At 44.7% G+C, this 410594-nt stretch overlaps 22 protein-coding genes across 37 annotated transcripts; 11 read left to right on the plus strand and 11 right to left on the minus strand.

The window, feature by feature from the left end:
• Positions 1 to 2054: 2054 nt before the first annotated feature.
• Positions 2055 to 7311, plus strand: HVCN1 (hydrogen voltage gated channel 1). The gene is made up of 6 exons (XM_021544632.2): positions 2055 to 2109; positions 3498 to 3730; positions 4197 to 4301; positions 4553 to 4784; positions 6545 to 6657; positions 6950 to 7311. The coding sequence occupies exons 2-6, from the start codon at positions 3533 to 3535 to the stop codon at positions 7013 to 7015; spliced, it is 714 nt and encodes a 237-aa protein (XP_021400307.2). The 5' UTR covers positions 2055 to 2109; positions 3498 to 3532; the 3' UTR covers positions 7016 to 7311.
• TCTN1 (tectonic family member 1) lies at positions 7310 to 21349 on the minus strand. 2 transcript variants are annotated; one of them, XM_077787246.1, is made up of 15 exons: positions 21153 to 21349; positions 19486 to 19606; positions 17047 to 17177; positions 16523 to 16689; positions 16030 to 16117; positions 15052 to 15161; positions 12462 to 12482; positions 11922 to 12047; positions 11223 to 11348; positions 10805 to 10889; positions 10320 to 10458; positions 9871 to 10027; positions 9058 to 9183; positions 8548 to 8692; positions 7310 to 7773 (listed from the first exon to the last, which is right to left on the minus strand). In XM_077787246.1, the coding sequence occupies exons 1-14, from the start codon at positions 21340 to 21342 to the stop codon at positions 8549 to 8551; spliced, it is 1731 nt and encodes a 576-aa protein (XP_077643372.1). In that variant the 5' UTR covers positions 21343 to 21349; the 3' UTR covers positions 7310 to 7773; position 8548. The 2 variants fall into 2 exon arrangements, with proteins under 2 accessions (XP_077643372.1, XP_077643373.1); XM_077787247.1 differs by having other exon boundaries at positions 19486 to 20463; positions 21153 to 21253.
• Positions 21350 to 27172: 5823 nt separating this feature from the next.
• PPTC7 (protein phosphatase targeting COQ7) lies at positions 27173 to 48230 on the plus strand. Its single transcript, XM_021544629.2, has 6 exons — positions 27173 to 27496; positions 36571 to 36750; positions 39411 to 39609; positions 41716 to 41839; positions 43463 to 43592; positions 44933 to 48230. The coding sequence occupies exons 1-6, from the start codon at positions 27295 to 27297 to the stop codon at positions 44989 to 44991; spliced, it is 894 nt and encodes a 297-aa protein (XP_021400304.1). The 5' UTR covers positions 27173 to 27294; the 3' UTR covers positions 44992 to 48230.
• Positions 48231 to 48521: 291 nt separating this feature from the next.
• On the minus strand, positions 48522 to 55884 carry RAD9B (RAD9 checkpoint clamp component B). Its single transcript, XM_077787248.1, has 10 exons — positions 55827 to 55884; positions 55090 to 55160; positions 54110 to 54259; positions 53758 to 53872; positions 53088 to 53187; positions 52877 to 52983; positions 51026 to 51132; positions 50517 to 50581; positions 49913 to 50035; positions 48522 to 49618 (listed from the first exon to the last, which is right to left on the minus strand). Exons 1-10 carry the CDS (start codon positions 55858 to 55860, stop codon positions 49036 to 49038), a joined length of 1455 nt encoding a protein of 484 aa, XP_077643374.1. The 5' UTR covers positions 55861 to 55884; the 3' UTR covers positions 48522 to 49035.
• A 745-nt stretch (positions 55885 to 56629) lies between these two features.
• On the plus strand, positions 56630 to 60826 carry VPS29 (VPS29 retromer complex component). Its single transcript, XM_021544624.3, has 4 exons — positions 56630 to 56687; positions 58827 to 59018; positions 59184 to 59419; positions 59744 to 60826. Exons 1-4 carry the CDS (start codon positions 56685 to 56687, stop codon positions 59859 to 59861), a joined length of 549 nt encoding a protein of 182 aa, XP_021400299.1. The 5' UTR covers positions 56630 to 56684; the 3' UTR covers positions 59862 to 60826.
• A 716-nt stretch (positions 60827 to 61542) lies between these two features.
• KNTC1 (kinetochore associated 1) lies at positions 61543 to 91311 on the minus strand. The gene is given in 61 exon segments (XM_031506275.2): positions 61543 to 61590; positions 61824 to 61914; positions 62712 to 62857; positions 63301 to 63390; positions 64278 to 64407; positions 64913 to 64976; positions 65059 to 65113; positions 65448 to 65504; positions 66126 to 66221; positions 66483 to 66618; positions 66745 to 66863; positions 67392 to 67470; positions 67815 to 67864; positions 68255 to 68364; positions 68445 to 68655; positions 69538 to 69611; positions 70193 to 70409; positions 70551 to 70609; positions 70988 to 71159; positions 71354 to 71443; positions 72068 to 72278; positions 72496 to 72605; positions 72987 to 73103; positions 73513 to 73641; positions 74339 to 74443; positions 74909 to 75072; positions 75617 to 75673; positions 76138 to 76279; positions 77083 to 77180; positions 77352 to 77524; positions 77712 to 78004; positions 78362 to 78429; positions 78508 to 78577; positions 78883 to 79002; positions 79401 to 79535; positions 79910 to 80015; positions 80132 to 80235; positions 80673 to 80771; positions 81035 to 81178; positions 81646 to 81762; positions 81994 to 82095; positions 82178 to 82234; positions 82455 to 82598; positions 83353 to 83464; positions 83857 to 83918; positions 84308 to 84373; positions 84914 to 85003; positions 85097 to 85222; positions 85399 to 85474; positions 85567 to 85632; positions 85734 to 85777; positions 86141 to 86239; positions 86562 to 86616; positions 86971 to 87083; positions 87336 to 87388; positions 87715 to 87808; positions 88972 to 89082; positions 89309 to 89343; positions 89465 to 89542; positions 90056 to 90128; positions 91186 to 91311. Coding segments are annotated over 61 exon segments (6438 nt in total).
• Positions 91312 to 92170: 859 nt separating this feature from the next.
• RSRC2 (arginine and serine rich coiled-coil 2) lies at positions 92171 to 106067 on the plus strand. Of its 2 annotated transcripts, none has more exons than XM_021544622.2 (10): positions 92171 to 92290; positions 94773 to 94929; positions 95468 to 95511; positions 98116 to 98306; positions 99199 to 99342; positions 102687 to 102809; positions 102906 to 102985; positions 103538 to 103770; positions 105004 to 105093; positions 105413 to 106067. In XM_021544622.2, exons 1-10 carry the CDS (start codon positions 92285 to 92287, stop codon positions 105590 to 105592), a joined length of 1248 nt encoding a protein of 415 aa, XP_021400297.1. In that variant the 5' UTR covers positions 92171 to 92284; the 3' UTR covers positions 105593 to 106067. The 2 variants fall into 2 exon arrangements, with proteins under 2 accessions (XP_021400297.1, XP_021400298.1); XM_021544623.2 differs by lacking the exon at positions 92171 to 92290 and adding an exon at positions 96407 to 96484 and having other exon boundaries at positions 94866 to 94929; positions 98094 to 98306.
• Positions 106068 to 106500: 433 nt separating this feature from the next.
• Positions 106501 to 117920, plus strand: ZCCHC8 (zinc finger CCHC-type containing 8). Of its 2 annotated transcripts, none has more exons than XM_021544620.2 (14): positions 106501 to 106687; positions 107470 to 107512; positions 108141 to 108215; positions 108710 to 108815; positions 109463 to 109540; positions 109854 to 109957; positions 111229 to 111294; positions 112293 to 112356; positions 112470 to 112612; positions 113341 to 113483; positions 114194 to 114309; positions 115037 to 115120; positions 115594 to 115708; positions 116424 to 117920. In XM_021544620.2, the coding sequence occupies exons 1-14, from the start codon at positions 106525 to 106527 to the stop codon at positions 117218 to 117220; spliced, it is 2097 nt and encodes a 698-aa protein (XP_021400295.2). In that variant the 5' UTR covers positions 106501 to 106524; the 3' UTR covers positions 117221 to 117920. The 2 variants fall into 2 exon arrangements, with proteins under 2 accessions (XP_021400295.2, XP_021400296.2); XM_021544621.2 differs by having other exon boundaries at positions 112296 to 112356.
• Positions 117921 to 123510: 5590 nt separating this feature from the next.
• Positions 123511 to 183414, plus strand: CLIP1 (CAP-Gly domain containing linker protein 1). Of its 2 annotated transcripts, XM_077787250.1 has the most exons (29): positions 123511 to 123612; positions 133718 to 133904; positions 134369 to 134937; positions 147567 to 147691; positions 148691 to 148907; positions 151720 to 151917; positions 152276 to 152379; positions 152910 to 152970; positions 154027 to 154059; positions 157449 to 157553; positions 158831 to 159775; positions 160917 to 161033; positions 161933 to 161990; positions 162514 to 162597; positions 163210 to 163366; positions 163934 to 164099; positions 164189 to 164404; positions 165401 to 167617; positions 168758 to 168895; positions 169946 to 170052; positions 172135 to 172258; positions 176137 to 176189; positions 178238 to 178258; positions 180675 to 180792; positions 181049 to 181208; positions 181318 to 181364; positions 182130 to 182135; positions 182252 to 182376; positions 182997 to 183414. In XM_077787250.1, exons 2-29 carry the CDS (start codon positions 133811 to 133813, stop codon positions 183217 to 183219), a joined length of 6588 nt encoding a protein of 2195 aa, XP_077643376.1. In that variant the 5' UTR covers positions 123511 to 123612; positions 133718 to 133810; the 3' UTR covers positions 183220 to 183414. The 2 variants fall into 2 exon arrangements, with proteins under 2 accessions (XP_077643376.1, XP_077643375.1); XM_077787249.1 differs by lacking the exons at positions 154027 to 154059; positions 157449 to 157553; positions 165401 to 167617; ... (2 more) ...; positions 182252 to 182376; positions 182997 to 183414 and having other exon boundaries at positions 181318 to 182114.
• Positions 183415 to 184528: 1114 nt separating this feature from the next.
• VPS33A (VPS33A core subunit of CORVET and HOPS complexes) lies at positions 184529 to 193634 on the plus strand. 2 transcript variants are annotated; one of them, XM_021544618.2, is made up of 13 exons: positions 184529 to 184658; positions 185219 to 185284; positions 185362 to 185489; positions 185944 to 186133; positions 186898 to 187014; positions 187349 to 187523; positions 188213 to 188406; positions 189959 to 190085; positions 190253 to 190320; positions 190789 to 190926; positions 191303 to 191440; positions 191595 to 191763; positions 192163 to 193634. In XM_021544618.2, the coding sequence occupies exons 1-13, from the start codon at positions 184557 to 184559 to the stop codon at positions 192354 to 192356; spliced, it is 1806 nt and encodes a 601-aa protein (XP_021400293.2). In that variant the 5' UTR covers positions 184529 to 184556; the 3' UTR covers positions 192357 to 193634. The 2 variants fall into 2 exon arrangements, with proteins under 2 accessions (XP_021400293.2, XP_077643377.1); XM_077787251.1 differs by lacking the exons at positions 191595 to 191763; positions 192163 to 193634 and having other exon boundaries at positions 190878 to 190926; positions 191303 to 191434.
• A 2898-nt stretch (positions 193635 to 196532) lies between these two features.
• LOC144247221 (uncharacterized) lies at positions 196533 to 196852 on the plus strand. The gene has a single exon (XM_077787311.1). It carries the CDS (start codon positions 196533 to 196535, stop codon positions 196665 to 196667), a length of 135 nt encoding a protein of 44 aa, XP_077643437.1. The 3' UTR covers positions 196668 to 196852.
• Positions 196853 to 198514: 1662 nt separating this feature from the next.
• Positions 198515 to 202383, plus strand: DIABLO (diablo IAP-binding mitochondrial protein). Of its 2 annotated transcripts, none has more exons than XM_021544603.2 (6): positions 198515 to 198613; positions 199245 to 199359; positions 199568 to 199699; positions 200560 to 200670; positions 200778 to 200874; positions 201765 to 202383. In XM_021544603.2, exons 1-6 carry the CDS (start codon positions 198567 to 198569, stop codon positions 201971 to 201973), a joined length of 711 nt encoding a protein of 236 aa, XP_021400278.1. In that variant the 5' UTR covers positions 198515 to 198566; the 3' UTR covers positions 201974 to 202383. The 2 variants fall into 2 exon arrangements, with proteins under 2 accessions (XP_021400278.1, XP_021400279.1); XM_021544604.2 differs by having other exon boundaries at positions 199571 to 199699.
• A 2386-nt stretch (positions 202384 to 204769) lies between these two features.
• Positions 204770 to 206843, minus strand: B3GNT4 (UDP-GlcNAc:betaGal beta-1,3-N-acetylglucosaminyltransferase 4). The gene has a single exon (XM_021544602.2). It carries the CDS (start codon positions 206582 to 206584, stop codon positions 205466 to 205468), a length of 1119 nt encoding a protein of 372 aa, XP_021400277.1. The 5' UTR covers positions 206585 to 206843; the 3' UTR covers positions 204770 to 205465.
• Positions 206844 to 207082: 239 nt separating this feature from the next.
• Positions 207083 to 214093, minus strand: LRRC43 (leucine rich repeat containing 43). Its single transcript, XM_031506209.2, has 12 exons — positions 213981 to 214093; positions 213652 to 213906; positions 213281 to 213391; positions 213008 to 213147; positions 212161 to 212399; positions 211383 to 211561; positions 210937 to 211060; positions 210592 to 210731; positions 210398 to 210478; positions 209950 to 210138; positions 209383 to 209458; positions 207083 to 207292 (listed from the first exon to the last, which is right to left on the minus strand). The coding sequence occupies exons 1-12, from the start codon at positions 214068 to 214070 to the stop codon at positions 207132 to 207134; spliced, it is 1785 nt and encodes a 594-aa protein (XP_031362069.2). The 5' UTR covers positions 214071 to 214093; the 3' UTR covers positions 207083 to 207131.
• Positions 214094 to 220457: 6364 nt separating this feature from the next.
• On the minus strand, positions 220458 to 265034 carry MLXIP (MLX interacting protein). Of its 2 annotated transcripts, XM_021544576.3 has the most exons (17): positions 264664 to 265034; positions 242449 to 242555; positions 242080 to 242165; positions 240754 to 240843; positions 240434 to 240475; positions 239195 to 239366; positions 238258 to 238347; positions 237581 to 237672; positions 236793 to 237483; positions 233916 to 234037; positions 233014 to 233200; positions 231961 to 232085; positions 229403 to 229501; positions 228113 to 228240; positions 226982 to 227105; positions 226235 to 226364; positions 220458 to 225753 (listed from the first exon to the last, which is right to left on the minus strand). In XM_021544576.3, exons 1-17 carry the CDS (start codon positions 265032 to 265034, stop codon positions 225632 to 225634), a joined length of 2778 nt encoding a protein of 925 aa, XP_021400251.2. In that variant the 3' UTR covers positions 220458 to 225631. The 2 variants fall into 2 exon arrangements, with proteins under 2 accessions (XP_021400251.2, XP_077643378.1); XM_077787252.1 differs by lacking the exons at positions 242080 to 242165; positions 242449 to 242555; positions 264664 to 265034 and adding an exon at positions 241398 to 242069.
• A 3293-nt stretch (positions 265035 to 268327) lies between these two features.
• Positions 268328 to 288341, minus strand: BCL7A (BAF chromatin remodeling complex subunit BCL7A). Of its 2 annotated transcripts, none has more exons than XM_021544600.2 (6): positions 288114 to 288341; positions 280318 to 280399; positions 277508 to 277604; positions 275512 to 275679; positions 272774 to 272895; positions 268328 to 271933 (listed from the first exon to the last, which is right to left on the minus strand). In XM_021544600.2, exons 1-6 carry the CDS (start codon positions 288203 to 288205, stop codon positions 271862 to 271864), a joined length of 633 nt encoding a protein of 210 aa, XP_021400275.1. In that variant the 5' UTR covers positions 288206 to 288341; the 3' UTR covers positions 268328 to 271861. The 2 variants fall into 2 exon arrangements, with proteins under 2 accessions (XP_021400275.1, XP_021400276.1); XM_021544601.2 differs by lacking the exon at positions 268328 to 271933 and adding an exon at positions 271943 to 272606.
• Positions 288342 to 290119: 1778 nt separating this feature from the next.
• Positions 290120 to 306716, minus strand: CFAP251 (cilia and flagella associated protein 251). The gene is given in 24 exon segments (XM_077787296.1): positions 290120 to 290160; positions 290163 to 290279; positions 291142 to 291243; positions 292418 to 292646; positions 294724 to 294867; positions 295065 to 295155; positions 297389 to 297552; positions 297746 to 297860; positions 298357 to 298541; positions 298814 to 298987; positions 299476 to 299624; positions 299717 to 299964; positions 301739 to 301912; positions 302399 to 302616; positions 302943 to 302987; positions 303441 to 303518; positions 303809 to 303889; positions 304325 to 304433; positions 304879 to 304988; positions 305183 to 305323; positions 305466 to 305572; positions 305733 to 305814; positions 305986 to 306205; positions 306674 to 306716. Coding segments are annotated over 23 exon segments (2955 nt in total). The 5' UTR covers positions 306037 to 306205; positions 306674 to 306716.
• A 759-nt stretch (positions 306717 to 307475) lies between these two features.
• PSMD9 (proteasome 26S subunit, non-ATPase 9) lies at positions 307476 to 311070 on the minus strand. 2 transcript variants are annotated; one of them, XM_021532700.2, is made up of 6 exons: positions 310934 to 311070; positions 310747 to 310849; positions 309855 to 310048; positions 309326 to 309427; positions 308743 to 308831; positions 307476 to 308409 (listed from the first exon to the last, which is right to left on the minus strand). In XM_021532700.2, the coding sequence occupies exons 1-6, from the start codon at positions 311045 to 311047 to the stop codon at positions 308382 to 308384; spliced, it is 630 nt and encodes a 209-aa protein (XP_021388375.1). In that variant the 5' UTR covers positions 311048 to 311070; the 3' UTR covers positions 307476 to 308381. The 2 variants fall into 2 exon arrangements, with proteins under 2 accessions (XP_021388375.1, XP_021388376.1); XM_021532701.3 differs by having other exon boundaries at positions 310976 to 311062.
• Positions 311071 to 312319: 1249 nt separating this feature from the next.
• On the plus strand, positions 312320 to 317953 carry HPD (4-hydroxyphenylpyruvate dioxygenase). Its single transcript, XM_021532702.2, has 14 exons — positions 312320 to 312341; positions 312561 to 312587; positions 313323 to 313385; positions 314402 to 314506; positions 314644 to 314686; positions 314778 to 314860; positions 314989 to 315078; positions 315175 to 315278; positions 315441 to 315518; positions 315673 to 315835; positions 316161 to 316232; positions 316872 to 316994; positions 317127 to 317243; positions 317328 to 317953. Exons 1-14 carry the CDS (start codon positions 312339 to 312341, stop codon positions 317436 to 317438), a joined length of 1182 nt encoding a protein of 393 aa, XP_021388377.2. The 5' UTR covers positions 312320 to 312338; the 3' UTR covers positions 317439 to 317953.
• Positions 317954 to 319241: 1288 nt separating this feature from the next.
• SETD1B (SET domain containing 1B, histone lysine methyltransferase) lies at positions 319242 to 367226 on the minus strand. Its single transcript, XM_077787253.1, has 18 exons — positions 366902 to 367226; positions 366385 to 366539; positions 365860 to 365958; positions 365094 to 365364; positions 361906 to 362018; positions 358075 to 359250; positions 336701 to 337471; positions 333982 to 334152; positions 332999 to 333086; positions 332004 to 332221; positions 331635 to 331764; positions 330477 to 330944; positions 327141 to 328697; positions 325707 to 325873; positions 325330 to 325461; positions 325107 to 325226; positions 324615 to 324752; positions 319242 to 323918 (listed from the first exon to the last, which is right to left on the minus strand). Exons 1-18 carry the CDS (start codon positions 366972 to 366974, stop codon positions 323745 to 323747), a joined length of 6021 nt encoding a protein of 2006 aa, XP_077643379.1. The 5' UTR covers positions 366975 to 367226; the 3' UTR covers positions 319242 to 323744.
• Positions 367227 to 367252: 26 nt separating this feature from the next.
• RHOF (ras homolog family member F, filopodia associated) lies at positions 367253 to 394105 on the plus strand. Of its 6 annotated transcripts, XM_021532704.2 has the most exons (5): positions 384194 to 384358; positions 384508 to 384595; positions 390618 to 390727; positions 391446 to 391580; positions 393672 to 394105. In XM_021532704.2, the coding sequence occupies exons 1-5, from the start codon at positions 384194 to 384196 to the stop codon at positions 393834 to 393836; spliced, it is 663 nt and encodes a 220-aa protein (XP_021388379.1). In that variant the 3' UTR covers positions 393837 to 394105. The 6 variants fall into 6 exon arrangements, 1 of the variants encoding a protein (XP_021388379.1); XR_013340930.1 differs by lacking the exons at positions 384194 to 384358; positions 384508 to 384595; positions 390618 to 390727; positions 391446 to 391580; positions 393672 to 394105 and adding exons at positions 367253 to 367397; positions 367968 to 369077; positions 372088 to 374745; XR_013340931.1 differs by lacking the exons at positions 384194 to 384358; positions 384508 to 384595; positions 390618 to 390727; positions 391446 to 391580; positions 393672 to 394105 and adding exons at positions 367855 to 369077; positions 372088 to 372310; positions 373382 to 374745.
• A 1828-nt stretch (positions 394106 to 395933) lies between these two features.
• TMEM120B (transmembrane protein 120B) lies at positions 395934 to 405359 on the minus strand. Of its 2 annotated transcripts, none has more exons than XM_021532809.2 (12): positions 405257 to 405359; positions 402880 to 402998; positions 402034 to 402150; positions 401247 to 401306; positions 400593 to 400688; positions 399479 to 399568; positions 398943 to 399008; positions 397967 to 398028; positions 397624 to 397716; positions 397168 to 397232; positions 396951 to 397019; positions 395934 to 396739 (listed from the first exon to the last, which is right to left on the minus strand). In XM_021532809.2, the coding sequence occupies exons 1-12, from the start codon at positions 405323 to 405325 to the stop codon at positions 396626 to 396628; spliced, it is 1020 nt and encodes a 339-aa protein (XP_021388484.1). In that variant the 5' UTR covers positions 405326 to 405359; the 3' UTR covers positions 395934 to 396625. The 2 variants fall into 2 exon arrangements, with proteins under 2 accessions (XP_021388484.1, XP_077643380.1); XM_077787254.1 differs by having other exon boundaries at positions 396947 to 397019.
• Between the last annotated feature and the right edge of the window lie 5235 nt (positions 405360 to 410594).

Here is a 410594-nt window from a genome sequence, read left to right on the forward strand (position 1 = left end):
ACCCAAACTTACTTTCACCTTTTGAATCGCATTTGAGGTTTCCTTTATAGCTCTATAATTTTTCTCCCTCCCTGTCCAACACCCTGCATATCTGTTATTGCTGTTGTGGGTGACAGCACACGTGGAACCGGTTGGGTTGTGCCTGTTCTGGCAGGGACACTGTCACCCCTCCTCGCCAGCCGTGCTGCCTCTGGCTGTGCCACACCTTTGTCCTCTGTGGCTTGTTTTTTTTCTCTCCCAAACAGTTTCAGTGACACAGGTGCCTATTTGGGACTGTGTTCTCTGCCTGGCTGCATTCCCGGAGGTTGGGTCATTCCTCAGGGGTGGTAGGGGGTGAATCCTGGGGAAGGGAAGGGGCTGCTCCTGCTGTGGGTTGTGATCAACAGCTCAGGCACATTTTATGTCCATTTGTTGGGGTTGGGTTGTTTTATCAGTGGAGGAGAACAGGAGTAGTAGATGCTGATTGCTGATTGTTTTTCCACAGTGATGCTTGTAGGAATATCTAGCTGACACATGGAATGGCTGGAGCAGCCGTGAGCCTCCCAAGACCTGTATCCCCACAGCCCAACACCAATTCCTGCTGGCCCAGAGCTCTGTGGATGGTGCAGAGAATGGATTGGGGTGGGCAGGGGCACTGGGCTGTGCCAGAGGTCTCCACAACAGGTAGCAGGAAATTGTGGTAAATCCAAATTCTCTTCAATCCCTGTTGTGTGCCCTGGAAAGAGTGGTGAGATCTGAGGCACTTGCGTGTTCGCTGCCCCTCAAGGCACTGGGGTGTTTCTCTGGTTTCTCCAAGGTGAAGTCTGTCCTTGCCACCCCGCTGTGGAAAGGCTGGTTTTCCACACAGGTAATTTTTGCCTGTTCCTGATTTGCTTTGGATGTGTCAGGGCTGTTGTTGTGTTCAGCTCCGAGTCAGGCTGACTTCAACGACAGCACATCAATTTTCCTTGGAACATCAGGACCTGGTCCCCAGCAGAACTCAGGCCACAGGGGAACATGGGGATTTTATGTACATGCCCCTCATGGTGGGGGTTTTCTCCTTAAACCCCATAGTCCTCACCCAAAAGGGGCTGGATCCGATGAGCTCCCAGGTGCAGATCTTCCCCCATTACCTAATTGCTGTTTACTGGACTCAGCTGAATTCAAAATGCCCAAATTAACTGGAAACCCCCAGGCTAAACCTCCGTGCCGTGGGTCCAGGGCTGTGCCTTTGCTGTCCCACTCCTGAGCTCCGTAAGTCGCTGTTTTGGGGTGATGGTTGAGGGATGGGGGATTTGGAGCTCCATGTCAATTGTGCTCATTCCCCATTGCCCTGAGATGGAGAACAGGGATGTGTGCTTGGGGATAAGGTGCAAGAAAATGTTTTGGTTGCAGGAAAAGATTTAAGCACTCTTTAGGAAGAAATCCTTTCAAAGAAAGAAATACCTTTGGGTTTTAGAATTGAAGAACTGGAGATGATTGTTCCTTGGAGAAAATTAGGAATGTTTTCAGTTTGTCCCAGCAGAGGTGCCACAGAGATGGGTCCCAGGTGCTTTTCACAGTTGAATTTTTCTGAGGAATTCCCAAACCAGCTTGTGTTTGAGAGATGGCAGGGAAACCCTAAATAATGAAAAGGCCTCTGACAAAACACGAGCTTATAAATGGAGGCAGATTAATCCAGGCCCGTTTCCTGGATTTTACAGCCCACACTGATCCCTGTACCTCCACCAACTTCATGGGACTAATCTGTCTCCGTGTTCAGCAGCTCTCTCTGGGATCGGCAGAGTCACAATTTAACTTCGCGACTCTCCTGGATCTTTGCTCGTTGTTTTGTGCGATGGCGAAAAAAGTTTAAAAACAATGAAAAAGAAAAAAAGTTTCAACTCCATCCGGCCTGTCCTGTTTCGGCAGCTCCCGCGGACGGACGAACTGTAGGCAGCCTGGGGAAAAAAGGCTGCGGAAATGGGAACTGTCGGGGATGGAAGGGGGCCTGGCTCGGGGACCCGCTGAAGTTTGTCGGGGCGAGGTGGGGAGGAGGCGGCGGGGCCGCCCTTGGCCGGGGGAGGCGGAGCCGGGCCGGGGGAGGCCCCGCGGCGGCGGGAGGCGGCGGGCGCAGCCGGGACGCGCACGGTACCGGGGACGAGGGGATCAGGGGGCGGCCGGGAGGCTCCCGGGGCTCGGCCCGGTGGGTGCGGGCCGGGGTTGGGGGGGTCACAGCGGGACCCTCCCGGGGCTGCCACGTCCTTCTCCTCGGGGTCCCGCCGCGGCCCCGAGCTCCGTCCTGCTCTGGGCGACGCCGTGGCCGCTCCGGTCAGTGCTGGGGACGGGGGAGGTTGGGAAGCCCCGGGGTCCTGGATGCTCCATCCGCCGGCGGCTCCAGGCCCCGCGGCAGCCCCGAGGCCGTCCCGCACGGGGCGGGGGGCTCGATGCCCGCGGCCGCTCCCCGCGGGTTCCGCCCGCTGGCGGAGAACGAAGGTGCTGGGACCAGCTCCCTGCTCCCGGCAGGTGACGAGGCTGCCGGAGCCGGGAGCGGAGCCCACCGCTGCCCCGGGGAGTCGAAGAGAGGGGGCACCGGGCGGGCAGCCCGGGGGCACCGGCGGGCCAAGGGAGGCTTGTGCTGAGCTCCCCGGGCGGCTCAGGCGGGGATGTGCTGGCGGCAGGAGCGGATCTCGGAGGATTTGTGGACCAAGGCTGCAGGGCTGCCCAAAGAGGAAGGGAGGCTGGTGGGGTTGTGATAAAAACACGAGAGCCTCTCCTGCAGCCAGCCACGCAGCCCATCTGGAGCTCCTCGTGTCTGCTCTTCCAGCAAACTCAGAGTTTCACTCATATGGTTTTCATTGCTGGAGTGTGGCCTTAATCAGGAGTTTGGTTTGATGGTCCTGCCCCTCGCTGGGTACCCACAGGGATGGGCTGAAGCTGAGACGCCCGAGGGTGAGGTCGGCTCTGGACAGGAGGAGATGGGGAGGACAATGTCACCCACCTGCCAGGTTGGAATGTGGGCATCACCTGCTTAATTTGCCTGCAAAGGCCGAGATGACAGGGTGTCATTGGTGTTAATGGAGGCAAATTATGGCCGTTCCTCATCTTGGCATTGTGGCTGGAGGGGAAGGATGCTGGGGTCAGCTTGACCAACAGCTTCCCTGGATCAGTGTTAGAAACACAAGGGCAGCTGCCCCCACCTCTATCACCAGGTGCCAGAAAAGAGCTGGAGCTTTTTGCTCCTGTAATCAATGCTTTGTTTGGAGAAGTTTGGAAGTACCTTGTGAGGAAGTTCCTTGTTGTAGAGCAGCACAGTGGGGTGCAAACAGAACTGGGAAGGCAGCAGGGGCTCCACGTGGTGCCGGGGGAGGTGATGCAAAACCAGCGGTATCACCATGAAGCAACTTCCCTTCAGCAGGGCCCAGCCAACTGTGCCGGAATGTCACGCTCTTGTCACCCTCGCTGGGTGAAAAAAGCAAGATTTGGCATCCATGGTCAGCACCAAATGGGGAAGGTGACACTTTGCTCTTGTTCCCCAGACGTTGGCAGGGTGATGCCAGCTTGATCCAGAGCCATGTCCAGGTACCTGAAGCACTTCACGGTGGTGGGCGACGACCCCGTGCAATGGAGCAACGACTATCGGAAATGGGAGGAGGAGGAGGAGGAGGCTGGGGAGAAGCAGCCAGATGCAGAGATCAAGCTGGAGCCCCCCAGGAGACACGTCTCCTTCCAGTACATGATGAAAAAGCTCTTCAGCTCTCACAGGTTTCAGGTGAGGCAGAACAAACCCAGGCCAAAGGCTCCTGTGACAGCAGAGCTGCTGTGGGACAGAGCTCAGGGAGGGCACTGAGGCTGTGAACACTCACGGTGCAAAGAGCAGCAGCTGCTGCTGAGCTGAGCTGTCCTGTCGGAACAGAGCAACCCTGCTGCAGGTGCAGATGTCCCCTGAGAGGAGACAAGCCCCAGTGCACAATCACCACAGCTCTGCCATGTGCTCTCCTCCTGCTCCCTGAGCCCCCCACGCCAAGCAGGGTCTGGTGGGGAGCCAGGTGGTTCCATGTGGAATAACCCATATTTGGAGCAGCAGGAGTGGGAGCAATGGAAAGCTCCATGAAGCACAACCAGCTAAATCAGGGTTGTGGGCATCAAGGTGTGTTTAGCTGAAGAGCTACATTGGCTCCTCTTGCTTCTCTGTCTGTGCTGGCATGAGATTCATATTGGTTTTTCTCCTTCAACAGATTGGGGTTGTCTGCTTGGTGATCCTGGATGCCATGTTGGTTCTTGGGGAATTGCTTATGGATTTGAAAATCATCCATCCGGACAGATATAACATAACCCCAAAGGTAAAATGTAGGGAAACGTCAACATGAACAGCAGTTCCCTCCCTTTGGTGCCTCAAGCCCCCTGGATAGGCTGGGCAAGGCAGGACCTGGACTTTCAGCCTTGCTGAGCTAGTGGTCACAGAAGAAAAGTCCTCAGCCCTTCTCCTTGTAGAGCCAAAGCAGAGGTGCCCTCAAGCAGCAGAGGCTTTCCAACCTGCTCTGCCTGTGTGCACTCTGCAGGCTTCCTGCTTAAACTTGTGCTCTTCTCCCAGGTTTTCCACTACCTCTCCCTGTCCATTTTAACCATCTTCCTGGTTGAGGTGGGATTTAAAGTCTTTGTCTACCGCCGGGAGTTCTTCCACCACAAGTTTGAGGTGCTGGATGCGATCGTTGTCGTCGTGTCCTTCATCCTCGACATCGTCCTCATCTTCCGGGAGCACGAGTTTGAGGCCGTGGGGCTCCTGATCCTCCTGCGGCTCTGGAGGGTGGCCCGGATCATCAATGGTGGGTGCAGGGCTGGGCTGCATTTGCCAAACTCCCCTGAATTACCTGGCCTTGGTTCCTTTCTCAAACCCAACCCCAGGGGTCTTGCTCTCCCACCTGTGTGGAACTTTAATCAGGTTGCAATTTGTGTTGGTGTGGTGCCTCAGGTGCATGGCAGCCAAGCACATTCTCCCTAAAAAATCCCATAATCTTCCTGCACCCTTCTCCTGGACAGGGATGGCTCATGTTCTGAATTTGCATTGTAGGATCCTTTTGGCAGGGGAGCCCCTGCCTTTCTGAATTTGCTGCTACAGCAGAGAAGGTTTTAATGCTCTGTTCTGCTGTGACTCCATTATCCCCTCCAGGGATGCTGCAGGGAATGTCCTGATCTTACTCTAGATCTTTCTTGCTTGAATTCAAAGGGTTTGCCATAAAAAGAGAAATAGGAAATGTCCCCAGATCAGACTTTATGACTTCACTGCTGTAACTGTTGCAAATAGATGTAAATTTGGGTATACCTGAAACAAGCATAGCTGTAAACATTTTCTTCCTTCTTGAGGAAGGAATTTTGGGATTCCAAAGAATATGGCAATGAATTATCTCAAATTCCTGTGTGTAACCTCAGCTCAAGCTCTGAGCTGTGTCACTTTTGGTGGGTGCTCCATATTTGACGCAGCTGGGATCAGAAGAGGGGATTGCTGAGGGCCCATTGCCCTCAGCCCCTTTCAATGGGGAGAAGGTGCCTGGTCAGCAGCTGCAGCCAGAAAGAGGAGAGATGTGAGAGCAGCTTGTGGCTTTCCTAGTTCAGAGTGAAAGTCAGAGAGAAACTGGATTTGCATGGGGCTGTGGGAGCCACGGGAGACTCACAGTACAGCAAAACTGGCACTGCAATTATGGATAAATCCCCTCATCCTTGGGTGCTCCAGGCTCCCTGCCAAGCTTCACGCAGTGTCCACCTGCTCACAACAAAAAGAGACAAAGGGAATCTGCCCCACACAGGGGTGCTGGGTGTCAGTGTCTGGGCAAGGTTCCTGTCGATGTTATCAATGCAAATGAGCAGCAGTGCTGCTTTGACCTTGGAGAACTGAACCCCCAGAGCCCAAACCAGGGCCTGGAGCACTGGAGTCAGCTATGATCCAGAGGAGCTGTGGCAGGAGGGAGAACGTGATGTTCTTCAAGCTCTCATCGAGCTGCTTTGTTTTATTTTTGTGGGAAGATAATGCCTTCAGTGTGGGGGCTGAGTTGACATGGAATCACCTAATGGTGCTCATAGAGAAGTGACACCTCTGCCAAGAGGAGATGCTCCCTGCTCTCACTGCAGCTGTGCAAAGTGAAGCCACAGCCCTGGGGACATGAGGATGTGCCAGGTCCTGTTCTGCCAGGCCAGAGTGATCAGTCCAGGGGGTGGAGGAGCCTGTGGCCCAGGCCTTGCTCTGCTGTCACACCTAAAACTGCTAAAACACAGCAGAGCTGCCCCAGCTGCACCCCAGGGCTCTGCCAAAGGAGCAAATTCGGGAACTGAGTGACAGTCAGAGTGATTAATTCAGCTCTGAGGCCGGGCTGCCTCTCCCCAGCAGAGTATCAGTATCCGAATCCCTCCGGTGGCTGATTTAAAACCCTTTCTCATTAAGAAAAGCACTTGGGAAGGGTGGTTGAAGATGACAGAAGGTGAAATGGAGAGGAACACGTTTAACTCCTTGAGCACAGAGCCTGTGTGCTGTGAACTCCTGCCTGTGGCTGTTTTACAATGTAAAGCAAACCCCCTGTGAATTGTTCCACAGGAATAATTTTATCGGTGAAGACCCGCTCGGAGCAACAAGTGTCCAAGTTAAAGCAAGCAAACCTGAAACTTGCCACAAGGGTGGAACAACTGGAACACAGCTGTTTGGAGAAGGTAAAAAAACACTTTTAATTTGGGTTTACCTGCTAATGGTGATCCTTGTGCAAGGTTGGCACTGTTGGCTTGGTTTCCTCATGGGAAAGTGTGGGGTGAGCTGGGCTGAAGTGGCACAGCCCTGCCCGTGCCTCCCTGGGCTGCTCCTCCTCAGAGGAATGATGTCTCTACCTCTGTCCTACTTCTTTTGGCCAGGTTGTGCTGTTTTCCTGCAGCAGGAGAGACATTATATCTGTGGGAACCTGGGAAGTCGCTTGCAGGCTGTTAATGATTTGAATTTTGTCTCCTACAGGAGCAAGAAATTGAGAGGCTGAATAACATATTGAGACAGCATGGACTCCTCAGCCAGCAAAAATAAGAGGCCAGTTTTCCAAGGTGGGAATTCTGCATGGAGATTGCAGTGTTGGAACCTGCCAGCTTGACCTGAAAGGTTTTTCTGTCTCTTTGCTTCCTCTTGTATTGTTTTCTATAAACATTTTCTATTTGACCCTTCGATCAGACCTTGGGATTGCAAAAATAGTTCTACTGCAAAATTAAATTAATCACACACAGTCCCTATAAATTACTGTAAACAGTAATTTTTTTCCTTTCCTGTACAGTTGTACAGTCAAAACTGCAAAATAATTTAATAAAGACACATCTTTACAAGCTATACATACAGAAAAGTACCATTTATTTAAAATAATTTCTTTTTTTGTCTGTGATAACATTCTTTATTTGCAACAAACTTGAAGTATAAATTATAAAAACCCAGGCTGAAAAGGTAATTTCTTCTCCACCAGCTGCCTGTTCATCATCAATACATCTCTGCCAACCATTCTTTTCATCCTGTTGGTAGTTTCCTCATTTCTGTTGCTGCTTGTGCCACTTTGTTATTTATATAACATTCATTTCAGAAACACCAACACACCACTCCTTTCCTTGACAAAGAAATCAGCCCCAAAATAGAGGCAAGCATGTGCCATCTTACGTCAAACAATGCCTTGTTCCAGCAGCAGATCCCAGTTCTGATACTGCATTCCCTCATCTCTTCTTCCCTTTTCACTGTTCCCTCACAGCACATGGGGCTGCAAAGTTCTTTGTTCCCACAGCTCATAAATCCATGTATTAAAAGAACTGTAATATGTAAGAACAGATGTAGGTGAGTGCACTGCTGTGAACAGTCAGACTCCAGAAAAGCCATAAAAAAGCAAATTCTAAAGGGCCAGGCTGGTGTTTGAATTTTTTCAGGTACTAGAGTGTCCTGTGGAGAGGCTGTTTGAGAGCTGAAGAGTGAGATTTAAGAAGTGGGAATTCTGAGAGATGGTGACTGCAGCAGGTGTCTCAAATGAATTTCAGCCCCACTCAGCTGGAGGGGTCACTGAAACCACAACTCAACTGTTCAGGTTTTTTACAAAAGGTAATTAATTAGTGGTGTGGGAAAAATAGCCAGAAATATGTGGCTTATTAATCTATGCAAGGAGATAAAGCAGAGGCCTTATCTAATAGCACATGATGAGTTTAATTAGCAATTTAGCTCTGCTGTTATGGGATAATGAACTTGCTTTTCCTGTGTGTCCCTGTGCTCTTCCCCTCCTGCCTCTTCTTGGCAGGCTGGGGCTGGATCCCACTTGTGGAGGTGTGGTGGCTGTGACTGGGCCACCAGCAAGTTCAAACTGCAACCTTTGTCCTTTCTGCAGAGTTAGAATTGGGTACTTTCCACTTCATGGAGGTTTCTTCACCCTAAACCATCTGAGAACCCTCACAACGTCTCACCCTTCCTCTCTTGGCCAATTTTAGCCCAGTATCTACAACTTAGAACAAAGTGATGGCCCATCATAGTCACAGGATAAACTATGGACTAAAAAATAAGATAAAGCAGAAATATGGGGTTTTTTTATGGATACTTACCTTAGACAAAGGGATAGAAAAAGTCAAAGGGTAACTTGATGTTAATGGTGGGCCAAGCTTTGTAGCTTGGCTCTGCAGGTGAAGAAATGTCAGTGAAAACCACAGAACTTGTTATAGGAATAATCCTTTCCCTTCCTGAGGGAAGCTGCAATGAAAATACACACAGGACTTACCTTCAGTTTTCTATTTGTAAATAGAAATAAACAATCATTTATTTGGTCTGGGTTATATTTGCTAAAAAGGTTTTTGGTTTTTTTTTTTTTGTTTTTTTTTTTTCCACATAGTTCCATGTCTCTTTCCATAAATGAGATATAGGTTTTTATTGAAGTGTGTTTTGGCAAGGAGCCCACAGCTGTGTTTGAGCTGGAAGAGAACTGCTGGCTGTAAATACATTCTAATGTGAAGTGCTGCCTTTAGATAATGAGATTATCTGGGTCATTGTCACACAGCTGATACCCAAGGAAAACAAGCCACTTGTTTTATCTTAAATCCTGTAATTTAATTACATACCTGCTTCAGTGTGGTGGTAGTGATTGTGGCTGTAACATTCACTATCCTGGCTTGTGGATTGACCAGGGATCCATATTTAGTCCACTTCACTTCTATTCCCAGTGACACAGGTATTTGGCATGAGCTCTGCAAAGTGTGAGAAATCATCTCATTGTTTGCCTTATGCAGAGCCCATCACAGTAATTAATTATTCATTTTATTAAAAGGGTAGAATGTCCCCAGAAAGCTCACTGAGGAGGTTACCAGAGCAGATGGACCCTGCACTGTTGCTGGGCAGGACAAAATCCTGAACTCTGCCAGGGCAGAATTCTGAAAGCTACAATCTTAAATATTTTTATGCATTTTTTCTTGAACGATCACACTTCTGGTTACAGAAACCATTCACTCTTCAGTTGCAGAAGCATGCAAGAGACCATCCTCAATCTTATATTGTGCTTCTCTCTCTCTTACCCCGGCCTGGAGGAAGAGGGGAAACCCTGATTCTGTTCCTTCCCTTTGTCACCTCTGGCACTTCATCCTTAGAAGAGCAACATTCTAATCTGTGTTTAAACAACTCATTTTGTACCCAATATGTTGCCCTGATCCATAGTTGAGGTGCCTGGATACCAGCTTGATTAAATGTAACTTCTACTGCAACAGTGAAACTCTCCTCTGGGAATATTCCATGAGTTTCTTCCAGTTTATTTCTGCATTCCCAGCCCCATTTTCTCCTCCAGTTGGTTCCTGCATTTTTAGGGTGTGAAAGTGAGCTGATGCTGCAGCACAGGCAAAGATTTCGTGAGGGTGGAGGGGTGGAAGTGGTTTAACTTTCACCTGTTCTGAGATGTGGAGCTGAGTTATTGGCACCCAGTCGAGCACATCCTGGGCTTGAGAATTCCCAAATGAGGCCACATACTCAGGAAAGCTTTGGCCCTTCAGCACATCAAGAAGGGTCTGAGCCAAAGGCTGGCATTTCATAGCTGCTGTAATTCTTCCAGAAAACAAAATAAAGAAGATGAGTTACAGCAAAATCCATTGGTTTGACACAATCATCATTTCTCCTTGCTCTTTGCTCTGTTTGAGCCTTCTGGCTACAGTTGCTAATGTACACAATCTTTCCAAGAGAAAGACCATTGTTAATTAAATGACATTTTTTATAATTAAATACTCCATTCTCAATACTCTTCCAGCTGTATAAATGGCCCAGGACCTGAACAGAGCCTAAGGGAAAGGGTTGTCAGAGGGTTAAAAGCATTAAATTTTTTAAAAAAATTACTTCTTACCGTAACTTACAGCCTGATATCATGTTATAACCAAATAATACTGGGGCTCTGGCTCCCTGTGCTGCCAGGCAGTCCTGGGTGGATGTGCTGTGCAGAATGGTGAGCTGGCTGTGTTTGTTAATACTCTGAATGATGCCAGATGTAACACACAGTTAAAGGAAATTAAATGCTTGATGGATATTAGGACAAAAAAAGAATCCTTAATCATATCCTTAAAATATAGCTGCAAATGCTCTAATGGCTCAAGATTCCTCTCACAGTGTGAAAAAGCACCAGGGTGTGCAATGGAGGGCTAAATGTACCTCTTACACAGTCCCAGGAGATTGCAGTCAGGACTGAGTCATTGCCTTTTAAAACAGAGCCAGAAAAGCACATTTTTATTTTTGGTAGAGAACAGATGTATTTCATAGATGTCCATGCTAGAAAGGATTTGTGAGGATGGACCAGAGCAAGTGAAGCAAACAGAAATGCAGCAAGGAAAGGATATCCTTGAGGCTGGAATCCTGCTCTGACAGGTAGCCCAACAACATAACCAGGATTGCCACTGAGAGGAACTGGCTGTGTATTTTCCTGCAATGCAAACAGAGCATTAGTTCTTATCCTGCACTGAATTGACTGGAAAACACAGAAATGTTTCAGTTATTTTAGGATTATGACCTGCCTTGAATGATGAGGGCAAGACTGTAAGTAGGGCTTGGCTTTCTCTGTTATAGTCACGAGCTGGGGCTCGTAAATGTGACAGACTTTGAGGCCTTCATTGCCCAGCTCTGAAATGCTGCCTCATCTGAGCATCCTGGGCAAATTCTGCTTTACCATGCTGCTAACAATTGTTCTGATTCAAGTTGAATAAGTTTTGTAATTAAATGTCTTTTACCAAGTCACCCATGACATCTCCACAGTTACCTGAGTGAAGCTGATTTCAAAGCTCTGCTCTACTGCAAGTTCTTCTTTGCTAATTGCCCCCAAGACAAAAGCAGCAGCTGCTTCTATTATTTCTCCTGTGTCTGTGTGGGTAATGTGATAATTCACCTGAAAATTAAACATTTTAGATATTAATTTGAATAAATACATAAGAGAAACTAGAAAAAAAAAAAAAAAAACCTAAACCATGCAAGTATTTTCTTTTTTTGTTGCTTAAGAAACTCAGCTCCAGGGTGGGGATGGATTTTATTCTTTAGAGGCTGGAGCCTCTTCACAACTGACTTCTTGATAAACCTAAGCACAGACACAACATTCATCTACTTTAAAATTAAAAGCAGCAGCATCTATTCCTCTCTCTGTCATTAGTACACCTGAAATCATCTTCTCCCAAGCATAAAGTAAATTCCAAATTCATGTCATTGCCTGTTTTGCCACATACACAGAAGTAACACCAGGATTTCAGCCTGGCTCCATGTTATATTGCACAGAGTTATTATTTTGTTGCAAAGCACTCCCTTTTACCCAAAATCAGTGCTTCTCCCATGACATTTACTTGGGAGTTGTCACAATATAAGGAAACTGCACAGCCCTCCTGACAGCTTTGCAGTTTGGGAATGAGAAGTGATTTGGTGCATAGATGCTTTCCATCAGCTCTGAGGAGGAAAAGGCTGCCAGACCTACCCCAAGAACTGCATTGATGCACAGTTCATCCAAAACCATTGGGAGCCTCAGGACATCACTGCTGCTCAGTAAAGTCCTCATTCCGTTCAGAGACTGGACAACTATGGACTGGACAGTAATTTTCACCTGAAAAACAGACTCATGTCAGCTCTGAACACTGGGTATAATTAATTTTGGCTCTTTCTGTGTTATTATATTTGTGACCTTTCCAGGTTCTGTTCCACAGCAACAGCACGCAGTAATTCTCTGAACAACTGCTGTGTTACAAGTACACAAGTACTGCTGAAGCTCAACCAAAGGGCCTGGGTTTAAATAAATAGATTTTCTTCAAAAGAGGGAGTTTTATATGAGAGGAATGTATCATGCTTGAATGTTTTTAGGCAGCATTTTATCTTGGAGTTGCAAAGTATCATTACTGATAGCAAATGATGTAATTTTTTTAATGTAAAGATTTGATCAATCAGTGAAAAATTCCCCCTGACTATAACTTAATAAGAATTTTGCCCACAGCTCTTTCAACTAATTTAGAAGGATACTTACCATCTGACTTGATTTGGGCACCTGAGGGAGAATAAAAGGACAAATTAAAGCAACATCAAAGGTCTGACCTATTGCAAATAGTAGTCAAGTAAAGCAGGTAAGGCTTTGTCCATTTAACTCTTTCTTATAGCTATAACTTTTATGTTATAGAGTTAATTGGATATAAACCAGAGTATCCAGGAAGTGTGAAAAGAACTGCCACAATCCAATCCCCTCCTTCTTCTGACTCCTAGAATTATTCAGAAACCACCAGTTTAGGGAACCTGCCAGGCTGTGCTTCCCAAAGAAATGAAGAGCTTTTGTTGTCCTGTTCCATAATTTCATTGTCTCTAAACCAATAAAAGAGAAGCAAGTATCTCTCTTGTTATACAGTTGCCCCACTGAAAAATTTCCACCAAAAATATTTAATGGAAAGGCAGAAATGTTAGACCAAGGTCATCAATCAGGCCTATTTTGTCAAAGGTTTTATTTTCCTGACTTTCCAATGAATGTTTGAGTCCCATCTTTGGGAAGAGACCAAGGATTGGACTCTGCTCATGAAGCAAATCTGCAGAATTATGATGGGATACTGACAGCAGTGACTCATCTCCTGTCCCAGCAGGGAACATATTCCTGGGAGCTGCAGACCTGAAGGTGGTGCAGATACAGTTTGTCACACATTTATCATCCCAAGGTACAGCCCATCAGAATGAGCTAGATTAATAAAAGTCCCTGTAAAGATTAGACTCATCCTTCAGGGAACAGTGCTATTTCTGACTGGGCTAGGAGGAGTGAGCAGCACTCCTGAAGTTCTGTTTGTCCATGACCGGGGTGATGGATGATGTCTCTGGAGGTCACTGGCAGTCAGCACTGCAGCCATGCCGGCAGGAAAGGCAGGAACAGCTCATTGCTTTGGCAACTCCACTCTCCCCCCTAACCACGGTGTGTGTGAAGCTCCACTGTGAGATTCCAGCAATCCCCAACACTCCTTGGATCTGCTGGTCAGGCCAGGCCAGAGAGCAGAGATTATCTGCAACAATTCCCAAAACGTTGTTGTCACTCCGGCTGCCCATCCCGGCAGGGAGGGCGGGCTCCTGGGGATGGGGTTTTCTGCAGGACCCGCTGTCCCAGTGCTCCCAGTAAGGCTCCCTCAGTTACTGGTTTGCTGTTTCTTTTGCTGGCAGCTCCACCTGCTGGCACTGGCAGGGCTCCTGCTCTGTCCTGTGGCCACCCTGTCCCCAATGCCATCACTTTTCTGTTGTCACATCCCACCTCCAGCTCCCCTCGGGAAGGGAACCTTCCCACAGAGCATCTCCAGCAGCCTCTCAGCCTTCTCCAGTTCCTGCATCTGGCCCTTCCTGACATCCAGCGTGCTCTGGGCAGAACTCTGACCCCTCCCCAGCTCAGCCACTGCCTTGGAAGGCAGCACAGGGATAAGGGGTTATGGATTTTCCAGTCAGGAAAGGGAATTCACCTTTAATTCCCTTTCTCAGCTGCTAGAGCCTGGCCTGAGCCACTCTTGTTCTTTCCTAGTCCTGCAGCCAACAAGAACTAATTTTGGGAGGAGATGCAGACACTCAAAGCCCTTCTGAGGCTTCTGCATTTTCTCCACTTCTTCCACAACAGGAGGATCAAAAGCCAACATTTGGGAGCAATCCTTGGCTGATTTCAATGAGATCCTGAAGGAGAGGGAGAATGATCCCACCTGTGAGGGTGTGAAGTGCTGAGTGGGCTTTCCTTGCCTTTGGGAGCTTTGGAATCTGTGAGCAGCCTAGAAAGGGTCTTTAAATAGTTACTCACTGCTAATTAAAAGAATTTAAATAATGACATAAATTAAAATGATTTTAATGCTGAAGAGATTGCTGTTTCTTTGCAACCTGCAGCTTCTGGAAGGAGCCATCAGGTTAAGGTATGATGTATTTCAGTTTCATTTTTTCATGACTGATTTCTTTGTCTTCCTGAATATCCTTACAGGCGATATATTTGTACAGAAGACATCATGCCCCAGGTCAGAAAGGGATGAAAAAGTAGGCAAAACTTTGAAAAATAACCCCAGACTGGATTTTAGCAGGCAGGATCTAAAGAAACTTGCTCTCAGTCATGTTGTTTGGGACCATAAAGAAGGCTGTGCCAGGCTCCACTATCAAAAATGAGGCTTGGAGCAAAGGATTAAACCTGACAGGTTCCTCTTTCAGTACAAAGTTTTAGCAACTCTTTAAAACTCAGATTTCTTAGAATCATGTGTTCTGATAAATGGACTTCTTGGAAAAGCCTGAACATGCACAGGAACGTGAAACTGCAGTAGCTCAGTGCCACAACCTTGGGCTCTTCAAAACTATTATTTTTTACTTTATCTTTGACTACATTATTTATATTTGGCTAAGCAGAGAACAGTAAATGCTTCTGTTACCAAAGCTTGAAGTAAAAACAATCCCAAAGGCTTTCTGCATAAAAGTCTGCTGTATAGGGAGATGTTTCTTCCCAACCCACAATTTAAAAATCCAAATAAAACACCATATCCCTCAGTAAACAGAAGTTACTTCATTCTGCAGATGTAAAAGATATAAAATATGAGTATTTCAGCTAGATGACTGTTGCAAATCATACTTACTGCCAAAATGCTGGAGTTGATATAAAACAACATGCTAAGTGCTTGAATGCTGTCACATTTTTCCACACTTACTGATCTAATGCATTTTGTGGCTTGGTTTACTAAAAACCCTGGAAAAAAAAAGTCACCAAGCATTAACTGAAAGAGGAAATGAAAGAACAATTATGAAAAGCATAAATGAAAAACAATACAAGAACTTAGGTACAAGCAGAATTGAAAGTAAATGTCGCCTCTATTGCAGATAAGGTTTTATGTGAGCTTTGAAGAATGAAACCTTTTATATTCTAAAAAAAATGCTATGAGAAAAAAATATTATTTCTGAACAAGTAGAAAAAGCTTCATGAAAATTACTTAATTTTTCAATCTCTTAATAAGATTTTTATTTGCTTCCACAAGAGACTTCAGTCCTGTAATCAGCACCCTGACTCTTACAAGACCACATTCAATGATGACAGTGGGGTTTGGGAAATGCAGGTGTGGCTTTGGTTGTGGATATTTTTATTTTTTTTTTTCCCCTCCACCTCTGTAGATTTTCAGGAAATTGTGTGCAAGGTTCAAATGCAGAGCTCAGTCTGCAAATCTGAACAAAGAACCCTGAGCAAAGAGAATCTGCCAAAGGCTGCCCAGGCAGGGCTGGCTTGGTGCAAACCCCTCCTCCCTCAGGGTGTCACCCTTGTACTGTTGGATTAAACCAATTATGCCAAACAGGACATTTTATTGTTGGATTAAAAACCCTTTAACAAGATTCTCAGGGATTTACATATCTCACTTTGAATGTTTAACAGAGATGCAAGACAATTTCTAGTCTATGTTTTAAAAAAACCAAACAAAACAGAGAAACAGAAGTGATTTGAAAATCATCTGCTTGTGAACTTTAAGCTGAATTCTCCATGGGGAGTGTGCCAGATTTCTGACTGGTTAATCTAAGAGCAGAATATTAGAGAGCAAAAAAAATGAGATTCAAGTGTACTTTCCAACCTGCAGGATTTGCATCAGAGCACCAAGAAGAGACAACAGGACTTGGCAGCCTTAGAAATGCATCTTCTGTCTGGACAGGAACCCCATACTGCCAAATAAAAATTACAGGTGTGTTTCAGCCCATTTTTATTAACAACAAATATGAATAAAAGCAGTACCTATTTCCACAGGATCTCTCAATAATGCTCTGTGAAGCAATTTTTCAGTCACTGCTACAGCTTTATGTTGAAAGTAGCAAAAAAACCCAAAAAAGTGCCTTGTTTTTCAAAGATCTTAAAAATCTAGATCACTTTTTAAGTAACTAAACACAAAACATTACATTTCTTATTTTTGTATTTCTGAATTTGAAGTCCAATATAAATTTTGCTTCTTTCAGCAGAACTGCATTATTTAAAAGCAGATGCAAACAATGCTGATTTTTTTCTTTCTGGAATAATCTAATACTAACTGCATCAAATATGATTTACCTCCTATTGAATCAGAGATAATTTACCTCATATCTGGAAGTTTCATTTGCCTCAGGGGGATTTTGAGCATCTGTATCCAAATTCCAGCTGTCAGGCTCAGCACTGAAAGAAGCACCACCATATTTGTCAAGCAACTGATCAAAATTTTCTGCTGTTGGGATTTCAGGGGTTTTGAGGTACAAGGCTTGTTTATCTGTCAAAATATTTAAAGAAGGAGATAATTTAAGGAAAAAAGATGCAGAAATGACACTTAGTAACAATGAGACAACTTTAAACATGATTTATTTAGGATGCTAAATTATTTACAAAAATAAAAAACCCAAAGTATTTTGTTTTTTCCAACAGAGAAGACCAAGAGTACCAGATGTTTAATTCTGTTTTCACAAGTGAAAGGATCATAACATAAGAACTGTGAGCAGACAGAATTACCAGTTTCCTGAGGGGATTAATAAAATAAAAATAGTTTTAAATTTAGTCTTTTTTTCTGGCACCTAAAGAGCCAACAAAAAATAACACCACAATGCTTAATATTGCCTACAACTCTACTTACAGTTTGCAGCATGAATGCAGAAAATACTGGGATTGACTTGGTCAATTATTTTAAATATCCTTTCTGGTGGATTTGCTTCAACATCAAGAGAATACACAGCAGCCTTCTGACTACACAGCTGGCTGTCACCTCTGCAAAGAAACAAAATAAATTCATGATCCACTAGAAGTTAGTGTTGACCAGATTTTAAAGTTCTTTTAATCTACTGAGGCAGCAACAGAAAAAACAAAAAAGGATTAAATTACTGAATTTAACATAATTTTGTAGAACAATTGTGCATCCTTAGGAGGTTCCTATTGTTTTATACTCTGTGCTTAATAATAAATACTAGAAAATTCTCCGACATGTTTTATTCGGCAGAGGAAACTGTGAGCAGCAACATGAAGGTAGGTAAGAAACAGACTGGGGGAGGGAAAACAAATTACAATATGAGAGAGAAAATGGCAAATTGTGTGGGGTCCAGATGGTTGAGACCCCAAAAATGCAGGGCTGCACCACAGGTCACACACAGCTCAGCAGCACTTTTATTTCTACAACCCAAGTGGGATGTCAGAGCAGGAAAACAGGTCAGTTTTGTGGATGTTGGAATAATATTCAATTTGAGCAGGGAATGGGAAGAATTCCTGCTCAAGATGCAAGTGAATGAAGTGGCAGAATGAGGAACAGGAGGTGAAATAACCCAGCCTGTCTTGGAAAAGTGTTTAAGGCTCATCAGGAGCTCAGAGCTGCAGGAGAATGTGCCAGTTCAGAGCCTGGCAGCACTGGTGTGTCCTACATGCTACATCCCTGTGAAATTTGATTTAGCAGCATAGAGCAGCTAAGGACAGGCCCTGGAGAAGTGAAATGACTTTCAGAAATTTTGAAGCCTAGAGTTGAGCTCTTCCATGAGGTGAATCACTTGTTAAAAGGATCCCAGCATAAATCACACCCTTCTGCTGCTGCTTCAGAGATCTCATGGCCTCTGCCTTGAGATCAGCCAAAATAACACAAATATGCAAATGTAGATAAACTCTGATGTAAATAATGAGACCCACAACACCTGCAGACACTGAAAATCCCCTGGCTTTTAATGCAAAAGAAACATTTTACACAAAAGAATTTGGGCAAAGAAACACAGTTTCATTTGAGGCATTTCTAGTTGACAAAGGCAGCACAGTCATCTGAGGCAATTAAAGTGTCACTCAGGAGGGTGTTGATTAGACCTTTCTGATCTATATAAATATCTGTAAATGGGGAGCAGGAGTCTTTTGTGTGCCAGAACAATAAGAAAGCACAGTCTGGCATGACTGCTAATTCAAATTCCAAAGCACCAAGAATAAACCCAGTGCTCAGATTGGCATAATTTATACAGAAGGTGGGTTGAAAAGCTGCACTTATTGTTCTGAGAAGTCACCAAGAGATTTTTTTTTTTTTTTTTTTTTTTTTTGCACATTATTATTTTGAAGTGAACTTTCTTAACTCCTCTTTGAGAAGATGGAATTGGGTGAAGGTGTTTTCAGATTAAATAGCAAAGAAACAACTCTTGGCTTTACTTTTTTGGTACAATGTTACATTTTACCATTTGTGAAGGGGCATTGGGGGAGCAGATTGGGAAAATTAGGGTCAGAAAAATGCTCACACTATTTCAACAACCTCTGAACTGATTAATTGTGTAGCTGATATCATAAATGTAACCAAAGAGGTTACTGATAACAACTGGTGATCTAGAGAAGTGGCCAGATTGGTCCTTTGGTATCAGTTTTCTTAACTTCCAGACACTGCATTGATCAAATTCTAAAGATTCATCATTCTTCCATGTGGCAGGCACATTCTTCTCTATTTCAGGATTTTTCATGGAGGAGCACAGAGGAAAGAAAGAGAAAACAATTTCTATTTCTGCTCCTTGTTTTTTCCCATGTGGAATGTGTTTGGAAAATTGTTTACCTGGGGTGAGTGATTGCTTGGTTGGATTCTGGTGAGGATTGTTGGAGCCTGATTGCCAATCCAACTCACCTGTGGCTGGACTCAGAGAGGGTCAGGAGTTGGGAGGGAGTTGGATATGGTAGTTAGAAAAAGTAGGTTTGTAGTTTTAATATCTCCTTTAAATAGTATATTAATGTATTATAGTATAGTTATAATAAAGAAATCATTCAACCTTCTGGAGTCAGACACCATCATTTCTTCCCTCTGGTTTCACCTACATCTACAACACTTCCACCCCAAAAAAAGCATCACCACCTAAATGCCCACAGGGAACAACACGGTGAAACAGGAGGAAAGAGGGAATGAGAGGGAAAGAAGAGGTGGGAGGTGGATTTGCTGCTCTGCCCGGTCAGGGACAGAGTGCAGGAGGGAGGGGTGGGAATTGCTGAGAGGAGAAGACAGAGCCGTGCCAAAGGCAGGCAGCAAATGAAGGAGGATTTTGTGGGTTTTGTGCTTTCTGAGGATTTCTGCACTCACACGACGAGGGGCACCGAGCACGCGGTGAAGAGGCTGAAGTCCTCGGCGCTGCAGTCGGGGTCACAGCAGCAGTTGGTGTCGCACTGTGCCACCAGCAGGTCGCAGACACACATCTTGGCAACTGCACCGGAGAGCAACATCAGAACGGCAGCGGGGACTCAAACCCAAACACTCCCACCTCTCACCTCGCCCTGCTTCTGACACTGGCCAAAAGTCTTCTCCAAATTCAAGTTTTCTTGAAGTTATTTTTAAAAGCCATCTTTTCTGCTGCTCAGCAAATTTATTTGGAACACATGGACAAAATCAAGACGTGCTAAAACCTGTTCCCTGAGAAACAAAACCCAACAGGGATTTTGGAGGTGTGAAAATCTATTCAGCCTGGCAGAGGAAAAAAAATAAGAGATACCAACAAGGTGTGTTTATCTGCTTGTTTCAAGTTATTGGGAAGGAAAATAAAACATTTTGAGATGTTTACAAGTATTGAGGATGGCTCAGGGTTCAGGAATACATTTCCCTGATGTGCCAACGCAACCATAATTTACTTCTTTGAAATTGTTTTTTCTCTCTGTTTTTAGATACTGTGACATATTGTAATCACAGACAGTGTAATTGCTAGTAATTCTGTAAACTGTCTCAGTAAAATATACTTGGCAAATTCTTCAAACTCTCTGAGGTCTTCAAGTTTATAAATTCAAAGAATGGAGATTATTCTACTGAACTGTTTTTGAGAGATGCTGTTCTATAATGAATCTGGATTTAAGAATAGCACAGAATGAGGAAAATTAAGGCCAGTGTTTTATAAGAAAGACATTCAAAGAATATTTTCATAACTAATTCCTTTATTTCACTTTGCTGCCTGTTTCCCTGTGGCTCCCTGGATGCTCTCTGACCACCTGAACAGTATCCAGGTATTTCCTGGAATCTCTGAAGTTCTGACTGTTCTTTTGGCTGAGTTTAGCCCTGGATCTTTAGCTCACCCTGTAAACAAGAGAAGTTTAAACATGGATGATTAGATTGCAAGGTTATGCCTGTGACACTAGGGATTTAAATCTCCTTTCCCTAAGGAGGTAGCACTGGGGTGAGTTCCGTTTGGCAAGTAACCCATGGAAAGCACAGCTCAGGGCAACACCACCCTATATAAAAGTGATATAAAAATGTAGCAAATTATACAGCGGGAAACACCTTCTGAGAACATAATAACTAAACTTCGTGAGCTCTGTTTTTACGACAATGTATCAGCGCCGAGGCTGAGCCTCGGGGCGAAGCGTGCAGCCAGCTCCAGGTGCGGCGGAGCTCCCCAGGGACACCCGGGCACTCCGGGCCCGCTGTGCCCAGAGCAGCGCTGGGTGGGCAGGAGACCCTGCCCTCCACCCCTCCGCCCCTCAGCGCTGTGCCATGCCCGGTCTGCGGTGTCCGTGCCGCCCTCAGCGTGCCCGGGGCTGCTCCGGGCTCGCTGGGGAGGCTCCGGGCGCCTGCACCCGCCCAGGGGTGCCCGAGCAAGCAGCGCTGCAGAGAGCCCCAGAGATCCCCGGGAGAAGCCGGGCGGGTGTGCCAGCCCCGGGAGGCCGCAATGCGAAGGGGAGGCCAAAGGCCGAATGCCCGAGTGAGGCCGCCAGCGGAGCCCCCCTCAGCCGGGCAGCGCCGCCGGCGCCCCGCAGCGCACCCACCGTCCGTGACCGGGGCCGGCGCGCTGCGGACCGGCGCCTGTGCGGCATCACGAGTGTCTGCGGGCTCCGCGGCCGGCTCTTCTGCCCGGAGCGGAAGGAGGAGGATGAGGACGAGGAAAACGCCGAGCCCCGGCGGCGCCGCCATGGCGGCCGCCCTTAGCAACGGCGCGTTGCTAGGGAGCGCGGGCATGGCGGGAAGGGCGAGTCCGGCTCTCGCGAGATTTGGTGCGCTGAGGGGAAGGGCGGCGGCGCGGGAAGATGGCGGGTGGGGTGAGGGCAGGGCTCGGTAAGGGGATGGCTCGGTGTGTGCGGCTCCTCCAGCCGCCCTCGGGCTCCCTCGCCGCCCCACAGCGCGGGGAGCCTCGCAGGGAGGCCACGCGCAGGGTTCTGGCTGGATATGGCCGCCGTGGTGGTGCCAGGCGGCCGCTTGTGCCACCCAGCGCCCTCAGGAACAGCCCGGCGGTGATGAGGGCTCGGTGCCCCCTCAGAGCCACGGGAAGGGTTTCAGGTGTAGTGATCCAAGTGTAACCCACGTAGGTGGTTTGGGAAAAAGTTATTGGAAGGCCACGCATAAAAAAAAAATATTGGGGAATGGCCCTTTGCAAGATATAAAATATTATATATTTATATAGATATATAGTCTACATATCTATAACTATATTTCACAACACTTTTGGAAAATTTTTTTAGTAATTTTTCCTAAAGCAATTTTTAAACTGTTGAAGTTTCTCCTTTTGAAGATGCCGTGTGTCTTCAGTACTTAGCATATTCAGTAATCTTATTAGTAATCTTTTTATGTGCGCTGTTATCTTTGAGGTCTTTTTCAACCTAAATTACTCTATTTTGCTACTAGTTTGGAAAAAAAACCGCGCTAGAGAGTGACTAAATGATCATTGTTCCTTAGATCATTCCCAGCCTTAAAAATTCTTTTATCTGTTTTTATTTCCCTGATCAGGTTCATTACTGTGAACTTGAAGGGAAGGCAACAAAAGCTCTCAGAACTCTAAAAACTCCAGCTGCACCCACTGAAAATGGGAATAACTCCAGAGAGCCCTCCTCTGCCGAGGCTGTTTGATATTATCAAAGAGCTGGTGACCAATGGGTTTCAAAAGCTCCAGGCATGTGGAACAAAATCCTGGAGTCATCCTTGGAATGGCCTCATTCCTCCAAGGACACAGTGACACAAAAGGTGAGAACCCCCTGTGCTCTACTCTGCCTCAGAAATTGCACCCCAAAATAACCTCGCCAAAAATAACCTCCAGCCTGCCTTCCTTGTGAGATATAACCCAAAATCTCTGGTTTTACCTTCTTCCATGGGGATGAAGAACTGGTGTTTTCAGTCTGTTTGCTGTTCCTGAGGTGGCCAAAATGCTGCTGCTGGTGTTGGGTTTGTTATTTTTTTCAAACTTAGAGTGACCACACACTTCCATTTTGAAACGGACCTGTGAAACGGTGAAAATGGCACCACAGGGCTTTATTTTCACTGAGGCTGTACCAGGACTGGCTGCAGCCACTGGAGAGGATATGTGCCTGCGTTTGGAGGAAATCCTGGGAATCTTTACAGCTGCATCTCTTTCACTGTCCCACAACAAAGGAACAACAAGAGAGGCAATCCTGCAGGAAGGACAGCTGGAACACGTGGCTGAGATACAACCTCCCTCTGGATGGAGCTGGTTTAGGGCCTTACAGCACCTTCAACTTCCTTGACTAAACTCCCACATGGTCAGTTAACAAGGATGGAGATGTTTCTCCTCCCTACAAGTCCTACAAAGTTGGAAATTTGGAAATTATTTTGCAGGCTTGGAGGGAGAGTGGTGCTTGGTTTATTTTATCGTCACTGGTTGTGATCTGTGTCCTTGTTCCACTGCAGTGTCATGAGATAATTAATACTAAAACACCTCTATTTGTTAGTTTACATGTTTCTCATGCCTTTAAAATCAGTAGAAGAGGGCTGATGACATTGCACAGGGGAAAACAATTTAATAAATTCTTCTTGCATCGGGAATTACATGGCAAAGCTGATGGTGCACAGGGGACCAACTCCAAGATGAAAACCAAGCCTTGCTGAAATCTGAAAGCACAGATTGCACCCTGGATGAATGTGGGCAGGAGCTGGATGAATAAAGAGGTATTAATTCTTACTGCATCTACCATTGAAATGGAATAGAAGTGGGCAACTGTTCAAAAGCAAAGTAGGATGGAATTAATCTGGTTTTCTCGTGACCTTTTTTTTTTAGGGCTTCACTCACAGCAACAGTTCACCTAAATCCACTTAAAATACTTGCTGTAATAGAAAAAAAAAAAAAAAAAACAGAGAAAGGCAAGACATCTAAGAAAAACAATTTGAGAAACCCCCCACCAGAAAACTCAGCCTGGTATTGGACTTCTGAAACAGGTTCCAAAGAGCAACTCCAAGTGTGTAGGATAAGATCAGGGCATCAATACATAATGCTTGTTCTCCATCAGAGAGATTTTAATTTATTCTGTCAACATGAGCTAATTAATAATTAAAAAGGGCACTGTGATCCTTATGTGGGAGGTCCTGTAAAATGAAAATTCAAGCAATTTGAGAGGCAGGAGATGCCTGTTTATTAAAAAACACATTCAGGGATTTACTCTATTACTGTTTCAATTACAGTTTCAGCAGCAAGATTCTGATGTGCATTTAAGCATTATAGAAGCTGTGACTGCCCCATCCCTGGAAGTGTGCAAGGCCAGGTTGGAGCAACCTGGGAGTGTCCCAGATGTCCCTGCCCATGGCAAGGGATGGAATGAGATGATATTTGATCCAAACCATTCTGTGATTCCTGTTGGTGATCTTCTGACTTTGCATCTTCTCTTGACACGTCATGTGGGAAGTCTCATGTTGTCCTCCTCACATTAGTATTCTTTTTAATCCAACTGTGCTGTCTTGAATTTCATCTTTTCAGAGGTAACACGGGGTTTGCCCTATGACAGATCACTTTAAAAGTCCAAGTGGACAGGCATTTGGAATTAAGAGTCCAAACAAAGTCAAACCAGGCTGAAATAAACTGCATTTTGGTCCAGCACAAGATTAGCCTTTTAATAAATAGTGAGGAGCTGAGGCAGTCTGTACAGCAGATGGCATTACAGGTAATATTTATCACACTCCAATCTCAGGGCTCAGATACTTGGAAGGACTGACATCAGCTATGAGTGAATCAGTTTTAAAACAAGCTGGAAACCTGCTCGTGCCTCCAGCAGTTGATTCCTTTGTGCAGCACTTCTGTTTTGCACTCCCCAGTGCATTTATTGGTCTGGACAAGCCTAGCAGGAAGAGTTCATTTTGTTTTTGCAGCTTAAGTGAGCTGATGTAAATAGATCTTGGACTTTGAGGTGGGAAGATTCCACCCAGCTGCAGTAACCAGGGGGATGCCCTTTGGTCCAGTTTTTGTGCCAAATTTGTGCATTGGGGAATTTTAAACAAATATCACTTGGCAGGATATTGACTCTCAGGGTACAAGAATAACACTGAGTAAGGCAGCAGGGCATGGGCTGGGAGGGATTTACAGGGAGAACTATCCAGACTGACACTGAACAGTGAAGAAAACCAGTTCTGAAGTATTTTATTAAAAATAATTGGGTTTTTGTCTAACAGGAGCCCAGATATCCTCTGAATGAAAACCAGGAGCAGTTTTTCATCTGGGCACAACATCCTCCTGCAGGAGTGACAGAGTTCATCAGAGGTTACTAATTACCATGGAAATGATGAGGTTGTCTGGCTGTCTGGACAGACTTGGGTGGGTGACCTGGAGTAGAATCATGGGACCATTAAGACTGGAAAAGACTTCCGAGATCAAGCCCAACCTTTGACCAAATACCCCCATGCCACTAAACGGTGTCACAAAGTGCCACATCTACTTGTTTTTTGATCTCTTCAAGGGTTTGTGACTCCACCACTTCCCCAGGGAGGCTGTTTCAAAGACTTTCATGGGTGGAGGAGTGTGAAGAGCTCCTGGTGTGCCTTGGCTTGGGGGCACTTAGGGAAGCACAGAGTCGTGCTCTGCCAAGTGAGTTTGTCAGCCCTGAGCTCACGATGTTCCTCAGCGTTTGAGCCGTGGTTGCTGGGCGAAGTGGCACAGAGAGAACCCTTCCAGCCCTGGAAAAGTCGGCATTGAGGCATGGAGAACTGGGCTTTAGCTGTGGGCTGAGCAGCACAGCCAGGTGATGCAGGACAGGTCACCTTGCAGCAACCCGAGCTGCCTCAGGGCACTGCAGGCAGCAGCACAGAGCAAGGGGTTAGACCAGGCTGGACTTGAACCAGACAGGACCGGGACAAGGAGGAGGAAGAATGAGACTCAAGGAAGGGAAAGAATGATTCTGTGGGGGAAGCTCTGCAAATATGTGCTTCCCTTTGCTGATAAAGGAGGGTGTGAGGCACTGAGAGAAGCCACCTTGTTTGTCTGCTCTCACACCCTGCCGGGCCCTGGCAGCAGCACGCCCTTATCTCCAGCACATTGGCACATTCAGCTGTGCAGCCATTCCCTAATCCACCACACTGGGCCTGGGCTGCTCCTCGTGTTCATTTCTCCCTGTTTTAACAGGAGGATTAATTTTTAAATAAGTTTGGATACAATTTCAGCGTTAACTGGATAATTCTACACATTGCTTAAGCCTTTAGCAGTATAAGGGGGGTAATATAGTCTCTGTCCAAGTGCACAGGGAGCAAAATGCCTCTCTTGGGATAATGAGGGTGCTTCAGCTGTGGCAGAGTTCTTCCTTTCACTGCAGGCAGCTCTGGGGGCAGGTTTCACACTTGCCTCTGCTGCATTTCCACCTCTATTGTTTGTTGTCTCGGGTTATGCAAGTGGCAGCAGCCTCTTGTGCCTGTACCCAGAGGAATTAAACGATTTTGCAAAGCAACCTGCTGGGAACTTCCAAGGGGACAAAATCATTGTTTGCACACCCACGAGCAGCACGGAAAACCGAGCTGCAGAAAATGAGGATTTGGGTCTTTTTGAGTATTGCGGGCCTTTGCGACATTGATGCCTTGAAGTTGTTGCTGTTGAAGATGCCCAGCTGAGAGCTTTGTGTCACTCTCAAGTACAATTAACGTGATTTTATGGGGTTTGAGCGATGACTGCACACACAACACACCCTTCTCGTGAGGCTTTTGTTTGGCATTTCACGTTCCTTAACCAAAATGGATTAACTGCCAGCCTTGCCACGGATTTGCAGAGAAGCCTCTCACGCAGAGCGCTGAGCTGGCTGTGTCCCCGGCCGCACCGAGCCGGGCAGAACAGGGCGAGTCATCCTTGGGGGAAAAAAAAACCAAAACCCAACACATTTTTTGCGCGGCGTGACTCACATAACCGTCCTCAGCAGGCACGAAGCACCGGCGGCCAGCGAGTCCCCGCGAGTTATTCGGAGCACGCGAGACGCGCGGGGCGTGGAGGGCAAGTATGTGGGTTAGGCGCAGCCGCGCTGTGCCCGGTGTGAGAACGTTAATTGCGCTAATTGCGGCAGGGAGCCGGCGGGGGCGGGGGCGCGGACCCCGCTCGGCGCCGCGGGGGCTGCCGGGAGCCGCCCGCTGTTATTGTCCCGCAACATGCAAATGAGGCGGGGCGGAGAGCCAATGGGGGGCGGGGGCGCGGCCGCGCGCCGCCGCCGCGCACGCGCGCCGGGAGGCGGGCTGCGGGGGCGGGGCCGGCCGCGCGCCCCGCCCAGCGCCGGGGCCCTCACCTTGCCTCAGCACGCGCGGCGAAGATGGCGGCGGCGGCGGGCGGCGCGGCGCGGGGGCGGCGCGGGCGGCTCTGACCGGGCACGGCGGGCGGCGGGGAGCGAGCCCGGAGGGGAGCCCCGAGAGCTCCGCGGGCAGCGGGGAGCTGGCACGGCCCCCCTCGGGGGGCGGGGAGGGTGGCGCGGAAGGCGGGGGCGCTGCCGGCGAGCCCGGCCGTGAGGGGCAGCGCGCGGCCCGTGAGGGGCAGCGAGGGCGGGTGAACGGCAGCCGCGGCCGGACGGACGAGGCTCCGCGGCGGGCAGGGCTCGGAGCGGCGGCGGCGCGGGCCGGCGGGCAGGGGAAGGAAGGCTGGCGCCCTGCGGCTGGCGCTCGGCGGGCAGGAGGCGGCTGCGCCGGTGGATCCCCGCGTTCCTGGCGCTCGGCTGCTGGGCGCCCCACGCCATGTTCTCGGTGCTCTCCTACGGCAGGCTGGTGGCGCGGGCGGTCCTGGGCGGCCTCTCGCAGACGGACTCCCGCGACTACAGCCTGGTGACGGCCAGCTGTGGCTTCGGCAAAGATTTCCGCAAGGGCATCCTCAAGAAAGGCATGTGCTACGGGGATGACGCCTGTTTCGTGGCGCGGCACCGCACCGCGGATGTGCTGGGTGAGTGGCCGGGCCGGGGGCTAAGGTGGCTCCGGCCTCGCGGTGTGGCCCTCTCCTCCTCCTCCTCCTCCTCCTCCTTCTTCCCGGAGCTGCACGTGGCGAGCGGCTCAACCCCCGGTCCCAGACAAAGGAGCTGGTTCTGCCTGTCATTGTCACCGTGACTTCGCTTTTTTAGCTTCCCAAGGAAGCTCTCGGGCTCTTTGTTGCAGCTCTCCCTGCCTTTAGCATGGGGGGTTGTGTGTGCCGGGTGTCCGGGCCCAGTCTGGGCGTTTCACCTGTGGGTGCCTGTAAGGCCTGGTGGCTCCAAAACTCAGAGAAACACTTCCCAGTTCGTTTCAGTTTCCGTCTTTCTTTAAAACCTGAGCCCCGTGTACATACATTGCATTTAAGCATACAAGATCACTTGAACAGGCACTTCCTGATTTTAAGGCGTGCAATGTCCTTGTCAAGTGAAAGGCAGAGTGACATTGAGACTGGAATCAAATGTCAAACTTCAGTTTCGTTCTTTGTTCTGGCCTGATTGCACTCTCCGGTTCAGAATCACTGGCGAAATGAATCTTAAGGGTTCAAATTTTAGAAGTAGTGAATAATTATGGATAATCAGTAGAATCTTTAGACTAAAGAACATTGCTTTTGACAGTGCTTTGACCTTTCTCCTGTGTACTCAAGGTTGAATTTGGCTGACTGATACTCTGCACAAGTTCGTCGTGGTGTAACTGCCAGAAGCAAATTTTTACCAAAACTTTGACACTTAAAAAAAAGCTTCCTTCTCCCTGCCACTGCCCGTGGTTTTGGTGGTTTTTTTTTGTTGTTGTTGTTATTGTTTTTGCATTTATTTATTTTAAACCTGTGGGGTTGCACTGTGCTGTCTCCTGCTGTGAAAGTGGTTGGTGGTTCCTCTGTTTGGCGCTGTCATTGTAACTTGGTTGCCATTTAACTGAGCGAGAGGTTTTCCTCAGGAAGCTGCAAGTTGGTGCTAGGTAACAGTTATTGCTGCTTATTCTCAAGGAAGCTGTTACTGTAAGAGTGATGCCAGAGCTCTCAAGATGTGGAAGGTTGCTGGGTGCATTTTAGACACTCATCATCTTCCCTGTGGTGCTTCTTCCAGATAAATTTTTTGGGATTAGAATTAGCTGTTGGATGCCCTTCCTTTAGCATGTGACTAACCCTGGCTGCCTTTAAAGTTCATGCTAGACCAGCACTGATAGATAACTGAGCAATTGGTGTTTGCCCTTAAGAGAAATGCAGGATCTCCTGTACTTTGAAGTGGACTCTCTGTGTGGGGAAGAGACAGATTTAGCCCTATTTGAATATTGTTAGGGGGTTTTGGCCATATTTGGTGATTACTGTATGTGGACCTACAGTTTGTCTTGTGTTCCTGCTGGAATCAACAGAGAGTTCAATTTCTAAGTTGGTCTTTGCATTAATTTTCATGGCAACTTGGAAACAAACAAACTGTCCTCAGAATTGTAGCTCCACTTAAGGATCAAACAGCAAAGAGGGCAGCAGACTCAGGATGTCTTAAATACCAAGAAGCACATAATTTAAATAGAAAACCTGTTGGTTTGTTTGATTTTGGGATTTCTCCCCTGGTAAAGCTATTTTTATGTCAGTTCTTTGTTGTTTTTTTAATATACATACTGAAAATTCAAAATCTTTGTACTTTCTGCAAAACCAGCAATGTTCAGGTGGGTTTTGATGCTTCTAACTTGATGCTCTTTCATCTTCATCTGTAGCTCTTAGGTTTACAGGCATGGGAGTTTTCTCCCAGCTTTTGCTGCTGGCATCATCTCTCTGCTCTTTCAACCAGCCCTTCTGCACTGCTGCAGAGACAGTTTCAGCATCACCAGGGTTTTCCTGCCCTCAAACCCATCACACATCTGAGGTTCCTTCATGATTTTTTTTAAGACCCTTATAAATTTTGTGCTACCTCAGTACCTAACTCTGCACCTCAGCAAAACTGCCTCAGCTGCACTGTTGGGTTTCAAATTTAATTTTTTGACATTTAAGGAAGAGGTTGACATGATTTGAGCCAAAGCGAACACTTGATACATTAAATTTCAGGTGTATCGCTTGGAGTGAGTAGTCTTCAGTGAGAAAGCCAGGCCAGATAATTAATGTAACATTCCTCTGTGCCAGTGTTTTCTAGAAGCAGTGTACTATGGAAAGCCTGCCTGTGTGGGATGGATTGGGTGTGGTGGAGCAGTAAAAGAACTACTCCCAGCCGTTTGGCATGAGTGCTTGGGGATTCATTTTCTTAGGTCAAACAAGAGTTGACTTGGCAGTGTGTTTATAGCAGAATCAAAATGCTAAACACTTCTTTTGTTGTATGTGTGCTGTATAGTTCAAAGGCTGAATGTTTAACAATGTCTTCTAGTCTCAGCTTTATCCTTTCACAGTAAGATCAGCAGAAGGCTCGTGAAGATTCAGGTTCTTTCAGTCCTCCCATAGTTGTTCAAGGCTTGATAAGGCCTTTTACTGGTGTACTTGAATCCTTGAGGGTTTTGTCTCTCATTTTTGCTTTTATCTGAAAAGTAATTGTCAATTTTTCATGTTTTCTTCCCATTCTGAGCACAGGGAGAAGCTCAGAACAGTTTTCCCTTAAGGATCACCCTAAAGGAAAGGAAATGGCTTTACTACTAATGTTAATCTCTAGAGTGTTACAATTCAGGCCTGTGTTTCCTTTCTCTGCTGCTTGTACCACGATGTACTTTTTGTTCATTCACTGCCAGTGTCTTGGGTGTTCAGATCCTCAGAATACTGAAATCACTCACAGAGATTTGGGAGATGTTCTGTACTGCTTAATGTGTGATGCCTTTGGAACTTTTGAGGACAGAAATACTGTTTTTTTTCAAAGCTGAAAACCAAAACTCTGACACCTCTGTTTTTTCTCATTAGCATGCAAGTAGGATTTTTACTACACAGGAACAAGCCAAATTTTAAACAGTTTTACACTCATTTCACTAAATTACCAAAGGCAGAAGTTAAAGCCAAGGTTTTCACCTCTAGAAATTTTGAGATGTCACATGCTAGTGATAGTTTTTTTCCTTAATTTTGGGATCTGCCTATTTTTGCTTGTTCTGGCCTTATCAGGCTCCCGATGTCTTTGCCCGTTTTTTATGGATTTTCCAAGCTGTTGTGTGACTCATTATTGAAACATTGCAGCAGCCAGCGCGCATCCCGTGACAGCATCACTTATACAATGTCTGTGCTGGGTACAAGTTTGGGTGTAGCCAGGGTGACTTGACTCTTGCAAACTATTTCTGTTCCCCGGAGTAAGGAAAAACTGTCTGGCAGCAGGAAACTGGTTGTTCGCTGCAGAGTTAAAATTTGACAGTTGTTCTGTTTGCTGCAAATCTTTGATTTTTAGTTTTTGGGGGGAGTGTCTGGGTGCTGCAGGGCAGCTACTCTAAAGTGAAAGGAACTGCACTTGGTTTGAAAATTTTATCAGCAGCCTGCATAGGAGCTAGGTTAAACTACACAGTGACAAAGCCTTGGAATATTGTTAGTGTCACTGTCATAAGGAAAAGTAAACTTCACCACCTAAATGGATTTGTAGATGAAATGTCAAGGTTGTTCTGGCAGCTGTAGAGGAGGGGAGGGATCCTTCCTTGGAAGCCTGAAGGTTATAGAGGACTATGCTAAGTGGTTTATTTGGTATCATACCTGTTAAAGAGATTGCTGCCTTATCACAACTTATCACACTGAAGGAGCCAAGCACTGCCCACCTCCCTTGGAGTCACCTTTTACCTACTGCATGTGAGAGCTCAGGGAGCCTGAGAGGCAGAGATCAGAGATCTGCAGAGCTGCACACGTGCCTTAGTTTGTAACAGGTCACAGGAAATTTTCTGTTCAACGAGGGAGCATCAGTGCTGGCATTTGTAGGGTAACTACAGACTTGAGAACCACCCCATTAACAGTCACTGGCTGACTTTGGTGTCAGCAGAGCTGCTCTGGAGCAGAATGTGACCTCTGAGAATGAAACATATCTGGTTATTCTTTCCCACAGTTTCTGCAAGGACACTGCACACAAGTATTGAGGTCAGAATTTCCAGCTGAACACTACTTCTAACTGTAAATGCTATTGATGCTTCTTGATGGCAGCCAGTTTTCCATTTATACACAGATTTTGGCCTGAAGGAAGAGCAGGTTCTGTCAGAAATTAGAGGGAAATAAGCAAAGCTGAGCACAGTGCAAGAGGGGAGGGTTAATCATACCTATGCATAGGAAGCATTGGAAAAATCTCCTGTTCTTTGCTCTGGTTCATCCATGCTGTGAATACTGAGCCTGAGATGGGTCAGGCTGGCAGGGATTTATTTTAGTGTCTGTCCCCAGTACCTGTCCTTCCCCAGCAGTTCCACAGTCACTGAACACCTGGAGAAATTAGGTAGTTGTAACTAGGGAATTTTTTATAAAGCCTGCAGAAATAATTTATAGTTTAGTGTTCTCCTGGAGCTCCCCAAATGCACTGAGTGATTTCTCAGGTTTCAATAAAATAGGGAGGAAATCTATCTGGTAAAAATCTGCTTCAGGAACAGGTGTGCTGTAGTAGGAGGGGAAAATAGATATAAGGAACTGTTGCTTTCTTCTGAGAGTAGATGCACAATTTAACGTTTCCAGTTCCTTGTTTCTCCTTCAGTTTGTTCCTCAAGATCATTGCTCACTTTGCCTTTGCTTTTTGCTCCTTGTTGTCACTTACCCAGTTACTCTTGCAGAACCTTTCTGTTTCATGCAAGGGTAGTTTAAGTTTTACTGTAACAGTGTGAATAAGTAACCTTCCCTTCTGTGACTTGTTAGCAGTCACACACCATCTGTCCTTAGGGATTTGTATTTAACTGGGTTATTTCTTTGTCAAAACCTTGAGGGGGGTAGACACCCTTTGGCTCTTACAGATTCAGGGAAGCTGCTGAGGGTCAGTGTTGGCTTTGAGCATTGAGCTTGGTTTAGATGGAGAGCCTGTCTAGGTGTGTGATTTATCCCACCACTGATAAAACAAGAAATCTTATCATTTTATCTCAGTTCCGACGCTGACAAATACCAGGTGCTATATTTCAAACTTGTGTGGTGCAACTCATTGCACTTTTTTACCATTTTAGCCTCCATATTTGATGCAAAATTCAGTTATAAATATATCCTTTTGATGTTCTTTTAGGAGTGATTCATTGCTATTTCAGGTAAAGATCTCAAGAAATTGAAAGTTCAGTAGGATGTGCCGAGTGCCTTAGAAAGTTAATTGTGGTTGCATGCAAAAGCAGCTCCTGCTGAGACATTTGTGCCTGCCTGCTGCTTCTGTGTGCGATTTTTATTCTTGGCTGATGCAATATTTCAAAATATCCAACTCAAGAGAGTTTTGGGGCAAGGTGGTACTTTTGGATTCTGACTGTGGGCAGGTTAATTTGCCAGCTAACCAGACCTGTGCCTCATAACATTATTTATATTAAACAGGGTTTGATCAGTATCAAGGCTTTGTTATGAACTCTCAGGCTGTTTAGTTTATATTTGCTGTGAGCCAGGCAGAACACCTGGATCTCAGTCACACAAGTGAGTGGTGAAAAGCAGATATTGCTGCTTTCAGCACTGGCTGGTTTTCCCTGGGCTTCTGCAGGGAACTCATGTGCTGGCAGGCAGAACTACTTCACATTTGCATTTCAGCTGGTATCTTATCCCAGGTGCTTTTAGCATTTTGAAATCAGCTTTAACAAGTTTCACTGGCAGCATCTTCCCTGGCTCAGTTTCAGTGCTGCAGCATCAGTCGTTTGTGCTTTGTCTTGTAACTGCCTGACAGGTGTTTCTCTTAAAGATATTTTGATATTCTGAATCTTTGAGGAGGTGGAAAAATCCAGTTTTTGGATTAACACCTGCAGCAAGTATTTTATCTGTATTTTCCAGCGCAAGGCAGTGTAGAGGAGTGTTAACTCAGATTCTGAAAAATCTCTGTAATACAGTTAAATACTTGAGAAGTATTTATTCTTTTGAAGTAATTTACTGAGAAATTTTCAATTGCTTTATTTACAGTGGTGGTTCATCTAGCTGCAGACATTGCACTGTCACGTGGATGCTTGTGTAATTTCTGCATGGGCCTGAACAGGGAATAGCCACAGAAATGTTTTTTCTATAAAATTTTTTCATTTACTGAATGGCATGAATGAAAAAATCCAAGGTTTGTGTACAGTTCAGTTTCAGCAATTCTCAGCCATGCATTTTGTTTTAAATGTCCTATGATTCCTAATTTATAACATGTTTAATACTAGAACTCAATGGTTTATGGCTCAAAGGAAAACCTCACTATTTGTTGAAAAGCTAGTTATTTTTAATACATACCTTATTTTTTTCTTGGATGAAAGCAAAGGTATTATATATAAATAGAGCTTGGCATTATTCCTTGGGAGTGATCCTGCCAATAGCAACACCTTTGAATTTTCTTTTGATGACAGAGGGGAAAACCTGGTATTAATCAAAGCTGTGTTTTTAGTTTTTGCTACTTCTGGAGTTTGAAACAGTTTCAATCTTTATTTGCTGTATATCAAATAGCACAAACTTTACTGAAGCTTTATTCTCATTTACATTTAATCTATTTCTATAGCAGTTCACTCAAACTGTTCCCAAGTCACATATTCCTTTCCCAGGTGAAGCTGTTCAGTTACAGAGATTGCAGAACGTGAAGATGCTGGGTTCATTTTAAAACTGTATTGAAGGTCGGGCAGGATGATTAAAGGTCTTGTGCCCAAACGTTTATAAAGCCCCACCTTTTCCATCTGGGGCAAGGCCAAGAAATAGAGTTGGTAGCTGCTGGGAGGTTGTGGAGGTGTCACAAAAGGAGCCCCCAGGGCTGCTCTTGGATGCAGTGCTTGTGTCACCTGGGGTGGAGTGGGGAGACAGGAGAGCTGTCCTGGTGCTGTGGGATCAGGCTGTGTCCTCTCAGGTGTGGTACCAAGCAGAGCCAGAGGAGCTGCTGGGGGATGTCTAGAGGGTGATTGCTTTGGAAGGCACTGGCAGAGCTTACTTAAAGCTGTTTATAGCTTGCAAAAAGCAGACAGGAAGGCAGACAGAGGCAGTGCATAGCTCAGGATAGAGTATGAAGGGTGCTGCCATGATTACAGATTCACATTTCCTGCTTGGAGTAAGAAATGAACAAAGCAAGGCAGATGGCATACTTGTTTTTCCTTTAAAAGTTGAATAGGTTTTGATAATTGACCTTCTCAGGTGCTTGCAGTGGTGGCTTTCTGCCACTCCGTGCTAGAGCTGCAGTGTTTGTGTTTCAGTGTTTCCCAAACTGATGTAAAAGGATTTTCTGGATCGCTTGAGGGAACTCCGTAACTTCTGCCGAGCTTTCTTTGCAACCGCCTTGGAAGCCAAGAGCTCTGGGCAGCATTTGTCAAACATCTTTTCATTGCATTAACCCTGTTGTCAGTGAAGCAGTGCAGAAATACAGCTGGACTATGTTAATTTTAAAGGGCAGAGGAAAAAATGTTTATCTGGTAACTTCACATAAAGCACCATCGTTAACCTGAAGCTGAGTTTCTGTTTCTTGTTCCAGATCTAGAACCTTTCCTTTATGATCTCTTATTCTAGACTTGTCTGTGTGGCAACAGATAGCAAAGGGTTAATCCGGTATTAACCTGAGCTTGTGACACCTGTAGGGAGAGGATTAATCTGTTTTTGAAGAATCTAGAAAAGTAATTTCTGAGAACGCTGGGTGCTTTTGCATGAGCTTCTTCCTGGGGACTGCTCAAAGAGGTGAATGCAGGGATCTGCATTCCTGTAACATTCTTCTGAGAAAGCAGGGGGACAAAGCAGGTGTCTAAAAGGTTGTGCACTATTTTAGGGAGAAATCTGATTAATGTTGATAGGCTGTTCAGAATCTGGCCATAACCTCCTGTCAGATTATAGTTCACGCCAAGGTCGGCTCTAAACCTGCCATCTCAGTTTCAGACCATGTCCCATGTGAAGGGCGTTTGGAGATGAGGAAATTGAATTTTATCTTCTGACTCACATTTTCATGCCTTTGATAACAATGGAGTTTTTTTTTTTTTTTGAGGAGATTGTCCTTCAGCACAATCTGAGCACTGAAATTCAGTTTTTGTGCTTTTATCATGAACATATTTCAGCTTTACTATGTTTTGGAAATCTCTGCTTGAAATGGTTTGTCCCATGCTGAGGATCAAAAAGATTTTGGGAAAGATTTCCACAAAATAACATTCTAATCTCAAATAATACCTTCAGCAGTATTTTGTGTTTATCATTTAGACCATTGGAAGAAGTTCAAAGTTTTTGAACCAAATGACCAGCAGAAAATGTGTCTGCTGCTCACCTCCCTCTGATCACCCCCTTTCCATGACCACAGTCACTGTTTTCCCTGTTGCTTAGAAGCTTCCCAGGTTTTGGTGAATTGGTCTAATTTTCTAATATCCAGGTTATTTTGAATAACTGAAAATTCTCTGGATCATAGTCAGTTTTCATTCTCTTGCTTGACTGAAGCTGCAAGCAGCAAACTCTCCTTGAAAGGGGTAGGTCCCAGCATTGTGTTGGTTACATGGATTTTGGAAAACACTTGTAAAATGGAGATCTATTTTCTACAGAGATTGAGAACACCAAATAGAAGTCATTGTCCTTCATCTGGGGAGGTCGTCTGAGGAAAAACTGTGCTGCTGAATAGCATGAAGAGTTTCTGTGTCATTTCTGTACTAGTTAAAGTGGTGACCTTCACTTTTAATTTTAATAAAATCTCTTCCCTTATAATGGACTGATGAGAGGTTAATGGGATTGAATCCCCATCTTAGCCCCAAATATCCCATTATTTTTTCTCTAGCGGAGTCAACTTCCTCATTCTCAGCATTAGACTTCTACTTTCCTTTTGGCAATTCAGATTATATTTGGAGATTTGTCCGAGAGCTGATATCAGAAGTTATCTTAAAAATACACAGAAATTTATTTCTTAATCAAAAATATTCTCCAAGCAGGTGCCATGTCCTACATTTTAGCTACTAAATATCATAAGTGATGCAAAAAAATTCAACCCCTTGTTTTGGAAGCCATTTGTGTTGAGGTAACTCTGGTTTTGTGTTTCCTTGCAGGGGTGGCAGATGGTGTTGGTGGCTGGAGAGACTACGGGGTGGACCCTTCTCAGTTCTCAGGGACTCTCATGCGGACGTGCGAACGTTTAGTGAAAGAAGGACGGTTTGTTCCAAGCAATCCTGTTGGAATTCTCACCGCAGGCTATTGTGAGCTGCTGCAGAACAAAGTACCTTTGCTTGGTAAGGCACCAAAAATACATCAGTTCAATCTGCGTTGCGTGTCACACATGGGCTTACTGAAGGGTGCTTGAATCTCTTGTCATTGTCTACAGCAAATTTGCAGGCAGTCCACTTCTCTTAATTAACTGAAAATATAGAAATGCAGTCGCCTTGATGGCACCCTTATTTTCTCTTAAACTGTTTTAATTAATTTAGTAATGCAGGGAGCGTTGATGTGTGAGTATTTATATATAAAATAAAAGGCTTTCTGTGGGAAGGGTGAATTCACCAGAGTTTGCAGAGCGAGTTCTGCAGTGGATCACATAGCACATGTGCTCACTCTGTATTTTATATGTATAAATAACTGTTCTCTGCTGAAAACTTTGTGGTACTGGTTATGGCTTTCTGCTTCAGCTATGCAAGGAGAAATATTTTCTGGGCTTAACTGGAGGTAGTTCTCATTGCTGGCCTTATTCTGCTCCTGTTGCCTGTTACGTCCAGTGGGCTCAACCCCAGTTGCTTGACCTGAGTAGTTAATATCATACAATCTCTGGTAGCATTATTTTTATAAACTTTGTGGGGGGATTCATTACAGACCTTTCTGAAAGCCAACTGAAGTAGATGCTTCACATATTCTGTGTCAGCATTGATGGGACACAGGACATTCAGCTGCCTGGGGACTGGGAGCAGATAGAGAGGCCACACTCGGTCTCAGCTGTCAGCTCTGCCAAGGGGACACTTCTCTAAAGGACATGAGACCTCTTCTGCTCCAAGAAAGCGTTTGCCCTGCACAAAATGCACACAGCTCACCTGACCTTAAGCTCCTGTGCCAGAGCAGTGCTGTGTGAGCTATATTTAACTTGTCTGCTGAGCTGGGAGCAGATGTTCTCGCATTATACGCCTAAAGAATAGGTTGGAACCTCAGGAGTGACCTTAAGTGTCGCGAAAATAGCAGTGGTCAGTAATTACATTAGGATTTGGGGTGTTGAATGGTGCTTATTTGTGCAAAGCAGGTGTAGCTGTAAGTGAGCTCCAAAGTGGGGCACTGGCAAGAGCTCTCCCTGTGCCTTTGGAGACAGAGCAGCTCGGCTGGGCTTGACCTTTGCAGTGCTGAAAAGCAGCGTGTGCTGAGTCACAAGATCTGAATTCCACACATGGCCTCCTGGTTACACTCTGCTTAATAGAGTTAGAATTTGAAACTAATGATCCTTAGTGTTTCTCCTTTAACTGAGAACAGTATTTTTATAAGGAGGAATAAAGTGCTGGAATTACCACAGCAATGAGCATTTAGAATTTATTTAAAATTAAGGAACAGAGAAGACCTCATTGAGCAATAACTTCTTGCTGTTGTGCTGTAAACCTGGATACTTAGTTCATCAGGATTGGATGCAGCAAATAATGTAAAATAAAACTGAACTGGGAGGAAACTGTGCTATTTATTTAACCACTCTTGTGTTGCAGCACAGTTTTGGATACTGGCACATGGAAAATTTTTTTCCAGAGATACTGCTTTGACTTAACATTGATTAAGGATGGGGAAGGTCCTGTGCTTTCACTAGGGAGCAGATTCAGGGCAAGTGCATTGCAGGGAAAGCTCTGTATTAGAAAGGGAATCGTCTGGAACAGGCAATGCCTGGAGCCAGCTGGACTTCTGCATTAGCAAGCCTGATCCTAAGCTTTGCTTACTGCAAGCTTGTGGTCTGTCCAGCATGGAGCTGTGCTTGGAAAATCCTGCTGGAAGAAGATGAGGGTAGAAGGTGAAGACAGTTCACGGGCTGGCAATATGGGGCAGAAGTGCTGTAGTTGTATTTCCCCCTCTTGGGGATTGAAAGGTCTTTTGGTGGCTGTGCTGTCCTGTCCTGTTTGCAGAATTGAGTGATTACTGTTTGTTGTGAAGGTCTTTGGGTTTCTTTGCAATACAGCATTTTTGTGGCTTTGCAACCAAGCGCAGTTGGTGGCTACTTCCCAGTGAATGAATGGAGAATTTCTCAGTGCCCTCAAGCATGGCTGGGGTAGTTCCAAGCCCAGTTGACATCATGTTTCTGCTATTACTTTAATTTGGAATTGTATTTGTCTCTGAAACATTTGTTTTCTTAAACTTGTAGAGTTGGTGTTCTGAAGATGTGACAGAATTATTATTTTTAAATCTGAAGCAAGCTCTGCAGAGCCAGGCTGGGAGGAAAAGCATTTCATGTTCTGAGCAGAGAAATGCAGCAGGACCTAATACTTAATTGCAAACAGTTCTTTATGTGGTGTGGTTTATTTACAGCTGATGAGTGAAGAGAGCTGATGTGTGGAGAGCTCCTAGTATTGTATAGATGCTGCTAGAATTCTATTATCTCCATGATTTTGGAATTTCAGTATTTTATGTGAGTTCTGTAAATCCAGTCCTATAGCAGAATGTGCTGACATATGTTGGGGACGAAAACTGTAAATAAAGCCAAACAAAACAGGTATTTGTCAGCATAATGTGTTTACCAAAATAAAAGCAGGAAGAGTAAATTCTACACAAAAATCATAGTTTGTATTGCAAGGATTTCTAGCATTTTATTGCTTTTATTTTATATTAATTCTGGCATTGTTGAGTATTTCCATTTCTCCTGACTTTTAAGCTTTGATGAATGTTTTTATAATTGAACAAGCAGTTTCTGAAGGGCTCACTGCATTCCCTGTGTTTGTAGGGAGCAGCACAGCTTGTATAGTAGTCCTGGACAGATCAAGTCATCGTTTACATACAGCCAACTTGGGAGATTCTGGATTTTTGGTAGTCAGAGGTGGAGAAGTCGTCCATCGATCCGACGAGCAGCAGCATTACTTCAACACTCCCTTCCAACTGTCAATAGCTCCACCAGAAGCAGAAGGAGTTGTCCTAAGTGACAGGTAAGGACGAAGAGGAACTTCAGTTTTTAATCTGTGCATGTGACCAGCTCCCAAAAAAATTGCGATTTTGCTGCTGTGGAGCTCTTGTGCACCTCATTGGATATAAACACGTATCCAGTCAGGTCCTGCACCTGCCACCCTCCCTCTCTGGGTAACGTGAGCATTTCTCACTTTGTACTTAACTTTGTACCTGTTGCACAGTCTGAATTTATTGGTCTGTTCATGGTGGCATATTCCCATAGCCATGGGTTTGTTCTGATCCATGGGAAGATGTCACCCACTAGAGCTGGAGTGTGGACAAGTGGCTGGGCTTCCCAGCAGAGCTTTGGTTCCAATCCCTGCCTGTGCTCCCTTGGGACTGTTTGGAGTAGCTAATTTAGATACCTTGGCACTGAGGTTGCAAATGCTTGAAGAATAGAGCAGAGGGACATGTGACTGTAACTTGTGTTTCCAACTTGCTGTTTCCAGCAGCATATTGTATTTGACCAAAACCAGCAAAAAAACTGTTTGGCAGAACACCAAGCTGGGAATGAGAGTATGAGGAAAGGACAATCTGTTCACAGAAATGAGTTGTTTCAAAGGCAGACTTGTTTCTTGTGTCTTCCCTTAGGAATGTCAGGCTGATCCATCCTGACTTTGTGAATGTAATATGAAAGAAACTAAAAAATAAACAGCTTTCAAATATGTGTTAAAATTCAGCTTTCAAAATGTCTCGCTCATTAAAGTGATATCCCCCATGTGAACATAGAGAGGTGGTAACAGGATCTTCAAAGAATGGCCATGGAATAAAGGGAATGCAGTAGGCAGCTGAAGTGTTGGACTCAATGTGCTTGAGTCTTTTCCAACCTAAATGATTCTATGCAGTATCAGGGCTGATGCAGTAAAAATTGAGACTTTAATCCAAAATAGCTCTTTTTGAAAGTGTTGGTTAAGTGTTGAAACTCCTGACTGACCATTCTTGTGTGTGGTTTAATTTCTTCATCCTGCAACTGCCGAGGGGAAGACTGAAATTAGAACCCTTCAGTAATCCAAGCTCTTTGTGAGACTAAAATTAAATGATCCCTTGAAATTCCAGAGATGTTAAAATAATCTTTAATTTTTCTGAAATTCTCTGTCGTCTGTAGGAAGACAATAAAAACGAAAAGCAGAAGGATAATTGATTATGTCCAGTGGAAGTCAGGGAAGCCAAGTAATCTGAGTCATGCAGTAATAAGGAAAGCACAAGATAAATGTGCTCCCACACTTCAGCTCTGAATCATGATTACAGCTTTCTGGCTGGTTCCTGCACTGTTCCTGACGTTAATTAGTACTCATGCTCCTTGTCGAAACGCTTCTCCTGTCCTTTTTTATTTGTTGTCCCAGTTCAGTGATGAATTTGGCTATATATGGGCATAGGCAGGCAATCTGAACTCCATCAGCCTTCCTGAAGCTACACAGCAGTTGAGCAAAGCAGCTCCTCGGTGGCCTGAGATGCAGCGATTTCTCCTTTTTACAGATCCCCTTAGAGTCTTTAAAAATGAAAGGTTTGTTGTTATGTTGCTTTTGAGAATCAGATTTTGCAGCAATATTCATGTCCAAACAGGGTATTTTCTCCTCTTGGTGTTGTGTAATGTGTTAGACACAAGCGTTCCAAAAGACTCTGGTCTCCTGGTAGTGATTTCCAAACATATTTCGTATCCCATTGAATTAGAAAGTGATTCAGAATACTGAAGTGTTTGGGCCAGGCCTGTTATGAATTGTTCTTTCAAGTATCACTCTCTTACATCTTCAAGATGAGCAGGAGGGAGCCCTGAGCTGCCATTCTGCTGGCTGGTTTTCTTGGAGACACACTGCTGAAGCAGATTAGTTTGCAGGATTGTTCATGTGGGAATTTTAAGTGCAAATCCTGTGTGTGGGAGCTGGAACAGGACCTGTTTGCAGTCCCAGGGGCTGTGGTGGGGCTTTCCTGACAGTCCATGCTGGTGCTAAAGCTCCACAGTGAGTGATGACTCCTTTCCCTTACACAACCCCCAAAGAGCAGGGAAGAGCAGGGGCTGTGGATGTGCTGATGGAGGTTCTTTGGGGCCTTTGTGGGGCTGGAGTCCTTTAACCTGTGTCCATCCCCAGCCCCGAGGCTGCTGACAGCACGTCCTTCGACGTCCAGCTTGGGGACATCATCCTGACCGCCACGGACGGACTGTTTGACAACATGCCCGACTACATGATCCTGCAGGAGTTGAAAAAGCTGAAGGTGAGTGTGTCTGTTCTCAAGCCCTCACATATTTTGTGCTGGCTGGATCTTTGCAGTTACTTCCTTTACTTCTGAAAGCTTTGTGTTTTATGTAAAAACCCCACCCGAAGTGCTGTATCCTCAAAAGGCTTTTTAGGTAATATCCCATGTCAGCAGTGCAAGGGACATTGAGCCCAGAGGGCTTTCTCTTGGATCTGCATCCAGGCTGAATCCAGAAGCAGCAGCTTGGGCATAAATTCCCAAATAACAGCTGGTTCCATGTCAGTAACTGGTGAGGGAGGGGAAGGGAGGGAGGAGATAGCCGGTGCTGCCTTTGGCCACACACTGCACCTGCAGGTTGGAGATGATACACAGGAAAACAGAGAGGTCCCTCCTGGGTTACTGGAGGGTGAGCTTACACTTAAAATAACTTTCAGCTTCTCTAACCAGTAATTCTGGCACAGTATGGGTTGTCTGAATTGTGGGTTGCACGTGCTTGAAAATCTTCAGTGTTCTGTAAAAAAAAGTCCTGTTAACTTTTCCACATTAGTGACCACAAATGTTCTTTTTAAATAGTAAGAATACATTAACATATTTTAACTTGGCTGAGAACATTTAGCTTCAGGCTATTTGCTTACAGAAAGGAAAGTACACTTAGGGAGATATCAATATGTATAAACTCCTTGAGGAAACTATTTTGCTGTGAAATGCAAATAAGAGAATTACAGTGTGGTTTCAAGAGAATTTGGCCTCCTCTTAATCCTGCAGCTCCACAGGTCACTAATGTGTCACTGGGGCTGCAGCCACCTCACACCCTTGTCGGTGCAGAGAGCAAGTCTGTCCTGGCTGGCCACTGGAGTTGGAATTCCCTTGTGGAAGAAAGCTGAGCTCCATCTTTTGGTGTGTTTGGGAAAGGCACTGGAGTTCCCCAAGAGGTTCAGCCAAAAGTTAATCACATAAATGCCTGCTAATTCCCAAACCTGCGGGGAAGGCTCTTGAAATGACAAGGCATTTAAAAATGGTTACAGACAAAAAGAGCAGTGGTTGTCTGTCATGTTGGCTGGAGTGAGAAAAGCCTGGGAGGAAAGCAGCAGAATTGCTTAAACAGGGGAAAAAAAGTCCTTAAAATGCAGCCTGGAAAAAGTGTGTGTGCTCTTAGTGCATTTTTCTCATCTGACTTTAAAATCCCCCTTCTCCCCAAGGGTGCTCTTGTCAGCTGGGGTGAGAAAGCCAGTGTTGCAAGACTTGCACTCAAGATAAAACAAATACTTCACCAGAGCCTGCCCGGGAGGGAGGGAAGGTCCTTGCAGGGTGCCTGCAGGGACAGCTGCCAAATGCCCTGTTCCCTTCAGGTGACGTAGTTTAGTCTGTTTTGAGTATTATTCTTCTAAGCTCCTAAATTCTGGAAATCCTCCAAACCCAAGTCTTGAGCTGCTGGTGGGGATTTGAGGTCTGGCTGTCCCTTGTGAAGACCCACAGTTGTGACCCAATTTACAAAGCCTAAAGGATGGGGAAGGCTCTGTTTGCAAGGGAGGGTGATAATTAATGACTTGGCAGTGAGGGATCTCCAAACCTAACACAGATCAGCACAGAAACTTCTGTAGGTTTCTGTACAAGAATAAACTCTTTTCCTTACGAATTTAGAACTCCAACTATGAGAGCATCCAGCAGACTGCACGGAGCATTGCTGAGCAAGCCCACGAGCTGGCCTATGACCCCACGTACATGTCACCCTTTGCACAGTTTGCCTGTGACAATGGATTGAATGTCAGAGGTAAGAGTTTCTCCTCCTCCCACTGGTGCTGTCTTGGAGAGATCTTTAGCAAAGTGAAATTCTGCTGTTCCAAAATCCTGTAGGAAAACAGAACAGTAGGAAATGTGGTTGGCAGAGGAGCAGCGAGCTCGTGTGGGATTTGCCAAAACCCCCAGGGCCTGCACAGGGCGTCCTGGGCCCAGCAGAAGAGGAGCCTCCTGTGGGGAAGCAGCTGGAGCACAGAGAACACAGTGCCCTGATTGTTTTATTTTTAATGTAATCTGTGCATTCCTGCCCCAGGAATCCTGCCTGAGATGAGTTCTCCAGTAGTCCCGTACAAGACTTGTTGCTTGGATTCGGGTGTGTGGGTGGGGTTGCGTGAGGGTAGTTTTGTGTTTGGGGTTTTTTTTTAAGGTCTCTTCTTACTGCTGTGTTTCAGCTGAGGTTCTGCTCATTCTTTGGTAGATTTGGGATTGTTTTTTTGGTTGAAATTTGGAACCCTTGTATCATTGGCATCTCCGTACTGATCTCTGTCGGTTCCACTTCTGTGTTTTAGAAAGGTACTGGCAAAACAGCTGGCACAGCTCAGAGCCTGAGCAAACACCTTTCTTCTAACAATTTTTTACTTTAAAATAAATAAATAAAATTCTGCCAGTAAAGATGTTCTCATCTCTGTATCAGAAGAGCAGGATTTCCTGCAAGAACCCTAAGCCCCTTTCCTCAGGTAGCAGCTGTCACACTTGGCCTCTGTGTTGCTCCAAGCTCTGACACTCAGTAGTGAGGCTGCAGATCTCCAGATTCCAAGGGATTGGTTTGACTTCCCACATAGCAAAACCTCTCTTCTGGGCCATTTCTCCAGGATTTGAGTGTGTTTCTCTTGCTGTTGAGGATTGAAAAATAATTATAAAAATGTTAAGTAGCTTTTAGGAAGACCTGAGGTAATACAGTGCTGGAGATGCTAAAGAGGTGTTTGATTTACAATGGAAATTCCTGAGGAGATCTGATTTCATGGCAGTTTACATGTAACAAAGCAGTGTCAGGTGTTCTGTGCATTTATTAAAGAGTCTGCTGAAAACAGGCTTTGAGCTCTGCCAGCTGTCAGCAATGTTCAAGGTTCTGACCTCCTTTTCATAGTTTGATCTCACTGGAGCTTAAAAGGAGAGTGGTTTTGTGCTTTATTAAATGTCACTGCACTCCTCAGTTTGGAAAGGAGGTGGAGGAGGCAGAGTTTTGTCTACTCAAACCAAGTTTTGGATGCTTAAACCAGTTTTAAAAGAGCTTTCCATGGGTAATATCACAGATCATCAGAAGACACCCCACTGTGGTTTGGTGAAATAAGAGGGGTTTTGCTTCCATTGCAGGGGGGAAACCAGACGACATCACCGTCCTCCTTTCCATCGTAGCCGAGTACACAGACTGAGGTGCTGGCGCTGTCCGAGCTCCCCGGGCCCCCCGGCCGGTTTCCTGCTGGCAGGATTGTTCCTTCCTCCCCAGCTGCTCCGGGCAGCCGGCCCTGAGCCCGGAGCCTGGCCCGAGACACAGCTGAGGCCCTTGCTAAGAACCACTCGTAGTCCACTGGTCTTGGTCTGCCAGCAAGAGATGAAGAAGCTCAAGGCTTGGAGCTTAGTCCTTGTCCGGAACAGGGGAGGATCCATCCCACAGCGTTGCTGCAGTTAGAGATGTGACTTTCCAAGGAGTAGGATTGGTTGGTCACCTTTCAGACTAGATCAGTAGGTAACACCTCTGCACGAGGGCATATTACTCTATTTCCTAGGAACGTTTGCTGTTGTTGAGGGTGTGTTACAGACCCAGTTCCATAAAGCATAGTCTTGTTCCAGTGATAGCCGAGGTTTCGTGTTTCTGAGCTCCGGTTTTCAGGAGATTTATAACTGCTGTAAACATTCTGCTCTTGCCATCCATGGTGTCAGCCTTAGGAGCCTTTTCTAGTACGAGATTTCAAACAAACCTAGTTCGAGTTATATGGATGCAAATGTGTTTTGTGATTTCAGGTGCTTAACTGTGATCTTAAAAGTTCTGCAGATCATTCGTCCATAATGGGCCTGGTTTTGGATGTTTTGGCTGTGGATAATTATTATTTTTTTTAAACAAAAATTCTAGCTCAGTCTCAAACAGTCGAGCTGGCCACAGTTGAGGTCTTTCAGCTTTTGAACCCATCTCAGCGTGGGATGATGGTAAATGCTACGGTGGGAGGTTGCACAAAACAGCTCATCCTCAACTCCGAGCGTCTTCACTTTGGGTAAATAATTCTGTTGTTGATATAAAACATAATTTGTGTTAATAATTGCCACTCTCGCTTGTAGAACAGAATATGCTGCACCAGTTTAAGTCCAGTTGATCCTTTCTGACTCCAGCAGGCACCTTCTTGCTTCTGCTGCGGCAGTGGCAGCGAGTGCAAAAATGGAAACTTAATGAATAATCAGCAAAGCCTACATTTCATTTTAACTAAAGTTTAGGGGGTTTCAATGATCCTTAATGATGTTTACAGTTATCTAACAGCCACTTTGCAATATGACATTTCCTTTTCAATGACAGTAGCTCACGTTTGTCCCCCCTTTTCCAGCCAGCTTTCCTTTTTCTTTCCTGAGGCTCATATGAAAGCTGAGAGCTGTAAAGATATATATATTTTTGGTCAGTTTTTCATTAACTTTTTTGCTGGTAGAGAAGTATGTAGAAATAAATTAAAGCCATGTTTTTATATATAAAAAGTCGGGTAATGTTGCTGTTTAGGTGAGTGCAGTTAAACTTGGTCAGTAAGGAATCTTGCCTGCTCTCAAGAGGAGATTTTTACTACCTGGTTTATTGTATTAAAACTGTTTAAGTTTGAGGTTACCTCAACTTGTTTAAAGAATTTTTGTGGACTTGTACTGTATATTTGCGTAACTATGTCAAGCTTTTATTTAAGGTCATTTAACATGTACCATGTACATGTCATTTTACTATATTTCAGTGCATCATGCTTGTAACAGGCATTTCATTTATAATAAGTGATTAATTTGGGAGCTCTTCAGTAATTTATCTGCTATTCCTCAATTGGCATAATGTTAGATATCTACTTTAAATCACCTTGTAACTACTCGTCAAAATGCCTTAACTACCCTAACTTGACCAAAATAGGATTTTGGTGAGGGTATGGGGAGGATTATATTAATGAAGAAAAATTAATTAGTTTTGCGACACACGAACAGTGAGTGGTGGAGAACTTTGCACAACCTGTCAGTCCTTGTTGTTTTTAACCTGAACAAGCTGTCTCTGGCTGTCTTGGAGGAATGTATTCACATGCAGAACAGGGCTTTGTTTCTTGTTTGGGAGGGGCCTTTCTCTCCCGACTCCGGGTGTCTTTACATTTATCCAGTATTTACTCGCAGCTTCTGGATTAGAGCAGATTTGATCAATTCTTCTTTTCCTTTGCCCTTCCCTTCAGGCGACGCCCCCGCGGCCCCGGGCTGTTCTCTGCTCTCAGCACAGTCCCCAGCCCTCCCTGTTCCCCTTCCCGGCTTTCCAGAGCTTTCCCTAGGGACGTGTGCGGGTCAGAGGGTCTGGAATTCCCGAATTCCCGCTCCTCCCTGTCTGTGTCCACAAAGCCGTTTGCCTCATATCACACCATGACCTGTTGGGTTTTTTAAAATAAAGAACAAATTTGGGTTTTGATTTACAAATCATGAGTTTTTCCCTCACCGGGCACACCAAAGACCAGTAAAGCTTTTAGCTTTTCCATCTGTTTATAAAGCAATACTGTATTATAAAGAATTGATATTTTTATCACATGCTTGATTGTTTTGGGTTTTTTTTAAGACGTGCACTCTGAACATATCAAACCTGATTTTTTCCTATGAACTTAACGCTGTCTGCGCACAACTGATCTTTGGAGAAGGAAATGACAGGGCCCATCCTATCCAAAATAATTCCCAGCAATGCATGAAGCAGTAACACTTGCTAGGGGTGAGGTTAGTGGGAATGTTCACAAGAGGAATGTACAAGAAAGGTGTTTGCAGGCTGCCTTGGAGCTGCTGCAGTGGGCTGTGGTTTGTTTTGGGAGCTGCTGGGTTGGGAGCAGGGATCTGGAGGAGCAGGAGGAGCTGTGTCCCCCAGGAACCTGGGATTGCTGCAGCAGCGGCCGTAGGGATTGGGGTGGAGCAGGGCTAAGACGTGGTGAATTGGAAAAGCTCTGTGGTTCCTTGCTGTTTTCTGGGCTATCTTTGGGAGAGCTGCGACATACAGTCCTAAATGTCCTTTTCAGGCTGAAAACAAAACCAAACCAAAAACCAGATTTGGGACCAGGCAGTTACAAGTGAGTAAGAAGGGAGAGGTGACGATCAGGCAGGGATGGGAGGGTTTAGTGATGGAATGTCCATCTCCTGGTAAGGTCCATCCTTTCTCCAGGGGAGGAGCAGCTGCTGTGTGGAGAACCTGACTGTATGCAGTAGCTTCTGACAAAGATAGCTGAAACAATGAAGCAAATCTGAGTCTGTACCTGAGGATGCTTTTTTGTTGCTGTTAAAATGAGACTATCATCTATGCTTACCCAAGAGGCAATTATGTGAATTTCATGTCTGAGGTATAACTTATGCAGGAATAGTTCTGTAAATACATTTAAATAAATTGTAAAGATATTTAATAAATATAGTATTTATACTAAAATGTGTTTCTTAAACTCAAGTTGCCTACAAACCCTCTGTTTGTTGACCTGGGGATGTGGTTGGGTGGCACAGAGGCACCAGCCAGGGGCCAGGCTGTCACTGTGACCTCCCTGCACTGCTCTCAGATCCTCACCTGAGTGACACCCAATGCCTTCTGCAGCAGTCTGGCAGACAGATAGGGATCCTTTAATTACCTGGGAATTTCAGTGTTGTATCCCAGTGTGACATTGGAAATACTGCACTGCCCCTGGTGTTGTAGGAGAGACACGGGGAAGACAAAGAATAATGCAAGTCTGAAACACAAACCTTTATTTTTTAAAATGCATTTTGCGACAACTTTGGTTTTCAGTTAAAGGCTGGTTCTAGAGTCTGTAAAAACCTGAATTCTCCTGCAGCTGGGCTGGGTTTGGCTGTGACAGAGGGCATGGTTGGGTTATTTTTCCAGCACCCTTAACCAGAACAGCGGCTTCATTTGCCTGATGTGGTAACAGAGTTTGAATTAAAACTGAGCCCCTGTTCTGAGAGCAGAACCCCCCCCCCAGCAGTTCCTGCAGAACACACAAACCTCAACGGAGTTAATCGTGACCTAAATCTGTGCCATTCCAAGAGCACTGGCAGTTCCAGAACGTTCTGTGCTGCTGGGTCGCAGCACCAGTGACAAAGGCTGGGCCTGCCCTGCCCTCCCTCCTGGGCACTCCCCACTGTCTGTCCTTGGACCCCAAGCCCTGCACTACAGAACTGGGGAGCTCTGCAAGGCACCCGAGTCCTCCTCAGTGTCACTGGCTGTCACCAAGCTCTGGAAGGTGTCACCAATGGCCTCCTTCTCCTTGTAAGAGACAGCTCCAAAGAATAAGGAGTGGAACTGGAAAATGCAATATTTGTACAGGTAAGAAGCTGTGATACAGAATTTGGGTATTAATTATTTGTGAAGCTTTTACCACTTTATGATCTTTCTCAGCCAGCAGCATTTCCCAGTGAAACCCACCTGCCCCCAGGAGTGTTCCCAGCAGCGCTGGGGTTTTCCAGCTATGCTGCTGGGACAGCTGATCCCACTGGAACCCCCAGAGCACGTGGGGGTGCTCAGCCAAACAGCAGCTGTGGGGTTCCACTGCTGGCACCATGGGGAGTTCCCTCACCTTGGCATAAGGAGCCTCTGTGGCCTCTCCGCCCACTGCCTTGGCCGTGGCTGCTCCTGCTCTGCCTGGCACATCCCTCTCCATGCCTCTGGGAATATTTTTTACCTCTTGTTTTGCCAAAGCACTCTGGGGTTTTGCAGGGTCCATGTTTGGAGTGTTTCCCTTCTGCTGTGGCTTTTTGGAAGCAGCTGTGGCTGCATTGCTGGCTCCATCCATGGAGGGCTGGTCAGATTTATCCATGCCAGTCTTTGAGCTGGATTGGACAGAGTAGGGCAGGTTAGTAGCTGTCTTTGTGTTTCATTGGAATATCCTTATTTTCTGTTTGTGAAAAGATTACAGCTAATGGGGAGACTCAGCATCTTCCCTCCTGCTGCACCCAGACCCTGAGGAGATGGGAAAACAGCAGCTTGTACAGAACATTCTCTCTTCCACCCCCTTATTGCGGTTGTGCTGCTGAGATGTTCCTGAACCTCTGTAGTTCAGTTTTCCTGTGAAAACCTGAGTTTTTCACTCTCTTAAGGCTACCTGCCCCCTCAGCCCCCATTACCTGTCCCAGGGCCGTGGGCAGCAGGCAGGCTCTGGGGAAGCTGCCTCCTTCTCAGCCTCACACAAGGTAGCCAGGATAAAGCTGGCCTCCAGCAGCAGGTCCTCAATGCTGAAAGCAATGGGTCTAAACACAAGTAATGAGACCAAACAGCACAGGGAATTAACAGATACTGTGATTCCACCTATGGAATTAAAAAGCACCCCCTCTGAAAAGCTGAAAATCTGTATTTGCTACTGAGGAATGAGAGAGGGGCTCCTGTTACAGATCTCACTGCTCCAATCAGCAAATGCTGTGCAGTGTCAAGAGTCAAGTGATAGCATTAAATATCTAATTGTTAAAATTCTGTTTATTCAGAAAACATAATGGCTCTTTAAAGTGCTAAATAAATAAATCATTGCCTGCAGGGGACTGAGAGTCTCAGGTGTCATGGTAATTTATACACCTGGAGCTCGTGCCACACCGGGGTTCAGTGTTTATATGGAATGACAGATCCAGGCTGCAGGTTAGAAATGGCTTTGCGTTTGAAGTGAGAATCTGCCCTGATCTGCAGTTCCGTGTTCACTGGTGACTGCAGGGCCCCAGCCAGGGCAGGTCCCACACGTACTTCCCACATCTGTCGAAGTGGATGGACACGGGAACGCTCGTGGCTTCGGAAAACGCCAGCAGGCCCTGCAGAGAAGGGTGGGGGTGAAGTGCTTGTTAAACCCAAACACTGATACTGGAATATAAGTTTATCCCAGCTGCTGTTAACTGGCAAAAAGAGGAGAAAAGTCTGCTGCTTCTAAGAATTTCTGTCCTTCCCTGCCAGAGCTTTGCCAGAGGAGGTTCTGCATGGAGAACTTCCCTGGTCATGATGCTTTCCCTGGGGCAGCTGTGCTGTGTCTGCCCAGCACAGAAACCTCATCTCTGTTTCAGAAGTGTTTTGTTTGCCTTTCACAGGATCCTGGGGTTTAAAGCTAACCCTCAGCCAGGTGGTGAAACCCTGCTGCTGTCAGGAGGGCTGGTGGGGCACCAACCCAGGGCCATTCCACAGGGATCATCCTGTGTTGTCTTGGTCCAGTCAGGCAAATTAATGGGAAATAGGTTTTCTTCCCAGACAAATTCTTACTTTACCCTCAATTCTTTAAGGCAAAATGTCACTTCAGAATCTACTCCGACTTGAAAGTAGTCAAATTCCTCTGGGCTGAGCTGTATCTCAGTAAGCATTGTCCTTGAAAAGTCTGTTTGGGATAACAACAAAGTCAGGGACTCACAGCAGTGAAGTTTGAACTCAACAAAGCTGTGATTGTAACCCTGAGGTTTTTACACAAGCATTCTTTGAACAAATAGTTGTGGTTTTATAGTAGTCAAAAGTAATAAATATTTAGCTTATATGCATACTAGAAGTAAGTAAAATCGTCAATTTATTTGCATTGTGTAGATTTGAATGGATTTCAACAGAACCTATTCCATGTTCTGCAGTGTGATCTAACCTAACACCTGCTGCTGTTCTTGCAGATCTGCTTCTTCCACAGGCATCCATCACAAATAATATTCCCAGCTGCTTATTGTTGCATGGATGGGAAGCCCAAAATGAAGCGTGACTTGAAGAGATTAATCAAAATTACTGCCAATCACCAGAGCACAATGGAGGTGGACAGAGGCTCTTTGTTTTAAATTACAATCTTTTCCTGACACAGGAAAGTGGCAACAGGAAATTGGCTGTTCAGTTTCAGGTATTCAGTTTTTTTGCTACCATGAGATTACTCCGTGGCTCTCAATGGGTGTGTGAAGAGAAAGTGAGAGGGCGATTTCCTGGCGTGTGACAGTCCCGGAGAGCTCAGAGAAACTCCCCAGCCAGGCCAGGCTGCTGAGGAAGTGCTCCAGGCTATTCCCACTCTTCCCTTTCTCTGCTTTATCTCCCAGAGTTCAAACAGGCTCCTGTAAGAAGCTCCGTGTGGCTGTGGCAGGGGGTGTTTGTCACACACCTGCAGCTGTGGCCCAGCAGGGGTGAGCAGAGGGTTTGACTCCAGTGGAACCCCCAGGCCATGGCAGGGGAGGCGTTCAAAGCACAGAGGTGCTGCAGGCAGGGAGATTCACCCGAGCACAGCACCTCTCACTGCCCCACTCCCTTCCCTCACTGAGCCCTTGGTAGCTCTACACAGCTTTTTTCACTTTTTTTCTTACAATAGTCCTGGTAAGTGAATGTTTCTAAAGTCACCAAATGTGTCATTCAAAATACAATCTCTATTCTCAGGCATTTCTGCCCTGTTTTGCTCCAGCCAGTTTCTGCCACCTGATCCTTCTCTTAAGCCTGTTCTCAGCCCAGTTCCCAGCTCTGGGCTCTTCCCAGGTCATTCTCCTCAGCTTTGGTCACAACAAGTATGGAAAGCATCTCTTTATTATATGATACACAAGAACCTCTACTTCAAAACCACAATTACATCTTCAAAATTAGTTTGAGTCACACCCCAAGAATCTCCAGCTCATTTTCTACCTCCTGGAGATGTGACCATGGCATAACAGTGCAGGGCTTGCTGACACTCTGTGCTGTCCTTAGACTAAAATATACTCTCTAATGATATCAATTCTATAATTGTGGTGTTCAGATTTAAAGAGTTCTTTTTAAAACATAAAATTATCCCCTTTTTCCTGGCAGTTGCCAGGCTGCTGCTCTTGCAGCACGGTAATTACCTCTTTCAAAGCCTACAGCAAGTGGCATAATTTATTTCAATTGGCTGCTCAGTCTGAGATCTGCCACTGACACCAGGAAGATGTTTCAATTTATTTAAATTTATTTAATTTATTAAAACCAGCGGGTGGCAGCATGAGTTTAAATCTCTCTCTATAATGTTCTGTTAAAAATGTCATTCGGCCATAAAATTCATCCCACATTTATGTCGTGACAATTATTATTCCTGGAGTTCACCTCAAAAAGAAAAAGTTAAAAGCCCAAGTATTGGATCACGTTTTGAATTTCCTTACCAGTGTCTTCCTCAGTGTAACTCTTGAAACAAACTTTCATTGGAGTTACTGACAAGGTTATTTCTTCCTGACTGGTTGGGAAGTGGATCATCACATCAGCCAGCAGCCTATAAAATGTCATTCAACACTAAAATATTTCTATCTATGACTATTGAGCATTTGTTACATTAGAAAGTAAAACTAAAAAAAAAAAAAATTCTGTGTTTTTTACCTGTAGTGGACTTTAAGAATGTTTGGACACATGTGCTTTGCAAAAACAGCCTGCAAGGGATCACACTCCTGAAATGTCAGGTTATAGGTTTTTACAACACCTGAGTATGAAGGGAATGAAACAAAATCAGTTCTTGGCTGTAATTTTAATTTATGTTTTTTTTTTTTTTAATATTTATTGTTCAATAGAGGAAGTAACCAATTGACTTAGTCTAGCTATATGGAAATAACACCACAAGCAGGAAAAGGAGTCCACGTGCCATCTTAGCCTCCCTCCATCCCATTAGCTGTGCTGGACAGCATCTGAGTTTTTTAAGGATCCCCAAGAAATAAACCAACAAATGCTCGGCGTGAAATAACCTCAGAAATTAACTGGTAAAATAACATAAATGGGAGTGGAATGCAGAACACAAACCCTACAGATCTCTGCCCTTCTGTCTGCAGACCTAATTCAATGTATTATCCTAAATCAGTAACCCCAGCTGGATTATTGATAATACAAACCACTGCCTGCAGCACAGCTCAGCTCTGTGGGGGGAGATGATGTTTACTCAGGAATTTTGCAAAGACTGATGCTGATGAACATTCCCAGTCCTGCTGGGCTGAGGATGACAGACCTGTGTTGATAATGACATTAATTGTTGTGGTTCTAAACTGCCCTGTGCCCTTACCGTGCCTGCAGAGCAGCTGAAAGGTGATGTGGTGCTCACTGGGGCTGGTGGAGATGCTGCATTTCTCTACATTCCTTTCCAGCACATTCACACATCTAAACACAGGGAGAACTGACTGGAAAAAAAAAAATAAAATCCAAAAAATCAGTGCAGAGGTTACTCCCTGAGCAGGTTTGCAATAAATATAATTTCCCTGGGTTTGTACCCTGGTTTATCTCAAGCTGCTGCTCTTAAGGCTTCCCCAAACTGCTCTGGGGACACTGGGAGAGCCCAGGCTGATCCTCACCCATGATAATTGCAGCTGGAAATTGGGTTAATTTGCTGCTGTGTGTAACAACTCGCTAAAATGTACCTTAATTATCAATTTACAGGGGAGGGATAACTGCTTCTCCTTCTGGCAGGGCTGGGACACAGCTGTCCAGCAGTAATGCTGGAAAAACATGGATGAGAAGAACACACATGCATATGCTGACCTCGAGGAATTCACTGATCTTAAGGCAAGCTGGAAATGGAATCACAGAGTCATTAGGGTTGGAAAAGACCTCCAACATCACTGAATCCAACCACTGAGGGAACAGAAGTAAAACAATTTATTAACTCAAAACTTGAACCTTTTAAAAAGAGCCTCCTGTGGGCTTCAGTGCCACCAGCAAACCTGGAAATTTACATCTCAAAATGATTTAAAAAATTTAAATATATATTTTTATCTGATAGTATTTTAAAAATAAAAATAATTGAGTTACCCAAACACCCAGAGCTCAGCTTGTGTTTGAGGCATTTGAGGAACAGATGAGCAAAGACACCACTCACACCCCAAAAATTCTCCAGGTATAAAACCAAATATCTCCCCTTGTGATTTTCCATCCTCCCAGTGAGCCAAGGAGAGCTGATCACTTTTAACTAAGAAACCTCTGGAGAAAACACTAATTCTGCTGGAAATGGTGTTTGATTAATCAGAGGCATTAATGGATGTGTTTTTCCTGTTGAGTCACAACAGTACAAAACATGTTGTTTTTAGAGGCAGCTCCTGTGTGGTACAAAACTCAAACCTTGTGACCTGTGACAAAAGAACTGAACCTCGTGACATTAATCCAGATGTCCCGGACAATTAAAAAATCAAAGGATCTCGGGGCAGAGTAGGAATGAAATCTTCCATGATGGAATCTGCATAATTAAAATCACAGAAAATATGGCATTTGTCCATATTGAAAGTGGAGGGAGCTGAGAATGTGATGGACTGAAAGGTACCTGTACAAAACCACAATATCCAGTAGTATAAATACTGGGCTTATAATAAAGATTCTTAAATTAGAATAGATAAACTTCACTTACACCTTTTTCTACGGGGTCAAACCAAAATTCATCACTAATCCGTGCTATGGCATGTATTGCTCTTCCAAACACTGCCAGGGAAAGAAAACACTGCAATATGCATTCCAAATTAAAATAAAAAGGTGGTACCGCACCTTCTCCAGAGTAATCCAAGCGGAAGCATTACAAATTTGTTATACATTTAAAAGAAAACGGATGGTGCAAACTGTTACTTTTTAATTAAAATTTTAATCATCCGAACCCTCAAAGTTTTGGACAGCTGCCTCTGATGAGGCACCTCGGGTGTCGCGCGTCCCTTTGCAGCACCTGGAGTTAACCACAAATTAAATCGATCAGACACAACTCCACCGCGGGGGCTAGAAATGGCATTTAGCAGACGGAAAGCTTGAGAACAAGGAGAGATGGAACGCTAAGGACACAGCGGAGCCCAGCAGAGGCTTTCCCCACAGGGCGGCGCGGCCGGAGCCGAGCTGGGCCCGTGGCGGCGCCCGGGGGGAGCGGAGCCGGGCCACGGCGTCTGCCGGGGGTGTCCGCACACCCTGCACGCCCGAACCCTGCCGCGTTCCCGGTGTCCCGCACCGATCCCGCCCGTGCCGGGTGCCGTGTTCCCGGTGTCCCGCACCGATCCCGCCCGTGCCGGGTGCCGTGTTCCCGGTGTCCCGCACCGATCCCGCCCGTGCCGGGTGCCGTGTTCCCGGTGTCCCGCACCGATCCCGCCCGTGCCGCGTTCCCGGTACCTCGGAGCTGCGCGCCCCCGATCACGCACTTCATGGCCGCCCCCCCACTCCCCTCACGGCCGCGGAGGGCGGGAAGCGCCGCGGGGCGGGGCCCCGGATGAGGGGTTTGTGTGGGATTACTGCGGAATTATGGAATTCCTGCGGAATTGGGGATTGAATTACGGAACTGGGGGTTGTCCCGAGTTACCCGCAGGGATCTTCAGACCAACCCCCTGGCCCTGCACAGACACCCCAACAATCCCAGGCTGTCCCTGAGAGCTTTGTCCAAACACTCCTGGAGCTCTGGCAGCCTCGGGGCCGTGCCCATTCCCTGGGGAGCCTGGGCAGTGCCCAGAACCTTCCCTGATCTCCAGCCTAAACCCCCCTGACACAGCTCCAGCCGTTCCCTGGGTCCTGTCCCTGTCCCAGAGCAGAGATCGGAGCTGCCCTGGCAGCACCACCTCAGGGACAGAGCCAGGAAACGCCCCCGACCCTAAAGAAGGGCCGAACATGGCACTGATTAGCACGGGAAGCAAGAGAACCATTACCTATGGAATACTAATTAATAAGACACCTATGTAACTTACAGCCAACGGACACCAATTCTTTTGTTTCCTAAAATGCGTAAATAGTAAAAATAATTGATAGTTGGGGTGCTTGGTTTGTGGGAGACCACGGAGCTTGCTCAACTCTGAAATAAATTATCACACTCTCTGTGGTCGTTATCGCTCGTTTCGCGGACAATTCTCGTTTCTCGCTATAAGAACGCAGCCAGCGGAGCGCGGCCCGGCCGCGCTCGGAGCTTGTTGTCCCTTCGCGGGCGCCGTAGCGGGGGCGGCGCCGGGCGGGTTCCGTGAGGGCCGGAGCGGAGCGGGCGCGATGGTGAGAGCGGGGCACCCTCCCGGGATTCCCGGGATTCCCGGGATTTCCCGGGCACACCGGGACCCCCGGCACGGCCACGGCAGCCGGGCCCGAGCCGGCCGGGCTTGGGGAGAGCGGGCGGGAGGGCGGTGCCCAGCTGAGGCGAGGCCCCCGGGCGGGTGAGGGCCGGGCCGCGGCTGCAGGAGCTCCGTTTAGAATTTGTATTAATTTTGTCGTGATCGCATTAATTTTTTGGAAAAAAAAAATATTTAACGCTTCTTTCATAACATCGACAATTCATTAATTATTATTTGCCCGTTCATTTGGCTGTGTTTTCTCTTCTGTTGCTTCCTCTCGTTTAACATTGATCATGTTCCGCCCTGTTTCTCATCCCCTGCAATCAACTCCTTCATTCCAATCAGGCTGGGCACAGAGTAAGTCACTCCTTGGCTCTAACACCCGTGGTAAGGGCTCGTTCGTGTTCCTCCGTGTCACTGCCAGGTGGCTCAGGTGAATTCAGGGGCTGCTGGCCGACCCAGATCACCCCCAAAAATCCAGGTGTTTTATCATTTTTCACCACTGCTTTAAGCTCTAGATGCCTGTGGTGGTTAAACCCTGGGGTGCTGCTCGTTGGGTTTGCTTACTGCAGTTTGCCGAGCTTCTCTGTAATGAATGGGAGCTGAAATGTGGATTTTGGGGAAGTGTGGGGCTGGCATTTTGTCAGCAGAGGGGATGTCTGTGCTGAGAGCACACACTGCTGCCTCGCTGGGCTGTGTGAGTGGCAGGATAATTTTATTAAACATCAAATACATCACTGGTACTGCACATTTAAGTCCCTTAGGGAGCAGTTAGACAATCTGTCTTTTGACATTTATTAATCCAAATCACTGTTACTCACTTGTTACTCTTCAAAGACCATCAAAAATATCTTTTTTTTTTTTCCTCTCCTGGTTTCATTTTGTATTGGTCACTCATTGATTAAAAAGCTTTTTTATTGCATTACCAACACTTTCAACCATCTGTCTCCAGATGGGTTTGATGGTGGCACTGAGATGTTCTTAATCTAAAAAAAAGCCCTAAACCAATCAAAAATACTATCCAAGCTCCCTCTGCCTTCTTGAGGAGTGTTATCTGGAGGTAACTGCATGGCCTAAAAACCCATGAGGAAAAATAAATCTTTAAAAACACAATTTTCTAGCCTAGTTATATTTGTTCCTAGAAGTAAATCTGGGCTGTGTCCTTTACAAACACATTTGAGGGTGTCATTTTAGGAACTGCCTCACTCACGTGAAGTAGAAGATAAAAATCTCTTTAATTTGGGGCCATTCTTTGAGTTCTTAGGGCTGTCTCCAGATCCAGAGTTTTCCCAGAGCAGTGCAATAACATTCCCTGCTTTATAAAGCTTCTCATGCCCTTTTTGCACAATTAATTTGCCCTGTGTTGCTTGCCTTGTTGCTTTATTTGCAGATTTAAAGCCTGTGCTGTTAAGCCATGGCCTTGCATCATCTCAATCCTTAATTTTGAAGCCCCCCACTACATTTTTATTCTGGCATCTGAAACTATAAACGTACACAAGTGGTGACAGGAGCACTGTGCAGTGACCTGGTTGGCTTCTTTTTTGTATTTTGTTATTATTTTTTAGCCTTATTCAGTTTTTTCAGTGGTTTCTACCATGAAAACTCTGAACACTCTGTCTTCTGGTCAGCTATTAACGCATATTACAAATTTGCCGCTTTTTAAAAATATTTTGGGTTTTTTTTTAAAGTAAGGGGAGAGAAGCTTGGATGAAGAATTTTTTTTAAGAGGAGTGGCTGCAGTTTAGCCAGGTCTGTGTGCAAAATGTGTTAGAAAAAAACAGTGGGGTGGTTTATGGTAGCTGCCAAATTTGTGTAAAACACATCAGGTAACACAACAGGAATGTGTCACCTCGCACTGCTGGCTTGCAGCAGGAAACCACAAACAATTTTACAGACCTGTGTTTGTACAGCCCCCTCAGCTCACAGCCTGGCAAAGCCCCGTGGAACAGAATCCCATCACCACTCCATCCTTACTGCAGCAGCTTTGGGTGCCAGTGCCGAGCTGTGGCACTGCAGGGGACACTGCAGGGGACACTGCAGGGCTGGCTGTCCCTAACCCGTCTGTCCCCTCTCTCCCCTGAAGTTGGTGCTGGTGCTGGGCGACCTCCACATCCCCCATCGCTGCAACAGCCTCCCGGCCAAGTTCAAAAAGCTGCTGGTGCCTGGCAAGATCCAACACATCCTGTGCACAGGGAACCTCTGCACCAAGGACACCTATGACTACCTCAAGACCCTGGCTGGGGATGTCCATGTTGTCAGAGGGGACTTTGATGAGGTAGTGTCTGGTTTTTTTGGGGTATCTTTTACGTTTTTTACATTTGGAGTTCGTTCAAGTAAAAGTGGTGGAATGAGTTCCTCAGTTCTCCCCTTCTGGGTGTTGCAATAGGGTTGGGTTTAAATATAAATCTATCTAATCTGGGTTTATTTTCTTTATTTTTAGAACCTGAATTATCCTGAGCAGAAAGTTGTGACTGTTGGACAGTTCAAAATTGGGCTGATTCATGGCCATCAGGTGATCCCCTGGGGTGACATGGCCAGCCTGGCACTGCTCCAGAGGCAGTTTGATGTGGACATCCTCATTTCGGGACACACACACAAATTTGAGGCATTTGAACACGAAAATAAATTCTATATCAACCCAGGATCAGCTACAGGAGCCTACCATGCCTTAGAGAAGTAAGTGAATATTGGGGGGGATTTTTTTGGCTTGTTGTTTTTTTTTTTGTTTTTTTTTTTTTTTTTGTAACAAAACTGACTACAAACTCTTAAGGGTTAATATTTAAATATCAGGGAGAGGATAGTTAGAGTTGTATAACTTACACAGCTGTACTTGCTCAGTCTCCTGGACTGAAACATGAAATGCTCACAGCCTCAGATCTCATGTGCTGTACTTATAGAATTAATTCCTATTTTTCTTGAAGTGATTTCTGCTGAATAGGGGCAAAACACTAAGGGGGTTGTAGACACACAATCACTATGAATTTTTTCCTCTCTTTCCAGCAACATCATTCCTTCATTTGTGCTGATGGACATCCAGGCTTCTACAGTAGTTACATATGTCTATCAACTAATTGGAGATGATGTGAAGGTAGAAAGAATCGAGTACAAGAAATCCTAAAAAATGTTTTTGCTTGTCTGGTATTTTTACCATCTCCTTCTGAACTGCAAGTTCCAAAACTTGATTGCTCGTTTACAGCCCTGCACTGTTGCTAACAGCTTAACAATGTAACTTCTTGTCATGAATTTAAACAACCTTGTGTTTGCTTTTCTCTGTATGATTTGTAAAATATTCCATTAAGATAACTGTCTAAATACTATTCCTTAATAGTAATGTAATAAACTCCTTGTAATAAACTACACTTCATAGAAAAGCTGAGCTTGGTGAGGTGTTGTTGGGGAAGAATGCAGCAGTTGTGGTGGTTTAGTGTTCCCTTCTAAGGGATGTTTGTAGAGGCTTTGAACAGAGATTGAGGGTTCTGGGACCAGGCTGATATTTAATTGTCTCAATTTAACATTCTCAGCTAAGTTCAAGGGGTAAAATGGCTTGACAGGCTCTGAAAGGATTATAATTACCTCGTAATTTCACTGTAGAAAGTTTGAGTCTTTCTCTGATCAAAGCACTTCCAAATCTCCATGTGCTTTCATGACTGATGATCACATTAAATCCATAACAAGTGAGGAGAGCCTTTCCTTTATTTGTGGCTCACATCTGACACTCCATTTTTTGTGCTCTTTGCTCCATGCACAGAGGCTCTCAGTGATGTAATTCCAGGTGACTCTTAAAGCTGCTGAAGATAAATGTGGCTTGTTCAAGGAACAGCACCTTGTGGCTCCTCTGTTCCCACAGCTGCAGGGACCTGAATGTATTTAACAGCTCCCCTTTCTCACAACTGCTGTAACTTTCCAACAAAACAGATTTTTATCTTTTGTCTCCCACAACAGAATGTTTAGGATGGGGGGCAGTTTCCTTGGCCTTTGGATTATGACTTTTCCATCAGCTGGAACCCTTCTTTCTGTGTCATGAGCTGACTAAATTACTCATTTCTATTCAAAATAAACCTGCTTTGCTCTGGAAAAAAGACATTTCAGGCTGGTGTCTCAAGAACCTCTGGCTAATTGCACTTCATGCAGTCAGAGCAAAGCTGAAAAGAAAATATCACCTTGGCATGTGATATTCAGGGAATTCCATTGACTGGAACATCAATTTATTGACAAACTCATAATTAAGAGGTTTATAGAATATTGTAAGGAGCCAAGATAGATGCATATGTTTATTTATTTTTAATTTAGATTGTAAGGCCAAAATTGACACACAAGTTTATTTATTTTTACTGTAAGGCCAAAATTGATACGCAAGTTTGCAAAGTTACACTTAAAATTTGTCTACAAAGTATTTTACATGAACCACAGCCCCTGCAGTTTTATAAAAGTTTATCACAGTGATGACAAAGGTTCTGTTGCTGTGGATGACATCTCAGAGTGGTCCTGACAGCCGGCCTGAACATGGGGAAATACAGAAGTAAGGGAAGTAAACTTTACTCCTTCCCAAAGTTAAAGTGCTGAGTGTGAACTGATGACTACAAACAGGAAATTCTGCTGTGAGTCCGAACTGTTTTTGTGGGGGGTGGAGAATGGAGCCGAAGCAGCCTAGAACAGCTGGAAAAATGTGGAGAGGTTGTGGATGCTCTTGGAAAAAGCTTTGGGGTTTTTGTGCTCCTGAGCGGTACAAGAGTTGTGAATGCACAGCCCCCCCTCCTGCCAGGAGAGGGAAGAGGAACAAGAGGAAATCTCGAGCTAATTTATGGCACTTCCAGGACTCAGGACCCCTCTGATTCATTCAGGTACATCTGGAAGGTCAAAGAACAACATTAGTAGGGCTTAGGAAAATGGGATGTGATCCAGGACACAGACGTGGTTCAGGTAAAATGAATTATTTGAATTAATTAAGGGATATTTTGTTATATACAACACATGTTACAAAAGTGTATCAGCTAAAAAAATTTTTTGCAGGAAGTTGAGTGAAAGCCTTCAGAGAAAAAGGAGAAAATACTGCCTGAGGTACAGAGATGGTTTGTTTTACCTGCAGAAGATGAGATGCTGGGACATCTGCCAGAGCAGGGTTTCCACACTTCTTTTGATACTCTTGAATCAGGGCTGTTGCATCATCAAGGCTGTAAGTGGTAAAAGGTGATCAACCTTGTCAAATGAAGCTCTCTAAAAAGCCAGTAATTTAGACAACAGAAGTAGAAAACAAAGTATGATCCCACAGCTTTGAAGTCAGAGATGGCCCTGTAATTTCCTAGTAGAGAAGACAAACCTGGCTTTTTCCTTGGGGCTATAAAATCAATAATACAGGATTTAAATGTTTCTTGGTTCCTGCCCCAGTGTGAGTGTGGGATCAGTGGTAGCAGTGCCCTGCAATCCCCAGGGCTTGGGCTCTGAGTGTGCCCAGGTGTGAGAGGAGCCCAGGTGCTGTGAATCCCCAGGTGAGGGGGCCCAACCCAGCCCCCTCTGTGATTTAAGTGGAGCACAACAATGACTTTCAGTTCTTGTAAACTTTGTGGCAAAACCACTAATTCCCAAGTCTTCAGTACAGGCAGATAATTTATTTTTTTCTGAGTGTTTTTATTGCTGAAGCTGTGACTCTGTGATGCCCCTGAGCTGGATTCACCTAAAGGTAAGGTCAAGGTTTTGATTATTTCACTTTGGTTGCTTCTCTTTTAACTGAATTTGATCTGCTGCTAGTCCAGGCTTAATAATCTGTTACTTGGTCTTAAATGGCTCTAAAACTCTATCCTAGTGAGGTGAAATTTACTGCTTTATTAACCTAGCAATCCTTAAAAATCTTTGGAGACTAAGTATTAGAAAACTTCCATAACTTCAAACAAGGGAAAATTAAATAAAGCTGAGATTTAATTTTTGCAATTGCTATCAGTTACACTTGTTTTTTTACCATTTATTAACTTACCAGTTGTTTTTGGCAAAATAATTCACCAGCTCTTTTATTCTGTGGGTGTTTATCAGGTGTTGCTTTAACAGTGGATAATATTTGGTTTTCCAGAACTGATCATAGAGCTTCTCATTGATGATACTGTCCAAAATCAAAGATCTGATCTGTAGATTTAAGTTTTAATAATGAAAAGTGTTAATATTTTAGACAAAAGAGATTTTACTTTTGAATGGAAAGAGCTCATAGTTTTCATAATGGGTTCTATAAAGAAAAGGGTTTTTTTTTTACATTTTATTTAAGTGTTGTGAAATGGCAGATTTTATGAAAACTGATCCCAAAATCAGAGGGAAGTGACTTAAACTTACCCATAGGGAGGCAGCTCAAGGCAAGGCAAAAGTGCAGTTTACTAAACCCTTTTAGCCTCAAATATTTATTTAGAAAAAACAAGGTGGTTCTGCATTTTAAAAATATTCTACATTTTTTGAGCATTCAAAGTCAAGTAAGTCTGGACAAGATCAGAGGAGAGAGAAAAGAAGGTCCTGTGAACACTTACCTATCAAAAAAGCCTCCAAGTCAAACGGAAGTGAAGTAAATTTTATTTATTTACCTGGGAAGCAAATGCTACCAGTTCTCCAGTGTCTATGTGTTCATCCAATTGTTGCAGCACAGTTTCTTTCTTACAGGTTGATAACAAACCCTTGTGAAAATAAGTTACAAAACATTTTTATTCAGTGATTGATTAAAGCAGGAACACTCCTTTCAGAACAAATACTTGATTTATTCAGAAATCTTTTGAAATTCTAGGTGCAAACACAGAATTATCAAACGAGGATCTGTGTGCTTGGACTGAAAGTGTTGCTTTTAACTCTCTCAAATGGTGTTTTGTTGTAGCTGTCAGAGGATTTTTTGAGTCACTGCCAGCAAGGATGAGTGTCTTACACTTAAGCTGTGATTTGGGGCAACCTTTCTCAGAGGAGCTTTAATGACTGGAAATCTAAGAATTTCAGGTGCCTTTACTGGTCCCAGTTTGCTGGTGGCAAATATAGGAACAGCCTCTAATGCTTCATCTGGGAGAACAATGCAGAACAGAAATTAATGGAAACAAATGAGAAGAGCAGGGAAAATGTCAAGGTTCCTGGCTGGTGAGGACATGGCTTTAAGGCAGAAGGTTTCTATCAGAACTGGTGCATATCAAACATCTTCCTTGGAAGTCAGGAACTTTCAACTCAACACCCTTCCAAAGTAGGATTCAGTACTTGTCTTACAATCTGCTCTGGCTTGGGTTTTACTGTTTTGTTTGGTTTGGTTTTTTTTTTCCCATGTGCTTTATGGGTGGGATCTCATAAAACATCCTCAAGGCAATGTCAGATGACAAAGCTACTGGGGATGACTGAAGTTTTAAAAGAACAAGGAGGAAGTGTTCACATGATCCCCTTAGAAGCCTTTGAGGGTGGCAGCTGTTGAGCATTTATCAGCAGGGATGTGTTGAAGTTAACTGGAATTCACCTCTGACCTGCTCTAGTGAGCAGAACATACTTAAGAACATCTCCCTTGCAGAGACAGAACACAAAGCTTCTGATTTACCTGAATTTGCTGCTCTCTCTTCTCAGAGTGAGGAATGACCAAGAGGCAGCCCAGGGCAAAAGCTGGGAGGTCCAGCTGGGTGTATTGTTTAGCAATTCCAACAATATCCAGGTCAGCCAGGACAGGACACCTTCAGGAGATCAGGAGGGAAGTTCTCAGCTGTGATTTGTTTCACTGGATGTCTCAGTGCTGTCAGCAAAACTGCCCTGAGACTTGGAAGTCGGGTAGGATAACACATTTCTACCTCACATGAGTTCCAGAAATGGTCAAGTAAATTGAAGTTTCACTGAATACAAACCCCAAATCACACCTCCAGTTTCTCTTTCTAAGCAACCTGTTTTGAGGGCAATTGTTGGCCACCTGCCCAGAGCAGAGCTTTGGCACAAATGTGTCTGCACAGTAGTGTAGGATCCCCCTCCAGACAATCTTTAGAGTCCTTCCCAACCCGAACCTACTCTACTTCCAAACTAACTTTGGTTCAAGTTGGGCTCTCTGAGCTCTGGTGGGTCTTCTGAGCAAGTCAGAGCATTGTGGTGAGTGAAATAAGGAAACCACGTGCTTTTTGCACTGCAAAGGCAATGCAAATGTGGTTCATGCACAGGATGTTGAGGAGCAGGGCAGGGCCCTGAACTCACCTGAGCAGGAGCACAAAGCACTCCTGGCACTCCTGCAGCTGCCCAGGACTTGGTGGGCACGAGGCTGAGAAAGAAAGGAAGAGAACAAGGTGTAGTAAACCTACAACCAAGCTACTCCAGGAGCAGGACAGGGAGTACAGCCCTACCTGTGAGGAAGGGGGACAGCACCACGCTGCGCCAGGCTCGGCTGAAGCTGGGAATCTGGTGGCAACAAAGTTTATTTTCAAATTACAGCCAAAACCAGGTGTAACCATGTATTATAAACACACACATCCCAACCCACTGCCCCTGGAGGAAGCCTGTCAATATTCCTTTTTATTTATCCTGGAGGAATTATTCCCTAACATTGCTTTCTTTAGCTCAGAGTCCAAGATTAAGGAATATTCTGATTTATTTTGTCCAGTGTTCACTGATATATTGCACTGTCATAGAAATAATAGCCATTAAAAATAAACTTTTTATGGCTGACACACAAACACTCCAAATTCCTGTTAAGTGAAGAGAAACATGAGGAGCCAGACAGTTATTTGCTTACCTCCCATAATGAAGGAATCCCAGTAATTGCAATCAAAACTCTTCTTAGATACTGAATCTGGAAGAAAACAAAATTCAAGTCCTTTGGTATTTTTGAATATTTGGCAATAATCTACAGAATTCCATTTAGCTTGGTTTGTTTGCAGAATGCAAACTTGGAATTTCTCAAGGTTCCTGTGTTCCTTTGACACCTATGGAAATTTGCTTTGTAGTTTAGTAAATTAAATGGTTGATCAGGTACATGTTGCTTCCTTAGGCTGCAACAACTTTACATAATGTTTGACAGTCACAGGCAATTAGGATTCTGAATGGTAACAATCAGAATTTCCATCATCATACATTTTAGGGCTTGTGTATATATGTACACATATGGAAATACCTGTATGCACAGTTTGAATATATATGCACAAAATAATGTGCCTATTATGTTATAAATGGATAATAATATGAAGAAAATTTTCAATTTATTATTATAGGATTTATTCTGAAAGTATTTTTAAAAATCAAAATATAACAATTTAAGATCAAAATTCAAATTCCTCAAATCATCATCAGTTCAGTATTTAAGAGTAACCATGGTTTATAATTTCTGTATTTATCCTGTTCTTCACAAATCACTGGATAAACCCAGCCTTTTTCTCCCCTTGCTGCAGAATTCTATCCTTAAAAATTTCCTTACCATATTGAAGCCCAGGAGTTTCTGTAGGAGGCCATTCCAGAGCTGGGGATCGTAGACTTGGTATTCTAAACTCAGCTCTGTCACCAGTCTCACAGCCTGAGGAGGAGCAAGGACATGCTGCATTTTAGCAGAAATTCAAACCTTTCCAAGCCACTTCTAGAATTATTGCACACATGGGAGGAACAAAACCTAACCATCTAAAACTGGTATTTTATTTTCTAAGTATAGGAAGGGTAAAGCTTTTATCTGTCATTTCCAGAGTACGCTGGAGAAAAATGTTTAGAAAAGCCTGTGCTTTGCAGAGGTATAAATTCACACAGTGTGTAACAAAATTTACAAAGGATTTAAAAATCCTACCCTGGGTTCGTGACTGTGGTTCTTCCATAGCCCTTTAATCATGCCTTCCTTAGGGCTCTTGTGGAATGATTCATAAGTGTATGGAATATTCAAGATCTCAAACTCTGCCAGATAAAGGCAGCACTTCAGAAAATACCTGTGCAAATAAACCCCCCAAAGCAGGAGTTAAGTGATGTTTATGTTTTAATCCACGTATCCAAGCTCAGGATAACACTGAAAAGTGTCCTTCTGTTGTTTTAATATGTAAAAAAATTCCTCTTACTTGACTTTCTCAATGGGTTTCTTGAAGAGTGATTCCACAGTGCTGGTATCTGCCAGGTAGAGCAAACACCTGAAAGCTCTGGTCCTGTGAGCAAACGTCAGCTGGGTGTCACCAAAAGGCTGAGGGGGAAAACACAGTCCCAAAGTCACAACTACTGGCTGAACAACCAGGAAGCATCATCCCAGATATATAAAACCCTCTAGTTTTCTAGATTTCAGACTATTAATACAGGCAAGAAAAATATTTGTGATATATGGTAGCACAAATGTAATTAGGGGTGGAAAAACTCGAGGTTAAGGTTCTGATGAAACACTTTTACCACTCTGCTTTCATTCCATCCAAAGTGAGCCAGTCTTACACCAGCTTAAGGCACACTCTAGCAAATGTTTCATGAAGTTGTTTCGGGTAATATCAGCAATAGGTTTAGAAAACCAAGAGTTCAAGGGCTGCTCTTGAGAGTTAATAGCAAAATCCAGTGAAAATCAGTTTTAAGCAAAGGTTGGTGAAGGGAGGAAAACAGCTCATACAAATCACAAACCATCCAAAACACAGGTGCAAAGGCTAAAAGTTGGAGCTCTTGCAGTAAAGCAGACAGCATTTGATTTTAATAAGAGATAAAAAGCTAAAACAAGAATTTAGCAACTCACAGATGTGTCAGATGTTGTAATTGCAAAAAGCATTCTTGAACTGTAATCCATTGGGCGAGACTGAAGTAGGTAAATAGCCCTGCAAAAAATGGGTTTGTTTTTAATGCAGGTACAGCTACTGAAATACAACACATCAATTGTCATTTCAATGTGAATATTTCACTGTTAAAAAGAGAACAAGGATATGAAAAAGGAGGGGAAAAACTCCAAAAAGCTACTCTTAAAAACTTACAGATGTAAGTTATTGTCAATGGTGTTTTGTGGTATAAATATTGGATGATTCAAAAGTGATGTCAGCAGAAAGTAAAAATAAGAACAGTGAGCTCTGAATCACACACCCATTGTTAAGTTTCTTGAAAAAGCCATTTTTAACTGGCTAGTTAAAAATAATTCACCATATTACAGGTAAGAGAGCACACACACCTTCTAAGCTCTTCATCCTCCAGTACATCTCCAAAGACTTCTTGGGTTTTCTTTAAAAAGAAATGAAAATTTAGATGAATTTTCCACATTGTTTGGATAAATAGCTGGGTCATATCCCTGCTTAAAGCAGTGCTTGATGAGGCTGATGTATTTACAACTGCTTTACTCCCTCAGGCTGGCTGCACTAAAGGGAAGGTTTGAATCCACAAAGAGAGAAGGAAAATTTGAAATCTGGCATTTCAAATCCTTCTCACCACAGACACTAGGGTGCTATTTTAGGAAAGTACTGAAATCTTAAATACATTCATGAGTACTACAGGCAGTTTGTACAGAATAACCTTGGGGTTTTTGAACAAGTGGAGGAAAAAAAAGCCCATATTTGATATAATTATATTTAATATAATTTATATGATCAAACCCCAAATCAAGGGATGCCTTACCCCTGGGGGTGGTGTGCTTGGACACAGCCATTTGGCCAGCAGCTTGTCACAAATTTTGTTCATATCCAAGTTGTTAATCTCAGCAATCTCCTTAGCTGCCATGTGGATATCTACAGGAAGAGGTGCAGGCAATGTTATTTCCAAAGCAGAACCGGGGTTTTTAAAAGAGCTTCTCTTTGCTCAGACTCACCTGGATAATCTCTGCCAGCTGGATTTTGGAATCTCTGGTCTATGCTGTGGTGTTCATACAGTAAAACAATCAGATTTGCTGGTTTCCCAATGGATTTTAGATGTTCCCCAGTGTTCAAGTTACTTGTTATCAGGACATTTTCTGTTGCTGCTCTCTTATACTGCAAGTGTAAGTTCCTCTGGAGGACTTCTGCTTTCTCATGTGGCTCATCCTTTAGCAAAACACCAGAGTATTACATTAAAAAACCTCTTTTACTCAAAAGCACGAGAAAAACCATCTTTTTAGAGACTGGACAGCTCTTCAGAGGCATACCCACAGGCATTTTTCTGCAGAGAGGGTTACCACATTGCTCTAGCTGGGAAAGGTATTTTGAAAAAAATTGCAAAGCTATGATGTGAAAGACCCAAATAAAATATGTACAAGTAGGTAAAATTAAGAAATTTTAAGGTAAAAAGTAGAAGAAAAAGAGCTAAATATCAGAATTCATGGCTGCTCAAATTTCAGTTTAATTTTGGCATAATTCTCTCTGATCATGTGACTAAGTACAGAGAACTATTTAGAGTTCTTTGTGCCTCAACAGCTCCATAGGAAGTCTGAGATTTATAATCAAAGCTGAGGTTATTATTCACCTTTCCCTGTGAAAGGAAATCATGTGAAAACAAGCATGAGAATCAAGTCAAAGCAGATTCTCTTTATATATAACCCTGCAAACAGCTAAAGTCTTGGAACTGTAAGCAAAAATTAATAACGGCATTGATCCAAGCTGGATCAGATTCCACCTCGTTCTCCTGCAGCAAGAAAAATACACACAACAGGAGAAGGAACAAATTATTTTTCCCTAAAACTGCTCATTTTTTGTCCAAGCTCCAAGAACACTGAGCCTGATTTTTGCAGGGTGTTTTACAGGATAATGTTCCAGGACAAAAGGGATTCTTCTGGGGGTCACTTTCCCCAAAAGTATTTCCCATACCAGGGTAGGTTATGGTACAATTTACACACCACTGCCCAAAACACCAAAAATTAAAATATAAACATAAGCGTTTTGTAACTTTTGTAATAAGTTCACAACAATCTGGCAAGCAGTTTCCATTACCTTAGCTGTAGTACTCTTCAGCCACTTCTCAGCCAGATAAAGACAGAATTTCAGTGCCTGGATATGGTCAGGACCTTTTTAATTATTTAAAAAAAAGGAAGGGAAAGAAGTAAAGTTTTTAATAACCCTTCCTACACTATATATTATATCCATTTTATTTTGAAGAATTGAAAAAAATTAGAGATTATTTAAGATATTAGAAAAATTTTTGTGTCTAAAGAGTAAAAATATATTATCAGTTTGCATTCAAATAGCAGAGAAAGTGATTAAATTGGGCTGAAATATTGACTCTTGGTGGAAAACTTGTCTGAAGATGGTGTGAACATGGAGAAAGTTCTGGCATGACAACAGGGCTAGGTTGGATGAGACTTGGAGCTACCTGGTCTAGTGGAAGGTGTCCAGCTTTGGGCTGGAAGGACCTTAAAGCCTTTCTATGATTTTACAAAAAGAGGGGGAAAAGGATTTGATGGTGATGCTGTGATATCAAATGGATGTTTCCTAACTTGCTGTTCCAAACTGGATGCAGGAGCCAAATTAATTTTCATGCTCCAGCTTTGCTGGGTGTTACTCAGGATCAGGGAACAAATGTTTCCTCCCACCCTCGCTCTGCTTGTCCCAAGCCTCCCATTGCTTCCCCATCCCATTTGCAACTCACCTGTGGGGAATTCCTGGGCAATCTTGTGAGCCATGGCCACAGCCCACTCTGGATTGACTATGGCCAGCAGATAGGACTGAAGTGCCCTCACAGTTTTGATGGTTTCTTTGTTAACAATGGAGGTACAGCCACTGCTTCTCATTTCAAATATTTTTGGTTTCAGTTTTTTTTCAAAGACATGTCGAACTGCAGACATGTGGAAGGTATCCAGGGAAACCTGGAAAAATGGCAAAGTAGATGAAGAGTTGTCAGAGCTTCTACAGTGAGGCCAACATCATGCAAGAGAAAGATGGAAACTTCTTTTTTTGGGGTGTGGGGGGATAATATTTAAATCCATTTCTTCAAGCTGTTACTGTACCTTCATTAGTTTGGAAATCAACAGAAGGGTTGGGAAGGTTTCCTCACTGAGCTCTGCAGCTGAAAAGGAAAAGTTGCCTGTGAGTCTCACAATCCACTGGCAGCTTCCTCTGTGAAATGAGGCACTTTCAGTTTATTGGTGGATGGGGACCTCCATTGGGAGAGAAAGGATCTGATCCTAATTATCCCCACTGGGCTGGGAAGTGAGATATGTGGATAAATTTTAGAGGTGCTAGGAAAGAATCTGAGGATAAACCCTGCACTCTATTTATCATCTTAGCTCCTCTGGGCAGCAATTTGGGAGCACAAGAAGTGCTTTCAGAAGCAGTTGGGATGAAAACTGCATTAATGAAGAATTACAGTTCATATACAACATAAACCATGGCACTTTAAAGGTCAGAGATAGCAGAGAAAGGGAATTTGAGATCCTGAACTTACATACAATGTTCCAGAAACACTGGGTAGTTCTGAAGAACAGCAGGTGAAAGGGCAGCCTGGTGTGAGCAGCTGGAGACAAGGGAATCATCTGCTCCAAAACATATTGGTGTTCCAGGTCCACTGGTGGAGAAATCCTTGTGTAAGACTTCAGATGTTTGAGGAGGCTCAAAGCCTAGGGAAAAAAAAAAGAAATAAAGTATAAATTGCTGAGAAATTACTAGAAATCACTTTTTAAAGGCTATTTTCTGAGGGAAAGATGTGTACATGAAATAATTAATTTAATTTCAACAGTGCTGAATAGTTCCATCAATAAACAGACAAAGCAGAATTGAGGTGCCATTAGCAAGGTCACACAGCTGGACACACCTGGCTCAGCTGGATGCTGGTGTTCTTCTCATCAGCACTTTGGATCACTCTCAGGACAATATCCAGTGTTTCATAGTCATAAGGATCCAGCTATTCAAAATAATAATATTTTATAACATCTTACATGATTTGTCTTATAAAAAGATACAAGTGTGTTGCTTTTTTCCCCATTTTTAATACCAGTTACTGTTTCTTCAGTGTTATGTTGATATAAGCATCATGACATAATTCTTTAAAACACTTTCTTAAATCCTAAAAAAAGGCATCAGGATTTGGCAGAAAGACCAAACAAGTGCTGGAAACAAAACAAACCCCAAAAAACTCACCCCCACAAAAACACCAACCCTTTGAAATATAAAAACACCCCCAAAATATAATTTTTAATTCCCACCTATTTTTAATGTAGAACTTAGGAATTACTTTTTTGTTTGATTTTCTGGCTGGTCAGTTTTTAAGGAAAGTGGGGATGAAACACTCCTACCTCTCTTTTGAGAAAATTAAATATGTGGCTGTCATTTCTTTTGTAGAAAAGCAAAAAACTGAGTCTTAACATTTACAAGCTTTAAGAAAATTTGGAAAAAACACAACCTTTTTAGTTTCTGTGGAATTATTCCTCTGCCATTCAAGTGACATGCAGCAATTATTAGATGTAGATTCCAGAGATGTGGCTGTGTTGGTGGTTTTTTTTGTTTTATTTTATACATTTTTTTTTACCTTGTACAATATTCCACTAAGACTCATGACCAGGTCTTTGGTGCTGTTCAGCAGAGGGATTATTTTTAGTGTTCTAGCCAGTAATGTGGAATGAGGTTGCCTCTCACTGCTTTCTGCAGAGTCATCTTCAACATCGTTTGTGTTTGAATTCTGGAGCAGAAGGGTTTCAATGCAGAGCTGCAGTGCAGCATCACTGTCCAGTGCGAAAGTGCTAGGAGAGAAAAGAGCATGATTCTCTCTGGGAGCTTTGTCATCAAGGAGCTTCTTTCCTTTTAATTAAATTAATCCAAGGCAGGATGTATGCTGAATAGCAATTTTTAAAAAAGGAGGAGGGTTTGCATTTTCTCTTAAATAGGATTTATTTAAAGCAAAAGAGATTTCAGTGGCCATGGTTGTTTTTACAGCAATAGATTTCATGGAATCAGTACCTGCAGTAATTCAAGATGAGAGCTGTGTCCACTTCTGGGTTTTGTACCAGCAGTCTTATGAGTTCTTTCTTCCTTATTGGTGGCTGTCTAAACACAGTCTCAAAAGAAATCTGCAGATAAAAACACACTCATCTTCTCAGAGTCTTTTAGACAATATCAAGACTAATTCCTTATACAGTGAAGCTTTTACTTCTTTTAGTTTCAATCCAGACACTTTCAGAGCAGGAAAAAGCAGCGGATTTGCTGATTACCTCCTGAATCAAATAATACTTAAGAACTTAAATTTTCTTTTTCAACCCCCTCAATTATTGCATTTCCATTTCTGATATTTATGCAGACAAGCAGAATGAAAAATCAAAACCAAAACTCCAACTTTGCTTACATTTGAATGGGAAATCTCCCTAAAAACTCACACACATCCCAGGTTATACTGATATTATTAACTGATTAGTTATTAAAACCCTAAAATAAGTAAATAAATAAAAACTTACACCAAATTTACCAAGCTGGATGCCCCATTCTGCATCAATAACCAATTCCTGGAATTTTCTCTTTTCTTCTGCTTCACCATATTGGTCAGCAAGCTCTGCTCCCACCAGAGCTACTGCCTAGAAGGAAGGAGAAAGGAAGTGAATACAAGTCTAATAAATAATCTGAAAATTGGGAATGCTGAGATCTAAATCCTTAGAGGAACTTGAATTTACATTACTCTCCCTCCACATTTCTTTACTTCCCATCTTCCTTTATATTTTAATAGATGTATTCACTCATTCCATTCTTGAAAACTGCTACCAGAGAACAACTTATCCAAAATATACTGTATATATCAATTAAGATGGGACCTAAAGTAAATAATTTCAGGTTTTGGAATAAGTCATGATGAGGTTGAAAACCACATTAATATTGACAGCAACTTCCCACTGTGGCAAAGAGGCAGCTCCTCTCCCAGGGCCCTAAATGAAGGATCTCTTTAACATTGTCTGTTTGCTGAAGAAACTCAAGGCCTTGGGAATTTACCAAAACTTTTCTGTAATTCTGCCATGAGTTGTTTATGACCTCCCACAGCTTATTGAACATCTCTTCCTTGGACAAAACAGTGCAATAGCCCAGGGCCAGGTTCTGATCGATGACACGAGAGTTGAACACCTGTGGTTTGGGAGAAAAAAAAAAAAAAAGATAAACTTTAGGATTTATTTAATTTCTACAAGAGGTCTCTTTGTATCAGGTGCAACACAGGAAAAATACTCCAGAATTTAGATATGTATTGGATCCTTAAGTTAGGGAGGAAAAAGAATAAAAAGGCATTTCAGGATTTAAAATTTAACATCTGAATATCCTGAAGCCAGTCTGAAAGTGACTTCCCTTAGTCTACGCTGCCTTAGAAGATGGTAAACTGAAGGTTTAGCACAGAGCTTTTTAAAAACTCCACCCACCTAGGAAAACTACCAATCTAAAACAAATCCAGGATTTCAAATAACACAGAAAATACCTACAGCTCCTAAAGGCCATTACAGTCACTTGGAACCCTAAAGGACCCCACAAAGGTGAGGCTCCCACTGTCCAGTACCTTCCAAGCAGAGCAAACTGAGCAGGAACAAAGAGCCACAGTCCACAAAGGGCTCAAAGGCTCTTTGGAAAAGCTGCTCAGGGAGGTGGTTGAGACACCACTGCTGAAGGTGTTTAAAGATGTGGTGCTCAGTACATGCTTTAATGGTGGACTTGGCTTTAGTTTAAGGGCTGGGCTCCATGATCTTGAAGCTCTTTTCCAAATGAAACAATTCCATGTGGCTGTCAGGTAGAGCAGAAGAAAGTGGCTCCGTCACCCTTTCCAGGTGATTCTTACCTTGTGTAGTAAGTTCAGGACAGAAGTCTTGATTACTGAACTGCTCTTCTCCCTCATAGCCATGAGGAAGCTTCTGGTTTCAGTGAGTAGCAGATCGTTTTGTGGCTATTATGAAGAAAACAGCACCTAATTAAAAATAAATTCTAAATCTTCAACTTCTTGTCATTTACAGCATAGCAGGACGTACTATAGTGATTGTATTTTCAGATTTATTTAAGGCCTTATAAAGATTTCTTCCAGATAGAAAAAGGATTTCTGTTTTCCAAGTGCTTTTTAATTGAGGAATGTTTCTTGAATATTCTACTTATAACTTTTCCCATACTAAAACAACATGAAAAAACAGAGTAAGCCATTATTAACACTCATTCTAGTCTCTGCAGGAAGGCCAGGAATAAAAGCTCAGTTCTGAACAAAAGGGAGAGGACCATGAAAAACAGGGAAGAAACCACCAGCTCCTTTCACAAACTGACTCAATACCAGATCAAGTGGTGCTAATAAAAGGTCATGGTGAGAGCCTTTCCCCTGCCTCCCAAATCCTTAGAAAACTACTCTAAATTTGCCAAAAGTCACCTTTTCACTTGGGGATAGTGCCATGGTGTTTGAAATGCCGTGCTGGAGGCAGGAGCCAAAGGCACACACTGTGAGCTGCAGGGCCAGCTGGAACTGGCTGCACTCCAGCAGGTTCTGCACTGCTGCAGAGAAGGGAGATCCAACAGGCAGCAGGAAGTTGTGTCCTGTGAAATATTTCAAAAACAACCCCAGAAAGTTATTATAAAGCGTATTGTTCTTGGAGTTCATATCAGAGCAGTTTCTCTTTTTCTTCATAAGAGTTATGACTCAGGATTTGCCTTAGTTCCTTTTAAAATCTAAAATTCTCGGGGCTTTTAATACAGATTCCCATTTTAGTCCAAAAGTCACAAGGTTTTGGCCAGAAGTTGTGTTCTTGGACAGGTCCTTGATGATCTTTAATCACAGTGCTAGAACTGGACTGAAGTACAGGTTTTGAGATGGTCAAAATTCCCATGGTGGAATAATGGGAATTACCACCCAAACTGGTGACTTCTGTGTTGAACCAAACCACGCCCTAAAATATGGCTTTAAGTGGAACATTTTGGCACCTGTAAAACCCCCTATGAGTCAGTTATGCTTGTGTAGGGTGAATTTAAACCTCATGTTTTCCAGTGGTCTGTTTAGACTTTCATTGTGGTGGATCTGCCCTCATACTCCTGGAGTTGGGTGATTTTTAAGGCTCTTTCCCACCCAAGCAGGGTGTGATACCTTCCATGAATGTTCTGTGTGCCAGGCTTTGAGACTCCAGGGGGTACAGCTTGTCCTCTGAAAGACAGAAAATGCTCATCAGCAGCATGCCAGGAACTTGGCAACACCAGCAAGTCTGGGAGAACCCTAAAAATACCACAGGTCAGGACATAAAATAGAGACACATGAACAAGAGCCATTTGCTGCTGGTTTTAACTGTGCCTGCTCAGAATTTATTTTCTAGGAGGAAATATCTTTCAGACTCACAAAGGAATCCAACAGTTTTTAGTAACTCCTTTGTATGTAAATCCCTTGGATAAGACAGTCAACATTAAACTCTTCATGGGTGGAAATAAGAACCAAACCCAAAGTCATCTTTCCATTCTATACCCCTGGATGGGTATTTCTACCATGAGTTTGTCTAACTGAGATTTATGAGGTGATCATTTCCACACATGAGCTAAATTATTTATATTTCTAGATAAAAATCAGTAAGAAACATAGATTTTCTATTGTCTCAATGTTGAGGAGAACAAGCTTACCACAAACAGGCAGAACAGCAGAAGCAAGCTCATATGCAACTGGAAGAGATGTCTGAGGATCAAGGACTATCCCATCTTCTTTAAAGAAATCATCATAAGTCCACTCCTTGTAAGGATCTTTATCTCCTCCAGAAGATGTTGTCTAAGTAAGAATATTGTTAGAAGTACACACAATGAAAGGCAGAGTTGATGAGTCCACTAACAGGTTTCTGTTTTGGAATACAGGAATAGAACATGATGTTCTATTTGAAAGTAGCAATTCTGTTAAATGGCCACTGGCAATAAATCCATTTCCTACCTAGAATGGCCACATTTGTCCTTCGTATTGCAGTTGTTTAGTTGTACAGCCAAAATGTACTCTTAGTCAATTTAATAGAGGCTTTCATAAACATTCTTGGCCAAATATTATAAGCAAACATTTTGCAAATGGACCATTTTCTAGAAAAATAGTATTTTGTGGATAAACAAGCCCAGCCACTCTGCTCTACTCCACTCCAGCTGTAAGAGCCCATTCATTTCAAGTAGCCTAAAGCACTGCTTGACCTAAACAGAAAACAAAGCTTCTATTCAAGAACTTGATAATCTTAAAGTTTTACAGAACTTTTGGGGAAGCTTTCACATAGTACATTCATTTAAAAACCAAACCCTCCCTGCCATACTTTCAAGCTAGCTCTCTGCCAGTCCTGGCAGAAGCTGTTTAATAAAATCACTGTTTTCAGCAGGATTTATTTTACTGAAATGTAAGTGGAGAATGCTGCTTGTGCTTGTCCCACAGCTGGCGCTGCTTTTAGGACTCAAATCAGTTCATTCTTTAAGCTGAAGAACACACAAACTCTAGGAAGTTTTTATTTGAGGATTTTTTTGGTTGTTGTTGGCCTTTTGATTAAAGAGTGCTGGAGAAATGAGAAGGAAAAGAATATATAGAGTGAACAGCACAGAAAATACCTCTGCTGTAAATTCATAGTTGTCCATCTGGCACTGTCCATTAATTTCCTTGGCAAGTGAAGTGTATTTACACAGTTCCAGACAATCCAACACTAAATCTGTAAAAATATTGGGATCATTAGCAGAAATGGAAGGTTCATCTGTCCACTTAAAAGGAAACAATATTGTAGGACCTATTTTCACAGATGCAGATCTAGAAATTCACTTGGTTCTCAGGTTGGAAAGCTGGGCTCCCAGCATGAACCCAGGTAAATGGGAACAGGAATTACCTGGACTGCACAGTGTGGCTGCTTGGCCAGCCAGCTCATGGATCACTGTTGGAAGATCCATCCCATCAGGAATGATCATTGGAACATCAGCTCCCAGCATATGGCAAAGCCTTTGACACACTGCAAACAGCAGCTTCCCTGTATTTTCATTCCAGCTATTTTCATAGAATGCCCTATTAAGAAAGAAAAGGATGTTAGGAATAAAAAGCCAGTAATTCTTAGGGCTTTACTTAATTCTGTTCTAATTATTAAAGTAAAAAAAAAACCTTTTCCTTTGCTCTACATAATTCAAAAAAGTGGCAGAAATAGTTCAAAAAAGCCCATTAAAAGTGATAATCTTGAAAAGCTCTGCAGTTTTACCTGCATATATTTACAGCCACTTCCACTTTTCCATCATCCAGGGCTCTCAAGGCCAGTTTTTCTCCCAGTTCATGCTCTGAAACTTGCAGGAGCAAAGCCAGTCTGTACAACCTGGATTCAGTGAGCGGGGTTTTGGGCTTGCCACCTTCTGAATTACAATTCACTGCTTGCACATGTCTAGACTTGGATGCAGATCTGACACGTTCATAAGAGCTTATGTGACCCTCAAGAAGTGCAGATATCAGTGAAGGGTTCCTGTATTCTTCACCTGAGAGAAAGATACCAAAATACTCCTGCAACAAAAAAAGTTAATTATATATTTGTATCCATATGACTTCCTTTAAATTGCTTTTTTTACCTACTGTCCGGAGATCTAAAAAAATTTGTACAGCACTCTGTCATGAACTCTTTGAAGTATTAGCAATTGTATCTAATTTTTGGTTTAAATAGACAACTGAGTTCTAACTGGGAACTTCCCCAGACTAGATTAAATTGGTAGATTAACCTTAGAATCAATTTGAAGTCAATAATAAAAACAACATTTGCATGCAGGTCATAAATACAATTAATTTTTAGTATGATCAATGTGATAAGAACAATTGGAGTAACTCCAGTAAATCAAAAAGGGATTTAAAACAATAAATACCCACCTGCAGACTAGCAAGTGTATCAAACAACTTTAGGTTTTCTTCACGTTCATATTTTTTCACAGAATTGTCTGTTGGAGGAGAAAAACAATTACATTTTGATTCCATTTACACAAGGAAGATCTAAGATGTTGAAATTGTACCTTTACCTTTTTGAATGCTGAGCCAGGATTTAAGGACTTCCACCAGTGTCTTAGTCATAAACATTCGTAGTTTTTGCTGCAGGAAAAGAAGAGGTTTTTATTTTTTTGTTAAAATGTTGCCAGAATAGACTTGGGCTTCACCTCTTAAAGTACAATGCAACGTTCCACAAACTTCTTAAGCAATAAATACCAAATCTAAGGCACAGCCTGTTGAAAAGCAAAGGAACAGAAAGTTACTGTACATATTAATCCTTTATAGAAGCAGTAAATATTTTATAGGTGTTTATGCCACAGTCTGTCAGCTCTCTCAGGAAAAATCCAACCCTCTCCCTTTTCAGAATAAGTTGTGTGCACACTTTGTGGTGTGAAAAATCTTGGTACCTCTTCAAGATCATCTGCTTTGTTCTTTAACACCAGTCTTCCCCACAGAGTCAATCTCTCCACAATTTCCTCAGTCTTAGCAAGAGGCAGAGATTTTAGCAAAGTCAGAGATTCTTCTCCCTGAAAGGAGAAAAAGAAACAAACAAAATTAGAACAGAAATAATTAAAAGGAAAGGGCATTTGCTTTTGGAGAAGCTGAGTTACGTGTACATTCTTGTTCTGATGCAATGGCTGCACAATGGTCGTGAGGGTAAATAACAATGCATGAAAATGTGTAGAGACTTCAATTCCAAACTCATCTGGTGTATTGCAGGTCACAACTTTCACCCTATTCTGCCACAAAAGAAGGATAAAACTCTGACAAATAACTAATTTTCAATGCTAAACATTCCTGCTAAGGCAGTTAGGTGTCATTAATAGTTTGAATTAAAAATACTTATGCAAACTGCTTATAAGACTTCAGCAATTTGTCCCTGTTTTATCAAGAGGCTTCAGTGTCTTTAAATTCCAGTCCCTACCCTTCCTTTGTTAATCAGGTCCATCATCCTCAGGAAATAGACTTCTCCAGTGGGCAGCATGTAGGCTTCCACAATTTTCAAGGCATCCTCCAAGCAAGTAGGGGTGTCTTGTTTGAGAATGTATCTGGCAAGCCTCTGTAAGAAGAGAAATGGACTTTAGTTTGTTGATGTAAAGGATAACAAAGGAATTAGTCTATACACACTACTTTACCAATGGAATTGTTTAGTTTGTATCAAGCAAGTTACCTGGAAGCTTAAAACTTTTATCTAGAGAAAAGCTGACTGAAGTGTAACTGGGAGAAAACAGGGCTTGGGGACTGAATTAGCCTGGGAACTCTGAAAATTTGTCTGGTTCCTCAGGATATTTATGAACTTTTCCAGAAATATTCATGTCTTCTAATGAAGGGGAGATGTTAAAAAAAAACAATTCAAATGGTAAAAAAAAAAAAAAAATCACCAAGTGCTGTTCACTGTGACCTTTAGAGAAATCTAAACTCTTGGTAACTTACCATTATCATCTGCTTGTCCTTTAAAAGATTGGTATCTCTTATCCCATAGGCTCTCAAAAGCTTCTTCATCTCCATCAGTCTGTAACTTTCCTGCAGTAACTTCACTCTGGGGACAAATTCAACCATCATTAATTCCTTTGCTATTGCCAGCTATGGGATTTAATCATCACATCAGACACACAGTATTTCCCCAGCCAAAGGTAGCCTGTGGATGCTGCTTACTTGACATGATTCATTTCCAGGTGCTGTTTGACCAGCTGCTCCACTGCTGCACTCCATGGCACCACAGCTCCATGCATTATCTGCAGGACTGCATCAAATTTCAGCTGCAAGAGGGACACAAACAGCTCACTTTTCAAAATAAGCTTCAAATAGCCCCTTGAAGTACTGTTCATGTGTGACTGATCCCTTAGGGAAGTATTTTATTTCCTTGCCCAATCTTCACTTGCATAAAGAGCATTTATTGTCATCATATGATGTGTCAAGTTCAATTAGAATATGCTTGCAGTCATTTATGACACTGTGGCTCTATACATATTAAAATTGGTGAGTTTTCCATGTGATGACATCACAACTACTAATTATGTCCTCAAAAAGTATCACAGGGGAGATGATAAAATAGAATAAGAAGATAACATAATAACATACTATTTTCTCCTCATGGCACTCATTAAAAATGTACTCAGAGCATTATGTGAAAATCACGTTTTGCTCTGAACTGACGTGGTGAAGTCACTTGATGGCTTTCATGAAACATACTTACATCAGTGCCAGAGATGCAGCCAATGACAGCCACTGCCTTGGCCTCCCAGGCAGTTTCAAACACTGAAATCGATCGTGTCCGACAGCGCTCCAGCAAATCCTGTTTGGATAAAAGTGGTCAGAACACTTGAAATCAGAAAAGATAGGAGTAACTTATAATATGAACAAAAGTGTCAAGTTTTCTGGGCATTAAGGGATAGTTTCATAACTGAAAGAGTAACTATCATTAACTTCATTGTCAGGAATAGGATTAATATAAAAGCTGGGCCTAAAATTCAGTTTTAAATTCAAATGTTCATCAGACTTGGTTTCTGCTTCCTGATGTTGAAATAGGTTTCTTCAAAAGGAAGAAAATATGGATACCTTGACATACTGTAGAAGAAGCTCATCTTTTTGTAGGTTGTGTTCACACAAGTAGGGTTTTATAAATTTCTCCAAAATTGATGGGACAAGCTCTGGTGCCAAAATTTTATCAAGCATGCGAAACACAATAGTGGTTGCATTTTCCTGGGCAGCAAGTGGGAAAAGGCCATGTTAGAATATCACACATATCAGTGCAAGGCCATTAACATCCCCGATCCATAATCCAACATCCAGAGGCCACTGAAATCAACTGAAAGATTTCCAGAGCAAGAAACCCTATTTAATTCAAATAAACCCTTTTATTTACAAAGCTTTTCTTGTTCAGTTGTACTTTCAATTTCTCTGTAGCCAATCCTTCTTTCCACAGCAGATGATCTGTAATAACCTGCAAACCAGAGTTTGAGCCACAGCTTCTCACAGTGTCTTAGGCTATATTTATAACCTCAGCTGAAAGAAAATTTGTAATACAACTTCTCAAATAGTCTTACTAGCTTATGAATGGAAATATAACCAACATCCATCAGGATTTTTTGTCTGACTTTAAATTTCATGCTATAATAATCTTCTTTTCAGAACCTGAAAAGCACTTTTTCAAGTGTCTGCAGTGTTACCTTTTCAAAATCACAGAATGCCAGTCTGCAGTTGTATTTTCTGTACAGATTTCTCAATTCTTGTAAATCATTTACCAGCTTCTTTAACCTCTGTATCTCTTCACAGTCACCACATCTCTGAAAGTGTGTTGAGAAGTGAAATGTTAGGAGATGAGACCATTAAGAGGCTGTAATCTATTTTTTTTATATCTTTAAACACAAGAAAATTGGAATTATTTCCTTTCATGGTATTAAGTCAATCTCCACTAGACTCACCAGTGACATAATTACCTTCCACTCCAGCTCTAGCACACAACATCTGTTTGAAGTTTCTTAGTAGCTAATTTTTGTGTTTGTTACATTTCTTACCAAAGAAGTCCACTTGCCAAAAGCTGTCACTCCCAGTTCACCTTGATTTTTACTTGTAAAAAAAATCTCTGCCACTTGGAGTCCATTTTCAGGCCAGTTTGCCTGTACAAAATAGTTGATGTTAGCAAACCATATTATACATCTAGAAATATAAGATATGCCAAGTTTCTGCAGTGTGATTTACCTTGTCAGTTAACTCAAGGTTTCGAGCAGCTTGTTCCAGCCATTTTGCTAATATTTTCTGGAAAAAAATATATTTATGAGTTATGTTATCTATCAAAGCAAAATTTGCCATTAGAAACTTCTTCCAAAAGAAATAATTTCAAATATAAATGCTAGGGAAAAGAATCCATTTCAAAGACAGAGGAACAAATTCCTGACATTCAGAAGTCTGGAGGCTTGACAGTAAAATCATCTTAGTCTGACAAAATTACAATTTGCAGTTCTTAAGTCAGTCTCACCTGTCCATCTGGCACAACCCTTCTTGAGAAGGGGATCACAAAATTTTTAAGCCACGCACAAAGTTCCTCCAAAGGAGCAGTGAAATGGATGGCATTGAGCAAATCCTTCAGCATTTTCTCATCAAAGCCGCTTTCAAAATCAGCCTAAAATATTAGACCAGAACAATTACAGATCCATGGAGTATATGTTCATGTGATATTCTGTAAAGCTGTTTCAGTAATAAGAAGAGCCAGTAAATTTCACGAAGAGAAAATCTCAATAGTCATAGACAGAAATTAAAGAAGTTTCTGTTCAGTAAAACTAGAGTTCAGTAAAGCTCTGTTCAGTAAAACTAGAGTGTGGTCTTCTTAAAAAAAGACCCAATTTAAGGAATTTCTTTACCAATCACACTGTTCTATTACTTTCACACTCACTCTATAGTTCTGTCTTATTGAGAAAACAGACATGGAACTGAAAGTCTTGCACTAAAAAATAAAATAACAGCACACACACACACACACACACACACTATCTTAAATGTGTCATTCAGAGTAAGGAGTCTGCGTGATTATTTTTAAAGGATTTTAACGTAGGCAGCAAACATCCACTTAATTCCAAGAGCTGTGACTGCAAGAAAGTGAGTGGAAGATTACAAGCACTGCAGAATAAATCAAACTGCCATGACTTAGAAATATGAATTCTGACATCAGAAATACCAGTTTATTCCCAAATCAATAAGAAGTTCAGCCTCCTAAGCATCCAAGTGAACAGGTAATCATTGTGGTAATTGATGAGATGTTGCCATGGACCTTTGCTTCTCTGAGGAGCTGTTTTGTAACAGCCTCTGTGAAATTAAGCTGGAAAATTGAAGAGATTTAACCCCTTCCATAAATCCCAGAGATGTCTGTGCCACCTCACCTGATGCCTAAGCCAGAGGTATTGAGCACAAGCCAAATTTCCTTCTTCCAGCTGAAAAACAATAATCTTGAACACATCCTCATTATTCAGGAATTCTGTCCAAGCAATGCCACTAAAAGTGAGGGGGAAGAGAAGCTTTGTTAAATGTCATTAACAAAGAAATTGGGGGGAGAACTTCAAAACCTTTCTACCTAGTGCTGGATGTTGGAAGAAACAACAGGAGTGGTACTTGTGTTTGTAAAAATCACAATCCCTCCTACAGATATTGAACAAAAAAAACCCAACTATTTAAGTGGATGTGCAACAGATAATTTATGTTTTCAATACAAGATGACTCAACTTCTCTGCATTCTCCCTTCTCCACATCACAGAATGGGAAACTTCAGGCAAAGAAGGAAGAGCTTGAAGTTTAATGAATTCATATTAAAATCCTAAAATAATCTTAATTTCAGTGGTACAGGCTTAACAATCACAATTTATTTTAAATCTTAAACACAAACAAACCTGAATTTCTCTAGTCCAAAAGCTTCACAGAATGTTGTAAGCCTTGCCTGAGCTCTCAACACCTGAATGCAGATGAGATTTAAGGTTAATATCTGGCTGAACATATTATTGCATTACATGATTAAAGCATTGATTCTCTTTGAAGGCAGATGAGGCCAGTTTACAACAGGACTAAACAAAAAAAAAAAAAAGAAACTCCAAAAAGTACTTTAAGGAAGGTTCTGCCTTCAACTTATGGAGCATCTGAAACTGAATCTTTCTATGACTGAAGGAATGGCTTATTTCTGAATCTGTAATTACTGTGATTCTCTTTCATACTATTAAATTTAATTTTGTTTAGATTTTTTAAAATTCAGCAGTATTTTACAGTTATAATTTGAATTTACAGTTTGTAAAACTCTACATTACAATTGTTTATATGATACTGCAGATCCAAGAAATTTGTCCTCACCTCAGCTATGGATACTGGAGCCTCATCAGATGGTGGAGCATTGGTTCTATTGTCCTTTTTCAAGATCTGAAAAAGGTACATGAAAGGGTTTGGCTGACAACTCAGAACATGCAGACAGGACTGTGAGTGCAGTAAAGACATGATCAAGAAGTCAGGACTTTTGTAAATTGAGATTTTACAATGTTAGATTGGATCTAACCTGATCCAATCTAATCAGGTTGGATTTCTGCATGGATGGAGGATCAGACAGATCCTTTCTGGTTCTGTTTGATAAGACTAAAATAAAGAAAACAAAAAAAGGTGACCTAATTTGAGTTTAGTTTGAAAATTAATATTTAAAAGGTACTTTAAAAAACTGCTACTCAAAACTAAACCCTGCTTTGTGATACAAAATAAAACTGTGAACTCATTCTTGCCCTTGAGCAATACCAACAAGAAGATGGGATCAAGACTTGCTGCTTCTTCATGTCTGGTTACATAGGATTTATAATGCCATTACTTTTGCCTTTGGAATGACTGTAACTGGTTTGTGCCCCTCTCAAGTTGTACAGAAGGGTGGAATAGAAGTTGAAGAGTAGAAGAAATAGAAACAAATAAACCCCTTACTCTGACTTTAGCATAATTCAGCATTTCTCGTGTGGTTTCATACAGTGGCCATGGAGCATTGATGCAGTAATTCACAACAAACTGGTTGTCCTGTTTGCATAAGGAAACAACCGATATTAATTCCAAGATCCTTTATAATTTGAATTGCTTTAGTAGGGAGAGAGGGTAGAACTAAAAACAAACCTGTATTTTTTGCAAATTTTCTTTGGCTTCATTGCCAAGAGCCAGCAAGTCTTCCTGGCCATAACTCCCAAGAGAAGCTGAAGCCATTTTCTCTAAAATAGTGTTTGCTTTTACTTTGTATACAAGCTGTTTAAAAAAATAATACAAGTATGGTGAGTTGTTTTATAAGGTAACATTCCACTGCCTTGGTAATATCTGTAATAATTTTAATACTTTCTATTTGACTATAGGGCAAGAATCTTAACATAGTTTCAGTTATACTCTTTAATCTCTAATGTGTTTATCATGAATGAACAACTCACCTCAACATCCAGTCCAAACTGAATAGCAAAACTCTCTGCTTCAGTGAATTTGTGTTTGTGCAGTAAACGACTTAGTCTGGAGATGAAATAAAATAAACCAATTAAATGTAAGTCCAGATACTTAAAAAAATATATAATACAATGTGTTTTTTTCACAGAAACAAGTACCTATTTTCTGGCAGGGCTTCAGTTAAACTTCTCATCACAACTATAGAAACTGGGTCTTCAGAGGGCCTGAGGATGAGAGGGAATTATATGAATTTATCAACTCTGTGTGCAAGTAACCTGCCATTTTTATATAATAATGAGCTAGTAAAAACAAAATGTTATCTTACATCTGATGCTTTTCATGAATTCCTTCCAAAAAGTATATTGTATCCTGTAGAATGCAATGACAGAAACCATCACATGAAATGAATTTAATTCCAAATAAATCCAGAGCATTTCTCTATGCTAGGAGAACTTAAAAAATTTCCCTTAGTTTTTAGCTGTAACAAAAGCAGGAATGACTAGCAGTGCTATTAAACAGTGCAAGAGACCTCAGACTAAATTTAAATAGTTCAGTTTGCTTCATAATAGGATATTTTTCTCCTCTGGGGACATCACTTAATTTTTTTTTGTATGGTTCCTGCACAGTTTCTAGCAGAAATTGGTTCTAACCTGAGTAACACAGTACCCTCTTTAATATTTACACATATTAAGACAACTATATTTCTTCAAATAAAAAAAAATCAAAACGTACAGTGCAAATCACACTTTGAACAAGGGAAGACACAGGAGACACTTCCAGAGAATAGAGCTGTTGCATAGTGGGCAATGCAAAAACCATTAGGCTTCTCATCTATTAAAAAAAAAATAAGGGAGAAAACAAATAAAGAAATCAGAATTATTTTTTTTTTTTTCTTTTACACTAGTGAGTGATATTTGCAGAATCATTTCTGAATTCTCATGGAATTAGAGGGCAGTATTTGTAGGACTTTTTATGGAATGCAGATTTCCAGTTTGAGGAAGTTTAATGAAGCTTCAAACGTTGCCTCCCTCTCTGTCTCTCCTCAGAATTCTCTGTGCCTCAAATATTTTGCCACCTCCACCCCTCTCCCCCCATTTTCCTATGAGAAAATGCATAATAATTAAGGAGCAGAACACAGAAAAGGAGATTATACCTGCTTGTCATCTGGCATTGTCATGACAATCAGTTTCACATTGGCAAGCCCTTGCCTAATGAATGAGAAAGAGAAAAAAGAAAGCAAAATTTGCTGTATGAATCTTAGGTTAAAACTGTGAAATATTTGGGCCTCTGTGTTTTAGAAAATTTTTCATTCCATGACAAAAAAAAGCATTTAAAAATCCCTTTATATTTTAACTTTAGAACACTAGTTCTAAACACTTTAGAACAGTAGTTGCATTTTTTCACACATTCTGTTTAATCTTAATTTTTAAGAAAAGTAATTTCTGACAAGGACATGATGTTTTGCACCAGCATCTGGGCCAAAATAATGAGATATTTCATAGAAATCACAGCACCAGACAGCTTTTCACTTCTCAGGATTGGTGCTGTAACATTTCACTTACCACGTGACTTGAGAGGAATCTGATTCAGTAGTGAGAAGAAATTCTTCAATATGTATCAAAGGCCAATCCCAAATTAGAGTGAGAGAATAAATATCCCATGTGCTTAAGATGTTCTAGATTAAAAAAAACAAACAGATATGAGTTCATATATTCTTCATAGAAGACAGTTTTTGAGCAAAATATTACATTTTGTGGCTTAAATAATGAATAGGAGTAGAATTTAAAAAAAAACAGCACAGAAAGATCAAGATGTTCTTGATATAAGCACCTTCATTTTACAGAAACTTCACTTTAAACCTTAAAAATATGTTTATAAGCCGGTTCAAGAACATAGTAAAGTGAAGATCAAATCAAATCATCCATACCTCTGTATCCAAAACAAACAGCTGATTGTCAAGGACTTGAAGTTTTGCAGCACCTAAAAAATATTAATACTCACATAAATTCATTATTTTTCTTGAGATATGTAAAAACATATTCAAATACACAACCAAGTATTGGCAACCTCATGGTTTAACTGCATGGAACTTCCTAGGACTGTGCAAAGCTTAGCTTAAAGTGAATTGTGATTTATGTAACTAAGTTAAACTGCAATTTTGAAGCCAAAATTTGGCTGTACCTTTACAAACATGTTCAGTTTGGTACATGTGAATTTATTAAGAACAATGAAATAACTGAAAATTAGTACATTCTGCAATTAAATATGAAATCTGCACTTGTCTATAAAGAGATAAACTTCTTTACCTTGGATCAGACTTGAATCAGCAAAACTTTGAGCAGACACCAGGGCACTGGTGGGGTCCACCTCCCATTTGGAGAGCACGTAATCCCCTTTACCCTGTGAGGAGAGGCAAAGCAAAATGGGGTTAGACAGGAGATATTTGACCACTGACATGTCTGTTTCTACCATTGATCTTAAACTTGGAAATCTGCAAACCTAAATTTAACTTTATTCCTCTACTGATGTTCAGAAAAATACAATGATTTCTTGATTTTTAATTTAATCTTTTCCCTTTCTCCTTTCAAGACCCGCCTTTGTTACAGTGATTGTTACACTCAGCAGTTTTTGGCTCTTTGAAAAACAGTATTTCAAAATACCCACTTTTCATTCTCACAGAACTTAAAAGCTGAATGAAATTACTCTGTGCCTACTGAGGAAAATTCCACTGAATTCAACAGGCTTCAAAAAATAAACTCAGAGAACCTGTTTGCAGTCCCAAATTACATTTCAAAGTCTATATTTCAATTTCTTTATTAGTTGCTGTACTTATTAATTCATGCTTAAAATCTTTGTTGAATTAGACCCTGTAATTTTAGCATGCCTTGTTGAATGAGAATCTGATTGGAAGATTTTTGCCAACTTCTGTCTGTGAGCTCAAGGATAGTATCTATAAACAATCCAGCCTGTACACACCAGGAACTGGTGATTTACTAAGCTCAGAAACTCAGGGTGGAAATACTTTCCCTCATCCATCACTGTGGATATTCTCAGTGTTCAGTCAGAGACATAAAGAGACATTTCTACCAGGCTGGGCCTGGGAAGGAGTTGGAAAAGAATGTAAATAATTCACCATCTCTCCTGTTGTTCATATTGTTTATAGATATGTTCTGCCATCGTGCATCATTGAGAGCACACCAATGGTGGAAGATGTTTTTACTTTAAGACCAGTGAAATTAGTCTGCACTATGTTCCCTATAAATAGAGTGGTGCATTTGAAATAAATCTGTTTTTCTTCTCGTCTTCTAAACTGGAGTTCTTCAACAGCGACACATCACAACAAAGTAATTTTGGAAATGACAGCATTTTCCTTATGAGAAAAGCTATGGACACACTGCACAAGTGATAATCTTTAAATTGACAGTGAAGCAAATGAAAGGCAAAACAGCGCAAAAAGCTGATGAGCTGCTCTTTCAAGCAGCTGGAGAGAAATTTTGTTGCAGATCCAAAAATGTCATCATTGATCACATGAAAATTGTTCCAATCACATCCTTAGTGCTTACCCCAATTATCAAATGGATTTTGTTCACTGAGCTGCTGATGACAAAATCCTGACAGCCCAGGCTGTGATGCTCTCCCGTGGCAATGAAAGTTGTCTTTATCTGTCCTTGTAACTTGTGGGTGGGAGAGAAGAGACGTCCACAAATGGGGAAGAAAAAGAGTTATTTATAGAACCAGTAAATAAAATTTCTGCTCATTTCTAAATGAGCAGGAAAAGCAACAACCACTGTTGTGAGGGGGAGAAATGGCTGGTAAATAGTCAATGGAATGTACAGAGCAAAGTTTGATTACAAACCCTGCACTTTTAACAATTTTGCCAGTTTTGCAGGTGTTTCTTACTTGCTTTGCTATAGTCATATCCATCTTCTCAATGGCTAAATATTAAAAAAAAATAAAATCAGTGTTAAATAAACTTTTTCAAAATTTTCAAAGGGCACAAAGAAAGTTTTTGAATACAGGTTTCCCTGTTCCAATGAAATCCCAAGCTTATCCTACCTTCCTGTATTTTTCCAAGAGGGACACACATAATGCAGAAGCATCCATTGCTTGTGAGAATGAACATGTGATGAACACCTAAAAAAACCCAACAGAAATATTTCAAACTGAAGTATTCAAGAGCAAGTAAAGAGAAGACTTGCTTATAAACAGGACAGTGAGATAACTGACCCCAAAAAATCATCTGACCAATAGATTAGAGTATTTTGAACAAAAATGTTGTCATTTCCAACTAGGAGCAGAAGAATATATTCTATTATGACAGAACAAGGCTGGGAGCTTATGGAACAGAACTACTGAACTCTGATAGAAGATAGAAGGAATTATTCCTTTTTTAAGCATTTTCATATGTTTATCACAGTCTCAAAAGAAAAAGTTCTGAATGTTTGTTTCCTATGACATTTGTAAAATAATGAATGAGATAAAGAATCTTCTACAACTTTGCTTTGCATTGTGCACATAAAATTAACTTTTCTTTATGCTTTTCTGTATTACTTATGTTGTAATCTCTTTCCCCGAGAGTTATTAAAGGGGAACAGAATTACAAAAATTCAGACAAAGGGGGGAGAAAAAAAATCATCCACTTCTTACCTGCATCTGCATTATCTTTAACAAAAAAGAGATTTAAGTACGTCTTTTCACTTGTAGATTGTTCAACCAAAATCTAAAATAGAAACAGCATAAAGACTATTATTCTGTATTTCACTAAAGAAAATTGAAATACTGATCATCAGTTCAAACTTTAAACTTCTGTTTTATGAAGGTTCTTGTTTATGCATGCCATTCCTAAATAGATTTTCCTTATTCATTACTCATGGGAACAGAAGTGTCCATTTCACCTCTTTAGTTAGAATATGTGGTTAAAAAAGCAAGGATGTTTAAACTTTGGTATTTGGAAAAATGATTTTAAAAAACCTCAAGAAAGTCTGAGAACAAAACATTCTCAGCAGAATTAAACAGAAAAGTTACTGTACCTTTGTTAGCAAGGTTTGTTTTGATGGGATGTGGATAAGATGTAAACTGCCACTTCTCTCACCAACCACAAGGAATTGTTTGTCTTGACACATATCCACTACATCCACGTTAGTATCTGAAAAGTTTCATGGCAAAATGCCAGATATTAAGATATGGGTTTTATGAATAAATATTAACGCAAGAATTGGACAACACAGTGTCCCAGATTTCTTCAAAACAAGTCATTCTGACTAAATGAAATATGGGAAGAGTCCTACAGGAAGTGGTTTTGGTATCCATTATTCCCATTTCAGTGAGAAGTTAGAAAGGATTCTAATTACATTGTACTGAAATAGTCCATTGTTTTCAGAAGCCAAAATCACTTCTTATTACTTAGGTATTTGTAATAATGCTTGCCTTTACAGGCTAGTCAGATAGTTCCTATGCTTTCCTGTACAAACCTAGATATTTTAAAAGCCAGTTTTCACCTGCCAAGTGGAATTCCAAAGGAAAGAACTCACCAAACTGAATGTGCATCAGAAGAGATAGCCCAGTGCTGTCCAGAAGTGCCACAGATCTGTCAACAACAACAACGCTGCCATCCCTGGAGCTGTGTGCATGGAGCTGAGGGTTCCCAGAGACCTGGGAAGGGAAAGGTTGTTTCACACAGGAACACTCCAGAAACATGACAAAGGAGACCAGGTAATTATTAGATGAAAAAAAGACAAATTAATCAAAGACAAAAGCACAGCTTTGATGGGTTGTACCTTCTCTGAAGATGAGATTTGCAGCAGTGTATCCACCTGGTACAAGGCAGTGCCACACTCCTGGCCCAGCCCCACCGGGAGCTGCCCTGTGTCCTCGTTCAACAGCAGCTCGATCTCATTCCACATCTTTGCCTGGGATAAACATTTCAGGAACACGGTGTAGAGCAGAAAACTCTACAAAGTTACGTGGCTACAGGTAAGTAATTAGTTTTGTTACTGTATGGGGACACTGTGTCAGGAGGAAGGGCTGGGAGAATAAACAGCTTGTTTAAAGCCAGGCGAGCAGTGTGGATCCCGGCCTGGCTGAAGGCAGCTTGGGGAGAAGAGATTTCACCAACTCAATTCACTGCTAGTCTCCCCATCATGCTATGAACACCCCCTGCTCACAGGAACACAGATTCCCTGCGCTCAGGGACCCTCAATCCCTCTCCTGGTGACAAACGCCACAGGTTTGTCCACCTGCTCACAGGGACCCCCATCCCTGCCCTTAGGGAACCACTGCCCCTGACAGGAGTGACAAACCCATGCCCACAGGGACCCCAACCCCTCAGGGGTGACACTCCCGTGCCCTCGGAGACCCCAGATCCCTTCATGGGTGACACTCCCGTGCCCTCGGAGACCCCAGATCCCTTCATGGGTGACACTCCCGTGCCCTCGGAGACCCCAGATCCCTTCATGGGTGACACTCCCGTGCCCTCGGAGACCCCAGATCCCTTCATGGGTGACACTCCCGTGCCCTCGGGGACCGCAGATCCCTTCATGGGTGACACTCCCGTGCCCTCGGGGACCTCCGGCCCCCTCACCGGTGACACTCCCGAGCCCTCAGGGACCTCCGACTCCTCTCACCGCGCCCCCTCAGCGCTCCCGGATTTCAATTTGGCGGGAGCACCACGGGTCGCGGCTGCGGCCAAACCTCGGCGAAGGCGAAGGCGCCTCCGCGGCCCACAACGCCCCGCGCTCCCCCGCGCTCCCCCCGGCGCCACATCCGGGCACCCGCAGTGAGGGCGGGCGGGGCCGCGCGATCGCTCTGGCCGCGCAGCCGAGGGAGGTCGAGCCCTGCGAGGACGTTGCTGAGGGGCGGCGGCCCGGGCGCTCGGTCATGGCGGTGAGCGGCGGTCGCTGCCGGGTTTTGGGGCCAGGGTGGCGGGGAAGGGGCTGTGGGGGGCAGAGGCGGGGAGGGCCCGGCCGGGAGCCGTGTGCGCGGAGGCACAAAATGGCGCCCGCCGCGCCTTGGGCTGCGGCGCCATGATGGGCTCGGGGAGGGGCGGCCGCGCTGCGCCCACCGCTTCAATCCCCGGCTCCAGAAGTTTCTGTTTCATTCCTCGGGGCTTGGGGAGAGGAGAAGATTCCGTGGGACTGAGCTCTGGTGGATCCATGGCTTTGGGGAGAAGCGCTGTGGTCGTATTGGCGTTTCTCATAGGGAGTGTGGGGCGAAGCTTCCCTGTGAGGGGAGCGACCTGGTGTCTGTGCCATGCTAAATTTCCGTTTCTCTCATTTTCTTCGCCCGTTTTCTTTGTGTTTTGTCACATGTTGTTTTTTGTTTGTTTTTGTATTTTTTTTTAATTCGCTCCCATCCTGCTTTTTGTGGTTAATATCGATGGGAAACGCCTCTGCTGTAGTTACCACTGGCCCCTCATGTTCAAACAGGGCCTAAGTGGATTTATTGTCTCTGAAAAAAAATTTGTGATCTGGTAACGTACAAAGATATTTAGCTTCTGGTTGTGTTAAAGAATCAGAGTTATCAAAGAGTTAACTTGATGTGGTTGATTTTTTCAAAAGTTGTTAAATAGTTTTTGAGTGCAAAAAAATCGCAAAACCAACAAACAAGCAGGGCTGGAAAGTGATAAAACTTTCTAAAGCTGACTTTAAGGATTTTTCGGTGTCTAATCTGGTAGTTCAAGTTCTTGTCTTTAAAGTTTGATCAGTGGTTAAACAGAGCCAAGTGGACTTTAAACTTCTGGAGAAAATTAATTATTTTTTAATAATTTTCTTTGTTTTTTGTTATAGCTTACACCGTTAAGAGTAAGGTACATTTTTCTGTAAAAGGACTTTAATTATGTACTTTGGTTTTGCACTTAGATTAAAAATACTACTACTATATTTAGAAGTTCCTATAAATTGTAGGTGAGGGCCTTATTCAAGGTAAGGCTGAGCCTGGTGCCAGTGTGAGAACTGAGAACAATCTCAGTGAATTCTGTCAGGTTTTTAATTGCTGTTTTTTTCTGTAGGGCAGAGATTTCCCTCAGGTGCAGAGCACAAGGACACTAATGAGCAGCACTGTGTAAATAATGAGATTGGTAGCCTTGGGAATTGTGGCAGTGGGCTCAGTTTCACTTGGATAGTGTGTTTTAAATGCCACCTGATTTACACTCGTAGATGGTATACTCATTCTTCTCAAGTAACTTCAAAATGTAAACTGTAGTAGCTGAAATAGAAATCCAGATATTTACCTGTAGTGTGTCATGAAGAAAGTCTGCTATTAGTCCACAGTATATTAGTGACAATTTATAATGTCTCTTGTGGTTTAAGACAAAGTAGCTGCTTTGTTTTCAAAGCAATGGATATAAAGTGAGCATTTGAGAGGTTTTCCTGTTTTGTTCAGTTGGGAAACCATTCTGCCACTTGCAGCTGGTGGAAAACGACAAATTCAAGTCCTCTGCTGCATTAAATTGTCTTTCTGAATAGTAATTCTGGGCCAAATAATGTCCTTAGTGACATTTTCTGCAGCCCCACGTTGACCAGAAGGTTTGATTATGGAGATAGAAGCAGTGAAGCTCTAAAATCATTACTGAGAGCACATTCACCTTCTCAGTGTGTGCTTTTTATACTCTGTTCCTTTCAGTGCATTGTACATCAGTCGTACTCATTTACCTCTCACATATTGTGTCACAGAGTATCTTGATTTTACAAAACCAGTTTTTGGATTTAATCCTCTTAGATCAGGGAGTGGAGGGAACATCTTGGTTTTCATTGTCTGGTAAAAATGTGATCTTGGAACAGGTGTAAGTGACCTGTGTGTGGTCTCCTACAAATAAATCTTTTTGCAGAGTTGCTGTTGAGGTGTTTCTTCATTGCAGAGTGAACTGTCTAACCCTAACACAGTGCACCTTCCTGCATTTTCCTTCAAAGTTCATTCTGTGCTTCAGAACTTTGGGAATTCTGTGTTGTGCTTCAGTAATGCCCAAACGGTCACTCAGGTCTGTTGGGACAGCATTGACCTTAAGTAAACCTGGTCATGGAAATGCTAAAAAGCAATTGACCTACAAACACCATTTAGAGAAAACCGCCTCAGAGTTCAGTGTTACTGAAACTCTCAGAAGTACATGGAAAAAGTACAGTTTAATGTAGTAAGAGAGCAAAGTGTGAACTTTACACCAGTTCTCTTTATTAAAATGTTGAAAAATCATTTTCAGTTACACAGTTCACTGCAAGTCTATAAAACTATTACCTAAGGGTGAATACAGCATTGGCTTAACAACAAAAAAAAAATCAGCTATATCTTCAGAGGAAGCATGAGGTAAATTGTTTTTTTTCTTGCTTTTCAGTCCTAAGCTTCTGTTTCTGAATAATTCTGTCCTCGTTTGTAGGGTAGTGATACAGAACGAGATGGGGTAGTCCCAGAAAAATCCTCTCCAGAAAGAGAGAAGAAAAAGGAACAATCAGATGCCTCCAGTTCTCCCAGAACATCAAAGCATCATTATTCGAGATCACGCTCGCGGTCAAGGGAAAGAAGGCGGAAGTCAGGTATGGACTCGATGGGAGCAAATTGCTTGTGGAGCTGAATTCTCTCAGAAGCAATTTTGGGAAAAATAGACAGCCCTAGTAACTTGTTAGAATTGGGGAAAAATGGATCTACTGACCTTTGGGGTGTATCTTAAATATTGAAACTGTTGAAGAAAAGGGTCTTATCTGTATTGAGGGGATCAGGGAGGGGGGATATGGTCACACTGCACCAAACAGGAAACTGTCTCATTTTGTTTCATTTTTTTAGAAAAGCATAGACTGGGATACTTTTGCATAGTTGTAACAAGAATAAGGTTATCTGGCAGAAGAACATGATTGGAGGGTGACGTGGGTTAGTTTTTCACTGCCAGAGCTTAAATAAATGCAAAGCACTGGGACTAAGGCCAGAGATTGCTTTCTGCAGTAAATATTCATATAGTGCTGTTGTTTTTTAAATCTTGACTTTAAGGGATGGAATAATTGAAAGGGGCTAGAAAGATTATAGCCAGGTAATCTCCTCTTTATCTTGGTAAATGACAGTAAATGTTTTCTTCTCCAGATACTGAAGGAAGAAAACACAGAAGCCGGAGCAGAAGCAAAGAGGTAATTAACACTTTGTAGCGTTTAGGTAATTGTACATCTTAAAAAGTATCTTATAGTAATGCACATGTGTGTAAACTTATATAAATGACTTTATGGTAAGTACAAGAAATTGAGAACTTTAAGCTTAAAAATGGATATGGAGAGCCTTTCATAGTGAAGCATGATTGCAGCCATCATGTTGACAAGGTAATAGTTGTATAGAAAATGCTTTCAGAAACTAGTAACTTAATTTTTTTTTTTTTTTTTAAATTTTTGTGGAAACATCCAAAAGAGAGAGTTCATGTGGAGAAGTAGAATGGTGTTCTTGATCACTTTTACAGAGCTTCCATTATCCAAAAGCCTTGGGTGGCCTTGTTCCTGGTCAGTTTTCAGGACTTTGAATAATAGATACCTGTCTGCTTAGGTGTATTAAAAGTAATTTGCCATCGGACTGAGCTCTGTTTATTGCATCCTTTAATTGTGAAGGCTGTCATAGCTTGACAAGCAAGCTGAGTCAGCTGGAAATGTGACAGTAGCAGCAAAAATTTGAGAGGGCTGTCTCTTAAAATAAATTAATAAGTGTGTGTGTGAATATATAGAGGAGTGAGAAGAGACAGCATCAATAATGCCTTAAAAATAACTGGCTCACACACCGGAGAAGAGCTGAAACAAGCAAACCAGGAGCATCGAAATAGTCATAAAGAAGCTTAAGCCATGTGGGGCAATAGGCTGGAACAGATAAGGCACTTTATAAACTCAAACCTGGGTCAGGAACTTCTTCCCTCATTCCAATGGAAGCTCTGTTTAAAAAAAAAAAAAAAAAAAAAGGAAAGAAAAATCTAGGCGAGTTTTTGTGAAATTGAATAATATATTGTTTAGCTCACATGATAACATTTCTATAATAAATCATACTCAGCGTGCTAATGCGCGAAGAGACTGAACTGAAGACGCTGCAGACTCAGATAGCAAAATTATAAGCCTACTTCATGATAAGGTAACTATTAGTCATTCAAACTCATATTTCCCTTAAAAATATCTTAAATCCGTTATGGGATATAATGGTGGTTTTATTACTAAGTGTGTGTCTGGAAAATGTGATTAAAAAAATTCTAAGACTCTCTTTAATTATTAAAAAAAAAAAAAAAAGGTGTTTAAAATCCTGTCCAGTGCTTTGCCAGGCTGTTGGATCTAATCTTACACAATTAGCAGCTTTTCAGTTTTGCAGAGTGAACAGATGAGAAATGATCTCCCACAGTAGATGTACTGTTGTCATTCATTTGCAAGATTAAGCTCTGTCTGTAGACTAAATGCTGAATATCAGTAATTCTTCTTAGTATGTATGTGAGAACAATTTATATATATATATATATACTTAAAATTAGTGTCCAGGTAGCCTCAGATATAAGAACTGATTATTAAAGGAGCTAAGAATAAAATACTGCGAAAGCAGGAAAATTATCTAATATTCTTGCTTACTTGAAGAACAATAATCAAACATATTTAGAAATGGATACATATGAATAAAGTATTAAGCTTGGGCAAATGGGTAAAAACCAATTATAGAATCCTCTCCAGACTCATTTGAGAAAGAGCTCTGATGGAAGAAAAGGTTTTATGAGTAGCTAACATATTTAGATAAGCAAGAAAACCAAACAAACAATTTCTGAATAATTGGGATTTATTTAAAATGAATATATCGTGCTTAGTTTGTGACTTGAGCAGAACATTATTTAAACATAAGACTTAAGTGGGCCATGCTTTTATGCAAGAAAGGATTCAAAACACACTGGGTATATTAAGAAAGGGTGTTGATGTCACGACTTAGTCTCTAAGGAAAGTACTGGCAAAAATCAGGCCTGACCTTGCTAAATATTTTTGGCATTGCAGCTATAAAAAGGAGTCTTTTTTTTTTTTTTTTTTTTTTTTAAGAGGCACTGCAGGAAGGAATTGCAGTATAGTGGAGCAGCATAGCTGTAATTTAAAACTACTGTGGGAAGTCTGAGTGATGCATGTTCATTTGAAATACTAAAAATGGGATGTCAGTCATGTAAATTATCACTTTGCTTTGTAAAAACTGTTGAAAGTTACTGAAGAGAGTTTTGATCTAGAAAATAATTACCTAATGATGACTAGAAGATTTTTTGGTTCTAAAAGCAAAATAGTTTGTCTGGAACAACGTGTGGATTTTAGTAACTTTCTACATGGAAACTCAGGCAAATATTAAATAATCACTGCAACTGTGTTTATATATATATATTAATAAATTGTCAGGTTCTTTAAGATAGGTACTTAAGTGCTTGGAATGGAGACAGTAACTGAAAATGACAGTTTTTTTTGTTATAATGCTGTGAGTCTTATATGGAAGCATTGTAAAGATACCTGGATGGATACCTTAAAAATCCTTTCTAGACAGTGGGAGGAGGGAAAAGGGGGAAAAATTATAGTGTGCATTTACAACTTTGGGTAGTTGGTGGCATTAGGTAAAGCAGCCGTGGCTCATGATTGAGTCACACTCCTAAGGTTACTAATGTTGCATCACAACTTAGCATTTTTACCTTCTGATACCCATACTAACTCTCTTTGTTGCACTATTTTCCTGAAAGAACCAACTTCTTCTTAAAACAGGCAAGAAGACATGAATCCAAAGAGAAGTCCTCCAAGAAGCACAAATCTGAAGATCACAATGACAAAGAGCATTCTTCTGACAAGGGAAGAGATAGCCTAAATTCATCTGAAAATGGTGAGGAGAGGCATAAACGCAAAGAGAGAAAGTCATCCAGAGGGAGGAGTCATTCCAGATCCAGGTCTCGGGAAAGGTAAGTTATTGCGTGATTGTAGAGTTCCATTCCTGACCTAGTGTAAAGCATCAGTTTATATTGCATGTTTCAGTTTTCACAGGGTAGTGCATTTGTAGATAGTGCAATTTTGTATTTTTATTTCAAAGTAGCCAGCAAAATAACTAAGACTTTATATGGGGATGTATCTCACATTTATAATTGGTATAGAAAATAGTAGGGTATTAAATGTACCTTATTGTTAGTGACAGGAAAGCAAATACATCTTACAGTGAAATGGCTCTTTACCTCCTAAATCATAAGCTTCTTCAGAGGGAGTCCTGGCCAGTCCCCCTTGCCTGGTAGCCCACCCAGCATGTTCTGAGGGTAGGAAAATTGCCTGGGACAAGCAGGTTGCTGCCAGCAGAGCTTCTCCCTTTGTAGCTGAGGGATGTGCAACACACAGGGTAGCGAGGAACAAACTGTGGCTAATGACAGGCTGAGGGACTGGATGTGACTCACAGGCTGCAACTTGGGCACCTCTTCCCAAAGGTCTCAGAATACCATGGAGAGGAGCAGGGTTGTGTTGCCTTGCATTTAAGGTTCCTGCATCAGAGTAGTTTGGCTTTGTATTTGTTTTAAAGTGTACACTTTAATGAACAACTAAAAATAGCAGTGTTGATGAGTATGGTTATTTACAGAAACTCTGCAGCTCAGTTGTGGCTTGTGGTGGGTTTGGTTCCTTTTCCATTTCATCCTCTAGACCTACAGCTTAACCTGTTCTAGGCATTGAGCATTTCCACGTGTAGTTTGTAGTCTCCCCATTCTGCCTGATGTGTTTTGCCCTGTGGTGATGAATCCATGTGTAAGTCCTTAAGCACAAACTGCATTTGAGTACAAGAACATGTGTAAGAATTTGGGGCGTGTGTTTCAGACGTCATCGTAGTAGAAGTCGTGATAGGAAAAAATCCCGATCCCGCAGCAGAGAGAGAAAGCGACGGATCAGATCTCGCTCTAGATCAAGATCTAGACACAGACATAGAAGCAGAAGTAAAAGCAGAACTAGGAGCAGAAGCAGGTAAGTGTTACGTTCCATATACGTGGTGATGTTTGGTTGGACATTCTGTTGTGGGCTGATGTGATGGGTTTACCAGTTCGTGACTGTTCAGTGCAGTTAAATGTGTTTGGCTTTTTCTCATCTGTACTGAGAGCGGGTTCAGGACGGGGCGGTTTGCTTGGTCTTACAGAAACATTTATCCTTGGCAGCTGAAGCATCAAGCTCTTGGCTTTTCATAGTCTGACTTCTTGTTAGCAATAGTATTTAAGTGGAAAGAAGTGTAGAATAAGATACAGGTGACCCTTTCCTGTGTTTGATACAATAGTAGTGTGGTTGGCATACTGCTGTATTTATCCCTTCAGTTGGTGTACATAAGGTAAAAGGAAGGTTTAACTGGGAATCACTGGCTGTCAGAACAGATACACAGATCAGAAGCTAATTCTGATGAGCTCCACAAAGTCAACTTAATGTTTTTCTGTGAAGTGGCAATTGGTGTGGTGTTAGGATAAATGTTGGTTCAGATGGATTATTTCTGATATGAATGTACTCTTCAGTGTTAGTGATTACCAGCTCCTCTTTGTCAAGTGCAGCTTGAGAATATTTATCACATTAGTTTTTCTCCCCGAGTGCTTTGATTTCTTCCTTAAATTCTAGAAGCACTTGATCCAGACCCATAGTGGCTTGGTCTGGGTCTGTTAGACAGAATTGAGATTCCATACCTCACCTGGGATATGCTGGATTTGCCATTTTCATCACTGTATAGAAGTTAATGTTTTTCAATACTGATAATGCATTCAGTATTTTGGTGTAAAGTCTGTGTATCATCTTTGCATTCTTAATACCCTGTAGGATTTTCTCAATGGTGAAGCTGAAATTCAACTTAATGATTGCTACAGATGTATTGTTGAAAGTAGTTTGAAAGAAAATCAGTGTCCCTGCAGAGCTGCTAGAAAGTGTTGACTGTTCCAGTTCTCTTAATAGTATTTTCATGAGAATATTTTTAATTGTTCTATGACTGGTTATGACTACTCAGCATTACAGTGGAACATTGGAGTCTTAACCATCACAGTCGTGTAAGGCTACAACATCCTTTGTGAAAGTGTTCAGAAGACTTACCTTTCTGAAGAAGTAGTTGAATTACATGGTTTGTCATGTTTTTGACATACACTTTTCTACCAAACGTTGAGCTGGGGTGAGTAGAGCTGGGTCTGCAGTTGGTACAGTTACTTGCATTTAATGGATGGTATTTAAGCTACATTCAGCATGTTGCGCAAGGCTTCAGCTCCCTGTTTTTTCCATTTACTGTGGATAATGTTCTCTGTTTAAAAGTCACTTTGAACATTGTGTGTAATGGCCCCATGAAAACTTCATGTCCCAGTATAGATTTTGGCTTCTGCAGTGGAATTCAAATTACCTGAAACAGAACATCAAATGTGGGAAGAAAAACTAAGGGATAATCATAGCTTAGGCATTTCTCCAACTGAGAACAGGCCTTGTGGGATGCTGGTGGACATACTGCAAGAATTGTTTTAAGTTATGTTTTTGTCTCACAAATCCTAGAGAATGGAAGTAAATGAGGCATAAGTTTTTTTTATCTGGAGCTAGAACACTTCATCAAGTTCAGGGCTCAGACAAAGCCTGGAAAAGGTGACTTATGGGGCAATCATCAAGGCAAACTCTGCACAAGCCAGATAAATGTGATGTGGAAATCTACCCTGTTAAAATTCACCTGTGAAAGGAATTCCCTCATTCCTGACATGCAGTTTTTGTTGTGTTGCAGTGAGCAGGCTGTGAGAGAAGCATTTGTAAACAGCAGAGCTTGACCTTCTCTTGATGTTTCTTTGCATAATGTCAAGCTCAGATTTTCAGGGGATTTGTTCTCATGGGCATTTAAAGCAATTTTTTGGTTTGTAAGGGCATAAAACCTCCTGGCAGTTCTTCAGTGGTTTGGCTCTGATTAAATGCTAGGTGGAAAACGTGACAGCAGCTGCTTGTTTCAAATGGAAATACTTCAGTACAAAAGCTCAAATATTTATTTCCTTGATGTTTACCAGTGCAATAAAGCATCACAGACCAAAGACAAGACCAAACAACAATAGTCAGCACGGGAAAAATGAAGGTATCTTTGAAACAGGCATTACATCTTATCTCAGGAATGCAGATCTGTCACTTCCCAGTGCCTGAATCTGCATCTTGTCATCTTCTCTGAAAAGATAAGTCTTGCCTCCTTTGTGTTCTACCAGATTTGTCATGTAAACAAGGATCTTTTTATAACTTCAGTCTGCATTTCGTGGTGTTTGTAGATGCTGTCCAGGTTGCAAACAGAAGAAAGAGAATATCTGAATGCCATGGAAAGTGGCTGTTGTCAAGTTAGCCATTAGCTAGCTGTTGCCCCAAATGAATGATAGTAACATTTAAGTTAAAAAATTACAGAAACACCTTTGTGCATATCAAATTACTGGTTATGGCAGATCTGGGAAGTGTGAGTGATATCTCCTGTAAATTAACCTTTGTTGAGCCTTCTTTGTTTGAAACACCAGTGTCAACGAGGCTTAAACTGGGATAAACCCATGGCTCTTGTACTGCAGATATTGATGATCCTGGCACAGAGAACTGCTGCTACTAGCACTTTTTAAATGTGTTTTGGGTAGCTGTTGTTTAGATGGGATTAGATACAGATGTCCTAAAAATATCTCTTGCTTGGAAGGAGGTGGGGAGAAGGTTAGTGAAGAAGAGTTGAACTGAATGTTTTGGTATTTTGCTTAAAAATGCATTCTTTCTTTTCAGATGGTCAGGCTCCAGGTGATTCATGCTTCAGGGTTCTTTTCCCACAAGAAACACAAGACAAATCAAATGTTCAGCTTAGTAGAGTCCCTCAAAGCACATTTAAGGAAGAGGATACAGAGGGGAGAGTAATAGTAATTTCCTGAAGTACTATTCCACTTCTTAAATGGGGCCTCTTCAAAATGCTTCCTATTTACATAATTACAGTGCTTTGAGGTCTCTTATAGTTTAAAAAACATTCTTCTGGCTTGATTCATTCAAGTTCTCTTGCAATTTTTACAAGAAATTAGATTATTTTCCTTAGGATTTAGACTCTAGAGCAGATTTATTTGTTCTGAACCCTGAGTATGAGAGAGTAAATTAATACCCAGAATTGCACATTCTGTTACAGCTGGAAATCTTCAGTTTTAGCTCTGTGGTCTTACAAGGCGACTGTTGCAGTATAAACTCTCTGAAAGCTTTTCTTGAGAGCTCCAAATGAATAATAAAGCAAATTTCCAAAGCTGTGATCAAATACTTTATGAAATATTAAGCTGCGTGTGTACCTTCATTGTTTTACCAACTGTTAAATTTGGTTACAGAGAGCGAAAGAAAAGAATTGAAAAGCCCCGAAGGTTCAGCAGGAGCCACAGCCGGAGTCCGAGCCCGCCGCCTTTCCGGGGACGAAACACAGCTATGGATGCACAGGAAGCCTTAGCCAGAAGGTCAGAAATTGTGGTGATTTTAGTGATAGGTGATGTGAATAAGCTCCTAATGTTGATTTTGCATGTCTAAATATTTTTATTTTCATGTATCTCTAGGCTGGAAAGAGCAAAGAAATTACAAGAGCAGAGAGAGAAGGAAATGGTGGAAAAACAGAAGCAACAGGAAATGGCTGCAGGTAGTGCATGTGTATTAAGTGAATTCCTCCTGAGCATTAGTATGAGTGGAAGATAGATAGAATTATGTTACAGGAGTGTTGCAGTCTTATCCAGCAGATGGGCAGGTTGTCTTTATGGAATTGTTAATAAGAAAATCACCAAGAGCTAGGAAATGTTAAAAAAACTCAAAACTAAAAATATGAAACAAAACCCCAATAAAAATGATTGGGATGTCTTCTTATTTGCTGAGTGTACAAGAAAAGTGTATGTTGGGCTGTTAAATGATTTCCTGATGGCCATTGGGCTGCTGTTTGCTCAGGGATATTTAGAACCACAAGCTGCATTAGTTCCACTTGTAGTTTCTGGTTTACTAAAACTTAGCTGAGAAATCACATGTATTTTATCATTCATTTGTTACCTGTGCACTTCCAACTTTTATTAAAAGGAAGTGTTTGAGGGGTTTGGCTTTTTTGTTTGGTTCTGGGGCAGGTTGGTGGTTGGGTTTTGTGTGTTTGTTGGGATGTTTTCCCAAAGTCCAAAGTTCTTTCTAGCAAGTTCCCTTTTTTCCTCAGCGGCCGCAGCCACGGGAGGCTCCGTCATCAACGTCGCCGCTCTGCTGGCCTCGGGGACACAAGTGACCCCTCAGATTGCCATGGCAGCTCAGATGGCAGCGCTGCAGGCCAAGGCACTGGCAGAGACTGGCATAGCTGTGCCCAGCTATTACAACCCAGCCGCAGTGAACCCCATGAAATTTGCTGAGCAAGAGAAAAAGCGGAAGATGCTTTGGCAAGGCAAAAAGGAAGGGGTAATGTTGGCTTCTCTCTCCTTCATGAACTTATTTTGGAATATCTTGGACTCAGTTTAAGCATGCTGATGAATGTTATTTCCATCTTTTAGCTCTTAGCAAGTTTTAATATCAGCCTGAAATAAAACTTCAGTAAAACTAGGTGTTGGACTTTGATGATCTTTGTGGGTCCCTTCCAACTCAGAATATTCTGAGATTAGGAGTGAAAGGACTAAGATAATTAGTCCTTCAGTGATAAATAGTTGTGACACAAGACTCAGGGAAACCCTGAATGTCATCAAACTTTAGAGATATAGTTGGATCTTTGTGTTATTTTTGTGAGTTTACCTACAGCTTGCAACTAAACAAATGCAGATGGTCTCCCTTTACTGGGAAGGCATGGCTGAGGTATAGAATGTATAACCTCTCTTTTCTGGGACTATGGAGATTTCTCATGTGATGGTTGTGTCTTTTCCAGTTGCAAATTTCTAAGGCAAGTCTGTTGACCTTGCTGGTAACTTTTCAGGAGCAGAGAAATGCAATATGAACCTTAACAAAAGTCATAAATTACAAATAAGCCTTCAGGCTTTTGTGCTCTGTCAAATGCCTTGGCAATTAGTGAAGTAAGAAAGGCATCTGTGGCAGTTCCTTTTTCAGAAAGTTGCTGGATTTCAGTAGAGCTTGCCTGCTGATACTGTGGAAAAAATGGCCACTTTAATATTAGTGTTTTTGTCTTTTGTTCCTCTGGTATAGAGGTGTTTGTTAGGATGGTTTCCATCTTGCAGCAGTTACACAACAAGCTCCCTTACCTTTACAGGCTGTTCCATAAGATGTGAAAAACAAACCAGTTTCCATGGCAATGGTGGGAGACAAAAGGCAGGGCAGGAGAGCCCTGAATGCTCTCTGGGCAGTTCTTCCTGAATTGTGCTGTATATTGATGAATTGCAATAAACAAATTCATTTTTCCATAATTTACTTCAAACCTGAGTTCCAGCCAGGCTTCCAGACCTTTGGAAATGCCAAAGGAAGGAACATATCTGTGTTTTGAGCATCATGGTTAGGAAGGCTTTCCTCACAAAAAGCTCCTGTGAGGATGCTGCAGGAGGAAAGTGAGACTTGGAAACTTTTTACTTCCAGCTCTGGTACAGAATGGGCTTGTCATGAGTACTACTCTTTAGTTTGCTGCTTTATTGTGCTATTAAAGGAATCTTATGTAAAAATGTGACCTTTTTTTTTTTTTTTTAATTTGAACAGGATAAATCACAATCTGCAGAAATATGGGAAAAACTAAATTTTGGAAACAAGGACCAAAATGTTAAATTCAGAAAACTGATGGGCATTAAGGTAAGGAATTCTAAATATGTAGTTAAGTTTATTAATTGCAAGATAATGATTTCACTTTTTATTTTACTGTATCTTAGCCAGTAAAGATTTTAAGTTAATCTGATGCAGTTAAGAGCTTTTAAGTATTTATTAAGCTCGAAAGCAGCATCTAAAGTTGAACTTAATTTAAAAATCAACTGGGTGAAGGTCTGTGTGTTTCTTGAGGGATAATATCTGCACTAGAATGTTGCAGCAGTAAACCCATATAGTTGAATTCTTACTCTTACAAGAATTTGTGAACCTCACTTGCCCAGAGCTGATGTTTGTGTTGTGTTTCCAGAGTGAGGATGAAGCTGGCTGCAGCTCCGTGGATGAGGAGAGTTACAAAACACTGAAGCAGCAGGAGGAGGTGTTCAGAAATCTGGATGCACAGTATGAAATGGCAAGATCACAGACTCACACGCAAAGAGGAATGGGATTGGGGTTCACATCTTCTATGCGAGGAATGGATGCAGTTTGAAAAATGAAAAAACAAACAAAAAAGGCTGTTTTGAAGTTTGAGACTGTGGAAGGTTCTTGTTCACATGTTGGGTCCTTGTTCACCAAAAAGCTAGCATTCTAGCTTGCATGGGTGTTGCATTGACTTTAATTTATTGAAAAATACAATTTTTTTGTAAATATCAGATTAGTGATACTGGTGTTAGTGTTGTAATCAGGTTATACCCACTTCCATTAAACTTGACAGAAATAGAGGAGGACAGTATTTTTTAGTTAAAGTTCTACTTTTCAAACCGAGCAGCAGATGGGAAGAGCTCATACATGGATATTTCGTGTCCACTGTCTTGTGTACTTTTGTACTTTAACCTTGTACAGTTATTTTCAATTCTTGAAACATGAAAGAAACATTGTGTAGATGTTATTTAGCGGTCTGGGCCAATAGGCACATAATCCAGTGCAAAAAAACTGGTTAATAATAAAGACTTTTTTTTCTCTAAGGTCATATAGTAATTTGTCCTTTGGGCCAAACTCCCATAAACCACTTAGGAGATGGGAAAACTTAAGGATGTTGAAGTAGGATTTGCCTAAAATTCTGCAGTGAGGGGCCTTGCTAGATACCCTATTTCAAATACTTTTGGCCTGCACGGTGCTGCTGCCGCATCTCTCTGCACCGCTCACCCTTTCTCAGAAGAGGAAGAAAAACTCCAAAAGCAGGAGCGGTGCCGATTTGGAGGCAGGAGCGCGCCCTCCATTGAGGGTACGACAAGCGCTGCGGCGAGGCTGCCGCGCCGCCTACACCTCCCAGCGTGCACCGCGCGTCGCAGACCCCCGACTCGTGTGGTCCGGCGCCCCGATGCGCGCTGGGAGTTGTAGTCCGCGGCGTGCGTCGTCCCACCCGCCTCGCGTTTCCCGCCGCCCTTTGCCCCCCGCCCCGCCCTTCCTGCGGCGGCCAAGATGGCGGCGGAGGTGGACTTCGGGGACCGCGAGCTCTTCGGGCAGCTGGAGGGCGAGCCTGGGCCGCCCTCACCGCCCGCCCTGGAGGAGCCGGACCCGCTGCTGCAGCTCTACGAGCGGCTGCGCGACCGCGACGAGACGGTGCAGCGGCTGCGGGCGGAGAATATCCTGGCGGGAGAGGCAGGGCCCGCGCCGGGGCGGGGCAGGCGGGCTCGCCGCTGCTGCCCGTTCCCTTCCGGGCCAGCCGGTCCCGGCCCTCAGGGAGGCTCCGGCTTCTCCCCGGGGAGCGATCCCTCAGTCTCCGCCGGGGCCCGAAAGGGGAGAGAGCTGAGCTGGCCGTGAGGGGAGCTCCTGGTGCTCCCAGGCTTCCTCAGAGCACGTTTTCCATAGAAACTTTTATCCCCAGAGCGGCAGGGCCCGCCTCAGGCCCCGGGATGCGCGGCCGGCTGTTGAAACGGCTGTCGCTGAATCCTTGCCTTCTGCCTTTTAACTCAGCTACAGATCATTTAAAATAGTTGAATTGTGACAGGTCCCCTAAAGGCTTTTTGGGTTTGCCGCTGCAGCAGAGCGGAATCTGAAACGTGTTATGATTTATTTCCCATTTACAAGTACATGTATACCACAGTTACCTTTATTTTGGCGATGATCACAGATATTTTAAAAATAAAATACTATAAATCTGTTAATATAATCATTGCTGTATGAATGGCACTATTTCAACTGTCATAGCTAGGTCTCTTTTCATTTGTGTTTTTTTCTTTTTTCCAATTCATTGTGTTTCTCCAGCAACAGGAGGATTTTTAAATAAATCCCCTGTGCAGTGAAAGGGAAGGACTGAAACCCTATTTGTTGTTCTGTGAAATTCTTGTTCGGTGTTTCCTTGCTTGCTTTGCGTGTGGGTTTGTGTCTTCCAAAGAAAATCATAGTCCTTAACAATAAATTAACATCAGGAACTTAAAAGGAAACTGAGAATTCTGACCCGTCCTAGGTATGTTAATGCTGACTTGAAGCACTGTATGAATTATATAGAGAGAATATGTTTATTTATATTTTTATATAAATACAGTTTATCTAAGAGAAAAGCTGTCTGTGGGTAACAATCTGCCACATCTTGTTTCCATGTCCTAGTCCCTGCTCAGATGTTGGGCTTCTAAAATGACATTCCAGGTCCTGCAGTCTTTTGGAGTTGAATAGCAGGAACTCAGTTGATGTTGCTGTAACTTTTATTTATTTGTGTGTGTCTGTTTAATGACATACACTTGGTCTTCAGGGAAACACTTTTAATGTATAAGTTCAGCAGTGAGGAAAAAGTCCATTTAGTGGTTGAATGAATCTGTTAGAAGATTGTGTAAGTTTGTTGAAACTAGAATAGCAGGAAGAGAATTATGTTCATACAGAATTAAATATTTCTGTAGTGTGGGGGATGTTTTGTTCTCCTTCCACTTCACACCAACCTGCTTTGCTGAAGAGGATAATTTCTGTTTAAGAGAATAGGAACTTCTAAAAAATACAGATTTTATATTGACCAAGCCTTCCTCCCTCTGTGGGGTCCAGAGTGAGCTGTGATAAAACTGGTGGGGAATATTTACTGTACCCATTGTTCTGTGCTGTTCTAGTGGAATCTCAGTGGAAAACCCCAAAGTTGATGGACCTCTGTTGCAGATTTTATTTATGAACAATGTCATTACTAAGTAAGTATGAAAAAACAATCCTGACAGGAAATGGGGCCTTTTTTGTTTGTTTGTTTGGGTCTAACAGTGCTGTGCCCAACTTGTGGATGTAGTTTTTATTCAATAACATAAACTACTGAAGCTTGGTGGGGAGAAAGGATAATGGGCAGTATGACAAGAGTTCTGTTCATTAGTAATATCTGCTTTTACCATGAAAGAAAGGTGACTTCCAGGAACTTGGAGTGAGTCTGAGGAGCAACTTGAATTTCAGGAATGTTGTGGGTGCAATAGAAGAAATTAATCTTTCCCTGCCACTGGGCTGATTTTTTGCCACACTTGGGTGTTTTCGAATATCAGATTGCATTTGTATTAGTGAGGGTTGAGAGTGGGACAAAAAATAATTGGGTTTTCCCCTTTTCTAAGTTATTTAGTAAATTATAAATGCTTAAGAGAAGAGATCTCTGCTCTTTGTTTCAGCCTTGCTCATGGCTTCATCTCTCTCTACTTCATCCCAGGCGGTATCATCAAGAAATTGAAGATTTTATTTATAGTTTAGTTCAAAAATATGAAGAGCAGAAGAAAAGTGAACAAGAAAAATCACACTTGAATGCTAAGCCACAGGTACTTTAAAATTCAAATTGTTACAATATGCTGCTTGTCCATTTCTGTAATGAGAATATTGAAATACTGCACTGTTGAACAATGACAATAATCAAATCAAGTAGATGTCAAACAAGATGTTACAATTGTTTGTTCCAAAAAAATAGAAAGGAAAGATCCTTTCTGCCTGTGAAAATGCTTCTTGAAAATTGACCCTAGTGAAATTTCACTGAAAGAAAATGAATAAGTTTGTTTAAATAATTAAGAAGAAAGCTTGATGTATCTTCTTCTGATAGTGCTTGGCCCAACTCCAAGTATGTATAAGAAAACAACAGAATGTGAAAATTTACACTTTCTCCTCCTAGTTTAGAATTTCGATTCTTAACATTCACTTTGAGTGGAAGGGTAGAATGGCACATTTTTCTCCATATTTCCCTTAGCTGTTTTGATGAGAATGAAGATGTAATTATGCAGCTATTTCTCATTAGAGAAAGCCTTAGGAAGGAGCTGGGTCATGCTTTGGGCTGTGGAAAGCTTCATGACTGATGTGGATATCTCTGTCCTACTGTTGGAAAAGGACAGAAGCTGAACCCCACATTCTGTGCCTTTTACATCACTAATTCAGGTTGATTTAAATGAATTATTTTTATTTTTGCTTTTCCTGTCAGCCCTCCAGCATTGTTTTGGAAGAAGACTGTAAAGGAACCAGCTCAAGTTCTGCTAAAAAAGTGAAAGAAGCTTTTAGTGTAAGTTTTTGACTGTGCTCTTCCATGGTAGGTGTGACTCTTCATTCTCCACATTCAATGTACACTGCCACTGAAATAAGATCTAAGTGCTGTAATTACACTGAAAAATTAAATTAAATTCAGCATGTTTGGGCCACATCAGTGCAAAATAAATCTTACGTGTACAGGTTTGGGCTTGTATTAATTGTAAATTCTTACAGAATGGGGGAAAAAAACCTGGAAGTATTTCAAGCAGTATAAATTTATAGAAATGCTACCAGTCTCACCTAAATACTGACACATCTCTGACAATTCTCTGACTTTTTTTCTACAGGTTGTAGGAAGTGTTCTGTATTTTACCAATTTTTGTCTCGATAAACTGGGACAGCCTATTTTAAATGAGAATCCACAGCTGACAGAAGGATGGGAAATACCTAAGTATCCTGTTTGCTAAAACACCTTTCTTTTTCCGTTTGTCAAATCCAAAGAATTCCAGTGGGTAAATTGAACTCAAATTCTCTTCAGTGGATTGTGTGTTTCTAGCAAAACCATACCAGTCATTATAGATGGGATGATTTAATGAGTCATTAATGGCTTTTTTATTCAAAACAAATAAGTATTTTGATATAATTGACTTGCTGATTGCTATTCTGAGAGTGAATGCTTTATCCCCATAAATTCATCTTGTGAATTTAGGGCTTTCCTTGGCCAGTCCCTAATCAGGTTTGGAATGACAGCTTGTTGCAGATTGAATAAATATTCTCCCTCCATAAAATCCACTCTCTGGGAGAAGAAAAGGGTTTGGGAAACTCAAACATGCTGTAAAATGCTTTTTTTGCAAATGTAGGGGCTAGAGGGGAAGTTTTTTATTAAAATTTAATTATGGTATGCTCTTAACATGCATCCATTTTAAAGTTGGTTCTTCATTGTTTATTAAAGCCAATGTTTGAAAAGTGGAATTGAGGGAAATGCTGAAGAAGCTGGAAAACGTTGAAATGTTTTTTAATACTGATATCTTTCACGACAATAGAAATTGGACAAGAAATTTCTCAAGTAATATCATTCCCCCCTGGTTTCCAGTATTGCTTCAGTCCTGGAAAGACTCAGGACAAGAAGCAATTTCAGAGTTCATTTCTGCAAGGTCATGTCAGTGTTAGAAAGTTATTTATATATGAAATGTACAATTTCTATAAATTGCAAATTTACAATCTCCCAACCTCTGGGTGGGGAAGTAGATGCCTAACGGGAATTTCTCTTTAAATGCCATGTTATGTTAAGTGTGGCTGAAGTGATTCTGTGTGAAATGGTTCATCAGGCACTGGCTTCTAAACCACCAGAGTACTGCTCTCAGTGAACCTGTCATTTTGAAACTCTATCAAAGTGTGGTTTAATAAGATTACTGTGAAACATTTCAGAATTGCTATTTGGAAATTTCTAACTGTAAACAAGAGGGTTATAGGTTTAGCAAGTGCTGATAAAGTATTGGGTAGAAATTTGGAGGAGGAAACAGCATAAGCTCATCTTAGCAAATAATTTATAGTAGATACCATTTTATAGTTCATACTCAGGATTTCATATCAAAGACCCATCTGTAACTTAATGCAGATGAGTCAGTGTTCTGTTCAAAGCACTATTAAGTTTTCATTGGTATTTTAAACAATATTGAAATTTTGCTTCATCCAGTAGCAGTTCCTTATTGAAATCTAAAGATATCAGCAAGTTTTCAGCCAGATTCTCTCCCTAGATGGACAAGAAATACAAGTAAAACCCAAAAGGTTTGTATTATTCTTAAATGTAAAGTTTTGAGCTGAAAAGTTCAGATGCACTCTGTGATTATTACCCAGTTAATAAACCCTTGGACATGCTTGAGCAATATTTAAATTTAAATTAAATAAGCTAGAGCTGATGGTTGCAGTCAATGAATCTGTCTTTCTATTGAGTTTCTTTAGGAAGAGCCTAAAGTCAGTGTGTGAAAACTTTCTGAATTTTTATACTTAGTTCTTCTGTTTCTGGTCTTTTTAGTGCTTGGTTTGTCATCCTTGCACTGGTGTTATGTCATGGTTACTGTTCAGTAGAACAACTTCTGTCTGACTTATTTGATAGACTTTTAAGACAGACTGATCTGAGAGTTGATGGTGTAGTTTTTATGGGAGGTCAGAAGTGAAGGGAATTCAATTTCCAGCTGGAGTTACCTTGGACTTGTGCCACACTTTTTGTCTCCACTTCTGATTCCCATCCTAATTCAGTAAAAATGAATGTTCAGAAAATAAATCTTCCTCTAAAATCTTGGTATTCCACCACAGTAATATTGCAAATGTTTCCTGCCATAGTGTGAATTTACAAGGAAGATTTAAGTTGAAGCCAGCTGCAGTTCCATTCCAGGTTTTCAGTGCAGTTTCACAAAATGAATTACTTGAAACTTTGGGCCAGACTTTCCAGAGAAATAGTTGTGCTCTGCTGTTGGTTTGTACTGGTGGCTGATTCCCAGTATTGTGGAAGGGATCAGGCCTCTGATGATACCATTTCCTATTTCCCTCTGCCCTTTCCTCATTTCCCACGTTCTCCTTGGCACTGTGAAATCAGCAATATTCTCTATTTAAGGATTGATATGAGTTTAAAAGAAGCAGAAGACAGCACATGACATCAGCAGTCATTGCTTTTGGTTTTGTTTTTCTTAAGTCTAAACCTTAAAATCTATCAAGAATGAAAATAATTAGGTGTATTTAACATTGCAAAGTTGTTTTCAGATCTAATTTGTTGTTCATTTTTCAAGCAGGCCCAAACCTCATTGTTTCAATTGTGGTTCTGAAGACCATCAAATGAAGGACTGCCCAAAGGTAAAGTCACCAGTATTCCAAAGACTGCTGCTCTCCAAGCGTTGTGTTGGGTGAAGGAGTGCATAAATTGTAAGTTGTCCAATTCTAAACTTCCCCATTGTATTATCTTTAAGCCACGAAATGCAGCTCGAATAAATGAGAAGAGAAAGGAGTTTTTGGAAGCTTGTGGTGATTCGAGCAATCAGAATTTTCAGCAGCGTTACCATGCAGAAGAAGTAGAAGAGAGGTTTGGAAAATTTAAGCCAGGAGTAATTAGGTATCTCTTTTCTTTCCATTTTATTTTCTGGAATACTTCTTCTGCCTTTGGAGTGGCAGATTTTAATTGCTAGAATTTATTAAGTCTACCTGCAGCTCTTAACTATGAGTGTATTATGTTAAAATTTGCTAAATAGAATTTAAATAGACGTATCTTTCAAATGAAAACTCACTGCTAGCTTGACAGTCTTACCCTTTTTCTATTGCAGGGTGATAAATATTACTCTTTGACTTCTCAAATTGCCAGTTTATTATGTTCCTACTAAAAATGTATTCAGAAGTCTGCAAATATTGAGCTTTGAGTGTCTTCCTCTCTCTTCAAAATGTTCAGAGAAACCATAGTAGGCAGTCATTTGTATTGTGTATATAGTATAGTATTGTGTGGCAGTCTCCAAAAAAATCACCAGTAAGTTCAGTGTCAAGGTCCACCCTTCCTGTTGATAGCTGCAGTCAAGGCCATGAGTCAGAAGTAGTAGGTCAAGTATGTTATTCGTGGTGTAGAATTAAATCTAATGAAGTGTTTAAGCATATCCGCAAGGCAAAAAGTTATATTTAATATCAGAGCTGATTTGCATTTATATCTGGGGTGGAAATGCAGCACACGTTGAGCTACAACTGAGCTATTTTACCTTGACAGCTGAAAACTCCACAGAATATTCATGACCTTTTTCACCAATGAAGGGATTTTTCTGGGTGACATTTTGTTTTCTTGTTGTTTTTTTAACTTAGTGGGGTCCTCCAGGATGCCCTTGGTGTGACAGCCAAGAGCCTGCCCCCGTTCATTTACCGCATGCGGCAGCTGGGTTATCCCCCGGGCTGGCTCAAGGAGGCCGAAATGGAGCACTCAGGACTGGCTCTGTATGATGGCAAAGGTGAGAAATGTGGGGCTGGGATGCAGCTTTGCTATGAGGCTGTGTGCTGGCTGCATCCTCCTCAGGAGATAATAAAGCAACTGGTTTGTAAACCTTCATCTTCCTCGTGGAAGGGCGAGAAAGTTGTAAATCAAATTGTTTTATTCATGTAAAAATACACCTTTTTATCAGCTGAGATGTAACAATGAAAGAAAAAAAAACAAATTCCATAATGGTTGTGTTGCAAAGATGGGAAAGTGTTAGTGGGATTTCACTATTAGAACCTGGAGTTGTGTGAAACTGCAAGACTTGCAAATCTCTTCTTTTCCAATTTCCTCTCCCTTTTTCTCTTACATTTTGTGAAAGAAGCCATAGTCCTCAATAAATTACTCTTACACAGGAACAAAACCACCAGCAAGAAAACAATACATTTCTTGGAACATAACTTAAGTAATTTACCAGCTTTTTGCTAATGGCCATTATTTATGCTGCATCTCACAATAGTCCTGATGCCAAATTCTGAGGGTAGCAATGGTACATGAAGAGCAGTTGTGTAGGAATACCAAGGGAGGTTTCATACGTGTATCTGATGGATTTGGTTACTGTTCCTGCCTCTCTGGATTTCAAAACCTTCTATCAATACTTACATTCCAAACTCCTGTTCTTAAATCTTGTGGATTTTTTCAGTGGTGTTTTTAATTAACATCAATAATAATTATATTCCATTATAGGTGAAGCTGAAGCAGAAGGTGAGGGCTCTCCTAAGCCCAAACGTATCACTTATGATGTGTCTAAGTTGATAAATTATCCAGGCTTTAATATATCCACTCCCAGTGGGATCCCAGATGTAAGTAGCTGTTCTCTGCCTTCTAAACAACGAGCTGAGGGACAGGAATTGCTTTTAGCCAAGAGTTAATGTTTTGTATCTGCATCTGACAATTCCCTTTTAAGAGTCTCTTCTTTTTAAGCCTTTGCTTTGGGGCTGGGGGTTGTAATTAATGTGACAACTGATACTTGTCATGATTCTTGTGCTAGGGTCTGACCGTGCTTCTGTGGGCATTATTTCCATTATGAGACCAACAGGAGCCTGGAAGGATAGTTTGATATTTTTTAAACACAAAGCTTCACACACGAATGGCTGTTTTTTCCATACATGTAAATTTTCTGACTGTTCTTGGAATATGAAAATCACTGTGGATGTTTCCATAATTATAATTTGATAAGAAAAAATTACATCAGACCAGTCAGTGCACAACTTCTGCAAAGCTCTGTAACAACTGGAATTAAACAAGTCATAGCAGAAGAGCCACATAGTGGGTGCCCTCTTAAGCACAAAGCACACAAAAAATCTCCTGTGGGTGCTGCACTTTTATCTTGAAAAGCATTTTAACCTCCTGTCAGTGAATTCCATCACAGCTCTGAAAGGAGCACTTGTGCATTTGCACCTTTACATTTGCCCATTTAGTGGCCTTCAAATGTGTTTTTTCATTCAGTGTTATTAACCAAAGTTCTGTTATTAACTAATCATATGCACCATTAGTTCTCATTTCTTTTTTTTTTTCTTTTTGCTGTAGGAGTGGCAGATGTTTGGTTCCATCCCCATGCAGCCATCTCAACAGAAGGATGTTTTTGCTCACTACCTTTCTAATTATCAGGAGGTAAATATATCTCCTTGTTATTAAAAAAAAGTGTTGTCTTTTAGTTAGTGTAAGTCATGAAGATTTCTTGCTTGTATCTTCTTTCTTCACAAGGGGACAGACTTTTTATTGACACTAGTGAGGGTGAAATCCTCATCTGGCTTATCTGTTTTAACAAAAAATGGCTTCATGTTTAAAATTAATATCATTATTTCTCTTAATATAAGCAGATCCCAGTTGTGCAATGATTTGTAAGCAGTTTGGAAAAAAATTGCTATGAATTTACACAGCCTGCAAGTTCCAGACTCCCCTAATAAATGAGAAGCCTGGTTTCCATGGCCATGGAATCCCTCAAATGTCAATTACTATTTACACACTGGGTCACCAAATGATTGCATAGTTTAAAAATTGCTATAATTCTTACAGCTGGAAACGTTACCCTGTAGAGGATAATACTAATTCTTTTTGGTTTTGTAAATAATTTCTCTGTGCAGCCAAATCCAAAATCCAGCAGCAAAAGGGCTGCACCTCAGTCAAAGTCTCGTCATTCCAAACGACCAAGAGATGACACTTCAGAGATAGCAGCAGCTGACATGGACCTGGACTCTGGTAAAGTCACTCTGATTTTTGTTTTCCTAGTTTGAACTTTTATTTTCAAAATAATTTGCTCTGAATTGAAGTGTGAGAGTTAGAAGCCAACGTGTCAATATTTTGGTGGTAGTTAAAGGCAGTGTTGACAGAGGCCAGCAGTGTCCTACTGCAGTGGCATTTGCTGTGACTGTCACTGTGATTTTTATGTCTTCTGGTACCAAGCAGGAGATTTCAGTTGTGCTCAGATCAATTGCAATGTTATGTTAAAAATTCTGATCTCTTTACTTCAGGAGCATCCTAAAGAAACTTCTTTTAAGCCCCCTAGATCCCTAAATATTTGGATGAAAGAACATATATTTGCAAGCTTACAGCTTCTTAAAAATGAGGCAGGCTTAAAGGAGTATTCAGTGTTAAGTGTTCGAACAGCTGGAGAAACTTCTGGCTTTCATTTCAAAATCTGCCATGAGGAATCCTTCGATGTGTCTCAGTGTGGAATGAGTTTGTTCTTAATACCTTCAAGAGTAATTTTTTTCCCTTGAATGGCTGACAGAGATAAAATCCCAAAAAATCATAGTTTCGGTGGATATGAAAACCCTCACAAAGTTTGTTCTGTCTTAGCTGAAAACTAAGGATGAGAAGACATAAATCTGGCAGTTGATCAGAACATTGCCACTTTGAATCTTGTCCTGATCAGATTTCAGGTTCTAAAAAGTGTCTTTTAATCTCTTTCTAGATCTGGAAGGAGCACAGAGATCTCAAACTCCCAACAGTTTTCAGTTCCAACCTCCGCTGCCACCTGGATCTCCATCCATGTCCACTCCTCCACCTGTGCCACGAGGAACACCCCCAGTCACACCCCCTCAGCCTTCCACACCCACCCACTCTCCCCTCCCCAGGACTACTCCACCACCAAACAATGACAGTCCTCAGCCCAAAATAGTGGACTCGGTGATGGATGAGGATACACTGACCCTGGAGGAGCTGGAGGAGCAGCAGAGGTTAATCTGGGCAGCGCTGGAGCAGGCAGAGAGCACAAACAGTGACTCTGATATTCCTGTTGACACACCTTTAACTGGGAATTCCCTTACATCATCACCAGCCAGGAATGAAGCAGATCTCGTTGCAGAAGTCAGGTCACCTGAGAAAGTGATCTCAGTGGAAACCGAGTTTGCTGATATCAGTGAGCAGATCCCAGAAAATGAACATTCTCTAACCAGTCCCAATCCAGAGGACAGTTTGCTTGACTTAAAGGAAAATTCTGATAATGCAGGTTCTGAAGGCCTGCTGGATGACACCCTGCCTGCTGCCAACCCTGAGGTTAATGAGGGGGAAAACACAGCTGGTAATAAAGTGCCCACAAGCACTGGATCATCTGTGAAAAAAACTGGACTTGTTCCTGACATGAGCAAGTTTGCTGCAGGCATTACACCATTTGAATTTGAAAATATGGCGGAATCAACTGGGGTTTATCTACGGATCAGAAGCCTGTTAAAAAATTCCCCAAGAAACCAGCAAAAGAAAAAGACTTAAATCTTAACTGGTCTTTTGTTTTCTTATATCCAAATCCCTTCCGTTTCCCCACCAGATTCACAAACTCAGATAACCTCCCTCATCTTATGGAAAAGAGAAAATCTTGACAAATACAGGTCTGCCCTATTCTTCCTTGGTATTGAAGTCAGTGCAGGTTTCCATCTTGACCAGGACCACCAATGCAGCCAGAAAATATAGAATTTTCTCAAATTGCATGCTTCCACTAAGGAGTAACAGGACTGGTAATTTGTTAAGACCATTTTATTTGCCAATACTCGAGACTCTAAAATGCAGAGTTTGTGGTTTGGTGTTCATTATTTTGGCTAAAATTTATATTGTCCTTGAGTTTCAGGTGGATTGGTGATTTTTTAAATATCTGTCCTTTGTACAATAATCTACACTTTATACATTTTGCTAATTATCCTGTAGATAAGTTTAATATATTCTGAATGTTTTTAAAAAGATCTGATGTTAAGATTTCCCACATCAAAGTCCTGGCAATTGGAAGAAAATAATTGGGGATTACAGTGCTATTTTCACCATTTCAAGTATTTTTATAAATTATTTATGTGGGTCTGTTTTAATTGCCACTGTATCTTTTGTAGCATTGTCCTTCATGTAAACTTGCTGTACAGACATACTCGTGATTGTCTACAGAGGTTTAATAAACGAGCTTTTAGCTAAAGAGCTTTTAATTAGACTGCTAAAGCAGCAAAATGCTGGTTTTTGAAAATCAGCTTCTGAAGAAAATTGGGAAAACAAGCTGAGCAAAATGCAGATGAGTGTAGTGAAATGTTTTAGGAAGGGCCACAACTGTTTGCTTCATGTTTTCTTAATCAAGAAACTGTTAAAATTCTCTTAGCTGCCAGAACCTTGCCATACCATTCATTTACCATAATCTGAAGAGCTGCCCACTTCTGAATGTTTAGAAATGTTATAATCATGCTGATTAATTGTTCTAACACTTTTTTCCCTTCTTGTCTCGAGAGGAACCTGTGGCTGAAGTGACAGCACATTGTTCAGTTGCCAAGAGAGGGAGCACTAGATCAGTGTAAGCATTTATCCTTCCAGAAATGCAGGAAAAGTCTCCCCAGCCAAGTGTAAAGCAGAGTAAACCAAAGCATTTTCAAGTATCTAACAAAAAACTTCTGAAAGGGAATGTCTGTAAGATAATGTTAGAGAGTGAACTTAATTCTTTCAAATTCTCAGCTTTGCAGTTAGTACATATTGCCCAAATATCTTTAATGACATTGGTACACTCTGCATTTGAATCTCAATGAGAACCCCAGGGTTTTTGCAGTTAAAGCCTTTATTTATTTTTCTTTTTTTTTCTCCCTAAACTTTACAGGAAGGCAAAACCAAAGCACCTTTATATGTGAATTCTGAGAGGCCGAAAAATCTTTTTTGCAGCATAGTTGAGTTTATTTGGTTGCACTTGGAAAGCAAGTCAAGGTAAATGTTCATCATATGTTCTAAAATGAATGGCTTTTTCCTTTCTAGTTTATAGGAAAAATAGTATTTTTATAACAGGAGTGAACAACAAAATAATGTGCCGTTTCCACCTTCTACACACATCTAAAGAAAGCTCTGTTGGGAAGCATATGGAGGTCTGGAACTTTTTCCTCCTTCTTCTCCTGTGGATTTAAAAGCCAGTAATGACAGTTTCCAGGAGCCTTTGTGTGCTGCCTCATTGCCACGTGGATGATACAGGGATGCAGGGCAGGAGGTGATGATTGCCAGTGCAACTTCTGGGTGTGTTGTGCTGCTCATATTTTTGAAACATGCAGTTCTCTCACCACACCTTAAAGATCTGGTTTTAATGGCTCTTAGGAAATGCTGCTGCTTGAGTAGGACATGCAGCCTAAACTAAAGGAGTGCTTGTGGTTTCTGTGAGCAAGGCAGAAGATAAAAATCATCTTTATGTGCTTAGAACCTTTCAGTGCTCTGTATGGTCCATTCTCAATCACCCTTCCACATAATTAATTGGTCACAACAGATAAGCAAAACAGTTGTGTCTGAAGTATTTTCATGTGTTCTTCTTTTGTCTTTCAAACTGCAGTGTTATAATTGTTTCTGTAATGCTTATTTTTTTTCTTAAAATAATATTTTTGTGATATGTTTTTATCTCAGTAAAGCAGGCAGTGACTGTTTAATTTCTGGGTTTTATTTTAGTAATTTAATTTCAAATAAGGATAAATGATACAAAATTCTCTGAGAGCACTCAGAGGTATCTTTTTAATTATTCTTTCAAATCTTTTTGGAATTCTCCTTTCTTTGGAGGTCACAGTCAGCATGGATGGTGCAGTGAGAAAACTGAACCAGTAAGTAAAACTCCTGTATTTACCTCTGTTGTAAGACACAGTTAATTAGGGATGTGGAGTTATCTCTGCTGCTTCTCATTATGAGGAATTCATTCATCTGCATCTTTTAGCTATTTATCTATAATTCACTGTTCTATCAAGTGCTGCATATTGTTGCACTGAAGATGCTTGTAATTTGTGAGGTTTTTAATCTGTCAGCTGTAACTACTCAAATGGGTTTTGTATATTGAAACTGCAATCAGATCACACTCTTAAATCCCAAGGAAAAGCTGAATAGGAAAGTATTTTGGGTCCTTTTAAGTGCCATTCCCATGGTGATGGGTGTGGCATAATAACCTAGATTAGAGCTCACTGAAATGAATGAGTAATAAAATCTGTAATGAGGTGGGTATAGCATGAGCAGGCATCACTCAAATTTTCCCACAGACTCCTGTTGGCATAGTCCTCCTGTTTATTTACAGCACTTGGAACACCAAAAATATTTTTAAATGCTCATGCACGTCTAAAAAATCAAATCTCTGCAAAATATTCTGAGCATCAGATGGGAAGCTGTGTCTTCAAAAGATCCAAATTTCTGACTCTAAATTTTTATAACCCAATTCACAGCACTCAAAACGTCAAGAGAAGAGAAATAGCTGAGATTCTAGAAGATATCTGAAAGATGTGGTAGCTGCTAAAAATAATTATTTCACTGCAAGCTCTGTGAGGCAGCATAGCTGGGAAAAAAAAAAAAAGAGAAATGAAGAGGAGGAAAAAGCTCCAGTATAATCCAAGTGTTTCAGTTGCCATGGAACCCCGTAGCACCTTCATTCTGTGCCATGGCTGCGCTGCCCCTGGGAAGGGAATGCCACTGAAGATTGATGCTGTTCCTAAGAATACAGTGCAGAGTCATTGCTACATTTTGGGGGGTGGGAGGGGATGAGTCAGAGAGAATTGGTCGTGATTCCTGGAGTAACTTTTAGAAAACAGGATGGATTTAATAAGTGGTAATTACCGTGTGACAATTGGACACTTCCTAGGCTTCAGACAACTACAGCAGCAGAGATGTTACATAAGATTATTTGCAACATGTGTTTAGTTGTCACCCATGAATGAATGAACATTTATTTACCCTTTCTTTAGAATTCAGCACTCAATAGGAAAAAAAATCCTTCTGCTTTGCTTCGCTGTAGGTGAGAATTCAGATTTTGTTGCTATTTACATAAGTGCTAGAATGATTTGCATCTTTATTAATAGACTGGTTCCTCAGTTATCAGGGAAATGAAACACTCATCAAGAGGAACATTACTGTTAATTTAAGTATCTTGTTTAAACCAGAATGCAGAAAGGATTCTTTTTTAATTTGTTCAAATTGTTTTACCCATGTTAGAGTAGAACAAATAAAGTAAAATTGGATGAAAGCTTGTCTTGAGTAGCTCACCAAAGAACATGGGTTTGTAGAGCTTTTCCTTTTATGTCTGCTGGGTAGTCTGGCTGACCTGGGGAAGGGAAGCAGTAAGTACATTAGCAGTGAAAAGCCTTCTTGCAGCCTTTACAGAAAATAAACTACAGAAAACAGTAGTGCAAGTGCTGGGATTTTTGAAGCAGTACTTCTGAGATTAAAAAAAAAAAGCAATTAGCTGCCTTTTCTGTAGCAGATGTGACCATCAGTTCTGTATAGGAATTGCCAGATGTGCATATTGAGGAGATAATTCAGATGGAAAAAAAGTTCTCATACTTGGGTGAATACATCCCATTGAATAGAAAAATGGATTTCTTCTGTAGAAAGATCCTTACATTCAGTTCTTCAAGGACAACATTTTTGCTCGTTAGAAAGCTTCAACAACCTTGTAGCCTTCACAAATCTGAAGAAGGGCAGAAACAACTGCAACTGGTGTTCCCACATTATTGAGAATTCTAATTTTAAAGTGAGCCTTGTACTTGTGGTCAGGATGCCAGTAGTTATGTTGGCATCCTGAATTTCCCTGGAGCATCCAGCAATTCCTGTTCTCATGGAGTTACGAAAATGCCTATATATTGTTTATTGACTGATCTGATCATGCAGATCAGAAAACAGCCACCAGGACTGGAATCAAAGATATTCTGGCTTTCAATCATATCTAATCCTGTAGAGGAATGTGGTTTATAGTACCAAGATCTTTTATTACAATAATTCCTATAAATTGGCTGTGCCCTATGGGTGCAGACTGGTTCACAGAGGCTGTCATCCATTTCCAGGTGGCATGAACTGAAGTTACAGTTGCTCCAAAGCTACATTTTCATAGTATGAAGTTGATTCTGGTCAAAGAATGGATAACAAACTCTCTTTTTCTCCTACAGGACTATTGGATCTTGAAGCTGAGCCTGTTCAGTAGGAAATTACTGGAAGAAACAGTGGTACATTCCCTTGATCTGTGTGACATTCTCAATACTTGCCTTAGTCCAGGACATTTTTATCATAATCTTGTAAGGGAGTGAAGCAAACTATTTACAGCTTTAAACATTTTATCAATTATTTCTCCACTGTTACTGTTCCCAAATGATGACAAGTTCTACATTAGTAGCACAAAGTTGGAACTTCTAGTTTTCATCGTTTAGCTGTCTTGTCGTTGCTGTGCTGTGTCCTAGATTCATCAGTCTGATATTGCCTATACAATTTTAATGCTGTGCACTGAACTGCAACCATTTGAGATGGACTTACACAGTGGCAAATTAACTGAGAGACAAAACATCAAATTAATGATGGAGAATGATAGATACACTTAGAGAAAAACCCATTTTATGTTAGCATCAGATCAGTACAGAAAGCTCAAATCTTCACCACCAGAAAGAAGCGCAGAGGTTCACTGCAGCTCTCAAGCCAGCAGATATTTTAGGCAAGTGTTCTGTAAAGTTAGTGCAACTCTCCAGTTTCTACCTTTATTGCATTTTTTGTAGGATTATTTCCATAGCTAGGGGCTGCAGGGTCATTTTTTTAAAAAAGCAATCCTTTGCTGGCTCTGCACTTCTGAATACAACCCAGTGTTTAAATCCTGAAGTCCTTATTCAGTGAAACTTCTATCAAATTTTGCAGGGAGAAAGAGGGATGGCTGTACATGAATTCAAATTCTGTTTCACCATATAATGGCCATGGAAAGAGATTGTGTTTAATGTTTAGGAAGTTAAATTCTTACAAACATTGCTAAATGCTGACATAGTTGAAACCTTTTATTTGGGGGAGTGCATCACACCATTTTGTGCTTTACCGTGCTGGATTAATGCCAAAGAACGAAGCCAAAATGAAACACAAATTGCAATCAGTCCCCAGCAATGGAACTGCTTTCTCATCACCCTTTTGTTCGAATGGCATCATGCAGAAACCCAACAAGCTATGAGACTTCAAACTGAGGTTTGCTTTGTGAGGAATTCAGCGGTGATGGGCCAGCTCTGGCTGGGCTCTGCTGCCTGTTTGTTAGAAGGGAAGAAGTGGAGCAAAGCTGTTTGATTCAGCCTTGAAAATCGGTATTAAATTGTTGATGGTGGCACTGGGGCTGCTGCTCCAGCTGTTTAAACTTTAGCAGTGGGATAACGCCAGCTTCCAATGTGTTGCTTCACAAACACAATGAAAATAAAAATACCCAGTACTTTGGGATAATAAATTTCTGCATGATGAATTTCTGGGCATCAGGACAAAAGGAAAATGGAGCGAAGCAGCAGACAGTGAAGTTATTCACCCACTAGAGCGATGCGCTTCACACCTCCCCGTCTGTGCCCACCCTCTCCCCCTCCCACCCAGCCGGGCTGTGCCGCAGCGGCGGCTCCGGGACCACCGGGCTCGCCCCGAGCCGGGGCACAGCCGCTCCCTCCCGCGAGCTGCCGCGGGGCGAACAAAGCGGGGGGCGGACAAAGAGAGAGGAGGGGGCGCGGGGAGCGCGGGGGCACCGCCGGTGCCGCCGCCGCTGGTGCAGTCCCCGCCCCGGCGGGCGCAGACGTTGCGCCCGCCCCGCTCCGCCTCCTGCGAGCCGGGGCGGCGCCGCTGCAGAGGGGCCGCGGGAGCAGCAGCGGGAGCAGCAGCCGGAGGAGGCGGCCGGAGCTGCGCCGGCGGCGGGGCCGGTGAGGTGGCGGGGCAGGAGGGGGGGCCGCCCTGAGGAGCGCGCGGAGCGGCGGCCGAGCCTGAGGGCGGCGGGAGCCGCGCCCGCCGCCTCCCGCCTCGGGGCCTCCGCGCTTCCCGTCCGGCCGCCGCGCTGGGCGGGTCTGAGGGCGCGGGGGTCGGCGCCGAGGGGCCGTGAGGGGCGGCGGCGCCGTGAGGGGCGGCGGCGCCGTGAGGGCTGTTAGCGGCCGCCGCACGTGCTGCCCGCGGGCCCGGCCGAGCCCCGGCAGGACGCGGAGCAGCGGCGGGACGGGCTCGTCCCCCTCAGCCTCCGGGGAGCTTGTCCGGAGCGGGGACGCGAAGGTTGGAGCGCAGCCTCTGCTCCAGTCTCTTCCCGGGGAAGCTGCGGCGCTGCGCTGGGTTAGTGGTGGCTTGAGCGGCTGATTCTGAGGGAAGAGGTCTGGGTAGTCCTTGCATTCCTCGGTTAGTGCTGATCCGCAATTCCCTGCATCCTGCATTTACATACGGATATTTTATTAATAATCTACCTTGGCGTTTTTGGATTTGTTTTTTATGGCCGCTCCCCATCCTCGCGTTGTTCCCAGGTGAGCTGCTCTGGCATCCCCTCAGGTGGCTCGGCAGAGTTTGCTGCCATGTTCTGGGCACTGTCAGGGCTGCGGGATTCCCAGGCACAGGGCTGCTCCAGGCCCCTCCTGTTCCCGCTATGGTGCTGTACCTCAGGCCATGCAGTGCTCCCTTTTCTGTGCCATAGCTGTCATGGGGCACAAGGTAATTGCTGCTGTTACTCACAGGGTAATGTGGCTCCTGCTGCATAAAAAAAATCAGGAGTTAGTTTTCCCTTTCATCTTCGTGTTGATTCCGTGCTTTAAATAATTTTAAGAAATATAAACAAACAAAAGCCAACACCAAAGAAATTTTCCAAAATAGAGCATGGGGAGGAAAATCTGCTCTGTGATTGTATATGTTGATGATTAAATATATGACTGTGAAATTAAGGCTTGTTCCTCCCCACCCCTTCACTTACCCACTGTGCTGAATGGGCAGGGTTTTATAGAAGTTCACAGGTTGCTTTGAGATCTTTGAGCAGAAGGCTTTTAAAACCTGCGATGTACTTGTGTTGACATGCAGGAAGAAGAAAGAAAAAGAGCTACAAAAGAGGAAGTGCCTTGATGCTGTCTGCTTTACAAAGTATTTCACTGAAAGAACAGAAATATGCATTCTGAATGCAATGTAAATTTGAAACTAGCAACGGCAGAGAGTGGTTTTCCTGAAGTGTGTCCATGTGCACCTGCTGCAAGAGTAGGAAGATTGCAAAGTAGATACTGTGAAGGAAAAGTAAACACCTCCCCTCCACCCACAGCAGCATTTCTTATTCTAAGGAAAGTTTAACTGTTCATCTTTTACGTGCTGAAGATTGTTAGTTCTTGCTTTAAAATGACAAGATTTCAAGGTTCTCTTCCTACCCAGTCCTTGTATACATGCTGGGAGATTTTCTGTCTGTACTACAGTGCACTAAAGCTTTCTGTGTATTGAAGGGAGAGGGATGAGTTGTCTGAAGCAGAAAAGCTTAGAAATGCGACCTTAAATGTCCATCTCTTTAGGGATCAAGAGGGAGATTTTATTTGGCAAGAAAAAGTTTTACATAATTTGTATGGTTTCCCTTAAAGAGAAGATCTCAGCTTTCTAGGGAGGGCAGAACACCAGCTGTTTTGTGTGTTCATTCCAGATGTATTCTGTAGGGAATAGCAGCATCTTTCCTCCTGTGATTACACTGTAGGAAGGAGCAGTGCTCTCTGCTGATTGCTACAACTTCCTAGAGCTCCTGAAGATTTCCTGTCTGACTTTCAGGTTGTATCTGTTTGCCATCTTCTGACTGTGGATGCCCAAGACAGACTTTATTTACTCAGCTTGGGCAGATTGCATCATTCCTTTAGTGTTCCTCCCTTTATCCTTTTAGCCCTGTTAAAGTTTTTCTTGGGAGGGACTGAGAATATATCAAAATGGATCCTCCTTAAAAAGAAATAGAGTGCTCTGCCTTGCCAATATGATTTTTCAGAGCTGCTTTTCTTTCTCTTTCTAAAACACTTGGGTCAAATGTTAACTCTGTATGTTGAATGCAAGTTTTCTAATGTTTGAACATGACAGCCATGAATGAATGCAGCTCTTGTTTAATCCTTTGGCATTCCTTAGGGACTGCTGGCTCTGCTGGCATGTATAAAGAGTAACTCACTGGAATCCTTATTGGAGCAGCATGTTTGGAAATGCCTCAGATGGATGGTGTTTTGTTATTTCATGAAAGGCAATTATATACTGCATTAGCTGTAATCTCAGCTGCCCTCACCCCATGCCAGTTTCTGCTGGAGAAACCATTTCGTTGGTGTTGACCAGCAGAACTCTGTCAGCAGCTCCTTGATGATTTAAACCTGTCCTGCTTGTGTAGGTGTCTGTCCTCCACATCCATTTGTTCTTGCAGAGGGAAGATTCACTCTCTGACTGGCCCTTAGAAGTACCCACAAATCTGGTACTGGCTCCTGGCCCCCAAAAGGCTGTGAAGGATTCAGGAGATGCATCTAAGGACAGGCTGTACAAGTTTATGCTTTATCACCAACCTAAGTTTTTCCACGTGGAGAAACATCTCATTAATTATTTGTACAAACTCGTAAGAATAGTACCATACATTCTTTTCATTTATAAGATATGTCTTCAGTGTTTACAGAAGAACCACTATTAAAAGCTATTCATTTTCCCTGATCCTTATAATCTTGCTGTCTGTATTTTTAGCTTATTATGAGGGGAAATTGCAAGGCAGAGAGAGAAATTCAGTATTGTATAGAATCAGCTTATTTGACACTCTCATTCTGCTGCTCTGCTTGGCAGCAGCATCCGCTCAATCACAGCAATATTTATCTATGTTCAGAATTTGTGCTTCTCCTGTGCTCTCTGCCAGCCAAGCAGCAGTCATGGTGCTAATTTCAAAGGCTAAGAGCACGGAGGGCTAAAAAGAGACAGCTGACTTGATGTTTTCACCCAGTGTGAAACAGTTAAAGTTTCACCCAAGTCTATAAAAATTAAATCCTTACTATAAAAAGCAACATCTTTGTTTCAGCTTCTTGGGTTGTAATTGTATTAGGGAGAAGCCTTTGTGCCTTTAAATGCTTTGGGGTTTGAAGCTGAAGGGAGATGATGTTTTCTTTCTCAAAATTTAAATTGTAGATACCAAATAATTTGAACCTGAAGCTCATCTATTCCAAAGTCACCATTTTATCCTGACTGATTGCACTTACTGGGATGGCTGAAGTGCATTATCATCAACAGAAGTCAGTGTGGACAGTCAAACAAATTGTTATTTTTCTCACTGAAATGGGAGTCTTTGGGGAAAGACAAGAACTTCCTGGGAAAAATGTAGGAAAATTAGTAAGTGATGATAATGGGCTTACCAGAAGAGGTGGCAATTATTTACTTAGTTGAAAACTTTCTCTACACCTCAATCCTTGACTCCTTCTGTAGGGAATGATGTGCTGGAGAGGGAGGATCATGTGCTTTCTGATCTTTTAATAGACCAGAGCAGCAATGTTTTTATAACCTGTGTGCACAGTGGCAACTTGAAGTGTTACAGTTTGCATCATATTAACAATTATCAGCTCTTCCTGATTAATTAAAGATAGGCAGAATCTTTTTTAAAAGACTCATCAGGCTGTGTTTGAAATAGCAGTAAATTGAGGAAAAATTACTCACAATTTTATGGCCCAAAATAGTTTTTAGACATCCTCTGATTTGTGCTTCATATTCAACAGTCAGTGTTTCAGTGTTTCTTTATTGAGGCTCCTGAGGCATTTGGGACTCTGAATGAACATAGTAAGTTCTAAAATTATAAAACAGGATGACTTAAAATGCCCTTGATGCAGAATTAAAATCCATAAGCAGAGCTGAAGCTTTGTTGAATTGCCTTCCTCATAGCAGTGCTGTAATATCTGACTGATGGTTTCAGGTCCTAAGCTTCTTACTATCTTTGATCTGATTCATCTTCTTCTTAGAACAGTTTCTGAGTTATAAGAATTCACCCCGCCTTTCCCTTTCCCTGGTGTGTGCTGGGACAATCCTGTTTATACAATTTGCAGCAAATATCCTGGACTTCCCAAGGTGGAAAAACATCCTTATATCTTATTTAGCAATTGAGCAATTCCCTAAAACTAATTTTCAGTGGATTTGGGTCTCATAATGGTTGCCTTCCTAACTATATTGCATTCAAGTTTTATATTGTAGCCAAGTAAACTGATAACCTGCTGCTGTCAAGTGTGTTGATGGCAAATTTGCTTCAGAAATCAGTTCTTCTAAAGATACTGGGAGAAACTCAAAACTCTTTAAACACAAGTCTCCCTCCTTCTGGTTCACCTGCTTCTGTGAAACGTGTAGGAATAGGATTTTTTTTTTAATTAGAGAACTCCTGCCTTTTATTTTTATTTAGTGGAAATTACGCAGCAGGTCAAAATCAAAGGAGAAATACAAGTTTGTGTGCAGACCTGGCTGATGCTGAAAGATGATCTAAAAGTCTTTGGTTCTGAATACCCTGGGATCTGTGACCTCACGTGGGGAACAGATCCAGTCATCTCTGTGGTACAGAAATACAACTTCTACTATTGATTTCAGTTAAGAAAGAAATCTGAAGTTGCTGGTTGAGCTGTAGGTTCCCATGTCCTTCACGAGGGCCAGTGCTGTGAGGCTTTGGGATTCCCAAACATTCTTCCCCAGTCCCTCTCAGTGTACAAGACAGAGGGAGCATCTCTGAGATTTTAAGGAAGCAGGGATTTGCTCTTTGGAGTGGGAACCCAGGAGCTATTTCTGGGGATGTCCTTAGCCCCAGGGCAGTGGCTCGATGGTGGGATGAGTGATGACAAGGCACAGTGTTTGTGTTAAAGCCCTGCGACTGCTCAGAGATCCCCGCGTGCTCCTGTCTCACTGAACACACACTGCCTGCCTCAGACTAAGGAATGTTTATCCAAACCAGTGCCCTGAAAAGCACAGTTGGAAGGATTTTCAACCCCTGCCACTGACAGGATAGCTCTGTTTCAGTTTCTGTTGGTTTTTGCCACTCTTCGTTTCAGGTTGAGTTCGTCACGTCAGTGCTGCTGTCAGAGGAGCTGTGTCATCCCAGTGGGCAAACTTCCCAAATTCCTGCAGGCTTTGGGCTCGTGTTATTATGGCAGCAAAAGCAAACAGTGTTTGGGTTAGACTAAAGCCCTACTAAAAGTTGCATGCAGCAGTAATTTCCTGGAGTTAGCCTCGTAGCTACTGTGAAGGCACTTCAGAACAGCAAGAATCGGCTTTTGTTCTGTTAATGTAATAGTTATGCCTGGTTAAATTAAGTAGAGATGCACTTCTTCAAGAGTCTGTCTTAAGTAAAATTCATATTTATGTTAAAAAACAGAATATAAGAAACTGTGGCTTTGAGGTTCCTGTAGGATAGGTGTTTACCTTTGTCAAGGGTTGGCTTCTGGAATTCCTATGATGGTTATGTTGGACTCGGCTGGAAAGCAGAATGACATAAGGATCCTGTATAAATTATGAGACCTTCTTGCTTATTTCCTTACAAAAATTTTTATTTCCTGTTCCAGTACCTGCAAACAACAGATCTGAAAAGCCTGGATTTCTTTTGTTATTTTCTACCTGAGTTATAAATGCAATTTTTCTCTACCTTTAAAGTTGAGGTACAAAACATTGGTTCCATGTGCAAGTACCAGCCCTCATGTTTTGATGTTGGCACTAAGCAGAGCATAGTAACCCAAATAAATGTTTTCATGGCACTTGCCATAACAAACATTGAATTAAATAATGTCTTTTCTTCTAGTAGTAATTTATCTGAAGGCTATATTCAGATCATAACATTACTTGAGCAATTGACATAAAAATCAGTGGTTTCTGGAGAACAAAATGAAACTGAAGCCATGTTTTTAAATGCTCCCTTTCTCTAATTGCTGTGTGTTGAATGAGTAATCAAATATTGACTTCCAAATGCCAGCTCTTTTTGTATTGAAATCTTAAATTCTTCACTCTGTTTGTTTTCTCTTTTATATATAAATTCTTTCTTGAATTATCTTAGTTTCAATGTGACTGATACCTGAAGATGCCTCTAATTCCAGTGTAATCCCTGAGCAGTGCAGTTAAAACCTTGAGCAAGCTCAGATGCTCAGTTTGGTTTAACAGTGACCTCTGCAGAGGCTGTTACCTCAGTCCCACCATAATTTGCTGTTTGTGCCTCGCTTTGTTAACAAATGCCTACGGTGCTTTCTGGTGTGTTTCAGTGTGAACTTGCTGCCCATTCAATAAATGCATCAGAGCTGACAAAACACATGGAATTTGCAGTAAGTCAGGAGCGTGAGGGTCACAGAGAAGTTCATTTGCCTTTTCACAGTCTGGCTTCAGTGAATCGATGCAGAGAGACCTGGATGTGAGTTCATTGCTCCAAAATGATTGTATTTAAGTAGGGAGTGGCCAGGAGCACCAAGAATGCTGCATCACTCCAGAGCTCTGTAAAGTGAGTGCATGAGGGCTTCCAAATCCATCCTTCTGGTTTAGCAACTTGTGATTGTACACGACTGGCTTTGAAGCTGAGTGAGACTTTTACAGTGGATATTGTGTGCTCTGGAATATTTCATTGTAAATGTAATCTATTGCTTGCGGAGTGCTTATTCAGACTATTTGGATGCCCAGTAAGAAATTTCTCCAATAGACCCAGAATGCAGCAGAGGGGGAGTCAGGATTAGGAATATTTTTGTTCAAGGATTCAGCTTCTCTTGTGCCCCCTTCCTCCAGAATTGTTCCTGTGAGGAAATGCATTGGCATTGCAAGGCATTTTCCAGCAGTATTGATTCTGTTAATGGTGTTAACTAAGTTAAATATTAATCTTTTTAATTTGAAGTGTTTTGAAGAACTAGGAAAAGCTGGACTTAATTATCTTAGAGGTCTTTTCCAACCTAAACTATTCTGTGGTTCCACTGGTACTCCTAAGTTCTTGCCATGACTACAGGGTTAAGTAGTGAGCTGAGGCTTTTCCTGTGTTCTTATTTAATTCTTTTTTGAGTCCTGTTTGTTGAAAATAGTCTTGAAAGGAATGTTGGACAGCTGCTTTCTTTTTTATTATAGGAATTCCTTTTTTGACAGTTGGAAAATATTCTGCTTTTGTAATTATGCGGCTACATTTTATTTATTTATTTTTAATATTAGTTTGCCAACAGAATTCTTATCTATTATCACATACCACATTAGTAGGATTTATTTACTTAAACAAGTGGTTCCCAGCCTGTTGCTTGATCCATGCAATACTTAGAGGTCTTTAAAAGGTAAATAAGAATAAGGATATCATTAATCAGTTAAAATTCATATTGTGTGTAGTCATATATTTCCAATAATGGCACAAGTGCAAAGCCTGTGCTTAAAATCTCTTTTTTTGCTCAGTTTTGTAACTGGTAGAACACTTCAGCGGAATATATTATTAGAGGTTTTCTGGACCTTTGATTAACTTCCTGACAGGATATTCTGGGACACAGTAATATTTTTGCCTATTGATTATAAGGATCCTTTTTCAAGAGAGCTGAGATGGAGTCAAGGGAGGAAAGAACAAATTGAGACAAGCACTGAGCTGCTGCCTTTTATGAGAGCTGAAGTGAGATCATTGACATCTGGAGCCTGTTAGGATATGTTGGAGTGTGTAATGCTTAAAATCACTTGATGCAAATTTATGTGTTTTATGAGCTCCATTAGGCAATGCTGCTCCAAAGGCCCTGTCCCTAAGACCAAAATTTGCATTTTAACTATTGCAGTGAGGCAGTCAGTTATCAAAAAGTGTTGCCTATAATCTTAGCTTTTCTTTAGTCTGAATTAAGCTGCAATTTCAGTAAGTCTGAAACCAGGACAGGAGGGATTGTGTTACTTCTGGCCTAGTTGAAGGCCTATGTGTTGAGAAAAGCAAATGACACAGCAGATACATAACCCATGACTGTGGAGAGCAAGATTAAACTACCAATGAATAGCCTAAGCCAAGAAATGCAGGGGTAGAACATTCTAACTTTCTGTTGAGCAGAGGCTTGTTAACCATCTATTAATAAATAATTAACTGAAACTGGCAAAGTCTAATTTGGGTGCTAATGCAGTGTGTGTCCTTGCACAGGGCAGTTGTGGTGGGGCTGGAAAGGTCTTTGGGGGCTAAAAAGGAGGTGATGTATGGAAAAGAATGGCACAGTGCTGAGGAACAGTTCCAGCTTCCAGGCTTTAGGAGAAATCTTCTTTAAGGACTCCCCTTTCAAATTTCCATCAATTTGGTCTTTGGCACTGACTGTGAACTAAAAATGACTGACCATGATGCTTCCCCTATTTCTGTATTTGTACCAAATCCTTTTTTTATCTTGCATAGTTTTTGTGCTTCATGGATTTTGATGGGTTGAGGAAAGTAAGGGAGGTGAGCATGGAGATTCTGGAGTTGGAGAGGAGGGAACAGGGCCTGTAGCCTGAGGAAGGGAGCACATTTGCAAGAGAGAAAAGAAGGCGTTTCAGGCCCTTGGTGTGTAAGATCAAAGTGCAGTTTTAGAAGATTTCTAAAAGGAAGGATAGGGAAATAAGAGGTAGAGTCATAACTGCAGACAGGTGGGTGACAAACTTCTGGCAACACTAGAAAATAAATGGTTCAGAAATCTTCCCAGCACTTCATCATTTTGATGGAGCAGAACTTAAATTGTCAGCAAACACCATTACATCCAAGGTGGTAATTCATGCTTTTTAAAATATAACATTGTTGCAGGCTTAGGAAATGCCTTCAGTTTGTCAGGGCGGGTCTTGAAATAACACGAGGAATGTCTCACTTTGGTGTTTAGGTTCACAAAGCAGTGAATTGATTTTTAGGAACGCTGATTAATAATTCATAATACAGGAGGAATAAATCTTGGACTGGTACACAGAGACAGGATTGGTTTATTCTCCTGAGTTCTCCTTGCTGCAGCAGAGCTGTCTCTCCTGGCAGGTTTGTTTTACCTTTAACTGGGTGCTGAGCTCTCAGTTTGAGCCCCTGGGCACTGGGAGGCTGCAGCTGCCCAACTTTCTGTCCTGACAGGTGCCAGAGTGCTGAGCAAAGGGCAGGACTGGGACGTGCTTTGTAGTTCTTGTTGGACGTGTTCTGAGCAAACTCGCTGCATGCCCCTTTCCTTTTCCCCTTCAGGTTTTTGTTGAGGCGTGTGCTGCTGCTGTTGGTGTAGCTGTTCTGGCAGTGCCTCATGTAGAAGTCAGCACAAAGCCAAGCTGTGTTCACACAGAATAGTTTATTCCTTTGAAGAGAGGGGAGAGCAATCACCTTGAAGTTCGGCTTTGAATTCGCATTCGAGGTAAAAAAAAAAATACGCAGATTTTTCATTCGAGATGAAGAAGCCTTTCTGAAGCTTTTGTAATCAGAATGAAGATGCCTCCTGTGGCAAAACACAGTTCCCTGAAAAGCTTCGAGCTGGCTTCCAAGTTCTATCCTAGCAACGTTGGGAAGAGTCCCTCCTCTTAGCTGGGGCACTGGTGGGGACTGCGAGCCAGCGTATCTTGTGATCTGAGGTCACAGAGAGCTGAGGTGGCTCTTTGCTTTTCAGTTGTCATCATGTAACTCTTAAACAATTTAAGCTTTTCAGTTCCAACCTCTTTGAAACTTCACTCCTTTTATCCTGAAATTCCTGGCTGTCTTGATTTCTGTTGCTGTTATTTCTCTAGTCTCAAGTTGGTTTTGCTGGGATGTTGCAACACTGGGAAAAAATGTGACTGAAAGCAGTTGTGTGTGTGCAGCAGTTAAATCTATGTGTAATGTTAGCTATGCTGTTAAGGGCTTTGTTTTTCTTTCTTAAAATAACCTTTTCGTTTAAATCTCAAGATAAATACAGCAGCATTCAGCAAAGTGAGTTCTTTGGATGATTTAGGTTTTAATAGGAAATGGCCTTCAAAAGATGGGGAGCTGGAAATGCTGCTGGCTGCTACTGGAAAGCATTTTTTTATAATGCATTTTATACACAGATTGTGTATATATAGAAATCCCTCCTGCAGGAGTTAACACCGATCTTTGCTCATGCCTGATCTTTTTATATACAGGTTTATTCCAGAGTTGAAAAAGCTTGAACAATATATTTTCTCCATGTTTGGAAAAAGATAGTTGCTACAGACGAGGAGGATAATTGCAAAAAGATGAGTATGTTAAAACCAAGTGGACTGAAGGCTCCTTCAAAGACCATCAAGCACGGGAGTACATTGCTCAAAACCCCTGCACCTGTTGCTGCTGGTAAGGAATAGTTAAATGTCTTAATCATTTCCTCATTCATCTTCCAACAAAAAGTACCTTGAATGCTGTAGTATACACTATTTTTACTCTTTACACCAATGTATTTTTCCTTGTATTTCTGATTTTAAAAAATTACATGTGGAACTTTCAAAAGAGCTAAAGGTTACTATTTGGAAATCAAGCAATTTTCCTCAAACCTTGTCATGATAGAATTGCTTTGGGAGTTTTTGAAGTCAGGCCTATGACTTTTGTTGTTACAAAAGCAACCTTACTAAAACCTTCATTAAATTCATTGTCCTCAGATTTTTCAATTTTTTTTCCCAGTGATTACAGCATTTGCACAGGGAAATTAAGAGTTGTGATCTCCTAATTAGGGACATTGTTACATTAAAACTAAGTAATGATGCTCTTTGGAATATTAGTGTATTTGATTCCCATTGTTTCTCCTTGTGCTTTGATTCCAGCTCCAGCAGAAAAAGCAGCTCCCAGTGAGAAGCCCTCAAGCACAGCCCCTGCGGATGCACACGAGGAGTTTGTGGATGATTTCAGGGTCGGGGAGCGCGTTTGGGTCAATGGAAACAAGCCAGGCTTCATCCAGTTCCTGGGGGAAACGCAGTTTGCCCCGGGGCAGTGGGCAGGGATTGTCCTGGATGAGCCCATCGGGAAGAACGATGGCTCGGTGGCTGGAGTTCGCTATTTCCAGTGTGAGCCCCTGAGGGGAATATTCACAAGGCCATCCAAACTGAGCAGGAAAGTGCTGACAGAGGACGAAGCCAACGGTACCCAGACAGCTCATGCTTCCAGAGCCACCTCCCCAACATCTACATCAGCTGCTAGTGCAGTGTCCTCATCCACTGCTGCACTTCCCCCTTCAGGAATTCCACAGAAATCCCCCCTTGCTGCTAAGGAACATGCAACTCCTTCTCAGATTAGCAATCTTTCCAAAACTGCCAGTGAATCTATATCAAACCTCTCAGAAGCTGGATCACTAAAGAAAGGAGAAAGGGAGCTCAAAATAGGAGATCGAGTGCTGGTAAGATTTCCCTGTTTGCTTTTGACTGATTAATTAAAACTTCTGCTAATATTCAAAACTTTTCTGCCATTTCCTTGGTCAAGATAACAGAAATTTATGCTCTAGCTTTCTTTGTCTAGTGTCTTCTGTAAACAAGCTCTTTGCATGCTGTGGGAATGTCTTGGCAGTACCAAGATAAAATGGTTATTTTGGCAGGTTTTAATCTGTCATGTTTTACTGCTGTTTAAAACACAACATTGTGTTTAACAACATATTTGTAGCTTATCTCTCTGTATCTTAAAGAGCTCCAGTCGTGCTAAATAAAAACCAAGCATGTGAGATTTCCATGTAGGTCTTCTGCCCTGTCCAGGGCTGTGTCTTTAGAAAGCAAATTCTTCAATAATTGATTGTTCCTGAGTGGTGATAGGCAGGAACAGAAGCAGTCACATAATGCCACTGATCAGCCAGGAATTATGTGTGCTCTTGGGGATGTGCCACATTACTTGGCTGCCCTTCCTGAATTCAGACCCCTAAATGCTTCTGCCAGTGTATCATCTCACCTTTTTAAAAGTTGCTCTGTTAGTTTGAACATTTTTTTAAAATTATTATCAGAAAATTGGTGGTAGGTAATGTTATATTCTTAATTTAAAGACTGTTTATATAGCATTTATATATAACTGGAATGATCCTTGTATGCTCACCAGATCTATGATCACTGTAATAGAACCCTGATTTACTCAAGTGAATCATTAAGCCAAAAATTTCTCTTTCTCTTATTTTGACACAATCTTTTCTTACTTATGATATCATTTTAAAATTTTCATTTGGCAGGTGTGAATATCCTGGCATAGAAACTTCTCTGGGGTTACTGTAAGAATATTTTATAGGAAAAAATCCCCTGGATTTTATTGTTTGTCCTGCATTGCTCCACCAGAAAATAATTCTGCAGTGAAGGCAGGTTGATGATTTAATTAAGTTTATTGTATTTTTGAAGGAAGAATTTGCCTTCTCTTTCTGTTTAAGAAGAGCTTAAAACACACAGGGCCAAGTTGAAGAAGGAGACAAAGGTGAAGTGAGGGCAGGGGTTGGCTGACAGCTGGATTTGGGCTGAGATGTGTTTTCTTGGAGTGCCAATGGAAACAAAGATTTGTGGTTTATCCTTGGCTATTTCTGTCAGAGACTGAGCCCTGTTGTCCTCCAGACAACATCAGGGCTTTAACCTCTTGTTTGCCTTTTCCTCAAGGACCTTTGTGAACCCTTCTGGGATGTCCCTTCTGGGAGAATCCTTTGGTGCTGTGAAGGCATTGCTCTGCCTTCCCTGTGTCTAATTAGTGCAAATTGCAGAAGCAGCATATCCTAAGTGCCACAGTTTGATAATAATAAGGTCCCAAATTGTTAAGTAGGACAAGTTAAACTTAATATTTCATCCTCTCTACTACCTCTGTTTGCCTAAAGTCTTCCTCATGAGTCATCAAATTGTAGTTTGAGGTTTTGGGGTAATTCCTAGCACAGTATGTTGGTGATGCATAACTATAATTTCTATACCAGTATAAGACACTCATGAATGTGAATTTTAAAGGGGTAGGATCCTTCTTTACTCTTTTTCAATCCTTTGGGATCCCATGCTAATTATTTGTAGTAGATCCCAGACTCTGCTGTCATGTCTAATAATAATTTAGATGTAAATATCTTACGTGGCCAGGTTAGTTCTAATAATCCTGACCTTGGCTGAATAATTGATTCATCTGTTAATATATTTTTCCCTGACACTGAACTCCTGTTCAGCACTGAGCTGTAGAGTTGAGGTGTCACTGAGTAATTCTGGGAGCTGTCCTCAGAGGCAGCAACCAGTTGTTGGGAAAGACCTGGCTGTCACTTGTGTCACTTGCTCAGCCATTCCTGCTCCATCAGAGGGACAAATCCACCCGGCCTGCTCCTGGTCTTGGGTTTTTCTATGCTCACAGCAGTCCCTTTTCAGTAATACTTCCACAAGATGATGAAGGCCTGGGTGGATGTTGCCAGTCCCACCTCAGCACAGAATTTCCCCTCTAAGTGACAATGTGGTGTCACAGCCTCATGATGTGTTCCAGTCTGACCACAGCACTGCAGTTCTTGCAGCTTGCACCAACTGCTGTGAGTATTTTTGTGAAGGTTTTTTGGTGATTATGGACGAGAAGAAAACAGCTGTGGGGAATTACAGTTTGAGAACAGGGAGCCTCCAGCAGCATAGAACTGCAGTTCAAAATAATGAATTCATGATAGACAAAAGCTCATTTGGGAGTCTTATTAACACAGCTAATTGGAAAATGACATCCTGAAGGGCAGATTCATAGATGGGTAAGGCACAGCTCATCAGCCAAGATTACATTCCAGAATGGACATCAGATGGCCTCAACTTTATTGATCTTCGTGTGTGATCTCAGGGTGTGGAGTGTTACACTGAAGTATTTCAATCTGTTCTTTTTTTTCCCCTCTAACTAGGATTCTAAAATGTCCTTATGGGAGTAACCTTGAGTGGATCAGTTAAATTACTTTAAGTTTCTTTTTATTGGTGGTAACTGGCTGGCTTTGGATTATTTCAACAGAAAAAGGCAAAATCTTGCAGCTCTTTTTGTCTGCCCAGTCTGGAAGGAACAAGAGGCCACTCAGACAGTGTTTACTAATTCACATCTCAACTTTTTATGTTACACAGATGCAAATTGGGCACAAGTTTGAACCTGAAATGTTGGGTTCAATTTCAGGCTTTCCCAGCAGCTTTGTTGGAGCATTCTCCTGTTCCTGCAGAGATGTTAATACTGCTCTTCTCCAGGAAAGGAAGCTGTCACTCCTCACTTTGCTTCTGCATTGTCCCAGCAACCTGCTGCCTCAGTGGTGCTGGGATGAGGTGGTTTCATTAAAGGCTGTTAGGAGCAAAGAAGTCTTGAGGAGGTGATTAAAGCTCCAGTGTGTGGCCTGTATTGTTTTGTGTGGAGAGAAAAGATGCCTTAGGCTTTTTTTCTTATTCCTTTGATCTCCAGTCTTCTGTATATTTTAAGTCCTCCCAAACTTCTACAGGAGAACGAATATTTTCAAAATATAAAGGGTTAGTAATAAAGGAAGCTTCCAGTGAATATATTATTTGATTGTGAAGACAGGAACCCTTTCCTTAATTTCCTTAATTCAGATAACATTAGGAAGAATAGTGGTTTACATACAGATTTGGGACACTTATTCAGAGTTAAAGAAAAGATATTCCAGAGAAGTAAAAGAAAGAAAATTTCCAGAGGAGAAAAAAAACCCAAAAAAAAACAGAGAAAAGAAATACTAGAGAAAATAAATTCCACTGCAAAAAACAAGTAGAGCTGTGAGATGATCACTGTGTATTCTCAAACCCAGGCTTGCTCAGAGCATCTCATGTGAGGTTGTGCAGAACAGTGCTATAGATACAAAGAGACAAAACAAGCAGCCTCGCTTTTTCAGGGGGCAGAAAAACCTCTTTTCCCAAAAGACCTTGGATATTAAAAAGACATTGACATCAAAACAGACAGTGCTTCAAGGTATTGGATATGTCAGCTGTGGGTGCCTGCAGAAAAATCTTACAACGATCAGCTACAACCTCTCCTGGTTTTTCCCCTCAATTTGAAGAAGACATTTCCAGGCCATTAAATTGAGTTGTAAACATCAGAAAAATAACTCATGGTAGACATCAATGCCCGTAAGGGAAATATAATAATTGTGGAGAAATTCCCATTGTACTCTTGTCTTAGAAGTTCTCTTCCTTGAGAATGCAGAGGAGTAAAAGCAAATCAAAAACCAGTCAAACTGAGTGAATACTCACTGAAGTATTCACTGAAGTATTATAGCCCTAAATAGATGTTCTAGTGGAAAAGGACCTTTAGATTTCTGTAGTTTACTCCTCAAAGATGATTAATTGAAACAGCACCCTGTGCTCTGCTGTCTTGGGAATCTGATGATAAATCTGTCTCCCTCAAATCCCAGTGTATCTGAGCCATGTTCAGCAAGTTTGTGCTCAATTTTCCTTTCACTAACAAGAAACCAACAATACCTTGTGAGAGTATTTGGAAATGTTGAAAAATATAGGTAGATAAGTTAGATATATCAAAGAACTGTGGTTTATTATGTGTAATTCACTATTCAGCTTTTCATTTGGTGCATTGATGTATCTTTTACTGAATAAAAATAGGGCTAAACCAAAGAAGAATTACTAATACAAAGAGTAATTCAAACAGCTCTGCATTAGGCATAATTTCCATTCTTAACATATGATGTATGTTCTGGAATCTGGATGTAATTTAACAGCTCGAATGTTAACTCTGGACAGCCTGATCTTGTATTTGGAGATTCTGTAACACAGGAAAATTGATGTGGAAATCTGCACTTCCTTCACTGTCCTCATCCAGCCTTTCTGGGGTTAATGATACCGTGCCAGCACTGCAGTTGATTTTTCTGCTGAAAATCAGGTTCCAGCTTCAGCATTTGAACCTGCTCTGAAGAAGAATTTCTGTGCAATAAGTGCCAGTGGAAATGCTGTGCTCGGTGCTAAACCAGATGGGGAAAGAACAACAGAAAACCAATTCAGAAAACAAATTACTTTCAGGCTCAGCCAGTTCGGGTTTCCTGTTTGAGTTGTGGCCAGAGAACCTGTTTGCCCTGGTGTTGCACACTTAGGATTTCTTAAGAGCCCAGTGCAAAGTTGATTTTAAAAACAAACAAACAAACCCCCCTGAACTACCAAAACAAAACTTGTTAAAACAGGGATCTGCTTCATGTGACAACTGTTGCCTGTACTAAAAGTTGAAGCAGCTTTGACAGGGTTGCTGGCTTTCCCCTGAAGGGACCAGATGCTGTATTTTAAATAAATAAATAAAAATCTTATCAACCTAAGGGGCCTTAGCCTTCTCAAGGGATTAAAGTGCTTTCATTCATTTAACCAGTTACAGCTTCATCACAGTCTGCCAAATCTGCTGCTTCGGGGGCTGAGCCGTAAAGCCGGAACTCGGCCTCTGTCCATATGTTCACAAAAAGATGCAAACTCAATTTACAGGCATGTGCTTATGTGGCCTTTTTGCAGAGTTCTTCCTGTGCATGAGTGACACCTCATTTCTCTTCATTTCCCTGTTTTACAGAGACGGCTGTCAGTTATTCCGTGCTTTGTTGTTTCTTCCCAAGGTCTTTGGTGCTGGAACAGGCAGGGGCTGATAGGAGATTATTGTCAGATTTGTTTCCACCCATGTAACCTATCTGCAAGTAAACATGACGTAGGGCTGTCAACTGATTGCATTCCAGTGCTCTGAAAAGCAACCAAGGGAAAAAGAAATTCACATGTAGAGAGGAGTTTTTTCCCTTAGCATTGTCATTGTGGTGTTTTTAAGGTTTTCTTTTTCTGGATTTTACAACTTTCTGAATTGAAATGCACTTCTGAGTTTAGTCTGTTCAAAAGTCTGTGATAATATTTAACTGTTATGACAACAAATATTCATTGGTTGTGTTGCAGTTAAAACTGTGCAAAAATATCTGGCACAATGCATACAGGGATGGAAAAGGAAGAAAAAATTGGAAGTTGGGAATGTGTGTGGTTTGTGCTCTCCTGGGGCTCTTCTCTAGAGCCTCCTCCATCAAATGTGACAGTTTTAAATGCTCAGTCACACTTTTGCTTTATCCTTGGGCTGAGGTGACTGTGAGGTATTTTGATGGCTTTGTCATGTTAAGGATTGAAGTAATTCTTATATTTATGTATGTCTACTTAGGCACAGTACTGTGGATCCTGTAATGTGTGATGTAGATTAGTTTCCTAAGTGGCTGCTACAGCATGAAATCCATGTATGAGAAAATATCTGAGGGGTAAGGGGTATCCAAAAGCTTTTCTTGCAATTCATCATGTGGGTGATTTTCTCTGTGCAAATCTCTGCTTTCTTTTAATGTTACTTTTTAGCATTTTTCAGGACGTGGCATTACCTATCTGCTCACAATTAAGGTGTCAAATTTATCTTAAAACAAGGCAGGAGTCCGAGTCCATGTCTGAGTCACTCTGTTTTGGCAACTCCTTATTTAAATTCAAATTGTATGTGAGTTCCTGGGCTTTAATGGCAGGGACTGGTGACTCCCCACATGCTTTCATAGTAGTTAATTCCTTTTTTGTGTGTGGATTCCTTGGCTCTCTTCCCCTCTCTCTGCCTTCCCAAGGGGGAATATCCAGGAACACATTGTCCTCAGTCATTTCAACACAGGATGGGAGAAGAAACAGTTTATTTACTTATTTTAGTTTTTGAGGGTTTTTTTTTTTTTTTTTGTGGTGGTGATGAATTCACATGTGGCTTTTATAGTATGGAATTGCTGTTAGTGGGGTTTTTTTAATTTCCTTTTGAGTTGGATGAATGAATTGAACCTCAGTAGCATGTCAGTTTTAGTTACTAAACTGTTTTCTCTGGAAGTGAAGGATTGTGTGGTAGCACAGTGTATTTTATTGCAGTTTTTTGCCCACTTTGGCCTTGCTTTTGAACTTGAAAGTTGACTGCAACCAAATTGGGTAGAAGTGGAGAGGTTTCAAAGCAAATTCTTCCAAGTTCCATGGAACAGCCCAATAGAAGGTGGGGACTCTGCCCACCAGTTCAGGAAAAGCTGCAATTTGCTTTCACAGAACTTTGCACATTACAGAATCCACATGATCAAGGCTTGCCTGAATCCTGTTCCAATCAGCTGAAGTCACTCTTGCATTTTTTGATAGTGAAGTCACTCACCCATAATATCCAATGCCACAGAAAAGCTGCCATCATTAATCCTGCTGCTCACAGAATTGCTGGGTTGGAACGTCTGAATTATGGAGGAAAGTTTAAAATTTGGGAGATGTTCTAGCACTGTTCCAGTTTTGCCTTGATCCAATGTTGGATGTTGTGTAGGTATTTTTAAAAGGAAATAAGATCATCTAAAGCAAATACCTAATATCTGTCTAATCTCAGCAAAAAAGGCCAAAACTGACAGAGCAAGCAAATGTTGACAAACTAAAACATGGCAAACACTTTTGCTTCCTTCTCTAAAACTACAGATTTCATGGAGAAAATACCATTATGGAGTTATGTGGTGGGATTATTATTAAGTTCCTAAATACTATCTAACAGTCTAGCTTCAAAATTAGCTCTTGACTTCATTAATTTTAGAACTCGGTATATTTACATCCTTAGTTATTTGAAAAACTCACTAGAATTCATCAGGAATTCAGAATATAGCTCGAAGATGACTCAAGCAACAAAAACTATCTTGCAATAAAAGATTTTATGAACTTATGGTGCTAAACTTCAAAGGGAAAAATTGAGGTGTCTTCCTTAAAACCTGCATGGTGAATGCTGCAGAGCTCTATAGCCCTCCAAAACAAAGTATAATGAGAGCCAGAGGCCACAGTCAAATTTTATTTATTTGAAATTTAAATATGTTTGAATAACTGAATGATTAAGTATGAAAACAGCCAGGTTTTCCATTTTGTCGAGTCCATTCCGGACTCCAGGATAAGTCCAATCCGGGTCTCCATTTTCCCGAGTCATTCCCGGACTTTGGCTGAAATCCAGTCCGGGTTTTTCCTTTTGCCGAGTTTTGGTGGGGTTTTTGGTGTGTTTTGTTCTTTTTCTCTTTGCTGAGTTCATTCCGGATTCTGGCTGAAATCTGGTCCAAGAGAGATCTTTGTCGCCCAACGTAGGGCTCAAGGGTATTGAGCGAAAAAGGATGAAAAAAAGAATTCCAGTTCTTAACCTAATTTTTGTGTGCTGGACATAAAAACCTCTTTAGGTGTCACCATGTGGTCCAGCTTGCCCTGGTTCAGGTGGCATGTGGTTGTGGTTTTATTTGTCCCATTTACAGACCCTTTTCTAAACATGGGTCTTATAACCAAGGCTACTGTGGCTGTTATCCTGTTTGTTTTATGGGTGAATAAGGTGAGGAATTCGTGGATCTTTAACTTCATTTGGAAGGCAGGCACATGGATTCAGAGCTATCACACACTAACTGTATGTTTTTGGGATTCCTTTAATGATGGATTTACTGTGAGGAAATGACCCCAGGGGAAATTTTCTCCCAACCCTTCAACCAGCTCTTTGGGTCTGCCCCACCAGTTTTTGAAGGGTTCAAATCTTCTCTAAATGCTAATGATATCATACAGTGCCTGGTGGTGCTGATTTGCCTCGTCTATTTAGGACTCTGGGCAAAATCCAGTCCAGGTTTGGGTGTTCCCTGATTGATATCAGCTCTGCTGCAAAAACATCCCCACAGAAATTAGCTCAGTGCAGTTTCAGGATTAATTACAGATGGAACTGGGTGAAATGTAAAGACCTGTTCCATGAGAACCAGAGGAGATGATGACTTTGTCCCCTCTGGCCTTGAAGGGGTGAACAAATCAATTAAACACAATTTCTGTTGCCAGCTGGAAACAGTTCTGCTAAATTTGGAGAAACAAGAGGAAGATGATTCTGATGAGAACCTGATTAGTGCATCCCAGGTGTTTCAAAGGCTCTGTGTAGCTGGGTGGGTTTTGCTTTTCCAAGTGCTGCACATTGTGGTGCTGAATTGTCCTGAAAATGCAGGAATACCCAAGTGATGCTTTCAGGAGTGAGCACAAGTTCCTGCTGGGGCAGAAGGGGAGACAGAGCAGTTGTTATCACCTTTTACCTTCACTGGGCAGGTGTGAATAAGTGATATTGTTACACTGACAACGTCCAGACCCTGCCTGTCCTCTTTTCCACCAGCACTACTCAAATCACACTCCCATTTTTTAGACCATCTCTCTTTTTTGCCATTAGATTACACTGGTTTATTTGTTCCCTGCTTCTCCTTATCTTTGGAAATGTGGCTTCACAAAGGTTCTCACAATGTCTGACGTGTTCATCCCCCTGTCCTTTCACCAGGAGCTTTTTAACCACTTCAGGTTTCCAAACCCATTTCACTTTACCTGGCAACAAATCAATGTGAGCTCGGGTATAATTGAATAAATGGAATTTAATCACTTTTTTTATGTGTTTGACATAACTCTAGTGAGTTCCAAGCAAAATTCCTCACCTCACCATGACCTGCAGTCTAGCCTAGATTCTCTGGAGTCTTACAGCTTTGTATTTTACAGCTTGACTCTATTGAGTGAGGGAACTGACTGAGAAAAGGTTTTCTCTATCTGTTATTGAGTGACCTGCCTTAGCATGAAAGAAGGTCATTGAAAACTGTCTTTGTGGTAGTTGTGCCCTGTTTTTTCATAGAACTTTCAGAAACCGATGTTTTTTTATTTTAGTCTTTCATGCAGTACTGGAAAGTAGATCTGCTAGCAAATGCAGCTAGTTTTGCGGTTTGGGGTTGTGTTTTTAACCTTTTTTTGCTGTAATTCTCACAATTTTTAAAAATCATTTTTCTCTAACAGATGCTATACTCTCTAAGTACAATTCTTTTTTTCATATGGGTTGGAACAGTTGAGTTTAATCATGTCAGGGTCTTTTTTCCCATTTATGGCACTATTAAGTCTGTATATGTACAGCAAATCTCTTCATGAAAAGCCTTTACCACACTGTCTTGTACAGTAGCACCTCACATTGTACTACCAAGGGAATAAATTATTATTATTTTCTTCTCAAGGCAGGTGTTGTCACTTGCAGGTACTAATTGCACTTTTTATGAGATACGTCTGTGAATGATTGGAAGCCTTCAGCAGTCTCAGGCTTTATAAAGGAGGGCTGACCTGTCTTTAAAACTGAAATTTAGAAAGTTTTTGCTTAAAACTGAGCAAAACTGCCCATATAGACATTCACTGATTCTCTGAGCACGTTACAGCCACAGGGTGCTCCAATTCCTGCTCTTGTAAGGACACACAGAATGTGCAGAGACAAATGGTAGCTGGTTATTCAAAGAAGCTGGACTGGGTTTGGAAAAAAAGCAGAAATTCTTTGGCATTCTCCCTTGAGTCCTGTTCAAAATAACCCAGGTACCATGGTTACAAGAAGAGTCATTTTGCTGCTTCTCCTGGGAATCTGGTGTTGAGCAGCCCCATCTGGTCTGGGACCTGAATTCCTGCATTTGCTGCCTCCCACCAGGCCTGGGTCACTGCAGGGGCTGGAGCAGCTCCAGGGGCTCTGGGCACTGCCAGATTCCTCCAGGCTGTGTCTCCCAGTTTGTGGTTTGAATGTGGTCTCTTCATAATAAACTTCACATTTTTTACATAAATGTGAAAGATGAGCAGGGCAAAGGTATGAAACAGGAAAGGATGAATATTCTGCACAGAGTTTAATCTGTGCTATCCTGGAGCCAGCATTTCTTCTCTAGAGGTTGATCTGCAGTGTGAGTTGGAGGGAACAGATTGCAGCAGTTTTTCCTGTCCCTGGGAATCCCTGCATGGATTTATCCTGTTCCACCAGGGTGCTTCAGACACCTCTTACCTCACTTACCCCACTCACCTTCCTATGGAAAGGTGGTGGGTGGCTGTGTTTAGGTAAATCATTTGGGTTTGTTTAAAAAAATCACCACAGACACAAGCACACGCCACGAAACGGGAAAAAAATTCCATTGCCTGGCTCAAGGGTTGTGGAAAAGGAGCTTGAGGAATTTCTCTGTGCAACCCCAAACCTGACTCTTGTCCTTGAAGGGATGCTCCTTATCTAGGCCATTGTTCTAGTTTTCCTGTCTAATTTCTTAAATGGGTTTGTAGAGCCTCTTTTTATTTAACTCTTGTTTTTTCAGGTAGAAAACAGAACAAAATTGAGTGGGGAAATAGCTTCTAACCACAACTAACCAGTCTTCACCTAAAGGGACAAAAACCCCTACCAAAACTTGCTAGGAAAGGAATAAGGAGGAAAACTTGGAACTCAGTATGGTCTGATAGTGCAGTTAAAGTTTATTTTTATGTTTGTACTTAAGATATCTTACCCTCTAGAAAAAGTAGCTAATGTCTGAGGGTGAGTGCCATGTCCCTCAATTTAAGGGATACTTCTTCTCAGAAATTACTTTTTCAGTGTTATGTATTCCCTCCTCACCCTGTGCCAGAGATCTGGATTCTCTGTAACTCTTTGGGTGGTTAGAATTCTTTTTTTCTAAGCCAGTCCTAGTACTTGTTTGTGTGTTCTCTGCCAAGAACACCAAATACCAAAGGTTCTACGAGTTACTATATTAGGCTGTCATGATAACTGTAAACTTTGTGTGTTTTTGTTCCATGGAGAGTAATAATTTAAGTGACTACTTAGCCACTTAAAGCAGGATCTGAAGGTGACCTGCAGTTGTTCCAGAATTGCTTCTAATGGCAGAGGAGGGGCTGCCACCTTAAATCTGGACAAGTGGTACCTCTGCCACCACTTTAAAAAGAATATTTTTAAAAGTTAATTATTCTTCTTGTTTTTCTAAGGTTTGGGTGGATTAGGATTATTTTTCCTCATCAGCTGAAGCCTCATTTTGCCACTGGAGCAGAAATGTGTGTGGCAGCTCCTGGGCACTGACTTGGGACTTTGTGGACTTGTAAAGTCCTCAATTCCTCACAGGTGACCTTGTGAGTGAACTCCTCCCAACTGGAATAATGTGAATTTTCTCGTGTGCTGTGATCACATACCTTCATTTACAGCATGAGGAGCTCATTGTTCTCCAGTCATCCTGGGAAGTTCCCCCAAGAAATAGAATGTCTGCTGTAAAAATTATATTAAATACTAATTTTTACTAATTTTACTAATTATAGTCTTTAATGGGAGGTTTCATTCAAGCTCTCTGCCAAGGCCTCACAACATTCCTGGTTGTACAAGGTGTGCTGGAAAACACAGGTGGACATTTTCAAGCCATTTTTCATGTGAAATTCTGTGAACCTTTTGAAGAGGTTTCCATCACCGTGTCCCTGTTTTCACAATGCTGGATGCAGGCTGAACAGATTTGCACAAATTTAGGGCACAGCATATTGTCTTCCTGCACTGGAGGAATCCTGTGGCTCTTCCTGGCAAGTGTCAGCCACACAACACCTTTTCCTTCTTCGCTTAATTTAATTCTTCCATCCCCTGGGTGTTAGGAAAAGCTGTAGCTCACAGACATTGCCAGTAATTGGAATGGCTGTAAATATTTCATATGATAAGTTTGAAAGTGTCCGCTTTCTAGGCTTTTCTTTAGGAGTGTTTGAGTTGGATTTTTTTTATTCTTGAAAGTGAAGAAAAGAGAAAATGATTCTCCTCTCCCCGAGGATTCAAATAGCTGGTTATATCTACAGGGTTGCCCAATGTTCTGTATCATGCTTTATATCAGTTATTTTAAATACAAGAGGGCTGTACTGTGTAGTTTATCTGAATTATTCCTTAGAGAAAATATGAAAGGAATTTTTTCTCATTTAATTTCTTTTATTTTTCCTCACAGAATTAGAATAAGAAGCAAACAGACCTTAGAAATCCTAATCTGCTGGTAGAAATTTATGTGAAACCTTATCACAAACCTCTTGCATTCAGAACATTGGTTATACTGTGTCGTGTTAAAGATATTTTTAGTCGTGAAGATCAGTATTTGTTCAACATTAATTCAAACTCACAGACAAAAAAATACATAGCTGAAATAAGAACTGGTTATGCCATTCCTGTGTTATTCTTTGTGAACACGGTCATGGCAAAAGCTTCTTCCCTGAATTTGGTGTTTTGTTTTGGAAATGCATTAAATGTGTGTTACTGCTTTAGGTTGGAGGAACAAAAGCTGGAGTCGTGCGTTTTCTGGGAGAAACTGACTTTGCTAAAGGAGAGTGGTGTGGAGTGGAGCTGGATGAGCCCCTGGGCAAGAACGATGGAGCTGTTGCTGGCACGAGGTCGGTGCATCCCCAGATTTACTTTATGAGTTTTTTCTCTCTATTCTCTTTTGGGTTTTTTTTATCTCTTTTTATCCTCCAGTCAAGGGAGGGAAGGAGGCTCTAAAGCTGCCTTGTCTTCTGGTGGTGGGGTGGGTTTGAATTCCCTGATGCCAACACTTCTCTCACATTCGTGGGATGAGCTGATCTCTCCTCCCGTGTGAGTTTTATTCATAGACTGGTAATGGAAAATGCAATTTCCTTCTTTTAAATGTCTGTTTGATTTCTCAGCTTGGAAGAAATGCTCAGTTAAGAAAATCTCTGGATATCCAATAGTTGTACTTAAGGGAAATCTTCCAGCATCCCAGCAGCTGGAAACTCCTGTTCCAGCAGATGCCTCCTGGTAGAGATGGAGGCAGTATAGCTGCTCCCTCCAGTAAGTCACAATCAGAAGGCATTAATTCACATGACAATTTAACTTTCTCATTTGCCATAAGGAATAGTCTTTTACCTCATTACAAAGAGGTTTTACTAAGATTGTCTCACCTTAACATAGATGATCACAGCTTAAAATTATAAGTGGCTTTTGTCTCTATTTAATCAAATATATATGTTCTGTGTCATCAAATATGCATAAATGGTATGTATGTAATAAAATATAAAACTACTTGATTTAATTAAAAGATAATTTCTATTTTTAACTCAGCCATCACATCTGTTGGCAGCTCAGAGGGATGTGATGAAGGGGAAAGCTGTGGATATAAAACTGAATCTGAATGAAATTTTTTAGGCTCTAGAGCTGCAGTGTTTGCTCTGAATTTCTGAAGCCTGATGTGATCCTGCTCTTTCAGACTCTCCAAGCCCCTTTCCCAAGTGGGTGTTAAACAGAGCTGCAGTCCAACACGAATGAGATCCCTATCCTTTAACATTCCATACTCCTGATCTAGAATTCTCCACAAGCCCAGCCCGTGCAGGTGTCAAGAACTCAACTCCTCTCTCCTCTTGCTTTTCCCTTGGCAGGTACTTCCAGTGCCAGCCCAAGTACGGCCTGTTCGCCCCGGTGCACAAGGTGACCAAGATCGGCTTCCCCTCCACGACGCCGGCCAAGGCCAAGCCGGCCGTGCGCAAGGCGCTGCCCACGCCCGCCGCGCTGAAGCGCAGCCCCAGCGCCTCCTCGCTCAGCTCGCTCAGCTCGGTGGCCTCCTCCGTAAGCAGCAAGCCCAGCCGCACAGGACTCGTAAGCTGCTTTTTCCTTCGCATGCTCCCCCTCCTCCCAGCCCGGGCCCGCCCGCTCGGCTCGGCTCAGCAGAGCTCGCTGCAGGGTTCGCCGTGCTCTTCTCCATTCAAAGCATGCATGAAGGAAGGAAATCTTAGCTAGCCCTGGAGAGCAGCTGCATAGTTGAATATTTAATTCAAGCTAGCAGAGTGATTGCAATAAGAAAGGGGCTTAGGGCACCAACTAATTTCTCTGGCTGCAATCTGCGTTTAATTCATTTTCTGAGGATCTGGTGTGCACTGAAGCTTCCAGACGTCACACAGGTTTTATTTAAGCGGGAAGCTTCACGTTGGCTAAAATGTTCAAAATTTCCTTTTGCTGTTCAAGGGATGAGTCAGCTGAGAAATGCAGCAGAAGCAATTTCCGAGTCTCTGCTGACAAGAAGCCTCTTTCTTTTCTTTTAGATTTGGTTTTAATCCTATGAATTAATAAAGGCTGAGTGTTGCCAAGTGCAGTGGCTCAGGTGAAATCTAACACAGTACTAATTCCACCTAATACACTTACTATGGATTCTTTTGAAGTTGCTCTGTTACATAAATGTCCTAATCTTGGGTTGCAGCAGTAAAATGGAAATCTGGCAAGGCTGAATTTTGAGAAGACTCTTTTCTGGCAATTGAAAACATAGAGATAATTGGATTTTTCCACAGTCACCCTAGCTTTTTCCTTTTTTGTTTTTTTAAACCACAGTCCATAGAGATATCTAATTAGGAAGGAGTGTCTCCTAGTGATGTGGAGCAGGTTCCCTGTCCCACTGTCCCACTGACCAGCAGGTGCCCAGAGAGGTGACTTACCCTGGTCCTGCAGGACTGACGCAGATTAACAGGTCAGCAGTCGGTCAGGGCACCAGGGTTAATACCTGGCCACAAAAAGGATTTTTATTTGGCACAAACAGTGGGACTTCATTATTTAATCCATTCTGGAAGTTGCACTTGCAGCTACAGAGTGCCCTCTAGTTTGGGATCACAGCACTAACACGTGGAACTAAATGCTTTATTCCATGTGCTGTCATCTCCCAAGTTACACCTTGTGAATGTCTAAAATGTATTTGCTTATTTTGTTTTGTCCCAGGGATTTTGCATGGTTTAGGTCATAAAATACAAAGCTGCTGTAATCCATTGTTTCTGGAATTAAAATTCCAGCCTTTTTCCAACTTTTTTTCTCAGGCAGTGTGAACATTTGGTGGCCATCCAAGTTAAAAGGATTGTCCAAATAATTCTGAGACTTTTTCTTTAGAAGTTAAGCTGCTGGGAAAATGAGATTTCCTGTAATCAGTTTTGACCCAGCAGACTTTTCCTGCTTCAGTTTCTAGGAAAACAAACTTTTCTGGGGGTTTCTGGACTCTTAAATTGACTGCTCAGTTGTTCAGGGCTGTTTCTATTTCCTTTTTCCTGTGTAAGAAAAGCAGATGTCAGAGTAGGTGATCCAATGATTTAAGGGGCTGTCTGATGCCATTGGTGTTTATTTCCGAGTCTGAAGGAAGCTGATGCTTCTCTGAAGAGTTTTGGAATTGTTTTGCAGGTGGGAGTGAAGGGTGATTTGAAGACCCAAAACTTTTAGAAAGCGATACACTCTGGAATGGGATTTTTTCTGGAAATTGGGAAGGTCTGAAACAACCAATGAAGCATCAGAGTGAAGGTGGTTTATTCTGCAGTGGATTGCAGAGTGTGCAGGGTGGGATGCAGGCTGGCAGGAGCTGGGGATTGTGCAGCAGGGAAGGGGAGATGTCTGTGCTGGCAGCAGAATAATCCCTGCTGTGCTCTCAGCTGGGGCTGTTGGCCACTGCCAATTTTCCAGGCAGGCTGTGGCAGCTATTCAATGTTTTGATCTCTGGAATGATCATGCTCCTGGTTTTGGGTGATTAGGCAGAGCTAAAGGATATAACAGCAATTCTTGGTGATTTGGGGTTTTTTAAAAAATTACTGAGCTGTCATTCTCATTTAATACTTAGGCAAATTTCTCACTGTTAAAGACAGGTTTTGTAAACAGCATTTGGGTTTTTTTTGTTCAGTTTTTTTCTTTTTTCACAACTGTTGCTCACTTTACTTTGTAATTTCAGGTTATTTACTTTCCCTTCTAGCTCAGGAGCTCATGAGGGTGTAGCTGGTAGGGCCATAATGAATTTACCCTGGTACTGCTTCCATTCAGTGGGGCAAGGTCAAGGAAAACCTGGTTTCATTTTAGCTGTAATTCTTCTGATCAATTTTAATCTACATTCTTGAAACTTAATATTCCAGATCTTTTTCCCAGAAGTAATTTAATTCCAAGTGATAGAAACATTTATTTTATATACCAGTTGTTGTTCTTCACAAGGTTTTAGCTGCAGGGCTGGCTTTAGGTCAAGGTAAATGCTTTTCATCCTGGCTGCTTTGGCCATGGTAGAGGTGCCAGATGCTTGTGGGAATTCCCAAAGCTTTTCATGGAGCATTTGGAAGTGTTGGACTGCTGCTGGTGACCTAAGATAATGACCTGTTAAATAAAGACATGACGTTTTTGGCTTGCTAGGAAGCTGCCTTTGTTTTTTTAATGTAAAAAGATGCTTAGGAGCATCTTGAGCCAGCCTTTGTGTGAGTCTACACCTTCAACTGAGGCCTTTTATTTTCACTGTTAAATTCTGGAAAATGAAGTCATTTATGTGTAAAAGGAGAAGGTCCAGTAGGTCACAGAAAGCATTTGCTTTACTAACCCTGTGTTTGTGGAGTCTGGAGGTACCCACTACACCTCTGTTTCCTTTCTCTTGGTGCAGAATAATTTTTAACACATTTATTTTGTGAAGTTGACAGAAACCTCTTCCCGGTATGCAAGGAAAATTTCGGGCACCACAGCCCTCCAGGAGGCCCTGAAGGAGAAGCAGCAGCATATTGAGCAGCTCCTGGCAGAAAGGGACCTGGAGAGGGCAGAAGTTGCAAAAGCAACGAGTCACGTCGGGGAGATCGAGCAGGAATTGGCTCTGGTTCGCGATGGGCACGACCGGGTGAGAGAGTTACTGTTCTGAAACACAGTTAACACAATGGGCTTCACCTCCAAAATGGGCTGTTCCTATTGAAAAGGACTGGGAGTAAGAGGTGGTGTGCTAAAAGTAAAATAATCCATACCTGTGGAATCTCCCTTGTGGAATCTTTGGCTTGACGAGATATCAGATCTACAGAATTTAACTCATTTTTGTTGAATTTCACTGCAGTCTTTGATGATGTTCAGATTTGATAACATTCCTGTCACTTGGCCCATCACTTCACCAAATTGTGCTTACTGAGATACAGGTACATAAGTTGGAAAGAATTCCTGTATTTCCCAGCTTAGTAAATTTTGGTTTTGTTCCTCTTCCTGATTAGCATGTGCTGGAGATGGAAGCAAAAATGGACCAGCTCCGAGCTATGGTGGAGGCAGCTGACAGGGAGAAAGTGGAGCTCCTCAATCAGCTTGAGGAAGAGAAAAGGTAACCCCAAACTGTCCTCATTAATGTAATTAATGTTCCTCTTGTGCTCCCCTTGTGCATCTTGCTGTTCATCCTGTCTCCAGACATGTTTCTCAGTGCTGGAGTTTCAATGCAATTGTGACATCTTGAAGGCCTGTGAATACTTTGGATGTGTCCTGAATTTCTGACAGTTTCCTACATGAGAGGTAGAAGATACTGAATGTGAGATCAAACTGCTGATTCAGGTCACCTCAGATCATGCAGAAGGGTGACAAAAGGAGAGCATCAGTGGGGATTTAAAGGGCTTTAGTACAAAATACCCTCTTCAGAGCTGCAGGAGTAGTGATGCCTTGCTTTGGCACTGGTAGTGTTTTAAGGACAGAAGTTTTCCCTCCCTCTGATGCTTCCTGTGAGATATTTCTCCTTAATGTTCCTGGCAGTTTGCTGGTACAATGGGAATGTTGTCACTGTCATTCTGATTTCCATTGAAAAGTGAGCTTGAAAGCATTTGCTCCCAAAATTACCTGAATTTTAATGAGTTGTCCCCACAGGAAAGTTGAAGACCTTCAGTTCCGTGTGGAAGAAGAATCCATTACCAAAGGAGACCTCGAGGTAAAATATCTCCAGCTTTGTAAATGGGGTATCCAGGAGGGCACAGAAAGTCAGGAATCATTAAAAGATGCAATCCTGGTCCAGCCACATGAAAATGATACACATTTCTGCAGTCCTTTAGTAAACCTATTGTCCCAAAATTGCAGGATTGCACCCCAAATTCAGTTACACGCTTTAGCAAAGGCTGTGCTATGGAAAGGATGTAGTTATTTAGAGAAATTAAATTAATTCATGGAAAATTCTACCTTTTGCTGTTAAAAGTAACCACTAAGAAAAAAAATATAATCTTGAAGTTACAAAATTGCAAGTTAATATTTATGCCTTTGAAAATGAATATTGAAGACTTATCCTGTTTGATCAATTTCTTGAGTAATTCCTGTGCTTCCCTTAGGGAAGGTTGATTAATGGAAAGTATTTTGTCCTGAGAGTTTGCACATAAAATCTGAATAGCAATTTGAGTGTGCAACTTTAATCTATTGTTTCTAGAACTGTAATGTTGGGCTACAGCACAGTGTGTTACTGCACAATCAGAATAGAAAACATTTAGGGAAGGATTGCTCTCAGGTATTTGAGCACTGCCAATTTTTTATCCCAAAATTCCAATTAATAAGCGAGATACTTTTAGTTGCTCTACTCTATTGTCTAATCAGAAAGATACTAGAATTTCTTGCACAGCATAAAGTACAAACTTAGTTAACTGTGTTGCTATAAAGCATTTGTGATTGAAGTGCTAGCCTTATGAAAAAATACTCATTTCATATAACATTTCTTTTATTTTAGTCTTCCATTCATTTTAAGATACCTATCTAGACTCTTCATAGAATGTTCCTTTTATTGTTTAGTCCATGAAAATATTTGAGTTTTTTATTTTCTGTTAAATCAATCGATAGTCGTGGCAAACCTTCCTAAAGATTCTGGTTTGTCAAGCTGCTTAACTTGGGGGTTTAAACTGAGCTCAAGCTGATGGAATGTCTCCTGTTGTTTGTGTTGGAATGGTAGTGCTGAGTCTGCAGGTGAAACATTTTTGTTTGTTTGTTTTTTTAATTTTACTGATAGCGAAAGAGGCAGATTTCGGAAGACCCAGAAAATGTAAGAGGGCACTTCAATGTGCAGAGACATCCCATGTTAACAGATTGTGTGCAGAAAATGCTTATACTGATTCACTAACTGCATAATCTGTTATTGAGACATTGACTCTGGTATTTGTGTGCATGTTGCTTTCAGAGCAATTACAACATTTCTTGGAAAGAATGTGTGTAATGACTAAACGTGGTAATGCCCATTAACTGCAGACAGGGCCAGTGTCGTTAGAATTCTTCAGGGTCAAATCTTTGCAACTCACTGAAGAGTCCAGAAGCTTGCAGAGCATGATTGACCAGCATCCTGAAGTGGCCTTAATTTAAATGTAGGATTTCAGCTGTTTTCTCCACAAAATCCTGCCTGCTCTCCTATGACATCCTGCTGCTGTTCAATAGATGACAATTTTTCTGAGAGAAAAAAATCTGTCTATTCTTCATCTTCCCTTATTTGTTTCATTTTTTTCTATATGAAATGCTAAGGGGAGAGATGATTAAAACCATCTGAACAATTACTGTGCAAAGCTGTCTGATTTTACTGTATCTTCATGTAGTTTCTCTTCAAATTACATAGGAAAAAAAATGTGTTACTTGATAATAGAAATGGCCATGCAAGATGTTTAAGGAGCCCTCTTGCTTCCCCAACTCAGAATAGTGGAATTTTAAAGGTAAATTTGTCCCAGGCTGCTTCCTCTGCTGCATCCACAGCCAAGATAGGAAGGTCTCAAGATTACAACTGGATCCTGCTGTGAATCCTTCCCTTTGCACAGATCCCTCAGGGATGTGGGTCTCCTCCAGTCTCCCCATCAGGCTGATGCTTTGTTAGAAATAAATCTGCATGTGCCCTTCCTTTCTCTTGTTTTGTGTACTCCTACTTTGATCCCATCTTTTCTCCTGACTTCCCTGTTCTGATGTTTCCATTAAAAATGGAACATCTTCACTCTGCAGAGGAGAATTTCCAGGCTGACACTCCCTGATCCTGGTGGTGTCCTGTGATTGTGTCGCAGCATGAGGGGACTGGAGGGCGCCTTGCCCCACCCTAGAACTGATTTTTAGGATTTGTGGCCCTCAGCACAATTTCCCAGTTTGATGGAGAATGTCACAGCGAGGTTTATTCTGGAGTGAAGGAATAGCCAGAACACATTGGTTCTGGAAAAGGCTGACATCCAGCCTCTGAAGTTTGGGTGGAATTCTTGGGGTTCAAGGCAGAGTAAGAATCCCATTTCCACGTCACTTCCCTGATTGTGAAGCTCTGGAGAAGGGGAAGATGATTCCTTTGGCTCTGTTGTCTGTTTTTTTTCTTTCCTGCTTTTCTTTTCCATCCAAGTTAAGGTTTACAATCAAATTATTTTCTTCTTTTGGGGTACTCTCTCTTCTCAGTTCACTGTGTTCTGCATTTCCTAAGAGAATCATAATCAGTAAGAATTTCTCTCTAATCATCAGGAAAGAAATTTGAAAGTTCAAAATTTTGCAGCGATTTTTACCTCAGGAAGTCTGGAATCCCTCCCTTGGAAATCAGATTTGATTAAAGAATAATCTCTCATCTCTAAATGGGGAAAAATGTGTCAAGCAAAGATCTCTGGAGGATTCTTTTTAAATCTTTTATTTCCATTTTGGCAGGATTTTAGCTTACTTGCCTTTGTAGTATATAAGAGATGGGATTAAAAAGAACCTAGTAATCAGTGATGGTCTGTCTGATCTTTGGAGCACTAAAGCACTGTCTATAAAATTAATGATCAAAGAGTTTGGGTTTTATGTAGTGTAAAAAAAACATAAGGTTGCATATTCCAAAGGCACACGGGGAATTCTGTAACCATGAGATTTGGGATTTCTTGGGTTTTAGTAGATCCCCTTGGTGAATTGGAATTGAATTTCCAGCTTTTAAAGCAGATTGTTTTTCAGACTTACTTACAATTTGGTTGTGGATCAAAACTAATACTGACCTGTGTCAGAGAGAAAACTGAATTGTAGCCACTTGCCTAATATTATTTCCCTTAGAATACTTAATTCCATTTTCAAATGCTATGGGCAGGAAAATGAATAATCTGTGTTCTTGTGGAGCATTTTTGCCTGTTACACCCTGAAGATCTCCCACTGAGAGAGAAACAAACCTGCAATGGAAGGAAACATCAACAAATCTAAGGAGCAACTTCCAAGTGTTTGTGGACCAAGGAACTCCATAGAAACATGGCCAACTGTTTTCAGCTGTTTAAAGAATTAGCTCCCTTGGATGTCTGGATGCTTTTGGGAAGGAAGAACTTGCTGCTGCCAGAAGGAATTCTGTGTTTGGAGAAGCAGACAAGAAGCTCATCCCCATCTTTATATTTCTCTTTCATTTATTTCTCTTCTCTACTTCAGAGGTGCAGGTCAGGTCTGAATTACCTGCTGGACTTTCCCTGCATCTCCCAAACTTCAGGCTCTCTTGCAGGCCTCAGTGAGTATCTGAATATCAAAGCAGAATATCAAATATTCTGTGTTCTTGCTAAAAATTCTGTTTGTAAGCAAAAGGCAGGAGGCACCTGCTCACTTGGGATCATCTGTGTCTCACTTCTCTTTAGGAGCCTGTTAGAATTCCAAAGATCTTACTTTTTTCTTACTTCCACATATTCTTCAATATATTTAGACATCAGTAACTGCAGAGCAACCAGGCTGATTCACTTTTTTATCTGGTTTTGAGGAATCTTGTTGCTTGCTTCCTTCCTGAAAGAGGAGAAGAGAGGGGAAAAGGGGAGGGTTTAGGAGTTAACAGACGACCATTCTCTTTCTATATCTGTTCAGATAATTCAAACCATAGTGACAGAGGAGCCTGCATGTTCCCAGGTCTTGGCCAGAAGCATTATTATGGCTGAGACTTAGAGACAGCTACTATCAAAAAAAAAGAAAGTTAAAGGTTTGATTTGTCATATGAGCTTAAGTGGAGAATTTTTGTCCCCTTGTTAGTAAGTAATTTTTTTATAAAACCAGCCAAACACATTAAAGGAAAAAGGTAGTGGGATAACAAGGAAAGGAACTTATCATCCTGTTAGAACAGGAAGAGATATATATGCACATATATATTTTTTTGACATAACTATTCTAATTTGTGCTGAAAACTTCATGTACTGATAAATAACTTCTACTCAGCTGCATGGAACTTTTTTTGTTCACATTTCTCCGTTTGCTGTTCATTTGTTTATTTATTTATTTTACACACTTGATTTCATTTTTACACGTCCATCCATTCACACCTCCAACCCATCCTCCTCATCCATAGCATTTCCCTGTCCATTTTCCCCCCCTTGCATCCTCTCTGCTCACCTGTTAGAAGGCTCTGGCAGCACGGCCTGCATGTGGCTCCTCCTCTTGTGCTGGCATGTGATGGTGGCACCGTTGTGTTCTCTTCCTCTCCCTCTCCACTAACAGACGCAGACCAAACTGGAGCATGCCCGCATTAAGGAGCTTGAACAGAGCCTGCTCTTTGAAAAGACCAAAGCTGACAAACTCCAGAGGGAGTTAGAAGACACTAGGGTAATGGTTTTCCCTGTTTGAATAACGAGCCTGATCTGTGTTGTGGAAGATTTCTGATGGCACAGTGCTGGGGGTGACACGTGCTGGAACAGGTCCTTGCTCCTGCCGTAGCCAGAGCTGGAACACTGTAAAAAATTAGGATTAATTTTGAGCTTCCATGGGGTGTGTGTGTGTGCCTGGACATGTGACTCGTTGAAGAACTCAGGTAAGATGTCTTCACACTGCAAAAGAAATCCTTGGATCCAAAAGTAGCAAGATGGGATCATGAATTGACAGAAAGGAACATTCAGTAGCTCATTTTAAAAACTAGCAGAGTTCATTAAACCCAAAAAACCCAAGTCCTTTTAGCACAAATGGAGTATTTGGGGCTTGGTTTCTGAGCTCTTCAGTAGCTGCTGCACTACTTGCTCTGCTAAATCATGGTTTGCAGTAGCTTTTTAGCTCTTTTTTTCCCACCAATGATATAATATTTTAATGGATATCCCAGCAATTAGTAATACTGCTGCTTGTCAGAATATTACTGACATACTTTGTACCAAGTCAGAAGTTCAGCAGATGTCAGTCAGTTCTTAAAGAGAAAAATATATATATATACAAACACACACATATATTGATGCTCACACATGGGGATTTTCTTGAAGGTCAGGTGGGATGAATAAAAAAGCCCAGGATGAATATAAAACCAACAATTGAATGTGTACTAAGTACTTTTAAAGGGCAACTGTGGGTAAGTAATAGCTTCTTCAGAAAGTCAAAGCAATAACTTCCCAATTAGAATTAATTCTGGGAGCTTTGCTGTCGCAAAAATTGCTCCAACAGTCAGTGGAAAGCTTAGATAGTGTGAGGACACTTCTTCAGAGAGAAGCAGGTATAGAAGGGATTTCAGAGGATTTATCAGTTCAAATTGTGTTTGTCATTTTCTGACAGTCTTACAACTGCTGTGAGATTAATTTAGAAGAAATTATTTCAACAAAGACCTCAAGGTTCTCCATTCTTTTCCAGTCTAGAAATGGTTCTGAGGAACACTTTGTTAATAGTTGATAATACCCCTCAGGGGTAAATTTTTTAGCAATTTCTAGATACTACCAGAAGAAAAAAATTCAGTAAATTCAATGTTTATAGACAATATAAGATGTTTGTCATATGAATTGTGGACATTTTACCCTTTTTGAAGCAATTTGCAATGCTCAGTGGAAGCTTTTCAGCAAGGCCTGAGTGTCTTTGTATGAAATGTATCTTTTATAATTCTTCTTTTCTTAAAATGCTGTTGATCATAGGTGGCCACAGTGTCAGAAAAGTCCCGGATCATGGAGCTGGAGAGGGACCTGGCACTGAGGGTGAAGGAAGTGGCTGAGCTCCGAGGGAGGTTGGATTCCAGCAAACACATCGACGACGTGGACACTTCTCTCTCCTTGCTACAAGAAATCAGTTCTTTGCAAGAAAAAATGGCAGCAGCTGGCAAGGAACATCAGAATGAGATGAACTCACTGAAAGAGAAGTTTGGCCTTAGTGAGGAAGCCTTGCAGAAAGAGATCAAGTCCCTTTCAGCTTCAAATGAGAGAATGGCAAAGGAAAATGAATCCTTGAAAACCAAGCTTGACCATGCCAACAAGGAAAATTCCGACGTGATTGAGCTGTGGAAGTCCAAGCTGGAATCTGCAATTGCTTCCCATCAGCAAGCAATGGAAGAGCTGAAAGTTTCTTTCAGCAAAGGTGTTGGGGCTCAGACAGCAGAATTCGCTGAGTTAAAGACTCAGATTGAGAAGATGAAATTAGACTATGAGAATGAAATGGCAAATCTAAAGGTGAAGCAGGAAAATGAGAGATCTCATCACTTGAAAGAGATCGAGTCGCTGAAAGCAAAACTGGTGGCAGTCACGGAGGAGAAAGAGCAAAACCTGGAAAGCCTGAAGACCAAACTGGAAAGTGTGGAAGATCAGCATCTAGTAGAAATGGAAGACACTTTAAACAAATTGCAGGAAGCTGAGATAAAGGTAAAGGAGCTAGAGGTACTGCAAGCCAAGTACAATGAACAAACCAAAGTTATTGATAGTCTTACACCACAGATCAAAGCTGCTGAAGAAAAGCTTTTGGACCTTGCTGCACTTGAGAAAGCCAATTCTGAAGGTAAATTGGAAATCGAGAAACTTAGCAAGCAGCTTGAGGCAGCTGAGAAACAAATTCAGACTTTAGAGACTGAAAAGGGTGATGGAATTAGCCAGGTTTGTATCAACATCCATCCTTTCAGTTTTCTTTTGCTTTTATTTTACATTTGTACCCTTTTAATCTGCTATAGGAAATACATCACAGAAAAAAGGAGTTTTACCAAATGTGTATCTTGGGACCATCTGAGGAGGTTGAGAGGAGCATTAACTGGGTCGTGTCTCAACAGGTTTCTGCTGCTCCACCTGCACCAATAAGCAAAAGGAATAAAAATCCTTCTGCACTTCCTTGCTGCAGATTTGGGCATGTCTGTGCTTAAATCTTTCTGTTATGGAAAAATGACTTTGTTGGCTTGTTTGGGAGAAGGGTCCAGACATCCTAAGGCTTTCACCTTTGGGAATAGACAAGGGGACTTGGGACTCAGTGAGGAAATATTTCCTTCATTACCTTTCCCCTCCTGTGACAAGGTGATGGAAGAGGCTTTTAAAACAAAAGAAAGCACAGAACTTTTCTTTAAGCCCAGGCTCTGCGGGGATGTTTTTGGCAGTGTTTCAGGCACTTTGGAACCACAGACTGCAGCTTGGTGCAGGATTTTCCTCGGGTTTGGATGAAACACCTCTGTAAAGCTGATGGTAGTGAAGAGTAGTGGGAAAATAACTAGAAAAAGCTTTCCTAAACTCTTCACAGGTGGTTCCAAGATATCAAAATTTTACCTTTGATTCTCTTTTTGAGTCCACACTGGGTTTCTGCACTACCCATGAGTGTGGTACAGAGATTTCCTCCCCTTGTGTGTGTATTGATCTGATCAGCCAACTGAAGCACAAATCAATCAATCAGTTCAAAAAATTAAAACAATTAAACCAAAACTACTGATTGAACTAATGCTGAAACTTTGAAATTGTGAGTGTATTCAAAAATGTCTGCCATTAGGTAATGTATTCACAGTTATTGCCAAAAGAACTAAATTTTAATGCTTTCAAAATTATTCCAAGATGCAATTAGTGCTGTGATGTATGTAGTCATCAGTGGAAATCAGCTTCACTCAGTTAACCCATCATGGTTTCTTCTTAATTTTTCTTTTATTTTTCATCTTAGAGTGATTTTAATGTTAGTTATTTCTTTCAGATTCACTTTTTAATTTTCCTAATTTTTCATTCATGTTTGTCATTTTATTTTACTCCATTTCATCACCTCTGTTAGGCCAGTAATCTGGCCAAAGAACTGCAGGGCAAAGAGCAAAAGCTTCTTGACTTTGAGAAAAACTTGAGTGCAGTAAATCAAGTTAAAGATTCTTTGGAAAAGGAACTTCAAGTTTTGGTGAGTAATACCCCAAAATTTTGACTTTACTCTTTGGATTTTGGGTTACATGGTGAGAGTGTAATGGAAGTCTGTGGATCAGCTCTGAACAAAGCTTTCCAAAGGTGTTTTACTCATGGAAAAAAATGGGAAGGGTTCATAGCTAATGGGACCCGTCTCAGAATAAAAAGAGCATTTCACCTCAGTTCTGTGTTACCAGGTGTTTTGCCTAAATAGAACTCATCTATTTATGGATTGCAGATAAAATTAAATCAAAATCAGCAGCAGTTTAAATTTAGACTGCTCGTTAAGGAACACTTAATGGCCCTTTATTGTAGCTGTTGTGCCAATTAATGCTTGCTGCACACTTCTTATAAATGGTTTTAAAAGACATTTCTCATTTAAATAAATTTCCAAATACTGTGTTGTTGGGTGGGGTTTCCCTGAGGAACTACACTGGCATTAGTAACAAAACAATGGGATTTTTGGTCTTTCCATGGCCAATAGTAAATATTCGAACTTGGTGGAAGAGCCTCACTTGCCCTCCTGAAAATCCTCCCTCTTTGTCATTGGCTGGCATCAATTCCTGCTGGTAAAACTGGAAAACACAGGTAGGAGATGGTTCACAGGGCTACAGGTGTCCTCTGTGCAGCCTGGCAGCAGCAGGGATAGAAACCCCAAATTCTTGTTCCTACCCTGAGCTCTGTGGCAGCTGATGGAGGAGCTGCTTTAAATGTTGAGGGACTTGCAGTCAAGGCAAGGGAAGATCTGTGCTAAGCTGTAACTCAAAAACTTGAGATCTGTTTATGATAGGAGCAAAGACTGTTCTATTTGTAACTGAAAAATACCTAATACGAATTCAGTGGTTGAATTGTGCTGTTACTACCAAGCCTCACCTTAAGTTTTCATCAATTTTTCAGAAAGAAAAATTTACTAGTGCAGCTGATGAAGCAGAGAATGTTCAACAAGCTATGCAAGGTATGTGCTGCTGAAATAACAGAGAATTAAAAAGCTGCAGAAATGAAATGCCAACAGAATGGCTTTTTTAAACACTTTCAATCTCATAGCTGATGCCAAAGCAGTTTCAGGGGCTGTGGAAAGGACAGGTGTGGGACTCAGATGCAGTCAAAGAAAGAAACTGAGAGTTTCTAGCCAGGCAGACGCCTGAGAAAGAGCTGGAGAGAATGTAAATAATTCTTTATCTCTCTTGTTTTTCACATTGTTTATAGTTAAGTTCTATCACTGTGCGTCAAGCACTCTGCACCAATGCTGTGGATTTGGTCCTTGCAAAGCTCTGTATAAAAGAGCAGTGTATTTTGAATAAATCTGAGTTTTTAGTATTACAGCCTTCTGAGTCAGTCTTCTCATTCCCGTCCTGCCCCGACAGTGACAGACAGGATTATTTGTAGCCTCTCTGAGGGGTAACATACCTTGCAAGTAGGTAGAATTATCTGCATTTAAATAAGTTACTAACTTTGTTTTCCAAATTTTCCTTGCTTAGAAACGGTGAAGAAGCTGAACCAAAAAGAAGAGCAGTTTGCACTCATGTCTTCAGAACTGGAGCAGCTCAAGTCTAGTTTGAGTGGTAAGGAAGGGATGAAATGGAATGTTCTGGAAATGCATCAGCTTTGTGCTCTGGCCTGGCTCCTGTAACCTGTAGAAGGCTTTGCTGTGCCTTTCATTTCTTTACATCTCAGTCAAACCAGTGCAGAGGGATTGGTGCCCTGAAGCAAACCTTGCCTGGTGGTGGGAGAGGTGATCCCAAGGCTGCCCTTGCCCCTGGCAGTGTCTGCCCTGAGGCATTTTTTCACTGGAGCTTCGTGTTGCCTTCCTTGTTCATTTTCTGCTGCTCTGCTGAACAGCTGATGAGTGCTTTCACCTGCAAGACCTGCAGGTCTCTTCCTGCATTGCTTCCTTCCCCTCTGAGACAGCAGAACTTGTACCAACATCCCATGGCCTGAAGTGAATCACTTCTGAAACAAATGACCAGCTGCTCTTTGCTGTTTCTGAAGAGTCCTTAAGCTTTTGCTGCAGTTACCAGCTCAATCAAGCATTATTTTTCTTTTTAAAGGGTTGATCTGTGAGATCTGGACCATCAGTATTGCTGGTTTTAGTTCTTTACAGTTCTATAGCTGTATAGAATTTTTGTATATCCTTCCTCTAAAATTTACAGTTTAACCACCTTTGTTTTGCTCAGAGATGGAGAGGAAGCTGAGGGAGCGAGAAGAGAGGGAGCAGCAGCTGATGGAAGCAAAAGCCAAACTGGAAAATGACATTGCAGAGATCATGAAGTCGTCAGGAGACAGCTCTGCCCAGCTCACAAGAATGAACGATGAGCTGAGGTTAAAAGAAAGGTATTTCATCACTGTCAGAGCATTGTCACATCAGATCTCCACTCCCACACTTCCAGCTTCTCATTTCATTTTTCTGTAAATATCTGAACAAGATGCTCCTGAATGTCACATTGATATGACAAGTGAGCTTATTCTAGCAAACTAAATCAATCAAAACAGTCTCCTGGGAGTGATTTGAAGAGCATCCAACACTCAGAATTCCAAAATTCTTACATAACATGCTTCTTATTGCCCACAGTAGATGACCTCTTGAGGCTGTTTTGTGATTGTGCTTCATGATTATTTGATTACCTGATTAACTCAGTTTATTTAGATATAGAAAATACTTGGGTCATATTTTTTATGAGAGAAAATGTAGGGTTTTTTCCCAAATAAAAATTGTAAGTACGATATTGGGGGCAATATAACTCGATCTTCCTGTTTAGCAGAGCACTATCTGTTAAACAATGAAATCTCTTTCTAAATGCTTGGTCAGAATATAGAACTTCAGCACAGTCTTGGCTCTTTCATCTCTGTGCTTGTGGTGCTGTCAGCAAAAAGTGATGTTCTTTCATTTGGTCTTTCCAGGCAGTTGGAGCAAATACAGCTTGAGCTTACAAAAGCAAATGAAAAGGCTGCTCAGCTTGAGAAAAACCTGGAGCAGACAACACAGAAAGCTGAGCAGAGTCAGCAGGAAACTCTCAAGATTCATCAAGCAGAACTGAAAACTCTGCAGGATCAATTAACAGACATGGTAAGGACAATTTTAAAAGCACTAAAACTGTGCAGAAGTATGGTCCCACTGCTGCTTGAACTGTGTTTTACTGTCTTCCCTTCCCCCAGAAAAAGCAGATTGAGAGCAGCCAGCATCAGTACAAAGATCTTCAGGCAAAGCATGAGAAAGAAACTTCTGAGCTGGTGGCTAAACACGATGCAGATCTCCAAGGGTTTAAACAGAACCTGCTGGATGCAGAAGAGGCACTGAAAAGTGCCCAGAGGAAAAACAGTGAGCTGGAGGCACAGGCTGAGGAGCTGCAGAAACAAGCAGAGCAGGCCAGAGTAAGTGGCTTTTGTCACTCTGCAAGTGACTTAAAGTTTAAATTTTCTGTCTCAGTGACTCGTTTTCTCTCTGCTTCAACTTTTCACAGCCGGATTTTTGTAGTTTTTCTGTTTTGAACTTTCCCAGGGTATGTGGGCATGGGTTAGGGAGGAGAAGCCCACAGGACAAACTGGTTGTTAGTTCTTCTCAGTTACACAAGAGTTGATGAGATACAGTTTTTTGATATCAGTTAACATTTTATGTTCATAGATCTGGCTCAGCACAGCCAGTTGGAGCCAGATGTCATTCCCTGTTTTTTTATATGCGTGGATTTTAAGATGCATTGTGAACCACTTCATTTAGAAGTGCTACACACCTTTTATTTTGTAGTATGAGCTGCAGCTATTCAGTGTGTAGCCTGACTTAAGCAATTTTAATTTTTCCTCCTGTTTATTTGACTTTACTGCTTGCTTTCATCCCTCAGCAATTATTTGCTATAATCTTTGCTGTATGATGTAGCAAATTATTTAGTGTATAGATTGACACACAATATTGACAGAACTGATGTGGTGTTTTGAATTAAAGGGATCATGACAACATCTTTTTGAGAGAATCATGAGGAGGTGAAACTGAGAATTGTAAGTCAGTTTCCAATAGAACTCCTTGCATTTTAATTATCTTAGAGTCTCGTGAAATCATTCTGTGGCTCTTCTTTTGAATAATTTACAGTCAATTTATTGAGAATAGTTTTATAAATTACATGAAATTTTGGAGGAACCTTTAAGCCATTATATTTTTAATATTATTTAGCCATTAAAAACTTCTTGTGGATGATGCATGTTCTGTAATGTAACAGGGGTGTCTGTCAACAGTTGAGTTCAAACAGGCATTGTGTGTCAGTATATACACTTTTAGAACTTAAATTACAGTTGCTCTATTTGCCATTAAAGCACATTTCTCATTTGTCTGCTTGACTTGATTTTTGTTTTCCCTTCTCCCTGACTTTATTTCTTTAGTCCTTAAGCTCTGTGTTAGCTTCATCCAGAAAAGAAATCGAACAAATGTCAGACAAGCTGAGGGCTTTGATATCAGAAAAAGAGACTTTGGCACAGGAGGGGAATACTTTAAAATTAGAGAGAGGTCCTTTGTTATCAAAACTTAAAGAATTGGAATCAAAGATTTCCTTAATGCAACAAGACCAAGAAGAGCTGAAGGCAGAAAATGAAAGAATCCTAAAGCAGAAGGAAGAAGCTGAGGCCAGAAGCCAGCAGGAGAGCACAGAAAAGGGAGCACTGGTCTCTGAGAAAAGCAAATTACTCTCTGAACTCGAGGCAGTGCAGGCACAGCTGCTGAAGGTGGCTCAGGAAAATGAGGCTCTCCGGTCCTTGGAGTTAATCTTGTTCCAAAGGCTGGAGGAACTTCAGGCCAGCAAAGATGCCATGGATTTGGCGTGTCAGAAACGTGACAGAGAATGGGAAGAGCTGGAGAATTACCAGAAGAGACTTTTGGAAGAGAAAGATGCAGTTCTAAAAGACAAAGATGATGTTATCCAGAAGCTGGGAAGTTCTTGTGAGGCTCTGGCCAGAGAGCAAAGGGAGCTCCAGCAACAAGTGTCAGCTCTGGCTGCAGAGAGAGATTCAGCCCTAGGGGAGCTCTTGGCTCTTCAAGACAGACACAAAGCCCTGGAAGAGGAGCTGGGCAGGGTCTTGCAAGGCCTGCAGGAGGAGAAGGAGATGCTCCTCAAAGGCACAGAGAAGCTGCAAGTGAGTTTAGACAAGGCAGTCAGTGAAAACCAAGTGTTAAAAGTGAGAGGAGAGGAGATGCAAACCCAGCTCACCAAAGCGATGAAAGACACCGTGGAGCTGCAGAATTCCCTTGAGAACCTCACTTGTCTTCTTGAGGAAATGAAAGCCTCAAGAGAGACACTCAGTTTGGAATGTAAGCAGTTACATCAAGAGAAAGAGGCTCTTTCCTCATCAGAACAAAGGCTTTTGGCTGAAAAGGAGCAGCTTCTCAATGAAAATCAGGCAACTGCTGAGAAGCTTGCAAAGGCCTCAGCAGATGCTGAGCTTTGTGAGAGAATCTGCACTGAGAAAATGAACAAGCTGACCTTGGAGAAGGAATCTGTCCTTCAGAAGTCGTTGCAGTTTGAAAAGCACAATGAAGCTCTTCTCCAAGAGAAGAAGGAACTGGAGACAAAATACTTGGAGCTTCTTGATGCAAACAAGTCTTGTGCAAAGGCAGTTTCTGATCTGAAGAGAGAACGTGAGCTGGACCTCTCATCCAGGAATGCTCTGGCTCAAGAGAATGCCACACTCCGAGATTCCATTGAAGCCCTGAAGGGAGAACTCGGTAAGAAGACTGTAGAAAATCAAGAATTAATGGCCTGTAAATGTGACCTTTCCAATCTTCTGAAGGAGGCCCAGGATGCCAAACGAGCATTAGAAGTTGAGCTGGCTGCTGCATCACACACCGAGCGGGTCCTGTCATCTTCCTTGGACGCTTGCTCCATTGCCAGGGAGAGGGATGAGCTGCAGGAGGAGTGTCAGAAATTAAACAGAGAGGTTGCTCTTATGAAAGAAACCTTAACCATGGAAAAGGAAGCTCGAAAACTGGACGAGAAATCATTTCTGTTGGGACGTACAGAACTTCAAAAGAACATCTGCTGCTTAGAGAATGAGCTAGGAGAGCTGAGAGAGAAAAATAAAATTCTGGCTGAGAAAGCACTTTTCATTCAGGAGAAAGAAAAATGTAAAATGAAACTGGTGGAAATAATGAGTGAGGAAAAAGTCCTCAGTGCAAAGAAAGAGCAGGTCACTGCCAGCATGGAGCGACTGAGGAATGCCTTTGCTTCCGTGACCAAATCAGCAGCAGAATTCCGGGGTGTGCACAGCTGCATTGCCAGGAAGATGGATATGCTTCAACACGAGATGGAGCTGATGGAGAAGGAGGGAGCTGAGTACCTTCAGGATCTGGACAGCCTGAGGAACGAGCAGAAAAGTCTGCTCATCAGTCTGAAGGGACTATTGAATAAGATGGGGAAATTCTTCCAGGATTATTACAGACTCTGTGATGAGGTTAAACTTTTAGAAAAAACTAACAGTGACCTCTCAGACAAATTGCTGGAGTCTCAGGGCCAAAATCAGATGCTGCAGGAGCAAATGAACAATCTGATTTTGAAAGTAAAAGAAATTGAGACTCTCCAGGCCCAAGCAGTAGTACAGGAACCAGAGGTATTTAAATTCAAAGTTAAAAGTCAAGTCTGTGTCTGGTTTTACTAATCCTGAGCACTAACCCCTGGTGTCCTCTCTGCACTTCACTGCACTCTCAGCACTTCATAACACACTGCAGCTGTGGGCTCTCTCAATATGGTACTTGGGGGTTGTTGCAAGTTGCAACTGTGAGTCTGAAAAACACTTTTTTTTTTTAGTATTTTTTAACTGCAAAAGCCTCTGTTGTTGCTGAATGTTGCAAGACAACAATATAAACTGTGAATAAAAGGATGTTGTGTTCCCTGAATCTGGTAGGAGACATTGAGCAGCTCCTTCTGGTGAAGGACTCTGCAGCTTAAAATCTAAAGTAGTAGTAGATGAGGTTTTAGATTGAATCTTTGTGCAATTTTATGTACAATTACAGCAAACTACCAATCTGAGTTACTCCAAAAATATAAAAGAATGTGCTGCTTCTGGAAATGTAATTGTATAAAAGCAGTGTGAGAGAAAGGGAAAGATGTTGACAATTCTTGGTGCTCTTTTTATTCACAGACGTGTTTTGTATTCACCACCAACAAATTCTTTATAAAATACTTTGATTTTCAGTTTGTGTGGCTTGAAGCCCAGAAAATCACATTGAATGCAAATTGGAATCAGGAGATCCTATAGATGACACCTGCCTAAGTATTTTAATATCATTGTGCAATATTTCCTTTATGAGGCCGTAATGAACAACACTGAAATAATGCAATAATTGGCTTTATCTCTAATTCCATTATTTTCCAAATTTTGGAGGTTTTGTAATTCTGTATGTTCTGAAAATATACCAGGCTGTTGGAAGTGAATATCTGTTGAATTTCTACTGCCTAAAGAAGTGAGAGGTCTGAGAGCAGTTACAGTGGTGGTAATTAGAAATCCAGGAATTAAAATTCTTCAGTGGTGACATGAGCATGAGGTTATTATCTGTTTCTGCATGGAATTGAATCTTCAGTTCATTTTATACTTTATGCAGCTCCAAAATTCAAATAAATTCCAAGTTTAAGTCCTTACTTACCTGGGGAACAGCTGACAAACCATGGAGCTGTGCATAAAGGATTGATCTTTTGCTGTCAGAGTTCCTGTTGGGAATAACTTTTTTTCCACACTTTCCTTTAAATCCAGGTGGCCAAAGTGGCAGAAGATGTTTTCCAGGCAGTGGAGCAGGTGACCAAGGAGAAGGATGCCATTCACAAAGAGAAGATTGAAACTTTGGCCTCTTTGGAGAACTCGAGACAGACAAACCAGAAGCTGCAGAATGAAGTAATCACATTAAATGCTTTTCTGTGAAAAGTTTTGCCTTGTTTGTGAGAGCAACTGTTGAATTATAGAGAATTGAAGTAGGCAGGAGAGGATTCTGTCATTTTCCCACTGTGAAAAATTACTGGATGAGCACAGGGTGATGGAAAATGCACGTGGTTTTCTGGTCATGGTTATCCTGGTGTCAGTCCAAGGTGCAGCAGTTCCCGTTGGGATCTGTGTCCATGTCTTCCCACCACTCTGTGCTGCTCCAGGGCCTGAGGAAGGGGAGGATGCCCTCAGCCTTTGATGTTCTGCCCTGCAGAGCCCTGGAGTGAGCAGCTGGGCTGGAGCCGGGGCGATTTCCAGCGGGATCTGCCGGCGCGGAATTAGAATTGCTGACGTTCATGTGGGAGGGGTTCCCTTCCTGGATTAAAAAAATCCACAGGGTCCTGCAATGCCATGAGAATGGCTGCAGATTATGTGTTATGTAATAAATACACTCTGTGGTGCATGCAAACCAATCAGCTCCACGAGCTGCTGGTGTTTCCGTGAGGGACACGAGCTCAGGAAATCCATGCCCAACACTTTGTCCCATGCAACAAGATCTCTGCAAGGAATTTATTTCCTGTGGGTGCAGGCACTGCATTCAGCCCTCCTGACTCTCAGAAAATAAGGTATGGAAAAGCAGAATTTGTGAGTTATCTTAGAGGAATGAAGATCAAGGGGGCAGCTGGTTTTAGCAACAAGCTGTGCATTTAAAGAGTAATTAATGCTCTGAGGGCTGCAGCAGTTAATGGAGGTGAGGATGCTTTGGGCTTTACCTTGGGGTGTTGACACCACATTCCTGGAAACTGCTGTCCAGTGGGCTTGGAATTCTTTGTGCTGCTCTATTTGAATGCAGAAGGTCTCATAACATTTGTTGTTGGACAAGCACATCAGTCCAGACAGGCTGGGTCAATTTAGGAGCTAAAGATAAAAAATGGAAGAGCTCAAGCCCCCATTTGGCTGAGGGTTGTTTCCTGAGAACTGTGTGGTTTCGTTGGTGTAATGAGGGTTTTTTTCCTCTTTAAGTTGGACATGCTTAAACAAAACAACCTGAAAAATGAAGAGGAACTTAATAAATCAAAAGAACTTCTAAATCTGGAGAACAAGAAAGTGGAAGAACTTAAAAAAGAATTGTAAGTATTTCAGTGTTAAATCTGTTTATTTTTATGGGTATATTTACCTTTACTTTTTTTTTAATTATCTTTGAACACCTTTCTGGTATCCTGACTTATAAAGCAGATATTGGGTGAAAATTAAATGTTTGGCATGTGCAAAACTTGGCATGAGAATGTTGCTACTAAGTTGCAGAAGGGAATTAAAGCAAATCCTTGGAGAATAGTTTGAAATCATTTGTTTGTTGGAGGGTTCTGCCACCCGAGGACATGAGATAATATTAAAACCTTTATTAGAAGAGAATTCTGATTTAATGACAAGTACACTTGGAGTTTTAAGTGGCTTTGTTCATAGAAACTTGACTCTGCTTTTATTTTTCATTTATGGCTTTATGAAGTTTATTTCTGTGGCCCCACTGTGTATTTATTTCCTAAATGGTGTAAACCAAATCCTGTATATGGGATATAAAACTCGAGTTAATTGTTCAGTATTTGAGCTGCTACATTTTACATACTACAGGCTCAAGATGTGTAACGCTGGACACAAACCAATGAACTGAAAGCATTTGATATAAAGTAATTTGCCCTGTGGTATCTCATTGTAGCAAAGCTGCTGCTGTGCTGCAGGGAATAAAGATCCCAGTTACTGCTGCCCTGCAGGGGCTGCACATCCCCAGCTCTCAGAGGTGTCCTGCATTAAATCACAAACCACTTCCCACCTGTGTGCTCCCAGAGGAATCTCTTGGCTCATGGAGTGAGAGCTGGAATCTCACTGACAGCTTAAGAGCAGCTTTGACTAATTATTATTATTATTATTATTATTATTATTATTATTGTTAGAATTATATTGTAGTTCATTTGACAGTGCCTGTGGCTGCTCCCCTGGCCACCCCTTGGGAATTCCTTGCCAGGAACATGGATCATTTCAGGCACAGTGACCCCAGTATTGGGTGTGGAGTTTTTTTAACTCCCTAAATAATCTGTGCCTTAATGCCAGAAGAAAGAGGAGGAGGGGTTAGTGCTGCACCTCAGCAAGGAGACGGGGTTAGAAATAGGGTTAGAAATAGGGTTAGAAATAGGGTTAGAAATAGGGTTAGAAAGTGTGGTCCTGCTCAGCACTGCTGGGGGTGGGAGCAGATTGCTCCAGTCCAGGGGATCAAGGTGGGAATTTGCCAAGGTGAGACCAGGTAGAAGGAATGGTTGAAAGATCAGACTCCTTTGAGATGCTGAACTAAAATCAGACTTTTGTCTAAATGTGCCCAGTAAGAGACAACAGATCCTTGTGTTTTGAAGTGCTTGAATAAGTTTCTGACGTAAGGGTGTTTCTGCTTCCCACAGTTATAAAAGTATTTTTAATATTCCAGTCAGGGTTTAAGTCTGTAGTATTGGCACACAGGAATACTGCATCTCCTTTTTTAAAAAACAAAAGAGTAATAAAAATTACTGTTCAGTGAAATTAAGGGTATCTTTTGTACTTTTTGAAAGACGTCAAATCTTAAAGATTTCTGTTTAGTCACTCATGTTACAGCCAGCATGCTAAATATTTTTAAAAATTTGTTGCAAATAAACATATTTTAAGGAAACTATGCTCATTAGTAGCAACACAGGCTGATAAAAGCTGCAAAGCCTTTTTTTCTTCAGCTTTGGTTTTGTCTCATTTGCAGTTGTGTCTGTTAAAATAATGGAATAGATAAGGTTTTGCTTCCTGCGATCCTGCACTTTTGGATGTCAGACCTGGTAGGGAGTAGTTAACTAAGTGGAGCTCAAAGCTGGTTTTTTTTCCTGTTGTGTTTTTTCCAAGTTTCCTTTCTTTTTTCATGCTTTTAAGCAATTCTGTTCTACCTCTGGCTGCAAAGTTCCCTTCTGTGAGCAGTCGCGGCTGCAGCCATGGCCAGCGCTGCCGCCCACGGCAACTCCCGAGTACCTGGAGCAGTGGCAGGGGAGGCTCCCCACGTCCCCGTGTCCCCGGGGTTGGCACCGCGGTGCCCGATCCCAGCCTCGTGACCCCGATGTATTTTTCCAAGCTGTGAAGCCGCCTCTCTCCCCCGGTTCTCCCTCGCCTCTCCCGTTCCTATGGTAACGATGCTCTCTGTGTGCTCGCAGCGAAGCGCTCAAGCTGGCAGCGGCTCACAAGTCCCAGCAGCTCGAGGCTCTGCAGGAGGAGAACGTGAAACTGGCCGAGGAGCTGGGCAGGAGCAGGGACGAGGTGTCGAGCCACCACCACAAGGTAGAGCGGCCGCAGCGGGCGGGTGGAGGCTCGGCCGGAGCCCCGGGGAGCCCCGGGAGCCCCAGCTGGAGAGGCGGAGCGGTGCTGGGAGCGTTCGAAATAAATTTGGAAGCCACCTGCACGGGGAGGTTGGAAGTGCAGGCTGACAGAAGGTTACATAACCTGGGAAGGATACTTGGGAAGGCTTGGGAATGAGCATAAATTAAACGTGCTTTAGCCAAGTGTATTAACAGAGAGTTGCTATTTCTGTCGGGAGTGATTTTGTTACACAGCTGTGGAAATGTCCATCCGCCAGTACTGAGGAGATGTGGCTTTTTAATTCTTATTCCTGCTCTTCCCACTGAAAACAAAGAGGATTTAGAATGCATTTCAGAATACTTTGTGAAACTACTTGGTTGGACTTGTGTCTGCTCAAACTTCACACTGTGCTGCAGCCAGGCAGTGGGTCCCAGGGAACAGAACCCCTGCAAGGTGTTTTTCTGTTTTTTTTACTTTATTTTTAAAATTTTTTACTATTATATCTAGACATGTTGTTGTTAGAATCCTAAAATATGGGCAAGTTACTCAGCTTGTGTCACGGGTACTTGCTGAAAGATAAAATAGATTTACAGCCCCTAATGGTGGAGGGTTTAGTTCTTGTGAAGCAGTTCCAGTGACAGCCACACTGGGAAGGAATCTTTGGAAGATTGTATCCAAAAGATCCAAAAGCAGGAATGTAGGAGGGTGAGGTTTGTGTCCTGCCTTTCTGAGAGGGCACCTGTGCAGGGAGGGGATCTTGTTCCCCATGACAGGACACAGATTCTTCCATCCTGCAACAGGCTTAATATTTTTAAAGCCAAGAGGTTGATTTTTCCCCAAGTGTGGAAGTCCTGAGGATGGGTGACTACAGCCCTGGCCAGTTTGTGAATCCTTTTAGCTGCTGGCAGGAGTAATGCTCAGGCTCCTTGATCCTCAAGAGCCTTTGGAGGTGACGAGCAGAGTCCCAGACGTGTGGGCTCAGCACTGACTCATTCCCCATCTGAGGAGCAAGTGGGGAGGGCACATCCCAAACAGCCAGTGGGAGCTGCTCCCACTCCCACAGGGTTTCCTAAATTATTTCAGAGTCCTTGAGGCAACCTGTTATTTTCAGGGAGAGTTGTAACTTCAGAAGGATTTGGCAGCATTGGTCAAATCTTCCTGGATTTTGTCACCTGGAATGGCCCCGAGGGAAGGGACCCTGAGCCCTGCACTGGCTGTGTCACTGCCCTGGCTCTGTGGCCTCCCTTGTTTGCAGCTGACCTCGGGAAGGATTCCTGCTGTGTGCATCCTGCTGGCTATGGATCTGTCAGCAGGGATCCCTCTCTCACTGCCAGGACAGGCAGCTGTAGTGTGGGAGGCACAGGGATGAATCCATCACCTCACAAACTGGAATTGTGTCAGCTCAGCCTGTCCTGCCCATGAGGAGATGGCTCCAGGAGCAGGGATCTGGAGGATCTGCTGGAGCTTGGATGCACAGCCTGTTTGCCTTCTCCAGCCCTTTGTGTTGCACTGTGTCCCCTTCTGGAAAATGGGATCTGAATCTCGGGAATGTGGGAATGCTGCCTGTTGCAGTTCCCAAATGTCAGATTTGGGCTGTGAGATCAGGTGAACAGCTCGGCCTCCCAAAAGCCTGGGAGAGGCCTTTGGTATCCCAGCACATCCCCTCTCCTGTCACACCGTGCTCAGGCTCCAGTGGCTCCCTGGGCTCAGGAAAAATGTCACCACGAAGATTCTTCCAGTAGGTTTTAGAGGAGTGTCCTGGTGGCAGTGAAGGATTTCCCACAGCAGGATTGCCCAGGGGCTCCCAAAAATCCGGGCAGTGGGCAGCAAAGCAGAAGACAGCAGAGCTCAGGCTGCAGAGGGTCTGTGCAGGTACCTGTGAGATGCGTCAGGAAGGGGCAGACACAGGATTGGGAATTTTGAGCTGTTGCTGTGGTAACCACATAAATTCTAACAAGTGTGTTGTCAACTGGGTTAGACAATCTGTGGCTGCTTGTGACACACTTTGTAAATTTAATGAATCCTGTGTCATGAATCATTCATCTGGACATCTAAAGGTTAAAGTGTCTCATGCCAGAGATGCTGAGGGAGCTTTTCTGTATTGATCCGTTAATAATTAGCTGATTGTAATTAGTTAAAGAGTCACATTCAGATAGATACTGAGCTCAGGAAACTTGTCTACCCTCAAATTATTTGTTGTGGCATTTTGGGAGCCTCAGGCATTTGAAGTTCATTGGAGAAGGTGTAGAAATACCCAGCAGCTCACCTGGCCCATCTTTTATTAACAGTGTGCAAGGTCTGCTCCGAGGGTGCTGAGTGTGACTGTAGAGAAATACCAGTGCTGACAGAGGACAAGGAATCCAAAAAGCCATCTGGGAAGTGTGATGGGCAGGAGATGAGTCCCCTCACTCTGGAGATGTGCAGGAGCCCAGGTGTCAGAAGGAGGGTCTGGAGAAGCTGCAGCTCCCGGGGACTCCCATTTCTCAGACTTGTCATGTTTCTCCTTTTCTGTCAGCAGTCTGGACAGATGTCAGGACTTCACACAGGCTGCCTCTGGGCAGGGAACAAGACACAAACTGGGAATCAGGGGCTGCTCTGGTGCTGCTGCTGGAACTGGGTTTTGACTGGGTTTGACCTGCAGGAAAAACATGGCCATGCCCTCATAGTGCCTTGATGCTCTGCTCTCCCACAGTGGTCACTTGCCTTGAGAGACACATCTTGATTTGCTTTAAGAATTGTTTATAGAAGTCTCTCTACACCCTTCTAGTATCTATTTTTTGTATCAATAAAGTTGACTGATTAGGCCCAGTAAAACAATCCTGGTCAATCCCAAACCTGGAGGGTTTAACAGCACTGCAGCACAGGGGAGGAGAAGGGAACTTGTCAGGAATTGTGGAGGAGATGGCTGCTCTCAGTGAGCTGCATTTAGCTGAGAGCTGGGGGCTGGCAGACACCCTGCCTGCTCCAGGAAACTTGTTTAACACCTTCTGTGCTGAACCTCAGGATCTGCTAAGTGCTGAAAGAATTCCCTGTGTCAGGGACAGGAGCTGTTGTCAGGGCTCTGAGGTTGCCATTATAAATGTATGTGTTCCTGACCTTGTGGATGAACCCTGGAAGCTTGTGAAATCCCACTGGAGCCTGTGCTCAGGGAGTTCTGGTACAGACAGTTCTCAGAGCAGTAATTGCTGACTTTAGCCTTTGAATAAGAAGGAAGGAGGAGATGGTGAAAAATAATTCATTTGCCTGAAAAATACTTGTTTTCTTAACCTTTCCAGAGGATCATTTACCCCAGTATTTCTGTGTTGGGCTTTGCAATTTTGTTGCTTTGCATTTCCCAACCCAGTTTAGACCCAAAAACCAACAACAATAATTTCAGCTGAATGCTTTGCAGGTTTTAAGGGCTTAAGAGTGGCCTCACCGAGTTACAGGTTCAGGATGTGGTAACAAACACCAGACCAACAGCTTTGGGATCAATAATTCATCTCTGAATAACGGGGCAGTAACAAATACGGGTCAGTGGTACAATGATCCAGCACAGCAAACCCAGTAGTTCCCCAGTGCTGGGCTAAAAGTAATGGCCAGGCACACAAAGGGTTCCTGGGGGGCGTGGGGGGGGTCTGGAAATACCCTTTAACACTGGTCTCACCTCTGCTGTGTGCACAGCACATGGAAATGCTCCTAAAGCACCTCAGACCCTCGCTGTACATTTTGTGTTTGGGTGCACGTGCTGTGCCAGTAGAAAATCTGGGGGCTCTGCAGCCTCTCCCACGTTTATTTTATGATAATGATGCTCTGATATATCACACTAAGGAAACAATCTGTAGTGTATTAACTGGAGTCTGTGTGTACTTGTGTTTTAGCTGGAAGAGGAGAGATCAGTACTCAATAACCAGTTATTAGAGATGAAAAAGAGGTAAGTTGTTCCTGCTGATGTGTGCTTAACCCCACAGTCCTACAGAAATGGAATACAAAAACACTGCTAAGAGCTGTTCTTTTCTGTTGTGTCATGGTTAAAAGTGTTTGTTGGATTAGAGATGGAAGCATCCACATTTGCTTTAGTTCCACATCTCCCACCTTGTGGTAATTCTTATTTGCAGCGACCAGTTTAATGTTTGGTTTTAGTCTGCTCTGGAATGTGGGGTTGTCCCTCAGTCTTGATAAAATGTGTGTGCACAGATCTGACCTGGTGAGCTCTTGAAAAATAATGGAGAATACAGTGATGCTGAGGAGGGTTTTCAGAGGAAAAGGGGAAAAGGAAAGAAAAGTTTCTGAGCACTTGCTGCTCTCATGGTTTCGGGCTGTTGAGTTCCTTGTGGGTTATTGCAGTTCATTCAGCACTGCTTTTCAATGCCAGGAGATTTGTCCTGGGTGTTTGGGGCATCCCTTTGTAAGCTGCTGCTCAGGGAGAGGTCCCAGATCACCAGTCTGAGTGTCTGCAGTGTGTGCATGGGAAGCTGATTGGCCCCTGTGCCTTGAGGGAAATGGGGGCTTTCCAAAAGAATTCCATAAATCCTTCGAGAACAACACAGCTCCCCACGACACCTCGGCTGTTCCAGGAAAAACAAACCAACCCCTGCTAAATTTATAATGGTCAAAAGAACAGTGAGTGGCTTTTGGCTGTTGATGCACATCCTTGGCCACTCGGTATTCTCACTGTTCCCTTCCTCATTCCCTCCACTCTGTTCTCTGGGAGGGGGTTCCAAAGGCCAGCAGGTACGTGGGGTGTTCCCCCAGGCAGTGCTTCCCTAGGGAACGTCAGAGTTGGACCACCTGAAGCTCCAACTTGAAGCAGCCTCACGAGCTGCACCACCAGGCTGTTCTGAACGTGTTTGAAAATGTGTTTTCAGTAGTGTAACTCCTGGAGGTCACTTGAGGAGAGGAAGGAGGGAGTGGGGACCAAGTCATTCAATACTTCCCAGCAGTTCTGTTTCACAGAGAACATTTTCAAAGACAAACTCTCTGTAAGTTCTACAGAGGAAGGTGTGTGGCTCTGATCTTCCTTCTGTTTTACTCTGGGTGAGCTGCCTGAAATAATTCAGACAGTAATTAAATCAGCGAAGTGAATTTTACCATGACTTTACCTTCAGTCAATTACACCGAGATGCCCCAGTTTGTGACTGGCTTAATTAGCAGTGTTGAATAAACTGCAATAGAAGAGGAAAATGAGCAACAGGAGCAGCCTGGCTGAGGCAAACTGCAGGCACTGGGGCTCAGAACATGTCAACATGTGGCATCAGTGCTAATGAAAAAGGTTTGGCTGAATAAAGAACTAATCAAGTAAAAATAACGAGAAAAGTCTCTGAATTCCCAAATTACACAGAATTTGGTGATGGGAAGATGATAATTTCCTCCTTTTGCCTTAAGAACTCGAGCTGCTGAACAAGAGCCATCTTTGTGTTTCAATTAGGTCAAATCTCTAGGGGTGATTTTCTCACCTTCCTTGCACCCCCAGGAATTCTCTCCCACTGTTTTGGCATCCCCTCGTGTGAAGTGATCCAGCTGGGAGTGGCAGGAGTTTGGTGTTGATGGATCGTGGGGGGTTCCTGTGGCTCAGCTCGGGTTCAGTGTGGGTTGCTGTCTGACTGTCTTTGAGCTTCGCTGTTTATCAATACTCATTTCATTCCTCTCTCTTCCCTTTCCTGCCCTTGCTTCCCTTGCTATATCTGTGTGTCTTTAATGGTAAGACTCAAGAAAGTCTATCCACGTTACAATAAATAATTATTTTTTTTTTTTAGTAAAGTTGTTGTACATATTTTGGCTGCCTTTGTCCCTTGGTGTCTTGCTTTTGTTTTGTAAAACACTCAGCTATATATATATATATATAAAATAAAAAAAAAAGTCTATATATTTTTTACCAAAACAGAAAAGGCCCTTGGTGCAAATATTGTTCTTCCTTAAAGTGTTTTGCATTTGTACTCCATGTTTCTAACATGTGGTTCTTGTTATCTTGCATTTTTAAAGCTTACCCAGTAGCACTTTAAGGTATTTGCTTCATTCTTAGAATTTCTTATTTTTGTAGTAAGGGAAGAATCTGGGTGATTATTTTTTTTCCTAATGCTAAACTGAAACAAACCCCTTTCTCCCACAACTTCCACACACTGTTCAGAACATGGCTTAAGCTTCTCAAGAAAATGAAGTTTTAAAATGGCTTTTAAAGGTAAAAGTCATTTTTATTGTTTTGATTTCCCCCCTGCTGATAAGCAGGTGTTTTGAACTTGAATTAGCAAGAAAAGAGATTAATTTCACTAAATATTTTTTTCAATTAAAATAAATAATTTCCACAAGATTTTCCTTGCAAGCTCTCCCAGTGCAGTTATTTCCCATTCCCACTGCACACGCTGCTCCCAGCAGCAGCCAAGCCTCTGCCTGGAAGTGACCTGTGATCCACACTTAGGGATCAGCATTTTTGATGATCCAGGTCCAGCATTTTTGGGTCCCCCACTGGAGCAGCTCCTGGAGAGACTGTCCAGGAAAGAAAACCCAAAGCTCCAGCACAGGGACCTTCTTCCCCTCTTGTTTTCTCTCTTCTTTTCTTCTCTCCTTTCTCTCCCCTTGTGTTTTAGCATTCAAGGCTCCTGTATTGAGTCTGTAAATATTTTATTTCCATCCTTACAATCTGTTTGCCTTTTTCAACCACCTCAGCGTTGTGCTGGTTGAAGCCAAGCCTGACAAATGGCAAATTAACCATATTTGTGCCAAAAGCATCTGTTTGGTCCTGATCTCTCCATGAAGATCTGACCAAGTGGAAACATTGGCTGAATCACAAGCTCTTGAGCACGGGCTGAGTCACTGGGGTTTCCATCTGCCCTTCCCAGCTGCGTGCACAGCATGGAACGCTCGGGAGAAGTCTCGGGTGCAGCAGAGCTTGTGAGCAGCAACTTCCAGATGTGATTCCCAGATGTCCTCAGGGTTTACTGCCCAGCAAATCCTGGATTTGCAGCTCTGCTCTGTCAGTTTGATCCATGGGACAAAGCACTGAGCACCACGGGAGAGGCAGAGCGTGGGGAGCCCTGCAGGAGAACACGGAGGTGCCTGTGGAGCTTTGAGTGCTTTGCTGGCTCGGGGTTGGCCAGGGGCACTTTCCATCCAGTGCCCTTTTGGGTTTTATTAACAAGAAAATAACTTGTATTTGAAGGCAAGATCTCACAGTCTGCAAGTTGTGTTTCCACTTCTGTTGATTCTCTCATTGTAAAAATTTACCAAAACCAAATCAAATTTTGGTTCTTGTTTGGTAGCTGCCTCAGCTTTTCTAAACCCCAGATTCTCCACTTGCTGCTTCCATTCCCGAGTACAATCTGAACAATGAAAGAATTGCATTGTGCTCTCATTGTTGAGTTCATCTCGAGTGGCTGAGATTTCCCGTGTTTCATGGCCTTGGGTATCGTGGCTCTCACTAACTGTAGGTACCACAGAGATGGAAACTTTGCCATTTGAGCTCGATGGCTGTCCCCTGAGCATCCTCCCACGTGGATGGGCTCTGCTCCTCATCCCTCAGCAGTGCTGGGGAGTGCAGTGGCACTTCAGAGCCCTTGCAGGAGCTCAGAGCCACTAGCAGCACTGCTGCCTGCACTGAAGAGCCAGTTCCTCTTGGAGAAAAGTTCATGGTTTGAAGTCACTTTTTCATTGTTTTCTTTTTTAACCAAAATCTTTCAGCTTGGAAGGAAATTTGTAGCAATGCTTCTCCCATCAGAGGACAGTTCCTCACTGTGTGTGTTCTGTGACCTGTCAGGAAGATCAGCTTGCACCAGTGTGAGGGTGTCACAGCAGTGGTGCCTGTAGGCAGAAGTTGGATCTCTGTAAGATCCATGGAAAACATTAGGAAAACTGGATATATGTACACAGGAGAGAGTTGTGCCTGCTTTGGAGGATTTCTTTTGAACCCTTCTCCCATGAAGTAAAACAAATCCCATGTGGTTTCTCCATGTGCAGGAAATGGAGATGTTACTGAAATTAGTGAGGACCAGCTGATATTTCCAGCCTCATCCATGCTTTGCATGACAACTTGTACAATGAGCTTTGCATGCCTGTTTTGTTGCTTGTTAGTAATTTTCAAGAAGTAACAAAACTCTCAAGTTAGGCTTTGTGCAACATTGTGCAACGTGTTTGTTTATCCTGTATCTCCCCAGTCTGTTAACTTGCTCCTTTAAATTCAAATGGATACGGTGCTATGCAGATTCTGGCATGTACTACCTAGGTAAAGTTTTTGCTTTGTTTCCATAGTTGTAACACCTGAAATGCTTGTATATATATAAAACCTTAGTCAAGTGGTAAATTGTAATTTGTTTTTTAAGAACCACTTCTTACGGTAGTTTAATACTTGAAATTAAATTAAAATACTTTGGCCACTACAGTTACCCATTCATTAAATGACTTCTGATTTTACTTGGTTTTCTTTTAGAGAATCGACTTTAAAAAAAGAAATTGATGAAGAGAGAGCATCTTTACAGAAATCCATCAATGTTACTAGTGCCTTGATCACACAAAAAGATGAGGAACTGGAAAAACTCAGACATGAGGTAAGTGAGGAATGGATGATTCCTAATTTCATTTAAGTTGCAGCCAGAGGCTTTGTGTGCTGGCTCCTGAAGAGCTGGCTGATGATTTTTCTTTTACGTGGCATAGTTACACCTTAGCATCTTTAGATGCCTGTGCTGAGCCAGGTGACTCCTGGCACATGTTTTGGTGGCTGTTCAGCCCTTGCTTCAAGGGCCCTGGCCTTGGTGCTCTGGCTTGGTGCTGGATGGTCCAAGTGTTGTCAAACAACTCTTCCAGATCACGGTGCTCCGCGGAGAAAACGCTTCTGCAAAAACCCTGCAGTCAGTGGTGAAGTCCCTGGAGTCTGACAAACTGAAACTTGAGGAAAAGGTGAAGAACTTGGAGCAAAAACTCAAGGAAAACAACGAGCAGCCTTTAACTGTAATGAGCCCCTCAGGTAAAGCGAGAGCCACTCCAGTGTCCTTGCCCTCACAGCCTGTGACATTATTTCTGGCCCAGCCGTGGCACGAGTCACATTGTACCTTGTTTGGTTTTTCCCTTTTAAGGTGATGCTGCTACTCTGCTTCAGGAGGAAATTGCAAGAGAGAAGCAGGTATTGGATGTGCACATGAGCATGCTAAACCAGCAGTGGGGCCTTAGGAGAGGGGAGTATTCCAAAGACAGTCTGTACCTTACTGGGTTTTGTCAGTCAGGATTTTAACTGATTTATCATGTAGCCCCTCAGCTTCTGAAGGGAAATGTCAGTGACAGTAAATACTAAATCAAGTGAGGAGTGATACTGGAGAAACAAGGGAATGTGAGGAAACAAGCAGGAAGTGAGGATGGCAAGTTGTGCCCTGCGGCCTGTCAGAGGTACAGCCTAGCACAGCACTCACTGCTCCTTGGCCTTCCCAAGGTTTCTTGGATGTGCATGAGGAAAAGCTGTGGCCCACCTGAAGCTGGTGCTTGCCATCTTGGAGAAATGGGCCCCTGGGTGCCTCTGAGCTCTGCAGTTCTTCCTGACTGCAGAACTGTGCTCAGAACAAGGGGTGGCAGCAATGGAGAAGGAAGGTGCTCAGCTGGCACAAGAAGATGTGATTTGGAGTAGGACAGTCACAGTGACCTCGTGAAGTGCTGCTTCACAGGGGCCTGTGCAAACAAATGCTTAGAAAATATGGTAGGAATAGAATCACCTCATGCTAAATGCTCATGGTAAAGCCTTCATTAGATCACAAATGTCAGGCACAATGATTAAAAAATGTCCTTCCCAGTTGTGCAGCCCCCAGAAGTGTCACGAATATACAACTAACCACCAATCTTTTTCTGGTTTTCTGCTTCTCTGGATTCACCTGCTGATGGCAACCCTTCCTTCCACCAGGGCGAGGTTGGTTCCACTTCTTTCCTCCCCTGTTCATTTCCCAAGTGTTCCGTGGTTACGTTGGGCTGGGGGAGGAGCCATCCCCCTGCCCCTCTGACTCTCCTTGTCCTTGGCTCTCCTAGATCGACTTCCTGAATTCAGTGATAGTGGATCTGCAAAGGAGAAACGAAGAACTGAACTTGAAGATACAAAGAATGTGTGAAGCAGCCCTCAATGGCAATGAAGAGGAGATAAATAACTATGACAGGTACAAATCCTAAAGGAAACCTCAGCTCTTGTTCTGGGAACTGTTGGTAGAGCTGCATGATGCACCAGCCTGATCTCAGCTGTCAGGAGGGACAGACAGAGCTTTCCCTGGAGTTTAGTGGTTGAATCCAGCCTTCTCTTTACACTGTGGTGTAACTGGGGGTGCAGATAGTGCTTTGTAGCTACCAGTCCCAAACACTGATGTATCGTGACACGTCTGTTGTATGACTTGGTGAATCTGGCCCTTTCCAAGTGCAGAAGTCTTTGCTCCCAAGAGGCTGTAGCTGTGCTGGCATGGGAAGAACCAATCCAGAGAAACAGAACTAAAACCTATTTGATGTGTCATGATTATAGTTCTCTTAAGGGAAAAGAGAAACTCTCTTACATGTGTTTCTTTTAAATACCTCAGTGCAAATACCTGCACAAACAGCAGCTTGTTCAGTAGATATTGGAGTTTAGGGGGTGGTGGGGCACTGCAGGGTGGTGCAGAAGGGTTTGTGTCCTACTTTTGGTTGAGCTCTGTGGCGTTTCCCGAGTCTCAGTAACCACGAGCTCGCTGCAGGGCCGTGGGCCCTGCTCCTGTGTGCCGGACACTGACTGGTGCTGGTGCTGCTCTTGCAGTGAGGAGGAGAGCCTGTCCAAGAAGAAGCCGCGTCTCTTCTGCGACATCTGCGGCTGCTTCGACCTGCACGACACCGAGGACTGCCCGACGCAGGCGCAGGCGCTGGAGGAGCCGCCGCACTCGGCGCACCACGGCAGCCGGCGCGAGGAGCGGCCCTACTGCGACACCTGCGAGGTGTTCGGCCACTGGACGGCCGACTGCAACGACGACGAGACCTTCTGATGGAGGGACAGCCCCGCCCGGACCCCTGCAGCACCAGCAGCGCCTCTGCTGAATGCCAGCACAAGGGACACAGAGCCCTCGCTCCCCGCTCCGGAATCCCTACAGGCAGAAATACTTTGATCTTCCACTAATAAATATCCCCCGTCCCTTTTTAGCGAACTTCAGTGAAAGATAAATAAATGATTTAACAAGTGACTTTATGCTGTTTCTTCCCAGGTTCTGGGTTTGTCCCGCCCTTAACAGGAAATGCCTCTGTGCTGTTGGATCTATTGGTGGGAAAACATGTATAGGAATGAAGCACTAGAGTTATATTAAAGCTTATTTAAATACCTTAAAAATATGCTGTTAATTTTCATATTTGCACTAAACCATTTTAAGGCTGAATTTGTACATTTAGATTTTTAAGCTTTTTTTTGACACTGGACTGAGTTGATAAATATTTCATCTTTATTTTCATTTACTCCTTTGATTGCGATGTTGCTCGGTGCCGTGAGCTCTGGGTTGTGGTTTGGTGTGAAATGTGGAAATGATGCAGGTAAGGAGCTGCTGGGGGTTTTTGGAAACCTGTATTCTGTGCACACCTGTGCACACCTGAAACAGTCAGTGGGCCATCCCTGTTTTGCATTCTTTGAGCTTCTATATAGTGAGTGTGGTGTGTGTGTATATATGCATATATATAATAAAGTTATATTTTGGAAAAAAAAGTGTTGTCTCTTCTGCATTTCTGTTCAGAGTGTGAGGGGCTCTGTGCCAGGGGCTGCACTGTAAATCACAGAATCCATCAGCTGGGAAGAGACCTCTGCGATCACCAAGTGTGTGACTGAGCACCACCTTGTGAACATGACAAGTACTGCTCGGGGAACTACCGAGTGCCACGACCAGTCCTTACTTAAATCGGGGACAGTGACTCCACTGCCTCCCTGGCTGGTTTTTAATCACGCTTTCAGTGAAGGTTCTCCTGATGTCCAACCTGAGCCTCTTCTGCAGCTTTAGGCCATTTCCTGTCCCTTTCCCTGGAGCACAGCCCGACCCCCCGGCTGTCCCCTCCTGGCAGGAGCTGTGCAGAGCCAAAGCGACCCCTGCGCCTCCTTTGCTCCAGGCTGAGCCCCCTCAGCTCCCTCAGCCCCTCCAGGTGCTCCAGCCCCTCACTGTCCTTCCTGAACGCAGGGCCCAGAGCTGTACACGGTGTGGCCTCAGCGCAGGGGGGAGGCAGCTCCCGGCGCAGCCCGGAGCCAGTGGCCGCACACATGACACACACATGACGCACACATGACGCTCACATGACGCTCACGGCTCGGTGCGGCTGCGCGGCCCCGCCCCGCGGCCCCTCTGCGGCCATGGCGGCGCACCTGAGCTCGGGCCGGGTGAACCTGACGGCGCTGCGCGAGGCGGGGCGGCGCGAGCTGCGCGAGTTCCTGGACAAGTGCGCGGGCTCCAAGGTGGGCACGGCGGGGCGGGCCGGGCTGAGCTGAGCTGAGCTGAGCTGAGCTGTGGTGAGCTGTGCTGTGCTGAGCTGTGCTGTGCTGAGCTGTGCTGAGCTGTGCTGAGCTGTGCTGTGCTGAGCTGTGCTGTGCTGAGCTGTGCTGAGCTGAGCTGTGCTGTGCTGTGCTGTGCTGAGCTGAGCTGTGCTGTGTTGTGCTGTGCTGAGCTGAGCTGTGCTGTGTTGTGCTGTGCTGAGCTGAGCTGTGCTGTGCTGTGCTGAGCTGAGCTGAGCTGTGCTGTGCTGAGCTGTGCTGAGCTGAGCTGAGCTGTGTTGTGCTGTGCTGAGCTGAGCTGTGTTGTGCTGTGCTGAGCTGTGCTGAGCTGAGCTGTGCTGTGCTGTGCTGAGCTGTGCTGAGCTGAGCTGAGCTGAGCTGAGCTGTGCTGAGCTGAGCTGTGCTGTGCTGTGCTGTGCTGAGCTGAGCTGAGCTGTGCTGAGCTGAGCTGTGCTGAGCTGAGCTGTGCTGTGCTGAGCTGAGCTGTGCTGTGGCCGCTCTGATGCCGCCGTCCGTTCCCGCAGGCCATTGTGTGGGACGAGTACCTGACCGGCCCCTTCGGGCTCATCGCGCAGTACTCGCTGCTCAAGGTAAGCGCCGCGGGCCGGGGGCGGGCGGCCGGGCCCCGGCGCTGCCGCGCTCTGCTGACGGCCGTGCCTCCGCGCAGGAGCATGAGGTGGAGAAGATGTTCACGCTCAAGCCGGGCCGGCTGCCCCCGGCTGACGTCAAGAACATCATCTTCTTCGTCAGGCCCAAGCTGGAGCTGATGGACATCATCACGGACAACGTGCTCAGGTACCGCGGGGAGGCCGCTGTCAGGAGGGCACAGGTGTGGCCCGAATCACCGTGTGGTTTGTTACACCTGTGCAGGGAACGAGGCGCGATCTGCAAACACCGAACTGCAGCACAGCCACTCTGTGGCCCGCACCTTGGGCACGGGGGTTTCACCTTGGCTGCGATGCACAGAGTGCGTTCCTCCCTGCGAGGACTTGCACTCCTTCTAATTCGCTGGAATGAGTCATGCTTGGATTGCTGCGCCTTTTGGGAGCTGCAGGGCAGCCACGTCCCCCTGCCCTGGTGGCAGGGCTGTGGCTGCACAAGGCTGAACGCCGGCACTCAAAATCCAGGAGTCGGCAATAACCCAGTGCAGCATTCCTGTTGTGTGAACCCAGTGCCCCCTGCCCGTGGTGTGTGCTGCTCCGGGTGCGGTGAGTGACCGAGTGCTCTGCTCCTGCCGTGACTTTTGCAGGGAGGACAGAGGCCGCTCTCCGCAGAGGGATTTCCACATCCTGTTCGTGCCGCGCCGCAGCCTCCTCTGCGAGCAGTGGCTGAAGGAGCAGGGCGTGCTGGGCTCCTTCATCCACCGCGAGCAGTACAGCCTGGACCTGATCCCCTTCGACGGAGACCTGCTCTCCATGGAGTCTGAGAGCGCCTTCAAGGTGTGCACATGCCTCGAGGAAAAGCAGAAAGTGTTTTTGTGCTGGATGCTGGTGCTGGTGCAGCAGCCCTCAGAGGGTCTGTGAGTGACCTGCACAAGGAAAGGCCTTGCAGAGCAAACCTGGCTTGATCCTGAAGCCCGAACTTCCCTGTGTGTTTTCATACTAAATGCTGAAGAGTCACTACACTGAGCTGCACCCCAGTTCCTCCAGCTTCAGCTGCTGGTGTTACTGTCACAAATGGAGCATTCCTGAGGCTCACTTGTCACAAGGAGCCAGCATGGTTTGTGTTCCTGCACAGCCAGGGAGCCATGTGTGATGGTTCTCACTGCACTGAGCAGTAACAGCCGTCACATCCCAGCTGCATGTCCTGCACTCCTAGAGTGCTGCATCCATGGACAGAACAGTTTGGGAGCTTCTTGGCCCTCTCTGTCCTATGTGTAGCCCACAGGATGAGTCAGGGCTTGTAGCTGTAATGAGGTGTTGGGTGCTCACATTGGTCTAATTAGCAGGAGAGATTCCTTCCAGTCACTTTCTTTTACTCCATCAAACTGGATTTGTGTCCAGAGTTCAAAAATACTAGAGTCTAGTCATCAAAAAAATGATTTGAGGTAGTGACAGCACAGGTAATAAGGTCCATATATGCCAACAGCCACAGTTTGTCCCCAGCCTGTGTCTCCTCTGAACTGTTCACATAGTCCCTGCTGTGCTGTGGAGGCAGCTGTATTGGATTGACACCTCCCATCAGAATCCCTCTTGTTCTTTAGGAATGTTACCTGGAGAGTGACCAGACCAGTCTGTACCATGCAGCAAAGGGGCTGATGACACTGCAGGCTCTCTACGGAACCATCCCGCAGATCTTTGGGAAGGGCGACTGTGCTCGGGTGAGGCTGAACGAATGGATGTTCTTTGGAACTGCCTTAAGGAGTGTTTGGTTAAATGCACCTCTAGGTTTTATTAATCCAGCCACGACACATGCACATCCTTTTTGCTTCTCTCTGATCAACCTGTGGTTTAATTGGTATTTTTGTGGTGAGGGAGCAGCTTGAGATGAATGCAGTGTTTTGGACATCGCTGTCTTGCTGAGCTGCAGAGAGCAGCAGAGAAGGACTTTTGTTTTTTCAGTCTTGTCCTGCCCCATCCATCAGCCAGTCTGTACCTCCTGCCATCCCCTTCCTTTCCCAGCACCCTGACCAGAGCGACGCGATTTCCTTGCAGCACGTGGCCAACATGATGATCAGGATGAAGCGTGAGTTCCCTGGGAGCCAGAATTCCATATTTCCTGTCTTTGATACCCTCCTGCTGCTGGACCGCAACGTGGACCTGCTGACCCCGCTGGCCACGCAGCTGACGTACGAGGGGCTGATTGACGAGATCTACGGCATCCAGAACAGTGAGTCCTGTGGGGAAGGGATGTGTTTCCCGTGTCCTGGGGCAGCTGCAGTGTGTTGGGTGGGTTTGTGCTTCACTAAATGTGCTGTGGGAGCAGCTCAGCTGAGATCAATGTGGGGTTTGTTCAGTCCCGAGCTGGAGCCCATCAAGATCCACTCTGGCTCTTTTTGCCTGGGAAGGGGAGCCAAGTACAGTCTGTGGTTACTGAAGGGCATCTTTTGGGAGCAGGCACAGTGACACACCAGGGAGTGTGTGAGTGGGAATGTTAGTGTGTGCCTTCAGCATTCATCCTGCCTGGATCACGTGCCACACTGAGGGGACAGGGACAGTTTGTGAAATGCCATTTTCAGAACGCTGTCCTGCTCATCAGGGGGTAAGAGGAATCCAGAGAGGCATTTATAGGCTGTAATCCCTCCTGCTGGGCTGGACTGGCTGCTGGGCTGCCTCCAAGCCTCTCTGAAAGCAGGGCAGCTGGCACTTGGGTTCTGATGTTTGTGTAGGTCCCTGGCTGAGTGCAGTGACCTCCTTCATTAACACACAGGCACTGAGTGGTTTGAGTGTTAATATTGCTTTGCTACTCAGAGCTGTTTCCAGCTCACATTTCCAGGACACATTTCCACAGCCTGCTGATCGTAACTTCTGCTGATGAAGTTCCAGTCCTTACAAGGGTTATTTCTCTTCATTTGGTAGCTTATGTGAAACTCCCTCCTGAGAAGTTTGCCCCGAAGAAGCAGGGGGAGGGTGGGAAAGATCTCCCCACAGAACCCAAGAAGCTCCAGCTGAACTCTGCAGAAGAGCTTTATGCCGAAATCCGAGACAAGAACTTCAATGCTGTGGGGTCAGTGCTGAGCAAGAAAGCCAAGATCATCTCAGCAGCCTTTGAGGTGAGGCCTGTGTCCAACAATCCATCAGATAATTCACTCCGTGTTTCTGTTCACCTGCTCTGGGATGAGGTCAGCTCCACTTGGACTGTTCTGAGTAGGTGTTGGTCAAATCACCTTTTAAGAAGCCTGCAGTAACGTGGATCCTTATTTCTGCCCACACCTCTGTTCTGGGGCTTTCCTTTTGCTGAGCTTGCCTAAGCCAGGCTTGTGCTGTGTGAGCCCATAGATTCCACAACAGGAATTGCTCTCTTCAGTCTGCAAGAGGCAGGTGCTGCTTTCTTCTGCAAGAAGCCAAAGGTGATTTTTAGTATGCTGATCAATTCCACTTGGCTGCTCTTGTTACCTGTTAATTGAAAGGTCCTTTTGCCTTCAGGAAAAGGAGAAAGACAAAGCTTTAAGCAATAAACCACCAGAATGTTCTTTCACAGAGTATTATGGCTGGCATTAAAAACAACAGAAATGTGCAAAAGACAGTTGTCATGCAGGAGGTTTGAACTGTAAATACATGCTTGTGTGTCATCTCAGACAAATCTGGAGAGCTGTGTGGAGCACATTTGTGGTTTTGTTGAAAACATCCTGTTGATGATTCATAAACTGAGATCCCATATCTTATTTTTCTGACCTCATGGGGACTCTCAAGAGAACTTGTTTCACTCTTTGTATTTCCTTGGTGGGGCTTTTTTAGCCTCTTAACCTCTGCCACATGTGAGACAAGGTAGTGGTACCTTAACTGAAACATTGAGTGCTCAGCCTCATTTCCCAGTGCAGCTCTGCTTCTGCACTATTAGTGCTGGAGGTGCTAAAGATGGATTGTTCATAGTGCTTGTTAAAAAAAGAGAATTCTAAGAAATTGTCGGCAGTAATAGGTGATAATGAAACAGCAGCATATTGGCAGCATAGGGTTTCTTCAATCACAGGCTCCATCATGACTCTCCTGCCTGCACTTGCCCATTTAAATCCTTCACAAATGAGTCAAATTATTACTATTTTTATTCCAAGTTGCAGCAAGAGGCAAGTAGCCCAAATGCAGTGCAGACCTCTGGAGCTGAACACTGCATGGTGCTTCAGCACATCCTGCCTCAAAAGCTGGCACGTTGTTGCCACCAAGCAGAGTGAATGGCAGACCCTGCCAGCCCAGTTCCTCAGCACCTTTCACTTCTGCTCCAAGGGTCTCCCTCCCCAGCTCTGACAGCACTGGCCTAGAGCTCCCTGTCAGCCAGCAAAGTAATTCCTCTTTGTGTGAAAAAGGGAGTCTTCCCTGGTAGGGAAACTGAGGAGCAGCTATTGATGGCTGGAGTCAGACAAATGTGGATAAAATGATTTACAGCCCTGGGATAATGGACAATAACAGTCTAATGATGTTGCTGTGTTACTTGCTGCCTCTCTCCATGATCCAGGTGCTATTTCAGGTAATGCTGTGACTTCAGTGTAAGTATCTAAAGCCCTCTGCCTAACTTCTTCCAGGGAGTGCAGTAAAACTTCTTAATCGTAAAATGATCTGTTTGGTGTTACTAACATGAACAAGGCCTAAGCCAAGTGATGCGTTTTTCAGGAAAGGCACCACGCCAAGACTGTTGGAGAGATCAAGCAGTTTGTGTCCCAGCTGCCTCACATGCAGGCAGCAAGGAGCTCACTGGCAAACCACACCTCCATCGCAGAGCTCATCAAAGACATCACCAGTGAGTAGGAATCATTTAAATCCAGCAGGATGCCTGGAAACTTGATGGACATCACTCAGCCTGGCAAAAACTGGCTTTGCTCCATCCAGTGCATCTCTGCTGAAATGCTAAATGTAAAACATAAGCTGTCAGTTGCTCTTGTATTGATTTTCATTCTTTCTCCAAAGCATCTGAAGATTTCTTTGATAATTTAACAGTGGAACAAGAGTTCATGTCTGGAATAGACACAGACAAGGTAAGTAGATAATGGCAATTAGCCTCTCTTACATCTTCAAAAAACATTTTTTAAAATTTGTTTGGGTTTTTTGTTTTGTTTTGTTGGTTTTTTTTGAGAGAGGAAACATCTGATCTAGATGATGTCCAGTGAAATGGATCTCTGAGTTACCTATCACTGCTGTGCACAGCTGGGGTGCTTGGCCTGTTCAGGGGCACCCCATGCTCTGAGATATCAGTGGAACACAGAAGATGGTTAATAAGAATTTTTCAGTGCAAAGTCTGGCTACTGAGTGAGGGACTGCTCTAGGAGAGCCCAGGTGGAGCCAGTGCTGAGTCACTGTTTTACAGATGGTCCTGAGCTGCCTGCAGAGCAGCTGCTCTTCTTTCTTGCTCCTTTGGTGAACCAGGCAAACCAGATCTTTCTTTCCAGGTCTGATGGACACCCTAACAATTCCTTAAATAATTGCTTATGTATTTTATTTAATAGGTTAACAATTATATTGAAGACTGCATTGCTCAGAAACATCCATTAATCAAGATCTTGCGTCTCGTTTGTTTGCAATCCGTGTGCAATAGTGGGCTGAAACAGAAGGTTCTGGATCATTACAAAAGAGAGATTCTCCAGGTTAGGCTCTAACATTTGGAGGAATAAATTCCTGAGAAAATCTACATCAAATCTTCAGCTGTACACTTCAATTCTAGACAGACACATCTTACAACCAAATAATGTGCACAGAGAGAGCAGTAGGTTTCTTTTTGATTAGATACTTGGGAGGTACTTTTGTGTGTTACAACATGTAGATACAGAGGTTTATATCACTTTTTACTAATATTATTTAAACACTCTAAATTGGATATGCTCTAAAGAGATCTTAACCAAAAAGCTTTTTTTAAGCAAACATCTTTTTTAAACAAATATCTTTGCTTCTTTTTTTTTCTGTTTTAAACACTGGTCACGGGTTATTGCCATGGTAATTAAAGGTGACTTCTTCATATTACAGACTTATGGCTATGAACATCTATTGACCTTAAACAACTTGGAAAAAGCTGGGCTCCTGAAACCCCAGACAGGTGGCAGGAATAACTACCCAACGATCAGGAAAACGCTGCGCCTGTGGATGGATGATGTTAATGAGCAGGTAAAGAGGCACCTCAGCAGCACACATTACCTCTCATTACAGAATTACATGCAGGAAAACCTTTTTTATTCAGTGTTAGTGTTTTCTTTGAGGCTGTTTTGCAGCAGGAGGTGGCACTGACGTGCTGTCCCCTCCCTGTCTCTGTGTCCCCCAGAACCCCAATGACATCTCGTACGTGTACAGCGGCTACGCCCCGCTGAGCGTGCGCCTGGCCCAGCTGCTGGCCCGGCCGGGCTGGCGCAGCATCGAGGAGGTTTTGAAGATGCTGCCAGGGCCCCATTTCGAGGAGAGGCAGCAGCTCCCTACTGGCCTGCAGAAAAAGCGTAAGTTTGGGTTTGTTTTTCTGTGGTTTACAGGAAAATACGTCTGTGAGCAGGGAGTGAGGCAAACTGAAATCAGGGCAGGTAGAAACCAGGTCTCTGTGTCATCCCCTGTCCCACAGTAGTGTTAGATTGACCTAATCCTCCTTTGACAAAAGGTTTAATTCTCATCAGAGTACTAAAAGAAACCCTAAACTTACACTGTGATTTTAATAAGTAAGAAGAGGGTCAGGATCACTCTCAAACAGAAATACATCCTGTAGCAACCCCAGAGCTGGAGCAGGCTGTGGATTTCTGTGTCCAAATCTCTAATTCAGGTCATTTGAGTTTGACTGACAGTTGATGCAGGGGAGCTGTAAAAATCAAACCAAGCCAACCTGGACCTTTTTTGTGAACCCACAGGTCAGCACGGTGAGAACAGAGTGACCCTGGTGTTCTTCCTGGGCGGGGTCACGTACGCAGAAATCGCCGCGCTGAGATTCCTGTCCCAGATGGAGGATGGAGGCACAGAGTACATCATTGCCACTACAAAACTGATCAACGGGACAACCTGGATCAAATCCTTGATGGAGAAACTGGAGCCTGCCCCTTTCTAGGGAGTGGGGTGAGACACAGCAAGTGTGAGAGGGCCTGTGTAACACAGGCACGTCAGCTGGCGCAGCTGCTCTGTTGGAGAAACATGGCAGTGAAGGAAGCTCTTTGGGACCAGCTCGTGAGCAGTTACCCTCATCCCTTCTGCACTTGTGTTCCAGGTGTCTGTGGAACATCCCAGCAGACAAGCAGGTTTGGAAGGCACTAAGGATAAACAGTGGGAAAGAGAGAGATGCCTGCTCATGGTCTGACCTGGCAGCCAAGGGCTGTGGCAGCAGGAATGGGCCCTGGTCCCTGTCTTTGGCAAATTGCTTCTTTTTTTCTTTCAGTTTAGCTTTGGTGGGAGATGTGATTTCTGCTTTTTACCCCCCTAAGGTGCTGAGGAGGCAGGATGTTCTCTATTCCTGACTTCATACCACTATTCCCAGACTGTTTGTCTCTCTCTGGTGCCTGATACATTCCATGGATGCATTGGATGTGTCAGTCAGAGATCTGTACACAGCTATACCTGTGATCCTTGAGCCTTTTACTTCACTTGTCCCCTGAAGGTATCGCTGTGAGGTGACTTCTTTGTCCTAGGTACACCCACCTGAGTCTGGAAAGCTCCTCCAGAGTATGAATGACATCAGTGTGTCCTGAGTTTATGGCTGAAGACACACAAACACTCCCTGTGTGGGGGCCAAAAATAGCAAGAGCAGGGACTCAGTAAACAGTGGGTTTAAAACAGACACTTTTTTCACCCCCTGTTCATGTTATAAACTGTGGGAGTTGCTGTCACAAGCTGTTGTAGAGCTCAAACTTGTAAAATGGAATTTTCCATGGGCTTGGTGGCTGGGCTCTGGGCATGCAAGAGGCAGCTCCTGGCTGCAGAGGGGAAGGCAGAGCAGGGTCCTTGCTGGTGCCTGTGCTGGGCTGGGCACTGTTGGTATCCTCACAGCCACTGGGGACTCTTCCACACTGCAGTTCACTCTTAAAAAAGCCCACTCCTCACCTTAAATCACTCTCTTAGCAAACAGTTCTGCATTAGTTATCGTGTATAGTATGTCCCAGTAAATCCCTCCGTTTTTCTAAGTTGTCACAGTTGTGACTGTGGGTTTTGGTCTGTTTTACTTTTTAAGACTGAGGTCTGCCAAGTCAGACCCTGCATGGAGCCCCTCTGTTTAACTCCAGCTGGCTTATTAGAATAAAATAAAATAAAGATGTATTTAATCTTTTTTTGGAAGTGTTTGCGCTCTCTCTTTCTCTAGAATACAAAAATAAAATAAAGCCCTGCACTGTGATAATTGTGTCCTTGTCTCCCTGTCCCAGGATAACTGAAAAACTGAGTAACTTAAGTTGAAACTATTTTTCTAACACCTAGGTGTTTTTTTAATTAAGGCTCATGCAAAATTTCATTCTGTTCTGCCACGTGTAATACTACATTAGAAGTAGAATTTATGAACTTTTGAAGAAAAATAAAATTTCAGTCAGTGGAGATTTTCTATTTCAGGTGGGAAGGCAACCTGTAGACAGACTTAATAAAAAACATGCTGCAACCTCAGTGATGCAAGAAGAGCAAACATGGATTGTTTGCAAGTTCCATTTAAAGTAGGTAATTTCAGAGTATTTAAGAGAAAAACTGAATTAGGTTTGTATCAAAAATTAGATGTTACTGTGCAGAGAAAAAGAACAAATTGACTCAGAGCAATGGTGTCTCTTTGGGTTGGCCTTGAAGGGTCTCTGTAGTATCCCAGTTTCCAGATTTTTTTTTTTTTTTTTAAATTAAATCTTAACAGTTGAACTAACCTCAAGGAAATACTGACCAGGCTGGTTTCTGAGCTACACCGCAGGGGAATAAAGGAAAACACAAAGTGGCCAGCAGTCAGTAACACTACAGCCAAAATTTTTTTTATTAAGAGTTTACACCAGACACTTGGTAAACTCTGAATTAATCACCAACGTTGCAGCTTATTTTTTTGCAGCCTACACGAGAACCATGTAACCACTGCACCCAGACAAAGCCTCTTCCTGGAACTATTCAACAACAAAATAAAAACCATCCTGACGCTGATCAATTCCCTGGAGGAGCAATTACTATTTAACAGGCTTCCTGAGCAGCTGATGATGTTCTGCTTCTGTCCAAGGCCCTGCTGACCATGCGGGTAATAATTTGATAACATGAGAACCTAATTAAATTAAGGGACCATTTTCTACATCATAATATCTTTGTAGGTAAGAGATTTGATTTGCAGTACATAATCTTCCTTCTCTGCTGTCTACATTACTAAAAAAAAATAAATAAAATATTACCCAACATCTACCCCAAAAGACTTTCACTTTTCATACATTATCAGAAGCAGTTTTGCTAAGAATAAACATAGAGCCTGGCTCTCTCCTCCCCTCACTGCAAAGGAGCTGCATCATTTGAGCTCTGAAAGGTCGGGATGACTCCTTGGAAAGGAGGCTAAGGGTGACACTACAGCAGTGATTAGGCTGCCTTCAGCTTTCACCGACTTTTGGTAAAAGATCCTGGCTCAGCCTGCACAGTCCCACCCTGGGGATGAGCCCCAGCTGTGTGTGAACATCCTCCTCCCCGAGTGGCTCACAGAGCACAGGGCGCTCAGGGAACAGAGCAAGAGGCACTGCAGCCTTCGAGATAACGGAATAAAACGTTTTGTTAGAGGCAAACCCCCACATCTCAACAAATGCAGGTTTTGATCTGGTGACTCCAAGCCCTGGCACTGGAACTCTGGAAATGCTGTTACCAAAAGCCCCCAGGGGAAGGGGAGCGTTTGGCTGCTCCGAGCACCACGAGCACCACGGCGCTGTCGGATCATAACCGGTGCTGACCACACCTAGAGCTCAGTCCTCGTGTGGGCTGCACACACTCACACACACTCTCTGCTCCTGCTCCCGGACCACGGCGGGATCAGCACCGGCACAAACCCCTGCACAAGGGACAGCTGCACAACAGAACTAGGGAGAAACACGAACTTGCCGAAGCAGAGCCCCTCATCTGCCTGGGTAAGCAGTTTATTTCTTTATCAGCATCTTTCTAGATAACCAGAAATGTCGCATAACCTATGGACAGAAATCTGTAATGCTCTGAACAACAGAGAAGCCACAGCTGGTTTAAAAATGCTGTAACTCCTGTACTGTATACATGTGCCTGAGCTTGGAATGGAGTGGCTGAACTCGTTAAACAACACCAAAAAGTGAATTCCTTATCATAAGACCTCTTTAAAAAACATTCTTATCAGCAGGACAGGAATTGAGTTCGGTTTAGCTGGCTTTAGGCTGTTCAGAAGGGAAACAATCCTTCTGGGTTGGTTTTTATCCTAAGTCTGATTTTAAACTCCCTTTCGTGCTTGACTAAGAGCGTCAATATTGTTGATCAGGCACAGTTACGATCAAAATTTAAAAGAACACGTAGATTGAAGAGATAATAGAATTTTTTAGGTGGGTTTTCACAGCTTCAAATCTAAGAAGCCAGTGACTTCAGGGGAAAAGTTCAGATTTAATTTAAACTAACAAATGAGCAATCACTTCCAGAGCAATGCGTACCCATGACTATACAATACTGCTAGAAGATGAATTCTAAGGTATCTTATCCCATGTCTCCCGTTTAATGGTTATTTTTAACGCAAGATATAAATATTTGCCTGTGCAAACTTGTATTTAAGCCTCAGTTTTCATCATTCTTAAACAAAAGGCTCAGTTTGTGCCAGTACCTCCATTAGATGCAATTACAGAATTAAATATTAATGGTGGCTTCCTTGGAGGAATTGACCACTTTGATCAGAACACGCTGTTGGTAATGCACCATCAGCGGCCACTCTGCTCCTGGCACTTCCTGGACACACAGCCACAGCCCCAGGGGAGAGATTCCAGGAGCCAGCTGGACTCTCTAACAGCCCCCAGCCTCACCCTCTGGGAGGGTGCCCACTGCCTGTGTCTGTATTTCCACCTGCTTCCTTACCAGTCCTGATCTGGCGACTTTGATCAGATCCCAAACACTCTTCCAACACCTCGGCAAGGCTCTGAACAGGCCCACACCAGTCGCTAACAACCTTCCAGGTGGTTATCAACAGGATTCCTCCCCATGGCAGGGTGGTGTCCCTGCTGTGAAGACTCACCTTGTTCCTCTGCTTCCAGGCCAGGGAGGAGCAGGGAGCAGCCAGCCCCAGGGAGCCGGGAGAGCCATGCCGGACTCCTTCGCCATCCACTTCCTCAAGGTGCTGCGGGAGCTGCTGGCCTTTGTGCTGTTCAGCTACACGGTGCTGCTCGGGGCGCTGCTGCTGGCCGGCTGGACCACCTACTTCCTGGTGCTCAAATGAGGGCTCTGCCCCTGCTCCAGCTCCCGCGGCCTTTCCAGAGGCACCCGGCTCCACAGCACAGCTCCACACACGGGATGGAGGCCCCTTCCCCCTGCGCCAAACCTGCAAGAGTTCTGTGCTCTTGCTGCCTCGCCGCAGTCTTGTTTTCCTATGTAAAAACAATAAAGGTTAAAAGAGAAAAGGTATCCCTGTGCATGCAGTTTACAGATCCTTGTGGCTCTCGCAGTTCTTTGTCTCCTGGACGTTTGTTTCTGTTCTCTGAACTATTTAAAAGCCTCCCAGCAGTTTTCTCCTGAGATTCCCACTCTGCCGAGTGCAGCACAGGGGATGGCAGGGATGCAGCACCGCTCCAACATCTCAACAAACAAGTCCTGCCTTGTCCTGCTCTGCCTCATTAAGGGTGTGAAGGCAGACACACAGAAATTACTTGTAATTTGCTTTAGAAGTCCTAGAAAAAGACATTTTCAGATCAGCACAAGGTTCCCCTCTTCCTTCAGTTTTATGAGGTACAGAGTTGTTACCTGGTGCTCTCAGGCGTGCCAAGCTCTGGAACAAATGTTTAAAGCATGGAGTTAGATGGAGACTGTGTGATTCAGCACAGCCTCAGTAAAGTAACCTGTGCTGACAGAGTCTCTGAAAACAGGAGAGAGAACAGGGATTCCTGCTATAACTAGAAAGAATAGATTTAATTGATCAAGGCCATTTTGTGTGGAATTGCACAGGAAACCTTTGGTGGAGAAGGTGGAGATTATCACTAGTATGGAACTACCCAAAATCAAAGCAGCATTGTGTACTTTAGAACAATAAAGATGAATTAAACCATGGCCGTGATAAGCACTGGTGTCTCTGAGTTGGTGGTCATGATCTGTCCCTGATGGAACTCCCTTTGGAAGTTTGTTTTTTCAGTTTCTTCCTTATCTTGGGGGTTCTACCCAATATCCTCATGACCCGTAAGTTCCACATTCCTTTTGTCCAAATCCTTCTTCCCAAGCTTTGTTCACCTTTCCCAGAGCTAATGACACTAAAACACATCAAGCCCTTATCAAGGCAATTCCACCACCAAGTAATTTCATTTTCTAACACCTGGACATCACTCAAAGCTTGTTGGCTACTCCGTTTCACGGATTAAATATTGTTTATCAGGCTTGAAAGCTACAAAACCAAACCCCAAAGAACAGTCCATTCTTAGAGAATTTTTAGAATTGCTACATTCCACATTTTGTAACAATTAGACAAGACCCTGTTTTGTAACCTCATTCCCAGCAGCTGGGCAAATTGTTGCCTATTTCTGACCCGTGCGATGTTGGACATCCCGGCGGAACACAGAGGAGTGTCGGGGGTGCTCCGCAGGGTTGTGAGTGCGGAGGGGCCGCGGGGACATCGCTGGGGACATCGCTGGGGACATCCTTGGGAACACCCCTGAGGACATCCCTCAGAACATCCCTGGAACATCGCTGGGGACATCCTTGGGGACATCGCTGGGGACATCCTTGGGGACATCCCTGGGGACATCCTTGGGGACATCCTTGGGGACACCCCTGAGGACATCCCTCTCAACATCCCTGGGACATCGCTGGGGACATCCTTGGGGACATCCTTGGGGACATCCCTGGGACATCCCTCAGAACATCCCTGGGACATCACTGGGGACATCCTTGGGAACACCCCTGAGGACATCCCTCAGAACATCCCTGGGACATCCCTGGGACATCCTTGGGGACACCCCTGGCACGCCCCCGTCACGTCTCTCGCTCCGTCCCCCTCACGTTCCCGCCGCTGCCCTCACGGCGCGGCGCGCGCCCCGCCCGCGCTCTGCGCACGCGCCGCGCCCACTCACCCGCGCGCCCCGGCGCGGTCGCGCCCACATGACGTCACTTCCCGCGCGCCGGGCGGGCCAAGATGGCGGCGGGCGGGCGGTGGCTGCGGAGCTGCTGCTCCGTGCTCAGGTACCGCGGCGGGCCGGGGGGAGAGGCTGAGGGAGAGGCTCCCCAGCCGCAGGCTGTAGGTTAAAGAGTGCACGGCGTAAAAGAAGGAAAATCCACCCGTTGTTTTCATTAAATTGCTGTAGAACAACAGCGACAACAAAAAGTCTCATTGCTCTGTCCTTCTGTTTTTCCGCTCGGGTATTTCCGTGATAGACCCTGACCCCAGGGCGTTTTCACAGCTTGGGTTGTAAATAAAAGTGGCCACAGAGTCTCAAGTGTTGTTGCGTTGTAACAAACCTGTCATATTTCTCACCTGCATGTACTACACGCCACTTTTAAGCATGTTTTTGAACCTATTTTCCAGTATTATTAACTATCAGCAGTGTGCCCATACCAGCTAATATACATTTTCTCTATGGAAGTACTAAAATTGCACTAGTTACTGTGCTTGCCTTTTCTTGCACTTACGATTAAACAGTAATACAAACTTTGAAACAAACTTACTCATCCACCGTCAGGCAGCTGCATCACAGGAGCCTGGCACAGACAAGTTCCCCTGGAACAGCTGCTGGGTGTTGTTCTCCTCCGTGACCCGTTTCCCACCCCACACTGGGATGTTTCTGCTGCTAAACTTTTACTCTTGCTTTTCCAGACGCAGCTTCCCGGTCCTGGCCGGCGTCCGGCAGCGAGGCCTCGCGGGCGGGAGCGGGCGGTGGCACCAGGCCCTGGGGCTGGGGGTGGCCCTGTGCGCTGTCCCCGTCGTGGAGGTACCCCCAGCACCCCTCCTTGTCACCCAAACCTCCCTGCTTGTCCTGGTTCTCTCCTGGGAGAGCTTGGCTGTGCAGCCTCGCAGCCGGGCTCTTCCTCACCTCTGTGTTTGAGTGGCGTCCGTGGGGAAGGCGATGGCGAGGTCCCACGAGGTCACAGGAGGTCCCACGAGGTCCCATGAGGTCACAGGGGTGTCTTGTGTTGCAGCAGCAGAGCTCGGGGTCCCTCAGCAACGACGCCCTGATCAGAAGAGCCGTGTCCCTGGTGACAGACAGCACGGCCACGCTGCTCTCCCAGACCACCTACGCGCTGATCGAGGCGCTCACCGAGTACACCAAGGTGAGCCCAGGGGCCTCACGCCTGGCACTGCTGCTCTGGCACTAGCTACACCTCTTAAACCATGCTCAAAAGGGGCTTTTGAAAAATTAATTTAATCCAGGAGGTGAGGGGGGTTGAAGATGTCAGGTCTCTCGGGTGCCATGTTCTACACCAAATGTGGAAGTTACTTTTAGCTTTGTGAAATTGTTGCTTTGGGGTTAAAATTAGACAACCCCAGAATGGTTTGGGGTTGGAAGGACCTTAAATCTTATCCAGTCCCATGAGCAGGGGTACCTTTCACTATCCCAGTTTGCTCCAAGCCCTGTCCAGGCTGGCCTTGGACACTTCCAGGGATGAGGAAGCAACAGGTTCTCTGGGCAGCCTGTGCCAGAGCCTCACCGCCCTCACAGCCAAGAATTTTTCCCTAACATCCCATCCAGCCCTGCCCTCTGTCAGTGTGAATCCATTCCCCTTGTCCTGTCATCTCATGCCCTTTTAAGAAGTCCCTTTTTTTACTTAGGCAAAATAACCCTGGAACTCAGAACTACGACTGAAGAAACTCATAACAATTATTTATATTACCTGTGTACTGAGCTCTCTGTTCTTGGGCATTTTATTGCCCTTCTCAGTCTTTCTAAGGCCATGAACTGAGTTCCATCAGAAGAATGGCATGAGCCATACTTAAGTCTGAAACAAGAAGACACAGTTTTAATTTTGCAAATAGTGCCAATTTGAGTAAAGTACTTGTATTCCAGTGTGCATCCTTGTCAGTACATCAAGTGTATGAAGAGTAATTTTGCTAATTAACACCAGGTAACCCTGAGACAACGCCAGAGCTGTGTAGGCTGTGGTGGTAACTGTGCAAAATGATTCCTTCACAGGCAGTTTATACCCTGGTGTCTCTCTACAAGCAATACTCAAATCTCCTTGGGAAAATGAACTCGGAAGAGGTGGATGCAGTCTGGCAGGTGGTCATAGGAGCCAGAGTGGATGTAAGCAAACAAACCTCCCTCACCATCTGCCTCTCCAGCCCTGCTCTCACAGCTCAGGAGAGCTCTGGGGTGTGTTACACCTTGTTGGTTCTGTCTCCTGCTCCTAGATGACCACCAAGCAGCAGGAGTACCTCAGGCTGGAATCCAGCTGGATGACGGCGCTGCGGCTGTCCGAGATGGCGGCAGAGGCTGCGTATCAGTCGGGTGAGCAGCAGCAGCACCGAGCCTCTGCCCTTTCTCCCTCTCTCAGCACAGCTCAGACACAAATCTGCATTCAGTTAACACAACAACTGACAGCTGGTGCTTGGTTTTTACAGGTGCTGAGCACATACATTCTGCTTTTGGCTGCAAGTTTGTCTGTAGGTGTGTTCTGAGAACTAGGCCTGGAAACTTCACATGTGGTTTAGGTCAAGACTAACCGTGGGCAAAAATGTCTCAGGGAAGAGTTTGGTTATTTTTAAATGCAAGGCTCAAACATGGTCCTGGGAGCCACAGAATCAAGGCTGCCAATGAATCCAAGAGGACTTTCCAGATGGATTTAGTTATATTAAAAAAGGAAAATATACTAATTTTGTTTTTTTCTCCCTGGAGAGATTTGAGAGCCGAGTTATGGACTGGTTTGTAGTAAATGGGCAAAGTTACTGGAGTGGAGAAGGGAGGGAAAGCAGTGAATATACAGAGACACCCTAATTCTCTAAGTGCCTGGAGAAGAGACAGAAATTTGTGGGAGCATGGGCAGAGAATGGTGGGAATTCAGCAGTGCCACAGGTATTCCCACTGCTGTAGGTGGCAGGATGGGACGAGGACTGAAAGGTTCTGGCACACAAGGACTGGGCTGGGCTTAGCTCTCAAACCCACTGGCACAAGCTGATCACTCCTGTCCAACTCCAGCTGTAGCCCACTGGGATGGGAGAATTCAAGGCAGCAGTGGCATCTCAAAGCAGACAAAAAGCTTGAGGTAAATGAACAGTAAATGCATTCATACAGCCCAAGAGCCATCACAACACAGCAAAGCAGATGATAATCCCATCCTTTCCTTAGCTGAAGGGTTGCCCAGTGCTCCTGTAACCCAGAGTGTTGATCCTTCCCTGCAGGTGCAGACCAGGCCTCGGTGACAGCCCGCAGCCACATCCAGGTGGTGAAGTCCCAGGTGCAAGAGGTGCGGCTGCTGTCCCAGAAAGCAGAGACCAAATTAGCTGAAGTTCAGACGGACGAGCTCATAAAAGCCAGAGGAGAGGACTCCTCATTGCCACAGGGTGTTTTAGGAAATGCAGATGATGACCCTTACCTTCGGGAGGACTGAACAAAACTGAACTCTCAGGGTCAATCACAAGTGGAACAGTCCCAAGCTCTGAAGTGTGGGACAGTGTAAAACTGCTGAAATAAGCCTGTGATTCCATTTTTTTTCCCCAAAAAGAGGATTGCTTTACAAATCAAGTATTTGGAAGGCCTCAGATTTGTTTGTAACTTACCTTGTTTGTAATACTTTTGGATTCATTTATTTAAATGTTTATCTATGCAAATGTGAAGACTGTTATCAGGGATGGCCTGGTGGTAATTGTGTCTCTGCTTGGAGGGTCCTGCTGCTCCCTTGGTCTGTTTGTGGGAGCTCATTAGGGATCAGCCAGAGAAGTGTATTTAAAAATCCTTGTTTTTAACCTGTGAGATAAATAATGTCTGTGATGAGATGCTTTATTAAATTCTGCAAAAGCAGCTTGTTGTGGGTGTGTCCATTTGGGGAAGAGAATAGGCCCTGCTTTCTATTTGAACTTAAAAGTTTTCAACCTCTGAGTTGGCAGCTGCACCAAATTACACTGAGCTGCAGTCAGGGGAAATATTTGCTCTGGAGCTGAGAACTTCATGGAGTCACCCAGGCTCTTTGTGCACTTTTTTCCAGCACAGCAACTTATCTCACCCAGAGTCACCTCTGGGGGAGGTTTGATTTTCAATATATTATAGTTATAAACAGAATTGTTTTGGCAACTGCTGTGTACTGTTCTACAAAGCACTGAGCAAAATAGTTTTACATATTTTAATGCTTTCCAGTGCAAGTTTCAGGAAATAATCTTAATTATTTCTTCTGCAAACTTAATGTTTCACTGCAGGATTCAAAACCACAAGTGTCTTACGCTCTGTTCATTTCCTAACTTGACAGCGGGTGTGAAATTTGCTTTGTAGAACAGCATCCACTTGAACTTTATCACTGATGATTGGATCCACATCTGCCAGGTTGTTTAAGAAAACACACATTAATCAAAGGTTTTTCACCACAGATTAGCATCTGATGTATCTGTGTCAAGGGTGGTGTTACTAAATTGAATTGTGCCTGACCAGGAATTTTCTGACCATGGCATAAAAGGTGTCACATTTTGGCTGCCTTTGGAACAAATACAACCTCAGGTGCACAGCACTGTTCATTTATAGATTATGTATAAAAAAGAAAATTAACAAACCATCTTTGCTTGCTCCTCACTAGCTGCTGCTGTATCCAAGGAGGATGCACAGTCTGGAATTCAGCTCATGGTGGGTTGCCTGTGTCTGCTGTGCCAAGCACAGCTTTGGACTTGAGCATTGGGAAAAAAATCTCCTGTGATGAGAGGATTACTTGAGTGGTGGCACAGCTGAGCCCTCAGGAGCCAAATGCAGCCTCAGGTCAACCTTTAACTACAACTGCTCTCCTTTGGTACCTTGTGCAGCTGAAGAACATCTGCCAAGCCCCTGACCCGAGAGCACAAACAAGTTGTGTACCTTTCAGGATGCCACAGTAACTACTCAGATGTTTGCATGGCACTGCCAGGAGCCTGCAAAGCCAGGAAAGTCCCTCTTCCCCTTTCAGAGCCTGCTCCCAGCCCTGCTGTGACCTCACTTCTTGTTTCACTGCACGTACAGCGCTTCCTGCCCGAGAGCTGTTTCCACACGCATCCAGCCCAACGTGACTGGAACCAACCAGTCAGCCCAGCCAAGTCAAAGTGGGGCTGAGGAGCACTAATCACCCCAAAACAGGGCAGAAAAGAGTCCCTCACCTTTGTTAGGCTGTGAGAGCTGCCAGTTGGGGGTTAGCCCACACACCTAAGCCCACAACAGACATGACATCATGCTCTGTGCTCCTGAGTTTGCACTGGGAATCATGGAGTGGATCACAAAAGTGCTGGCATAGCAGCTCACAGGGCACCACGGGTGCCCACCCTGTCCAGTGTCCTCCCCAGGACCAGCAGCAGTGCCCAGAGAACTGTGCCCAGAGCCTAGCATTTGCTGCTGGCACTCGGCCTTGTTTACACACCTGAAACTGCACACAGGCACTTTCTCAACAGTTAATGAAACCCTGTTGGAGCTGCAGCCAGAAAACACAGTAACAACTTGCACAAGACCACCCTGAGGATGGACACCCACCAATTCTTTGAGACAAACCCCTACTCACACCTGGCACAGAAACAGCTCCTGTGAGGTGCCACCTTTGCCCCAAGAGCCTGGGTCAGCCCTGGGTCTCAACAAGAGCTACTCCAGGTGCTCCAGAAGGCCAAGAGAGCACATCTTACCAGCAGTCCCTCAGCATCCCACTGAGAGCTCCCACACCTCTGCTCTCAGGGTGTCCCTGTCTGTAGGACAAGCAGGAACCTCCTGGCAGCACCTCCTGGGCACTTCTGAAAGCTCCAGCTCCCATCTGGTGCTGGGCAATTGGCATTAGAGACAACAATTACAGCAGCACAGCACAAAGGGCTCGGCTTGCTCTAATCGCACACTTCCTCTTTACTCATTTGCTTGTTTTTTCCCCCTAAGGCTTCCAGGCTGCTTCCTGCTCATCCACAGCTCCTGCTCTAGCAGCAAGATAGTGATAAGCTTCACAAAAGTACCATCAAAACCTAGTTCTATATTTGATCTTTTCTCAAATTAGCAACTCCAGCACATTCAGATTTATCACTTTTGGGTCAATGCATCTTGTCTGAACAGGGCAGAGAACAACTCACAGAAAAAGAAGTGGCAAGTATCCATTTCCTCTAACATTATCCTCTTTAATGCAAATAGCCAGCACCACATCTCAGCCTTCCCTGGCTTTTAGGGCTCTTAGCTTTCAGAAGACCTAAGAACATTCCCATGTAAATATTTCTGAAAAATATTTTATTTATACACAACATTACAACAACAACAAACCAAACACCTCCCACACAACATGGGACGCTACAACCACTTTTCCTACCACCAAAATTATTCAAAACACGTGGCTCCTCTTAAACCAGATCAGAAAGTGTTTGTGCTAAAGTTTCCAGTGCATGTAAACCTGTTGTGAGTTTATGCAAAAGCCAAAGGGCTGGGGGCAGAGCCCAGTCCCTCAGATCATGGTCACTGCTGTGTTAAGGCCATGTTATTCTTGAAGCTTTTCCTTCCCTGCTCCACTCCCTTTCTCCTGCTGTCTGCTAGGAGCTGTGGGGTCGCTACCCTGGGACAGCAGACCCAGCAGGACATACTGGCCTTTCTTCCATGCCTTCAAGTAAATTTCAAATGCTGTATCACTCCTTAGTCATTGCTGGCTGTCCCACATGAGACTGACTTTGGCCAGCAGTCAGACACCATGCAGGTGGCACTTGTGACTTGCCCTGACACAGTCTGGCTGGGAAGCCACTGACCACATCCCCACCCTGTGACAATTCAATTGGTTCAAGTAACCCCTGACAGAAAAACTCACTGCAAACCAAATCACAACAGCTCCAGTGCAGTCTGTTAGTAACGGACACGTTTCTACCACGACCTGATTTTTAGTTTAAGTACCCTGTCACCAGCCACAATCCCACTGGGCTCATCAGTAGGTCCTTTTCCAGCCCCTGCTGTAGCTGTGTGTCACCGACACCGCACACCTAATGCTGTCATCCTTCACCAGCGTCCACATGATCCACATCTCCGTTGGGTTCAGTCTGTGCACAACCATCAGCTCTTTGTACAAGCACGGATCAAAAGGATTGAAAGGTCTCTGGATCCCAAAAGTCTTAAAGCCAGCATGGTTCTTTGGGATCACTGACATCTTTGCCAGACACATTCCCACGAACACATCATCTATGGGGAAGAGCTCCATGTCCTCTGCGGTGCTCTGGAGGCGACGCACTGTCTCTCTGGACATCACGTATCCCCCTCCTCCTGCATAGAGAGGATAGAAGGTGGCCCCATACATGAGCTCTGGAATAAAATATTTGACCTTGGTGTTCCTGATGGGCCGGGCGTTGGCGATCACATCCCCAACAAAGAGATCCTGTTCAGGGTCCAGCTCCTGGAGGAACTCAACAATGTTGTAAGTGTTTACAAACACATCATCGTCACCCTTCAGCACGAACCTGGCGTGCTGGCAGTCCTCCATGAACCAGCGGAGGAAATGCAGCTCCTTGAGGGTCAGGTTGAAGAAGTCATCAACAAAATCCCACTGCAAGATGTCATTGAATTCCTGGCTCTCATAAGCCAGCAGCTGGTGCAGGGGCTGCAGCTGGATTTTGGCCTCGGAGCGCCCTAGGAGGAACACCAGCCTGATGCGCCTGCCCCCGATGGACGCCTCCTTCCCCCACGTGTTCCTGATGGCCACACGCCGGTCCACGTTAATGGGGGAAGACTTGATGGCCAGCAGGAGGAACATCTCTTGGCTACACCTGGAAGGCCTCAGCAGGACCGAGAAGTTCCTGCAGTGCTTGTAGGTTAGGAAGACTCGGTGAGGCTCCGGGAGGGTGAGAAAAGCATTGGCAAAGGTCAAGTTCGGCACACACTTGCTGTGCTCAGCACTGTCCAGAACCGAAGGCTGCAGCCTGTGATCCACCACATCCACTTTGTGCTCTGCTGATGATGCTGCCAACTTCGCTTCCTTCTTCATGTAAAACACCCAGGCCAGCAGCGTGATTGAGAAGATGTAAAGCACGAGGCTTTTAATCCTGGGATACATGGCAGCATCCGGCGCAGGACCGGCCCCGGGCGGGCAGATGAAGACGAGCCGTTCCCTCCCACCTTACCCGGGACGGGGACGTGTCTCGCTGCTTCCCCTGGTTCTCACCAGGACCCGGTGCTGCCGGTGAGGACGGTCCAGAGCCCCCGGCCCCGCCGGGGCGCGCAGACCGGGCTGGAGCCGCCGCTCCACGGTGACCCCGCACGGCAAAAGCCTTGCCCTGCTCGGCGAAGGAGCCTCCTCCGCGATTCACCGGGAGCTGCCGTTCCCTCCGCGATCCACCGGGAGCTGCCGCCGCCCCGCCCCGCCGCTGCCGAGCCCCGCCCGCGGGCGGAGGACGCGGGGCGCTGGCACCGGGGCCGCGTGTCCCCGGCCCGGCACACCCAGCCCGCACCCCCTGCCTGCTCCGGCTCCTGCAGGAGCTCAGCACCGGGCACAGACCACCAGGAGTCCCCGGGTATCTCCCAGCTCTGGCGGTTCAGCTAAAGCAGCTCCACGCAGCGTTCCCGTGTGGTTTATTTCCACTCGTGCTTCTGCTGTGGACACATCACTGAGTCTTCCCCACGGGCCTGGCCACGTTCTCCTGGCTCTGGGTGTTGGCTGCCAAGGGCCATCGAAGCAGCTGCATCTGGAATTGAACTGTCAGCGGCACTGGCTGGAGTTCTTGACCCTCCTCTGCTTCAGCAGTGTCTTTGTTTTTTCCTTTTCCTGTGGTAAGAAGTACATTTGTCACTGTCTTGAGAGAGTAAATGATCCTACAAGCAGCAGTGTGCAAGGGTGTCAGCACTGACTGGGCCTCAGGGAAAACTGAAGATGATTTTGGATGATAAGCCCAAAAAGCATCTTTGGCTGGCAGTTGACCTGGGTGCAGACTTGCTTTTTGTTGTGAAACTGCCCTAGGGCAAACAAAAGATGCAGAAATAAATTATTTCAAGGATCCTGGAAAATCAAGTGTGAGGTAAAATGAGACCTACGTGAGACTACTTCTGAAGACATCCTTCAGTGTCTGGGCAAATGGTTCACTTGTGACAAAGCCTGCTGCCTTTCCTCTTTGAGCCGTCTGGAAGTGATCCCAATTCCTCTGAGAAGACTTATTATTTGTGTGCATTTGCTGAACTGAGGGATGCAAATCAGCTTCAGTTCCCGGCTGTGAGAGTGCCTGCTCAGCCCTGCCGGACACAGGGCTGGGAGTCCTCCCCTGTCCCCGGGGCATGGCCACTGTCACAGCTCCAAGGGCAGTCCCCAGGTGATGTGAAAGTGTCAAACACCCCCGGAGCAGCTGGTGACTCACAGGGCAGGCAGGATGTGCAGACACTGAGCTCAGCAGGCCTTGAGCAGCCCCCCAAAAAAGCCACAACTGAGGTGTTCAATGAGTCACAGCCATGGGACAGCGGGTGTAGCAGGCTGTGGGGCAGTTCATCTTTAGGCACTGTGAATTTTGCACTCACAATCTGAAATATGCACTCAGTGGCCTCACAGTGCAGCCAAGCCAGCCCCCACCTGCACAGGCACATGAGGACACCAAATTAAGCACAAATGTCTGTCTAATTGTTTTGGGTTTCCTGCAGCAGCAGCACTTCTGTGCACACAACAGCACTTTTACCTTCGTTCAAGCTGAAGGGAAACCTCCTGCACGCACTGACCACACACCAGGGGGAGAAGGAAGGAAGAAACAACCACGGCTGAAGCTGAGCTGTTTGACAGCAGCTGCCTGCTCTAGCAACAGGCTGAGTGTACATTGCAAATACACATCTTCTTGTGGGGGACAGCAATTCAATGAGTTTTCTGCTTTTCGGGTTGCTAGGGGAGGCCACCAGCTTCCGTGAATGCAGCCCAGGACTGCAGAGCTCTGAGAGCCCCCCCAAAGATGGGGACCTTGCTGCGGGTGACAGAGCACAGGAAAGCAACCTGGAGCTCTCTGGGTTAATTGCACTCTTAAATCTGATGCCAGAGCAGGAACACAAAAGTCCTTTGGTAGCTCTGAGCAGTGCTTTGAGGCCTGGCCCTCTCCATGCCCTCCTTGACCCACGAGCAGCTTTTCAGCGTTGTTTGGCCACCCCTTCCCTCTCCCACTTCCTCCCACTCTTGCGTTACCCCTTCAATGTGCTGGCATTGCTATTTTTGCAGTCAGAACCAAGACTGATGGAAAAATAACCTACAAGAGGCAGGGTGAGGTTTGTCTCTGGCAGCTTAAGCAAGGCTGCTGGCTGAGCAGCCCTGAGCTCCACACTGGGGAGGCACGGGACACCCCCAGCGGGGTCGAGGTGGTGTCCTCGTGGGTGACAGCAGACTGGGATCTGTTCCCAGCCCTGCCACGGGCTGGCTGGGGCACCTGGGGCTCTCTGTGCATCGCATCTCCAAACCAGAGAGAACAATAATCCCCTCTGCAAAGTGCTTGGAGATGTGAGCTGGCAGTGAATGAGGAGCTCATTATGCATCCCAGGCAGCCCTCGCCCAGCTGCCCGCCCACGCCACCACCCACATTTGGCAGCCAACACAGTGGGCAGTGCTTTTCTCACCCAAAAATCTGCTTTGCCCATCTCCTCTGGCACAGGGTGCTGTAGGTGTGTGTCTCCCAGGGCAGCTGGCAGCCCACCCTCGGTGCTTGCAGACACCGACTCATAAAGAGTCCAGGCTATTCTGAGAGCCCCGCAGTCAATGTCGGTATTCACGGCCCGAGGCTCAGGATGTGAGTAAGTCCCTGCTCCTGGAGCTGGCAGTGTGGCCGGGCACCGCCTGCTCCTGTTTGCTCTCTCACACACCCCACCCTCTGTCCCGCCAGCTCCAGCCTCTGTTACCTTCGGAAGACGCGGTTTTCTGGTCTCCTTTCTTTGCTTTGGATTTTTTGCTCTTGTCTTTGCCTTTTTTGACCTCCTGTGGAGAGAGATGTTTCCACAATAAGGGTGTGTTGAAACTCACTGCCCTCATTCAGTCCTGTGGCAGCTGTCATCATGATTATGAGTGCTGTCACCAGGATTTCAGGGGCAGGGACAGAGGTGAGGGAGAGCAGGACGACAGCAGAGTGGCTGCTCAGAGAAGAGAATCCAGGAAACAGAAAGTTGGTACAGCTGGTATGTGCTGCCATGCTGAGAGAGAGCACCAGAGGAAGCACAAATGGCTGCTTACACATTCTGGAATGGAAAAATAAACTCATCTATTTTCCTAGGCCCAAAAAAAGTAGCAGAACTGCTCACTAATATCAGCGTTAAATAACCACACCACAGCGATGGATGGTGGTCAGACAGGGCTATTTCAGCCCCATTTTGGGGAGAGAAGAACTGAGGGATGGACAGATGGATGCCCAGGCCAGAGAGGGCATTTGCTGAACTCCAGCCTGCAGCCCTGCCCTGGGACATGCTCCTTACCTTCTCCTCCAGAACTGGTGGTTCTGGTGGTTTCTCAGGGATCAGGATCCCAAAGTCACACACAGTTGCCACCAGGTCCTCGGTGGCCAGCAGGGTCTCTAAGGTCACCCTCGTGGTGCCCAGGGTGCTGTGAATGGGAGGGTCGCTGCGGAATTCATATGACTGCTTCTTCTTCTTTTTCTGCTTGTCCTTGGACACAGGGACAGGCCTCAGCAGAAGGTTGGGGTCCCTTTATCAGAGACAAGCAACCCCAACCCAGCCCCTTGCCCACCACTGCATCTTGGCCAAGGTGTGTGTCAACAGCTGCTGCCTTCCCCCCACAGAAAGGGGGGACTCTGGGAGAGGTCTCTGACACACCAGGCTGACCCAGGAGAAGGGTCCTTGTTCTCCCATCACTGTTTTTGCAACTCAGAGAGAATTTAGTCATTGTTCTCTCCTGGCACCCTACCTTTGCACGGTTCTTCTTCAGCTCCTGTCCTTCCTTATTTGTGACAGCGTTTTCTTCTGGATCTACAGGCCATGCGAGCACCTGCCCAGAGAGAGGAGCTGCCATCCCAGCCTGCCTCCCAGAGGGAATGTGATGCCACTGGCTGGGCATCCCAGCAGCTCTTCCCCCTTCATCCAGCTCAGCCACACCCTCACCTTCTCCTCCACAACTGAGACAATTGTTCCAGTCTCCAGGTAGGACTTCAGCCCCACCAAGTTCTTGGCAATGTGTTCCTTCCTGTAGCTGCAGTCGATGGTGTCTGCCCAGGGCTGTCCAGGGGTGGCAAACACCCTCGCTGTGTAGGGAAACAAAAAAGTCCAGAGACCTCTCTTTCCCCAGGACAGAAGGACCCTCAGAGCATGTCTGGTGCCAGGTCATTATCCATCAGTTGCAGAACAGCCCAGCTGGCCCTGTGAGGGACATCCTGATGCCACCACCCCCACAATGAGCTATAAACCTGCCCTGAGTCATGGAACAGAAGATCTGTAATTCCTCATTACCAGAGTGGGCCTTGGACTCCTCTGTGGCTGGAGGTTTCTGATGGCTTTTCGTTTCTCCTGTGTCCTGAGCAGAGCTGTCCACATCCAGTGTGGCCACTGTGGAACTCTGGTGGATTTTTGTTCCCTGGAACAGAGATGGATCTGCCTCCAAAAATCCTATTCTCCAGCCCACCCTCATGGCAAGAGGGGAGTTCAGTGCCACAGTCAGCAGGAGGAAGGCTGTGGGGCTGTGAGTGCACTCTCCTGTGCAGAGCTCTGGGCTCCCCAAGAGGGATGTGGAATGTGGGCAGCTGGGGATTGTCCTGCTAGATGCAGCCACATGGGAATTCTGTCCCCAGCACTGCTGCTCCCCACACCAGGCCCATCACCCCATAGCCTGGAGATGCAGTTCCCCCTGCTGTGACCTGCCATGCTGCTTGTTTCCAGGAGCACAATCAAACACAAACCTCAGGACTGCCCTTGTCCTTGGGCTCCCCTCCTCCTGCAAACTGGTAGGTCACATAGTAGCTGTAGGTGATCAACGGACCCTCGGAGCCAACCTCCAGCTGCTGAAAAGCTTTGGGATCAGGGAGCCCCTTCATGTCCCCAATGCTCACAACCACTCGTGCTTCACTCCTGATCAGCTCTGAAAACAAGACAATCCTGCCATGAAGCTGCAGCATTTCCCTTCCAGAGGAAGGAACAGAGCAAGCAGAAACCTCCAGGTTTCATGTCCCGCCTGCTGGCATCCCTTGGTACCAGCCTGTGCAAATGCTGTGACAAACCACTGCCATGTGGCGTCACTACAAAGCCACACAAACACCTCCTGGCTTGGCTGCTCTGCTCCTTCAACATTTGAATCTCCAAAAAACACATCCAGCACAATCTCATTGAGTAGGGGCCATCAAGAGAGGCTTCCCATCCCAGGTGTCCCCAGCCTCCTGCTCTCATCACAGTCAGGGATGTGCCACAGAGGTGGCACCACTGTGTGCAGACAGTGCAGCACTCTGTGATCACCTTCTCCAGTACTGATGTTCCTCTTGCCACAGATCAGGAGGGAAATGCATGATCTGAAATTTGGTGTCTGGGAAGAAAAGCTGAGGTAGCCCAGGACACTGAGGCAGTGCTGGGACAGGGATTGGTTGTTCTTGGGCCAAAGTCTGAAACTAGCTCGCCTGTAATTGCAGAGCTCAACCACAACGCAAACCCCACTCCTGAATCACAGGGTCAGCAGGCGGGGCTCACCTGGCTGCCTTGCCAGCCCACGGAACTGCTGCCTCTCTTCAGGCCATATTTGGATGTCATCGAGGATGAACAGCTTGGGCAGGCTGTCCACAAGGAAGCCTCTGTAAGTGGGGATGAGAGCCAGTGGGTTCCCTTGGAGCATCAGGATGCGGAGGTTCTGCAGAGTGGACAGCTGGGAGACCAGCCCCAGCAGGTCTGTGAGGCTGTTAAAGCTCAGGTCAAGGGAGACAAGGTTTGGCCTAAGGAGAAAACCCAGAGAAAGATGTAAGGCAGCCAGCACCTATTTGAAGATAGAAAGCTACAGCCCCGAGGCAAAAACAGAAACAAAAATCATATTTCCCCAGCACAAACTGTGTTGAACTGAGGAATCCAATCTGGAGGCCAGTTCCAGATTCCTGAGCTATACAGTCCATTGCCAGTCTGCCCCGCAACACAGAAACATTTCTTAAGCATCCATTGATGATCCCACTGCACCATTTGGTGATGCAGTCTATGCTTCAGACGCTTACAGACTTCCAGCAGTGGCTTTGGGAAGGACACGAAAAAAGTAAACTGCCCAGGGAAATGGAATTGTGATGGGCAGGGTGTCAAGGCAATTCCTCTGGTGATCTTCCCATTCCACACCTTGCTAAGGACTAAAACAACCTCTGGGCATGAGACAGAAGACAGCAGAGACAGACTGCTCTGCACAGAGAGTAGACACAGAGCAAAGAAACAACCCTGCTGAATTTTCCCAAAAATTTCCCTTCTGTATTTTCCCAAAAGGGGCCATCTTCATGGCTTGAGGTCAACTGTTCACATCTGCTCATTTCCCTTTCGGGAGCCCATGTTCAGCCTGTGGCATCACCAGAAATCCACAGTGAAGTGCTTTTCCTGGAAAGGGCCACACAGCCGGTTGTAGCCCAGCCCCAAGTGCTGGAGCTCGGGGGGTGGCTGAGCAGACAGGTCCTGCAGATCACCCACAACATTATAGCAGAGCTCCAGGACCTGCCCAGGACAGAAGGAACAACAAACACGTTGGCAACGAGCTGTTCCTGGCACCCCCTTGAGTTGTTTGGCTTTCCCTGTGTTCCCACATGGGAATTCCTGCCCCATCCTGCACAAGGCCCTGCCCACTCACCTTCAGAGTCCGGGGCAGGTGGGCTGAGTTTACTCTGCTGATGTGGTTGGCACTGAGGATGAGTTCCTCCAGCTGCTGGAACCGCAGCAGACCCTCATCCACTTCCTCCACCTGCAAAGAGCTGGGTTTGGCCAACTTGTCCCTGAGGCACTGTGTGGCCAGGGTGACATGGACATGTCTTGATCTGTGTGACATGGATTAGCACAACATCCTCAAGAGGCTGTGGGGAGAAGCTCTACTCTAGCTGCAGCTAGAAGTATGGGAAGACCATGGGGTGGCCAAGGTGTCCTTTTCCCAACATGTTTTCCCTGAGAGCAGGAAGACAAGGTTTCCTGGCCTACAGCTTTATGGGCACCAGCAGATGCACTTACCCCCTTGTCGAGTATCCGCAGGGACTTGATGACCTGGAAGACTCTGGAGCCACGGAGGAGCTCGGGTGCCAGCACGGCCACTTCCCGCAGGAGCCGGTCCTGGGGGCTGCAGTCGGGGGGCAGTGCCCAGGGGCTGTGCTGGTCTCTCAGCAGCTCCAGCAGCACCTCAGGGGTTTCTTCTCCCGGTGGCACAGCCTCCTCCAGCCCTGCTGGCTGTGCCCGGGGGCTCGTGCTGGCATTGTGGCAGGATTTGTTCTGCGGACAGGAAGAGAGGAGAAGCAGTGGCAGCCCTGAGCCACATCCCACGGCTGTGCCCCCCAGACCCCTACCCAGCTGCCAAGGCCACAGGGGAAGTCCTGCAGCCCCAGGTGCTGCAGGTGCTCCTGAAAAGCAGCCGAGACGCTGCCGGGTGCTGCCATGCAGCCCCAGCCTGGCAGGGAATCCCCTGGCTCCGTGGCTTGTGTTCCTGTTGCTAGGAGATGGTGCCATGGAACCAAACTCTCCAAGCAGAGGGTGGAGCAGGTCTGGAACAAGCTGGCCTGGCTGGGAATACATCCCTGTTTTTCTGGTTCCCACTGGGTTCTGGGGGCTGCTCCCCACCAGGGAAAGGTTTGGCCTCACGCTGCACTTGCAGGGTGCAGCATCAGCATTCTTCCCTGGCAGGGGACCTGTGGCATGGAATTTGCCATTTCCCTTATCTGTGTCCTGAGTGTCACCCGGGTTTCAGGGAGGAAGCAGTCAGGGTCTCAGTCAGCTCTGAAAGCCCAGCTCTCCCCTTTACGTGGAGGGCACTGCCACACAACCATGTAAGGCCATCAAGAAAACAAGCTCTCAGCTGAAAATACCAGCTCCCACACTTGGAAAAAGTAGGTGAGCTCCAGGAACAAAAGTCACAGCTGTGTATCAGGTCAGCATCAGGTCTTCACATGCGGAGATCAATTTCCTTTTTCCAGCGATAGGTATTGCGGCAATGGCAACAAATTCCATTTTAGAGAGCTGACAGAGCAGTGTGTGTCAGCAGAACTTCACCAAATGAATTGCAGCTGTTTTGTGGAGGCTGATGGTTACGTGGTGGAAAGCTGAACTTCTCAGGTTGGGTTTTACAGGACGGATGCTGACCTGCTCCCTTATCAGCTCAGCAGCTTATCACAGTCCTGTACAGACCGGAAAGGACGTGTACAGCATGCACAGGCTATGAGATAATGGCATGTCCTGGAGTGGAATAACCAGGTAAAGTTCTGTCCTTAGGAGAAAATGAAGTAAAATCTTCTGAAAGTCTTGAAAAGAAAATTACCAGTGGTTGAATTGTGTTTTGTGGAAAAGCGAAGCTGTAAAAATTCTGCTTCTTTTATTTGCATCACTGTTTAAAATAACTAGGCCCCGTTGCTTTCAGTGCTGCACAAAGAGATACTCCTGCTCCTGGGGGAAGATCAGATCCCAGTCTGATCTCCCTGGTTGTGCCCACCTGGAAGAGCTGGGAGGGGGCTGGCAGTGCCCAGTGGCATCTTTTATGTACAAGCTCCTGCACTTTCCACAGATCTTCCTGTGGGCCACTGACCAACTGCATCTTTGCAGGTTTGGTGTTTCTAAATAAGAAACCCTTCAAGATCACCCATCTGCTTGAAAGGAGCCATTTGTACCCACCACTGCCTTTGTAGGGACGTTCCTAAAGAATGCCATGCACAAAGAAACATCTTGTTCTCTGTCTCCATTTTCCCACCAAATAATAATAAAACCCTCAAATAAAATAAGTGTCTGCCAGAATTGTCCTTTCTGTACCATGGTAACTCATCTCTTCCTTGGCATTACTTAGCACCTATTCTGTTTTGGTGTCCATGAGAATTTCTTGCATTTGGTTACTGGATGCAGAAAACAGCCTCAGGGGAGTTGGAGAGATGGGCAACAGGGGATGGGGAGAGGGGCTCCTGAGCATCCCTTGGGAACAGGGTCTTACAGGCATCCAGCAAAAGGATTTATGCATGGAACTAGAGGCCTGACTTACCTTGCACACAAGCCTTTTTCACTCCCTGCACTGGCCCACTCTTACAGTGACTCTGCAGGAGAAGCAATGGCTTTGGGCAGCAATAACACGCTCCCAAACACCTTTATAAATAAATTCCACACTTTGGAGAGTCCAAAGATTTAGATGGGATGGCCACGCCAAGCTCTTAATCAAAGAAATTACACAGGACACCCTCCATGTCAGTTTGAAACTGTGCACGTAGATCACAATCAGCAAAGACACATTTGAATCAACTTTCGATGTAATCTTTCAAAAAAGAAAAAAAACCCAAATTATCACTAGCAAAAAAAAAAGTATTGTGGGGGAGCCACTGACGCAGGACTCCAGAGCTCCAGAGCACTTAAATGCAGCCTGCCTGGCCCCATCCACAGCACTCCAGGCAGGCAGAAGCTCCAGAACCAGCCCCAAGGCCAGCTCCCAGCCAAGCCACCGCTGTGCTATCCCACCATGGAATGCAGAGCAGGTGGGTGTATTGTAAATGCAGGTCAACTTGGTGGGAAGAAATGATGATGTTTGACTTTAGTTTAGAAGGTTGAATGATTTTTTTATTATAACTAGACTATAATACATTAATACACTATTTAAAGGGGATACTAAAAACTACATGCTTTTTTTTTTTTAACTACTATATTTAACTAACTTAAAATTTGTGACCTTCTGTTGAGGGTCTAGACACAGGTGGATTGGATTGGCCATCAGGCTCAAACAATCCTCACCAGAATCTAATCAAGCAATCACCCTAGGTAAACAATTTTCTAAACATATTCTACATGGGGAAACAAGGAGCAGAAATAGAAACTGCTTTCTCTTTTCTTTCCTCCGTGCTCCTCTATGAAAAATATAGAAAGAAAGAAGAATGTACTTACAACATGGGTGTGACTTACCCTTCCTACAGGCTGTAAGGTTGCCCTGGCTAATGTTCATCTCTAGCTCAGCCAATATGCTTTACAAATGTATCACGTTGCACAAAACTATTAAGATTTGCAAAAAACTATGCAGAAGATTGAGACTAATCACTGTATTCTTTCTTTCCTTTTGGTTTCCTCTCTTCATCTGAATGCAGAGATCAACAGGTGTGCAATCTTCCTCTTCTGTTTACTGGTTCCTTTGGGCTCCATGGCACCAACAGAGACATCAGAATGCAAAGTGACTACAGGACAGAGGCAGAATCATTTCACTACAGAGATACCAACCTTGGCATCAGTAATACAACAGAAAGCACATGAGTTGTTTGAATTCTATGTAAGTGCACCATTTTCCATGTGCTGTGCCTATGTCTGTGGAGAAATCTCTTGAATTATTATAAAACGCTAGAAAGACTACCAGAAAAGAAGTATTTGGGTTAAAACCTAAAGTAGCTCTTCTCTGTTTTCCATGCAAGAAGAAAAGTGTTCATTGCATTATTTCAGGGCAGTTGGAGCAAGGGCAGATACAAGATTGAAACACAACCAAAAACCCCACAAAAAGCTATGAAAATGAGAAAGGGAAACTAAGGGATTAACAATTTCTCTCTCCTCTTCCTTTCCCACAGAACAAGTGTATCTCTGCAACATTCCACTCTGAGCCCTGGACAGTTATGTCCAAGGCCAGAGGCATGGCAGACAGAATATCCAAATGTCCAGCTTTCCAGGCAAACTGCTGTGCTTTGCACCACATCCACAACATTCTGAAAACCCTGGGAGGCGACATAGAAACCTTCTGCACCGAGAGCTCCAGAGGAGTGGTCAAGGCCAACCTCAACCAGCTGCACACCACGCTGAGCCAAGGCTCTGCCTTCTACACCTGCAGTAGCCAGGACCTGCCCCAGGTGGAGTCCCAGGAACAGACCATGGGCGAGGCAGACACAAAAACCTACATCTGGTGGGTTTTAAAGAAATATGAGGACATCATGCAACTTACAGGAAAGCTGTACTCTGAAGGAGCAGTTTGACATGCCAGGATGAAAAAATACCTTGAAGATAGGTCTGTGTAAATGAGACCTATCAGGAGTTATCAGTTTGATGCCAGAATGAACATTGATAGTGTACGTGCTATTCTCTATAACTATATGATCTAGTTTAATTTAATATTTAAAGGATGAATGTGTTATTGATTGTATTTATTATAAAACTATTTATACTGTCTTATTTGCAACAGCATGTAATAAGGATGGACTAATGTAAGTCAAGGTAATTTAATTAACCAACCCTGATATATCAGAGAAGTGTAATTTCAGTAATTTTAATGTTATTTATATTTTTATCTTGTAGTTGTTTCTCAAAAGAAAAGCTGATTGTCAGCAGGCTGATTTTGTACTTCTCTCTCTACTAGTGAATTTTATTTATGAATTTATACAACACATCTATTTTTATAAATCTGTTTAAGCAATTAGTTTATATATTTATTCATTCATATTTTTAAACTCGAATATTTTAATACTAAAAGAGATCTACTTGCTACTTAGTAGATTAATGGTTTTATTCATTTCCTGTTACCACCTTTGGATAGAAAGTGGAACTTAATTAAAATATTAAATAAAACTAATATTGCTGGATTCTTTTTTTACTAAAATATATTTTGCACTGGCCCTGTTCTGCTCAGACTTCTCCAGGAAAAGTGGGTTTGATATCAACTGAGTTACACTGCCAGCCCCCAAAAGGTCTGAGGGGGGATCCTAGAAAAGCAGTCAAGTTTTTCAAGAGGAACTGAGGGACCAAGCTCCTTGCTGGAGCCAGGGGAAGAAGAATTCCTCCCAAACAGGCCCCATTTCAGACACAACTGTGGAGATGACAAATAGTGGTGACATGAAGAAGGTAAAACTCCAACCTCATATCCTTCATTTTTAATAGAAAATAGAAGAGTGGAAAAAAGAATCACTGCCTGTGGTTGTGCTTATCCCCAGGGCTGAAGCAACACCTGCCTGACCTTTTCAGGTGGGGTCAGCAAACCTCTCAGAGGAGGAAAAGTCACACCCCGAGGGCTTAAACATCACACAAACCACTTAAGCCTTGCTGAACCAGAGGATTATACAGGGCCTCTCCCTGTGGTTTCCTCTCCCGTGCTTTTGTTTTGCCTTCTGAAGATATAAATAGCTCAACAAAAGTGTTTTCCTTAGAGAGGGAAATGTATCCTCAGCAGTGCTAACAAGATGCCAAAGTTGAGTCAAAGGCCTGTCCAAGCTCAGGTCATGGGGGGAACACTCAGACAGTCACTGCTGAGAGGAAAAGGCACCAGCCCCAGGCAGAACAATGAGAGGACACCTGCAGCCCTGTGGCCTTCATGGTGCAGGGCACACATAAACCCTCCCCAGCCCTGGAGGGCTGCAAGTTGGGGGGATACACCTGTGCCACAAGGAGCATCTCTGCTGTGATCATGATTTGGTCACCAGACCTCCTGACACGCAGCTCCCCTTTAATCCTGGTTGAAAACAAAGATTTTGAAGCCTATGAGGAATGAAGGGTTTGGATGGAGGAGACACAGATGGGCTCTGTAAGGAGTGTCAGAAGGGAGCAGCAGGACTCAGGGATGTGATGAGTCTCATCTTTCCTGGGTTTGTTTCCATTTGGTGATGGAAAGGCATTGGGGGTGTGACACACACACCTTGTTCTGAAACAGGAACATGTTAAACATCTCTCTGGATGACAACAGAGGCTCTTCTGTGTTTGCACACAGGGAACTTCCCCAGCACCCAAATAACCACTGCTTGTCTGCCCGCCTCCTGGAGAAAGGGCAGAGATGACCTCCTGAGGGAAAATACAGGTTAAAATAAATAAATAAAAATCTACTGAGCATTCTATTCCATTCTTTTAGAAATAAAGAGAGCCCTGGGCTGTGAAATCACTTACAGCAATGATTTCATTTGGCATCATTTCCACAGAGCAAGTGTAGGTCCACTTTTGGCAGTGTTGAAGGATTTGCAGAGCCAGCCACAAAAAGAAACCACTTCACAAACTCTTTTGGCACCTCAGCTGGAGTTACAGCAGCCTCCCTGAAATCACCACTAAATCAGCAATACAGAGACAGTACTCTGCAGCCACAGCTTCCTCCCAGAGAGCTTTGATAGCATCACTGCAATAACTCTGGCATTTGTAGTGCTTGGTCAATAGTGAAGGCAGGCTGAAGAGTTGGTTTATCACTGTTGAAATAGCACTGCTCTTTCAAAATGCTCCCACCAAAATGCTTTATGTGAGATTAAGTTTGTGATTTCTGAAAAATTAAATGCGGGGTTTTTGAACCCTGCTGTACCTCCTGGAACCACAGGGCCTGACTCATCAGAAGTACCAAATCAAAAGCACCAATCACAAGGGTAACATCAACCAGCACATACTCCCATGCGGTGTTTTTAAAATAAAATCCTTCTTTTCACTCTTCTATTACCTTTCACTTCAACTAGAGCCTCACTGCTGCTTCCACTAGGCAAGAAAATCCAAAATGCCAGGGAGGTGACAACTGAAGCACAGAGAGCTGGAGTGTCCTACCGGGGAAAAACAAAAATCAGTCATTAAAGACAGATTTATTAATTTTATTTTTAAAATGGACTTAAGCAGCTCAGTGCTTAACACTGACATCAATCCCAAAAGGAGTCCAAACTTCAGTAACTCCACAGAGAATACAGAGCCCTGCTCTAGGAATGCCAAACACACAGATCCAAAGGGAACTCCAGCACGGTTCACAGGGCAATGAGCTTTATGAAGCTTTTAGAGCATCAAAAAAGGTGCACCTGGCAGGTGCCAACCCTGGTCCAGGAATAACTCTACTTACCATTTCCTCACCTCCAGTCAGAAAATAAAGGCATTAAAACCAGTTTCTTCCAAAAAATATCCTTTATTGTTTTGGTTGTAAATATAAAAAAATGCATTGCACAATTTAACAGACCTACTGAAAAGTGCTACATATCAACAGCACAACAGAAGTTGTCATGCAACAGAACAGGAAACCTAAGCAAAGCAAGAGCACAACCTGAAGTCCTCATACCTTCAAGCTTTTTTTTTTTCCTTTTTTCTTCACAAGAATGAATTCCATTCACTTAAAACACATTTAAATACAAGGTTAGAAGAAGAACACAATCTATTTATTCATTGTATTGTTAAAAGGCTTGCTCATAACATTGATATCTTTAAAACCTTATTCATGTTGGAGAAGTTCAGATAGAAAAAGTTCAGACAATGACTAGAAATTAATTCCATTATATACCAAAGGTGTGTTTCACTGTAACTGAAGTTACTGTAATTGTAACTGAAGAACTCAAGTTTTATAGATAAAGCTAGGGTTTGGTTCTCCCACTTCTGCTCTAACACAGTACATGAGCAGAAAATCCAACCAAGAATGAAACCAAAGAAAACCAGAGCATTTACTGATGATGTGGGAATAATATTGGGGTCCTATAAAGGAAAAAAGCCCAAAACAAATCACCTCCTCTGAAACTCGAGTGTATAAATTGAGGAGTAATAGAAAACCTCCTGATGTCTCACCTAATTTAAAAAACTCATAGAAGTTATCAACAATTGTCCACAGTCCTCCAAGACTGGCGTGACTGAATGCCTAAAGAACCTGAACTGGATGTCATCAGCCTTTTGATTTTTGGTGATTTTCCATGCAATAAAGGTGGGAAGGAACCAAAAAATTAGAAAGAAAATGAGAAAACAGTGAAAAACCCATTCAATTTTCAGCAGTACCTTCTAGCTGGCAACATCAAGGCAAGAATTATTCACTTCAGAAACTGAGAAAGTGAAACAGCTTTCAAGCAAGCATTACCTTAATCAACATTTCTGCAGTAAGTTCCCTCTCCTGTTCTCAAACTGCTTTTCAGGAGTTTTGGGCTTTAAAAGCAAACAAAACTAAATGTACCTGTCCCTTCTACCACATGTGAACACAAACACACACACACACAGAGGAATGTAAAAAACCCTGAAGATACAAAGGGGTTCAGTTTTTCCATACATTTGACAGCTCTTTGTCTTTTGAAGCCATTTCAGATGTAGAGAGGTTGAAGCCCTTGCCCGTTTCCTGGGTTTGGCAGAGCAGAGATTATGTCCATGTGTGCACACGTGTTCCTGCACATGGCAGTGGAGAGGGGTGGATTCAGCAGGGAAATTGCAATCTTTTCCAAACATAGAAACATTTACTCACAACCTCAGTCTGAAAGAGTCACAGTAATGCCACACAGATAAAACCCTCTAAAAAGCCAGGGAAGCCCCACTTCCTCCATTCTCTGAATTTTCCACACAGTATCATTTTAGGGGGAACAATGATTGGATGACTTATGATTAATAAGGATGACTTATGATTAATCAAATGCATGCGTGACGCCAAGATCTAAGGCACAGATGGAAACATTCTAGTAGCCCCCCTCTTCAAGGAAGCCCTCCCCAGGGGTCTAGAAAAGCATGGAAGAACATTCCAGTCAGGTCAAATGGTATTAACCAAGAATCCTTTGGTTTTGTGCAGAGATCAGACTTTCATGGTGAAGTGTGCACTTGTCTCTGATCCTACTCCTCAGAAATTCCTTCCGTTCTAGTTTGCTCCTGGACCTTCACCCCTTACTCCTCCTGCTAAAAGGAGTCCAATAACTACAATACAAGCTAGTTACTACAGCAGATAATGCCCAAGTTCTCCAGAATTTGTCTTTGGGGTGGGGCCATCTACAATATACCAATTAATACAATTTGAGGTCAGAAGGAACCAGCAGATAATCCCATTTTGACTTTGTGCATGCCACAGGCCATAAATAAGTTATTTAGCCACTCCTTTACTGAGTGAAACATGTTGGATTTGACAGAATACAACTTATATTCAGTTATATGGGGGTTCTCCAAAAGTTTAGCACCAGACAGACGTGCAGCACCAGCAATTCTGTGCAGACTATAGGCACTGTGTGTTTGGCTTGCTTACTTTGGTGACACTGAGGAAATCAGAGTGCTTAAATTACAGGAGAAAGTGTAACCCAACTTTGAAAAAAAATAAAGTATTTTAACTCCTCCATGGGTAAGAAAGACAGACTAAGGTGTTAAAACATAAATCAAAGTGAAAAACTATGCAGGAACTAATACATACGTGCTCCATCTCCTTCCATACCAATCTTTAGTGGTTCTACTGTTCAGATGTGAGGCATAAACCAGCTTTTTTCCTCCTCTGCTCCCAAATGAAGTGAAATCACTCTCCTCACAAGGCTGACTGACAAAATAATTCTAATCTGCAATAATAGGGTGACAAGAACATATTGAATCACTGCTTCAGAGAGCAGCCACATCATTTCTGGTAATTGCACTAGTGGAAAGTATCTTTTCACTTTTCCTTTCCTCCCTCCTACACTCCTGACTAAGTAAGCAATACTTAATTTTTTTTCTCTTTAAGATTTGCAGTTTTTTAATAGTGCTTTGAGTTTGTTTCTGCACCACAATTTGTTAAACAAACACTTTCCCTCCAATTGTAACCAGCTCATGGTGCAATCTGATGGATGTGCTTTCCATGCACATCAAAACTGTGAATGGACAAAGTTTTTGGCAGTTCAGGTGAATGACCCCTCTCTGCTTTAAGGCTGCTTTCAGTTTCCAATCCTTTCAGTGAGATAAGACATGTTAGGATCTCAGTTCTCAGGTCCCCCTGGGCCCTGAAGGATGATTGCACTGCACTGTGAGTTTTGGGACAATACTCCCACGTCATCGATACCAGAAACGGTAAAAATCACACACCATCACTGCTGACAAGCAGGAGACCACACTGCAAGGGAGGCACTACAGGATCTGCTCATCTGAAAAGGTCAGCAAAAACACCAGCTCTTGGACAATATGCCTGCTGCTTTCTTGCTAGAAACACAGACACGTTTCTAACACACAGTGAGATCAGTCCACCGAGGAAAGGACATAAGGGACATCCCCAGCTCATCACAGTGTACAAAGATTTTACTGGAGTCAAATTCACAACTAGTGACAAAAATGGAAGGAAAGCACTGATTAAAAAAAAGGATTTACTTATTTAAAACTTCTTACCCAGATGTATCCAAAATAATATTGCTTAATTAATTATATTATGAAAGATCTGGGAACGGATCCCTCCAGAAAAATCTACTCATTATTTAATTGCTATGACAACCTTTGCACACCATTCCTTGGCTGAGACTTGGAATCTTGTTGTTTCTGTCACAGGGACACAGGTTTTCACATGTGCCACAAACTTCAAATTATATGTCAAATCTACTGTAAAAAAAAAAAGAAAGAAAATCATGTCCCCCTCTGCCTGCACAGCTACAGGAGAAAGTTGGTACAAAATGTGCTATTCTGCCTTCCCCTTCAGTCCTCAGTCTCTCCATCCAGGGAGAGGCTCACCTTTTGTGTCTTGTCCTTCCTACAGTGCTGCTCTCACAGAAGGAACTCTGCAAGGAAAGCCATTAGCTGCAAAAACTCAGGACAAAGAAGAAACAAGAACAAAACCTTCCCCTGTACTCAACCCTACTCCCCAGGCCCATTGTTTCCTTCCAAACTTTGACCCCCCAAGTGGAGGAGATTTGGGACAATGCTGAGAAAAGCTCTTTTCCCCAAGGAGAACCCACTGAGCCCATTTCAGAGTGTGCAACCCCCAAGTGTTCCAGTTATTCCTCACTTTCCCACTGTGAGAGGCTGCACAGCACCTCCAGCATGCCCTTGGAACTGGAAGAAAACTGCACAAGGGAAGTGTTCCCACCGTTTGCATAGCTCTGAACAATCAGGATCAAGTAGTGAGTGGAATTACAAGGGTCATGGGATCATCTGGACTATGAACTATCAGCTGGAATGAACATCCCAGTGCTGTCTCAGGATGGACAATCACTGCTGGAACAAGACTCAGTTTACCTGCAGCAGAGCACAGTACATACTGAGATTGTCACAGAAAAATGTTATGCAGTATTTTGAGTTTTAAACTTATTTTTACATGCTCTACAATTCATGTTGAACAGAACCTTCCCAAACAGACCGGACCTAGCAAAGTCCTTCAGGTTTTTCAGACAGAAGGCAAAAAGAAGCAGCAAAAAAAGACAAAGAAGCAAAGAACTGGCTGCAAGTCTGTGTGGTTTGATACAGCTTCTGAGATAATAAAAAAGCCAATTTTTTAACATTACAAACTCAATTCTTGTCTCTGAAGTGCTACTACATTTACTTATGGATGACTTTTATATGTGCACATTTTGTGAGGATGGCAGCTGAACTGTGCAGAGTGCAAGAAAGTAGTTCATTGCTTAAACTGATATAAAATTCATGTATTTATCCTAATTGCAGAATTTATACAATCTAAAACTGCTTTCTTGCACTTACTGCACAGCCTGCTACTCCCTTGCAATGGCTATATAAAAAAAATTTAAATCAGCTACTTTATTTACTAGAAAATAAAGCACGTCTTGAAACCGATCAAATGCAATGATACACTCATTAAAATAAAAATACACAAAGCACAGCCTGAGATTTTAATTCTAGTATTTTTGCCATGAGTTGATATCACTGACAGATTTTTCTTCTCCTTTGGTTTTTCATATGATCCTGTTTAACAATTTTCACTATTCAAGTAAAACACATGGAACCGAATACCAGAGAACAAAATAAAAAGCACATTTTGCTTCATGAAATCCAAAGTATTTTTTCCCCTTGAAGAGCACATTCCTTAGTGTACAGGATTTACACTTCAGAGAACTGAGGGTGTTCCATTAGTTGCATAAGGATGCATTGATGGAGATCTATTGCTGCCTGCAGGGCTCAAACCTGCTGAGTTTACCTGAGCTTGGTGTTTTTTCTCACGTGACAGAGCACAGCACAGCACTGGAGAGGAACCCAAACGTTCTGACGACGCTGCATCACCTGCACCTCTTTGCAAGGCAGGGCCAGGTGCCCCGAACAATGTCTCTGGTGATGGAGAGAATCCTTTCTAAAGTGCACTGACTGGAGGAGCCTGGGCAGGCAGGGCCTGGCAGGTTCTCCACCCCTGGGACAAGCACCTCAGTGTCTTTGGTTGTTAGGTCTCCCCAGCTCTCTTGTTCACCTTCATCACAGCCTCCCGCGCCTGCTCCGGCAGCCGCAATGGGTCCGACAGGATCGAGGTGGTCCTGCTCAGCTGCCACAGGGTGTTCAGCACCACTGTCAAAAAACAGGCAGGAAAAAAGCTATTAATCAGGAAAAGCTATTAATCCGACTGATATTCCTTCTGCAAAATAGAGCACCCCTTGACAGCGATAAACAGAAATTAAATACTTGCTAAAAGGCAAGGGAAAGAATCAAGGAGTGATGCGCAAACAGAAGGTCACTCCAAAGCTAAATACAAATCTCAGAGGTCTTCCCTCCTTATGAGATAAATCACACTGTTAAACATACTCCAACTGCAGCCAAGCTTTTGAAATTTATATGTAGTTAAAGACTGTTTAAATTCTGGTATGTTCAACAATTTTTTTTCTCTCTTCACAGTCAGAAGAAGCTCTTATTTTTTCACTGAGCTAACAAAAAAGGAAGCAAAAGCCACTTTCAGCATCATGTGCTTTCTTTGCTGTCCTCTGACTTTAAGAAATGCTACTATATCATACTTTCTGAGATCTGAAGAGCTGCTGGATGGAACTTCACTTACTTGGCCTCAGAACAGGAAGAGAACAGTGCTGATCCAACCAGGCCAGTGCAGTTTCATTCAGATCCTTAAAGCTTGTTGTGGATACCATCCCATTGAAGGACTCAAACAATGGCTTAATAATAATGCTGAACTGCAAACCATCAAATGTTAAGGGAGACAACAAAGGGGGAGTTCAAAACATTCTATGGGAAAGGCTATGGCAGAGACAACACTGGATTTCTAAATGGACTTCAACTGCCAGAATGATTGCAATGTTTAAATAATTGTATTTTAAAATATCTTAACACTGAGAAAAAATTTGAACCTTAGTTCCTAGAGGTATTCGCTATATTTTACAAAATTCCTCCACACTGACCCAAAGAGGAAAAAAGGGAAATGCGCAAGTTTTTGAACAGCTTCTGTATCTGTAATTTTCCTTCCCCTGAAATATTTGCTATTGTCTGTTTGTTTCCCAAAAGATAACCAGAGCTGCAGTTACAGCAGAGCTCACAAAAGATTTCTTGCAGTACAATAACATAGTAAGGAGACCTTGCCTCTGCATTGCATTTTACATTGCAGTTACCTCCCACACGTTGAGGTGAACAAGTTCTGCAAGAATCGATATCCACATGCAGATGTGGATGAAAACTGAGGACATTTGCTATTTGAGTAACTTGGCTTTAAGTCACAGCATCAGAATCCCAAGTTCTTGGCTCTAAAAGTACCGGTACCAAAGCCCAGGTTCATCAGGTTGGTATAAAAGGATACAATCCAAAACTTCCAGTTCTGCAGGGTCCTAATTCTCACGTACTCATCAAACATCTTCCTCATGTGGTCAAACCTTTTCCGCGTTACGGGAACCCCGGTAGCAGGGAGCTGCTGCTGGCAAGAACTGAGATGTTTGGAGGTCAGAATCTACCAAAAAGGACACATTTCTCTCCCAGAATACACTACAGCATGAGAAAATTGTGTATTCCTGGTATCTCTGGTGGAGGGGCTTCCCCATGCATGATCCCCTCAGTGTAACTGCTCCAATCAGGAATAAAAACTCTTTTCCCAACAACTTTGCATATATTCACGCAGCAAAATGATTTATCAAGCTGCTACAAACACTTCTGGTTACCAACAATGAAACTGAAATCAAAGTACAACATAGAACGAAGTTATTTTGGGCATCCATTAAGGACAAGGCACATTAGGAGTCAAGGAAAAATTTACAGTTACTCCAAAGCATTGTTACAGAAGATGTAACAGAGATTCTTATAAAACAGACAAATTTAAAATAAAACTAAGCAGACTTCATTGTATCTTGCAAGAGAAATAAAAATACTTTGATTTACCACTAATTTTAATGTCATGGCTAAGCCTGACACTTCTGGAGATAGAAGTAAAGCCACTGCAGTTCTCAATGTGCTTTGCAATAGTACATAATCAAAGCTACAGATCAAACTGAGGCACTGGGAAGGTGAAGTGATTTATGCCAGTTATGTTCAGCCAGCGGCAAACTTCTGGAGCCCAAGTTCTGTGTCTTATGTACTCAGTCACAATTTTATATAAAAATTGACTGCATTTGAGAGGAAAACTGCAGCAAAGCCATTGTGAAGTGTTCAATCACCAATGAGCTTTATAAAAACATCCTCACTGACCTCTTCTCAGAACTATTCTGACCTGACACATCCTCCCTGATGCAGCCTCTGTTGTGCATTCCATGCTCAGAGCTTGCTGAAAATCCACACGGTTTGCCCCAGAGCCCATCCCACAGCAGCTCTGCTTGGAGCTGTCAGCAGCTCTGTTCAGTCCAACACCCATCTGCTCCCTGGTGTGACAGTGAGCACCCTCTCCCTGCTGTTTGGCACCACTGAAGCTGCTGCTCCATCCCTGGGAGCTCCCCATTCTCACAGGATGGTGGCGTTCAGCTCCTCGATTTCCTCCCGGAGGCGCCTGGTCTCCTCCTGCATCTGGGTCCTCTCCTGCTGCAGCTTGGCAATGTATTCCACTGTCTTCTGCAGCGTGATGGCATGGCTGATCTAGGCCAAACACAGACACACAGCTCACTTCCTGCAATGATCTGAGGTTCACGATGAGTTTGTCCTCCTAACCTGCACTCCAGCACCTTCTAATTATCCTTCACTGTGAGTAAAAGCACAGGGTCAGGAGAGCAAAACACTTCAGATACTCAGCCCTATGTTTTTCTGAATCCTCTTCACACTCCAGTACAGAGAAATGTTGCTGTAGGGGTTGTCTTCTTCCATAAATTACATTTCTGCTACTTTGTTGAAAGAAGTATTTTAATAATTTAAAATGTTTTATTTCATTATCTGTCCTGTTAAAAATATTTACACTTCTTACTTAAGTACTGAAGTACGTGCTACATATCTAGACAGATTTATAGTGCTGGTAGAAGCACTGTTTTAAGTTGATAATATAAATTACTTAGTTTGGGAAACCTGAAGTTATTAAACAGAAGAACCCATCAAAGGAAATAATAATACTCTTCTGTTTGGAGAAACCAATTAAAAACCTGTACTTGACAAATAAAATAACCAGGCATTTCAATAAAGCTGAATTTTCAAAAAGGACTTCCTTTCAAATAGACTATTCAAGTCAGGAAGTGAAATTCTGACAACATATCGCCTAAATTTCTGAAACTATAAAAAGTATAAAAACAAATCAGCATGCTGCACAAAAAGCTTTCATAATTTTCATGTTTCAAAGCCACTGGTATTTAAAGGACACAAAAAATTTTGTTGTGCAGATATATCTGTATTTCAATTTAGTAAACTAAGTTGAGTAAGTGTAGCCAGAATAAGCTTCTCATCTGGACAAAGTCATTGGACAATAAGAAATCAGTTGGGAATTCTTTTCTCTGTGAATCCAAGCACAGATGACAAGTGAAAAGGGGAAAATGACCCTGATTCTTAAAGACAGCTGGGTGGTGTAAAGAGTCCTAATGAGATTTTCCAAATCACCTGAACTGACCATGCTGGGAGATCTCAATGGTGTAGGAAATGCTAGGAATTTACCTGAGCTACCAGTCTACCTCTGCTCACTCCTGTGTTCCAGCAGTGTGTTCTCTGCTGTGCCCAGCTGACCACCCAGCAGTGAAATGACTACATTTATTAACAAGACTTTTAGAATGGTTCTTTCTTACATTTCATATTAAACAGGAAGTGCTGCTGCAGTACTTACCAACTTGGAGTTGGGGGACACCAAGCTGTTCAGAGCACTGAAACCACTCTTGATATTAGACCTTCGTTTTTGTTCTGAAAGATGCCTCATCCTTCGATTCTGCATAAATAAAATCAGTTCCATCTATGCTGTTCTCCTTTACTGTTCTACTGCTATGACTATTTCACCTACTCAAAGTCAGTATCATTTTTGTTGACTTGCTGGCATTCACAGTTTCCCCTGGAATGACTCTCCATTAATTCGTTATTAAGAATCTTAATAACGAATTGACAGTGTGTTTGTGGACAACCCACCTCTGACATCTGCATCTATTTTAAGCATCACAAGCCAGAATGGCAAGGAGAAAATGTAAAAGATATTATATTAACTGGAGGTTCTCGACTTGTAGAGCATGCACATGATTTGTTACTTGCCAGCAAGGCACACAAACGTTTGAAAGATACTATTTGTCTGTGAATTACTTTAGCAGAAATAAAAGGACAACCTACACATCTTTCTAAGCTTCAGTTGTGTTATCAGGAAGTAAAATATTTAGGATTTATATTAACAAAAGAACAAAGATCAATAGACCCAGAATTGGTCCAGGCTGTGGTAGAAATACCTTGCAAACAAAGAAAACAACTGGCAGGATTTTTTTAGGTACATGAGGATCCTGCAGCTCTTGAATCCCAGGGCTGGGGAGCTACAAAACCACTGACAGGAGCTCACAAGTTTGTTGTCTATAGAAAGAAAAGACTTCCCAAGCTATAAAGTGAGCTGTAGTTTCTGCTCGGGCACTGGGAATACCAGATTATTCCAAGGTCTCCGAGCTGCTGAGGAGAAAGGAGCAGATCCCTTCCCAAAGCTGGGGCCACACCGCCGCCCTGTGGCTCCAGCCCAGCTCAGCTGGAGCCTGGAACAGCCAGGGATCATCCCTGGGATAGTCACACGTGTCACAGCCACAGCAGGGACACAGAGAAAGGATCCAGGAAGGAACCAAACGACTCCAGATATGACTCTGAAAATCCCCACTCCACACAGAGGTGTGTGAAGGAGGTGCAGAGACCATAACTATAACAGCCCAAGGATTTCTTTGTTCTGAGTCCCTCTCTTGCATCACCAGTCTGAGTTGTTCCTATTGCTGCACAACTCAATTACTGTCTTTTCCTGGGAGTCTGCCACAGGAAACCTGGGATGAAGGAATTATTTAACAGAGTTTGCACTTTGAGAACACATTCCTGGCAGAGTGAGGCTTTCTGGCAGCAGTTCACCATCACCCCACTTTATAATGGAGGAAAGCAATGTAACAAAGCAGTGAAGCAGTTGCCCAAAACCACAGAAAATTCAGGTCCATGAGCAGAACTGAGATTTCCAGTGCACTCCATGCTTTGCCAAACTGAAATAACCATGTTACCTAGCAATACAGAACTGTTTAATTTAACTAACAACACAGAGGAACAAAAGCACATACATCTGGAGCCTGGCAAATATCACTGTTTCTCTCTTGGCTTACAAAAGAGTTACTAACAATATATAGCCAAACCAATTCCTGTCAGAGCAGGTGTGTTTACATGGCTGTAAAGCCATGTCTTTGCTTTTCCATCTAGTGACCACTTTCCCACCATCAGCCAAGCCCTACTAATTTGTTCCTTTATTATCATACTCTCTAGCAGCAGAACAGGCTGTATCCACTGCTTGTGAGCTCTCATGCCAAGCAAATACCTGCCAACTTTTATGAGTAACTTGCAGCATGGTCAGCAAGGGGCATTTCTGATTGTCCTCTGCAACAGATCTAGACCTGAGTTTAGTCACAGGTTGCAGGTGTCAAACTTACCTTTCTGCCCTAGAGTAACCAAACTGCCACCAACTCACAGGGTACACAGAGCCAGAGAAGCCAGAAAGGGGCTGGCACTTGAAAAACTGTTAAGTAACACTCCCTTCCACAACAGAATATGAGGTTTTCTTGGAGAAGTTTCTCATACTACCACAGAAAGTGTTCTGACAAGGTCAGCTTGTGTGTGAGCTACAACCAGCACTCAGGTGCTATCTCTAGACCTCCAAGTTCTTACCCCAATAATTCTTGAAGGGTTTTACAGGTGTAACTCGTAGAGTTTGTGGAGCTGCTTCTCTGTGGAGCAGCATAGCATCACTGGAGACATGTAAGTAACTCAGCAGGTCAAGAACTTCCCCTCCAGCGATGGCCAGAGCCCTGCAGACTAAAGAGCCCCAACAGAACAATGGCAAAAAGCCACAGTTTAGAACACTAAGCCTGAAACCTTCGACCAAGTAAATTGACAACACTCCAATGAGCCACAGGAGGAACTGCTGTCACAACCATAGGGACCTACAGAGGTACAGCTAAGCCTGGCCCCTCTGGTGATACATCCCTGAGGAGCAGAGTAGATTAGAGTCTGACATTTTGGATTGCACAGAGCAGCACAGATGCAGCAGCAAGCTAAGCTTGACACGCAAATATGCTACTGTCCTGAAGCACAACTTTCTCTAGCTATGCTCAGACATCAGGACAAAAAAGTAGCTATGAAAGCAAAGAAAAGCCCCTCAAAGGAAAGGATACACACCTTAAGTGCAGCCACAGTAGGGTCAGTGGCAGGTTTTCCTGAGCAGCTGCTCTGAGGAGACTGTGGACTGGGGCTCTGCTCAGAGGTGCAGGGGGAAGCCTGGCCTGAATTCTGACAGTCCCGGCCTTCAGAAAGGAAAAAAACACAAGACACATTAACAAACAACTTTCTGTAGCAAATGTAACTGCTGAGAAGTTTCTACTCAGAATTGAACTGAAATGCAGTCAGCAACTAAATTATACTGTTTGATGCAGCAACCACATGCTAGAAAACATCAGGACTGGGAAAGCTTAGGATATCAGGTCCCATGACACATCCTGAATAGCAAGATGTAATAGTCCTTTCAGACACATACTTCACAAAAGCATGTTGGAGGCACAGGCTGTGACTCCATTGTCCTGCTGGGCTCCCCCATTTGTCTCTAAAGGCCTGGGAAAGATGGTGACACAGTGCTGTGGTTTGACACGGAAAAATAATTTTTCTCGGAAGGCAGAGGTCACTTTGGATATTGACCAATTAAAGGTCAATACGCCTCTGAGAACACAGAGGGGTTAAAAGCAAAATTCTTAGGAGAACTTAGAACATTTTCATAAAGGCACTGGCATTGTGCCAGTGTCAAACCATAACACACTTATAAGCCATTTACCACCAGAAACCAGCCCAGCACATGCAAAAGGAGTCTTTTCACTTACCTACAAGGATTGTGTCTGAGATCCTCCAGTCAGTATCACAGCTATGACACTGAACAACAAACCTATTCAGCACTTCCTACACAGATGCCTTTCATTTCTTGGTGACTACAACAGCACATCCTTTTAGGAAGGAACCACTTACAGGAAGCACAAAATCACAGTTTGTGGGGATGTCGCACAGTCATTTAAGATAAGAATTGGAAACTACTGGATGCAAGTGAAGCTGTGGGGTAGAAGGGCCTGAAAAGCTTTTCCTTCAAAAATTAACTAGGGATCCTCAAGGCCTATTTACATCCTGCCTACCCAACAGAAACACACTTCCATGTGCAGGGGAGAGAATGCTTACAGCTTTCTAACTTACTAGGTGTAGGTGAAGGAACTTGTGAACTGCAACAGTGGGAAGGGATGTGCTCTCCTTTCACCAACACATCTTGGACTACACTAGGAGGAAAGAGATGTGAGCCTGTGGACTGGCTTTGTTGACTACTTGGTGCTCGCTGTGCTGGACCAACCAGAATGTTACTACGGAACTCCGTCACCCCGGGAGCCTGGGAACAGCACAGAAACAGCACAGAGAAAACAGAGAGAAAGAGAGAGCAGGGGGGGCAGTGTGGGGGCAGAGGGAGAGAAGGGATGAGAGAAAGGACAAAGTGGGAGAGAGATTAAGAGAGAGAAAGAGAGATTTGTTACCTTGCCTTTCACTAAAAGTAGCAAATTAATACATGATTAACAATCTGATGACATGAAACAAGGGCTAATATATAAGGAACTGGCAGGCACCAAAGTCAGGCTTCTGGCAGGAGACCAGTATCCTTTCATAACTTAAAGCAGTATTACAACACATCAACAGCATAATATACTAAAATCTACCTCCATCTTCCTGCACACAACACATTGGGGAAACCCACGCACATACCCAAGGCATGTTTTCCAAAATGGAAGTGGAAAGGTGAGCTCCCTGGGCTCCTTCCAGCTTCTGCACAGTTAAAGCACAAACCATCCCCATCTACAGCACTGTGAATACAGGCCTCCTTGGAATCTTACTGTCCTGTGAGACAGAGCCTGTCAAGACTATAAAGTGCTTCCAAGCCCATGATGTGGCTACATTAAAAACAAGCAAATACAATGCTGAATGCACAAATGCATACGTTGGGTAACAGATATTTACTGGACTTGTTACCCACCAGAGCACATTATGGCTCTAACTACTTGCAAATAACAGGCCTAAAAAACAAAGATATAATTTTTTTTTCTTCTCCTTACTCTGACAATTCCAGCTGGTGCAATTGCAACATTAGACTGAGACGTGGCTGGCGTCAAAATCCCCTCTCTTTTTAAAGGTGCTGGAGTTACAATCACAGCTCTGGACTGTCCCTGAAAGGCAGCTGAAGAACACAATTCAGTTAGAATAGTTAATGATACAAAAAAAAAAAAAAAAAAAAAAAAGGAAATTGTATTGTATGAAATAACTTGTAATTGCATGGATCAATGGGCATCTATTTGGAACTATTTCACTGCAGTATAAAATGCCACCAGTCTTCCAATAATCTAAACCCCTTCAACTCATTACAAAGGACTACAACACTCCAGCTATTTCTGAGTTTTCTAACATCACTGTCACTGTTTCACAGTGAGTTTACAGAGGCATGTAGTAATTCAGGGAGATACAGAGTGCCTTTATTCTGTCAGAGCTGGGTTTGACAGGAGGAGGACCATCTTCAGCTCTCCTCTTCCATCCACACTTCGGGATCTCAGGCTTGTTCTGCTGACCCAGGAATGGTCAACGACTCAATACCTCATGCTTCCTTGTATATATATATATATCTTAAATCCTTTCCCTCAGCAGTTCAGTCTACCAGCTTCTTTCACTGTCTGGTTTTACAGCTGCTTTAGATGACACACAACCACAAGACAACCAAATGTGACTGGGAATCAGCATCAAAATTCCACAGAATATAAGAACCAAGAGTTCTGCAGTTTTTAGGCAGCTAGAGGTAATTCTGAATAGCAGTAAATGTCTCCACATGAATCTGTGAAGATCTCCATGTAACCAATGCAGATGTGCAGTTACTACCACGGCATTCATGCTGACATTGTTCTTGCCCAGTCTAGACAGAACATGACATAGCTTCTGTCTGGGTCTTGATGAACTGAAGCAAACATACTCTTGGCTGTACTGGTGCAGTTCTTTGAACAAATAAAGTCATGATTCAGGAGGAGTGTCAGCACAGCTCAGCCCCTGCCGAGCCACCCCTCTGCAGTTCAGGACACTGAAGGACACACAGCAGGACAGGGAGACAGTGCAGGGTTATCAATGTCCCCTCCCTGACAGTCTCACCTGTGCCTGACAACTGTGTTTTGACTCAGCTGGAGTTTCTGCAGAGAGGCCTGGGGAATGCACAAACCTTGTGCCAGTCCTTGCGTGGGTCTGTCTGGAGGAGAGCTCTGTCACTGACACAAGGAGTTCATTCTTTGAGCATTCCCACATCAAAAGCTGGAATCACAACCTTTCCACTGCTCACTGATGTTCAGCTAGACTTATGACATCTCTATTGATCTTAAAAGCCTACTCTTGCCAGAGCATTAATGCTGCTGCATGGGGTTGGCCTTTGTGACTTCCACATTAGGGGACATGCAGCAACCAGCTACAATATTTAGAAGTCACTTTACATGATTCCTGTTTCTGTCCTACATATGCATCTTTTGCCAGACTCGGCACATTTACCATGAAGTGGTGATGGCAGTGAAGTTTTGCACCTGATGAGACAATCTGTACAGATTTTTGGGTCCTTATACCACACAGCAGTTTTAACACAAGATATGTAATTTGCTTTACAGTCAGATGATTTGTTTGCCCTGGACACAAATGACAGGCATAAATGCCTCAGTTACAAGTACTGATGTTTATTCTGTTTCCAAAAATAAAGCTCTAGTATTTATATAAATTCTTGGATTTGTCCCCTGAGCTTGATGTCCCAGTAGTTTAAGAACACCGTGATACCCAAATACATGCCATTAATCTAGATGAGAAACAAAGCCACTAGTTGTGATGATCTAGAAGTAAATGGTGGAACACTGGGAAAGTAATATATGGGGTGAGGAACAACACCACAGGAAGCCCTGAGAAAAGCAAGAGCACAGGCTTTCTGAAAATGAGTTGCCTACAACCTTTACTAGGTGAGAAATGCATGTCTCAACTGCTGAAGGTACATGGAATGTTGGTTTACAACACATGTAGATAGGAACACTGCCATTAACACCCTTATGCTATTAATCATGGGCCAAATTGATTCCAGTGACATCCTAGAATTCCATCTTGGGTCTGTTCTACTGAACAGTGATTTTTCTTTTTGGTGGGTAACCTCACTATCAGGCTCTGGCAGACACACCTACTCCCTAGTAAAGCCTGTTTAACATTACTCCTCCAGGCAGGCTTTTTTTTGAATTATTGTTGCACATTTCAAGTGGCTGAAGTCACTTGGCCCCCAGCCAGCACAAGTCTAAAAACAGACTGCAGTATTCCCAAGAAGAGCATTCTGCCTGTCCTACTCCAGCCTTGAGCTTTCCCACAAGAACCACCTCAAGCAAATTCTTGCTTTGTATCTTGTTATTCTCTGCCTTGTGCAGCACCAGTGGCTCCAAATCCCACCCAGTGTGGAAGTCCCAGGTGTTCCTACCCCAGCCTGATACTCACTCCTGACTTAAAGCATCTCAAGGGTCTCTAGACTGCTTGAGACAAAGATCTCCAGCTCCCTCAGGAGAATCTCCTCCTCCACTCGTGGCTGAGTGCTCTGAGGGGCTGTTAATCACAACAGCATCACACCTAAATCCAGAGCTTCTATAGGGCAGGAGCACAGAGCTGGTGCAGCTACACAGCCCAACACAGATGATACAAAAAGAGACCCCCTTTTGCAGGTCAGCTTTTCACACTCAACCAAACTGCTTCCAATCCTTGCAGCAGTCCAGAGCATCCCATTGAACAGTGCAGCCACTGCATTCAGCCAGTGCATTCTAGGGTTCCGTGGACACACTCAGAAGCTCTATTTTAATTCATTATGTAAAGCAAGAAAAGCAAGAAGGTCTTTTCCTCCTGCTAGTCCCACTCAGAAAACAAAACCATCCTCCCACAGTGCTCCTCACCTGGGGTGATGAAGGCATTCTTTACCACTAAGGACACTGTTTCAAGCTTCGGAGCAGGCACTATTTTTTGTGACTGTTTGGGCCTTGTCCCAGCACTGGCCAGAGGAACAGGTTTGGGGAGTGCAAATGTCAGCTGGGACTGCAGCTGGGGCCGGGGCTGCCCCTGCACAACAGCAGTCTGGAAGGCCAGGTTACAAGGCACTCCTGCCCCTGGCTGCTGCGTGGCCAGCACCAGGCTCTGGCTCTGGCTCTGGCTGAAGGTGGTGGCAGGGGCGTTGTGGGTCAGCGTGGCAGAAGCCGTGTGGGTGATGACCGAGGATTCGCAGAGGCCGAATTTGGGGGTTTCCGGAGCAGCGAAGGCGGCGGGCGCGGGGCTCAGGCTGGAGCTGAGCGGCACCGCGGGCAGCGGGGGCTGCTGCTGGGCACCCGTGGGCTGCTGCTGGGCACCCGTGGGCTGCAGCAGCGGCAGGGGCGATTGGAACACGGACATGAAAGTTTGTGGCCCGCTGAGAGACGAGTCAGGAGGGAAGTCTGCAGGCTGGATGAAAGATCCCCCACTTCTAATGCTGGAACACTGGTCAGCAACGACGTCAGGAATGACAGGAGGAGGTACTGAGGAAGGAATCAGTCCATCATTGATGTTCCCTGCTGGAAGCGTGCTGGGCAACGAACCCGCTGGCAGGCCAGGAGACTGAGAGACAAGGAAAGGTCACTGATTCAGACATGTCTGAACTCCTCCTGAGAGGACATGGCTCATGTCAGAGCCCTCTGTTTGAAACCTCTCTTACCTGGGAAGAGTGGCTGCTGCTGTCTGTGGTAGCTGAGCTGACAGCAGACACGGAAGGGAAATAATTACTGGAGCGACTGGGCGTGAATAATTCTGAAATATTAAAAGCCACCTATTAATTCTCTACTTTTCATACTTAAGATACAGCATTGCTAGATCCTAAAATTCACAGGAATATCAGTAAAATTTAGCAAATAATGAAACCGTGAGCTTTTTCCTTCATACAACTGCTGTTGACTAAGTAGTGAATTGCTGTCTCCCAGAGGAACTGATCTCTTTGGGGCTGACTCCTTCAACTTTCATGCAAACTGGGACAATGCAAAAATCAGTCCTGTTAAAGGTTCATCTACACAAAGAGAGCCTGATCCTCAGTGAGTCCCACAAAGTACAGTTATCTGATGCAGACTGCTTGCAGAGCCAGCAAACAGACATGACTCTCTTTACTTCCATGAAGATCCATAACCATCAAAGTTGTCAGCAGTAGTTTAATGTTATATGGAATTCTTCACAGTGCCATAAAACATTCAAAGACAAACAGAATGTTAAATGTCTTCATCGCTAAGAAGTGTGAAATGGGGAAACCTTAGATGTTTGTAACACTTCAACGTTTTTTTAAAACCTAGTTCATAAATCACTGCAATATTTAAGAAATTAATGAACTCTATATATGATTCTTACCCTGAAAAGGCTCGAAAGTGTCCATAAAATCAAAATTTGGCTGGAGAGGAATAAGCCCTGGTTGAATCATGTCAGCATTTCCTAAGTGTCCTGCAAAATTCAAGAGACAGATTAGATTAGCTTCCCATTACTCACAAAATAACAGCAGCAGGAATAAAACATTCCACAGCCAGGCTTGGCCAAGATGTTACAGAAAAATTGCTGCTGAAAGGAACTGAGCATCTGCTTCTCTTCAGAGCTACAGCACAGTCCCAATATCAAAGCCATTGGGGAATGAAACTTTCAATTACTAAAATGGAAGAAGTGAAACCCGAAGGCTCTAATTGACACAACCTTGCTGGGAAGCACTGCCTGACCCACCACAGCTCATAACAGAGTATTTTAAAGTAAACCATCACCCATTTCATTTGCCTTGAGTACAATCCATGTAAACCATGGCTGCTCTGGAGTTGCTCAGACATCCATGCAGCAAGAATGGTGAACAGTGGATATGTGCTTCCCATCAGAGCCTCTAGACAGAGTTGAACAGCTCTTGGGATTGTTTGTACAGATGAAACCTGCACTGGTTCTACAGGACAAAGCCAAACAAAAATACACAGGCACTCCCTTAAAAATACACACAAGTATGCTTTCAGATAAATCACAATGCCTTCATCACTGATAAAGTAAATACTGCTCATTACAGATTTATTCAGAGCAACATTACGGGGAAAAGTTGGGAGAAGCGCATAAGAAGCTAAGACAGAAATTAAATTTGGATCATTAATTGGGATTCTATAAGCTACAGAACCATAAGACAGCTACATTCCCTGACCTGTTTTCATCTGTATCAGCAATATAAGATAGATTTCTTCGGCAAGATTACAAGAGCACCAAAGCAACAAACCAGAGTTTTTGTAGGGGTTCTCACTGCAACATAACTACAGCCAACAAATACCTATGTCCCTGGAATTTGGCCAGGAAACCAGCTGATGTGAGGAGAGCGTGGAGAACAGGGTGTCAGTGAACTCGGACATGAGCATGTCTGCATCCAAGAGGCTGTCTTCCTCCATGGGGACAGGGGTTTCTCTGCCATACCTTCTTTTTTGCCCGAGAACCACATCATCATCCTGTCAAAGGAAAGGAAGAGAGGTCAGGCTGCCTAGCAATGCCAAAGCAGTCTGGTGCATAGCTATAAAAGCAGCCCTCATTTTCCACATTTTTAAAGAAAGAACCTCTCTTTGAAGGGACATCAAATGGACTGAAACATTTCAATGGTGCTTCTGATACATCAGCAACTTCAGCTCACTGAAATACCACAATGCTCTGGGAAAGGTTTTTGCCCAAAACTCAGACAGTGACTAGAAGGATGTAAGACAAATAATAACACTTCCTTGTTTAATTGATTACACAAGTATTTTTGCATTCAGTTTAACAATCCCTTTGTTTGAATAAAGATTAAAAATAATAATACAACTAGCAAGAATGCAAAAAACAACTCTTGTCTTGTGAGATGTATCTGAAACTCTGAGTCACAGTGAAGTGTAATTGTACTCCGAGTTTGCACAAGACACCTTTTGCCCATGAAAAATACAACACAGTGTGACTTGGCTTACCCATCCCTCACTACAGGCTGAGTTAAACTGCACTGCCTTGCAAAAACAACAGAACAGTGCTTCTGATCATCGGTTTATATACCCAAAATAGGTTTGACAGTTTAAGGGGACATACTAAATGGTGATACCACTGTTCCTTTAACCATTCTGTCCTTTTATAGGATCATGGCATATTATCTGCCTGAGCTGTGGGCACAGCAGGAAGATCTGCAAAACACAGCTCCCACATCTTCACAGATCCAGTTACACAAGCAAAGCAGCAGTGCCAGTTACAACTCAGTAACAAGATGAAACCATGTGCCATCCCTCAAAGAGATCGATCTCTCTGGGCATGCAATGCTGATTCCCATTTCTTCTGCCACAGCATTTTACATTCAACGTCTCCTCCATCCAATTCAAGCTACAAATCTCACATTGCTCTCAGAGGCACAGAACATTAAGGTGTCTAACCTTAATTAAAGCTTAAGCAAGATGCTTGTATTTAGATTTTAATCAAAGCAAGCTACTGCACGTTACAGCTTTGTTATCTACTGTGGGTTCTACAAGCATAAATGTTGCCACTTCTCAGAGGTGTTACCTACCCTGACCAAACTTGAAAGATCTTCATCTTTGTGTTTCTGTAACTGCAAAAGGAGAACACAAAAGATAGTGAAGTCAGAATAGGCTCTATGTGCCAGAGGAAGACCTGATTTTGCAAAACTTTTAAGACCCAATCATGCACAATCAGTCCTAGCACAATAATTTTTAGTTAAGTGGAACTAATCAGATGAGCATGTCTGTACCAGCTTATCATCTGTTTTAAGTATTCTTGCATGCCAGAAAAAGTGATAGAAAAACTCAAAAAGCAACAACATACTGAGCAAGCTCAAGCAAACTACTTTCACTATGTAAACCAACAGACCCTTTTCTTGAAGTATGTTCTCCACTTGTGGTATTCCCTAATGACTATTTCAATTCTTCGTTTCCAGTATTTCCCTTCTGTTGCAATGGCCTGAGAACACAAACACATACCATGAATTACACAGAATCACATAAGGGCTGAATATTCAATACATTTCCAAGCAAATATTCAGGCATAAAAAATGCAAAAGAAAGCATGCTAATTCTCTTTGAGCTCATGTATCAGCAGCCCACACTGTCCCAGAGTTCAGCTATCACAGAGCAAATCTGACAGTACTAACTTCATTTTTCCCACAAAAACCAAACACGAGGTGACATGTGACTGCATTGTCAGCATCTCCCACAGCAGCTCAACCATAACCAAGAGTTAAGAAATGGCAAAAAAAACCCCCTTTAAAATTAATTTACTGAAATATAATGTATAAAGCATACAATATCCTGTGAATTTCACAAGGTCACATGCAGACACACATAAGCAAAAGCTGCTACGAATGACACAAAGCAATAAAATTCCGATGTCCAGCTCAGGGGGGACCTTGCAGGCCACACACTGATGGCAACAAAAGGATCACATGATATGGGTCTTCAATGTATCACAGAAAGCAGTGTGTAAGTTGGGGAGAGCAGACTAATGAGAGCCTTAACTTTGTGTTTGAGGGTCACTTTCAACACAAACATCAACACTGTTCTTTCAAAAACCTGAGACAGTTCCACAAACTCATCTGGAACTCCTCTGAGTTATAAATTACTCTAGAGTTATGCAGTATAGAGAGAGCCACATATTGCCACATCAAGGGCCTCACTGGTTTTCTGCAAGGAGCCAGAGGGCAGATGTTAGTTTTCATTTATGTTTACAGGAGCACAAAAATGAAAGAACACAAACTCATATTTAATCTGTCTGTGAAACTACCTCGACAGAAAGAAAGAAATTGCTTATTCTCTTGAAACCACATCTCTCCAATTACATAAAATACAGAAAACTCTCCCAGGGTCACTTAGACTCAATCCTGAAAACAGTCATCACTCTGACTTCCCACCGACTCCCAGTCAGAAGACAGCAGTGGCTGTCAAAACCTTAACTATTCAAATAGCACTTCTATGACTTATGATTCATTAAACTACAATATTAACGTAAGTTACACAGATAACAAATGTCCTGCTGGTTGCACCTTTATCATCCTAATGTGATGAACTCACAGAACCGGGTTCACTCTGCTTTTAATGGTTCCTTCTAAATAAAAACAGAGCACAGATTGGCTATTCTACTCTTCTTCCCAGCAGACCAGAAAATCCTGTTACAAACTTCAGAGCTCAGGGTTTCACACACCTCTGGCCGCCGGTGCTCGTCGACATCCACGGAGCCGTCCAGAGGGGTCACAAAGTGGCACACGGGGTTCTTGCGCTTCTCCAGGTCTGAAACAACAACAGAGCTGTCACTTCAGCGGCCAGGTGTGACAGGGAGCCTAGCCAGGATTCCCTCCCAGTGAACAACACCAAACAGGGAGATCTCGGGCTGTGCTTGGAGCACTCGGCACATCATCAGTGTGGCCACACCCAGGAAAGCCCTGATCCAACGGCATTGCCTCTGGAACATCAGACCTTGAGCAGATTCCCGAGCTTTTCGCTCGACAATAATTTCAGTTCTCTGGTTCTCACTGGTGTCTCAGGGAAGACCCGCCCCCAGCACGGTACTTACACTGCATGTACCAGGCCCTCCAGATGGCGTTATTGAGACGGATTTTATCTCTCCACTGAAGCTTCAATCCCTTAAAATTTTTCCATTTTGGTGAAACCAACCTTCCGCTGCAACAAAACAGACACAAGTTATTCTGCTTTCAGTTTTTCTCTCTCCCTTCCTTTCAAGACAAAGCATCCCCCTAAACCAGCCAAACTGTTCACAGATGAAACAACAAGCCATGCTTGGTCACAGCTCACAAGGCTTCAAGTGTCCTCCTTAAGAACTAAAAACTGTCACAACTGGTCTCACCAACTTCAGCAGGAATGAAATTCATTTCACCCACACTTTACTCTTTGCCAATATCACACCTTTTCTAATCCCCACCTATGAGCTTCCACCAACTGTGATTGAGATTATTTAAAATTCAGAAACTTCTGCATGCTTGGTCAGATACGGTTCCATTCAATTTTCCAGGCTGGTAACAGTGGAAAGGAGGAATGAAATGCCAGTTCTGGCCTAAGAAAAAATATAACCCATCAATTCTACACTGCTTGTAATCAGAGCTGGGCACAAAGGAATACCAACAGGCTAGAAAGAGTAACTTTTCTCTGAGGAATGGCAAGGCTGGAAAAAGAAATGGTTTATGTATGAATGCTCCTGGGAGGCAGAAGGGAAATGAAAGTAAAAAGGAAGAAATAGCAGGGACTATAGTAAGCACTGTATAAACACAAACTACCCAGCCCTTAAAACACACCTTTATGAATCATTAATCCATACTACTGACAGGGCAGAGAAGTAGGAAATACTCATAACACAGTAAATTCTAAACCAGAGATTAAAGTATAGGAACTGTGCCTATCCCAGGTTCTCTCTCGTTTTGGGGGGGTTTAGCCCCACATCTTGCTAGTTTATGTCTCCTATGCTGTTTGTGCAACTTTGCTACGAGGGAATTGGACCAGCAATACCAACTGCAACCCACACAAGAAGGAAAGAAACAGGTTCACCTTGACACACTACAAGCATCAGGTCAAGTGGTGCTGGGCATGAAGGAATGGCAGGAGCAATGTCACCTACAAACACTGTGCCCTCAGAGAGATCCCCTGAGTGTGTGGTCAGTCAGGAATGGCCTCTGCCATGACCTGCAGTGGCAATGGCAGCAAAAAAACCAGCACAGACAGTGCCCTGGCACAGGCCATTTGCCTCACACATTCAGTACAAATGAACTCAGAGGGGAATTATTTCTCCTTAAAAGCTCATTTCACATTAGTTTTTAAAACAGCTGTGGAAATAGGAAATATATCCTACAGAAGTGCAAGGCACTTCCCTTGGCTCACCAAAGCCCATGCATAGAGCCTGAGGGTGGAGAACTGATAATTCCCAGTTTCCTATTTGGTCTGGAAAACCTCCCAACAGCAGCTCTTTTTTAAAGAAATCTTTTAATAAAACTTGCAAGACTAAAAACAAGTAAAAAGTCCTCAGCTTTAACAAAAGCAACCAGAATGCCAGAGCTGCCAATAACAGGATATTAAACTAACATTTTTTCACATATTTGGCTCACCATTTCTTTCCTCCCTTGCTGACACCACAACTGCTCTCACACTCAGGTAGTCCCACAACTCTGACAGTAACAGAGCAGCAAATGCCAGGCTTCAGCCAAAAGACAGGTAAAGAAAACCAGCTCTGCTCTTTCAATTTTACTACTATATAAAATGTCAGTTGTGGCAACAGGTTGTAGCAATGCACCGGTAGATGAGTTGTTGCCTGATTTTTCTTTCCCCTCCTTGTCTTCTTTAAAAATAAACTGTAATGTTCTTGTATGCACAAGGAAGCAGATGCAGAGACCAGGTAGGAACTGCACTCAAAGGGTAATTCCCAGCAGCAAGAGAACAAGCAAGTGACCAAGTTGTGAGCCCTGTCCATGCCCAGCTGCCCCTTTGGAGGTTAGGCTGGACACTGGACCATGCTACAAGGCTCTGCTGCAGCCTCTGGAACACTGGTGGTTGACTTAAAAAAAAAAAGTGTACCCAAAATAGAACATGAGCACCCCCAAGACAAGCAGACTTGCTGGAGCAAGCAACTTCACTGACTGGGAGTGAGAGCAAACTATGACAACTATTGGCAAGAAATAAAAAAATCATTGTTAATGTGCTTTTGCTGTCACTGGGCTTTAAGACACTCAGCACCATCTGTATGGTCACAGATATTTAGGAAATCCTTCTGGATTATTTCTTTTCAGTAGTGCATCTATACTCTACTCTTTGAAATATATCTCCCAAGACTCCACTTCTAAATTTCAAGACTTTTAGATAATGGAAAGATCTCCAGCTAGTTCATCTCACTGTTACCCAGCCCATGTGTCAGGGCAGAGAGTGGATTTCCACCAATTTAATATTTCTCCCATCACTGCAAACAACCCAACACCTTTGATGTTCACTGCACAGCCAGCTCTGCCTCGGAACCACTGCACACTTTGTCTTCCAAACCCAGACTAAATCACACCTTTTCCTGTTTCTCATCTCTACATTAACAGTCTGGAGACAGGAGATTAACGTGCTGATGCATCACCAGCACTGACAAAGTGCCCACATGCCTTTGACTAAGAAATCTGTCAACTTAATGTTCATCTCTTCACAGCTCTGTGTGACTCGACAGTTTGCCAAAGCAACAAAACTCTAATAATCTGCACTCAGAATAACAAGAGCAAATGCTTTTCTATAAAAAGACTAAAAGGAACTGCAATCGAGTCTGGTACGCTCCTTGCATCTTCAAAGAGCTAATTAAAACTGGAATTAAAACACAAATAGTTTAAAATATTTTCAATTACATTCTTAGAAAATACTAAACAAGACTAGTACATCAAAAGAAGGAAGTGATTAAGAACCTATTCTTAAAATAATTATTATTTTTAGTTCCCATGGGAGCAAAACACAAGTCCAGCTCGAGGTCATAAGTGAAATGACTTCAGCCTCAGTGGAGAGCAATCAGCATGAAGCTGACAACAATATTTAGACACTACTCCAAATTCCAAAGTCAATGTAAAGTCAATTACTTTGAACAGCACTGTGACTTGAGAGCAGCTGCCTAACTGAAAGCAGTCTTCAGATTTTAAATCAGCAAAACAACAAGGAAAAAACCCAAACAGCTGGAGAGACCATCTGGCTGCTGCTCCTGCCAGTTCTGTACGATCACGCCAACTCCTACAGCAAATGTGGAGCAACTTCCCAACAGGTGGATGCTCACCATGTACCTGCAGCACAACCCAAGAGCACCCCTGTGGGCCTGGCCCCCTGGCCAACAGCTGCTCCCAGCAAGGGGAGCAGGAGAACATCCCAAGGGAGACCTGAACCCAACAGTGCCAGCCAGGACAGCTGCCCCCACAGCTTGTGGCAACGCTGGTGCTGCACACAGGGTGCCCAAGCTGAGCAGCACAGGGAGCCAAGGTTCTGGGTGCATCCTGCAAGGAATGCTGCTGCCAGCAGCTCAGCTCATGTACGTGATGCTGGAAGAATAGGTGACTTTCATATTCTCTTCACTATCACACACAGATCAAATCAAAGCAGCTGAAAACCATCTGATGGGTGACTTGCAATGCATTCCAGCAGCTCAGCTCAGTCTCCCATGTAGAAATCTCCACCTCCCGAGTCCAAATGTCCTCATCAAGTGATTTGATCAACAGCAAACCAGCCAAAAGAGCTCCAGCTCAACAGCCAACAGAGCTGGAAATGCCCTTGGACGCTGTCACAGGAGAGGCTGCAGGCACCCAAGGCTGCCACTTCCACCAGTGAGTCCCAGATACAGCAACAGAGGCTGCAGTCCATTGCCAAGGTTTTCTACATGCATTTTCCCAGCTCAGGAACTACACCTCAGGCAACCGAGATCCAAGCAGGCAGACAGATAACAGGGCACTGATCTCTCACAACTCTCCATTTCTAAAACTCCAGTGAAAGCAGCTGTGTTTTAAAACAATTAGAAACCCTCAAACATCACAAAATTTGCAGCAAAGTACAAGAAACAGATATCCACTGTGTCTGTGAGCGTGACCTGATTCCCTTCAACACCTTTGATTTCTAAATTTTTCTTCAATCAACTGAAATGTAATTAGGGAGCAGGTTTGTATTCTAACAGTACCCTGAGAGTATCCATTTACAAGCAAAGTTTTGCCTCTGAGAACCTCATTGTTTTGTTCCAGGTTAATAACACTTCGTTAATGATCTCACAGGGCATTTTAGTGATGCTTTGGACTCGGTACAGATAAGGCAAAGGCGTGACCCTCTTTCTTAACAGATACACATGAGATGCCATTCACTGTTGCAAAATTTAAACCAGTAGTAGCCCTCCCTAGGACTGAAACAACATTCAATTAATGAACTCAATGCAAAACTCCTTCCAACATCTGTAGAAGCAAGATCGAGCTTTGAGATGAGGTGACTCACAACAGAAGAATCCCCTGTTCTCCTCCCTTAATCAGAGGATTTTACTATGGACTGCAGTCAGCATAAAACCGCAACACAAGCACCCTCTGGATTTGGGCAGAAAGGGACATTTATCTGCATGCAAACCCAGAAGAAATTTAGGGGTTTTTCATTACTTACTAGCATCAAGAAACGCCAGCATTTTTTGAAACTGGTTTCTACAAAGAGCACTGAAGGGGCAGAGAAGCAGACTTTAAAACATTAACATAAATTCCATATATCCTCGCTTAACAGGTAGTTTGAATACATGTCAATTAAATAGAAACTATATGGTACAGCATGGTAGAGCTTATGGGTTTTACACAGCTGAAATGCTTTATTTAGCTGTTTCTGATTCAACTTGCAGTTCCCGATTTTTTTATCTCCCTCAGAAATGCTCACAACAGTACCACAGCCTTATGTTTGAATCCTTTTCTAACAGCAGGCAATAGGGAAGACTTTGCTGTAAACATCAGCCTGAGAAATCCCCTTTTCCTGTTCAGAAAAATGTAAGTTCATTCTCCACACCATGACGTGTAAAAGTCGCTGAGCAGGAATTGCAGCTGGGAAGCAATCTTAGGGTTGTAGTGAACTAAATGCTGCATCAAGTAAGAAGTTTTTCAAATACACTCTGAAAACAGAATGCAGGATCTCCTGCTTAAAATAAAGAGTGAATTACATGCCCGTGGCTACAAAGTGTGTGAGTGACACAGTAGAAGTAGGACATAGATTTTTTCTTTTTTTTTTATGTACTACTGTACCTTGCACATAAACCCCCCATTTCCACCCTCTCATATTACACTTTTTTGATATGCAGAGACAAGGAAAATCTTTGGCTACATTTGGATCCCTAGCTCAGGAGGTGTTATTTTTTCTCTTCTCCTCAGAGAGCACCTGGCCAAGATCTGTGGTACATGGAATTTAAACACAAAGCTCCAAGCACTGTGGTTGAAATTCCACAGGCCTGTCCTACTGCCCAAATATGTATTCCCAGCAAGCCCAGCAGATAGGCTGGTAAGCCATGTTCCTTCTTTTCAGACACTTGTCCAACAGTGGTTCACTTTTATACAGAATTGGAATAGCAAGAAAAGAAAAAAAGCTTCTTAAGTACTGTCACTAATATGTCAGCCAAAAGCAGCTACTGCATGTCTGCAGGAATCACTTTTACAGATCACAGGAGTCAAATGTACTATGGTTGTAAACAAATTATTTTGTATTCAAATCTGAATTTTGTCAATTCACTTTATGGGAACAAGTTACAGAAATGCCCTGTGTTTTCCTGTTTAGGTAATGGATTCCCCCTGCCCTTGTACTAAAACAACTTTTTTTTGCCTTACTAGCTCCAGCCTAACAACCCACTTCCTCTGTGCCTCCCCTCAGTTCCTTCCTGTACACGATCATGCAATTTTTTGAGGTAGAGTAAGAATTTTATTTTATTACAGGTAATGGCAATGAGGCTCTTAATTTAAGTAGAGGACAAATTTCAGACTTGATACTACAGTAGCTAAATAGATTAGCTTTTTCAGCAACACAGAAAAGGAACTTTCTGGCTTCTCCCCAGCATTTTTTTTCAAAGGCGTGGTTTTAATTTGTTTTGTCATCTCCAATCTGTTTTGTTGGGGAGTTGGGCCTGTCAGCTCAGCTCTCCAAGAGCCAAAACTAACAGTATTTCCCCAAACAAAGGTTCATTCAGAGAATCAGATTATATGCATTGCATGTTGGAGCAAAGGGGCAGGCAACAGAAACCAAAACATTTCTATTCTACAGGGCGTAAACGTGTGTAGGACTGGCGAGGAGACCACATCTCCTCACCAGTGAGAAGTTTTAGCATCTCACAATTCCTACCTACAAAATTAATCCCAGCAGCAGCCTGAGGGTACTAATCCCAGAGACAGCTCATTTTAAGAGCCAGATTTAGGGCAGGTCATTTTCTTTGTTACCTGGTTCATCTTCTTTCCCTGAAATCCTCCTGCAGCAGCAGGCTCAGGGCTGTGGAGGGATGTTCTATTGCCCACAGATCACAAAGTACAGCAGGGAGCTTTGTGCTGAAGTTAAATCAAACACTTTAAAGCAACCAAAATGTCCCCTCACTGTTTGATTCATCACCTTTTAAAAATAATACTTCCATCCTGAAGACAGAGATACTGGACCAGACAAATATTTTTCCTCTGCCATGAGCATTATCTATTAAGAACTGTTAGAAAAATAAAAAGAACAAATTTAGCCACTGGCAAACTGGAATTGCAACACCAGCCAAGAAACACGTTATCTCGACTGGTTTCAGGAAGGCAGGCTCAGGTATGCACCTCCTGAAATGGAACAGGAAAGTAAAAGGTCAGCTGTATGCCTGAAGCAAATACTCCTGCCCCAACAAATCCACAAGAAACGCTGATTTATTTATATTATAAATTCAATGCTATTTTAAGCTTGGACGTTTAATGTAATTTGCATAAATGAAAGTTTGCAGTGCCTGGGCTCTTGCTCTGACAACCTGGTCTATGCTGGACTCAGGAATGACCAGGCAGGTGTTGTGTAAAGGCAGCCTCCTCAGGGACAGCTGAAAAACTCACATTTTGGGAGCATTATCACACCTACCCTACATTTTTCATGCCACAGTGTAAACTAGAGGAAGGAGTCTCTTGCTGCAGTTTTAGTCCAGCACAACATGGCCAGTGTGCAGGGGGAGGCTGCAGGCAGCTGGGAAGGACCACTGAGAAATGCCTTCACCAGATGCAAGTTTCATGCAGGTTATGAAAGGGTGAAAAGAGCACTGGGCAAACATAAAAAACAGTACAAATATCAAGGAGACTTCAAGGCTATGGTGTCCTTCGGACAGTGGCTATTTAAAGACTCAAAATATTTAGACAGTTTCTCATTTCCAGTCAGAAAACAAAAGGTATTTCTAGAAATGTTCCTTCTTTTCAGACACTTGTCCAGCAGTGGTTCACTTTTATACAGAATTGGAATAGCAAGAAAAAAAAAAGCTTCTTAAGTACTGTCACTAATATGTCAGCCAAAAGGCTGAGAAAATGGGCCTTAACATCACATCTGTCACTGCTGACACTCCCCAAACCTCTCCCTGATCCTTGCTGTCTTTAACTTTGTAACTTTATAAATATTACCACTTTATAAAAGGCCACACACTTTCACTGTCAAAAATCAGGACCTTCTTAAAAAACTACCAGAAACCCCATCATGGAAAAAGAAGCTGACACAGTGCTCTGAGATCCAGGTTCAGAGGCAAATCCCACCCCTTTCACTGCCCAACTCTGAAATGCCAGGATGGAGAGCAGCTGCCCATGGGCACAAAGTGTGTCAGTGGCAAAGCAAGGACAGAACACCAGCCAAGCATATCCCAGCCACACACCCCACACTAGAAATGCTACCAGCAAGGGTAAGCTTTAGCAAGGATTAGATTTACATTTTTCACATCAGATCAATATATTTAATTTTCCTTTTTTTCCCATACATTTTGTTTTCCTTCTTTTTGCATGGTGGAAATAAGTGTAAGTTTTTAGAGTTGCTTCAACAAAAAGGGAAGCGATCCTACTTACTTCAGTATCTTGAAATTTTCCACTTCTTCCAAAGACTTGATTTCTACCACTGGCTTTTCACCAACCTTCTCAAAATCACAATATTCACTACAAAGAGCTGTTTCCCGTTACAGATTATCAGGAACTGATAGGGTTTTGCAGTACACCTCAATTTTCATTTAAAAGTATGGCTGTTGGTGAGGGACCCTCTTGTGTATGGAGAACTATAAACGTGTCAGAATCTTTTTGAACATTAAGGTCCCAGCCTAGATTAATGAACTGATCAAGATGTAATAATCTGGGACTTAAAAGATTTTTCACACCCAGAGTTTCTGAAAAACCCAAACAAACCCTATCACCATAGCAGATCAGCCCGGCTCTGTGAGCAGCACACATACCACGGGAGCCCAGAGCTGTTTACCAGGCTCAGGAAACCCGAAACCAGCACTTCTGCTGCAGAGGATACTGTAACATTCTCTGAACATTACATCCTATAAATACACTGCAAGGCTTCAGGGATCTTATTCTGAAAGAGTCTTGCAGGTTTCCAGAAGCAGAGATGCTCTCCCAGCTCTCCCCTTGTGACACAAAGCTTTCATCCCAGCTGTCTGCAGCCAGCTCCCTGCAGCTTGAAAACCACCAGGCTGATTCCCAAATTCAGTTATTACAGACTCAAGACTGCAACAGCACACACAGCTTATTCAAAGTTTACATAAAAGCTGAACCAGAAACTACACAAGAGACAGAAGCAGGGTAAAGGCACCATTGTGTTACTACTGAAACTACTCAAAGATCAATCAAAATCCCACAGAAAGATGATGAAGGGAGGAAACTCCTTCCAGAACTCACACAGAACAGCCTGGAATGTGGAACAAAAAAAATTAAGTCTCTAAAAGGTCATGCAGAACTCACAGGAAAAGTCTCCACGTAGACCTTTCTTGGATCTGTGTGCAAACAAGTGCTCTTGCAATGCTTCACCAAAACCAGCCCTTCAATTCATGGTGAACACCCAATTGCCCTGTGCATGGTGGTGTCATGGGGGCAGTCACATCTCAAACACCACAGTAAAACTCCCCAGGACCCTCCCACCCAAGGCCACAGTCCCAGGAAGGTTGAACATTTAGACAACACAGAGTAGAAAACAAACTTCCACCCGTGGGTCACAAGTCAAACTGGAGCTGTGAAGATCTGTTTCCTGCAATGCAGGGAAGGCTGTGAATTAATTCCTTAATTAACTGGGACACAGGGCTGGCAGGGAAGCAGCTAATAATGCTCATGCCACATAATCCTCACCACACTTTTCCCAGATGGCTCCTGTTGCCTGTCTAGGATTGACAGGACAAGGGCAATGCCAGGTTCCCACACACAGATGGAGAGATCAACCCTGTCCTTGGTGGCTCCAGTCCTGCTGAATTGTTGCATCTATTACTTTATAATGATGATGGTTATGGTAACTATGCACAGCACAGGGCACTGATGAATGTTTCACAACAGTTAACATCAGAAAGCAATATTTAACCTCCCTATATGCGGTGAGTTCAGAGGAAGACTTTGTTTTATTGCATGATATCCTTATAAAGTCATTTCTTTGCTCCCAGTTACGACCATGATTAAATATCAAGCAGCAACATGGTTCAGAAATTCTCACACCATTCACCTGTGCACCAGTTAAAAGACATGTCTGGACTGACTTTCAAATGGACTGAGATGGTTTATGTCCCAAAGGAAGTGGTGACTTGACCAGTAAAACATGTGACAGCATCAGCACTTTCACAAATCTTACTGCAAGCCAAACAACCAAGTCACCAAATGACCCTTATTCAAGTCTTCTTTGAACCATGTTTTTCCTATGTGCCAAAATCACAAAAAATCAGTCCCAACCTTCATTCTGTAGAGTCCTGTCCTGGGGACATGACAGTCCCTTAGGAAAGCTCATGTGAAAGGTAAAAAACACTTTTTATGTGTTTATTGCTATGGAGAGAAGCAACTTCTCAAAATTTCCTAGGATCTGTCTCCCTATTTCCAAAAGCCTGCTACATGCACCCAGCCTATAATCACCACATGCCAAGCTTAGACACCAAGCCTACTAATGTGCTAATAAAAACTGCTAATAAAAGTTTTAGTCTCCTTAAGCTCTGCTAAGATTTTTACTAGAGATTTGAGGGTTCTACTCGTACAACTGGATACTAAAAACAGATGGGATCCATGCTGAGTTCCTAAATAACAGACCAAAATTTTATTAGAAACAGTAATGAATTAGCTTTTATTGCAGAATTCTATGCATCTATTTGCAGAGCTAAGCTCTGCTCTTCAGTAACATTTGCTGATTTGATAAAGTAAGTAAGTGCAATCTTATCCCATGGCTTCCATTAAGGGTTAACAATTTCACACAGCAGGATAGATAGACCAAGATTTAGGAATGCCTCTGGGTCCCATGCAATCTGGCTGCAGATTACCCTTCCTCACAGGAAGAATGACTCAGATCACAGTGTCATTCCAGCCACAAACATACTGGCTCTGTGCTTTCACAAGACCATGGAATTCCCAGCACCTCCAGGCAGCAGCACAGAACGGGGCCACAGAGAGCAGCCACAGCCACAGCCACACACTCTGGCCTTATCTGCAACTTCCAGAGACCAAATGCTGCCTGGAATTTTTTTCCCAGCTGATACTAAAACACTGTGTAACTCACTCCAGCACTTGGCACCTGCTTTGGCAAGGGTTGTAAGAACACCCACCCAGGATACCACAGGTCCAGCCTTCCCCGTGCTCAGCCCCACCAGTGGGTGAGCAGGTGCTTGGGGAAGGGTCACAACAGGATGGGCTTGTCCCTATGGTGTCCTGCCAGCTCCCAACAACCAGCCCCTCCCAGCTCTAGGAAAATGATATTATAGCAAGTATATTAACTCACTCACTCATTAAAAGTGAACTGAAGAACTATGCACTTTCTCTTTTTGCTGTTTATAGACACTTCCCTCCCCAGTTCAGTATGTATATTGATTTGGCAGGACTCTGCTTTCAAAAGGGAGGGATAATGACATTTTTAGTAGAGAACACCCACTATGGTGACTAGTCAACAGCTTGGATGCCCCAGGTTTCAGACAGATTGTTTTGGTTTCCCAAAGCAATTATTTCACAATCTCTGTTTTAGGTGTCAAACATGGTTGCTTATAATTACCTTAAGTGAGTGCAGTTTCCTCCTTGAGGATATCTGTATTCCTGATCAAGTCAGTCTCTCATCCCAACACTAGGTTCATTTGAAATAAGATGACAACATTCAAAGAGCTTCTCTGGCTCTGTAACAGATCTAAATATTTCACGAACATATCCAAATCCCTTGATTTAGTCCTTCCTTTCTGAAAGTTTTATATCCTCTAACTCAGAAAAAGTAATTTTTGTCTGTTTCCAGGCAGCAAACCTCCTCTACAACCCCTGCACTCAATTTTCTTTCTCAAAAGCTGTGTTTTAAAGAGCAAAAGCAAGCAGTGGATTCCCTTTCACTGCTTCATGCTTTCCCACATCTGGCACACCACCAGCACATTTTCTATCCAAGTTCCCTCTGCCTCCATCCTGTCAGGGACAGATGTTTACCAAGCAAACAGAAATTTGGGCTAAGCTGTGCAGATAGCAATATGCAAGAGCTTATACAGGGAAACAGTGATACGTTCTTTGGACACTGTACAGGACAAGCTAACATGAGAAGCATGGTATGCAACATCCAGGTCTTTGTGTGCTGCTAACAGGAGAGCACATTTCAGAGCCATTCCTAATCCACTACACAGCTTAGCAGGACCAGGACTCCGCTGTGTTGACTTTCACTCAAATACTGGGAGTTCTCTTGATGCAGTTGTCACTGTAAATATTTTTAACAGAGCTTGAGTAGCCATGGCTAAGCTCACTCAGACTACAGCATCTTATGTAAACATACAGAAATTCATCAGGATGAGCAGAGAGTGACCATCCAAGAACAAAACAAATGCTATCATTCTTTGCTCTGGCAGTAGATAATACCCATATCCAATGACTGGCAGATCAGAAATGCAACAAGATCTTCCACTGCCCTCTTCCAGTCTGGTATTAACACTTCTTCTCTAACAGCTGCCAGTCCCACAAGCTCAAATATTTCCTTTTTTTTTAAGTTTTCCTTTTTATGTGCACGCTTTTCCTTTTTTACCTTGATCACTTCTGCCTCCAAAGTAAGGGCTTTTAACAATTAACACAGGTTAAATGAAGTATCATACCACAGCACCAAAAGCAAAAGTCTGCATGACAAAAAGATAATCAAGAGCAGTCATGGACTCCAAAGAAGAATTACAAAGACATGAGAAGCTCTTCCACAATTCTTGCCCCATCTGGTCTCTGTCTCTTTGTGACTGGTGTGGACAGTGAGAACAAACTAGATGTAAGAGCAGCCTAAAATCTGGATGTAAGATGCAGCATGAAGAATTGAGCAGAAGAGCCTGTGATGACTCACGTTCACATCAACATACAGTAACTAAATGTTGTGGGCCCCAGTTATTTTTAGGTCTATTGTGAAATCCTACATTCCAGCTGCTCCAAAGATACACCAGCACTACCACAGAGGCCTGGGCTCTGTATCATCACCCTGGAAGGCTGGAGTGAGTCTAACCCTTACCCTACATTAGATTTTTGGTGCCAAGGAAACCAAATCCCTGGCACAGATGGGGCAATGTGGACAAGAAGTGTTTTTTGGACAACAAGCTGACACGGGCTGGAGAAGGGTTTGGCTGTTGGATACAGAAGTCACTGAGTTGCTGCAGCCTGGCCAGAGGTTTCCCAGCCACGCTGGCCAAGGTCACTTCAGCTGGCTTGTCCTTGAACTGCTGCACCGTTACCATGGGACCTTGAGGGAAGGGAGGGCAAACAAAGCAGCAGAGGGAAAGGAGGCCAGGATTTTGAGTGAAACACCCCATGCTACAGAATTCTGAAAACAATGAACTTGACAGATTCCAGAAGCAAACCTCTTTTGTGCCTCTGCAATGTTTGCTTGAACCTTGTTATGCAGACATGTCTCTCATAAAGAACAACCCTGCTGATCTGAGGACCAGCAGCCTCCAATGGAAGGATCAGTGAAAAGAGAAGACCCCATCCTGCTTACCTGTGCTTCTGCAGATCTGTTCTAGGCAGCAGCACGAGCTACAACACAAACTCCTCAGAACAAAATACTTGCACATCTTTGTTCCTTCGCTCCCTCTGCCTGGCAGGACACAGGACCAAGGTCTTGCATTCACCACAGGAATCCTAATGGCACTAAAGGCTCTGCTGTTCACACAAGCTCTCAGCACAGACCTCTGAGGACCCACATCTGCAGGACTCCCTCAATACCAGGGCAGATGCAGTGCAAGACAAAGTCAGGGGGAGCAAACACCCCACAAAGAAGGTTCAGGCCAGGTCACACTTGCCAACTGCCACCTTCCCCCCAGATTTGCAAAACCCAAGTACAAACAATGCAGCTCCTATCTCACTTCAAAACAAGTACCAGCAATCCTCTTTCTCAAGAAGGGCAAACCTATTACACAAGAGCAAGGTTACCTGGATCTTCTCCTTACCCCCCCAGTCACTCTTAAGACTCCACTCTTCAATTCTTGTTCTTAATTCACAAGCCAGCCCTAGGACAAGTAAGCCCCACCCAAAACCAGCAAAGACAAGACCACCCTTATCTCCAGAGATGGAAGAGGCCCCTTCAAGCTCACAAAGGAACAAAACTGTAACAAGCATTAGACTCCTTTGCTTGAGTAAGGAAAACTTTTCATGAACTAAGGGTCATCTCCCAACCATTCTTCATTGTAGCTTCAGCAGAAAGCAGCTTCAGCTCTTATTTCTGCTCTGAACCATCCCCCCAAAATTCTGCTCTTTGTTCCCTGAATCACTAGGAGAATGCATAGGGAAATACTGTTAATCTGCAATGAAACAGAAGCACAAACACTACGTACATACTCTACCCATAAAGATATTCTCTGCTTGCTTTGGTGTGGTATAAATGAGCAATAAATATATCCCCAGAAATCCAGAAATGTCCTTCTATAATTAAAAATAAAGCATTTATCTCTTTATGTAGGAAGACATTACCACACATAAAAAATACAGTAAGAAAAGGCATTAAATACAGCAAAAGGGGTTGTATCCATTGCTTCCTTGCTCTACACCATCAGATAAACTAAAAGAAGAGAGACTTAAAAGGTCTCCAATTGTGCATTACTGTTGTGGATAATGTGCTGCAAACACAAAACCAAGTATAAAAAGCTCTCTAACAAGTCATTAAAATTTAACAAGTCATTAAAATTTTTCTGTGCTTTTCAGGAAAAGTGATCAATTCATTAAGCAGAAACCTTCAGCTACTTAAACAGCTGAACCCTTTGAACCCTTTCCTCACATCACGGTACATCACCAGCTGTGTCATGGCAAAGGGTTATCTGTAGGTCAGGAGTATTCTGGCCAAAACACACTGACATATCACTAATTGAAGTGAATCAGATTCTTTCACTAATACCCTGCTACAGGATAATCCAAGCAGCACCCTGCAAGCCCTTTCCATCTGGCATGTCACCTTTTCTTTTACAATCCCAAAGGTGACAAAGCAGCCCTGAGAACCACTCCTAACACTGTGGGCTTTGTACCTTCATATACCTTGCAAGTGGCCATGATCTGGATAACCAGCCAAGGGAAGGAATCTTTTCCCTAGGCCTAGATGGTTTCCTATGGACCTTTCCAATCCCATTTTCTATTATCCACTGATGTCACAGCTGGACAGCCAACTAAAAACACTGATCCTTCACAAAGGTAACTGCTGCTGAGCTTGCTCTTAAGCAGCACTCAAGAGTTTCCATACCTTCAGGCACAAAGTGAAATCTGCTTAAGGGAGAGGGAACAAGCAATTCCCCTGCAGCCATTCACACTACACAGAACGGCCAAGGTGTCACCCAGGCTCTCCTCACCACTTGCTCCTCACAGGCATTAAGCCTGGAGGTGACTAATAAGAGATTGTCACAGGCATGGGAATGGCAGGAAGATAAAACACCATCCCCACCGAGTTCCAGCAAACTTCTGCTCAATCCCACAGCAGATTTAACACAGGGAGGCAGAGTTCCAGCAATTGCAGTGCATGGAGCCAAGGCAGGCAAACAAACAAGGAGCCCCCACAATTTCTGCTTGCAGAGTAAAGAGTTCCCAAACAGGCAGGGTCCTTCTGCTACCTGGAGTGGCACATTCAGCTCTTGAACAAAGCTCTCTTGAGGAAAGGGATCATGCCTCCAAAGGCTATTAACCATTTAACAGCTCAGACAAGCTCACACCATTTAGACTTCCAGAATCCTGTCAGCAGCACACTCAGGAATCCAGAGGGACGCTCCAGATATTAAAGGTTTTTTGGGGACTGCATGATGAGAGCAATGATGCCTCTCAGAAGCACAGTCAGGGCAGGGAGCAGATGTTTCTCAGGCAGTTAAGTAAGGCACTTAGCAGAGCACTGCCTTCCAGAAGCAGCAGGATTGCCCTTCAAATATCAGCCTGGTTTTATTATCCTGTAATTTGTATCTGTAAGGTTCCTCATCAGTTCAGTAGCACATGCCAGTAAGCTGCACATCCTCTGCACCATCCCCTCCCAAATCTTCCATTTGTCCTCTTTCCTTTATTAAGTCTGTAACTGAGGTGTGATCTTGTCAGCTATGTCAGCTCCCTTCTAAACTTCATGCCTTTGTTTCCCTCTTTCTAAAAGGCCAGCACATACATCTAGGGCTCTGAAGTGCTGAGACTGTTTTGGTCATTTCAGAATGGAGAAAGGGAGGAAAAAGCAGTAACTGATTTATCTAAGATCAGCAGCCAAGAAACCAAGGGTTAGTGAAGGGCTTTGTGCTTGTGTGTCACAAAGTAAATAAGCTGTGGCAAATGCACACTGGAACATTTCTGGTGGCAACGGCTGCTTTACTTAACCAAGGGTTGGCTACATTAATTATATCAGGAGTGACACCAAGTCGGCATATTTTATGTTCAAAAACAACCAAAAATGACCAACCCCCATCTGAGAGCAAACAAATTATTTGAAAAGACCATGTTCAGAATTTTTGTTCTGGCACTAAAACTATTAGAAGCAATTTCTGAAGAACCTTGCTTTTCCTAACCCTATTTTTCAAGCCTTCCTGCTTCAGAAACAGTGACAATAATGTAACTCTAGCTTGCACTAAAAACAATCAGATTCAGCTTTTTCCATCACTGTCTGAAACACAAAGAACCAACTCTATTTTCTTTGGAGGCAACTGAAACAAGTACTTTTCCTAATCATCTTCATAACTGTTTAATGGACATGTTAAAGGTTTCCTTTCCAGAGCAAAAGGAAAATTGTATGAAAGCTGTAAAATATTTCTATAGCCATCAAAGAGTTTACAAAGCTTGTCTTTTTCCTCAGAAGTAGCTTAGAAGTTTTGTCTTTAAAGAACTGTTTGTGCCAATGATATTAAGATATCAAAGGACAGATGAAGGAAACTGTAAATGCAATTTATTTCTGCATACAAAGAAAGGAAGTTGCAAGCATATAGCCTGTAGTCTGTAGTTAATTAAAAATAAAATCCCAGATTAAACCCAAACTAGTCCAGGTTTCTCAGCTAAGGTTTCTTGTTGTTGTTGTTCTGTTTTAAAAAGAGAACCCTTTTACTCCAGCAGCAAAAGGCAGCAGGGCAGCATGAGAAGAGCCAAACCAGGAATTCCAGACCTCCTGCCCCACCTCACTGCTCCATCATCCATGACCTCTGTATCTGGGTCCATGCAGCTCATTCTCTCATTCATCAGGCACACCTTCATCTAGTGCATCCAATCTAATTTCCCATCACAGATCAAAGCATGGGGAATAAACACTGCACTTTTCCAATTCCAGCCACACCTTCCATCATCTACCCTTATTTTCCATATTCTCCCCTTTCATTCCTATTTCTCCTGCCCTGAACAGCATCACACCAACATCCTCCTTTCTCCACAACCCGTCGTGATCATTCACCTCTGTCCTTTTATTCAAATCTCATCCAAGCACAACTCCAACCTCTTTTCTTCCCCACAGTCCCCACCACGATTAGAGACTTCCCTTTCCTTGCTGTCATTCCATCCACCCCTGCTGCTGGGTGTTTCCTCACTCACACGGGCTCAGTGAGTTTGTAACCTGGGATCAAACCCACCCAGTCAGCTGAGACATCCTTTGTGTGACTTGAACTTCGCAGTATCTCATTTTTTCTTTTCCGTTTCCATCCCTTTGGCCTCTGCCAACACCACCCAGCTCTTTGTGTGGCTTTATCTTGGCCCTTCTAATTCAAAGATCCTCTTAATTTCACTCACATCTCAGTGAGTTTCCAGCCTCATTCCTTGCCCTTTCATCTCTTCCTGCTTTACAGTGCTGTTATTAGGGGGAAAATTCCATCCACCCATTACAACTTGAAGAGTTCACTCTCTCCTCCAAGCTTGTCAAAATGCCTCTGACATCCCAGAAATGCTCAGCCTTCAGCTCAAAATGGCTACAAAGCTCCCTTTATTCCTCCCCACCCCTTCCCAGCTTGCAGCATCACTAGATACCCTTTTGTTTGATTAAGACTAATCACAGCTTAAGGACACACAGTCAGATAAGCAGCTGCTCAAGTGACTGAATATCAACTCTGCTTTCCAAAAGAATGGAAATTTTTCTTTTCCCCTACATGGGAAAGTAACAAACAAGAATGGTGACCTACTAAAGGGGTGTGTGGAAAAACATAAGTAAAGCCAAGACCTGAATTTTGGGTCTCTTGGCTTTAATTCCTCTTGCCACTCAGCAAAAAGAAATAAAAATGGGTAAGGGGGGGAGAACTGGAAATCAACATATTAATTTCTGTTGCCATTCAAAGCACACCATAATCATGCAGCACAAAATCTTCACTAAAAATAATGCCAAATCTCAAAATTCAGCCAGTTTTTTTTTCAGGTCATGCAAAAGTTCTTGAGAACTGGCAGTCTGAGGACAAACTAGCTCCCTCTTCCCTATTTCAGCAATCCATCAAAAATGATGATTACAAAATCCATGTTGTATTTAAGCCAGAAAAGAACATCTGCTTACTGAGTAAAAACACAAGATGAGAACAACACAAAACACATAGATTAAATGGTAGATCAAAAGATGGTAACAATGTGCTTTTTTAATGAAAAAGGTGAGTATTGTGCCCCACACCTCTATAGTAATACCCTGCCCAACTAGGTCCATAAAAATAGTCTGCAGAGACACCAAAATAACCAGGAGCAAAACAAACAAAATTGTCCCTGTATCTAAACCTCTGCCCACAGAATTGGTCTGTTCTTCCTGCAGTCAATTGTAGCCCTGAAGACACCAAAACTTTAATCTGAACCAAGGCCTTCTCACACTACCACTACTAAATGTTTACTTTGGCAAAGAAATGAGTCTCTGAGACAAGAACAGCTCAGCAACCTTTCTGGAAACCCTCCTGAGGTTCAAGGTTGTCAAGGTGGAATTTCCAAGTGCATCTTACACAGAGCTTAAAAGCTTGTGCCTATATCAAGCATTTGACATAAGCAGGGTAAGAGGCTCAGTACCACTGTCCTGATTCATACCACACCCTGAACACAGCATCCTTGCTTTGAAGGGACTCCTACTATGGTAAAAAAAAATACTTGTAGCAGCAACTCTGCTCAAGTTTGGCTAAATTCAGAGATGAACAGAAGTGCTTTTATCAGAGCAGCTTCTACAAGCAGCATGTGAAATATGTAAGTGAATTCTGGAGGTTTTTAATCTCCAAGTGCCATCAGCAGTGCTGAGAACTTCCCCAAACACTGCACTAACAAAGAATGTGTGGCAAAGGTGCTCTGGAAACAAGTGACCCCTAATGTCAGTCCACTGGGGAAGGGAATATTTTTGGCTTCCATCTACATGAAGTGAAGGAGTCATATTGCTAAAGAGGAGAGATGAAATCTAGAAATGACCTGGCAAGCTGCTCACAAGGCAGCTTTTGTCCCAGTTCCCAGAGCCCACTCTCCTGCTGTGCACAGCTTTAGCAAGCAGGATCCAGAGGGTTTTGGACAAGGATGTCACGCCAACGTTAACACTCTTACCTCAAGTACACCTGGCATGCTCCTTAAGCTCTTAATAAGAGGTGAGAGAACTCTGAGGCTGCTTAAGAATAAATGAGCCCACAGAGTCATCTTCATCTACCCCACCATGGCATATACTAAGATAAGCAATGACTGACATATAAATATATAATAGTTTAAAAAGAACACCACCCAGTGTGAATATTATAATTAATCCTAACAAAGAGAAAAAAATCCTTCTGTCCCAATCTAAGGGAAAAAAGCCTTCATGATAGGCTGTTGTTGAAACATTTCTCAATACAATTCAGCTTTGGGAAGTTATTTCTGGGTAATGTAATGATTTGGATAATGGTAAAGTTATTAGAGGGCTTTACTAAATTAAATATCAAGATGACATAACATTCTACTTAATTCTGTGTATTGTAGGTCATGTACCCAGGAGCACAGTTTCTCATTAGAATGAGCAGTGTCAAAGGTCCTTCTCATTTTGAGAACATTTTTTAAGATCTTTTTGCCTGCCTGCAACAAGTCAATTCCAGCTACCTGCACATCAAGGTCTGCGAGGTCACATTGGTTTAAAGAGCTGAGATGAAGGGGCTAAAAGGGGAAAATCAATGTTCTTTTACTTCTGTCAGTGTGGTACAGTTCCCATAATCAATCTCATCAGAAAAACAGGTTACATTTAGATAAAGTACAGCCCGTGTGACACCTGTTGTAAACACCAGTGTTTATAAGTTACTTATTAATTTAAAAAATTGTTTTAATCTGCTCACTGTACAGGGGAGTATGCTATAGGCATATTTCCCCCTCTGGCTTATCTGAAATGAGACTTCTCAAGCTGTGCAACTGGATATGCGACTGAAACAGCTGTGATGAAAATAAGAATCATGTTGGTTTGTACTGCTCAAAGCCATGAGGGAATCGCTTCCCTGGTGTTCAGAAATAACTTTTTTTATCATAAAAAGCTTGACCATTAACAGCACAAAGCCAAACTCAAAAACATTTACAGCACAACTAAAAGAGCCCAGGTAACATCACGAATCCGTGATCCAGCATAAATTTGGTCGCTTCCAAACAAACCACCCGAGGTAATGACCCAGGTAATGACTGAGGTAATCTAGAAAAGCTTTGCTTTCTAGTCCATCCACAAAGCTAATGGGTACCACACGTTTTACTGCTTCTCTTTAAAACTTTAAACACTGAAATACCAGCAATGAGTGTCACGTGTAAATAAATATTACACACACAGAGCTCAGTTACAGCAGCTTCCTTGGGTTTGTGTTCAACACGGCTGCATCCCCCAGCTCTGCAGGCAGCTCACGCCCCCACAAAGCAAAATCCACACGTCCTCACCTTTCTGTGTTACAGTTTTTGCTGTGGGTTTCCACAACCCCCGTTTTTTTCTAGAGTGAATTTCTAGTCAGCAAAGGCAGCACGGAAAACATTAACATGGAATCTGTGTGTTTTGTCAGTGCTGGATCTGACAGGCAATCATGAGAAAGGTACAGCCGAGGCAACAGCCACAAAAACGTCCCCATAAACCAACCAAGACCAAATCCAACCCGAGGACAGAGAGGATTGCAACCTACAGGCTCAATCATTTGTTAAAAAAGACATTTCCCATTTCACAGCCACGTTCAACACCTCAAATCAGATTTTCCAGAATTACTTCAATCCTTTTTTAGACTCAAGTTTACAATCGGTTTGTTTGGTGGATTTAAAAATTGTATCCCAAAGCTGCTGAGTAAGCAGACTGGATCTGGGCAGAATGCTCCAGGGCTGCAACTCAGCAAACCCTAAGGTACCCAAGGACAGAAGGATTAAGAATGTGCTTTTCTTTGGCAGCCTCTAAGAAGATATTTTCTGCACCTTGCCTCATGCTACCACCAGCAGGCAGGATAAAATTATTTCTTCTCAAATAAATTTGGTGCTCAATTTATTCACCTACATCAGAGCTCGGTACTGTCAGCCAGTGTAACAGAATTATTCCTTTGCACCAGATGTGAGCCTCATTTTCAAGATCCCAATGACATACTAGTGGAAGCACAAAATAAAATAAAGGTGATAGAGGCGGAGGAGCAGATGCACATGAGCAGTCCAGTTCTGGCCTTCACAATCCCTGCGGTTCCTTTGCAAGTTCCTCCCAGCTTGTACAATAAAAGGCTTACATTTTTTTTTTTTTGGTAAGTGCAAAGTACTTAGGTCCTCTGTTGCACACATCTTATCTGGGGTTCAGTCTCTTGCCAATAACTAATAACGTTCTTGGCCAATATTATCAGAATTTTAGTATCACTTACAGTACATCTTCTAGCTACTGACAGAACAGATAGTTCTATTGCTTCCTCGTCATTGAGTAATACTTAAATAGATATATTTTGGGTGGGCAAAGTTAATTTTCTTCTAGCAAGCTAATGTGGCTCCTATAGATGAAAATAAATATTTCTGTTGATATGCCAAGAGGCATTTTCCATCAACCCTTTTAATCAACTTCCAAAATATGCTCAGCAGAGAACATCAGATTGGATCCGGTTTCTGTTATATCACACGGAACAAAAGACTGAGCAGACACACATCTTTCCAAAACACTTCTACTCCACAGCTCTGCCTCCATTTTGGATGACAGACAAAGGGGATAAATGGGAATATAACGCCTTTTTGAAGAGATGAAAAGCACAAGTGAAGTCAAAGCAAAAGGTGCAGATAAACCCAGGAAGTGCTGCTGCCAGCTGCAGCCACCACAGGAACAAAGGAAACAGCGACAGAGCCCGCTTGCTTCACTTGGTTATAAAAATAAAATTTGGGGAGGGGAAAAAGGAAAATTGGCCGGGTTTCACATCGAGCGGGGCACTTTGCCCTTTAAGGGTTTCTGTTTAGCACTAGAGGCTTCCACTCGCTCCCAGCCCGGCCGGGATGCTGAGGGCTTCCAGCGGCACCCGCGGCCGGCGGGGCGGGCGGGACCCCAGCCCTCAGCGCTCAGCCCTCACGGCGGGGGCAGCGACACCCCCGCTCGCCCCGGGCCTGCGGGAAGGGCCGGCCCGGAGCCCCAAGTTCGCCGGGAACAAAAGCGGCACCGAACTCGCGCCTACGGGCCGGGGGGTCCCCGCTGGGCCGCCACCCCGCCCCTCACACGGTGCCGGTCCGGCCGGGGCTGTCCCCGCGGCCGCGGCCGGCGGTACCTGTAGGCCAGGGACATGCACTCGAACAGCTTCGTGAGGGACGCGTCGATGCTGAGGCGGCCGCAGGCACCGCCGCCGCCGCGGGCCGCCCCGAACTGGTAGGTCTGGCAGGTCTGCTCGTTGACCGTGTCGAAGTCGTAGCCCTTCTTGGGCGGGTGCTCGCTGTGCGGCGACGAGACCATGAAGTGCCCCGAGTGGATGATCTGCGGGCCCGGGGGCTGCCCCCGCCGCGGCCCGCACCGCCGCCCCCCGCCCGGCGACGTTCCGCCATCGTCCGTGTCCGACGAGTCCTCGTCGGGCTCCGCGCGGGGGGACAGCGGCCCCGCCGCCCCGAGCAGCCGCCCCGGCCGCATGAACACGTCGGCGGCCATGGCCCCGCTGCCGAGCCCGCGCCCGCTCTGCGCCGCCACCGCCCCGCTCCGCCCCGCGCCGGCCCCCGCCGCGCTTAAAGGCGACGGAGCGGCCTGCCCCCGCCGGGAAACGGGGAACGGGGCACACCCCGAGGCTCCGCCAGGATCACTAAAAAAAAGGGGAAAGGGAGGAAAGGGAGAGGCGGTGCTGCCGCCCTGTGCTGTGCCAGTAATGTCCCTCATCCTTCTGAGGATGGCTGGTTTAAGTGATCCAGCGGGGACTTCCGTCCAGCAGAATAATTTTTTTTTTTTTAAACCAAACCGAACTACGAAATGTTCCACCTCAATACGGTGAACAGCTGCTTCACGTTGAGGGTGGCAGAGCACTGGAACTGCCCAGGGAGGCCGTGGATTCTCCCGCTCTAGGGACGTTCCAAACCCACCTGGATGCGTTCCTGTGTCACCGGCTCCAGGTGACCCTGCCTGGGCAGGGGGTTGGACTCGGTCATCTCCAGAGGCCCCTTCCAGCTCTAATATTTATGGAAAACATTCCCAAACTTAAGGGACTGTGAGGAACACGAGATGTAGAGGACAGCCCAGAAATGGCTGAAGAATTTTGACAGAGCAAGTGTGCTAGAAATACTTAAATTATCGTTAATACAATAAACTGATTATTATTTTCTAGAAGCGGTCAGCAGGAAGCCTGCAGAGTCATAGAGAGGTCGGGACATGGAGCTTCTGCTGCCAGGCTGGTGGCTCACACCTAACTCAGTACCTGCTCAGTGGCACATAAAAAGGAACCACAGTTGTTCCAGTGGAAGTAAAGGTCAGATTTAATTCTTCTCAAAAGCATAAAGGAAGCAATGGATCCTGTAGGTTAACATAAAAGTATAGCAACATGGCCAGTATGGGGAGAGAGCATCATACTACAGCACAAAACCCTCCATACACATACGTATGTGTACACAAAGTCAAGAGTAAATATCTCAAACTTGCCCTGCAGTCCAAACCTCCACAACCAGGGGAGTAGTTGGGCCCTATGACACACATTCCAAAGCATTTATACAAAATTGCATATATTATTTCAGTTTTAGGACCTCACACTTAAAATGAAAAAATAGGCTCTTCTACATAGCCACCCTCAGGAGGGGAAAAGCTTCCAAACATTGAACAGCCACGTGCTGCTTTTTCTGGTGTGTTAAACCAGAAATAAGATCAAGGGAGACTTAAGAGATTCAGAGCAAGTCTTGGGCAAGGAGAGAAGAGGCATCCCTGCAATATCCCAGTTACGCCCATGCAATGATATGACATTGCCCATTAGCATGGAATCAAGGCTGATCCCTGTGTTTAGGGAAGGAGTAGTAGGTCAAACACTTCCCCACACATGAAAGCAACAGTAAGGAATGACCCCATCATGTGAGAGCTGTCTCAGATCTTTAAAAATCAAAACTAGCATTCAGCTCTTAGTCAGCATCATACATGACTCAAATTCTGAGGAAAAAAAAGTGCTGCCTCCCAGCAAGACATTCTGAGAATATTTTAAGTACAAAAAAACCCAAAAACATTTCAAAACAACATTCACAGTTTAACAATACTAGTAAGTCTTCCATGTAGTTTATTAAGAACTAAACCCAAGCTAAAAAAAAATATATCAGTAGCAGCACTGTATAAAGTATTTCCATGACAACAGCCTGTACACTGACCTCACTAAATTCTAAGTCATTGTTTCCTCCTGCAGGAAAAGGCAGGTAACTTGTTAAAGTAATTAGGTTGCAGTGCAATTTCCTAGGAAGAGACAGGAATACACCATCATTTAAAGAAATGACAGCAGCTTCAAGCCACAACTAAGTTCAGGGTTTTCTCCTTGGCCAGATGCAAGGAAAGGGGCATTCCTTAAAATAAATCCACTTATTTTGGAGACAGACCTCTTGGTTTGGCCTTTTAAGATGAGCATTTAGAATGATCAGTAACAGTTCAAGACTGCCAGCGATCCTCTCCTGCTCCACAGCAAGGAATTCCAGGAGGCATAGGGAAACAGAGGCCACAGCATCTTTTGAGTATGTCTTTTCTGTTTTTTCATCAATCCACAGTTCAAGGTGAAACACAAGCCACCTGCTTCTGATGATGTACCTTCAAGGAACAACGTCAATTCCTTTAAATAAGCTTTTAGCACAGGAGGAGTTCGACTGTAATACACACTGTGAACAGAGACATCCAAGCTGTTCAATGCCCACAGTGTATTCCACACCACTTAGTGGTGAGATTATCCTCCCAAATCTACAGACAGGAAGATAAGCATTCCCATACTGATGAGGGAAAGAGCCCAAGGGATCTTACTCACAGCCTGCGCCAGGGCTGAGTGCAGGAATCCAGCCCAGCCGTGCCCCATTCTATGCCAATCCTGCTCCCAGGAAACCACAGGGACAACCTCCAGCCGTGCCCTGCTCCAGGCTGCCACTGCTCACTCCCTGGCACAAGCCTTACCTGTTCAGAGGCCTTTCCTGCTGGGACCCATCTTGAGTTACAGCCTTGCTTCTACTTGTCCTTTCCTCTCTCTCCAGTTCCACCCCGTATGGAACTCCTTGATACATGTCTCCTGGTTTAATTCACTAATCTGGAGAAGGGAAAAAAACAAACCAAACCAGTTCCCTTCCCAGGTTAGTGAGTATAAAGGGGCTGGTAAAGATGATACAAGCACCCTGCTAAATGTGAGGGAGGCGACAGAGTCAAGGTGGGAGCAGGCTGGTGCTCGTCCTGCTGGGAGCCAGAGCCAGCAGAGCAGTCCAGCTGCCTGTGGAACTGCAGGCCACCTTGGGACAGAGCACACTGAACACTAAAAATAAGCTGGACACTTTATATCCATCTTGAATGAAAAGAATCTTTCCAGAACTCTTCAGGAGTTTTACCCTTGCACGCATTGGACTCAAGCTCATTTCCACACTCTGCCTTCCCTACCCCCTCCAATTTAAGTACCACAACATGTTAACCGAGGACCAAACGAGGAATTTGGTAAATGAATTATCTTAAATTACCAAATTATTCTGCAGATTGCTGTAATTACGCTGATCATATCTGTTTGTAGTTCTTACAACCACCACCTGCCCCTGCCCTACCACACTATTATCAAGACACCTTTGGACTTCTCAAAGGTGGATCATTTTATGCATTACCAAATGAGACAACACCAGAGAATGCACATTTAAAAATACTATTTATAAAAACAGAAATTTATTGCAAATTAAAAAAAAAACCACAAAAAACCAAAACTAACCAAACTGAGATTAGATTTCTTGATAAAAATTATTCACACAGCATTCATGTTGTGATTTTTTATTTTATTTTGAAATGAAACCATTGTACATTGTACAAACCATAACTACCGATGGAATAAATAAGTGAAAAATTATACTGCTGTACAACACACACACACAAATCATAAGATGGAAAACGATTAGGTATTGAAGAAAACAAAATTCTTTACACCTTCTAACAGGCCCTTAGAGATAAAGAACATTCCAAAACATGACAATGCTTATGAAGATAGCCACCCAAAACCAATATTTTATACTGCCTTGTTGATTTTATTTTTTGTTGTTGTTTTGTAAGTGCCAGCACTTTTTGGAATGTTTAACAACTACTTCCCCAAGCATAAAAATTCCAAGGAATAGTTCTGCTATAAAATGTTTGGCTGAGTAAATCGATTATCTGGAAGGCCTTCCCACATGTTCCACAAACTCAGCTAAATTACTTGCTTGCTTCTAGTTTCTTTTTCTTTTTTTTTCATATTTTTTGTTATTTTTTTATTTATTTATTTGTAACTGAAGCTCCAACATTCAGCATTGTAGCAAGGAAGCACTTCTTGATATTTGCACTATTTCTAAAACATCAGCTGTATGAGAACTTTCAGTCATCTTGAAAAAAATTACATCTCTCCTCCTGCTCCACCTCTCAATGCTTTCAATAAACCCTTTTACAGTGAGTTCATAAAACAAGTTTTGGGTAGAGATAGGTCCAAGCCAAAAAAAAGCTGGATTTAGATCTGGTTTCAAACCTCAGTGGATTTGAATTCCATGTTCTGGTTTGGTCCCATCTGTACTTTCTGGCATTAAAATGTGTTCAATCACATCCGTTGGCCCATAAATGTTATCAGGCACTTCAAAAAAAGACTAATAACAGTCTTATACACTATTTTGGATTTCTTCATACCAGATAATGTCAAAGTCTCTTCCCTCAGAGACTGACAATAACAGGTCTAAGGAACCCAAATCTATCTGCTTGTTCAGTTGTCTGTTGTCACTAGAATCTCTGGTTAAAATAAAAGATCTGAATGCATTCTGTAGAAGCTGTAAATGAAGGATTTCTACCTCAGAAATAAAGCCTCTAGGAAGATGGTTATGATGCCTTGTCTCATTAGCCACAGAACAATGAACAGTTCTGAGCAGAAGCCACAGGAGAGAAAAGGAAGTTTATAATTAAACCTGTTGATGTCAATAATGCCAATAAATGCTTCTATCTAATGAAAAATTTGAGGTATTTTTAGTGCTATTTATATATTTTATTTCTTCCTAAAGTACAGGAATTAGTTCCTAAATGAAAAGTCTATTTACTCCCTTGGAAACATCTACAAAATGAAAATTAAAAACTTCCTGCGATGCACCTGAAGAGAGGGATTAGTAAACACAACTACTTGTCAAAGGTGGCATCAATTTGTTTTGTTTTAGCATTAAGAATAATGAAAAGTTAGTAAATCAAAAATATTTAAAAGTTTGAATCTTTCTAGATTTGCCCATTTAATATATCAATAGAACTTCTCACAAAATATCACTTAAATCTGAATGCAATATACATACAAATCAATCATCATGGACCAGTTATCCACATTTTAGGCATACACACAATTCAAGAGAGAATTCTACCGTTTCATTGCATATATTGTGCAAATTGAGTTTTTTGGCTCCTCATTTCCTTATTTTCAGAATGTTAATGGACTTCATGATTAGACCAGAAATCCCAAAATCTTGTAAGGGAGCACGCTGTTTTCATGAATGATTTGCAATCAAATTTTATTCAGTTAAAATCCAAAATGTTTTATTTCAACATAAAGGAAAAGCTGAGTGTCATAGGTTATTTGGGGTTCAATCCTACAAACATCTTACTGAAGGTCAGTATTGGCTCCCCACTGCTCCCTCCCCTTTTCCCTCCCCCCAGTTCCTCATTATTTTTCCTAATAAAGTGGTAATTGCAAACTTAATGCAGTAGTCTAAGTGCAAGCCATTTTCACTATTGGAGAATTCAGACCTGTATGAGCTTCACAAACCTATTTTATGAAAAAAACGTTATCAACTGGAAGCAACTCCTTTTTTTTTTTTTTTCTCATCTAAAAAAGTATTTACAGTTTTTCAGCTTACAAACTACACACAACCATTTCCAGAGCTGTGAGATCGCATTTTAAATTGCCAGTTCCATCTCCCACACCAGGAGAAGACACAGCAAGGGCCCGATCCAGCAGCACGGATGGACACGTGGATGGATGTGTGTGCATGGAAGTGGGAGATCAGGGTTTATTTATTCCCTGGAAGTACAAATACCACTTGGAAGACCAGACCCTCGTGACCTGATGCAGATGGTTCCACACTTCTGCTAGCCAGGAATTTGAGGGGAGCTGCACCTACCTTGTGCCTTTCCATTAGTTTAGCATAAGCACACTTCAATGTTAATTGGAAGAGAAGGAACATTCCTAACTGGAGTTAGGAACTGGACTATGGAAACAACAAGGCTTATTTACAAGACTTGCTGAAAGAGAATAAGGAAACCCCCTCCCCCCCAATACAGTATCTTCCTGGAACATAGAAGTAAACATCTCATAATGAAACAGTACAATGAAATCCAGTTCAGTGAAAACATGATATCAAAAAAGACCAATTGAAAATAAACTCACTGTGCATCAATCCCTTTGATCCTATTTATGTACATAGTGGAACTTTCCTGTAAAGCAAGTTGTACCCAGTACAGAGATCTGGACCTAATACGCAAGTATTTTAAGTGCCTGTGTTATAATATCTATTCAGATCTGGACTATAAATGGTAAACAGATCATGTTAACTTCTGATGAAGTTAAGTATTTAGAAGACCAAATTTACAGTTGCGAATGCCATGCATTCAATAAAAGATCTCCACTATAGCTGCTAAAATAAAACATCAAGCTCCTTTTTCTCCTTGGACTCCAAGAGTGAAAATGGCTTCCTGATTTGTAGTTGTTTAAAAATTTGAGCACCAGGGATTTAAAACTTAAAAACAAAACAAAAACCCCAAACAAAAAAACAGAAAAAAAAAAGCCTTACTATATGGCATTCTGCAAACATAGGCCACTTTGCAAAGGAGACAGTTGCAAAACAACTTTTAAAAGTTAGCACTGTTTTCAGAACACAAGGCACAAAACAAAAGCAGACATCACGCCAGAACAATGAACTTCACATGAAAGCTAATACCTGACCTGTACCATCCTTAAATATCTTACAATGTTAAATAGAGAAATGAAAAAAAAAAAAAATACAGCAGCAACATAATTGTAATTTTGACTTTAGAAACAGTGCGTAGACCCCTCCTGAGTTGTTTACTCCAACCAATTCAGAGACAGTAACTTAACAGTTCTCAATGTTTGTTTCACAGGAAAAAGTTTTCAGTGTCTGAGAAGTTAAACCTTTGTTAGGCTTTCTTGGATTTTTGCTTGGTAACTTGAAAAGTTAGGAGTTCTGTCCTCATCCAAGAGAAGATGCTTAAGTAAGGTTGTTCTATAATTAAGCCCACTGATGTACCTTACATAAAAACTGACCAGAAAAATCTATAGTCTAAATCTCTTCAACATTTTGTTGGGAAGCCTCTACTTTCATCTTTTTAGAAGGTGGCACTCCTTCAGAGTCCTTAATGAGGGGGAAAAGAAAAACAGCCACGTTATCAATTGCACTGAAGCTGAGGCACCGCAAACATCAAACAAACAGCACCAACCAATTCCCCACCATGTGATGTGTCCCAGAAAAAGCATCCCTGGATGCCAGGACGTGTCTCAGTGCTGCCTTAAATCCCTCCTCTATTTACATCTTACCTCAGCATCTTTGCACTTGTCATCTACAAGGAGCAAAATTCTAGTTCCAGGCTAAAACCCACAGTGAATATTCCAAGGGACAGCCTCGATGGAGGGTGCACTGAAACTGAGGACCCACAGGAAAACCAGGAGGAACAGGGCTCTGCCTGAGGATCTGCCCTTGTCCTGCCCTGAGAAGGGCACAACTGCAAGGATAATTTCTTCCTCCCATCCTCCCACCCACCCAGAATTTTGCAGTGTTTCAGGGAGTAAACAAACACCCAAGCATCCACAAATTAACTCTCCTAACTGCCATAAACATTTACCTTTACAGAAGGTGTTCTACTTCTGAATGGTCCTCAAAGGGTCCAGTAGGTTTGTTCCAAGCAATTTATTAATGTGAAATGTTAATATTCACTTAAAAACATGGTCTGGTTTTAAGAAATCAAGAAATCCATCAGACCAATCTGGTTTTACTGTTCCAGCTCTGTGAGATTCAAGCAGCCAGCCACCTGGACCACAAAACCAGGAACAGGCACATTTAATACTCTACAGCTGCTTTACTGTCCTCACTTTGGAAATTATTGGAAATACACAACTGTCCTCCTTATATTTGCTTTTAAGTAAAAATAAACTCTTCCAAAATCCATGCAATCAGGCATTCGCATTTAAAAGTTACCTGAGAGTTTTTAGATGCCTCTGTAATTAAATCATTTTCTCCAGAGGACTGAATTTCTGCTTTCTCTGAACTATTCATGGAATTCTCCATTGAAGACTGTGAATTCTGTTCATCAGAGGTATCTGAAATGGCAAGAAATAATTTTAAACAAACAAATGAAAGCTTTCAGCAGGAGCTTTCCAGGATGTCTTCCCACTGGCGACATCCCCAGCACATCCATTTCACCCACGTTGTAACCATTATGAAAACACACAAAACAAGTGTATGAAAATGATGAATTAAGCTCAAACGCCAGGATCACAACCCAGCTGCTGCCTGAGCTTTTCCTTCCTGCTGCTGGAGCACAGACCCTGGGATCAGACCCTAGAGGGAGCCAAGCTCCTGCACAACCTCAAAGAGGATGTCTGAGCCCTCAGCAAACCATCCAGACTGCAAGGGAATTCCTTCAAACCAGAAGCAAAAGGCTGAAGTGTTACAACTAATGGATCTAAAAACCTGTGGCTAAGCAGAGAGAATAAAGTTACCTGAATCAAAATTCAGCCATATATTTAAAATCCCTTTTTTTTTTTTTTCCTTGCTAAGATATTTGAGATAGAATTTAGAAATTCAGCTAACTAGCTTAACCACTAAATTTTTAATTCTGGTGGACAGGTGTGAAGAAGTCCTCTAGCCTATTTATAGCTGTTACTTGCTTCCAGCTTTCACTGGGTTTTGGTTTGGTTTTGGGTTTTTTGGTTGGTTGGTTAGTTTTTTTAAAATCCTTCTCTCTCTCAAAACAAGACTTAGAGAAGATCAACGTTAAAGAACCCATTTATTTAAACAGGGGACAGGGGCATGTAAAATGTATTCCTAGATCCCTGACCCAAAGATTATATTAATTTATTCCATATGAAGAGAAATGCAAGATCAAACAAAATTGTTGGACAGTTTTGGTTAATGAAGATGCCATAACCAATAAGTAATGGATATTTCTGTGGTGTACTGTATAAAAAGCATCACAAGCATTTCTGAATTCAAGACAAAGTAATGCTCATCATGAGCATCTCAAAGACCACATTCAGTGAACTCAGGCAGAATCCTCTTCCTGACCATGTCTCACCAGAAAAGCATCTTCATGCTGAAAAAGTAACAAGTCCCAAGGGTCCAAAGAAATGTGAGTTTTGATTTTTGCTGTGTCTCTCAGCTCCCACTGAGCTGAGGAGCATTTAGCTATGTTCCCATCTCCCTGTGACAAAGCCATCCCCAGCTCATCTCTGCTGCTCTCTTCCAGCTGCTCCTGATGAAACACTCAGCCTGCTGCTGACCTTTGGGCAAGGAGATCCACACCTTAAACCACAGCCTCAAGCTATTCCAATGCCTGCAGGACTTGTTCGCACAGCAGAACGCTTTGAATGCACCTGTTTTATTTAAGAATTCCTCATTAAGCATTTCTGGCCACACAAAGTGGCTTACAGGAATCTCCCTCATTTCAGTGGAGTAACATGAGATAGACAGGCAAGGTCATTAACCCTGCCCAGTTGAAAAATGTCCCAATTGCAGGGCTCTGACTGATCAAAGCAAGATAGATAAATGTTTAATAAATTGTTTAACACAGCATTTAACCAACTGAAAACCCCTGCATTAATAACAGATATTTTTTGCCATTATGTCTCCCTTTCATTCTACAATACCTGGCTGTGGAACTCAGCCAGAGGACTTGGTATGATTTTCCCTGAACTTAAATTTAACCAGGGGAACATGCATGCTATGTAACAGGTTCATGTAAGCAGGTTCAGACAATATTAGACCAAGGAGTAAATCCTTACTGTTTACTGTGGCCAAATATGCAAGTAGAGGTATTATTTGCTCTGATTTATTCCAATTTGGTGATGGATCTGTTGTCAAATTTTAACCCCAGTTAATAATGACAACACTTAACATATTTAACCACTCTGGCATTACCAAGATAAAAGTTCTAAATTTAAATTGGTCAGTGGATGTACTGAGTGAAGAACTAAATTAGGAGGGCATAATTTAATTGCTTTGGTATGGGAAGAATTCCACAACCAAATCATTAGAATGGTGTTAAGGACATCTTTTATCTGTTATAAGAGGACAAAGAAAGTTATCTTCCCAAGAATATAAATACAGAGCATGTTTCAATTACCTAAAATACCATTTAAAGAGTGAGGGTCAGAACAATCCCTTAACCCACATGTATTTTTAATCTGTCCACAACTGCAATAGAATCTTGTAATGCTTTCAGAAAATTAGGACAGAACTCAGAGCTAACTTTTGAGTAAGTAGCAAGCAGGGTTAAGAGAAAAGAAAGCTTGCACTATGGTTTACACAATTAAAAAAGTAATTTCAAAATATCTCACTTCTATTTCACTGTGACACTAAGGCACCAACTTCCAGAGATCTACACAAACTAATATTGTGTGATTACATGGTAGCAGCCATTTCAAAGATGATTTTAAATTATTTCTTCTTTCAAGACTGAGATTTGAGAACAATAAACCAGTATTTTGTTTGTTTCTCTCTGAAAAGAGCCCTGAATGTCAGTGTGACCTTTCCAGTCATATGAAAGATCACCAGCAGGTCAGAGAAACTGTGGCCCATTTTCACATAAATGCCGAGAATTCAGAAACATCTCTTTCAAATTATTATGTTCCAGTTCTTAAAGTGGATAAGCAAATAAATAGCACACTAAAGAATAACTTTTTTTGTTTGGCTTTCAAATGGCCCTCCCAGCTCACCTTCTGAACCAGGCTGCTCCTTTGCCTCTGCCTGAGTTTCGTCAGACTTGACTTCAGTGCCGTCTGCTTGTGTTGCCAAGTTCTGCTCTGGTGCTGGACTGGAATTACTGCTGTTTTCCTGTTTTATTGGAGAAGCATCAGCTATTGAACTCTGGTTGCTATTGTCATCTGTGAACAGAAGAGTGAAAGCCAACGAAGTTTGATTTGACAAGATACAAAGCATACCTTAATTATTCTAAATTCTTCCCTGATAACACGATATAATTTAGCTCATTAGGGATGAAGTCCAATCATTTAGACTCACATCCAACTTTTTTTCCACACCAGCCAAAGGAATTTTCAAGCAGTTACTAAAAATCTAATTCAAAGAGTGTTTTACTCAGATCTGATGCAAAAGAACCCAGAATTTTGTAATATGAGTAAACAAGATCAATCGAAGTTGCAGTCTCATATACCACAGGGCTAAGTAAGTTCATTCTGCAGGTTTCCAAATACCCATCACTCCAATGTTCAGATAAGAAGATATTTTTTGAATTGAATCTTGAAGGACAGAAAAAAAACCCAACCCCAATCCCCTTCAAGATGAAATGTAACATCTAGTCCCAATATCAACAGTTTCTAACTGATAATTGTCCAGAATATTCTCTAGTCCTCAAAGACTTGGATCACAGTAATCTTCTGATGCACAGATCTGTAGTTAACAGAAAATATTCTGCCTGTGCCCTCTCCCTGTGACTGGGGTGCAACTTCCTTTAAGCCAGACTAACATACCTGGATAACCCAGAGGGAAGTTCCGGCTCCCTAAAGAAAACTAACCCTGCAAAATATTATTAATTAAATTACTAGAATCCAAGTCAATCCATCTCCCTCTGCATCTGTACAACCATTAAATCCAAAGGACTTTAGGAACACAGAGCTGCTGCTGGGACCAGAGCAGACTCTGGTCTGATTTCACTCTGCTCTCTCCAGAGCAGACTGAAATCAATTCAGATTAAGTTGATCACAAAATTCTACAGTGTGAAATTGTACAGTTAAAAACAGAGGTGGTAAGTGATAAAAAAGCAAGTAGTACATTCAACTCATGGATGGGAGAATCAAGACTTAAAAAAATTAAATTATCTGACTGAGGCAAAAGTTAAAAGCTTTGAAATAGATGAAAAATTAATCCAGATCCGCAAAACCCCTGTTCATTCCTTTAACTGCAAGACCACACTTGCTGTCAGCACTGCAAAAAGCAATCATGAGGCAGCACAAATGCAAATAAAACTGAAATTAAAAATTTACAACCCACTAAAAAGCGATCCTCTCTTATCAGCTCAAACAGTGCTGTGTTCTCAGCCATAATTGTTATCCAAACACCCAGAAGGTAAAAACCTGAAGCAGAACTGAGCTGTGCAAGCTGCTCTGTAATAAACACCAGCCTAACACTAAAAAGTCACATTTAGAAAAAAATTAAAGTGAAATAAAATTGACCTCATAGTGCCTGACTGGCAAACAAAAAAGTTTTCTTGAGCAGTTCATTTCATCAAGCTGAAGCAGAAGGATGGCACCACAGAACCAGAGCTTGCTTTCCTGGCTCTTGCAGAATTCCCTTGACCTTAATCAGTAAGAGAGTTAATAAGTACAAAACCTGCCTAAATTATAGTAGGTCCCACCGAGCCTTTGGGAGATTTTTGGTTCTTCAAGCAGCAAACTCTGTTGAGGTATTACTGCACCTGAGTGCAGTGCTTTGAATGGTAGATATTTCTAATTTTATTTTCATATTTAACTCCACTAACAATTTTTTCCCTTACACTCATAGCCCATATATAAATGGCATTTAAACAACTGTTAGTACATCTACAGAAGAAAAGTCCAAGGTACCAAGTGAGTATCTGACGATGTTTTCCATTTTGATTCAAGTCCATACATCAGAGCAGTGGAGAATCTGAGGTTGTTGGTTTACACTTTCACAGCAGTGTAAGAGGGGAATTGGGTCTGACCTTCTCCCACTCACCATGCATGTCCATCATCCCTGGGGAGGAGCTGTTCTCTGGAGTGGTCACTTCAGAGCCACATTTTTCATCTTTGCCCTTTTTCTTATTCTTATTTTTCTGAAAAACAAAATTTACCACATACAAATGAGGTATGAGGTATTCCTCAGCCATGCAGAGAAATCCACATTGCTGTGTAAACCCTCCTCCCCACTCAGCACTTCTGTAAGAACAGCTCACAGTCTCAAGTGAAACCTCCTCCTCCTCTACAACTAATGCTGTTTCTTCATTAAAACTGAAAGATGGATTAAGAAAAATCAGATTTGACCTAAATCAAAGAGCACAAGCACAACAGCCCTGAGTGAGCTGTGGGTCCCAACCTGCTCCCAGCCCACAAGGATGAAAACAAAGGAAGGGACCGTGGCATCCATCACGTGGGGAATCTGTGCCTGCTAAGGGATGCAGCATTTGCAATTAGGAGGTGATGTAATCAGTCTCACAGGAAAAAGAGCCAGCTGCACTGCTTTTGGAGATCCTGCTACTGAGGAGACAATTCAAAGCCTGACTCCAGGAAGAATGCTCTCAGCCCACCCTTTTGGACAGAGACCGTCCTCCAGTGAGGGAAGCAACTGAACCAAAATCAAATACTGTCTAAGACTTCAGAAGAAATTCAACAAGTGATATCTGGAGGGTCTTTTCTCTGTATTTTAAACAGATCATTAATTTTATTTCTAAACTGCATTTTTACTTAGAGAAGCCAGATTTTACTCACTGTTACATGAAACAGGTGAGAGCACATGGACTTCTTTACCTTTGCAAAATGAAAGGGGGTCAGAGGGGTCATGATCTCTCTCAGGTCTGGTTTTGTTGGTTTTTAAAGTTAAAAAGAACACTTTTGCCACAAAAGAAACACTGGAAGCGACTGTGAGCAATTTAAGCTGACAGGTGTTTTTTAAAGAGGTTTAACCATCAGAGTGATGAGGTTCCAGAACAGCCTTCCACAACCAGGAGGAAGAGCCAAGCTAATTGTAGTGCAGAGAAATGCCAAAGTGTCTAAGGAGCAAAACGTGATGGTGGGGGGAGTAATTTAATTTCTGTTCACCAAAATCAAAGACAACTTCAATTTAAAATAGGGGAAGGCACCACTCTCCTATTTTAGTGAAAAGCAAATATACTGTCTGGTCCTTCAGAGTGGATGAAATTTGATATAAAAAGATATCCGCAACAAAATTTAATAGACAAAATTATCCCTATCTGGTACTTACTGTTAAAATCTACGTGCTTGTGTGATTTGTGAGAACTTCCAGAGCTGCAGGACAGAAACCTTGCCAACATCAAGCCTGAAACAGCTTGAACTGAAACTGCAGCTGCTCAACAGCCTCTACTTGAAATAAAAAGAACATGACTGTAGGACACCAGCATAACTGGTCTTAAACAAGTGTCCCAATTTCAGCAAATCTGGAGCCTCAACCGAGAGATGATGGCTTAGAAAACACAATTAAACTCTGCACATAGAAACCATTATAGAAACCCATTCTTCGTAATAGACAACCTGACTTTGGGTAGCAGTGACCTTGAAAATTCCTCCAGAAGCTCACTTAGAAATTCTGTTCCCAAGTCCCACAGCACCCATCCTGCAGGCACAGCTGAACAGCAGGGAAACAACTGCCAGAAGCCCTGAGCCTAAGTATCCTAAACCCCACACTCCCTTCTCAGACTGCACAATTTTCCCCCACTATGTACTATAAATAATAAAATCAAGAACAAACATTTGACAAGTAGAAAGAATGGACAGGTTTCCCAATTCCCAAGGGGGAATTTCACAGAGATGCTGCCCAAGCACTGGAAAAACCCTGAGGTTTACCACAACTCTGACAGTCCCTGAAATCTGTGGGACAACCAAAGCACAGAAAGAAACAAACTCAGTTAAAGCAATCCTAATTAAAAAAAAGGGTCTTAAATTTGAAGTCTGAGTAAGACGTGGTCATGACACTGTCTTGACTGAAAAAAACACCATTTTACACATCTATTAATACAGAAGTTTTTTTCCAAATAGGTCTGCACTCATCTTTCAGGTAAGATGAGACAGCCCAAGGAAAGAGTGCCAAACGTAGGATATGTTTTTTATTGTGTCATAAATTTACTCTGGTATCGTGGTTTAGTGTTCTCTCTATCACAATATTACAATTTATAACGATCATTTTAAAAAACAATTTTTAAGTCCTATCAGCTTTGATTTTCACACTTCTTTTTACGTCACACCAACAGTGCACACAACATAAACAGGATGCACAGACAGAACATTTATCAAGAGACAACACACGTGACAAGAGAAGCGTGTGCTGCTGTATTATTTGGCTGGACATCTTAATACAAGTGATCCCAGCTCCACAGGATATTCCTACACTGATGTCAATTTTTTTCCACCCAGTTTTGAGCAAAACAGCAGTGATGCACACATAGAATATCTTCTCTGCCCTGCCTGTTCCAAACCAGCTGCTTTCTTTAAATCACCTGGCAGAAAGCGGGGAAAAATAATCCATGTCATAACTTTCCCTTCCTGCCTCCCAGTTAGTTAGAGAAAGATTTCAAACTCAGTTTCAGCTGCATGTTTAACAGTTATCTGAGAACTGATCCCAGCTGACTCCAGGGAGACTGTCACACACTCACCCATCAACATCACTTCCTGTAGAGATCAACATCCCCCTGGAGCTTCCAAACCCACACCAGTCTTAGCTTAAAGGCTCAATGAAAATCAAAGAGTATTTCTTTCTACTTTGTCTAAACAGGAGCATCTACATCTGGAAAAAGCAAGATACTGCAGGATACTTACATCATCCACTTTAGGCTCTGTTACTGGTACCCATTTGTAAATCCTTAGGGATGTGTCGCCAACTGTCACCCACTTCTTCTCCCTACAAAATTACAATGCAGGAGAAGTTAAACCTCAGATTCAGAAGAGAGTGATCTACTATTGTAAGTTGTCAAGAATTTAAACAGGCTATTAAGTAGGATGATCTCTATTACATTGTCTTTAGCACTGCGTTGTGCAAATTGTTCTTTGCATTTCACAACTCGCTAGAGCGCTGCTAACCTCCAGATTTCTCAGGGCTGTTACTTGACTGGGTGAGTAACTGCAGTAGCAGTAATAAGATCTGGATTAAAGATAAAGTTAAGAAGAACAGCAATTGAAAATGCAGATTTAATGCCTACAATTTTCACTTAAGTTTCTAGAGAGCAGAAGAGGGTTTAGACAGACCAGTGTGTTTTGATTGTCGTGAAGCTGTTTAATGGGATTAGAAATCTAGATGCATTTTGACCATCTGAGGTACATTTGTGGGGCAGAAATTTGCTGCTGGCAATTTAATGCTCACTTCCACACCCCTGACAGACAGCTCTGCACTTCCAGCTGTAGGACCAGCAGCCTCACGGGGAGCAATCAGTGCTGTGGTGCAGAATGCAGACTCTGGAGAGCCCAGCTCTGGGGAAAGGCAAGGCTGAGCCTAGCAGAGAGGGGAACAGCCTGGGCTGCTGTGTGCAGACCCTGCCAGTGAGTGGTGACAATGACAAAAGGTGCAGGACACGTGGCTGCAGGGTGGCTCTGCCTCGGGGCTCCCAGGGCTGGGGTGGAGAGGGATGCTGAGGCTGAGGGATGCACTCCTTGAGCTCTGCACATCAGGGATTTAAAGAAGGTCCACAATGCCAGAGAAATTTCATCACGTTTCTGGGATCAGTTTTCAGGTCACAGATTACCACTGCTGGTTCCTGGGTTTGCAATGCAGCTCTGCAAATGGATCGATTAAAAGTTAACAACAAAGACCAATTCCATTAAATATTCAGGAACATTTGAAATTAATTTGGCATGAGATCTCAGGCTATTTTTTTCCCATAAATACATTTAAATAATAGATTTGGGATCCAGTTATAGATTAAAAAAATAAAAAATGTTCTTTGCAGGATGGGAGAAGCTGGATGTGACTCCAAATATATATATTTATATATATGTGATAGCTCCATTTTTAGAAAGGGCCTCCAGAATCAAAAGCAGCCACACTGTGCAAATGTCACAAACATCCTCCTATTTGTTTTAGCTACTAAAGCCAATCTTATATTTTCCCTTTAGAAGAGGCATTTTCCTGTTTAATTAAGAACAAAAGCAAAACTAAACTGTATATAAATGTATTTGATACATTTTGGCCCTGTCCATGATATTTTAATTGAAGTCCAAAACTATTTCAAATTAATTTCTTTCCCACTGCTCTTCATGGAGCAGTGTTCCCTCAATGTGTTTAGACACAGTCATTTGGGTACACTAGGTGGCTAAATATGTCAAAATCCAATTTCACTCTAATTTGGAGCTCTACATGCGATAAAAATGACAGTGGAGATGAGGGCATGTCAATAATGAGAGCATACTTAATTGTGAAGAGATGATCATGATATAATTTGGGGTTTTTTAAGGATACAAGACAAATTAGATTTATTTCTACTTAAGTAAACCTCTGAAATAATGAAAATAAAACCAGCTGGGGTTTTTTTTTTGGGTGTGGGGAGAGGTGAATAAATGCTTTTTTTAAAAAAATCAAGATTTTAGTCTTTTCCTACAGCAAAATATTACTTAGAGATGCTGCACTGGAAAACCAAAAGTTCAAGATACCTGTTAGCATCTCAAAGCAGCCTCACACAGCATCTTCACTGGACAGACTGTAGAACACAGGAGGAAACCTATATTAGTAACTTTTTCCTTCTAGTATTAAAGTTAGCCCTGACATTTTAACTCTTCTGAGCTTCTTACCACTTGAAGTTTTGATAACCCTCAGCTCTAGGGATTTTTTTAACTGATTTCAATACACAGTAATTCAGACAACAACGGGAATAAGAATATTTTGTGATGGAAGTACACCAACATCCCAGTCCTGCAAACACTTATGGCAGAAAACCCAACATCACAGTGCTATTATGCAAATATTTTACTTGTGTAAGTATTTACAGTATTGACAGTTTAAGACCATGAAAGTATTAATAAGAAAAAAAGAAGACAACCTCCTCTAAAACTTAATAAAAGCATTGGCAGCACAAACACAAATTTGTTAACAAAGAAATGCAATGACTTTCAGACATTTAAGATCAACAGGGTAAAATAATTTCAAGATTTATGACATTTATTGCAAAGTTAAGCTTCGAGTACTATCTGAAATTCTTACTGCCTTACCATTTCAAAACAAAACCCAAAACCCAAACAAGCAAACAAAAACCCCAAACCCATTTCTACTCTGAAAACTCACTTTTTAATCTTTTGTGCAAAGACACCATCCCAACCTGCTGATCAGGGACTTTCCTTTTCACTCAGTGAGAAATGACAATTCACTGATGCTGCCCATGGCAGCAAGTTTGGGACATGCTGCACAAATCACAGGAGATCCTCACTGACCCAGAGCTGGAACCAGGAATGAGGAACTCATGAACTCTTGTGCTCTGTTGTGAAACCTTCAATAGTTTCTTCACCTGTTTTCCTTCACCTGTCTGCTGCACCCACCCGCCTCAAGATCCTGACCAGAATTCCACCCCCATCACTCAATTCCACCTTTGATAAGTGATGAGTGAGCAATATCTGTTATTGCACCATCCCCTGTTACTCTCTGTAGGTTGGTCTCTATGTTGACTGTTGGACTGGAAAACATGGCTAATGGAACACCATCAACCTGACATTTTATCAGGCTAAAAATGGGGCAATTATCACCTTTACTTGTCCATGTCGAGCTGATAACTCCACAGTTTTACAAAAAAAAACCCATTTTGCCTGTTTTCAAAGCTCTCCTGTTTCTCCATGACTCAGGAGTAACAACAACAGAAAATGGCAAAACCAAAATATAAACAATAATATTTTTTCTTTTAATCTTCCACACTGAGAAGTATCTTCAATATTTTACTTATAGTAAATTCAGAAACTAATCAGTGCAACAGAAACAAGCCCTTGCATTTATCTGAAATTGTGTAAAAGCATTTTTAAATTCTGAACTATATCTGCAAAGCATTTAAAGGACAGCCAAGGGTACAAAGGGTAACCATTAGTATCAACACTTTTTCAGTGCTTATGCCTAAGGCTTACTAATATCTAAGCACTTACATCATTATATACTCAATTCACCATTCTAAATAACCCAAGACTTTCAAGTATATTTATACTTTGTTTAATAACACTAAAGCTCCACAGATGAACATCAGATTCCACGTGTAAAAGTAATATACGGGCGAGCAAACACAACAGTGTATATTACACTTACACAGAAAGTGTCAAGGCAGCTTCTGCAGCAGCAGTGAGTGCCAGAAACATTTGATGGCAGAGACACAGAAAGCCTTTACTGCCAATACATCACTCAAGGAAAGGCTTTCCCACTTGTCTGGCCTTTTCCCATGACTACCATTCATCACAGTGATCTGCATTTACACACGGATTTGCTCCCACATACCCCATCTTCTGCTGGTGATCACGAAGTGACGTCATAATGCTGAATTTATCACATCACACTCAACTTGCATTGCAACAGAGTTTGGTGAAAATCACAGAATTATGACCTCCCTGTGGGATCAAGCAAAAGAGAAAGGGGATGGGAAAGAATATGCCATTATTATACACAAAAAGTGCTGTCAGATGCACAAAAACTGATTTTTTGAAGCGTAGGCTTGCTTTTCCGAGCACGCCTACTGCTGAGTAGATGTTTGTCTAGTGACTAACGTGGAGGAGCCCCAGACACACATGGTGTTTATTGAACAGGCTGCAAATACAATAAAATGCCATGTAGAGAGGCTGGACAAGGACATGTGGTCACAGACACCTTCCCTCTGGGTTTATCTAAGTACAGCACACGCAGGGAGTCCCCTGGAGTGTACACATGGCTTAAATTAAGCCCTGCTTGGCTCCATGTGGCCACGAGCACCTTGCTCACAGCAGAGAGAACCACGGCTCACACATGCCAAAACTCTACCTTCAGCTTCCACTGAAGTCAGAGAGCATATCCTGGCTCACAAAGAAATAATCACAAGCCAGGAAAAAGAAAGGTATCGTAATTCAAGCATGGTAACAGCGTGTTTGGGTCACTACAGAACTTCAGTGCGTTCCTGCACATACACTGGGTATTTTTACTTCAACCATCACTACCTGAACTACAGTCTTAGGAGAAAACCCAACACAGACTGGCTAAAGCAGGGAGGTGATCTGGGAGGAGCAAACAGCCTTTTCCCAAAGACAACATGTTAAGGAGTTCTGTGTCATGACTCCCTTTTCAGAGTGAAAGACTATTTGAAGAAGGAGGCATGAGCAGCAAAACCTGCAGAAACTCAATCTTGGAGCATTACATACCACACAAAAGCATTTTAGCAAGTCTGAATGGAGACAGTGAACAGAAGAGCTACAGCAGCACTGCCTAGAAATCCTAAATAGTCACAGCTCAGGATCCCAGCCAATGGAACCAGGTAAAACAGCCTGTGGGGACTTTTCCCCTCAACTTTCTCCAGGTACTTTCACCAGTTGTCCAAGTTCACCTCTTCTTCCTAAGGTGTTATCACTCCCCACAGATCAGGGCTTTGATGGGTCAGAAAAAGGTCAAAGGACTCCTGAGAAATACTGCAATTCAAAGGGAAGGGAACACAGTGGGATTTCTGATTCCTGGTGCATTCTCCAAAGTCAGGCTTACCTATCCCCACCAGCTATTCCAGACCTCCATCCTTACATGTTTGCACAGCTGTCCTAAAGTCCAGCAGTGCTATATACCCACACAAATTACTTCACTGCCTCCCAAGACATCCTACCACTTACACTTTCCTCCTTCTCATTCCTTGTCTCTCAGCAGATGTCTGTATTTCCCCCCATTTAATAAATCAGACTTTGACAAAAAACAAGAGTGTCTTCAGTATTTTTCTAGTACTGGTTGAGGGCACAATAGTTTTTGTCCCTCTCTTCTTGAGAGCCCACTTGGAATCTACATGTACCCATCAACTTTTAAAGCCAAAAAAACAATCCTGTACCATTAATTGAGACAAAGTAATCTCAGAGGATTTTTTAAAATAGACTGACAGAAGAATTTTAAGTACTGGTAAAGAAAGGTAGAATTGTTCACTTACTGTGGAAATTTAACATTTCTGCCACACAAACACAAGGCAACCATGTATTCTGTAAGCCACGTGCTGCGTGTTTTCCAAAACAGATGCTCATTCATGAGCGTGGTTTAAACAAAGGAGATAAGGTTACAGTAATCTCACGATAAAAACATAACAACTTCACTGTTTACTACTAAGTTCCAGCAATAACCAGAAGTGCCACGTGCTCTGTGAGCAGACAGGAAGACAGAGGAGCTGCATCCAAGTGCTGGCTGTCCAGGAACACTGATTTTCTGAGGAACAAAGTCTGCCCTGATGGAAGCTGCCCTCCAGCAGGCACGTTCACATCCCTGTGGCAGCACAGGGATTCGGGAGCACCAAGCACAGGTGGATGATGCCTTGGATAAAGCCATCCTCCACTCGGATGAGTTCCCAGCCCCGTCTGTCTCCCTGCCCATCCCTGGCACGCACTGCTCTGAGCACACAAGTCTCACAAAACTCTCTTCTAGGAAATGCTGGACGCAAGGTATTTTAATTTTCAGTGGCTGCATTTCCACAGAAGAGCTGTGGATGGCAACAAATTGCTCCTATTATGCAAATGAAACTGCACACTTGGAAATTGCCGATGTGGCTCTTCTGAAGATGCAGGAATTGCTAGTGTGGAAAGTTCAATTTAACAAGCCAAGTCTTCTCAAAACACTGAAACCACAAAACACAGAATCTCTCTAGCTAATTTCCCGCTGTATTTGACTGCAGGTGGAGGGGGGGTAACCATGAGATTCAACTGCAAATTATGATTCCTTTAAAAATAAGAAATTTGCTTTATGTAAATACTTGTGAGGTGCACGCACAAAAAGTCATATTGATACTTCTGACAATAATCAACAGAAACACTGAATGACTTACAGGAACCCTCTACAGCAATTGTCTATCGTGAAGGTTAAAATGTAGAGAAATCTATTTATACCACAAGATTTCTGTTTTACAGAAAGAGCCATAGCAACTGGCATGATGGCAGAGAGTCCTTGCCAAGAAAAAAATAAATAAATTAGGTATTTTGTTGAATGGCCAAGCTTCTGTCTCTACTCCTCTCTGAATTCCACAAACCAGGATTCAAAGGGAGCGTGCAGAGCTCATGAATGAAATACCTACAGACAGAACAGTCCCACACATCCAACCACGCTCCAGCTGGAACAAAAGTCCTGTCACACCGCTGCACATTGTTCTGACCTTCCAAAGCCGGCCCAGCAGTCAGCAAACTGCACTTAAAAACAAACCCGAGTAGAAGAGAGTTCCTGAAACCACCCGAGCTGCTCCGGCTCCCTACACAAAGGCTGGATTCTCTGAAATCCCCGTCCCGTGCCCGGTGCTCCTGGACACACGTCCCGGTCCCGATTCTTTGTCCGGCTCACGCCAACGGGCCCATTCGTGTGCTCAAAGCCATTTAAAACTTAACAAACCATTTCACTCTAATACGAACACGTTCAACTCTATCTTTGGCTCTTTTTTTAACGAAAACAAAGCGTTAGGTGAGGAGGACAATAGAAGTGTCCCCTTGATTTCAAACCTGCAAACCAGCTGAATGATGCACAGTAACAATAATGCAAGGAAATTTCCTCGTGGATTCCAAACGTTTAAAGGAAGTATTTTAAGATACATGCACAGAGACTGCTGAACAGTCAGGCAACTTGCTGGAAGAAAGATTCACTCTTGAGTCACAGCGGCACTGCTCTTTATGCCATCCCAAATCCCCGGACCGACCATGCAGAGCACGGCGCGACCGCTGCACTGTATTGTTTAAACACCTCGTGTGGGTTTTTCTAACAAAAGCAGGGGGAAAAAAGACAAAAGCGGGGAAATGCCAAAACGCGCTGAAGGCCTAACAAAAGGGACTTACTTCACACGGGGTATAACCTATAATTTGATGATTTAAGAGAGGTTCCAGGGGCAGTTCGCGCTCTCTCCCGTAGAGTCAGTGGGAGACGATCGCGCTCGGGTTTGCTGCGCTTTTACGCACAAACCCCGGGAACTCGGGAGGTGAAATCAATCCACAAACAGGCAACGACAAAAAATAAACTCTCGGGAGCTTCAGAGGGGTATTCTTAACGTGTTTTCTTTTTTTCCAGAACACTTCTCCGAGCACAATTTCCACCCAGAAGAGCGGGCGGCGGAGCCACCCCGGGCCCGCTCCTCGGGCCCTTTGTAGGGGCCGGCGGCGGGAGGCGCCCGGCCCGACCCCGCCGCCCGCCCATGCCCGAGGCGCCCGGCCCGGGCCCCGCGGCGAGGGGCGGCGGGCCGGGGTCCGCGGGGAGCGGCGGGGGCGGCGGGGAGGGGGCTCGGCCGCACAATGGAGCCGCCTCTCGCCCTCACACGCCGCCGCCGCCTTCATGTGACTCGCCGGAGCGAAATGGCTGCTGGGTGCCGCCGGCTCCCCGCCCCCCGCGGCCGCCGGCGAGCCCCGGAGCCGCGCGGGGCCGGCGCGGGGCGCGGGGGACGCGGGCGCGGGGTCCCGGCGCGGCGCGGCCCGCTCACCATTTGCGCACTTTCTCGATGGCCGCCATCACCCGCTTGATATCATCCTTCGCCCGGCTCCGGGTCTCGGCCCGCACCGACCGGCCCGACATGCTGCTGGGGGGCGGCGGGCTCGGCGGGGAACGCGGCGCTCGGCGCGGCCGGCGGCTCGGTCCGTGTGTCGGGGCGCCCGCCCGCACAATGCCGGGGCTGCGCGGGGCTCGGCACGGCTGCGCTCGGCGGCTCCGCTCGGCTCCGCCCGCCCGCCCGGCGGGGCCCGCGCTCCGCGCACGCGCGCGGCCGGCGGGGAGGGGCGGGGCGGGCGCCGTGAGGGGACGGCGGGCGGCGGGAAGAGCGGCGGGGCCGTGAGGGAGCGGAGCGGGCTCCGAGCCCCGCGCGGCCCTGCGGAGGAGCCACCGGGCGGGAAGGAGCCCCCGCGGGGGAGAACCGGGAGGCGGCCGCCCGCCCCGCGCGCTTCCGGAGTTCCCGTCGCTGGTTTGCCTCGAGCGTTCGCTGGAGAGAACACAAGACAACGTTCTTTCCCCACTCCCACCCAGCTCAGGCCGTAAGTTACCCCAGAACTAAAAAGTTTTGCCGATTTCAGCTCGCCTCCACCCTAAAGGGTCAGCAGGAGCTGCCCAGGGAGGCGGTGTAATCCTTTAGAGAAAGACTGGATGTGGCACTTGGTGCTATGGTTTAGTTGACAAGGTGGTGACCCGTCAAGGGTTGGATCCCACAGATCTTTTCCAACCAAATTGGTTCTCGTGATTCTGTGATAATCCAACGCAGTCTAGCAGCATCAAGAGCTCAGTTACATTTTACCACAAAGAAAAATCCAGTCCTAAAATCCAGGGTTTTTACAAACCTCAAAACACTTTACATAGAGATAATACCTATTTTTGTACAGGGCAGTGACAAACATCCATCCTATCCTTGCACCAGTTGCCATGACAGACCTTGAACATGGGTATGTGTGATGAAGTCCCCTGTTTTACACGAAGCATAAATCCATAATCAGCAGATTTTAGGTTTGTTTCCCCAGTGGTTATAAAGTTTCTCAGCTGCTTTAACTAATTCCAGCAATATCCATTGAATTGGGCTGCTTTTGAGCAGTGGAGGCTCAGCTCCGACAGAAATCCATGGAATTACATGAGCATAAAGGCTAAATGAGTTACATGGGAGGTGATGCTCTGCAGGAAATTTGTCACAGACCTGCGAGCTCTGGTGTGGTACTGCTGGACTCCTTCATTAACTTCTCCCTAATGCACACCTTGCTGTTGTTGCTAATTGTACAATCACAGATGCTCTGAGTACACAACAGCGATCTCTGTTTAAAAAACATTGCTTCTGAAAGGAACGCTTCTTAAGGGCCTACATTATTATTCAAATTGATGCCAAGGATGATGTAAAGAAGGAAGCTGTTCAACAGCACTTCACTGATCTTTCTACAGCAACTTGTATCAGTCTCATTATGCTGTTTATACACACACAGAGTAATGCCGTCCCATTGGTATTACACTGCTAATTGGAATCTCTACTTTCAGAAAGAAAAAGTCAGTTTAAAGGCCAAAAGAGAAGCGTGGTTTTAATGTGTACCACAGCATTTATTTCTTTACCAAGGTCCATTGGATTTATAATTACAAATCCATTCTAACCTGTCAAAGCATTTATCAATGTATTTAATCAATACAATACTCTTACGTTGCTCTTTTGCTGTCAGGTTTCACAAATGAATACTGTCTTAACGTAATGAAAATAGACTGCATCTGGCATAAACCCACCTGAAATGACTTCTGGGAATGTTCCAGCCAAGGATGGAGTGGCCACCTGCTTCATTCTTTCCAGCCATTCAATGTTTCCCTATATAGGTGTGAAATTACAGGTTTGTGGCATGGCCCAAACTGGGGACTTACTCTAGAGTTTGACTGAAATTTAACTATGTGACCTTTACTTTGCAATAAACACAAGCCATAAATTTTGCAGATATTTGAGGAGAGGATCCTGGAAAGTAGGAATAAACAGAAAATCTAGTGGTCGCTAGATTCTGTGCCTTTGTAGATCAAAGATTCTTCTTTTTCCTTGTGTTCTTTTTTTCTGGTTCAGCAATAGGTAAGCCAAGAATGTCTGCAACAAATATCTCTGCTGTGATTTCTGCTGGAATTTCTTCTTCAATCAAAGCTGCTGCACCTGGAGAGCAATAACAGCATCAGAAGACACACAAAAGCCATGTCAAAATTGCTCTCCAGTAAAATTTATAAGCAGCAATAAGTGAATGAAATGTTTTTAAAGATGTACAAAGAGATCATGACAAAGTGACAGTTTACTAGCTTGATACTTTATGTGTTTATATCAGGAATTAAGCCTGTCAAATCTGTGTGTCTCACCTTGCAGCAGGTCCCTGCCTCAGACGAGTCATGGGACAACTTTAACACTTGGTCAATTTAATGTGATTTAGGATCCTGAGGGATCCAGGGATTTCAGAGTTTCAAAGTTCCCTTCAGGAGCAGCACCTTTGCTGCATGGCGCCCATTGCCAGTGACCCTAAACAGATTCTGTTCCAAACTGGTGGGGACTGGGACATGAATTGTACAAAAATGCAGTTCCAATTACAATGGGCAATTAAATTCAGCCTCTTGGCTCAAATCAATGCTATAATTTGCTGTTCCAGACTGGTGTGGACTGGGACATAAATTGCAGACAAATGCTCTCGTTACCAACAGCTCTGTTACAATGGGCACTGCGGCCTGGGTGAAACCAGCCCTGGGATTTCCCTGTGTGTTTCTAATTTCAGTTCCAGCCAGCAGATAAACAGCAATGTAATCTTGTCAGGCCCTAGTTATAGTTCATTGTCCATTTATTTTTAGATACACCCGTGCAATTGCTGCGTGGATGAAGGACAGTCTGTAGCTCTGTGACTATTTTTGCAATCCCATCTGAGCAGCTTTGACAGCTCTTGGCCTAACAGGGTAAATGGGTTTGAAATTTAAATTATTCCATTTGGGAATTAAACAGTCCTGCTTCTCTGCTGTGTGGAATGCTAATCCTGTACCTGTGGGATCGCAGGTGTCCAGTTCAGATCTTTCTTTCCTGGGTCTCCTGCCCAGCAGGGTGGTCAGACACTCAGCCAGCTCGTCCTCTGTCATCTGCTCCCCTGTACAAAATGGAGCACCACCACCGTTGGGTTATGGGGTCAATAGCACAAAAACTCAAAAGCAACTGCAATTAAACTAAACAGGACAGTTCAAAAGAGGACCTGGCTTCTCTGAGATAGAGACATATACAGTGCCAACTGAAACACATGATTCCAATGCAGGAAAATGTTGATCCTAAGGAAAATTGTCTTCTCTATAGCATTTTGGGGGAAAATGTCAATCAAAAGAAGAAATTATGATGCAGACTGCTCTTTAAGCAACACTGTAGTAGCAGGGGCTTGAGCTTCTCTTCCCACTGGAGAATTCCTGGCAGAGACCACAGTCCATGTAGCCATTTTCATGCAGAGGAAGAGAAAGGTGGAGAAAAGTCTTAATTTAGTATCTTGAAATAACATGGACACAGCACTTGTTCCCAGTTAGTGGTTGGCTCACGCCCTGGAGCATGAGGTTATAGATCTGTTATGAAACTGTTCTATCTGATGTACCTATTTATGGATGTTCACACCATCTGTATAAATAGCTAACCTTTCTCACACTGGTTGAATCCGTGGTTTCCAAGGATCTTTGTGGCAAGGAGTCTTGCCAAGTGATGTACTGAGTAAATCAGCATTTCCCTTTACCTGTTTTAATGCTCGGCTACACTTTTACACCAGAAGTAAGACAATAGAAGTTTGTTATTAGCACTCTATGGCACTGGCCACAAACAAATTAACACCCACGTTTATGGTGTTCTCCCTGATTCAGCTCAACTGAATCATCCCATCTTTTCAGTCTTTCACACTGGGTGCAGCCTAGGACCAATTTCATCCCTCCTTTCTTGTGTCCCTTTTATCCATTTTATACTACTTTTCCAGAACCTGTGTGACTAGAAGAGAAAACAGCAATTCAGATAAGGGCACACTGGGAGAAGGATACATTTTGCCAAGATCCATACTTATCATTTAACAGCTGAGATACCTCAGGCCAGCAGAGATTTCCAGAGCAGTAAAAGAAGCACAGCTGGGACAAGACAAGTGATTATTCAATTTAAAATCTGAAGGCAGGTGGCTCCTCACGCCTGCCCTGGTTACCAGGTTCTCATTCCAGGATAATTTCTTGCTGCAGGGAAAAAGTTCTGAAATTGCAGGCAGAACTAGCAAGCATAAAACTGATATTAGAAACAAAATAGCTCACCTCTGCACTGAAGCAGTGATAGGAAGTCTCCTCTGTCGATAACTTTGTCTCCCTTCTTGTTATCATAGCCAAGAACCTGAAATGCTCGTTGTATGGTTTTCATTGACAAGCCAAGTGCAGGTCGATGATTTATATAAAGTTTGATAAAATCATCTAAATTGATTTTTGTCACTTCTTCTCCAGTATCTGCATACTTGCTGAATTTTACTTCGTTTATCATGTCTTCAATCTAAAGATCAAGACAAGGCAGATGTTACATGTTTTATTTTTAAGAACATTGGGCCAGTTTCCAATCCCATGAATGCCAATGTCCCTGAACTGTGCATGTGTTGGTGCCATGACCACATCCCAGGAGGAAGCTTCATTCAGCAGCTGAGGATGGGAATGGCCAACAGTCACACACCTGCTGACATGACAATAACAAGTAAAGATGGGGGTTACACACACACACAGTCAGTTTGGATTTCCTCTCTTGTGACAGGCACTCGGTGACCCTACAGCTGTTAGTGGCACCTTGGGCACAGCTGTGTCTCCACTCTGGAACAGTGGGCAGGCAAACCTCAAACCAGTAAACACCATCTTCCATCCTTGTTCTGGAAGCACACACACGAGGGTCCCAACAGAACCAGGCTGCACATCCTGACTGGATAAGAAATCTTATTTTCCCCTGCTCTTCCCCGTGTCTAGAGTGGTTCAGGCACTGCACAAGCCAAATCCAAAATGTGCTCAGTGGGGCTGACACCCTGCACTGCTGGATCCCTCACGCTTGTCTCAGACAAACAGGCAAGCACTGGCTGTGCTGGATACCAGTGGTTTTCCTGAAGTCTGGTGCTCTGAGTCAGCCCAGTTGGCAGCTGTGCAGATGTGTGTCCAAAAGGCAACATCTGCTCCATGCCTTCATTGTCCTTGCAGCCCCTCAGAGATACACGGGCAGCAGCGAGACGCCAGGAGAATTCCCTGTGCCAACACGTACCAGGCCTGCTGCTCCCCGGGAAGGGAAGCTGATGCAAGATCTCCCTGGGGAGGACTTTGCATTCAGCCTTGGGCCTTTGTCCTTGTGTCACAAGTTTTTCCACTGAATGAAGCCCAGGGAAGAGGGAAATCTCAGCCTTATATTTTTCCTGTAGGAAACGTCATGCCAAGCAAGAACAGTCATTTTTACTCGGCTCTGGCTGATCTGGGATTAGGTTTTATATCAACCCCACTGAACTACAAAAGAAAAACACCAATTCCCAAAAGCTTTGCTAGTCAGCCCAAGCTGCCTTTTCTCCCTCCTGCTTTTCTTTTATTAAAACACTCTAGAGAGAGAGATGAACCTTCTCTCTGGATTTATTACTGATTGTAGGTTGCCTGGTTTCACAACAGCTCAGCACCTTTGTTTCCATGCCTGAAATGCTGTTTGTATTTTAATTTGGGGAAGTGTGGGGCATTATCAGGTATTATTCCAGAGGCGTTTCCCAGTGGAATATGTTCTCTGTTTCCTCAAGAGGCAAAAATGCAATAACCCAAGGAAAAGATCTAACACGGTATGAAGAGATTACACTTCAACTTAACACCAGGGCAAAGCAGCTCCAGCTCAGATAAACACTTGCTGGCTGTGGGGGCTCCCAAGTGAGTCAGTTTGGGGTGACTGTGGCAACGGTGCTGCCTCCCATCTGGTGGCTCTCCTGGCAGAGCATCCCTGGGCAGATGGGGTGGCACAGACTCACAGCAGTGCCTCAGCAGCCTGTGGGTTGCTGTGCCACGGAAGAGATGAACACAATCTCCCCCCCAGAAAGGCTGAGGGAGTGCAGTGATGCACCTCTTCCCCTGGGAGAGCCTCTCCTGTGGTGACGGGCTGGAGCTGGTGCTCAGAGGCCGTTATTCAAATCTCCTTGCTTCAGATTCAGTCATGCCAGGTTACACGTTACAAATGAGGTTTGTGTACAGTACAAACTGCCTTGGAGAAACAGCCACACGAAGGGGAAGAAGCAGCACCCTTATTAAATCAGTTCTCTCTGCTGTAAAATTTTGACCCTGAGGTTGCCTTGTTGAACAACTCTGAGCTGTCAGGCTCCAGGTTTGCTCAGCCTTCTTCTGCAGTTGGCCAACTTGCTACCAAGGAAACTTTTTAAGGAATTTTCTGCCAGATTCTGGCTACTACTATATTGATGCAAACCAGATAAAAATATGTTGACAGCCAATAAATATATCCCAGAGCCATCTAGCATGGCAATGGTCAGAATCTGGCCCTTAGAACACTTGGGAAGTGCAGTCAGTCTTGCCCTTTCTTCTTTTAATAATAACAATAAAAACAGCTGACCAACCTCTTCCTCTGATGGATAAAATCCTATTGCTCTCATTACAGAAGGAATTTCCTCCAAGGCAATATGTGTTGACACCTGTCTGGTCTCCAGTGTTTTGATACCTTGGCTGCACAGCTGTACGTAGTAAAAATAGTCCTCCAGTTCCTGCCAGGGATTCAAACAGTGCAAATTTCAGTTACCAGCAGGCACGGAAGATAAGGCTCCTTTTAGAGTTTACTAACAGCCATATCAATGAGATTGCTGTTAAAGGCTAGCTGGACAAAACATAAAGAAATGTCAGGCCTGTATAAATTAAAGACCAACCAGATGTGGTCAGACAGCATTCACAGTGAGATAATTACCCTGAAGAATTTGCCTTCTCTGCCGCCATCCAGGAGGTTGTAGAATGGGATCAAGTCCTCCCCACCCAGGAAAGCAGCAGCATTCAAGGTACTGGCAGAAGTGAAGGAAAGAAGGTACAGGAAGGGTTCATGTGAGGAGAACTTTCATGGTATCTTTTCTAGGCGTTGTTCACAGACACATTCAATAAATAAAATCTCTGGGCCTCAGAATTCAGGAAAGAAAAGCACTGCCTTGAACCTTGTGCTATTTTATCATCAGCTGCACTTCTGCAGCATATTTCATACCCAGGTTTTACATACAATAGCACAGTGTGGGAATTAATTATTACTGAATGGTCCTCTTGTTTAGTGGAATGAGTACAGGGCTGGGAGCCAGGAGCTTTTCCATGGACTTGAACTTGGTGTCTGGCATTTGGCTTTTCTGCTTCCTTATAGAGACATTGAGGGAGATGAATTAGCTAGATCAGCATTTTGAACATGCAGAGAAGGCCGGGACTCGGTGTTTGCAATAAACCACACAACTCCCTGTTCCTTGATCCAACACATTTTTCCCCAATAACTCAGTGCAATCCATTACCCGACTTCCTCCGCCGTGGCGGGTGACGGAGTTGCAGGTGCAGTTTGCATTAAACTGAAAGTGCCTGAGTAGCCACCTCTTTGTTTCAATTTCATAGGCAGTTGGAGCCAAAAGAATCCCTTTGGCTTGTGCAGATGTAAAAAGAAACCAAGCCTGGAAGTGCAATCATGGCATAGCACTGCCACATAATACCCCATGCCTGGCAGCCAGGCTGCAGCTTTCACACACACCCCTGTAGTGCTGCTTCCACTGGGGTTTTTTGCAAGCTTCATGCTTTTTTCATAATTAAGTTATTTGGGTATTAAACACAGTGGAGATTCACAAGATGCCAGAAGCAGTAATAAAATGATAATTAGCTCATCAAAAACTTCACTCCAAAAACAAATTACATAGAAATTCAATGTTGCCTGGACTCTGGCCAACCATTATAAAGAGGGATCATTTATATTCTATTGCCTTCCTTAAAATGTCGCTTATCCTGACCCCCGACTGTTTAAGCCACACAAAGTGGAAAAGAAAATAAATAAACCCATTGCTTTCCAACCCAAGTTTCCTTTGTTCTGGCACATGAAGGTGAGCTGGCTTGGCACTCTTTGGGCTTTCCTCAGAGTAAATTGTACCTGCAAAATGTGTTCCTTGCAGGACCAGCATGTCTCTTAACCACATGGTCCTAGGAAGGTGAGGGGCAGTTGTGTTTCCCAGGTGTGCACCAAATGGCAAACATAAGAGCAAGGGCTAAAAGCCAGCTCCCATGGAGTTATTTCCCAGAAACCAGGAGACACAATGCTCTGTGCTAGGAGGGTATTGTGCAGGATTTAAAAAAAAAAAAACAACCCAAAACTGCACAGACTGAGGGAGACCATGCCACACTATCCTAACTCTGCCATGGACTAAGTTCCCAGTCCCTGAAGCATGAAGTGGATCCATGGTGGCCTGGCAGTTTTCACGCCGTTCACAGCTGCCTTGCTCCATTTCTATGTACATTTCTGCATCCATGAGGAGGGGAGAGTCTGTGCCCCAAACATTGAGCAATAAGCAGCCTTGGTCCTTGACATGCCAAGAAACCAAAATATCTATCCTGCCTTTGCTGTTTTACCCTCCTGTCATGTGGGAATACATCTAGCACCACTGCCCAAGGGATCTGGCAGAGGGAAGCCTGCAGAGGACAGCGTAAGAAATCTGGCAGGATTCATCACTGGTGGTCTGGGCCAGAGCCTGGAGATCCTTCTTTGTTAGAGCAGCCTCCACTCTTCAACCACCCCATTTATTGCAGGCCATTTATTCATGTAAGCAAAGCTTTATAGGATTACAGTGGCTTGTTCTAAATCCAGTCTTCAAACACGGGGGATTTCCCAACAAATTCCTATTCCATTTGGAGAGCAGACACTTTTGTATCAGCAGCTGCCCTGTGTGCTCCTCCTGCAGCCAGTGCTGCTCCTCTGGTCCCTGCCTAACTCTGACATCACAGTGGCCAGGCCCTCACAAGTATCACAAAATCCCCTGCCCAGCTTCTTACCCTTTGGGCACTATTTCCCAGACTGGAGTATTGTTCAAGCACTATGGCCACCCCTGTGAGGTTTGCTGGCTTAATCCCTCCTACATTACAGAGAGGGGGAACAAGACCCCCTAAAATATGTCTCTCCTGTTTCAGCCACCACCCCACATAGCTGCTTGGGGCCCAATGGGTCAACCAAGCAGCTGTGGAAAGCAGGAACAAGATTCCTTTCCTTTTCCTGCCATAACTCACTGTAGGTTGACCTTCCATTTCATAAAAGTGCGCTCCTTCCCCCCGGCTGTAAAGATGTAACGCCCGTCGTGGGAGATGGCAAAGCCAGAGGCACCATCCGGGTGGCAAATGAAGGCTGAGGACTTGTGGGGGTTGCCATCGACAGGCAGCATCTGCAAGCCCACCTGTAAGGGAAGAGGGAGTCTGGGAGGGCTGAGGGTCCCACTGGGGTACTGTCACATCCTCTTCCCCAGGAGCTTGCTCAGCTTTCAGGCAGGACCAGCCTACACGTGGCTTCATCCTCAAGGAAATTCCCAAGGGTCCAGCAGCTCTGCAAGTGGGGGGCTCTTGTACAGCTGAGCAGGTGGGGCTCCATACCTTGTCCTTTGTAATGTACACCAGGTAGTGCTGCTGGGGGTCCGCAGAGCTTGTCCTAGGGAGGATTTGTATCTTCTCCAAGGGGGAACCATAGGTTGGTCCCAAAAGGGTCTTTCTAAAGGCAAATAATGTATTTATCCACTCGAGACCACCCAAAACATTTTTGAACAGCTTTTGTGTGGAAGGATGGGTAGATAGGGGAGGTGTGCAGAGGCTTTGGTTACTCATGAGAGAACAGGATAGGACAGGGTCCCCAGCTAGAAGGGACTACACTGGGGTTCAGAAATTATTTTAGTGCTCAGGGATTATTATGCTTGGCTCTTGTGGACTCCGATCTCTTTATCTCATGACTAACTGCTACATCTCAGGTCCAACATAGTCAGTAAACCAAGATCCACCTGCAGTTACAACCTTGCTAAATGACACATTAGTGAACAGTAGAGTGGGCATAAGAATGGAGTGACCTGAGGGCTCTAGAACCATCCCAAGATCTGCATCACAGATGGAAAATCATATGCTTATGAGTGAAAGTATGGTGGTCATTAGACCAAGGAGAACACAGGGTCAGGAGGAGACACCCAGGCAATGGCAGGCCTGAATCGATCCTCTACCTGCACATTTTGGTTGTCGTGTTGTAGAGCTTCATTTTGTAGCAGTTGTTGGCAGTGAGGAAAAAGGACTCGGTGCTGAGCTGCGGGTACCAGGTCAAGCACAGGGGCACTGCAACCTGCTCCAGCCTGTCCCTGTGTGTCACTACCAAGTGATCCTTAATGCTGCTCTTCAGGTCATATTCAACCTGGAGGGAAGAAAGGAAACACAGCAACTCCCCTGTGGTTTGCCCTGTACCCATGACCTTGTGGATTCACTGGATTTGATCTCCTGGAAAAGCTACAATAGGAAAGCCTCAGCACCAAGACCGGGCTAAGAAACAACGCCCAGCAATGGAGCTGGTGGGGAAAGGGTTGGGAGCCATGGAACCAAACACGGAGCCTCCTTTGATGGCCTTGTCCAGCCCCACACCTTTAACCACAAAGCTTCACTATCCTTTAAACTTTTGCATCAACCCACCAGCTGCCGGTCCTCCCCGAGGCTCAGCAGCCTGGGCTCGTTGCTGTCTGAGTGGACCCCAAAGAGGATGCTCCGGATGGGTTTGTAGTGGGAGTCCAGCCCTGCCAGATGTTCCCAGCATCTGCTCCCATTTTGTAGGACTCTCTTGTAAACAGTCACTGAATAATTCTCATCCTGCAACAACAGCACAAAGCTCAATGAGGGGAATCTTTTTCTTTGTACAGATCATCACCAGTTGTTACAAACTTTGAGTCAAACTGCTTCAATGCTCCCTCAAAACTTGTACAGGGAGACATGGGATTGAGGGAGAAGCCCCCTCCCAGAGCACCAGCCAGGAGGAAATCCTTCCTCCAGCCCCTTCTTCAGATGGACGCAGGGCTAAGATTTGTCACTAAAGTTAGGGACTGGGCAGTGCTGACTGGTGACGTTTTTACAGAGTAACTCTTCAAAGCAGGAAAAGCATTTGGGAGTCAGGAAGCCCCAGGGGAGGAACAGCCCTCTGCCCTGCTCGCTCTGCATTTCAGAGTCACCAAGCCCCGGGGAGGGCCGGCCCTTTGCCCCGCTCGCTCTGTGCCTCGCAGCACGGCCGGCAATTCCCAGTCCCTCCCAAAGCTGCCCCTGAGCAGCGCATGTAAATCACCGAGCGGAAAAAACAAGCTTACAGCGGTTGCGATGTACTTGGAATCGTGAGAGAAGCTGATGTGAGTCACGGGACCTTGCGAGAACTGGAATTCCTCGCAGATGGACTGAAGGGAAATTGCATCAAGGATGTAAACGCTTCCATCAGTAAAACCAGCAGCCAGAAAATGACCTGGAAAGCAGACCAGAAACCTCTCACGACATGATCACTCCTCCCAGGAAGGCCAGTGCTTGGCACATGGAGAGGTCACAGGGCTGGGATACCTTCAGGATCATAGGATAAGCACTGGATGCCAGCCTCAGTGAATATCCTGCTAATGAGGTACTGGGTCTGCTTGTAGTCCCACACCTTCAGCAGCCCACAGTGGCTCCCCACAGCCACGAGTGGCTCCCGAGGGTGGCAGGCAATGGCATTCACAGCTTTCTTTGCCTCTGTCATGATTCTTTCAAAGCTTGTGCTGTCTGTTGCAACATGGAACATGGTTGCATCAGAGGTTGAAAGGATAAAGTTCCTATTTAGTGTGAGAGAAACAGAATTCGATGAATCAGACCAACTGGCTCATATCCCTGCAAGCTATATTACACATTGGTCTCTTTTTAGCAAGTTAGTTGGACAATCACTTCTATTTTGTGATACACACTATGGTAACGTTCCTGACCTGGAAGGCAAGTGACACTTTGTATTCATGACCTGGGAAATGGCCATGGGAAGACACTGGATCCAGTTCTATTTTCTACTTGGCTGGGCTAGCCAGAAGATGAATGACATCTGGGGAGCTCCTGCCATTTGCAAGTCAGTGGTGTGTGAGATGGACAAATGAGCAATTGGAGATACTCTGAATGGCCTTTTCACGTGTCTCCACGCCACCACTGTCAGTGGCTCCGCGTTGACCATGCTGCCATGGCCAAGGCCAGAGGGCAGTTTCAGTCCCTGCCTGCTCACTTGGCCATGCTGAGCAGCACAGCAGAGAGGTTCCACTGTGTGACTGATGATGGGTGAAGCAGACAGCAGGATAATTATTCATATCACAGCACAAATATGTACAGTTTCAGTCTGCCTGATTGAGAGTCTGGGCCCAGTAAAAGGGACAAGAGATAATCACACAGAAATCCCAGAGTGGTTTGAGTAGGAAGGGACCTTAAAGATCATCTTGTTTCAACATCTTCCACCAGACAGGTTACTCCAAGCACCATCCAGCCTGGCCTTGAACAATTCTAGGCATGGAGCATCCACTGCTTTTCTGGGCGACCTGTGCCAGGACATCACCACCCTCACAGTGAAGAATTTCTTCCTATATCCCATCTAACCCTGCCCTCTATCAATTTTAAGCCATTTTCCCCTTGTCCTGTCACTCCCTACCCTTGTCCAATGTCTCTCTCCAGCTGTTTTGGAGCCCTTGAGGCACTGGGAGGTGCTATAAGGTCTCCTTGGAGCCTTCTCCAGGCTGAGTCTGGGAGCTGCACAGACACACAAGTGGGGAAGCACAGCCTCTTTGCCAGCTGTTCCATCACAGCCACTAGTTTATGCACATCTGGCCCAGGTACTGATGGACTCTGCATGCCTGGACCCCTTGTGTGCCTTAGCTGGGCTCTCCAGCCATTCCTAACCCCACCAGCCTCTGGGGATGAGCTCAAGCCTTCCCTTTCCTTTTGGGAAACCAAACCATCCTCCAGGACACTGCTCCAGGCTGGAGAAGACTCTGTCCCACATGGCTCTTTGGAAAACACACGTGGCCAAGAACAGACGTTGCCAGGAAAGCTTAACAGAAGGGACAGACGTGGTTTGCAGTCTGGATGGAGCCACCCAACAGCTTCGTGTGGCCTGCAGACTCCCTGTAAATCCCCAGGCACAGCTATGTCACACAGAGGGACACAGAGGGGCTGGTGACCCGTCAGTGTGGTCCAACCCTGTGCCGGTGCCACGGCCCTGATCAGTTTGCCAAACCATGATAAAATCCAACTGGATACAGCCATGCCTAGGGAGGGTTTAAGGGGGGATTAAGGGGCCCAGTGAGCTCTGGAGGCTTGGCATTAGCACTGCCTGGTGTGCCAGGTACCTGGCAGAAAAACTGATCATCACCATGCCTGCCCTGACGCCGTGTCTGCACCAAGGCATCACCTGGAGCCCACACTCCCTCTCTCTCCAGCCCAGGAGCCTGGGCACAGGGCTGAATCCTGCTCCAGACCAGGCAGAAGCTCATGGAGCAGCTCTCACTGAGCACCTCCCCAGCTTTCAGCTGCAGGGCAAACACAGGAGAAGGCCTGGGTAGGTAGAGAGACACTCACCTGGTGAGAAAAGGCTGGCTGCTGCCTGGGAGGGCACTGGGACGATCCCGAAGGATTGTGGAGAAGGAGATGGACTGGATGGGACCCACTTTGTCGTGGCTGTAGATGGTGAGGAGCCGCAGCTGCCCATCGTAGAATTTAACCTGCCCTTTCACATCACCTGTGACTATACAGCTGCAGGGAGGGGAAAGTTATTAACCACACTGACTGACCACTCCCAAATATTTCTTGGAGAGCATCCTTGGGTGGAAGCAAATCTCTTCCTCATTTCTCTGCACAAGTACACGAGCAGAGCCCTGCACAGATGTGCAGGAGAAAGCCAGGGTTGTGCAGAAACCAGAGGCTCTGCTGTGACCCTGCCGTGTCCCTGCCGTGTCCCCAAGGCTGTCGCGGATTTTGGTGGCTGTCTGCTCCCTCTGCCGGTAGCGGCCAGGCGGCTGAGCCACTGTCAGAGCAACCCCAGGAGAGCTGGCATCGCATCACCACCACTTTTCAACTTCATTTCCACCCCCACACAAATCCATTGCTGAAAATTACACTTTCCCGCACGAGTGACCATGCTGCCAAGTGACTTAAAACTCCAACATTATCTCTGCCACTCCTACAGCTGAGGCACCTGAGGGCTGTACCTACAGCTACTGAAAAGGGCTGCCCTGTTACCTCTCCAACACTGTGAGCACGGTAAGACTCTCCTTCTGCAGTGACACCACCTTGGTGGCTGTTACTCCGTGGGGTTTGGCCGGCAGCTCCTCGGGGAGCGTGCGGGGACTGTCCATGTCCCACACCACCAGCTTCCCGGCCGAGGTGCCCGTCAGAGCTTGGGTGTTGTTAACATGGAAAACCGACTGGCTGAACTGTCCCACCAGGCACTTGAAGGTCTGTGGAGACAGCAGCCAGGCTGTGTTTTCATCCCAGAGCTGGCTCTGCCTTCCTCAAACAGAGAGATTGCCATTCTCTCATGGCATTCCCTTCCTGTCCCATGGCAGGACAAGAGACAAGAGCCCCAGGAGAAAATGCAGTGGGGCACTTTAGAGAGAGAGCCCTGCTTGAGCTCAGCTTGGGCAAACCTGGTTTGTCCCTGTCTGAGGGGACAGGCTGGGGCCATGGCTGCTGTTTTTGCTTAAGGGGATGGGGAGGGACAGTGGTGCTGCCAGCAGGAAAGCCAAGAGGGTGACATGCTGTGGTCCCTCCCTGCTGTGCTCACCTGGTTGCTCAGGAATGGTGCCCCGTACTGCAAACCAGAATCATCCTGGGGAAAGCAGAGAAAACATCCAGGACAGGGATTTTGGAACTGAGCTCTGCAGTGCCAGCATGGTCCTCTCCACCATCTGGACACTGGTCCCACACTGTGGTGACCAAAGCAGGGCTTCTGGGACAGAAAGGCTCCAGGCTCTTCCAGAGAGCACAAAACATCCTCTCCTTCCACCTGCTTCTTTCCAAAGCTGCTGAATGGCACAAGGCCCATGGGAAAGCAGAAGTGGGAGAGGTGAAGAGCATCCCTGCCACAGCTGGGCCTGACCAGGGTGGGAGTGGAGGGAGTGTGATACTCTGTCCAGACCACTTTGGGATCTGGCAAGACAGGGAGCAGGGAAGGGACAGATCTGCAGAGTGACCCCAGTTGTGGACAGACACCTGGCCCCTGAGCCCCCCCTGCCATCTCCTTTCTGGCACCAAAAACACAACTTCCCATGTCCCTACTTACCCACAGGTAAAATATCACCTGGGTTTTGCTGTTGCTGACAAACTCATGGGGATTCTGAGGGTTAAAAATGACATAATCCTGAAATTCAAAGACTTGCATTAGCACCAAGCTGAGCAATGCTTTCTGCTTATTCTTCCATCCAAAACCACCTCACCAGCTGCACTGAACTGAAATCAGAGGACACCCCATGCCTGTCAGGCATCAGAAGGACAGGGATGACCCCTTGGGATGCTTTGCTGCATCAGGGTGCCCCAGAAGTGGGGTGTGATCCTGCCTCCGAGGGGGGTACCAGGGGGAGCAGGTGAGGATGGGGCTGTCCAGCCCAGCCCAGCCCATCCCCTCTGCCCCCCTAGGCCATGATCACTCACCTGATACCCAAACTCAGGCTTCAGCTCTGTGCTGCACATGGGTTTCCCTGTGGGCAAAGTCCATCTCCAAACACAAACTTCCTGAAAGAGAAGGGGAGAAAAATCCAAGGAACACTCCCATGGCTCTCTGGGAGGTTTGGGGAGCCAGGTGAATCCTATTCCCCACTGCAGGGGATGGTGTGGCCTAGAAGACTGCAGCAGGCTAAAACCCAGGACAGCCTGGCAGCAGAAAGCTTAATTTCAGGAAATAATGCTAGAAATTGCTTAGATTAAAGTGATTAAGTCAGAAGCTTTTATCCCAAATTAAGATCCATTTTCTCAACTCTGCAGCATTCACTTTAATGAAATCCAGGTCTGTCTTCTAATGGCTCAGCAAAATCAAAGCATCACTCTGCAAACCCACTCCCCTTCCCTCCTGCTCTCCCCTTCTGAATTCCCACCTCCCCTGCGCTGCACTGCAAAAAACTTCCAGGTCTCTATCCTGCAAAGCAATGCAAGAGGAGATATTCTCTTCACCTGCACAGCAGCAGCACTAATGGTCACCAAATACTTGGCGTCTTGGGAAATGGCAATGGCACAGACCCCGTCCTCGGAATGACTCTCGAAGATGGTGCGCACGGGTACCCTGCGGAGCAGAGATCCCATGGGTGCTCCTGGCAGCACAGGGGGTTCCAGGCAGTCACTTGGCAAAGTCTGAGGCACAACCCACCCACCCTGGTCTGTGTGGAAGAAGGGACGGAGGGAGGGAGGCGCAGACACTGGTGCTGCCATAGGCTGGTGCTCATCGTCCCCTCCATCCCTTCCTCCCAAGTGAATGGCACTGGGAAACAACTCACCAGGGATCTTTGAAGATCCTACAGCATGGAGATGTGATGTACTTAGTCTGGGGGAGCTCAGCCCCATCTCAGTGTCCCATGAGTGTGGGTGATACAAGGACTATGAAGGACTTGGATTGGTTTTTTGTCTGTCCCTGCGTTCTCCCGTTTTACTCTCAGCTGAGACTGGAGTCAGTCCTGAGTGATTTACTGGCCACAGGGAGTTTCCAAAAGAGGAGGTTCCTGGGAGCTTACCCAGAATAGGAGTCCCACACAATGATCAGAGCATCTGGCCCTTTGTCAGCAGTCGCAACCCAGCGTTTGTCTTCACTCACACACAGGCAGGAGATGACATTGGTGTGGCCCTGGGGGAGGGAAGCAGCAAAGTGCCTTCAAGGCTGCAAACCTGGGGCTGTTCTGTTCCTACCTTTTGTGTGGGCTGCTCCTGGGTTTGGTTATAGGTGACCCCTGAGCACAGAGCACCAGAAAGAGAGATGGAGGGAGGGAGTCCAGGAGAAGGGGAGGAAGAGGAGGAGGGAGATGCTCGGCTGTGCCAGACCTGCAGGTGGAACTGCCTGTTCCGCAGGATATCGTGGATGACCACTGTGTGGGAGGAGATGTACAGGAGCACCCGGTCCTCCCCGTCCATCAGGCTGTGCACAGCCAGGCTGCTGTTGTAGCCAAACACCCAGGACAGGTCCTGCAGGGAAGAGACAGCTCCTGGCTCTCAGCAGCCAGGACATAAAGGCACGCAAGGTCTGTGGGGTGATGGAAGAGAGCAGGCCAGGAGTGCTGGGTGCCATGTGGACCACCCTGGTGGCACTGTGCCCGTTGGTACTCACAAGGGGGTGAAGGCTGCTGTCCTTGTTCTTCAGGAACAGCATCCCCGGTGTGGCCGCCCACACCATGCTGGCAGAGCCTTTATGCTGTGTGTCCTTCTCCCTGTAGTCTGAGAGAGGGCTGGAGATGGCTCCCTTGGACTCAAGACAGTCCTGGGGGTGGTTCTGGGGGTCCAGCACCCTCCAGACATGATGTCCCAGCAGTGCCTTCCCCCAGGGTGCCCTGGCTCCCAGCCCAGGTGCTGGGCAGGGTATCTGAGATCCCCATACCTAAAGGAGATGCCCGGGGACACGATGGTGACGCATCATCCTCTGGTGCTTCTTTCTTCTCCCTGGCAGCAGCAAGGGTGTCCTTGAAAAGGAAGAGAGGTTTTGGTGAATGCTGGTTCCTGGGCTGGTCTGGATGGGAACTGCCCTGTGGCTACTGGGAAGGAACCCCAGCAGGTCCCAGATCCCAAGGGCTCTGTTTCCACTGGGATCTGCCCCAGACCCTTTCTCAAACTTTCCATGGTGCTGTCCTCACCTCCTCAGGCTGCACATCCGTCTCCTGAGTCGTCTGTCCGTCCTGGGACATCTCCCTGGGCTCACTGCTTAGTGCTGCTCTTCCCTCAATGGGTCACTCCAGTGTAACTTCACATGGACCATCCATCCACACCTTCTCCCTCCTCCCAGGGAGCTGGGCTGTGGAGACTCTCTGAAATACTTCCCCACACACACTCTCCCAGATTTGGCCACACAACAAGCTGGAATTGGGCAGAGCAGGAGAAAAGGACACCTGTGAAGCTGGGAAATGGGTCCCAGAGCCCCTTCTCAGCTCTCATACTGAAGAAGCCCAGCACAGCGATCATCGCAGCTGAGCGCAGCCTCCCTCCCTCGGCTGGGAGGGTGCCCCGTGCACCGCGCCGGCCACGGAAATTTCCCTTTCGCCTGGGGTTTTGTCACAGTCCCCGGCAGCAGCTGCTTCATCTCCGCCTTCACGGGGCTGGATTTGAGCCAACACCGAAACCTTGTGCACAGAAAACTTTCACAGGAAGGGAAAGAAGCCCTGGGAAAAGCCCTCCCCGGGCCTCGGCAGGCGGGACGGGAGCTCGGGAGCGGCCGCGTCTCACCGCGCTCGCACGGAACCGTTCCCAAAACCCCTCCAGGCTTCGATGCCTCCTGCTGTCCCGAGGGAACCCCCCGGAGACCCTCCCCAAGGCCCCTCCGCTCACCGACACGGCGATCCCCCGTCTCTCTGCCTCTGCGACCGCCGTTCCCAGGCAACGGCTGCGCCGGCAGCACCGGCTGCGCCACCGGCTGCACCGGGAAACGCCGGGAGAGAGCACAGAACCTCCTCATCCTCACCGGCTGCACCGGGAAACGCCGGGAGAGAGCACAGAACCTCCTCATCCTCACCGGCTGCACCGGGAAACGCCGGGAGAGGAACATCCCTGTATCCACTGTCTGCCGGGCAGAGGCAGCGCTGTCCCCCGCCCAAAGCAGGGACCCGGAGGAGGGACCATGCAGCCCTTCACCCTACCCAAGCCTAAACCCCACTCATGGCTGGGACAAAGCCCCTCTCGGCATCGCCAGAGCCCTTCGGGACCGAACCCTCACCCTGCCCGAGGAATGGGATGAGGGATCTTTACCCGATAGCCCGCACAGGAGTTGCAGGCAGCTCTGCTCCAGTGGCTTTCCTGAGCAGGACAAGTGGGCTCAAAGGGAGAAAAATCATCCCCCAAGCCCTGCCAGTCCCCCACGGTCCCCAGCTCTCTCCCATGGCACTTGCACAGGGAACCCACTCGAGGTTCTCACTTCACCCCTGCAGATAATCAGCTCCAAACACTCCCAGCTGTTGACCTCAGGCTTGCTGTTAAGCTCAAATAATAACAATTTCTAAACTTAATTTGTTTTTCTTTCTGCCCAGAAAGAGCCTCGCACCCTGCTGGGAGCAGAAAGGAGATTTGTTATCAGCTCCTATTATCTCCCTGACCCAGAGAGGCTGCCCCAAATAATGACTTCAATGAGAACAGAGAGAAGCAATACTCAGTTTTATTGTTTTGGGAAACTATTTTGAAGTTCAACTGGAAATATGCTTTAAACAAACCAGTCATTCCTGGAATCCCTTTCAACAATTTATGCACCTGTGGTGGTTTAGGAATGGTATTCCCCAATTTACTGTTCCCACTGAAAACACCCAGACCATGTGCCACTCACCCATTCCCCCCACTGCTCCTGCAGCAGGATGGGGAGGAGAAGGGGAGGCACAAGAATTTTGTAAACCCTGCCCTGAACCAGAAAAACACCCCAAAATCAACTCCTGCAAATAAACAAATTTTTTTAAAAAATCAAAAAGAAAATAGAGAGAGAAGCTAGATTAGGAGTGCTTTTATCATGACTACATAAACTACTAGAAGTTCCAAAAGTAGAATTATAACCCCTATTTCTTACCTCATTGTGTTAAAATAACTGGGCATTCCAAAAATTCTTTCAGTATGTTCACTGACTTTAAAAGTTGGCAACAGGGGGAAGATGAAGTATCAAACTTGCATATCTCTTGCCTTTTTGGATCAAGAAGTATTCTAGGACTTCTTAGCATATATTACATGATATTTAGCAAGGAGTTTTAAAGGGGAGAAAAAAGGAATGCTCTGTTATCACCAAAAAAGAGCATTTCAAGCTCTTCAGAGTGTGTATCAAGTGAGATTTGGGTCTCTCTAGAGCCTTATTCTAAACTGATACAAGGTGGAAGAGATGAGAAGCCACATCTTGCAGCTCTGCAGGTTCCTCCTGACAACCAGTGCAATTCTGAACTGCAGAACTCTGCCAGAACCCTTCAGGCACCAGAGGTCACAGCAACACCACGTAGGAAGTTTTCAAACCAGATCAGAGTCCAGAAAACAGGCACAAGCTTCAGCTTTATTGTTCTCCCAGTCACGGTCATCTTTGTAAAGGAACGATATTGCAGCTGAAAAAGAAGAGGGTAGGAGGAAATATTAAATTTTCATTTCTCAAACAGGCACAGAAGACCTGACGTGGGATGGCTCAGACCCTCCACAACCCTCTTCCACTGGTTTCCTCTACCAGACAAACCAGCCACTGAGACCTTTCTGCCTGGGCTCATGTTTGATGAAACTTGACTCCCTGTATCCCTGTGCAGAACCAGCAAATCCAGCTCCCTGGTGCCCACCTGTGAGGTCTGTCACAGTGGGCAGTGACACAGCCAGGGCTGGCCCTGCTCAGGAAACATGCCCTGAGCTGGTGAAAGCCTCTTCCCTCCAGCAATGAAACAGTAGCTCACCCCAGGAGGCCCTTCCCAGACCAGCGCTTTGGAGTCAGCCCCACGTGCACCCTTCTGCCACCACGGATCACAGTCACACTCAGGGGTCTCTGAAAGAGAGGTAAAAATAGAAAAATAACCAAAATATTTCACTTTTCCATCATAAAGTCAACTCTCTTCCTCCTTTTGCCTGAAGCACATGAAGAACATTAAGCCCGAGGAACTGTTCTGCAGCAGTGCCCATTCCCACTCCTGTGGCTATAACTGAAAGAAGAGAGTGCTTTGTGTGAGGTCATCTCCAGGAGATCCCCCAGTTCCACCACCAAGCACTTAATGGTTGTGGCAGCTTCTCTGGCCAGGCCACGAGGGTGGCACAGCAAAGCTGCTGCAGGGAGTCCCCGGGGAGAACAAAGAGCACACACCTCTCAGCTCTTCCATTCATGAGCAAATAGTGCTGGGAAAGAACAAGGCAACAACTGCACAGACTGAATCTGACACTGTTTCTGACATGGAAATGATGATTCCAGAGATTCAAGTTCCATAGAAAAAGCTGTGGCTAACAGAGACAGGCAAGAGAATGCAGTCACAGCAGGAATGAGCTCACCCCCTCGCTGTGCTGCACCACCGTGGCAATGTTCTGCAGGTTCTGGAAGTTGTTTGCATTGACAGATCCAAACTCCACAATCTCGTCATCAACTTGAAGTCCCTGGACAGAGATAGATGAGCATCTGCATTCTCTAAAGACAGGTGGTATCACAGGAGCACCACCCTTCACCCAGCCACAGGGAGAGAGATGTGCTACAACACTTCTCACACTCGGGCAAGTGAACATCACTACAGCCACAGGGAGAGGCAAGTGTTCATTCCTCTGTTCTGTTTCATGGGAAGAGAAATTCTGAGGCTGGAATGGTCAGTGAGGCCTGGAAGGAACTGTGTGGTGCCAGGATACAGCTCAGAGAACACCCATCTCATCCCTGTACAGCGACCAACCCCTTCACAGGACATCCCAACACGATTAAAAAAAGGGGGTGACACCCTAATCAAGCCCCCAGCTTATTCCCACTTATGGGGGAGGGAGCCATGAGCTGTCTGGCTCCAGACAAAGCCTTCCCCACGAGCTGTGCCCAACATACTGAGACACTGGCAGGAGAGCCCGGGGTCACGGTGTTCACTTTGGCAAAGGCCTGGGGCAGGCTCTGCTTCTGGCTCATGGCCTCGGCCAAGGCCTCTGCCTCATCCTTGGCGTGTTTCTCCTTCTCCCGGGCGTGCAGCTTGTGCAGAGCTTCCTCCACCTGCTTCATCAGGGCCTTGTGATCGTTCTGCAAACCTGTGGGTGACACCATGAGCGCACAGGGAGTGGAAAGGCGTCCCCCAAAGGGGTGTCAGCCACACAGAGCAGTGCCTTGGCTGTCTCTGATCTCAGCAAGAAGCTCTGCTCTATCTGCTGGGGCCTGGTGCCAGCCCGGCAGATGTTTATCAGTAAAAGTCTGACACAGAGAAAACCACCCTACGAGAATTTTGGTAAACATGCTGGGAGGCCCTTGATCCCCTAGAACTCGGTGAGCAGCTTAAATCTTCTTTCCATTAAGTCACCTGCTGTTACATACGTACCCATCCTGAAAGTCAGGGCACTGGAAAAGCCTGGGATGAAATAAACGCCAAGCTATTTCCTACCCAAATTTTATTCTACAAACAGCACAGAAAAACCTTGTGGTGCTTCACAGACCCCAAATGGCTCCGCAGCAGTGGCAGAATTTCAGCAACACGTGGACAAAAGCATTTTCCTGACTCAGCCCGGGCGGCAGCTCGGAGCACTGAGCAGATCCCCCGGGGAGCAGGCTCAGCGCAGCGCTGGGCCCGGTTCCGAGGAACGAGCGACACGGGGTTTCAGGGAGCTGCGCGCTGCCGGTCCCCGGGCACAGCCTTTGCCCCGCTCATCCCGGTTTCCCGGCTCATCCCGCGGCACGGCGGCGCGGCCCCGGGACGAGCCCCCCGCCCGGTGCCCGGCCCCCGTTCCCCGCTCACAGATGATGTTGTGCCGGGCGGTGCGCACTTGGTACAGGTCGATGTCCGAGCGGGGGAAGCCCTCGGCGTCCACCAGCGGCTCGTGCATCCCGACGCCCTTTTGCTGCGAGGGGAGAGGCGGCGGTTGGGAGGGGGCCGGGCCCGCACGGCGCCCCCCGGCCCGGCCCGGCCCTGCCCGGGCACCGACCCCCTCCAGCAGCTCGTAGCACGCCTTGATCTGCGCCTCGACCTCGTCCTTGCGCCGCACCAGCTGCTGGACATCGCTGACGGTGACGGGGCGGCCCTCGCCGGGCTCCGCCATGGCCGCGGCCGGACGGGAGCCGGGACGGGCGCGGGGCGGGGCCGGGGCGGGGCCAGCGGGACGGAGCGGGGCGGCGGAGCGGCGGCGCTACCGGGGTGGCACGGCGGTGACACAGCACCGACACAGCACCGACACAGCACCGACACAGCGGCGGCGCTACCGGGGTGACACAGCACCGACACAGCGGCGGCACTACCGGGGTGACACAGCACCGACACAGCACCGACACAGCGGCGGCACTACCGGGGTGACACGGCGGTGACACAGCACCGACACAGCACCGACACAGCACCGACACAGCACCGACACAGCGGCGGCACCGCCGGCACGGGGTGGCCCAGCGGTGTCGCCGTCACCGGGTCACGCTGCTGTGCTGGTGCCATGGGGTGGCTCTGATGGTGACACGTGGTGGCACAGCAGTGTCACCATCAGTGAGTTACACAGCTTTGATGGTGACATGTAGTAGCGCAGCGGTGTCACCACCACCGCGTGACACAGCCGTGGTAAACGATGTCCCTGTCCCTGCTGCTGGCCCCTCTCCAGTCTGTGGCACAGCACATTTGCCCGGTGCTGCATGGCATCCATGTCCCAGGGAGTGTGGCAACAGGGGACAGCCCCGCCACGAGACCCCCAGCCCTGTCCTCAGTGCCACTGGCACCCACCCAAGCCCCCTGTGCTCATCCTCTGGCCTTGCTGGTGGCTGCGACATCCCACCACTCCCAGCCAGGTGGAATTTGTGCTCTGGTATCTCCCCTGCGGGGCCATCTCTTGTCCCCTCCCCCTGCTGTCCCACATTTTGGGGTCCCTGCAGCGCTGAGCTCACCGGGGCTGAAGGTGGCACCGCGTGGCCCCGTGCCCAGACACCACCACACCCCCAGCGGTGGGCAGGCTGCCCAGGATGACATGTCCGCAGGGAGGGGTGAATGTCCCCAGGGGCAGCGGGCGGGCCGGGGGATGCGCTGCCCAAATCGCGTCACCCCCCCGCCCCCCGTGACTGTGACACGCACGGGGCAGGGATTTGGTGCCAGCCCTCCGCAGAGCCTCCCGTGCCCTCGGCACCCTGCACGTTTCACCCCGCAGTGCCACCGCCAGGGTGCAGGGACCCGTGCCACGGCCCCAGTGACAGCCGCCCGCCACCCCCCTTTGGGCAGTTCCCAGCCAAAACCAAACACATCCCTGGGTTGGTGGTGGGGGAAGGTGGGGCCGAGGAGGAGCCTCCCCATCCCCTTATATTGAAAGCCCCCCCGTTCTTGCACTCTCTTTGCTTGTGTCACATTGCCAGGTCACAAAAATGGTGAGGGGCAGCAGATGGGAATTAATTCAGACAACTGGGGCTCTATGGCACAGGATGCCTTGGGAGATTTAAGCTCTGCTTGAATTCGGATTTTCCAGTGACTATGCTGGAAGTGGCACACCAGAGCTGCTCCTCACAGCCTGACCTTTAAATTCAGCTCCCTGGGGCCGCTGTACTTGCCTGTCCCTCTAATTTCTCTCTTTTCTCATTTTCTTTCAGACGTCCTACACAGACAAGGGAGAAAAGGTAAGAGTTGTGTCCCTGTCCTGCCCTTCTGCCTGGTGTGAAACATGGGTCATGTTACTGCAGATTGTATCAATTCCTTGTTTACCTGTTGAAATCAGAAGTAAAACTGCTCTGGCTGGGTCACACAAGATCCTCGTTGTAAATTAGTATTAATAACTGAAATTTCTGCTTTGGGAGGAGAGTGATGAACAGGAGATGATGGGTATTTCCCAGTCAAACTTAGCCTTAAGCAGAATCCTTGTTCCATGCAACATTTATTTTCAAATGCTGCACTTTTTTGCCTCTTTTTTCACTTTTAAAGTGTGTCCACTGCAGAGTGGCCTGTGCCAGGTTGGGCAGTGGTGGGGAACAGAGCAAAGAGGGATCTGTCCTGGTGCTGGTGGTTGTGTAAGAGCTTTTGTGGAAGAATTAATCTTTAACACAGCGAGGTTTGCAGGTGGGCAGCTCGCTGGGATGGCCACTTGCGGGGAGCACTGGGAGAACTGGAATTGTGGCTGTGGGCAAAGGTGAATCGATGTTTTGCACCTTCCAACCTGTGGTGCAGGATCCTGTAGGGCTTGACTGTAAAGCACTTTGGAAAATCACCATCTGGGGGCCGTTCCACCCAGTTATTTCAGATTCATTTGCAGGAGATGCATTTCAGGGTCCCAGCTGCTGCTTTCCCCTGCTCTGGAGCCGAGCAGTGCTGCAGGAAATGCAGCAGCAGCTTTCAGCCCCATTTTCCCTCCCTTTTAGCCCCAACGAGGCCGCTTCATCCATTTCCACTCCATCACCTTCTGGGTCGGCAATGCCAAGCAGGTGAGAGGCTGCGGCCGCCGGGCACAGTGCAAGGGGACCACGGTGCCAGGGGACAGCAGTGCCTGGGGACAGCGGTGCCTGGGGACAGCAGTGCCTGGGGACAGCGGTGCCACAGGACAGCAGTGCCTGGGGGCAGCAGTGCCTGGGGACAGCGGTGCCAGGGGACAGCGGTGCCAGGGGACAGCAGTGCCACAGGACAGCAGTGCCAGGGGACAGCAGTGCCACAGGACAGCAGTGCCACAGGACAGCAGTGCCAGGGGACAGCAGTGCCAGGGGACAGCAGTGCCTGGGGGCAGCGGTGCCTGGGGGCAGCGGTGCCAGGGGACAGCAGTGCCACAGGACAGCAGTGCCAGGGGACAGCAGTGCCAGGGGACAGCGGTGCCACAGGACAGCAGTGCCTGGGGACAGCAGTGCCACAGGACAGCAGTGCCACAGGACAGCAGTGCCAGGGGACAGCAGTGCCAGGGGACACCTCCCAGGTGGGACAGGCCGGGCGCTGCAGGCATTGGCTGCCCGGGGGGCGTTGGTCCATCCCGGCAGCCCCTGGGCTGTGCCGCTGTCCCAAAGCCCAGCCCTGGCCTGGCGCCGGTGGCCTTGGTGGCCCTTGCGCAAGGCAGGGGCGGCTGCCGGGGGCGTGGGACGTGAACCATGGGCTCATGGCAGCTGATTTCCATCCCTTGCCCTGGGCAACTTAAACACCTCTCTGCTTCACACCCGAGCTGCTTTTCACCCAACCTGGCAGAAGGGGACACGCAGAAATGTCTCCTGCTCCATGGCATCCCTCACAAAAAGTTCTGGAGGCAGCACTTCCCACTGAATTTGGACTTCTTCCTCAATCCCAGACCTTTCTTGCCTCTGTTTGTTGCCCCTGGGCTGTGGGAGGAGGCGAAGATGCTGCCTGTTCTCACACACACACAGGGCAAGTGTGACTTGCACCTGCCATGGTGGCTGATCTCCATGGCCTGTGGGCCACCAGCACCTCAGCTTCAACCAGAGGGACTCTTTCCTGCCCACAGGCTGCATCCTACTACTGCAACAAGCTGGGGTTTGAGGAGCTGGCCTACCGGGGGCTGGAGACCGGCAGCAGGGAGGTGGTGTCACATGTCATCAAGCAGGACAAGGTAAGGGAGCCCTGACAGAGGTGCCACTGCCAGGGCAGGGAAAGGTGAGGTGCATCAGACATGAGGGTGCTGCCAAACCCACCATGAAAACCATCACCTGTGGCTCCATCCTCACCTCTCCTCCTCTTCCTCGACAGATCGTGTTTGTTTTCTCATCTGCTCTGAACCCAGGGAATGAGGGTAGGTGTCACTGGGGGGGATGGAGTAGAAAATGGCCATGGCAGAACAAAGCAGTTCTGCTCATGCCTGTGGCTGTTCCTGCTCGGGGCAGAGATGGGGGAGCACCTGGTGAAGCACGGGGACGGGGTGAAGGACGTCGCCTTCGAAGTGGAGGACTGTGACTTCATCGTGCAGGTGGGCAGCCCCTCCACCACCTCCCACACAGCCCCCCAGAACGGTGAGGGGAGGCAGGGAGGGCCTTGGGATGTCCTCCCCGGCCCAGGGGAGCTGTGGCAGGACGGGATCTCTCTCCTTCTGCCCAGAAAGCCAAGGAGCGCGGCGCCGTGGTGGTGAAGGAGCCGTGGGTGGAGCAGGACAAATTTGGGAAGGTGAAGTTTGCAGTGATCCAGACGGTGAGTGGCAGGGCAGGGCAGGGCCATGGAGCTGGCTGCACCTGGGAGGGCCCTCCATAAACAGAGGCACAACACAACCACTTTCCCCCCTGACAGTACGGTGACACCACCCACACCTTGATAGAGAAGCTCAACTACAAGGGCCTGTTCCTGCCCGGGTACCACCCACCCCTCTTCAAGGACCCCCTGCTGCCCAAGCTGTGAGTACTTTCCAGAGGGTCCTGCCTGGCTCTTTGCCATCGTATTCTGGTGGGATATCCCACCGAGGAGCTGGACTGGTCCCCACTGTCTTGCCCTGGAGCCCCCCAGGCTGTGGGGTACCCCTGAGCCTGGCTGAGACCCTCCTTATCTTCCCCCCACAGACCAAGCACCAAGCTCAGCTTTGTTGATCATGTTGTGGGGAACCAGCCTGACCTCCAGATGGTCCCAGTGGCAGACTGGTAAGAGTGGGGAGAGCCGGTGGGAGGTGGGATGGAGCAGCAGCACAGTTCTGCTGGTCTCACCGCTTATAACAGGGCTGATGAAACCAGAGCAGAGCTCCATTACTGTGGGGATGGAGCAAGGGCTTGACTGTGCCCCTTGTGACCTGGACAGGTACCAGAAGAACCTGCTCTTCCACCGCTTCTGGTCAGTGGATGACAAGCAGCTGCACACCGAGTTCAGCGCCCTGCGCTCCATCGTGGTCACCAACTACGAGGAGACCATTAAGATGCCCATCAATGAGCCAGCACCTGGCAAGAAGAAATCCCAGATTCAGGTGAGTGGACGCTGGTGGTTGATCCATGTGGCTGCCTCCACTCCCAGGGGGATCTTGGTGAAGGAAAAGGGACCAAAGGTCAGTGATTTGGAGCCAGAGCAGACCTGCTAAAGTGGCTGCTAGAAAGCAATCCTGGCTCTGCGTGGCTCTGACAAACCCCATGGGAGCTGCTGGCAGAGCCAGTTTACCCCATCTCATCAACAGTGTCTTTGCCATTCCGTGGTGCCCCTGAGCTGATCCTGTCTGCATATTTTTATGCATCCCACCCTTCCCTTCACAGCTGTAGCTGTGCTGTCACTACCATGGTGACATCTTTTCCCTGTAGGAATACATTGATTACTACGGAGGGGCCGGAGTCCAGCACATCGCACTGAACACCCCCGACATCATCTCAGCAGTGAGTGCAGCCCTGGGACCCCCTGCCCTGGGACCCCCTGCCCTGGCTCTGGGCACAGTGCTCATCACAGGGTGCACCATGACCCTGTCAGGGTACAAGGACACAGAGCCATGGCCTTTGTGCTGGTTGTTTTACAACCAGGATTAACTGCCCAGAAGGGACCTGCCTGCACCTGTGAGCTGCCTGCCCCTCCAGCTTAAAGCAATTGGGGTGTGCAGGGCCCTTGGTGGCACCTTTGTCCTTGCAGGGTGGCTGGAGGGACTCCGGCAGTCCAGGCTGCCAGGCTGAGCCCCACACCCATCACCCACCTTCAAGAGGGGCAGGGGCAGGTCTGGGTTGAGCCCAGCTGCTGCTGAGCACCCAGGTTTGGGCTCCTCTCCAGTCCAAAGGGCCTCCAGAGGTATCCATTAGGTCAGAGCAAGACAAATGATCCTTGCACAGCTGTCTGCAGTGCCTGGGGAGGACATCTTGGGCCTGCCCATTCCTGGTGCCAAAGTGAAATATGAGGCAGGTTCTCATGCCTGAGGTTGGCCAATGCCATGGGAAAGCATCTGTGTCCTGACACTGCCCACGCCAGGAAATGCTCCTGGCACAAACCCCTCCCAAACTGAGCCCTGCTGGGTCTCCCCTGCCTTGCAGATCACCAACCTGAAGCAGAGGGGCATGCAGTTCATGGATGTGCCCTCCAGCTACTACCGGGTGCTGCGGGAGAGGCTCAGAACTGCCAAAATCAAAGTGAAGGAGAACATTGACAAGCTGGAGGTGAGTCAGAGAGGGAAAAGGCCTCCCCAGGGCTGGACCAGCTCCCCAGAGTGCTTTGCAGGGCTGTGACACAGAGAGCCCCGCCTGCTCCTCTGTGGGTTTTGGAGCTGTCGCCTCATTTCTTTTCTCCAGGAACTGAAAATCCTGGTGGATTTTGATGAAAAAGGCTACTTGCTCCAGATCTTCACCAAACCAGTTCAAGACAGACCCACGGTCTTTCTGGAGGTGATCCAGAGGCACAACCACCAGGTAGGTTTGAGGCTCTCCCGCTGATCCTGGCCACGAGCCCTCAGGGCCACCAAGCCCCTGGTCCCTAACGTTGCCTCCCTGCAGGGCTTCGGCGCCGGGAACTTCAAGTCTCTGTTTGAAGCCATAGAAATGGATCAGGATGCCAGAGGAAACCTGACTGTCCTGGAGCCCAACGGGGAGACCAGGCGGCTGTAGAGGAGGGCAGGAAGTGCCGCCCTCATCCCCAAGGAGCTGAATCCCAAACGAACTGGGAAACACCCCCTCTGTTTTGGTAAACAGCCCAGACTTGGGTGCCACAAACCCAGGGAAGCCACTGCCAAGCTGGACAATGTAAAAGGACCCAACACCTCTCCCAGCCCAGCCCCAGCACTGCCCTTCGGTGACTTCCTGGGAGATGGGGCGTGGGAAATAGCAAACACACCCTCAAAAAGCAGCTTAATCTGATCCAAACCATGGAATTCTTAACCAAGGGCAGATTTAAGGCATGTGCCAAAGACATGCAGCTACAGAGGAAGGCAGAAGAAACAACTGGGAGTGCTCAAATTTAGTCTATCTGAAGTTTTAATTTTAGCTACACTGGAAGCTGCGAAAGCACGGAGGCGTTTCCCTCTCTGCACATCTCCTTTTGTAAGATTTTGGTTTAATTGCTTTTAGACTCAATCTTGAATTTGAATCTGCTGAGAATAAACATGGTTTTAGGGTAGCTGCAACACTCTGGAATGAGAATTAATTGTATTTACTTATTTCAGCCTTCCCAAGGCAACAGAGTTTTGCTCTAATACCTGTAAATTCCTGCATTAATGATGGGTTGGGGTTTCTCCCGTGTTTCAAGCAGTAATTGCTGGCATTGGCAGCAATTCCTTGGCTCAGATCCTGGCTGCATGTTCAAAGTCCCCTCTGGGTGTTGCTCTGGTGTTGTCCTTTGCACGGGGAATTCCTCCCCAACACAATAAATCCCTTTTCTGACCTGGCCTGAGTGCCTGGGGAGTCCCTGCGTTCCCAGGGGCTGCAGCTCCAGCACTCCCTGTCCCAGCCCTCAGCCCAGCTGCCTGAGGACCCCCTGGGCTCTGCCCTGCTGCCCAGCCCCTGCTCCAGTTCCCCAGCAGGGAGCTCTCAGACCCCGGGCAGCCCCAGCCCAGGCCAGGCTCCTCTGACACGAGTCCTGTCCCCAGCCCCTCCTGGCTGAGCCCCCAGGCGTGGCTGTCCTGCAGCCCTGTCCTGTGCTCACCTGAGGAATGCAGGAGCTGAGCTGGGAAGTCACCTACAGCCTCTGTCCATTCCACTTGTCCCTGCTCCAGGTATTTCTTTTTGAACAAAAGCTCAGAGAAGCCACCATGACCCCCCCCCAGCAGCCCCACACTGTGAGGGGGTACATGGGCCAAACCTGAGCAGCTCCCCCAGCTGCCCCTTCTCTGGCTCCCAGGGAGCAGAACTAATCCAGATTTCAATCACAGAATATCCTGGAAGGGAACTACAAGAATCATCCAAGTCCCAACTCCTGGCAATTTGAATAAACTGATTGAAAAAGAAAGAAAGCAAAGAGCCTCTGGCCACAACAGCCTCACACATCACTGACACCTCACCTGGTGGTCAAGGGCTTTTGCCTCCATAGAGTTATAAATAAATAAAGGATATGAAATCAGAGCAATCCAGGGCAGAAGCTGGAGGAGCAGGGGCCCATCACCTGCAGAGGCTGGACATGTTTGGGACTCCTGGTTCACTGTCAGGAGAGCTCTGCTTCAGCTCTCCAGGGCTCTCAAGATTGTTAATACTGAGACATTTCTTAAAGCTTATAGACTAGAAACACTCACATATTTCTTGCATGCAATATAATGTTGCTTAAACTCATTTCCTCATCACCAGAATTAATATTTTCACTATGCTGAAAATCAGCTCTTCACAGTTCTTGTTCTGCTTCTGCCTCCTTGAGCTCTCACAGCCCCCAGCACAGGTCTAAGAGCAAAGAGCTGCCCTGGTAATATATTAAGCACAACATAATTTTTCTGTAAGAAAAGTCAGTATATTTATGGTTTGCTTTATAAAAGTTACTATAATACAATGGTACATAGTATTCAATTCACAAAAATATGAACAAATATATACAGCATGACACATCCACAACAAAAACACTTTCTTCAAAACAAGATACATACTGGTGACGGATTCTATATGCACAAAACATCCCTAAATTTATAAATTTGCTTAACGAAAGAAAAAGCAGAAATCCTAAATCTTCAAAGCAGAGTTGTGGGTTTTTTTTAAAGGAACTTAGGAAAAAAAAATTAATTTATTGCAAACAATTTGACCTGCCTACTTTTAAAGGAGGCCCTTGATTTCCACACTGGGAATTAAAACCAGAAAACTGCAAGAATTGGGTACTGGGTGTTCTTCCACTTTAATTCAAAACTGCCCCATTGTTTTAGAGTGTCCTTCTTGATGTGTTTTCACGTGGACAAATCCTACAGTGGCAATTAAAGAGGAAACTCATAAAAACAAAAGAAATATTAAACTGAAAAAATCCAGTTGCTAATTTCCTTAAATACATTTTAGGGTGTCTATTAGACTGTACACATTTCCTCGCTTGAAATAAATAGATTTTGCACATTAGGTTTCGGACTGAGGGAGGGGGGGAAGAAGAAGCCTTGACTTGGCAATTTTTTGTCTTCAGTTTCTTAATGCTTCTAATTGCATCTATTTATTTGACAAAAAAACCCCGTATTTATACAGAATTTACATTATACAAAGCTTGACACAAGCTGTAAATGCCACCAGCTCCTTTGCTATACTCAGTCCTTCTTCCTCCCCATCTTGACATGATTTAGAGCTGGAATCTGTTTAAAAAGAACTCCAAATTACAATAGTCACTTTTAATAAACTATTTACATGCTCTTGAAGTACAAAGAAATCAGCAAAAAAATTTCAACATGTTTCTACAAGAAACAGTGTTTGAAGAGAAGATTCTTGAGTTCGCCTATGTACAGAAGAAGCATTTTTTTATACTTCAAAATCCTTTTTTTCCTTAATTTTTTATTTTGTACAGAAATGCACTGAAATGATCCCTGAAAAAGGTCACAAAAACCAGAACTGAAACTACTGTATTTGTTGGAGTTTTAAAATGATGGTTGTTTTTTCTTTCCTTGTAGAAATAAGCTGCTCTGTACAATATAAATAACTGCAGGATGAGCCCCATCCCCTCCAGCCCCACTCTGGGATTGCAGAGGTGTGACCCACACGGATCCTGTGGGTGCCAGCACGGAGGCACCTGCACCCTCAACTCCCACAGCTGCAAACCAAAGCCTTAAATTCTATTTCCATGATTTTGCTCTGTTCTCTTGGGTGATTCCTTCCAGTGACATGGAACTTTGCAGGGAGCACTGTCAATGTCTCGCTCTTTTTTTTTTTTTTTTTTTGTCCTAGGCTCAAAATGAAGTGACAATAAATTTGGGGATGGGCTTTTCAGTGGATAAAAGCACTGCAGTCCCTGTAAGCAGCTGAGGTTCCTCTTGTCCCTGTCACTGATTCCACGGGGTCCCAGGGAGCCTGTGCTGGATGTGAACCACACAGCTCCTGCCCTCCTCTCATCCCATCCTTGCCAAGTACCAGGCAAAGCTCGGAGGCAGCTCCAGCCCCCATCTGTGGCTCCCTGTGCCGAGTGAGACCCCAAGGGCTGGCAGGGACAGGGCACCCATGGAAATCCCAGACCTGGGAGTCCTCACCATAAAATGATTTGTCTGGAGCTTCCCAGTCCAAGACAAAATCTCCCCCAGGTAGGACTCTGCAAGCCAAGATTTATGGGGGAAAAAAGAGAAGCCTCGGGTTTGGCTTTGAGACCAGACTAACATGATTTTTCAGAAGTGCTGTGGCTTCAACAGCTGTTTCTTCCTGGGGAAGTACTGAGAGATCAGCTCTTCTAAAAACTCACATTATTTGTCTGGGATCCTAAAAGGGGATGAATTACAGGCAGTTTCAAAAGTACCAAAGTGATTTAGGTGCTCATCTTTGGCACCCAGATCCCTTTGGTGTTGCTGAAACACACGGCAAAGGACCTGAAGGTGACAAGGACCTTCCTCCCCAAGGATTAAGGCAAACTGCAGGGGCTGATCCCACCCAGAGCACACAGAGCTGCCAGCAGGTTCTCAGGGCTGGGATATTTGGGGTGTCCTCACCCCCACAAATTCACCATTAATGCACTGGTTTGATGGAGCAGGGAGGGAGAAGGCCAAGGCCAGGGGGCTCAGTTCTGACACACAGGAAACTTCTGTGCATTTCCAAAGCCTTAGAAGTCAAAAGCCAAGCTGTGGAGATGCCAACTGGAGTGCCAACACATGGAATCTCACTCAAAAAAATAACAACTAAACTGAGCAGCTGGTTTAACTGCTAAATGCCATCACTGCAGTGCCAACCAACATTCAGTGACAGAAACTTGTGCTTCTCACAATCTTAGGTCCTGGGTCGCCAACACCCAGTTGCTGGAGAGATTTAGGAAGAAGGAGGAGAAACAACAAAACTGAACTGAAACAAAAGCAGAGATGGACCACGGACTGTCCAATCTCAGAGACAATTTGCTCACCTCAGACAAACACAGGTGGTATTAAGGCAGCTTGTAGCACTCTGTGTGTTCCTGCTCTCTCAGGCCTTTAGTCTGGAGGAGAAATTCAGAGGCAGAGGTTCTAAACCTACATTACAAGCTCCACGCTGCAGTGCAGGCCTGGCAATTCCATGGAACAGCTGAAAAAACTTCCAGGAACCTCTTTTGCAAGGCTGCCACCTCTGTGGAGGTTTGGAAAGAATACAAGAATACAGCTGTGCAATTTGTTCTGTGGGGAGAAGGTATTTAGTTATGCAGATAATCTTCCCATTGCAGAATAACATTGCAACTTCCCCTTACAAGCCAATTAAAAAGGGTTTAGTATGACTAATCTCTACTTTTAAAGCAGGAGAAATTCAATGCAAATTGAAAAACTGATCCTGTCTATACCTGAACGGTGGTGTAACATTTCCAGATCTCATCCAAAGAACTATTTTTTTGGTGTTTGGTCCCATTTTAAAATGGAACCTCTTGAAGAACTGCAACCTTCACCTCAGCACATCTACAAGGACAAAATATATTGAGAAATCATTTTAAAACATGCCTTCCAAATTTAGAGAAGCAATTAATTCCCATGCTATAGACGGGGGCACAAGATTGCTTCCAGGGACATTTCTACCATGATTTTCTGGAGGGACAGGACCACCCCTGGCCAAGTTACTGAGTAACAGAGGGAGGAGAGCAGCAGGGCACAGCTTGCTCCTATCACAGGAGGCATCTCCCACATCCAAGGACAGAGCAAATACTCCATGTAAAACACTGGAAGGGCAGGGAAATGCAGATGAAAGTGAGAAAAAATGAATACAAGTCACACATCAGCCTGTTTCCCATCCACAGGAAGAAAGTCCTGCTACAAATGTGGGTTGTAGTCTTTGCTTGCAAGAAGGGCAGGATTTCTACAGCATCAACAGGGGCTGAGCTGTTAATCTCAGCCTCTTCTGCAAGCAAGACAAGGAATCTCCAAGGAACGGGCAGCCCCAAAGGCCACACAATGTCTCAGCTGCACAGCTGACTCCACCTCTTCCTAGTGACTGAAGTATCCAAGGGTTTCTCACGTGCAGCTGCCGAGGTTTTGATCCTCCATGGACCAGCATGGCATGGAAAATGAGAGGGGAGCCCAAGGAGGGGAGCTGAGGTCTGGCTGACCTGACTCTGCCCCGGGGTCTGGCTGAGGGGCCTTGTTCAGGCTCATCCCTAAGGAAAAGGCAGGACAGCTCAGCTCTAGTCTCACTGTGGACACATCTCCACACACACACAGCCCCAAGCACACACACACTCACTCACACACCCTCAAGCCTCTGGCTTGCTCTGTAACATCACCCTTACATTTATTTACAGCTTACTCTGAGAAATCTGTGCAATTTCAGCCAATCAAGCTCCCAACAAACCCTATATGGCATTTTCAGTCTCTGCTTCACATTTAAACGTTGAATGTCTTTTTCAACCAACGAAAACTGATGAGAAAAAGGTAGCAGCATTTATGAAACAATGAAGGCTTATAAGAACAATTAAAAAAAAAAAAAGGTACCATTATCCCATTATGGAGCATTACTTCAGGGACTGAACAGAGAAGCTAGTGTTTGGATAGACCATGCCACAAAAGGTAGCCACCTTTTTGTGTGCGTGTTGGATCTGAAAAGGAAAAAGCACCTGAAACATGAACAGTCCTCGTAAGCGTGTGCGCTTTTTGCTTTCACTCATGATCCTGGCAGAAGTGCGAAACTTGCTTGGTTTTCTTCTCTTTTTCCTCTTTTTTTTTTTTTTTTTTGGTAAGTATTTTTTTGCTTTTAAATTTTTTTTCTTCCTTTTTTCTGTAGGTTTTTTTTTCCTCTTTTTTTGGCAAAGTGCAACCACACCTGGTTACCACAGTTTTGACATGGCCGAAGGTGCAAGTGTGACGAGAAACCTTGAGCTCAGTTCAGGGTTCCCCTGCAGTTCTCAGAGCCACAGAGACACGGGATTTTTACATCCTCAATTGGAAACTTGTAGTCGTAGGTAATTTCCTCGTTCACATTGATGTGCTGCTTGGAGTAGATAACGATCTTCTTTTGAGACTCCACCGTGATCACTTTAGCATAACAATTTGGCTGCAAGGGTGACAGAACAGGTGATGATAGATTCCAGAGTGCCATGGCTTCCCTGCCTCCACACAATTATTTCAAGAAAAATAAAACAGGGCAGTCCTTTCCCAAGACAACCCCCAGCCACGCTTCCAGAGCCTGGACTTAGGGCAAGCCTAGGCAGGGAGGCATGAAGCCAGAAAACACAGCAGCCCCCCTTGTGCTTCTCCAAAATATCCACATTCTGGTCATTTGTGGAGCAAAAGAGCCTGGATGATGCTCCAGCAATTTTGTCACAGGTTAAGAGAAGCTCAATGCTTAATTTGCCCAGGCAGGCAAGTCTGAGTGCAGACTGCAGCACAGAGCAGAGGGGGAAACAGCAGGGATTATTTTCCCATGCAGACACTAGAAGGTCCCACAGCTGACATTTGTTATGTTTTAAGGAAATATTTGTTAGATTTGCTTGCTCAGTGTCCATCAGGGTCCCCTGAGACAGCCAGAAGGGCTCTTGAGAGCACTCAGTCTCCCTGCATGTTTCACTCCTCTGGTCTCTCCAACCTCTTTGCACTACTTTAGACCCTGCTCTGATCTGCTGTGGCTCATTAACATTTAATCACAGCCCTGTGACCCCCTGCCACTCCTGAGCACCCCAATCAGGACTGGCTGGGCCTCCCCAGGTTTGTCAGCGTGCCAGGGGACAATGACAGAGGACGCCATACTCACATTGCAGCTGTGATTGATAAACCTGGCGAAGTTCCCGCATTTGGTGGCATCGATGATGGTGTCGTGGTCCACTCTGAACATGTAACTGCTGCCGATGCCCTCGTCCTCGTATCGCTTCTCACGCATGTCAGCAATGACCTGAGAAACCCCAGGCAGGCTCAGGCCACGCTGCACACCTGACCTGTGAGCAGCCACCTCACCTCCACACGGCTCCCCTGAGCTCTGCTTGTGCCAGGCAGTGGGGGTTTATACGATCCCCACCACCCCAAGAGAGCACACGCCTAACTGGACACGCAGAAGTTCAGGATGGGCTTCTTAAGGAGGATTCTCCTGAGTGCTCAGTTTCCATGGATTGTCAAAATTCCCACCCTTGTACATCCAAACCATGCCAACCTCTGTCCAGCCCACAGAGCTGACGCCTCCACCCCTCGCTGTCATACTCAAGGCCTTCTTCCAGGGCTGGTTTTTGCTCAGATTTCACCCAGAGCTTACCTGCCTGATGTTCTGACCCACGTACTCGATCACCATCTCATCAGCTGCAATGGGCTCCATAGCAAAAAGGCCCCAGTCATGAATGTGGCTCTTGCAGAATTTTAGTTTTTTCTTCCGGAACTGCATGAAGAAAACACCCCAAAACCCCAACCCTGAATTAGCCACGGCACAGAATGGGAAAGGATGTCTGTGGGTCCAGAATCTGCAGCAGGGGGTGATCTACCTTGAGCTGGTTGAACTTGAGCAGGTCACTGTCGCAGCTACCAGTGAAGGAGGAGAGGAGCCTGCGTTGCTCTGATCGCCTCTCGGAACCAGCCCGGGTGGAAGCATGAGGTTGGGCAGGGATGCTCATACCCTGAGAGGACAAATGGGTGATCAAAGCTGACCCAACACCCTGCAGGCTCCCTGTGAGCAGCCCCTTGTGCTCACAGATCACCACAGAACACCCACATCAAACATTAGCACTCCCCACACCAGCCCAGGACAATCAAGGAGACACAACAGCTTCCTCTCCCTCTTTGCCAAAAGGCAGGAAGCACCTACTGTGTGTGACAGTGTCACACCAAATCCCATTCACACCTGCCACTCTGGATTCCTCACCTGTGTGTCAGCTGGAGGCTCCTCTGCAAAAGCTCGGCTATTGTTGAGGTATTTGAGTTTGTCCTTCTTATCAATTTTGTAATAGCCTTCGCTTCGTGCACAGCCCGTCACGTGCTCCCGCATCCCGTCATCCCGCTTCTTCTTCTTGGGGGTAGAAAAGCTGGTAGGTGGCAAGAAGTTAAGGAGAAACACAGCCAGAGGTGGATATCAGACTAAACTTGCTACAATTGCATGGAGCTAATACCAGGAGCCTGGAAAACTAGAAAGGTTTTGTGGGGTTGCAAAAAATAACATTACTACCGAGATGCTGCTCCCATCAGCCTTGGGAAATCAGCTCCCTCAGACACACATCACAAACCTTCAGGTTTGAAGGCACCTTCAGGGCTTTGGCTCCTGGAAGGACAGTGGAGCTGTACTGCTGCCAGCTCACCCCACAAACACAGCCACAAAAGCTGCAACAATCAAGACTGACCCAAAAATGCTTCCTGTGATGTAAAACATATCCTTGACACCAGAGCACCGAAGCAGAGGGACCATAAAAACCAAGAGGTGGTGGGCTCAAAACCAGAGTGCTGAGGGTTGGCTGCAAAGCAGGTGAGCCTGCAGGTACTTTCACACTTGTCACACGATGAACTCAAGGTGATTTTGAAGTGGCTTAAAAAGTGAGCGTAATTTTGCTGTTGCAATATAATCCTTAACAGGAGGGAAAGAGATTTATTTTCACTATGGGTTTTGTTAGTTATCACTGACTGTTTTGGGTGGTTTGGGTTTTTTTGGTTTTGCTTTCCTGTCTTGCAGGAAGCAAGGGATGAAGATATCTGAATTTCACACAATCTCTAGCAACACACAAGGTGGTATGTTTATCTTCTTCAACACATAAACCTGTACATCCTTCCTAAAAAAAAGTACTGGAGAGTTCTGAGGTTTTTAGAGCAGTCTTTTAGACTCTGCTCTGGATAACACTACTGGTGGCTACACACACAGAGCCCTGATGTGCCATTTAGAAAGCATTGATTTTATCAGTATTTCAACCTCAAAGCAAGTTAAAGCTGCTAGAACCACTAACTCATTGTTTTGGGCACAGATGGCGAGATTATTTTTACAGCAAGTTTCAGCTCCAAATGAAAGCTCTGTATGTGCAGACTAGGAATTCCACAGGAAAGCTGGAAAAAAAGTCTGGTTACATGCAGCCAGAAAGTTCTCTAGGAAGGAAACCTCCCCAGAAGAGGTGCCTACAGACTGTCCCTGCACTTCCAGACTGAACATGCAGCAAGAACAGCCACTTCTGCAGTATTTTTGTATTGCAGCTTCAGAGAATGAAATAGTCTAAAATGCCCTGCTCATCCAAGCAACCTCTATTCCTGTAAGCAACTGCTTCTCCCACCAACTTCTCGTGCATCTCACACGTGCTGCCAACACAGTGAGAAAGGATATAAGGATGGAAAACCCACAGGGTGTCATTGAGCCAGTCCATACCATTGTCCTGCTGTAACAAGCGGTCGTATGTGATACACATGAATTTGATATCCTCCTCGTCTATGCCCCCGTTCCAGATGTCATACAGAATGGTCATCTCCTCAAACTCGGAGCGCGGCCTGAACTGCGGCCGGGGCGGGGAGTACTCGGGGGAAGGGATCGCTGGCAGCTCCTCAGATGTCTTCTTCTGCCTCCGCCACTGCCGCTTAGGTTTTGCGTGAGCTTCTTCTTCCTTGAAGTCTTCATTCCACTGGTTCTCTAGTTCCTTGAATGGCAGTTTCTCTGCAACGGTCTCAGCTGCTATTTTCTCGTGGAAACCGTCATTCCTGAAGTCCAGGGTGACAGCTTCAGGGTCTTTCAGTCCATAGTAGGCATCAGGATGTCCACTCAACAGCTCTTTGCCCACAGCACCTTCCACCAAGGCCACTGGCATGGGAGGAGGTTCTATGGTTTTGCCTGAGTACACATCCAGCGAGAGGACAGAAGGTGGGGACCGCCTCGGCCGACCCGGCCTCCTTTTGGGAAGAACAGAAGGTGGTGGTGGGGGAGGAAGAATAGAAGCCCCAGGGGGTACTTCTGGGGAGAGCAAAACAGGTTTTACTTCTGCCTTGCATTCCTCGATGGGCATTGTTCCATCTCCATGCATGCACGGCAGGGCTGCTACAGGTATTGGCTCATCAGGTGGCAAACCCATGTCCATGTGGAAATCAGCTTGCGGGGGGCTGGCAAAGGGGATAGGGGAAGGAACACTGTTCATGCTGATCGTAAGGGAAGCACCAAGAGGCTCTTTAAAGGTTTTCTCTTCGAGCTCCTCCTCTGACTGTTTCTTGCCAGGCAGAAGGCAAGGAATGGTAGCACCAGCCTCTGGGAAAGTAGGCGTGAAATTGAAATCTCTCCCAGGAGTCCGAGGAATGCCACTATTAATGCCAGGAGATTGGGATGGGTAGGAAAAGGGGCTCCCTGGAACTTGAGGGGAACTGAGGGTCAAGCTGCTTCCTGTAAGGGGAGCATCACTTCCTGGCGTGGCTGGAACAGTGTCCGTGCTCTGCGACTTTGCGAGGGGGTGTGAAGACTTGGCCAAAATGTCCCGCCCGGGAGTCCTAGGAATCTCCTCTTCCACGGATGTTTTGGTCACCATTAATTGTTCAGGGAACTTTTCTGGAGGGACTAAAGATTCTTCTTTGCCAGGAGTTGATGGCAAGGGAAGCATGGAGGATGGCACCTTGTGGGCTGGCAGCAGGAGAGTCTCAGTCTCCGAGTGGATCATCACCTCCCGCCCAGGCGTGCGGGGCAGCCGCTCGTCCTCCTCCGCTGCCGACGGCAGCTTGGCTTTAACTCGGGCCTCCAAGCTGCTCTCCTCAGACTGGCCAAAGAAGCTGCTTTTGCTGGGCAGAGGTTCTCCAAAGACTGCCCCTGGAGCAGAGATACAGAAAGCTGCCTCCTCATCTTGAGATTCGGGCTTTGGACATTCCTGTACTTCTGGCTCCAGCATGGAAGTGGGTTCAGACTCTTCCTCTGAAAGGGGAACAGAGAGGAGAATCAGGAGCTTTGCCTCCACTTAGTTACTTGCCACTTGCCAGTAAAGACATGTTTAAGATGCCACAATTAAAGAACAGCTCAATTCCACTGGGAGGCTTTAAAACTCCAGTGCTTTACATTTTGGAGGCACAGAGTGTAGAGTAATTAGACACTACCACACACTTTCCTAATGGACCATAAAAAACCCACACTATTAATTTGAGGATTAACTACGACACAGACCAGAACGAAGGTTTCTCTGCTTTCAAAAGCCCTGACAACCTTTTGTACAAACATTAAAGGAATGAGCGGCTTGTGGGGTGAGGACCTGGGAGGAGAGCTGTCAGAGCCCAGAGCTGTCACCTTTTCTAATGTGAGAACTAAACTAATTGCAGGCCAAGGAGCACCCTCTGCTCTCCAAGGAGGGAATGGTGAAGGGAACAGCAGAACACTCCTGAAACACACATGAAGGAAATGGGAAGCCCTTGTAATGGATCAGGAGACACTCAGATGGTATCAATGAGGCAATTTATATGCTGCTCTCCCTGCAGCAGCCTCATTTGTCTGGAGTTTATTTACCCACTTAGGGCCAAGTCCAAAAGGAATCAACAGTAAATCTTGTTAGGCAGCTCAAAATAACGTTCTCAAGTGGGAGAACGAAAAGAGGTGAAAATGCCTGGAGAGTTGGAAGGGAGGAATTCCTTGATTGTGCTGAACAAACCAGGGCTGCTGGAGGAGGGTCTGAGCCTTGCAACACCTGTATGTCAGAGCTGGGCTGCTCAAGAACAATGCTGCAGTTTGAGTTTGTTCCCACAGCTTACCTGGAAAGCTCCTCACACATGTCAAGTTGTTCAAGTGCAGTTGTCTCCAAATTTATGTTCTTTCAGCACACTGACCTGTTCTAGAAAGGATTCATGCAAAACCAGTTCTTTGCCCTGCCCAGTTTAACATTTCACCTTTGTGACTTCCAGATTTTGCAGCAGCCAAGGAGTGACACCTTGTGCAGGGACTGGATTCCCAACTCTCCAAGTGGCAAAACACTGCCCAGCCCTCAGAGAGCAGTGCTGCCCAAGGCTCCACAGCTGCCCCCACTAGATGTGCCCTCCCTGTTGGCTCCAATTTTAACTTTTAGATTTCCCCCAGTTGCCAAATTACTCAAGCTTTATCTCACTCCTGTTCTAGTAAAAGTTTTCCAATTTCATTGGGTTAAGTACAACTCTGTATTGATTGAAGACAATTTCCTTCTTCCAGAAAACTAGTGAGTATCAATCATTTAAAAGGAGTAGGTGACAAAATCACCTACAAATAATATTAGGAACCATACATAATTCTGAGACTCCACTCACCTTCCTCATGCAGCTTCCCTGTCACACACTGCTTTGATATTAAAACAAAAAAGAGCTAGTAGTGACATTCCTGTTCTGTTTTAGCAGCCATGGCTTTTCTATCTTGAGTTTCAGCCACCACACCACCCGATCAGTCACCCTCAGATGATGACAACTGCTCAGTTCCTGTAGGACTCCAACTAAACTGGCCCAGGATAAGATTCTGGATACAGTAACCACAGTATTTTTAGTAGCAGATGGCTCACATAAAGCTCCTTACTAGGAAGGAAAGTTCAGCACAGACCTCTTTCCCTGTACAGATAATCCCTAGCCTAGAGCCAAGGCTGGAAGAAGAAAGAGAACAAGGGAAATACAAACCCATATATGTTGGATACTGGGAGAAAATTTACTTGGAAACAAAACTCCAAAGCACATGGAAGGGCATACCAACCTGGCCTACAGATGGGAGAGAGTGCAAGCTTTGTCTCCTGGTCTCTTTCCATAACCAAATGTTTCAGAGTTTCAGCAGCAACAGAAGCTCCCAGGACTTGGCCACACTCATTTTCCCCTGCCTTGATTTCTTCATTGCCTTCATCTTTCACTGCCAAAGCTGGCTCGGCAAGTCCCAAGCCTGTTGCATCCATGTAGTCATCCACAGGATACAGGTCCAAAATAGTCTCCCTCTCATCATCAGGAAGCTCATGACTAGCAGGTTCATGCTCTGGCTCAGCAACCATGGCTTCTCTGCCTTGATCTTCAGCCACCTCTTCCTCCTCTTCTTCTTCCTCATCTTCATCATCATCATCATCATCCTCCTCATCTTCATCATCCGAGTCTGAACTTGACTCGAATTCAGAGGAGTCCTCACTCTCATCAGATGATTCAGCTTCAGCCTTGGAAGACGAGGGACTTGCTACATCTGCAGGAACAAACTGCCATTAGTTCTGCTTTCTGGCTTTATTAAACAATCAGGGCAGATATCCCTTCCACTGGAAAACTGTGGAAACAGCATCACCAGCAGCATGTGGGTTTGAAGGAGTGCTCTCCCAACTTACTTATTTTTGCAGAGATTTATAAATCCAGTCCCTGGCTGCACACAACAATCACCATACAACATGTGAGTAGTAGTGTTGCCTGGCACCTTCCCACCTGGGTCTCTTGGTGCATTAAATCTTTTAGTAAGATTTTCTCCTGCCTTTACACATGGCCTTAAAAAGTGGAAACTAACACCTTGCAGAGCAGGAACTGATTGATAGGACAGAGTTATTAGCAGCCAAATTACCCTTTTCAGAAATCTGGCCCCTTCTCCCACACAGCAACTCCTGTTTCACAAAACAAGGACGCATTTGGCTGGGCTTGAGAGCAGTGCCCCTGTGGCTGGGTTGGGCTGAGATCAGCTAGGGACTGGGGGGCTCTAAAGGGACCCACTGACTGAGGGATCATGGAAACCTCACAGGTATTCACTAAAAATATCTCTCTGCATTACGTTGTGTAAAACTGCCCACCAGTGAAAGGAGGTGCACAAGTAACAAAATCAGCTCACAAAGGCAGAAGGGAGACCACAGCTGACCCAAAGGTGACACTTGCTGCTTCCACTGCAGTTCCTTACCCTCCTCGGAGTCCTGCTCCTCCTCTTTGTCACTTGTGTCTATGCCTGTCTCCTCCTCATCATCTTCATCCTCGTCTTCGTCATCATCTTCATCCTCATCATCTTCATCCTCCTCATCCTCCTCTTCCTCCTTTGCAAGAAAGCATTGCTAAAAATGAACAGTGCCTGAGCCTGTGACCTGGCTGTCAGTGCAGTAACCACCAGGGACTCTCAGGGAGGCTGAGGAGGGAGTGACCTGACAGAGGCTCTGTAAGGACAGACCCCACCAGGAGCACTCATCTCCTAGAAAAGGGAACTTTGGCATTTGGCACTACCCGGCCCCCTTTTAATGACAGACAGCACTGAAACTGCAGCCACACACCGACATACCTTGCCAGGTGCTGCTTTCACCAAGCCTCCATCTTCTTCCTGCTCCTCTTCCTTCTCTGAGGAGGACTCTTCCTCTTTCCCTGATGTCTCATCTCCCTCCTCTCCCTCGCTGTCGAGCTCCAATGGCCTTGCTGGTCGCCGTCGCAGCCCCACTGCCTCTGCATCCTTCTTTGACAGGTCAGATGTTGTGTCAGAAGCATCCCTGTCCCTCTCCGACTCTGAGGAGAAAAAGCAACAGAAATTACCATCAAATACCTTGGAAAGAACAGAAAGAGTTAATTACATAAGGGAAACTTCTTCTTTGAGAAGATCAAAGTTAGAAGCAATGTGCCCATGTGGTATGAGGGTCCCCAGGCTTACAGGGACTTGCTGATGTCACAGTGAATAGTGCTGATGGCAAAATGTGGGTGGCCAAAGCTGCTCCCTAGGCAGACACATGGCATGAATGAGGTCAGGACAGGTAACCTGAATTTAATGCTTTTTTATTTCGTTTTTTGGCTTCAAAACCACTTGTTCATCTGAATCGACTTCCACATGAAACCATGTGCAAAACAAAGGGTATTCAAAGCTTTGTCTCCTCTTTACTCTTCCTTGGTAATAGGAAATAAGATATTTTCAAACAGATTTTTCTGGCAAAAAACTTTGCTTTCTTTCCCAAATCAAATGCAGAGCAAACTGTTAAGTGCTTCCTCCTACCACATCCCAGTGAGCTGTGAGCACACCCCAAAGAGCCCATGAACCCATCTGAGCTCCTTCTGCTGGGGCCCAGCACAGCTAAAATAGCTTATGAGTTATTCTTAAAATGTGAATTTCAGATAATTGAACCCAGAGGGGCCATGTCCCAGCTGATCAGAGCTCTGTGAGAAGCAGGGTTTGGCTCAGATCCTTGACTCTGTGCTTAACTGTAAGTGAGCACACTGCTGTGAAGTTTAAAGGATTCAGCTTGGTGGGGTTTGCATCTGCTCCTAGGTTTCAAACAAATGCACTTTGCAAACCTTCATCTTCATCATCCACAGATGTAGAAGGCCGGATTCTCTTCTGATCTCCCGCTGAGGCAGCTTCAGGTGGCTCCTTTCTTTTCACCTGAACAAAAGACACAATTAGCATTTCTGAAAGTTTAGAAGCAGCAGAAATCATCTTCTTAAGCAAATTGCCACTTCTTTACTTTGCCATGGTCACAGCAGAAACTAAGGGCCACTTCCCAGCTCTTGATCTCTTTATTTGCTTGCAAACAGAATTTCACTCTGAATGAAACTCTACCCCTTCAATTTGCATGAAAACACCCTAGGTACCAGCATGGTGCATGTCATCACCAGGTACTTTGAGGATGACAGAGAAAACTCTTGACAAATCCGTGTGTCTGAGATTGTAGTAGAACAGAAAGAGAGCCTAAGCTCATGGCATCTTAAAGAACCTCAAAGCAAGTTTTACTCTAAATAAAGACTGGAGAATCTCCCATCCCAAAGCTACTTGCACCTTCTGTGCATTCAAAAATCCTAATTTCAGGGAAGCCCTCTATACTCCCCTACCCAAAACTTCTTTTAAGATACTTCTAATTTTTTATGTAAATGGTTTTCAAAATGGATACCCTGTGCTTCTGAGGAGATATAGGTTAAGCAAACTTCAGGTAAGACTCAGCTGCCAAACTATCAGGGATTCCAACCAGAAAAGCAACTGTGTAAACCATGCATGTATTTTTATGATCATGCTGCAATGCTGTGTCCTAAACACAGGCAAATGTCCCCTTCCCCCTGCAGAGCAAGGAGATCCTCTAGAGACAATTCACACAAGAGGAGGATGAAAAGCTGAGGGAGAAGAGGGTCCTTGCTCTGGTCCTGGGGGGTCAGAAGCAACCCCCTGAATGAATACTGAGTGGGGTGAACAGCCTGAGGGCTCTGGGGCACAAGCCTAGCAAGGCCTGTCCTCCTAAGGCTCCTCTGGGGATGTCAGCACAGGGAATAGAGTTTTTTGTTCTCACCTTGAAGGATGGCAGCCGGATGGCCCCTCGTAAGCCAATGCCCAGGCCAATGGCCTCGTAGCCCAGCCCTTCTCCTTTGTTCCAGTTCTCCAGGAGACAAGAGGCCATCCGATCCTTCGGCTTTGGCTTCTCCTCCAGCTCTCCTCCAGACTTCACTGGAGTGAGAGACGCCTGCAACACAGAAGGCACATTTGAGAGGGGAAGTTTCTTGGGAAGGACACAAAGTCTGGAACCCATTCAGACAGTCAAGGTTTGGGAAATATCACTGCCCTGCCCAGGCATCAGGTTTTTTAAGGGCATCTGAAGGTGCCCCACACCTGAAAGGAACTAGAGCTGCATAGAATAATGCAAATAATTTGAGTATGCTTTAGGCAAGTCAGCCCAGCAATGTATTATCTACCTTCCTTTGCTAACCCACATAACTGAAAGCAACTCCAGACCTTCCAGTTGGGAACACCTTCCTTTTGTTGAGTGTAAGGCCAAATATAGTGCATCAAAAATCACACACATCCCCGTGTTTCCTTAGCAACCATAGCCCCAGTCCACAAAACCTGTCAGAAGGCTTCAGTCCTGGGAACAAGAACATCAAAATATTTAGGTGAAACACCAAAGGGTCTACAGAATAGACACACAGCCTCAATAAATTCTTCTTCACCATAGGTGAGGTGTGAAGGAAGAGCAGGAATTCAGACCTCTGCAGCTGTGGAGAGGTGGATAAGCCTTGATGTGAATGTCATACATGGCACGTCATGCTCTGCCCAAGCCAGGGGCACTGGAGGTGACAGTCACCTGCACAACACCCCAAACAGCTTCTCCTGCACACCCTAACAGAGCTCACGTGCTGCAGTGGGCTGTAATCACCAAAGAGGCAGCACAAGCTCAGCTCTCCTGCTAATTAGGGACAAAACTAATGGGAATATCAAACAGAGAATCCAAGCAGCAGCACTCTGTGGCCAGGATGCCTGGTTATTCCTGGCACTCTGCTTAATGCATCTTTACTCAGGCTTTCAAACCTAAACCCACCACTAGATCTGGGAACAAAGAAAAGCTTTCCTCTAGCTCAGGCAGAAAAGGTCCATGGGATCTGCTGCACTCCCCAGAAATGTGCTCCTTTCACAGCTTTCACCCCATACATTTCCCACCCTGCCTGACCCAGGATACCAGATGTTATCCTTGAGCCTTCCCACCCTTTACCTAGGGCATGATGCCTCTTGGAAGTCAACCAGCTGCCAGAGCTGGAATCAATCAATCAATCAATCAGCTGCCTTTGATGGAATACAGCAGCCATAATCACTGTGATGGCAGAGCACATGGGGAACTGACCTCCAGCTGCCACCAAGGAGCCCAGTAACCCCCTCCTCACACTCACACAGACATCAACAGTGGGAAGGTACAGTTTAAGCTGAATATTCATATTTTGTTTTCTGCAAAAGCAGGCAACTTGTGCCTGAGAAGGAATCCTGACCCTCCACAATGCCAGGGGTGCCCAGTTGTGGCAGAAAACTCTGAAATCTATGAGGTTTTTCTGCATGCAACAGTAACACATGCCCTGGGGCAGAAATGGTTCTGGCATCTCTGTTCCTGGACAGAAAGCACATGTGGTTTTCCATGCAGCAATTTGGTATTTTCAATTACACTGCTCACATCCAACATAACCTGTGGCAAGGACTGTGGCAAGCTGCTGTGGTACAGTCAGCTTCCCTTCCCAACATGGCTTTTTATAAAGCCCAGGTGAGGGCAGAACACCCCAAATCCAGCCCTAACTTGGGATGTAAGAGAGCCTGAAGATCTGTCTCAACTTGCTTCTGCTTCTTCACCACAGATGTCTGGTTTAAAACAATTTCTTGAGTGTATCAGTTACTGTTTTTGCAACTATTTGCTGGATCTATTTCCTTCATTGCCCTGGAAACTCACAGGCCTCCTCCAGGACTGTCAGCACATGCTTGCTGGCAGAAGAAAAGCTCTAAGCATTAGTCAGGAGGAGAGGGATGGGGTTTCTGCTGCACGTCATGTCAGCCAGCTCTAAGCCACAGCAAATTACACTGTCACAAAACAGCTGTTAAGCAGCAGCATTACCCACCCCTCTAGAAATCCAAGGAGCTCTCCCAGGCACCAGAGTTAGCACACAACTGGTTTACAAAAACAGGTGGTGAGGATACTGCTCTGAAAACTAACATCTGAAACAGACCTACCTGCAGGTTGTGGTTTGTTTTGTTATTTTTACAGTAATTCACTGCAATGGTAATTTTGAGGCTTGCATTAACCTTTCTGTAGTGTTAGGTTTTTTGGGTAGTGACAAATTCACCACACATTAGATCACAGAGCTGTTTGCTGGCTGAGGTACACTTCAAATTGAGTGAGAAAAGGATCAGAGGATTCATGCAAAACTGTTTTCTCAACTAATCCCTGGAACTCTTGGCCAGTGTTCAGCTTTTGAGTTAATTGCTGCTTTGTACATGCACTGGGGAGGGGGCAGAACTGGAAATACCCACAAATCTCATTGCACAAAGTGGGGAACACAAGACAGAGGCTTGGTGATTTCAAACACTCCTCTCGCATCTGACCTTAGTTTTTCGGAGCTAAACTTCAGCTTCCTCTTGTACATGAAAATTTAGGGGTTTGGGTTTTTTAAAGTCAGCTCCAGACCCCCGCTGACCCCACACACTGGCCACAAGCACTAAGAACAGCTCTCCCCAGGACCCAGCATGTGAAAACCCACTTTTGCCAGACGTTCCTTCTTGTCCCACCAGTCATCAAACGCCCGGAACGCCACCACTTCGACCATCTTGCGATTCAGGTCCCTTTTCATGATGGCCTTTAGTTCCTTCACTATGACCAGGAGAACTCCATCCACCGTGGCTTTGTGGGGATCTTCCTTCTTCGGCTCATAGCCCGGGGGTGGAACCGAGGGGTCAAACTTGGGCAGAGGCGGCCACTGCTGCCCGCGGGCGAGAGCGGCTCCCATCGAGAACGGGCGGTAGGGAGGGAGATTCACAAACTGCATCCGGCCCGTCATGAAAGGTGGGTACTGGTACGTGTTCTGTGCCTGCATCATGCGGCTCAGCATCTGAGTTTGCATCTGGAAGGACATGGGCATGCCACCCCACTGGTTGCCCAGGACACTGATCATATCCACCTGCATGACCGGGAACATGCCGGGGTGGAACGGGGGCAGCGGGGGCAGGATGTGAGGCGGAGGGACCCCGGGCGGGGCGGGCAGCGGCGGCGGGGGCACGGTGACGGCCGGGTGGGTGGGCGGCGGCGGCGGGGGCAGCGGCGGGGGCATCGGGAAGCCCGGCTGTGGAGGAGGCGGAGGAGGAAGAGGAGGGAATCCCGGCGGTGGCAGCGGGGGGATGGACGGGGCCATCACGGCCGTGTTGCTGACGGAGGAGTTCACCACAATGGTTTTGGCACATTCCGCGCTGGTGATGGGCGCAGGGTTGGTCTCGTCGTCAGAGATTTCCATGTCCTCCCCTGAGGAATGCTGACCCTGCCACAAAAGAGAGAGAAAAGGTGACGAGCACATTCTCTTTACATTAAATACCACAGCGCTGGGCTGCTTCAAACAAAAGCTAAGTTTAACACACATTTTAATTGGGAACGGAGAAAAGCAAGCGATGGTCTGAAAAGACAGGGCCCACTGTGCAGCTGGTGCCTATTGAAGCTTTTCTCTTCCGTGTCAGACCTCGGGAATCAGAGAGGTAAAAGCTTTCTAAAAGAGCATCAGCACCAACTGAACAAAACCCTCAGCTTCTATGGAGCAGGAGGAATTGCTCTCAGGCTTGGTGAAATACGTCCTTCACTGCAAGATACATTATCTCTTATTTATATCTAGCATTCCTAGGTACATTACACCATGAGGTTTTATTCCTTAGGTTTTCCATGCACAAATAATTATCCTGGTTTTTAATTAATCCCTGGCTCATTTGCTGTCAACTCCTAACCTCTAATTCTGGAAAGACAATACCTTCACATGATTGCTGCTACTAAAAGTTGTCTTAACTATACCACAGCAATTCACATGGGAAAAAAGAACCCCAAATCTGGTCAAATTGCTTTTAAACATCAAAGTCATAAATTCTGAGATTCAAAGACATAACCTATGTTGTGTTTTTGGACAAAATGAATACTTTACTAGCCGCAAGAAATACAGACTTGTAGAAAATACTGAAACTATGTCCTACCTCTGCTGCCAATGGGATGGAAACCAGATTTAAACAGTGGGTGCCAGCTTGCTCTGAACTCTCAGAGCTGCCTGACTAGGTTTTGTAAAAAGAAAAATTTCAGGAACTACCTCCATCCTCAACAGCACATGGTCACACCTGCACACTGTGTCCTACAGGCACTTCAGTCCTCAAGGTGTCTCCAGCACCAAGGATCCACATGCATGACTGTTACATCCCTGATATGAAATACTGTACCAAATACTGCTGGAAGACATATCCACACGGTGACAGTTTATCTAGGAAACATGAATGGGGCTGATCTCTGACTGGAGTGATGACAGCAGACAGGACAGGTCCCTGTCTCACATTGCTGATGTCAGTGTTCCCCAGCCCAGGGCACAGCAGGGATGCTCCTCCTGGCCAGAGCCAGGAAGAGATCACCATCAAGTGACTCTCTCTATCACAGTCCTGGCAATGGTTTTGGAGCCTTCTGGCTGTTATCAGCCAAATTTGACTGTAGATCTCAAAGATATTTATTGTTTGCTCCATATTTCATGCCAGCACTGGGTGCCTCTTCTGTCTGCTCTCCTAACAGTCTCCCCAGTGTGAAAGGAAAGAGCAGTATCAGACACTGGAGAACCTGGAAGTTCTGGGAAGAGCTGCTGAGGAGCAGACTTTGTTGGCAATTTTCACATTGAAGCCGCCACGATTTGATTCTTAACCTGTGAATTTCTTACTGGCGTATGCAAACAAAAGCAGGAGCAGCTGAGTTGACTCTGCTACAAACTGTCACTGTGTGAAACTGAGCAACCACAAGTATCCAAATCACTCCAAATGTTTCCCGTTTTTATCAAAGGTCATCTCTGCTACAGCAGCTACCACCAGAGAGCAGGCTGAGCACGACGCTTACAACAGCAGCTGTGCAAATCCTCCAGTCCTGGCACCTCCCCTTGCCCTGGCTTCCCCGCATTCCTCCGCTGCAGCACGAACTCGGCGCCTCCCGCAGCGCCTGGGTCACCCCCAAAAAGCCACTCACAGTTTTAGTACCCAAAATGCCCATCAAGGAATGGTGATTCACCTGGCAAGCCCTGAGCAAGGGCTACTGACCCCTGGTAATGGTGATGGAGGGGGGACATCCCTGTAGTCAGAGTCACTTTAGTGCGTCTGTGCGTGCAGAGAGAACTCCGAGGGCTGTTTTGTAAACCTTAAAATGAACAGCTATAACAGAAGCAGAGGTGATAAACCATTGCACCAAGTCCTTTCAAAGCCCAGTTGTATCATGCCCTTGAGCTGCCCACATCTGGCTCACACTTCTCAGTGGGATTCACACCCTGCGTCCTCTCCCCAGCTGCTCTATTGCGGTCACGTCCCACGCCGAGGATGCCGGGGAATAAAAGGACATTCTGCAGTTTCAACCACTGCAGCTCCAGTGAAAGGAGCAGAGGAAGAGCGAAAAGGACGACTGTGGCAGGTGTAAACAGGATTTCTGTGCAACAGACCCCGGTTTTCAGTACGTGAACACAAAAGGCCCTGTTAAAAGCACTGGCTTCAATTGCAAATGCTGGATGATGCTAAAGGTTGGCGCAGGATAGAAAGCCAGGAGTGTTCAGGCTACCAAAGACAGACAAAATCAGCTTCAAGTTCACATTCATCTCATCTGATGGGATATGGAGAAAAGTCACCTCATGAGGCCTCAGGGGAGACCAGCACTGAGGAGTGTCAAGCCACAAATTCCCCCCAGTCCCTCCTGCAGGACCTTGCACCCTCCCAGAGCCCTCCCAAGCTCCCATCCTGGAGCACCAGCAGCCCCCAGCCTGTCCCAGTCAGTCCTGCCACACAAGATTTGTGTGTTCCTGTCCACCCAGAGCCCATTGCCATCCACACCGGCCTCTCATCAGCCTCAGTACCAATGATTGGAGTCCTGCCTGATAAATGAGGCTGGTTTTCCCTCTTGAAGGAAACATCACATAGAAAAAGCCAGTCCTGAAATTGCAGAGAGGTGGCAGGACTAGCAGGATTCCATGCTTTAGGGCACAGAGCTTCCTTCATCCACATCTGCATTAATTTTTACTTAAGCTGAAATGAGAATTGCTAAAGCAATAACCAGTGTTTGAAAGATTGAAAGACCTTTTTTTTTTCACTTCTGGTGCTCAGATGAGCCTATAGGAAGCAACAACAGATTCCCTGCTTCCTACAATGTTGGGCTTCAACTCACCTCCACTTGCACAGTGCACACAGTCTGTGCTCCAATTTTATCCCAGGCAAGACAGATAGGAAGAGAGAAGGAGATTAAATGGCAGGGAGAAAAGGATCAGAAAAGGCACAGGGGGTAGGGGGAAAATAATCACAAGGTTAGGAAAGAGGTCAAACCAAAAGATCATCTACAAGGAACTCTTTAAAGAAAGTTAAGAGTAACGAATATTTAAAGCGGATGACTTTCCTGTAACTGCTCATATCTAAGGGGGAAAGATGTAGGCACCAAGTGAAAGAGATCAAGGTACAGATAGAAAAAGCAAGGGGAGACATAGAAAGATCTTCTGTTATTTGAATTTCTTTTCATTCACCTGTCTGAGCCTGGATTTACTATGGTTGCTACCAAATACCTCTCAGGGTAGAGCTGAAAAGCACCTGTGCTGTCCTCTCAAAGAAACTGCCTTGTAGCTGGCCTCCCTCTTTGCTCTCACAAACAGAAAAAAGTGAACTGATAGATGACATACATACTGCTATGAAAATGTCACGGCCATCACTGTCAATAAGGCCCAGAGTTCACCTGTCTGTTTCTGAGGTCATCTGGTACAATGCCACCAAAAAAACCTCTCTTCAGCCCACTGAGAGAAATGCCATTTCCAGCTAAATTAATTTGTGCTGCCAACTTTACTTTGGATTAATTAAATTAAGAGTTAGCAAAACAGGTATTTAATTATACGCATGACACATTTTTCCAAAGGTTCTTTAATGATGCAAATTTGTTGGGAGAGATTCATGTCAGCGTAACTGGTTATAAATGGCCTCATTCACTGTTCACCCAAAATGTTAATTGCCACCTTTAACACCAGCAGAGTGTGCAGAGACTCTTAAGTTAAGTGAGGGAACATCCTGGGATGCCACTCCATCAGCTGGAACAGTGACAGGGTAGAGCCACTGGCTACAGGGTATTGATCCCACCTCAGAGCCATACCCAGCATTTTGCAAGCAAATGTTAATACCTCCAGAGATAAGAAACTACATCCTAATATTTGCATGCAGACCTGGCAGCTTCCAGATGTGAGGAGGCTGTTCCATCCCCTGACCCAGGGAGCACTGACACCGTGGTAGTGATTGGGACCTTCACTCTACACACTGTTCAGTACCTTTCTTACAGGCAGAGAAACTTCCATTTCCTTCTAAAAGGCCATCTGATAAAAGAATTCACTCAGAATTTCAGAACACATTTTGAACACCATCAGCTTACAGCTAATTTCACTTGAACATTCTGCTGGGTACCAAGTTACTTGTATTTAAGGTAGGGAACTATACCACTGAACATAGCAACTACTCTGGCATTACCTGCCTGAGCTCTGGAGCATCAAAATAATGAAATGCAGGATCGATGGCATTCAGCACAGTACAAGGGCATTAGCCTCCATGTTTTTCAATAAAGCTAGAACTTCAAAGAAGAAGGGAATCCTGGAATCACTTGGTTCTGGATTAGAGCTGAAAAAAAGGGTTGAATAAAAATTCACAAGTGATTATCTCACACTTCATCCTTACAAAAAAGCAGAGAAAGAAAAGCCTTCAGAGGTGATGAGGAGAGGCCAACTGACTGAAGAGGGTCATACACCAAGTCACTAATAGAGTCAAGAACAGACTCCAGGGTCCCTCTGACCTCCTATACCCCAACTCCAGCTCCCTCCCCACACTGGGCTCACACCAGGCTCCTCACTGCCTGTGCTCTGTGTTTGACAAGGGAAACAGCCATGATCCCTGGGTGAAACCAGCTCCAGTTCTCTAACACACAAGTCTCTTACCAGACTGCTTCAGCAGAGCACCTTAAAGAGAACGAGACATTTCAAACCTGACACATTTCTTATGCCACCATCCAGAAAAAAATGAAGCCTGAGGTCACCAACCAGACACCTGCAACTCCTCTTCCAAGACAGCTTCACTGAAAAACTCCTTTCAAGTTTGGCCCAGAGAAACCCACCATTCACTCTGCTAACAGTGTAAATACCAAATACCTCTTGTAGCCCAAAATTTGCAAACCCAGTGAGGGCTCCAGAGAGTATTGCTTTGTTCATTTTTAATCTTTTATCTTGCAGGATCCCCGTTCTAGGCAAAGCACACGAGGAGGAGTCGTGGCTCTGAACTGCTCTCTTGTCTTGCTGGGAGACCACGATGACATGGCAGAGGGACCTTGCTGAGCATTCACACCTCACCGTGTCAGGCGTGAACAAGGCAGACTCACTCGGCACCTCATTTACAACACACACAAGTATTTTTACTTTGCTAACCATAATTACAGCCCTGCCTCGGGAAGAACATGCTCAAGGGTGGTGCTTTGCTGGCAGACACGGAGTACAGGAGGGCAGAGGCACTGCAGGTGGTTTGCCAACAGTCCAGCAGCAAAAACACAGAGCAAACTGCTGCCTGCACCTTGCTGGGTCACATTTCCAACCTGGTCAGGTCACTGTGCTGTCCCAGGTGGCTCGTGGTGGCTCGTGGTGGCCAGCCCACCACCACTGCAGCCTGCACTGAAGCTGGAATCAAGTTGCTGCCTCCTCCCCGTGGGTTAGTCAGGTCTTTCAACCTCCTCTGGGCAGCTGGGAGAGCTCCTGTCCTCCTGCTGCAGTCAGAGCCCACAAGGGCAACCACAGCAGCTTCTGATTGAAACAACTTTCTGGTGTTTGTATGATAATAAAATGCCCAGCTCAGTAATTGGCAAATGGAAATACTTACATATTACAAATCAGTGATTATAAAATATCTCCAGCAACACGTGATTCTATCTCTACAAAAGAAGACTACAAGGTTTTTATATAGTTATACAGCACTTCATAAAAAAGGCTGCAAACACACAAATCAGGGTGATGGACTCAATGCCATGTCCCACAAAAAGGGCACCAAAAAGGCCCTAACAGAACAGGGATTTCTCACAGAAGGACAGACACTCCTTGGATGTTTTGGTTTCTCTAGTACCAACTGCCAAAGTACCTCTCACTACCTGAAAAGGAGAATTAAAGCTCTTTATGATGACAATATCCCACCTAACACACACACTCTGTTGGCTCAGGTTTGCTTTTGGTCTGGTACCTCTTGCAGCACTTCTTTGGCACAGGCAATGCTCCCCACACCTACAGGGCTGCCCAACAAGTAAAACAAGTGACAATAATATCCAAGTGCTCATTGTAAACAAACAGCAATGCAAACACCAGCTCAATTTATGCCACTTACTTTCCTTCATAAGGCCAAGAGGGAACTTTGAGCTGATATCCCAAACCACAGAAGGCTAGAGGGAGAATTCCCTGGAAGATCCTGCTGGTCCCAGAAGAGGGGGACAGGGATGAGCAAACCTCATGTGCTTGCTTGTGTCTCACAACATGCTCCATCAGGTGCTGGTCCCTAATTAGACCATCCTGCACATGGGGAGACACAAGTGGGGATTTGGAAAGATGCAGGGAAGGATGAGAATGACAGCTCAACTGGGTAGGGCAGGAAGGGCTTTTGAGAAGAAGGCACATGGGGCTAATGCTTACAAAGGGAAAAGGTCTCCTCACTCACTTCCAGTATTTCCTAACACCAGGAACAGAAGAAATCTGACTTATGTTTTAAGGACAGCAGGAGAGCTGGACATCTGCCCAACAGTCCATGCCATCATCAGAAAATCTAGTGAATCAAGATGACAAAACAAGCTAAAATGACTCCTGTAGGGTGGACAGCACTGCCAAAGAGCAATCCACCCTCATGCAAATCCACACCACACTTCCTGCAGGCCTTCACATGCACTGAGCAGCTGAAATGGGGCTTGACACTTCAAGGCCCTGTTTCAGACTCCAGAGGGGATTATCCTGTCTCCCTGCAGGAGAGTGGAATAACATCAACATCTCCACGGAAAAGAACTTAGCAGTAGCTTAAATCAGTATTTCCCAAAGCAAAGCTCCTGATGTGACATAGGGCATGAAATGGTCCACACAAATCCCCACCAAAAATAGGAGAAAATTAATGCAGTGATTGAACAGGAGAGGTTCAAGATGTTTTTACTTGACTGTACATAGGATCTCCAGTGGCTGTAGGAAATGATGCATGGATTCTTCCTTCCAGAAGTTGAAACAGAACCTGGAGTAAGAAACACCCACCTAGGCAGCTGCTAGGCATTTCCACAAGGCTAAGAACTTCTTTCATTCAGCAAGTGGTGCAGGGAAGGACAGACAAGTATAGGTGAAGCAAGAAGAAAGAAATGGGAAGCCTGTGTGGTACAGTCTGAGGTAAACAGATCTTGACTGATCCAGAAAAAAGGCAACTTGAGGAATGTGATCCCAAGGGGAGAACACTCAATCATCATTCAATACTTCCAAAAATCCATTCTCTTGGCAAGACAGCACCACAGTCCAATTTTCAATGTGAATTTCAAGAGCCCACTGCAAGAGCTTCCTAGGACAGAAATCCTCAGAGCCAGGAATTAAGCCAGTGGGAAAAAAACTGCCAGATCTGCCTCAGCAGAAATCCTGAAGAGATGAACTAGCAAAGAGAGCTAGGTTGAGGGGGTTGCTCTATTTGTTAGTAAGTTAGTAAGCCATCCACAAAGAGGATGGCTTAATTCAGGTCTTTCTCCCTCCCAAGAGGAGGAGGCTCCAAACTGCAAACCTCATGGCATATGATGTAGTTACACTGCTCCTGTCAGCAAGATCATTGAAGAAGGGATATTTGGAGCAGCCAGACATTACCTCTGGGTTTTCCACGCACTAGAGACTCTCTGGTGTCTGCAGGGAGAGGCCAACATAACATCCCTGGGGTCCACATTCAGCAACGCTGACACTGGAGACTTCCAGACACCCAGACTGCACAGATCTGAGCAGAGACCGACACGAGCACCCAACTGGGCAGGTCACAAAATACAGTGGGAGTGTGAGATGGGGAGTCCCTGGCCCCCAGCCCAGCCCAGGGAGGCCGGGGCAGGCTGTGAGTGCCCCCATGCAAGGCTGGCTCACACAGTTGCCCCTCCTGCATTATGAGGACAAATCTGAAGTGGCAGGGCGAATGTGTGCCAATTCAGGGCCAGCGTCATGTGGCCACAGTGTTTTTCATCACATATGAACACCCTAAAATTGGATTTACCATCTCATGGAACCATGGCCTTTTCCCTCAAGTCTTAAGTAGATCTTATTAAGGGGGGAAAAAAAGGGTTTCTTTGTGGGGGGAGGAGGAGGTAGGGAAAAGGAAGGAGGAAAAGAGAGGGGTGTTAACACTGGGAAGCCATGTAACAAGGCAGGCTCTTTCCACAGCAATGGTTGTTCTGGTTTCCCTATTTTAGATGGGGGGAAGGGATAGCTGAAGAGCTATTTGCAATCTAACTTCAAAGGCTTTAGTGGCTGGGAAGCTAAGTCATGCATAAAAGGATGGTAGAGTGGCAAGAAAATACCCCCTACAGATAAATTAGTCAGGGAATGTTCTCTGCTTTTCCCAAAGACTTTCATACAGCCTGACTGGCTTTAGCCAGGTAAAGCCCTTTTCAGACACCAGGTTCAGTGATGCAGAGTTCTGGGAACTAACCAGCCAAATCCAACAGAAGAACTGAACAGTCTCTCTGAAAAACAGAAAGGCACTGGGTACAGATGCAATGGGCTCTTCTGTCATTTTCTGGCACCTCAGCTATTATTTTGTCCTAAGGTCTATCCACATAAAAAAGATGCAGAGCTCGAGGCAGCATCCCCTTCTCTAAAGATGCAAAGAAAAGCAAGGAAGAAGAAATCACACTGTACACAGAGAGCTCATTTCCCAAATGATTCTGTAACACTGTCTTGCTCTTCACACTGGTGTGCAGAAACGCACACACATTTCTAAAGAAGGTACTTTGCAAACAAAGATAAAGGGAACTGGCAACATAAGATCAGAGTCCATCTATAAGTAAAAAAAAAAAACAAAAAAAAAAAAGCCACCCTGCAATAACTGCATGAGCAGAGTACACAGATCTCTCACAGTTCAGTGCCAGGCAGGAGTTCACATGCCAACCCCTGACCTCACCCTCATACTTAAACCTTAGGTCAAATGGAACCATGAATTCAGATCTTGCTACCAAGAGGGTGATAAGAAAGGAGATAGGCATGGAAAACAGTCTAGCTCACCAGCTGATAGCAGCATGTTGAAGAATAGGTTGTACACATGCTGTATTTAAACAATTCTAATCAGCACAACTAGGCCAGTTTGATACTCTTCCCCTTTTACAGAGTACTACTGTACCCTTGAGTATCTGAAATCACGTGGCTGTCACAGTTATGGCAGCATTTTCAATGTCCTGTTCAGTGCTATCTACATTTCAGTGTGAGTACCAGCACTGGTTTAGTTTGTGAGACCTGGATGTCCCCAGCACAAAACCTGTGCAACACTGAGTCGCCTCAGAAGGGAGGGCAGAAATGAAGGAATTTTGGGTCTTGAAGGAGAATGGGCAAAAGAAAGATTATTCATCAGTCTCATCACTTAAGGATCTCCTGTTCACTCCCACCTGCCCTCCATACTGCTCTCCTTCCAGCAGCTCTGCTCTAGCCCAGCACCACCACCAATTTGAAAAGAAATATGCATGAAAGAGGAAACACTGTTAATAGGGTCTTTAGGACCTTATTATCATCCTAACTGCAGTCATGGTGGCTGCGTGGTATGGTTTCAAAGAAGGAAACCTGTGGCTTTCTGTTCTGGAGACAGTCACCACCATCACCCCAGACAGAAAACAGGACATCTGCTGCATTTCTGAATTCCCAGAAAAATTGCTGTAGAGAAGATGGTTCAGACAGCCCACATGATCTTGAATGACAAAAGGCATTTACCCACTTTGGACACAGCCCCCACTGGAGGTGGGTGGCACAAATGCTCTGGGTCTGCTGGGACACAGCCTGGAGTGGCCCCAGGGAATGGGAGGCTCAGGAGACACAAACCCTCCCTGGCTGGGAGTCCTTCACAGCAGTGACCACAAGTCATGAGTGGCACCCTAATGAGCTTAGCAGCTCCTCATTTTCTGAGCATTACAACACAAACCTAACAAGTCCTTCCCAGCAAAGCAGTAGATGCATTAAAACCCAACTAGACCACAGGAGATGCTTCACTCTGGGGAGCCTATTTCCAGCAGTTGAGTAGATGTTCTTCCCTAAAAGTAAGGGTAAGGCCAGCAAGAAACTGTTCCCCTTTGGTAACATTTCTCTTCTCTCTGGACGCAGCTTGAATTTTTCACTGCTTAATTTCCAGCTTAGATTTTTATTCACTTGCTGTACTCAGATTTAACTAAGTGCACGCAGTTAGAGAGGACAGAATCAGGCTCATCAATTGAGCAATCTAACCTATTAATTAAAACAATAACAATATTCTTCTAAGACAAAGAGCAAGAAATACCTCCAAGTTATCCTTTTTCAAAACTTGCTCAATGAGGGAAATGCAACTTTTTCCCCCTATCACTCCCTTTGGGTGATAAAACCATAATCCTTGTGGCTGCCAGCTGCTGACTGATCCCTTAACAAAAATAATCTCTGTGCAGGACATAACATTTCTCATGGCCTTCAAGAAGACACCAAACTTTTACTATCAAACTAACCCCACCTTATGCAAAATAAATTGTAAAAAATGCAAGTGTTCTAAAGCACCAGAGTGGAAATACCCCCCAGCTGGGCTGCATTCCCAGTGCCATTTGTGCAGGCATAAAATATGCAAAAAAGAGAGGAGAGGTAAAGTGTGCCGATTTCCCCACCTGTCCCCTAATTAGCAGGCAGGAGGTCTAAACAAACACACGAAAACACTTTTCACCTAGAACAAAACTCAGCTGTGCACTGCCCTGTCACAGGATACTGCACAAGCTCAGGAGTGCAGATGGGTTGAATAATGGATTAGATGTTTGTGGAAGACAGGTCCAGCAGCAGCTACTGAGCTGAGCATTGCTAATCTGCTGGTCAGGGGGGACCCAGGGGAGCTGCTGAGAGGCTGCTGCAAGGCACCCACTGCAGACCCAAAGGAAATAGCCCCAACAACACAGACAGCCAAGGAAAGTAGAGATGTGCCTTTTCCTTGCTTACTCATGAGTTAGTCTGAAGTCTCTCCTGCTCTCTCTTGCAGCAGAGCTGTAATCAAGCTCTTCCACAGGTGACTGCTCAAGTGGAAGGGCAGCATGTCCATGGCAGAGCCTTTCAGGAGCCAGCACCAGGTGATCCATGTTCTGCTCCTCAGACCCACCACTCCAGCTCTCAGGCTCTCCTAGGCTTCCCCATGCTGGTAACACTTCCTTTACTCACTTCTTTACTACCTGCTTTAAAGAGCTTTGCTAAAATGCTTGAGATGAGTGAAGCCCTGCAGAAGCTCACAGCAGCACAGCATCACTACAGCCCATTCTTGAGCAGACAGCTAAACCCCTCTCCATCATACAGCTCTTTATTGGTATTTTTAAAGCAGCATTCCTATTAAACTAGTTCATTAGCTTGAAGCTATAGATGAAGTCTTAAAAGCCAGGTTACTTATTTAAAGAGTTACGTGAAACAGTTGTGAGAAAGGCACAAAAGCAGGCAAACAGCTCTGTGCCCATGCATTCCATGCCCCGTTCACAGATCCTGGTGGGCATGGGCATCTTTTTATTTTTTAAGCAGTTCTGCAGGAGCAGCTGCTGTGGTGGTTTGCAGCTCATCGTTTATTACTTAGCACAGTTTGACCTCAGCACCTTTTGAAGCACCAGAGCTGCACAGTGGTCATTATAACACCAAACCACCATCAATACATGTCACTGGACAGGATCCTAAAGTTGTGCCTCACGAACACAGTTGCACCATGCAATGCTCTTGATAACAGAGCTCAGTTAAAATTGCAAAAATACTGCAAAAACTGACCCTTCTCTGCACGTGTGCCCCAGCAACAACCCAAGACAAAGTCATGCAACAAGACTTCCTCAAGCTGAAGCCTGAACATCCAACCCAGCCGGGTTCACAACTGACTGCTGGTGCCTGGCAGCCAGGCTGGGTGTCCCAGCATGATGCCAGCTCCCAGGGAATTTAAAAGCAACCCCGGTATCAGGACACCATCCTCCATCAGGGCTCTGCTGGGCTGCCCCTTGCCACCAAACCCTCACCACCTGCTTGCCTGGAACACACCTCAGCTTTGCAAACCCATCTGCTGTTACCACTTTCCTGAGGTAATTTAGGAGCTGCATCCCACCTGACACTATATTAACAAGCAAATAAATTTGTTGAGATTCCCTTGTCAAAATTAATCCCTTCACACACGTCTCCATGGCATACATTCCACTGGTAGATTGCCCTTTATGTATTACTGCAATTTGAATAATTTTATACAGTATGAAGGATTTTCATATTTTCCAAGTATTCCTTTTTCCTGACAATAGCAAAATGCTTGTAGCACCATGATAACAGTTGCTCACATTTATCTGCATCCTTCAAAGGCAATATTTCAATTATCTGCACTGGAAACTCTCAGCCACATCTGCCGACCAAAATGCCACATTTGGCAACTGCTTAGCAACAAGGACTGGAAACAGTCCCCAGAGCCACGTGCCAACATCACACCAGCTCCCCCTTCTACCAAACAACACTGCTATCACCTCAAATAAGTATATTTTGTTCTGCCTGGGATACACAAGGCACCAGAAATAACAAGCTCCTTTGGGAAAAGGGAAATGTGGAAAAAAGCCGCCTGCTTCAGCAATCCCTCTCCAGGCTCCACAGGGAATGTCTCCCTGGTGTGTGCAACACATGTTGATCCTGCAACACAGGAGGAGAACAGGCCGCTTGGACATAACATTAAACAGTGTCTGCTCATTGCCAAGCACAGTTCTTGTGGAAAAAATCTGGATGTAAGAGAGCAACTCCCACCCCACGTCACCCACAAAAGCAGCAGACATCAGATTCCTGGATCAGGACAGCAAAAAGGCCCAGGAAAAACAAAACCCCATCCATCCTTGGTGTCACCCACCCTACACCATGCTCAGCCTTCTTCTTCCTAAGGCTCTGTGCCATTGCACTCAGTGGCACAGGGAATCTGGGCAGCAGAGAGCCTGAGGACATCCAACCTTAAATGCCTGAAGGTGTAGGGAAGAAGGTGAGACAGGAAGGACTCAACCGTCTTTGTTTCTCCTCCTCTTCCCCTCCTCACCATTCTCAGAGCCTTTTTCTTAACTATCTCCCTGACTTACTGCCTAATACTGAGAGAGACTGGCCAAAAACACAGGTGAGCTGGTCAAAGGTGTGTGGTAATTGCACTTCGCACACTGTTATCGACTCCACAGAAATACACAGTCCAAACACAGCCCTTCGGAGCAGCCAGCAGCTCCAAACACCACCAAAAAGTGCCGAAGTTGAGGGAAAACTGCAAGGTGAGCTCCAGCTGTCTGATCCCTTCGCAGAAAAGCCTCCCAAGCACAGGCACTGCTGCCAGCTCCGTGTCCGGGCAGTTTCAGTTCTGGCACAGGTGGTGCCCTCCGTGCTCAGCCACTGCCGGAGCCCAAGCCACCAACAACTTCCTCTACTCAAACTGCTCCTAGAGAAATATCCTGCAGCAGCCAGAGGAGCAAACCTATTCCACCTATTCCAGCCTGGAGAGAAATGAGAAGCCTCAATCTGCTGCCTTGCTATTTCCACTTCATGAGGCCTGTCTGCGCTGCTGGAAATGTGTGAAAGCAGATGCTGACCTTATTTTAGCACTATGCAAATAAAAAAACATTTTAACTTCTTTTTTTTCCTTTACGATTTTCTTTCATCTTTGTTTTTTTAAATATTTTGTTCTTAGGAGCACAAAATGTGAGCAATCTTTTTGTCATGATGAATGGGCATTTCCAAAAGCAAGCACTGCACTTTCATAATAAATCCTAAGACAGCAGTAACATGTCTGGGTCAAAGGAGCCCTCGTGGCCAGGTATGTGATGCACAGAGCTAACGATCTCACAAGTTTCATTTTGAGTTCTGCCCCATCTTCACTAGGCACAAACAAGTACCCCAAACTGAAAATTAAAATTAACAGAAGGGGGGTGGCAAAGTCATGGGCCTCAAAATTGATGCAGTATGGAAAAAACATTCTACTGATGAACTGTATCTATTTAGAGGACTCCAGGAAAGGCACCAGCCAGCAGAAATTTGAATAAGAGCTCGTCTGCTCAGTGCTCTGTGTCAGACACAGACACATATAGAACACAGCGGCTGCTCCGGCATCTTCACAACCAGACCCAGAAATTAGTGCTGTTCTGGCGGCTGCCAGCACAATATGTTAACAGCAATTATTTTCTCAATATTTCTACTGATTACCTAACACACTGGCACGTTTTCTCAGTGTCACTGCATGTTGCAACACACGCCGCCATCCAGTAACTTGTCTGCATTCCCTTGGTCACTTTTCACAGCCATCAGATGCGAAACGCAACTGGAATGATAATGGGTTGGAGAAACTGTGAGGAAAATGTGTCACTTCAGTGTGAGGCTTCACAGCCTGCATTTATGACAACTGAACATTCAATATCGTCACTGCTAAATCCTGAGTGCTGTAAAGAATAGGAAGAGCTCTGCAAGCAGCAAAAGGAAGATGGCCAATGGCTCTCTAACTGTGGATGGTCTGCAGAGCTCAGATTTGCAGATATTATTCCACTCTAAGTTATGTGCTATGCTTAAACACTGTAATTTGGATCTAACTTTCCAGTGCAGGGGCATCTACAGACTACACAAACACAAAATAAGCAATGTTCTACCTATTAACAAGCAGTTCAAGTATACACAGCCAGGTTCTGCCAGGAACTGAAAATTTACAAGAAGTCACTGGTGGAGAAACAGAACAAACTGAGCTAGTGGTGAGAATATTGTCAGGAACACTGATTTATAAAAAGGAATGGCAATGTCAATTCTATCAGGTATGCAAAATGAAAAAGCCTCAAAGCCTTGGCCTGGTGTGAGAGCAAAAGAACCACTCAGCCTCCCAACCACAGCCTGCTTTCTATTTTTCAGTTACACTCCAGAGCATTTCACCATTTCCAGCTCTGTTATCAACCAGAGACACGTTCTCTCACTCTACTGGAGTTGTTTGGTATCCAAAAAATCCAAACCACAAACAGTCAAATGTTTTGCCATTCAGGTTTCCTCCCCCCAACAAGCATACACGCATGAGGGGTGTATCATCAGGAATGCCAGGTGGATCCTATGCAACACTGCTCTGAAAAAGTGACGGTAAAAACTGACACTGGGCTTGTTACCTCTTGCTCCTTCCTCTACTGAACATTTGTCTGGTCAAGCTCTCTGCTCTGCTAACCACTCTGCAAGCACTCCAAGAATCACATCAGAGCCAAATACAAAAAGTCAAAATTGAAATACAACTTCGCAAAAACGAACAGACTCCTCTGCTTCATATAAATTTTTGTAGGAGCAGCAGGTTGTCATGTGGCAAATGAATCAGTGTACAAGAAAGTAGTCCCTGCCTGTGGTCTTCCAGCATTAATTCTCAAAAAAAAAACGTAAAATAACAACCTGCACTTCCCACTGCTGTGGGAGCCTGGACACCCTTGCCTTGGTCAGGTTATTTAGGAACTGACCCTCAGCATCTCCAGGAGGATGCAGGGTTTGCAGTCCTGCCCCAGCCTGCTCCCTCCTCAGGATTCAGTGGCTGAAAAGATCACTGAGCTCTCAAAGGGGCAGTGGGCCACTGTAGTGTCACATTTAAATCACCTTTTGAGGGATTTGTGTGCTGCCTTTCTCTTCTGAACAAGCTTAAACTCCACAAGATCCCCAGAAGTCCCTGTGGCTTCTCAGTGCTGCTGTGCATGGGTCAGGGAGGGCAGAACTGAACCCACAGCTTAAGCAGTTCACTCTCATTTTAATTTCACAGGTTTGGCATGGCTGGTGTAATTCACATGTAAAACCACAGCAGTCATCCAAATCTCTGCTGCCTGGGCATTGGCTGGCTGCATTTCTGGAAATTCATGGTCATAACATGATACCTATTTTTTGAGTTTCCATTAGGAACCGGTTCTGTCAGGCATGATTGCATTTGCAAGAGCTCAGGAGGCAGGAAAATTTGAAAAAGTGTTTATGAGACTGGGTATAAATCACAGCTCTCAGGTTTTTCTCCCTTCTTCAATTAAAAGGCTACATTCAGACCAACCATTTCCCCCATCTACTCTCCCCATCTCCCTCCAGAAATGATAAATCCCACTCCAGCTGTAAACTGGATCCCAGGTGTACCCATATATATTATATATACTAACAGCTACCAGTGGGCATAAGGGCTCTTGCACAGTTACTGTGGAAACGAAGGTATCAAATTTCCTGGCTCTTAAGGATCTACCTTCTCAACCCTAATGTGCATTTACCTTGAATAAATCACTTCTGAGCTCTTCAGCCCAGAGACATCCCTCAGTAGAGCAAGATTGGGTTCATCTTTAGGAGGCTCTGGGTAATTCCTCACCAATGTCCCAGGGGCTGCCTCCAACCCACACAATCCATGGGTGGGAGCAGGGTACAGGAAGAGAACATCCTCCTGCAGGCACAGATGGACTTGCTCCTGCCCAGCTCAGCTCCAAGAGGCATCAACTGCCCCTGGGGCAGCTACTGCAGGTACTGCTAGCACCAAAATCCTCAACAGCTCCTCTCACTGCCTGGATAACACCTGGGCTCTGCTTTGTCTCACCAGTTTGAAAAACTAAAGGCTGAATTTGGCTCTGCAGGAATGGGCAATCATTTACCAGCCACTGAAACGATGCCCAGTCTGGATGGGGATGCAGCAGCATGGAGCCACGCAAGACACGAGGCAGTGTCTTGAGGGGAATGTCATCACATCCTGCTAAGGTTCCAGAGGGACAATATGACACTTCAACAAAAATTTTTTCCAGTTCTGGCCATGACCACACAAGAACCCAAAGATGCTTCAATACAAAGGGCAAATTCAGCCCAGATGTAGCCTCGGGGACTTCAGCAGTGCTTATTGCAGGGCTGAGCCTGACCCACCTTGTTTGTCAGTAAGCACAGCTGGGAAATTCTCCCTGGGCAGCTGTGAGAGGAGCCACTGCATCCACACAGCTTGTCCCAGGGATGCTGGTGCTGTCCTGCAAGAGGTACCTCAGCACCCAGCACAGCATTCAAAACACTCCCAACAGCCATGTGAGACAGCTGATGACAGCAGTGGCTTTCAGGGTCTCCAGGGCTGTTGAGCACTGTGTAACTTCCAGTTCACTCCCCAACCCATTTGCTAAAAATCCCAGCAAACAGCAGGAGAACTGCTCTCACCTCATTCATGCTTCAGGATCTTTATTTTTATGATGATCTTTGGCATTTTTAAGGTGCCACTCCCACCTCAGTGCTTAGTCAAACTACCAGGAGGACAGGAGACTGCTGATCCCTCAATTAAAAAGTGCTTTCGTACTTATAAATCTGGGAAAATACCATTGTCAACCATACAGTCTTCCTATTACAAGCTATGCACACAAACTGATACATTCATAAGCTGAAACATGAAAGGTATCATCAATATACAACAAAGTGACTCGCTGCAATCCTGTCACCCCCTCCAGCACAAAGGCAGGGCCTCTTCCTGCCACAAGCCAAGCCAAAACAAGACCTGGCTCAGATGGGATGTCAAAACATCAAACTGTATGTACTTAACCTTTGCACTTCCGAAACAGCAAAAATCCTGTGAAAAGAAATTATTACAATTCTTTCCTTTTTATCTTCTCAAGCACATAGGCAGGAAAGTTTGTACATTGCTCCTTCAAAAATTTCCCTCATATAGCAATGCAGCTCAGCTTTTTTTTCTTTCACTTTTTCTTTGCCATCTTCTAGTTTCTTGAAAAAGCCCTCTCTGCCCTGCCTTCCTGTCTGGTAGACTGTTCCTTTTGGAAAGGATCCTTCTCCACGCCTTAATTCATACTGCCCAAATCCCACTGGTCCCCCTCTCAGCCTGGTCCCTTGGCTAAGCTTAGCTGGACTTTCTCTGCAGACCTTAATCACTGCTCCGAGATTAGCCAGGTTAGGAGCTGCAGACAGATGCAGAGCTCTTCCTCTCCCACACCCAAAATCCCTGCCAAACTCTGGCTTAGGAGTATCACACCGGATCTTGAAATCAAACTCCAGGGTCTTGCATGATAAATCAGAGCATTTTCTGGGCTTGGCTGTACCTCTTTTACTTATGGCAAGTCTGGGGTGGTTAATCTGCCTGATGATTTGACAGCACTTCACCTATAGAACAGATGTTACTGTATCAGCAATCACTGACAAAAATCATGCTTGTTTTGAGGGAAACAGGAGGAGGTCCTTCAAAAGCACTGATCACCTCAGGAAAAACTTCCTTGTGACTTTGCTGGCAACCTCATGAATCCTGTGATTTTCCCAGCTAGAGCACCCACCCAAAAGAGAGCTGGCCTGGGGCTGCTCTGACCCTTGAAGGGCCAAATATTAAGTAAATAAGTTCAACTCTCTGCCCTTTATTGCTTCCTTATGATACTTAATGAGCCTCCCTACACTAAGATATCACTCCTGCTCTGCTCCCCAAGCCACACAATCACAAGAATTATTTGTGTCTGCCTTCCCTCTGTTTTGCTGGAGGATTCTCTAAAGGACTGTAGCAGAATAGTGCTATCACAATAGGCTGAAGCTGGAGGTTCAGCTTTCCAGCCTTTACACAGACTCAATGCCCCTCTCTAACTCAGTTGGAAAGCTGCAGCTCAAATTTCAGCCTATGTTAAGTCACTGTTCAGCTCTGCTCCTTCAGCAAAAGAAAGAGAAGCCAGAAGAGCCTTTTTCTAAAGCAAAAATCTGTGTGGGGAGAAGGGTGGGGAAAGGAAGCAAAAACACATGGAGATCATTTTTTCTACATCACAAGGAGCAATGAAAAGCACAGGCAACTTTTCAAACATGTCAGAAGAGTTAGGCACGATTTGTAACCAAGAGGAAGTTTGAATAAACAGCTCCAACAACAAACATCAACCTTTTTTGGGGAAGGAGACAAATAAAGCAGCAATGACCTGCATGGAGACCCTGTTACCACCCTTCTGACTTCTGCAGAGGACTGAGGCACTTACATAATTTTGTATCGCAGAACTCTTGATGTGAACTTCTGACACCAGCAGCTCATTAAGGAGGAAAAAAAGATTTAACACGGGCTTCAACATCAGCACGCTGCTGCCCCATATCACAAGCTACAATATCACATCCCAGCCAGTCCCCCAGACCCGGTGTCAGCTACAGAAGTGCCTGACCCCCACACACCACGCTGGCACCTGCCCATCTTCCTAAACACACTCAGAACTGGCTACAACCCTCTTGCATGAGTGCAAGGACAGCAGATACAAACCCAGAAATGCAAGGAGATTAGGGATGTCTTCCTCCCTGGTTTTTAGTCAAACTAACAGTGTCCCCTCTTAAGCCTGCCAGACCGGAGCTTAAGGAATCAAAACTCCATTCCTAATTAACACATCATCAGGCCCCACCAGCCAGGGACTTGTCTCCCTAGAGGGGAGCCTGGGCCAGCCTGGATGATGAATGAGAACTCAAGCAGCTGAACTGTTTCAAATGCTAAACTGGCAACTGCAAGGACAAGCAGGTTTGGAAAGGCATGCAGGAAAAAACAAAATATCCAGCACAGTCACATTATTTTCAGTATTTAGACTTGAACTGTGTTACTGCTGCAGAGCTTTCCCTCCAGTGAAGCATCCTGCAAAGCCCATGGCTACTGGAGCAGCTCCTCCTCTCCCAAAATGCAGCCACTTCTTTGGTGAAAACCTCACAACTGCAAACCACCGGAGGGAAACCCATTCTGCCAGCTTAACCCCAATAAACTTTCATGAGTAAATTAAATTGATCTGCCATACTCGGGACATTTACACAAGACCAGCCCTCTTGACTGCAGCATTCTTGCACACCAGGGACAGCAGTTTCATCTGCTTGCATGACCATTATAAATATTAAGGAGAAAGGTCTGGCATTTGCAAAGATCTGTTTTTTGACTGTTCCTTGACACAGCACAATAGGACCAACACATCCACTGCAGTGATACTCACATTTGTTGCAACAGACCTTCCAAACAGACACACTATGCAACATAATTCCTGTCTGCTGGCACCACTCCACACTGTTCAGCTCTCTCTCCCCCTTCAGCCACAAATGCCCCAGTAGAGGCAACAATCTCCACTCTATTATTGGAAGACTCAGCGGAGCACATCCCCCACAAGTCAACTACCTCCCCCTTTCGAACACTCCCTCCCTCCCAAGAAAAGTGAGTATTAAAACCCAGCAACTGTCTCCTGTTGGAACCAGATGGCAGGAATAGCTGGAGAGCTTTCAAACACCCTATACACTCGATACTTTGGTACAACATGAAATCCCGTTAAGCAAGTGTGTGTCTGCATACACACCCCTGCTCAGGGACCACAGCAATGGCAGAAAGTGCTCCATTAACTCCTCTAGTGGCTTAAGTGTCTGTCAACACTCAGGACATTCACAGAGCCTGAGCACTGGCCAAACTTTGGTGGCTTGTGCAGTCCTTGAGCTCTCCTGAAGCTATAAATTGCACCAGGCTGGTATTATAAATAAAGAAAGCTGGAGACTGCAAATTGATTGAGACTATTACTTTGTGTCACATCTAACTCATTTCCAGCTGGCTCGAGTAAAAGGAAAAGCCACCAGAAACCCCACGCTCTGACGACACAAAGACAAGTGCAATTCCCCCCGCTGTCCAGCTCTGGGGACACATGCAAAGCTTCATAACTCAGTTCCAGCTCGCTTACCTCGTCCATTTTTTCTGATGTTGGAGTCTGGTCACCAGGCACCATTTCTTTAGCCTCCGAGGTCTCAATTTTGGAGGTCCTGCTCAGCTGATCAATGGGAGTCATGCTGGCCTCCGATGTCCCCCGGGAATTCTGACTCAGAGGAGCTGTCCCAGGTATGGGCTCATCATCATCAGAGTCAGGTAAGGGTGTGGGGCTGATGTCCTCCAAACCTGTGCTGGAAGGGCGCGAGGAAGGCGTCTGACCCCTGAAACCAGGCTGAGAGTTCGAACCGTATGTTGGGATGGGGGAGAGCTGGGAAGAAGAGGAGGAAATAGGGCTACCTTCCATTCGGATCTCATTATCTGAGTCATGCTCGTTAAGAAAGGGTAATTTTGTTCTCTGCTCTTTTAAGAGCATCTCAATCCTTGAGTCTAAACTGTTATGCTGCATCTCAGTCTCCATGGTGGGGGTGCCAGGGGTCTCGCTCCTCTCTGGAGTCTGAGAGAAGGATGCTGTGCTCGGTTCTGGAACAGAGTTCGAGTCGGGCAAGGGCGGAGGCTCCTCCGGTTTCTCCTTCACTGGGACAAAATCGATGCTCGGGGCAGCGCTGCTTTCCACAAGCATCTCGGTGGGAGGTGGTGCAGGTCTCCGGTACTCTGTCTCCCTGGAAGTTTGGGGAAACGGCTGCTCGTCAGATTGGGGAAAAACAGCTGGTGCTTGATAGGGGGAGAAGGCAGATTTATAGCTTGAAGAACTAGAGTGGCTCAGGGGAGGAGTGTGAGAGAACTGAACTGGCTCCTGCTGATGGGATTTGAATGTACTAAACTGATGCTCAGTGCCTCGGAACACCCCTGCCGAGTTGTGCATGTAGTGGTGTCCCGGGCGACGGTTGTACGCATCCGTAAATTTTGTCTCGTGTCTCCTGGGTTTGTACCCACTGTCCTGCCCAAAATGGTACACAGGTGTGGTCTGTCGGCTGGAGTAGGTGGAATCCTGGGAGAACGGTGTCCCCAGGCGCGGGGTGTGGGGTGTTCCTTGGGACTGTGGGGTGAATTGGCTGTAGGAGTTTGGGGTATCTTGCCGGCAGCTGGAATAGGCAGTGTCGTGGGAAAAGGGCGTGCTGCTGTTTGGGGTAACGGAGGATCCTGCGGAAGAAAGGGAACTGTCCTTCAGGCGCTTCAGGGAGTCCGTCAACTGCAACAACACAACAGAGAAAAGCACCTCAACACAAACTTCTATAACGATATTTGTCTAATCTGTTTGGATTTCAGAGGAGTTGAGCACCCGAGTGTTTGTGCTGATTTCTATGGCAAAAAATAAATAGGTTACAGCATCCCTGAAAGCACAAACCATTATCCATTGCTAACAGTCTCCTTTGATTTAGAAGAAAAAGTCAGGCAAAGAGTAACTTGTCTGCAAGGGGAGGAAGAAGAAAGCAGATACAAGTTTCCCTCCTAAACTACCCCCAAGAGCATCAGGTGAACAGGAGACTTCCACACCACTTTTAGCTGGAAGAGTTCCATTTTCTAGCAACAATGTAATGCTTGTCTAAACTGCAAACAGGAAAGAAAATAGGAAAAGTCTGAGATGTGAAATTGTCAATTTACCTTTTTTTTGTGAACAAATCAAAACATACAAATGAGTGAACTGCCAGCCTGCACCCAAACCTATGCAGTAGAGCTGGTCCACCATTCTCCCTACCACTCATCTGTAACGAGGAGAAAGCTACGCATAAAAAAGTACAAAAAGTTCTCAACTGCCAGAAAAACATCGTTTTAAAGCTTCTCACAAAGTCAAATGCTCAGAGTGCTATTGATTATGGTGTTTGAAACTGAAACCCTACAAACCTACAGAGCAGCCAAGTAACTGCTCTGCAACTCACTTCACAGGCACGTTCAGGGGGTTTCTAGGAGCAGCCCTTCTCCAGCTCAGACTCTGCTGAGTCATAACAGTGCCACATTTATCATCAGCTCCAGAATCAATTTTCCATAATGCAAAGCAGGAGCTCAGTGAGAATCCTCCTGGTAGCAAGAGAAGATGGACTGAGCTCCAGCTGCCTAAAAGCACACCAGGATAGTCAACTGGTGAGACCTCTTAAGCACAGGTAGGCAGAAATGTGTAAAATGACCTGCTTATTACATGCCAGCACTATCAAAGTCAAGCTGAACTCTCACCTGCCTCCTATGTTCATACATCTCACCCACTCAGTAGTGTGAACTTGCCCTCAGTTTGACCCCCTGGACACCATGAACAGAAAGACATCAAGAAAATTTCTTCCTCAACTGTCCTAAAACCCAGAGAAACAAGCAGGAAGCACGTGGCTGGTTCTTAACAACATCCACACTGCTCCACCTTTAGTATAGATGTGCTGTGGAGTGTTTTTCAGTGGGGTTTGTGTATGGCCTGGTGGCAGGGATTGCAGAACTGTCAGATCTTTGCTGCTCTGCATGAGAGGAGGAGCAAATGTCAGGAGTAATTCACTGAACTACAACAGCAAATAAGTTTGTTGGCAGATCCTAGTGTCAAAACCATGATGCAAACAGTTAAAAGTTACTCATAAAGCAATAATTCTGGTGGTAATTGGGAAAAAAAACAATTCAGGACAATAATATAACACATGAACACAATTCTAGAGAAAGAATCTTAAGAATAATTACAGGAGGGACTGCTTTGGATGATACCATCAATTAAGGGTTTTGCTGTTAACCCTGAAAAAAAAAAAGAGTAAGAACAAATCTGCCCATTTTTATTTGAGATGTGGTAGTAGCAGAAATGAGCAGTCAGGATCTACTCATAGCAGGGGTCCCAGAAAAATCATTACCTGTCTCCCTCCTGCCTTTAAAAGCACCTTGCTGGGAGGTAAGGAAGAACCAACCTCTTTTATGATTTTGTTAAAAGGATACTGGGGTTTTGCCTTGCTGCTGTTGGGGTGCTTTGGTAGGAGGACACTTTTCCTTTTTCCAGATCAATGGGATTTTCATGTTCAATGTACAGCTATTACCTGTCCTGAGAACACTTGATTACAGAATTAATGAAATCATGACGTTTTAAAAAGTTGTATGAGTAGAGAGAAGGAAAAAAAAAATCTTTTCTGAAGCTCTTTCAGATTTGATGCCTTAAAATCAGTTCTTAAGTCACAATGAGAAGCCAAAGTACATTTAAACAAGCCAAAGAGGCTGATGACTTCACACAAACAGGCTTCCCTTCCCCCTTGGCCCTCTCATCCCAGTGGGGTTTGCAGGGAAGCAGGTAATCGTGCAAAGCCACGGAGAGAATTGTGCCCTAAATATCAAGGGACACCTGGAAGCCTGCAGGAATTCTGTCCACTGCTTTTATTAAAAGCTGATTCTAGCAACTAATTAAGATTCTGGAAAATTGATGCCACTATTGAAGCTCAGACACCTTCCACCTCTTAGCCTTTAAGCAAGGCTGAAGTCCGTGCGTGCTGAGGATTGCACACCGCAGACGCCAGGCCAAATGTACCACTGTAAATCACTCCCCTGACTTCAAGGGAAAAATCTCATCTCAGGGACAGATCTGATCCAGTCCTAACTGCAGGAATTTCTAATGTTAATAGGGCACATTCTGTTGGTTCTGTAGGCATTTTGCACTCAGAAAGACAAAAAGCATTTCCCGTGCAAAGCAGGCACACATCAGCCACATGCTCCACATTCAGAGGTACATTTGCTATGGCAATTATGAGCAAGTTCTATTTAAATGTGAATTAATAACATCCATTGGAACTACAGCAAGACACAAATCAAGATAAATTAAAAATGTTAAAATGCTAATGTTAACATTTGGGATTTTCTAGGAAGTTTTTCTTTAAGAAAAGCCAAGCACACCTACCTGGAGAGCTTCGTTCCCAGTTGGGGACACGTCCTGTTCGGTGCCTACAGGGAGGGTCTGAGGAGTGTAAAGACCATTAACCAGCAGTTCATAGAATCTCATGCGGGTTTCACCTGCACAGACCACAACGCAAGAGTTGATTAAAAAGAAATACCACAATCCATGTAAAAATACACATTCTTGACACTCACATGACCCTGCTACCACTCCCAGCCCACTCCATCCATGCAAGAGAGAAGCAGTTATCACCTCAGAGCTCACAGGGATCATTTCAAAATAATCTGCTGGGCAAGTGAAGTCAGACACTCCCTTCTCCAGCCAAGACAAGGAGGTTTCTAAATCCTTTTTCCTCTTCCCAGCCTCCTTGGCAACTCTGCTCCTTACCATGCTTTCTGGAGTGCAGCCGTTTCCCTCCTCTCCAAAGTGCCAAGCAAAGCTTGCAGATTTGAGAAGTGAAACTCTCACCCAAGGGAGAAGCCTCTGCCAACACCCAGAGCCACTTCAGAAAGCTCTCCCTACACACCTCGTTCATAAGAACTGCCTGTTACTAATGCAAACACAATGCATGGGAATGCTGAGGACAAAACCGTTAATGCTGTCTTTCCAAAAAGACACCAATTAATCCTTTTTTTCCTCCCTGGTTTAAGGAGAACTCAGTGACATCCTTCGAAGAATAAAGCCAGAGAAGCAAACTGTCCCATATAGCATTACTGAGCCTCAGCCTTTTCATTCCTAAAGTCTACAAAGACCCAGTTTCTCAATATTGAATTTTTCATTACTACAAAAACTTAATCCTACTTATTTTGCAGTCTGTAAGAAATCTGTCATCAGCTTCAAAGGCAACAGAATCAGACCCTGAAACTGTCTGAATTTTGCCCTGAGAGATAAAGAATACACAGAAAAATGGACAGACCAGGCACCTGAGCCCAGAAAATTAATTCAAGCAATACCTCCCCAAAACCAGGACTATTTTTATGAGAAAGTTCTGCAGGATCAAACCCCAAACTCCCTGTGAATCACCCCATTCAATTAAAAAACAAAGCAACCCTTAGCACAATTCTGTCCTGAAAAACTTATTTATTTTGCACAAATGCTACAGATGAAGTTATTTGGGTATCAAATCTCATTTAACAAAGTCCTGAGCCTCAGCCTCAACTATGTAAACTGTTTAAGTTCAATTAAAGTCATGACAAAATAGATCTCTTCACTGCAAGAGTCTGAAGATAAGCTTGAAATATTAACACACACTATCCACACATGACACTACAATGCCACAGACATGGAAGTGTTAGGCTTATTTTCACTTTTCTTTAAAAATATAAAGTCATTGTTATACAGTTCTTCCTGGATCCCAAACATAATGCAGGAAAAGTTACAGTTTCAAATGGGCTTATGAATGTGAAATTATTCCTAGCTATTGCTCTAAGACAGGTAATTACTAGTTGTGTCCATGCTGTAGATGGATAAACTAAGCAGAGAAGTTTCTTTAAACAACCCTGTCTCAGATGAAGAGTCTGGATTTATTAGTGTCAGATTCCCAGGCCTGTGCTCACACCAGACAGATAAAAATTACACTTTCACTCCTAATATTTATTTTGCTACACTGTGAAAACAAAGTTTTTAACCAACTATTCACTGTCTTGCAAAGCAGAATACTAGAAAGAAACGGTGAAAATGATACATATATATTTTAAGTATGCCCTAACCTGCTAATGCTATTTTAGGAACACAATTTTTACTCAATTCTGACAGATTATAGCACACTGACAGTCCTACTCTTTTAGAACGAAAGAGAAGCAACTGTGCAAAAAAGAATACATTAGGAGCATAAAGCTGGCAAACAAAACAGCAATGCAATTTGAGACTGACTTCAGCATTTTCTCCCAGGAAACAGAAGCATAAAACCCCCCCCTCATTTCCCTGATGTGCTACAAACTTTTTGGAACAGCTGCCTGATCAAGACTTGCAGCATAGTTTATAAACGGAGGAGAACACGAAGGAAGGCAGTATAATCAGCTTGTTTAAAATGATTGTCATGAAGACATCCATCACTTACAAAAGAGCTTTAGTTTCTATTACTAAATCTGCAAATGGTTAATTTGTCCTTAAATGTGATTTTTACCTTCAAATTTCAAAGCAAGGGAAGGAGCCTGTGTGTAAAAATTATTGATACTAAAATTTCAAAGTATACACATGTAAGGTCAAGCCTAGCTCCCAATAGAAAATATAATACTGCTACTGTGATTTTTCTTCTAACAGTGGTCAGTAATGTCAATAAACATCCTGCTCTACTCTATCACATGTAGCACACCAAATGCTGTGTTGGTTGTGCACTAAACTGTTGAAACAAAAATATCAGCATTTTTAAGAAAATGGTGTTAGCAATATCTTTTTCCCAAGAAAGAGTGCAGCAAACCAGTCTTAAACTAGAAATGCCACCTTTAGAATGTAGAAGTACAATCAGCAACTGATCCACACCTCCTCAGTCTTAGACATTTTCTAAAATTCAGGCAGATTTTAGCAAAGCCCTTTCACTAGCACACTGGGAGGAGAAGAGAACAGACCAAAGGCAATGCCTTCACACTTGCAGAAACTTTATTTGGCTTCTGAGGGCTCGGGAGTGGGGCTGGAGCTGGTTCCTCCAGCACAGGGAGCTGCTGTCGCTTTAAGAGCCAGTCTCACACTTATACACTCGCACACACTGACAAGTGCTGCGTGTGCACTCTGCTGTGCCAGCCCCCAGCCCGCTCTAAGTATCAATGAAATGCCAGGCACGCAGGGGACAGCACCCAGCCCCGCTGCTGCCACCGGAATCCACAGATTTGGGTCCCAGGACTTGCCCAAAAATCCCAAGTTTGCAAAACGCAGGTGCCACCGGGTCCAGCAGCCCTAGCAGGTGGCTGAGAGGGACCAGCCTGGGGCAGGGAGATGGGGGACATGAGAGGGTAGCAAGCAGGGACAGGGATGGGCAGGGGAGAGGCAGGATGGCAGCATTTTGCAAATTACAGGGCTGTCTCTTAGCAACAGACAACACATTTGGCTCCACGTGACTCGCCCAGGCCCCAGACACCAGACCCGCTGCCGGCTCCCTTCGTATTTTTAATCACAGGTCCCTGCCCTATGCAACAGCCCCTGTGGTGGGAGTGGGACGGGCAGGGGCTCTGCAAACCCCAAATGTGCCCCCTCACCTTTTGTATCCAGCTCCACGTGGATGATGTTGCCCATGACAGAAGTGTTGTGAAGGTGCTGCACAGCCTCCCGGGCACCCTTGACAGTGGCAAAGATGACTTTGGCAATGCCCAGGTGCTTCTTGTTCTTGGGGTTGTAGAGAATCTCCACCTCTTCCACTTCGCCGTATTTCTTGCACATGTCGGCCAGAAAGTTTTCACGGATGTTGTCGTTCAGCTTGGCAAAGGTGACCTGCTTGGGAGGCACTGGCCCCACGTAAAATTCATCAATCTGGAAACGAGCACAAGGTGGGGAATGATAAAAATTATCGGCATTGTTAATGAGTACGGGGGAGGGACCTAAGGATGGCACGGGACGGAGGGGGTTAAACCATCCTGCAAACTTTGGGGTGGAAAAAAAACCTCCAAGGCTCTGGGTGAACCTCGGAGCTGAGCAGAGGCTCTGCCGCTGCAGCCAGTCATTGTAACCGGCTCTTTTCTGGGCTACAAAGATGCATTTTGAGCAGTACTGTCAGCGGAGAGCCCCCCCACCACTGTCCCCTGCCCCAGAAGCCCCAGCTCCAAAACCTTCAAGTGATCTCGTTAGACAGATGCATTGATTTCTTGTTATCCTCATAGAAGAGGATTATTGTTAAACAGTTTGCTAAATAACAATGTTAATATAAATATGACTGTCATTTAAACGGTCCATTAAACTATTTGGAACTCAGGCTTCACTCCCAGATAAACAAGTTTCCAGAGCTAAAGCCAAAAGTCAGGGCAGTACCTTGAATTTGGGGACAGACAGCTCCAACTCCTTAGTTTTGGTCCATATTCGCCCTATTCTGGGATCCCTGACACAATCCACAGGAGCGATCCCCGAGTTCTGGGAGAAGGAGGAGGAGGAAGAGGAGGGGAGAAAACATAGAAACAGCAATAACAAGACTTGAAATTTAAGACAAAAATAAAAGAAAAAATAAATCCCGAGGAAGCACGGGCTGTCTCAAGGGAAGGGGAAAGCGCACACACACACGTGTCAAATTGCAATACTGCTGGGAAATGCACACAGATTGGAAACACAGAAAAAAGCCGCAGGTTTGGGCTCCTGACAGTTGAATACACAGTGTCAGGTGGCTGTAACTTTGGTGGCTGTGCGTGTCCCCCCCCCCCAAGACCCCCCTCCCACACACACGCGCTACGGCGAGGATTTCCACGACCCGGAGGGACCCCCAGCCCCCAAAACGCCGGTAAAACAGAGGCTGGTGGGGGGAGGCACGACACAATGGGGGAAACCCGGGAGCCCCCCACTCACAGGCATGCTGAAATGTTGCCCATCGTAACGGTAGAGTTTGTGCTGTCCTTTTTTCAGAGCCGGGTCAATAATCAACTTGTAACTTCTCCAATGGTGATTTCTTTTCTCGACAGAAGTGCTGGCTTGCGTGCTGTTCTCCATTCCGTTGATCCAACCTGAACGCGGGGGGGAGGGGGGGGAAGAGAGAAAGGGGTAAGGGGAAAAGAAAGAAAAAGCACACTAAAAACCATAAAGTTAAAAAAAATATTAAACAAAGACATCTTCGTTTCGGTGTGGGTTTTGTTTTTTGTTTTTTGTTTTTTTTTTTAACGAGCCGCCCGATCTACACACCCAGGCAGGGAGGAAATCCACCGCGAAACGAGCCCCAAAATGGGGGAATTGCCAACTGGGTCCCCCCCTCCACCCCAAGCAGACAAGAGGCAGAGAGGGAGGAGGAGGAGAGGAGAAGGGAAAGGGAAAAAAAAAAAAAAAAAAAAAAAAAGAAGAAGACGAAGGGGAAAAAAAGACCCAATCTCACTTGAACTCTGCTTTTTGCCATGATCTTCAGGGTGCTTGGCTTTTTCCCCCGCCTTGGTCTCTCGGAAAGACATCGCGCTGGGCGGCCGATCGTCTCCGGGCGGCGAAAGGCGAGCTCCCGTCTCACATGGGGCCGGTTACCGGCGCGGGCTGCCCGCCAGGCTCCTGCCTCCCGTTTTCGCGAGCCACCACATATTGTGTGTGTGCTCGCTGCTGGCGGCGGCCGGGATCCCACAATACACCGCTGCGAGCGCCGCGAACGCCTAACCGCGCTCCGCCGCCTGCACATTCACGGCGGCCGCGCCGCGCAGCCCCCGGCCCGCGGCCGCCCGCCGCCGCCCCGCCGCCGCCGAGCGCCGCCGCATGGGCCGCCACCGGGACGCGCGGGTTTTTTTTCCCTCCCCGCCGCGGGGTTAACGGCATGCGGGGGGGCGAGTGGAATCTGCCCGCTGCATTTACCTTAGAGCAAACTGTTTCTAAACAAGATGGACCTATAGGTGGGACAAGTTGGTTTTTTTTTTTTCGTTTTTTTTTTCTCTTTTTTTTTTTTAGGGAAAGACTTCAGCGAGCCCGGGCGACCGCGGGGGCGGGTGGAGCGCGGACCCGCCGCGCCGCTGCGGCGGAGAGTGCGGGGGGGGGGGGGGTGGCAACACACGCAGAGGAAGGGGTGATGGAAGATGGGGGAGCAGCTTTGCTTATTAAAGGTCCGGAGCCCTCGTCAGCCAATCAGCGGGGAGGTTCCATTTTGTTTTCGGTGTTAGAGGCGGGCGGCGCGGTGCCCCCGGCGCTCGGCGGGCGCGGGGCCGGGCGGAGCGCGGCGGGCGCATGGCGCGGCCGTCCCGGGGCGCGGGGCCGCGGCGGCCCCGGGAGCGGCCGCGCCATTGGCTGGGGCGGCGGCAGCGCGGTGGGCGCAGCCAATGGGAGCGCGGCTTCCATGGGGCTTGAGTTATTAGGCGGCGGGGTAAAAGCACCGCGCGGCAGAAGCCAAGGAGAGGCCGCGGGACCCGCAGCCATTTTTCTGCAGTGGAGCGAAATGGCCAACTGGGCTTTTCCTTTGTTCCATAAAGGGGGATCCGCCATGTGAATCCACACCACGCGGGGTGGTGGGAGCCTCTAGCACGGTGCCAGACGACTCACTGAAGAAGGAGGATTTAAATATATAGATATATCTCAAACCCTTAACAAAAAAAAAAAAAAAAAAAAAAAGTAATGCGGATTTTTTTCACCCTTATGATTCGGGATCCATCTTTGTCTTGTGTAACTAGGTCACGGCACACCCTATGTCAGCAGTTAACAATTTCGAATGCCAACAAAAAAAGAGTAAATACATTCTTTTTCTATTTTTTCATTGTTTTGGGGGTTTTTAAGCTTTAAGCAGCTCTGATGACTGAACAATAAATTTGAGAGACTTCTCTCTTGTATTAAACACTTGATTCCTGGCCATTTTTATTAACTCCTTTGGTGCTTAAAAGGTAATGTTTTAAATATGGGTATAGGAATAGTAATTTCTGGCAAAAAAAAAAAATAAGGCAATTTTACTATGATAAGCTTTTTCTCTTTCTTTCCTCTTACATTGTAAGTACCCAATCCATTCTGTCCTCGCTAAGTGTAGTTTTCATGTTAATGTTACTGAAGTGGTCCTTATTGCTAAGCCTTCATTTGCATGTCTTATGTTTTTGTCTGTTTAAACCAATTTATGCTTTTTGAAATATTTTACTTATAAAGCAAATTATCTGGCTAAGATATGCTTAAAAGTTGTTTAGCACCAGTAAATGTTAACTAGGTGTTTTCACACTGACATGTGCAGCCTAAAACTATTGAGGAGAATATTTTTAGTGTCTGCGTGCTCTGTGGAAAAACACTGAACGTCCTTTTTATGTACAGAGTAAATCTGCCACAGGAAGGTAGATTTAAGCCTCGAGCAGGAGTCCTCGCCTGTGTACGGTCAGTCAACATAGCTGGACTTTTTCTATAGCTTTTTTTCCCCCTTTTTTTCCTCTTTTTTTGATGCTAGACCACTGTCACACAAAGATCCATAACTTATCTTAACAAGATCCGCTTTGCCTCGCAAACTTACGAGAGAAGTGGTGATACAGATCATATATATACTTATAGCCATTATTTTAAAAAAGAGTAACAACTTCACCTTCAGAGCTGCATTCAACTATGGTGTGCGGGTAAGTAAACCCTTTTGCCCTTGCAGAGGAACAAATAGCCCAGGCCTGTAGCTAATGGTATTGTCCTGGGTGGAAAGATCCCAATGGTCGTCTGAAAGCGGTGGCGATCTCCTTCTCCTCAGAAACATCTAACAGTACCTCTGAAACGTCTGTTTTCAGGGAGGGATTTGATTTCTCTTTCTGCACAAAGCTCTTGGTCGTCCTCAGCCCTGGGTGGGTTTGGTTTTTTTTTTGGTGCGGAGAGACGCTGTGAATCCATTGCAGGCAGGCATTACGTGGCTGTTAAATTGAAAGCACAAAAAAAAAAAAAAATCTGCCTGTGAACAGTAAGATGTTAGTGAGGTTGATGTTAAAAAAGGCGAGAAGGCGGTGGTGGTGGTAGGGATCCCTTACATGTTTTATCCGTCTAATTACAGAAGCTCGACAAAAAACAGGCAACAAAATGGGGGGGTGTTTTTCACGACGGTGAGTCTTAATGGCGGATGTCTCCCTAGAAAGCACTGTAAAATCCTTCATACCGAGAGGCAGTGACTTGGAGAGAGGGGGGAAAAAGGAGGTCTGGAAGTATATCCAAAATGAGGGAGTTTCCTTCCAAGTGAGGGACCCTTTGCAGCCTGAGTGTTACAGATGGAGAGCCGTGACGCAGTTGATATTCACAGCAGTTGTGCTTTAGTGCCGCCACCCAGCCCACGAAAATGGCCTCCCCGCCGAATTCTGGTGGGTTTATTATGTGAAAGGCTGCGGCAGCACCGTGTCCCGGGCGGCGGGAGGGGCGGGCACGGCGCTCCCGGTCGCGCTCCGTGTTGTGTGAGGGCAGCCGCCATCATGGCTTCTCCTTCCCTTCGGCGCCGCGTTCTCCTCAGCGCTGGGCGGTGGCGCGGCGGGCTCTCCCCCCGCTGCCTCCCGGCGCTCCGCGTCCCGGGCGCTGCAGGGAAATGATGGGTTTGGGGTGTTGTTTTTTGGTTGGTTTTTTTTTTTTTTCCCTTTTCCCCCTCCCATCCCCCAGCGCTTTGTGAGGGGCTGTGGAAGGGCGAAGCTGGGCAGGGAGCAGCGGCTCTTTCTCCCCGCGCACAACATGGCGGGAGCGCCCTGCGGCAGCGGGGCTGGCGGCGCTCCAGCCGGGCCGGGCGGGGGGGCGGCCGGCCGGGAGGACAAAGGCAGCTCGGATAATGCCGGCTGCTATAAATAACACCGCCCTTCCCCCGCCGCAGCCTCCTGCTCTCTTTATAAAAACAGCAAGCCATGGAAGTCGCCTAATGCAGAGGGGGGGAAAAAGAGGAACAAACAACACCACCCCCCTTTCCCTATACATATAAGGAGAAAAAAATAAAATGCACAAAAAAAATTAAAGCCCGGGCGGTGTGGAAGACGGGGGGAAGCAGCAGCGCTGGCCGCGGGAGGGGCCGGGCGGCGCCGCCACCTCCCCGCCCGGAGCGGGTGCGCCGGGGGGAGCGCGGCCGCCGCTCCCCGTCACATGGCTCTTTGTTGTTTTCCTTCTCTGCCTCTCCTGGGCTGTTCCCCCTCCGCCATCACCCAGCCGGGGCAGCGCTGCCCTGCCTCCTCCGGCCTGCAGCGCCGAGCTCCCCGGGCCCGCTCGGGCAGGGCTGGCGCGGAGCCGGTGCCGTGCTGCAGTGGAGCCGCCATGGCTCGATGAGGTGTTACATGTGGCGTCTTTTTTTTTTTTTCTTCTTCTTTTTTTTTTTTTCCTTCTGATTTGTTTTTTTGGTGGGATTTTTTTTCTTTCCCCGAGCAGATTCTGCTGCAGCTCGCTTTGAGTGGAGGCTGAGGGTTATCTCGGAATTTCACAATCCTCGCTGTGCTCTGCGGGGAATTGCAGCTTGTGCTCACTGCAGACCCAGAGTAGGTGAGCCAGGAAAGCCTGGCTTGACCAACCACTTCAGAGGGCAGGACAGGGAGGAAAAGCAAACACTGTATAGAGGTGGCCTCCCTGGTAAGGCTAGAGCAGGACCGTCCTGCGGACTCTGAGGGAGGGAGAAGGTAAGTGGCTGCTTGGCAGAGGCTGTCTGCGGGAGCGGCATGTGCCGGGCAGGGTGCGCCCTGCCCGCAGCTCCTGCGGCTCAGCACAAGCCGGTCCGTGGGTTTGTACAACCTGTGCTGTGGTATGTGCCGAGGCTCAGGGCTGTTTCCCTGCGAGGGAGCAGGGTGCTGCCGCGAAGGAGGCACCGCAGCCCGCGCCTTTCGCAACAACTGCGCTCATCGCTCCATTCCTCGCTCCCCCCCTCGCTCCTCACCGGGTCAGCCTCTATGTCGAGAGCAAGCGACAAACCGTCCGCACAAAACAGAACACGTTCCCATGGAGGGGGAGAAAACCAAACAAACCAACAACAAAACCAAAGCTCTTCCGCAGTGCCAGGCTGGCGTTGTAGCGCTGCGAGCCCTGTCGGGAGCTGCGGCGCTCGGAGCCGGGGCCGCCCGAGCCGCCGCTCGGTCCTTGCCCGGCCGGGAGCGCCGGGCCCGCGCTGGAGTCAGCGCTGAGCACCCGGCCCGGGTCACGACGGCTCCCAGTGACCGTCTGCTGGCAAAATCAGAAGGAACGGTGACGTTGTTCTTAGCTGAACACCATTAAAATGCTCTTCTGGTATCTCTCAATAGAGGTGGAAAGCATTTCAGCTTCCTGGAAATGGCCGAAAGAGGCGACGTGTAGATCAAAGTACGGCGCAGAGCTGGGCTCGTGTTTGCAGGGGGTTTTGAACTGTAGTGAGAATGTTTCTGCAGCTTGCATCGTAATGAGTTAAATCAGCACGTGAAGCGACTAAAAAAGGCATATTTAAACAACATCGGGCTATTAACTTTCCTGGGATTTCAGATTTACGTGTAAATATATTTGGCTGTTAGCAATACCAGCATTTAAACCATAACGTTGATCTGTTCAACCCTGAAGCAAACCAGTTCTGCCTAACGCAGCTTTGAAGCGACACAGCCAGACCATAATACTGTGGGAGCTTAGACAGCTTTGTCTGTACTTGCATCTCTCTGCATATTTTTCCAGGACTCTGATCTTTGTCTGCGATTAATCATTGTCCAGGACGGCTGTTCCCGGTGGTAGAATCCATGAAGTGCTCCAGCTGGGAGAGGTCCTAACGCGTGTGCCTGGCGCTGCGTACGTGCAAACCAGGGCCAGAAACTGCTGGGGCAGCAGGCGCTGGACAGCGAGCCTGCCGTGCCGCCCCAGTGAGTTGTGTGAGTCCTCAGCACTGCTGGAAGTTGTTTTTGTAAGTCTGAGCCGAACATTTCTTTCCGTTTTTTAGAGTTTCTAAATTACTATAATGTTCAGTGTAGTTTAAAAGTCGCCAAGGCAGTTGAGACCAGTTGTGCTCTCAGAGTGGGTGGTTTCATGGCTGAACCTCGTATCTGAAAAGCAAAATGTTCTGGTACAGCGTGTTTAAATCCCAGAAAGGTCAAACCAGACTTTCATACTTGAGTTAGATTGACCCTGGTTTGCTGCGTGAGACTCTTTAGATAAAGAGATCTTTCAGGGGAAAGGGGGGGAGGAAAGATTTTTTTTTTTTCTCTGAACAGCTTGTGGTGACTCTGTGCACATTCTTGAAGCAAAGGAGTTTGTTCTTGCCCACAGCGTCCCTGCCTGGCATTGTTGAGTGGAAAACTCTTATGCTAATTATATCACTGTCTGTTATCAATAAGAAGTGATTTAATTTCTTTGGCAAAGTGTTGCAACAAGAGCAAATTAGATTGAGAGGCAAAGTGAAATAAAAAATATGCAGCTGTTCTGCCAAACAATGATCCTAACTGTTTACAACATTTTGTTTTAGACTGCCTTGTACACAGAATCCTTTATATTGAAGGTTTTAAAGTCACAATCCACTGCTTGTGCAAGGAAACTAGATTAATAGATTATAAAAGACAAAAGAGACCAAGGTTCATCTGGTTCAACTTCCGGCATTATGCAGGTCTCTTGATTTTTATGAATTTTTGGCTTTTTCTAATTTGAAAGAATTTAACTGCAGCATAGCTGTATCTTAGATAAAGATCATATTTTCATTTTCAAATGGGCTGTGAAAGGGAGTAAAATAAGGGTAAATTGTTTCCATCAAAAATCTACATGACAGACTAGAAATCAAAGTACCTTCTTAAACTTGTCTAGTTTCTGCTTTCAGTTTCTGGATGTGTCTGTCCCTCAGTCTCCTTGGCAGAGGAATTCTCCATTACCAGATTTCCATCCTCTCATAGCTGTGTGCAAGCTGAGCATTTAAACACTCCGTTCCAGGCTGCAGAGCTCCCCCTCGGGTCCATCTTTACTAATCCTGTAATTGTTCCTGCTCCAGTTTGTCACCATTTTGATCTGGGCAGAAGGGGACAGAGCCATCGGCAGTGACCGTGCCCAAGCCAACAGCCCTCCTGGCTCAGATGTGTCTGTCAGGCATCCAGGGATTACTCCAGCCTGTGTTCAGCTGGTTTCCCAGCAGGGCTGCTAAAATACTCTCGGATCTTCTCCTTCGTAGGATGACAACCCTGTACTGTAGGATTGTGCTCTTTGTTTTGCATGTATGGCTTTGCTCTGGTCCTCTTGAAAACTCTTAGTGTTGTTGCTTGCAATGGCCTTTTAAAATTATTATTTTTATTTGATACTCCCTCCTGATACTGCTTAGTGTCACCTACAAACTTGGTTGGTTATGATTTTATGTTTTCTTCCAGATAACCTATCTGCACTGTGGGTGTTTCCTGGTTCCTGGTGTGTGTACACACACCTCAGCAGTGTCAATATTGTGTCAGGAGGAGGTCTGGTTCCACACCATCCTTTGCCACACCCCAGTTGCATGGGAAGAAAGCCCAGTTTAGGAGCTGGAAGGGAGCCAGAGGCACACTGCAACACTTGCCTTCCCTGGTGTCTATTATGTAGCCATTAAATAATGCAGAGCACAAAACAGGTGGTTGCAGGACCCATAAAAGAAAGATGAGAGGTCAGGGGCCGGGTGGTTACAAAGTACATTTTGAGACCTTCCTGTTAGATGGGGTTTTTTTTAGACGTGATGCCTCACTACATACTCTGTATCCAGAAGTTCATTCAAGACCTAAATACATTAGGGATGTCTTCCCCCCTGCCAAATATGAGGTTGAAGGAAGGAGGGGAGAAAATTACATAGAACAACACAGTCGCATTAGACAGTTTTATTTTTAGGAAACCAGGCTAAGAATATCAAAGGAATATTGAGAAGGAATATGGACAGGGTATTTGCCTGTTCAGATTTTCTTGCCATGAAATTATTCATTCCTTCCTAAGAACAGCAGATGATCTGTCTAGGGAATTGTCAGCCAAAATAAGCAACCTGCTGACAGATTACACCTGTGCCCCGGCATGCTCTGAGGATGCATGGGATGTGAGCCTTGAACAATGACAGGGAATCACTAGGCTGTGTTGTTTGGCTGCCGGAGTGCAGAGATGCATGGTGACACCCAACAGTGGAACAAACGCTTACTGTGTTTAAAATCCAGACAAATTTTGATGGATATGTTGGCTATTTGCCATAGCAGGGGGAGGGGGGGTGTGTTACTTTTTAAACTGTATATGATCATATTATTTCTGCAAGTATTATGACAAAGCCACCTCTGTAAGGTAGGGAGTGAGTGCTTTCAGAGATCTAATCTTTCAAGGGCTATAAAGGAATAAAGAAGCTGTTTCAACACCTGACTTGCAGAATGTTTTGTGTTGCTTCTTGCCTATTGAAATGCTGCTGCCATTGAAATGCTGTGATCCTATCAGGATGTAGAGCTGGTTATTTTTTAGAATGCTTTCAAGCTTATAAAAATCATGAAATAAATCAAGACGGCTGGCAGTTCTAATCAGCATTCTAAAGCCATTGAATTACAAAACAGTTCAGTGCTTCATGGCCCCTGAACAGTACAGTTCCACAAAAATAAAAGAGGAAGAATGAAAAGAATGTACCATTTAAAGACGCTGGGCACTTACAAAGCGTGCATCAGAAGGAAATGATAATACAAATAAGTAATCTAAAAGGATATTTATGCACTAAATTACCTGTGTCTCTGGACACTTCATTAAACAGTCTGATATGATGGTAGCTGGGGACCTGGAAGCCATTTTAACACATGCAGCACATACAAGGAACATTCTGATTATAAGTGATGGAGTATAAAACGTTGCAGCCAGAAACCGATGACAAAGATCAAATGGAATGAGTTCAGCTTACAAATGAGAGCAGTGCCTTCCCACTGGTGCGATGCGACACGAGACCAGGACTTTGCTTTACCCTTGACATTGCCACCATTACTCTCAATCGTGCAGTTAAGGATTTGCATCTTGATTTATTGTTTGACAGGACGGTGGGGAGTGCCCCAGCTGGTCCCCCGAGCCCCGGGTTGCAGCGGCGTGGGCCCGAAGGCGCCGGCTCGGTGAAGGCTGAGCCGTCCGTGGCTCCCTGCGCTACCGCAGCTCGCAGTTGCTAAGCAGCTGCAGGGCTGTGTCTGCCTGTGCTGTGCGAGGGGAGCAGCACGGCTTCCCCTTGATCGCTGGAGAGGAGCCGGCAGCATGGAAACGGGAGCAGTGGGCATGGTAAAATCGCTCCGTTCCTGGCTGGCTCACGGAGCCGCTGGCAGAAAAGCTGGAGCAAGGAGAAGGGACACTCGGTGGAGCAGGGGGTGGCAGGAGGGGCGGGTAGAGCCAGCATATGTGCACAGCAGAGGTTACAAAGACAGCAGATCCTGGCAGAGCGGGGGGCACGCACCGAGGAGAAAGGAATGGGAGAGAGGCCAAAGGCACAGTTCAGAATTTAAAAAAAAAAAAAAAACACACCAAAAAAACAGAAGGAGAGTGTGGCATATGGAGAGGGGAAATAAAGCAGAACTTGCACAGCCTGCAAATAATTGAATAGAAAATACAGGAAGAGGGAAGGAGCTTGATTCATTACTGCCCTTCACCTTGTGGAGACAGCTACACCCAGGAAGAGGAGGTGTGGAATACAACAGCATCCTTCATGTTTCACTGTGAACTGTAGGTTTTACATTTCAACCCCTGCCATTTGTGGTTTTCTTTCATAGCCCATGCCTTTTGTTCAGACTTGACTCCTGCAGCATCTGTTCTTATCTTTGTCTACTTTCTGAGTTATTTTTGAACTTGCTTTAGTTTTCTTTCTTTTTTTTTAGGTAAGTTTTAAATTAAAATACCTTTTCCAGATATTTTCGTTGTTTTAACCTTCAAGAGGGCAGCCATTGCTAGTTTCTAACTGAAGTTAGTTTCCACTAAACCCACACAGCCATTGCTGCATTTCTGCCTGTCTCTCTCCTGGGAGCTGCCGATGCAGGACAGGGCTCTCTTTGCTTCCTGACACCTTCCACTGCACATTGTCTTTCCCTTTCCCTGGGCAGTGCCTGCCAGCAGTCCGGAAGGACTTGCAGATAGCAGCATGCAGGAAGAGGTTCCTGTGGTAGTGAATTATCACAAACTCCTGACGTGTTGCATAAAGGAGAGTGAAAAAAGTGTCACGAACATCTGCAGGGGGTTCTGACCAAAAGGGATCCTTAGTTCCACCACCACTGCCCACATGAAAAAGCACTTCATGGTGTCTGCGCCTAACGTGCACTTGGCAGTGGAATAGGAAATGCCAGTGGAGCTGGCAGGGAAGCAGGAAAGCTGGACATTCCTCTCCTCCAGGCACAGGACTGAGGGGCACGGCTTGTGCAGCAGGGTGGGGAGAGGAATTTAAGCTCATGCAGCTGTTGCTGTGCTGTGACCAGCCCAGGCTTGCTTGGAGGCCTTTCGACTGAGAACACTTTTTCCCAGGTCCAAAATTGAGTCCTAAAAGGAAAATGGAGGAGCCCATTCATACTTAACAGTGGAAATTATTTGCTGCGGGTGCTGTGTGTGTAGTTCAAGTGAATAAAGTACTTGACAAATACATAGCCAGATGTGTTCTGTACTTAGAAAATTTTTGTCTAAGGTGTCTGATTCGTGGGGATGCTGTATTTGCTTCCTTCTTACATGTGCCTGGAGCCCTTATCTTTGAATAGGCACTGTCTGTACTATTGTTAGACTCCCAAGACCATTAAAGATCTTGAGGCACTGACATTTTTCAAGCAGATCCAGCTGCCATTCACACAGGGGCATTTTTAGCCTTATTAGAGATCCAAGTTTAATTAGGACAGTTTTAACCAGGAAATCTCCCCAACTCAAGAAAACAGGGCTACTATGTTAATCTCAGTAAGCAATGAGGAACTTGACAATGTGCCTGTTGTTATGAGGAGATCCAGGAAGGGTGAGATGTGTGTAGGAAGGGTAAAACACACAGGAAATGTGCCATCAAGTACAGAAGTGTAGAGCAGGGCAGGGTGGTGTGCCAGACCCAGCACTGTCAGCTTGTTGCTCTCTGTGCCTGCCCTCACCACCCCACACCAATGCTTGAACACCTTCCTGACCCGCTCTGGTGACTCTCAGCGAGGACATCCAGCCAGGCCGCTCTGCAGTGTCAGCCCAACCAGCTCCCACAAACCTGACACAGGCCAAGAATCACAGCTCTAAAGCAAACATCACTCAATTACAACCTGGTTTTATTTCCAGCGCCTCAAGTTATTAATTAACTTGCTCTGAGCATCACTGTTCCTGTCAGGGTTTGCTCTGGCCAGGATATGGCTGCTCTCAGGTCTGAGAAATATTCAGTCTGGGCCTGTGCTTTGCCTGGCCATGCTCTGACAAGCCACAAGCTCCTCTGGGTCCTGCCAAACCTCCACCTCTATGAATGAGTATCTTGCCAGCCAGACAATGACAGAGCAAGTGCTTCCCACTTAGCTTTACCCATACATCCAGCACTCCACAAAAAACAGGCAGAATTTTTGGTGTCCCCCATATAAATAGAGAATTTTATCATCTCTTCAGTCTGCCATTGCTGCCTTCCTGTGGGAAGTTTGCACAGATACCAGAGGGGAGAATGCAAACTTCATGTTAATGTCAGTGCTATGCATTACTCAGCAAAAACATGGCCCTACTTCATCCATAGTTCATTCTCTTATAGCCTACTTTACCATCTTTTATTCTCCCCATATGAATATTCCCAGTTTCCCCACATCCTTGTCCAAAAGGTTTGAGAGCTTCCTGCCTGGGCCAGGTATGAGGGTGTAGGAATGAGGTGTTGATCAAAGCCTGACTCATGACTCTGTAAAACACACACTTATTCAGGCCTCACTATAGCTCATATAGTGAAAAGTATATTTAGGAAGCCAAACCTGGGTTCACTTAAACTTGATGTTCTCTATAGCCCACACAAAAAAAGTACAGCTCCACATATTTCAGTTTTAGGGGAATCTTCCAACATAATTTTGGGGAACATAACCTAGATTTGGCAATCCACAGTTGCCTCACCCACTCCATATTAATCCCTCCTGTGTAAGCTAAAGCAGCTGAATGCAACTCCTCCCTCCCCTGGTGCTGTGGTCATCTTAATTAACACACACTCCTCTTGAGTTCAGTCTTCCCTTATTTCTGAACTAGCAAGTACATTAAAAGAAAATATCCCTATCCACAAGGAATTACATAATTTTGGAACAAGAGAAGGGGAAAGTGATCTGAATGAAGCAGATACTGCACAGAGCGCTCCAATTTTGAAAAAAAATAGCATCTCTGTGCTTTCTGGGTTAGGTGGAATGTTGGGTAATGAAAACACAGGCAGACCTAAGCCAGAGGGATTTTAGAGGTTATACAAAAGGGATTGGTTGGATGCTGGCTAAGAACACATTGTGTTGCAAGCAAAGCTGTTTGTAGCCCTTTTCCCTAAATTTCCCCAAATTACTTCCTGATGGGATGTGTTCTCTGCTGCAGATCTGGATGCAGAAGAGCATCTGATGGTGACTAATTTCATGCAGATCTGTAGCAGATCCCTGTTCTCTGTCAGCCATGAGCAAGGCTGTGCCTCACTCCTGAACCCACTGCTTCTGCCTGTTCCCTTGGCAAAACCTAGCCCAGCTCCCAAGGCAAACACAGCTGCAGATCTCACCTGAAATGAGGTGTTTTGAATCCCTCTTTCCACTAAACCTCCAGATTGCCTTCCCAGCACAGAGGCTGGGGATGAGATCCAGCATTGCTGTGATAGCTCTGCCAGCCTGTGGTGACAAATTCCTGCCCATGGCTCAGGGAAGCCATGCCAGCACTTCTGGGAGCCACACATCCCCAGATCCGTGGAGGCAGAGCTATGGAGATGCTGGCAGACCTGCTCATTTCATGCTTTTTAGAGATCACTCATTGTGTTTGATGTCCCAGAAAGGCATAGGATGATCCTAACCTTGTGTTACCTATTTTTCACAACAGAATTCAGCTTGAGAGTTCACGCTTTAGTGATCAACAGAAACTTGAAACTGCCTCTGAGCACCTACTTATGAGGATGAGATGTTACCACATTGACTTACTTCAGGCTTGTAAAATTGGATGGTTTTCCCCCACAGCTGCAAAGCCAAAAACTGAGTTTCTGATGAAAGGTGAAATTCAAAATACAGTACTTTGGCCGTGCATGTATCAGGCAGGCCATATTTGGCCCACACAATTGGCATCCCTGATCTAAAGAATACCAGAGAAAATAACTAAGATACATTTTGTGTTCCCTATCAATCAGGTAGTCCTGAGTGTTTGTTTTATGAATAAAGTTTGTCCAAACTACATCAGAGTGCCTGAAAATTCTCTGCCTGATTTTGCTGAATTGTGTGTCTTAATTTGTCTCACACCTCCCCCTGCAGACCCTTGTCCTGTTGTCTTTCCCAACCCTCTGAACTCCCTGGTAGCATTTGGACAGATTTTACGTAGAGTTTATCCAAAGATTTCTGCACTGATTTAGTGCAGGGGCTACTTGAGCCAAGTGAAACAGGAACTATTTCTAAGGAATGAAAAGGCAGAAAGGAAATTTTCTTATTGAAATATAATTTTTCCATATTACTTAATAGTCTGGAAAGTTAATGCCTTTCTGGCAGCACTTCCCACTGGGAAAAAAATATGGTTCCTACTCAGCCAAACAACAGTGTAATAATGCTTTAGGTTGGGTTAAATGTCTCAGAGATTGGCAAGTGTCACAGCCACCTTGCCTTCAGTGAAAAAGGCAATTGAGAGCTCTTGTGGAACAAGGGATTTACATCAGTAGGAGCTACTACACAAAAAACCAGGCACATGGCAAGGTTTGAATAGATGGTGAATCATGTGGCCCAAGGGATTTTTTGGGGTGGGGGTATGTGTGTAAAATATCAGGCCATGAGGACCAGATGTTTGAGCTCTGCCTGTGCAAGAGGAACAGCGAGAAACACTGCAAAAATGGAGACAGAAGCAGCTGAAAGTCAAGGACACTGGGGAGCTTTGATTTTGGAAATTGTGTGGAGGGTTTAGTGAGGGTCAGAGCAGTGCTGGCACTGTGAGCAAAAGCACAGCTGAAAAACAATTTTGTTCATTTGTTCTGTAAACAGGAGGAATCACCTTGAGTAGTATACACCTGCTTTGTCATAGGCTTCTCCTCTCACACTGATTCTGTCACCAGAACTTTGTGCTGTGTGCAGGGACAGCTCAGCTCTCCCACATCATAATTCCCCCTTCCTTCTGTGCCCTGTCCATAATAAATTCCCTGGGGCAGAGACTCCCTCAGTAAGAGTCTGTGTCCACTTGACAAGCTATTGTTGGCCTTGTACAACATCTGAAATTTATCAGAGATTCACTTGACTTACTTGGTAAATCCCATTCCTTAGGCTCTGTCTTTCCCATTGTGAATCTTTCAAGGCATTGCTCTTGCTCAGTACATGCTGGAGTGGGACTTCGTAGCTGAAAACACAAATAATTAATGTCACTGGTAATGTTAAAAAATAAATATTTAAGGCTCTGTCTTGTTATGCACTTTTCTTAACTAAGTTTATGAATATTCCCTTGGACATAAATGGGGTTAGTTGCTGTTATGTTGAAGTCTTTGTAAACTGGGGTTTGTGTTATGAAAAAAAGATTAAGTGTATTTCAAAAACATAGTTCTGATGACAATAAGGAAGAACAGGTCCCCATTCTTATCCAGTTTGTGTTACCAAACAAACTAACAATAGGAGTATGCAGCAGATGGTGTGTACAAACACTATTGAACCTAACCTGTGAGATTTTTTTTTAGGTGTTGTCATAACTAACCTGAATTACCCATCAATACCATCCAGAGTGTTAGGACATCTTTTAAAAATCACAAACTCCTAGCAGTTTTCCTAAGCAGTGTGCTAACCTTTCACTCCTTCCTAACTTTTTCCTTGGTGATTATGAAGCAACAAATTGGCACCAAGATTGGAACACAAATATTTTCCATACCCCATTAATGCCCTGGTTTTGTTGTGCTCACTGAGAACCTCCACACGCACATTGACCCCTGAGCTGCAGATGTGTAAGCTTTTGATGAAAGAACTTGTGCCAAAATCAATATACAGGCCAAAACTGAACTAGAGAAGGACACTTACAATTAGTAATGATTATATTTGAATTTCAGTAATAAAGGGTTGAATCTTCTTCCATATAAATCAGTGGCGCAATTCCATTTTAGATTTTGCTTTTTTTCTGGAGTCAGTAAATAGGCTCAGCTTTTGCCCAAAACTAAATGATATGCCTAAAGCACACTAAAGCATAGCTGTTAATTAAAATTAAGTACATGAGACACTGAAATGTTGTATTTCATCCATAGTAAGTTGACTTCTTACAAGTAGAAGATCCATTAGTTAAAAACAGTCTTTGGAGTGTTTACAGTTGTATTTGTAATCTTCTTATTCTGTGTTGTTTCATCCCAAATCTAAAGGTGTACAAATCTAAAAGTTTCCTGAAGTATAGAATGTACAATGAGACAAAGCAGTGAGAAATGTAAAGATTGTTTTTTGAGGCTTGGGGAAAAAAGCCCCAAAAACAAAAAGAAAAAGCAAAACTTCACAAATCAATAACGAACCATAAAATACTTTTATCCCCCTGAAAATCCCCTTTATGGCAATAATTGACTTGAAAAAAAAAACAAACTAAATTCTTCAGTTACAGGATGACTGTTAATTCTGCCTGCTGATTGTATCATACATAGTGTGATACTGGGTTTTAGCCAGGTCCAAATAAATCATTTCAGGATAAAACAAATTCTTTCCTGGCCCATCCATTCCTGTGCTATTGGAATGCTCTTGGCCATTACACTGGACAGGAGCTCATGGCTTTTCCTGTGTTCCAGATAAGATTTATAAGACTGTGGCTCGTAAAGCATTTTTTGACAGTTTCGATGTGCTTGCATCAACTTTTTCCACAGAAAAATGGTGAATTTTAAATAGGTGTGAATTTGACCGCTTTTTTATTGTTATAATTTGAGTTATATATACACTGTGTTAAGTCTTACAGGCCCTTTTTCTTATCTATTGCAGAAATATCCTTTTCTAGCTTTTTGTTTGCCCTGTGCACAAAGCAGGACCTTCCTTGCCCGAGTGCAGTGGTGTTTGTATTGGGTCTGGAAGGCCATCTAGTGACACAACTGCGCAGGGGAAAATGAGAAGCCTTACTTGAATTGTGTTTTGGATTTTTTTTTCCTTAGTTGAATTAAACGGTCTTGCTACACCCCAGCGTGTCCTTAGGGGTTTGTTGCTATTCCCACAAGCGGTATTAAAAAAAAAAAAAAAAATAGAGGAAATTTTTATTTCTTAAAAACAGTCTTACTTGAGATAGAGAACATTGCTAATTACTGCCAGGAAAGAAACATGGGGGTTTTTTGTGCTGAGTGGTGGTAGATTTGCACCTAAGAGGGTCTGTCCAAAACTCAGTGTGATTCCCCTGACATGTGTGTTGGAACCAAACATAACCCAGCAGTTATGATCCTCTTCCAGAGCCAAACATACCCAGCTGTTGTGATCCCCTGCGTCCCATGGTACCAAAAAACACCGCGTGGAAGCCTGGGGCCACCGCATCTCTGCAATTAAAATTAGAAATTCGGGTTTAATTTCATTGCAGCTCACCTTGGGTGGTGAGCAGATGATGAGCAGAGCTGTCAGTTCTTTCCCGAGCAATAAATCAGTGGAAAACAAGTAGTGAGTCACTGCCAGCACCAAGGTGCCTTTCGGAGGGTGCCTCGGGGGTCTCTGCCCGCCCTCACCGTGCCTGGCCGGTCACACATCGGCGCTGAGCCGGAGCGCTCCCTCAGCCGCTTGGGAACCGTTCCCTGTGGGAAAACAAATGGGACGGGAATAAATAAACGGGGGTGGATGGGGTGTGTGGGTGGAAGGGCAAAGGGACGAGGCCCGATGGTCCCGGGCCTCGAGGGCTGCCGGCGGGACGGGCGGCGCTGAGGGGCCGCGGCGCTGAGGGGCCTTCCCGCCGTGCCCCCGAGCAGCCGCGGCCTGAGGGCGGCCCCGGGCCGGCCATGAGGGTGCGGGCGAGGCTCCCCCAGCGTCCGGGCGAGGCTCCCCCAGTGCCGGGCGAGGCTCCCCCAGTGCCGGGCGAGGCTCCCCCAGCGTCCGGGCGAGGCTCCCCCAGTGCCGGGCGAGGCTCTCCCAGTGTCGAGGAGAGGCTCCCCCAGCGTCCGGGCGAGGCTCCCCCAGCGTCCGGGCGAGGCTCCCCCAGTGCCGGGCGAGGCTCCCCCAGTGCCGGGAGAGGCTCCCCCAGTGTCGAGGAGAGGCTCCCCCAGCGTCCGGGCGAGGCTCCCCCAGCGTCCGGGCGAGGCTCCCCCAGTGCCGGGTGAGGCTCCCCCAGTGCCGGGCGAGGCTCCCCCAGTGTCCGGGTGAGGCTCCCCCAGTGTCCGGGAGAGGCTCCCCCAGTGTCGGGCGAGGCTCCCCCAGTGCCGGGCGAGGCTCCCCCAGTGTCCGGGCGAGGCTCCCCCAGTGCCGGGCGAGGCTCCCCCAGTGCCGGGCGAGGCTCCCCCAGTGTCCGGGAGAGGCTCCCCCAGTGTCCGGGAGGAGCTCCCCCAGTGTCCGGGTGAGGCTCCCCCAGTGTCCTGGAGAGGCTCCCCCAGTGCCGGGGGGGCCCGGGCGGGGCTCTGCGGCACCTGAGGCGGCGGCGGCCCCGGCGCGGCCAATCCCCGGCGGGGCGCGGGCGGCTCTGCCCGCCCCGGGCGCGGCGGGGAGCGGAGCCGCGTCCCGGCCGCGCCGCGCCCTCAGCGGGCCCGCCGCGCTCCCGCTCCATGGACGCGGCCAACGGGGCCGTGCCCGAGGGCGCGGCGGAGCGGCCCCGCGGCCCCGCGGCCGCCCCGTCGGGCGGGAAGGAGGTGAAGGTGGTGGTCGTGGGCGACGGAGGCTGCGGGAAGACGTCGCTGCTGATGGTGTACGCCAAGGGCTCCTTCCCCGAGGTGAGGGGCTGCCATCCCCGCGGGGCTGGGGGCCGCAGCCGGGCCCGGCCCCAGCGCTTGGGCCCCGCCGGCGCCGCTTCTCACAGTCACAAGTCCATTAGGGTTGGAAAAGGCCCTCTGAGATCATCGAGATCCTTCTCCCTTTGCAGCAATACGCGCCCTCTGTTTTTGAGAAGTACACAACGAGCGTGACGGTGGGGAAGAAGGAGGTCACCCTGAACCTGTACGACACCGCAGGTAAGGGGTTCCACTTTCCTGCGAGGAGCAGCCCCTGTGCGGCCACTGCCGCGGCACCACCCCGGCACATGGGCCTGGGACTGAGCCCAAACCCGGCCCAGCCTTTCGTAACTTCAGGCAAATAAGCAGAAACTGTGTTACTGTAAAATGTTGCTCCTGTGAGCGCACACATCCCCGTTTCTGTTCCAGAAGATTTTTTCAGTGTCTACTTAAATCAGCCCAATATTTGAAGACCGTAAAGTTGCACAGGTTTTCAAATTGCTTCTCTACCAGCATAGTTTAACCATAGCATTGCAGGTAAGACTGCTAGAGATGAAAATACAAGCAAACCAACCACCATTACCTGTTGCATATCAACCTTCCAGAAAAAAAAGGATCGATTGTCTAATGGCAGTTCTGGTCATCGACTCATTCATTATCTTAACAACCCAATAAATTCAGAAACATCAAATAGCAACCATATCTGGAAGTATTAAAACCCAGTTCCCAAATGCAAAGCATAATACAATCAACCAGGAAAACATTTTAATTTTCTGCCATGTGTGATTGAATAGGGAAGGAGAAAAAGGCTGGTTTGTGTTCAGAGTCAAAAGCCTGTGAAAAAGCTGATAGTTGTTCAGGTTCATTTGAAGAACTTGTGAAATGGTTTGTGTTCAGCTTCACTCAAAGTTCCCAGACTCTGTTATCCAGCTGCTTTCCTAAATGAACCCTAAAATTGACACGTGCTTGGTTTCAGCTCAGTGTAAATCACCTGTTTCAGTTCAAGCCTGTGGGGTTGTTCCAAATTTACAGCAAGACAAATAAGAACCAAATGCAGTCTAGTCATTTTTAATAGTAATAAAACACACTTATCTTCTTGTATGCTGCATGTGATAGCTGAAAACATAATTTTAAAGGCTTTTAATCTAAAAGTAAATTTCACTGCTAATTTTTACTACAGTGTAGTAAGATCCCGAGCAGCCAATTTGCCAATGTGTCTTCTTGTGTTAGTGTTACTGTTCTAAGTCGATTTAGTTGGGATAACATACCTTCTACTGAATGGCAAGGGGTTTTAGTCTGTCTTAGAGGAAAAGAGAAGGACTGGAATCTGGTGTGAGCACCCAAAGAGGAATTTTGTTAATACAGGGTGTTGGCACCAAGAACCTGCCACTGCACTCATGATTTTTAAGTTTGTTTGCTGTCAGTGTGGATTTTTTGCCTGTCACATGGTTCCTGGCTCTCATTTAAAATCCCCGTGCCACACATTCCAGCATTTACCTTTGAAGTCTCTTCCAGGCTGTAAGGAGCATGGCCTGGATCCAGAGATGGCAGTGGGCTGGGCAGGTCCAGCATTGCAGCACTGAGCTCTCCCGAGCCTGGCAGGAGTGCACAGCTCCTTGTGTCCCAAAGCTCAGCTCTGCACCAGACCTGCACCACCAGCAGCCCAGGGACTGCTCACTGAGCTGGTGGCTTATTGCAGAATCAGGACATTTTGGGTGGGAAGGGACCTTTAAAGGTCATTACTCCAGCCCTGTGCAATGAACAAGGACGTCTTTAACTAGATCAGGTTGCTCAGGGCCCTGTCCAAGCTGACCCTGGATGTTTTCATGGATAGAGCAGCCACAGCTTCTTTGGGCAGCCTGTGCCTCATTGTGAAAAAATTCTCCTTTATATCGATTGCAAATCTGCCCTCTGATAGTTTAAAACCATTATCCCACGTCCTGTCATTTCCCTGTTCATGCATATAACTACTAGTGTGTACTTTCCACATGGAATTCACAGCTGTAAAAACTGTTTTGGACTAAAGCACTGCTCCACTGAAGAACAGTGGGGTGTATTTTGTGTCTTGTGAGACACTTTGGGAAGTGGAGCTGCCATTGTTGGTGTGAAAGAGCAATTGCTTTCCATCTCTCATCTGGAAACCTCGAAACCCAACATTTTTCACCTCCCAAAACAGCATAATGGCCACAAGGCTACAAGTTTCTTGAGGCTGTTGACACTTGTATCCTCCCTTCCTGTTAAATTTATTTCACTTTTCATAAGATGCAGCAAGAAAGAAAGCAGGGAGATTGTCACCTGGGTTAAGACATTTAATTGGGAGGGAGGAAAATGTGAATTTTGGTTCTGTTTCAAAGCTGCTTACATAGTTTTATGTTACATATCTATAAACTCTGTCAAAGTCAAGCAGCTTTTCAGGCTCTTTCTGTAACTGGAAGTTTTGCTAGAGGAAGGACTCACTTGAGTACACATTTTAATCTCATCCTGTTTTTAATAGTACAAAACTGATGTTGAGTTCCTTAAGGCTTAGACTAGAACAACGAGTTGTGTATTTTTAGGATCTTGCTTGGGGCAACACAAAATAGAGCTGGGTGTACTTCAGCATCATGGAAAGGTAAAGGACAGGTTCAGCTCCATGGGCTGTTTAAAGTTGGAAGGATTCTTTGTATTGTCAAGTTCTGTGCAGCTCTAACCTTTGAGCTTACTTACTGAGGAAGGAGAACACAAACAAAAAGCTTAAGAAACAAATGTTTCAAGATACTAAAGGTATTATTTTCTTGACAAGAATTTTGGTAACAAGTGAACTTAATGGATTAGTGTAAAAATGTACCAGAAAAAGAATTTTTGGTGTGAGTTTTGTACTGTGCTACTGTGTCTTCCTCATCAAACACTTCTTGCTGTTGCAGGAAGTTGGGGGCACACACATGCAATGTGTAAAGGCTTTGTAACGTCACTTGTCTGGTCTGCAAGCAGCCTTTGCAGCTGCTTTTTTCAATTAGAAGTTTCCACTTCCAGCTGTGCTTGGCAGAGGCAAAAGCACTGAGAGGTGAATGAACTCTGTAGTTTTTCCATGCCAGGGGAGCAGTGTCGGTGCCCTAGGTGCAGTGCAGACACGAGGCTCAATTCCTGGTGCAGGAGTTTCTCAGAGCAGAGAGCAGAGCACTGCTGGGCTGGGGAGGAAGTAATGCCTCATCATTGTGGGTACTTGCTCTGACAGGAAGCACATGCAAGGCCTCCAGTGAGGTTTTTCAGGTCTCTGATGACAGAAGCACAAGGTCTTCAGAGAAATTATAAAAGCCAGTGAATGCAAAATAACTTCTCAGAACTTTGGCAGGGAAGTTATGCCTGAGTAAGACAAAAACCCCATTTTTTTCATTGATGTGTGCCCCTCCTGCCCCAAGTATCCTCTTCTACAAGTTTTCCTCCTGCCAAGAATGTCCATTTCCCAATTTGTTTTAAACTGAATAGGGAAAAAACACAGCTGGCAAGCAGCTCAGAGGCTGTCACTTCTTTGGTGGTGAATGGACAAAGAGGTGAGGAAGAGCAGACAGAGGTGAACATGCACATGAGACTGAGACCTGTGGTTTCACTTCTCCTGTTCACCCTCAGCCACCACCAGAGCTCCCTCCCCACCTCAGGGATGTGGTTACACAGCATCTCCCAGAGGCACGCAGGACTGGCAGCTTGGCAGAGAATTGGCACATTTTACATGAATTCAGTTGGGTGGAGTTTTTTCTTTTGAAAAACCCCAAGTTTCTGATGATACAATGAATTGAGGAAGACAGAGAGGTCACAGTTGTGCTCACACGTAGGCAGATACTTAACCAACTCCTCCACAGCATGTTTTGTGTTAACTGGGGAAAGAAAACAGCTACCTGTGTTTGAGGAAGGGCTTTGCACACAGATTCAGTTACTGCTTAGGTTCACCTCTGTTCCTCCTTTTTAAAACTCTTAGAAAAAAGACCTAAATCTCTGCCAAATTAGCTCTGACCACAGGCTGAGCAGCTTTACAAAAAAAAAAAAAAGTCTCCCAGGCTCTTTCTTGCATTTCACCAGCAGCACTTGAGGACAGGGGGTGAAAGAGATTGTTTTCAGAGAGGGGGATGTCTATGTTTAGATACAGCTTGATCTGGGTCCCGTTACATCCTCAGCAGCTGAGGAGCTGCATCTGAGCTTCTAAAGAGCAGCTTCCTTCTCCTTCCCTGTGGGTGCTGAAACCTAAGGTTAAGCAATTGCCATCTCACCTTCCCCTTCTGCTCTCTGCACCCCACCCCATTCTGCACTCTGTATCCAACATTCCAAATGCACACGGAGCCGTGTTTTATACAGCATTTTCTCATGCATTTATTGTTTGCTTTAAAATCCATCACTGCAAATGGATTTGAAGATGAAGGAGCAGTTCACCAGGGCATATCTATAGTTTTTGACCTGCAATACAACATATTGTGTCACATAACTAAATACACTTTTTCTGTTATCCCATCCAGGAGAGTGTGAATTTAGAGGTTTGTTCTGATTCCAAGCAAATAAACATGTTCCTCCCAAAGGGACAGCCCTGTTTGCCTCACAAATTGCCAACAACAACTTGGAGGACCTTTTAATTTTACAAGTTATATTGTTAGAAACTCAGAGGCATGAACTTCAACAAGGAAAACTTTACACAGCACTAGAGGAAGTTAGGAGGGGAAAAAAAGTTTGGCACCTGATGTATTTAATGCATTTAAGGGATTATCTCAGCAACAAAATGGCAAATTGGTTGCAAACAAGTAGATGGTTTGGGAGAATAAGAAGGGATAAGCACTACAATCTTTGCTCTGAATGTTTATACAACATGCATAATTTTGTCAATTGTGTATTATTTCTGGATTAAACCCTGAGATATCAATCCCTCTTTGTCCAGCACCTCCCCACAGAGCCCACAGCTGTTGTGGAAGCTCAAATACAAAGTGGTCCAAATCCAAGATTCCCATTGTACAAACATCTCAGGCAAACTGAGTTATGCCTTATCCAGCAGGGATTGTCTTGAAATAAAATGTAGCTCAACCAATCATTTAAATTAAGGAAGGGAGAAAAATACTGTAGTATTATTTGCCTTCTAGTATTTGCAGTTCTTCAGATTGGTGACAAAAATTTTGGCAAGTGATGAATACATGACTTTGGACTGAGGCAGGTGCCAGAGCAGGAATCATTGCTGTAAAGTTGGGACACACTGAAATTTTCTGCATTCCTTCATTTGAAATATCAACTTGAAGATCTGAGACGTGGAACTTCCCTGTAGGGCAGTTTCTGGTCTGTGTGTGGATTGTGGTGACAGTGGGAAGGAAGCATTCCCAGTTGTCCTTTTGGAAATTCAGTACATCACAGACATATGCCTGATTTCATAATTCACATGACAAATACACATTCTAAAGACTGCTTGAATCATGCTTTCTTCCTTATTAAATAAAAAAGATTGCTTTGTTGTTGGTTTTTTTTTCCTGAGCTGCCAGCTGTAGCTGGGAATTACTGCTTTCTTGAACTTAATCTCTCAAAGCAAGACACCTTCAGACCCTGGCATGGTGATTACTGTAAGGGGAAGAGTACAGGTCTGAAGCAAATCAGCTTCCTCTTGTCACATCACGTGCTAGAATATCCCTAATCAGAAGTATGACAAATCCCCTGCTTTTCCAGAATTCAGCAGAATTCCCTTAGATCTGCTGGGGAGTCTTGCATCAAAGGCCAGTTAAGCCTGGCTCATGCTGCAGCATGCCTTGTACAATCCTGTGTGTAATCACTGCTTCCTCTTAGCTCACCAGGCTGGGAAAAAGCAAGTTTGCCACTAAGGTTTCTACTTCACCATTCCTGTCTAGCAAATACAGTGTTTCTTCTTGTCACAGCATCACATGTGCAAATGATTATGGGGACTGTCACTGTCAAATTGAAAATATTTAGTAATAATTAGCATATTCCTCTTGATGACTTTATTTTTGAGCAGTAACTTGACAGTTGGTGTTTAGAACTGCTTCTAAGTCCTTAGCAAGTGAACAAAGCAGGCTTTTTATTAAAACCTGCTGAGGATGTGTTCTGTATTCTAAACCATGTGTTTTGTCAGTGAGGGAGAATCTTCTGTACTCAAGGGAAGGAATTTTACAAGTATGAAAAACTTGCAGTCTGTGCAATTACAGTACCATTGTTCCTGATCTCCAGTATGTGTCTGTACATATCCCCATTGTTGTGTTTGCTCAGGACAGAGATTTCTTCATCCAAACCATCCTGTGTGTTTCAGGGCAGGAGGACTACGATCGGCTACGGCCACTTTCTTACCAGAACACCAATGTTGTGTTAATTTGTTACGATGTCATGAACCCCACTAGCTACGATAATGTAGCAGCCAAGGTAAGAGGTTTCTAAATGAATTACACATGCCTGATGTATGACAAGATGTCAGATTAGAAATGCTGTTGCTTTTAGTATCCTGTACCCTGGGCGTGTAGATGCCCAGATCGCTCATCCTGCGCTGAGCTGCAGGTCACAGACTTTAGAGCTGGGGCTCATCTCTCCATGACTCCCAAGTGCTCAGGACCAGGGTTGACTCTCACTAAAAAGATCAAACAACAGCAATTAAATCACTGTTTTTCTGTAGCAATGTCACATGACTAACATTGCACATCTTAAAGAATACTTCCATCACATGTGTATTTATTTGCAGAGAAGAGATGAGAGCAACCACTTCTCTGTGCAGGGATTTCTGTTATGTTCCAAAGCATTCTTGGACCTAGCACCAGGAAAACAAAGCAAGACTTAGTCCAAATTCTGTTTTGAAATGTGGCTTTAGAGGAGCTCCTCAGAATTTAAACAGATGGTAAATAAACATTTTGGCATAGAGACAGATGACACTATGTTTTTATAAAGAAGCTGACTCTGGGCAGGAGTTTTAAACACTTATGGGATGTAAATAGTGCAGGTTGCCCCCCCACCCCACCCCACTAGACTAACTCCAAAACTCTGAAATTGCAACTTATATTAAATGCTGCTCAGCTGTATTGTTTTGATTTCAGGAAACAAAAGACAAAATAAAATAGCAGATGTCAAGGTTTTGTTTTTCTACCCCCAGTGGTATCCTGAAGTGAATCACTTCTGCCGGGGTGTCCCGCTCGTGCTGATCGGCTGCAAGACAGACCTTCGGAAGGACAAGGAGCACCTGCGCAAGCTCAGGGCTGCCAAGCAGGAGCCCATCACCTACAACCAGGTAAACTTCAGTGTTTCTACAGTGGTGGCCTCTTGGCAGGAGATATAGCACGTGATGGCATTGCTCCTCACAGGTATGATCACAGAGGCTGCAAAATTTGGTGATCCAGATAAAGAAATGGTTGACAGCACTAACAGAGGTTTCTGTAAGTTCTTTTTGAAAGTAGCAAATCACCACCCATTTTTAGTGCCAGTGTAAAGAGAAATATGAGCAGTTTTAAAGGACACAACTATCTGCTTTCTGTGCTCATTACATCTCATTCTTCTTTCACAGTTGGGTTATTACTGTTACAAGTTTGTAAGCCTTTAACAAGTTTGCTGGACTTCCTTCATAATTGTTATTAGTCTACATTGCAGCCATCACTGGTGCTTTGGGCAGTACTGTGATAAAGACTGGAGATGTTAGGAAACCCATTCCAGTATTAAATACACTGACCATTCTGGAATAAATGTATTTTGCAAATCCTACTTAGAAATAAATCCCTTCAAGGCTAATAGCAAGAACATCTGCAAGGTTTCTCTGACATGAGAGACTGTTCTTTGAAGTCTCTAAAGTAATCTCAAGAAAACTACATATTATCAGTCTCTCTAAGTGTTATGAAGCAGTTAGATTTATGAGTAGTTTTATGTCACTGGCATAGCTGCCCTAGGTACAGGAGAAAGAGTGATGGAACAGCTTGTCCTATTCACACAAGACCTTTCTGCTCTGGTCCTCCAATTTTTATTTTTCTTTTTTCTAAACTACAAAGCCATCCTTCTCCTCTCACCTCAGAGCAAGAACAGCAGCTCTCAAACTGAGACACATGTCCAGGGAACAGGGTCAAGTGCACTATGACCTTGAGTGAATCACCACTTCTTCTAAACAGCAGGAAAATAAACTGCAACTGCATCACCACAAAACCATGCTGGGCCTTTTAGTTTGTCTCCCTCGCACACAATATGAGATCCCCGCCTGTCACTGTGAACAGTTGCAGATTGTCCCTCGTTTGCATGAATAAATCCCTTTATCATCCTCATATGAGAGAGGTTCCAGGCAAGCAACAGACACTTCTGGCCAGTCTGCTGAGGCCTCATGCAGTTAAACTCAAGGTTTGCATGTTATACAAACTTTGCCTCCTATGTGAGCCCTCCCAGTTGGTTTTTCCTCCCTGAAATATGCTCTACCTCAGTTTTTCACAGCTGATGGCACCTTGAGCCACAACACGATGCTTCCCATACCAGGCACAGAGGATCTGAACAGTATCTGCCACCACTGCAGCTTACAAACAACTGGAAGGAGACAAATGGCTTAAATATGAAGAAACATCACCCCCCACTCCCCGAGATTACAATGAATAATTGCAGAGTCTGTGAGCCATGGGTTGTAGACCTGGAGTACACAGTAAAAGGATCACAAGCATTCAAACATGGGGGCTGGCTCTGCAATAAATGGACAAAAGGGACAATAAATGGATCACAAGTAAGAAATCACTGTGCTTTGTCTGTAGTGATTTCATACAATCAGCATTGCATGGAAATATTTTAGATTCAAGCCTGTTCCCATTGCATGGCTGAGAAATGCAGGCACCCGTTTGTTTTTGTGAGGATTTTAGCTGAGCCCTTGCAATGTTTCAAAGCAAAAGTCAAGGTTCCTGCATGTGCACCAGCAAAACAAGGCAAAGCATCACTGCAGATTCTGTTCTTGCATGTGACATTCATTACTAAAGGTGACATCACAGAATAGTTAAGGTCAGGCCTGAAAAAAATACCACCATGTAGACATCTTATCCTCACTTAGGTACCTACCTCAGCATTTAGTTTAAAGAAATTCAATACTGGGAATATTTTTGTGCTATCAGGACTGCATCTCAAGAGTCCCTAATGCTCTGAACTCTTAGACCAGGCTTTGGTTCAGCAGAGTGGAAAAACACCAAGTTTATTTACAGTGCTTCAGTTTATTTCCAATGCCACTCACACTCTAGCACTGCACTCAGAGGCAGCTTCTTTCTTCATGATTGCAAAGATGTACAAATTAATTCCCTTTCTTCCCAACTCACTTTCCTTCACTCATCCACCCAACTTACATCTTTTCTTACCTTTTTGTCCTTTCCAGGGTGAGGCAGCTTGCAAGGAGATTAACGCACAAATTTACCTGGAATGCTCAGCAAAATGCCGTGAGAACATAGAAAATGTTTTTAAAGAAGCCACAACCATTGCACTGAGTGCCATGAAGAAAGCCAAGGGCCACAGGAAACGGAAAGTATGCTCAGTGTTATGATCTGGACTGCACAAGAGCCAAGTGATTCAGATTGTATAAAAGTTTAACTTTAAAGCCAATTTTTTACATATTTGTACTCCTAGGATAATTTTTATTTTAAAAATTTTTATTATTGTTAGTATTTTTGCACTTCTGTTACACTGTTCTCACGGAGTTTTCAAACCTGTTTATCACAGTTAACTCATGCTGTGTGCCTTCACCCATCTGCCTTTTACTTCTAAGTGTGAACAACTCACTATTTAAACTGCAATGAACAACAACTGCTACTATATCACTTAGTATTGATGTTTTTCTTCCTCTGCAGAATAATTGTGGCATGTTAGAGCTACAATTTACTGCCTTTTTCCAGTAGAAAACTCACATGTTTCAGAAGCAATGTTAAAGCAGCTTATCAGGCACCTTTAAAGAGACAGAAGAAGTTTTGTCTTAACATTTTCAAGTTAATTAACTTGGTGGCAATGGCAGGAGCTGGCCTCAAGCTGGCCTCTGAGTGCAGATGGAACATCCACCACCTCCCAGGACCAGCTCTGCAGACCTGCACCTCAGAGTTCTTCAAGGCCTGCTGCTGGAATGGAAAATGGCATTTATCAGTGGAAATATGTCAGTTGCTCCAATTAAATAATGGAGTATCAAGGGAAATAGTTAATTTACAGCAATCAAATTTAGGAGTACTCCAAGCAGCTACTACATGTAATGTTAAGTCAGTCTTATGATACACATTTACAGCCTATTTAATACAAGACAGAAGCAAATCATGGTGCACACTAGAGGAAAATTTCATTCACTTGTGAAACAATCTCTACTGGTATAAATTAAAATTTTCCCTTTTGTGATGAAGGTGTCAATTGTCTAAAGATCAGGGAGGCTCCCACTGCACACCCTGCTACATGTGCCTCCTATCTCCTGGTTCTTTTGCTCATCCCCTCACTGAGATCTCAGACTGTAGAAGCAAACCCTAGTTTGTGCACATCATAAACCAAACCTGAGAGGAGATGAGGTTCCTGCAGTACAGGTGTTGCTGAAAGCTTTCTGTGTAAGGCAAACTGTACATGACCAGCTCGTGCAAAACTGTTTTGGAGCAAGCCATCATTATTGTTTTACATGCAGGTAAACAGGTCTCGACCCTTGAAAAATATTTTTCTTTTTCATTTTTCTCCTAACTTATTTTGATTTAATTAAGGTTCATGAATACTTATGAGCCTAAAATGGGAAATTAAATTAATTGGAAGTTTATGCATATCCTTGACTATAGAAAAACCTTGAAGGATTGTGCAGCCTTTTCTCCACTTGTCATTAAAAGAACCACCCCTCACTTCACTCAGTACAAAACTGAAACACCAATGTTCAGGAAGTGACCCATTCACCATCAGATCCACAGTGGAAATCTCTCTGGTTTTTTTAATCTGAGTTTCTCAGGTTGCAGAACTCTAACATGGTTCTAGTTTGCTCTCAACAGAAGACAATTTAGATTTCATCAACTGAGAGTTCAAGGAGTAAAACAAAAAACCTTACAGGGTATGTAAAAGATAGCAGAACACTGCCCAACTGGTGTGAAAACTGTTGAAAATATGCAAATTGCAGTTTCTTTTTCATGCCCACAGGACAGTGACACAGCAAAGGTAATTTTCCTAGCTTGAGCAACAGAAGTGATGAATCCATCTCAAGCCTGTGGTGCATTATCTGTCCCCTCGTGAGCACCCTCTGGGGAGGAGGGCACTGTTTTCCACTCACACTGCCAGAGGATGTGCCCAGTTTGGGCTTTGTGCTGGCTTTCACTGTTGGGAAAGACACAGCCCAAGGCAGCTCAGTCCTGCAGCTGCCTGAGGAGGTACAGAAGTTACAGCACCCAAAAAAAGGTGTTCCAATGAACAAGTGTAAATTCAAGCAGAACAAGGACTTCAGCAGAGTAGTAAGTCAGTGTTTGTCCCCTGCCATCCCCTTGACCCAGCATTTTCATTCTCTTCATTACTGGTACAAGTGCAGCATCTAAAGAAAGTATTTAATATTTGAACTGAGCCTGACCTCCCCTTCCCAGAACCATGCCTCAAAAACCAACCCAAGGGCCATGTGTTAGTTACTAAAAAGGGGCAGAGGCAGTTGCATATTGAATGGTTTATTTTAGGTTCTTTCAGGCCTGGACAAACGACCTGGTCTCCCTGGAAAAGGGCTAGCAGTCTTCCCTGCCATTTAAAAACTGATTTTGCTTGCATCATTTTGTTTTCAAAGGAGGAATTCCTCATTTTTAAATAGCTTTTTAGAAGTGTATATAGCAGCAGTATGGTACAAAGATGAGTATTTTCTTTTCACAGTACACACAAGTTAGTATTGCCACTGAGAATATGCATTAAACAAATGCCTTGAAAATCAGCATTCGCTCTGTATTACTGATCCACCCAGAGGGTTCATAAACCTCAATAAATTCAATACCCAGAATTTAAATAATAAAACTGGAAAGTGTCAGGTATCATTCCAGAATTGGAATTACAGTAGATCCCACATTTTCCCCAACACTGGCACTTTGCCAGGCAGGTGCATGCTGCTCTATATACAGAAGAAAAACCCCAGAAGCAAATACATTTTATATTAAATATACATAAATAGCAGGAGTGTGACTGGAGAGCCATGCTTGCATTAATACTGAGTCTGTGCTGGCAGAGTCCTTCACCAAACACGGGGACAGGCGAGTCCTTCCGAGCCCATCCATCGCCTGGCTGGGGTTGAGCAGGATCTGTCCCAAACCCAGCCCTGCTGGGGGCACAGGGATGGATGCACACTGGGAACAGGGAGAGTCACAGCTTCTTCACCTTGTCTTTGTTCTTCTGCAGTTTAGTGTGCACCACCTTGAGAGTAGTGAGGAAGTTCCCGAGGAAGAGCAGCAGGAATGTGAAAGCCAACACAAAAACCTGAAAAGGGAGAGGAAGCAGCATTTATTGCCTGGTAATATTACAACATGGATTATATTCAGCACTGCTGGGATCTACCAGACACAGAACAGGCTCTCTGCTGCATTATCCTGAGATATTTAAATGGAGTCAGATACCCAAATATCTTTCAGGATGTGGTCAAGCATCCCCTCTGCCCTGCTCTGTGCTTCTGAGCAGAGCCAACACACACCTGCCATTCTTTGCATTCCTTGTGCCTTGACAATCTGAAAAGCGTGATTGCATTGTATAGCTGCCAGAACTGCAAAGGGGAAAAGAAAAAGGCAATTTAATGATGAGAAAAAATAATTAAGCCTTGGAAACATTTGTCATGGCTGTGTGTGACCCAAAGCATCTTTGGGTGGTGCAGGCACTGCGCCGCAGAGGGAGGAGGGGATCACACAACTTACATGCCCAAAGAACAAGAAGGGAAGGAGAAACGTCAGCCCCCGCCACATCCAGGACTGGAATCCTTCTGGAAAAGGTTGACAGAAGAGGCAGAGCATGAGCACAGAAGAGCCAGTACTGGACCTGCAGCTCTTCTCCACCCAGCTCACCCCATAAGGGCTATTCCTGTCAAGCAAAAATATTTGCTTGAAACTGTGGCAATTGGAGAAGGATAAAGCTGGGGATTACCAAAACCTCCATCTTAGTCTCCTCAAATGCTGACAAAGATCAGATTCCTTTCCTGACCCACAGGACCCAAGCACAGGGATAAAAGTCTTGCTGCCCTTCCTGCCTTGGGACACAGGCAGCCAGGCAGGGGACAGCTCTGCAATGGATGGGCACACAGCCCTCTCCCTCCCTATCACTGCACCCAAAACCTGTGCAAAGCAGTACAAAGAAAGCGTAGCAGGAGACCTCACCTACTGTAAGGTCCAAGTGGTTTCTCTCCCCCAAAGCCCGGAGCCTATAGAGGCAACCCCTTTGGTAATAATACTGTAAGAACTGAACACAGCCTGCAGAACGAGAGAGAAAACATAACTCCATTGGTTATTCAGAAGTATGGTAAGTATCAAATTACTTTAATAATGTTTAATCCAACAGCATTTAATTATTGCTTATATTTGTAGATTGCTTAGTTGTACACTATCTTTATATTCCTACAGTTTCGTATTCCAGTATTTACCAAATGAAAGTGTTTTCTCCTAAGCATGTATGACACAAAATTACTTTATTCCCCGAATTAGCAAGGTAAGATATACTCACTCTGAAATATTGAAAATGCTAAAAATTGACTGCGAAACATCTGATACATGAGTCCATCCGGCCTGGAAGCAGAACATGGGGAGGTCCATTAATCTGCTAAAAGCATCCCATGCATCCAACACTTCCCCTTCACCACCAGGCCTGATCCCATTAGCAAATGAACCAGCAGCTGGTGCCCACCCATTCCACCCACTGGGAGCCCAGAGAGGTGCTACAGCCACACAGGAAGTGCTCTCATTGATTAGGTTTCCTCTCTCTAAAAGGATAAATGCTGTCCCCTCTTATCCTTTATCACAGTTTTCTCCAGGCAGCAAAGCCATTCAGCATCATCTGCGTTGAGAATCCGAGCACTGCAACATGGGGTGGTTGTGCTGCTTATCCTGAGGGCAGTTCAGGATAGATGGAGGGCAAGGGACCACCTGTCCCAGCCACTGTCAGCCCCTTACAGATTCAGGAGCAGAAGCTTCAGTTGTTTTCAAACAGTTTTTAATAATTAACTCATTATTTCATGCCCAAGTTGAGACAGGTTGCACAGGGGGTGCATTGTGGGTTGTCTGACCACCACCAGCACCCACTGCAAGGGGGTAACTTGAATTTTTTGCTTTAAATTCTCTAATCAAAGCTCAGTTAAGGCACCAAACACTCATTTTGTGGTATCCCTCCTCTATAGCAAAGTGCTGCTTGTTTCCTTAAGTACAGACAGAAACTGGGAGACTTGCAGAAATTTTGCTATCACCAGCCCAACTAGAGTCACAGGGTTTGCATTTCTTTCTTGTTTTTAACCAGCAATGTAAATACAACCTTGCAGTGTTGTATTTATCATTGAAAACATCTGTAACATCAAACAAATATTAAGGCTGACATGCTGCCATGTGTCCTGTGGTCACAGCTTCGTGGTCACTGATTTAAATGCTCAGATGATATAAACACCATGGAACAGGCTTGAAGCACCTCGAATAGGCAAGAGCAGACTCACCATGTTAACATCACTCCAGACAGGAATGTGGAAACGTAGTGATGAGACACCCACCAGCCTTTGATCCTGAGCAGAAAAAAAAACATGGCAGTTAGACAAGAAACATGGATTTCAGCATTGAAGTCCAGCCTTACAGGCAAAAAATGATCCAAAAATGGGAACAAAGTAGATGTCCCAACTCAAGCACAAGGGATGCTGTGGCATTTCCAACCAATGATGTGTGACCTCTAACACAAGGCAGCACATACACCCCAGACCACATCTACAACTAACCTACAGCTACCAAAACCAGCCAACACCTTGGACCAATAGCTTAGGGACTCCTAGGAACTGCAACTGCTCTCTGCCCAAAGCTCAGGTGGCCACATGTGCCCTTGGAAGTGACCAGGGAGGAGGAGAGAGACAAGAACTCTGCAGAGAGGCCATGAGCATCTCAGATTTGCTAGGCTTCAGTGCCAAGCTCAATCCTTTTTTGTTGCCTGGTTTTCTTTAAGGACATTTCGTGCTTTCCATGGTTTTTGCAGGTGGCACTGTACCTTGAGCCATTGCTAATGAGAATGCTTTCCCGTATCGTCAGCGTGCAGTAATACCACACCAACAGAAAGTTAAACACTTCATCTGTCACCCTGTTAAACACAAAAAACACAGAGTAAAAAACCCTCTTGTTAATTATAAAGACACATTTCAAAAATCCCTCTTTTTCCTTCCTCCTCCTGGGTAGATGAAAAGCCAGTGAGTGCCCCAGTGAGGCTATGGACAAAAAGTCCCATCCTGAACATCTGCAACCCACATGCAGCACTGCCAGGCTCCAGGCCCTTTTCCCTGGGATCCACCACTGCAGATCCTGAGCTGATAAGCAGGTATGCAGGGACGACATTAAGTGCTGCTCAAGGAGAGAAAGCACCACAGAAGCAGCAGATGATCCAATTTAGAGAGGCCTTTCCAGGCTAATTCAATGAGGAGATTCCATGAGATCTATATAAATCAAATCAACTAAAAGAATGGAAGAGCATTATGCTCTGGTGCAAAAAAATTAAAACACTAAAATTTTATTTTGCCATTTGCAAACTCCTGAAGCCAAGGGGACTTGGAGCAGCCTCTGTACAGGGCAGCATTGTTCCTGGTACAATCCTGCATTCACTCAGACACACAGAGACCGTAGTGGAAGCGTGTGGCTCCAACACCTTCCTGGTTTTTAAGCAAAACTGAATAGTGGAAGCTTGTTGGTGCTCAGACACTTTATCACAACCTAGAGGTAATGTTTCAGGTCTGATTATTTCACGTAAATTCTCTTTTATTGTTTTTTTTTTTTTTTTTTTTTCCCCAGAGCCGCAGCGCAGTGTTGGTCCCTGCCTGGGACAACCCACAAGCACAACCAACTGCTCATTCCCAATGACAACACGATGCCAGAATAACATCAATTTTTAGCATCATCAGGAAAAATGATGTTGGACTTCCCTTTTAAAAAAGAAAAACAATGAGCTAAAATACATCTGACAGAGCTGAAGAAGTGCAGGTGTCCTGCTGCCCAATTGCTCAAAGCCGAAACACAACCTGAGCTGTCTCACTGTCCTTAACAGTACATAAGATAATTCAAACCCAGCACAATTTTATGCAAAATACTTGATAAGAAATAAAAATGTAGCTTACCTGTAGTGGAGAAAACACCTGCAGGCAACAGCCCCGAGTAACAAGATTATTGTCAGATAAAGTTTGAACTTCTCATACTCGTCCTTGTAGGCAAACCTGGAAGGAAACAGGTGCCATTTGTGGACACAAACAGATGTTTGATTGGAATATGGCTTCACCTTTTCCAAACCACATACAAAGACAAATGCCAAGCCCAGAGACAGAGGTTTTGCTGAAACACTTAGAAAAGCTGTGGACAGTGGTGAAAGGCAGTGTTCTGCCTGCAGGAAGGGTCTGTCTCAGCTGCAACACAATGCCTTGAAGTCCATCAGAGCTGGTTTCTGGGTTGGCATGACAAGATTTTAAAAGTATTTATATATCTCGAGTTTCTGGAGCACTGTATGCCTAGAAGTCACAGTGTCATTTTTCAGCACAAAAAACTCCACTTTTACAATTAAGGCCGCAGGCTGAGCTGGGCTTAAAAGCAAGCAATAAATTGAATTAATTAGAGCTACATAAGATGTTAGCTTATCCCTATGTCATAGTCCAATCATCCACCCTCAACATTTCAGTCATCAGGTCTAAGAGAAACCCATTCCCCTCTCTGGGCTTCAGTCCACACCCACAGCTGGCCCCAGACAAACCCAAACTCACACATGTGGGAGGCTCACTCACTTTGCCTGGTTGCTCAAGAGAGTGACATTCACATTTCCCAGCACCAGATTTAAGTACAGGCTGGAAGACAAAAGCCAAGAGCAGACTCAAGTAAGTTGTTTTATTTGAACAGGATAATCTAGATTAAGGTGATGAGACAGTGGCTCTGCCAAAGCCATATTTGCTGGAGGTTTTTAATTAAGACAAATTAAAAAGACCACAGAAAGGGCTTTACACATGGAAATATTGGTCAACATTTCTAGTAAGTTACTGAAAAGGCTTATTTTCCTGGTCCCTTTATCGCATTAGAGTCTAAGGGCAATATATGTAGTGTGCAGGTCCAAACCCAAACACAGGGAGGATTTGGAAGAGATGTTTCTGATGGAAACTTCTGAGGGGCTGCAGCATCACAAAGCCCTTGACAATTGATATAACTCTGTCCTAGCAACCCCATTTGAAGCAAAAGTTAAAGTTGGTTAAAAATATTATTAAAAAAAGAGAAAAGTCTTGTTCTGATTCAGCCCTCAAAAAAATTAGCCCAAGAAAACATTAGTGTGGAACTGCACAATCCCTTGCCAGTTCAGGTTACTGTCATTTTAACAGAAAACCTGCACTGCCCACACACATTTACATCCACTCACAGCTAATGAATTCTGTGTACAACTGACACAGCAGCTCAGCAAGAGATTTATGACTAATCCAATTTTACGTGTCTTTCTTCAACCTTTTCCTTCAGGAACAAAGCACTGTGAACATCTAAAAATCCAAAATTCCTGGAGCACACAAGCATCCCTGGTGGAGCACGTACCCATTCCTCTTGGGCAGGTAGGCTTCCATGTCAAAGAAGGCATTCTGCCTCTCCTTGATCTGGCTGCTGATCTCCTGAATGAGAGCAAACTCCTCAGGACTCGCTCTGGGCTTGCACCTGCAAGAATACAGAAACAAGATATTCCTGTTCATGTTTTCACCTCCGTTTTATTTGAAGGAAAATAACGTTGTCATAAAATCCAGCCTGTTAAAAAGCTGGCTCTGTGAGCTGACAAGCTTTGCTCCTGTATTTCTGAGGATTTGGCTTATCATGACTTTATTTCACTGCCAGGTTTATGCTGCTGTAGTTTACTTGCACCAGTTGGTTTATAAATCAGCTTCTCTTTTCACCAGCTCAGTGACAGGATTGTGTAGGAATACTGTGCTTTTCTGAAGGAACTCCCTCCAACCTGGGAACTCTGTGTGTGGTTTCAGGCACTGCCCTTACAGAGGCTGAAGCTCTTTAGGTATGAAGTAATTCAAGATGTAACAGGACACAGAGCTGATGATTTACTGACAAACTGTGGTTTTAGTAATTAATGTTAACCAGAGAGCAGTGAGCAGCAGAGCCAGCAGCCTGTGGTGTCAGAGGTGCTGTACTCAGGCCTGCACACAAGGAATTCAGCCCGTGGCTCCTGGGATCAGCCAAGCAGCCAGAGACAGTTCTTTATTTACAGGGCTCCCTCTGCCATGCAGTAGTGAACACTCTACTTAGCTGTAATATGGAACAACTTTAGCACTGAAACATAGATTTTCTAGCAAAAGGACTATGAATCCAAGCATTTCAGCCCTTGGGAAGGAGAACTATCCCATCCCTGCCTCCTCCACCCTCCAGGTCTCCTGTTACCGCTGCAGGCTGTGCTTCAGATCCCTCAGTGTCTTCTTCTGCCGGTGTATGGAGCTGCTGCAGGCTGTCTGCAAGCTGGTGACTTCTTCCAGTTTCTGCCTGTAAACTTTGTGTGTTTCCTGCAGGAAAAGAGGAAATGGCTGGTAAGGAAGAGCCTTTCTGGGTTATTCATGGCATTTGGTCCTCACCTCCAAGGGAAACAAGGAAGATCCTGGTTTTATGGGATACAACAGGCACCCCTTTAATAAACAAGGAGGGGGAGATGCCAAACCAGTACAGATACAATAGGGCTTAAATGGACACTGATGAAATTCCTGCAAGAGGACAAACATCCTCTACATTCATCTCATTTCCTCTTTAAAGAGCTTTCCCACTCAGGAGTTTCACTCCCATCCCACCCTGCAATGAAGCCCCTAATCCATGAATTCCCTAATACTCCATTTGATCCTGATCCATGCCCATCAAATGGTGGCTAAATCACAGAGCAGGCATTCCAATTTCACAGCCAGATTAAATCTTGGAGAAAATAAATGAGGACCTAACAGAGTGGGGGAGGGAGGGGAAAGACACAACACCACGCATAAATCCATGGCTGGGGGTTTAGGCACATCCTGGCCATCACTGCCATCCCAACCCCATGGATATTCAAGCAACCTACTGCCCCATATCCTGGTTTAAAGGGCTGAACTGATGTCCCTGCCTGTGGCCTCAGATGCTGGCTGGGAGGAACTGCTTTATCACAGCTCATTGGTCCCCTGGATCCCCCAATTAGCGCTCAATCATAACGAGGACAAGCTCACCAACTGCAAACCCATTGAGAGGAGCCTCTGTTCTCACCCCTCCCTGCACTCAGGGATACCCAGACTCTGTTTTTCCTCCCTCTGCAAGGATTTCACCCCCTCCCCATGAAGGAGGTCTCAAGAAGGGCTCCCCAAGCACCAAGCAATGACCTCTGAGCCAATTTTAAGACCTATAATAAGATGGAAAACAGAGTTTGCAGAGTTAGTGCCAAGAGACAGTGTGGGTTACATGGCTGCTTCACCTACCAGCACACCAACAAACACAGGAGATTCCCACCGCTCTTCCCAGAGCATGAACATGGTGGTGAAACCACACAAACCAAATCTTTGCTCTCCTCCTTGCTCGGACCCATCTGGTAGATGTTCTTTATTTACAAGAACAATCCAAACCAGGCTCCAGTGTCTGATTTAAAGACCTTAATAACCAAACTAACCCTGTACAGGCACTGCAGCTCTCACGTTTGGGGCTCACTTTGGTTTTGGTAAGCACACCTTTACAGCACTAATTCCTGCTCAATGACACCTCGACCACCAGCAGCTGCCACCCCACCAAAAAGGGTGGCAAAGTGTTTCTACTTTCCTTTTCCAGGTGGGGAAGCTGAGGCAGGGAAAATCACTGCCATTTACTGTGGTCTAGGTCAGACTCAGGCAGGGAGCTTGTCGAGAAGGCGCACACAGCAAACAAGTGCCCAACAAAACCACACCAGCTGGTCTCCCCCAGCATCCAGCTCTTGTTTCTGCTAACAGGAGTACAACCTGAACTGAGTTTTAATTAAGAAACAGACTAAATCTGGAAATCACACTTTTTTTTCAAATGCACATTCTGTTTAACAGTCTAAAAGAGGCTAAATCAGCCTTCAGAGTGAGAACAGCTTTTAGAACCGGCTTTAAGATTTAAAGCACGTGTATAGGTGCAGCACTGATGACAAGCAGGGGAGGAAGGGAAGGTTTCTGGAGGTAAAAGCATCTTTTGGCCCCCACTCCCGAGGCCCTTCTGTCCCTCAGTGCACTTTTGCAAGATGGAAAAACAGCACTTGAACCCTTCGTATCTCACCAGGGGTGATCAAACTCCGCCAGGAGATGCCGGCGGGACAAGCGCTGCCTGCACTGCTCTTTGCACCACTCCATGGGTGCACAACCGCACCGCGTCCTCTTTTCCCATCCTCGTTCCAGCAGCGGGAACAGCGGCACCACATCCCGGTGCATCCTCAGAGGGAGGTTTGGGCTGGGCTGTCCCACGCGCTCGCACACGGGGCACGGGCTGCAGGCGGGGGCCGTGCAGGGATGCACATCCTCCGTGCGGGCACCCCGCGGCCACTGCACCGAGCACGCCTGGCCACCCCGGGCGGGGCGGGGGCGAGCCCGTCCGCACCTCCGGCTGCACCCGCCGAGCCGCCCCGGGGATGCGGCCGGCGGTGGAGACCCCCGATCCCGCTCCTGCCGGGCGGGGCGAGCCGGGGGCCGGCCCCGCATCGCGATGCGAAGCGGAGCCGGCAAGGGCAGCGCGGAGGAAGCCGCGTCCGCGCAGGCGGGGGATGCACCGCGCTGCCCCGCAGTCCCCGCCGCCGCCCGCTCACCTGGAGCTGCCGGAACTCCTCCTCCAGCTCCCGCCACTCGCCGCGGCACCGCTCCAGCTGGGCCCGCATGGCGCGGGGCCGCGCCGCTCCCGCGCCCGGCGCGCGCCCGCCGCCCGCACCCCCGGGCCCGCGCGCCGCCTGCGCCGCTGACGTCATCGCGCGCGGTCACGGCCGCGGCCCCGCCCCCCCCACTCCCCCCGCCTGAGGGGAGGGACCCGGCAGGTGAGGGAGCGCTGCGGTCTGTGCTCCCCTCGGCCCGCAGAGCCCCTCAGGTCAAGGCTCCCTCAGGTGCGGGGTGCGGGATCATCTCCCGTGATGGCCCCCTCAGTCCCGGGATCCCCTCCCGTGATGTCCCCCCTCAGTCCCGGGATCCCCTCCCGTGATGGCCCCTTCAGACCCGGGATCCCATCCCCTGATGGACCCCTCAGTCCCGGGATCCCCTCCTGTGATGTCCCCCCTCAGTCCCGGGATCCCCTCCCATGATGGACCCCTCAGGCCCGTGATCCCCTCCCATGATGGACCCCTCAGTCCCAGGATCCCCTCCCATGATGGTCCCCTCAGTCCCAGGATCCCATCCCCTGATGGACCCCTCAGACCCGGGATCCCCTCCTGTGATGTCCCCTCTGCCCCGGGATCCCCTCCTGTGATGTCCCCCTCAATCCCGGGATCCCCTCCCGTGATGGTCCCCTCAGGCGCGGCCCCTTCAGGCCTGTGTTCTCCTGAGGCCAAAGCTCCCCTCAAACGGGGAGGGTCCGCTCGGCTGCTGTCACCCGTCTTGCCCGGTCACCTCCTGCAGGCCCTGCACCTCTCCTGAGCTCCATTGTGTTGTGGCAGCACCGAGGTGTGACATGGAAGGATCTTCCTGCCCTTTAAGGGTGGTTCATCACACATGGAGCTGAGAGTGGAGATAAAATCCTCCACTGCACAGGGCCAGCCCCCTCAGGGAGACCTGGTGGCTGAATCTGAGGCAGCTCAGCCCTGCAGCTGCCTGGACCGTGGTCACAGGTCCTTGGTATCAGAGAAGATGACAAGAGGATTTCTGATGTCTTTATTTTTACAATAATTACCCACTCAGCAGCTGGGCTGGCCAGCTGTGAGCTGGGCCTGATGTTCTGGGGCAGGGTGGGAAGAGTTGTAAATATTGACACCACATCCTGTGAGTTTCTTGTGCAAGGGTAGAAATTGGCAAAGAGGAAGAAAAAATGAAGGGGGAAGGAAGCAATTAAAAAAAAAAAAAAGGTACAAGGGAGAGGGGAGGAATGAAGCCAAAGTAAAAACACAAATGCAATGCTGTCTTTTCATGATGTAGGATCTTTTCTCTATGTATGTCTTTTCACTATGTAGGATCCTGTTTCCTTGAATTTCACAGAAACAACCAAAAATATTGTGTGTAGAGATCATTGTTCTTGCTGTTCCTGGTCCTTCTCTAGGTCCACTGTTTGACTTTTTGTGTGGTTTTTTTCATACATTTGTGGGTGGAGACCTGAAATGCCGTTGATGACCTTCTGCATTCAGTTTCCAGAGAAACCCTCTCAGAACTTGCAGTGGTTTCGGATTTCTGCTGGTTTAAGAACCACCAGGGATGTTGCATTGTCCCTGCTGCTTCTCCAGTGAAGCCATGATTGTCCAGAGATCAAACACATGTTGTGGCAGGTCTTGGTAATCCTGAAGTAGAAAAATAAACGAATCAACATAATAAAAATGTCACAGGAATTTGTTATATTAATTTTTTTTCCTGGATTCTAGCATTTGTCCATTATCCTATGTAACAGGACTTTATGTTACAGGAGGCCTGGATTTTGGATTACAGACTTTAGAAGAAGGAGGATCACATCTCGGATCAGAGCATTAACTCTGCGCTGGATACGTGCCAAAACTTTCCAGTTCACCACAAGGTTGGAATAGTCCCTGCCAGCAAAGTTATTTTTCCTTCCCACATGAAAACATTCCCTCCACCTTTGCAGTTCTCTGTCAGCCCAGTTTATCACAGAGCCAGCCCTGAGATGTAGCTGTATCTTACCCCTTGCTGTTGAGGTTGGAGTGCTGACCCTCCTGCAGATCTGGGGAATCCAGAAAGGAAAAACGCTTCAACATTTGTAGGATTGCTTGTGTCAGTTCAGGAAAAGGTGCTTTTAGAAGACATCATAAACTGTCAATAACCCCTAGAAGTACTCCTTTCGCTGCTGATGTGTAAACCTCAAAAGAGCAGAAGGAAACTCTTATCAGGCATGAATATTTGTCCTGGGCTGGAATTCTGCAGGCTGATGACATTCCATTAGGGCTGTGGTTGGTGTTTCACATACAAAGGCAGGAAATGTTGTGCATTTCCCACTCAGAGCCCTGCTGTGCCGGCCCCAGAGCTCTCTCAGAACACCAAGGGATTTATCCCAAACTTCCTACCTCTCCCCTACACCTCTTGACAAGGAACAATTCTTACACATGTTGTGGCTGTGCATATGATTACCTCAAAAGATTTCTTTCAACTTTTTAACTAAGCCATGCTAATTAATATTCATCCAAGAAATCTGCATTTTCTTTCAAAAAGAAATCACAAAAACATTTTGTTAAGCACAAACAATGGGAGTGTAGCAGGGCCTTACAGCTGGTTCTGCATTATTTAACTTTGCATCATTACAAAATACTTCAGAATTACCTGTAAGCTCTCCCCACCCCCTGGGAGGCTGTAGCTCTTTGTATAATCTCATTATTTCAATCACATCTTTGTGAACAAAACTAAAGCAAGCTGAGATAACAGTGATCCCCTCAGCCCTGGATGGGGAACAGGGCTCTGTGCAGCTGATGCTCCGGGCTCCCACACTTTGCCTGTCTTTCACTTGTGGCAACACATGAGGAATGGTGCTTTTCCTCTGAATTTCAATATTTTATGATCATTTTTCAAGGTATCTTGCAAGTTTTAATGGCTGTCTTTTGCTGCCAGAGATCACCTAAGGCCATTGCACAGCAAATATACCTTTACCTTAATTAATCCCCAACTCACCAACCTTTCACTGCCAGAAAACATATCTAAGAAATTGAGTTATTAAATCAAGGTAAGGATCACAGTGAAATTGTGACTGTTCTCTGGGTGTTAGATTTTGTTTGAGAACACATAGTTCTATGTACAGTCACATGTGAGCTCCTTTCCTTCACCCTTCAGACTATTCCTAATGCAAATTCCATTCATTCTTTCCTCTTAAGATAATTGGGGCTGTTTCCTTTGATGCTTTCCCCCTATCCTAGAAATGCAGATTCTTTCCAGCAAACCAGAAAGGACAAAATATAAATGAGATTAGTCTCTATTCTAACACCAGGTGACAATAAGCCGTGATAAATAGAATACTTGGCACATGTTTCAGCTGGAGAACCACACTGCTGAATCATCTTGTATTCATCTAGATTTATCCCACAATTAAGGAATAAAGTAAGGACTTGAAGTGAGGCATTAGCTCAAGTATGGCCAAATTTATCTGCCTCTAATGATATAAAGAGTCTTGCAAAGCACTCCATGGTCAGTAAATAATTCTCAGCTTTGGGTGACTTCAGGAATTAACACCATAACTTTACCTTTAAACCTCTACCTTGTTGCAGGTAGTTAAGCAGAGACCAAGACCTGTAAATCTGCAGCAACGAACTCTTGGAGAGAGGGTATCTGGTGTCAGCTTCCAGGACTTCAGCCTTTCAGTTTGCATGACTATCTAAGTGCCTGAACATTCCAGATAACCCAGGGGTTTAACTTTAGGTTGTTTTGATGTAAAACCAACATGGTTTTTATCTTGAGAGAGCTGCTCTCAGCAAAAAGGAGGGAAGAATTTTAAATGCTTTCCCACAAGGCTGCCTCTTAAACAAACTAGAGGCAAGCAGGTGAAGTTTACACCTCAAACATTTCACTTCAATCCCTTCTAAATCCTGCTAATGACAATTCTTTAGAGCACAGTGGTGGGGATGCTCCTTCAGCTCACCCACACAGGCTTGGTTGGAGTCCAAGACCCTCCCACCTCTTCCCTGGCTTTTCTTTTGAATATAGCAGCAATAAAACACACATCTGAGCATCCCACTTCCACAGTATGTTGTTGTCGTCACACTCTTCACCTTTAAAGAATTCCAACATATGTTTCCCTAAATGCTTTTTCTCTATTTATTCTACGAAGTTCCCAGAATAAATTTAATTTATTGATTCTGACAGTTTTCAGTTGGTTTGGACATTTCACTTGGGTGATTCCCCAAGCAAACTCAGCTTGTAGCAGCTGTCTCCTTTCACTGCAAAAATTATTGGTTTCAGATGTAGAGTACTAAGGGCCTTGGGCTATATTTAATTTTTTTTTTTTTTTCAATACTACCCTTAAAAGTGATAAAAATAAAAGTGCATCAGATGTCACAGGCCTGTGCTGTAGAAAGGTGTTTCTGGGCATGTTTCCATGCACAAACTCCCAATGCTTGGTTTGCTCTTCAGTGTGTCCAGCCTGGAAGTGGAGTTCATTGCAGTGAACTGTGTTAGCAGAATAATGGGCTGAATTACTGCATAATTTACATGGACAGATTGAAAAGCTTCCTTTCAGTCTTAATAAATGTAAGGTTTAATCAACTGTCAGACCACTAAAGCAGCAGCAGAACTGAAGCCCTGGCACTGCCTGGCGAAGGTTTTGCTGTTCCTTGGTGTCAGTGGTCAGTGCCTGTCAGAGTGAAACAAGAAAAAGAAACAAAACAGCCAAGAAGGGTATCTGGGCCCAAATTTTGGCTGGCAAGGCTGGAGCAAGGAGAATTGTGTCAAGGAAAACCCAAATTCTCTTCCTAGCACATCATAGCTTGAGTTTTTGACCCTACTCTTCATAGTGGCCTCACTGTTGTGCCTGGAAACTACTGCCCTTGGGAGCGGAATAGAGTTTGGTTAGGACATTTCTGGGTCAGTTTGAGTTTATATCTCACTCTTTGACTCAGTTATATATTCTAGATATATCTAACACCCTTTACAAAAATTTCCCCCACTTCCTACTTACTAAGGGGGTTCCTTCTCTCAAAATGGAATGACATTTTCTAAGTAAAATTTCATTTGAGTGAGTGGAAAGAACTTTCTGATAAAACTTCAAATATCACCACCTTCTCTTCAAGCTGATCTAATTTTGACTTTTTTTTTGTAAGAAGAATATGCTTCTATTTTCCCACTCTGTACCCTTGTAATACAAAAAGGTACAGAATGATATTATCAAGTGACAAAATAATTAAGTATGATTCAGATGTTTATATCTGAACTAAGAAAACCATAGATGGGAATCACACACAGCCTCTTCCCAGATAAATGTCTTTGTGAAGCCTCCTTGGAGGGGCCAGGAGGGTCTGTGAG

The sequence above is a fragment of the Lonchura striata genome, chromosome 18 (genome assembly GCF_046129695.1).
Source record: "Lonchura striata isolate bLonStr1 chromosome 18, bLonStr1.mat, whole genome shotgun sequence".
NCBI lineage: Eukaryota > Metazoa > Chordata > Aves > Passeriformes > Estrildidae > Lonchura > Lonchura striata.

Bases quoted from the DNA above. Each gene is read 5' to 3' on its own strand.
- MLXIP (XM_021544576.3), bottom strand. From the start codon at position 265,034: ATGGCCGCCGACGTGTTCATGCGGCCGGGGCGGCTGCTCGGGGCGGCG. The intron at 240,476-240,753 runs GTCTGTTGGTTT...CTCCTTTTGCAG, and splicing joins GAACATACTTCAAGAAAAGG to TTACAGAAACACAAAGATGA. The intron at 225,754-226,234 runs GTAAGTGAAGTT...GTTTTTTGACAG, and splicing joins TCTTCCTGTTCTGAGGCCAA to TGGTGCTGAACACCCTGTGG.
- TCTN1 (XM_077787246.1), bottom strand. From the start codon at position 21,342: ATGCCCGCGCTCCCTAGCAACGCGCCGTTGCTAAGGGCGGCCGCCATG. The intron at 12,048-12,461 runs GTAAGTATCCTT...TCTGTTTTTCAG, and splicing joins TGCCCAAATCAAGTCAGATG to GTGAAAATTACTGTCCAGTC. The intron at 10,890-11,222 runs GTAACTGTGGAG...TTTGCATTGCAG, and splicing joins TTGAAATCAGCTTCACTCAG to GAAAATACACAGCCAGTTCC.
- TMEM120B (XM_021532809.2), bottom strand. From the start codon at position 405,325: ATGCGGGCCCAGCTGGAGCGGTGCCGCGGCGAGTGGCGGGAGCTGGAG. The intron at 398,029-398,942 runs GTGAGTCTGCTC...TTCTGCTTCCAG, and splicing joins TCTGGAGTGATGTTAACATG to GCCGGATGGACTCATGTATC. The intron at 397,233-397,623 runs GTGAGGTCTCCT...AACCTTTTCCAG, and splicing joins CCACTTGGACCTTACAGTAG to AAGGATTCCAGTCCTGGATG.
- RHOF (XM_021532704.2), top strand. From the start codon at position 384,194: ATGGACGCGGCCAACGGGGCCGTGCCCGAGGGCGCGGCGGAGCGGCCC. The intron at 384,596-390,617 runs GTAAGGGGTTCC...TGTGTGTTTCAG, and splicing joins GAACCTGTACGACACCGCAG to GGCAGGAGGACTACGATCGG. The intron at 390,728-391,445 runs GTAAGAGGTTTC...TTCTACCCCCAG, and splicing joins ACGATAATGTAGCAGCCAAG to TGGTATCCTGAAGTGAATCA.
- HPD (XM_021532702.2), top strand. The intron at 313,386-314,401 runs GTGAGAGGCTGC...TCCTGCCCACAG, and splicing joins GGGTCGGCAATGCCAAGCAG to GCTGCATCCTACTACTGCAA. The intron at 314,507-314,643 runs GTAAGGGAGCCC...CTTCCTCGACAG, and splicing joins ATGTCATCAAGCAGGACAAG to ATCGTGTTTGTTTTCTCATC.
- PPTC7 (XM_021544629.2), top strand. From the start codon at position 27,295: ATGTTCTCGGTGCTCTCCTACGGCAGGCTGGTGGCGCGGGCGGTCCTG. The intron at 39,610-41,715 runs GTAAGGACGAAG...GTCCATCCCCAG, and splicing joins GGAGTTGTCCTAAGTGACAG to CCCCGAGGCTGCTGACAGCA. The intron at 43,593-44,932 runs GTAAGAGTTTCT...CTTCCATTGCAG, and splicing joins CAATGGATTGAATGTCAGAG to GGGGGAAACCAGACGACATC.
- RAD9B (XM_077787248.1), bottom strand. From the start codon at position 55,860: ATGAAGTGCGTGATCGGGGGCGCGCAGCTCCGAG. The intron at 54,260-55,089 runs GTAAGTGAAGTT...TTCCATTTCCAG, and splicing joins TTGACCCCGTAGAAAAAGGT to CTTGCCTTAAGATCAGTGAA. The intron at 52,984-53,087 runs GTAAAAAACACA...GACATTTTATAG, and splicing joins ATTCTTAAAGTCCACTACAG to GCTGCTGGCTGATGTGATGA.
- VPS33A (XM_021544618.2), top strand. From the start codon at position 184,557: ATGGCGGCGCACCTGAGCTCGGGCCGGGTGAACCTGACGGCGCTGCGC. The intron at 185,490-185,943 runs GTACCGCGGGGA...TGACTTTTGCAG, and splicing joins ATCACGGACAACGTGCTCAG to GGAGGACAGAGGCCGCTCTC. The intron at 186,134-186,897 runs GTGTGCACATGC...CTTGTTCTTTAG, and splicing joins AGTCTGAGAGCGCCTTCAAG to GAATGTTACCTGGAGAGTGA.
- B3GNT4 (XM_021544602.2), bottom strand. From the start codon at position 206,584: ATGTATCCCAGGATTAAAAGCCTCGTGCTTTACATCTTCTCAATCACG.
- LRRC43 (XM_031506209.2), bottom strand. From the start codon at position 214,070: ATGGCAGCACCCGGCAGCGTCTCGGCTGCTTTTCAGGAGCACCTGCAG. The intron at 210,732-210,936 runs GTAATGAGGAAT...TTCCCTACACAG, and splicing joins GGAGTCCAAGGCCCACTCTG to CGAGGGTGTTTGCCACCCCT. The intron at 209,459-209,949 runs GTAAGGAGCATG...CTCTCTCCACAG, and splicing joins CACCAGTTCTGGAGGAGAAG to GAGGTCAAAAAAGGCAAAGA.
- PSMD9 (XM_021532700.2), bottom strand. From the start codon at position 311,047: ATGGCGGAGCCCGGCGAGGGCCGCCCCGTCACCGTCAGCGATGTCCAG. The intron at 310,850-310,933 runs GTCGGTGCCCGG...CTCCCCTCGCAG, and splicing joins GCTACGAGCTGCTGGAGGGG to CAAAAGGGCGTCGGGATGCA. The intron at 310,049-310,746 runs GTGAGCGGGGAA...TGTCACCCACAG, and splicing joins CGCCCGGCACAACATCATCT to GTTTGCAGAACGATCACAAG.
- ZCCHC8 (XM_021544620.2), top strand. From the start codon at position 106,525: ATGGCGGCGGAGGTGGACTTCGGGGACCGCGAGCTCTTCGGGCAGCTG. The intron at 107,513-108,140 runs GTATGTTAATGC...GTGCTGTTCTAG, and splicing joins AGAATTCTGACCCGTCCTAG to TGGAATCTCAGTGGAAAACC. The intron at 108,216-108,709 runs GTAAGTATGAAA...ACTTCATCCCAG, and splicing joins ATGAACAATGTCATTACTAA to GCGGTATCATCAAGAAATTG.
- RSRC2 (XM_021544622.2), top strand. The intron at 98,307-99,198 runs GTAAGTTATTGC...CGTGTGTTTCAG, and splicing joins AGATCCAGGTCTCGGGAAAG to ACGTCATCGTAGTAGAAGTC. The intron at 102,810-102,905 runs GTCAGAAATTGT...ATGTATCTCTAG, and splicing joins CAGGAAGCCTTAGCCAGAAG to GCTGGAAAGAGCAAAGAAAT.
- VPS29 (XM_021544624.3), top strand. The intron at 59,019-59,183 runs GTAGTGTCTGGT...CTTTATTTTTAG, and splicing joins TCAGAGGGGACTTTGATGAG to AACCTGAATTATCCTGAGCA. The intron at 59,420-59,743 runs GTAAGTGAATAT...CTCTCTTTCCAG, and splicing joins GCCTACCATGCCTTAGAGAA to CAACATCATTCCTTCATTTG.
- DIABLO (XM_021544603.2), top strand. From the start codon at position 198,567: ATGGCGGCGGGCGGGCGGTGGCTGCGGAGCTGCTGCTCCGTGCTCAG. The intron at 198,614-199,244 runs GTACCGCGGCGG...TTGCTTTTCCAG, and splicing joins AGCTGCTGCTCCGTGCTCAG to ACGCAGCTTCCCGGTCCTGG. The intron at 199,700-200,559 runs GTGAGCCCAGGG...ATTCCTTCACAG, and splicing joins CGCTCACCGAGTACACCAAG to GCAGTTTATACCCTGGTGTC.
- CLIP1 (XM_077787250.1), top strand. From the start codon at position 133,811: ATGAGTATGTTAAAACCAAGTGGACTGAAGGCTCCTTCAAAGACCATC. The intron at 163,367-163,933 runs GTATTTCATCAC...TGGTCTTTCCAG, and splicing joins GAGCTGAGGTTAAAAGAAAG to GCAGTTGGAGCAAATACAGC. The intron at 167,618-168,757 runs GTATTTAAATTC...CTTTAAATCCAG, and splicing joins CAGTAGTACAGGAACCAGAG to GTGGCCAAAGTGGCAGAAGA.
- HVCN1 (XM_021544632.2), top strand. From the start codon at position 3,533: ATGTCCAGGTACCTGAAGCACTTCACGGTGGTGGGCGACGACCCCGTG. The intron at 3,731-4,196 runs GTGAGGCAGAAC...CTCCTTCAACAG, and splicing joins TCAGCTCTCACAGGTTTCAG to ATTGGGGTTGTCTGCTTGGT. The intron at 6,658-6,949 runs GTAAAAAAACAC...TGTCTCCTACAG, and splicing joins AACACAGCTGTTTGGAGAAG to GAGCAAGAAATTGAGAGGCT.
- LOC144247221 (XM_077787311.1), top strand. From the start codon at position 196,533: ATGCCGGACTCCTTCGCCATCCACTTCCTCAAGGTGCTGCGGGAGCTG.
- SETD1B (XM_077787253.1), bottom strand. From the start codon at position 366,974: ATGTCTTTCCGAGAGACCAAGGCGGGGGAAAAAGCCAAGCACCCTGAA. The intron at 365,959-366,384 runs GTGAGTGGGGGG...TCCTTCTCCCAG, and splicing joins GGCAACATTTCAGCATGCCT to AACTCGGGGATCGCTCCTGT. The intron at 359,251-361,905 runs GTAGGTGTGCTT...GTGTTGTTGCAG, and splicing joins CTGGGAACGAAGCTCTCCAG to TTGACGGACTCCCTGAAGCG.
- BCL7A (XM_021544600.2), bottom strand. From the start codon at position 288,205: ATGTCGGGCCGGTCGGTGCGGGCCGAGACCCGGAGCCGGGCGAAGGAT. The intron at 277,605-280,317 runs GTAAGTATCCTG...TTTGTTTTTCAG, and splicing joins CAGAGCCTAAAGTGGATGAT to AAAAATAAGAATAAGAAAAA. The intron at 272,896-275,511 runs GTGAGCTGGGAG...TTGCCATTTCAG, and splicing joins GGAGCAGCCTGGTTCAGAAG to ATACCTCTGATGAACAGAAT.